The sequence below is a fragment of the Strigops habroptila genome, chromosome 1 (genome assembly GCF_004027225.2).
Source record: "Strigops habroptila isolate Jane chromosome 1, bStrHab1.2.pri, whole genome shotgun sequence".
NCBI lineage: Eukaryota > Metazoa > Chordata > Aves > Psittaciformes > Psittacidae > Strigops > Strigops habroptila.
In genome coordinates this window covers 149605977-150135344 of record NC_044277.2, presented here as the reverse complement: position 1 = coordinate 150135344, position 529368 = coordinate 149605977, and the positions used below count along the sequence as shown (strand labels likewise).

At 40.1% G+C, this 529368-nt stretch overlaps 3 protein-coding genes and 1 long non-coding RNA gene across 11 annotated transcripts; 3 read left to right on the top strand and 1 right to left on the bottom strand.

Moving 5' to 3' along the window:
* Positions 1–49186: 49186 nt before the first annotated feature.
* CDK13 (cyclin dependent kinase 13) lies at positions 49187–99509 on the top strand. 4 transcript variants are annotated; one of them, XM_030510746.1, is made up of 14 exons: positions 49187–51135; positions 61752–62357; positions 66455–66622; positions 66894–67033; positions 69032–69202; positions 78799–78988; positions 81131–81187; positions 83926–84027; positions 84147–84224; positions 86101–86217; positions 87153–87284; positions 89536–89687; positions 92873–93250; positions 94301–99509. In XM_030510746.1, the coding sequence occupies exons 1-14, from the start codon at positions 49913–49915 to the stop codon at positions 95155–95157; spliced, it is 4371 nt and encodes a 1456-aa protein (XP_030366606.1). In that variant the 5' UTR covers positions 49187–49912; the 3' UTR covers positions 95158–99509. The 4 variants fall into 4 exon arrangements, with proteins under 4 accessions (XP_030366606.1, XP_030366592.1, XP_030366599.1 ...); XM_030510732.1 differs by having other exon boundaries at positions 92693–93250; XM_030510739.1 differs by having other exon boundaries at positions 89536–89741.
* A 10307-nt stretch (positions 99510–109816) lies between these two features.
* MPLKIP (M-phase specific PLK1 interacting protein) lies at positions 109817–118705 on the bottom strand. The gene is given in 3 exon segments (XM_030486534.1): positions 109817–113282; positions 117607–118020; positions 118023–118705. Coding segments are annotated over 3 exon segments (894 nt in total). The 5' UTR covers positions 118299–118705; the 3' UTR covers positions 109817–113078.
* Positions 118706–121106: 2401 nt separating this feature from the next.
* On the top strand, positions 121107–429097 carry SUGCT (succinyl-CoA:glutarate-CoA transferase). Of its 5 annotated transcripts, none has more exons than XM_030486484.1 (14): positions 121201–121372; positions 125172–125223; positions 125319–125392; positions 128345–128430; positions 129204–129254; positions 132675–132795; positions 158383–158474; positions 165097–165240; positions 179677–179772; positions 235130–235201; positions 238134–238231; positions 248920–249022; positions 380200–380263; positions 428760–429097. In XM_030486484.1, exons 1-14 carry the CDS (start codon positions 121207–121209, stop codon positions 428921–428923), a joined length of 1383 nt encoding a protein of 460 aa, XP_030342344.1. In that variant the 5' UTR covers positions 121201–121206; the 3' UTR covers positions 428924–429097. The 5 variants fall into 5 exon arrangements, with proteins under 5 accessions (XP_030342370.1, XP_030342344.1, XP_030342354.1 ...); XM_030486494.1 differs by lacking the exon at positions 428760–429097 and adding an exon at positions 385886–386003; XM_030486510.1 differs by lacking the exon at positions 248920–249022 and having other exon boundaries at positions 121107–121372.
* On the top strand, positions 287909–299087 carry LOC115608177. Its single transcript, XR_003991472.1, has 3 exons — positions 287909–287919; positions 295304–295310; positions 298947–299087. It is a non-coding gene; the product is annotated as an uncharacterized LOC115608177 (long non-coding RNA).
* Positions 429098–529368: the final 100271 nt, after the last annotated feature.

Here is a 529368-nt window from a genome sequence, read left to right as displayed (position 1 = left end):
CAACGAGAAGAGTGTAAATGGAATGAGAAGAGTGTCAGAGGAATGAGAAGAGTGTAAAAATAGTGAGAAGATTGTGAAAGTTAAGCTGTCAGAGGAATGAGAGGAGTCCGAAAGCAAGTAGAAGATTGTCAAAAGGAAAGAAAATAGTGTTAAAGGAGTCAGAAGATTGTCAAAGAAAATGAGAAGATTGTAAAAGAAAATGCCAAGAGTGTCAAAGGACTAGAAGAATGTGAAAGAAATGAGAAGATTGTGAAAGCAATGAGAAGAGCGTGAAAGAAATGAGAAGACCATCAGAAGAATGAGAAGACTGTAAAAATAATGAGAAGATTGTGATAGTTAAGAGTTTCAAAGGAATGAGAATAGTGTGAAAGGAGGGAGAAGATTGTGAAAACAAAGAGAAGAATGTCAAAGGAAAAAGAAACCTCAGAAGAATGTGAAGAGAGGTAGAGATTGGCAAGAGGGTCAGAGGAATGGGAAGAGGAGCCATGCCTGCTCCACATGCACCACCAAGGGGACCCCTCGTGTCCTGCAGCTGCGGGAGGAAGGCTTTTTTCCCCCCCACGGAGACCTGCGAATGTCCCTGGGGTTTTTTTGCCTTTTCCTGCAGCACTGAGCACAGCCCCTTGACAGCGCTCCTTTGGGCTATTGGGGCCCAAAGGCTGCTGCTCCTGCTCCACGCAGGTGGCCTCATGGACTGCATCCACAAGGGAGGAGGGAAACAGAGTAGCCAGAGGAATGAGAAGAAGCTAAGAAGGATGTGAAGACGGGCAGAGGAATGAGAAATGGGGCAGAAGGAGAAGTAGAGTGTCAGAAGAATTAGAAGAGTGTCGTAAGAATGATAAGATGGTCAGAAATATCTCAAGAGGGTGAAAGAACGTCAAAAGTGTTAGAAAAATGTCAAGGTGGTCTGAAGAACATGAAGAGGGGCAGAGAAATAAGAAGCCTGTCAAAGCAATGAGAAGAGTTTCAGAGGAATGAGAAGAGTGTCAGAGATCTGAGAAGAGGAGCAGAGGAATTTGAGGAGAGGCAGGAGAAGAAAGTGAAAGGAATGAGAAGACAGTGAAAGAAATGAGAAGCGTGTGAAAGGAGGGAGAAGAGTGTGCAAGCAAAGAGAAGAATGTCAAAGGAAAGAGAAGAATGTCAAAGGAAAAAGAAGCCTAAGAAGAATGTGGAGAGGAGTAGAAGATGGGCAAGAGGGTCACAGGAATGGGAAGAGGAGCCATGCCTGCTCCACATGCACCACCAAGGGGACCCCTCGTGTCCTGCAGCTGGGGGAGAAAGGTTTTTCCCCCCACGGAGGCCTGCGAGTGTCCCTGGGGTTTTTTTGCCTTTTCCTGCAGCACTGAGCACAGCCCCTTGACAGCGCTCCTTTGGGCTATTGGGGCCCAGAGGCTGCTGCTCCTGCTCCACGTAGCTGGCCTTGTGGCCTGCATCCACAAGGGGGGAAGGAAATAGAGTAGCCAGAGGAATGAGAAGAAGCTAAAAAGGATGAGAAGACGGGCAGAGGAATGAGAAAGGAGGCAGAAGAAGAGTCTCCGAAGAATGAGAAGAGTGTCAGAAGAATGAGAAGAGTGTGAAAGGAAAAAGAAGCCTCAGAAGAATGTGAAGAGGGGTGGAAGATGGACAAGAGGGCAGGAGCAATGGGAAGAGGAGCCATGCCTGCTCCACACACACCACAAAGGGAGCCCTGCATGACCTGCAGCTGGGGGGGGAAGGCTTTTTTTCCCTACGGAAAGTTACGAATCTCCCGGGGGTTTTTTGACTTTTCCTGCAGCACTGAGCACAGCCCCTTGACAGCGCTCCTTTGGGCTATTGGGGCCCAAAGGCTGCTGCTCCTGCTCCACGTAGGTGGCCTCATGCACTGCATCCCTGTGGAGGAATCATTCTAGACTCCCAGGGTTGCCAGAGGAATGAGAAGAAGATAAAAAGAAGGTGAAGACAGGCAGAAGAATGAGAACAGGGGCAGAAGGAGAAGACGACTGTCAAAGGAATGGGAAGAGGGCCAGAGAAATGAGAAGATGTTCAGAGCAATAAGAGGGTCAGAAGAATCTCAAGAGGGACAGAGGATTATGAAGAGGGTCTGAAGAACGTGAAGAGAGGCAGAGAATTAAGAAGACTGTCAGAGGAATGAGAGGAGTGTCAGAGGGATGAGACGAGTGTGAAAGGAATGAGAAGAGTGTGAAAGCAAAGAGAAGCGTCACAGGAATGCAAAGAGAGTAAGAAGAATGTGAAGAGCAGAAGATTGGGAAGAGGGTCAGAGGAATGTGAAGAGGGGCCATTGTTGGGGTCAGGAAGGATTTTTCCGCTGGGCAGATTAGCGCTGCTCCCAGGGGTTTCTTGCCTTCCCGTGCAGCATCGAGCAGAACCACTTGTCAGGGCTCCTCTGGTCCAATCTGCTGGGTTACCGCCTGCTTCACATGCACCACCAAGGGGACCCCTCGAGTCCTGCAGCTGCGGAACGAAAGCTTTTTACCCCCATGGAGGCCTGCGAGTGTCCCTGGGGTTTTTTTGCCTTTTCCTGCAGCACTGAGCACAGCCCCTTGACAGCGCTCCTTTGGGCTATTGGGGCCCAGAGGCTGCTGCTCCCTGTAGGTGCCCGTGTGGCCTGCATACACAAGGGGGTGGGAAACAGAGTAGCCAGAGGAATGAGAAGAAGCTAAGAAGGATGTGAAGACGGGCAGAGGAATGAGAAATGGGACAGAAGGGAAGAAGAAATGGAAAGAAGAGTGTCAGAAGAATGAGAAGAGTCTCAGAAGAATGACAAGAGTTTCAGGATCAAGAAGAGTGTCAGAGGAATAAGAAGACAGTCAGAAGTATGTCAAGAGGGTGAAAGAACGTCAAAAGGGGCAGAAGAATGTCAAGAGGGTCTGAAGAACATGAAGAGGGGCAGAGAAATAAGAAGCCTGTCAAAGCAATGACAAGAGTTTCAGAGGAATGAGAAGAGTGTCAGAGATCTGAGAAGAGGAGCAGAGGAATTTGAGGAGAGGCAGGAGAAGAAAGTGAAAGGAATGAGAAGACAGTGAAAGGAATGAGAAGACACTGAAAGAAATGAGAAGAGTGTGAAAGGAGGGAGAAGAGTGTGAAAGGAGGGAGAAGAGTGTGCAAGCAAAGAGAAGAATGTCAAAGGAAAAAGAAGCCTAAGAAGAATGTGGAGAGGAGTAGAAGATGGGCAAGAGGGTCAGAGGAATGGGAAGAGGAGCCATGCCTGCTCCACACGCACCACGAAGGGAGCCCCTCGTGACCTGCAGCTGCGGGAGGAAGGCTTTTTTCCCCCCACGGAGACCTGCGAATGTCCCTGGGAGTTTTTTTGCCTTTTCCTGCAGCACTGAGCACAGCCCCTTGACAGCGCTCCTTTGGGCTATTGGGGCCCAAAGGCTGCTGCTCCTGCTCCACACAGGTGGCCTTTGTGCCCCACATCTGGGGGGAGGGAGATTTCTAGGCTCCTGGGGTAGCCAGAAGAATAGGAAGAAGGTAAGAAGGATGTGAAGAGGGACAGAGAAATGAAAATAGTGTCAGAGGTATGAGAAGAGGAGCAGCGGTAAGTAAATTGGGGCAGAGGGATGTGAAGAGGGGCAGAAGAATGTGAATTGATTACAAACAAGAAGAGGGTCAGAGGAATGTGAAGCGGTGCAAAAGGAGAAGACTGTGAAAGGAATGAGAAGACTGTGAAAGGAATGAGAAGACTGGAAGGAGTAAGAAGATTATCAAAGAAATGAGAAGATATTGTGAAAGAAATGAGACAAGTGTCAAAGCAACGAGAAGAGTGTAAATGGAATGAGAAGAGTGTCAGAGGAATGAGAAGAGTGTAAAAATAGTGAGAAGATTGTGAAAGTTAAGACTGTCAGAGGAATGAGAGGAGTCCGAAAGCAAGTAGAAGATTGTCAAAGGAAAGAAAATAGTGTTAAAGGAGTCAGAAGATTGTCAAAGAAATGAGAAGATTGTAAAACAAATGCCAAGAGTGTCAAAGGACTAAGAAGACTGTGAAAGAAATGAGAAGATTGTGAAAGCAATGAGAAGAGCGTGAAAGAAATGAGAAGACCATCAGAAGAATGAGAAGACTGTAAAAATAATGAGAAGATTGTGATAGTTAAGAGTTTCAAAGGAATGAGAATAGTGTGAAAGGAGGGAGAAGATTGTGAAAACAAAGAGAAGAATGTCAAAGGAAAAAGAAACCTCAGAAGAATGTGAAGAGAGATAGAGATTGGCAAGAGGGTCAGAGGAATGGGAAGAGGAGCCATGCCTGCTCCACATGCACCACCAAGGGGACCCTCGTGTCCTGCAGCTGCGGGAGGAAGGCTTTTTTCCCCCCACGGAGACCTGCGAATGTCCCTGGGGTTTTTTTGCCTTTTCCTGCAGCACTGAGCACAGCCCCTTGACAGCGCTCCTTTGGGCTATTGGGGCCCAAAGGCTGCTGCTCCTGCTCCACGCAGGTGGCCTTGTGGCCTGCATCCACAAGGGAAGAGGGAAACAGAGTAGCCAGAGGAATGAGAAGAAGCTAAGAAGGATGTGAAGAGGGGCAGAGGAAGGAGAAAGGAGGCAGAAGGAGAAGTAGAGTGTCAGAAGAAAGAGAAGACGGTCAGAAATATGTCAAGAGGGTGAAAGAACGTCAAAAGCGTCAGAAGAATGTCAAGAGGGTCTGAAGAACATGAAGAGGGGCAGAGAAATAAGAAGCCTGTCAAAGGAATGAGAAGAGTTTCAGAGGAATGAGAAGGGTGTCAGAGATCTGAGCAGAGGAGCAGAAGAATTTGAGGAGAGGCAGGAGAAGAAAGTGAAAGGAATGAGAAGAGTGTGAAAGGAATGAGAAGAGTGTGAAAGGAAAAAGAAGCCTCAGAAGAATGTGAAGAGGGGTAAAAGATTGGGAAGAGCGTCAGAGGAATGGGAAGAGGAGCCATGCCTGCTCCACACGCACCACGAAGGGAGCCCCTCGTGTCCTGCAGCTGCGGGAGGAAGGCTTTTTTCCCCCCACGGAGACCTGCGAATGTCCCTGGGAGTTTTTTTGCCTTTTCCTGCAGCACTGAGCACAGCCCCCTTGACAGCGCTCCTTTGGGCTATTGGGGCCCAAGGCTGCTGCTCCTGCTCCACGCAGGTGGTCTTGTGCCCTGCATCCTGGGGGAGGAATGATTCTAGACTCCCAGGGTAGCCAGAGGAATGAGAAGAAGGTAAAAAGAAGGTGAGGACAGGCAGGGGAATGAGAAAAGGGGCAGAAGTAGGAGAAGAGTGTCAAAGGAATGGGAAGAGTGCCAGAGAAATGAGAAGAGGCTCAGAGCAATAAGAAGAGGGTCAGAAGAATCTCAAGAGGGACAGAGGATTATGAAGAGGGTCTGAAGAATGTGAAGAGAGGCAGAGAATTAAGAAGACTGTCAGAGGAAAGAGAAGGGTGTCAGAGATATGAGGAGCAGAGGAATTTGAGAAGAGGCAGGAGAAAAAGTGAAAGGAATGAGAAGAGTTTCAAAGTAATGAGAATAGTGAGAAAGGAGGGAGAAGACTGTGCAAGCAAAGAGAAGAATGTCAAAGGAAAGCGAAGAATGTCAAAGGAAAAAGAAGCCTAAGAAGAATGTGGAGAGAGATAGAGATTGGCAAGAGGGTCAGAGGAATGGGAAGAGGAGCCATACCTGCTCCACATGCACCACCAAGGGGACCCCTCGTGACCTGCAGCTGGAGGGGGAAGGCTTTTTTCCCCCCACGGAGACCTGCGAATGTCCCGCGGGTTTTTTTCCCTTTTCCTGCAGCACTGAGCACAGCCCCTTGACAGCGCTTCTTTGGGCTATTGGGGCCCAAAGGCTGCTGCTCCTGCTCCACACAGGTGGCCCTTGTGCCCCACATCTGGGGGGAGGGAGATTTCTAGGCTCCTGGGGTAGCCAGAAGAATAGGAAGAAGGTAAGAAGGATGTGAAGAAGGACAGAGAAATGAAAATAGTGTCAGAGGTATGAGAAGAGGAGCAGCGGTAAGTAAATTGGGGCAGAGGGATGTGAAGAGGGGCAGAAGAATGTGAATTGATTACAAACAAGAAGAGTGTCAGAGGAATGTGAAGCGGTGCAAAAGGAGAAGACTGTGAAAGGAATGAGAGAAGACTGTGAAAGGAATGAGAAGACTGTGGAAGGAATGAGAAGACTGTGGAAGGAGTAAGAAGATTATCAAAGAAATGAGAAGATTGTGAAAGAAATGAGACAAGTGTCAAAGCAACGAGAAGAGTGTAAATGGAATGAGAAAAGTGTCAGAGGAATGAGAGGAGTCCGAAAGCAAGTAGAAGATTGTCAAAGGAAAGAAAATAGTGTTAAAGGAGTCAGAAGGTTGTCAAAGAAATGAGAAGATTGTAAAACAAATGCCAAGAGTGTCAAAGGACTAAGAAGACTGTGAAAGAAATGAGAAGATTGTGAAAGCAATGAGAAGAGCGTGAAAGAAATGAGAAGACCATCAGAAGAATGAGAAGACTGTAAAAATAATGAGAAGATTGTGATAGTTAAGAGTTTCAAAGGAATGAGAATAGTGTGAAAGGAGGGAGAAGATTGTGAAAACAAAGAGAAGAATGTCAAAGGAAAAAGAAACCTCAGAAGAATGTGAAGAGAGATAGAGATTGGCAAGAGGGTCAGAGGAATGGGAAGAGGAGCCATGCCTGCTCCACATGCACCACCAAGGGAGCCCCTCGTGTCCTGCAGCTGCGGGAGGAAGGCTTTTTTCCCCCCACGGAGACCTGCGAATGTCCCTGGGGTTTTTTTGCCTTTTCCTGCAGCACTGAGCACAGCCCCTTGACAGCGCTCCTTTGGGCTATTGGGGCCCAGAGGCTGCTGCTCCTGCTCCACGTAGCTGGCCTTGTGGCCTGCATCCACAAGGGGAGAGGGAAACAGAGTAGCCAGAGGAATGAGAAGAAGCTAAATACGATGAGAACAGGGGCAGAGGAAGGAGAAAGGAGGCAGAAGGAGAAAAAGAGTGTCAGAAGAATGAGAAGAGTGTCAGAAGAATGAGAAGAGTGTCAGAAATATGTCAAGAGTGTGAAAGAATGTCAAAACGTTCAAAAGAATGTCAACAGGGTGTGAAGAACATGAAGAGGGGCAGACAAATAAGAAGCCTGTCAAAGGAGTGAGAAGAGTTTCAGAGGAATGAGAAGGGTGTCAGAGATCTGAGAAGAGGAGCAGAAGAATTTGAGGAGAGGCAGGAGAAGAAAGTGAAAGGAATGAGAAGAGTGTGAAAGGAAAAAGAAGCCTCAGAAGAATGTGAAGAGGGGTAGAAGATTGGGAAGAGGGTCAGAGGAATGGGAAGAGGAGCCATGCCTGCTCCACACGCACCACGAAGGGAGCCCCTCGTGTCCTGCAGCTGCGGGAGGAAGGCTTTCTTCCCCCCACGGAGACCTGCGAATGTCCTTGGGAGTTTTTTTGCCTTTTCTTGCAGCACTGAGCACAGCCCCTTGACAGCGCTCCTTTGGGCTATTGGGGCCCAAAGGCTGCTGCTCCTGTTCCATGCAGGTGGTCTTGTGCCCTGCATCCTGGGGGAGAAATCATTCTACACTCCCAGGGTAGCTAGAGGAATGAGAAGAAGATAAAAAGAAGGTGAGGACAGGCAGAAGAATGAGAAAAGGGGCAGAAGGAGGAGAAGAGTGTCAAAGGAATGGGAAGAGTGCCGGAGAAATGAGAAGAGGTTCAGAGGAATAAGAAGAGGGTCAGAAGAATCTCAAGATGGAAAGAGGATTATGAAGAGGGTCTGAAGAACGTGAAGAGAGGCAGAGAATTAAGAAGACTGTCAGAGGAATGAGAAGAGTGTCAGAGATATGAGGAGCAGAGGAATTTGAGAAGAGGCAGGAGAAAAAGTGAAAGGAATGAGAAGAGTTTCAAAGTAATGAGAACAGTGAGAAAGGAGGGAGAAGAGTGTGAAAGGAAAGAGAAGAATGTCAAAGGAAAAAGAAGCCTAAGAAGAATGTGGAGAGGAGTAGAAGATGGGCAAGAGGGTCAGAGGAATGGGAAGAGGAGCCATGCCTGCTCCACATGCACCACCAAGGGGACCCCTTGTGGCCTGCAGCTGGGGGGGGGAAGGCTTTTTTCCCCCACGGAGACCTGCGAATGTCCCGCGGGTTTTTTTTTGCCTTTTCCTGCAGCACTGAGCACAGCCCCTTGACAGCGCTCCTTTCGGCTGTTGGGGCCCAAAGGCTGCTGCTCCTGCTCCATGCAGGTGGCCTCGTGGACTGCATCCACAAGGGAGGAGGGAAACAGAGTAGCCAGAGGAATGAGAAGAAGCTAAGAAGGATGTGAAGACGGGCAGAGAAATGAGAAATGGGGCAGAAGGAGAAGTAGAGTGTCAGAAGAATTAGAAGAGTGTCATAAGAATGATAAGATGGTCAGAAATATCTCAAGAGGGTGAAAGAACGTCAAAAGTGTCAGAAGAATGTCAAGAGGGTCTGAAGAACATGAAGAGGGGCAGAGAAATAAGAAGCCTGTCAAAGCAATGACAAGAGTTTCAGAGGAATGAGAAGAGTGTCAGAGATCTGAGAAGAGGAGCAGAGGAATTTGAGGAGAGGCAGGAGAAGAAAGTGAAAGGAATGAGAACACAGTGAAAGAAATGAGAAGAGTGTGAAAGGAGGGAGAAGAGTGTGGAAGGAAAGAGAAGAATGTCAAAGGAAAGAGAAGAATGTCAAAGGAAAAAAAAGCCTAAGAAGAATACGAAGAGAAGATGGGCAAGAGGGTCACAGGAATGGGAAGAGGAGCCATGCCTGCTCCACATGCACCACCAAGGGGACCCCTCGTGTCCTGCAGCTGCGGGGGGAAGGTTTTTTTCCCCCCACGGAGACCTGCGAATGTCCCTGGGGTTTTTTTGCCTTTTCCTGCAGCACTGAGCACAGCCCCTTGACAGCGCTCCTTTGGGCTATTGGGGCCCAGAGGCTGCTGCTCCTGCTCCACGTAGCTGGCCTTGTGGCCTGCATCCACAAGGGGGGAAGGAAATAGAGTAGCCAGAGGAATGAGAAGAAGCTAAAAAGGATGAGAAGACGGGCAGAGGAATGAGAAAGGAGGCAGAAGAAGAGTCTCCGAAGAATGAGAAGAGTGTCAGAAGAATGAGAAGAGTGTGAAAGGAAAAAGAAGCCCCAGAAGAATGTGAAGAGGGGTGGAAGATGGACAAGAGGGCAGGAGCAATGGGAAGAGGAGCCATGCCTGCTCCACACACACCACAAAGGGAGCCCTGCATGACCTGCAGCTGGGGGGGGAAGGCTTTTTTTCCCTACGGAAAGTTACGAATCTCCCGGGGGTTTTTTGACTTTTCCTGCAGCACTGAGCACAGCCCCTTGACAGCGCTCCTTTGGGCTATTGGGGCCCAAAGGCTGCTGCTCCTGCTCCACGTAGGTGGCCTCATGCACTGCATCCCTGCGGAGGAATCATTCTAGACTCCCAGGGTAGCCAGAGGAATGAGAAGAAGATAAAAAGAAGGTGAAGACAGGCAGAAGAATGAGAAAAGGGGCAGAAGGAGAAGACGACTGTCAAAGGAATGGGAAGAGGGCCAGAGAAATGAGAAGATGTTCAGAGCAATAAGAGGGTCAGAAGAATCTCAAGAGGGACAGAGGATTATGAAGAGGGTCTGAAGAACGTGAAGAGAGGCAGAGAATTAAGAAGACTGTCAGAGGAATGAGAGGAGTGTCAGAGGGATGAGACGAGTGTGAAAGGAATGAGAAGAGTGTGAAAGCAAAGAGAAGCGTCACAGGAATGCAAAGAGAGTAAGAAGAATGTGAAGAGCAGAAGATTGGGAAGAGGGTCAGAGGAATGTGACGAGGGGCCATTGTTGGGGTCAGGAAGGATTTTTCCGCTGGGCAGATTAGCGCTGCTCCCAGGGGTTTCTTGCCTTCCCGTGCAGCATCGAGCAGAACCACTTGTCAGGGCTCCTCTGGTCCAATCTGCTGGGTTACCGCCTGCTTCACATGCACCACCAAGGGGACCCCTCGAGTCCTGCAGCTGCGGAACGAAAGCTTTTTACCCCCATGGAGGCCTGCGAGTGTCCCTGGGGTTTTTTTGCCTTTTCCTGCAGCACTGAGCACAGCCCCTTGACAGCGCTCCTTTGGGCTATTGGGGCCCAGAGGCTGCTGCTCCCTGTAGGTGCCCGTGTGGCCTGCATACACAAGGGGGTGGGAAACAGAGTAGCCAGAGGAATGAGAAGAAGCTAAGAAGGATGTGAAGACGGGCAGAGGAATGAGAAATGGGGCAGAAGGTGAAGAAGAGTGTCAGAAGAATGAGAAGAGTCTCAGAAGAATGACAAGAGTTTCAGGATCAAGAAGAGTGTCAGAGGAATAAGAAGACAGCCAGAAGTATGTCAAGAGGGTGAAAGAACGTCAAAAGGGGCAGAAGAATGTCAAGAGGGTCTGAAGAACATGAAGAGGGGCAGAGAAATAAGAAGCCTGTCAAAGCAATGACAAGATTTTCAGAGGAATGAGAAGAGTGTCAGAGATCTGAGAAGAGGAGCAGAGGAACTTGAGGAGAGGCAGGAGAAGAAAGTGAAAGGAATGAGAAGAGTGTCAAAGGAATGAGAAGAGGGGCAGAAGAAGCAGAGTAGGGCAGATGGAGGAGAAAAACGCGGAAGAAGGGTAAGGGCAGATAAAGGAGAATAATGCACAAGAGGGAGAAGGGCAGAAGAAACGGACAGGAGCAGAAGAAGGATACGCGCAGAAAAAGGAGAAAAGGGAAGACGGACAAAATGGCAGAAGAAGGAGAAGGGTCCAAGAAGGAAACAGTCAGTGAAAGGAAAAAACGTCAGGAAAGGACAAGAAGGAAGGATACTTGCCCCAAGGTCGATCAGGCCCGGTGCCTCTGGCCACTCTCGGAAGCGCCTGAGGTGGCTCCAGGTTGAGGGACAATAGGGCTTGGGCATCTCCTGGGAGGCGTGACCAGCCTGTGGACCAGGAGCGGGTCTTGCTCACATGCTCAGGGAACAGCCGATCGCCATGTTGGGGTCAGGAAGGAATTTTCCCCCGGGCACATTGGCACTGGCCCCGGGGGTTTTTTGCCTTCCTCTGAGCATCGAGCAGGACCACTTGTCAGGGCTCCTCTGGTCCCTTCTGGCTGCTCATGCACCACCAAGGTGGCCCCTCGTGTCCTGCAGCTGGGGGGGAAGGCTTTTTTTCCCCCACGGAGGCCTGCGAGTGTCCCCGGGGGTTTTTTGCCTTCCTCTGCAGCAGTGAGCGCAGCCCCTTGACAGGGCTCCTTTGGGCTATTGGGGCCCAAAGGCTGCTGCTCCTGCTCCACGCAGGTGGCCCCTCGTGCCCCCATCCGGGGGAAGGAAGCTTTCTAGACTCCCAGGGTAGTCCCCGCGGGTTGCTGCTTGTCCTCTGTACCATTGAGCACAGCCCCTTGCCAGGGATCCCCTCTGGGCTCGCTTCTTGCCTGCTGCTCTCGCACCTCCAGGGCACCACTCGTGCCCTGGCTCTTTCTGGCTCCATTGCCAGCAGTATGAAGAGGGGCGCAATGACAAGAAAAGGGGCAGAAGAAGGAGAGCAGGCTGGAAGAAGGAGCGAAACGTAGACAAGAGGGGCAGAAGAAGGTGACAGGTTCAGAAGAACTGAAAGGGCAGATGAAGGACAAATAGGAGAAGAGGAGAGAAACGTAGACAAGAGGGGCAAAAGAAGGTGACAGGTTTAGAAGAACTGAAAGGGCAGATGAAGGAGAAATAGGAGAAGGGCAGATAAAGGAGAATAATGCAGAAGAAGAAGAAGGGCAGAAGGAGAAAAGGGCAGAAGAAGGGGACAGGAGCAGAAGATGGATACAGCAGCAGAAGGAGAAAGGGGACAAAAGGGCAAAAGAAGGACAAGGGCAGAAGAAGGAAACGGTCAGGAAAAGAAAAAAAGCTCACGAGAGGACAATAAGGCAGAAGAAGGAAAAGGACGGAAGAAGCAAGAAAACCAAAATCCCTCCATTTTCCCCAGGGAAGGGAATGGTGTTTGAGTTTTCCTTTGGGTTTTGGTTGAGTTTTGTCCAATGGATTTTGCTCATGTGAAAAATGAGGCTAATGTGACCCGCTTTGACTACTGGAATAAACGAGAGAAACTGTGAGACAGCCTGTTGCACGTCATCCATGATGTCTTGCAGCTATTCCACACCTCTGACAATTTTAACTTCCAGAACCTCTAAGGCAGAATTCTCCACTTTAGGTGCAGGACCACCCTGTCACCTTCCCAGGCAGTAGCATCAAGTGGTGAAATGCTTTCGCCTTCACCCTTCAGTTTGAGCGGGGGGGGAACGGCACAAACAGCTTGAGTTTCCTTTTAGAATTAAGAGCTGTCCCAAGCGCAGCGCCTCGGAGGCAATGCCTGTGGGGGCACTTGGAGGATGACAGAAGGTTTCTTGCACCAGAAGTACTCGGCAAATTCACTCTCTGCCTTCCTGTTCTTTGCTGTGCTGACCTCTAGAGAAACTTGCTGCAACTGCTTTGCCAGCGCACTGGGATAGGGAGCTATCGTGCTGCCCTTCTGATTGCAGGCACCAGGCGTTTGGTGACAAATCCAAAGCAGGCCTTCACAGGAAGCTGCAAGCGCTGTGCTGCTCCCTCAGGGGGCTCCAGCACGCTCGGTACATGTGAGCAGGGCTCACGCAGCACAGAGAACGCAGCCTCAGTTAAGAAACGGGATGATAGTTCTGAGAACAGCCTCCAGGCCGCCCTGCAAAGATAAGAGATTCCACAACAGGCAGGGTGAAGCCTGGGAAGTACAGCACTTAACACAGTGAGGAAGATACGAGGTACGCTGCTGCCGCCGACCCCTCGCTTAGGCACAATTTCCGTGACTAAACACAGTCTGACACAGTAGAAATGAATCGTTGCCCAGGTCAGCGTAACCCTTCTTGGGCAGTGCCCTACCCTCCTGAAGTGGAGGTGGGCAGCACACCAGGCTCTTTCCTTCACCGTCCTACGGGACACCGTTACAGAAGAGAAGAAATGAACAAAGAGAAGATGACAATGTTTGTGAGAAATGCGAGGTGGAGCAGAGAGATGGAGGCTGGAGTAAAACAACACACTTAGAGAAGGAGGCTTGCTAGAAGTGGATGACGTACAGGACCTGCACAGGAGCAGTACTTTTGCTTGGGATGAGAAAAAGAGAGGAAAGCATTGGAGGGATTCAAGGAGCTGAAACACAACAGTGGAAACGAGATGGGGGCTTTGTCGGTTGGTTTTGCTTGGGTTTAACTCCTGTTTTACGTAGAAACATTACTAGGATGTATGGAAGCTAGCTAACAACAGTTAGATAGCACGGCGGCGGGAGGATAGACAACAAAGTCTGCTTTTAAAGCCCTTAGGATCAGGTCCAGATGGTATGGCAGATAGACCTAACGAAACAAAACCAGCTCAAGAAGCTGACGTAAACTATGGGCAGCAGAGTAGCAGCTCCGGTCACGAAATTCAATAAAATCATGAAAAAGCAAAAGAGAGAGAGGGCAGGAAAAGGGAAGAAAATGCTTCTGAAATCAGAAGTCAAGAACTTGGGAAGGAAACCTGAACTACCCTAAATCGAAGTTAGTGTCAGGAGTGAAAGCAAGCAAAAAAACGTTTCTTGTTCAGGAAGCAAGGAAATGGCTTTACTGTTCAGAGTTAAGCATGCCTTGGGATAGAAGGGATTTCCCCCCAGGTTCTAGTTCAGCAAGAGTCCTTACTCCCTCAAGTTAATAGTCAGGACCTACCTAAATAAAACCAGGGAAAATCACCTGGCTGCAGCCTTTCCTACACTGCCTTCTGCACCAGTGCTTTGGATTTGCTTGGACGTACAGCAGGGCTGCGGGACAGCGGCGCACTGCTTTCTCTGGGGAAAAGTAAGAGTGGTTTATCACATGCTTTGTCACAGCGGCACCGCATTTAGCATTCACCCACCCCTGCTCAGAACCTCACATGGATATTCCTACAAAAGGAACCGCAGTGATCTGTCCTCACCCCACAGTCCTGTATTTCTGCAATCCCTTGAAACAGCTCCTCAGACTGAAGAATGGCATTTTTTTCTTTCTCCTCTGCAAAAGAGAGGAGGGCTGTTGGGAGAGCTGGAGCAGAGAGTGTCTCATGGAGTTGATGCCAGCCCTTTGTCTGTGGCCTGCACAAACCTTTGTGCCTGTGGTGAGGGCACTTCCCACTGAAGCAAGACTTGCAAACAGACAACAAGCGCTACAGAAAAGATGGACTTCAGGCAACTTGAGCAAACTTGGTACCTCACAAGTATTTTAGCAGGTCTGCTCTTATTGCTGCTCATTTTCAAAGACATCCTGGCTGGGTCTAACCAACCATCTCAGCGGTGCAGTCCATTCTGGGAGAATATTTGGAAGCTGTCCTTTGGTTTCTGTGTCCTGGGGTCTGGATATGGTCATTGTGTCCAGTCCCCCCCTCCCCATTTCTTCTGTACAGAATGGAAAAAAATACCCAAGTTTAAGTTGTTGGGAAAATCAGTTTGCCTCCACCATCCTCTTGATTAATATTGCACACGGTAATATTTACACATGAAAGTGGGGTCTGTGTTACACTGGATACGCGGCCATGATCCTGCATGTAAACCAAAGATCATTTCTGGAACAACTTACACCTGGGAGGGATTGTAAAAGCCCCTGGGAGTTGAATAATGTAACACAAATTGAGGAGAGGAGAGAAGAGAAGAGGAGAGGAGAGCAGAAGAGAGGAGGAGGAGGCGAAGGGGAAGGCGAAGGCGAAGGGAAGTAGAAGTAGAGTCAGTGGCATCTCAGACCTGTAATGGTGAACTGTAGTTCTGCAGGAATGGGGAGAAGGACAGTTGCCAACCTAAAACTGTGTGCTAAAGGTAAGCAGCCTTCTCAGGTGTAAATCCTTACAAATGATTACAGCCTGTGAGCCACTGATGTTGCTAATGCTGCCTCCTGGCCTTGTGCTGTGAGCATGGAGTAAAAAGAGGTTGGAGGCAGGTTGGGAGGAGCCTCATCCACACACCACAGAAGCCACGAGAGCTGCCACGCGCTCTCTTGCTGCGGAAGCTCTGGAGGAGGATCTGGGATTCAAGGTAACGCAGAGTTATTATTCTCCCCACGCTTCTTAGGAGCGGAGAAGGTTGCAAGTTGTCCGGTTACCACCTTCTTGTGCTTGAGGGATGTTATTTGCAGCATTGTTTAAATCTGCAATGCAACACTGATATTTTTCACTGACTTCCGAAAACTCCGTCAAAACATACTGAGACACGAGAGCCTGGGAACACCAGTACTGCACCAGAGAGAAGGTCCATCTGGCCCAATACTCGCTCTCCAAAGTGGCCAACCACCAATGGCCAAAGGAGAGCCTAGGAGCAGTGCCGCTCTACTTCTGCCAGGGTCCTGGGGGTGCTCAAAGGCCTCTGTGGCTGGGACCAATTCCGTTGCCAGGAGTGGCCCCCCGCACCAGAGGGCTTTGAGCTGAAAAGACACTCTTTTAGTACCAAGGATTTCAAATGACATGGGATTTGACGAGCTAAAATTTGGACTACTGCAAAAGAAGCATGACCAGCAGGTTGAAGGAGGTGATCCTCCCCCTCTCCTCTGCTCTCGTGAGATTCCACTTGGAGTACTGTCTGCAGCTCTGGTGTCCTCAACATCAGCAGGACTTGAAGCAAGTCCAGACGAGAGCCACGAGAACGATAAGGGCGCTGGAGCACCTCCCATGTGAAGACAGGCTAAGAAAATTGGGGCTGTGCAGCCTGCAGAAGAGAAGCTGCGTGGAGACCTCACAGCAGCCTTCCAACATCTGAAGGGGGCCTACAAGGATGCTCGAGAGGGGCTCTTCATCAGCGACTCTAGCGATAGGACAAGGGGGAATGGGTTTCAACTTAAACAGGGCAGATTTAGGTTAGATATAAGGAAGAAATTCTTCCCTGTGAGGGTGGTGAGGCCCCGGCACAGGCTGCCCAAAGAAGCGGTGAATGCTCCAACGCTGGCAGCGGTCAAGGCCACGTTAGACAAGGCCTTGGCTGATATGGTCTAGTGGAAGGTGTCCCTGCCTATGGCAGGGGGTTGGAACTGGATGATCTTAAGGTCCTTTCCAACCCAAACCATTCCGTGACTCTAAAATTCATGCTTTGAGTTACGCTTCAAACCAACTCTTTGCCAGTGTGTTACAAGACCGGCTAAATTCAATTCTCTACTCCTCTCTTCTCCTCTCTTGTATCTTCTCCTAGAAATGACTCTCAAAAAGATTAAGGTGACAAATGAGCTCTGAAAGCTTTATCCCGTTGCTTAAGCGCCTTTTGTATCCCATAGAAACATGGCAATGGGTGTGTTTCACGGCGGAGCTGCACAGCTTGGTTTCAGTGGGACAAGGGGATGCTGGGCGCAGGGGTGGGGACAGGGCTGGGCATGGGGAGCCCCGTCACCCCCATGTCACAGTGCCAGCACCCGGCAACGCAGCAGTCAGAATGCCCCAGGACAGCATGAAAGGGAGCAGCCTCCTGTGTCCCCTGGCAGAGATGGCCGGGGGCAGGCCGAAGGCATCCCAGAGGAAGTCCTCCAGCTGCTGGACTTACTTCCTGGGGCTGAGGCGGGAAGAGCAGCGCCCGCTCGAGGCTGCTGGACGTTCTCCACTGCAAGACCAGCTCCCGGCAGGACCAGCTTCATAGCTCATCTGCCATATCCTTTTCAGCTGGATGGCTGCGGCCAGGCCAAGGGAAAGCCTTCTTGAGGAGCACCACAGAGCTCACCATCCTCATCCCCCACGGAGCCAGGGGCTGTAAGCAACAGGATGCAGAGATTTTCCTGGGATCCCCGTGCCTTGGAGCAGCCACTGCTGCCCTGCCAGGTGCTGGAAGGATTCTAACCCCAAGCTTCACCAGGTGGGGGCATTTGGCCACTCCTGGCAGCCCCTGGGGTGGCTCCAGGTTGAGGGACAATAGGGCTTGGGCATCTCCTGGTAGGTATGGCTCACATGCTGAGGGAACAGCTGATCCCCGGGGTTGGGGTCAGGAAGGAATTTTTCCCCGGGCACATTAGCACTGCTCCTGGGGCTTTTTTGCCTTTTTCTGCAGCGCTGAGCACAGCCCCTTGACAGCGCTTCTTTGGGCTATTGGGGCCCAAAGGCTGCTGCTCCTGCTCCACACAGGTGGCCTTTGTGCCCCACATCTGGGAGGAGGGAGATTTCTAGGCTCCTGGGGTAGCCAGAAGAATAGGAAGAAGTTAAGAAGGATGTGAAGAGGGACAGAGAAATGAAAATAGTGTCAGAGGTATGAGAAGAGGAGCAGAGGTAAGTAAATTGGGGCAGAGGGATGTGAAGAGGGGCAGAAGAATGTGAATTGATTACAAACAAGAAGAGTGTCAGAGCAATGTGAAGAGTGTCAGAGAAATGTGAAGTGTGCAAAAGGAGAAGACTGTGAAAGGAATGAGAAGACTGTGAAAGGAATGAGAAGACTGTGAAAGGAATGAGAAGACTGTGAAAGGAATGAGAAGACTGTGGAAGGAGTAAGAAGATTATCAAAGAAATGAGAAGATTGTGAAAGAAATGAGACAAGTGTCAAAGCAACGAGAAGAGTGTAAATGGAATGAGAAGAGTGTCAGAGGAATGAGAAGATTGTAAAAATAGTGAGAAGGTTGTGAAAGTTAAGGCTGTCAAAGGAATGAGAAGAGTCCGAAAACAAGTAGAAGATTGTCAAAGGAAAGAAAATAGTGTTAAAGGAGTCAGAAGATTGTCAAAGAAATGAGAAGATTGTAAAACAAATGCCAAGAGTGTCAAAGGACTAAGAAGACTGTGAAAGAAATGAGAAGATTGTGAAAGCAATGAGAAGAGCGTGAAAGAAATGAGAAGACCATCAGAAGAATGAGAAGACTGTAAAAATAATGAGAAGATTGTGATAGTTAAGAGTTTCAAAGGAATGAGAATAGTGTGAAAGGAGGGAGAAGATTGTGAAAACAAAGAGAAGAATGTCAAAGGAAAAAGAAACCTCAGAAGAATGTGAAGAGAGATAGAGATTGGCAAGAGGGTCAGAGGAATGGGAAGAGGAGCCATGCCTGCTCCACATGCACCACCAAGGGGAGCCCTCGTGTCCTGCAGCTGCGGGAGGAAGGCTTTTTTCCCCCCACGGAGACCTGCGAATGTCCCTGGGGTTTTTTTGCCTTTTTCTGCAGCACTGAGCACAGCCCCTTGACAGCGCTCCTTTGGGCTATTGGGGCCCAAAGGCTGCTGCTCCTGCTCCACGCAGGTGGCCTTGTGGCCTGCATCCACAAGGGGAGAGGGAAACAGAGTAGCCAGAGGAATGAGAAGAAGCTAAAAAGGATGTGAAGAGGGGCAGAGGAAGGAGAAAGGAGGCAGAAGGAGAAGTAGAGTGTCAGAAGAATGAGAAGACGGTCAGAAATATGTCAAGAGGGTGAAAGAATGTCAAAAGCGTCAGAAGAATGTCAAGAGGGTCTGAAGAACATGAAGAGGGGCAGAGAAATAAGAAGCCTGTCAAAGGAATGAGAAGAGTTTCAGAGGAATGAGAAGGGTGTCAGAGATCTGAGAAGAGGAGCAGAAGAATTTGAGGAGAGGCAGGAGAAGAAAGTGAAAGGAATGAGAAGAGTGTGAAAGGAATGAGAAGAGTGTGAAAGGAAAAAGAAGCCTCAGAAGAATGTGAAGAGGGGTAAAAGATTGGGAAGAGCGTCAGAGGAATGGGAAGAGGAGCCATGCCTGCTCCACACGCACCACGAAGGGAGCCCCTCGTGTCCTGCAGCTGCGGGAGGAAGGCTTTTTTCCCCCCACGGAGACCTGCGAATGTCCCTGGGGTTTTTCTGCCTTTTCCTGCAGCACTGAGCACAGCCCCTTGACAGCGCTCCTTTGGGCTATTGGGGCCCAAAGGCTGCTGCTCCTGCTCCACGCAGGTGGTCTTGTGCCCTGCATCCTGGGGGAGGAATGATTCTAGACTCCCAGGGTAGCCAGAGGAATGAGGAGAAGGTAAAAAGAAGGTGAGGACAGGCAGGGGAATGAGAAAAGGGGCAGAAGTAGGAGAAGAGTGTCAAAGGAATGGGAAGAGTGCCAGAGAAATGAGAAGAGGCTCAGAGCAATAAGAAGAGGGTCAGAAGAATCTCAAGAGGGACAGAGGATTATGAAGAGGGTCTGAAGAATGTGAAGAGAGGCAGAGAATTAAGAAGACTGTCAGAGGAAAGAGAAGGGTGTCAGAGGTATGAGGAGCAGAGGAATTTGAGAAGAGGCAGGAGAAAAAGTGAAAGAAATGAGAAGAGTTTCAAAGCAATGAGAATAGTGAGAAAGGAGGGAGAAGAGTGTGCAAGCAAAGAGAAGAATGTCAAAGGAAAGCGAAGAATGTCAAAGGAAAAAGAAGCCTAAGAAGAATGTGGAGAAGAGTAGAAGATGGGCCAGAGGGTCAGAGGAATGGGAAGAGGAGCCATGCCTGCTCCACATGCATCACCAAGGGGACCCCTCGTGTCCTGCAGCTGGAGGGGGAAGGCTTTTTTCCCCCCACGGAGACCTGCGAATGTCCCTGGGGTTTTTTTGCCTTTTCCTGCAGCACTGAGCACAGCCCCTTGACAGCGCTCCTTTGGGCTATTGGGGCCCAAAGGCTGCTGCTCCTGCTCCACGCAGGTGGTCTTGTGCCCTGCATCCTGGGGGAGGAATGATTCTAGACTCCCAGGGTAGCCAGAGGAATGAGAAGAAGGTAAAAAGAAGGTGAGGACAGGCAGAGGAATGAGAAATGGGGCAGAAGGAGAAGTAGAGTGTCAGAAGAATTAGAAGAGTGTCATAAGAATGATAAGATGATCAGAAATATCTCAAGAGGGTGAAAGAACATCAAAGTGTCAGAAGAATGTCAAGGTGGTCTGAAGAACATGAAGAGGGGCAGAGAATTAAGAAGCCTGTCAAAGCAATGACAAGAGTTTCAGAGGAATGTGAAGAGTGTCAGAGATATGAGAAGAGGAGCAGAGGAATTTGAGGAGAGGCAGGAGAAGAAAGTGAAAGGAATGAGAAGACAGTGAAAGAAATGAGAAGAGTGTGAAAGGAGGCAGAAGAGTGTGCAAGCAAAGAGAAGAATGTCAAAGGAAAGAGAAGAATGTCGAAGGAAAAAGAAGCCTAAGAAGAATGTGGAGAGGAGTAGAAGATGGGCAAGAGGGTCACAGGAATGGGAAGAGGAGCCATGCCTGCTCCACATGCACCACCAAGGGGACCCCTCGTGTCCTGCAGCTGCGGGAGGAAGGCTTTTTTCCCCCCACGGAGACCTGCGAATGTCCCTGGGGTTTTTTTGCCTTTTCCTGCAGCACTGAGCACAGCCCCTTGACAGCGCTCCTTTGGGCTATTGGGGCCCAAAGGCTGCTGCTCCTGCTCCACGCAGGTGGCCTTGTGGCCTGCATCCACAAGGGGAGAGGGAAACAGAGTAGCCAGAGGAATGAGAAGAAGCTAAGAAGGATGTGAAGAGGGGCAGAGGAAGGAGAAAGGAGGCAGAAGGAGAAGTAGAGTGTCAGAAGAATGAGGAGACGGTCAGAAATATGTCAAGAGGGTGAAAGAACGTCAAAAGCGTCAGAAGAATGTCAAGAGGGTCTGAAGAACATGAAGAGGGGCAGAGAAATAAGAAGCCTGTCAAAGGAATGAGAAGAGTTTCAGAGGAATGAGAAGGGTGTCAGAGATCTGAGAAGAGGAGCAGAAGAATTTGAGGAGAGGCAGGAGAAGAAAGTGAAAGGAATGAGAAGAGTGTGAAAGGAATGAGAAGAGTGTGAAAGGAAAAAGAAGCCTCAGAAGAATGTGAAGAGGGGTAAAAGATTGGGAAGAGCGTCAGAGGAATGGGAAGAGGAGCCATGCCTGCTCCACACGCACCACGAAGGGAGCCCCTCGTGTCCTGCAGCTGTGGGAGGAAGGCTTTTTTCCCCCCACGGAGACCTGTGAATGTCCCTGGGAGTTTTTTTGCCTTTTCCTGCAGCACTGAGCACAGCCCCTTGACAGCGCTCCTTTGGGCTATTGGGGCCCAAAGGCTGCTGCTCCTGCTCCACGCAGGTGGTCTTGTGCCCTGCATCCTGGGGGAGGAATGATTCTAGACTCCCAGGGTAGCCAGAGGAATGAGAAGAAGGTAAAAAGAAGGTGAGGACAGGCAGGGGAATGAGAAAAGGGGCAGAAGGAGAAGAAGAGTGTCAAAGGAATGGGAAGAGTGCCAGAGAAATGAGAAGAGGCTCAGAGCAATAAGAAGAGGGTCAGAAGAATCTCAAGAGGGACAGAGGATTATGAAGAGGGTCTGAAGAATGTGAAGAGAGGCAGAGAATTAAGAAGACTGTCAGAGGAAAGAGAAGGGTGTCAGAGATATGAGGAGCAGAGGAATTTGAGAAGAGGCAGGAGAAAAAGTGAAAGGAATGAGAAGAGTTTCAAAGTAATGAGAATAGTGAGAAAGGAGGTTGAAGACTGTGCAAGCAAAGAGAAGAATGTCAAAGGAAAGCGAAGAATGTCAAAGGAAAAAGAAGCCTAAGAAGAATGTGGAGAGAGATAGAGATTGGCAAGAGGGTCAGAGGAATGGGAAGAGGAGCCATGCCTGCTCCACATGCACCACCAAGGGGACCCCTCGTGACCTGCAGCTGGAGGGGGAAGGCTTTTTTCCCCCCACGGAGACCTGCGAATGTCCCGCGGGTTTTTTTCCCTTTTCCTGCAGCACTGAGCACAGCCCCTCGACAGCGCTTCTTTGGGCTATTGGGGCCCAAAGGCTGCTGCTCCTGCTCCACACAGGTGGCCCTTGTGCCCCACATCTGGGGGGAGGCAGATTTCTAGGCTCCTGGGGTAGCCAGAAGAATAGGAAGAAGGTAAGAAGGATGTGAAGAAGGACAGAGAAATGAAAATAGTGTCAGAGGTATGAGAAGAGGAGCAGCGGTAAGTAAATTGGGGCAGAGGGATGTGAAGAGGGGCAGAAGAATGTGAATTGATTACAAACAAGAAGAGTGTCAGAGGAATGTGAAGCGGTGCAAAAGGAGAAGACTGTGAAAGGAATGAGAGAAGACTGTGAAAGGAATGAGAAGACTGTGGAAGGAATGAGAAGACTGTGGAAGGAGTAAGAAGATTATCAAAGAAATGAGAAGATTGTGAAAGAAATGAGACAAGTGTCAAAGCAACGAGAAGAGTGTAAATGGAATGAGAAGAGTTTCAGAGGAATGAGAAGAGTGTAAAAATAGTGAGAAGATTGTGAAAGTTAAGACTGTCAGAGGAATGAGAAGAGTCCGAAAGCAAGTAGAAGATTGTCAAAGGAAAGAAAATAGTGTTAAAGGAGTCAGAAGATTGTCAAAGAAATGAGAAGATTGTAAAACAAATGCCAAGAGTGTCAAAGGACTAAGAAGACTGTGAAAGAAATGAGAAGATTGTGAAAGCAATGAGAAGAGCGTGAAAGAAATGAGAAGACCATCAGAAGAATGAGAAGACTGTAAAAATAATGAGAAGATTGTGATAGTTAAGAGTTTCAAAGGAATGAGAATAGTGTGAAAGGAGGGAGAAGATTGTGAAAACAAAGAGAAGAATGTCAAAGGAAAAAGAAACCTCAGAAGAATGTGAAGAGAGATAGAGATTGGCAAGAGGGTCAGAGGAATGGGAAGAGGAGCCATGCCTGCTCCACATGCACCACCAAGGGGACCCCTCGTGTCCTGCAGCTGCGGGAGGAAGGCTTTTTTCCCCCCACGGAGACCTGCGAATGTCCCTGGGGTTTTTTTGCCTTTTCCTGCAGCACTGAGCACAGCCCCTTGACAGCGCTCCTTTGGGCTATTGGGGCCCAAAGGCTGCTGCTCCTGCTCCACGCAGGTGGCCTTGTGGCCTGCATCCACAAGGGAAGAGGGAAACAGAGTAGCCAGAGGAATGAGAAGAAGCTAAGAAGGATGTGAAGAGGGGCAGAGGAAGGAGAAAGGAGGCAGAAGGAGAAGTAGAGTGTCAGAAGAATGAGAAGACGGTCAGAAATATGTCAAGAGGGTGAAAGAACGTCAAAAGCGTCAGAAGAATGTCAAGAGGGTCTGAAGAACATGAAGAGGGGCAGAGAAATAAGAAGCCTGTCAAAGGAATGAGAAGAGTTTCAGAGGAATGAGAAGGGTGTCAGAGATCTGAGCAGAGGAGCAGAAGAATTTGAGGAGAGGCAGGAGAAGAAAGTGAAAGGAATGAGAAGAGTGTGAAAGGAATGAGAAGAGTGTGAAAGGAAAAAGAAGCCTCAGAAGAATGTGAAGAGGGGTAAAAGATTGGGAAGAGCGTCAGAGGAATGGGAAGAGGAGCCATGCCTGCTCCACACGCACCACGAAGGGAGCCCCTCGTGTCCTGCAGCTGCGGGAGGAAGGCTTTTTTCCCCCCACGGAGACCTGCGAATGTCCCTGGGAGTTTTTTTGCCTTTTCCTGCAGCACTGAGCACAGCCCCTTGACAGCGCTCCTTTGGGCTATTGGGGCCCAACGGCTGCTGCTCCTGCTCCACGCAGGTGGTCTTGTGCCCTGCATCCTGGGGGAGGAATGATTCTAGACTCCCAGGGTAGCCAGAGGAATGAGAAGAAGGTAAAAAGAAGGTGAGGACAGGCAGGGGAATGAGAAAAGGGGCAGAAGGAGAAGAAGAGTGTCAAAGGAATGGGAAGAGTGCCAGAGAAATGAGAAGAGGCTCAGAGCAATAAGAAGAGGGTCAGAAGAATCTCAAGAGGGACAGAGGATTATGAAGAGGGTCTGAAGAATGTGAAGAGAGGCAGAGAATTAAGAAGACTGTCAGAGGAAAGAGAAGGGTGTCAGAGATATGAGGAGCAGAGGAATTTGAGAAGAGGCAGGAGAAAAAGTGAAAGGAATGAGAAGAGTTTCAAAGTAATGAGAATAGTGAGAAAGGAGGTTGAAGACTGTGCAAGCAAAGAGAAGAATGTCAAAGGAAAGCGAAGAATGTCAAAGGAAAAAGAAGCCTAAGAAGAATGTGGAGAGAGATAGAGATTGGCAAGAGGGTCAGAGGAATGGGAAGAGGAGCCATGCCTGCTCCACATGCACCACCAAGGGGACCCCTCGTGACCTGCAGCTGGAGGGGGAAGGCTTTTTTCCCCCCACGGAGACCTGCGAATGTCCCGCGGGTTTTTTTCCCTTTTCCTGCAGCACTGAGCACAGCCCCTTGACAGCGCTTCTTTGGGCTATTGGGGCCCAAAGGCTGCTGCTCCTGCTCCACACAGGTGGCCCTTGTGCCCCACATCTGGGGGGAGGGAGATTTCTAGGCTCCTGGGGTAGCCAGAAGAATAGGAAGAAGGTAAGAAGGATGTGAAGAAGGACAGAGAAATGAAAATAGTGTCAGAGGTATGAGAAGAGGAGCAGCGGTAAGTAAATTGGGGCAGAGGGATGTGAAGAGGGGCAGAAGAATGTGAATTGATTACAAACAAGAAGAGTGTCAGAGGAATGTGAAGCGGTGCAAAAGGAGAAGACTGTGAAAGGAATGAGAGAAGACTGTGAAAGGAATGAGAAGACTGTGGAAGGAATGAGAAGACTGTGGAAGGAGTAAGAAGATTATCAAAGAAATGAGAAGATTGTGAAAGAAATGAGACAAGTGTCAAAGCAACGAGAAGAGTGTAAATGGAATGAGAAGAGTGTCAGAGGAATGAGAAGAGTGTAAAAATAGTGAGAAGATTGTGAAAGTTAAGACTGTCAGAGGAATGAGAAGAGTCCGAAAGCAAGTAGAAGATTGTCAAAGGAAAGAAAATAGTGTTAAAGGAGTCAGAAGATTGTCAAAGAAATGAGAAGATTGTAAAACAAATGCCAAGAGTGTCAAAGGACTAAGAAGACTGTGAAAGAAATGAGAAGATTGTGAAAGCAATGAGAAGAGCGTGAAAGAAATGAGAAGACCATCAGAAGAATGAGAAGACTGTAAAAATAATGAGAAGATTGTGATAGTTAAGAGTTTCAAAGGAATGAGAATAGTGTGAAAGGAGGGAGAAGATTGTGAAAACAAAGAGAAGAATGTCAAAGGAAAAAGAAACCTCAGAAGAATGTGAAGAGAGATAGAGATTGGCAAGAGGGTCAGAGGAATGGGAAGAGGAGCCATGCCTGCTCCACATGCACCACCAAGGGGACCCCTCGTGTCCTGCAGCTGCGGGAGGAAGGCTTTTTTCCCCCCACGGAGACCTGCGAATGTCCCTGGGGTTTTTTTGCCTTTTCCTGCAGCACTGAGCACAGCCCCTTGACAGCGCTCCTTTGGGCTATTGGGGCCCAAAGGCTGCTGCTCCTGCTCCACGCAGGTGGCCTTGTGGCCTGCATCCACAAGGGAAGAGGGAAACAGAGTAGCCAGAGGAATGAGAAGAAGCTAAGAAGGATGTGAAGAGGGGCAGAGGAAGGAGAAAGAAGGCAGAAGGAGAAGTAGAGTGTCAGAAGAATGAGAAGACGGTCAGAAATATGTCAAGAGGGTGAAAGAACGTCAAAAGCGTCAGAAGAATGTCAAGAGGGTCTGAAGAACATGAAGAGGGGCAGAGAAATAAGAAGCCTGTCAAAGGAATGAGAAGAGTTTCAGAGGAATGAGAAGGGTGTCAGAGATCTGAGCAGAGGAGCAGAAGAATTTGAGGAGAGGCAGGAGAAGAAAGTGAAAGGAATGAGAAGAGTGTGAAAGGAATGAGAAGAGTGTGAAAGGAAAAAGAAGCCTCAGAAGAATGTGAAGAGGGGTAAAAGATTGGGAAGAGCGTCAGAGGAATGGGAAGAGGAGCCATGCCTGCTCCACACGCACCACGAAGGGAGCCCCTCGTGTCCTGCAGCTGCGGGAGGAAGGCTTTTTTCCCCCCACGGAGACCTGCGAATGTCCCTGGGAGTTTTTTTGCCTTTTCCTGCAGCACTGAGCACAGCCCCTTGACAGCGCTCCTTTGGGCTATTGGGGCCCAAAGGCTGCTGCTCCTGCTCCACGCAGGTGGTCTTGTGCCCTGCATCCTGGGGGAGGAATGATTCTAGACTCCCAGGGTAGCCAGAGGAATGAGAAGAAGGTAAAAAGAAGGTGAGGACAGGCAGGGGAATGAGAAAAGGGGCAGAAGTAGGAGAAGAGTGTCAAAGGAATGGGAAGAGTGCCAGAGAAATGAGAAGAGGCTCAGAGCAATAAGAAGAGGGTCAGAAGAATCTCAAGAGGGACAGAGGATTATGAAGAGGGTCTGAAGAATGTGAAGAGAGGCAGAGAATTAAGAAGACTGTCAGAGGAAAGAGAAGGGTGTCAGAGATATGAGGAGCAGAGGAATTTGAGAAGAGGCAGGAGAAAAAGTGAAAGGAATGAGAAGAGTTTCAAAGTAATGAGAATAGTGAGAAAGGAGGGAGAAGACTGTGCAAGCAAAGAGAAGAATGTCAAAGGAAAGCGAAGAATGTCAAAGGAAAAAGAAGCCTAAGAAGAATGTGGAGAGAGATAGAGATTGGCAAGAGGGTCAGAGGAATGGGAAGAGGAGCCATGCCTGCTCCACATGCACCACCAAGGGGACCCCTCGTGACCTGCAGCTGGAGGGGGAAGGCTTTTTTCCCCCCACGGAGACCTGCGAATGTCCCGCGGGTTTTTTTGCCTTTTCCTGCAGCACTGAGCACAGCCCCTTGACAGCGCTTCTTTGGGCTATTGGGGCCCAAAGGCTGCTGCTCCTGCTCCACACAGGTGGCCCTTGTGCCCCACATCTGGGGGGAGGGAGATTTCTAGGCTCCTGGGGTAGCCAGAAGAATAGGAAGAAGGTAAGAAGGATGTGAAGAAGGACAGAGAAATGAAAATAGTGTCAGAGGTATGAGAAGAGGAGCAGCGGTAAGTAAATTGGGGCAGAGGGATGTGAAGAGGGGCAGAAGAATGTGAATTGATTACAAACAAGAAGAGTGTCAGAGGAATGTGAAGCGGTGCAAAAGGAGAAGACTGTGAAAGGAATGAGAGAAGACTGTGAAAGGAATGAGAAGACTGTGGAAGGAATGAGAAGACTGTGGAAGGAGTAAGAAGATTATCAAAGAAATGAGAAGATTGTGAAAGAAATGAGACAAGTGTCAAAGCAACGAGAAGAGTGTAAATGGAATGAGAAGAGTGTCAGAGGAATGAGAAGAGTGTAAAAATAGTGAGAAGATTGTGAAAGTTAAGACTGTCAGAGGAATGAGAGGAGTCCGAAAGCAAGTAGAAGATTGTCAAAGGAAAGAAAATAGTGTTAAAGGAGTCAGAAGATTGTCAAAGAAATGAGAAGATTGTAAAAGAAATGCCAAGAGTGTCAAAGGACTAAGAAGACTGTGAAAGAAATGAGAAGATTGTGAAAGCAATGAGAAGAGCGTGAAAGAAATGAGAAGACCATCAGAAGAATGAGAAGACTGTAAAAATAATGAGAAGATTGTGATAGTTAAGAGTTTCAAAGGAATGAGAATAGTGTGAAAGGAGGGAGAAGATTGTGAAAACAAAGAGAAGAATGTCAAAGGAAAAAGAAACCTCAGAAGAATGTGAAGAGAGATAGAGATTGGCAAGAGGGTCAGAGGAATGGGAAGAGGAGCCATGCCTGCTCCACATGCATCACCAAGGGGACCCCTCGTGTCCTGCAGCTGCGGGAGGAAGGCTTTTTTCCCCCCACGGAGACCTGCGAATGTCCCTGGGGTTTTTTTTGCCTTTTCCTGCAGCACTGAGCACAGCCCCTTGACAGCGCTCCTTTGGGCTATTGGGGCCCAAAGGCTGCTGCTCCTGCTCCACGCAGGTGGTCTTGTGCCCTGCATCCTGGGGGAGGAATGATTCTAGACTCCCAGGGTAGCCAGAGGAATGAGAAGAAGGTAAAAAGAAGGTGAGGACAGGCAGAGGAATGAGAAAAGGGGCAGAAGGAGAAGAAGAGTGTCAAAGGAATGGGAAGAGTGCCAGAGAAATGAGAAGAGGCTCAGAGCAATAAGAAGAGGGTCAGAAGAATCTCAAGAGGGACAGAGGATTATGAAGAGGGTCTGAAGAATGTGAAGAGAGGCAGAGAATTAAGAAGACTGTCAGAGGAAAGAGAAGGGTGTCAGAGGTATGAGGAGCAGAGGAATTTGAGAAGAGGCAGGAGAAAAAGTGAAAGGAATGAGAAGAGTTTCAAAGCAATGAGAATAGTGAGAAAGGAGGGAGAAGAGTGTGCAAGCAAAGAGAAGAATGTCAAAGGAAAGCGAAGAATGTCAAAGGAAAAAGAAGCCTCAGAAGAATGTGAAGAGGGGTAGAAGATGGGCAAGAGGATCAGAGGAATGGGAAGAGGAGCCATGCCTGCTCCACATGCACCACCAAGGGGACCCCTCGTGACCTGCAGCTGGAGGGGGAAGGCTTTTTTCCCCCCACAGAGACCTGCGAATGTCCCGCGGGTTTTTTTTGCCTTTTCCTGCAGCACTGAGCACAGCCCCTTGACAGCGCTCCTTTGGGCTATTGGGGCCCAAAGGCTGCTGCTCCTGCTCCACGCAGGTGGCCTCATGGACTGCATCCACAAGGGGAGAGGGAAACAGAGTAGCCAGAGGAATGAGAAGAAGCTAAGAAGGATGTGAAGACGGGCAGAGGAATGAGAAATGGGGCAGAAGGAGAAGTAGAGTGTCAGAAGAATTAGAAGAGTGTCATAAGAATGATAAGATGATCAGAAATATCTCAAGAGGGTGAAAGAACATCAAAGTGTCAGAAGAATGTCAAGGTGGTCTGAAGAACATGAAGAGGGGCAGGGAATTAAGAAGCCTGTCAAAGCAATGAGAAGAGTTTCAGAGGAATGTGAAGAGTGTCAGAGATATGAGAAGAGGAGCAGAGGAATTTGAGGAGAGGCAGGAGAAGAAAGTGAAAGGAATGAGAAGACAGTGAAAGAAATGAGAAGAGTGTGAAAGGAGGGAGAAGAGTGTGAAAGGAGGCAGAAGAGTGTGCAAGCAAAGAGAAGAACGTCAAAGGAAAGAGAAGAATGTCAAAGGAAAAAGAAGCCTAAGAAGAATGTGGAGAGGAGTAGAAGATGGGCAAGAGGGTCACAGGAATGGGAAGAGGAGCCATGCCTGCTCCACATGCACCACCAAGGGGACCCCTCGTGTCCTGCAGCTGGTGGGGGAAGGTTTTTTTCCCTACAGAAAGTTACGAATCTCCCGGGGGTTTTTTGACTTTTCCTGCAGCACTGAGCACAGCCCCTTGACAGCGCTCCTTTGGGCTATTGGGGCCCAAAGGCTGCTGCTCCTGCTCCACGCAGGTGGCCTCATGCACTGCATCCCTGCGGAGGAATCATTCTAGACTCCCAGGGTAACCAGAGGAATGAGAAGAAGATAAAAAGAAGGTGAAGACAGGCAGAAGAATGAGAAAAGGGGCAGAAGGAGAAGACGACTGTCAAAGGAATGGGAAGAGGGCCAGAGAAATGAGAAGATGTTCAGAGCAATAAGAGGGTCAGAAGAATCTCAAGAGGGACAGAGGATTATGAAGAGGGTCTGAAGAACGTGAAGAGAGGCAGAGAATTAAGAAGACTGTCAGAGGAATGAGAGGAGTGTCAGAGGGATGAGACGAGTGTGAAAGGAATGAGAAGAGTGTGAAAGCAAAGAGAAGCGTCACAGGAATGCAAAGAGAGTAAGAAGAATGTGAAGAGCAGAAGATTGGGAAGAGGGTCAGAGGAATGTGACGAGGGGCCATTGTTGGGGTCAGGAAGGATTTTTCCGCTGGGCAGATTAGCGCTGCTCCCAGGGGTTTCTTGCCTTCCCGTGCAGCATCGAGCAGAACCACTTGTCAGGGCTCCTCTGGTCCAATCTGCTGGGTTACCGCCTGCTTCACATGCACCACCAAGGGGACCCCTCGAGTCCTGCAGCTGCGGAACGAAAGCTTTTTACCCCCATGGAGGCCTGCGAGTGTCCCTGGGGTTTTTTTGCCTTTTCCTGCAGCACTGAGCACAGCCCCTTGACAGCGCTCCTTTGGGCTATTGGGGCCCAGAGGCTGCTGCTCCCTGTAGGTGCCCGTGTGGCCTGCATACACAAGGGGGTGGGAAACAGAGTAGCCAGAGGAAGGAGAAGAAGCTAAGAAGGATGTGAAGACGGGCAGAGGAATGAGAAATGGGGCAGAAGGTGAAGAAGAGTGTCAGAAGAATGAGAAGAGTCTCAGAAGAATGACAAGAGTTTCAGGATCAAGAAGAGTGTCAGAGGAATAAGAAGACAGCCAGAAGTATGTCAAGAGGGTGAAAGAACGTCAAAAGGGGCAGAAGAATGTCAAGAGGGTCTGAAGAACATGAAGAGGGGCAGAGAAATAAGAAGCCTGTCAAAGCAATGACAAGATTTTCAGAGGAATGAGAAGAGTGTCAGAGATCTGAGAAGAGGAGCAGAGGAACTTGAGGAGAGGCAGGAGAAGAAAGTGAAAGGAATGAGAAGAGTGTCAAAGGAATGAGAAGAGGGGCAGAAGAAGCAGAGTAGGGCAGATGGAGGAGAAAAACGCGGAAGAAGGATAAGGGCAGATAAAGGAGAATAATGCACAAGAGGGAGAAGGGCAGAAGAAACGGACAGGAGCAGAAGAAGGATACGTGCAGAAAAAGGAGAAAAGGGAAGACGGACAAAATGGCAGAAGAAGGAGAAGGGTCCAAGAAGGAAACAGTCAGTGAAAGGAAAAAACGTCAGGAAAGGACAAGAAGGAAGGATACTTGCCCCAAGGTCGATCAGGCCCGGTGCCTCTGGCCACTCTCGGAAGCGCCTGAGGTGGCTCCAGGTTGAGGGACAATAGGGCTTGGGCATCTCCTGGGAGGCGTGACCAGCCTGTGGACCAGGAGCAGGTCTTGCTCACATGCTCAGGGAACAGCCGATCGCCGTGTTGGGGTCAGGAAGGAATTTTCCCCCGGGCACATTGGCACTGGCCCCGGGGTTTTTTGCCTTCCTCTGAGCATCGAGCAGGACCACTTGTCAGGGCTCCTCTGGTCCCTTCTGGCTGCTCATGCACCACCAAGGTGGCCCCTCGTGTCCTGCAGCTGGGGGGGGAAGGCTTTTTTTCCCCCACGGAGGCCTGCGAGTGTCCCCGGGGGTTTTTTGCCTTCCTCTGCAGCAGTGAGCGCAGCCCCTTGACAGGGCTCCTTTGGGCTATTGGGGCCCAAAGGCTGCTGCTCCTGCTCCACGCAGGTGGCCCCTCGTGCCCCCATCCGGGGGAAGGAAGCTTTCTAGACTCCCAGGGTAGTCCCCGCGGGTTGCTGCTTGTCCTCTGTACCATTGAGCACAGCCCCTTGCCAGGGATCCCCTCTGGGCTCGCTTCTTGCCTGCTGCTCTCGCACCTCCAGGGCACCACTCGTGCCCTGGCTCTTTCTGGCTCCATTGCCAGCAGTGTGAAGAGGGGCGCAATGACAAGAAAAGGGGCAGAAGAAGGAGAGCAGGCTGGAAGAAGGAGAGAAACGTAGACAAGAGGGGCAGAAGAAGGTGACAGGTTCAGAAGAACTGAAAGGGCAGATGAAGGACAAATAGGAGAAGAGGAGAGAAACGTAGACAAGAGGGGCAGAAGAAGGTGACAGGTTCAGAAGAACTGAAAGGGCAGATGAAGGAGAAATAGGAGAAGGGCAGATAAAGGAGAATAATGCAGAAGAAGAAGAAGGGCAGAAGGAGAAAAGGGCAGAAGAAGGGGACAGGAGCAGAAGATGGATACAGCAGAAGAAGGAGAAAGGGGACAAAAGGGCAAAAGAAGGACAAGGGCAGAAGAAGGAAACGGTCAGGAAAAGAAAAAAAGCTCACGAGAGGACAATAAGGCAGAAGGAAAAGGACGGAAGAAGCAAGAAAACCAAAATCCCTCCATTTTCCCCAGGGAAGGGAATGGTGTTTGAGTTTTCCTTTGGTTGAGTTTTGTCCAATGGATTTTGCTCATGTGAAAAATGAGACTAATGTGACCCGCTTTGACTATTGGAATAAACGAGAGAAACTGTGAGACAGCCTGTTGCACGTCATCCATGATGTCTTGCAGCTATTCCGCACCTCTGACAATTTTAACTTCCAGAACTTCTAAGGCAGAATTCTCCACTTTAGGTGCAGGACCACCCTGGCACCTTCCCAGGCAGTAGCATCAAGTGGTGAAATGCTTTCGCCTTCACCCTTCAGTTTGAGCGGAGGGGGAACGGCACAAACAGCTTGAGTTTCCTTTTAGAATTAAGAGCTGTCCCAAGCGCAGCGCCTCGGAGGCAATGCCTGTGGGGGCACTTGGAGGATGACAGAAGGTTTCTTGCACCAGAAGTACTCGGCAAATTCACTCTCTGCCTTCCTGTTCTTTGCTGTGCTGACCTCTAGAGAAACTTGCTGCAACTGCTTTGCCGGCGCACTGGGATAGGGAGCTATCGTGCTGCCCTTCTGATTGCAGGCACCAGGCGTTTGGTGACAAATCCAAAGCAGGCCTTCACAGGAAGCTGCAAGCGCTGTGCTGCTCCCTCAGGGGGCTCCAGCACGCTCGGTACATGTGAGCAGGGCTCACGCAGCACAGAGAACGCAGCCTCAGTTAAGAAACGGGATGATAGTTCTGAGAACAGCCTCCAGGCCGCCCTGCAAAGATAAGAGATTCCACAACAGGCAGGGTGAAGCCTGGGAAGTACAGCACTTAACACAGTGAGGAAGATACGAGGTACGCTGCTGCCGCCGACCCCTCGCTTAGGCACAATTTCCGTGACTAAACACAGTCTGATACAGTAGAAATGAATCGTTGCCCAGGTCAGCGTAACCCTTCTTGGGCAGTGCCCTACCCTCCTGAAGTGGAGGTGGGCAGCACACCAGGCTCTTTCCTTCGCCGTCCTACGGGACACCGTTACAGAAGAGAAGAAATGAACAAAGAGAAGATGACAATGTTTGTGAGAAATGCGAGGTGGAGCAGAGAGATGGAGGCTGGAGTAAAACAACACACTTAGAAAAGGAGGCTTGCTAGAAGTGGATGACGTACAGGACCTGCACAGGAGCAGTACTTTTGCTTGGGATGAGAAAAAGAGAGGAAAGCATTGGAGGGATTCAAGGAGCTGAAATACAACAGTGGAAACGAGATGGGGGCTTTGTTGGTTGGTTTTGCTTGGGTTTAAGTCATGTTTTACGTAGAAACATTACTAGGATGTATGGAAGCTAGCTAACAACAGTTAGATAGCACGGCGGCGGGAGGATAGACAACAAAGTCTGCTTTTAAAGCCCTTAGGATCGGGTCAAGACGGTATGGCAGATAGACCTAACGAAACAAAACCAGCTCAAGAAGCTGACGTAAACTATGGGCAGCAGAGTAGCAGCTCCGGTCATGAAATTCAATAAAATCATGAAAAAGCAAAAGAGAGAGAGGGCAGGAAAAGGGAAGAAAATGCTTCTGAAATCAGAAGTCAAGAACTTGGGAAGGAAACCTGAACTACCCTAAATCGAAGTTAGTGTCAGGAGTGAAAGCAAGCAAAAAAATGTTTCTTGTTCAGGAAGCAAGGAAATGGCTTTACTGTTCAGAGTTAAGCATGCCTTGGGATAGGAGGGATTTCCTCCCAGGTTCTAGTTCAGCAAGAGTCCTTACTCCCTCAAGTTAATAGTCAGGACCTACCTAAATAAAACCAGGGAAAATCACCTGGCTGCAGCCTTTCCTACACTGCCTTCTGCATCAGTGCTTTGGATTTGCTTGGACTTACAGCAGGGCTGCGGGACAGCGGCGCACTGCTTTCTCTGGGGAAAAGTAAGAGTGGTTTATCACATGCTTTGTCACAGCGGCACCGCATTTAGCATTCACCCACCCCTGCTCAGAACCTCACATGGATATTCCTACAAAAGGAACCGCAGTGATCTTTCCTCACCCCACAGTCCTGTATTTCTGCAATCCCTTGAAACAGCTCCTCAGACTGAAGAATGGCATTTTTTTCTTTCTCCTCTGCAAAAGAGAGGAGGGCTGTTGGGAGAGCTGGAGCAGAGAGTGTCTCATGGAGTTGATGCCAGCCCTTTGTCTGTGGCCTGCACAAACCTTTGTGCCTGTGGTGAGGGCACTTCCCACTGAAGCAAGACTTGCAAACAGACAACAAGCGCTACAGAAAAGATGGACTTAAGGCAACTTGAGCAAACTTGGTACCTCACAAGTATTTTAGCAGGTCTGCTCTTATTGCTGCTCATTTTCAAAGACATCCTGGCTGGGTCTAACCAACCATCTCAGCGGTGCAGTCCATTCTGGGAGAATATTTGGAAGCTGTCCTTTGGTTTCTGTGTCCTGGGGTCTGGATATGGTCATTGTGTCCAGTCCCCCCCTCCCCATTTCTTCTGTACAGAATGGAAAAAAATACCCAAGTTTAAGTTGTTGGGAAAATCAGTTTGCCTCCACCATCCTCTTGATTAATATTGCACACGGTAATATTTACACATGAAAGTGGGGTCTGTGTTACACTGGATATGCGGCCATGATCCTGCATGTAAACCAAAGATCATTTCTGGAACAACTTACACCTGGGAGGGATTGTAAAAGCCCCTGGGAGTTGAACAATGTAACACAAATTGGGGAGAGGAGAAAAGAGAAGAGGAGAAGAGAGCAGAAGAGAGGAGGAGGAGGCGAAGGGGAAGGCGAAGGCGAAGGCGAAGGGAAGTAGTAGAGTCAGTGGCATTTCAGACCTGTAATGGTGAACTGTAGTTCTGCAGGAATGGGGAGAAGGACAGTTGCCAACCTAAAACTGTGTGCTAAAGGTAAGCAGCCTTCTCAGGTGTAAATCCTTACAAATGATTACAGCCTGTGAGCCACTGATGTTGCTAATGCTGCCTCCTGGCCTTGTGCTGTGAGCATGGAGTAAAAAGAGGTTGGAGGCAGGTTGGGAGGAGCCTCATCCACACACCACAGAAGCCACGAGAGCTGCCACGCGCTCTCTTGCTGCGGAAGCTCTGGAGGAGGATCTGGGATTCAAGGTAACGCAGAGTTATTATTCTCCCCACGCTTCTTAGGAGCGGAGAAGGTTGCAAGTTGTCCGGTTACCACCTTCTTGTGCTTGAGGGATGTTATTTGCAGCATTGTTTAAATCTGCAATGCAACACTGATATTTTTCACTGACTTCCGAAAACTCCGTCAAAACATACTGAGACACGAGAGCCTGGGAACACCAGTACTGCACCAGAGAGAAGGTCCATCTGGCCCAATACTCGCTCTCCAAAGTGGCCAACCACCAATGGCCAAAGGAGAGCCTAGGAGCAGTGCCGCTCTACTTCTGCCAGGGTCCTGGGGGTGCTCAAAGGCCTCTGTGGCTGGGACCAATTCCGTTGCCAGGAGTGGCCCCCCGCACCAGAGGGCTTTGAGCTGAAAAGACACTCTTTTAGTACCAAGGATTTCAAATGACACGGGATTTGACGAGCTAAAATTTGGACTACTGCAAAAGAAGCATGACCAGCAGGTTGAAGGAGGTGATCCTCCCCCTCTCCTCTGCTCTCGTGAGATTCCACTTGGAGTACTGTCTGCAGCTCTGGTGTCCTCAACATCAGCAGGACTTGAAGCAAGTCCAGACGAGAGCCACGAGGACGATAAGGGCGCTGGAGCACCTCCCATGTGAAGACAGGCTAAGAAAATTGGGGCTGTGCAGCCTGCAGAAGAGAAGCTGCGTGGAGACCTCACAGCAGCCTTCCAACATCTGAAGGGGGCCTACAAGGATGCTCGAGAGGGGCTCTTCATCAGGGACTGTAGCGATAGGACAAGGGGGAATGGGTTTCAACTTAAACAGGGCAGATTTAGGTTAGATATAAGGAAGAAATTCTTCCCTGTGAGGGTGGTGAGGCCCCGGCACAGGCTGCCCAAAGAAGCGGTGAATGCTCCAACGCTGGCAGCGGTCAAGGCCACGTTAGACAAGGCCTTGGCTGATATGGTCTAGTGGAAGGTGTCCCTGCCTATGGCAGGGGGTTGGAACTGGATGATCTTAAGGTCCTTTCCAACCCAAACCATTCCGTGACTCTAAAATTCATGCTTTGAGTTACGCTTCAAACCAACTCTTTGCCAGTGTGTTACAAGACCGGCTAAATTCAATTCTCTACTCCTCTCTTCTCCTCTCTTGTATCTTCTCCTAGAAATGACTCTCAAAAAGATTAAGGTGACAAATGAGCTCTGAAAGCTTTATCCCGTTGCTTAAGCGCCTTTTGTATCCCATAGAAACATGGCAATGGGTGTGTTTCACGGCGGAGCTGCACAGCTTGGTTCCAGTGGGACAAGGGGATGCTGGGCGCAGGGGTGGGGACAGGGCTGGGCATGGGGAGCCCCGTCACCCCCATGTCACAGTGCCAGCACCCGGCAACGCAGCAGTCAGAATGCCCCAGGACAGCATGAAAGGGAGCAGCCTCCTGTGTCCCCTGGCAGAGATGGCCGGGGGCAGGCCGAAGGCATCCCAGAGGAAGTCCTCCAGCTGCTGGACTTACTTCCTGGGGCTGAGGCGGGAAGAGCAGCGCCCGCTCGAGGCTGCTGGACGTTCTCCACTGCAAGACCAGCTCCCGGCGGGACCAGCTTCATAGCTCATCTGCCATATCCTTTTCAGCTGGATGGCTGCGGCCAGACCAAGGGAAAGCCTTCTTGAGGAGCACCACAGAGCTCACCATCCTCATCCCCCACGGAGCCAGGGGCCGTAAGCAAGAGGATGCAGAGATTTTCCTGGGATCCCCGTGCCTTGGAGCAGCCACTGCTGCCCTGCCAGGTGCTGGAAGGATTCTAACCCCAAGCTTCACCAGGTGGGGGCATTTGGCCACTCCTGGCAGCCCCTGGGGTGGCTCCAGGTTGAGGGACAATAGGGCTTGGGCATCTCCTGGTAGGTATGGCTCACATGCTGAGGGAACAGCTGATCCCCAGGGTTGGGGTCAGGAAGGAATTTTTCCCCGGGCACATTGGCACTGCTCCCGGGGCTTTTTTGCCTTTTTCTGCAGCGCTGAGCACAGCCCCTTGTCAGAGCTCCTTTGGGCTACTGGGGCCCAAAGGCTGCTGCTCCTGCTCCACACAGGTGGCCCTTGTGCCCCACATCTGGGGGGAGGGAGATTTCTAGGCTCCTGGGGTAGCCAGAAGAATAGGAAGAAGGTAAGAAGGATGTGAAGAGGGACAGAGAAATGAAAATAGTGTCAGAGGTATGAGAAGAGGAGCAGCGGTAAGTAAATTGGGGCAGAGGGATGTGAAGAGGGGCAGAAGAATGTGAATTGATTACAAACAAGAAGAGTGTCAGAGGAATGTGAAGCGGTGCAAAAGGAGAAGACTGTGAAAGGAATGAGAAGACTGTGGAAGGAATGAGAAGACTGTGGAAGGAATGAGAAGACTGTGGAAGGAGTAAGAAGATTATCAAAGAAATGAGAAGATTGTGAAAGAAATGAGACAAGTGTCAAAGCAACGAGAAGAGTGTAAATGGAATGAGAAGAGTGTCAGAGGAATGAGAAGAGTGTAAAAATAGTGAGAAGATTGTGAAAGTTAAGACTGTCAGAGGAATGAGAAGAGTCCGAAAGCAAGTAGAAGATTGTCAAAGGAAAGAAAATAGTGTTAAAGGAGTCAGAAAATTGTCAAAGAAATGAGAAGATTGTAAAAGAAATGCCAAGAGTGTCAAAGGACTAAGAAGACTGTGAAAGAAATGAGAAGATTGTGAAAGCAATGAGAAGAGCGTGAAAGAAATGAGAAGACCATCAGAAGAATGAGAAGACTGTAAAAATAATGAGAAGATTGTGATAGTTAAGAGTTTCAAAGGAATGAGAATAGTGTGAAAGGAGGGAGAAGATTGTGAAAACAAAGAGAAGAATGTCAAAGGAAAAAGAAACCTCAGAAGAATGTGAAGAGAGATAGAGATTGGCAAGAGGGTCAGAGGAATGGGAAGAGGAGCCATGCCTGCTCCACATGCATCACCAAGGGGACCCCTCGTGTCCTGCAGCTGCGGGCGGAAGGCTTTTTTCCCCCCACGGAGACCTGCGAATGTCCCTGGGGTTTTTTTGCCTTTTCCTGCAGCACTGAGCACAGCCCCTTGACAGCGCTCCTTTGGGCTATTGGGGCCCAAAGGCTGCTGCTCCTGCTCCACGCAGGTGGTCTTGTGCCCTGCATCCTGGGGGAGGAATGATTCTAGACTCCCAGGGTAGCCAGAGGAATGAGAAGAAGGTAAAAAGAAGGTGAGGACAGGCAGAGGAATGAGAAAAGGGGCAGAAGGAGAAGAAGAGTGTCAAAGGAATGGGAAGAGTGCCAGAGAAATGAGAAGAGGCTCAGAGCAATAAGAAGAGGGTCAGAAGAATCTCAAGAGGGACAGAGGATTATGAAGAGGGTCTGAAGAATGTGAAGAGAGGCAGAGAATTAAGAAGACTGTCAGAGGAATGAGAAGGGTGTCAGAGGTATGAGGAGCAGAGGAATTTGAGAAGAGGCAGGAGGAAAAGTGAAAGAAATGAGAAGAGTTTCAAAGCAATGAGAATAGTGAGAAAGGAGGGAGAAGAGTGTGCAAGCAAAGAGAAGAATGTCAAAGGAAAGCGAAGAATGTCAAAGGAAAAAGAAGCCTAAGAAGAATGTGGAGAGGAGTAGAAGATGGGCAAGAGGGTCACAGGAATGGGAAGAGGAGCCATGCCTGCTCCACATGCACCACCAAGGGGACCCCTCGTGACCTGCAGCTGGAGGGGGAAGGCTTTTTTCCCCCCACAGAGACCTGCGAATGTCCCGCGGGTTTTTTTTGCCTTTTCCTGCAGCACTGAGCACAGCCCCTTGACAGCGCTCCTTTGGGCTATTGGGGCCCAAAGGCTGCTGCTCCTGCTCCACGCAGGTGGCCTCATGGACTGCATCCACAAGGCGGGAGGGAAACAGAGTAGCCAGAGGAATGAGAAGAAGCTAAGAAGGATGTGAAGACGGGCAGAGGAATGAGAAATGGGGCAGAAGGAGAAGTAGAGTGTCAGAAGAATTAGAAGAGTGTCATAAGAATGATAAGATGATCAGAAATATCTCAAGAGGGTGAAAGAACATCAAAGTGTCAGAAGAATGTCAAGGTGGTCTGAAGAACATGAAGAGGGGCAGAGAATTAAGAAGCCTGTCAAAGCAATGACAAGAGTTTCAGAAGAATGTGAAGAGTGTCAGAGATATGAGAAGAGGAGCAGAGGAATTTGAGGAGAGGCAGGAGAAGAAAGTGAAAGGAATGAGAAGACAGTGAAAGAAATGAGAAGAGTGTGAAAGGAGGGAGAAGAGTGTGAAAGGAGGCAGAAGAGTGTGCAAGCAAAGAGAAGAATGTCAAAGGAAAGAGAAGAATGTCGAAGGAAAAAGAAGCCTAAGAAGAATGTGGAGAGGAGTAGAAGATGGGCAAGAGGGTCACAGGAATGGGAAGAGGAGCCATGCCTGCTCCACATGCACCACCAAGGAGACCCCTCGTGTCCTGCAGCTGCGGGAGGAAGGCTTTTTTCCCCCACGGAGACCTGCGAATGTCCCTGGGGTTTTTTTGCCTTTTCCTGCAGCACTGAGCACAGCCCCTTGACAGCGCTCCTTTGGGCTATTGGGGCCCAAAGGCTGCTGCTCCTGCTCCACGCAGGTGGCCTTGTGGCCTGCATCCACAAGGGGAGAGGGAAACAGAGTAGCCAGAGGAATGAGAAGAAGCTAAGAAGGATGTGAAGAGGGGCAGAGGAAGGAGAAAGGAGGCAGAAGGAGAAGTAGAGTGTCAGAAGAAAGAGAAGACGGTCAGAAATATGTCAAGAGGGTGAAAGAACGTCAAAAGCGTCAGAAGAATGTCAAGAGGGTCTGAAGAACATGAAGAGGGGCAGAGAAATAAGAAGCCTGTCAAAGGAATGAGAAGAGTTTCAGAGGAATGAGAAGGGTGTCAGAGATCTGAGAAGAGGAGCAGAAGAATTTGAGGAGAGGCAGGAGAAGAAAGTGAAAGGAATGAGAAGAGTGTGAAAGGAATGAGAAGAGTGTGAAAGGAAAAAGAAGCCTCAGAAGAATGTGAAGAGGGGTAAAAGATTGGGAAGAGCGTCAGAGGAATGGGAAGAGGAGCCATGCCTGCTCCACACGCACCACGAAGGGAGCCCCTCGTGTCCTGCAGCTGCGGGAGGAAGGCTTTTTTCCCCCCACGGAGACCTGCGAATGTCCCGCGGGTTTTTTTCCCTTTTCCTGCAGCACTGAGCACAGCCCCTTGACAGCGCTTCTTTGGGCTATTGGGGCCCAAAGGCTGCTGCTCCTGCTCCACGCAGGTGGTCTTGTGCCCTGCATCCTGGGGGAGGAATGATTCTAGACTCCCAGGGTAGCCAGAGGAATGAGAAGAAGGTAAAAAGAAGGTGAGGACAGGAGGGGAATGAGAAAAGGGGCAGAAGCAGGAGAAGAGTGTCAAAGGAATGGGAAGAGTGCCAGAGAAATGAGAAGAGGCTCAGAGCAATAAGAAGAGGGTCAGAAGAATCTCAAGAGGGACAGAGGATTATGAAGAGGGTCTGAAGAATGTGAAGAGAGGCAGAGAATTAAGAAGACTGTCAGAGGAAAGAGAAGGGTGTCAGAGATATGAGGAGCACAGGAATTTGAGAAGAGGCAGGAGAAAAAGTGAAAGGAATGAGAAGAGTTTCAAAGTAATGAGAATAGTGAGAAAGGAGGGAGAAGACTGTGCAAGCAAAGAGAAGAATGTCAAAGGAAAGCGAAGAATGTCAAAGGAAAAAGAAGCCTCAGAAGAATGTGGAGAGAGATAGAGATTGGCAAGAGGGTCAGAGGAATGGGAAGAGGAGCCATGCCTGCTCCACATGCACCACCAAGGGGACCCCTCATGACCTGCAGCTGGAGGGGGAAGGCTTTTTTCCCCCCACGGAGACCTGCGAATGTCCCTGGGGTTTTTTTCCCTTTTCCTGCAGCACTGAGCACAGCCCCTTGACAGCGCTCCTTTGGGCTATTGGGGCCCAAAGGCTGCTGCTCCTGCTCCACACAGGTGGCCATTGTGCCCCACATCTGGGGGGAGGGAGATTTCTAGGCTCCTGGGGTAGCCAGAAGAATAGGAAGAAGGTAAGAAGGATGTGAAGAAGGACAGAGAAATGAAAATAGTGTCAGAGGTATGAGAAGAGGAGCAGCGGTAAGTAAATTGGGGCAGAGGGATGTGAAGAGGGGCAGAAGAATGTGAATTGATTACAAACAAGAAGAGTGTCAGAGGAATGTGAAGTGGTGCAAAAGGAGAAGACTGTGAAAGGAATGAGAGAAGACTGTGAAAGGAATGAGAGAAGACTGTGAAAGGAATGAGAAGACTGTGGAAGGAATGAGAAGACTGTGGAAGGAGTAAGAAGATTATCAAAGAAATGAGAAGATTGTGAAAGAAATGAGACAAGTGTCAAAGCAACGAGAAGAGTGTAAATGGAATGAGAAGAGTGTCAGAGGAATGAGAAGAGTGTAAAAATAGTGAGAAGATTGTGAAAGTTAAGACTGTCAGAGGAATGAGAGGAGTCCGAAAGCAAGTAGAAGATTGTCAAAGGAAAGAAAATAGTGTTAAAGGAGTCAGAAGATTGTCAAAGAAATGAGAAGATTGTAAAAGAAATGCCAAGAGTGTCAAAGGACTAAGAAGACTGTGAAAGAAATGAGAAGATTGTGAAAGCAATGAGAAGAGCGTGAAAGAAATGAGAAGACCATCAGAAGAATGAGAAGACTGTAAAAATAATGAGAAGATTGTGATAGTTAAGAGTTTCAAAGGAATGAGAATAGTGTGAAAGGAGGGAGAAGATTGTGAAAACAAAGAGAAGAATGTCAAAGGAAAAAGAAACCTCAGAAGAATGTGAAGAGAGATAGAGATTGGCAAGAGGGTCACAGGAATGGGAAGAGGAGCCATGCCTGCTCCACATGCATCACCAAGGGGACCCCTCGTGTCCTGCAGCTGCGGGAGGAAGGCTTTTTTCCCCCCACAGAGACCTGCGAATGTCCCGCGGGTTTTTTTTGCCTTTTCCTGCAGCACTGAGCACAGCCCCTTGACAGCGCTCCTTTGGGCTATTGGGGCCCAAAGGCTGCTGCTCCTGCTCCACGCAGGTGGCCTCATGGACTGCATCCACAAGGGGGGAGGGAAACCGAGTAGCCAGAGGAATGAGAAGAAGCTAAGAAGGATGTGAAGACGGGCAGAGGAATGAGAAATGGGGCAGAAGGAGAAGTAGAGTGTCAGAAGAATTAGAAGAGTGTCATAAGAATGATGAGATGATCAGAAATATCTCAAGAGGGTGAAAGAACATCAAAGTGTCAGAAGAATGTCAAGGTGGTCTGAAGAACATGAAGAGGGGCAGAGAATTAAGAAGCCTGTCAAAGCAATGACAAGAGTTTCAGAGGAATGTGAAGAGTGTCAGAGATCTGAGAAGAGGAGCAGAGGAATTTGAGGAGAGGCAGGAGAAGAAAGTGAAAGGAATGAGAAGACAGTGAAAGAAATGAGAAGAGTGTGAAAGGAGGGAGAAGAGTGTGCAAGCAAAGAGAAGAATGTCAAAGGAAAGAGAAGAATGTCAAAGGAAAAAGAAGCCTAAGAAGAATGTGGAGAGGAGTAGAAGATGGGCAAGAGGGTCACAGGAATGGGAAGAGGAGCCATGCCTGCTCCACATGCACCACCAAGGTGACCGCTCGTGTCCTGCAGCTGGTGGGGGAAGGTTTTTTTCCCTACGGAAAGTTACGAATCTCCCGGGGGTTTTTTGACTTTTCCTGCAGCACTGAGCACAGCCCCTTGACAGCGCTCCTTTGGGCTATTGGGGCCCAAAGGCTGCTGCTCCTGCTCCACGCAGGTGGCCTCATGCACTGCATCCCGGCGGAGGAATCATTCTAGACTCCCAGGGTAGCCAGAGGAATGAGAAGAAGATAAAAAGAAGGTGAAGACAGGCAGAAGAATGAGAAAAGGGGCAGAAGGAGAAGACGACTGTCAAAGGAATGGGAAGAGGGCCAGAGAAATGAGAAGATGTTCAGAGCAATAAGAGGGTCAGAAGAATCTCAAGAGGGACAGAGGATTATGAAGAGGGTCTGAAGAACGTGAAGAGAGGCAGAGAATTAAGAAGACTGTCAGAGGAATGAGAGGAGTGTCAGAGGGATGAGACGAGTGTGAAAGGAATGAGAAGAGTGTGAAAGCAAAGAGAAGCGTCACAGGAATGCAAAGAGAGTAAGAAGAATGTGAAGAGCAGAAGATTGGGAAGAGGGTCAGAGGAATGTGACGAGGGGCCATTGTTGGGGTCAGGAAGGATTTTTCCGCTGGGCTGATTAGCGCTGCTCCCAGGGGTTTCTTGCCTTCCCGTGCAGCATCGAGCAGAACCACTTGTCAGGGCTCCTCTGGTCCAATCTGCTGGGTTACCGCCTGCTTCACATGCACCACCAAGGGGACCCCTCGAGTCCTGCAGCTGCGGAACGAAAGCTTTTTACCCCCATGGAGGCCTGCGAGTGTCCCTGGGGTTTTTTTGCCTTTTCCTGCAGCACTGAGCACAGCCCCTTGACAGCGCTCCTTTGGGCTATTGGGGCCCAGAGGCTGCTGCTCCCTGTAGGTGCCCGTGTGGCCTGCATACACAAGGGGGTGGGAAACAGAGTAGCCAGAGGAAGGAGAAGAAGCTAAGAAGGATGTGAAGACGGGCAGAGGAATGAGAAATGGGGCAGAAGGTGAAGAAGAGTGTCAGAAGAATGAGAAGAGTCTCAGAAGAATGACAAGAGTTCAGGATCAAGAAGAGTGTCAGAGGAATAAGAAGACAGCCAGAAGTACGTCAAGAGGGTGAAAGAACGTCAAAAGGGGCAGAAGAATGTCAAGAGGGTCTGAAGAACATGAAGAGGGGCAGAGAAATAAGAAGCCTGTCAAAGCAATGACAAGATTTTCAGAGGAATGAGAAGAGTGTCAGAGATCTGAGAAGAGGAGCAGAGGAACTTGAGGAGAGGCAGGAGAAGAAAGTGAAAGGAATGAGAAGAGTGTCACAGGAATGAGAAGAGGGGCAGAAGAAGCAGAGTAGGGCAGATGGAGGAGAAAAATGCGGAAGAAGGATAAGGGCAGATAAAGAAGAATAATGCACAAGAGGGAGAAGGGCAGAAGAAACGGACAGGAGCAGAAGAAGGAGACGTGCAGAAAAAGGAGAAAAGGGAAGACGGACAAAATGGCAGAAGAAGGAGAAGGGTCCAAGAAGGAAACAGTCAGTGAAAGGAAAAAATGTCAGGAAAGGACAAGAAGGAAGGATACTTGCCCCAAGGGCGATCAGGCCCGGTGCCTCTGGCCACTCTCGGAAGCCCCTGAGGTGGTTCCAGGTTGAGGGACAATAGGGCTTGGGCATCTCCTGGGAGGCGTGACCAGCCTGTGGACCAGGAGCGGGTCTTGCTCACATGCTCAGGGAACAGCCGATCGCCGTGTTGGGGTCAGGAAGGAATTTTCCCCTGGGCACATTGGCACTGGCCCCGGGAGTTTTTTGCCTTCCTCTGAGCATCGAGCAGGACCACTTGTCAGGGCTCCTCTGGTCCCTTCTGGCTGCTCATGCACCACCAAGGTGGCCCCTCGTGTCCTGCAGCTGGGGGGGGAAGGCTTTTTTTCCCCCACGGAGGCCTGCGAGTGTCCCCGGGGGTTTTTTGCCTTCCTCTGCAGCAGTGAGCGCAGCCCCTTGACAGGGCTCCTTTGGGCTATTGGGGCCCAAAGGCTGCTGCTCCTGCTCCACGCAGGTGGCCCCTCGTGCCCCCATCCGGGGGAAGGAAGCTTTCTAGACTCCCAGGGTAGTCCCCGCGGGTTGCTGCTTGTCCTCTGTACCATTGAGCACAGCCCCTTGCCAGGGATCCCCCCTGGGCTCGCTTCTTGCCTGCTGCTCTCGCACCTCCAGGGCACCACTCGTGCCCCGGTTCTTTCTGGCTCCATTGCCAGCAGTGTGAAGAGGGGCGCAATGACAAGAAAAGGGGCAGAAGAAGGAGAGCAGGCTGGAAGAAGGAGAGAAACGTAGACAAGAGGGGCAGAAGAAGGTGACAGGTTCAGAAGAACTGAAAGGGCAGATGAAGGAGAAATAGGAGAAGGGCAGATAAAGGAGAATAATGCAGAAGAAGAAGAAGGGCAGAAGGAGAAAAGGGCAGAAGAAGGGGACAGGAGCAGAAGATGGATACAGCAGCAGAAGGAGAAAGGGGACAAAAGGGCAAAAGAAGGACAAGGGCAGAAGAAGGAAACGGTCAGGAAAAGAAAAAAAGCTCACGAGAGGACAATAAGGCAGAAGAAGGAAAAGGACGGAAGAAGCAAGAAAACCAAAATCCCTCCATTTTCCCCAGGGAAGGGAATGGTGTTTGAGTTTTCCTTTGGGTTTTAGTTGAGTTTTGTCCAATGGATTTTGCTCATATGAAAAATGAGACTAATGTGACCCGCTTTGACTATTGGAATAAACGAGAGAAACTGTGAGACAGCCTGTTGCACGTCATCCATGATGTCTTGCAGCTATTCCGCACCTCTGACAATTTTAACTTCCAGAACTTCTAAGGCAGAATTCTCCACTTTAGGTGCAGGACCACCCTGGCACCTTCCCAGGCAGTAGCATCAAGTGGTGAAATGCTTTCGCCTTCACCCTTCAGTTTGAGCGGGGGGGGGAACGGCACAAACAGCTTGAGTTTCCTTTTAGAATTAAGAGCTGTCCCAAGCGCAGCGCCTCGGAGGCAATGCCTGTGGGGGCACTTGGAGGATGACAGAAGGTTTCTTGCACCAGAAGTACTCAGCAAATTCACTCTCTGCCTTCCTGTTCTTTGCTGTGCTGACCTCTAGAGAAACTTGCTGCAATCGCTTTGCCAGCGCACTGGGATAGGGAGCTATCGTGCTGCCCTTCTGATTGCAGGCACCAGGCGTTTGGTGACAAATCCAAAGCAGGCCTTCACAGGAAGCTGCAAGCGCTGTGCTGCTCCCTCAGGGGGCTCCAGCACGCTCGGTACATGTGAGCAGGGCTCACGCAGCACAGAGAACGCAGCCTCAGTTAAGAAACGGGATGATAGTTCTGAGAACAGCCTCCAGGCCGCCCTGCAAAGATAAGAGATTCCACAACAGGCAGGTTGAAGCCTGGGAAGTACAGCACTTAACACAGTGAGGAAGATACGAGGTACGCTGCTGCCGCCGACCCCTCGCTTAGGCACAATTTCCGTGACTAAACACAGTCTGACACAGTAGAAATGAATCGTTGCCCAGGTCAGCGTAACCCTTCTTGGGCAGTGCCCTACCCTCCTGAAGTGGAGGTGGGCAGCACACCAGGCTCTTTCCTTCACCGTCCTACGGGACACCGTTACAGAAGAGAAGAAATGAACAAAGAGAAGATGACAATGTTTGTGAGAAATGCGAGGTGGAGCAGAGAGATGGAGGCTGGAGTAAAACAACACACTTAGAAAAGGAGGCTTGCTAGAAGTGGATGACGTACAGGACCTGCACAGGAGCAGTACTTTTGCTTGGGATGAGAAAAAGAGAGCAAAGCATTGGAGGGATTCAAGGAGCTGAAACACAACAGTGGAAACGAGATGGGGGCTTTGTCGGTTGGTTTTGCTTGGGTTTAACTCCTGTTTTACGTAGAAACATTACTAGGATGTATGGAAGCTAGCTAACAACAGTTAGATAGCACGGCGGCGGGAGGATAGACAACAAAGTCTGCTTTTAAAGCCCTTAGGATCAGGTCAAGACGGTATGGCAGATAGACCTAACGAAACAAAACCAGCTCAAGAAGCTGACGTAAACTATGGGCAGCAGAGTAGCAGCTCCAGTCATGAAATTCAATAAAATCATGAAAAAGCAAAAGAGAGAGAGGGCAGGAAAAGGGAAGAAAATGCTTCTGAAATCAGAAGTCAAGAACTTGGGAAGGAAACCTGAACTACCCTAAATCGAAGTTAGTGTCAGGAGTGAAAGCAAGCAAAAAAACGTTTCTTGTTCAGGAAGCAAGGAAATGGCTTTACTGTTCAGAGTTAAGCATGCCTTGGGATAGGAGGGATTTCCTCCCAGGTTCTAGTTCAGCAAGAGTCCTTACTCCCTCAAGTTAATAGTCAGGACCTACCTAAATAAAACCAGGGAAAATCACCTGGCTGCAGCCTTTCCTACACTGCCTTCTGCATCAGTGCTTTGGATTTGCTTGGACGTACAGCAGGGCTGCGGGACAGCGGCGCACTGCTTTCTCTGGGGAAAAGTAAGAGTGGTTTATCACATGCTTTGTCACAGCGGCACCGCATTTAGCATTCACCCACCCCTGCTCAGAACCTCACATGGATATTCATACAAAAGGAACTGCAGTGATCTGTCCTCACCCCACAGTCCTGTATTTCTGCAATCCCTTGAAACAGCTCCTCAGACTGAAGAATGGCATTTTTTTCTTTCTCCTCTGCAAAAGAGAGGAGGGCTGTTGCGAGAGCTGGAGCAGAGAGTGTCTCATGGAGTTGATGCCAGCCCTTTGTCTGTGGCCTGCACAAACCTTTGTGCCTGTGGTGAGGGCACTTCCCACTGAAGCAAGACTTGCAAACAGACAACAAGCGCTACAGAAAAGATGGACTTAAGGCAACTTGAGCAAACTTGGTACCTCACAAGTATTTTAGCAGGTCTGCTCTTATTCCTGTTCCGAAGTGCAGAGAGAACATACTCCAGCACACGCTCGCTTTTTAACGTGTCTGTAGCGTCTCTGCTGATCATGAATGACAGCCATGAGCAAGCAGTTGGGTAGCAGGAAGGCAACCTTTCTTTGCAGCTCTTTACATGTTCCTGTGTGCACCACTAAACCCTGCAGTTAATCCACTGCCTTTATCACAGAGAAAAAATGAATTTTTGTACTTCACCCATGGGTTTGTGGGGTTTTCTGCTTCCCTTTCAGACTCCAAACACTTGAGAGAGGGGCCTGAAAATGAAACCTGTAATTTTTGTCTCATCTCATTTAACAACGCTTTAAATTCTTGTGAGCTGAGAGCCTATACGTGACTCGGCTCGAGGGAAAATTACAGATGTATTGCCCAAGTTGCCTTAGTTCATCAGACTATTCTATATACTGGGCCTTCACTCAAGTTTACTAACATGATAAATTTATAAATGACATTTTAGTGGTTGCTGTCTACTCACACAAGCCACCAGGTGAATAATTTGGCTGTTTCTTTGAAAAGTCTTCATCCACTCCTTCTCAAGATGATGGGCACTTCTGTTTGATGTTGTTCTGATCTAGCCCTGGTTGATTTCACCTGAGGATCTGGATATATCCTTCCCGTTATCACCACGTGCTGACATGTAAGTTCGGGCGGGCATGAGCTGGATATTTGCTCACGGTTGTTCTTGAGTAGAGGAAAACTGATTTGCTACCAAGTGGTATTAAAACCTAGTTATCCAATTACATCAGTCAGTTGCTAATTGGACAGGAATTTATGTTCTGTCTAGCTAGCGCAGAGTTTAGTGCTACTTATCTGGCGTGGTGCAAGCCTTTCTACATGTTTGAAGCTGAAATAAATCTAATACAATTCACTCCAAAGGAAATTTCAATAGCTCTCCTCGGATGAATTTTGTCTTCTCAGGTGGCCTGTGTTGCTTCTTCCTGTGTCCAAATATACACTAAACTCTTAAATACCTAATTTTGTAAAAGTCTTTAAACCCCCAGTTGTTGTGAGTTCTTCATATAATGATTAAATCTCCTGCGAACTTGATATAGTGTCCACCACAGCATTTTGCTCATAGGTTTTCCACAGAGTGACGATTCCTGGTAATTCACAGGCTTTCATGCTTCTAGTAGTGATTTCAACCACAGAAAGCTCTCAGGACAGCAACACTGGAAACCGGGGGAAGATGGAAACCTTGAACTTGTGTATTTTTCTGCCACTTAGAGTACTCTCTACAGGGAATTTAGCTTCTTTCACAGCATTTTTAATCAAAAGTCACTGGAAACACATGAACACACCTTGCAAGGTAAGGGAGAATGAATTTCTTGCTCATGCATATGATGTGCAAGGGGCAGGTGTGGGGCTACAGTGAAATACAGTTAAGTCTTTTTCGGCTTCAGGCACAGGATGCCCAGAGAAGCTGTGGCTGCCCCATCCCTGGCAGTGTTCAAGGTCAGGTTGGACACAGGGGCTTGGAGCAACCTGCTCTAGTGGAAGGTGTACCTGCCCGTGGCAGGGGTTGGAACTGGAGGAGCTTTGAGTTCCCTTCCAACACAAACCATTCGAAGAGTCTACCAAAGCTTGAGCGCTGCAAACTAAACGGACCACTTCCCAGGCACTCCCCAGCGGCCGAGACGCCGTGCCGCACCCGGGGAGCACCCGCCAGCTAGCGTTGCCCGCTGTGGAACGGCCCCGCTCCGCCGTCCTCCTCTCTCGAGCGCCGCCGCCGCCCCGTGAGCGACCGTTACTGCCCGGCTCCCCTCAGCGCCAACCGCCACCGGCACCGCCCCCTCCCTGCGCCCGAGCGCGGCGCACCCTCCGCGAGAGCCCTGATCTCGCGAGAGCGCCCGCTGGATGGCGGTGGGGGATGAGTGAGTGAGGGGTGAGATCTCGCGAGAGCAGGCCTGGCTGCGGGCATGCGGCTGAGAGCGGCAGCGCTGCGCGCCATTGGCGGGACGCTGCTCACCTCCCCCCCCCCCAACCCCGCTCCGCCGCCGGCCCCGCGCATGCGCCGCGTGCCGCCGGGCCGTGTCCCCGGTGCGTGTGGATGCGTGTGTCAGCCGCGCGCCAACGCTCCCGGCCCGCCGGCGACCTCGGAACTGGGCAGGTGGGACCCGCTGCGCAGGGTAAGCGGGCGCGGAGCCAAGCGCAGGGCCGGGCGCCGCCACGGACGGCCCGACCGGAGCCGGCCCGGCACGGCCTGACCCCGCCGCCCCGGCCGGGGAGCGGGTGAGGGAGGAGGAGGAGGCGGCGGCCCCGCGGCCCGCGCCTGGTGTCCGCACTCCCGCGCAGCGCCGGCCGAGGCAGCCGCGGCCCGCGATGGAGTGAGGAGGCCGCCGCCAGCAGACACTTCCGCGTTGCGGGAGGCCGCGCCGGGCCCGCGGGAGGCTCCCGCCGCTCCGCAGCCGCGCCGGCCAGCGCCTGCCCCCCAGCCCCGGCGGCGGCCCCGACACAGGCCCGAGCGCGGACTGAGCCACCCTGCATGTGGCGGCGCGGCTCCATGTGAGGCGGCGCGGCCGGGCAGGCTGCGAGGCGGGCCGGGCCCCGGCGGCCGGCCGGGGAGCGAGGGAGCGAGTGAGGCCCCGGTGCCGGCCGGCGGGTGTCTCCGGGTGTCTGCGCGGCGCCGGGTCTCCATGGCGCCGGCAGCGCTCTGAGGGAGGCGGCGGCGGTGGCGGTGGATTCCCTAGGCCGCGTCCTCGTCCTCGGCCGTGAGTGAGCTCGATGCCGAGCACCTCGGACGCGGCGGCCGGCGGGAGCGGGGGAAGCCGGGGCTGGGGGACCGGCGGCGGCAGCAGCTCGGCGGTGGAGGCGGCAGTCGACAAGAAGCGGCTGCATCACCGGAGACGGAAGCGCTTCGCGGCCCAGCCGCAGCCTCCCCCCCCGCCGCCGGCCCCTCACCCGCTGCTCTTCCCGCTGCTGCAGCCGCCTCTCCTGCAGCCGCCGCTCCTGCAGCCGCCGCTGCCGCCGCAGTCCCTGCTCTTCCTGGCGGCCACCGGCGCCTCCTCCTGCTGCGGGGACGGGGGGGAGCGGAAGCGGCCGCGGGGCAAGCGGCGCTCGGGCTCCCGGCACAAGCGGCGGCGGGGCCGCGGAGGTGGTGGTGGCGGCGGCGGCGGCGCCGGGACCCAGGAGGCGGAGAAGCGGCGCGGTAGCGGGGGGCTGAGCACTCTGGTGGAGGAGTACGACGACGTGAGCTCCCAGTCCGAAGGGCTGGTGGGTGGCGGCGCGACCGGCGGCGGCGCGGGCAGCGGCGGGGGAAGCCCGGCCTCGTCCTCGGGCGGTGGCGGCGGGACCCAGCGGCAGAGGGTCGAGGCGGAGCGGAGCAGCCGGTCCCGCCGGGAGCACCGCAGCAGCAGCGGCCGCTCCAAGGAGCGGCACCGGGAGCACCGCCGGCGGGGGGAGGAGAAGGCGCAGCAGGAGGGGGCGTCGGCGGGCCGCGGGGGAACCGAGCCCTCCTCGTCCTCTTCTAAGTCCCGCAGCCGCCACAATCACACCGGGGGCCAGGACCGGGAGGGACTCAAGAGCAGCGGCGGCGGCAGCGACGGCCGCAGGAAGGGCTCTCTTGCTTCGCCCGGCAGCGGCAGGAAAGAGCGGGAGAGCAAAGCGCACCGGAGCCGGACTAAAGCGGCCAAAGAGCCGCCCTCGGCTTACAAGGACCCGCCGAAAGCTTACCGAGATGACAAGCCCGAGCCCAGGGCCTACCGGCGGCAGCGCTCGTCCCCCAGCCCCGGGCGGGATGACAGTCCCCCTCTGCACCGCTCCTCGCAGAGCCAGCGCAGCCGCAAGTCGCTCAGCCCGGTGGGCGGCCGCTCGCCTCTCAGCCCCTACAGCCGCCGCCGCTCCCCCAGCTACAGCCGGCACAGCTCCTACGAGCGCGGCGGGGATGTGTCGCCCAGCCCCTACAGCAGCTGGCGTCGGTCGCGGAGCCCCTACAGCCCCGTTATCCGGTGAGTCCGGGCCTGGCGGTGGGGAGGGAGGGAAGGAAGGAGCGGGACGGGGGTCGGTGGAGGAGGGGAGCCGTGGCTGGGGTTGGGCTGGAGGGCAGGCTGGAGAGGCTTGTGTCTGGCAACAAAAGCCTTCTCTCTTGCTGCCAGAAAGCTGGGGTGGGGGGAAGGGGAGTGGGGACATGTACAAAGATCTTCCTGTCCTGTCTCGGCAAGAAAGGGAGATGCGGGTGCCTGTACGTTTCTGCAGCTAGTTTCTCTCCGTGGGAGACCATCTAGAAGGAAAAAGGCTTTTTAAATGCTAAAGAGCATGAGGATATTTTCAGCTGAGAGTGATTGAATGAAGATGCTTCTCAGAGGTCAGGTTTTCTGAAGGACCTATTTTGATTTTTAAATCTTTGCTTACAAAGTATGGAGATTCTCAGGTACATCTTCATGTATCCTGTTTCCCAGTATAAAAGGAAGCATGTTAAATATGTTTGTGTTTGGTTTAATTCCCACTAATCTAAAGAGCAAACGAGCTGCCAGGCCATTTGCCTTACAAGTGTTTCATGGTGTTCTTAGAGGTCTATAGGAAGGCTTGGACTTTGTTTTGGTAGGAAAAAAAGCCAGTGTCAAGTTTTGTTAAATTGCCTTCTGCACTTTACACAACCTATGAAAACATATGTCAGCTCTTTTCCGAGTAAGGTTATGTACATGTGTATACTTGATGTGTGCTTGCAAGTCATTTTCTTACTTGTAGTGGGAACTTACAACGTAAAGGTCAGCATTGCTGTGACTTTTAAATGGAGAGGAAACAAGGGCTGTATCTCTAGTCAGATACAAACCGGGTTGTGGAATTAAAGCTTTTCAAAACATTTCAACTTGCAGCAAAACTACTGGGAGTTTAAAGCATTTGGTTAGTATGTACCTATAACCGAAAACTTGTATTTCCCATATTAGAATCTTAACTGTTGCCTCATTGTTTATAGGCTTTCTTAAATTCACATCTGGAGTTCAGCTTCAAATGTATCAAGGTGAATTGCCTGGCAAGTGTTTTGGTACAAAGGACATTACCTGGTGGATTGTCCGAGAACTGTTCTCTGGTGTTGCTAGCAAGCACTTTGCATTGGTTATCATTTGGGGTGTCCCACAGTGTATATAGTGAGGATGCTGAAGCCATTCCTATGTTTCACTTGCTGTTGGTAGTCTGCTGTCCTGGTGTGCATCGATTGCTGTTGAAAGAGCAAAGTAGCAAAACTGTGGCCTACTTTGTTCACAGGGATAGAACAAAGGTGCCTTTGGAAAAACAGTGATTGTTTTAAGGTATGCCTGTATGGAACAATTTTGTAAACAATAGGGTGTTTCAAGCAGAAAACACTGTGAGTGCACTGAAAACCAGCACGTTGTCGTCGTCGTTCTGTGAGAGCCTGCTCAAAGTGGTTAAGGAAACCCTTTCAAAATTACTTGAATAATAGAATAGCAGGACTATTATGTGCATGGTAAGACTTAAACACTCTGGGAGTCAGATTATTCTCTGTAGATGTTTATATCCTGGAATGAGAAAGCTAATAATGCCAAACAAAATTATGTACTCTAGGTTTGCACTTACAAATAGCCGTATTGGTCAGATTGACAGTATAGTTGGTTTAGGATCCTTTCGTATGTGCTGACTGATAGGGCCGTAGTAGGAGGTAAGGAGATGTTGTACAGGTGACAATTACAGAACAGAGTCCTGTAGGGGTGTTTTTTCTTGTTTTCTGTTGGTAGTGTGCCTGTGATTTGAAGCATGAGAGTTTAAATTTCCTTTCTTTGCGTCGTCTCTGTGGTAAGTGTGGAAATCTTCCCTGAGCTGCAGATCTGCTCCTAGGAGTTTGCTTTGTGACTTCGCGCCTTCCTTCCTCCAGTTAAACTGTAATTTGCATCCTGTCTTTAACTGCTTACAGATAAATTACTTTGTTAACAAATGCAGATTGTCACTGGAGAGGGATGGGAGTGAAAAGGAGAGGTTGCTATATATAGAAAGAAAGGTTGGCCTGTTCTATTGTGGCATTCATTGTAAAAACATAATTTTCACAGAAAATGAAAGAAACCAAAGGTGTGAAGATAAGCTCAGTTGTTTGCCTGGTGTGAAGAAATGCAAGCTATGCATTTTGTGTATTGCGGTGGGGAAATTAAGATGGGAAGTGTTTATATGATTGTTTTAGCCATTGAAAACTGTGTCTTAATGACTCTCTGGTACTGTGCTCAATACACTGAAATTCTGCTGTGCTGTTTTGATAATTGTATAGTGGCCTTACTTGGTAGAATATTATAGTTTCATGAATGCAATAGCTTCTTACGGCACCTGTCATCTTCATCAGTCGATTTAAAGACTGAATTCTGGGCTTGTATCCAGCTGTAATGGTGTCAAGACAGTAAGAACTTTGTACGCAACTGAGCATTCCAGGCTGCAAATCTTTTTGCTCTTTTCATGCTGCATCTCATGTATGTCTTCTGTAATGTTACATGAAATATCTATTTATTTTGCTATGTAGAAAATGAGAATGAAAGGGTTCTAGCATGCTTGGAAAGCTCGTGTGTCTAGGATGCTGATTTCACTTAGGTCCCTGAGCTGCTTAGGGAGAAACTTCTAGTAAACAGTTGAAGAGAAACAAGTGAAGTCAGCTTTGCTCATTTGAATCCCTGCTTTTCTGAAGCAGCAGCAACGGCGCAATTGCAGTGGGTTGAGAGTTTTGAATTGCAGTAGTGACTGACTGTGGTCTTTCAGTGATGATCAAAGACATTCGATATGCGTACCACACTTGGAAAATTCTCTTTGAATGGTAGACTAATTGTCTTTTCCATTATAATAGCAGTAAAGGTCTGTGTTTTGGGCAAACTGATTGTTTGAGCTGTTTCCACTTGTTGGACAAAACTTCTTTACTTGCCGCTGGTGGATTTCTGTTACTATATTTTGTTGTAGATAGTAACACAGCTGTTCTGAAGTAGTACATGCACATTTTTGAAATGGGAATTCTCCCATAATACCAAAAGTATGAAGTATTTATTTCTCTACTGATAAGCTGACTGGATTAAAAAAAATCACAAGAATAAAAAGTGTGTGTGGGGAGAAAACCCTATGGTTGACAAAATAAGCAGAGGCAGTAGGGCGATAGGAAGAGAAGAACTATTTTTCATAACTTCAGTCGGGTCATATGTTATGTGATCACACATTTAATTCAGTTAGATGAGTAGTCACATTATTCCAAATTTGGATACACCTACCCATCTGCCTAGATACAAGTAAGTAGGTGGGGCACTACTACCGTAGTACTACTGTGTATGTGCATGTTGCTTATAGGACAAATACAAGATTGCTTATTGGTACTATACAGCCATCTCATTCTCTAGCTGTAGGTGGTCTGTAGTAGTGAGGCTCTGAAAAAATATGGATCTGAAAAAATATGTGTGAAACCAACATAGGGAAAATGGTAAAATACATATTCAGCTAGTAAATGCCGACTTCATGGAGAAGACATGGTTTGATCCACTGATGTAAAAATACCTTTGAGTCCAGTAATTCTGCTACTTTTGGACTTAAAAAGAGTAAGAGAGATCTTCAAACAAGTTTTTCCCTGTGTTCGATGAAAATACGTGAAGCCCTCTAATCTTGTTCATTAAAATTGTATTTCACAGAAATTAAAATGGGAGGCTGTTGGTTTTCACTGTTTGGAATATCTAATTTTTCCAGTGAGTATTGAGGCTCTTACTCTAGTACATATTCTGAATTTATGAAGATTGGTTTTGTTACTTGGCAGTGGACTTTGCCTTTTGCCCAACCAGGTTGATGTACCTTTCCTTTTCCTTGTTGCACTGCTTCTTTCCTTACTGGGGGAAGGGAATTAATTTAAAAAAATAATATTTTTTTAATGTGTTTAGAACAGCATTTGAGCTGAATCTTTGCTGGTTGATTTCTTTGTAGGTAGTGTTCTCATCTTAAAATACAGAGTTATAAAGTAGATCGAAGAACCGCATCAAATTCATGTTCAGAATTTCTCAGTATCCTGTGCTGAATGTATTGGAGACCCTTTTAAAGATTCATGTTTTGAAGCAGTAAGGAAAGTTACATAGTCCTCATGCACAAAGCAGCTGAGTAGGTTGTTTGCAGAGCTGCTTAGAATATAACCTTGAACTAGGGGCTAGAGAAAATAAATAAAATTAATAATTTGTCAAGTGAGCACTGTTACGGCTTAAAGGAATTAATTATATGTTTGCCTGGTAGCACAACATAGAAAAGCTATACTATATGAACTACAATGTTTTGTCAAGGTGGTTTATGTTGCTGACTGATTATAAATGTCTTGGAAGATCTGCAGTGAGGCCAATTGATTAAATTTAGGTCTCCCTTTTTAAATACACTGTGTCATTACCGCACAGGGGAAGATGGCATTGCTTAGTAGTGCAGCGTAGTTGATGAAAGAGCTGGGCTACGGTGGGTATTTAAATTCCTTCTGTGTGTTTCTTGTTTTTTGACTCTTAATCTCATGAATCCCTTTGTCCTATATTTTGTCTAAAAGTTACTGACAGAATCAGTTCCCTTGTTCAACTCCATAGACTCTGATATATCCTGAGTATAATGCTGTCTGCACTTAGGTAACGCATAGCTGGCTACTAGCACGTTGGATTTAGCTCACTCTTAAAGCAGTTAAGAAGAAAAGAGGTTTTTAAGTTTACAAACATGAGAAGATAACACATGACTGTTTTTATTTGCCAACAAAATTCAATGCTTTTTTTTTTTTATGTTAAAATGAAGGGAGGATTGGAATGGGAAAGAAAGAAGCACCCAGAAAAGCAGCAGGGCAAGAAAAGCCACGTAAGCAGAGTGAGACCCGTATTCCTGGGCACCTGGCATGTGTAACACTGTTACTTCTCTTTCCTCTGTTTTCAGATATCAAGATAGTAAAATACAGCACCCTTAAGCATTAAGTTGTTATTTGGAATTCTTTCATTCTATGCTTAGGAATGTAGTGTTTTGTTTTGTTAAATTAATTAATCTTCATTAATAAATCTACTGTTTGGTAATTGGTAAGTGCAATAGAATGTTGCCTTGTGAGAAGGAGGAATATTCTAACAGTCTTGAAATTTATAACCAATAGCACTACTTAAGTAGTTTTTTGTACAGTGGGTACATTGCATTAATTAAGCAGAGAAAGAATGAATACTGGATTGTTTTATGAAATCTAGGGTGCTAGGCAAAAAACATTAAAAACCTTTAGTTATTATTTCTTAAAGGGTGGAAAAAAACCCACAATCTTTTTGTTGTTCTGAAAAATGGAGGAAAGCAGTGCTGAGTTCTGATTTCAGGGTGACTTCCTTACTAATGCTTTCTTCTTCTTACCAGTTTTCTTGAAATCTGCCTCTTCTCCTACATGCTTTGTAGATACTGTCTTGAACTCCTTCCCTCCCTCCCTCCCCAATTTATTTTGTAACTACACATAATATTATGTAATTACTTCAGTTTCTCTTTGCAGGTAATCTAGTTGTGCTCCTAGTCTCCTTTGTTGCTGTCTCCGGGGAAGAAAAAAAGGAGCTTTAGAACTTCTTAGCTCTAATGCAGACTAGTCCTACTGATATGGTTTTTAGGAAAATCAATTCTTTCTTTTTTCTTTCTTTTTTCCCCTCCATACATAAAACCATACTGAAATCTGTATATGGTTCAGAAGTGATATTGTGAATGTCATGAAATCTGTAAGTTATCCTCTCTGTAGGAATATAGACCTGTATGAATTGAGTTCAAGTGCCCTATACTCAGCACTGGTGAGGCTGCACCTCAAATCTTGTGTCAGTTCTGGGCCCCCCACTACAAGAGAGACATTGAGGTGCTGGAGTGCGGCCAGAGAGAGGCAGCAGAGCTGGTGCAGGGCCTGGAGCACAAGTGTGATGAGGAACGGCTGAGGGACCTTGGGGGGGTTTAGTCTGGAGAAGAGAAGGCTCAGGGGGGACCTTATCGCTCTCTCCAACTGCCTGACAGGAGGATGGAACCAGGAGGGGCTGGTCTCTGCTCCCAACGAACAAGTGACAGGACAAGAGGAAACGGCCTCAAGCTCCACCGGGGGGGTTTAGCCTGGATATTAGGAACAATGTCTTCCCTGAAAGGGTGCTCAGGCATTGGAACCGGCTGCCCAGGGCAGTGGTGGAGTCCCTGGACGTGTTCACACACTGTGTAGACGAGGCCCTCAGTGACATGGTTTAGTTGTGGACTTGACAGTGCTGGGGGAATAGTTGGACTTAATGATCTTCAAGGTCTTTTTCAACCTAGTTGATTCTGTGCTTGTAGAAGACTGTTAGTGGCTAAGTGTGGCAAAGGTTCTGCCTCATTTACAGGTACTTTTGGGTGCAAATAGAAGCATTGGAGGAAACTTACCTGAAGCAGTGGTTTCTCAGTAGTCTCTCATGTGTGTTACCAGAAGATGCTGGTGCTTTTGACTTGGGAGATTGGGATGTGCGCCTTAGGTGTAGTACGCTTCCTCATCTCTCTAGGCTTGAGGGAAAAAAAGTTTGGATTGTTTTAGATTTGTTTGCTGTTGGCAATGCAGTTCTGTGCAGTTGTAGCCACTGTTCTTTCATTCCTGTTTACCGTGTTAAAAACAAACTGTTATCTAAAGACAAAATAGGTGGTGACAGATGTCAGATAAGGTGTTTCATATATGTATGTATGAGGCATGCAAACATGTTTAATAGAAATCTGTTGGAAGATTTAGAGAGTACTGTGTATTTCAGATGTCTATCCTGGTGTTTTTTTCAGGGCCCCACTAAAATGTCAGTGTCCTGTTAAAATGGCAGACACTGGCTATTGTGTGAGCCCGTATCTGTGCTGCTGCGACTTCATCTTTTATGTCAAATGAGTGTTAGCTCTGAACAGAGTGAATTGGTTGGTTTTATTACCTATAAGGCAATATTTCTCCAATCTTGAATTCTGTATATGCTTCTGTGGGAAAGCTTGTAAATGTCCACAGTTTTGGTTTTGTGCCATTTTTATAGATGGAAACTTGTACATAAGTTTTGTCCAGTCTGGAAGGTTCTCTTGAGACTTTTGAACTACTGTTGATGAAAGAAAGTGATAGTTAAATATTTGAAAAGGTTGTTATACTTATGAAAACAGCAGATTTTCTCATTATTACTGCAATAACTTGCACTTTGACAAAGCTGCCTTTTACTTAAGATTCAGTATTTGTCTCTTGAAAGTGTTAATGTTTCTGCTGTAACTCTTGGGTCTAGTTCAGTGGACAAGGTACAGCAAGAGATTCTTGCAAAGGTCTTTTAAGATGCCAAAGGAAGTTCTAGTTTATTATTAGCACAGACATGCACTATGTAATGCAACATAAATTTCTTTGCTGACATAAAATTAAATAATGAAAAACTTCTGGAAAAAATAAACCAGTGCAGAGATTATACCCAGTCAACGTATTTTGTAACTAGGCCACTATCATTTTGATCTGCTGTTAAGGGCTGTATATACTGGAACTGAAACTTAAATATTTGTGTGTATGTGTATTTGCTGTCTCCCACACAGATGCAATTCTGACATGAGAAGGTTATACTGTTGTAATTTGGGGTTTGAAACCTGGGATGGAGAATGGTTGAGGTTTTTTGTTGTTGAGCTTGCATAAACGCATGTTCACATCCCAGGCTCTCCTGATTGATGCTGGTAAAATAAAAACATCAATCCACTGTCAATGCTTGACTTCCTTACATGTTTGTTTTTGAAAAGAATATAAAGATTTAGGTTATTTTTGCCCCAGCTTTTCAAAAGTGCCTCTTCCTCACCACGTTATGATAGTTGATCAGGTGAGCATTAGTAGTCATTAATTTGAACAGATTTTCTCATTTCATTCTTAGTAGTGATATAAATAAACCTGTTTTGCTTTTGAACCAAAGTGGAACAGAAACAGCCTTAAGATGTATGGTGTCTCAGCAACTGCAGTGTTTTAAGCTGCTACTTCTCTTTTCAACTGCATGTGTTATTAGGTCCGCATTTGTTTGTGACATAGATTGCTTACTTTATATATGACACCTTTCAAGACAACCAACTCGCCCCACAAAACCCAAACCAACCAGTAATTGTACTTATGAAAGAAATATATCTGATTTTGAGACCATTAGGGCATGTCTTAAGTTTAGTGCAGGTTGCAGTGAGGTCCTTTGGGATGGAGGTTGTGTTCTACAGGTAACTAGAGTGACTGTTTAAAATAGCTGATCTGGGAACAAGATGTGCAAGCAAATGTGTTCCAAGGCAGGTCAGCAACATCCTCAGAAATGATGTGCCATTTATAGAAGTCAGTTTAGGACTGATGGGGCTTATTAGCTTGTGCTTGATGCTGGAGAAATATAATTATACTGCTTGTACAGCTGGTGTGAATCTGTAGCAGTATATCTCTGCCTGAGATAATAATTCCTCTCAGAAGGTGAGATAACAGTGTGAGGAGAGCTCTGGCCCAGCAATTGAAGTGTATGTATTGTCTGGATAGTCTCAGCCCCCCTTTTTCTTCCTACTACCCCATCTTAACTGTGTATTATGGAGCTTTCTACTTTTTTGCTTTTACTCTAGTTTGGCCAAGCCTCTGAAAACATTCTGTGCTATTTAGTACTTAGATTTCCAAAGTCATAATGAGAAAAGTAACTTCGGTCCTTTCCAACCCCAACCATTCTATGGTCCATGATGGAGCAGAAGTGAGTTTTCAAGGGAGTTTTTCTGACCAATATCATGTTTTTATTTGTTTTTTAATGGACAAGGACATTGATATCTCTCTACTGAAGTGAACCAAAACCTGGAATTTGTGTTGAAAATTCAGAGAGCACCTTTATGAAAGTATAAAAGCCTTCTATTATTTTTATTATTATGATTATTGTTCTTGTTCTTATTATTGCCATCTGTCATTGTTACCCTGCTGTGCCAGAAAACTCTTTAAAACCTCCTTCCTGGCATAGAATTGAACTGTGTTATTTTCAGAGTTGTCCTCAGTGGGGGGTTGAGATGTATTTTCATTTTTATCTTTCCAGGGTCTTTAGCCATTGGGGTGAATTTCAATTTTACCTATAGAATTTTGAAGCTTGGGCAGTAGTATACAACGTGCATTCCTACACGTTGTTTTCAGTCACTTCTACATCATCTTGGTTTATCTCAATGACTTTTTGTGTTGCTTTAGAAAGAAGATTGAAAAGAGTTCTGTTGATAATGCAGTGAAAAAGTGTGAATTTGAAAATCAGTAAATATTGCACACAATAGAAATGTTGTACTACATTAAATATTTCTTCGGTTGAAGCCTTGAAATGTCATTTCTTGTGTTGACAATTAAAACTGAATTAATTTAATTGCTGGTAAAATTAAATTTGACAATGGGGTGTGTAGTCCTGACCATGACTGTAGTTAGCTGCTGCTTTTTGTTTGGTTGGTTTCATTTTGGCAGACTCCATATACAGGTGCTCTCTTTTGAATTCTGAAATTCTTCTGTCTCCATGAAGTCTTATTTTTGCTATTGCTTGATACTTTTTTCACTGTCCAGCTGATGAATATACTTTTTTTAATCCTGATTATACTTTCTCCTCTCCTTCAAGTGATGTACTCAAGCAAAATAGATTTCCATCAAACTTTAATCAAGAAAATACTTGTAAATCTGGTGAATATCCTTGCTATTCTTAGTATGGTAAAATGGATTAAATCCCTCACATTTCATTTATTTCATAACATTTCTGTGTGGTAGCAGTGAATTAGGCTACTGTGCTTGTTCCATGCCCTTCACCTCATTATCCTTTTTAATGAAGAACTCACTCAAAACTTCTACAAGGCAAATTAGGATATATCTTTGAAAAATAATTCATATTAAATGGTATTTTCTACGGTAAAAGTTTGCTTTTCTAACTGTTCAGGTTCCTCACAACCACCCTCATTCTGGGTTGTTTTCCTGCGGTGATTTTGTAGATGGCTTAGATATTTTTTAAGTAAGTTTGTTTGTTTGTTTTTTAAGGAGTACAGTTAAATTTCCAAAAAAGGAAAGCTCAGATTTATTGCTGTCTTTCAGTTGGTTACATTGCAGGCTTTAGCATTCAGTTTTTGTAGGTTTTTTCCCCAACTTATTTTAATGACAGTCATGAAAGTGGAACGTAAGTAGCTGCTACAACTACTGCTTCTGTGTTGTGTTTAGGTTTTTCTTATCATGTTGTTACATTAATTTCATTTTGTTGAATTATGGTTATGTAGCTAGGTGAATTTTTCTCCAATACTGCATGTACGAATGGTGTTTGCACAAGTTGCATAAGACCAGATTTTCTTTAAAGGAAAGAAATGTATCTGATAAGTAGTGAGGAGAAAGGAATGTATCTGTCCTATAGGTATACTTGTATTTTGCAATTCTTTAATGGGATAAGGTGCATCTAAGAAAGTTTTAACATCTTCTAACAGCCTGCTTAGGTATAAAATCTTGATTGACTAACTCTAGATTATTAATGCATGATCTTTCCTATTTCACAGACTTCTGTTTATTCTGGAAGCATGGTGATAATGGTTCATTTAAAAAAAGTAGTTTGTCAAAACAACAGATACACTGGGAAAGCAGCTAGGCTAAATTTTAACTGGGTGAATCTTTGCTCTTTTGAAACAGGAGATCAGCAAAATCTCGAAGCAGAAGTCCATATTCATCAAGGCACTCGAGGTCTCGTAGCAGACACAGATTGTCTAGATCCAGAAGTCGTCATTCAAGTATCTCTCCTAGTACATTGACTCTGAAGAGTAGCCTGGCTGCCGAGCTGAACAAAAACAAAAAAGCAAGAGCTGCTGAGGCAGCCAAAGCCAGTGCAAAAGCTTCCAATACTTCAACACCTACCAAGGGAAGTACTGACACTGCTGTAAGTGCGCCTCAAGTGAACAATGTAAAGGACCTGAAGAAAATAAAAACTGAGCATACACCTTCCCCTACAAGCAGCGTGAATTTGAAGAATGACAAGGCGAAAGCAAAGGTCTCGCTTCCTGAAACAAAAGGGGAAAATAATTTAATTGCAGACAAAATTACTAAACAGAAACCTACAGCAGTAAAAGAGAATAAATTAACTGTTGTAAAACAGCCACCTGTCACTGTAAAAGAGAAAAGCAAACCGAGTACACCAAGTGTAGTAACCAAGGAGAAGGAGCGAGTTGTTGCACTACCAACCTCCACATTGCCACCCTTGCCTTTGCCTCCCACGCTGCCTGAAGATAAAGAAACTGATAGGTGAGTTGTGGCCTTGCTTTTTGGTGTTGTGTGTTCCTTTTCATTATTGTTGTTTGGGTTTGTTTGTTCGTTATTTCTCTTGGAAAATGAATATAAGCCTATTTGCTAGATCAGGTTGATGCATTAGGTAGTTCTTGCTCATGTTTAACATAGCAGCTGTTGGTGAACTGAAGGAATTTGATCTGGAAATAAAAATAATTGAACTCATTCTTGAAAAGAGAAGGATTTAGTTAGAAGGAATGTTTCAATAAAAAGTACGCTAGAGAGGTGATTTAAAATTGCCGGTACATAATAGCTTTGGGACTAATACAGGGCATCAGGATTTCAAGTTTGGTCTGAACATGTATGTACTTATGGGGAAAAGTTGAATTCAGTAGCAATATGTGAATTCTTTAATTAGCTTGGCTTGAAGTCAAGATTCTCTTCCCTTTGGGAGGCAATGGTTTTTATAGCTGTGTCTTATTTTAGTATAATTTATCTCAGAGATCAGTATTATTTTGAGTATGTATAATGGAAGTGAGGTTCATGACTTGTCATTGGTGTTAACTTTTGAAGTGTAAAAATTGGTCTGTAGTGAAGAAATTCATGTCTCTATTCCAACTGTCATCTGAGTTTAGACTACATTAAGTCTCCTCATAGTCCTAACGGAGAATCTGTGCTGCAGTTTATATTGGAAAATTATGCTGTTGAGCTGTAAGTTACTATTTTTCTTTCGGTTTGGTGAAGAAGTTGAGGGAAGTTACTTCTGTTTTTACTCATGGTGTTACATGCCTCTCACATCTGTATAAGAAAGCAACTTCTTACAACAAGTAAACCAGAATTTCTTAGCATTGAAGTAATAACTAGTTTGTGAGATATATTTTTGTAGGAAAACAAACAGTAAAAGCAAAATTCAAAACTTTTTGAAGTACTTTGTATTCCATATCTGTGAAACTAGCCTGTCTTCCCTTATTGTTTGTGAAGTGTGTAGTGTTTCTTTAGTTAGTAAAAGTAGTTATAACTAGAGGTGGAAATGTTTCTCTTGTGTTTGCTAGTAATTTAATGCTACGATGAACATTAGCATTCACAGGAAACCTTGGCAAATAAATTTAACCTAACAATGTATTAGATATTTATTTATTTTAGTAGTAGAAGAGAAACGGTGTTTCTTGCCCTTCAGCACTCTAGCAAATGTCATTCCAGTTGTTCAGAAGCACAGATGTGTGGCAAATGTGCTGTTGCATTTATATTTATGACAAAGCCATCCTCCCTGGGTAAATGGGATTTCTGACACTGTTACTTGAGAGCAAGATTTACTGCTTTAAGTAAAAACTAATCTAACTGGTTTAATAAATATATATATGATTGGCATTGCAGTGTTAATTGTGATAAAATTAGATTTCAACTTGAAGCTGGCTAATTGCTTATCATTGTTAGTGTTTTTTAATGTGATACCTGTTTTAAGTGTAGCTAAACTGCACGGAGGAGTTAAATTACAATTAAGCTATGGTTCTGTCAGCACTGGTAAGCTTTGCTTAGTCTTGCCTATAGGATGTTATACACTTCAGATCAGAATGGTTGAGATTACAAGTTGTGATAAAGCTTAAGTCCTCAAAGAAAAATGATCAATGTTTTTTAGGGGGGATGAGGGCAAAATGTATTTACCTTAGGCTCAGAGATACTATGGGGAAATTGTGCCAACAAAGAAAGCTTGAGCTGTGCAGAACTGTCTGGTTCCTAATGTCATGTCAGTTGTGAAGTTCAGCAAGGACCTGATAAACCCACAAATAAACTTACCTAAAGGAACAGCAGTGTTGCAAAACCACTGTGTAGGTTAGCTGAAAGAGAAAACTCTTCTGGTGGTCAGTGGCATGTGATGTCACAGACCTGAAAAAAAAAGGCAGCTTTTGGCTGCCTCTGTTTTCATGTACCAGTTTCAAAGTCTGTTTCAGAACCTCTCATATATTGTACTTTCACTAATTGTAAAAGTTTCAGGTCCAAATTTTGAGGAACAGAAATATATGAACTTGAAAATTGAAGATTTTTTCTTTACCATCATAATTGCATGCACTGTGCAAAAGTGGTTTGTTCTGAATAGCATGTTAACCATTATATTTGTGATGAGAGCAGCATATGCTTCCTTGAGGAAATTCAACGTTCAAATTCAGGCAGTGGCAGCTTGAGAAGTGGTAGAAGACATCCAGGTGTTCTGTTTTCATGGGGAAACATGGACATATGCAAAACACTGGAATGCTTTATTTAAATATATAAAGATTGCTAACTGCAGTTAGTGTAAGAAAGAATATATGCATTCACCATGATGGAAGATTGTAAGATCCATCCATTTACAGAAGTTCCCGCTTTATCTATGAAACTAAGTAGGTAAGAAGCTGTAGAAAAACCTCCAGGAAGGTTCCCAGAGAAGGATGTTGACAGTAAAGTAGTACTGTTTGGCAAGTGCAGCTATCTTGGAAAATACCCCTTGAAAGCATGGCAGAAAGTTTTCTTGATGCAATGACAGAGTTTGACATTTAAAGAGTGAATACTATATGACAGTCCTGTGGGGGAGAAACAGTTATGTAATTATATAAAGTCTTGTCATGGTTTAAGCCCAGCCAGTAACTGAGAACCACGCAGCCGCTCGCTCACTCTCCTCCTTCCTCCCCCTGCTCCCAGAGGGATGGGGGGAGAGTCAAAAGAATGTAATTCCCACGGGTTGAGATAAGAACAGTCCAGTAAATAAGGTATAATGCAAAACCACTACTGCTACCACCAATAATAATAATAATGATAAGGGAAATAACAAGGGGAGAGAATATAAAACTAAAAGGGGAAAGGGAAAAAAACCAACCCAATAAACACAAGTACTGCACAATACAACTGCTCACCACCCGCCAACTGATACCCAGCCCGACCCAAGCGGCGATCTGCCCCTTCTGGGTGACTCCCCCTGGTTTATATACTGGGCATGATGTGCTGTGGTATGGAATATCCCTTTGGCTAGTTTGGGTCAGGTGTCCTGTCTCTGCTTCCTCCCGGCTTCTTGTGCCCCTCCTCACTGGCAGAGCGTGAGACTGAAAAGCTCTTGATCAGGGTAAGCATTGCTTAGCAACAACTAAAACATCGGTGTGTTATCAGTGTTGTTCTCAGGCTAAAGCCAAAACAGAGCACTGCACCAGCTACTAGGAAGGAGAAAAATAACTGTTACAGCTGAACCTGGACAAGTCTAGAGATGGTTGTGGCTTTAAAATTGCTGGATATGCTGTAGCTGCACAAATCTAGCTAAACTAAAGGAAGTTCTGGTAAGATGGCACCATGCATTTAAAAAAAATATTCTGCAGCAAGTACAATACTTTCAGAATTTCCCATTAGAATGAGGAGAGCATCTCAGAATCATTGTGTACAGTGATTGTTAAAGGAATACTCTGCTGTACATGTGTTTGGGAGATTTTTCTTAAGACAGAGATTGACTGTCAGTATCTGTTAACTAATTATAGTTGATGATAAAAAAATGGTGAGATATCAGTAATCCGTGGCAGAAAAACATTTAGTCATTTTTTCATCTGATTTTTTTTCCTCCCACTTGATTTGCATGCTGATCACTAGGAACATGTTGAATCTGGAGTGTTTCAGCAGATGTATGAGATGGGAACCTGTAAAGGAGGTGGTGTGGACTGCCTCGTAATGCCCTGCAGTATTACTGTAACTGTGATGCTCACCATCTCTGGAGACCAACTTTATAGAGAACTGGATTAGGATAATCTTCTCTTTTATGTGAGAAGTCAGAATAAGATTTTACCACTACACTTCTGGTATCTGTCAGCACTTGAGCTCTAAATGTTCTTAATAGTCTAGTCCATAAGCTTGGGAAGAAGCTTGTGTGGCTGAAGAAGGCTGGCCTGGTAAGGCTTGCTGTGCCATCTAACCTCAGCTTTCACCAGAAAGATCTGGTTTCATAGTTGCTGTAGAATTTTGGTAGTTAAAGAGCAGAGATTTCACATGTTGATGCGTTAAGAACCTAGAATGTACTTTAAAAAGTAATTCCAATAGGTTTTCCTTTCTGTTAGTATCATTGTACTGTGTTCAACTTGATAGTAAAATTGTGTCTTTTTTAATAGTTTGCAAGAGAATCTTTCAGTGAAGTCAGTTAAAGAAACAGAGAAGAAACTTCGCCATCTGCTTGCAGATTTGCCACTGCCACCTGAGTTGCCTGGAGCAGCTGAGTTATCTAAAAGTCCTGAAGAAAAGAAACCAGCAGTTCAGTTACACAGCAAGAGAAGACCAAAGTATGTTTAGTAGACTTTTTAAAGCCTATCAAGCAAGTAGAAGTGATAAGTTTCTCTAAAATATATTCGCTTCAAAATAATTCTGATTTTTAATGACTTTTTTAATATTAATGAGGCTGAAATCAAACTGCAAGGTTTATTGCCACTTACTGCTAGTAAGGCAGTTATCTGATAATGTTTCCTAAATATTTAGTGTTGAGGGTCTTGTCAAAGTTTAAAACAATCCTTTGATATATTACCTGTATTCTTAGAAATGCTTGTTGTTTTCTAGAATATGTGGACCACGACATGGTGAAACAAAAGAAAAAGAAATAGATTGGGGAAAGCGCTGTGTAGATAAATTTGATATCATTGGTATTATTGGTGAAGGCACTTACGGGCAAGTTTACAAAGCCAGAGATAAAGACACAGGTAAGTCCAGAAAAAATGAATGTAATCCTGCTGTTCTGAAGTGACCAGGATATTTTTGGGTTCGTTTTTATATTGAGTAAAATTTTGTGCTATTCTGCTCTCTAATGTTTGAAAAGTTTTTAGTTGTTGGTTTGTTTGTTTAGTTTTAAATCTAGCATTAGTCTAACTCAGAAATTATCTTTTGTTGCCTTGGAAAAATTATTTATCCATAAAACTGTGGCTGAAAGCAAGCTGAATGCTCTTAATTTCTAATTCTTATTTCTTGAGTTTTGGTGCTTCGTACACAATTGAGCTAGTGAAGAAAAGAGGGTAAATACTCCAGGGAAACAAAATGGGACCCTAGACAGGATGACAAAGAATAATGAAGTTTGTGAAGGGATGTAAGGGTGAAAGAAGCTATGCATGAGATTTAGCCATTTTTCTCCTTTGTATTCCAGTGGTCATTAGCTGATAGGAAGAGAAGCTGCCTCTGTGCAACACAGCCCTGAAGTGTTGCATATTGGGTGTTTTTCTTGCAGTATGACTACAACAGTGACATAGTTTTTAAATTCCATTTTAAACTATTGCTAAAATTAGCAAGCATCACCACTATGATATGCAAGAATGTTATCACTTCTTCTAATGTATTGAAATGGATTCTTCATATGTGCTGCATATTCCTTGATCTTTTAATGTCCAATTAGTAGTTCTTGCTGTGACTGCTTGCCCTTCTGGCTTATTTGTGCATGCCTTGAATGCTGGATAATTTTCTACTTCAGCAGTAACTGAGTCGCATAGGATCACATACCAGCCTCAGTTCTTTCTTTCTGATCTCCAGAAGAATGAACTGTAATTATAATTCCTCCGTCATTCTTCGCCTGTGCTTGTCTCGGTTTGCAACCTTTAGTTCTTCAGCTGAACTGTTACAGATCTCATTTTTTACCTCTACCTTGGGAAATGGTGCAAATCATTGTTAGGAGCTTCTTCCTACTCGCCTGGGATTCTGTTCTTTGCCCATTTAAGTTGTTAATCTTACCATAACCATATTGCCTCTTTGGCAAGCGTCAGGTGGTTTGTGTGGCAATCATCGCTGAACCTCCACTAGAAGTTCTTACTTTCTGTATTGAATGGGTCCATGCAGTTACAGCAAACCTTCCATTAGCCTTGGATTCAAACCCTGCGCAGAGTGGTACTATAGCTGTTGAGACGCCTTATAACAAGGTGTGCAATGGGCTTTCAAAGCAAGTGGATGTTGTGTTGTACTGAAATGTGACGTATTGTGTGTGTATATATATCATACACTGGTGTATGGTAAGTCCTTTCTAGAGTTAACAAAGGTATGCGTGCTGTCAGTAAACTTCCAGGACGCAGCAGAACAAAATGCTTGAGCTGGCATACAGTCTTTAGATATTCTCCATCATGAATAGATCATGCTCCTGCCATTTTGCAGAATCCAGCCCAGCCTGCAGTGAAATAATAAGGAAAATTTGTCTTTACTGTAAACGTGGCAGTGACACTTCTGCTTTTGGAAAGTATACTGATGAATTAGAGAAGTCTTTAGTCATCTGCCTCGTACCTTGAACTACGTGGTGTTTCTGGCTAGATACATCTATTCTGACTTATGCTATTGTAGTAATAAGAAACTCAGAGCAGACATAGGCCTCTGTCTCTAAAGCTGCTGTGATAATCACTCTTCTATGGGGGTTTATTGAAAGATCTGATGTGGAGTATCAGGACACAGGTGAGTGGGGTGTGCAGGAGGAAGAAGACAGGCCTTACAGTGGGTAGCTGAAAATTCTTATTTATAGCTTTGCTTCTCCATGTGATAGTTTCCCAGCAATGGTTAATTCTGTTTCCATTCAGCATAGTGTTTGGTGCAAGCATCAAAATGTTAACTATTTAGTCTGCTCAGAAACAGTAACAAATGGGAGGGGTTTCAAAAACAAGTGAACAAACTCAATACTAAATCACATAGTTTGGTTGCTAATCTTAATGGGTTTTATTTAAATTTTCTCTTAGGGGAAATGGTGGCACTAAAGAAAGTACGTCTGGATAATGAAAAGGAAGGGTTTCCAATAACAGCTATTCGGGAGATTAAGATTCTTCGACAGCTTAATCACCAAAGCATTATCAACATGAAGGAAATAGTGACAGACAAGGAAGATGCTCTGGACTTCAAGAAGGACAAAGGTATGTACACTAACACAGGAGTAGTTCTTTCTGGTTCTGTTCTTAATACAGTAGTCTGTGATGCTGGATTTGAAGTTCTACTTCATTAAAAAATATGTTTGCAAATTGTGATGCTTGACAAGGGACTTTAATTACTAGTAGAAGTCCTTTATTTAGCTCAGCTGTGCCTTTTGCTCATAGAAAGGTTTTTGCAAGTATCTTATGGGATAAGAAAATGTAATGATTCCAGTTTTGCTGGAGAGGAACAGATGTTGGACTTCTTGACACTCACAGATTAGGGAGGCCAGCAACAATAGCAAGATCTTAACTGTGGGCTTTTTAGACCTCTATTTTTCTCCTAATATTTTCTTACATCATTTAAAGTATTGCAGGCTCAATGCTGAAGAGGTGTTTTTTCATTGTAGGCTTTGATTTTCTTTGATTTGTGCTTCAGTCAGTTTTTCGTAATTGGGTACATGTGTTTCGAAGGCTAGAAGAAGGATAAATGAAAAGAAAGATTTGTGTGCTGGGGATGTTTTTCCCCCAAATAAAAGGCATGCAGACTTTTACTCTTTTGGTTCCTTCAGTGTTAAGTCCGGCTTGTTTGAGTTACTGCAACCTGGAGAATAAAGCAAACAGTGGAAATCATGCAGTGTTGTTGCTTGGTGCTTTTGATATTGGAGGGGTTGTTTTGTCTTTGGAGGACATTTCTTTTTAGGTCCAAGTCTTATAAACTAATTTTGAGGTATTTTATTGTTCTATGGGCAATTTGGTACATGGCTTGCCTGAGGAGGGTGTTTGGAATGTGATACCTGTGCTTATTCGTGGCTCTCCCTCCTTTATAGAGCATGCCCAGCTCCAGTGTGGGTAGAAAACACTGTGTGTTGCTGCAGAGCCAGCAGAAACACTGGGTGATGTCGTGATGAATCAGAAAATGGCTGTCAAAATTAAGCAGGAATTAGTTTAGTGGGTTTTTTTTATCATCTTTAGAAAGTAGAATACATTCAAGTATTACATATATAAATACAGCATTGCCAGGCTTTTTTTTTTTACTGTGTTTAAAAGTAGAAAGCATCTATCAAAGGAGTTTCTCTAGATATGTGCATGTTTAGTGGTCAGCACCCGCTCTGAATCCCAACAGTCTGCAACAGCCAGTTTAGGCTTTTCATGTGAATCTTGTACTGAGTTTTAATTAGGTCTAACCTACTTGGCTAATGAGACCACACTGAGCCTTGACTTAATACTTAATGACTCATTAATTAATTTTCTCCCTTTCTGTTTGGTGCCATGTCTAGGATTGAATTGTAATTTTTTTTTTGGTGTACTTCAAACTGTGTGATTGATTAATTTCAAATGTATTTTTTGTTTTGCCCAAGTCTATATTTGTGCTTTTGATATTGCTTTCATTTCATTTCTCATTCTTGTTTAACAGCTTATTAAAACAGTTATATTTTCAGAAAATTTGCAAGGGAAGGAGTTTCTCTGAAGATGCTAGAATAAAATTCATTTCTGAAAGCATTAGCATGATAAAGAGACTGTGCTATTATGATTTGTCTGTGAAAAGATGGAGGGGTTGGGTTTTTTTATTTCCAGGCACTGCATTCTGTATTCCTCTAATGAGTAGTTCATTGTGAGATGGAGGTTTATAGTCAAGATGTTGTGGCCAAATTGTAGTCTATGCAGGGAACAAATGAATGCAACTGGGAGGGAGTTTGATCATCTTCACAGTAAACCGTTGCAAACACAAATGTAGGCTGCTTGGTTTAAGAAGGAACCATTATAGAAGTGGTAAAGCTTACAGTAGAAGCAGAATGGTTTGCCCTCTGAATATGCTTATGCTTAATGTATGTTTATGCTTATCTTGGCTTTGGAATATAACTCTTACAAAACCCTGCTGATACTCCTTTTGTAGAAGTAGGGAATGGAAATATTTCTTCCAACACATGTTCTCTAGTTAACATAAGTAAAGTTAATTTTGTGTCTAAGGTTGACTATCATATCCTGACCTGGATATGATAAAAACCATTGGGTTTGGGTTTTGGTTTGGGTTTTGTTGGTGGTGGTTGGTTTGTTTGTGGGTTTTTTTTTTTCCTTGAATCTCAGTAGTTTAAAATGCAGTTTTCTGACAATTATGTAGCTATTTGGCACACCTTGCACAATCCTTTTTCTTTTATTCTTTTTTCTTTTTTAGGATGCTTTTTAAGATAATAACATTGACCTGCAAACCAGCAATGGCTTGCCTTGTACAGCTTTGTCCTGATGCTTTGAGCTGTGTTACATGTTTGCATGATTAGACATTAAGAAATTCTTCCCTGTGAGGGTGCTGAGGCACTGGCACAGGGTGCCCAGAGAAGCTGTGGCTGTCTCATCCCTGGCAGTGTTCAAGGCCAGGTTGGACACAGGGGCTTGGAGCAACCTGCTCTAGTGGAAGGTGTCCCTGCCCGTGGCAGGGGGTTGGAACTGGATGAGCTTTAAGGTCCCTTCCAACCCAAACCAGTCTGGGATTCTGTGATTTTAAGTGACATAATCCTATGTGTTCCAAACTTTTGAGAATCTGGCTTCTGTCAATAGTTTCAGCAGCATTTTGCTTTTGAAGAAAAGAGAAGAAAAGTTTATCTGTGTTTTATCCTGGCTAGCTTGGAGTGTAAGTTTAACAATAGGAACAGCTTTAATATAGGATTGGGTTTATTCTTTGTAGCCAACCATTAGAAAATGAAATGTAACAGGTTGGAGCAGTGTGTTAGAAATGTTTTAAGTGCATTTCCACCAGTGGAAGTACAGCACATGAGCACAATTGTTTGTATAGGTTGGGCACATACCGAGCTGAGTGGGTCTGCTGTACTGAAACCTGAAGTTTAACTTTGCAGTTTTCATTATGCATGAGACCTGCTTGATGATAAAGTTGGAGAACAGCATTACCGATTACTAATCGGTGATTTAATACCTTGATTCTGAGGCACGATCCTGACAGGTAAAACATATGTTGGGTGTGGTGAGGAGTATCCATTTTGTATGTTTTTCATGTAGGCTTTTCTCCCTTATACAGAGGGAGACAGGTGAACACACAAGGTAAGGGATGGGAACACATGACTAATAGTTTATATCCTGTCATGTGTGTATATCTGCATAACAGCTGACTTAACAGTACATTCGGCAGTTGTGTTTGTGCCTCCTCTGCTTCTCTTGGGACATAAAGCCTCATTTGAATTGACAGGAGCAATGAGCTGTAGTTTCCATTCAGTATTTTCCTAAAATGTCAGAACTCTGGTTATTTTTGTTGAAAACATTTTCCTCTATCGAGCTAGTATAAGAGCAGTTGTGGGTGTCAGTCTTCAATAGTAGTAGAAGCAGCCTGACTGGCACTGTTGGTGTTTGTGACCAAGTCTGATGGCAACTAAAGTTTCCTTCACTTTTCCTTTTTGTTTGCTTGATGGTAATTCAAATTAATAGGAGTTTGAAAAAATCATATTCATGGACTTCAGTTCATGTCCTCTTGGAGCAGAGTTTGGAGCAGGAGGATTGTACTGGGCAGAAGCTCTTCGTCTTCTTTTAGTGGTTTGGGTTGTTTATGTCTGAGAAAGTTTGTGTAACATTGCTTGTGTAACAGTAATTGAAGAAAGCAAGATTTAAGACAGAAGTTGAAAAGAAAGAGCTATTTCCTAGGTATATTCAAATCTATACACCTCATAAGCTAAGTTAGTTGAGCACTTCAGTTATAACTTTGTAACTGAAGCTGTAAAATGAACCAGAATGACTGGAGAAAAGGTCCTCCTTACATTGGGATTTTGTCAGCTCTGGTTTTGTTTTCTCAGTTTGACAATTAATTACATGATCTTAGGTGTCTCTTTTTTAACTTTGGGCACCTGAGATGGTCCTTCAGTTCTCAGTTGCTGCTTTATCAGCTAGAAGCTGTTGCACGTGTTCAACATTCTAGCTATGGGACTGCCACAATCTCTTTCTACTAAACACGTGGAGAGTGCCTGACTTAGCTTTCGTGGCTATGAATGTAAAACCAGTAGGTGTACTGATTGATTTCTCTTCCTCCTTTTGACTGGAAGAAGCATTTTCAATTGCTAACCCAAGGGAGGAGTAAAATTTTGCATGGGAGACTCCAATAAAAAAGATCTGGTTAATGTCACGGCTTGGGTTTGGTTTGTTTTGTTTCTGTGTATTATCTGTTTGGATTGTGTGTGTTTCTGTAATTAATTTTAAAATCTGAATTTACTTTAGATGGATTAAACTTTGAATTGATTTGCAGTACAAGTTAACAAGCCTTTTTTAGGCATGAAGTTGGTATTTATCTTGACAGCTCAGTAGTACGCGTGTCAAAAGGGCACTGACTCTGGTGCATGGTAGCAACTGGACTATAGGCACTGGAACAGGCTGCAAAAGGAAGTTGTGAATGCTTCATCCCTGGTAGTGTTCAACGCCAGGTTGGACAGGGCTTGGTCTAGTGGAAGGTGTCCCTGCCTCTGGCAGGGGGTTGGAACTAGATGAGCTTAAGGTCCTTTCCAACCCAAACCATTCTGTGAATAGCAGGTTACTTCCTCACAGCCATCAAGGAGTACTTTGAAAGCCTGTGGCTTGTAGGAAGTCTGTGACAGCAATCATGTTGTCATCAGGGAGTACTTCGCTACAGTAAACACTAGAGGTTCCTTCTCTGTTGGTATTGTACCTAGCTTTATCCGGGTTTCCTGGGAAGGTGAGCAAAACCAAACTGTCCTGAATTTCAGAAATCTCTAATGATCTACAGCTTGCCTTGCTGCTCCCGAAATAGCTGATAGAAACTTCTTGCCCAAATAGTTTTCATGCTGCAGTTATCAGGCATGGTGTGACTGCTTGAGTGGTGCTTCCCTTTTCTGTGTGCTGTACTGGACTCTGGTCTGGAATGAGTGCAGACCTAATTGTGTGGCTTTTCAACTTGATCCATGTTACGGCAAACTTAGAAAAATCCCTGATTATTAATGAAAGATTTCTGATATGTTTGGTTTAATTTTCCTCTGCTTTAAGTTTTTTGTTTGGTTTCTTATTTCCCTGCAGTATGTAATGAAACAAGGACACTATTTACTCCCAGGGATGCCCTTGGCTGTATGCAAGGGCTGTATGCCCTTGGCTGGTTCACCTATTTCAGAATGTGCTTCCGTGCGCATGGAGTTTGGGTTGGATTTATTTCAAGAGGAGAATGCAATTCAATTTGCAATGGGAAAATAACATAGCACATAGCAGTGATGCTTTCTTTAGACTTAAGGTGATTAATTCAATAGCTATACCTTTATTTGGTGTTTCATAGATCAGAAAATAGGTTTGTAAAATGTGAGTAGAAAGAAAAGATGAATGTCTGTTTAAGGGACTCTAAGGAATTTAAATATAAGGAACTTAAAGGTATTGGTGGATGGTTTCTTTACTTTTCAAGCTCTGACAAAATTCTGTTTAAAACTATCTTGGAATATAGTGTATTGTAAGTACTGGTAGAGAAATGTGAAGGAAATTGAAAACTAAATATAATCCAATTATCTTGAATCAATCAAGGGAAAAAATAATAATGTATTTCACAGAAGCTGAGGAGGTTTATTAATGAGATGAAAATCTGATGGAGTCTCATTCTGAACAGTGTGTACAGAACAAATTGTTCAAAACCTGTTCAACAACTCTGCATTGTACATACCGTGCACTGAATGAGCCAGGGCTCCTTTCTTTTAAGCATTTTTGTATTGCAGGATACTCTTTTAATGCATTTATACGAAGATTGAATTAAAATTTGTACATAGTAAGGCACTTCTGGTCTCCTGGTTCCTCTGATCTGTATCTAATCAGGTATTTTGAGAAACCCCAAACACCTTCCCTATGAAATTACATTTGTTTAAAAGCTGTCATCTGGGTAGGCTTCTGGATCATTCTCCCCTGCCACTCCCCTCCCTGCATGGCCTGAAGCACTTGTGTCTCACTTTGAGAACAAATGCCTAACTTAATGGCCCACTTTGTTGGATCTGCATGATTTGATGACAGTCCAAAAAAATCCAAAGCGTGCCTGTGTCAGAAAAGTGCAAAGTGTGTTTTGTTAGCTTTTGTAACCCTCTAGAAAATCTTTGGTTTATTACGGATCATCAGTGCCATGTCTTGAGTTACCCATTTTATTTGCATAGCTTTACAGCATTATAGCCCAGTTCATTTTGGGTTTTGGTCAAGAAAACTACTTTTAGAGTTCCATGATTTGAAATAAACGAACAGGAGAAGGAGATGTGTTAATCCTTTAGAATAGTTAAAGCAGTATCTCTCTTTCTGACCCTTATCAAGCTTAACTGACAGCGTGGTCAAAAAGATTAATTTCTTGAAGTGCAAACAAGAGAAGTAAGGCAAGAGGATTGTTTCCATCCGTGTGAGTCTCCTTTATTGTGTACCTCCCTAATAGATTTAGCTGCTATCTCTTATCCCATATTCAGAAGTAGGCAATATTATTACTGTTCAGCTGTTCCAGCTGCTGCTCTGTCAACATGCAGTGACGTTAAGGTTTCTTATCTCAGTAGATGAAGGAATGGAGATAAGCTGCGTGATATTAGCAAAGGAAATGGGGCACCCAGGACATAAACCCCCACTTAGTGTTTTGTTGCAGCATGTGGCAGTGTGCAGACTGTAGGCTTGTTCCCACCCCACAGGTACTTACTTATTGGGAAGTGCAGTAAGATGGGTAAAACTCAAACACATAGTTCTTAGTTCATTTGAATTGCGTGTGCTTTACTGTAACAGAGTTTTAGGTGTTTTTGTGACACTGCTTTCAGAAATATGGATATTGGGCAAAGCTCGCATGAACCAAAGGGTCATTTTAAAATGTAACCTCCAAGTTATTGAACGTCTTGGCCTCATAAGGGAAAGAACAATTATTTTTTCTGTTGTTTTCCTTTTTGAGAAATGGTTGTTTGTGTGGCATTTGTTTTGATTGCACTAAAGGATGCTCTAAACTTGAACTCTGGCTGTGCTGTAATAAGCAGCCTTCTGCCTGTGCATAGTTTAACTTGTGAGGTCTTTCATGGCTGTTTTCTTCTTCCTGAATATCTGTAGCTTCTTTCCCTGTTGTGAAGGATCAGATTACCCGATCTGATGAAAAGCAGTAGAAATTTGAAATGATAAGTGGAATAATTAACTGCTTTGTTGGCCAGACCTGTAGATCTCTATCAGAAAAGGGCACTACACTTGTCTACAAATAAACTGAGTTTCACTTCAGTTTGCTTGACACCTTTTTTGCAGCTACAATCACTTCCAAATATAGCTTAAGTAATACTGAAAATCAGGTTTTAATGGTTAGGCTGCCAAGGCTGGTAGACTAATTTCAATAGCTTATCATAACCAATGAAGAAGATTCAGCTTTGACTGTTCTTCTTTTAAAAATAAATTCTAACTTTGTATCATACGTACGTAGTGATGCAGAAGTGTAATTGATCTGTGCATTTGCTCTTGCTCTGATCTGGAAGGAACATTTAGCATTTGTACTGTTCTAGTGTATGTTTCTTAATGAGAGTTGTAGAGAATATAAATAATCGGATGTCACCTCGCAGGTACTGCTCTGTTCTATTTATGAATTGTCCCCATTGTTGTCAGCTTTCCTTCTTGCATGAGGGTACCAATTCTGATTGCTGGTTATAAATAGTGGTAAAAATAGTGGTAGCTAGTGACAGAGCAGGAAATTGCTCAAGGTATGAAGCCTGCTTCGCATACAAACAAGACGACTGTTTAGCTGTTCTCACTAAGCAGGTCTGCAATCCCACTGACCCTTCCCAGTCTTTCTCTTTGTCATGTACATGCAGAGTGCAGCCTGCTGCCATGACAGTTAACTTTCCTTTGTATTCCAGAGCAAGAAGATACCAAGATCACTGGTATTTAATTTTATTGAGCTGACATCTTCTGAAGAGCATGTCCAGATTATTCTGGCACTGCAGCATTAATATCAGGTGTTCTGTTTCAAGGCATTTTAAAATATGTCATGGTTCATACTTCAGCAGTTGTCAGTAAAGTAGACCTTTGACAGTTATCTTGGTTTAAAAGACCGAGATGAGGAGCCTCAGTACTTTTACCATACTAAACTGGTGAACTGCATTGGTGAACTCAAGTTATGCACATAGTAACACAGCAGACTTTTGGTTCTTTATGGCTCTTAATACTTCCTGCTTTTCTTTTGAAGTGATTTGCCTCCTGCTCCACATCCTCTGTACACACTGACTGGTATTTTATGATCAGTATTTTGCTTCCTCCATATAACACACAACACATAACAGGACAAAAGGACCTCAATTAAAAACAGTGAACTCTGAGTGTCTTACGCAATGGCCTGTAGTTTACCTGGTCTACACTGATCTTTGTTACAAGTTTAACACTTACTCTGAGTGATCTTTTCTCTTTTTGTTAAAAAGCAGATGGATTTGACACTCTTTCTTCCCTTTTCAGCTACTGTGCAAGAAAACAAGTCAGTTCATTAGAATCTGGCTGTGTACATTCGTGTGTGTGTACATTCTGGCAAGCTAACTTCTCATTACTGCTCCAAGACTTTCACTAGCTTCTGAGTTGAAACTTTTTGTTTAGGAACCAGAACCTGCAATGAGTTCTTGTTGGGCAGAAGCTATTTGTACTTTAGAGTGGTTGCTTTGAAATCTCTTTGGGGAAAGGCTTTTGAAAATGGAAGGTAGGCAGACCCACTCGACAGTTGTTTCTGCATTGCCACTAGTGCTCTGAAGGGACTGCACTGTCTTCTCTGCCCCAGAGTTAAGAAGGGGAAGATTGAAGTACTGAAAGGTAGATTGTACTGGGAGTGGGTGTGCTGGAGATTGATTATCGCTGCTTCTGAAGCATTCAGCACTTTTCCTCTTTAAGATTGGTTATTGCTGCCTCTGAAGCACTCAACACTTTTCCCCTTGAAGAATAGTTACATATATATCAAAGAGTCTTGGCTTTAGTAGCTTTATTTGTGGAATTACACAGGCTAATGTGAGATAAGACCAGATTCTATTATGCTTAATGTATGTATCTGGCAACTTGGAGTATGAACTCTGTCTTTGCAGAGCTGCTGTTGCTAGTAGGTTAGTTCTGCTTTCTCCATTTGACTTATGAGTATTATTGGTCTGAGAAGGGCAGGCTCATTTTTGACCCAGTTCCACACTGAAAGCTTAAAAATTCAGCCACTGAATCATGACAGATGAACTAATGCTGTACGTATTTTGTTTCTGGATTTCTCCCCAAGCTTTATATAGGGCATATTAACCCAGTTAATTTTTCCTTAAATAAAATGGGTGGAGATGGAGAGCCATGGAACAGTACGTGTCCATATAGATTCAGGCACCGTGTTGGTAGGGTTGTATTTGTTTTCACAAACATTTGACTAGTGTAGCTGTTCACATGGAAGAGCAATTTGCTGCACTATATTTCATTGCTGTTACTGGACATGAGGCGCAGCTATAAATATTGCAGAAAATGGGAACAGTTGTGTGGAAAGTAGTTTAAACTTTGAAAAGTAGTTTAAACTTTGAAAAGTAGTTTAAACTTTGAAAAGTAGGGAGCAGCAGTGTTTTGAACTGCTGTTAAATCAATTTCTCTCTTTCTGTTTCTCTTACTCTTTCCCTTTCTTTTCCTAGGTGCATTTTACCTGGTATTTGAGTACATGGACCATGACTTGATGGGACTGCTGGAATCTGGTTTGGTTCATTTTAATGAAAATCATATTAAATCTTTTATGAGACAGCTGATGGAGGGCTTGGCCTATTGCCATAAGAAGAACTTTTTGCACAGAGATATCAAATGTTCAAATATTCTACTAAATAATAGGTATGGATATTACTTAAAAAAAAAAATTGTATGATAACTTTTAAATCTTTCTTTTAATCTTTACAGTTCACCTGCTTTGTCATTAACAACAACTTTTTTTAGATTGCCTAGTTTCTTTAAAATCAGTTGTGAAATAGTAATCTGGTAACACTGCTGCTCAACACTGGATCCTGTAATTGTTAAACTCCTGTGTGTTAAAACAGCGGGATTAAAACTTCAATCTTTTAGGTCAGAGTATGGGGGAAAATTACCTGACTTCAAATATATTAAACCAGAATTTTAGGACATAAGTGTTTGACATGTTTTCTTTTTGCCATCTCATTTTAAGATGAAGTGTGGCTAGGCTGGTTCTTCATAACACAATTCTGAGGTCCTTGTCTTCATCAGTCAGGATAATGCTTTAAAAGAATATTCATCAGGTGTGTTCAAACATGCTTTGGCTTGCAGTTATAGCCATAATCAAACAGAGATGAATTGGTTTCTTACTTCTTTAACCGCTTGTCGTTCCAAGTCTCATTAGTGAACATGCTTCTGTTCAGTGTGCAACAGCAGCAAATAAAAAGCCCGTGAGAAGAAGACAGTGGAAGACTTCAGTATAGAAACATTGTTCATGAAATCCAGTGGTACCAAAACCAGGGAGCAACTGTAGAAGTGAGGCTTAGAACAGCAAAAAAAGCATCCTTACAGAGCAGGTAGTCAGCTTCTAGGATTTGTTGTCAGGGCAGGTTTTCCTGGGTAGTGTCAGGAGATTCAAAAGGATGGGACACATTCATGGACAGGATCAGTAGCACCTGCTAAAGGGAATAGATAGGAGTATGTATTTTAGTATGTTTAACACAGTGATTGTGGGTGATGTAAGTACAAGGAAAATGAAGCCCAAAGTGAACAGGTTCACATGTTCTCCCTAAAAGTTTGCTGCTGCTGGAAGCAAAATACTGGGCAAAATGGATCAAGGGTGTCTCTTGGTAGAGCCCTAGTTTTGTCCCAGCTTTCTCCAAATGAAATTTTCCATTTTTTCCTCTTTTTTTTCTTAGAACAAAATAACATTAGACTACTTCAGCTCTGGATCCCACCACAGTCTTGCCAGATTATGATACAGACCCTTAAGCAGATGTACGCATGCCTCCACATCAGTCACTATACCCACAGAGCTGATCTTGCTTGAGTGGTGGTGTCTCCATGCACCTTTGGGAACTCGGAAGCTGAGGTGTAAACTGACAGGGAAGAAGAGTGTCTTATTGTAGAGGTGCAGCTTTCTGTTGTACTGTGCTCTCTCCAATCCTGTATATTTTATTATCACAAAATGGTCATTCTTACATCAGGAAGTCTTGCCCTAATTTGATGAAATGAAATCTATTTGAAAGTGAGGTTTGCATGTGTTTAAAAGTGATGGGAATTTTAAAAGCTCCTAAGTACAGAAAACCAAAGCCTCCCCCTGTAACATTTTAACATTCATTTCATGTATTAGAGAAGCTTGCGTATAGCTTTCTGTTTAAATCATCTAGACTTCAGAGGTGGTGGGGGCTACAGGTCATGGAGCAGTGCCTTCTACCTGTGGGAACTGCCAGGCAAGAGCTCTGGATCTTCTGCTCTTCCTCTTATGTATGGGAAAACTCAAGAAGGGGTTAGAGCTTGTATCATCCAGCAAGTTGGCTGCTGGTAAAAATAGAAGCCCTTATCTGGTCTTTCACTCTCATTTAAAGGCTGTATTTAAACTTCACAAGAGCAGAACAGGACTTTGACAGCTTCCTAGAAGGAAGTATGACTGCTGATGGTTGGTTGTTGTATGAATGCTTATGCTAGCAGTAAGGGACGAGAAAATAGCAGTTTCCTTCCTCATTTTTTTCCTGCGCAGTTACTGATTTGAATACTTTACAGTATACACCTAAATTTTTACTAAGATCCAGTGATATAAATGCCATTTGATGAGCATACCTAATTTTGCTTACTTGTCTTTGCTATTCAGTAGGTTGGTGTGTTTGCTTACTGAAGAGATGCATAGCTTGTAAGACATTGCCTCCTCATTAATGTGGTTTGGTGGAGATCAGTTGCAGCTGTCTCAATCTCAAACTTCACCTGATTTTTGGGGAGAAAATCTGTAACAGGATTAACCACTAAATAATTCTTTGCTTTTTCCACCAGAGGGCAGATAAAGCTTGCAGATTTTGGGCTTGCTCGGCTGTACAACTCTGAAGAAAGGTAAGATACAATTATACCATGAAAAAGCATTCAGAAGTTTAATGTTTTTTGCATAACTCTTACGTATTACAAGGGCCAGAAAAAAAGTCTTTTGTTTAGAGCACATATCGTACTGTAATAGAAGTAATTGCTTAGGAAATGTTGTCTTATTACTGCATAAAACCACAGAACTCTGTGCAAGTGTATTGGTTTTCCAAGTGTTCTAGATAAATAACTGTAGAGAGTGGCCTTATATTAATTGGAAATAAAGAGTTGTAGTCTGAAGTAGGTTGCATCAATATGTAGGTTTTTACTATTAGTTTCTGGTCCTGTAAACCTAAAGCATACCTAGGAAAAGTTGATTTAGGGAAAGCAAAATTCTTTTGCTGGCACAAATTAGTATACAGTGTCTTTTCCATAAGCATTACTTTTGTGTAAGATGTAACCTTACATTTGAAGAGGCTTATTGTATTCTTTAGGCAGCCAGTGCTGTTGAATCTGCTGGAAACAGAGATACAAATTGAAATAAAAGTTATTCTGAAACTTCATGTGACTTGTGCTTCTGTTGTTCTTGGCTTTGTTATGGTTGTACTCCAGGAAGCAGGTGCACAGATTTTGTGACTAAGAACTTCAGTATTCATATTGTAATGTCATGTGTTTGTCATGTGGAACTGGATTTTAACAATTCAGGCTGAGTGTTCCTTACACTAGTGGTGTACATCAGGTGGTTGGATACAGAGATCAGCTTCCTGAGCTTGCTTTGATTTCTGCATGCCTTATTTGGGAAATAATATCCATAATGTTAGCTTTATGAGTTTATGGTGTTCTTACAGAGCTCTGAGCTTGTTGTTGAACCCGATAGCATTAGATTCATTGTTCTTCTGAGCTGTTATTTCCAGAATATATGCTGAAGTAACAGAAACTGTTGAGTATTGTAGCAGGGTAAGATAATCTTAAGCAGCTGCTGGGTAATTAATTTGTTTTGGATGTACTTATAATAAAAGGGATTGATGCCATCCTACCTTCTTACTTTAACATGCACCAAACTGACCTCTATTTTTTTTTGATGTGGTTTACCATGGTGGTTTGGTTGGTTTTTTTTTTTTATGTCTGCTTTTAAATTTAGTTTAAATTTTGCTTGTAAACTAAGTGTGCATTAAGAATTGAACGATTGAGATTTCACTATCTTTATAGTGCAAATAACAGATTTTACTATATATCAAACAACAGCATTATAAATGAAGCCAAGATTAAAATGTAATTATGCTAGCTAATAGTTGAACTTGGGAGGATAGTTAGAATCCCATTAGTAGATTTTTGACTATTCTTTGTCATTCATTTTCCTTCCAAGTAGCTTCTGACCTGCAGTAAGACATAATTAATGTATACCAAGAAGTGTGTAATAGCTGCGGCTTTAAATTCATGTATTTTACATTTGGTTTACTGCTGGTTAGAATTATATACTTTTCAAAAGGGTACAGAATTTAGTAGGAGCATAATGGGGAGGAAATAAAAGATTTATTTTAAGTAAATTCCCATTGGTTGTTGTAGTTGTGCTCCTTTAAATGTTACTCTGGTGGATTTAATATGTTTGGAGTAGGACATATGACAGATTGTGTAAGAAAACATCTGTTCAAATAAAAAGCACCGTATACTAATATATATGAGTGGTATATCTGTAGAGAGAGTCCATTCCATATAAACATTTCATAGAGGAATGCTTGCTTCAGAGATAAATGTGATAAATTACAGGATTGTTTCCAAAGCCATACTACATCTTAAAAATGAATTGGGGACTTTCTTAATGGAAAAAAGACTCGGGTGGTTTTGCAGGACTGATACCTGTTCCACTGAGTGTGCTATAAAACCTTGTTAGACTTCATGCTATGGTTGTTCAAACTCCGTACTTAATGTTACTCTGCTTTCCATTTGGAGTTACCTAGTGTTTGTAAGGGTGAATTATTAAAACTGAAAGAATGTAGGGTCACTTTTAAGACACTGTTGTTGAAATAAAACCAAAACCTAACATCTGTTTTCTGCCTTCCTTTCTGAACTGCTGATGCTATATCTCAGCCTGTCCACAAACAATGTGTGCCTAAGATAGTGGAAATCCTTGCTTTAGTGTGAGAATGAAAAGGATTATTCCCAGTGACTGAAACTTCTGGTTAGAGCTGTAGAGAATTAAAGGTGATGTAAAATATAGGAAGATACTGGAAGCGTTCCAGGCTTTGGAATCAAAATTGTTGAAGGATGTAGTTCAAGAAGGCGGCTTTGTCTCTTTTGCTTCTACTTACAGAGGAAAAAGTGAAGTGACTTTTTTCCTTCTTTTCAAAATGCTTGTAGAGGTCCTATATTATGTATGGTGATAATCAGGAATTGCCCAGAAATTAACGGTTTTATCCAAGCAGGTCCTTCTCCTGAAATGATAGCAATGTAATAAATATAAAGTATTGCTGTCTGAATAGTAATTGGGATACCGAATTCACATAGCATCGAGAGGGGTATGTGATTATTATTTATATCTTCAGCCTGTCCTTTTATAGCTGTGGTCAGACATTGGTATTTGCTTTTATGCAGTTGCAGCTTTGCAGGACTACAATTACGAAAAGGGGAGTGGAAGATTGTACTTTTTAAGATTGTACAGCTGTTTAAGAACTGCTGTTCTTAAACAGCATTACAGAAGTCCTCAAAGCATCACCTTTTCAGAAATGAGATTGTAGTAAAATGATAGTCCTCTCTTTTTTTCCTCCCCCCAACAGCCGACCATATACCAACAAAGTTATTACATTATGGTATCGGCCTCCTGAACTTCTGCTGGGAGAAGAAAGATACACACCAGCTATCGATGTCTGGAGCTGTGGGTAAGAGTTTGGTACAGAAGTGTAGCAAGCATAAAACCAGGCCAAAAATAAATCTTCAATGTTTCTATCATTTTATACTGAAAGCCATAATGATGGAATTGTGCAAAACTGTTTTACAGCTGCATCCTGGGTGAACTTTTTACAAAAAAGCCAATATTTCAAGCAAATCAAGAACTTGCTCAACTGGAACTTATAAGGTAACTTGCAACCATTATTACACAGTAGGAGCCTCATAAACTGTCAGGTTTCTTTTGTTAGTGTTAAAATCAGAGATAACGCACTGCAAACATTTACAAGTACTCAGTTATCGCTCTGACTGACTTCTAGAGGTTTTGAGTGGCATATAAAGCAAGTGGCTCTAGCTCAGACCTGGAGAAGGGGGTTTTCTGAGTATTCTGTGGTCCTAGCAATGTAGAGTGGAATTAATAGGCTTTTTCTTGTAGAGCAGCTGGAGTTGCCTATTATTGAAGTGGTAAATACAGCATAGTCAAAATGCCCATCAGTTTTAAGATGATAATACAACTTCCTTGCAGCAAATCAAAACAGAAACATGGACAATAATAAGTGGGATTTTGGAGGAGTAGGTACTTGGTGTGCTATTGGCCTTGAGTTCTTATCCAAGCCTTCCACATACACACCTGGGCTGTATTATTTTTGCGGGAATATTTCTGTTTCCTTGCAAACTGCCAGACACTTTATGGAGGTAGAATTTCTGTTTCTTCCTTAATCTCAAGAAATCATACAATGATGCATATATAACTCAGTAGAACCAGGGGGTCTTTTCTTTTTTTAACCCTTTATTCAGCAAACAAAAATTACTCTTGATTCTGGTATCATAATTGACCTCATAAGTGAGGACAGGTGCTCTTCTAGAAACAAGGGGAAAAGAGGGTGAGTCCTACAGAACTGTCCGTGCAGAACCTGAATAGTAAATGGTCAACATTATTTTTTAAATTAAATTAATAAACTGTATATATTGAGATGTTTTTCAAAACAGATTAAACAGTAGCATGTTGCTGTGTAATGTGTTATTTGCTGGCCTGGAAAAATGTAGGTTTTAGGAGGTTTTTAGTGATCATTCTCAGTGTAAGGAGAACCCAATTCCTGAGTTGGGAAATTTTTGCTTCTGAGCACTAGATGGCATTGAAGCATATCATAGTGCAGTCATTTGAAGCTTTTTCTCTTTGTGTTTTTACCTCTCATACAGCAAACTTAAATCTTTATGATTTCCTTCTCCTGCTGGAAGCTCCTGTTTGTAGTTCATTTTTCCTGTTCACTGATGCTATGCATTTTTGGCTGTTTAATATATTGATTTTATCAACTTCTTACCTTCATCAGGTTACAGTCAATGATTCTACATTTATCCTGTGTATCTTTAACGTGCAACGGTAGAGCTGAAGTAAATTCTGATAGGAAAAGACACATTTATTATTTTTCTTTTCACTCCTGAAAGCTGCATATCTCAACCAGTGTAAAGTCAGATTGGTTTGCATAGCATTTGGGGCATAACTAAGAGGTCATTGGGTCTTTACAGTAACTGTTTAAATCTAATAAGTGGGAGGGGTGAACTAGGGAAATGTATTTGCAAATTGTCCTTTTATGGATGTGTGCATTGGAGTTTGAAACCTTGCACATACAGTAAAATGCCTCTTTAGTTCTGCTCAGAAGTTGGTCAACCTGTGCTTAGCCATCTTCAGTTGGACAAAATGTGTTGGGAATGGAGGGGGACGGATAAGACTTGGCAACTCCATTTGTGGAGATAGATGAGGCTTGAGACATAAAACCGAAGTAAAAAATGTACAGGTTTTCTAGTGATTGGATCTTGGTTTTGCCCTTAGGCCTTACTGAGATTTCTCCCCTTCATGTCTTCAATGTCAACTAAATTCTCTGAAAAGTGCTTTTTCAAACATTTGGTATATCTTTTTTCACTGGCATTGGGAGCTAGGGACATAAAAGAACCTGAACATTAAAGTATATTTCTATATTCACTGTACATGCAAGAATAAAATGATGTCTGTGCTTGCTTGTGGTTTTGGATCTCATACCCTTTCTCCCCCTTTCTTTTTCGTACAGCCGAATTTGCGGGAGTCCTTGTCCAGCAGTGTGGCCTGATGTTATAAAATTAGCTTATTTCAACACAATGAAACCAAAGAAGCAGTATCGCCGAAAGCTGAGAGAAGAGTTTGCTTTGTAAGGATGAAGAATAAGTTTAGTCACCTGTAATAGCATTAAGTTCTCCTGGAGACTTTGTGAAGTTTCACTATTTTCTGGAGCACAAACATAGATTAAGTGTCAAGAAAAATGGTTTTAGGTTCTTATCCTTCCCATGATACCCACAGAGCATGTATTAACCCTTATTTAATAGGAGCTTCAAGAAGAGGGAAGAAGGCCCTAAAATTTCAACCACTTGTCAGCTTTTTCCTAAGGAAACATTTGTTTTACATGATTGGTACACCTGCTTGTTGTCCCAGTCCAAAAACCAGCTCAGAGTACTTAATTGTTCTTTATTAGCACAACTGGCTAGAGCTAAATGCATAATCTGGTTAACATTAGTCTTTTGGGTCATAAATTCATTCAGCACCGAGGAGTTATCTGAATCCTGTATTCTAAAGTACTACCACTGGACTACTTTTGTGCAGATATCACACATGAAAGTTATGGAAAACAGCTGTAAGCTTATTTTAAAGGGTTTGTTTCCTTCCTTCAGTTACTGTGGGGTTTAGGAGAAATGTATCATCCTGTTTGTACTAATGAGACTTGTATCTTTGAAGAAATAGAATTATTGTCTGTGGACCAGTCAAAACTGCAACTCTCTGAGTGCTAAATTCCAAAGTGTAAAGTAACAGTATAGTCTTGGCTTAGAAAGGTGGGAGGTATTTTTTGTAAGGACAACGTTTAAGCAGTTAAACAACACAAATCAAAGAAAGCTTTGGTTATATGTTTGCACAGGTAATAAGCGGTGAAGTTCATCTCTGCATCTTACTACCAAGCTCAAGTTGTGACTGGGTTTTGCTAGGATGAGATTTATCTGAGGACTTAATGATCAGTTATTTCGGAAGAGTTACTTTGCAAAGAATGATTCAGAATAAAAATACACTGCTTTTCTCCATTTTGCTCTTTTGTAGCATCCCACCGGCTGCATTAGATTTATTCGATTATATGCTTGCCCTGGATCCCAGCAAGCGCTGCACAGCTGAACAAGCTCTTCAGTGCGAGTTTCTGCGAGATGTGGAACCATCTAAAATGCCTCCTCCAGAGTAAGTGGTTTCCTTTGGTAATGGCCGTTACCTCTGCAAAATGTGAACATGCACTGATTTCATTGAGGTCATTGTGTTTCAGATAAAGTAGGAGGTGGCAGAACAAAAATGTGGATAGATAGGTGATTCCGAACTAAAATGTTTGCATAGCTGAATTAATTTTACACCATGATAGTAGTGGCTGTGAGGATCTGAGAACTGTTTCATCTGTTACTCCTAGAACTAGTTACTGAGTACCTTTAAAAAAATACTCTTACGTGAATGTTTCTAATGTTGAAAAAGCATTTCTCTGGTATCTCTGTTTATCAGTGTCTGCTTTTTCCAAGGGTTTTGAGGTCCTTCGTGAATCTGAATTGCCTTCTTTGATGGTAGAATGACACTGGGTATAGAATTCTGCAAAGGTACCTGAGAGTTAAAATGAAATACCATAAATAGTTTCCTGTGCCAGATAAGATTCTTAGTTTTACAGGCAGGAGAGGTGAACTACTTTGTGCAGGGTTTTTCCTGATGGTTTCTCTGAGATGAAGTGTATTGCAATTTCCAGTACGGTTTTTGCAGTGACTTAATTGCCATTTTAATCACTACAAATCATATAGGAACAAGGCACCAAGAAGAACAATGAAAAGTATTACAGGATCTGCAGATTACATTCTTCCCTCAAGGTAGCTGTCAGAACATAGAACATTTAGTATTGCTCGAGTAAATTGTACCTTCAAGGCAGGCTGTACTGACTTCTTTCAATTAGCTACCAACTGGGAAAAATGTTTTGAGTTTTATCTAAGAATTTTATTTAAAATCTTTTGAGACTTCCCTATTACATACACATGGTTGTTACTAATGCTGCTGATACATGAAGCTAAGAGGCTTCATTGTCTGAATGTAATTATATATATATATTGCTGTTTGAGTATCAGTAATCAGCAATCTTAGGCTTTTCACTGAAATGTCAGAACCACTTGTATAGCATGTTGCTTATGTGCTTTTAAAAGTAAGTGAACGGGAAGAAATTAGGGTTTTTTTCATGAGCTTGGTAGTGAGTGCATCCATTATAGAAGGTGATACATAGAAATTCAAATCAAACTAGTCCTCGGTGTCCTTTTAAAGATTAAGAGGAACCACACTCATTTCTGAACAGAGCATGCACAGGAAAGTGTGAACTGTTCTGAAAAACTCAAGTTCTGCTTTGGGAAGAAAGAGCTGTTCATTCAAAGAAAGTGACAATGCTGATTGCTTGCTTCCAGTTGGTTTTGACTAAGTATTTGGCAGGTCTTTGAGCTGGTATGCAGAGGGAAACAATAAAGGAAGCGGTTGTCATAATTGCCTTTCCTTAAGGCATCTGTCCCCTACTTTGTCGTCTGTCTCCTGTCATCTGTCACCTAATTTTTCCTAGGTGAGGGAACTGATCAGATAGTTACTGATATGTAATAGGAAAACAGAAGGCACTATTTTTACTGCCTGGCTTGCTGTTTCCATTATCTATGGCATGGGTCTCTGTGTTCCTTAGGAAATCAGGATTGAGGTGCCTGCAGGGAACAATAATGGAAGGACAGAACTGGTGACAGATGAGTTCCTTAGGAGACTTTTGTCTCTGCCTTTATCTGTCTTTTAAAGGACTGGGATATCCCATGTTACTCCTAGTATCTGAACTCTGCTAGTGTTAAGTGCTGTTTATTCATGCAACTTAACTCCTGAAACTTTTTTCTCTTCCCCCCCCACTGTCTTAGTTGTCTGTGCTGTACAACTGTAAACTAGATAGCCATGTCTGTTACTGCAGACTAATACTTGAATTCAGGAGACACTAGTACTTTTACAAGCAGTCAAAAGGAATTGGTCACCCATACCCTGAAAAAAGCATTTTCATATTCATATAATAATTCTGTTATCTGTTACTCTGCAAATTCTGTTTTGTAGTAAGTGTGCAGCATTGATGTTTGAAGTCTTGAATTACACAAATAATTAGGTTTGTCATAAGTGTGAATGCAAGAAAATGACATTGATTTGAATTTTAAGATACATGTTTCCCTTTTCTGCCAGAGGGATCTGTGCTTCTGAAATAGGCAATCAGTGAAGAAATTTCAGCCAGAAAAAGCAGATCTGAGATTTTGCTGGCTTTGAGTGTTTTCTCATGTTTCTGAATTCCGGTAGATCAAGCTTTCAGAAGTTACTTTATGTATAACTTGAGTATTTATTTTACCAACATGCTTAAAAAAAAATCTGTGATAAAACTGATTATTTCTAATCATTCTTTCAGCCTTCCTTTGTGGCAAGATTGCCATGAGCTGTGGAGTAAGAAACGCAGAAGACAGAAGCAGATGGGCATGACTGATGACTCAACAGCAGCTAAAGTCCCTAGGAAGGATCTGTCTCTCGGCATGGATGAGAGCAGAACCAACACCCCACAAGGCATGCAAACTTCTTCCCAACTCAAAACTCAGGGCAACTCTAGTGTAGCACTTGGTCAGTAATATTTTCAGTTCTTATAATTACCTTCTACTTGGATTGCACCTCTAGGAATCTTAGATGTTATTTTCAGAGTACTGACGTCTCCTGGATTCTTGAGGGAGGAACAGTATTGTAAGTTAAATCTTTGTTACAAAAGATTTACCTTTGCTTCTGGAAACTAGGTGTTCCTTTTAAGTTATTTTTTTCAGTCTGGTCAGAGCAACTACTTTGCTCTATATTTTGAGAGAATTTTATCTCTTGCTCATCTATAATTCTTCTGTAATCCCACAAGCCAGCTGCTACTCTAAGTTCCTTGCAGTCTCCATAGATCGGAGGAGCTTTATTTGGTATTGATAAACTGATCAGAAGGCAGATTTTGGAACAATCATCATTTCAAATGAAATAGATGCCCTTTGCATGTTGCATTATTCTTGGCTTTCCAAGTTGGGGCTGAACCAAGTTGTAAAGATTATTTCTTTATTTCTTTTCTTTTTGTTTATTACACCAATCTCCAACCCAAAACCTGGTATAACAAGAAGTAGCTACCTATGTAGATTGCACAACCATTAATTCTGAAACTTAACCAAAGGATCTTGCTTGAGACCAATTTTATGAATATAATATGAAAAGTAATGGCTTCCTATGTGGACACCATTTGAGATTCTTAGTAGTTCGGTGATAGTTCCTTCATAATATGTAGAAATATACAGAGTAACAATACCAAATTGAATACCTGATAAGTTTAATTTAGACCATTTTTGATTGTGCGAAGTGACCATAAACCCCATGGTGCTAATGCAGGATTCAGCTGAAAAAACTCAATAAATGCATTCACAGAACCTGAACATTCTGTGACACCTAACCATCTTGAATGAACTTTTCATTTAACAATAGAGCAGAGCTCTAAATAATCTGTGCAGAGATACCTAGAAAATAATATCCTTTGATCATATTTTACTGCAATTTATTGCCTCTTGCTCCTGTTCATCCTGTTCCTCACCATAAGCCAGCTGTGAGCTTCTGCCACTCCGTATGTTTAGCCTAAAGTTTTGGCAGCATTTTCAAGCATGACTTTCTGTAGCCCTTAATATTCCCCCCCCCAAATGAAATCTATATAGAAATTTAAAGGATAGTATTTATTTTCTTTGTGCTTTTTATAACAGGTAGCGTGATGAGAGACTACTGTTAGTCATTAATACTAGCTATGTAAATAAACTAAACAAATAGAGATGGAATCATTCAGACCTATACTGCTGTTTGCCCATATGTACATAAAGAAATATATTTAGGTAAAAAGAAGACAGTTTAATTTTCAAGGGAGCTTAGACAGTTCAGCATAGAGGTGTTTTCTGTATTAAGCAAAACACTTATGGAAGCCATAATTAGATAATATTAGATAATATTATCAATAAGGCACACTAAAAAAGTCCGTGTACAAATGCATGCTTTAAAAACTGTTTAATTTTTCTGAGCAGCCCAAAATAAGAGGTTAAAAACCACCTTGAATCAATTGCTAATGTTCTGATTCACCCCTGGTTAATTACATCTTAAAATTTAACAGGAGCTATGAGAGTTCAATAATTCTGTTCTGATAGAAACTGCCAGATTTCCGAGGACACAAGTTTGCTCTTGGAATGGGCTTGAAAATAACCAGAGTATGGTTAGAATAGGTATATATAGGTAGGTTAGTTTCCCTGTTTGGCATTTTTCTGCTGAATTTTCACTGAGATCCAGAGAAGAAGTTTGAGTGTTGAGCAAACTGCCCTCATATGTTACAAAATCAACTGTTAATCCTGACATCTCAGTGAGAGCCAGCAGTACAAGGCCTTAGAAATTTTCTCTGTATTGCCAAAGAGATGATTTTATATATATAAATGTATAAAATCATTAAGTCCCTGGACCCTGCCTGAGTACGGTTCCAAGTTCTTGTATCCTGGTGCACATCCTCAAGTAGAGTAGTGGGTGTTTGGTTTTGCAGCATTTTCCAGCTGTCCTGCTCTTAGTCTTGCAAGGCAAATACTTAACCTTTTTGTGTGTGTGACTGTTCATGCAGGAATGGCTTTGAATCTGCTATGAATTAATACCTTGGTGAATTAGCAGAATCAGGGATAGAAGAGGACAGAATATGTCTATATTAATCTAGGTTAAAAAAAATCAGGGCTCTATCAGCACAGTCGCACTCATTTTTTAACTACTTTCCTCTCATCTACTAGTCGTCTACTCATTGGGCATGTTGAAATCCATGCTGCTTTACTTCTTTCAAACTAAACTGCCACAGTGGGTGCTAGAAACTAAGAAACTACTTCGATATTCTGACTTCCTTATTCATATTCCCCTCCATCATCATACTCTCCTCTTACTTGTGGCAAAGTCCATTTCATTGAAGGAATTGTATGCCATCACAAACCTGCATTTTCCTGCTATTGATTGATGACTTGTCCTTCAAACTCAGCACTTGCTTTTGCATTTATACTTGCTAGCTTCTGCATCACCTAGAGCCTGGTCACTTGAGCAGGTGTTAGAATCCAGATGCTGAATTAGAACAGGCCAGAATATGACTGGAAATGCGTTTTGCAGATGGCCACTTTTTAACAGAGGGATGTGATACGTCAAAGATAGGGAATTTTGCGGGAATTGGAAATCTTACAGCTGCCTAAAGCAGGTGGCCTTAAGCCCCAGCTTAGTTGTGTTGTGTTGTGGAAAATTGAGCTCCAGCTTGATGTTTCTCATCTGTCCAAGTGTGTGTGCGTACCCCTTGAAAGTCACTTTCTTAATACTGGATCTTCCTATTCCATGTCCTATAGATACTCCCCCAAAGGCAGTTAATATGTAAAAGCATTCCATTTCTATGTCGTCCAAACTCATGCTTTGCCAGTTGTGTCAGCCATGCTAGATTAGTCTTACTTTTGAGTTTCTGAAATATGCCAGTTCTAAATAATACTTAAAACCACCTTTTTTGTCTTTAGCTAAAACAAGCACTGGACAGCAGTTAAACCAGAATGAAGTGGCAATCCTGCTAAACCTGCTACAGTCTAAAACAAGTGTTAGTTTGGCACAGTTTGCCCAAGTGTTGAATATTAAGGTAAACCCAGAGACTCAGCAGCAACTAAATAAAATAAATCTTCCTGCTGGAATTTTGTCAGCAGGTGAAAAACAGTCAGAACAGCAGCAGCAGCCGCCGCCGCCACCACCACCACCAGAACAGGAGCCTCTCAAACAGCCGACGGTCACCCAGCCTCCTGTACCACCTGCTCAGCTGAATCAGCCTAAAGTTGAGACTGATGCTGCCCAGGCAGCTGTGCAGAGTGCATTTGCTGTTCTGTTGTCTCAGTTAATAAAGGCTCAGCAAACAAAACAAAAAGATTTTGTGTTGGAGGAGAAGGAAAACGGATCAGGAAATGAAATGTCATTACAACTCAGGCAGCCTCCAGAGCCCACCACTCCTGTGTCTGTCAGCCGGGACGACGTGGAATCTCCAGCACCCGGCTACCCACATCTGATCAAGTCATTATATACATCTGGAGGTACTGAAGGTCTTTATTGCTAACCGACAGATACCTTGAGCAGTGGAAATGTCATGATTTGGGGATAAAGAGTTAACATGTTAACCATATGAGTTTGCATGAGTATAGGAGAGATGATTCAATTGTTTTTGTCACGCTTTAGATCTGGATCATAGCATTTGTGTTTTACTATAGCAGGTACCATGCAGACAGAGCAAAAGATGATCCCTACTCTAAGAGGTACACAAGTGCCGGTAGTATTTCTGATGAAACAGTTACACTGATCGCTATTCTGGAGGTTTGGAGTTTTATGAATGGTGTTTGTGGGGGAGAAGACAAGTCTTCTCTAGCAAATTCATAGATGGAATTTGCTAATTTTAACTGTTTAGGTAAAACCTATTTTGTGGAGAGACTATTTTAATTTTGTTCTTAATGCTGACCAGAGCAATTTCTTGGTGTCAGATTCTGTAGGAGGTTCACTCAAACACGCATGATTGAAGGTTTCCACTGGGGTATATTAGTGGTTTCCTTAGTCTTCTCAGAGTTCAGAGTTCTCTTGTTGATCTTTTCGGATTGCTATTTCAGTTTTACTATATGGTGATTTATGTATTGCTCTGCGGTGTTTGGAGCTGTTGAAAGTGCTCTGAAGTGTTTTGGGGGTTCTTTTTTTGGGTTTAAGAGTGGCCTTTTGTCCCTCAAGGCTTCTATCCTTATTTGCAGATCTTTTCTGACCCCTCTTTGAATTTTCTAGTATTTATGCATTTGTCAAGTTTTGTTCGGGATTTTTTTTAGTGTGGTTTTTTGTTTGGTTTTTTTTAAGGAGTTTGTACCATTTTTCTTCAGCTACTTGCCTGGTAATCTTACTTTGAGGAGAAACCTGCATCACCCTCCTGAGGCAAATGAGCTGTTGCCCTCCCCAAAATAATCTGACCAACTACCAATAGATTTAAGTGATAAGTTAACGAGAATTGAAGTAACAAACGTCCGTATCATTTGAGGAAAAAGTCCTTTCCTTCCTGGTATTTTTATTGTGTGTTTTTATTCCAAAGCTTTTCTTTTTCATCTGCTTAGGTCAAGAGGATTTGGTTAGGCAGTCTGAGCTGAGGCTTCTAAACCGAACACCCGAACAAGAGCGCCCTCGGATCCTGCCTCCAGACCAGCGTCCCCCAGAGCCACCGGAGCCTCCGCCTCTCACTGATGAAGACCTTGATTATCGGACAGAGAACCAGCATTTGCCTATAACTAACTCTTCAGGAACAGATCCTCATGCAGGAGTGAAAGCAGCCCTTCTGCAGCTGCTTGCTCAGCATCAAGCTCAGGCGACAACAGAGGAGCCAGTACAAACGAGCGTGGATTATCAGCCTAGAGAATCCTATGTACCAGGCCCAGACTACAAGGATAACTTTGGATCATCTTCCTTCTCATCTGCCCATTATGGCAGTAGTGATGGAATAGGAAGCGGATCATCAGGAGCATTAGAAAGGAGAAGCTTCCTTGGAAACTCAGATATTCAGTCTTTGGATAACTACAGTACTGCTTCATCTCACTCTGGTGCTCCCCCTCCTCCGTCGGCCTTTTCGGAATCCTTTCCAGGCTCAGTAACTGGTTATGGAGACATTTACCTCAATGCTGGCCCCATGCTATTTAGTGGAGATAAAGACCATAGGTTTGAATACAGCCACGGCCCGATCCCGGTTCTGGGCAGCAGCAGTGATGCTCCTGTGGGGCCAGAGAGCACGCACTCTTTGCCCACAAAGATGCACAACTATAGCTTCGGAAGTAACTTACAGGAAAATCCTGGTGGCATCAGCCACATGCATGGACAGACTTGGACTTCTCCTGCCCAAGGGCCCGGCTATTCCCAAGGATACAGGGGACACATTAGCACATCTGCAGTGAGAGGGCGAGGCAGAGGATTACCATATTGAGTATCTGTTTTTCCTCAGGCACATCATTTTTATCTGGAAAAACTTCCTTGTTTTTTGTTTTTTGGGTTTTTTTTTTGTTCCCTCGCTGCAGTTTAAAGCAGCAATTCAACAGACTTGAATAATGTTAATTCAACAGCTTTATTTTTATGTGGAAAAGGGTCTTGCATACAGTAGGAAAAATGAAAAATGCTTCAAACTCATGCTGTCTGAAACCTAGATAAATCGATTGTACATGTTCACAAACTCTAGTTCTGGATTTTATTTTGTATTTTGGCAGTTTTAAGTGGATGCTAAATTTAGGGACATCAGCTTTTTATGGCACTCTTTCAGACCTTCTGAACTATGCACATTTGTGCTTTTTTTGTAAGTTTGGACCAACTTTTATGTAAAAAAAAAAAAGAAAAAAAAAGAAATTTTACAACAATCAAAGCAGGGCACTGATTTATTTGGTATTTTTCTTTTTACAGAACTACCTTTAGTCAAAGGTCACTGTCAGTCTTTGCACTGCTTTCAGTGTTATTGTGGAAGGTGTACTTTGTGCTCATTTCAGATAATAAAACACAACCTTTCTCTTGATACAAAATTTTATAAATATTTGGTCAATGTTCTTTTTTTTTTTCTTTTTCTTTTTTTCCTTAAAAGAGGAAAAAAAGAAAAAAAAAAGAAGAATGGATGTTCTGGTAAAATGTTCTCTCCATCTCCCAGGCTTGTTTATATAAAAACTGTTTTACTTGAATGGTAAGTGCCTTAACCTGTAAGCTTAAGGTCTGCAAAAATTTGGAAGTACTTCATAGATCGATACAAAATTAATCCCTAAACCTCAGTAGTTAACATGGAAATTCAGATAATAATAGGCAACTGAAATAGGTCATAACCTTGTGCTGTTTACTTCAGGTGGGCCAGTTATTTAGAGACCTAATCTTACCTTGATGAAATATCGTTTCCAAATTGAACGTCATGAGAAAACGGTGAAAGTGAGGAGAAGAATGAAGAGTGTAGTTTTTCCTCAGCTCCCTCTTGGAGTTGTAGTAAGTGTTTTAGTTCCTCTGCCAAATAAACTATACTTTATACGTCCTTACCAAGTGATGAAATAAGTTTTGTTTTTTTTTCTCTTACATGTCAACAGCAGTACTTTACTTTGTGTGAAAAGCTGACACTGTCGTCTTTTTACCACAAATACTGCATTTATAGGAAGTAACCAAAGGAAAAATGACCAGTATTTAAAGCAACAGCAGAATGTTTTGACACTAGTTCTAATTCTCTGTAAACTTGTGATTGTGCCAATTAATCGATTTTATATCTGCCATTCCACAGAACATTTTAAGATTGGAATCGAGTCTCTCTGAACAACTGATAAAATGACTGTAGTTCAAACTCTTACCAAGAGCCACTCATATTAATTACAACTTCCAGCATGTTTTTCTTTTCCTTTGACAACAAGTGGTCTCTCTCCTGCAGAGAGGAGGTATGGTTATATTTTGCATGTACGTAAAAGAATGTTTTAAAGCCCATATTGGAAACAATTTTCCAACTGATTATCCAGTTGACAAATCGGTACCTTATGTAACTGAGTGTTTAATTATTACTTTTAAGAAAGTAAAATTTCTACTTACACTATTACGAACGTAGTCTTGTCAGTGACTTTTTGGATTTTCAGAATAGAAGCCAAAGTTGTTGGTGTTTTGTTTTTGTTTTAGTTGAAAATCCTGGTTCGTATATGGCTTAACTACCACTTTGTAGAGCATGGAGAAACTCCCTTCGCTAACTACGTAGCGTTTGAGGATCTGGCAAATGAGAAATGGAGAGAGAGTCATGCTGCTTCCGATGTCCCTGTAAGTCTGGCAGTTGCCTTCACTAGACACAGTAGAAAATCCCGTGATCTGAAAATAAAAGCAACCTGGTCATAAGCATACTGATGACCTGAATAGGCTGTGCTTAATTAAAACAAAAGCGTCACATGAGCGATAGTTTTCCTTGAGTAAGGACACCCCCTGTAGCATTTCTCTGCCAGTAAAATTTTTAAAGGCAAAAATCATTAGTTTCATTTAGCTATGGACAGTGTCAGCTAAGGCTTTCTGTCTACAAACCTTAACAAAGCTAATCCCACAGTAATACACACAGATTGCTTTTTGTCAGAATCAAGCAAGACTTGCAGAGCTTTTGGGCAGTTGCTTTCACTAAAAACGTGCAGTCTGGTGTTACTTTCCTGCACTTCAACTGCAGCTGCAGGTGATAGTTGGCTAAAAAGCAGGTAAGTTCAAATGGAAGGTAGATCTCAGAGGACTATATGATTTGACTTCCAACACAAAAATGCGAGGAAGACGTCCTGTCTCCTGCTGCTTCCCTTTTGGAGGTAAATTTTCAAGTCATTTAGTTCGCCTCATTTAATGCAGAGAAGTCAGTCCCCTCTGCACGTGTAAATGACAGTGCAGTTCCTTATGGGCTGGCAGTACTCTGATCTTGCATCGTTCCGCCAAAATGGATTTCAGTCTTTGGCCATGAAAAAAACCCAACCAAAACAGCACGAGTAATCCTATGAGGAGATGCAATAGACAGCAGAACTTCCAGATGAATCAAAACCAGAACTGGCATGCTGTGGCAGCTGCATACTGCACAGTGACTTTTCCCCAAATTCAGTGTAAGGTTTACTACTAGCCTGTCACTTTGAACACTGTATTTGACTGGGTTAACAGTGTTGGGATAATTTGGAAGGAAAGATAACATATTTCCATGTGTGCTAACTGAGGAGGTCACCTTCTCTGCAATCCAGGGGATCTTGGCTCTGACAGCCTTTTCCCCTGGGCAGGGCAGGGAGAGGCTGTGCATAGGCTGTGTGTGGGTCAGGAGCTCTGCCCTCCCTCTGCAGGGCAGCCCGTGGGATGCATGGCAGGAGGATTTATCGCTGACCCTGGAGCTGTGTCTGGGCAGGTCAGCAGCCAGGGAACTGGATGGATCTAAGGACTGTAGGTCCACATTCATTTGTGCTGGACCTGTGTACCACCTATCAAAATACCCTTTGAATCAAACCCCATGACGAGGTGCTTATGTCAGTTCAGAGTTTTACCCTTTTGAACAAAGTCTGCGCTAGTTTGGCATTTTACATCGCGTGGCTCTTGCGTTTTTGATGCAGTTGTAGACATTCTGAAACCCGTGTTGTTTTTCTGTGGAGCTGTGGCTTTTGTTACTTCCTCCCCCCCCCCCCAATTCTTTTGGGTTTATGTTTTCCGTGCTGCAATTCCAAAGTGTGCTACAGAGACCTGGACACTACATCGAAAAGTAAGTGTTGTGTGTTTGTATTTCTAAATAAACATAGCAAAATGCTGTAATCATGGACTATCAAGTAGCAAGTACTTCATTATTTATATTCAGTGGTCTTTAGCCGTACCAAGAGGAAGAAAGTGAGCACGACTGGACTGCTATGACCATGACTTAAAACGCTTAGACTATTGTAATATGCTTAAAATCAGCCAAAGGAAAAGGAAACAGCTTTTATCATGGATTGCTAGTTGTTATCATCTTGAACAGAAGGAGCAGTGTTAGGGAAAAGGTGTAAAAATACGTGTATCCTTAAATGTTAATATAATTTCTTGGGAAAAAATAATTTTTAGAAGGCAAACTTCTATATTTTCTTATGTTTCCATAAAACATGGTCAGTGTTGAATTTTCTCCATACCACAGTAGTGTGAGGTGCTCTCTAGAAGCAGAGGTGCTTCTGGAAGCGCTGTCATGTAAGTTCCTTTGGGGTTTGAGTGCTCTTCTCCTTTTGCTTGGTGCAGGAGGTGGTTTCAGTTTTGGTGAAGTTTACAGTTGGATGAGTTTAATAGATAATTGTGCAGTAAAAACTGAAGTACTGAAGTAACATAGGATACCTCTTGTCTGCGGGCAAATTAGATCTCAGACCATGGATTCTGTTTCCAAGAGAGGAAAATCTCAGATGTATTTCCTGCGTTGTTCTTTTTGTTAATAAAACACATGAGTGTTTTACATACAACATTTCTCCAGTCTGTTCTGTTATACTGGGTTTTTTTTACATGGGGAAATTTTGGCTGTTTCCCTTTTTGATAGTTTTGGGATGTTCTATATATGCGGAAGTGTGTCATGAAACTAAGGAATCACCAGAGAACTGATTTGAATTCTGTATTTAAAAATGAAATGACCTTGGGTTGACTTAAAATCAAACTAACTTTTGCTTATCAGGGTGAAGAATACTTTATTGCAGGAGTTATTTCAAGACAACCTAATTTAAAATAATCAAACTGTTATGCTTCAGCTTGCTTACTCTTTGTTATTTTAAGCCATTTGTATATAAAATGTATTGTGCGGCCTGTAAATAAAGTACATGAAAACTCGAAGCCTTTCATTGTTTTCCCTCTCTGGTTGTCAAAGCAGCATTTCAGAAGAACGTTGGGTTCAACTGTGGTGGTTTTTTAGCATCCAAATGAATATAATTTTCGGTGTGTTAAAATTCTGTAAGTTATTACCAAGTTATTTACAGCACCAGTACTACTGCTAAGGAGAACTGCAGCAACTGGTGGTCCCAGTGCTTGTTGCTGGAGTTGTGTCTAATGCGATGTTTTTAGTTAGTGCTGTCCAAGCAGAGGTGCAGTTAATGTTCCCCACTGCTGTCTCTTTAAAGAGGATGGGGTGTGTGTTAGAAGCAACAGGAAATCAAACCTGAAGAGCCGGGTGTTCTCAGTGTCTGTCTACGTGCGTACACTGCTGGTGACGTGTGGTAAATGGAGCGTGGCTTCAGCAACTGTGCCTTGAGTGCCTGCGGCTTCTCTCATTTTTTCCTGCTGTATCAGCTGATCTAATGAAAACATTCTCATCTTTCACCAAATGCTGTACTTCCATCCAAAAATAGGCACTCTCTGTATCTTTGGTACTCTTACAGCCCAGGTTGGACAGCCTGCTGCTGTCATTGCTTCAGTAACTTGTCATTGATATAGTCAGAAGATGGGTGGTGATGGTGCAATAGGAAGTTACAGGGCCCAGCAGCAGTTATGTGGGTGTCATTTGGCATTAGGCTGGTGAAATGTGTAGCTGTAGCCCAAAGCATCTTGCTTTGGAGAGAACATTTTGGCAGCAGCTACAATTAAAGCCTGGGCTTTACTTCTGGTGACCAGGCTGCATGAGGTATGACTTGCACACAGCAGATCAGGCAGAATCATGAAACAATGTCTAGTTGCTCTGTTTCTTGTGAAAGCTGCTATTGCAACTAGCAACATGCTGAAGTTGGCTCTGGTTTGTGTTGGAGTATGAACCTGTCATGGTCTGAGAATCATGCTGTCCCCCCTTCATTCAGCTGTTAGTGCCATATGGCCGGCAAGCTGTGCAAAAAGGTACCAGTAATAATTCCACTGGGATCTGCATGTGAATCAACATCCTCAGCGGCAAATAGAATAGCATCAAGTGAGAGATGCAAATAGGTGCAGAACAACAGCCTGTATCAACACAGAGCGAAGGATGTGTCCATGAAATCAGGGGCAAGAGAGGAAACAAGCCATCTCGTGTCACAGGCATGAATTACCTGTTGGCTCTGTTAACTCAGAGGTCAGGCAATTACCTGAATTGCCTGTTAGCTCTGACAGAACCATGCAATTCTGCAGAAACTCCTGTTAAATTAGCTGAACTGGGATTAGGTGGTTCCTATTTTTAAGGAATGCCTGTAAGCCCTGACAGGCTGAAGGGGATGAAGGGGATTGCAGCTACCAAACTCCCCCGTCACACAGAAGAAAATGCAAGTTGGAGCTCTTGGCAGCGACAACAAACAAGGGGAGAGCGAGCTCTGTCTGACAAACAAAAGGGGAACCGTTTCTTTTCCCAGTCAACTGCGTTCACTTCCACGGAGCTTGAGGGGTTTGCTTTTAGAGCCACTTGCTCATTAAGGCTGCTTATTTGGGGCTTTTTTTATTGCCCGTGGAGAAAACTCACAGTCAGTGTGATTTAACTCAGGAGGAACCTTGAGTCTGAGCCTGCAGTAATGTTTGCTTTCTCTTCAGCTATAGCAGCCCTTGCTAATAGGCAACACTCGGGTCGCTTTTCACAGCACGGCTCCGATTCTGCTTCAGCAATTCCTCTGCGGGGTACTTTAGACCTACGATTGATACGGCAAATTCTTATAACGTGATGAATGCATCTTTAACAGGGACTCCTTGCAAAGAGGCTTTGTGGAGATTATTGTTTTCAGTATTGGAAAATACAGTGTAGAAGAGACATAACTGGGTAGAAAAGGGAACACTTTGAGTGGAAGCTTTACAGAAACCAGCCTGGGAGCTTCTGGTACTCGCACAGCAGTGTGCTGCCCCTAAGGTAACCTGGGGGGATTAACTGGTTTCTGTGGTTAGTGTACGACTTGTGCAGATGTGTGTCACTGCTATACTCGCTCCTACATGCTAGGAGATGGTAGTAGTTGCTAGAGGATGTGGTTGGAAGTGAGCATTTAATGCACAGGTCTAGCACAAGTAGGTGCCTTTTTTCTTTCCTTCTGCCAGTTCTGTCCAGACCTGTTTTACAAATGGGTGAAACACATTGGCAGGTTCTGACATGGGGAAAGCCATTATTTCTCTGGCTTTTCAGGTGTTTCCCTGGTTTTGCACAGGTGCCAGTGATAGGGAAGTACTGCTGTTTGCTTGCCCTCCTGCGGAGGGCTCTTTCAGCATCAGTACCACAAGAGCCAATCCTGGTTTTCCTCTTTGGTCTGTGTCCAGATCACACTGAGCAAGGAATAGGCTGTACAAGGAATTGGACAGAAGCCTGACTTAGGAGGGCATTTTCCCTAAACAAGGGAGAGCTTGTTAGTTATGTGACCAGCAAGGGTGCTTTTACCTTCATTCTCCTTTGCAGCTGACCCAGTGGCAGAAAATAGGTGGAAGTTGCAGAAGAGGAGCAGGCAGTCCCCTGCCTTCCTGCGGGTGAGTCCTGTCACCTTCACCTCGCAAATACTCCTGAAAACCCGTGTCATCGCTGGGCTGGAGTCTGTGCCCTCAAGATTAGGAAGGACTGAGCTATCTTGCCCAGAGAAGCCGTGGCTGCCCCATCCCCACCAGTGTTCAAGGCCAGGTTGGACACAGGGGCTTGGAACAACCTGGTCTAGTGGAAAGTGTCCCTGCCCATGGGAGGGGGTTGGAACTGGATGAGCTTTAAGGTCCCTTCCAACCCAAACCAGTCTGGGATTCTGTGTGACTGTGCAGGCACCTTCCTGCTTTCTACCCTGCTCCTGCAGAACAAAGATTAATTGTGACCATTTATTTTAATACCTTTTTTTTGGTGAGAATTGTTCATTGTGGGGGGGAAAGAACAGACTTAAGGGCTACAGAAAACATGGGAAAGGAACAGAAATCCTTTAATGATGTATATGAGAAGTGGGGTAGTAAATAATAGTAACTTATCTGCAGATGGTCTGGTGATTCCACATCAGGAAAGTATTACTCTAAACCTGGCAGACTTTATTAGAAGCTGTGTACATTTTTCTCCCCAGATTGCTGCTTGTTATGGATTGCAGATCCTGCTCTGAGACTTCCAAGCAAGCACATACAATTATTCAAGACAATGAAAAAAGACATGCAGGTAGTAGTAATAACTTTTATTTGCAAACTGTACTTGCAATTACAATATTGTCTTTTGGGAACAATCACAAAGAATACAACAAATCCAACAGAATTTTACAGACCTGTTCTATCAGAAATTCAACCTTCTTTCAGCTTCTAGCATTGGATAAACCGGAGATGGCCACCTCTTTCAAGTGATCTCCTGGGAGGCTCCAGTTTGCGTTTGGGTTTTTGTTTGTTGTCCAGTGTTTTAGGACTTTTCTTCCCTTTTTTAAAGATCATTTAAATCTTAACTGCAAGAACACAAATTCTTTATTGACATTCAGGGAAACCTTCTGCGTGCTTTATGGAAGCGCCTGTCATTTGTTGCTCCCTTGAAGCCTCTCGACATTTCTTTTTCATTTGTCAACTCAAGTATGAAGGATTCAGCATTACAGAGCTTTTGTATTCTAAAAACTGATACGTTATGCCCTTTGCTATGGGAAGCAGTAAATCAAAGCATCACTTGGCATCTGAAATTCAGGGCTTTCGGGGTTTACTTAAAATGTAGAAATATGGCTAGGTACAGTGTGATGAAAATAAGGTGCTCTTGACTTTGCAGAAAGGATAAATGTGAAATGCAGAAAGGATGTGCTACTACAAAGTCTGTAACAGGAAATTCATTTTAACTATATATCTTTTTGAATATGCTCAGAGTATGGGTGCACAGGTATGCAAGTTACATGAAATCCTAGTTTCATACAATTTGTTTAAACGTGGATTCATTCCTATGCCTGGGATTTATATGTAAAATCAAAAAGGAGCCGTACCTTGTTACAGTAGATAGTTCATAGGCTGGTAAGTAAATCAATTATTCTTTTAATTTACTTTTTGAAGCAACATTTGTTTAAAAGCGTCTGTTACTCTCTTTGACGTGATGCATGAAAAGAAACGTTTGCTTGAGAAAATGTCAGTATTTTAAAGAAAAAGTAATTTTCACTGGCCTCTTCTGGTGAAACTGGTGTGATGACCTAAACTGTCTTTTTTTTCTTGAATATGTATTTCCATCAAGTTCTAAAAGTAACTAATTACTTGTAATACAGTCCCGATATGAGGCATCCGCCTGTCTTGGTTAAAATATGTTTCTGTCTCTATTTCATCCATGTGACATGTTTGTGGTGGCAGGAGCAGAAGGAGAGTAAACAGCATCCAACAGAATTAAATATGGTCAGTGCAGTCTGTAACAAAATAAAGTTGATGGCTTAAATATCATTTAAATGTGGTCATCAATTGCCTCTATAAAATTGGGAAGAAAAATGCAAAGAGAATAAGACGGATCTGTTATACTGACTAAATAAAAAGAAAAGTTTCTAAGTGACAACAGAAGAGACTGCAGTGACAGGGAAAGGTCAGGATTTCATAAGCAGAAGAGAAAGAACATCCAGCGCAGATGCTTCACTGACACTCAATTTGAGGGAATCTATTTCTACTTGTGCTTTAATTGCCACCAATATTCAAAACAGTTTCTGCTGCAGGAGAAGGGGATAACTGACCAAGCTTCTACACAATGCAGGGACAACAATCTGACAAGACAAAATCAACACGAACAACATACAAGCACGTGTTTTGCTGTGCAGAGGCTGCTTAGTAGGACGCTGGCTTGACCTCTTCCAACAGAGTACCACTTGGCTGCACGGTGCTTTGACAAGCTGTGTAACTCCGTTGGAGGATTTCACAGGACAGGAGAGAGAGAACACATCAACAGCAGCATTATTAAATGCAGAAGCACATAAACAGACCCAACAAATTGGATTAGATTTCTTATTGGTAGGGGTTTTTTTGTAAAGTGGGTGCTCCAAAGCGTACCGGGGAAGGTGGCAGCTCCTACTGTTCTTCAGAGCAGTTCTAAAACTGTTCCTTAAGTGGGAAGGAGAAAGCTGCTCAAGGTGACATTGAAGACTCTCTAGTTAGCCAGAAAAACCAGGAAATCAGGTTTCCAAGACTTGTATTACACACCCTGTGTTTTGCGAAACGTCGTCTACATCATGCAATATAGTGTTGGAATCTTAAATTCAGCATTTCCACAGCTTGACCATTACTAGCAATGCATCAGCATTTTTAGGCTTGATTTTTCGGTAGCTTTTTAAAAATAAGATGTATGAAAAGCCTCATAATTATTATGGTGACAGCTTTATGCTCTAGAAAGAGATTATGCTCTTGTTCAAATGAATCCCCAACCAAAAAAACCTGAAACCTCAACTATGGGAGTGAATTTGTGGATTATTGAAGCACAGAACGTTTATTACAATAGATTTTAGAATACTGTCATGTTTTGTTTTATGATTCCTTAATCTGAAAAGCTGAACCTCGTGAGGCAAGAGAAGCAGGTGCTTCACCAGCTCAGGCGAGTAGAGCTGGTTTAGTCTGTGCTAATTGCTTGAGAATCTTCCACTGGAAAGGGCTACACATTTGATTACAGCATAAATCATTTCCATGTGCTGTGAAATTCAATAGTACAAGTATCCCTCTCTATTTCTTAGGAGACTGTGACCTCCATTGCTGTAGTGTTGTGCATGAAAACTTTGACTGTTATCTTAGTTTGAAATTGTTCCTGCTGTCATTGCAGATTTTAGGTCAGATGAAGGATGAAAACCAAACCCCCTGTTAACTTCAGCAGGGATTTCCATTTAATTCTCCAGTGACAGAACAGAATTTTGCTTTTTTGGTAAAACTACCTTCCATTAAAAAGAATTAGATCTAGTTTGGCGTACTCATTTTTGCCACAGAAGGCTTGAAATGCTGATCTCCTTGAGAGCTGCGAGCTACACAAATGAGGGGATTATTAAAGAAATCATGGAGATTCTCAGTTATTCCAAGTCTTCGCATTCTAACGACATAAGTGGAAAGAAAAACCACCAGCTTTTGGCTAGCTGTTTACTTGAAATATAAAGTACATAAAGCTTTGTGGATGTGTTTATTAATGGATTAGAATCTACTATTTTGAAACTATAGGAAGAGAAAACGGTAGAGATTTGGTTAATAGAGTTCTGTCACCTGCTTGCTGAGGTGATCTAGTAGCAGAGAGTTGTTGGGCTATTACCAATTGTATATTCACAAAGTATGGATGGTAACTATTTCTTCCTCACCTCACAGCAGTAAGCATGACAGGCTACAGGAAAGTCAAGATACAAAACATGCAGCAATTATTCTGAGAGGAAAACACATAGTGTCAGAAAAATGCAACCAGATGCAATAGATACCCTGACAACAGGGATTTAAATGTACTTTGTGCAAGGTTTCTACATACCTGGAACTTGATTTTAGATGCTATTCTAAGTTCAGGAACACTGCTGGTAGTGGAAGTTGTCTTCAGTTTCAACAAAGACACAATCTGGCAGTTCACTGATTTGAAAACAGTTATCAGAGTTTCTCAACCTGTTGTCCCCAGTGCACACACTGCTTTCTTAACATCTGGAAATGAATAAGCAAATAATCTTCTTTGGTGTAATTTAACTGCCACAGTAACCAGGAGGCTATTAAAATTTACAGACAAGGGAAATAAATAGCCTTAGGAAAGTGGAATGGCAGGTAATCAATAGATGGACCCTTGGCGTATTCTTACAGTTACCAACCCAAGTCATGCGCTTGGACCATTTCCAGATGTTAATTCTCCCTTTCATCTTTCTGTCACTGAGATTTTCAAATGCAGTTTTGTATTAAAGAAAAAATATTGATGATCTCTAGAGTTATGCAAAGATGTTAAGACTTCACAGACAAGTGGTGAAGAAACTTCTTCTCTTCTGCAAACTCCAGTGTAGGAATAGTAACATGTTAATTCCCAACATCTGTTAAGGGAATAGAGCTCAAAACCTAATTTTACATTAACCTAAAAATCTTCATTAAGCCGCAGGAGGTAGTGGTTTGATTTTTGAAACGCTGTGCTACTACTTACAATGCAATTACTGTTGATACTACTCCCCAGTTGGCAATCAGTGATTTTCCAAGCTTATGTTTGCTCTGTTATTTGTGGTTTATGCTGTGTAGTCATCCACAGAAGTTGTCAATTAGCTTGATTCCTCTTCGCTTGTTTCAGCTTAGCTTGTGTGATGCTTGAAATTTTGATGGGATGATTTGGGATGGGATGATTTGCATCAGAGTGAAAGAGGTTTTGCTCTTCCATTTATTAATATTTATACTAACAGTTGCATCATGTTCAGCAGTTTGAACTCTTAGGAATTTCTTCATCCAAACTACAAAGATTTAAACCCAAAGCAAACACTTGCTGACTCTACACCAACAGCTTTTAACTATCTTGATTACGCAGCAATTAGATTGTGGCAAAATACATATGGATACCAGAAGGTTTCAGTGTATTTTAATACAGCATGAAGCAGCATGATCACCGCTGCCCATAAAAGCAGGGTTGTACGTGCAGATTTTTGGTGCAGCCCATTTAAAAATAATTGTGTTATAAAATAACACAATTAAAATAATTGTGTGTATAAATAAAAGTTTCAGCTTGATGCGGTGTCTAATTCTTTGCCTCCTAAAATGCTGTTGCTAATGAATAAATGGAAGAACAATTTAAATTCTCTTATCCTTCAACCCAATAACCTACTGGCTCACCATAGGCATAAGCTCTTTCAAGCAAGAAAGGAAGGAGTCTCAGATTCTTTTGATGTATTCTATGCAACCACCATCACTACTCAAATTAAGATTGATATTTGAATGAAATTAAACTTATTTTCTTTCTTTTGTAACAAAAAAGGAAAGTATAAATTTAATAAATCCTCCACCAACCTATTGCTGTTACCTGGAAAAAAATCAATATGCAGAATTAAGCAATTTGGGGAATTAAAATTAGTATTTGAAAATTATTTCCCCTGTAGAACTTGAAGATGTAACATTTTTACTGCCAAAAAATACTGTCATCTTAAATCAAAATGCAAGATTTCTTTACTCTGAAAGTTTCAGAAATACATGCTCATCTAGTGTCAAAAGCTTTGCACACCGTGTGAATAGCACAGCCTACAGTTCTGTTCAATTGAGTATGTCCAATATTCTATGTAAACCAGACTTCTCACTTTTGTCAGAGAACAGGTCAAATGATGGTCTGGTGGCTTTGACTGAAGTTCATGTCACGGGAAGCCCTGCAGTTACCAGTAACAAGTCAATGCTTTTCCACAAGAAAAATAAGAACAAGCCAGGTCGCACAGTTTGTGAGGCTGCCTGAGAAGTCGTCTTCCACAGCTAAGGTAATTCTTGATCAATAACTTTTTCTCTTTTATTAGGGAGTGGGATGGTGTTTTTTCAGCTGTTATAAACCCATTCTACCTCCAATCTGAAAACAGGCTGATAGAGGTTATGCTGAGTTTTAATGATGTCCCTAGTCATATAGTCCATCTTGCATTCTGCACGGTTTCTAGGTTGGCATCTCAACTGCTTCATTTTTTTGTTTCATTTTTGTCCTGATTTTAATAGCAGCAGTATTAAAAATTTCACTCTGAAAATGTATGGTATGACCCCTTTTAGCCACAGAAGCTACAAATGCTTACATTTAGAGTCCAGAGAAGGAATGTTCAACAGCCACACATCAGCGAACAAAAGACAGTGGAATTCACCTGTGAATGTACTGCAGAAGCAGAGACTGCAACAATTTCAGGAGTTCAACTACGACATGTAACTTGTAATGCTGGTAAAATTTAAAATCCAGGATGTGCAGGAAGAACCACTGATACAGTTTAAAACGCTGCAACCCACAGAAAGCTGGTGAAATCAAGGGGCAACCTCTAGTAGAGGAAGGGTAGTTTGATGGCCCTGTTCTGGCATTGAGCATCTGCCCAACTGTTTCTAGCCCTGTAGTCAAAGGTTTCCTGGTGTCTTAAAGGAAGTAGTGAGGATGAGCTAAATCTCTTTTAGCCAGATGTAAAATGCTTTAAAGGGAAGGCCTAGATTTGGGGTCTAACACTCAAGGGCTAGTAATTTTTAAAGGTAAATTCAGCAGTCCAGGTTGAGAAAGTGCTCTTGAACTGTAAGTCAGCCAAGCACATACTTCAGTGAAAATGGCAGAGAATGGACCCAATGTGATTTGTGCCTAGTGAGATATGCAGGTGAAAACTTACCCAAGGCAAAAAACTTGATTGTGAATGAATAATTGAATGCTAGAACTACAGTGCTGGGGGGTTGGAACCAGATGATCTTTAAGGTCCCTTTCAACCTCAACCACTGTATGATTAGCACAACTTGGTGGTTTCTTTCCTTTCCTGTGGTGTGAGAAGTTGCCTGAGTCATCTCAAGTGATAAAGAAGTTTATCTTTGTCAATTGGTACACAAGCCTCTGAAAGCCTGAGACATAAAAATCGTTATGTGATTCTTCACCAGTCAGCATGAGCAATCCTCCCTTTCTCCCCCAGTTCAAGGAAGATGGGAGGAAGGCAAGTGCCAAGATTTGGGGAAGGGAGAATCGAGTCTTTACTGTTGAGAATTTAGGAAAATGTTGTAAATCCAAGTTTTAATTCATTGCAAGACAGTCTTGGCTCATGTATGGATTTGAATTTAGCAGTTGCTAAACAGAGCAGTTTATTGCAGAGTTGATAAAATGCACTGACAGACAAATGGGTGATACAGTTTTCAAAGTGTAATGTTAGATGCTTAATGTATCTTGGTTGCATGAGTAAATCCTCTGACATAAGTGAGATTACTCAGAAGCACAAGTTGATAGCCAAGCAGACTATAAAAACTTCTCTTTAGAAGGGAGGTGAATAGCTACTTTTAGACTTTCCATATAATGCATGTTTCAAATGCTCCCCCTCAGATGTCTAACGAACGCATTTATAGAAAGTGAAGAGCACATAAAGGTATTCTTAACAGAAAAAGAAAAACCACCTGACTGCAAAAGCAGTTACCCATTCTGTTGGCCAGAAGCGTTTCCCCTACAAACTGCTCCCAGTTTTGACATTAGAAAAATGCTACATCTCAATGCCTCACTGCTAATTCAAAGGAGAAGTAGCTTGATAAGAGTTAAAAAGCATGTTTTAATTGAAATTTTAACATTCTAAATTGTTTTGCTATATCAATGTAAAATAGTGCATACAAAGTGCCAGAGAAAAATGAGTATTTCATATTACAAAGTCACACAAAACCCCGAACCTGAACATCTTTGAAGTATTACAGTACACAACTTGAGGTAACTCTCCACCTGGTGTGTTGCAATGGTACACAGAATTGTACTCAGCTGATTTAAGTTATCTTACTGTGATATTAGCACAACATAGTAGCAATACAGTTCATTGTTAACCACAGCAGCAAACAGCACTAAATGAAATTGGATTTTTACTAGGAGAGTCGCTACTTTTACAGCTCCTTTACAACAACTGAATGGAAAGTCAGACGGACTTGACAGACCAACTCAATGCAAACAAAACAATGGAAAAGTACATCAATCCAAACTTCGGGAAAAGGAGCTAAATGACTTACCTTAAAATCTGTTGAAGAAAAAATAATGCCCATACTCTTAGTGTGTTCATTACAGAAGAATCCCTTCGTAAACAAGACACAGGCACTATTTTGTTTCACGGGTTCATGCAGAAAGGATGTGTTTGTGCTGTACTTTTTAACCACCAAATGCTATTTCCAGAGCCATACTGTTACTATGAAGTGGCTTCATTAACAAATGAGGAAGTGATATCTCCATTAAAAACATGTGGGGAAAAAGAATGTTTGCCATATGGGGAAAAAGGAGAAAAATCAGTGAGGAAGTACGTGCTTAAGCTTCCTGGATATCATAGCAAAAAAGGCAAAGCTTAAATTGGCTTTAAGTATATTATATTTATAATACTAAACATGTGTTCATACATCTCACAGGTATTCAACAATGACATTTTGAAGTTTTACTGTAATTGCAGAATTTCTCCTAGAAGCCAGAAAGGTGAATCATTTTTAAGTTTTTGGTGCAGTGTGATGAGATTAGTAAGTTTATTACATCTGCATTTTAATTCCTTGCTGATTCTTCACCAAATTACTGTAGTCTTTAGCAGTATGATGTGCTTATAATTGTTGGATCATATCCTGAAGTGCACTGGAGCGGCAGCTTAAACAGATGGCATTGTGGAAGGCCTGTAGTGATTAAACAACGCTTCAAGATTATTTCCTCAGTTCTCTTTCTGAAACATTTACCTTCGTTGATGTCTGACACCCAGTTCCAGGAGTTAACAGTTATTACCAGAGGAGGTGGCTTTGATCCCTGGGTCAACTGTAAAGCCACAGTGGAAAAATGCATCTTTGCAATGTGCAAGGATAGCTAATACTGGCTACTGTATAAGCAGTCTCACCTCTAACAGTCTCTTTTCTGACATGAACCCTTTTCCTTTCCTTTCTCCTTTCCAAATTGAGTTTCTTCTCATGTCTAACTGGGAACATGTCATAGCTTTAGTCTCTTTCATAATATTGTATCTGTTTCTCCAATACCACCAAACATTGCAAAAAGTAAACTGCACTGAATTACAAAGGAAATAGTAACAGAAAAGGTGACTCGGTTAAGCACCCTATAGCTTTTTTGTGAGCTTCACAGTGCCTGACAAAAAAGGTAAAGAAAACTTTATACTTCACTTTTTCACAATGACATTAACTGATTTATAAATTCTAGACTGCAACTTGCCAAGTCATCTCAGTTTTGCTGGTATGCATTACAGATAATGATACTGACAGCTGCCATTTAAGGCACAGTTTTGTTTCTGGGATGAAGATTTAACCATTCTTGACATCGAGCAGGCCTTAACGTTCTCAGTTCTCTGAGCAGCCCTTTTGGATGTAATAGTAGAACAGTACGGTCAATTGAGGGAAGACATAAGTGATAAACTTTAGATTTAGAATTGAGGGAAGACGCAAGTGACAAAGTGCAAGAGACTCAGCTAGGACATTTCAGCATGTTGACTCCCTTCCACTCTGAAGTTGTTCCTGAAGGCAGTATTAACCCAAGACATTTTATGCTCAAACAGGTAAAGAAATACATAGGACTATTCTACCTCAGCAAAAGACAAGTTAATCACTCTAATGTGATTCCCTGTGCTTTTCTACCTAACCATGCTTCAGGGCTACAAAAATGTTTTCTGTGAGCTATGTAAGATGCTTAAAACAAAACATGTTTTGAAAACTGAACTAATGTTTTATTTAACTAAGTTTTCACCCTCTACCTACTACTTAAAAGCCAAGATCAACAAATAATGGTTCCTTCAACAAAAATGTATATATCTACTGCAGGCTTAACATGGCATGTTAAGAGCATGCCTGCAGCTGGAGCTATTTCTTATTTATTCTAGATTACAATATTCACTAATGGATTTAAGAATGGATCTTCCACACATAGACAAACTCTATAAAAAACCCCTCGTTTTCCACTTCAGTATAAAAATAGAGCATGCATGCACACAAAACAAGAGTTCTCCAGGCAAAGATGCCTGCCATAGGTAAAAAGAAAAGACAATTAAAAAGAAAAATCTTATACAGGTTAAAAAAAAGATGCTATGCATGTACTAAAGTCAGCTGTATAACACACTGCTATTCCTTCTATGCTATTCTAACAGGTGGATCCAGAACGTACATTTGTTTTTTTCTTGATATTTGATGTGCTCCTTAAACAGCCACTCAAGACACCTGTTAATATAATCCAGAAATGTCTAATCAAATAAGATTTTTTTTTAAGTACAAAAGCAAATTATTACAGAATTATGTTTATGACTCAACAAATTGAACTTTCCAAAGACAACACATTTGTTTCCTGAGATGGCTAAAAGTCACGTTTCAACTTCATGTTACACTATAATTAACAAAAAATACTATGCAGAAAAACAGAGGTAAACTTCCAGCATACAAGCACATTTACAGAAATCACCTAATTTCACTAGTACTATTTGTGTTCATGTGTACACCTTAACAAAAGTCCTAAAATAATCTTTATACATTACAAAACAAGGATTTACAAAACTTCCATTTTATTTCCAAGTTATTCATTCTAAAAATGTTGAAACATAAAAAAATACCATTTCCTAAAGGAGTTTACAATAAAAAGCTAACAATCTGGCATGGAAGAGAGGTAAATATATGGAAACCTGTTTTTTAACAGTCACAAATCAGTCGCTGGTGATTAAAGAACACTTTGTTCTTCAAAGATGGTAGGCACTTCCACATAACCAGAAATGTAAGTTTTCCTACCACTCCTTTTCCCTCCCATACATAAAAATATCCAATGCAATAAAAACCAAAAGTAGGATAAAAGGGCGGACGTGGGATCAAATAAAACCATTAAGGTCTTGATTATTGTTCGTCTTGGGTAAGTGTAAAGATTTTGTCCCAAAGTTTTCCTGACAAGATGGAGTTATTTGGCCTTTAAAAGTGTTAGCTGAAATACCTCCCTTTTTTACCAGTATATGTTGTTTGCTCACTGCTGTATTGTTGGTTTATGTCTTTAACAGAAACTGGCTCTAGGCCAGCCCATGGGTCCTCAAGCATTGAAGGTCTGTAATAGTTTTCCACATCATTAGACACTCTTTTCTCTCTGCCATGCGCTGTACCAAATGGAGTAGATGTCCTGGGTGATCCCTTTGGAAGAAAACCATCAGGTAAAGAAACATTTAATAGACTAATTCAAACTAAAAGAAAAAAAGTTTCCTTCTAATGTAGCAGAGCTTTGAAGCTGATTATTAATGATAATTACTACTCCTCATTTGCATCTTCCTCAGACAATAATAACTTCATTATGCTTTTAATTGAGTGATGATTTACCAGGATAAGAAAAAAACCCCAAGTCTTCTCCAAAATACTTGTTTATGTCACTCTGGCACATAACTACAAAGAAGCTCCTCATGCTATTTTTCAGAAGCTGCTTAAGTCAATGATACAACTCAAAAGCAGAGCAACAAAACAGGGAGTTAGAGGCTGAGGAAGAGTTGATAATGCCTACAAGAGCAGAAGTCAGATATCAAGTAGTTAGAGATTTAACAAAGTGTTGTATAATGCAAATAACTACAAATGACCCAAAGAAAGTACTGGGAAAACCACCCTGTTTTAAGCAAACTAGTGTTAGTGGGCAGTTTGAGAACAGATTATTTGATATACAGTCTGGATGGTAATCAGTGACTAAATAGATGCTACATAAAAAACCCCTGTTTTGCAGGGAGCTTCATCCCTTGTTCTTTTCCACCTTCCTTTTTAGGGAAGATTCACTTCCCTAAAAAGTGAGGTTTTGTCTAAAGCTATATTTGTTTAAGTTCATTTGTTTTAACCAATATTGAACAACCTATACTGCAGATACACAATAGTCTCCAAACATGCTTGTTGCATTCTCTATCACTAGAGAACTCCTTGGGGCTGATTATCAGCCTTAGACTTCATAAAGGAGGGTAAAAGCACTAATTAAGGCCCTACAGAATCCAGATCCTATGAAACAATTTCTGGGCAAAATTGAGAAGTGGTGCCATATATGAAGGCCCTATGCTTCTACAGATCACACTGAAACTGTCTGAACCTATTTCTGAAAGTGTGCTGTGGCAAGAGCCTGCTTTCGTGGGCCCAGCAAGTACTCTTCTAGAACTCCTAAAGCTTGGCAATCATGGATACACAACCAAATGCAGGATCAGCCACGTCTTATTTACAAGGCACTTGCTTCTAATGATTCATGGTAGTAGAATTAGGTTATATAGCTGAGATGATGATCTCATAATAGGAAAATTACTAGAACGTAGAGAATTACTTTACTGCTTCAAAACCACAAGGGTCAGGTCACAGAATGATCTCAGAATACACCTAAAAAGCTTTCTAAGGGACATGGCGTTTCCTAGAGCAACTCAACATGCACTAGCAAAAGTAACATTTACGTTAAGCACTCAATAGTAACGCAGTAGTTACACAGTGCATTCTATCTTCAAAATAAAAAACATAGAACTCTCAAACACCATGTGTAATGGAGCCCCAGTAACTTTGACACTGTAGAACAGTTTTAAGTGTGGAGTGTATTTAATGTTATGTCTAACCTGCAGAATGCAAAAGGAAGCTGACCTGACATAAGGATCTGCAGTATCCAGTGCCAGAACAAAATAATTCAATGGTAAGGCTCTTTTGGATCGATTTATTTTATTGTATTAAATTTCACCACAGTATAATGCAGGCCATCAGCAACACTGACGTTTTAGCATGCTTGAAATCTAGGAAATGTATTAGTATGTAATACAAGATTGACAGCCTTCAATGATATAAACATGTTAAATCTAAGTTTTGTTTGTTTGGTTGATTTTTTAATTTGGAAGACTAGTCATTACATGGTTTTTTTAGGGGAAAAAAATTCAAAATGTGATTATTCATTTTATAGGCCTGTGGAAATAGGAAAATAGCCCTTCCTGTGCAAGTGAAACCATTCTGTGCAAGAGAAACCGGTTGGTTGCAAAGATAACCTTAAAAAACCATTGTGTTTTACTGGTGCCAACAGCCTTTTCTCACTGAACTTTCCTCAAAGAAACAGTAAATCTATTTTCAACACTTTTTTTCTCAGATAAAAGAAATATCTCTCTACAGCAGAAAACCTCCCATCTTTTGGTGCTATTCATTACCATGTTACTGAACGGGTTGAAAAAGGGCACAGTCATCAGCTTTCTTCACCTGATGTCATTTTAGCTGCTGGCAGATGCACAGAGAAACAAAAATCATGACTGTACCGTTTTAAAAAGATCTTTTATTTTACTTGCTGTAAAAGTTTTCAACCCATCGCCACTGCTACTAGCTGGTTCACTATCTCCTGTTGGATGAAGAGAAACACTACTGCCAAGTGAATTCTAAGAGGAGATACTGAAGAAATACAACGTTTTGCAGACGCATCTCTGTGGAGAAAACAGAACATAAATAATGGGCCACATAAAGGTTAAGTCAGCCATTTGGGAAAAATCAAGCTTAGTATCTTTGTTAAGTTTTCAGTTCATTTCAAGCACAAAATGAACAAAGAACACTACCTGACATTAATAGAAGGCTAAAGTAAATATAAACTGTGTTTCGGGTTTTCTGATGAGATTTTTAAAGGGTCACTTAAGACTTTCATCTTGAAGGTGACAGTAGCATCATAAATTTTGAAAGCACTGTAGTTCTCTTAACAGCATCTACAGAAGAGAGGGGAACAATCCACACCCCTCAGAAGAAATGTGATGCTCAGAAAATGCAAGAAAATCCCTCTACCTGACCCTATTCATGGCCTCATGGACTGAGATCCTTAGTTGCCCACACTGAAGGAAATGAGGACTCACAGTTTATGAGACTTCCTCCTTCTTTGATTGCCTCTATTGCCTTCCCAGGCAAAGCAATCCATGTGTACACACATAAGAGTACACATATACACATTACTTTAGTCCTAGGCAAAGCTACATAGAGAAAGACATACAATGTCCTTCTAGTCACTGAAAGCATCACCATCAGGTCAATGCTTCTGAGCTACTCACAAGAAGGAAAGGGGAGAAGGGAAAATGTGACAATCCAAGACCGGATTCAGACTTGTACCTTCTTTGTGACAGGTTTCTTACTTAACACCAGAACAGAGCCTATGAGACTGTTCCTGCCCACTGATTCTGACATGAAGCAGTTGTGAATAAAACCAGAGGCGTATTCTGCTCAGCTAAGTTAAGGCAGGCTTTAAAAATAAATAAGGACTACCTAATTGAATATCCAAAGAGTGAGCTTCCAAAGGGAAATGAGACATCAGTGACATGCAGAAACCTCACATCCTTTGCCTGTGCAACAGGTACAGAGGTGTCCTGGGTTCAGGAAGCCATCTGTAGGCTTCCACACTGGGAGAGCTTTTGCTGTTGTGTTGAAAATGTACAAAGTTCATGATGATTCCCTTCCATCAACTATAAGATTCCTGTAAGATAGTCATCTACATCATAAAAAAGTAACCAAGACTATTTTTTGAATAGAAACGTGACTGTGCGGTGCAGGCAAATTAAGATTTGACTAATCTCTATTAAAGATTTGACTTCATCATTACACTTCAATCCGTGTCAGTAAGAGCACCTACAAATTTTATCATTTTACTGCATGTGTCATTTGTTACACTTTTAAGACTTCTCAGTATTGTATAAAGCCAGCTATATGCATAAAGTTGGTATCATCTCAAGAACTGTCATCCCTGTCTGCATTGCCATTCCCATGCCCCAACTAAACCACCTGAAAGAAGCGTAACTTGCAAAACTTGCTGTTGACAGCTCTCAGGAAAACTACTCCATATAAATGGAAGCTTTCAGTGCAATGCAAAGACTTTAAAATTATACTGTTATCCAAACAGATGTTATCAATTCTGCTTAAAGTAGCCTCAGCTCAATTCTCTTTAACAAAGCATTTTTTTTCTCTACTCATGCCTCAGAAAGCTGTGTGCGGACAGGGCAGTTTCCATCATGTAAGAAAGACAACACAGGCAAAGTAAAAGCACACAGCACTTCACCACTATGTTAAACTGACCAAAGGGAGGTAAATACCAAGGGAAGGAAGTGTTTGCTGCGGGTCTGGGTGGTGCTTCATTTCCTTTCTACCTTCACATCCAGAACATGACAAGGAAGAAAGCTACACTCTTTTGAGTCCCTGTGTCTTCACAACAGTCCTCAGCCAGGCCTGGGGCCCTCTCCCCTCTCCTGATCACACAGCTGCCTGACGTGGGGTCTCTCCATCCTCTCTAATGGAGCAAAGACAGACGTTCCCTTGTGCGGGGCAAGGCTCCCTCTCCCCTGAAAACCGTGGTGGAGGGGACGGCCGCTGCGCCTCCTCACAAGCCCTCGGCCTGCTCTCCCCTGCGGGCTGAGGGCCCGGCTCCGCACCAGCAGCTCCCTCCCTCCCCGCCGCCCCGCGGTGCGGAGGCGCAGGCCTGTGTCCCCTTCACCGCCCTGCCCCATACCTGGTAGGGCCGCTGGAAGCCCCCGGGCGACCGCTTGTGCTGCTGCGGGTGCAGGGCAGCTCCAGCCGGGGATTTGCTGCCGTAGGGCGCCGGGTACCGGGGGCTGACGCTCTGCGGCCGGCGCGGGGTATGCCCGCCCTGCGCGGGGCTCCCGAACCGCCCGCCGCCATGGAAGCCGTGTCCTCGGGGCGAGTGGCCGCTGCCGTAAGGCCCAGGCCAGGGCATGTAGGGCGGCGTGTGGTGGGGGCTCCCGTAGCCCCGCGGGGAGGGCGGCATGGGGCCTCCGCCGGACGGAGGGCTCCGGAAGCCGTGGCCCGCGTACGGAGGCGTCGGGGGGCGGAAGCTCTGCCTGTACATGACCCTGGCGGCGAGGCGATGGCGGAGGGCAATTAACCTGCGCAGCGGCGGCGCCTCAGCGGGGCGGTGTCGCTGCTCGCCGTTTTCCTCTTCCTCCCCTTATCCCCGCCAGGCGGCTGCAAAGTTCCGGTCTCAAAGCGTTCCGGGGCGGGGAAGGCCAGGCCTGGGACACCCGGGTAGCAGGGTCCGCGATCGGGCAAGGGAAGGGGAAAGGGCCGGAGAAGGGGAAGGACCCGGAGCGAGCCGGAGCCGAGTCCCCGCCGGCGTGTTCCCTGCAGGTGCCGTGCGTCCAGCTTGGAGCCGGGAAGCCGGCTGAACAGCGATTTGTAACGCATCCTGGAGCTGGAGAGGAATAACCTGAAGTAAAAGAGGCTCAGGAGATGCGTGGCAGCTGTGCCTGTTAACTCACGTTGTAAAGCATAAGGGATAAACCCCGGTGTTTGTGAACTTGCGTAGTTGTAAAGTGAGCGCCCGCGGTACTACAGCTGGTAAAAATCAACCAAATCAGCCCTTGTAAAGCAAAGCAAGTGTTCACCTCCCGTTTTGTGGCACCTCAGATGTGCTTATCTGTACTCCGTAGGCTTTTAATAATAAGCCTGCAGATACTTAAATTATAGCCTGTCGCAATGGAAAAGGTATGCTATGAGATACTTAAAATAGTACTTTAATAGAAAGTTTGGCTTTTTTCTTAACTCAGTTTGAACCATCAGCAATTCTTCAGAAGAGCCGGTAGCTCAGGCAATGAGATAAACAGAAACAAACTTGTATGAAAGTGCTCTCTCGGAGGAGAAGCTCATATTTAGCAACATAAGCTCAGTTTAATGATGTTCCTTATGAACATTTCTGCTCTGTTCTTAGCTGTGTTAATGCAAATCCTTTACAGCTCAGTAAAAAATAATACAGATTTTCCCTTTTAATTTCCATCAGTGCAACGAAGCTCTACTCGGTTTTAGCACATTGCGAGGTATGGAGGTTAAAAAGGGCTTTCAGAAGAGCAACAAACAAAAGCTAGCCAATAAATCAAGCAGACTGTTTCTACACTTTGTATACCAGTCTTGCTTTTCTTTGGCTTTAAACAGCTGTTGTTTGGGTGTTTGGGGTTTTTTGGTTGTTTGGGTTCCCTCCCCCCCCCCCCCATGGTAATAACTAACTTGACATGCTCAGTGAACTCAGCTCCCCACTATGTTTTCCAGTTTCCCTGTGAAAAATGGGGCTATATCCTCACAATTCTAAAATGGAGGTGTCATGGTCTGAGCCCAGCCGGTAAGTCAGAACCACGCAGCCGCTCGCTCACTCCCTCCCCTCTTCCTCCCCCCGCTCCCGGAGGGATGGGGAGGAGAATCAAAAGAATGTAACTCCCACGGGTTGAGATAAGAACAGTCCAGTAACTAAGGTATAATACAAAACCACTACTGCTACCACCAATAATAATAATGATGATAAAGGAAATAACAAGGGGAGAGGATGCAATTGCTCACCACCCGCCGACCGATACCCAGCCCGACCCGAGCAGTGATCTGGGCCTTCCGGGTAACTCCCCCCGGTTTATATACTGGGCATGACGTGCTGTGGTATGGAATATCCCTTTGGCCAGTTTGGGTCAGGTGTCCTGGATCTGCTTCCTCCCGGCTTCCCCTCCTCCCTGGCAGAGCATGAGATTGAGAAAGTCCTTGATCGGGATAAGCATTACTTAGCAACAACTAAAAACATCAGTGTGTTATCACTGATACTTAGGCTAAAGTTGAAAACACAGCACTGCACCAGCTACTAAGAAGGAGAAAAATGACTGCTACAGCTGAAACCAGAACAGGAGGCTAAAGCTCCTCACTTATTTTTATTTGCTAATCCTTTACTGTGTTACCTTCTCTAGAAGACCAATTTTCTATCTACTGTTATTATGATGCACACAAGGAATGCCAAGCCTACACAGGACAGTTAATCAATCTCATCAGCCTTGTTCCAGAGAAGATCAGCTTCATTTAATTTAAACCCTTTTCACACCGAACAGATCAGAAATACATATCTTTACACACACGTTGAGTTATGCTGGGGTAAATTCACTGATTACTTTCTTCTTGTTGACGAACCCTAACTGCCTCTGGGGTTTCAAGCATTCACGTTACACTTTTCATTGCACATCACTTGTCTGGCTTAAACCACGACATCAGCAAACCTGACGTGTAGATTTTCTCTACTTTCCTCTTTTGCATTCGGGCCGTCTCACACTCAACATTCTATACACTGAACTGGAAGCACAAGTTTTCACCCATCGAACAGGGGTTTGCCCAAACCCCAAACAGGGGTTTGCTGAAATAGATGTTTCAGCAAAATAATCCTGAAGTCTACTTTGTATAAATACTAAGGGTTTAGTGCAGCCACCTGTATTCTGCAGGCAGCCAAGAAGGCCAACAGCATTCTCGCCTGTAACAGAAACAGTGTGGCAGCAGGGCCAGGGCAGTGATTGTCCCCGGGTGCTGAGCACTGGTGAGGCTGCACCTTGAATCCTGTGTCAGTTCTGGGCCCCTCACTGCAAGAGAGACATTGAGGTGCTGGAGCGGGGCCAGAAAAGGGCACCGGAGCTGGTGCAGGGCCTGGAGCACAAGTGTGATGAGGAACGGCTGAGGGACCTGGGGGGTTTAGTCTGGAGAAGACTCAGGGGGGACCTTATCGCTCTCTGCAACTGCCTGACAGGAGGATGGAGCCAGGAGGGGGCTGGTCTCTGCTCCCAAGGAACAAGGGATGGGACAAGAGGAAACGGCCTCAAGCTGCACCAGGGGAGGTTTAGATGGAGCTGAGGAACAATTCCTTCCCCAGAGGGTGCTCAGGCATTGGAACAGGCTGCCCAGGGCAGTGCTGGAGTCACCGTCCCTGCAAGCATTCACACACTATAGACGAGGCCCTCAGTGCCATGGATTAGTGGTGGCCTTGGCAGTGCTGGGAACGGTTGGACTTGGTGATCTTAAAGGTCTTTTCCAGCCTGGCTGATTAACCCAACACCAGCGGGAAGCCGCGCTCCTTCCACCGGGAACCACCTCACAGCTCAGCCCGGCGGCCCCCAGCTCAGGGCGGGAAAACCGGGAGGCGGTGCCAGCAGGAGGCCCCACCCCGCGCCTGCGCGCCGCGCCGGGACCAATTTAACGCTGCCGCCGGTTTGTGGCGGGGAGAGGGGGGCGGTGGCTTGTGGCGCTTGCGCTGTGTGGTGCCGTGCGCGTTTTTTCGCGGCGCTGTGGGCGGCGTGCGACGATGCTGCGCGCCGGGCTGCGAAGAACGCGATGCTGCGGCGGGCTGCGGAGGAGCCTGGGTCCCGTAGCTGCCGGCGGTGGTGCCTCGCCGCGCTGCCTCCGAGCCCTGAGCGCCGCCTTCTCTAGCAACGGCGGCGGGGCGCGGAGCGGAGGCGCTTCCCCGGCAGGTAGCCGTGCCGCGCCCTCCTCCTCAGCGTCCCTTCCCTCCCTCTGCCCGTTACATCTCGCTGGGGCTCTGAGGCGGCGCTGCGAGGGTCGGAGCTGCTTTGCTGGGGGGGTGGCGGGACGTGAAGCACCTGAGGGAGGGTCGGTGTGGTCTCCCGTGGAGTCCTGTGAGGGGGAACCGGGGCGGGTGGTGAGCGGGGCTGTTTGTGTGTGCAGCTCCCGGCGGGGTCGAGGTGAGTGCAGCTGCCGCTGGACTTTGCGCTGCGCTGGTTCGTGTGGGGCAGGGAGCGAGGCGGGTGGGTGGGGGGGGGGGTGCTGGGGGGGTGCCTGCTGTCCGGTTCTAGGCCTGGTGTCTCAAAGGTTACAAAGCTCTTGGCTTCATACGTTGTGCGTTTGTTTGAATGAACAAAAATAAAACCGAGCTGCAACCAAGTCATTTTCCTCTGGTTTTCAGATCTCTCGTTACTTAAAAACACAGGAAAATACTGAAATTGCATTGATTTCATTAGAATCGGAGGAAGTTTAGAGTTCTGTTTCCCAAGACGCACATACCAAGCGCATCCCTAATTGAAGTGGACCTGTTGATAGTTGATCCATGGCAATGATGGACTTAGATCCTAACTTGCTGCATGTATGAGCTAAAAAATACTGATTGTGTAATCAAAGTAGACAATAGACTTAAGGATGAGATGTCTTCTGGAACTGGGTGTAAGTGGAATGGAATCTATTCACTGTTAATTTGCAATTGTGCAAAAAAAAGTCATAGAATCATAGAATGGTTTGGTTGGAAGGGACTTTCAAGATGATCTAGTTCCAGTGGATTGCCATAAGCAGAACTTACTCAGCTCTCTTTTCAGTGCTGTCTTCTATCACTTATAAGTATCAAGTAGTGGTTTGGTTTTTTTGAGGGGGGAGAAGTAGAACATAAAAAGTAACTTCTGTTGTACAGAATGATCTCTCTGTTGATCATTTACTGGTATTATGTTAGACCAACCTGGGAACAACCTACTGAGCTTGGCTAAAGAGTTTAGATCACATTGAGAGCAGAGTGGATCTATTTATTCTTCATCTAAGTTACAAATAAAAGATTCATATGACTGTAATTTACAGTAAGTTCAAGCATCATGGGAATAGTTTACAAACAAGGTATAGTTAGAGCTGGGAAAGTGGGGTTTTTCTTTGAATCGTCAAGATATTGAAGTAATTCAAAGAAAAATTACACAAGACTGTGAGTTCACATTTTGGTAAATTTAGGCTATTGAGCCAGAATTCCAACAAAAAACAGACTGCAGGAAAAGTTTAACTTAAGGTATGGGGGGAGGAACAACCTGGAGATGCTTCTGGTCAACACTGCTCAATTCTGATCTCTTTTCTTTGCTTCTTTTTGTTCCTGCAGTATGGGGTTTGTAGCACTCTGGTGCTTGGGATCAGTGTACTGAAACTGCTGTTTCTCTGATGGTCAACAAGCCTTTAATTGTAGTTTATTCAGCCAATTAGTGTCTTGCTGGAATGCAAATCTAGGTACTAAATCTTCTCTTTTCTGAATATCTGCTCTTTTAGTTTGAAGAGACTAACAGTACTCGAGGGTTTCTTTTCCCCCTCAGATTTTCAGAAGCAAGCTTTTGATCTCTTTTCTTTCTTGCATTTCTACATCATTGTGGACATGGGTGTTATTTATTGGCATTAAGCAATTCACAATGGTCTGTTTGTGTCTGAAACAACAATTGTACTCCCCTGTTCTCTTCTGACTATAGAAGAGTATCCCTGAGTGAAGTGTTAGATGTTACCACAGTGTGAGTGATACAATAATTAGTAAGGATTTGTTAGTCTTAGTTATGCATAAATGCATATTTACAGGCTAATTTCAACACTTTAAGGGCTTCCTTGAGAAATATCTTTATGGATTCTTGCAACTCTGCTACAGGTAGAGAATCTTCTGGCTCTGCAAAGTTGCTGTTCTGGTAGCGTATTGGTGAGAAATATAAGTAACACTAAATGCTGGCTTAGGAGGAGAATAATTGAGCTGTTGAGTAAGGAGCACTGAAGATGAAGAAAAAATAGAGGAAGATGACCCTTTTTGTTACCTAAAATGATATTTATTTTTTTAGGGGGTCTGTGTTACTCAGTAAAGCTGTTTCCATGTTTTCTATAAATAGAGTAATGCCACTGTGAGTCAAACGGTGTGCTCAGTTCCTTAACAAACATAGGGTTAAGCGTTTTCTCAGCTATAGCCAACCTGATAAAATTGAGGTTACACTGGAGGGTATATGGTGTTTACCTGGCACTAGCACAAGTTGCAAACCAAAACCTGTTAAATCCCTCTGGAGTGATTGATAATAATGGAGGAAGATGACTTGAAGGTGAAGAACGAGGTGCACATGTTCTCACAGAGAGCAGTAGAGTGAATGAAAACATCTTAGCAGAGCCTTGAATTCCCAATACTGCTTCGTATCTCCATAGGTTTTAAATTGTATGTATTCCTCTCTCTTCATTTCCTTCTTAAGGAAGGAAATGAAGAGGTATGGATGGAGAGTTATGGGGGTGACTGAAGGTTGGCTCAGGACTGATGGAGGGAGTGTGGAGCAGGTGACACAGGTGTTCACTGTTGCATGATTCAGATGCCCCACACTGCCCTGCATGCTTTGAGGGACTGTGGTTCTGTTTTCTTCCCTGTTCCGTAAGGAGATCTATGCTTCAATAATTTTTTTTCTGTGTGTTTCTCTCCCTTCTGCCCCCATGTTTTAAGTGTTACCTGGTCAAACACCAAAAAGAGATCATAGAATTGTAGGCAGGGACACCTTCCACTAGAGCAGGTTGCTCCAAGCCCCTGTGTCCAACCTGGCCTGAACACTGCCAGGGATGGGGCAGCCACAGCTTCTCTGGGCACCCTGTGCCAGCGCCTCAGCACCCTCACAGGGAAGAGCTTCTGCCTAATGTCTATTCTAAATCTCCCCTCTGTCAGTTTAACATGAGTTAGTATTGTGTAACTTCTGTGGTGTTATTGGCCAGGTACCTTTTTTGTGAGTGTGACATGGGGCCACCTTCTAAATGGTAATATAGAAACTTGTGGAAATTACCATCCACACAGTGTGGTGAAGTGTCCCCAGCCTGCACTTAAAGACACTGCATTAGCAGAGGGTATCCCAAGGTCACCCGAGAGATGGGTGGCAAACCTGTGCTCTAGACTGTGAGATTGCTCTCTTTGTGATGCTTATAGCCACTGCTGTTGTTTCTTAGAACTAGTCAGGTCAGAAAGGATGAGGGAAGGATGAAAGCATTGTGATTTCCTAACAGTTATCTTGCATAAGGTAGAATAAGTATCTTAGTTCATATACTCTGCCTTTTTTTGTGTGTGTGCGTGGTGCAAGTGCACAGTTCTACACAGGTCAAAATGCTTTGTGAGGATACTGTGCTTCACATTGGTCTACTACCCATTAATTTCAGTTTGTGTCATTCTGGTGTTGCTTGCTGTGCTTTTATTGGATCTTTCTTCAGATTAGTCTTCAAAAGCTGTATGAGTGTTTGTGGAAGGCCCTTGTAAAAATATAATTAACAAGTAACTTTATTGTAGAATTGCTAGATGTTCTGCAATGGTAAGTAGAAGGCTTTCCAGTTTTGAAAGGGTTTCCTAATATAATATACTCTGAATAACCAGAAAGCTTTATTATCCTTTATTTGGGGGTGGAGATGGGGGAGGATGATGGGTGAGTGTTTCCACTGTTTTGGATTACCAATGAGAAACATATCTTACGGGGGGGGGGGGAAAGCAAGAGTAAGTTACTGTTTTCTGTTTCTTATCAGGTACTAGTAATGTAAAGCCATTGGATGGTGTGAAAATTCTTGATTTAACAAGGTTTGTGTTTTGTCTGTAATTTAGAGTAGTCTGTTTAGATGCAAATATTCTGATAGGAAAAATCAAGAAAACAATAATTGTTTTTAATATTACAGGGTGCTTGCAGGGCCTTTTGCCACAATGAATTTAGGAGATCTAGGGGCTGAAGTTATCAAAGTGGAAAGACCTGGTAAGATTTTTATTTCTCTATTTTAGATATAAGAAGAATGTGGGGTAGCTTAATTACCCCACATAATAAGTGTGTGGGGTAGGTTTTGCTTGTACATGTATGATCTCTTTGCTTTAAGCTGAACACTGTGCTCTGTATGTGTGTTTTAATCAGAAGTAGCCTGTATGTACATTTAGAAGAGCGAGAAGGTTGAAGAGTGTAAGGTCAAGTAACTTTTTCAGTTATTAATGTATAAAACAATACTGAGTCACTGCTTAAAGTGCCTTATTCCATCACTCAAAACGAAACTGATTTTGTTTGAATTGTTTGGACTTTGTTTGGATTTTAAATTGGGCCTGTGAATGCTTAGGAGTGTGACGATTTTTGTGATGTGGTGAGAGGATTAAAACAGTTTTGACTATAGTGTTTGATATGCAAAATTTGACAAACTTGTAAAACCTTCCAGCAATTAGTTACATACGAATTATGGGCAAGATGTTTTTTCCATTTTCAGCTTCATTATAAAAGGGAAGAAAGGTCTTTTCCAACCTTCTTGATTGTATTGAGCATTTAAAATACGTATGTTGTTTGTTAGCACTGCTTTTGTATCTAGTGCGGCTGGCAAGTATTTGACTGGTGGACTATAAGGTGACTTTCTCTGGAGAAGGATTGTAAGGTACAGTTACAGTTTCAGGTAACAAAGTGAACAGAATTGTTTTCTGCATGAGGTAGTTGCATCTTTGAAGTCCAGGACTTGATAATTCGTGCATAGGTGGAATTAATTGGAAAAGGGAGGTTTCTGAATTTGCATGAAAATCTTCATGCTAGCGCTGAAAGTGAGATTAATGAGCTTTGGGTGTGTGTTTTCAGATGCAGAAACTTGTGTAGCTCCTGAGTCTCATTGGACTCTGGGTATTAAAGATTCACAAATAGTATTTATTTTATTTTTCTGTATTTTTAGCTTAACTAAATGGTTTTCTTGTTCCCCTCAGCCCATGCACTTCTTACTCAAAGAGTTGTTGAGGATTGGGTAATGATAAAAAATGCTTCAATCTTAAGAAATAGCTACACTTCTTAGTTTGTAAGACTATGCAAGAATAACAACAAATTGCAAATCATTCAGTTCCTTTTTAGAAACGTTCCCTGCATTTGGCTTTGTTTTATGCATCATTATGCATTTGAGGCATGTAATTATGCCATAGCAGCTGCACATTATGTCATGTATTTTTTCCTCCTTTAAGTTTCCATGTTTTAAGTTTCTCTCTTGGTATTATTAACCTTGAAGAGAGCTGGTGAAGATAATTACACACTTGAGATACTAAAACATATTACATTCCCTGTATTTTATTTTAAATAGCAAATCCTGAATGTTTGAACATTTAACAAAACATTGAATGTCTAACCGAAGTTTTGTCACATCAACCTATGGCTTATCCTTAATCACTCACCGTTGTTTCAGATATTTTCACTTTTCTGATAGGGCAGAAGCTGCATCCATTTTGTACCATCAGATGAGACTGTCTGTGCTTTTATTCCAAGTATCTAGGTCGTAGGAGTGGAGCAGTGTCGGTGATTGAGTATGAAGTAACAGTTTTGGAGATTTGCATTCCAGCTCGTAGTTTTGCTTTGTGATTGTAAGAGAGGGGCAGCCTCTCTTACAATTCAGCTCTACAATATCAACAATACAACTCTTCTCTCTAAATTCAGAGAAGTCTGAGTTTCAAACACTTTAGAATGTGCGTAATCAACTTCTGCTGTGAGAGGGTGTGTGCATTCACAGGGGTGTTAATGCATAAAGGACAGTAGCCACAGTGTCCTACATGGAAAGTATTACTGAAATATTTTGGTTTGAGTGGCTTGAAGTGGTAACATGCCTTCCTGCTTGAGCCCAAATAGTTCTTTGAGATACTAAACAGTACAAAAGTTGATAAGGAATTTATATGTGTGCGTAAGTTCTGCCACATTTGGTTTTAAATGGCTGTAGAGTTTGTGTTACCATAGTAAGGTACATGACAATGGCTATCTTGTGTAAGACTGGTCTTTCAGCTTGCTTCTGGATCTATGCTAGTATCAGTTTTCTTTGTTGCCTCGCTAAGGAAAGCTTTCACTCAGGTGAAGTTTAAGTAGATAAAGTCTAGATACCAAAATAGATAGAGAGATATGCATGCTTGTTAGCACTCAGAATGATGATTATATTGGAATTTAAATGTAGCTTGAATTCTAATAGATTGCCAGCCTTTATGATAATTAAGAAAGATTTAAAATTGGAAATTAAGCATGAATGATACAGTGACATCAGTGTCTGCAGCAGCTTTAATGCCATGTTGCCTTGTAATGTGGGAGCATTTCTGGAAGGGCTGGAGGTGGGGGATTGCACCAGTGATAGAGTGTGCTGCTTGTTGGTGTTTGGCTGCATGCAGCTTAACAAGTTGATGCTGATCAGTGGTATCTTGGTGCTGTGTCTTGAGTGTTTCAGGAATAGCTTATTGACCGTGTGTGCTTTGTGACTCAGTGCAAGGCAAGAGCTTCAACTAAAGTCTTCCAGATTGCCTAAAATAATGGCATTTTATCTCTGCTTAGGTTAAAAAATGGCTTATCTCTGCTTTAGGTTAAAAAAAATTAAAAAAAAAAAATGAAGCAAACAAACCCCCATCCCCAAAACCAAACCTCCAACCCACAACCAACCAACCAAAAACCTGCAAATACATTAGTGGTGTGGGGCTGCATATTTTAAAGCCTAAAAGTAATCCCGGCACTAGCAACCACTGTGTCCACTTTGCTTAATTACCTTCACTTTTAGGATTTGGTTTTATTTTTTAAACATAAAAATCCTAAAATATATATATTAAACTGATTTTTGTCCTGCTTGCTAGGTGAGGCTTAGGTGGTTAAATATGACATTGGAGGAAAACTACTTATTTGTTGGCAGTGTGATATTGGCCAACTACAAAAATGTGATGGTATTTCTTTCAGGAGCTGGTGATGATACGAGAGCCTGGGGCCCACCTTTTGCTGGAACTGAAAGTATTTATTTTCTCAGTGTCAATAGAAATAAAAAGGTAAGTGGAGTGCAGTATTGAACATAAGACTGTTTTTTCTGTAATTACAACTGAAGACATAACACTTCTTGGATTCTTAATGTATGTAATGGAGCAATAGCTACATTGGCTTTAAGTTATGATAAGTAAATTGCAGGAGAAAACCAAAGAGTTGTGAACAGAAAAGGCTGCAAACCTCTGGTATGCTGCTGTAGTCAGCTGAGGCAAACTCAGAAAGCAGGAGTGGTCCTGCCAGTCCTCAGATACTGGTGCAAACTGACTGAAAATGAGCCTTGCTGAAGGTAAGGGTTATTTTACTTGAAAGATCAATCTTTTTCAGGTCCATCAGCTCAGCTGAACTGCATCAGCTGCAGCTGGAGGAGAGTAGGCATCATGCCACAGTTGGGTTGGTTTAAGGGTAGCTTGTGAAACTTGAGGATTAAGATGAAGCTTCATGATGTGCCAGAGCTGTTCAGTGGCTTTTTGCCATTGAAACAAATGTTTCTGGTAACCCCATGTGTCCTTGCAGTAGTAGGTGCTGTGCAAACATACAGTGAGCAGACTGCACATCTGTCAGACTTGTTTTGGTGCTTGTCTGATCCATTGGTGACACAGTTCAGCTTGATTTACCAACAGATTTTGTTTTTTGGCAGGGGAGGTGGTGTGTGTATGTTAAAATTTACTTACTTGATTTATCTGTAGTGTGAAACTTGACTGTGGGTTATGTTTAGAAGAGGCTGATAATCACCAGAAGGGCTTTCACATAAATTACTGTTGTATTTTTTTATCCCCAGAGTATAGCTATCAACATGAAGGATTCGAAAGGAGCAAAGCTAATCAGAGAGGTAGGTTTTGATAGCATGCAAACTCTGCCTGTTTTGTATTGTTTTGATCCTGAGTAATAAAGAATAAACTCTGCATTTCAAGTATTAGTTTGATACCTGATAATTAAAAACAGGTATGTGTGCAGTAAATTTGTTAATTACCATATATAGCCTCTGTACTCTTTGCTTTTGGACTTGATGTTCAGTGTAATTTCTAAGGATTTTGGATACAAAATTTACATGAAAATGTCATCAGAAGCTTCAAATGAAATATGGTGAGGAAGAGGTCTAACAGCCTAGTGCTTTCCTTTTACTGTTGCTGTATTTGATCTTCCTGTACTGCTTGATTAGAAATATTCAAGCTGGACTGATGAAGTGAGTGAGCAGTTTACAAAGACAAGACATTGGGCTCCAGTGTTTGCAGATTTTTGAATGTCCCAGTGTACTCATGACTTCAGTTGCTGTGCATCTATCTGAGAAATACTATCCTGTAGGTCAGGCTTAGTATCTGGGTGTGTTTTTCAGTATTTGAGTTCAGAATGTAAGGCCTTTTAAGGGGGATCCATTTTTTCCATTGAAAAAAATTACTAAAAAAAAAATCCCATTTCACATTCTGCGAGACCTTTGTCATCCCTTTCTTATTTATTGAGAAACATCAGATCTGCTACTTGCTAGTGGTGTGGTTTTTAGCCCTGCAGTACTAACACATCAAAGAGGGTGAGCTGGCTTCTGTTACTGGCTGCTCCAGTATCAGTTCAAATCACTTTTTCACAGTAAGATTGTATGTGTCCTGCAATAAGTGTAATTTGTCTACTAGCACTTTTTGTTGGGAATATTGCATGAAAATGAAATAGATTAAGTATTCTGATACTTTTGACCTTTTTTCTTCCCTGTCAGCTATGTTTAAGATGCTTCATATGGAAATACTTCAAGTTTATAAGCCAAGGATTCTGCAGTGCTTTTTCTCTTTGCAGAGCAGAACCATTTATTATTGATTTGTTAAGAAGCTGTATGTTTATCTTCTAAAAGTTTTGGAAACAAACACGGTTTGGAATAATTTTGTATGGTATGACATAGACGTGTTTTTGAATAATCTAGTCACATTCTAAATAAGGGCTTTTAAAATGGTTTGCCTTGCATAAGAAGACTAGCTTGTTATTTGACCTTTAAAAATGGTGAAGGAAAAACTATTCTGTATAAAATGCCCACTGATTCCACATGTGTGGGCTGGAAGTTCCCCTTTTCTCATCTTAACATTTGTGCAGGAAGATTACTGCTTGATTTTGCTTTTAAATGGATAACTTCCTGCCTTCAATATGGAGAACCTTTTTATGGATTGTGGAGTTGAATGGCTGACTATTTAAGAATTTGAGATACAACCTTTGTGCTTGAGGCTCAGGTGCCTGGTTTATTTCAAATCTCACATAATTCTTGAAGCAGCAAGTTTCTTCTCCCTCATTTGTCATGCAAGAGCAGCATCCTCTCTGTCAGCTCACTAGCAGGCTTCACACCCTTTTCCTACTGGTAAGATCTCTTGTACCACTGTAAATCTAGAGCCAGCAAGATGCTGAATATAGGGTAGCTGGCACCAAGTGTACAGACAAATTGTTTCAGCAATATTATTTTTTCCCTTAGCTTTATATCTGACTCTCTCTCTCTATATATACACACTATATATCTGACTGAAATAGTCAAGCATGTATGAGAATTACTTCCTAAGATGTGATGTTATGGATTGCCAGTGGGAAAAGTAACTCTGTTAAATATTTACCACACTAGCTGTGGAAATGAGATATCCTGTGACAAAGTAACTTCTTACAGTTCCTATCGTGTAAGAAATTCTACCTATCAGGACAGATGTGTATAGAACTGATGTGTATAGAACTAAGCATTGTTCAGCAATGTATATGTTACTATGAAAAACAGTGTTCATGTCTGTAAAGTAATTAATGACAAAGAAATTTAAGTTTATGACACTGGTTACTCATACACAAATATAAATTGAGTCTAAGCCCTATAAATAAAAATAATAAAGTTGTAATTTTTGGTTTTTATTAAGAAAGGTAGCTTGGTTAGAATACATTTTGCTTCCCCCTCATAAATTCTATATAGGTAGAAGAGGGAAAATCTCAGAATCTAGAATTATATTCAAAATCAAAGTAGTAGAGAGTCTTCAGGTATATGGTAAAAGCACAGCCTTGGTAGTATCAGTAGTATCAAGTGAGTTGAAGAAATCTGTTAATCGGGAGTCCTGGCTGCTTTTCTTCCTTTGGCACAGCACTACAAAATACTTGTCCAAGGGTCTGCTCTTTGCTAATTACATGACTCCCACAAAATTATCCTTTGGTCTTTTTATGTTTATTCTTTGTCACTTGTAGCCCTGCCTTCCTTCCTAATGCTTTTGCATTAAACGCCTTCCAAATATTTGTATTTCTTCCTGAATGAAAATTACTTTTTTCTCTTCAGTGCTGGAATGTGCACCAGTCCCATGCTCTGACATGCTTTTGTTGTAAGGATCTTCAAGGCCACGTTGGACAGAGCCTTGGGCGACATGGTTTAGTGTGACGTGTGTCTGCCCATGGCAGGGGGGTTGGAACTAGATGATCTTAAGGTCCTTTCTAACCCTAACTATTCTGTGATTCTAATAGGGCTCAGTATCTCTTTAGAGCATTACTCAGCAGTTATTGAGAGAAGCTCATTTAAAGAACCTTGAGGATACCTTTTGCTTGAGTATTTAGCCTTAAGTAATGAAGTTTTCTGCTTTATTCATGAAGAACTTGGGAGGGTTCAATTGGCGGGGAGCTGATGACACTCCTTCCCATCCACTACCTTTATCTGTTAGGTCAATGTGTCTCATGCATGCTCTCTCCATAAAGCAAACTATTCACACACATCAATATGTATGCACATTCTTTGTGTGGAGTTTTTGTAAAAGAAAAAAATAAACTCATCCCACATTGCCCCCAAAACCCTGACAAAAATGCCAAAAGGTAGTAATAGTTTGCTTTATCAAGTTAGTAGCATCATTATTTATTACTCTTGTTTGGCTCTAATGTAGAGAAAGCATGAAGACTAAAGATGCATTTTTGCTCCCCACTTTTCCTCAAGCTAAGTGCAGGTGTAGAGGTGATCATTGTTCTGTGAACTATTGTTAAGTCTTGTGAAATTGATATGATTCTGATAATATAATTACAGATTTCTCTAGTCACTTTAGGATTTTGACAGTCTTCTTTCTAGATATGCAGCATCTCTAATACGTAGTTTGCAGAGATGCACGGTCCAACAGGCTAAAAAATATCCCTCTAGGTTTGTAAGTTCTCTTATGTGAGAAAGACTGGAGCCATTCTGATTAGCAAGATTTTGAAATGAAGTTTTATGAGGAATTTATTGAACTTTTGGAAGCCCATTAACAAATCTTACACATTCTTTTATTTTCTACAGCTTGCAGCAGTGTCTGATGTTTTTGTGGAAAACTATGTCCCAGGGAAACTGGCTGAAATGGGGCTTGGTTATGAAGACATTCAAAAAATTGCTCCTCACATAGTGTACTGCTCAATAACAGGTATATTAATTTCAATGACTTGTTCATTATTTCCTTTATTCCAGTCAACTTGTTATAAAAGTCATACATGTTGCAAGTTTCCAATCTGTTAGTCTTCTTTACTGATTCGAGGCATCTCTCTCTTCAGAATTGTGCAGTTGTATGGTCATTGATGGTTTATGTTACTTTGCTATGGTTTATTGCCTGGTAATTGAAATGATAGAAGTGTTGTAGGTACTTTATAAATGCTGGGAAGAAAGAAAAGAAATCAGACATATGAATATCAGTAGCTACATACGTGTAAAAATTTAAGTCTGAAAAATCATTTAACCCCAACAGTAAACACCCTCCCTAAAATCTTGATCAAGCACAAAAATGGAAGGATCTCTGCTTGTAAAGTCTGCTGTTAAAAGACAAGGTAAAACACAGAAGGTACAGATATCTTAGACTGGTTTAAAATCTTAGTTACAAATCTGTTATGCCTCTGAATTTCTGAGGAGTAAATGGCTTTGGCTTTTTAGTTGCTGGGTTTCGATGTTATTTTATAGGAAACAAATAGCTTTCTAGTCTGTTGTGATGTTTTTGTCATGTTTGTGTGGCAAATCTCTGAAGAAGACAAGAGCAGGCAGGCAATTACCTTCAGGGCTTGCTGAGAATCTCTGTTTAAATGCATTTTTAGGTTGGTCAGTGGCTAGTTACCACGACATTTTTCACGTTTGTTTGTGCATATAATCTCAACTGGAATTTGTCAAGTGGCTTTTGCATTTTTGTTGAGTTGCTGTACCCATAAATGATGAAAAAAGAATAAAAATGACATCCAAGCTGCAGTTTGTGAGATAACTTGGCCTTTGATTTAGTAAATCTGTTTTATTCAATTCATGCCACTTGACAGCTTTTGAGTGCTTTTGTATTTTACTGATAATAGACAAAAACCTTACTTCTAGTGAGGGCCTAAGGAAGGGTACTACTTAATTTCACAGAATTGTAGAATTGTTTAGGTGAAAGGACCTCTTGAGACCATCTATTCTAACCTCTCTGGTCAAGCATAGTCAGCTAGAGCAGGTTTCCCAAGACCGTTCAGCTGTGTTTTGAGTGTTTCCACAGCTGCTCTGAACAACCTGTTCCAATGTCTGATCACCCTCACAGTAATAAAGTTTTCCCATGTACAGAAAAACTAGCCCATTGCCTCTTGTCGTGTCAGTGGATGCTGTTGAGAAGGGTCTGGTTTCCTCTTGCTCATTCTCTCCCACTGCATATTTATTTACATTGCTAAGATTCCCCAGAGCTTTCTCTTATTTAGGCTGAAGAGTCTCATTTGTCTTGTCCTCTCATCATGTGTCGGATGCTCCAGTCTCTTATTCGTCTTCATGGATCTGTGCCAAAGTGGCTCCACACTCTTCCTTAATGCAGCACAAAATAGTGTTGGCCTCCTTTGCTACAAGGATGAATACTTTTGCATGTTCTCTGTAAATGCTCTCTAACTTCTTCCACTGAGACTAAGTGTTCCTTGCTGGAGCCTTTCCCTCTAGTATCAGGGACCTAGGACTCCTGAGAGCCATCTTTCTGTAAAAAGTGAGGCAAAGAAGGCATGAAATACATCGGCTTTCTCTGTGTCCTTTGTCACCAGTTCCCCTACCCTATTCTGGTGTAGGTCCATGTCTTTCCTAGTTGTCTGTCTTCAGCTGATTTGTTTGCCAGAATCCTTTGTTGTTGTTCTTCCATCACAAATAAGGCTAGAAAACAGCCAAGGAGATTGGTAAAGGCATTAAAACATCTTTATGGTATGTATACTACTTTTTGTTACGGGGAAGTCTAGGGAGTTTCCATACTTGAGCTGTTTTCTGCAAGGGATCAATTTCAGAAACTTCCTTAATCTGAATATCCAATATAAAAGACTTTTTGAACAAATTGATAAATTAATATTTGTAAGTAACCCATAGGAATTAATCCACTTTGCTTTTCTGAAGCGAACTCTGGACCTAATTGACAATCCTTTGCTTTTGCAAGGCACCTCTCACCCATGTTGCTTGCTATTCATGATGTTCAAGTGCTTTCCTTTTTCTTCTGGGTTCTTGGAGGTGGACACCTATTAAAAATACTGGGAGTCTGGGTATGTAAATTTGTCTGTAAGCAGTGTCTTGGATAATTTAATGCTAGAAATCTGAGTTGGTTGGCTGTTTTTTTGAGAGATTGGTGCAGAAAGCAGGTGACTGCATTCCGAAAGGCCATCAAGAAATGCTTGAGGCAGGAGCTATGCTTGTAACAATATAAGATCAGGATTGGTATTGAAGTGGAATGGACAGAGACACACTGAATCCAGTAGGTTTCTGTGAACTCAAATGTAATATTTCAGATAGAGACTGGGAACACAATCTATGGTTTTTTGGTAATGCCATAGAAAGTTATGTGTATATAAAATGCCTAGCTATGGGTATGGAAACTACACATTAAGGAAGATGTAAAGGATACTGGCATAGAATTTGAATAAAGTGGACTAGTTGTCTTCCAAAATGTTGAAAATTGTTGAGACAAATTATCTTGGTTACAACAACCCCTTTTACATCTCAACAGTGGGTTTTCATCCATCGTTTGGCATCTTGGGTACAGGCTGTACAAGTGATAAGAGAAATATGTGGTTCTCAAGCCCTTTCTGATTTGGGAGTTTTGTGGAGGTTAATGAATACACAGTGTAACACGAATTATGTTCTGAGGTCTTTGAACAGAGGACTGGAATGGTTTATCCTGTTTAACTTGGCCAGTTTTGAGTATGTTTTTTTAAGGGTGTATTTTATATATTGTAAGTGACAGACAAAAGAATTATGTTGGTCATTGTTAATGAATATCATGTAGTATGTATTACATTTTAAATGTGAGAATATAGACAGGCAATTTGGCATAACGTTTGATAATAAGTAGCCAAGAAATAAACATGTCCAGTGTGTCAGAACTGGAGTGTTTTTCCAGCTTTAATTTTTGTTTTTCTTCTTGTTAGTATACATGCTGAAGACATTATAGCTGATTCAATTAATAAATTACAAATAATTACTGGACGCTACTTCCCTTATCCATTTAGTTAACTCATTAATGAGACTGGATATCATCTGGAATGTTTTGGGGTTTTATTTTTGGAACTGTATTACCTCTCAAGTTTAAACTTCATAGGTATGGAATGCAATCAATAAACAAGTCATGTGAAGGAATCAGTTTCATCCTACAGCATAACTTGTATAGCAGCTGTGATCAAGTTGTCTGTCCTGGCTTCTTTTTGTCTCATTCAGTTATTGAATGCAAGTATGAATAAATCAAATTGGACATTAAAACTTTCTTAAATTTAGGGATCATCCAAACGTATGGTAATTTGCTGCCTCTGTACTGTATCCTTTGTGCTATTCTAGAGAGAGTGTGCTCAAATAATTGTCATTCTTACCATTATCTTGGCTGTTACACTTTAGAGGAGGGGTGCTTTTGCTTTTTGAAGACTTATTTTGGACAAGAGTTGTGTAAAATTACGGGGTTTGCATTTATCTTCAGTCCTCAGAGTTGCTAACGGATTGTCAGCACTAACTGATAGCCTTTTCCTAAACACTCACCTTCTAGAACATCTTTATCCCAGTTGCTGGCTGGTTCAGCATCCACTGGCAGCGTTTTGCATTTATGGTTATAGTGATAATAGCCACTTGCTGGATATGGATTAGGTTTTTTGCCACATCCTTGAATTGATTCAGATGCTGAATTGGTGCTTGCCTTTTGATACTGTTCTTGTGTGCCTGTAGCTTAGGAATTTCTATTTCCTACTGCTTGATGTTGAGCCAGATGGGGCTGGGCTGTCTTCGGAGTGTATCGCATTGGTCATATGGTCATGAATAGTTCATATGTGCCATGTTTAATACAACTGTATGTATTGCATTAAACTTATTTCTCCTTTGGATGGTAGGTAAAATATAGAGGTGTCATCACCTACTTCTTGCTTATTTTCTTTGGCCTCCTTGCTTTAAGTTGCAATATCACCATGAAATCCAGTCTAATCAGTAGCAGTGCTAGTCCTGTATGGTTCCTCCCACCTTCTCTTTCTGTTCACTTCTGGTTGCCTACAGACTAGTAGTTTCTGTTCTCAGCATCCCACCTACATGATGCCTTTGTGTCCTTTTTGTCAGGGCTTGTGATCTTTGCCAGATCTATTTCTCTTCCTTCTTGATCTGTACCCTCCTCCTTCTCCATCCTATCCATGATCGCCCAGCTCATCCAGTTCAGCCTCTTCCCCTCTCCAGTTCAGTTCGTCACCAAACAAGTTTCCCTTACTTGCTTTGGCTTCAGGCTCACGTTTTCCTATCAACTTCCTTTTCCAGCTAATTGTGTTCTTCAGAGCCTTCATGCTAACCTTCATTTTTTTTCCTGTGTCTCCTTTTCTACATTGCAGTGCTGGTAGGAATTGAGCAGAGAGGATACCCTCTTTCTATGCTTGGGCTTTGTGTGCTATCCTCATGCACAAAGCAGTATATAAACAAAAACTGGGCTAGAGCATGCTCAAGTATGTAGAGACAATGTACAGACATGTATCAGAACAAACTCCTGGGATGTGTGATACAATAGAGCATGAACTTCATGGACTGAATCTTTAGAGACTTTATCCTCGAAGCACTAACAAATATTTCCTTGAGAATGTATATTTCCCAGCTGCTGTGATACCTTAAAGCTGGATTTGAGAGTTTTCTATTGGAGAAGAAAAACCAAACCACAACAGCATTAGTAAAAATTCATAGCCGTGACAAAAAGGTCTCAATTCTTTTGAGTCTTCACTCTAAAGAACACAAATTCTTGGGGTTTTAAGCAAACAGCTGGAAGTTGTTTTTACTAATCTAACAAAACAAACCTGCTTCCCTCCCTGGTTTTGTACTTAAGAACAGCAGAAACAATCTATGAGAAATTGTGAAAACATTCAGAATTCTCAGCTTAAAGATCAAGATTTGTCTCTGTTACATGAAATGCTTTTTGTTAATGGAACATACGTGGAAGTGACAGGTTCATCTGAAGAGGCATGTACTGTAGCAGAATGTAAAATCTGCAAGACACGCGCCTTGGAAGAAATGCTGCTTTATAACTTATCCAGATTGAGCAGTTTTCCTTAAATATAGGAATAATATTCGTGTGGAATTGCCTCTTTCTAAATGTTGGACTGTTGCAAGTTGTTAGTGATGGTAAAATGAAATACAGTCTTAATTTTTCAGAAAGGCCAGGATCATGTGTAGGTGAAGAGTTTAGACATAGGTAAGCCAGATGCTGTCTCCTTTACGGCATTCTGGAAGTTATGATTAGCAAACTGAGTTTCTTATCCAAACAGCTCTGATTGAATGTATCCAGCCCTGAAGTGGCTGTTGCAGGGTTGCAAGTTTTTCCAGGACTTTTCCCAATGTTCCTGCTGTTTCTGAGTGCTTTTGAGCTCCGAATTGTCTGTTCTCACTCACAAGTTGGCTTTGCTGATGAGAGTAATCTTAGAACTAGTTTAAATATAATATATTTTGACAGTTTTGTGGTTGAGATGGGTTTAAGTTTTTGAAAATTGGCTGGTTAAAGTAAATAATGTACAGGTCACAAGGGAGTGACCATTTGTTGCTACGAGTATGGGCTGTGTAGCGCTTCAACTAAGAAAGTCAGTTTATTTCTGAACAGGAGGGGGCACTGTTTAAAAGCACAACTTCGTTTTCAAATCAAAGCACTTTTTTTTTCCTCCTTTTCTTAAACCCTCCAAAAGCAGTATGTTCTGAAGGAATTTCGTAGTTTTTGAATGGTGAAAACTACTCGGCTTCTCTGCCCCATCCCCTTGCTCTGCTCATTCGAGTGAAATATGCTTAACTCTTCTCTCGTGCACAGGTTTTGCTGCAGATAGTTGCTCAGGGTTCTTTTTTTAACTCTTCCTTTTCAACGAAGCATTATTTTATATCATATACAGGTTGCTTTGTATGTTGATCATGGCATTACAAAATCTTGTTTCAATATTTTTTTCATTTAATTTCTTAAAGTATGGATGTGAAAGTAAAGTAAAGTATGTGGCGGTGAATTTTCTGCCTTATAAAGAAATTTTACTCCTGTAAAGACTTTTTGGTGCATTTATGCATGATGGAAATTGAATACATACTGATAATCATAGACAGTCTTAGAAATAATCTTGATTCAACCAAAGAAACAACAAGATGAGATTTTTGGACTGGTATTTTTGTTGACTGTGTGTTACTGTAACAGAATAAATTTCTTGAGGATTTGCCATCTTTACTGCAAATAACTTAGTCTTCACTGAAATTACAAATACTTTGTCTGTACTAAACTGTTAATTTGTTGGCAAACAGTATTGTTGTAAAAAGGCAAAAAATAGGAGGAAAGAATGGTAAAAGTTTTATAGACTAAGTGCTTTGTGTCACCTGAGTTTCATGTGGATCTGAATACAGAATTGTTGTATATGCAGCTCTTGTTTAATGTACATAAAATCCTTAAGATCTTCAAAAATAAGTAAATCTTATGTTTCTCATGAGTGATTCTGATGAATCTATGAGAAGAAAAAGAGTTCTTCACTCCACCCATATATATGCAAGTTATTATTAACTCAAAAGAACCAGCATTTACTACTTCCCAGCAGATCTTGGTTTGTACTGATAATTTGTAGCGGGTTCTCATGAGAAGATGTCATGTTATAATTTTGATGCATATCCTACTTGGCCTCTGGTATTTTCACAACAGGAAAGAAAAGCCAACCGCAGTGTGTTTTGCTGGGCAAAGGCTAGCCAAAGTGTTCTTCAGATCCTCTAATTTGTGAACTAACTGTGGTAAGATACATGGAATTGCTTTGGACTAGGTACCATTTGTAGACTCCTTCTTACCAGATGATTCTGGCTTATAAAATTATAGGTAACTTGGAATGTCTGCATCTTCTTGTCCACTCCTTCCCCTGAAGATTGATGTTCTTGTGGTTTCTAGATGGTTATAATCTGGAATTAGTTATCTGGTACAAATGGATAGATTACCTGCCAACGAAATGATAGCTCCTACTTAAAACAAATTGAGCTTATTTCAGAATATGTTATCATTTGGCAAAATAATTTCTTGATGCTGTAAATTATTTATAGATAAGCAAGTAGCAAAGAAAGTTGTATTTTGAAGTTGGCTTAAGCTGTGGTTGCAGTTTTCGCTAAATAACAGCAGCTGTAGAAATGGTCTTGGTCATTAAGCTGTTAAAAAGTGATTAAAATGTATGACCCCAAATGACTAAAAAGAGAATTTTTTTGTTATAACTACAAAAAAGCAAAATGACCCTAAAACTAGGCACAACAAATTGGAGGGGGAAAATTAAAAGGGGCAAAATAAGCTTGTGTAGCAAAACGTGTAGGCTTGTTGAGTCAAGCCAAATAGGCAATGCCAGCAGGATGATGTGCAGAATGAAATGGAAATTAGGAGAACTGAGAATTGAAGGAGATACAACAGTCTTTTAAATACATTAAAACCAAGAACAATTTGGAGAATGAGGAGATGAAGCTGGAAATGGCAAAAAGGAGGACTGGTGTCTTGGTACCAGTCTTCAGTAAAAGATGGTTGTAGAGAAATTTTCGGCAGATCTATTTTTTTATAAAAATCTAAGATACTGCACTGTCAGAGGCTGGTATGTCAAAAGAGGCATTGTCAGAACAAACAAACTCGAAGTCAGAACTTCGAGTAGTTCTTAATGTGGTTTAAGAATGAGGAGGCAGGTCTGGAAAACTGTGAACATTATACCTCTCTTAAATAAACACAAAAATCACAGGTTTGCAAGCCTTGAGGTATGACAGTGATTAAACAAGGCATTTGGAGGGGGGAAAATATGAAGCTTCTACCTGAGCTTGATTTGATAAAAATAGAGCCTTACAGCACTGGAAGAGAAAACCAAGCCTCTCCAATCTGCTACTTTTTTGCATTATGCAGTTGGAAGATGAATGGGTTAAAGACTTGATCTATCATTTTTTTGGATAGCTTGAAGTTGTCTGAGTGGGCAGTTAAGCTAGTAATCAGGGCCTAGAGATGAAATACACTGGGAACAGTTTTTGGGGAGTCGAGTAGAAGACACTGGGTTTGTGGAGTCACAAATCATTATCGGGACAATATAATTACCTATCTATAACAGGGTAATAAACCTTGTGATATGTATTTTGACTGTAGGAAAGTTTTTAACACTTTTGAGTAATGCGTTTATAGACAAGCTAGGGAAATGTGATGTAAAAAAAAAATGGTTCAAGAGTGATGAGAAACTTCCTGATATCTTGGCTCTCATGTTATATATAGAGTCCTGACTGACACAGAAGGCAATTCCTCTGAACTGATGTTGCTGGATATTTTTCTCAAAATAGGTGATAGAATAGAATGTGCATGAGCCCAGAATCCTTATATGATCATGAACTACAGGGCATTTGTTGTGGGTTTGAGATGAGAGGCAGGAGGAATCTGGGGCTGACTCACAGGTGGACCACATCTTTCTTTACAGCTGTATATTTCCCTTTAAAATGGTTTCTGGCAGCGTGGCTGACTCTCAGAAGAGTCATGGGGAGCTGGCCTCAGCAACTCAGCTCAGTTTTTCTTCCCAAAGCCAGAGATTTAAAGCATTCGCAGCAGTCCCTGTCTCAACACAGCCCCATGGGCTGTCACGTGTTAAAGCCCTAGTGTAAAAGCTGCTTGGCCTAAGAGCTCCATGCAGCTCTGAAGCCCACGAAGCTGAAAGAGAATGAATTTATACAGCAGGATTAGAATTAAAAATCACCTTGACCAAATTGTTTACACACATAAAAGAATGAGAATTAAAGGCTGGAGCAAGTACGAGTACTACACTTAATCAGAAGTCATAGAATTATAGAATAGTTAGGGATGGAAGGGAACTTAAAGATCATATAGTTCCGATCTCCCTGCCATGGGATTGTCCAGCTTTCTCGTAGGCTCCCTTTAGGCACTGGAGCTGCTCTAAGGTCTCCCCTTCAGGAGCCTCCTCTTCTCCAGGCTGCCCCAGGCCAGCTCTCTCAGCCTGGCTCCAGAGCAGAGCTGCTCCAGCCCTCGCAGCATCTCTGTGGCCTCCTCTGGACTCACTCCAACAGCTCCACATCCCTCCTGTGCTGTTGCCCCAGAGCTGCATGCAGGACTGCAGGGGGGGCCTCACCAGAGCAGAGCAGAGGGGGAGAATCCCCTCCCTTGACCTGCTGGTCATGCTCCTTTTGGTAACGGGTTCCTTTTGCAGTGAAGAACTAGCTTTATGGCATGAAGCAGGAGCTTTAAGAGATTATGGTCTTCACATGTAATTACTTTGATATCTGAGGTGGCCATTGGTATATAATGAAATGTACTGCTGCTTTTAGGACTATATTAATTCTAAATATTAATTTCTGCAAGAGTTGGTAACAGTTTTAATTTAGAAAGCACAAGGATTAAATGTAGGTGAGTGATAATCTCATAAAGAAGTTGTCAACCAAACTTCGAGTCATAACTTTTTGTAAATCAAAGCCAAGGAGACAGTTCTCCCTATGCTGCCAGGGAGTAAGACAGTTTCTCAAGCTATAATTCCTTACTTCTTGCATTCAAGACTATGACTGAAGTAGCTAAAGCATCTGATGTTTCAGTCTCTATTTGTATTATACTGTGTTTGCAAGCAGAATTTTTACAATTTAATATTTGGAAAAAGGTTAAAGTGGAAGAAGTAGAGTTTTGTATATATCTGAGTTCAGGATGCCTGATTTCTTTCTAGACATCTAAACAGACTTGTGCCCTGTCCTGAAGAACTTCTAGTCATATGTTATTTGTGTCTCCAAGTTGTCTCAATTTTTCCTTTTGGCTGAGCCATCAAACCAGAAAACTTCAATATAAAAAGGCAATTAATTGCTATGTGAGACAATTAATTGGCAGAAATGCAGATGTCCAAATACTACTTCAATGATGTTAAAAAGGGACTTTTTTCATTATAATTTAGGGGGGAAAAAAAAATCACTTGTTAGTGAAGAAACAATTCTTGTTTCTAAGAAAGCAGTCAATCACCACGGCAGTACCTTGATGTGTCAGTGGTGGTCTTGTGGTACATAATTCTGCTGGTAAATTCTCTGTGAGAACAAGTTTGAGCTGTTTTTGTAGCTTCTTTCCTTTACAAAAGTGAATTTTTGAGACCAGTCAGAATGTATTTGCAACACTTGATAGTGTTGTGTAGGGGGGAAAAAACCCTGGAGCTATCTCAAAACCAGCATGGTAAATCTGCCCTAGGGTATTATAGCTGCATTGCTTTTGTGACAGTTGTCAGTGTACTCTTTACAATGTCATACTCTTCTTTAGGACCAACAGATGATTTGTGTAAATGCAAAACTTCAGGAAGGAGACTCTGAAATAGATATTCATTGATTCAAAGGGAGATGGTACTTTAGCTGAGGGTTCTGAAAATTGCTCTTGTGTATTTAGGGACTATCATGTTTTAAGGGCTTGCTTCATTTTGGCATGAAATATTAAGTATTTAATATGGTTCTATTTCACTCTACCTCATAGAAATCACTTGTAAAGTCCCCAAACCTCACTGTGCTTGGCATGAGACGCATTCCAGAGCTGAATGCCTTAGGATTGGCACTTTGTGGACATTATTTCTTCACAGAGTGAAATACTTTGTATATGGAGTATAAATTGTGATCTGAGCCACATGAAATTTATTTTTTTGCAAATGTTATTTGTATATAAAATAAAGCAAGCATTTTTCTAACCTTCCAGCAGTTGTTGCTGTATTCAGAAATAAATGGTGAAGACCAGTGGGAGCTTTTAATTTCTTTTCCCAGCTTGTGGTGCCAGTTACTGTCCTACTGAAGCGCAGCTACATGAGCAGGGGGTTCTTTCTGATGCTTCTCTTCTGCTGCTTATGAAGATCTCCTAAATCTTGCTGTTTTGTATCATAGGTGTTCCATCTGCAAAAAGGTATTTACTCCATTTGTATCCAGAGGTGCTGGACACGAATGAAAACCATTGAGTGTGTTAGACCCAGTATTTTCTTTCCCCGTACTGGGTTTAGTGATTATATTTATTTAGTGTTCTTTCTTAATACAAAGCTAGGTTATTTTATGATAATACTTGCTCTTACTGAAGAAAAAAATCCCTAATCATAGAATCACAGAATGGTTTGGGTTGGAAAAGGACCTTAAGATGATCTAGTCCCTGCAAATGGCAGGGGGTTGGAACACCTTCCCACCTTCCACTAGAGCAGGTTGCTCCAAGCCCGGTTCAGTCTGGCCTTGAATGCTGCCAGGGATGGGGCAGCCACAGCTTCTCTAATAGCAACCTGTGCCTGGGCCTCACCACCCTCACAGGGAAGAACTTCTGCCTAATATCCAACCTAGATCTCCCCAGTTTAAGTTTGAACCCATTGCCCCTTGTCATTCCAAGGAAGACTAGGAAACAATAACTCTACTGTTAATCAGACTTACAATCAGTTGACAAATAATAGGATTACTTTGAATTACTTCTACTTTGTTGTTCATGTCTTAATACTTGTTGAAAATCTTTATAGTGTTTTTGTTGTTGTTTATGTTGGAATTAAGTTGAAAATGTCTGTATAGTCTAAGGAGCTGAAACTTGCAAAGGTTTTCTGTGTGTCTTGCCCCTAAACAGTTGATTTGGGAAGTGTCATGTAACTTTACCTCTCAGTTCTATCTTTCTCTAAAGATGAATTTAATAAAAAAAACCCTTAAACCCATACCTACTTATTGAGGAAGATTGTCAGCTGCAAACTGTTGGAAGCTGGGAGAGCATTAGATAGATTTATCCTGTTCGTATTGGCATCTGTTTTTCTCCGTTCTTGGAGAGAGAATATGCAGCTAGCTGAGCCTTGACTCTGATCTAGTGTGTTTGTTTTCGTCTTCCTGCGCTACTCTTTGCTTTTCAAATGTCAGCTGAACTTCTACATCCATTAGCACAGCTCAGACAGCATAAGGTCAGATTTATTGTGCTTTCGATCCCTCCAGAGTGTTATCAATAGAACTGTTGCCCAAGTGCCAATCGCAGGATTAAACCCCCTTAAATACACATTTACAACCCATTCGGAGAACATGAGTTGCCAAAAGGTCACAGGGTAAAATGTGAACCAGCAAGATTTGACAGAGGTGTGTTTGCAGAGCAGTTCAGCATGGTAGCTCTTAACTACATGGACTTGACTTCTGGAGTGTTTAAGGTTTTCTAGTGGTGATGGCAACAATGCTTTTTAACCTGTATTATACACAAAAAAACCCATGTATTCAATTCAAGAGTGATTGAAATATGACAAAAGTGCATTTTTAGAGTGCTTCAGAATAAAAGCAGACTTCAAAGATGCCTCTTTGTACAGGATGAATGTAGTTATGATCTGTCAGGATACAGAACCAAAGGATAATAATGTTCCTACCTAAATTCATGTTGCTGGTGGGTTTTTCTCTGCTGCATGCAAAATTGACATATTGGGATCCCGTACAGGCCTATTCAAAAGAAGAGGCTTCTGTAAAACTCAGCTGGTTGACAAAAACATTTTGGAACTGAGCATTGAGGCTGTTTTCTATACAACAGGCTTGCTGTCAGCACAGCTGTGCTGCTCAGGAATGTGAAGAGGTGTGAACACTGACTGGTTTGGCTGTTTTTGGCAGAAGCTGTTAGCAAATGTGTTATTATATTGACAAAACTTTTCTTTTGCTGGTAAAACTGGTCTGCTCAGAGATGCGACCCCACAAATGGTTGTACATTCTGGTATGAAGTGTAATTTGCTGCAGAAAGTTGTATTTGCCCTGTATTTGCAGTGCTTTGCCAGTACCTCTAGAGTACTTGAGGGCTCTGGTATCAACACAGACCAAGCTTCCAAAATGTATCAGTAATCCAAGCTAATTTGAAAAGGGTGTGGAAGCTGAAAGGAGGCATGTTGGAACAAAGGTTGCTGAGAAACACCTGGGAGCTGACAGGACCCCTTCTCTGTTGGTAGGATTGATACCCTTGTGTGATTTGGATCTGCTGTGCACCTCGAGGAAGGTGGGCTTTCTAGCTGTGTGACACTAAATCTCGGAGTTTGTGCTGCTTGTCATCAGCACACCAGCAGCAGCTAGAGTGCATTATTTTTTTTCTCTGGAAGTGATTGAGCTAGCCTTTTGCACTGGCATTAAGCACCCTAGCAGGAGGGCTTTGCTGTTTTTTCCACTGTTATTTCTTCAGTCACACGTAGTCTGAATATCCAAAATACTGTGAGTTTGGGAATAAGAAACAGTTGAAAATGAGTGGTACTCTGAAACACTGTGTTCCCATTTGTTGTTCAGTATGAAGCATATACGAAGTTTAATGAACAAGTCATAATTCTTCCATGCTTTAAAATGAAGTATTGACTTTCAGCTGTGCGTGGAAGTAATATTTTTCTTATGACTTCATGTTCATTGCTTGTTCTTTCATCTAAATAGCAGTATTTTGTATAAAATCTGAAACTCCAGGATTTTGGACTCTGTCCTAATGAAGAATACCGTAGCAGACAGAGCCTGCGAGTCTTAAGATTTGACACTGGGTTAGTTTACAGTGAATGAAACCAAATTAGGCCCTGAAATCCTGGATGTGAACAGCATGGCAACACAGTACAATTGTGGAGACACTCACTGATGGTTTAATGTTTATTTTTCGGTAGCTATTATACTTGGACTGATGCCTAGCTAAGTTAACAGAAATAAAGCTGGAAGATTTTAGGCAGCTTCAGAAGCCTTGCAGTAGGCTTTTGTAAAGCAATATTTATTGTGTTTGAGTTCTAACATCCTAAAGAGAAGTCCCAAGAAGAGATCACCAAACATTTTATTTGTTATTACTAAAGATTTCTTTGCTGGCTTCCAAAGGAAATGTTTTTGCAGGGAATCTCCCTTCTTTTAGCCTTCTTATCTGCTCTGTGTTGTTCTATTAATCTTATTTTCCTTGCCTCGATGGGCTTATTTCATTTGAAGGTTGCAGGATTTGTTTTTGTTTGTTTTGTTTTACTGTTTAAAATGGTGAGCTTTTGAGATTTCATCAAAGAAATGAATATGACTTGTTAAAATGGTGCAAAGATCCAGTGTCTTTGTTGTGCCCATTCATGGTATTTTCTGTGGGTGTTGTTAGATTGGTAAGAAGACTTTAAGTAGCTGGTGTTGACCTGAGAATGTTTCCCAGTAAGCATATGGTCTTCATTACTTCTGTTTTGAAAATACTGTGATAAAATAAAACACTTTGTCAGTAGCTAACAAAGAAAAAGAAAACAGTTTTGGGTGTAGGAGACACAAACTATTGAAAAATAGCCTGTATTTTGTCATTGTTGGAAATGAAAATGGTGGCAGTATTTGGCACTTTTCCATCTACTTGAACATTAAAAGCATTCTGCATCCCAGTGTTTGTCAGAGTTGGCTGAAACCCACTGATCTGCAAGTTGTCTTGTAGAAAAAACATCATTGGAAGTTATAGATCTTACTGTAAAGTAAGAGTGTAATGAGAAAAGGTTTGTGGGTAACAGCCCTCCCATAAGTAGAAGTTCTTGTGAAGAGAATAATCTGTTTGTGATACATGGGACAAGAAGTAACTGTTAAAAAACTGTTAAAAAATTCCAATTAAACATTAAGAAAAGCTTTCTAATAAATGGGGTGACTTTATTGTCCAGGAGTAGAGTCGTTATGGATATTGCAAAGCCAGGTTGAGGTATGTAGTGCCGTTGCGATCCTGTCTTGCAGTGAACCCTGACCCCTTTCCAAGAGGAGAATGGGAGGCCAAAATTTTGTAACGTTGTGTAAGAGAGTACATCTTTCAAACTAACTTTATGGAACTGTGACTACAAGGTGCTTACTCGTATAAAACCATATTCTTTGTTATTCTTACACAATAAGAAGGTGTGTAATATCATGTACTTGCTCAGGGTATATAGTATATAATTGTTTGTCAGTTTCTATCAAATTCAAGTCATGATCCTAAGATATGTGGGGGTGAATTTGGTAATGAATCCTAACTTCTTTTCCACTGAAAAACCTAAATATAGTAAAGTACATGGTCTGGGAGTAAATATACCATCTCCTCTGCTGTAAATTGTTCTAATTCTATTAATTTTATTGCATTTCTGAAAACCTTTACCAAGTGATATCCCAAGATGCTTGAGTACTCTGTCCAAAAGTTTGTTCACTTGTTATGACTGAAAAACTGGTATCTTGCTATATTTTGTATTGTATTGATTTAGAAGATGTTTCTCATCAATGAGATCGTGAGTCAGGGAATTTGATTAGAGACAACTGTATTAGGAGAATCTATATAGAGGGGGAGGGAATCAAAGATATGAAATATGACTTGTGTCCACTACAGATTTTTTTGTGAAGACCAAGATTCTTTTCACATATGACCTTTCCTAAGGAGCCAATTGGCAAAATCTGTTAGTAGAAAAATGTTCAAGTTAGGCAATACATTGAATTGGTTATTAGATTCAGCTGTTCAAGTAACCAGATGCATTCACTTTTTACCACTTCACATATTAAATTCCTGTAAATGATCAGCAACAAATATGTTTAACTGTGCATTATAATCAGGGAATCTGTTAATGATAAGAATATTCAAGATCACTTTCATATGTATTTCCGAGAAAAGGCGCTTTCAACTTTTCTTGATGTTCACTTAGTCTCTAATGTATTGGTAAGTTATTGCAACTTTCCACTTCCATCTGATCTGCAAGAACAGCTCATGTGAACTTCAAGCTGGGATTTAAACCTTCATTAGGTTGCATAGAAAATGAATGTTATAGCAGGACTGCAAATGAAATTCATGTTGCAGTTCATGATTTCAGAAATAGGAGGTAGGTGGGTGTGTGTGTGCTCATTCATTGAACTGTTGGCATATTTTGTGTGTATAAACCAAAGAGAACTATTATCATGCTCAAAAAATACCAGTAAAGTTATTGGGTTGGAGGGACAGCCTGGAATCTTAAGAATGTATTGTATTCCATTCCATATAACTTATTCTTTGGGAATTAAACTTTACAGATTTGTTTTGGAAATTTTTGAGGAAATGTTTGGAAAAAGTAGAAAAAAACCCATACTGATTTTGAGTTTGTTTGACACTTTCCCAGCTTTAGCCTCTTGAGGGATTATGTATTTGATCTTAGAGGGAGAGTTCAGGCTCATAGTACGCACTCATGTGTGCACTCATGTGGACATGCAACCCCTGGGTGTAGTGGAGTGCAGCCTCACTGGACATTGCTGCGCAGATTTGTCTGTCAGCAAAAATATGTACAGTTGCGACAAATGAAGGTCTATTCAGGTAATATCCATTTTAGAATTAGAATTGTCTGATTCAGATGAGAAATAATTACATAATTAAGTAGTTACTGGAAATTTCTGCCCTAGGATAATCATTCCTTGTGTATCTGTGGCCTCAGAGTTGAGAAACCTCTGAGGCTGTCCTGACACTGCTCTTTGGCCATAGAGTTATATTCATAGAGAATACACCTTGCAGGTGGTATTTAGTTTTATACATTTTTTTCACTTCAGAAATAGCAAGATTGTTAGCATCTGTTGAGCTCAGGTCTGGTATCTTTCTGTGGACTCTTGACTGGTTCCCAGCATTAGCCAGGTGTTTCTCAGTAACATTTGCTCTTTTACCTTACTAGTAAGAGCATGGCAGAGGTGGGTTTGCGTGGAGGAGTTCTAGCAAAGCAGTGAGGACACAGGTTAGTACAGCAGCTCACCCCTCGAATTTAGCTGGTTTCTGTGCAAGTTTTGCAACCTGGATGCATTCTGGGGGGAATGCCACTGCTACATTGCTAGGGGTAATTGACTTCACTATTTTAAAATTAGTCTAGAGGGCTACAAAGATGCTCTGAGGACTGGAGCACCTCTCCTATGGAGATAGGCTGGGAGAGCTGTGGTCCTTCAGCCTGGAGAAGAGAAGGCTCTGGGGAGACCTTAGAGCAGCTTCCAGTACCTGAAGGGGGGCCTACATGAAATTTAGAGGGGCTTTTTACAAGGGCCTGTAGTGACAAGACAAGGGGCAATGGCTTTACCCTGACAGAAGGGAGATTGAGATTACACATTAGGAAGAAACTCTTCACTATCAGGGTGGTGAGACTCTGGCACAGGGTGCCCAGAGAAGCTATGGCTGCCCCATCCCTGGCAGTGTTCAAGGCCAGGTTGGACACAGGGGCTTGGAGCAACCTGCTCTAGTGGAAGGTGTCCCTGCCCATGGCAGGGGGTTGGAACTAGATGAGTTTTAAGGTCCTTTCCAACCCAAAGCATTCTGTGGTTCTAAAATCAGCTGTATCTGTACCAAGCAGGTACAAGGAGTGAGTTATTACCTTTAAAAGTGTGTCGTTAGGAGTATTTGTATAAACCCAAATCAGTTGTGGGGAATCTGTGTCTCAGCTTCCTTACAAGGTGGGGGAAAAGGTTTGAGTACTTAATCTGTCCTGTAAAAGCTTGAGCTTTCAGTTGAAATTTTGTTTTCAGAAAATGGTCACCATGTCACACTTGATTTCTGAGATCATGTAGAAGAGTGCCTCCACTTGGATTGGGAAACCCCTTCTGCCTCGAAATTCAGACAGTGACAAGTTAAAACTTAGCTGACTCTGCAAAAGAGAGTGACAGGAGCATCTGTTAGCTAATTTCCATTTAGGTTACAGAGAGAAGAACTGCTTTCTTGTAACTTAGAATTGGCATGTTGAAAAGCTAGAAAATATGGCCCAGAAGCTTGCAGGCCTGATTCAAAGCCTGTTGAAAACCAGGCTTGTGTTGTTTGAGGTGGTCTGCAGCTGTCTCTGGGAAGACCGTGTTTTTGGGAGAGTTGTGTGAGGTTGGGTACCCAGATCGCATGAAGGTTGAATGAAACTGGACAACTGGCAGAGGCAGCTGATTGTGCCCTTCTAGTCTTTCAGTATCTTAACTCCTAGCAGAAAGTTTTGCATTTGATTTAATAATTTTATCTTTGCCTTCCAATTTATAACACCTAATTTAAAGTACAGAGTTAGAACGCCTAAATCACCGTGTGTAAAATCAGTCAAGTAGTTGATATATTGTACATATTCACAATCATCAGTTGGGAAATGAAATGTATTTATCAGATCATTGGCCAGATTTTATGCCTGCTGACTAAGGTTGTATTCTTAACTCCTTTCATCTCTTTTGACAGTTTAGTCTGACTTCACCTTTTTCATATCGGTTGAGATCTGTAAGCATGCCTACCCAGGAAGTTGTACTTCCTTTCCTTCTGACCAACACATGGCAAGCATTTTCCAAAAGTCATTACTCATTTTGCTAATGTATTTGGCAGCTCTGACATTGCAAAGTTTCATATAATGCGTCTGTTAGATTTTGGCTTTTGTCATCACAGAGAACTGCTTGTGTTGTTCTGCTTGTTTCATTAATCTTTATTAAGTAAAGATGTAAGCTGCCTTTAATTGAATGTTTTCTTTTGGCACCAGAACAAGTCAAAAGGTGTTTCTCATTAATTTGTTATTCAGCAGGGATAGCCATCTATCTGGATTGAATTTGTGACAATGTTTAGTCCCTATTTGTAGAAATGCCTATGTTGAACATACTTTTCAATGTTTTGCTCAGAATATCCTACATAGGCTGAGTTTACAATGTCATTTGTCATGTGGGAATGGAGCTACAGGGAACTGGTCTGTGTTGACAGCATGTCTCCATGTTGGTTTTTCCTCTCCTCTTAGTACAATGTGTTTTATATTTGGTGTTATAAAGTTTCATCATGCTATCAAATCATGAAGAAGTGCAGAAATGATGGCTTTTGGTTTTCTGTAGCATAGGATACAAGTATTTTGGACAAAGATCGTAATGAGAAATGCTGACCTTTCTTTTTATGACACAGAAAATCATGGTCAGACTTTCCTGTAGCAGTTAATTACAGGGCCATCATTAGCTTGAAAGTGAGCTGTACTGAAGAAACGAGAGTAGCAGTTTCAGGTGTGGCACAAATTCTTTCATCTCCCAGTTCCTGTACTTTTAGTCTTTTCATGAAGATTTGCTTCTTTCTCTCTTGTTTTGTGGAAGGTATAAACTGTGCTTGTGATCCACTATCCAGGGGAAAGCATTGAATTTCATCAAATACCAGTCAAATGCAGAAGCAGCTGAGAAATGAAGAAGCATTTTTGTTAACCTTTGTAAAAATCTCAAATGAATCTAAGGTGACCCACACAAAAGTACTGGTTTTAGGGTGATTGTCCTTTGAGTGACGATATTGCAACACATTGGTGCCTGTTTATCCCAGATGCTTTCAGACAGCTCCTAGCTGAAATGAATTGTTTTTATACACGTTAGGAATCCTGTCATCATATCGTCAGTAACTCCTAAGCAAGGAAGCAGGGTGTCCAAATGTGTGTTCAGTACATGGCTTGGAATAACATAGGATCTAAAGACACATGGAACTTTGTCTGGGACAAAGTTGTTTATTTGGTTTGCCTGCTTTCTTAAAATTTATGAAGAATGTCTGCTGTAAATGTAGCTAAAAATCCCACTGTCATCTGGCAAAAATGAAATAGAGCTATATTGTGGCTGACACTGTATTATAAAGCTAAACCTGGAAAGACACGTTAGTCTGTTTTTCTAACAGAGTTCTTTTTGGAAACAGTTTTTGCTAGCTTTTTTAAATTTAGTGTGACATTTTTGAGCATCTGGCATTTGGCAGCTTCACTAATAACACTTTTGTGCAGTCTAACAGCTTTTACTGTTATTACATTTTTCCTAATCTCCAGCCTGACCTTTCTCACTTCATAATATTTATTTCAGTCTCTCAGAACAGAATCACTTAGGGTGGATTCCAAAGCAAAGTATGCCTCTCTTATGTGATAAATATATTGACCATTTTAAAGTGGATAAACTAGCAGTAGCTTGTTATGACATGTTATTTTTTCCCAAACTTTTATCCCATATGATGCCTGCGAATATTTTTCCTGCGGTATGTTCCAAAGCTTGAGTGCCATCACATGGCACTTGTACGCTAAACACAGAAATGATTAGCTTCACTGTGTCAGAGGTGACTTCTGCTTTTCAGACTAACTGGCCCCCTTTCATCAGCTGGAATGCCACACCAATCCCAGAGAAGTAGCTGAGATTTATTTCCCATTGAGGAGTGTCTTTATTTTATTATGTCTCTCTGACCCAACCTGAAAAATCTGGAGGAAATAAATACTTTCAGTCCTTCCCTTTGTCAGGAATTGTGATGTCTTAATAATGGTGTAATTTAGTTGGATAATAGAATCACAAAATGGTTTGGGATGGAAGGGACCTTAAAGCTCATCCGGTTCCAACCCCCTGCCATGGGCAGGGACACCTTCCACTAGAGCAGGTTGCTCCAAGCCCCATCCAACCCTTGAACACTGCCAGGGATGGGACATCCACTTCTCTAATAGCAGCAGTCTCACTCTTAGTTTTAATTGGGATGGATATATATTGCCAATATTTAAAGAAAATTTATTTATTCCAATTCATTTTACCAAAAGAATATTCAATCAATCTCCATTAGTGTCTTGCATAAAGTTACTTCTGTAATGCCCACAGCTAGCAATGAGGGTCTTAGTGGTATACAGAAAACATGTGGACAGGCTGGAGAGGGTCCAGAGAAGGGCCACAAGGATGATGCAAGGACTGGGAAGCTGTGTGAGGAAAGGCTGAGAGAGCTGGGTTTGTACAGCCAAGAGAAGAGAAGGCTCAGGAAAGATCTCATCACTGTGTTCCAGAATTTAAAGGGTGGCTACAAAAAAGATAGAGACTCCCTTTTTACAAGGAGTCACATGGAAAAGATGAGGGGTAATGGGCATAAGTTACTCCTGGGAAGCTTCAGACTGGATACAAGGAAAATTTTTCACAGTGAGAACAGTCAGCCACTGGAATAAATTTCCCTGGGGAAATGGTGGATTCCCCAAAACTGAACAACTTAAGATTTGTCTGGGCTGGGTGCTGGGCCATCTAGTCTAGGTCATGCTTTGCCAAGAAAGATTGGACCAGATGATCCTTGAAGTCCCTTGCAACCTGATATTATGTGATTCTGTGATAAATTAGTGTTTATCTTGATGTGATTATCTTTCACTTCTGCTAGATAAATATTTTCTTAGGCATCTTGAGCCTTCTCTTGTTGCTCTGTAGCAAAGATTTGGCCATCAATCAACTGGAGGCTTTTTTAGAACAGCTGTGGGCTGCATTATTCCATACTAGTTGCCTGATTTTAGGAAACTTTTGTTGGCATATTCCCCCAAATATGAAGGGAAAAAAGAAGGTACTAACAAAGAGATAGTGGAGATCTTAGTTAAGAATATTCTTTCAAGATTTCCAGCTGCAAATTTATCTTTAAACACTTGGAATGTTCTGAAAAACACAGGATGGTTTATACAGCCAGTCAGGTCCTTTCTCTGTCCTTGTCCGAGATGACGATACAGGATTGCTGGTGGAAAGCTGTGGCATTCACTTTGTAGATGCTTACCATAAAGGCTTGTGTTTCCTTTCAGCCAATACAAAGTAGCCTGTACAACTTGTTCTTTCATACTTGCATCATACCCAGTTCATTTTTCTTGCTCATAAGAAGGTAAAGACAACAAAGCTACACTTTCATATGTAGAAGATAGGCTTGACTGCAGGGTCAGGACAGGAACAGGAAGATTTAGATGTAAGCGACTGTGCTGAGTAAGCAAATAGTCCTTTAGTGGACAGCAAGAGGTTGTGTTCCTGGTGGTTTCAAATGCTTGCTATGCAGATTAAATAATGCTTTGGCAATGCCAATTATTAGGAGGCACTTGGAGGTCTGACTGAGGATTATTTGGTCTTCTAACCAGTTTGAGAAACTGATGTACATGTTGCAGCAGAGTAAACCAGCTCATATTGCAAAAATTTTGAGATCTAGGTTGTGGCAGGTATCTGAGTAAATGCTGACTTCTTAGTGCAAGATGTAGAATAGGGATTCTGGGATTTGAATAGGGACGTAGGAGGGTGCAACTTGATTTTGTTTTTTTCCAGGTTCTCTTGCACACAAATCTAAAGCTTTATATGAGATTAGGCATCTATGTTGCTCCCTCTCCAGCTGAAATCATAGAATCCTGGAACGGTTTGGATTGGAAGGGACCTTAAAACTCATCTAGCTCCAACCCCCTGCCGTGGGCAGGGACACCTTCCACTAGAGCAGGTTGCTCCAAGCTCTGTCCAGCCTGGACTTGAACGCTGCCAGGGGTGGGGCAGCCACAGTTTCTTTGGGCACCCTGTGCCAGTGTCTCACCACCTTCATAGTGAAGAATTCCTTCCTAATGTCTAATCTCAATCTCCCCTCTGTCAGGTTAAAGCCATTCCCCCTTGTCCTGTCGCTACATACCCTTGTAAAAAGTCCCTCTCCAGATTTCTTGTTGAATGATTTATGATCGTTCTAATTGAATGATTCTAGTAATTTAGAAAACTCTCAGTTTTATTAAATTAACTTTTAAAGTCTTTCTTCTGAAATATATTCCCTAAAATAAAAATACTTTCACTGGACTTAAGGGACTACAATAAATTCTCTACTGGTAGAGTTGTCTTAGATACTGACTGTAGCCTCCGGAGGTGAACTCTACTAGAGGGTAGTTCAGAGCAAGAGTGTAACCCATTTCCTTGCCTCATATTCAGAGATCATGGCTGTAAAGTCTCTTCTTTCTGTGTTCAACAGGGATTCTCTTTTTAGCCTGAAGTATTTTCCGTTGTATAAACTTGATAAGCCACTAAGTAGGGTATACTAAACAGGAACTTATATTGGGGGTTAAGTACATGTAATTGCAAATCTACGCTTTTGTATGCTGAATTCAAGTGTGAGAGTGTGGTGTATTGGGAGAAACATAAACTGTGGGTAGCATTTTTATGTCTTTAAGTTTTACATATGTATATATATAATATATACATATATATGTGTGCGTGGGTGAGATCTGTGCATCAGTCAGAAAATTTTCTGAATGTAATTTTGTGCTCTTTAAATGTTTTGGGTTTCTATTCATAATTATTTTTAAAACATCTGCACTGGCTTGCTCCACTGACCTGTGTAGCTTACTAAAATAATAATGTTCAGCCTTTGGTTTTTGCCTGGATAATGAGATCTTTAATTTTTAGGAGTAGCTATTTGTCACTTAACTCTTACAGTTAGATGGCTCTTTCTTCTTCCAGGAATTTTATATGTCCATAGTTCTTAGAGCAAACCATTTCCATTGACATCAGATTTTGTTCCCATACTAGCTTGGCCAATTCAGAATTCAAAACAAAAGCAGTATTCTGCGGTTTTTTTCTTTTTAATCTATTGTGACCTGTGAAAACTAATTAAACACTCCTTAGACCCTCTGATTTTAACTACCAAGCCATCAAATAATAACTTTTATTTTGAAATCAAGCTGTTATAATGTGTGAAAAGGACTTAAAACCCTGTATTGCTAACATACCACTAGAAAAATGCATGACTTGTTGCCTGAATAAAGTGTTTGAGGGATGGGTGTTTATCCTTAACAGGAGAGTATTGCAAAGCATTTTACAGTTGTTCTATGTACTGAACACTTAATTTTCATGTTTTCTGTTTATGAGAACATTTGGGTGAGCAGACATGTTGAGATGTCTTTTCTTTGTTAATCCTTGAGGCCAGTACATAATTTCTCACTTACTTCAATATGCTTTTCACTAAGCAGTTAAAGTTGTTTTTATTAATTTTTTTTTTTTAATTGAGCAGGATTTTGTTTTTCAAGTGGCCCCCCACATTGAAATGGTTTTAGTCCTACAGTTCATTCCAATGAGATAGTTATATGCCTAGTTAGAGCCCTGCAGAGCATTTTTGGGTGGATCCACTGTATTTTATTTGCTAGAGTTTAATCCTTTCTTCTGTAATGTTTGTTTTGAGGCTCCATTGACAAAGTCAATGTGTTGGCTGTAGTATCCTGATGTTTCCTGTGACAGGGAGTATAGAAGTTGAGTTCCCCCTTAGCTTTGCACAATGTGGATCTAATGCCTTCATAAAAATATCAGGTAATTAAAATAGTTTGTGACATAATGGGGAAATCAGTATGGCTAGTGGATATAATTTTGTTTCCTATGATTTACTGAATATTGGAGTAACAAAGAGCTTTAACTTCAGTTTGAAGCAATTGTTGCTCTTTTGCACTGTTCACTAGAAGTCATTTATGAATTTTATACAAACAGCATTGGGCCAAGTGGAGGAACTGCGGAAGATTACTCCAATGAGTAATGTTTTCTAAGTGTGAGCTGTAATCAACAAACCCAGTGTTTAGACTGTCATGTCTACCAAACAGACTGTCTGTATATAGAGAAGGTTATTGCGGGAGAATAATTAAAAGGAATTTAGGAGATCCAGGAAGTTTTATCTTGCAGTGGATGTTGATTTATTTTTGTTTTGATACTGTCCTCACAGCTAAGAGTAATACACAAAAATTACCTTAAAAGAGCCAGACAAACTAGGCATCTTGTCTGTGACAAATATCTCCTGTTTGCTCCCGTAATTAGGAGATTTCTTCTAGAGATGACTGACAAGGGAAAAGAAAGAAGGAGAATAGATTTTAAACTTGCTACCTCTTTGAGGAGAGACTCTTAAATCTGATTTTTAAGGGTTCTGATGGTTTCTATTAGTTTTAATAGTAGCAATTAAACATGTTGCTCCTTCCATGTTGGCTTCTCCCCTCTGTGTTGGTGGTCACTGGTTTCATAGAAGAAAACCAGACTTGGCTCTTTGACCACTTAAGGTCATTACGTTGTATAGGCCTGGAACATTAACTGCCTCCAATTTCAGCCTTAAATTATGAGGTTATACTGTAATTAATGGGCATTGATATGTGGAACTGTAATCTCTTCAGTTGATCCTGCAAGACCGCCTCAACTGGAAGACTTTGTGATGATTATTTCGAAGAACATGATGAGTTGAAGCAGAGAAAAGCAAGAGAACGTCCTTCTGGCTACAGCTGTTAATCAGTGTTAATTCTCTAGCTGAATAAAACTGCATTTAGTTTTCTCTATTCTGCATTTCATTGTTTCTGACTCTTGGCAAACAGATTGTGTGTACTTGCTAAAGGGCCAGCCTTGCCCTCTGTTGTAAACAGTATTTTATTTTGAAGTTAGGTCTGTTTAGATGTGGAATAAAATAAGAGAAGCAAGGGGGAAAAATATGTGTCTAAACCATAATGTCATGATTTTAGTATCATTTGTGGAGTTCAAGATGTCTTTATGGCAGAGTGGAGATATAACACAGGCAACATGGCCCTGTTGAACAGCAGTTGAAGGCCAGTAAAGGTACCATAGAGTTTCTAAAATGACATCTGAATCCCACCTCAGCTGACCCAGCAAATTACAAAAGGAATTCTATCTAAAGTGAATGAAACGTAGCAGGGCCAGGAATCTATCTAGAATAAAGATCAAACACATCATCAACACTCACAGCATAAATCCAACTGCTTACTCTTAAAAGTGTGCAGGAATAAATAGAATACAATAGCATTCATTGATTGTACCATCTGATAACTCTGTGAACAAAAGCTGATAGAGAATACTAGTTAGTTCCTTTTTGTACTAAAATAGTAGTATGTTTATGTTGTACTTGTCCTTGATTGAATTACTAATTATTCTCTTCCTGATTTAGGTTATGGTCAGACTGGTCCAATGGTTCAGAGAGGTGGATATGACTCCATTGCAGCTGCTGTTTCTGGTCTCATGCATATCACAGGGCATGAGGTATGGTGCTCAACTTATACATTTAATAGAATCTATGTGCCATATACTAAAACGTGACGCTGCTTGGAGCAAGTTATCTTGTGGAACACGTCTGTTATGCATGCCTTTCGAAGTCCAACAAGAGGTCTTATCTCTGGGAATCTAAGAAAATGATAGTGCTTATGTCCAGCTGTCTCACTCCAGGCTTGCGAAGCCAATGCCTGAGAAACAGAAAAGGGAAGAAAAATGGTATCCTAAATATCCAGAGAATAAATTGTCAATTTATGTTAGTCTGTTAGTGGCCACTTCTAGTCACTTCAAGAGCTGTAATAGACACATTGTTGACACCTGGATGGTGGAACCATGCGTATGTGTGGGAAGTCTCATCCATGCTTTGATACTGATATTTCCTCTTTAAAGAGGGAATTGTGAAGCCACCCAGATAACTCTGACAGACTGTCTTTTCAACCATCCTGCCTGAAAATAAGTGGAGAGATGCCATTAGTGGTTCTGGAAGAGCTTTATTTCCTGCTCTTCCCACTGATATCCAAGATCTTTGGTAGCTGCAGTAGTGCAGGAAGCATTACAGAGATGTTTTAGTATCTGGATGCCAGGCACGCATAGAATGTGTGTCTTCACCTCAGAAGAATGCTGGTCAAATAGGTGTTTACTTAAGCTGTCTTGAATCACCTACAGATGCAGGGAATGCGGTCTCCAAATGTCTTTCTCAAGTGAGGTAGTGTTACAAGTCTGTTCCATGCATCATAAACACTATCTAGTCTTCTGTGGTGGTGCTCCTGATACTCTGGAAGCAGTAGTGCAGATCTTTAGAGTATGATGCTTGCCTGCCCTAGATAAACAAGAAGTTCATCAAGTTTCTGTACTTAGTGTCAGATATTCATGTTTAACTAGGTTGTTGAAAGCTAACCACACATCGTCTGGACATAACTCTACTGTAGGATCAGTATTCTGCCAACAAATTTGTTTTCTGCTGAGAACCATGACAAACATCAGAACTCTGTGCTTGCAGCAATTGTTGTTACCAGAGTCATCCTTTCTATTAAAAAACCCCACCAAAATAACAAAAGTCAAGCATTGTTCGACTTAGTAACCTGAAACATCTTCTGCCTTGTGTCCTAAGACCCTAAGACTGTCTGCCCATTGCTGCCATGGTAATGATACATACTTATAGGATGTCCCATCTCAGAACATGAGAAGATGTCAGGTTGAGTACAGGCCTTACAGGTACTTCTCTTCAAATGTATAATGCACATACATACTAAGCAATGGCTGATCACAGTAATTGTAATGTAAGTAATACTGACTTTCTGACCTTGGTGTCTGTAGAGTGAAGGCTAGTACTTCCAATACAATGCCAGAAACTTCAGGCACACCTCAAAATATACCAAACAAAATTAAGTGGAAGTGTAAACTGTGAGAAAGAGGTAAATGTTGTTAGTACCAATTGAATAAAGGAAAGTATGTTGAAAAAAAAATGAAAACAGGACTCTTGTAAAGCTTTACAATGGTATGGGAATGACAGAAAATGCAAGTGTTACACTGAATAATTGCATATAAGTTGTATTATGAGAGTAATAGTCCTCAGTGGCCATTATGAAGATGAATTTTATTAAAAGATTGTGTTAAGATCTACAGTGGATATCCAGATGTTTGCATCACCTCACCAGGACTTGAGGCAATGTAATCATAGGAATCATTTAATCATTGTTAGTAACAGTTCTGTGTATTCTCTGGGGGCTTTTAATAATTCATTCAAACTTAGTCATTCTTTTTTATGATTAAAATAAATATGCTAAGACTTGCTTCTTTTTTTCTTTATTTGAAGTTGGTCATACAGTATTTCATCAGTTTCTCCAAATCATTTTCTAATGTACAGAGGGACAGTTTTGTTTCAAAGGCAAAGTGATTCAAAGTTCCATGACTCCAAAGCAGCAAATGTGCCTTCTGTTACTGTAGTGAAAATATACTTGAGTGGCTTTAAAATCATATTGTACGCTTGTTTAAAAGTTATTTTAAAATAACAATTATTATTAATAGGAAAATCTTCCATGTTCCACATTTATGTTCATGTGACTAGGTTGTGTTTAAAATTCCATAAAAGTAGCTCTGAAAAAAGCAGATAACCTTGTCTTAGCATGTGGAAAAGTGGCTAAAGAGGAAAAAAGAATCCTACTTGCTTTTTCATGCTGGTTTTCTTCACTAAACCTTGAATTACTTGTTGACTAGATAACATGGAATTCATGTACTAAAAGTAACATCTTTTGAAGCATATAAGACAGGCTGAGAGAGTTGGGCTTGTTCAGCTTGGAGAAGTCGCCAGGGAGACGTTATAGCAGCCTTCCAGTACCTACAGGGTATCTACCAGAAATCTGGAGAGGGACTTTTTACAAGGGCATGTAGGGATAGGAGAAGAGGGAATGGCTTTAAACTGACAGAGGGGAGGTTTAGATTAGATAGTAGGAAGAAATTCTTTACTGTGAGGGTGGTGAGACAGTCTGGGATTCTTTTCCGCTTAAATAAAATTGAAAATACCAATCTTATGAACTGGGGGGAAAAAAGTTATAACAAATGATGTTGGTTTTGTATCGCATTGCAATAGCTATAGTTAACCAGCATAGCGTCAGTGTAACAGTGCTCTGTGGAAACTTCCCTTCAGTAAAGACATTGAATGTGCTTGCAGGATGGTTTAGCTGATGGTTTCAGCTTAGATGCAGTTTCAGCTCTTAGAGGTTTCAGCTGATGCAGTAAAGAAACTTATAGTGAATTCGAGCAGCAACAACAAAACACCTAAATACATCACTGAGGTGCTTAGTTTTGAGGTATGTTAATACATATTTACAGCTCCTCACAAAGCATTTTAATAATAGGATACTAAAATTATGTTCTGTAGTTGATACTTTAAAACTGGATAGAACCAAGAGGAATATGTTTTCCATCTTAGCTTAGAGAAATTAGGTGGTGGAAGTTTCAGTTTGTTCCAACCATCTACCTACTGATTTAATGTCTCAGGAAGTAGTTTGCTGTTTCAGATCACATAACTTTATTGGGTACTGAGGCCACGCTTCCAGTCAGTGATGTCTTAATATTAAACCGTGAAATCAATGTATTACCAGCACAGGATTTTGAGCAAAACTTAAGCCTTCTTTAATTCTGTCACATATATAACATTCATTTTCTTCAGTAGTTTATTTCATGTAATACTATAATTTTGTGAAGTGGTAAAGAGATCATGGTGGAAAAGGGTAGAAGTTTCTGACTAAAATGTGTATATTTTATCCAAATTAAATTTTTATTAAGGAGATAAAGTTAGTGTAATACAAATGTGGAATGCACCAAAGATAGACAATAACATCACATTTGACACACAGTGTAAGCCTCTTTAAAGGGAAACAAGATCATGTGCTTTATACATTCGTTTTTTAAGATCAGGGAGAAGATTGCTGCATAAAGAGATTCTGAATAGCTTGCTTTTTCTTTTTTTGCTAGGAAATTGTTGCTACTCAAATGTCTTAATGCTGATTACTTTGAAATGCTTCAGAGCAAAGTTCTGAACCTTAAAATCAAGCTACACCTCTGCAGTATTGCAAAACAGGCACAAACAGCTGCATTTTTGCTAGTGTGTGTTTTTGCTGATTTTACAAAAATGAAGACAGTCAATGTACAGTAGAATGTTGTCTTTAAACCATGTTTTCCTGGGTAGAAACCTGCATGGAACTCAAGCTCTTACCCATGTACTTGATTACCTCTGTATTAGAAGTGTAGGGCACCTGTGCAATTTGAAGTTTTAAAGTGTTTATGAAAATTTGCATTTGTAGGGGTTCCGTTTCATGTAAATCTGTACCACAAACGCATTTTGACTGAAAGTAGTTGTTTCAGGCCACATTCAGTGTTTCTTTACATAAATTAAAATATGCTAAAAAGACAAAGTTTATGCTGATGACACTTTTATTGTCTTGGATGACATAATATATAGATATTTCCTGGTTAAAAACCACATTCCAATTTCGTATTTGATGAACTGGAAGCTTTTTCTTAATATATTCAGATACATCAGTGCCAGATGAATATCCCTTTGAAAATTTCTATGACTCATTGAGGCAATAACTTGAAATTAATTAAATAAAACCCAATTTGGATACAAATCCCCTTCCATCTCCAAGGCAGTTCTTGATGGAGTATCTATGGTGGTGCATTCTTGCTTGCTGAAGAAACATCTTTGTTTTACTGAACATGAGACAGCAAGACATGAATGGGATCTACAATACCAGAGGGGCCATTCTTCATCTTAAAACCAAACAAACTGCAACAGAAGAGCAGACATGGCATATAGCTCAGTGATGTTGAAAAAATGTAGCCATTGCTGGTTCATATTAGCTTCAGCAGCTATTTCCCATCTGTAAGAACTACTGGACTTAGAATGGTTTTATGAAGCATGTCATTTCAGAACAATTTTAATTTTTAATGGATAATTTTTATATTACTGTTGTAATTTTGGGAAGAAAAATTATGTCAAAGGATGAAAAAAACTAACAAACCTAAACCCAAAAATACTTGGGAAAGGAAGCTTCCAGGATGTGGAAGTTGTGGCTATCTCTGGGCCAGAATGTGTTGACAAATTATAAGGAATCTAGCAAATAGCAAAAATTAGGAATAAAAGTGTAAGCTGGTGGTAAGATTGAGCAACAGCAAAACACAGAGATGGAAAAAGAGGTCTGCTTTACTGGAGTGAATCTTCATCTTTTCAAATGAGTAAAGGGCAGGTCGTGGTGCTGTCCCTAGTTAGTGTTCAATGCAGCCCTTGAGCCTGGATGGCAGCTTTGTTTGCTTAAAGCACTTTCTCCCTGACTAGGGCTACATCTTGTCCTTCTACCAGAACATTAATACCACTTTTGGCTGGCAGGGACGGTAGTGGTATTTGTTACTTATAAAACAATGAATAAAAGCTGCTGTATAGATCCTTACTTTGCTCAGGGAACTAGGATAACATTAACTACCCAAAAATACTGCTGTGCGTCAAAAGCGCTGCCTAAAGGAAAGTTACTTCTGTGTCTGTGTAGATTTATCCTTCCTATAAAGCAGCTTCATATCCCTTGTTCTGCAGGATAGAGATTAAAAACTGAATGAATCCATTTCATGCTACTTAAAGCTGTGCCTCCTGTCACAGAAATACTGGTTTATGGCACAGGTGGACATTAGAGGATGATTAAGGGGTGAAAAATGGCAGCTACTCATGGGTCTTGGTAGAAAGACCGAGGAAGAGTAGAAATTGTATGGGCTGCTGCGGAATTACAGGTTGCAGAGTGTTAGGATGAAGTAAAGCCAAGGAGTTAAAAATAACTTATCAGTATAGGGCAAGTAGTTTGTAGGAGTGTTCTGTAAGGGGAAATTGTGAAAGTATTTTTGGAAAAAAGGGTGAACTTTTTACTGAGGCAAAGGAAGTGTTTGCTTTAAAACATTAAGTAGTTTAGTATTTGATGAGGAAAGTGCTGGGATCAAGGCTTGAGAAGATAAATTCATATGTAACAATATATTAAAATAATCCTAATTTTTGTATCTTTTATGTGTGGTTTTCTCCGTCAAGGGTGAAATTAATGACACTTTGAAAACAGTATTTTCCAACTAAGAGGGTTGCTGCGTATCTGTTTGCAAAATGTTAAGTCTTTTCAATTTCTTCTTATCCCGGTGTGGTGAAGAAAGAAGAATTTAACAAACTGTGAACTTACAGCAGATAATATAAGGCAAATGTTGTTTGATTTTGGGTTGGGTTTTTTTTTCATTTATATTTCTCAGTGATAGCTCTGAGGAGCAAAAACCTTCTCATGTGCCGCTTGGTTTTCTCAGTAGGCCTACATGTATAAAGAGCTGCCTTTCCTGTTTTCCCCCTAGAGTTGGGTACATGCATGGAACCTGTGAGTTATCCTTTGTATTGGGAAGCTCCAGTAGCTTAGTGTAGAGTGTGGAGAAGAAAAAAGAAGATATTCTTCATTAAAGAAGTACTTCCTGAAGCATTGTTCCCCTTAAGGATGCATAGTTTATACATTATCCTTAATATCTAGGCTATAGATAGTCACAGACTAATCCTTGCTGCAGTTTGAATGTCAGTAACTCAGATTTTATTTCTAATTTTGTGATATTTGATACAGATTTCATAATTTTCTTTAGTCACTTTTATGACATGAATAAAGTAAGCAGACCTTTGGCTTCTAGGCATAATGAAATTCAGTTTTCACTGGATTATCTTGTCTCTAACAGTATCTCTCTTGTTTTTGCATTGGTGAGTAGGAGCATTATATTATTAGGGCAAAAAGTTGCATAATAAATAATTCACAACTTGCAGTCTGCAGCATCACGAAGTTTTGTGTAGGTATTGTGTAGGTACTGCAAGAATATCTGGTTTTCAGTGGTAATTCTTATACTTCACTCAAGGATACTCTCATTTCTTTCAGTTTGGAATGCAGAAACATATAAGCACTTTTTTTAGATGAGTCTGGTGTTGGATGTACTGTAACAAAAAGTAATATTTTGCCTCTATTTTCTCCCCCTCCCCTCCCCCCCTTTTTTTTGTTGTTTATTGTTTTGTTTGTCTTACTTTGTTTTGGGGTGTTTTCTTCTTTTTCTTTAGGATGGTGAGCCAGTTAGAGCAGGAGTAGCCATGACGGATCTTGCTACTGGGTTGTATACATACGGAGCAATTATGGCTGGTTTACTTCAGAGGTATAAGACGGGGAAAGGACTGCACATTGACTGCAATCTCTTGTCATCTCAGGTATGGGTTTTAAACATTGCTTTTAGTTGTGTAGATGTTTAAACCTAAGAATACTATTTTGACAGAAATTAATGCAGATTAGTTAGTACAACTAGTGACAACAGTAGTGCTATTAGTGACAGTTTCCTTATTCTGCCACTCTAGTAAGTGACCATTTTATAGGATGTGGTTATAGTTACTACTGCATTACGTTTGGTTTTTAGTTTTTACAAAGGACCTCCATGTTCTTTGAAAATATGGGTTAATCGAGGTTTATAGCGCCCCTGAGATTGTAAGTAACAGCTGTAATAGACAATTTGAGATAGACAAGCATAAATGGTGAAACTTCTGTAGGAAGGGAGGCGTTGGCAGTGGGACATAATACTACCAGAGTGACTGAATGACTTGTGCGGAATCACTCTGAGTAATCAGTTATCACTCAAGTGTCAAAGTAATATAATCCAGGAGGTCTGCCTTTCGGCTCCGGGAGTTCAAGTATAAAGTAAGCTTGAAGATGCAGTGTTTTCTCTAGGCACATTAAAGACAAATCTCACCAAAATTGTAAAGACAAGGGTGGTTTGATCATGGAAGGTATACTGTATACCACAAATAATGAGAACTTTAAATTATCCTTGAACATTTAAGCACCATTGGTGCACTGATTTATAATTCAAAAAAAGAAAGGGATGTTGATAGGAGCTGTGAGTGATTAGATGATACGTTGTCTGGCTGATATAGATACCTGCTCATAGCAGCTGGGTATATCATGCATAGGAACTTTTGGTTACATTTTAAAATGTACATCAAAACTGTATGCAGTACTCATCAAAGCTATTACAGTGCTCCATTATTTTCTTCTTTGTTCAGTTGTGTTTTTCTTTACATTGTACCTGTGAGCTCATTTGTGAGAAAAAGTGTGTGACATGTGAGTACATGTTAATAGATAGAGTGCCTATTGTGCAAGGAGTTTGCTCTGGTTGTGAGCAGGAGGTTGGACAAGATGACTTCCGAAGGTCCCTTCCCACCTATGTCATTGTATGATAAGAATGATTTAGACTAATGATTGAGGTTGCTCTTGTTTTAATACTTACTGCTCTTCTTGAAATACCTACTGAAATCAGATTGGGGAAGAAGGAGAAGTCCTTGTTTAAATCAACAAAGAATTTTTCATTTGTTTTAGAGATGCTTGCAAGGACTGAACTCTTGATCATACTTATGTATATTTGTAGATGCTGTGTCTGTATTTAAAAAATGTAATAAGCAGTTTAGAAAACTTTTAGATGTATGTTAAGCTCTTACCGAATATCTTGTATATATATGGAAATTTGTGGGTTTTTGTTTAAGGCATCATAGTGTTTTATATTATGGCAGCTGCTTCTTGATCTTTTTTATTTCTAATTTTATTAAAGGGACTTCTGGTAATTTGTGTTAATTTCCAGAGTAATTATTTTATTTTTTCATTCCTTGTTCCATTTCTTATTTGGCTTTTTTTTTTTTAATGGAACTTTTTGATTATTATTTGATATTTATCAAATGTTGAAAGTAGGAAGAGTTTAAGTTAGGTGATGTTGTAACTCTCTTATTTTGCCTTACTTTGTTGCAATCTTTTTCCTTGATTAGGATAGATTTGGCTACTCACAGAAGCGTTCTCATACTGCATAATTTCCATCCGAAGTTCCATATCATTATCTTTTAGGGCACTCACTGACATAGACAAGGAAGGGAACAAGAACCTAGATAAATGTTAGTGAATGAAGCAGATAGGTGGTTTGACTTCTGTGTGCTTAGCTGAAGGAATACTAAATTGTGAAGGGACAGTTTAGTGATTTATTTATTATTTTAAACATTAACTGATTCCATGCTTGTTATCAAATTATGGTTATCTAAAAATTACTAAGAAGTAATTCCATACATGCACACTCTTACTGCAAAGTAAGTTTTTATTTACTTCAGTGTTGAGTAAATTAAACTGAAGTAAGTTGGTATTGTAGAATAGAGTATGGATATAAGCTTTCATTCAGAAAACAGCTATTTTGTTTTAGGTAATCTTATTGCTTCAGTCCAAATTAACTTTAGGTTGTTGGCCCAAGACCGTAATGAGAACATCTGTTAAATTGGAAAAAAATATTTACAGATGAGGTGCTGGGGTATCAAAAATAAACCCATGTGATCAGTCCCATTAAAAAAGTTTTAAAATGAAGAAGAAAATAACTGAGAGCTTATTCTCTCCGAGAACATTTAGCTTTCTTGGTTTGTTTTCTTTCTTTTTACGAAACTGGTGGTTACTTGTAAGTCTTTAAGGGTGAGTGTATTAAGAAGCACAAATCTAAAAATTAATGTAAGGAGAAAATTGCTCTTGCAGTACTTCTGGTGGTAATGTGTTTCTTAAAGGAAAGGTAGACAATTACTGTGATATGATCAGGTTCCTGAAAGATCCATGCTTTCAAAGGGATTATGGTTTTACATTCCAAGATGAGCTATCTAAAGCTAGGTCTTCCTCGTGTGATGAATGTTTAAAAAGAATGGCCTTTTGAAGTTTCTCACGGATGCTGCCAAAGCAATAAGGACCCTAAAGTTGTAGACTTTTAGTTTGTTAGGTTCTTGTTGCAGCTGATTAATGGTGGGATCTAGAGGTCAAACAGATGCATCATGATAACTTTTCTTTCAGCGTGAGTTTCACTGGAATATAGTCATTTTTAATGAGAAAGGCATCTTTTTTTCTGTTTGTAAAACGAAAGCACTACTGAACCATCCTCCTAATAGAACTGTTACAACAGCAGGGACCTGGATGAAACTTTTGTCAGTATTTCATGTGCTGAGCTACTATAGCAGCATGCTTGACCTTTAGTCCATCCCTTCATCTAAACTGAGAAGTGTGACATACGTCTTCATTGGGCAGTGCTGATCACTTTTAACTCGGGTTAAACACTTAAATAATGAGAAATCCCTGAAAACAGGTTGTTTTTCTTTCATTTTATAGCACATCCATGCCCATCTGTATCTGTGCTCTCATTTCTCTGCATGCCGTAACGAACTGCAACAGGATTTTAAGTTTATTCTTTTCAGAGGGTGAAGGGCTGGAGGATGGTTTTGATATTAATTGCCCACACAGATATGCTAATAACAAAGAGCGTTGAACTGGATTCAACTACCAACAAAAGTGATCTGAAGCTTTTTAAAGAAATATCCCACTGACTGGCAAGTTTGTATAGTATTACCTGGTCTGTACAGAACCAAATGATAAGTGAAATCCTGTGCTCTAAGGAAATGTTATTTGTAAAATATCTTAAGAAGACAGCTTTCTTTCAAATTCTATATATCAAACACTTTTGCCCTATAGCTTTATAGCAGCTCATTATTACCAAAGAGGCTTTCTTTCCCCACAACAAAATAGAATTCTAGGGTTTTACTGACAAGAGAGATATGGTGACCGCTAGGATGTGGTTTTGCAGTGAGCACTAACTTTCTATATCTCTCATCTATAAACTTTTAACCCATGTCGTACAATTCCTTTGAAATATTTGACTTGTAGATGATTTACAGTTGCCAGCTCCAGACCTTTCAGCATCTAAATAGTGTCCTTTAGATGATGCTAGTAAATAAGAAGGAAGTGGGTTTTGGATTTGGTTCCAATTATGCAATTGTGCCTTTTCTTCTGTTGTGGCTTAAAGAAAATCTCTTGGAAGTTTTAATATCCTTCCTGTATTTAATTACAACCAGGCTCCAACAAATACTGTAATAAGTTGGTTTCTCTTGGATTGAAAATCTGCAAGAAGTATTTTACGTTTAACATTTCTGTAATTTTGGAGTGTATTTTTTTTCCCAGATTCCACAGACAGGATAATGTGGTTAATATTGTTTGTATTATATGATTGTTCATCAGACACTTCTCTGCTTCTGATTAATATGTTTTAGTTTGTATTTGCCGTAGTGAACTCTTCATCTTCTCAAAAATTGGAAATGACCCTAGAAAAACCTAGCAAAGTGGTATAAATCATTTTCTGTATTCCATCTCCTTGCTTTAGTTTGTCAGTTAGTTTTCTGAGATGATGGTGAGGCTTAGAAACTATTAGGTTTTGTTTCTGCACTGCTTTTCCCCAAGATTATTGTGTTTAAGGCTTATCTATTTAAGGTGCTTTTAGTGCTCTCTATTCAGGGCTTTTATGGCATATCTTTTAGACTGGTAGCACTTACATACTGCCTGTAGGATATATATGGCATCACAGGGTTCCTGAGCAGTAAGTTGTATGAGAAATATCAATCTTGGAACTCAAATACTGTTCAGGTGTCTTGACTGCATCTTGTTGCTTCTCTGCTTGCTTAACTGAGAGTTGCGAGTAGACTGACTAGAGAAAGAAAATCTGCTTTATTTAGAGGTCATTGCTGCTGGTGATTTTGGAGGCCAGCTAGGAGGACTGTTACACAGTTGTTTTGGGTATGGTTCGAATAAGTGGTTCCTTTTTATAAGCTTATAAAGCATTGTCTTTGCAAAACACTGTATTCTTAATCTCCGTCATGATAAATAATTGTGTATGCAGTGTATGGAGCTGTTGTCGTTTTCACTGCACAGCTCTGATATGGAAAGATAATAAAATCTGAACCAACGTGAACATTTCCTTAACTACGTACCGTGCATTAAACACTCTTCTTGGCTACTACTCTTGATAATTTCCACTGAGGACATCAGTATAACTAAGAACAGAACCTATCCCTCGGGGTTTAAAGTAGCTAGAATTTTATTGAATAGACCAGAAGACCATACTAACATGACAGTAACTCAATTTAATATTGGCCTCTGTGGAATGTGTGTTGTGATTTCTAATGATTAGTTATGCAAAAAGTCATCGGTAAATCATCCTCCAGCTGGATCTTGGATTTATTTAGTGGCTTTCTTTACTCTGTAAACAGAATACATACCCAGAAAGCTGCGATCTGACAGTAAAGTCTGTGTCTTTTTTTTCTTTGCTACTATTGTTCTTGTGGTAATGAAACTAAGCCTGAATGTGTTAGCTTCATTTTCTCGTGTTGAGCTACCTCTGCCATCAAGTAGAGAAAGGCTACGAAGGAGAGAGAAATGTGTGCCCCTTTAATACACAGAAGAATATAAAATGGCTATCTGGAATGGGTAGGAGAGAGAGTTTGAAGACAAAGGAAGACATTGCCTTTAATGAGTTTATTATTTAGATGACCTTTGAATAAGGGTGTAATTCTGGAAATGGAATCAAGATGTTTGTTGTAGTTTTATTACCAGCGGATCATATTTCGGAATCATGCTAAGTATTAAGAGAAAAAGGATAACCAGGGTAGTTTGAAAGAAATGAGAATGATTTAATCAACTAGTAGCAGAATAAGCACTTTTAGCATACCCCAAAAGCTCACCCCTCCCTCCAAAATTAATAGAAACCTTCAGAAGTAATTCAGTAAATTGGTCAAGCTTGGACAGGACCTTTGAATACCTTGTGCGCTATTTATTTATGTAAATAGCATGGAAAAGGGCTGTAACTTGATGGAAGAGGTTTCAGGTTTATGTCATGGAAAATCTTAAGTTGGCAAAACAACTGATTTCTATGTGCTGTCGAACCTCTGGAAATCTAATAAACCTTAGCAAGCATGTCATTTTGGGGTATGCTGACGGAATGCTAGCTAACACGTCAACACTACTTGGTTTGATTGCTTCAGATAGCTCTGATGGAAATTCTCTGTAGATTATAGTTCATAAAAAAGGTGAACTAAAGGATGATGCTGAAATAAATTTGTGACTTCTTGTTGGTCTGAGGGAGCTCTGCTGCCATGGCCGTGTTTCTCCATGTTTGTATTATTTAGCACTCTATTGTTTCTGGCTCATCAGTTCAATTGCAAACTCTTTGAAGTAGTGGCATGTGATTAGGCCAGAGATCATAATTCATTAATTGTGTATTATAGTGAAAGCTATAAAAAAGAATGTTCAGAATCTTGTTTAGGACTTCAAAAATAAATATCCATTAAACTCTATCTAAAAGTCAGAGTTCTGTTATTTGTAAAAATCCTTTGCCTTCTCTGGAATGAGTATTTGTAGTACTAGATTTCTCTGATAAAAATTATGTGCAATTACTTTCATTCAAGCTTCCTCTGTAATATAGTATTTTGGGTTTTTTGTGATGTTATTTAAATATTTAGATTGATTAAGGAAAAACTTCCTTCTTCAGAGAATCATTTACAAATTTCTTGTCATTATGGCAGATGTGCCATATTTTGACTCTCCGCTTATTGGTAATATTAACCCATTTCTCAAATAGAACCTTGCGCCACATTTCTCTGACTTGTATGCTGTTTAATAATGTAGTAGATGAACCACATCTGCATTGGGGACAATTGAATGGTGCCTCTGTTGCTGCAGTGGCTCAGTAATACAATCTTGTGCGTTGTAAAAAATCCTATTTCAAACATTTCATTCCATTGCATGGATTTGTTTCTTGTGTCATCCCTGTAGTGCATTAGCAGGTAAGTAGTTAATGGGCACTGTCCAGAGATGTTTGTGTTACAACTAATGCCAGTGTTGTTCTGCTGAGTAGTGTTACGACCAAAGGAGATTTGGCTGTGATGATAGGGTTGGAATATTTGCACATTTCTCACCCTCACCAAACCAAATAGCCATAGCTGGTTTCTGTATGTGCCTCCAAATGAACAAAATCTAAAAACCTACTTGCTTGCCCTGCTGCAGCACAAACTGTTGAAATTACTGTTATTTTTGTGGAGGGGCAATTCTCCGCAGATAATATGAAACTGATATTGTAAAGAACAGACAAACACACTGAAGATGTTTTTTTCTATGCAAGTATTAATGCTGATAAATGTGGAGGCAAAAACTTGAGTGCTGTTAAGTGTTTAGGTGCGTGCGTGTTTTCATTGTAAATGGCAGTGTTTCTAATCTGAAGATCAAAAGTGAAAAGTGTCTTAATACAGCTTCTTTTGGATGTTGGAAGCTTTCCGTGGAAAAGCATCCTTATTACTGATTCAATAAAACAATAGAATCCTTCACAAAGTGTATGTAAGCGTCCAAATTGGAGCCTCTGGGTACTACCCTATTAGAAATGTTTAAGAAAAATTGGTGTATTTATTCTGATGCCTGTCCTCACAGGTAATTCATTTTTATATGAGAAAAATAACATCCAGACAAACAGATTTTGATGTTTTGCTCTTTTCATTCTCAGCTGTCAAATGTAGCTACCGTTTTTAGAATAGAGTCGTTTAGCTTGGCAAAGACCTTTAAGATCATCAAATCCAACTGTTAACCTAGTACTGCCAAGTGCACCACTAAACCATGTCCCTAAGTACCCAGAGAACAGCTGGTCTTACTATTAAAGACCGAAGCAAAGAAGGCATGAAGCACCTCAGCCTTTTCCTTATCCTTTGTCGCTATTTCCCCCCACATGCAATACAGGATGGAGATTCTCCTTAGCCCTCCTTTTGTTGGTAATGTATTTACAGAATCATTTTTTATTACCTTTTGCAGCAGCAGCCAGAGTAAGTTCTAGCTGGGCTTTGGCCCTTCTAATTTTCTCCCTGCATAACCTCACAACTACACCCTTGTAGTCCTCCTGAGTGGCCTGCCCCTTTTTCCGAAGATTATAAACTCTCCTTTTTTTCCTGAGTTCCAGCCAAAACTCTGTTCACCCAGGCCAGTCTTCTTCCCTCTGGGTTGTCTTTTGCGCTTTCTGATACTCCTCAACCTACTCACCTCCTCCCAGAGCTCAGTCACTAAGCAGAGGAGCTCCTGTACCTGGGTGTACCTTCCACAACTCTAACTGTTCTGTGTTTTGCAAGGATGCTTGCAGTTCCTTACATGAATAGAAGCCAGTCTGAGCACTTGTGCTATTTTATAAGAGTTTAAACTTAGACAGGGGAAGTTCAGGTTGGATATAAGGAAGGAAGAAGTTCTTTACTGTGAGAGTGGTGAGGCACTGGCACAGGTTGCCCAAAAAAATGGTAAATGCTCCATCCCTCGCAGTGTTCAAGGCCAGGATGGACATGGTCTAGTGTGAGGCGTCCCTGCCTATGGCAGGGGGGTGGAACTAGATGATTTTCAGGTCCTTTCCAACCCAAACCATTCTGTGATTCTATGATTCTAAACAATCAATGAAATACAACCAGTCATTGTTACATAGAATTAAAAAACAGATGAGTTATAATTAATATTAAATGCATAGGTTCTTGGTGGGAAAGGCTGTAATTAAGGAATAACATAAGAAAATGTGTTGTAGTATTAAAAAACTCCGTAAAATGTAGCAGAAGAAACTTTTTCTATGCTTCGTTTTGCCTGGGTTTAGGAAAGCTGTGTGAAAATACAGAGCGAAATGCATTTAATATTTCAGTGGCTATATATTCCTTTAGAGAAGATGGAGTCTTGAGGAAATGTCATTTATAGTTAAGTGTTACTTATAGTTGAGGTTGTCTGATACGTCTGTTATCAGAATCCGATTTTAGTTTTTATAACTTTGCCAAAGTTTTAACTGTTTTGGCTGAATTTTGCGTGTCATGGAATTGCCAGAAAATGATTTGTTTTCAAAGTTACTATTAAAATGATTCATCTGTTTCCAGGAACAAGTTATGGGAAAATACGTTGATGGGTTGGGTTTTCTTTTTTTTGCCGCTGAGAAACTCAGTGCCTTCATTCTTTGGAGTGGAAACTTGAACTCTGGCAGATGAATCACCCTTGTTTCAGGGAAGGAACTCAGGGTGGCAGAAGGTGCAACGTGTACAACACACAATGTGCGTAAAGGCTCATAGGGACTCTCTAGATTTGGTGGAGTGTTTGGGCTGTCTATTCCTGCATAAGCTAAAAGTAAATATTCAGTAAGTGCCTACTAATAAAATGAGTTCAGTAGAAAAACAGTGTAGGACTACATGATGAAGATACGTGTGTATAAGTGCACCGAGATCTTGCACAGAGTGTACAGACTAACTCTGGAATTCTTGTGGGTTTTTTTAAACCTGAATATTCTCTCTAATAGATTTTTTTTTTTTAAGTGGCAGATTCCTTGGAGTTGCTCCTGTATTGTTATGGATCTGAAACAGGAGTTTTTCAATAGTTGAAGTAGTATGGCTTTTTTACACTTTCAGAAAAAAGCTGATTAGCACTTTATTTTCATAAAGAAAATGTAATTTATTTTTCTTTTAAAAATATTGCTTTTATTGAACCAGAGTTCATTTAGAAGAATATTTTTTTCCTCTTTCATGCCAGTGCTGTCTAATGGTCAGGATTTTTATTACTGATCCTTCACCTAAAATTCAAATTCCATTTGAGAGTGTCTAGGTTTGTTGTTTTGTTTTTGAACTGGAGACTAAGGAGAGCTAGGAGTCCATTTAACACTTACTTCCACTTGAAACTGTGTGCTAAATAATACGTATTTTTGAAATTTCAAGTCCTACATCTGCTAGTTGCACCAATCTCTGCTATTGTTAATACTAATTGAATCTTAATCACGAGTGTGTGACTGCTGTGCTGTGGGAAGCACAGAAGTGTTCGTTCTGGTCTTTTATATGCTCTGAGTAGCTCATTTACAAAAATCATTTGTAGATCATTTCTTTTCCTTGTTGTATTTCAATGGACTCAACAGTTCTCTGCTAGGCAAATGCCTTGTGTTTTTGGAGCTCTCTCAGTTTCTCTATATTTATGTAGTCTAAACTTTATTTTTTTTTATAAAGGAAAAGTTGTTTTCAGCCATCATTTTCACACTAAAAAGATACCTACACAAGTGATCGCATGAAAGTGGAAAAACTCTTCAGTTTTCTTTCCCTCTGAGAATCTGTGTTCAAGACAGGGTTTTCAAATACATTACCTTTGTTTTTCTCCTCGCATCTGTTTTTTAATTGTTTCCAGTTCATGAAGCACCTTCTAGCACATCATTTCTGTGACTGTGATTTGATGTGTGCTTTTTGATCAAGTGGCTAACTTTAATCAGCAAGTTCCGCAAAGTGCACGTCATTACTGGCACAAAGTTGGACACCTGCTTAAGTGACTGCTTGGAAGGCCCTAAGACAGGACCTAATATGAGACCTGTTCTAAAATTGTAGTTATTTGTCACTAAGGATTTGATTTTATCTTCACGAGATTGTATTTATGGCTGAGATTATACCATTTGCTGATGCTTCAGTGCCAGGAGCTTTGTTTTGTGAAGGGTGAATTGATGATAACTTCCTGGAAATTCACATTAAAAGAAATCAGAGTCACCGAGAAGAAAACGCTTTTTACCCAGAGCTCAGTGTTCATAATGTGACCACAGACATTTTCTAAAGGCCGTGTAGACTAAAGGCCGTGTAGACTCTTTAATAGTAAGCCCTGGCCTACATGATAGTAGTCTTGCTTTTTCAGTTAGCTTTTGCAGAGCTCTTCAAAGTGCACTGTCTGTGGCAGCGGTGAGATGATTGTAGATTAGTAAGAACTTATTTCTACCCTTGTTAAGCCTTGTGGCTAAGTGTAGTTAGACTTCAACTGGAAGAGTAGTGTTTTCTTGGTAGAGAATGAGGGTTTTGTTCTTCATGTTCTTTTAATGCAAAAAACCCCACAACCCACCCCTAAAACAACAAACACTCGAAGAGATTTAGCTTAGACATTAGGAAGAAATGCTTCACTATGAAGGTAGTGAGACCCTGCACAGGGTGCCCAGAGAAGCTGTGGCTGCCCCATCCCTGGCAGTGTTCAAGGCCAGGTTGGACACAGGGGCTTGGAGCAACCTGGTCTAGTGGAAGGTGTCCCTGCCCAGGGCAGGGTGTTGGAACTGGATGAGCTTTAAGGTCCCTTCCAACACAAACCGGTCTGTGATTCTAAGAAGCAAGAGCTTCTCATGCACCTCATGCACGTGTCCATGCAAGCAGCTTTGATAGAAATATGCAAATGAGGAGGGTGACGGGGGTAACCACAAAACCAGAATTAATGACTCTTGAATGCTGATTTATTGGTGTCAAACTATTTATTGCAACATGGAAGGGGGAAAACATAAACCAGTAAAATCGGTCTTTAGATAAATACCAGCATGGGATTAGTGATTTTGAGGCATTTGTTAGTGTCCACCAAATGAGGACTATGGTCTTGTGTTCAAGATCTTTTCTACTGAAAAGATCTTTCTTCAATCTCACCAGAAGTACAGAGAAGGTTTAAGTGGAAGATTTTTGGCCTTTGCAGAACAGAAGGCACTGAAATTTTGCAGGACAGTTTTTTCTACTACGTTATAAATTAATATTTGGATTACTAGTTCAGTAGTACAGTATAAAATAATTATCTGTGCTGCTGTAAAATGCCTGTGTCTCAAAGTTCCTAAAATACAGTCTACATGCCTACTATAAGAAAAAGTAAACAAAGAGTGAGGGAAAAAAAATGAACTTGGCTGAGAGTCAAAGCCTTGTTAAGCTGTGTGGCAGGAAAGCAGACACAAAATTGGAAGGAGAAGAAAGTAAAGAATATAATGAAAATGTTCTTTTCTCCTCTTTCCAGTTACCTGTCTTCTTTTGTTATACATATGCACTTGTTGAACTTGTATGTAAATGATTGATTGACTCAGTGAACTCATTGTAATAAATTATGTTTGATGTGCTATCTTGAAAAAAACTCTGCTGAAATTCTGTCTCTTCTCTTTGTCTGCTGACCTTGTGGCTTTTAATATCTTGTTTCCCATCTGTCTGATTCCGTCATAAGCAGAGCATAACTTTTCAGACCTTAATGCAGCTTTCTTTTTGTTCTGGTTTAAGTAAGTATGTAACACTAATATGTGATTTGGCCGTCATCAGTAATATCAGAAAGGAATGTTGAAGTGTGTGTTCCCTTTATTGATGTGAAATAAAGAAACATCTGTAGATATTTGATAATACATATTTATGGTGCATAGATCTGTCTCTGCAAGCAAATGAATACAGAGATGTCTGTATCATTGTATTACATCTGCTTTAATGTTACAAGTGCAAAGGTTACTTCTAAGGATTAGTTCTTAATTAAAGGAGAAAAGAAATGGGTCTATAAGGTTTCAGGAAAGCAGTTTTAAATATAGATTTAAAAATACTTAACTGACTAAGTAATACAGATGTACTCAAACTTCATTTTGAGAGATTGATTGTACTATAGATACTTGTACTGCAAGAAGTGTCTCTAGCAGAGAGGTCCTGACTGAGTCTTGAATTACAGGGGAATTTGGAGAAATAGACTTTTGTTGAAAACGTTGTTTTCTATGGGATATAATATCTGTAGAAATGTTCAGGTGGGATATCTTTTCTTATGTTTATAGTTAAGCAGTTTGCTTAACAACTGTAAGGTATAGTTAGATACTTGTGAAGAATTTCATTTATGAAACTAATAACTCTATTTCTACGGTGTAGAATATAAACAAATAAATTGAATGAAATCTTGGCTCCATTCGGCTTGATACCAGTATTTTAGGATTTGTGTTTCACTAGGTTGTAATTCGCTGTGACCTTTCCAGAGTTAAGTTTGGTGTAGTGTTTCCTTCTGGAAGAGTGCAAAGTTAAATGCATGTATCACAGAGGGCATTCTTTCGTCTTTAAAAGTAAAAGCCTGATGTAGTGGATGCATCCTACCTGTCAGTGAAATTTGTGTGGAATACAGCAGCTGTGTAGTGTCACACACAAATACAGAAGAATATCTAATGATTAATATTTCATCATTATTGCAAAGCCATTTGTTGTAGAAAAAAAAATATCACTATGCAGTGTGACCCCAAACTGAAAAATGACAGGAACGATGGGTCTAGGGTATGTGTTATTAATAAAAAACACACGTTTGTGACTCATTAAATTCTCTCTGAAATAACGGTGTGTTTCATTCTATGCTGCTGAGGAAAGCTGCAAACCAGAAGAAAAAGTTCTTTCTGTGTACTCCCAGATCCATTTCCTTAATTGCTGATGTTTTCCTGGGGACTGAAGGACAGACTAGACATTGTTCAACATTTCAGCTGAATGAAGTGACACTGGGCTGTAATAAGCTCCAGCTGAAATCCAACTACAAAGTGTTTTCCAAGAGTACTTAGGAATAAGGCATTGTATTTGTACTTAACATATATGGATATAGTTTTTGGCAGCAGTTAAATTTTTATTTGCTGTATTTTTTCCTAGGTTTTCTGCTGGACTAAGTCACTGTATCAGTGATGTACAGTTAAATATTTGCTTTAAATGTGAGATTGACACATTCACATTGCCTCTTAAGCAAATATGGAGAAAGGAGAAGAAAATGAAACTACGTTCTTTTTCTAGAAGTTTTGATATAATCCACATATTGGAATGTGAATGGTGGACTCTGAATTAGTTACTGCATGTTTTGCTGCAGACTGATGAGTAGGCACAAAATAGTGTAACCACTTGGATCATCATAGAAAATTTCTTCCATCTAGGGGAGAAACAGGAAGAAAATACTACTTTTGGAAAAAATGGTTTCATGGCCTGTTGTTTAGGCAAGCAGTTACACCTACTGGCACAACTAGTTAACACCAACTACATTGTGTCTGGTGAATTAGTAATAAACTTGCATGCTAACTGTAATGCTTTATTGTGTTCTGTGGATTCTGATATAGTCACATACCGTATTCTCTTGAAGAAACAAGAGTAAAGAAAGAATCTGCCATTGCCCATGGCAGAGGGGTTGGAACTAGATGATCTTAAGGTCATCCAACCCTAACTATTCTGTGATTCTATGATAACAGAACCACTGATTTTCATGAATTACGGCATCATAAATATTCGCTTCTTTTTCCTAATATATGTTCATGCTTACAAAGTATATATTTAACCCCTCAAATTGTGGTTACTAAATTAGCATGCCATATTTTTCACAAAACTAATCTTTTCCCAGTCCTGTCTGTCTGACTAATAACTTGACAAATCTCTCCTTATCTTCTAATGGCAGATGATTTATCAAGGCCTACCACTTAATTAATATTACAGAACATGTGGGGAGCTGAAGAATTCAGAAGTATTTTCCGTAGCTTGGACACGTAAAATGAGAAGCATAGGAGAAAGCAGAAAGATAATCTTGTAACTGAGAAAAAGCCGTTGTGATTTAAGTGTGGGATTGAGGTTCAGGAAATGGTGAGTTCTATCCCACAAATCCATCATGCTTCCCACTAGACTTTGGACAAGACACTGGGTTTTTTTTTTGTTTGCTACAGTTGACTGTTCTGCAAAATATTTAGGGTAATGCTGTCTTACATCTTAGGGTAGTTCAATGCTAGATTTGTCTAGCATTACTAGTGTTATAAAACGTGTTATTATTGAGTTGTACGTACACAAGCACTTCCATCATATAGATGTAGCCTGATTTTTTTCATATTAAAAAGCCTATTTAATATATAAAGAATACTTCTGCGACAGATATTTTAACTTATGTATCTGAAGCACATATAAATACACAGAAATCTCCAAGAAGTTCTCAATGAAGTTTCAGCTTTCCTGACTACTTTACTTTTTCTCCATTTCCAGGTTGCATGTCTCACTCATGTGGCAGCTAATTACCTTAATTGCAAAATTGAAGGAAAACGCTGGGGTACTGCGCATGGGAGTATTGTTCCGTATCAGGTAAGCAGAAAGCATTAGGTTTTCTTGCTCTTGAAATTCGTGATTTTTTTGTATTATGAGATTGAGAGCTGACTTACCTTTCCCATGACCTGCTGTAGTCTGTAATGTGTCTGTTGTTCATTGTCATTTCTGCATTTTGCGTATTTCTTCAGCGGCAGTAGATTAGTAACAGAACACTGAAATAGATCAAAGGTGTTTGCTGAAATCGGATGACTTTAAAGCTGGTGTGATGACTTGATTGGTTTTCACCTGACAGAGAAACCCTTTTTTTTCTTTTCCAAAGGGTTACCTGGCTTCCATACAGTTATAAACTGAAATCTTTTGCCTGTGGATTTTGGTATTTTTATTTTGTGAGTCTACAAGAACAATCCCAATGACCATGACCATGGGAGTTCTACAGATTTGTCATTTTCTGTTGATTTTGCTACAAATCACTGTGGCTCAGTGAGACAACAGGTTGGCAGAAGGGATTAACCAGACCTCAGATCTCCTTAGCAGAACTCCTTGTCTGCTACATCTAATGAAGGGTTGAAATTCCTTAAAATAGCATGACCTTCATCACATAAACAAGCGCAGGAAAAAAAAATTACTGGAGGTTTTATCTTACTTCTGCCTAGTAGGGGAAACTCTTCCAGTAATCAAAGAAAATTTTGTTCTTTTCTAGCTGACCATTTTGTGTTCTTGATAGAAGTCATGCTAACTTTTGGAGACTTGGGTGTATGTTTTATTTAAAGAATCTGTTCTTTATTTCATAATTTTTGGCACTTCTCATCAAATGGGCATGTTTGCAACTAGCTAGGCGGAGATTTCTTAATTTCTGGACGGAGTCCTTTAAGACCTGAGAGGGACCATTCCCAGCATTTGTCTGGGAGAACTGCACCTAAACACCACTCAGTTTCTTTATCATCTCCTTTCTTCTTAGAGAAAGTGAGGGAAACTGGAGGTATTCTCTTCTGCCCAGTGGTGAAGATGGTGATGATTATAATACTACAAGATTTGTTGCTTGTGGCCATAGTAACACTGAAGTAAATACCTTCCATCACTGACTAGTGTCACAGCCAGGCCTCCTTAGGTCTAAAACCAAAACCAGGGTTGTTTTTTTTTAAGAGCTACATCTGTTTTTCCAGTACCACTGCATAGTCCACTGTATTGTTATGAGTTAGCTAGCACTGATTGCAAATCATCTCAGACTGATGGAGAAATGCTCCATCTTTCTGCAAGGATGAGTTTGGTCCTGCAGTATTGTCTCAGCTATGGTTGTGCTACTTTCTAGTTGGCACGGCGTGGCAGTATGGCCGTGTTCTCTAGAACCAGCTCTGCATGACCTGATGTAACCAGGCATCCACTACACAAATAGTTACATTCTGCTGTATTTCCGTATTGTGACCTTTTAGTGCAATGCTTTTTGAACTTAACTGTGTTGAAAGTATAAAACAGATCTGAAGTGTCTGAAGTTTCTATAAGCAAAACCAAAACCTGACTAAACACAACATTTTATCTTCACCACACTGCATTTGGCTGAGTAACTGAAACTAGTGTTCTTTTATGTCCTTTTGCCTTTGTTTTTCCACAGTCTAAATGAAAAGAAAAGCATCCTTTGTTTCTTTTTTCATAGACAGCTCTCCAGATATAAAAAATTTGTGGAGATTGTTTTAGCTCTCTTTTCATTTATTCTAGATTAGTCAGTATATAAATAACTTTAAATCCTGTTGAAACTATGGTTCCTGTGTTTCTGGATGCTGCTTCTGTAGTAGATATTAGAAATATTACCTCAATATTGTAAACAACTTTGATATGAATTTTCTTGTTCATAAATCAGTAATTAGGGTGGATTTACTATGGGTGGAGTTGTGTGTGTGCGTGTGTATTTACGGCTCATCTGTTAACATTCCATCAGCTAGCATGGTTATAATTCTGATTGTAACCATAAGTATATTATGCTTTCTAGAGTTTATTTTTCGCTTCACTAACATAAGCTATACTTACACTGCAAAGCACTTCAGAAACTGGAATTAACCCTCACTGTTGCTATTGTACGGCTTTTATAGTTGCTTCCATAACTCATTTGTAAAACAGTTTAGAACAGAACACTGATACCTGATTTTCTTCCCTCATCCTGGTTATTGAATATACTGTCTATTGCTCATTCAACTAATATGTGACTGTCATAGTGCTAATTTTTACGAATAAATGTGGGTTTGTTGTTTTCGAGATATTTTGTGCAAGCGAACTATAATTTGTTCAAATAATGAAAAGCGCATTTCAGAAAATTGAATTTCTCTCTGTTTCAGAAGAAAGTATGTGGTAGTTAACTGTTGGCGGTTTTTCTTATGTCCTCAACTTTATTTTGTTTTCATTTGCTCTGTTTTGAGTTTTCACACAGGTAGTAAATTATAACTTTGAAGTGATACAGAGCCTGCAATCCTGCCAAAATGTGTCAGGCTATGTTAAATCATGGAAGACTGGGTAAACATGAGAGATCCTTTTATAGATATTAAAAAGGCAAAATCTAAATAATTTATGTCATCTTTCTGTGGGACAGAAGTCTGATCAGAATCACTCTAGAATATTGACCAAAATGTGATAAAAAATGTCGAATGCATCTGAAATATGTACATAAATAGTACTTTTTTGCTTACAATTGTTATAAGTGTTCTGATGCCCTGTTTAACACATTCAGTGTATACTGAGTGCTATTGTAATTTCTATTTCATTGAGCTTCAGTTGAATAATTTTGTTCAGAATATCTTTGCAAATGGCTCTATTGTTTTCTGTTTGCAAGGCCAAATTTAGCTTTGAGTGTATCTGTAATTTCACTGAATTCCTTATTGCTTCTTGACTGAAAAACTAGCAGCGTAATTTATCCCTAAATGTGTTCTCTAGATTGACCTTTCTTACTTTTCCTTGTATTTAGACACATAAAAATTAAGCATTAATGGGCAGCTGGGTTTTCTCTTTCCTGAAACTACCAAGAAGTAGAGCACCTTTGAAAATCTATTTCTGGTCTGAGCAACAAGCTCTTAGAAAAACAGATGCAAAGTTTGGTGTGCAGGGACTTTTATACTCTTGTAAGGTTTTTGTCTTTTGCTGATAATGTGCTGACTATGGTGTGATCAACACAGAATTTTCAGTTCTGTGTGCTCATCACCAGAACCCAAAGAAAAGGATTTGAACTTCTTTGGAGTGTACAACATCTTTCAGGATTCTTGTAAAGCTGTCTGTAAAGGTTTGCCATAGGTTTTCTATGGAGGTGGACTTTGCAATGTGCCACAAAGGTGAAGGATTCACCTTTGAATAGATCCTAATCAGCCAAAACCAGAAATAGATTTTTGAGTGAATCCTTCATGAGAAATTATCTACATTGAGCGTATCTGCTTTTTAATCAGAGCAGTGTAGATTGAATAGGTCACTCCTGCATGTAATCAGGTGCCAGTTTGCTTGGTTTCAAGTGTTAAAACACAAACCTTGAGTTCTGGGCTGGATCTTAAGTGTAATTAGTGCAATTTTTTAAAACAAGTTTCTATAATGAGGCACCTTGTTTAGATACAGCTGCTGCATCATTATCCAGAGGAAATCAGGAGCTTAAAAGCATCCGGTTTACATAATTGTGCTGAGAAGTTGTATTACTGTCTTTCATTGGGGGTGATAAGGTCTTCCCTTATTCTTGTGGTTTTAGCAATGTAGTTATCTTGCTTGTACCCCATGCGAGATCTAGATACTCACTTTTTCATCTTCCAGTTGCCCCACTCAGAATAGATATTATCCAGAGAGTCTATTGTAACCTGCATGTCTGCAGGATGTTTCCTGTGGCAGCTCATCACCCTGCCATCAGACACCTGGACAACTGGGCACTGCTTTCAAGGGCAAACTTTGAGCAAAAGGCATAGGGCTGCTTTAACTCAAGCCATAACAATGAAAATCTCTTTACATTTGATAGTATTTCTGTTCCAGCTTTGGTCCTAAGTCCTAAGACTTACAGGGTCTTCGCAAGTATACTTCAGTATATTTTCAGAATATGCAAAGGGCACAATTATTCTGCACAGAAATTGAAACCACAGGAAATAAATTATTTTAACCAGTTGTCTTTTCTGTTGACTGACCTGTGCATTGTCATAACTCATCAGACCCTACGTTAATGTGTTTTATATTAGAACATCACTCAGATTCTTTAAGCATTAACTTTTTGTTGTGCTAGGCATAAAATTTCCTTCATATGAGGAAATTGTCTCTGTGTCAAAGGCCTTGAAATGTGTTATGAAAGAGGGTAGATTTAGACCAGATATTAGGAAGAAATTCTTAACTATGAGGGTGGTGAGACACAGGCACAGGGTGCCCAGAGAAGCTGTGGCTGTCCCGTCCCTGGCAGTGTTCAAGGCCAGGTTGGACACAGGGGCTTGGAGCAACCTGCTCTAGTGGAAGGTGTCCCTGCCCATGGCAGGGGGTTGGAACTGGATGAGCTTTAAGGTCCCTTCCAACCCAAACCAGCCTGTGAAAACCGAGGTATAAGCTCACAAGGAAGTGAAGGTATGAGGTAGTTGAAAGATGAGTATAGTCGTAGATACATTTTTTTATTTTAAAATTTTAAATTGTTTTTAACCTTTGCATCTCATGCTTTTTGCTTGTGGAATCTCATCATATCCAAGAGTCTTATAAAGAAAATCCCACTCTTTGTGTCTCATCACAGAGAAATGCAGTAAGTTGTTAGTTACCTGATTCATCTGGCAGAGATGCTTTTTGCACAAAGGCCCAATGTGCACCAACTTTCCTGACTTAGCTCTCTATAATCATGCAGAACTTTTCATTACTCTTCTTGGTTTTTTGTTTTTTGGGTTTTTTTTTTTTTCCTGCTCCAGACTGGTGATGTGTAGATGTTTTCTTTTCTGTGGTTTTATTAGGGTAGATCTGCAGTTAATGTGTCTTGGAATCAAAATCAACAAAGAATAGAACTTGGGTTGTGTCCAGAGTTATGTTTTGTGCATGAAACTCTCCTTCCTAAATAAGTCCAAAATGGATGTTATGGAAGAAGGTTGTTCTGCTCTGTAATGGCTCAGTCTAGGAGAAGATGGAACTTTTGCACAGGAAAGAAATAAAATAGAGTTTTTTTGGGGGGGAGTTCAAATTCAAGAAATGCAAGATGACCCTTCTTACTCCATGAACCTTATCTGCATAATACTCACCTGGACTATGTAGACTGCCTGGGGGGCCCATTGTCCTTCATTGTTCTAAGCAATGAAATATCACTACTGAAAGTATTGCCCATTTGACATGAAAATTAAATGTAATCACAGATCAACTGAATAGAGACTTTGTGCTCTCTTGTGCTGTATGGTTTCAGTTTCCAAAGAAGTTTGGCCGTCCTCAAGATACATGTCTTGACTCGTGTGATGAATACTCAATCTCCCAAATACTTTAATGGCCTAGTGTACCTCTTTGAACTACTTACCTGTAGGTTTGTTAACTAGCTGCTTTCCTTTCTGTCTGTATCTTACAAGGCACAGGAAAGAGAGAAGCCGAAAAGGCCTGCGTCATCCTGAGCTCTGTAAAACAAGAAAACAAGGATATCATTTGCAGGACTTTTTTTCTTTCTTTTTGGACAGCTTTCTATTTGTAGATTTCCTTACTAGATACTTCAGAAGTGTCTTACTGTGATATGACTAGATTAACTGCTGACTGCACAAACATTTTGGTGTTACTGTGATTATAAGGGACCGCAGCCGGTGCTCTGCTTGGTGAGAAGTGCCAGAGTAGGGAATCTGTTTCCTTGCCATTTTAATCAATGAAAAGGTATGGTAATCATCTGTGGGAATCTGGGTAGAAAGCTACTCGTTTATGAGGAATGAATTCTTGTTACTCAAACGTGACAACATTATATTGATACCTTTCTGGTGATTGTCCTTCAGTGAGTTGTCAAACCTCTCTCCTGGGCAGAGCAGCTGTCTGGAAACCAAATCAGTAGGTTTGCCTTAGGCAGTTTTGAATACGTGCTCAGTGTATAATGAGAGATGTAGTTATAATTTCATTCATATACGTCCTATCCTGTGACTGAGACGGCTATTTAAATAAGCTAACCTTATGTGCACATAGAATAGACAGCTTCTTACCTGTAGACAGGAACTTTTCAGATGGAAATGAAATGCATTTTTAATTTAAAAACTGATCTTTTTTTTTTCTCCCCTGAAGGAAATCCCCCTGCACATTTCTACTTTAAGCAGTGCCTACAAGCTATTTTTTAGTGTGTCTTACACTTTCAATTTGCAAACCACATATGGGTAATCGCAATTATTGCTAAGGAATGATAGTTGATAGTTGAGACTGTCTCAGTTTTGCTCTGCTCCTGAGAAATGTCACAGACTATTTTGTGTCCATTATTAAATATTCTTATATATGTACTTACATATGTGTTTGAACTCATATATGTATTTACACTAATTTAAACTGGGTGTGCATGAAGATTATTAGTCTGTCGCTTCCGTGGTCACATGAGAAGAACACTAATGAAACTAGGATCAGAACACAAGACGTACTGATGTTCAGTGCCAGTTAGTGAACGTAGTTGTCTTTTCTGTGTGCTGTTCATTGCTTCCTCCACATTTGTCCATTGCTGGGGTGGGGAATCTAGTTTGTATTATTTGCAGCAGCATGGTTAGCTTCCAAACACGTTTCAGCGTTACTGAACATTACAGATTTGTCTATCCATGTCAAATTGGAATTCTTTGGAAGGGCAGCGTAACAGAGCCCTGGTCAGTACATTGTTCTTCAAATTGTAGCTGGTTGTAAAGTAATAAAAGTAGCATCTGTGGGTTTGTAGAGGAGGTATTGATTGCAGCCGGATCACTGCTTTCCTATAATCTGCTTATCGGATCCAGGGCAGAAGAATAAACTTTGCTTTTGCTTTTCTGAAAATATCTTTCATAGTCATTGTGCAACTGTGCAGTGCAGCCACTCAAAAGCTGAAACATGCTTAAACAGTCTGAAAGAGAACTCTGAAATCTGTGTGCAGCAGTATCACTCAGTGACTTCTAGCATAATCATCCTGCATATGTAAATAGCAATTTGTATTGCCGTTTTAGCTAGAAACCCTAATAAACCACTACAATCCCTTGTGCAAGGTATTATATAGCAGGACAAATCAGGTCTTTCAGGTTAGGAATGGGGAATGAAACGCAAAGGAATGAATTTAAGTGACTGAAGAGGGCAAGGACTTTGGTAGTGTTCACAATCTGTTAAAGCTCTATTTTCTTAAGAATTTGAGGATGTGGTGATTTATGGTGAATAATATTCACTCTTGGGGCACAGGAGAGATTAAGGCATGGCCACAAGATGATGTTAACTTTATGAAGACAGAAAAATGAATAAATAAGTAAAAAAAAAAAAAAAAACACCTCAGGAAAATGCTTCCCATTGTCTAATGAATGTTCAGGTGCTCACTTTTACTATGTGAAGCTTGTGACAGTTTTGGATAAAGTCGATTGTTATGGAAGGGTATGTCCACTAGATGTCATTCGTGTAATCTAGTTTTTGTTGCAGCATTTATCTCTAAGGAGCTATGTAGGACGATAGATACAAATTACCAGCATTATTAGCTGCCGTTGTATATGCAGTGCTTTTGACTTTATGTATGTGTGGCATGTTACAAAATAATATTCTGATTGTCTCTGTGATGGGTTTGACACACCATTTAGTCTAGAACTTCTGTCTTTACGTGGTTTTTGCCTACAATTACGCGGTTGATGAGTAGGTCTGTTGTATAAGAGCACCCAGGTGAGCTGTATGCAGTCTGTAACTTCTGCAAGGAGAGACATGAGTATGAGGTAAGGACGTTATGCCCCAAAGGAAAGCAAAAGTATTCTGTAACTAATAGAATTCCACCTAAAATACGTTCTCGTCTAAGCTACTTACAGCTCAAAGGGCAGTTCTTTAGAAAAGTGCGTATCTAATTAGGAAAGGCGGCTCAAATTTCGTAAACTTACACAAGTGGATTTATATACACAGATCTTAGCTGTAGCACGGTGCTTACAGTACTTGATTTGTGTCACTTTATTAATATCTGAGGCGTTTCAAATAGAATCGCTTTAATCAAGCTGAAATGAACTACTCTGTGTGTGCACAAATCAGTGTCTGACCATTCAGTTGGGCGGTTTGGTAGGATCTGTACAGACATTAGCCAAGAGTGCTTGCACCCCCCCGCCTCCCTCCCCATCTTTGTAGTATGACATGTGTTACTAATTGCTAGACAGCTTCTGGGAAGCCGTATCTATACTCTCATTGAAGAGCAACTGCTGCAACATTGGCCTGTGCTCTTTCCCACTTTCAGCTTGGAGTAGCTACAGCAAAACTGGAAGCTGGAGATCACAGCTTCCTCCAACCTCCCTCTCCCCTTCCATATGGAATAAAGAATTTCTCTGCCCTGTGTAGTCAGCCAGAGGGCAGGATGGGGAAGTGATAATCCTCTTGGAATGAGCACTTGCATGAAAAATGATAAATGCTACATTGCATGGGGATTAACACTTGCTTATGAACTTGCTTTTAATGGAGTGATGTGTCTCTTTCAGCAATGTGAAGGTTCACTGGACTGTAGACCTGATTGAGAACCTTTACCACTGTTCAGCCAAAAGGGAACCATCTGCCATCAGAAATGTAACTGTTCAAAACTGTTTTGCTATTTTGCATGTTGTCTTCAAGAATGTAAAACATTACTTGCATGTAGCATTTACTTCCCTAGAAAAATGCTTGTTCCTCACATCTCACTGCAACATTCTCCCTTCTCATCACGAGAATTGCATTTCTGCTCACATTTAATGCATTTGTTTGAAGTCTGTGCTTTGTCACCATGAAACTCTGAAGCATGACTATCCAGAGCTAGTTTGATGAATGGAGTTGCTATATAAATCACATCTATTCTCTTTTTTTTTTGAGGCGATAGCTTAAGATATCCTGTGAGGATGTTTGCAGAGTGGGTCAATCTGTGAGTGGAGTTTATGAAGCTTGTTTGGATCTCTAAATGTATTTTATATTGAGCACTATTTTGTAAAGATTTAGTGTGGAACCTGATTGCTGATTTGTGGGATGACCCTTTCTTTTCACAGTAACTGACATGTCATGCAGATCTGGTCATTCGGTCAATTTCCAAGCACTGATGTATATTATGTATTTAGCATGGGTTATATTGTTTCCTTTAAAAATATTGCATTGCTGCTACAATAAGCTTAGGTCTACTTGAGGACCAACATTAGTCCTCCAGTACATAGGCAGCTTCTGGGAATTTAATTGGAAGGGTAGCATTTTTGGGAGGGCTTCTGTTCTATTTTCAAAAGTGATGTATGCACTTAGGAAGTCTCATTCTTGTTACCATACTAAAGCATTGAAGTTTTAAATCCTAAATCTACTTACAGAAAGCAGCTTTAAATTGCAGTGCTTTTTAATGTTGTTGCTCATGCCCTTTGCTACATTCAGATATAATGTTGCATGATGGTAAAACAGGTATTTTTACCAACGCTCTTGCTAATAAAACTTGGTGGTAAAAAGACTGAGAAATTGTAATTTAAGGCTTTGTCTATTATTAAACCCCTATTATCACCAAAATTGTTTTGATTTACTTCCTTTTAAAGATAAGCGGGACTTTTGCTGCAAGTTTGAATTCAATTGCATGGAGAGCGACAAGGGTGAAGGTGAGAGGAAAGATTTTTTTGAAGTAGTTCTCTGTTTTGACAAAACCGTGCTTCCTGACCATCACCTAAAACACACAATGTTCAGTGACTGGAATTTACTCTTATAATACAAATTAAGCTAGAGAAATTGATCTTATATCTGTACCCCCAAGGGGATCTCAGCCAGTTTTATCTAGTCTACATCCTCGCTTTTGTTCACTTATATCTAGATACGGTTTTGACACGTTTGTCCCAAGTTTTGCAATATTTGCTACAGTCTTGCTTAGTTAGATTGCCATGTCTGCTGGAGGAGGAGAAGAGATAATTCCCTTTTCAATAAGGAAGATAAAGCCTGGATTTAGGAAAAGGTTTTTGACTAAATAGTGATGCACTATGGCAGTTGATCACCATATTGTCTATAACAAGTTTTTACATGTATCTCATCTAGATATATGTAATCTAGAGCTCATCTAGAGTGTTCTCTTTCCTGGCTTGTGTGAGGCTGGCTCATTCATGTTTTCCCAAAAGTTATATTTTTTTAAACCTCCCGTTTTTTTTGGTTTTGTTTCTTTTTGTTTGTTTGGGGTTTTTTAACCTGAGAATAGTTTGTTTTCATTTTTTAACAGCATCACATTGCTGTATCTCCTCCTCAGGTGTTCAGGTGCCAGGGTAGGAGAACAGTACATAGCTCTGTGCCTAAACTTTGCTGATTAGTTACTAGCTACAACTTCAGTTTGATTTACTATTAAAAGTTTCTTGGGGTTCCTTTGTGTTCCACTTTTTTGCTTTGTTTGACCATGGATCATTTTACGGAACAGTTTGACTGATGATTCCCAATCTAGTGAAACCTGCAGAGGTGAGGTCACTCAGTGCAGGAGTGACCTTTGAAGCTGAGGTAGCAGCAGCCAAGGCAATTGTCTGACTGTGATCTTGGTTTATGTCAGCTACAGCAAGCTTAGGGCACTTGAATTCTGAGAGTATGTCCACGTGTGGGTTTAATGAGCGTTTCAAACTTTTGCACATTAGTTTTACATCATTAGTCATCTTTCTTTTCCTGAGTGTTTCGTAGGCAGATGAAGTCTGAGATTCCAAGTCTGAGATGACGTGTGAGGATAAGGAAGACCCACCTTGTATTTCATATTTTGTATTTTATATTTTCTGTATTTTATATTTTAGAAAGCTACCAGGGCAAAGGGTAGAAGTTAAATTATCTTGGTAGAAAGGCCATACTTTGCTAGATAAAAATAAAAAACAGACTCAAGGTTAACCTTTAATTTGCTGTCCAACTGATCTTCAGTCAGTTAACATTAGTTGTCATTCTGCATTGGAACAATCCGTTGCCATGTGGAATGGCCATAATAATAAACAAATAGGAAGTTGATGTGGCTTGAAGTAGAGAAGCATTAGCTTGAGTCTGTGTAACACAGTTAAACCTAAAATAAAGACAAAGAATATAAAATATTATAAATATCAATGTTAGTCTGTATGATAATGTCTCTTCTAAACAGAGATGATTTTTTGACCTTGTCAAATTTATCCTTGGTGTATGTGGTTATGATAGTGGCTAGAGAGTTTTGACCATGAATAATAATTGTAACAATGCAACAAAGCCCTTTGTAGTACACACAAGTTACTAACTTAGCTCACTGGGGCAGAGAGAGTGCATTTTAATTTAGCTTGAGGCTTAGAACAGTGGACCCCAAGTTTTATTTTAGTGCTTCCACAAAACCCATGAATTATTTCTGCCTCTTTTGTGTACAAGCTTACAATATTTTATTTGGGAGTTTTAAATATAGGAATGAATGTTTTGAAGTAATTTCAGGATTTCATTTGATATTCCTGATGTTGCCCATTTTTGCATAGCCATTTTACATTCACCAATTTGTCAAAGTTGGAGCATAAATGAGAAGTAAAAATGACCATCACACTACAGTTGGAATCACGAAAGAATCTGAGAGTTGTTAATAAATACGGTGTTTATTGATGTATTTAATCCGTGAATGAGGAGGAGGGCATTGGACAGAATTCTGTGTATTAAGAATCTGATCAGGTAGCTCATTTAAGAGATTGTTATTAGTGATACCTCTTAGCACTCATACATAATTATGCTATCTTTTCACTATTACCCTTTCAAACTCCTCAGAGAATCTTAAGTAATTTTATTTCCTGCCATTTTACAGTTCTGAGTAATAATGATGAGGAGAAAACAGTTAAATAGTTTCTTTTCTCAAGGACCAGGTGCTGAAAGCAACAGAGAATATCCATGGATTTTATAGTAGTTTCCTGTGCATCTCGTGTGAGCTTCTTCAAACATTCATCATATTTGTCAGATTTACAAAGATAATATAAATGATTTGTGGTCAAGAGATTGGTCTGGAACTCAGAAATGTAGGTCTACCTTTGCTTGTAAAACAGCTATGTTATTTCTGGTTTGGGTGCTTCTTGCCACCTCATTTAATGTGGTGGTGCTTTTTGGATGAATGTATCCAAGCCATTTTTAACACGAAGTAGAGCAGTTTCTTGAAATCATCAGTTCCAGGTTGCAGCAAGTAACAGAGTGGGGGTTACTTCCAGAATTTCTAGTGCTGTGTTTCTTCCCGCATTTCTATCTGTGCTTTGAGATTTGACTCCTGCTGTTGTGATTTGAATTTTGTGTGCCCCTCCTCTGTCTGTAAAAGAGCTGACCTCTTCCTTCTACTTTTCTCCTGCTTGGTCTCTATTTGAATAATGATCTGTTCATAAGCTTTCTAAAGGGATTATTCCTGTCTTTCAAGGTGTGACTGCATGGCATCAAACAATGTAATGTAAAAGTGTGTGAGCTAATTTGAATGCTGGAAGCAAAGAAAAATTATAGAAGAAGTCTTGGATGGGCCTGTTTCTTCTCCATGCATGATAATTTTTAACAATATTGCTCTCCACAGGTATTTGCCTGTTCTGGGACACCACAGCTCCCTAGGCTTTTCATTTTAGTGCTTCACTATTCATTATCTCTGTGGCATACAAGGCAAGAGGTGTTTAAATTGCAGCTAGGAAGAGCCAGAACAGACATTAAGAAAAGCTTTTTAACAGAGAAGCCAGATTCCTTTCTCTTTTCAGTAGTCTTTTATAACATTATGGACTGGAATGTCTCGGTCTTCTCTAGGCTAAACATTCCCAATTTGCTTAGTCTTTCCCTTGAGATCATGCTTTCCAGAACTTAACTGCTGTTCTCTGTACTTTCTTTTTGGAAATTTAACATTTTTGTGGTGTCCAGAACCAAATGCAGTATAGTACTCCAGCTCCAGTTTTATCATCTTGAAGTACAACAGAAAGATTATGTCATGAATCTTGCGGGTTCTGCTGGTATTCTGAAATGCCACTTTAATGTGACCCTGCTGTTGCAAAGAAGCCTTTGTTTAATTCATGTTCAGTTTGTGAAACATGTGCATTCTTGATCTTTCTCTCTTGTGTGTGAATTATGCATGTGATTGAATAACTCATGCATAATTCTAGAACCTCCCAGTTGATTTTCCTTGTTGAATTTTACCCTCTTGTTTTCAGACTTCATCTCCCAGTTAGTTCCAAACATTTTCAGTTCTATTTAGTCTGTCCAGTACTTGCAGTTCCTTCTAGTTCTGTGGCATCTTGAAGTTTGATGTACATTTTTTCTTCTCTATGTATTTGGATTATTAATGAGAATATTGAAATGATCCATGAACAGTTGATAGTATTCTTCTGTGTTCAGAATAGTTCATAACTCCTTTGAGTGATATCCAGCCAGTTGGTAACCCTCTTTCTCATACAGTTTTATTTGAGTCGGTACTACTCTTCCGTGTAGTCTGGTGAGCATCTAAGATAGACATCTAAGGCAAGTCAATATTGGCTGCTACTCATTTTCTAGTTGTTCTGGGGGGCTGTATGTGTATCTTACTGGGAGGTAAGTGCTGAAATATAATTTGCCTGATTTAATTTTAGATTTTTTTTTAATTCAGTCACTCTGTTTGCACATTTCTAAGCTCTAGTATCTCTTTTCTGTCCCCCAGGCTGCTAGTGTGCAGCTTCCTCAGCTTCTTCGACAAGGATTCTAAAAGAAACCTTAGCAGGTCATGACACTGGAAAACATTGGGTTTTCAGAAGTACACTCTCAATACAGCTATTTCATCATCTAACCCAAGTTTCACCTGTATATTGCGATTTTGGTGTGCTACTCTGCCTTTGGTAATGAACTCAGGGAGTATATGTTTGTGTAGTGCATTATAGAGTCAGTAGGTATTATTTTAATGCAACTAATAAACAATCAAAATAGTAACACAGTGCTTACTGTAAACACTAGGCAGATGGGTTGCTCTTGGAGATTGTGAATGCTCATAGGAATCAAGAGGGTCATGAGCTAGTTTCAGATGGCACTGATTACTGTGCAGAGCATCTTCAGGAGGCTTAAACACTCAAATCCAATTTAATCCTTTAAAAGCAGAAGTTAAGTATGACTTCAAGGACATGTAAGACCTCTTGATTAACTTCTGCCCTTGTGTTTATGAATTTCACCTGGAAATAGAAGTTAAAACAATGCCTTGCTGAGAAATCTGCCAATTCCAGGTTTTATGTAAAATGCTAATCAGTGATGTGATGAATGTAAGCAAGGAGACACTGGATAGACAGCATGTTTGCTGTGAAATAGAACTTTGCAGAAACAAGGTTCTGATATTGAAATATTGACAGATGTACCAATTATCTCCTTGTCTAGCATTAATGTACCAGGTCCTGAAAATCATGAGTGGCATAATAATAGGGATTGATAAAAAATTGATGTCCGTTTACCAGTCTTCTGATTCCTCTCCCCTCTCCTTTTTCTTCTGCCCTACGTTATGAGTTGCAAAAATTTCTTTAGTGGTAAAAGAAGACAGACAACTGACTCCTTCACAAAATCACCCAAGTTGACTTGGTGGCATGCTAGGTAGCATGCTAGGCTTTGTGTTTTTCTGCCCACCATTTTAATAAAAACCTCCTCAGTTATTTCGTTTTTGCATCTTTGATTTCAGTTCCTTAGGGGAATCAAGGCCCTGCTCTTGATTTAGTGAGACTTTACTGTCCGGATGTAAATGGTATTTTTTTTTTCAGTAATGTATATCAGACTCACCAGACTCATCAGTAATGTATCAACTCATCAGGACTTGGAAGGGAAGGTGGCTTCTCCCTGAAGCTTCAAAAATTGTGAACGAGAAAAACACTGTTTTTGGTTTAGAGCATCTCATAGCTCTTAAGCCAACCTTACAATTTCTGGGAGAGCTGAGTGATTTTGAGTATGTGGCTTGGCATCATGTAATCATTCACTGTACCATCTGCTGTAATTCCAGCAAAAGACGCTCCCCTTGACATCCCTACCTCAAAACATTCCTTATAACCCAACTTTCAAGCTCTGCGCTTATGCCTTCTAGTGGATAAAGCAGGCTTTTAACATGTCCAAAAGGCCATTAGAGACAAACCTCATATCCGCTATATTTAAAATGCTATTCAAATCTGTTGTTGTTCTGATGTTGCTCTCCAAGAACATCTTAAAACATATATGTAAAAGGGTTGTAATGAGAATTAGAAATACCGCAGACTGAATGTCTCCGGAACCATTATGAAAGTGGCTGCAGTGGAACTGGCAACGGTTGGTGAGTGAATAATGATATGGCAGTTTCAGCTCAGGCAAGGAAGATGCTGTGTTTGCCACATGTGGATTAATATAGTGATGCTTTTTACTGTTGAGGGATTCACACAATTTTTTTTTTTTAAAGAATATTTGAAGTAGAAAAGATGAGGAGAATAGATGAACCCATCTTGCAGACAGCTGCTTTTTTGAGCTGATGAGCTAAAAATCTGCTATAGCTGGGAAGCATCAAATCTGAAATTATAACATTGCCAGTGCATGTGATAGGACATTTAAAATATCAGGTATGAGCTATGCCTGTCAGACAAGTAACCAGAAAAAGAACAAGAGGCAAGAATATCTGCCTGCCATTTGGATTAGGCTTTCCTGCTCCACACCTATTTGTATTGTCACAGGTTTTTTTTTCAGTGTGATTCTGTGTGCATACTTTATGAACATCAGCCACCAATAGAAAATAAAATTGGGAAAACGTATTAAGGAAAAAGGGATACTGAAAGTGATAATTAGAGTGCTAGAAGTGAGGAGTTTGTTTTTCATCATTCCCTCCTTTTCCTAATCTGTATACTAAAAGCTAAGAATAAACTCAGAGACTAGCTATAAATTTTTTGTTTAATTCTGTAACATCCATGAGACCAATATTTGATATTCACTTACAGATGATACCTTGCTGCAAATTAAAAACTAGTGGATTCATTACAAAAGCCTCTTCAGTATGTAGAAAATATACTTTAGAAGAAATCACATTCTTTTTCATTGTTCATGTAACTGTGATTTTATCAATTGTCATCATACTGGATTGAGCTGTATTACATCACATCACATGTAGGTAGAAAGGGTAGTAGTAGTATTTCAGATTGTTAGTAAAATTAAGAATACCAAGTTCCTAAAATGGGAAGGAATATATGGACTGCAGCATCATACTCAGTTCTCTTGGAAATGAAGCATGTGGAGAAGCAACCATAAAAATTTGCCTAGCTAGGATGTAGCTCATGCACATTGAGGCTGCAGTGATCAGAAAAGGAAATGGGGATACTGTGTGGCTATAATCTATTGTTTGACATCCAGTGCCTGCTCCTGTGTAATTTACTTGCCTCTTTTGGTCACCTGACTGAAGACATTAAGTGGGCCACAGGGTAAGCCAGGAAATTCAGCTCTCTGCTTTCCAAGTCCAAAGCTCTGTTGTTTCCCCTTTCCCCTTCCCCCTCTTTCTCCCTTCACAGCTGGTCAGCACATGCACCGTAATTGCTTAGGCCAGGTAGGGCAGATATAGAAAGATACATATGGAGCACATGCAAATCTGCACTAAATTTCTGGAATGCAGCAACAGGGTGAAGTTAATGTAAAGCAAGATTTCTTTTTATGTTTAAAGTTTCTAAAACTAATAAAAAAAAGAGACAACAAATTCACTTTATAGCCTTTCCTTTTCTCTACTACTACTAACTGAGTGGGTTTGGGATTTTGCCAAAATATTACACATTGCTCAAGAAGATTACAAAGAAATCCCAGACATGCACTAGAGAGCTATTAAATTTAACATTTCTAAAAGATATTTTCAACAGCTAAATACTTGTTAGAGCATTGTTTTCCCCAACTTTCAAAAGTTGCCACAACTCAGTCACAGATAAGAACTTCCAGCTTTTTAATTGATATATAAATTGAGTTTAAAACCAAATCCACTACATTTCCTGTGGTGAAGGAAACAGAAACTCTTCAGTTTGGTTTGTCCCTAATTTGAAAATCATGTTCTCAGGAAATCCTGCATAATTATTTTACGTAAACAGGAAAAGTAATTATTTGCTTGGGGCTCTGTTTGTGTGGATGTGGGGGCACACAGAAATAGTGTAGATTCTGGAACTCAATGTGTTAACAAAAATATTTTAGAACAAAGAAAAACATGTTCCAAATAGGTGATTTTTCTGCCTGGTATGGGCTTATATGAGGGGTTTTCAAGCGTTGGATTTTTTTCCCTGACGTGTTCTTACTGTTTCTCTGAATTTCATTAGTGGGAGCAGGAAAGAGTAAAAAGATGACAAATTTGTAGCAAGGGTATCTTTGTTCCTCTTCAGGTGCTCTCGCCTTGTCTGCAAAGTTGCTCTTCGGTGTCTGGAAATGAATGAATTGTAAAAAGTTATTGTAAAAATGCTGCAGGATTTCAACCCTCACGTCCTTCTCTTCTCTCACCCCCTCCAAGGCCCTAAATTTACTTTTAGCCATTTGCAATAGTTCAGTTAAAGGTTGAACTTCCCCTCCTGCTCCTTGTGAGCTTTTCTGATTTCACTTACTGTTTGAACAAGATATATTGGTCTTTGTTTTCTCTAGAGTTAGTATGAACTCTACACTTCACACTGTTGATTTTGTTTTCACTTGGAAAATAGCGATACACAACTTGAGTATAAATTGTACAGTAAGTAGGCTGGGATTTTTTTGTGTGGGTGGAAACAATCTGTAGAGTTACTGCGGGAGTTGAACCTTGTTTAGTTATAAAACTTTGGAAATAAAAACCCAGAGATTTTTGAGGAACTATTTGTGGGTTATTATTTTATCTTTTTTTTTAAACCAGGATGTGATTCAGACTATTATTTAACAGGAGGACTCGACAACCTCACCAAATGTGGAGAAGAATTAAGTATCGGAGCAGGTGCATGCTTTATTTGGATTTGTTTGTGGCATTTTCTTCAAAGTTTAAAGTTCAGTATATCACTCTAACAAACTGTGGTCGTGCACAGTCGTAGCTTCAGGGGAAAATTGGAAGCAGTGATTGTCTTAGCAGAAATTTTAACACTAAAGTTGCTCAGAGGACATAGTTTAAAGTGGAAAATCAGGTTAGCTTCCTCTTCTGTTTTCTCAAGGGAAAACTGTGGGTTAATATAGTAACAATGAAATGATAGGTATTTCTTTGTATGTTTTTAATCTAGCGGAACAGATTTAATCTGTAATCATTCTAAAAGGTATTTTAAGAATGTTAACTCAAAATGGTAATTATTAAGTAAGTGTACGTTGCAGTGAGATATCCTTCGTGTGTTACATAGCTACACGTAGGAGGACTTGGAGTAGAAGGGTATTCTTGGGAGCATGAAATAAGGTTTGAAATGTATGCTTGGTGAAGTCATACTTGTGTTAGATTAATAACATATTTACCTCTGCTAGATAGAGGTGAGCAGGTTAAGCTACTACAGAGCAGTTCCCCCCATCATCCCCCTTTTTTTCCCTAATGTATTCTTTTTATAAGTACATATTCCTGAAAACTCCCGTTGTATGTTCCCATTTCTCCCGTGTGATTCAGAAGTGGGGTTTGTCTGATCGTGAATTCTTGGGACACCAATTTGAAGGAAATAGTAGTCATTCCTTTTCATATATAAGTTCAGGTTAACATTTTTTCCTTTTCCAACAATTTTTTTAATGCTCTGTGATTATTTCTTTTTGTTATAAATTGTGCTGTGTCTTTAATAGTATGTTTATAAAGGTCTTAATAGATGTAAGGAACATATTTTACAAGGATTTAATTTTGTTTATAGAGAGAGTTATTTTTTATATTCCTTCCCTTTTCCTTTTATTTCTTACCCTATTTTTTAGAAACCATTAAAGAATAACAACTTGTAGCAGGTATTGCCAAGTAGTTTCTTGCAAACAAGGGGAAGCTGGTAGTTTGTGAGAAGTAACAGTTCAATTCCTCTCTCAAAATTTGATGTAAATCTTCCTGTAGTCTTCACAGCATGCTCTGGTAAGCCCAGGATCCTAGTTCTTGAAAGCACTGCAGAGCTTCCTATCTTGGAAGGCTCTACTGAAGTGAAACTTCTTTTTGTATTCATTCCATCCATCATCATGCTCTTTCAATTTATGTCTCTGCCCAATAAATTCAGTATCAGCTACTTGAAGTAGCAAGTCTCCTATGTCTTTTCCAAGTTTTACACTTCATACGTCAACAAAGATTTTCTATAAACGGATGGAAGAGAAACCAAACCCTCACATTTATTTTACACTTAAAATGTCATTTTCTTCATTGTATCTACTTTGATGAACTCTTTGCCTGGAACTACGGGCGGAAAAACAAACTTGAAAGAAGAAAGTTTAAATAAAATTAATTTCTGCAGTGATAAAAGCATTATGGTATCACATTTTCACTGGCAAAACTCTGGTCTTTTACTTGCAGCAAAATTGGCAGAAACAACTGCAGGCAATTACAGGCTTCAATTCATCAAGGTACTTAAGCATATGTCTAACTTTAATTGAGTGAGTAGTCATTTCACTTCAGGGGATTATTCACGTTCTTAAAATTAGACATATGCTTAAGTAACTTAGTGAATCAAGGCAATAGTGACTCTCTTAATAGGATGGTGGAGACGGAACAAACAAGTGTAACCTGTACTGGAGATGTTCTTTGATTGCTCTGGTTTTTAAAGAATAGTTTTTGGTGGGAGTATTTCCTTAATAAAATATCAAGGCTTAGTAACTGTATAGCTTTGTGTTCATTTTCTATGGACGGCACTTATTCTGTGTCCAAAGAGCAAACGATCTCTTAAAAAGTGCACTGAACCTGTGGAGGGCTGTTGTGACTGCTCTCATGTAGGTTAAACGTATTTAATAAATCATTGGTTTATTTTACAGGACAGCAGCCCAGGGGCAGGAGTACTGTATGTTTCCTGCCAACTGTTGTTTGTTAAATTTGCTAATTTGATTTACAGGCATGGTACATACCATGACCAGTTTGCATCAAGAGACATACAGATTTTTTTCATCTGAAGAGTTTTCTTAACTATGTATGCTCGTAAGAGATTTTGTGTTTTAAAGATGCATTGCAGTAGAGAACTCTGCCTCAGACGCTCCTTCAAATGTTCTATGTGAAAGCTTAACAATCGGTGAGATACAGATTGGTTTTGGAGGTGCACTGTGTTAGCATTCTGAAAAGTAAGTGTTGACCAGAAAGAAACACAGGAACACGCAGTGGTGAGTAGCTAAGAATTGGCAGCTCAGATTGCTTATGATTTAAAAGTGGAACATCATTTTAGGCAAGGGTTTGCAGTAGGGACACTTATGTAGCTTGAAAACTGAGACCTTCATCCTGATATGCAAGAAGGATTGGGTTTTGCTCACTCGAGTTAGTTTATAGCAAAATAAAAAAAACCGATGAAGAATAAAACTAAGTTAAACTGCTGTCATAATTGCTGATGCTGTACTGTTTAAGTGGAAGCACCATATGTCCTACAAAGAGAAGTATGTACTCCTGTGTCTAGTCAAAATAGAGGTATTTGAACAGATTAGCCCTTTTCCCATTCAAATTTGACTTATTCTTCTGTTTCTTCCTTCAGTACATTCTGACTTTTTCTCAGTAAAATTGCAATCAAGTATCTGGTATCACTCCAGTATATCAGAAGTATTCATTTAAGTTATATTTCTTTTAGTACTTAAGGAACTGCATTGCAGGTTAGTGCTAGGAAACTTAGTTATGGGATTCTAGCATCTTGCATAAGTTTTCAAGTTGGGAAATTGTATTGCTGTGATATGCCAGGTTTTTATGGCATCCTGCAAAAATCTCAGCATTTATACAAACTCAGGAAAACAGAGGACTTATGATTCTGTCCAGTGCTTTTGAGAACTTGTCATAGTAGTATCAATTAAAGCTACATAGAACAGGCTTAGGAAACAATAATGAAGATTGGCTGTGTGAAAGGAATTTTTTGTTATGGTAAAAAACACAAGTAAAAGACTAGAAATATCTGTGGGTGGAAGTGAGTACATCGTTTGTCAGCTGACCTCTGATGAGGTCATCAAGCTGAAGAATTTGGCACTTCAATTTCTGTTTATTGGATAATGGGAACGTATAGCTAGGGTTTTTCCTGTTAATGAAGGAAATCTGACCCAGGTGTACAGGAAGGAGCAAATGAATAGTAAAGGAATGAGGTTCACGTATCTGATCGAGATAAAGTATGTATGATAACTCTTATTACATCAGTTCTTTTCACTTATGACATCTTACTGCCTTTTGCGCTGCCAAAAAATAACTGGACAGAATGCTATGGAGATGCATAATGGACATAAAATTAAGCAGCTGTATTTTTTGTGGAAAATAAAACGAAACAAAAGAAGTAATCAATTTTATTGGTTACAACAGACTTAAAATATTTATAGTTTTTTTAGGTATGACCAAAATATTTTCTCAGGAGCCTCTGCATAACTAGGACAAATTGAAGTAACTGCTTGACTGGAAAATATCTTATTATCGCATTGACATACTAGGACATGATTAAGAGGTGGTTAGTTAGAGCTTGATATGTAGCCTGTTAGAATCTTGAAGCAGGGATGCGATTATAAAATACATTTAAAGCTGCTGATTGCATGTATGGATGAGACTTTGAAACCAGGAAATTCTTTCTTATCCTTGCCCTGCCTTATCTAATACCCTGTTTGTTCAATTTCAGATGAAGTGTTGCTATCTCTCTCCTTTTGAAGTTCTCTCAAGACAAATTTAGTAGAGTGATACTTACATATCGTATGCTGTTATACCACTCATTTAAGATATTGAGGGATACTTTGCAAGACTGACAATGCCTTGTTAAAGGAACAAACTGTGAATTGAGGCTTGCAAGTTGTCCTCTGAAGGATACTGGTAAATCCATATTGTTGCCTATTTATAGTGATGTATAAACCAGAATTCCAAGTAGAGAAAAATCTGCTGGAAAGTTCCTTTGCCTTGTAAGGTCCTTGAGGAGCAGCACTAAGTCGGGCTCATTTCACATCTAGTTGCAGTAATATTGATGGAATATTCATAAATCCAGAGCTGACCTGGGGCAGTCTAATTTGAATGAAATACTGAAATACAAGAAAAATTATAAAAAGGGTAAGTGATAAACAGTTCTTACTCACTGGGAGAAGACTGAAAGGAAGATAAACTCTTCTGGAAGATGTGAGCAAATAAATCTCTCTGGTTTTGAGTGTGTTTTATAACACACTGTTGTTTTTTGGATATCTAGAGAATGAAGGAAAGAAAAAACAGGCCAAAATAGGCAAAAAGAAAGAAAAAATAGGCAAATCTGAATGACAAGAGTACCACTTTTAGTAGTATAAAAACAAGCCCTCAGTACACAGGATAAGAATTCCTTCAATACATGAAGGGTCTCTTGAATCATTTATGGGTTTGCTATGTGACTTTTGTTTTTCAACTTCCAATTGTTCTTGCAAGTAGTAATTGAAATGGTTCTGAATTAGAATGTGTATCCCAGTGGGAAGAAAGCTGAAATTCTTCTCAGCCTATGAAAGTGTCACAAATACTCAAGCTTTTCTTCTAATGCCAGGAATCAAAAAATAGTATATTAGATAGATCCCTTTGACAGCAGGTGCTTCCTCAAGTTTTATGAACTGTATATGTAAAAGTAAAAAGAGTAGTTGAAGTTAAGCAGTATTGATCGATTCGCAACCAGGAGAGATTTCTGAGGGAGAAGATTGTTTCTGTGTGATGTAGAGTACATACTAATTTTTTAACTGGCAGAGTGTGGTGACTCATTGGCTAATGCTTTAAAGCAGTTCAGCACGTGCCAGCTGGAACATTCCTAAACCTGGGCTGCTTAGTCAGAGCTCTGTGTCAAGTACAGAATAATTACTTTTCTAACTTCAGGTGGGATTCTTGTAGTGCATATTATGTAAGAACTGTAGAAAATTCTCTGTCTGGGAAGAGCTAGGGCTCTAAGTCGTGAAGAGATCATTTGATCTTCAGAGTAAGGATAACATAATGGTTTTGGACACTATGAATTTCTGTGAGGTACTTGTTGATTGACCACAAACAGGATGGAAGAGGGGTACGTGGAAGTGATGTCAGGGCACTGAAATTGAAGCAGAAAATGGAGGAGACTGCTGAGGTGAAGAAAAGTGCATAGCTGGAGAAAAACATAAATGTTGGAAAAATGTATCTGTATGCACTGAACAATGTTGAACATCTTTATAGAAGAATAGCAAGTATTTATGTTCAACAGAATTAGTTTCCTAATCTACATAAGATGCATGGACTGCGTTTGTCTCTGACTTGTATAGGCTGGTCTCATTTCACTTAGAGTGCTTGAGGGGTAAATTAACATAAAATAGCACATTAAATTTAGTTATATTCATTCATTTACAAATCAAATAGAGTAGGGAAATTCAAAGCTGTTTTTGAATAATAAGAACATTTTTCTAAAAAGTAAAACCCTAGAGCTTTTGTTTGACAATTTTATAACTGGAAAGGACTCTAATTTAAACCAAATTAAACTGAAAGAATGCTTGTGGACTAAAACTTCTGAATGTGGGATTTCAGCCAGGAGTATATTTTTTAATGGCTGAATTACAGGCTTCTGAAAAATGGGTTTTGAAGTCCTTCAAGGCAGTGATAGTGGAGTTTTTTGTAAGATGTAGAATCATAGAACAGTTTGGGTTGGAAGGGACCTTCAAAGGTCATCTAGTCTGTGTGTATGGTTAATAAAAAGAGAGTCTTGCATGGAAATTATCTATCAAAAGTTAATTGAAAAACATAGAATTCCTTTTTTTTATTAATGATTTATAACATTTTGTAATTTAAAATCCATTTTCAAGTCTAATTTCTTTGTCTAGTAACAGTGCTAACAAAAGGGCTTTGGGCTGGATGGTTTCGATACTGCCTGGTCCTTATCAGACTGACTTAGTCCAAAGTAGTGCAAACTTTCCTGAAAGGCCTTTACCTAATTTCTGGATGTCTAGTTGGTGTTGTCCTGGAGTGTGCACACACTCAGTTATGTCAGTGTTCATATTCTTAATGCTTACACTTGTTGTGGTGTACTGCCTTAGTATTGGGAAGTCTTAACACGTGGGTAAGATTATACTTGTGTATGCTTGCTTGGTTTATGAAAAGTTGAGTGTAGCACTGCCAGAGACATGCTTTTTCTTCTGCTGGAATTTGTTTGTGCACTTGTATGAGCATCTTTAGGAGTGCTATTCTTAGAGTACGTTCTCAAGAACTACAAATAGGTATTTTGGATGCCTTTATTTCCTATTTGGCAATGTGATCCTGAGAATGAGTTACTAAAAAAAATGTTTATTAAAGTTTATAGACAGAGAAAATGACTTCTGACCTCTTTTCCTAAGTCACTTGACATGTGAAGAATGTAAGGACTCTGTGTGTGTATTCCATGTACTCAGTGCATAGATGGTGTCAAGATATAAAGGAAGATGTTCCTGCAATTGAATAGTGTTTGAAAGTGGTAGCATTTCAACCCTGATATAGAAGAACTTCCTTATTCAGATGAGTTTAAGGACATGCTTAATTTGATTCACATAAATTCTTACTGAAGACAATGAGACTTAGAATAGAATATTTTCAGTTGGAAGGGACCTCCATCAGTTTAAGTGTCCCACAGAACAGAAATAGATCTAAGAATATATTTAAGTGCTTTTTTAACCACAGATAATGGGGTGGGATTCATACTTATTATCTTGTTAAGACAGATAAAATGCATCAAAATTTAGTAAAGATCTAAAGAAGCATTTTTGGAGGGATTCTTAAAAGCAAAGCAGGCACAATTTGCTCCAAATGTAATGTGAATACTTAAAATATAAACCAGTTCCACAGTGTCTAAATAAATTAACCAAAAACTTGCAAAACCTAGAAACTGTTTGTTCTCATGGTTTTATCTGAAAATGTTCCAATATCAATAAACAGAAATCTGAACGAAATCACAAAGTGGTTGAGGTCAGAAGGGACCATTGCAGGTCATCTAGTCCAACCTCTCTGTTCAAGCAGGGTCACCTACAGCGCATTGCTTAGGATTGTGTCCAAACAGCTCTTGAATATCTCCAGGAAGGGAGACTCCACAACCTCTCTGGGCAACTTACTCCAGTGCTTAGTCAGCCATTCCTCCAGCTATCAATGAATAAGTTAAACAATACTGGACCCAGTATTGGCCCTTGGGGAACACCAGTGGTTACAGGTGTCCAGCTAGAGTCATCTGTGCCACTGATCAGAACTTTGAGACCTGCCATTCAGCCAGTTCTCAATCGCCTCACCATCCACTCTTCCAGCCTGCGCTTCCTGAGCTCACCTGTGAGGATGTCATGGGAGAGAGTGTCAAAAGCCCTGCTGAAATCCAGGTAGGCAACATCCACTGCTCTCCCCTCATCTATCCAGCCAGTTGTCCTATCATAAAAGGCAATCAGATTGATTAAGCATGATTTCCCTTTGATGAATCCATGCTAACTACTCCCGATCACCTTCTTGTCTTCCATGTGGTTGGACATGGCCTCTAGGATGAGCCGTTCCGTCACCTTTCCAGGGATTGATGTGAGGCTGGCTGGCCTGTAATTTCCAGGGTCCTCCTCCTTGCCTGTTTTGAAGAGTGGGGTGACATGTTCTTTCTTCAAGTCCACAGGCACCTCTCCTTGATTGCTATGACCACGATATAAATACCTTGATAAAGTTAAGTAATATCAACTATAAAATAACTGTTGTTTCCAAGACTAAAGAGACTGCTTTCAGCCTATAGACTCATGATACTCATGATTTTCAGATTTTAAGACAAGTTAGTCTAATTGTTGTATTTCTGAAGCACTAGGGAATGTTTATAGTGGCAGCAAGGCTACAGTCAGTACTTGTGCTGAAAGCTAGCTCAAGTTTTCTCTATTTAATCTCCAGTTTGTTCTGTAATTGCAGTATCTTCCTTTTCTCCCAGTTATAGTTCTTTAGTTACAGGAAGAAGGACAAAATAAATTTAGACCTAAATGAGTGGAAATTCACTTTTCTACTGTGGTAACCAAAACATACCTGCTCACTCCCAAGAAATACTTGTGGCAAGCTGCTCTCATTTTACTGCTGTATCTTTCTTCTTAGCTGATGTATATTAAGCTCTTCTAGGAAGTTAATCTGATCTTATGATATGTTGTTGAGATTCGTATTTCAAAGAGAATATAGTTTATGTTGGAGTTGTTGAAGTAGTTAGACTTACAAAGTGGTGTTTGGAGAGTTCTCTGGAAGGATGACTCAGCTTCATACACTACCTGGTCAACATCTCTTTCTTCCACTGTGTCATTTGCTTGTGTATGAAACGTGTCCTGTCTCATTTAGATGTGGAATCTGGGGTATACAGGTTGGCAAGGACCCAAAATTGCAACCTTAGTAATGAGTAAAAAAGGTTATTGTGAATTTTGCTTAAATCTGGCATTTTCCTAAGTTGAAAAATTATTAGGGCAAATAAATTTATTTTAGATTACACTTCCAATTTTTCATGCAGTTGGGGTTTATAGCTGAACAATGTCTCTGGAGCTGAATGCAGATGCATTTCTGTAGTTTGTTCTGTTCTGTAGAGACAGAAGTGATCATTAGCACACTGTATTTATCTTTATTACCTAATACTTGATTAGAATCTGCCATTGTTGTACATCTCATACTCAATTTTTGATGGAGTGGGGTGCAAAGTATCTTTTATGTCTAAAAATGGGGAAGGTAGCATGTTGCTTTCTGTGGCCTTGGTGGGATTATGGCCAATAGTAGCTGCACGATACATCCAGCCTTTGTAGCACACATTCTGTCCAGTGTCAGTAATTGATGACCTCTGTCCCACCCCAGGTATCTGCATTTCACAGAATTGGTCTATAGGCAGCAGAATCCATATCACCCATGTGTGTGAACAAGAGAAGATGTATTTGTCATACTGTAATACTTGGAGTATGCTGGCAGGATACTTAGCCTACAGAGCTTCGTTCAGATCAACAAATTTAACTCATTTGTTTAGCCTCTTTTGGTAACATCTGTGTTTGGAAACTGGAATCCTTCTTACAAGTCGTTTTTGGAGAGTTCTCTGGAAGAGTGTCTTGGCTACATTCACATCCTGGTCAGCATCACTTTTCCCTGCTATGACATTTGCCTGAGTGTATGAAAAATATCCCATTTCATTTGGTTGCATAATGTGAGTCCAAATTTAGTACTGATTTCAACTTTCTGTGCATAGCCCTTTTTGGCTTATTTTTCTTCCTGGAAAGCTAAAGCCTGGCCAGGTATACCAGTTTTACAGTCTTTTGCAGCAGCTCTAGTGATAGTATATCAGTGCCATTATAATTAATTATATTTATTATTATATTATTATTATATATTATATATTATTATATATTATATATATTATATATATTTATATATTATATTATATTATATTATATTATTATATATTATTATATTATTATTAATAACGGGTCACAGCTCTGTAGGCAATAGGAGCATTTTCCTCTGACATGTGTGATTCTTTCTCGCTTCGTACTCTTAAAATGACCTGCTGCCATCCTGTCAGGGAAGAGCTGCCTGCTTTTAAGAGAAGATCTTTCTAGCACTTCATGTCTTCCATTGGTTGGTCTTAGGATCCACAAAGGACACGCTATAGTGAGTTAAGTCCAAAGACCACATTCGCATATGTATATCTTTCTTCTTGCTGTGACTTTAAGGAAGATCTGTATACAAATGACAAAGAGGCAAGAAATGTTTTTACATTATTTCTTGGTGTGGACTATCATTTGGGTTGAGAACTTTTATGTGGGGTTAATGGATAGGTAGGAATTAAGTAGGACTTACAATTTTGCTATTTTGTATGTTGAATGTAGATGAGAGATTTGTTGAGACCACTGAGCAGTCAACGGGTGCTGTTCAACCTTACTCTGAGCGCTCATAGCATGAAATAAATTATATATACCTGGTATTGACCCACCCAGTGTACGTGGAACTTGTAAATTTGAGGAGGACTTCATTCTTTTACTGATTTCCTGTTAAGAAAGGGATTTGTTTTAGTTATCATTTTGACTTGTGATTTGTATTTGTTATCCTTCAAAGACAAAGAATTTTCACGTTACGGTTTTCATTACTTAGTGTAAGCAAATTCAGTATATTTGGCCTTGAGTTAGATATTGTCTTCTTTTGATGCTAAGAGTCTTTGGCTGCTTTTTACAGTATGAAAGATTCAATTAAAATGTATTTCTACAGTTTCTAAACTTATGAGTTCTGAAGTCATTTGCAAGCAAAGAAAATTAATACAATGAGAAAATTCCATTCTTTTTGTAATCTCAGAAACACCCGTAAGCTGTATGAAAAGACGTGATTTTTAATCCTTTTTTAAATTGGCATTCACTGAGAAAAAACTACACTGTCATCTCCAGTCAAATAGTGACACACAAAGAAAGTGCTGTAGGGTGATACCAAAGAGAGCAGATTGTGGTTCTTGTAAACCTCTTTTTCTTTTTTTCCCCCTATTTTCATGCTCTCTTTTGTATAACCTGTCATCTTTATTTATAGTAAGAAATGAGTGATATTTTTATCACTCTAATAAAAATGTGTTATTACTACATTACTGAAATAAAATTCTTAGTGCAGAATAGTAAATGATTTTCTGCACCAGGATGACATACAGTGTATGAGGGACACGCTGCAAAGAACATTCAGTTTTATGATATACACTGGGATGCTCTCAGTTGCTTGGATTTTTTTGGGGCATAGTGTAGTAAATGTCAAGAGCCTTTGAAACATTTGAAGCAGATGTTCTGCTGCCAAACTGAAGCATTTGAAGTCAAAATGAAACAGTTCCCTTAAACCTTGACATTAAGTCTTAACAGTTTCACTTCCCAATTGGATGTGGTATGAAGAAGATAAATAATAGAACTGTAGCAGGATAAAATATTTATTCTCCCATGAGGTGGGGAAGAAAAACATGTTTAGCATTTGCTTTGCAATTTTATTTGTTCTGGCTCGTTTCCCTCTTATGCTCACATATATACAGTTCCAGGCACATGTTAAAAGCAGTAACTAGGGCTTGGCTGGGGCTCGGTGTCCTTCCTCTCCCCTTCCATTTCGTTCTAAGTTTCTTTCACAACTTCCCTTAAACTCCCTCTTTGTCCCCATGTTGCTTTCAGGAAGTATTCATCAAAATGCTCTCGCTTGTCCAAAGCCTGTCTACTTAATCAAACTGATCAGTTCCTATGCAAGTCAGTGTCAGCCTTTTCAAATGGGAGTGCCATATTTAAAGACCTCAATAAAAATGGCTTGAATTTCCCAGGCTCTCGTTATCTGCTGCTCCCACTGACACTGGTAACAGTGTGGGTGCTAAGAGGTCACAGCAAAGAAAATATTTTAATTAGGTGTCCACCTTCACTTTGGAAAAGTCAGGCTCCATTTCCTCTTTGTCTTGTGAATATATTCTCATCATGAGGGTTTCTGTCTGACATTTTAGTTATTCTACTGGCTCAATCCAAGTATCCCATCCTATATACGTTAGTCTTGTATGCTTTGCTGCCTGACTGATAGCGTCATGCTATGAACACTCAGAACCAAATAACAAGCTTTTTAGGTCCTGTCACTGATCCCACTACTATAAATTCTATGACATTAGCTTTGGGCCCTTCTCCACATGTATTCTTGCTGTACTCTGTGCTTTTCTCTCACACCTTGCCCAAGGTGAGTCAGTGCTATCTTCAGACCCTCTCTGCTTGAGCAATGCTGGGGGAAGATCTGAAAGTGGGCTGCAATCTCTTTTCTTTTAGCTGACAGCAGTCCTCCCTCCTGTGGCTGCTTGTCATCTTCTGTGAATCCATCTGACTGGGAAGCATGCAGGTTTGGGAGAGTGGAAGAGAAATTCAGTGGATAGTGCTTTTTCTCTTTTCCTTCACTCGTGAGGAAAGGTGATATGGACAATGGGGTAATTGTTATCCCTGCAGCAATGAAGCAATAGCCTTGCAGAAAAAAAGCAATTTTGGTCAATAAGCACAATATTATACACACACAAATACATACATATGTATATAGAGAATTAAGTCTACACCGATACATAAATTATCTGTTCTTCCTAAGTTTTCCCTGTCTTTCCAGCTAGGCACCAAAAAAATACTCCTTGTCTCTTTTGGGGAAAAGGTGGATAAAAGGCAGATGTGCAGCATCCAGTTTCATGTGTAAATTAATAGTTAACAGTATGATCACTCTATAAGCTTTATAAAAATACGTGTGCTTGAAAGCAACGTGTACTCTTTTAAGGAAAATGAATCTGCATCATTAGTATGGTACAGCATGTCTAGTATTTTTTGACTATGGGTGGGGTATTTTTGTTCTATAATAAGGTCTGTGTAGCAAAATTGGCAAGAAAACTGTACCATGTACTTGACTAGATCTTGGAGCCAGACTGTACAAGCTCACTTTCAGTGGTAACCTTATAAAGCAATGCTTTTAAGTGAGGGAGCAGTACTTAACACAGCCTTTATAACATCTTGTACTGGGATTATGTATTGCTTGCTGAAGTAGGGTTTCATCTGCACTGTTCCATCTTTTAAGAATCTGGCTGCTTCATTTGGTTTCCTACTGCAACCTCGTTGTAGGGAAGCAAATGTTTGCTGTATAGCCTGCAAAGCACCTAATGATTTCTTCAGATCATCCTCTGTTTAACCCCTTATAGAATAAAAACATCTCATAAGTTTTATATGTTCATCCTTCTGAAGGCTTATTTTGTCTGATATTTTACAATACCTGTCTAGAAAGGTCTTTCATAGGGTGAGCGTAAAAGATGTATTCAACACACACCTTTATAAGGGTGGAATAGTGGAATTCTGATCAAACTGCTTGGTTTCTGTATTTTCGGTGGCCTTGGAAACAAAAAAATAACGGCAATTGTAGGTTGTGGGTTGTTGTTTTTTTTTTCCCTAAGAATGTAGAATGTAAAGAAATTTGAATTTTCTTATGGATGAGTAACTTTATTCCCAGGACCATCACAGTTTAAAGATAAATGTCAGATTAGGAAACATATATACACACATGAAACAGACTAAGTTTTTATATAGCTTTTATGTATATGCATTCATCAATGTGTACATATATATATATATTTGAACTTGTACATTTGTAGGGTGTAAATATTACCTACCTGGATGAGGCTAATTCAGAGGCAGTTACTGTTAGGAATAGTTATAGCTGTGCCAGCATCTACATACACACACGCACACTTAGATGTGCATATGTATGTATATTTAGATATTTTGCTTTAACAATAATACTTACATTGATATTGTCACCACCATTATCAAACTTTTTTCTATCACTTCTTTTCCTCAATATCAAAGGTTCTACAAAGTAAGTAAATCTCATTACACTTATTGTGTGAATGAGGAAGCTGAGACAGAAATGAAATAACTTATCTGAAGTCAGTCACCAGGCTAGCAAAAGTCCTGTTAGAAGAACCTGAAAAGTCACCAGTCTGTTTTAGGGTTTTCTCTGTTAGGCAGCACTGCATCTCATTTGGTAAGGTCAATTGCATGATAGTTAAAGAATAAGTTTGTATTCCTTATGCTTATTATGGGTATTGCTTAGCCTTAAGGTATGTTGCGGTACAAACATATTCAAATGCAATTATGTTTGCACCATGAGGACGGTCAGTGGAGCAGGTTGCCTGGAGAGGTTGTGCAGCCTCCATCCTTGGGAACTTCCAAAAACTGATTCAATAAAACCCCAAGTAACCCATTCTGATCTCTTAGGTGACCCTGCAGGAGGATGAACTGGAAGCTTCCTGAAGTCCCTGCCAACTTGAATTATCCAGTGGTCCTATGATCATGGTTCCAGAAAAATTGCCCCCCTCTCCTCAGTTGAGTTGTTGGGTGGAACAACAGAAGAAGGGAATGATCACAGCAGAGCAAGCTTTGTGATTATTCTGGTCGTATCTTAGAGTGAAGGCCATGCCTGCAGCAGTGGCTGATGGTAGTGATGTTTTACAAATTGGAGCTGAGTGGCAAAGGCAGCAAAATGAAGTGCAAGTGGGAATATTGGACGAATGGGGAAAAGGCGACAGGAAGACAAAGGAGTCTCCCTCCCTTCTGTAGTATAAAGGGGTCACCCAACATGTATAAAAGAAAGTTTGGAGATTCTCTGTAATCACCAGTGACATCTGTTATGGCTCTGCCTGAAAACACGTAGCAACTGTGGTCTGAGGAGGACTGCCTAAAACTCTTCAAGACTGTTTTTAAAGTAAAGTTTTAGCCTTTACTGTTTCCATGACAATGCTTCAGTAATACATTTATGAATGGAGACTTTATAAGGAACAAATGGGAAATAAGAATGTGACTTCAGCCCTTTGGAAAAAAGGTGCAATAAAGATCAGGAGTTACATGAGGTGTGAGCCAGACCCCTTCTCCAGCATAGTTGTGGTTTAGTTGTGCATCTTGGCTCAGCGTATGATGGTGTGAAAGCCATTAGTATGGCAGAGGCGGATGCTGCAGACCTGCTGTGCTTCTACTCTGCAATGAGAAAGGGCTGTACAATGTAATGCTGCAGTCTCTATGTGACTGAGCTCTATTTTTTGATAGCTTTAAACTGCAGGTAGGGAGGCAAGGTGGAGTACAGAAAAGAGAATTGCAAACAGTGCTGTCACTGTAACACCCATTGGAGGCTGCATCCTTGCCCGGCATTCAGCCTGTTGATAGGTGGTACTCCCTCAAGCACTCCAACATGCTTTGCTGCAGAGTTATGCTGGTTATGTACCAGAATTTATCATTTCAGTGTTTTATCTTCAGCAGTTTATCACTATCTGTGCAGAAAGTGAATCCTAGGACTTCCTGGTGGTATTACTTTTGAATGTATGTAGCAAATGATAGCTGCTGTACCCTAAGCATACGTGCAGAAATTGGGAACAAACTAGGATTAGCAGAAAAAACTCTACCCAACTAGATCAACATAGCTCCTGATAAGGATGTTGGGGGAAAAGAAGCAAAACTCAGCTGCTTTTCAGCTATTGCAGCAGTATGCATTTTTCTCTCAGCTTGGTACCTCATGTATTCAAATGTGTTTTGATTTTCAGTTTGAGCACCATTTTACAAGTGTGATTGGCTTTTCTAGTTTAGCTTACTGAATTTCAGGAGTAAGTATAGAACTCTACTAGTATAGATCCAGTTTCTGAATAGTTATGGTAAGCTTTAGTGGAAAAGAAAGAAGGTAGGGCTTGAAAGCATAAGCCCATTTCTTAACAAACTGACAACCTATGGAAGTTGTCCACGTTGATTCACCAGGGCTCCACAGGATGCACCCACTTTGGGGTGAGAGGAAGTTCAGTTCCCAAGCAGCTTAACTCCTAGGCTTCCCTCAGCGAGAGTGGCCAGTTTTTGAACCATGTATGGTTTTAATGTTGAGCGCTACTGTCTTCTAGGGACTGAGGTGAGAACACCACAGGTTTTGCACTGAAGGCATCATATGGGACATCAACTTCTCAGTCAGTTAGGGGTGACTACATAAATCAGCAGCCTAAGAAATGATTGTTCTCAATGTGGTTATCTTTGATCTCTGAGAAGATTGTTTGATTCCCCTCCCCAATATGCTTTCTTATATCCAGTAGAATTTCTTTTCTTGTTCCTCGCAGCCTGCCCCTTTTCTTAGATACATTTTCCCATTTTCTCCCTTTTGGGCTCTATCATGTTTTAAAATACATTTAAGATGCATTAATTTTCTTTTGCTGTCATTTTCCATAATTTCATTAGCTTTTGTACAAAAGTGCAGGGCCTTCAGCTGCTGACCTGGCGGAAAATGCAAAGATGTGGATGAGCCAAACATCATTAAAGTCCTTCTGTCTAAAATTAAAGAGTCCCATGCAAGTTTTGTACTCTCATAAATAAAATAGGACCTGTCAGCTTGAGAAAAAAGAATGCATGTAGACTTCCTCCGGACTATGCAACCTGGTGCAATTTATTAAAGATACTGTGTTGCAAGATGAAATGAAAACATGAACAGGAACTTTGAATTCATCTGGTAGAGTAGCATGACTTAGGTGTTTCAGGAGCAGCTAAGTTTTTAATCAGTCAAGCCAACACTGTTGTCTAGTGAAATCTCTGTAGTTACAGCAGACAACAAAAATGTATTTCAGAAGCATAGAAATGTTAGAAGCTTGGGTATGAAAATGTTAAATTTAAACCAGAATATTTATTGAAGAGTATGGAAACTATACTGTTTAAACAGGAAGGGAAAAGAGCCAGAGATAAGCATTTATCAGGCTCTTCGGAGAGTAATATTTTGTCAAGAATATTGTATCACTGTGCTGTGAAATCCTGAGGACTGCAGAGGGGTCATCCAGGTCCTTGAAACTGTTTCCACTTGATAGTGTAGCATGATTCTGTACACTGAAAATGTTGGTAAGTCCTTTCTCTAAAATGGTAATGCAGAGCACTAAAGTTTACAGGTTTGGTAGTGCATAGAAGTGACTACTGCAGTAGATTTATGATTGCTTCTGTAAGGGAGTATGCTTTTCTTAAAATACATCTCATTACATATTTGTATTCTCAGTATCCAGGTAAACCTATAAATATAACTCATATACAAATGATCTAATCTGAAGTTGAAATGTCATTGTCACAGTCCTGATTGAATCTATTTAGACAGGCAATCAAGTCTGACCTTTTAATCTGAGAGCCAGCTTTATGTTCTACCAGAAGAGCAAGTACACAGTGGTGAAATCATTCAGGATATTCTTTTCAGCCTCATGGGAAGAGTATACATATACTTCCATTCCATGCTGAAGTTAGTCATAAATAGTGTTTCATGATACAGGAAGGAGTTCATAAAATGATGTAGATATTTTTGTGATTCATTAAATGTGTATATCAAAGCTGATTCATTATAAAATATGACAGGTAAACTTTTATTAAGATGATAAGGATATAAATGTCATCGTTTTATCCAGTGGCCTAATTATGTTCCAAAAAAGCATTTGAGTCTTCACGAAAGTTTTGGTAGCTGTCTTAAAATCACTGTTGTGGAAGTATTGTCATCAAGATTTGATGGTAATCTACAAATCTAAAAATAACTCAGGACATGACATGGCTTGAGTTCTAGGGCAGTTCTGGATCTTGCTTCGAAGTTGTGTTATGTTCTGGTTGTGTGAGTTACTGGGCATCTGACCCATAGTGAATGAACTGATCTGTTTTTCAGAGCAAATAATGAGAAAAGATCATGTAAAGGGAGTTTCAAACACAAATTTGTATGTCTAGGCTGCAGTATCTTACTCTAGCAGATTTCCTTTGTTTTAGTTTACTACTGGATTTTCTCCAGTTATACAAGAATTGGTCTAAAAGAAGGCCTGCCTTTCTCTTGAAACACAGTCACGGGGCTGTTTTGCAACCACCATGTTACTGGGAACCATGGAAGCAGCATGTGTGTGAAGCCAATGGAATTGAGCACAGGGAAGATCCATGCACATAGATACGTTTTTGCTGGTAAATTTTGCTAGTCCATAACTTTCTATGTTCATTGCAGGCTACAGCTGCATAGAACTGTTTTGTTTTATTCTTATGTGAAGCAGCTCGCACTTCTTCCACGTCTTCCATATCTGACTGTACCCTACGGGAAAAAAATCTTTCAGAACATTTTTCTACCAAGGTTGGTGCACATGTAAATCTGAGTGGCCCCAAAGCCATCTGATGCTTCCTTCATGAATGAAGGGGATCAGAAAATCCAGCTCTGTACCACTCCCTACTGAAGTCAGTCTTTCTTATGTTTGACCGGAGCTCAAGATGATAAGCCTTTTGAATTCCAAAGGGTAGTTATTATATGAGAACAAAGTGCAATGGAATACAATCAAATGAAACAGATTGTAGCTCTTAATTTACTAAGATTAAAACTGTCCCAATGTGAAACACACACAAATGTGTTGTAAATTCAAGATAATTTGAATCATGAAATTAATCTAAGCCAGGAACAGTTGACTCAAATGTTTCTTGTAATTAATGCAAGCAAGACACTGTTAATTAAAAAAAAAATACTGCACACCCCCTAATCCTCCTTCATATGATGAAAATGCAGCAACATTTTCCTTTGACTATTGTTCTGTGTATCTTTTGTGGTGTTTTCTTCCAGTTGACAAACAGGGCATTTGGGTTGACAGATTTTTAATAACCTTCCATCTCACATAAAACTCATATCACATGGAAACATGGAAAAAGATGATCTTTGCAATTGCTTCACACGCTAAGCTTGGCTATACTTGAAAGTGTTGCCGGCGTAGTTATATTGGTTAGATGTGTGGGAAAAATCCCAGTTCAACTGACATAGCCATATTGGCAGAAGCTCTACTGTAAACAATTGTACTGGAAGTGGGGTTACTTTCCTGGCTTGTAACTATTTCGGGAACTCAAATAGACTATACCAGCAAAATAACTTTTCTGACAGCATAGGCAGTTCTCCCACCAGGAAGTTTGACTGCATAGGTCTAATGTAGCTGGGGGAACTGAGGTGTTTAGTCCGGAGAAGAGAAGGCTCAGGGGGAACTTTTTTGCTCTCTCCAACTGCCTGACAGGAGGATGGAGCCAGGAGGGGGCTGGTCTCTGCTCCCAAGGAACAGGTGATAGGACAAGAGGAAATGGCCTCAAGCTGCACCAGGGGAGGTTTAAACTGAATATTAGGAATAATGTCTTCCCCAAAGGGTGCTCAGGCATTGGAACCGGCTGCCCAGGGCAGTGGTGGAGTCACTGTCCCGGGAAGTGTTCAGAAAGTGTGTAGATGAGGCCCTCAGTAGCATGGTTTAGTGGTGGCCTTGGCAGTGCTGGCAAACAGTTGGGCTTGATCTTAAAGGTCTTTTCCAACTTAGTTGATGCTATGATTCTGTAGCTCTGCTGACTGGAAGGTCTTGGCTTTGCTTCTCAAGCTGTTGATAGAAGTAAAGTGTTAGGATATACATAGCTTGCTTGGCTTCTGAGGAAAAACAAAATATGGGGGTGATCAGATGTACTTTCAGTGATGTGGTTGGTTTATAGTGTGGCAGTGCCAGAGGTTCCTCCTGTACATGGTAACAGATAACACCTACCCCAAGGGGACAGGAGTTCACAGTCTAAACAGGAGCAAGATATTCTTTTCAAAAAAGAAATCAGTAAGTCTAATGAGACATTTAGTCATTCTAGGATACAGGTTGCCCAGAGAAGCTGTGGCTGCCCCATCCCTGGCAGCATTCAAGGCCAGGTTGGACACAGGGGCTTGGAGCAACCTGCTCTAGTGGAAGGTGTCCCTGCCCATTGCAGGGGGTTGGAACTGGATGGGCTTTAAAGTTACGTCCAGCCCAAACCATTCTATTATATGGTTAATTTCTTTAAATAATTATTCAGTGGAAGCCTCCTGTTACCTAAGGTGCATATTCTTGTACAAAATCAGAAATTATTAGCAGAAACATATTTTTAAAGAGTTTTGAAGTGAGTTTTTCTCTAGATTTTTTCATGTCACCTTGGGTGACCACCAAGTGTTTGTAGCTCCATTTGTCTGAAGAAAAATAAATCATTGGAGGCTTTTCTGCCAGTTTGGATTACCATCTAAACTGGTGGTTGTACTTGTGAAAAAAACATAAAAATACTGTAAGACTGTACAAAGTTTATCCTGAAGCAGATGAGAGAAGCTGTGTTAGATTAGAATTCTTTTGCTTAGCTGCTGATCAGCCATTTGTTTAAACATCTTTTGTTTAACATAGCTTTAAAGGGTGGTTTAGATAACAAATGAAATAACAGGAACTTTTATGTATTAAAATAAAGTGTTAACATCTTACATTCATATAAACTTTCATGTGAATAAGACAAAACCAGAAGGGGGCTAGAGCATTCATGCTTAAACCAGTCTTTGCCAGGTTAGGTCAGTTGTTACCAGCCAACAGCTATTAGTGCTCCATAAATAAAAAAGGGATCTTTTTCAGGATCTGCCTTTTTCAGGAAGGTTCCTAAAGAGTGAGATTACATGAATCCCTGTGGCCATTTGTATCCTGACAGTAGGGTGGCCAAGGAGAACAGATTTATACCTCCATCCTGGAAGTGTAGTATCTCCAGAACTGGGTTGACTGTAGCAGATCTGTGTGGGAAGACCTTACTGTTCTGAAGAATCCTCTGTAGACAGAAAGCACGCTTTAATTCTAATCCTAGATTTAGCTTCCCTCATAAGTAGTTACTTAAAAAAAATCAGAAAGATTGTGTCCCACGTTGCACAATAACATCATGCATTACGGAAAGCAAACCAGTATGAATGTGTTCTTTTGTGTATTGAAAAGATAAGTATCTTTTAGATGACAGTGTCAAATTCATTCTGATTTGAAAGTCTGTTATTCCATGAAGAATGCAAATACAATAGAACCTGATTATGTAGATTATTTTACACCTTAGCCTGTTCCTCCAGCATTAATTTATGGATATTTAAAGACTTTAGGTATTTAAAGGCAGTACGTATGTTCTGTGCAGCAATAATGTATTCTTCTCTAACAGTTTCCTCTACTGGATGTTTGGCCTTTTATTTTAAGCATTTGGAATTGAGAACAATATATTGTGAGCAATAAACAAAAATTGCTGAAGGTAGAAAAATATCTAAAAAGCAAAATGTATTTTGAGTCTTAATATTCTTTTAGTTATTTAAAGTTTAGGCATTTCCTTTTGCCATCTTGGTTTTTTGAATGTTTTTAAAAACTTTACATCTGCTTGTTCCAGTAGTAGAAATATGCAAGACTGTGGCATCTGTGTGGACCCTGCAGATGGTCAGAAGATGTTAATGAAAGCAAGTGAAAGCCAAGTGTGGCAAAAGCAAGAGAGAAGGTAGTCCTCTGAAAATGTAAGATTACCTTGGGGTGCTGTATCAGTAGCTGCAGAGGAACCAATCCTGCCTTAGACTGAGTGTCCTCCATCCTCTTAACCAGGAGGCAGGTGTTACCTCTCAGTGACAAAACCCATTAGAGAGAATGGCTGCAATCTCTCCGTTTTGTAAATAAAAGTTAAAGATTTTATTAGAAAAAGTCCAATCCCCTTTAAGTCCCTCCACAAACTATTTTATCCTAATTTAGACTTTTTTATTGTGCATCCTTCTTATGAATTCCCAAAAGCACTGAATGTGCCTTGCATCCATACAGGTCATCTGTTGGTTTTGTCAGGGACATCCAGAGCTACATTAAGCTCTCTGGTATATTTGGGTCTGCTGCCAAAGTTCCACATGGCCCAGACCATGCCATCCAACTCTGCTGGGGGTTGAACTTGCAAGCCGGCTCTCTGTAGTGCCAATGAGTTTGATTTTGAGAGTAGCACTGTACAGGCAACATGGATTTATTGCTTGTGTCTAATCTGAATGCCAATCCTGTGTTATTCTGAATTACGCGGATCAGAGTGGAGGTTCCTTCTCTTCCTCCTGAAGGAGGAGGACAGAAAATACCCACTGCAGCTCACCTCCTTTTTGGGAATAGTAGCGCTGTGGGTGCCTCTAGTACATGACAGGTTTTGTATTCCTTGACTAACAAGGCTGCTGTTGTATTTCTCTGTCCATGCCACAGAAATGGGTGCAAGAAATGGGTGCCTCTGTCTTCTGCTTAAAAATGTTGTAGGAGGGGTACCACCACGTCTAGAGGTTTACCTGGCAGCAAAACAAGGGAATGGCAGTCTAATCAAAGAGTCTGGTTGTGCTATTCTTAGTTACATTGTGGAAGGTATAGACTTAAGTGAAATTTTGAGGGGTAAGGTGCTACTGTGTTTATGCTGTGTTGTCAGAACTGACCAAATGCTATTTAACACTGATTTCTGTGGAGCATGCTGTTTTAGACATTGATAAAGTTTTATCTGCAAAATAAAGTGGGGAGAAAGCATGCTTTGAAGAACACCAGCATCTTAGTTCTGAATCTGAAAGACAGTGTGACATTGCCAAAGTTAAGGAAGCTTAAATCCCTATGTACTTATGTTTTAGTGTGGAAATGAGGATCAGATCCAACATATTTAATAGGAAGGTGAAATACGAGATAGGTATCCAGAAAAGGTGTAATTTTGAATAATATCTTAACATCTATAATGTCAAGTTCTGTTTTAGAAGCTTATTCGTCTCTCTGAGATGAAGCTAGGTGTGCTTGAAGAAGGGACTTCTTTTGGTTTTCATGCCCTTTTCGTTTGGTTTTCAACTAGCAAAAAAAGTGCCCCTTCCATCCTATTGAATAAAAGCTGACAGTTTTGTTCAAGTTCCGTGGGAAATTGTGAATTTCTGTATTGTAGAATTTCTCTCTAATAACTGATGAGTTTATCTTTATTCATCATATTCATAATGTTCTTTTTCATGCATCTGTATTTTACATGTCCAGTATTATATTAAACCAAGAAAATATGAGATAGAGACAATAAAGCCAGTTTGCACCAGCAGATTATTTTATGAAGTAGTGTCTTTTTATTGTTTGTTGGCTGTAGCAAAGTCAAACCTGTTTGCAATGGCTGAAGAGAATCTGGTGCATAATTCCAGTCATGTAGTCTTCATAGAATGAGAAGAACAAAGGGACTTGGTAATGCTGCTGAAGGTTCTTTCCAGATATCTCTTTCTCTTTCCATTTGAAAATAATTTAGAATAGGTTTGGAGAATCATAATATTGCAGCCTTTAATCATAAGCATGCCATCTGATGCAGACATGGGTGAATGACATTTAAGAAAAGTCCAATTCTTTGTTATGAATCCATTATCATTCCATGGGGAAAAAAAATTGATTCGTTCAACCTTGAATGATATCATTGCATATGTGGTAAACAGCTAAATTTGGATGATGTGTTACTTTGTGGCATCACTCAGGGCTGTATCATTGTATGTAAACACTTGAAAGAAAAGACCAAGAAAATTGACAAAAGGCAAGATTAAAACACAGCTATTGTTCTCTGGCTTAAGATCATAAAAGGAAGGAAATTCATAGTTAAGGATCCAAACCTCAAGTATCTGGGCACAGTGCAGTGCCAGCCTTAATTTTACATAACTGTACCCTGTTATGAGTAGACATTGGTGGTTTGATCCTGAGCGATGAGCTACATTGCTCTTAGCAGCTGAAACCAGAAAAATAATTTTGTTTTAATGCTTGCCTTTGTTTGGTGAGTAGAGTTCTTTGAACAGCTGTAGTTGTTTTCTTTATGTTTTCTTGCTAATTAAAATAAACCAAATCTCTAATAAATAGTATTTCTTTTTTTCAAATGTTATCCATAAAACTCTGCTATGCAACATTCTGTGAAAATGGAAATGGGAAACTGTGAAGAGAAGCCAGTGTTATGTTTGGATTTCAGGAATGTGAAAAAAATTGTGGAAAGTTATAATGGCTATAATCCTGCAGAAGCTTGATTAAAACTCCCTCCAAAAATCCTAAAACACTTAACTGGTGAAGGAAGTAGTTAATAGTACTATTAACACAGAATAATGGAAGTATTACAGAGTTTTTGAAGTATCTGCAATTAACTGAATTCTGCCCTACTTTTCTTAAAAAGTCTGTTTCTCCCTGGTTCTTAGAAATTGTAATGAAGGTAGCAGAAACTGTGCTTCACAGGATGCCAAGCTGTGGATGCAAAACGCAGACGAGAACAGACAATGGCATCAAATCTTATCTTGACATTTTAGCCTAAAGACACTGCTTCAAGGATTCCAAAGGGGAGGATCAGCAATTCTTCAGCAATCTCCAGTCAGGGAAAGGCCTTTAGCACTTTAGACTGGCCAAACAGTCAAAGAGTAAAATCTAGTATCTGATAAGGTGAGGCTGACTTGAGAGAAGGATTATGTAGTTTTCTCAAGGGTATTTCAGTTCTTTCACTGGTAGGATGAAACCTCAACAGTGTCCAAGTCCCTTGCACCCTTTCTGTCTTTGTTTGAGATTTGGAGGGATTCAGCAGACAAGAGCTGGGAAGTGAAGAGACAGAAGTCTAAGATAATGTAGCTTTTTCACAACAGATGGAGCTCTAGTCAGTTTTGAATGGTAGCTTGAATTTTCTCTTGAGTAGATATTACTAAAGGTACGGGAAATTCACATTGTAGATAAACTAGTCCCTTGGGTGTTGCAGTGAAATGGAAAAGTCCCATACCCACAGTCTGAAAAATTGCAGCCCATGAGACAAGAGAGCTGAAGCGTTTGGTGATAAATCTTTTGCTCTTCATTGTAACTGAGCATATTGCTAGAAAAGATTCACACATGAAAAACAAAAGTCTGGAGACAGAAGGGAAAAAAAAACACTTTCTGAATATGAATTATAGTGCTACACTGAACTGTGTGGATATTAGCTATTTAGAATGATAGTGCCATGGTAGACCCACAGTACAGTTCAACCATCAAGATGTTGCTTCCGAGAATTGCTGAATGTCAGAGTTTCATGGGTGGGGATTTGGCAGTCCCTTTGCTATTCTAGTTTTCCTGTAATCTCTTTAGTGAAGCATTGATTGGGATTGTCTCTTAGTGAGGAAAACCACCCACTTTCTCATCTCAGCATCCATCCTTGGAGTCTTCAAATATTCCCTGACATACGTATATGATTTTGATTTCCCCTCTCTGTCTTTAAGACTGCAAGTTCCAGGACTAGGGATTTCCCTCTGATTTTCTGATGCAATCTCTTCTATTCAGATTAGAGTATTCTCTTTTCTGTTGTTATGACAGACCTGCTTATGTTGGTAATTTCTTTCAGCTGCTCCGTGTGTTGGGTTTTTTGGGTGGTTGGTTTGGTTTTGGGTTTTTTTGGCATAGTTGCCATAAACTGTTTTTACCATGGAGCACCTAGTTCCATGACTGTGCAAGTCAGACCAGAGCACTGTGTCTACACTGGTACTGGGTTATGCACAGAAAGCTCTACAGGTACTTCACTGAGCTACATCACTGTATGAATTTTTCTGCAGTGTATTGTGGGAAAACTTTTAATCCACAGGCCGCTATGCAAAAATGTTTTTAACTCAACTAACTAAAGTACTTCCATGGCTTTTGTTCCAGCCAGTAGCAAGGCATGGATCCAACTCTAGATGATGATGTTTTCCATCTGTTGGCATGCATGCAACTCTCATTTCAGGAAGAGCAGAAAATTCTGGGCATGAAATACAGTGCAAAAGCAATTTTAAGAGTAGCTCGTTGCCCTAAGAAGTCAGCAACATGTTGTGCCAGGTGCCTTGTGTAGATATGGAGATAGCTGATGCAGGTTGAATAGTTGCGGAATCCTCAGGCATCTTCTTGCACATCTGGCATGGCTTCCTCTCAAACATAGAGAGCACCCTCAGACCTTTATAAAGAGCTTGCTGTGCCTGTGCATCACGAGGACTTACAGATGGAGAGGGTACTAACCAATACTTAAGCTTGCTGCAATCCTTTATGGCTGCTTTACTGTGATTTGGTTTTTTGGCCTGTCCTTTGCTGGTGCCCAGAATGCAGAATTACGTATTTCAGTGACTGCTTCAAAGCTGGAGGACTGAAAAATGTTGCTTTCCCTGAAATAACATCTGGTTTTCTCGAGAGAAAGTGTGAGAGGTCTGTTGAAGCCACATATTTGTCTAGCCTTCATCCAGGAAGGATAATACTTGCCAGTTAGGCAAGCTGAGGTCATCCAGATGAAAGGTCCATGGATGAGGATATGGGAGAAGAATGTGAGACAGATAATCTGAAGATCCCATCTTTTTTATTATTATTATTTTTAAATTTAGATAACAGTCTACCTTATTTCTGCCTCACATGATCCACAGTTGTATAGTGGACCTAGACCATTCTCAGCCACCCTGCCTTAAAAAGAATCAAAACATGAGAATGCCTGACAGCAGAAAATTTCTTTATGTTCTTAGCAGTATATAATTACATGCTGTTGGTATGATTTGGCCAACTGAGGCAAAATGCCATGGCCAACAAAGTTTTTGGACAATAAAGCGTCTCTACATCTTCTTGCTTTTGAAACATGCAAACTTTTGACATATGTGAGGTGGAGCAGTGATGGATTTCATTAGGAGTAGATTGGTGCCTGTAATCTGGCTACAGGCTCTTTATGGCTATGTCCATACTAAAAAATAAGCAGTGTTAGAGCTTGTGTTTTATTTCAGTTTAAATGCTGGCTGGGCCAAGAATCAAACTGATCTCCTGAACACTCCTCATAACCTGTTATCCAAGTTTATGATTAGAGCCACATTTAGCTCTGCAATGATCATATACTTTTTCCTGTGTTCCTGTTAGGTACTTGCCACCTCTGAGCTGCTCTAGACAACAAAGGCACTTGCATTCAAATTCTTTCCCCAAAGGACAATCTTTGCTCTTCCACTCCTTGATTCACACCTTATATTATGTTTTAAGAACTTTGGTTCCTTAGCTCTTTTCTGTAGACTCTGTATTCATCTGTTTTAGCCAGTAGAGTACAGAACAGCATGAAAAGCATGTAGAGATCGTTTCTCTGTGGAGAGTCAGCTGTGGTTTTGCATGTGAAAATTAAAGAAATGCAGCACTAGGATGGAGATACCAGTGAGAATTAGTTGCATGATTTTGTTTTGATGACTTAACATGGAATAGTGGTGGAGATTTATCTGTAGATGATTTTCAGGTTACTGATGTGCTCTGTGCAGCATTCATTGGGTTAAAATGTTCCTTAAATGCTAATAGCTAAAATAATGACCCCTCAAGTCATTGCTGCCACTAACTCTACAGCTACTGCTATTGGTTCTACCAGGAGGAAAACCACTGGATACTTTAAAACACAACAGTAATTTTCAGAAGAACAGGTCACATTACAGTTCCTCAGAAGATAAACTAGCAGCTCATCAGATGAGGTTATTCTAGTTTGAGGGTTTCTTTGTCATCTAAATTATTTCCTTTTTCTTCCAAAATATCTAGGTCTAACTCTTAAATCAGCTGTTAGGTTTAGAATGAGTACACCCTTTTTGTATTGGGTATTTGCCCTCTTACTTTTGCTATTCGCTACTTCTGTTGTTGTCTGAATGGGAGCAAACATGATCTCAGGTACATAATAATAGTAATAATAATGCTTTTTCTTTCCTTCCTTCTAACATGCCTGTGCCTTACCCATCTATTATGTGACCCATGTTTTAACACACATTTGTGACATAAATGCTTTAAGTTATGATCTTTAAGTTTACATTCTGCTGACCAATGTGAGAAGGGAAAGGGAAAACCTATATGTGCCTCCTGCAGCTGTCTGTCTGCAAACTGCTTTTTGTGGGCAGCATTTTAACAGTGTAAATGTAATAATCATCCATGAAAAACTTGATTGCCTTCTCCTTGCTGTCTAAGTTCATGATTCTTGATGTCTACAGCAGACCAGCAGCATGGGGTTTTCAGAAACATCGAAGTAGGAGATGACCACTGCTGTCCAAAGGGTTGTGTGCTGCTGTCCAAGTAGGTGTTGTTGAAACACCCCTACGTCACAGCCTGGGTACTAGTAGCAGTGCATTCATTGAGTATGGCATTTTACAAGTATCATTGCACTTGTAGCAGCTCAAGAAGGGCTGTTAGGACAATGGGGCTCACTTCATCTACAGTCTGTTGAAACCCAGGACAAATATGAAGGCAGTAAGCCTGAGCTGGCCTCAGTACTTCTGCAGAGCCTCTTACAGAGGAACGCAAATTGTCTGCTTTAAACGTTGAAATGCCAAAACACTCAGGGTAAGTAATCATATGCCACCACGGACTTCCTGTTACATTTCCTGTTCCATCAGGTTTTAAGATCAAAAAGATTTTAAGTGGGCTTTGTACTTCCGGAGGGTGAGGAAAGGCTGTCCACCTGTTCCATACATTTGAAAACCAGGGTTTTCTTTGTATGTAAAGAGAGTACAAATCTTATTCTATAGGACCTCCATTTTCATTTGGAAGCTGAAATCCAGTGGACAACCATATGTCCCACTCATTTCAATTGATTTTACATTCTTTATGTCAGCTTAAGGTTGCTTTGTTTCCTCACTTGGTGTATTTTGTTTTAACTTGTGCAGATTCTGAAAAGAAAAAGACAAATCAAGCAGCTGGAGAAATACATTCTTTGTCTAAAAAGTCTTATGCTTCAGTATGTAACTTGATGTGAAAATTGGTATGCCTCCCTGCATAATTTTCACTAGCAATCTTTCCCATATATAAGCACAGCTTTGTCAATGTCTAATAAAATGCCCAAGCTTTGTACCTGTGAAAGGAAACGTATATTGGAAGGAAATTAAATGTACCAGTATCCCACTGTTACTGAAAGCTGTCTCTGTTCTTCTTAATTAATATAACCATTTAAATGCATTTTGTTACTCCTCTTTATGTATTATTTTTTGGTACTGTTATAAAGGAAGCTGTAAAACATCCTAATGCTTTCATCAGCACCCTGGGGGAAGGAAGAGTGCCCTTACAAATCCACGTACCTCTTCACCCTATTTGCTCCTTCTTCCCTGTCCCCAAGTGAGGTAATCAGATAATCAGCTTCATATAATCGAGGGAGAGGAACCTTGTTTCTGTGAAAGGTCATTTCATAGCCAACTCCAGGGAATAGCAGGCAGGCAGCACTTCAGGCTGTCATCAGGGCTGCAAGAAGAGGGCAAGCTGCTGCCAACAGCCCATTTTAGCCCTTCCCAGCACAATGGCAGGTCTGTGTTCCTGGTTTGCTGCTGCCCATTTGATGCCAACCTCAGTGTCACCAGAAGGCCATCTGGATCATTAGGAGACCAACCCCTTGACTTTGTCAGCTCATGAAAGCCAGGAGGCTGCTTCTCCAGACTTGCTGGCACCATCCTTCAGCCATAGCCAGACTGGGCCCCTCAATAGCTGGGGTCGTTCCTGTAACAAGGATCATGCTCTCTTTATGGGATGTTCATTCTTACTGGAGATCTTTGCTGTTAGCCTGTAGACTGTAACCTGGCTGTGCTGTGGCATATGGATAGCAGTAGTTGGGTAGCTTTAAACTTATTTGGCTGCTTGTGACTGACATCAGATTTAATTGCATGGCTGTGTGTACTTGCTTTGGCTTAGCTTCTGTAAATTATTTACTATGAAAATACGTAAAACAATATGTTTTTTGCAAAAGACTCTAGTGGGAGCAGTATATGTTCATGCTCATTTGTCAGTGGACCGAGGTACAGTGATGCTGGGGCAGTGTTCAGTATCATAGAATCCTAGAATGGTCTGAGTTGGAAGGGACCTTAAAGCTTATCTAGTTCCAACTCCTTGCTGTGGGCAGGGACACCTTCCACTAGAGCAGGTTGCTCCAAGCCCGTGTGTCCAACCTGGCCTTGAACACTGCTAGGGATGAGGCAGCCACAGCTTCTCTGGGCACCCTGTGCCAGCGCCTCAGCACCCTCACAGGGAAGAATTTCTTCTAATGTCTAATCTCCATTTCCCCTCTGTCAGGTTAAAGCCATTCCCCCTTGTCCTGTCCCTACAGGCCCTTGTAAAAAGCCCCTCTCCAGGTTTCTTCTAGGCCTCCTGTAAGTATTGGAAGGTTGTTATAAAGTCTGATGTAGATTTTAGGCTGTGATAATAGAAGCACACTTATACTGTGTTGATTCTCCAGAACAAGTTCTTTTGTAAAGGGTAGTTATATTTATTATGCAAAAGCACTCTACAAGCCATAGATGCAAAGATCTTTTTTTAAAACCCAAGCCAGTAGCTACTACCATAGAGATTTCCTCAGCTCTTTCTCAGCAGATAATTTGACTTAGCTGCTAGAATGAAAAGTTGGTTAATTATTGGCCAGCACAGTTTTAAGTCGGCAAAAGCTGTAATATTTTAATTTCTAATTGTAGTGATTTTCAAACTTTAGCAATTGGAATAATGCTAAATTTGGGGTAGATAAAAGTTTGTAATTGCAGTAATGTGATATTCTTTATCAATATTTCTCAGACTAATGGGGAACGATAAGAAATGACTATTAGAGAAGAACAAAAGTCTGAATTTTATAGTTTTGAGGAAACCTCAGGAATTTACAGGAACGTGAAGAGGAAAGGGACTTCTGACTTCTAGACATACATAAGTGTTCCACTCATTAAGCATTATTTTGTATTTTTTTTTAAATAGCTCTCTCTAGCATTATTCCTATGGCCTGGCAATGGGGTGGGGTTTTTTTGGTGTAAATCGAGGACTTTAAATAATGTGCATCCTTGCCAGTTCAACTTTTAAATCCTCACTTAGAGATAAAGTACTGTTTTAAACCAAAGCGAACTAAATGCAGTAAACCTTAATCAGTCTGACTTAAAAACACAAATCAAGGATACTGAAGAGTCAAGGTTGAAATAGGTTTGAAATCCATCCTTAGTTCACCAGAGTGTGTCTATTGAATAGTGCATAGGATCACATACTGCTTGAGAGAGATATTAACTGGGAAAAAAGTCCAAAACAGGGCAAAGGCACATTGGCAGAATGGAGTGAAGTTTCCTCTACTTTTGTCCATCATGTTCTGCAGCTAAATGGCAGATTTCAACTATGAGTGCTGTTTATTTTAATTTGTAAAAGTGTCAAGTGGTGAAATGCAGCCAATTTTGCCCCCCTGTAATTGTTATGTCCTCATTGGTGTCTCTGCTAATTTTCGTCACTATTGGTGTTAATTTGATTGCTTGCTCTTCTCAGTTGGCTGGTTATCAGAGAAACTCACAAATGATTCAGCTCAGCATTTTGAAGAGCCTTCTCTATAGCAGGACATTAAGTTATTAGGCCCTTTAAGTTAATAGCACTGCCTGCTATTCTGACTTCTAGTCTGAGTTCTAGTTTGCTTGCACTGGGTCATCTGCCTGCAGCTTGAAATAGCTCAGTATGAGTTACCAAAAAGGTAGCCAGGGTTAGAAAGCTCACCTTTGGAAGTTGTACCACTACATCACTTAAAGCCAAAGAGTGCAGAGGCAAAAGGGACAGAAATAATGACGCAAAATGTGCTCTGATGATTTCTATTGAAAACAGAAATAGGACCTCATTTAGAGTTAAATTCTAAGTAGCACTCTTAAAACCTCGTATTTGAGTACTCAGATTTTCCAGAGAGCTTTATCTTATGATTTGTGGAAGGTGTAAAAAGTATTTGTAATTTCTGTTTCAATAATGCCTGGAGGGCCTGTATCAGGATCAGACTGTGGTTGTGTGAGTTGCTTTTCAAAAGAAATGTTTTTGTTGCATTCTTTTGCTTTAAAAGTGAAACAAAAAAACCAATGCTTACAATCCCAAAATGGGAAGAAATTGTGTGAACTATTGTGTGAGAAGGAAAAAGGGTAAGGAAACATAGCTTGGATTCAGGCTTTTGAGAGATTATTGTAAATGTTGAGAAAAATATTGTTTAAAAAATAGCTCTTCAGTGCCCTTTAAAATCAGTAAGCGTCTATTTTAATTCCCATATAAGTACTAACTGGCTGCTGTCTGTGTATATACTTAAATGTTGCTTGCTGTATAAGACCTTGTTTGCTTAATTTCAGCCTAACTGAATTTTTATGGCTGTGCTATAAACCTCTTGAAAATAGTGGCTTAAATGGAAATGCTGACACAACATTAATTACACTGGCTCCAGTGTGATACTGTGATTAAAGTTTATTTATTTTGTGTGTGTGTGTCTCTGTGTGTGTAATTTCATTGTTGAAAAACTAATGGAAAACTAATGTGGCGATGGAGAATGTGATTCTGGCCTGATATTTTTATTTTTCAAAGCAAGGAGGAACAGTTTTAATGCCAGTTTACAATACCAGAGAATTTATTTTTTAATTGAGGTATAGTTTAGGTATTTTAAATTTTAGACATTTGGGAAAATGACAAGTTTCCCACTTTAAAGCTGTTCCCTGCTCTTTCAGGAGTTTTTAAGTGGCTTTTCAGATGTTGAGGCTGGACGTATATTGCATTCACATTGGAAAATAAAGAAAATGGTTTCATTTCCTTGCAGCGCGTGTTTTTTGATATGATTGGGATAAAACTCTCATCTCTAAAAATAAGCATGTGCAATGCAAAGTTAGTGTTATTGAATGTGAAGGAACAGCTATAAAAGTCCTTTTGGTAAATATTATCCTTAACTGATACTTGTAGATTACAAATATAGGTGTTACATCTGGACAACTGGGAGATGAACAGTGCAAATACTATATGAGCAGAAGAGTAAGTGAGAGAGGGGTCCTGTCTCCAACCTAGTTCTTAGGATAGTGAGCTGGGGTTGGAGAGGCCTCGCTTGCAGTCTGTTCCCAGCAGTTTAGACTTCTCACATTAGGTAACAACTGGGTAAAAACATGACACAGTCTGGAGAGCAGAACTTGGCTGTCCTGCTTCCTGAATGAGTGTTGCGAGCAATACAGTATAACACCAAGTGTAGATATCCCAGTTTGATGCTGTGATTTTGTGTTAACTTTGCTGCCATTTCTGGTAAGGTGCATTCAGAGCACATTTAGTGGTTCTCATCAGATTTGCTCCTGGGTCAGTTAGGCAAAGGCATTTTTCCACACTCACACCTACATGGAAGTTGAAGGTTGGTCAGAAAAATAGTCTCATAGCTCATGGGCTCTGCAGAAGTGAACAGTCTCCCTGGTTGTTCATCTGTGGTCTGCTTTCCTTGACATCAGTGCTGGTGTTCTGCCTCATCTCAGAGACCAAAGTAATCATTCCCACTCTTACCGTAAACACCTTTCCCACAAGCTCATGGCATCCAGTCAAACGTCTCTTCTCTAAGAGAATTATTGCAGATGTTGTTAATACTGATCTGTGTGGTAGCCTGTGACAGCTGTGGAGTCACAGGATAGTACATTCTGCAGCATGGCAGTGAAGAGATGGACAAGTAGTTCAGGTTGAGAAGACTGGGGGGAAAAAGTGAAATCTTTGTGTGGAATGTTCTTCAGCTTGCTCAGTGAGAACATTCAGCATACATTAATCCAGTCCATGAAATTTACATTTTTTATTTGTACTGTTTGCTTTCACTGGAAGAGAGTGCAAAGTAGGCAAATAGTTTCAAAGTGTGTGGTCTTTATGATTTATATGTGGTGCTCGGAACTACCACTGACCAAACTTTTTGGTCTTGTTCCCATTTGTTACAGTAATTAAGTATTGAGTTGTTATGAAAGGATTGTGCTCTTCCCTTGAAAGAAAAAAGAACATGGTCACTCCATGGTTCTGTGGCACCACTGATGTTTTGTTCAAACCCATGTGTAAAGGTAGAGGAAACGGTGTGCCAAGTTTATCCCATCTGGAAGGAATGTAACTGTTCTGGATCTCAAGCAAAACTGAGGATCTCCTAGTCTTTAATGTATTTGGGAACCAGAGTTTATAAGGTTGGAAGAGAAAAAAGTCGACATATGTTGTAGATACCTTTGATGGTCAGGGGAAGAGAGCCTGCGTACAGGTCAGTCAAATCCTGAATGCATCACCTTCTAATCACAGCCTTTAATCTACATTAAGACTAGAGAATGCTTGTCCTTAAATGACCTTTGCATTGCATCGAATATCACCATGGAAACTTGAAAGTGTAATTGAAGACAAATTATGCAATAAATTAAAAGTAACACTGATTTTCTGTGGTTCCCAGCCTGCAAGAGGCCAGCTTTTCTCTTTGACCACACCCGTTAATACGAGGGAGGTACTTCAAGCACAGAAACAGAGACCTATGCATGGTCACATAGTGTTTTACTGAGTCATTATCCGTAAGTGAGTGAAGAGACTGCTGCAAATGGGAAGATGGAGGGGAGTGGAAGGAGTGACATATGAGAATTAATCTATTTTCCTTAAAAAAGTTGGTGATAACGTTTCAAAGCTTTGTTGGAAAATACTGGTTTAGCTTTTTCGGGTTTTATGGTTGCAGGCTTCTGAAGTATGTGCCTGTTGTGCACTGTCCCCAGCTGGTCCCAAAGGTTTGCTACCTGGACTTGTGATTGTTTTATTGGAATTCTCACTCTTTAATTGGACCCTTAAAAGCATATGCAAAGGTATTTATCTATGATTGATGATTGTCATTGCATAGATAGGTTTAAAATTCATAAAGAAGACAATAAATACAAGAGATTGATGGTCTTTCACTAACACCGTCAAAGCTGACAAATTTTGGAAGGCCATTGACTTAGAGCAGAGACTGACTAGTTTGGCCTCACATTATGGCAACAAGTCTTGATTCATTCCGATAATAAACTACGGTTAAGTTTGGCCTGCATTTTTATTGTATGGTCTATTATATTGTATAGTCTATGTAGCATTTTTGGAGAATGCTTGTAAACCCCTTAGAACATTTCTGAAGGTGATAGTTCCTATTCCATGTGTTCAGGGAGGTTAAAATATTTCAGTACACAAAGTGTCTCAGGTATACTGTGTTCTGGGATGAAATTGGGAAAAGTGCTGAGTCTTAGTGAGGTCCTGGAACATCCATTAGTCAGTGTGAGGTTTTGGTGCATGCGCGCTGAACTTTGAGATCTGGCTTTGAACACACACATTTTGATGTCGTGTGCTATATGTATCGTTCAGTGTGAATTTACAGATTACTTTCTTAAAAAAACCCAAGATTTTCACACCCTACTGAAAGCCGTGCCTTTGGATGCTCACAATCTGTCGCCACCTTTTCCATGCATAAGATGTGGACTAATAGTTTTTTTGTTTGGTTTTTGTATCTTATCTTCACCGAGGGATGTCCCGTTGCTCACATGGGAGTAGCAGGTTAAATCATGCTCATGCTCTGAAAAATCTTGTCAGAAGGCCTCCTTCTTCAGAGAAGGGGGAAGGGAAAAAAGACTTCTGTGCTAATGTGGTATGATTCGATGTGTTGGACAGCAGTTTATCAAAACAAAATCTCATTAAAATCTGTCTGCACTTTTCCCTTACTCTCCTTTGTATAATAAGGTTATGAAGCTTTCTGTAACCAGATAGTAACCTGTGGTAACCTGTAGTGTGTGTACATTTATGGGTGATGAATAAAACCTTTGTTACCACCCTTAAATGTTGGCATCAGTATAGTGCTAATAACATTTTGAAGTTTCTGCTTTATCAGCAACAACGACTGGCAAATAATCAGCTGTTATGTAATGGGGAACTTAAAATAGCAGCTGAAGACATTTGAGTTAAGCTTCATGGAAAAAGACACTGCTGCATTTATTATGGTACCATTTTTGTTGTGTAAGGATGACGTGATTGTAGTTTTAGCTTTTTAGACATATAATGCAATTAAGAATAATCAGTTTTCCCACACATTCCGCAAAGCAACTGAAGCACACATGCTCGTAACCAGGCCCTTGAAATTTAGAGTGACTTCCACTGCTGCATGGGCAGCCCACAGGTAGAGATGCGTGTCTCATCATGGTATGCAGCTATGGTGTGATTGCATCTTCTTACAGGTAGAGATGCGAGTCTCCAAAGAAATTGCTGATAAATAGCACACTCTCTCAGATTTGCCCATACTACCGATTTAAATGTATTTTGGAGTTTGGAGGAAGGGGATCTGTGTATATGTACATATGGCTTTGCAATCTGTAAGAGGCATCTAGACTAGAAGCATAAAAGAATGTGTAAAAGAATTTCTAATTTGTGTTTACTGGAAGTAGTAGGTGGTCGCACCAATAAAAACTATATTGTGTTACATACTCACACAGATACGTCTAGTGTTTAACCCATAATTTGTGTGAAATGTGTGTGGCTGGTTTTAGAATTCAGAGCATCAGCGAAGACTGATCAGGATTTGGGCAGGGTGTTCAGAAAACAGATCTTGCCTGTAACTAAAAGTAGTAAGTTTATGCTGACAGTTTTAGTTCATAACTATTCCTACTAAAAGCCATCTACTGGGTGGGGGGGAAGTGTCTTACATATTCTTAGACCAGGCTCTGTCATGATTGTTTTGTACATGAACAGATATATCTAAAAAACACTTATGCATTCAAACAGAACTTTCTTTTCTGTGTTCTTTGCCCCATTTTCTTTCTGTGCTCATCACTTTCCACAGCATGAGTATGCAGTACCTTCATACTGCGCGTGCTTCTGGACTTGTAATATATTGGGGCTCAGTCAGTGGGACTTGTTTTGCATGCTTGGGACTAAATGTTTGCTGAATTTCGCTTTGCTTGCTGAAAATCTTAGACTGACCAATACTATTTACCAGGAAATGAAACATAGCGAGAGTAAACAAGCGATACCCTAATTATGACGTACAGTTACTTGCATTTCAATAAGGACATAATTTTCCACATACAATTTTAAAGCCTTGATTATACCAGATGGGAAGAGTCTTAGCATGGGTGTAGTTGTATCTGTATGAGAGATTGCAAGTTGGAATAGCATATTCCTGTTTGTGAAGAAGAATAAGCCACAGTGGTATGAGAAGACTTTTTATTATGGAAGTGTTCCCACATCATGGCTTCTATTTGTGTTATTTAACCAAAATGTGTAGTAAAAATTCACTCCTTTCTATCAGGACATAATAGCTCATAAAAAAAAAAGATTTCTGATAGATGGGGTTTTCTCTCTGCGAGGCTTTGTCACCATTAGTGTCCCAGGCTGTGCTGGCCTCTTACACTGAAGTCAAATTAATAGTGAAAGAATTTTTCCCAGGAGCCTGTGAAAATCGTGGTTGTAACACCTATGACTGAAACTGCAGTTACACACCCTTGTATAAGGGTGAGGTGTGGAGGAAAGGGGAATCTGTTTGCATTATCCCATTTTAGAAGGTGGCCTTACACAGTGTTAAAATCGAGGATGATGCCAATTGCAGATTTTCTTTTTTTCAGTGAAAATCTAAATGGAGATGATTTAGTCTGAAATGAAAGCTGTGATGTCCTACCCAGTTAAATATTCAGTTCACCATGAAATGTGCCAGTAAGGCCACTGAAATGAAGTCAAAATTAAAGAAAATAAATCCTCAAAGCTGAATAAGAAGTCCCATTTTCTCCAGGAGCTTGATCTTGAGACAGCTCACCAGGGAAGTATCTTAATCTTCAGCTGAAGAGCTGGAAAGATGTAGCCTATCCCTTTCATTCCCATGAAAGTCCCTAATTTGTCATAGCTATTTGGCAATTATTTTTCACTTGCATATTTGGCGAGGGTCTGTGACACCTCAGTGCAGGTGTTTGCTTGCAGTGAGGCTAAGAGTGAAGCTGAATAAATAACTCCTGGCAAGTAAGTGTTATTCTGATAAATCCTCCTCAGTCCCTGTGAGTGAGAGACGTATTTGCAAGATTTCAGGATGCCTCAAGACATATTTTAAGCAAGTAAAATATTAACCAAGATAACTTCTCAACTTTAGAAAAAATCTGGAATAACGTTAGAAAAATCAAAAGGGATGCATCCATCCTTGAGGGTGACTTTGAGCTACTTTTATAGAACTAGATATTGAGTCTGAATGGAAATGTTTAAGGAAGTCATTTGAACGTTTTTTACGAAGTTTTCACTTAAAAGATGTGCTAGTATTTTATAGTTTAATTGAAGATTATCACCTGCCTTTGTTTTTCCAGGCTTTTAAGACCAAGGATGGCTACATCGTGATGGGAGCTGGAAATGATCAGCAGTTTATCACTGTGTGCAAGGTAATGGTGTGTTAGGAAACACTACAGAAATGTGTAATAGTTTCCATTCTGACTAGGAAATTGATTACTAATTGCTTCTTAATTCTCCTTTTTTTGTGTGAAAAGTAAGTATTTCACACAAAAATTGAGTATAAATTTTTGTATAAATTCCAACCTTGGTTTCTGGCTGGTAGTTTCGGGCACTAAGGTGGGTTCTGTGCTTTGCCTCTGTGTTCAGAACACCCCAATTCCCAAACCTGTGGGTGCTGAACCCCTTTTGAAGCCTGTCCAGCTGCACAGCTAATTAGCTAAAAAATTAACAAGCTAGCAACCTTCCTGCCATGTATTCACCTCACTTTAGGGTGCAGCTGAGAGACTTGTGGTATGACTTGTTGCTACATACTCTCTCTGTAATCGATAAGGCATGAATGGTACCCCAGAAGATGAGGCAATGTTTCTATTATTTGTGTTACTTCAGAATCTGGAGGACTAAAATTAACTGAGATGAATATATGCCCTAGTCTTCAGGCTGATGTTTTTTTGTTTCATTCTTACTAATGTGTTCTGGTATTTCTATAATTGAAAGAAGGAGGTACAGAACATGGATAAATGATGATTGCTTGCATTTCAAAGAGAGTAAAAAAAAAAAGAGAAAAAATAGTGCGAGTTTTGGGTGATGGTTAGATTTTTCTATAAACCACTTATCATGTTTGTTTCTATGAAAAGTCTCTTTACCCTTATCGAGTCATTGAAGGTATGAATTTGGGCTGTTACATTGCCTAGAAACGGAGTGATGCGGAAGTCAGTGGAATGCTGTGAAACCCATTAGAGGTATGCTCTGAGCTAAATGGATGGTGATTTGGAACTTAAAACACCATGAAGAGGGAGAGGCAATAAAGGAAGGGGACTTTATTACAGGAAGGCCCGCAACACCCTAGTGAACTTTAGTAAATACGGAGACCACTAATTCAAACACAGGAATTGTTGTTGGAGAACCTTTCTGAGATGAGTTGGTGCTAAAAATACAGGCTGTATGGAAGCTGTTGCCCTGAAGACACATACTCTGGAGATGGAACAGCTGGCTTAAGCTGTAAACAATTGCAAACATTCTGCTTCAACCATATCTTTTCAGGCAAGCAGAAAGAAAAAACTGGAATAATTCACTGTGATATTTTTAAAATCAATGAACACTAACTGTAGGTTGTTTGGGGACTTGAGTAATTGCAGGAAAACTTTGTAAGACTGCTGGCTGAAGTGCATTTCATGGCAGTCAAGTGTTATAAAAGCACATCCTGATGTATGGCTGCTTCAGTCTAAATAGGAATACTGAGCAAGACTCTTCAGAAGACTGAGCTTTAGTGTACAGCAAAGGAGAGTACAAACAGGTTTGCTAGTGTTGGGGGACAAAACACGGAGAGTGCAAACTGTGCATCTGAAAGCTTGGAGGAGGCCTAGAAAAGGATAACAGCAGTTTTATTCCAAGTGGTCACGGTGAAATAAGAAAATAACATTGGCAGTGCAATGCAGAAAGATGAATGGCACATTAATGAATAACTTCTCAAATGTGCATTTGTTAGTCACAAAAAAAAATGAGAAGAACATATATAGACACGCAGCTTTACAACAGATGGACATTAAGTTAAAGCTGAAGTCAGTAACGTTAATTAAAACAGTAGAGTAAGCAACTCCATATGACCAGTTCTCATATAACTCATCAAATGGAACCATAGTTTTCTGATTAATTTCTGGGGTTTTTTTTAAGCTCTCATAAATGAGTATTCACTATCATTTACATTGAACAGCCTTGCATGGTTTTTTTTTTCTCTAAAGTAGTGATTTGTAACTCCAAAATAGCAGTACTAAGAAGAGGAGATAGTTTTAAGGGGTGCCAATAGTATTGTTAATCTTTAAGATAGGAAAAGAAGAACATTTTCTGAAGCTAATTTGTGATTGTTATAATTTTCATAAACTAGATCCTGTAAACATAGAAGGAAAAGAAAATACGCTGTGAATTAAGAGTTGATGGAAGATGCTAGATTGATGTTTTATGTTACCTTGCAGGTAAAAATCATAGAATCACAGAATAGTTTGGGTCAAAAGGGACCTTAATGATCATCTAGTTCCATGGCAGGGACACCTTCCACTAGACCAGGTTGCTCCAAGACCTGTCCAACCTTGAACACTGCCAGGGATGGGGCAGCCACAGCTTCTCTGGGCAACCTGGTCCAGTGTCTCACCACCTTCATAGTGAAGGATTTCTTCTTTATATCTAATTTTCTTTCTTAATTCTTTCGGAAGAAATCATAAAGAATATAGATGACATTTCAATAGAAAAAGACCTTTTTTTTTTTTTGTCTTTTTGACAGAAATTACTGAAATGGAAAGAAGCCCAAGGAAGTTGTGAATGCTCCATCCCTGGCGATGTTCAAGGCCAGGTTGGACAGAGCCTTGGGTGACATGGTTTAGTGCAGCGTGTCCCCGCCCATGCCAGGGGGGTTGGAACTAGATGACCTTAAGACCCTTTCCAACCCAAACCATTCTATGATTCTATGAAATGTTCTTAGACATAGCTTTTTTCAGTCTCGCATATGGAGTACAGTCATATTTCTTATTCTGTGATATAGAAGTTAGTGCAGGATAATCCCACAGATCAATCCAACCTTACAGTAAGACTTTACAGACATTTTAGTGTTCTACAGTAAGAATTTCTGCTAGCTAATGGTGAAAACTATCAACTAAGATTTGGAACTTCAGTTTAATTTTTGTCTTTTCTGGACTTGTTACGTAACATTAACCAGGAGGCGTTATCTTTTCTTCATTTCCTAATCTATCTTAAAAGATTAATGAGAAGTAGGGGTTTTTGGAAAGCTGTCTTAACTCGGTAATGAATTTCCTTAGCTACATAAATACCTCCTGCCAAGCACATTTTTTTCTCTCTTTTATTTTTACTTAGATCCTGAATTTGCCTGAAGTTAGTAAGGATCCCAGATACAAAACTAATACACTAAGAGTCAAGTACAGAAAGGAACTTGTTGACATATTGTCAGCCCGGTAAGTTAATTAAAAGGGAAGAAATGACATTTAATCTGTTAATGCAAACAGTCATGTATAAGAAGGGCTCATCATGTGAAAACTTTACTCTTTTGAGATACTTATTTTTAAAGAAAAGTATTGACAACACTTTACTGATGTTAAATACACTGCTTTTTGCACACAGACTGTAGTGTGGACTTTCAGAAACCATTTAAACTTATTTCTAACTATTAACGTGAATTTTATTGAAGAAAACAGTGCTTTCTGCTTTCCTGGATGAATGCAACTCCTGGAAATAAAATGCTTGCAGCACCATTTGCTTTTGCTGTGACTGGGATTTTAAAGATTTCACTGAGAGTTGCTGTATCCAAGGCAGTTCCACTTGGCACTACTCCCTCACTGCTGATGCTGTACTGTGCCCCAAATTCACCCTGGGTCAATACTTCTGAAATCGAAAGGATATATACTTATATCTACTTGTGAATCATCCTGGTAAATACTTTAATTAAAAATTGAGAGGAAGCACAGGAATCTTCTGTTTGAGAGATTAAAATAGTTTAGTTATCTTTTTCATTCTGTTTGACACGGCCCACTCTGTGACGTGCTCTTCTGTTTAATGGAGAGGATGTTAAATTTCTATAACTTAAGAATAAAACCTAATGTGTGTAAAGTTACCCAAAGGTGGCTTCAGCAACACTTCATACTTTGGGGGACAAGCAGAAGAGTCAGTATATCTACTGTTGTCAGTGATTTAAGAAAAGGCATGTTTTGTCCCTTGGCCTATATGAGTCTTTGTCAACAAATTTGTAACAATGATCATTCGGGCAATTTTGTTGTTTGGGGTTTTTTTAGGAGGCATAAGTCAGTTGCCTTCTCTGTTCATTCCACCTGAGCAAAGAGTTTCAGTAGCAGGCTTCTTCTCCCCTCAACCCCTTACGTTTTTTGGCTGCTGAGAACCAGAATCACCTTGCATTAAAGAGTGTAGAGGGAATGATTTTGCCTCTTCTTGTTGCACTTGCAGTTTTGTTTCTGTCTTACCTGTCCATTTGCAGACATCCTGCCTCCAATGAAATACTAAGGTACCAGGTGGCTTTGCATTTTCAAATAATTATGGTACAACTGTTCATGATAAAATTTTGGAACTCATCTTTTACTTGCCTTCCTATAACAAATATTGTGACTGCACAGGTGAACCAACTCTTCCTGTGAGTTTTAAGCCTTTGAGAGGGAACAGTTATCTTTTGGCCTTTTTGAGCTCATACTCTTGACAATCTCAGTTTCAAATTTGGTTCATGTGGAGTTGTTGACTTACTACTTGGGGTTCATTTCATTTAACATGGCATTTATCTGGTATACTCTGGTACCTTATGAAAGCGCCATTTTGCCATCCATAGTAATAGCTTGTTGCTTGTGGTTAATGTTGAATGCTTTGTTACTTTTTTTTTTTAATGGGCAATATCTGAATATGAAGATAAAGTTCAAGAAACAGTTGTTCTTTCAGTGAATTGCCAGAATTCTAATTTGTTTTTATATCTGTAGCTATTAGTTCATCAGATTACCTCATTGCTCTTTCAATTACTGCTTTATGTCTTTTTTGTCAGAGTTTATGTTCTGTTTTATTACCATCATTTAGGCTGAATTTCTGTGTAATTTATTGCAAGTATGTGACTGTATACACACTTCTGGAGTAGACGTTTCCAATAGTATTCTGTTATGTCATATTATTGTGAATTCATCTGGCATTCAGTTTTAAAACACTGACTATAACGAACACCTTTGGCATTCTAATGGAGGTCGAATATGTTTCTATACACATTCCATGGTAACTTTGCTTTTATTCACTAATGCACAGTTGTTTGTAAAATTATATGTGGTTCATTTTTGAAGGTACTTAGAGAATTAAATGAATAGTTTGTCAGTGCTGAAAAATGTCAACCCTTGAGAAATGAAGGGAAATGACAGAAGGGTAATAGCAGAATGTCACTGAAAAGTATCTTAAATCACTGATTGCTTGATAGTATTGCAGCACATGGAAAATATAAACCTGGGGTGCATTAGTTGGAAAGAAACACCTGCAGACCCTCCCATTCACTCACTCTATGTACACTGCTATCCACCTCAAAATGAATTTGTGGAGACATGAGCTGGAGCAGCTTGGAAGAGTTGTGATTTTCTTGACATAGGTTCTGCTACTTTTGTTGAGATGAGCCCTTCTGTGTGGTGGAGGGCAAAAAGAAACATGAAAGTCCTTTAAGGATTTAGTCAGGCCATTCATCCATGTCTCACTTCTGATGCTGTGCCAGGCAGGTCGCACACAACTTAAGGCAAAGCAGCTTTTTTCCAGTGATGTTGCAATGGAAAAAGTCAGCAAACTTGTTCGGTGTGCCAAGGCTGAGCAGTAAAAAGCAGGTAAAAAATTGCATCTGTGTATGGGAATCTGGTGATTCCTAAATGTTCCTTCTCTTTCATACATGCTTAGAAACATAAATGGGAGTTATGGTCCTGTAGTGGAATCCTTTGAGAGTGCTGCTGTGAAAAGGCCAGTGAAAAAATTCACGGATGTGGTCTGTGTCTCAGCATCTCAGCAGTAATTATGGTGACTAAAAGCACATGAGAGTAAACATACAGTTGTGTTTCCTTCTCTTTTTCCACAACCTCTTCTGCTGCCATTTTCTGATTATATATCCTTCCTGTTCCACTAAGACATTGGTGTTTTAAGCACCATTTATATGGCAGATACTAGGATCTCTGTACTTGCTTGCAAATATCACTGCTGTTGCACAGTAGATAATATGCATACATTTTTTCCAAGCTGTTGATGCTATTACAATTTTATTGAACTCAGGTGCCACCAGAGCCTAGAGTAGGCTTCCATTAACCCATCTAACCTGTCTCCTTCCTCCTGTGTCTCTTTCAAACTATTTCAGAGGTATGACTTACCTTTTCTTTTCCTATTTTTCTTAATTTTCAAAATGGACTAACTGGAATTCATGTCCCCAGTAAGTGCAGAAAGAAGGATTCCTCCTCCTCATAAGGAAAAAGATATCCCAGGTTTTATTTAGGAATACAAGATGTTCAGGCCTATGCAAAGGGTCAGGAACTCCCTGAAGTCTTGAGCATTTAATTTGCTGCATGTGTGGAGCTGAAATTTTTAGAAACATCTGAACTCTGAATACCAAAGAGACAGTTGATGCCTTTCATTTGCTAGGGTTAAGCAACTGAGACTCTTTGGCCACAGCTTTATTCTAGGTGTGTGCACAAAGGAAACATTGGTACAATCAGTAAATGTTAAGGAATGCTGGGTTTTTTTAAAAAGGCTGTATCTTGGGAATTCTTGACTCAAATGACCTCTGATTTAGATCAATAATTCTACTCACCACCTGCAGTAACCATGCCAGATTTCAAGGCAGTTAGATAAGCATGGGGATTATATAGCACTTAGAAGAAACTGACCTTTAAACAGAAGACTTTTCAGAAAGGTGTGAAATGACCTATTCATCACAGCCCTGAGCTGAGTGATAATACAAGATGGAGGTGAATATGGCCTGAGACATAAATGTAGCTTGAAACAACAGCTCTGAGAGGTGTGAATTGCTCCATTCATTTCAGGAAGAATTTTCTCATCCTTTCTTTTCCCTGACAGAAATGAAGAGCGAAGCACATCTGCCCTTAGCTCTTCACCCCAGCTTGCTGTCTGCTTACAATAGCTCAACTCCTTCTGTAGGGTACACGTGAAAGAGCAAAGGGGAAAGGGGAAGAGCAGGTAGGGGTGGATTAATTCACATACACACAGAGACTGTCAGATCTCAGTGAAAGGGACTGGAAGGTTGACCACTCTGGGGTGGTATGTTGCTTCTAGAGAGACCCAGTTCTCACACTGGGGCAAAAGGAGGGAACTACAGAAACCAGTTCCAGACATCTTGAGAGGGGGAGTGTTTTCAGTTCCATCTTCTATGGGGAAATGAGTATAATGCTGCAAGGACCAAGGACTATGGGTCATAGGATAGTCATAGGGAAGAAGAATAGAGGCCTACGGGGCCTTGCTTTGTACTTGCTTTGCTGCTGGTGGTGGTGTCCTTTTCCCACCTCTGGTCCTCTTCCTGCTATGCTGTTGTTTCCCTGTCCCCATCATCTTCCTCCCAGCATATTTCCCCGTTCTTCCACTGCTGACATTCGGACACCTACTATGTTTGCTTTATGAAAAAGGAAGTTTCAGTGCCTTCTGTATCTTCCTCTTCATTTAGGTTACATTTCCCCCCAGTGACTCCAAAGCAGAACTCTGACAAAAGCAAATTGCCTCTGAATGCCTTCCTTTCTCAGGTGTGTGCCAAAAGTCAAATTTAAAATGACCCTACCCTGGGTGGAGGTCAGGTTCAATGGCTACTACAGAGGCCCCTGAGACTCCCAGCTCATGCGAGAACTGACAGACTACAGAGCACTCTGGTTTTTATGTTTCCAGTGGAAACCTCTGGTTTGTGAGTTAGATGTACCTCTATCCAAGAGAACGAAGTTTTAATTGTTGCTCTGCTCTACCCCCCACTTCTCTTCCACTTTTACCTTTGCTTTCTCTGGAACAGAATGGCACCAGGCACAATGTCGATTATTTTGTCTGTGTGCATACATATGTCAAGACATACATATATAGTGTGCACATGACATTTGAGATACATCTGTGCAAAAGCTGGTATAGTGCCAGTTGGAAGAGAAGCTGCTTTGAAGAAGGGGGTTTAATCTGTTGATGTCCTCCTTCAGATTACCCCAGAAGCTGAACATTAATCCTACTCTGCACCTCAGTAATGTAGACACATTTTCAGGCAGCGCAGCTGAACGTGTTCTTCAAGGTGCTTGGGGAAATTAACCCGTAAACAGCACAGAGTGTGTGGGGTTGTATGAGTGCAGGGGGAAGGGGAATAGCAGACATGCCCTCAGCCTTTAAAGTGAAGCAGCTCCCATAATAAAAACCACATAAATTCATCATGGTTAGTGTTCCTGCAGTTATAGCTAAATTATTGTAGGCTGAAAACCAGAAGTTTAGGGCTGAAAATGATTTGGAGTGGAACTTCTGTTCCTAGCACTTATGTTTTAAAGGCCTTATTCTGGACTATGCACCGCAGCTGCATGTTGCATATATAAGTGTGAGGGGAAAAGGAATGAGAAGGAAGGAAGCATGGAGGAACCTGATCTCAGTTAATGAGGTCGTTGCTGAATTGTTTCCACCTAATAAGGAAGAGAAGGGCACCTAAAGGGGAAAGTATATTGTAAAAATGCTTAAGTTGCCTGATGAGGAGCACTATTAAGTTCATGCCTGTTGAGGCACTCCCAGGCTCTGTAAATCTCCTTCCCTATCCCCACCATTTCTTTTTCTAAACCAAGAGCCTTGCAGTCACTGGTAATAACATTACAGCAATGAGGATCTGGTTGTTAATTGCTTCAGCAAGACAGGTGTGTGACAAGTGTGGACAACTTCAATGTGGCACAGCTGGCAAGCTTTTCTTGCCTCAGTCAGCTACCTCAGTGTCATTGTGGAGATGTGTGGGCATCAGTTACCAAACTGCTTGAGGTTGCTTTAAAATCCTTTGTTTTAAATTGTTGTTAGTTTTCAGTTTGCATTTAGTATTTAATTTGACTTCTATGGGTGCAACTGAGAGAGATTGGAAATGCCTCAAACGTCTGATTTTTGGATTGGGTAAGTTGGGTATTTTCTGTGTTCTTTTCCCACCATTTTATGAACCTCTAAATGTTTTCATACATGTGTGAAGTTCAAGATCCTTCCTGAAAGGGAACTTGCTATTTTTTTTTCCTGATGACATATGTTACTAGCTACAAGGCTGCTGAAATCAAGGGAGATCTTTTAATTGGTTTTTGAATGAGCCTTTTGACCTGACCCTTGTTAGGGCTTTTCTCCCCTCAAGCAGTTAAAAGAACAGCAACAAAATCAATACATCTTTCCATTATCCTCAATGTGCTTTTACCGATGTGTGTTTACCCAGCTGATTTTCAGTTAATTTGCGCTTCCTTTGTTATAACTACAGAAGTTCCAGTCCTTTTGCTTACTTGAGAAAAAAAGAGGAATGCTTGGGAAAGGGAGCATACTTTTAATGTGCATAGTGAAACATTATATGAATCCAAAGAGAACTAGTTCTGGAACATGCTGGATTTTGCTTCTCGGGAGCCACAAGAATAATATTTTACAATATGGATGTTCCTTAAAAATCATGATGGTTTTAAAACTTCATAAAGGAACATCTCTAGCACAAGTTCTGTACATAAAGGTAAAAGTTTATTAATAGTTCTATTAAACTGATATGAATTTTTATAATATGCAGAAATGTAAACAACTTTCAGGATGGATTTGTGGTACCTGTATATATCTGGGCTGTGCTTTATGTAGCTACTACTTAAAATCTACTGTAGTTGACATCGTTTAAAATAGTTGACATATCTATCAGCAAAATATGTCAGTACAATTGTGTTGATCCGAAACATATTAAGGGTCTGGTGTGGTTCACAGAGTGATTAATCAGTAACCAAGCGGATGCTAATTAGACACTAAGACAGAGATGCTTACATGCTATTGAGTAAATACTACAGTATTCATTTTGAAAACTCTAATTGTATATTTACTGTACACTAAGGGATAATGATTCATTATTTGAATTTTTCAAATAAATACTCTTCTATGACTTTTAATTTTGCATGATGTCTTCCATAGATACTACTGTGGGAAACTATACAAACTCTTTTACTCAGTTAACTGCCATTGAAGAGAGAAAATATTGTAGGTATTTGAAACTAAATAGACTGTTGATAGAACAAACCGATGGAAAAACCATAATGCAAACTCAAGTTGTGCTGGAAAATGCCAGAATGCTTTTGTGGACTTCAGCAAGAACAGAAAAGGTTTTTGTGGTTGACTGTATATAAAAAGCTAGATGTTGCTGTTCCATCTGCATTTGGTGGCTGTCCAAACTACTTCTCTAAATTAAATTAATTGCCATAAGCTTCCTATAGAAAAGAGTAGTATTTTGCTTCAGTAATTTTTCTAAACTTTGTGTGGATTTGGGTGGTTTTATCCATTAGGGAAACATGGATGTGCTTCTACAAAGGATGTAGCAATGATTGAAGATTTCCTAGGAAACAAGGAAAATGGGATATATGCAAAGAATACACATAAAGTAGATTCATTCATGCTTTAGAAGTCTTTATTTCATTGAAAGACAATATTTGTTGAAAAAGAAATAAAGTTTACATTAATAATTAACATCATGAGAAAAAAAGCTATTTTACTAGAACCTGGGTATCTTTCTAACTCATTAAAGCTGTTTCATCCAACTTGTGCAATTCAAGCAAACACTCTTTCTTTTCCCCTTAACACTTGCTTTAAAACATTTTTCTATGCTTTGATATTGTCTTTTATAAATATCCAGTCTCCCTTTTATTATTAGAATTTGTTAGAAAGCAGAAAGCGATTTGGGTCTTGCTTTTTAGGAAGCAACGCTACTCTTGTGGTTTGTGTAAGGAAATAAGGTGTAAGCTCTTCTTATTTGATATTTTTTTTTTTTTTTTTTTACTTTTGGAGGCAATTTTTTATATTATGCTGTAATGTTTTTTCATTAATCTAATGTATAATTTAAATTTACAATTTTTCATTTAATAGTGCCTGCTAGATTTACAAATTGAGGAAAAATATATTCAGTTGGGTTTTTTTCCCGTGAACTAACATTTCAGTTAGTTCAGCTCTTGCTACTCTTTCTATTCTTATAACATTTTTAAGTACGAAATATCTTTAATGTTAAAAGTTTCAGAATCTTATGTCTCATTTCAATATTGCAACTTCAGTAGCTTCATGAGTGCTGTGTAATTCAGTGCAGAGGAGGCTTAGAGCACTGTTTCAAATGCAAATAAGACATCACGCAGACTACTACCTCTTCTAGTGAAGTAAACCTTCATACAGGCTTTGAAACAGTGGGTTTGTTCTCCATCGGGGTACATATCCTTGTTTTTTCAGAGGTGTTTTCATAAAGAGCCTGCATTCAAGCTTCGCAGCACAGACTAGTGCAGTAAAAAAGTAAATCCTTTTGAACTTCTAAAATACTGGTAATAATTATAGAAAGCTAAGCTACAGATTTAAAATGATTCTACAAATAAATCATAATTTAAATGGCATTTATGTGATTCTATCTATAGCAGATGGAACATTTTAGAGGGAAAAGGGACTCATCTGGAAATATATTAAGCTGTAGTGTGAATCACATGGTTGAGTTCTCCTGCAGGCACCGGGTATCACTGAGGTTCTGTGGACAGATAAAGATTCACTTGAGAGTGTCATGCTTTGGACATCAGACGATCAAGGGAGTGATGATAAAAATATTAATAATTATAATGATTTCTTAGTGATGGTCCTCAGCACCATGGTTATGATGCTGAGTCCAAGAGTCCTCTTTTAGATGTGCTGTTTTTTCTTGGAAATGAGATAGTAGCGGAGGTTGAGGTGTCATAAAAAGTAGTAGCTGAAAAAAGCTTTTCATTTATAAAAAAGGAGTTAGTGGGCCATGGATTATGAAGCATTTCAGGAGGGAAATGTCTCAGTTGTTAGCAGAGAACAGCACAGTTCAGTATAAATAGCACCAATAACTGATGAGAAACAGTTTTTGTGTGAATCATATTTGCACTGTGCAATATTTTGAGCCCCAAACCTTAGTAATAGGAGGCTATGAATAATAAGAATATTCAGATTATGAGAACTGTTGCCAAACAGAGAGTACTGAAGGGAAATACAAATTATATTTTAGATTAAAGTCATGCTCTCCTAACGGCTGCAGTCACTGAGGAGGGAAGGTTATCTACCTCTCTATAGTTATCTTTCTTCCCCAATTTCCTGTAGTGTACCTGGTTGTAGGTATAATCAGCAATAGAGTACTAAATTAGATGGACCCTAGATGTGTCCAAGAGTGGCGTTATCTTTGTGACTGAGTGTGTCTTTGCTATGATTTAACTTGAATATTCTTTGAAGTATATAATTGAACAGTGCAATAATCTTATATCTGTTTTCTTTAGGAATGATACTTCATTAATCTTCATTTCTTCAGAAATGATACTTCATTTTATAATGCATTTTGCACTTTTAAAGCCTTTCATTCTGAATTTTCTATTTTATAGTACTTCCAGTTCTACTAGTATTATTTGTTTACTTCACATCTATTCAGCAGGAGTAAAGCTTCTATTTCTGAGAAAGAGCCATGCAAAACTTGGCTTTGAGCAACCTGGTCTTAGTGGAAGGTGTCCCTGCCCATGGCAGGCGGGTTGGAACCAGATGAGCTTTAAGGTCCTTTCCAACCTAAACTGTTCTGTGATGATTCTATGATTTTCCTATTTGTTTAGCGTGCAAAATGCATTGGGTATCAAGATTTATTCCCTCAAAGCTTGGGGAAGTTGTTACTGCACAGGGAGAAGGATATTAACTGTTAAGTTTGGTTCCATGCCTATGACCTAACTTGTCGCCATCACTAGGGTTTTTTTTCTCTTTATTCTAGAAGTAGCATAAAATACTTAGAAGCCAATCTCTGCATATGTATTAAAGTAAGTTTACAAAGTCTGACTTTGTACTGATTCAGGGATTTTTGTGCCTTGGGCTTTGTCTCTATTAACTTTCTGTCAGAAACTTGGAAGTTTTGGGGGTTTTTTTTGCATAATAACATGCTAGAAATAAAGCTGAATGTTACTGACATTGTTCCGGATAATGCTTGGGGAACTCTGAACTGGTGAGGTACAGAATACCATTAATTGAGTGTCCCTTATAAAGGTTCCTAGTAATTTAATTTCATCAGGTCATTAAATCACACCTAATATTTCTTTTCAGTGGTGTACATATCACAAAGTAGAGCTTTTCTTTCTAATAATCCAGTAGACTTCAGTGTTATTTACCATCATGAAATTTAAGATACGATCTCCAAATAAGTTCACCTTCGATTCAGAATCCCAGATGGCTGCAGAAAATACCTTCTCTCAGGGACTAGTAGTTCTTCAAGAGTCTGTTTTATTCATGTGTGTAACTCTACTGAGCATAAAAGGAAAGAAAAAGTATCTAGCAAAAAAGGAGAAATAATGTGATGGAATTGAATGCTAGGAAAGAAATAAGTTGAGCAGATGTCGTTAGGATAGGTTATATAAGCATACAGCAAATAAATAGGTAATCAATGTTGTTATCCGACCAAAAAAATGTGTCTGTTAATCCTCACGTGTGTTTTGGATGTAATGGAGGGAAAACACTGGTGCTTTACTTCAGCTTTTAGTGAGCAGTGTCTCATGTTAGACTTGTACCCATGTTATATCTATTTTTTTCTTGTTAAATATGTACATAAAAGAAAACAAATGTGTAGCACATCAGTGTAATTAAGCACTGGAGGAAACCCATTGATCCTTATTTGAAACTGTAGATAAATTTAGCTTTACATCATTCCGATCATCTGAAGCAATCCAGCACAGAAATAGAAGTCAGTTCAGCTACATTCTTTCCCTTATATCTTTGGGTTTTGCGTTTCTGAAGCCCACGTGTTGTACATTTTCATTATGTTACTCACTGCCTGGGAAGAAATCAGTGGGGAAGAGTATGGAAGCAGTGAGAGAGGGAGGAGACATGCTATACAATTATTTTTTGGAATCTGAAAGCGTGAAGTTGAAACCACATGCTTCTTATTTGCTCTTAGGTTTTCAGAAAAAACAACGATCGAATGGTTGCAGCTCTTTGAAGGTAGTGGGGTTCCATATGGCCCAATCAACAACATGCAGCAAGTATTCTCGGATCCTCAGGCTGGTTCTCACCAAGTCTTTTTTTACATTATTACACGTGTTTTACAGAGTAATGATCGCTTTTCCTGCCACCAAGACCTGATTTCAGCTACTTTAAAACGGGATTTGAGAGTTATATGCTGGATTGAGTATAAGCCAATAATATGGCATAATGAGAAATAAATACAGATCCTTAAATGAATTATATGCTTGGGAACACAGATTTTGTCATAATGCATTAAACCATAGATATTCCATGACTCGTATGGAGTCTGTCTTTCAAAAATGGCTGATAGAACTGGAAAAGAAACTATGTAATTGTGTTTTGTCAGATAAATATGCAGAAAAGTACCTTTCTTGCTGTCCACAAGCAACTGATTTTCTGTATGGAATGTGGATAATCAGAATGTATACTGTTTGGAAAAAAAGGGCAACTTTTTGATTGGAAAGAATAAAAATGAAGCACAGAAGTCATATGCAGAAAGATTTTAATCTTTTCTTGGCCTGGTGGTTTCCCTGGCTGAGAATGCTTCAGCTTTTTATTTATCTATTTTAAATGTTAATTTTTTCAGTGAATTGCATCTATACATAATTAATACCATCGTTTATCTGTAGAGTTACATTATCTGTATGTTCTCTGATCCTTGCCCTTCTTTTCACCCTCTAGCTTATGATGGCTTAAAGGGCCCAATACAAACTGAACTATGCTGTCTTGGACAGTGTGACAGTATTTTATGGCTATTCTTTCTGGTGATGAATCTCATTTAAATGAATTTCTAATAATGAGAGTGACCAGAAAAATGATTGACCAGTGTCCGCGTCTACTGTCGAGAAGTGTTTGTGAGGACTGTGAATACAATTGTAGTCTTTGGGAAAGAACAACAGGCAAAACAATCTATCAGAAGGGAAAACATTTATAATAAATGTTTGTTACACTTTTAGAGGTATAAGACAATATTTGTTAGGCAACTGCAAGGACTTTGTTGTTTTTTTTCTTCAATAAATATGCTCTTTCTCCTTAAAATGATGTAGTACCATGCTGTGAAGTATGCATAAGCCAACTTTTTCACTTCATAACTTTCACAGGGATTAAGGTTGAGCTTTGAAGAACAAACAGCAAGAGTATTTTACTCGGATCGTGGTTGACTTGGCTGTACTTGGGGCAACATAGGAAAAACATTCTTTGCTTTTTTTTGGTGCTGTGAATTTGAAGAAGTCAGGTCCACTCCGAAAGAGGCTGCTTTTTGAAACATAGTAGATCATGGAATTGCCATTACCTCCCAGATTGTAAAGGGGTTAGCTTGGTTATCTTGCTCTTGTTAGATTTCACCTAAATATTATTTTTTAATACATACATTATGATGATATTGTGATTATATATGTCAGGTTATTACCTGAGATAGCTTGCCTGTCTGTAAAAGGTATCACAGTGCTGTGCAGTCAGACACCACCACATGGTGGATTTAAAAAATCGTTTCCTGCAAAGGGTTATACTGATCTCTCTTGGTTTTTTCCTTCTGATGAAACTGCTTGAAAACACTGTCTTTTCTACAGCCTTCTGTGAAATAAGTGGCACTCGGGCACTGTGTTCTTATTACTATTGGAAATGAAATGTCAGTATTTGTGGGGATGCTGCATGTTATACATTTGTTTAATTTCTGGTGCTGCCTGCCTCAAGCATTTTTCTTAGTGATTGTTCAAGGAGGGGGGAAGACTGCACTCTTCCTTGAAATACAGAAGTTTAAGGTATTGCTGTTATGGCAAGATATTTACTTTACATCACTTATATAAAATTAGACCCACCCACTCCACCTTTACGTATCTGAGGCACCATCAAGCAAACCAGCAATTCAGAGAGCAGCATGCTCAGCCTTTAAAGTATAGTTTTCTAGTTTCTACACAAATGTTTGTGAAGACTTCAGACCTTAACAGGTGGCTTCATTGCCTGAAGTCGCTTATCCATAGCTTGGATTTAGACGTTTAGGGGCAGTTCAAGCAAAGCTTTTGACCTTTACCTTTCTTGTGAATTGTAGTTTTTGCCATTGTACCTTGCCCAGTCTCCCTCCACTTGTTCATCTTTCTGCTGCTGTACTGACAGCATATGTCTGGAATAAATACACATGCTTGTGTATAGCTTTGCTCTTTCATAAGCCACTCTGCAATTTTGGTTTCTGAAACCTCAAAACTTATAACAGCGCCCTGAGACTGTGCTTAAGACAAGGGGAAAAAGTCTAGCAACACCTGAGAATCCATAATCTAGGTGTCCTTTGCACTATGAAATGCCAGTTATAACAGGGAAAAACCATCAACAAGAACATGCTATAATCACAACAATATTTTTTCTTGTGCATAAAGCTGAACCCAGTCATTAAGTATGAGAACTTTGTCATCATTCTTCAGAGTGCTGCCATTATAATATGGTGGGGTTTTTCAGTCTTAGTTTAGATGAGGAAATACATTTCTAGGAAAGATGTCACTCAGCTTACATTTAATAGCCTTACTTACTGATACTGTATAACAACAAGTACAATGTGATGTAAAATGAAAGAGTTTATCATAATGCAGTAATCTGCTTTCAATATTTATTTACTTTCAACCATTGCAAAGACTCCAGAAAAACGTCAAACCTGTTGATACTTTAATATAGACAAACTCTACCTCTAATAGATAATACTTAGGTCTTGCTAACCTCTTCCATTTTGGGTATTACCAGCAGAATTGGACATAAAAACAATTCAATATTTTTAACTTCATTTTATTGCTACTGTCTTCCTATTTGATCTATGGATTTTGACATCCATAATGCAGTTATTCATTGTAAGTAGTCACGCACCATTAGTGACCAAGATGCACTGAATGGACATCAACAATCACAGAATGGTTTGGGTTGGAAGGGACCTTAAGCTCATCTAGTTCCAACTCCCTAGGGACACCTTTCACTAGACCAGGTTGCTCCAAGCCCCATCCAGCCTGGCCTTGAACACTGCCAGGGATGAAGCATTCACCCTGGTTAACCAACAAAGCATATGGCAGCTCAGCTGTCAGTCATGCTGCAGAGGGTGCATAGGCTGATACCAGCCACAGACAGAAATCCTAGGTTGGAATAATGCAAGGGAGGAATGGAAGCAAGTTTGAGGAGATAGGAAAGGCAAGTAAAGGAGATGACTGAAATGATCTGATGGAACTTAATCAGCTACAGGTGGGTTGTGTTTTCAGATTGTATTTTATTTTAGCTAAAAGGATCTCAGAACTGTGAAGGCCAAGAGTGGTTTGTATAACTTCTTCTGTAAACTGAGATAAAACGATGCATTTTTGATCCCAGGACATTTTGTTAATATCATTAACAGCTTCAGTTGTACTCCAAGTGAGCTGCCAAAAACCAGGAAATATTTTGCTAAGCTGGAGTGCCAGGTGATACTGGTTTTTCCATGAATGGAGGGAAATGTCCACTTTTCCCACTGATTATAATCTTTTATTCATTTGTGAAGTTAAAATGAATACCCCAGGCTTTTGTACTGCTAAGTCAATCAGTCTGTGGATAGATGTATATGTGTACTTGTGCATGAATGGATAAAAAGGCTGAGAGGAAGGGGAGCAGATTCGCTAGTTCAGGCAACAATTCTCTTCAAAAATGAGAGGGAGGAAAGAATGTGAAAGTTCTTACAAACTCTTAATGGTACAGTATGGACTATTCTAATGAAGCTTTTTATAGCCCAACTTTTTCAAGCTAGTTTTTAAAAATGTGTTCTTTTAACCAGGCCAAGATAGTACAAACATTAAAGGAATTCTTAAAACGGTTTAAAAAACTGACTAGTGACCTCAGTATGGTCCCATTTAACATACCCTGGGGAACATGTGTATGAAATACAATGTGGTTTGAGGTTTTCCAAACAAAACAAACTTAAAAGAGAATACCATTTTTAATAGAAACTATTCAAATTCTCCCAAAAGATAAACCAAAACAAAACCAGGTACGCGCTGTACTGCAGCTAAATATGCAAGGACAAAGATCTTTGCTGGTTAAGGAGGGAGACTGAAGGGGGTTTTTTTGCTTTCTTTAAAATACTACTCTCCCCTTTTTCACAATATAATTCCTAAGTTCTTTTAGTAATAGCACTGTGTAAAAACACCGTTCATACCCAGTGTTATTACTTTAATTAGATGGCTGGCATATATAAGAAGTAACAAAACAACCCAGCTATATTATGGGCAGTTTAATAAATTTTTTAAATCTGATGTTTACCAGACTAAATGCATTCATGCTGATGAATTTTGCTATATGAATATTGCCAGCTGAAAATAAAAATAAAAGCCACGCAGTGGTATTTCCCCCACCACCCCCAAGCAGTTACAGTCATACCACACAAGTAGAGTACATCAGGTGTAAGACATCACCCTGATGCATCACTTCTGAGAAATATGGGGAGGGAAATATCGGAGCTGAAATATCACAGCTGGCCCTGATTTCAGCTCCTGCCAAACACCTGCAGACTCTAAAAGGATACCAAAACAAAACTCCACCCTGTGGCAAGAGGCCATCCCTTAACAACCCTTCCCTGACTTTGCATCACTATAAAAATTAATTTAACGTTTTTTACAGCAACCTTAGTCTTCCTGTCCCAGAAGGCCATTACAGTTCCTTTGGCCATTTCTCTGAATATGCCTCAGAAAAAAAAAAAACCCACAGTAAACTGAGTAATGAAATATCTGAAGCTGGAAATTATCTCATGTTTTAAGTTATTATTTGTAGACTCTTACGAAGGTGGTAGTTTTAGAATTATCCTCCAGATTGTCTCTTATTTTGGAAGTCATTTCATTTGAACACATCCTGGCAAAAACTGCCTCGCATCTGCTGCAAGCTTCTACAATCAGAGTTGTGAACACACAGAACAGCGAAAGTGTGGTGGTTTGTTGGTGTTTTTGTTGGTTGGTTGGTTGGGTTTTTGTTTTCCTGTAAATCATCTTATTCATGGTGGTGGTTGGTTTGGGGGTTTTTTGTTTGGTTGGGTTTTTTTTTTTAATTAAATATGACCATATTTCACTTGTTATTCTTTGTTGAACTAGACTTTTGTGGCCCACTGAGGGCTTGTCCCAAGTCAAATGGAATTATGTTAATGTCCATAATACTGCAGGGAGGTTTTTTTACATATAGCGGTTTCTGCAAGTGAAAAGCAGTTGGTGAAGGCCTGAGGTAATACAATGTGTCTGGAAGTAATTGCTAACAAACAAGACAAAGAGAGGAATTAAGTTTTGCATTTGTCTATTATAGTATAACTGGTTAGGTATTTTCCAATAGAACGTTTTTACATTTAAAAGTGCCAATTCATTGAAAGTGAAAGATCATCTTGAAGGTGTCTAAATTCTATTTTGAAACAGAAATTCAGCTCTATTCCTGCCTGTCTTGCTGAGTTGAAAATGTGCACTGCCTCGCTTTGATTTGGTGTTTCAAGCCAACTTTTTTCTTCAATTTTTAAATTTGATGCAATGAAAAAACCCCACACCACCAACCATACCCAAGCCTTTAATTTTGTCAAAAGTAGCTCTTTTGTACTAAATTAGAAATGTTTTCAAGCTTTTGGTCTGTGGGAAATTTAGGAGAGTAGATTCTGTTCTAAAGTGGAAAGCATTAAGGAATGGAACATAGTTTGAAGAAGCGAAATGGAAAATCCAGTTCTAAGACTGTTTGTAGTATGCGATTCCCACATATACACAATTATGCAGGCTTTATATGTGTTATGAGATAGTTCTATATCCAGATGTTAGAGGAAGGGCTCAAAATGAGACATCACTTGTATTTTGGTATAAGGAATATTGTAATAGGAAGTGATATTTTTTTATATTTTGGCTGTAGTGAAATGTTGTCCATGGCTATGCCAGGCTTTTGTGTGGCCTGCTCATCTTGCAATGACTACTAGAGAGCGTATAGTGGAGAAGTGTTGGAATATGATGGGGTTCTCAATAAACATGCATGTTTCTATTAGTAAACACAGTTAATATACATCTGTTGTCTAGATAAGAAAAATAATGATCAACACTTTCTGTTATGAGGTTTTGTTTGAACTTGCTTATAACTTTGCAGAGTTTGATCTGAAATTTCCAGGGCTGTTTGTCTGCTTAAGTCTAAAGTACATTTGGAAACATTTCTGATAAAATAATCCATACATGTTTTATAACAAGTTTCCAAAAATCTGTTGTCTTACAATATCAACACATCCTTACAACAGTTTTTTTTCCTGGGACCTTTGCTGCTGCTGCTCCTTTTTAGAGAATTAGTCCTTTTATAAAAAGGAAGTTGTCTGCAGTGTCTAGATGCTCTCTTTTGCTGTCCCATGCTTTTAAGGGTGAGGGAGGGAAGCTGGCTATGAATAAATGGAGCCTGTGATATTTTTATATCAAATAATATCTTCTGCTGTACCCTCTTCCTGAAGCGTGCAGGATAGACTTGACTATTCAGTAGGTGAGCATTTAATTTGCTTAGTGAACCAGGCTGTTGGCTGTCAGATTCTTAATTTATTTGATTCAGAATATGAAAAGTAGTGAAAGGGGTGAGAGGCTGCAGAAACATGGCTTCATTTTCATAGGTGTTGAATGCCAGACAGGAATATCTTCCTACATCTGCCATGCAGTTTACATGTGGTTTTAGGTAATTCACTTCAATCACAATGTTAAAAGGTGGTCATTAAATGTGTGCGCCTCATGTATTGAGCACCTGCCTTGTGGCACCACATGCTAAATACACAGCAGCACTGAGTTCTTATGGATGTAAATGAAACTGTTTAAAGTATACTTTGGCTGTTTAAAAATGTAATATTGTTGAAAATGCTGAAAAACTGAACATAGTGGTTTATCCTTAGTTTTCTTTGTACTTTTAATTTTTTTAACCATAAATTGGGACTTATCTAAAAGCAGTGTTGTAAAGATGCAGTAGTTATGCTTCTGGGAAGTATAGCATCTAACATGAAAACACCAGAGAAAGAACCCTTTGGGAAATGAATTTATTGTGTGATTTGAGTGATATATACTAAAATAAGGCCTGGAGCTGTACCTTACTTATGAGAAATAAAACCACTTTTAAATATCTTTTACCTTACTGAACAGGGAAAGAGCTTGACAGGAAAAGAAAGTCAAGCACGTGCTTAAAGATGAACTGTATTTCTTTTGTGCAAACAAGCACGTGATGCTTAGTAGCAGCATTTTTAAAGTTCTCCCTTAATTCCTTCTACATGTGTACATATATGAATGGTATATCTCAGTACTATTTGCATATGCATTCCATTGAGAAAAGATTAATGTAAATGTTGGTTACAGAGAAGATTATTTCTCAAAACATCTCATTAGAGGTCTGTTTTCATGAAATACTGAATTGTGTTTAAAAATCACATTACTGTCATGGCCATTCAAAGGTACAAAAAATCACCTAGCCGTTTTGGACATTCTCTTGTAGAGGAAGACCTGTCCGAAAGCCATGCTCAGGTTTTGAAACAAACAGGCTATTTTTGAAACCTCGGTCTTTGTTAGGCCTCAATGTTAGGAGTCTGTAACACATGTCCCTTGCACCTCAGGCTCTTGGATTAGTTTCCATCCGTGCAGGAGTTACACACTCATTCCTCAACCTTGCAGCAAATCGAAATGAAATCAGTTGATTTCAAAGAATGTGCATTTAGTGTCTTGCGCTACCAAAGTATTCTCAGGATAGGGCCATCCAACTTCAAGATGTACTGAGTTGGTTTGATGCATAACTTCAAAATCCTTTGCACAGCGTGAGCTCAACTCTTGCTTCTGTTCATCTAAACTGTATAACCGTGGGGGTTGAAAGAGAGTTTTTAACCCAGTTGTTGCATTTATCTGAAGTTTGGTGTCAAATCTGTTGCATGTACGGGAAGGTGTGAAATACAGGTATATGGGTATCTCATTAGGTCTCACAGCCTGAAGAGAGTCGATATGCTGAAGCAATTGATTCTTTAGAAGTTTGTTTGGTTTTTCTTTTATCTGAGCATTCACTGAGTAGTGGTCAATTAAAACTAGGTATTCTTTGCTTTCCCTGCAGTATGTAAATTGTGAGAATATCTGTGCCTGTTGGTTGCCTAACTCACAAGACAATACCAAATCAAGTAAGAAAACATAATTTTTTTGTTTTACAGTGTTTTTCTTAAGTAGATGTGGGTTCATTTGCTAAGCTAAATTTATAGGACAACCAATAATAAACAGAGGAATTTCAGATTGAAGTTTAAACATGCTTCATTATATTTCTCCTTTCAATAAAAGGCCACTTATACAATTTCCTACTGTATATGTATGTTTTCAAAATTAATTGCCACCTTGTTGTCTTGGAGTTCATATGAAGGTAGCCTGGATTTATTTTTTTCTTCTTCTCAGAGACAGTAAAGGCTGGATTTAGTTGTAGGTCTTGTTCTCTTTTAAGTAGATTCATTTGTCATCAATATAAGTAGCATGGTGGAGCTTTGTAGTGTGAGCTACACTTTGTAGGCCTGAAAGTAGTAATGATATTCTGGAGAATATGGTACTGTATTTGGCATCTTGTACTTCAGAATCTCTCTAATAGTAGTAGCTACAGATGATACTATATATATTCCAGCAAGGGAGAAAATAAAATGGGAAATCCAGCAACCAAAAACAAGTGCAGCAACTGTGCAGATCAGACTTGAGTTATCACTTGATCTGCAGCTGCTTTTCCTGAGCACTCAGCTTAATTTAAAACTCTTAGCTCAATCCATGACCCTGGCCCATGATCCTGAAATGACGAGATTTACCACTTTCTTCAGCTTAAGTTCATCTTGGAGTCCCACTCACTGTTGGGAAAAAAAGTGATTCTTTTCAGATGAGATGCTGACATGTTCAGTTTGCATTGTACTTATGCAGTAACGCTTACAAAAAAAAAAGTCTTTTATGGCTCTTACTAACAAGGAGGAATATTTAAGCCATGAAAAGGCAAGTATGTAGGCTGAGTAGGGGTGGGTATTTGAAGATTTAGATGTTTTTCAACCACCACAGAAAGACATTAATTAGTCAGGCATGCTTTCTCTGTCATTGCCATTTTCCGTCTCATTTCTGACTGGTTCCATGTAGGTTTCTACTATGATTCAACTAGACAGCTTGTAAAGAAGCAGGAAGTATTTCCTCACTGTGCGTGGTCACTGAGGCCAGGAGCATTACCATTGTTTTAAAGAACTCATCCTAAGCTTAAAACTGGCTACAGCATTCAGATGTCAACACCCTGAACAGCCAGCCACATGTTGAAATTCTCTCAACACAATTTCAACACCATTGCTACTTAGCAACCGTAGCTTTTAATTACAACAATTAAAATCAAAAGTTGTGTCATTTTGTTGTATATGTTCTAGGGGTAAAACTTCTTTCAAATTACATATAAATTGTCATTAATGTTGGTGGTGATCTCGGGTGTTCTTTAAAACTTAAAGTCCTGAAAAATGGTCTAGGTTTATTTTTATTTTTTTTAATCAAAAAAAGGCCAAATTTTGATCAGGCTTACAGAAAGGCCTTTGGAATGGCCCCATTGAATTATAAATGTCTAGCATGACACTTGAAACACATCATAGCTCACAGAAGAAGAAAATGGATTTCTATTTTTATGCATGCCTGTAACTGCCTATTAAAATAAACATTCCTATAACAAAAGAGTCACCTCAATGTGGAGGTAATGCATTGGAGATGATTAATGGTAGTACTAATATGGAGATCCTGACTCACATGTGAAAGAAGTTTGAGGGGTTTCTCTTTCCATTAGCTAGGTTTTGGAGAAGAGCTTCTGCCAAATGTAGTCTGATGCTCCGTTGGCATGGAGCAGGCAACTGGAATGCATCTTCCTGCAGTCCTCAAGTCGCACCAGAAGGAGGCATGATCAGAAACCTCATTTAGTATCTGCACATCTTGTTCTCTCAGATATTCTATTTCCACGGGGTCACAAATGAAAAACGGAGAACTTAAGATTTCTGTAGCCCTTCCTGTGATGCTCAAATCTACCCATTTCTCTAAAGCAGCTGGTCTGTGTTCCGGTCATCAAGATAAAGGCTTTGAGTTTTAGAGAAACTTTGATGTTTAAATCAGTTTTGTAATAACACATTTTTGTAAAAAATTCTCCTCCCTGAGAAATGAAGTCATGGAAGAGAAAGTCTGACAACAATCCTCCCTTGGATTTAGGGGCTACCATGTGCAGGATAGGAGGAACTTGTAGGCTGGGTCATTATTTTCCGAAGGGAAACTCTTCCGATGCTGTTTTCCGAATGGCATCTTTCCAGCTGTGAAGTTATCAAGATATCATATTGCTTTCATTATATTAATTTCTATTGATACTGTTGGCAGATAAACCTGACTTCTTGTTTGGTAGTTTGTACCAAATTCATCAAGATCATGGTCTTGATAAAGGATTCTCTCTTGTCTCATCCCACAGTTTGCCATGTAGGTTTGCTATATGACCTTAGTGTATGTGTTTATGTAGGAATTGGCCACCTTTCAATGACTTTGTTGAGCTGGTTTTGGATATGTTACTTGTTCATGTTGAGAACTGCAGTAGCAGATTATACTTTCCATCTTTCCTTCTTAAAGATACCTTGATATTGACAAGTGCTGACAGTGCACAGCGTGCAGGTGCTTTGTTCCTGCCTCTTTCTATATTCATGGCATTGCTTTTCATCAGTAGTTTTTTTCAAACTGTTGATTCTTTCTTTTCCCTTGTGAATTTAATATTAAATCTAGTATTTGTGTTTCACTGTCCATACAACGTGTATTTTCTGAGTGTAGTATTTATACACAACTTATTCTATTTGGATGCTATATTCTAGTGGGAACTTAAGTTATATTGATGTGGTCTGGTGTTCTGGTATTCTTTATTCTCCGTCCTGATATATCTGAAAAGAGAGATACTTTGCATTGTGACCCCTATTGATTGTAAGAACTTGTTGGATTCTTCAGTGTTACATCCTATTCTTAGGGTGTAAGAATATGCATTTAATAGGCATATGTACTTCAGGTTTGTGCCGTCATGTTTTTAGAAACACAGAAGATCTGTCCTTTATAATATAGACTGATTTTTCTTTAATTGCCTTTTTTCTGTCATAAGCTGTAACTCCAGTAAATTCACTACTACAACTGGTGTCAGTTATAAATATGTGTTATTAAAGGAATGTGACATTCAGTGTCTCCACAGTGACATTTCAAAATTTAAGTAGCATACTTTTATGTCTTTATCCTTTGATTATGTCCTTCCAGAAACAAACCCCCTAAAATGTTACTTGGCCAAATAGCCTTTCTAGTTGAAATTCAAGGCACAGCAAGCAATTGCTGATCAAGTAAATATCTATATTACAAGCAGGTTTATAAAAGTAACAGCAAATTATAGGTTCCTTGTGGCATACTTGCTATTGCAGAAGTCTTCACTCCATGCATTTCTCCTGTTCTAGAGCAAAGTGCAAACACGTTCACTCTCACTGTGTACATTTTACTTCTCCCTTTTTAGATGAGTGATGGAAAAATAAATATGAAATGAAAGCATGTGGAGATAGTTTATATCTGTGCAAGTCATCCAGGAAAGGGTGTAGAAAGAAGTGTTACTGTACTTTCAGAATACAAAGCGCTTTTTCAACCTTCTTGGCTGTTCTAGGAGAATTTTTGTTTTGAACATACCAGAATCTGTGGATACCAACCTTCAGCTGCTATAAAAGGAAAGGCAGATGCACTCATCACACTGTAGGTGTATTCTCTCTGAGATTATTGCCTTTGCATCAGTTTGACCTGTGTTAAATCAAAGGAGCAAAAACCAGTGCTGCAATCTTTGCTGAAGTAGCTGCATAAGTGACCATCTAAATAATCTCAGAAATCAGTAGGGTGATGGGTGCAACTGAAATGAAGTATTTGCTTAGTTATGAATAGGGTTTGTATTTAGCTATGCCCTTAATTAAAAATAAATACAAAATATCAGTATCTGAGCAATGTCAGTAATAGACAACAAGGTATATTATGGAAAAAAGCAGTGCAACGGCTCTACAGATAACTATTGAGCTTGGTTTCTTAATTCATAGGATTGTAGCATGGTTTGGGTTGGAAGGGACCTTAAAGCTCATCCAGTTCCAAGCCCCTGCCAGGGGCAGGGACACCTTCCACTAGAGCAGGTTGCTCCAAGCCCCTGTGTCCAACCTGGCCTTGAACACTGCCACAGATGGGGCAGCCACAGCTTCTCTGGGCACCCTGTGCCAGCGCCTCAGCACCCTCACAGGGAAGAACTTCTGCGTAAGAGCTCATCTCAGTCTCTCCTCTGTCAGGTTAAAGCCATTCCCCTTGTCCTGTCCCCACAGGCCCTTGTCCAAAGCCCCTCTCCAGATTTCTTGTAGCCCCTTTAGGCACTGGAGCTGCTCTAAGGTCTCCCCTTCAGGAGCCTTCTCTTCTCCAGGCTGAACCAGCCCAACTTTAATTCACTGCTTGTGTTTTTTTTTTTCTGACGAAATTGCCAGGAGGCAGGGCAGCTTTTGGGTGGGTTGAAATAAACTTTGACGTGAGTATCTGACATTAGATCACCAATTCATTTACAAAGGCCACTACTTTTTTGGAGGGGATGTGGAGAGTTTAATGCTAATTACTCAGTCTTGACTGCTCAGCAGGTGACAACAGAAGTTAATTAGTCCTTAATCCAATTAAGGATTCAGAAACAGATTTGATGTTTCTAAATAAAGTATTTTTTCAAGATTTTTGTCAGGAACTCTTTGCTGCATTTTGTACACATTATGTAATAAAATGGGAAAAAATAAATGGTATAAAGTGTAAAATCAATACATAGGCTTGACATTTTTAGTTATAAAGGGTAATTAGGAATTATTTCACCTGTTATAATTGTCTTGTTGCAGAAGAGTCTTCCTTGCTGCTCTGTGTGGTTACTTAGTTAAATATCACATTTGCCCAAAGTTCTGAAAGAGTCTAAAATTGCAGAGAAAATACATTGCAGCTTGATTTAACAGTATTTGAAATAATGACGGAGGATGAAAGATAATGAGAAGTTCATTCTTGCTTAGAAAAGCTCCATCTTTTTCTGATGTTAAATGAAGTAAATTATAATGTGTCCTCAAAGATATTATTTCCCAAACTCTTGTTTCACTTCTAATTTTAGCATTTGCTCAAAAGCTCCAAAGAGGTTACAGAAAGTAATAAAGGTTATAGAAAGTAACAGAAGTATGTACAGGGAGATTGCCATAGTTGATAATGGCCATCATGTTTTCTCTGTTTAAGTGGCTGTGTGTTTTAGTTGGTTCTTACTCCCGTGTATTGGAGGCATTGCAGCTGTTCTCAAGAAAGTAAAATATTAAGTATATTTGCTGACCTAACAATGTGTTCTTTTACCAAAGCAAAGGAGTTTTCCTAATGTGTGTAATCTCGTACTGACATGTACCGTTCCTAGCAAAGAAGTATTCAACAGATAAACATTTCTTTGCTGCTTCTGATGTATGGGTCTGACTTGTTCTCCTGATAGGAAAATATGGCTTAAAACCAAGGGTTTTTTTCCTTTGTATTCTATGTTTAGTCCTCTGTATTTTTTTATACGACGATTACGTTCAATAGGACTGGTTTGATACTTTGTTGGTAAATGATTCACTGAAAAAGTGGGGTTCTGGAACAAAATTATAAATAATTTGTATCAAATTCACTGACTAGTTTTAAATATTGTCAAAAGTTTGAATATGAACAAAAGAGTAAGATAATGAAGCATTTTCTTTAAATATCCTGTATCCTGGATTAGAAGAGATCTCTGAGGAAGTGTTCCCCTCTACTCAGAAGGATGGTCAGTGGCATAAATATTATTATGATAATACTAAGATGGGATTTTTTTTTTCCCCCATAAAGAAGGTTGACAGAAGTACTGAGGTTAAATTAATCCAAGTTATTAATTTTTCTAATTTAATGAGCTGCCTACCAAACAGCTGAAAACTGCAAGATACCCACCAGTTACTTTGGACAACTGTAGCAGATAGAGGGCATAGAATCATAGAATAGTTAGGGTTGGAAAGGATCTTAAGCTCATCTAGTTCCAACTCCCCTGCCACAGGCAGGGACACCTCACACTAAACCATGTCACCCAAGACTCTGTCCAGCCTAGCCTTGAACACTGCCAGGGATGGAGCATTTACCACTTCTCTGGGCAACCCGTGCCAGCGCCTCACCACCCTCACAGGGAAGAACTTCTTCCTTATATCTAACCTGAACTTCCCCTGTTTAAGTTTGAACCCATCACCCCTTGTCCTATCACTGAAGTCCTTGATGAAGAGCCCTCTCTGGATCCTTGTAGGTCCCATTCGGATACTGGAAGGCTGCTCTGAGGTCTCCACGCAGCTTCTCTTCTCCAGGCTGAACAGCCCCCATTTTCTCAGCCTGTCTTCATATGGGAGGTGCTCCAGCCCCCTTATCATCCTCGTGGCCTCCTCTGGACTTGCTCCAACAAATCGATGCTGTTTTATACTGTGCGGTATATTAAGATGAGTAACAGCAGAGGCAAAATAGGGAAACTATTACTTCATTTGTATTAATTTTTAGGCAGATGGTTCTTCATAGATTGGATGAAGTTGGTTGTCTTAAGTTGATGATTTAAGGCATTGGCAGTGTAGCTAACTCCATGGCTTTGCATACAGTGTCAACAGTTGTGTGTCCATTTGTGCATTTCCAAACACCTGAGAAATGGAAATTTCTACAAGGAGGGTTTATGAGCAGTTTAGCGTGGCAAGGCTTTGGAATGTGTTTTCCTGTTTCTAAGTAGGGAAATACCAAGACAGAGATAGCTGCAATAGAAACAATTTATACATGTTTTTTTTCAGAGCAAGATGGGAACTCCACCTGCTTGCACTTACTTGGGATTTTTGCTAAAACTCAAACGGCTCCGGGGATTTGAATCTGAAAAGTGCTGAGCATTTCTGACCCCAATCCATCAACCAGCATGCTGCTTGTGCAGTGTTGCACTCACAGCAGTGTGATTACTCATGGGTGTTTTTTTATTTACTTTGTACTAGTGTACACTTTGATATTTAATATGAAATTCAGTAATCAAATTGAAACGGTATTCTTGCAAAGGGTTTTTGTTTCATATTGTTGTTTCTCTTGTAACTGCCTGCCTCAAATGGTTTGTCTCTGTGTTCTGTGTGGATGGAAAGCTAGGTAGTGGTGCTGGTTTGTATTGGTTTTAGTATTGTTTGCTATGGTGTTCATAGAATCCCAGACTGGTTTGGGTTGGAAGGGACCTTAAAGATCATCCATTTCCAACCCCCTGCCACAGGCGGAGGCATCTTCTGCTAGACCAGGTTGCTCAAAGCCTTGTCCAACCTGGCCTTGAACCTGTATATTTATGTGTATATTTCCATATGATGGAAATACTCTGTGTTCCTATTCCTGCTTTTTGCCATACAAATTCTTTGGGGCTGGGGTTTTTTTTGACAGGGTAGTAATTGTGATTTTAATATTTAGATGTTCTCTGTTATGATGGCCGATGTACTGTCCTTTTTGTGTATTTTAGTAAGATCTTTTTTTTTTTTTAATGCTTTGTATCAAGGAGTGTCCTTCCTCCATTCATTTACGTGCCACATCTCTGTAGCACAGAATACCTAAGAACAATACCAGGAATGTTAATTGAAAGATATGCGGCAATGCGAAACAGCATAAATGCCATTATGATTTAGTGTAAATTCTAGCTGTTGTACTGTGCTGACTGTCACAAAATTATTTGCCCCATTTAGTGAATTTACATTTTTTTTATAATTGGAAACTTCGTTTCTCTCATACACACAATAGAGTTTGTGAGTTTAGCCTTCGCATACCCAATGGTATAAATGACAGTGTTTCTCTCGGACCTGTTCTGGGGCCAACACTGTTTAAACTCCTCATTAATGACTTGGACAGTGAAATTGAGTGAAACTCAGCAAGTTTGCAAGTGACACAGAATTCGGGAGAGTAGTTGACATGCTGGAGGGGTAGGACTGCCGTTCAGAGGCAACCTTCATAGGTTGGACAACTGGGCTAGCTGGAACCTCCTAAAGTCCAAGAAAAGCAAATGTGGAGTCGTACACCTGAGATAGCACAGCCCCATACAGCAGTACAGGATAGGGTTTGACTGGGTAGAAAGCAGCTTCACAGTTAAAGACCCTAGGATCTTCATGGACATCAAGTTGAATGTGAGTCAGCAGTATGCCTTAGTGAGAAATACTAATTCCATCTTGCACTAAATTAGTAAAATGATAGCACCAGAAGTGCATGTTGACAGGATAAGAGACAACGGGCACAAGTTGCAGCAAGGGAAATTCTGATTACATAGGAGGAAGAAAACTTTCACAGTGGAGTTAAGCTTTGGGTCAGAGAGGCTGTGAAATCTCCTTCCTTAGAGACAGTCAGCAGACCCTGAGCTGCCTCATCTGACTTTAAAGCTGGCCCTGCTTTACAGGAGATTGGAGCAGAAGACTATCAGATGTCCCTTATGATCTAACTTACTCTTAACTATGTATTTGATGTATGATTGCATTAATTGTCACAAAGGCATAAGTGGTGACATCTGACTAGGTACACAAGCTACATTGTATGACTGTGCAAACGTTTCTTAATAGAGGTTTGTCAGAGTACAAGCAACAGTTGAAACTGAAAAGTAGGGGATTATCAATATTTCAGTATAGAGGCATGATTAAGCTGAAATTTCAGCAGGTCTATTCATTCTTGTTTCTTTTTTATTGCTATTGTTTCTGCCTATTTCTACAGTGAATGACTTTTTTTACACTAACAAATTTGATTGGCTTGCCCGCACCTGCAGAATAAGGAGAAGAGATTTCCTCACCTAAAATACGTATTTTTTAATAACCTTTTCTAGACTGAAGGAAAACAAGAAAAGAAAGGGATTAGGAGGTGTTTCTTAGGGTCCATTGTATACATATATAAAAAGGTGCATAAACCAGACGGTTTTGTTTAAAGCATCCAAAGCTGATAAGGGAAAAAAAGGGGATACAACACACAGGCTGCAAATGCAGTTCTCATGATTTAAATCTGGAAGGCTGTACTGTACATCTGTTTAACATCTTGCAGTTTCAAGAACTCTGCCTTGAAAACCTTCTGTCACAGTGACACATGGAATAAGAGGTTATGTTATGACTTTCAGATGCAAACCTGTAAAAAGTTTATCTAATAGCATACCATCTTTTATTAACCCATTGCTGCTGCTCACCTATAACTCTCGTTTGCCAGCAGTTCTGGGAGAGATTCTACTGTGTAATGAAAAGAAATGTCAACTCAGACTGCAAAAATAATTCTGTAATGGCATTAAATGACTTATTTGCCTTATGTAAATGGCAAATTCACATATCTGTATCCCTCCTCATCTCTTTTCTCTATTGCTCTTCATATTATTCAGCTATGTAATTTTTTTTTCTCTTGGGTTAAAGAAATGGAACAGGTTATTCTGTTTCTGACATACACTTTGAGAGCAATTAGAGTGGTACAGAATAATTTGAACGGTTTCAAGATTTATGATACCATAAGGGATAAATTATTAGAATGGCTTAAAGGTGATGTTCTTGATTCAGAGGTCTGAGTTTAAGGCTATGAAGTTAAAAGCAGTAAGGGTGTAATGGATCCCTTCTCATTAATATTTACTACTTGTGCATCTCAGAATTTGAAAAAAAAATTATCAACTTTTGCTCATGGGACAAAGCTAGAGTATAAAAGTTGTGTTGTTAAACTCTTCTTGTCAGAGCTATGCTAGGAAGTGTTAATCAGGCTAGGCTGAAATTTGCTTAGTTATAGAAGATGAGGTTAATGCAAGAGTGGTTCTTCAGGGTCCCGCACACCAATTGCCCAGGAGCTTAGGGTGAAATAAGGGTGGTGCTATGATCCATTTGCTGGAAAATTCCCTTTAACCTCTTAAAACAGAGTCTGGGGCAAACTGCCCTGGCTTTCCTGCTCCTGATGTGAGCCCCAATATTGCTCATTAAGTAAAAGACAAATGAGAGGCTTTATCTACTGCCCAGAGATGCTTTCTGCTTTGCCAGATCAAGTTGTGCAAACTTCCACCCACACTTAGTGGTCGAAGTCTGGTACTTCCAATTTAGAGAGTCTGGAGCTTGGATTGTAATGCTTGTCACTTCCATGGTTTTTCAGAGTAACTTTGGTTAAGTTATTCAGCTAGGTAGTGCTATGGTTTCCATATTTACAAAATATGGAGAGTAATATTTACCTTGCTGAAACATATTTTATTCACTGTCTGCAAAGTACTTTAGCGAGCCTTGGTTGAAATTTCAATGAGTGCTGCTATTTCATATGTTGAAGTGTGATTTGTTGGCTTGCTTTACTAGGCACAGACTCTCCGCAAGAAACAATGGTAATTTCTTTCCCTCGAGGAGCTGGTGCCATGCATACAGCAGACACATCACAGCAGGGAGCTCTGCTGTGTGACCTGCAGCAAGTGGGTGTGTGAAGGAGGGAGAGAGATAGCATTTCCTTCATAGACATACACACCCTCTGACCCAGACTAGAGAAGAATCTGCTTTGCAGAAGGTTTGCTTCAAGGGATTTTCCACATGTATTTTATTATGTTAAAGCTGATAGTGGTGACAAGTTGCACATTAAGTAACTGTTTCTTCAAAAATGTGCTGTTTATATTCTCTTTAGGAAAAGTGATGTAATACTGGGCTTCTCAGATAAACAAAGTCATTTGGTTATAGAATATGTTACTATTGCACATGAACCTTGTTCTCATCTGCCCCGTATCTACTTGGTTTAGGCCTCTGGCTTTATATGATGATTACTTGCATATTTAGGGACAAATGTGTTCATATTCACTAAGTTAGTAGCCAGTGGTTTCCACCAGGGAAATAAGTTTAGTATGCTGTTAGTAATTTGGTTTCAAAAATATCGGCAAGATCCTCAACATAAGAGTCAGTGAAACATGTGGTCCTAATCATTCCCTTAAAAAGGAGACATGGTCTATTTTCCATTAGGAATGGTGCTTACAGCAAAGGAGTAAATACACAGTGAAATTTATACATGTATTATAACTTGTGTGTGTGTATGCATTCAAACATGCGTGTACATGTGTATGCTTAGGCATACTCCCAGTGAGTGTAACATGATGATTGTTGTAACACAGCCAGGCTTAGAGAACAACTTGGTTGATAGGAGAATTGGAATATGCAGCTGTTTTCAAAATCCCTCCCCCAAACCAGAGAAGTTCAAAGCTTACATTTGCATCATGCAATTGGCATAGAGGAGCTACAGTAAAATTCCTTGTAGAGGTGTTGGGATTTTAATGTAGCTTTTGTTCAGAGCAGAGTTCATAGTGGCAGAATTGCAGCCTCACCCCTCGCAATGTGCTATGCCAGTATGCAGGATCACATACCAGCCTTACCGGGACTGGTCATGTGGAGTGTAGCATTGGAGAATGGAAATAGAGAGAACTGTCCCACTTTGTAGGAGCTGTTTTATCCCACTGAATCGGAATAGCACTAAGGGGCTTTCTGTTGGTGAGCTCTCTGTTACACCCTTCCCTCTTAGAGGACTTGGCATAAGAGGGTGTACTGGCTGGCAGAAATTCGGTCTGGTTTCTCCCGTGCTTTCTGGCAGCCTTCCTGCTGCTGTGCTTGGAGCCTTCTGGTGGCAGAGCAGCAAAGCAGAGCCCTATTCTGCATTGCTCATCATTAGGTTCCCATTGGGCGCTGGAGCAGGGATCAGGATAGTATTTCCACTTTCTCTGGTTTTAGCTAATGTCATACGTGATGCTCTAGCATTTACAAGATAAAAACCAGGAGAAAGCAGTGCTCGGTACTGCCTTGAGCGCATTTTATGTAGCCTAGGTGTGAAGCAGAATGTAAAGTACAGTTTCTTTAGAGAAGCACTCTTGCAAATTCAGCTGAAAACATTGAGCTTCTGAGGTAGCCTGTTCAAAGGTATTTGAAAATATTCCTGTTCTTCTGATGCCGTGAGCAGAATCTAACCTACAGACATGCCTATAGATGGGGATAACAAAATGCCTGTTAAAGGATACAGAGCTGCTTCATTGTGTTCTAGGTTTGGTAATGTCTATATTGTCACACATTTAATCACTCTTGGGCATTTCTTTGTCTCTTAATCTGTACAGACCACTACATATGACCTCACTAATTGGTAACCAGGAACTTCTTGAGTAGTATATTCACAAGACAAGAATTCACACTGCTGAATGCTAAAATTTCATTCACAGAAGTTTGGAAGTCATTGAAGAAAGGAAGTTTCCTTTCTTTCAGAAGCACCAAAGCTGCTTCATATTTGACTATAAATAAATCCATGAACTGGATTTACTTAATGTTTAGTTTATTATTCTCATACACTGTTTTCTCTGTGATTGAAAAAAAACTGATAGGAAAACAGATATGAACCAGACCTGTGCTTTTCATTTGTCATCCTTTTGGATTATGGTTTCCAGGAAGAGGTCAATTTTGCATGTAACAGTGTGAATTTCTATCATCTTCTCTTTTGGTAGCTTCTACAGATTTAATAGCATGTTGAATGAGGCATCCTTGGAATGGGCAGGTCCAAGGCTGCAACATAAATATTTTTTAGGGGCCACTGCTTATGTTGTGATTCCGCTCCTCAAATGGAGTTTTGTGGTACTGGGAAAGAGAGATATGCCTTTTCCTTTCCCTCACAAGCACTCTGTTTTACCTGAAGGCTAACTCAAACATATTTTTCAAGTTGAACTTTTCCCTCACAAAGCTTCATTGCTGCAGCGTAGTGTCGTTTAGATGTAAAAGGTGTTGCTCTCATGACATATCCTTAAATAGATGGTGTAGATAATACAGTCCCACAGCTGGGGACTCAATATATACCCACTCTTTACTATTTGTGTTTCAGCTTGAGGAAGCAATTGTAGCGCACATCACTTCCTATCTTTAACAAATCATAGATCCACCATAGGCCCTGGTCAGGTAACATCATTGCCTGACCTAGTTTACAGATAAGATATGTTTGGCTGTCCTGCAGCTGCACTGCAAGATTCAGTGTGGACATGCGTTCCCTGTGTCACATTTCAGAGGCTGAAGTCATCGTTATCTTAACGTTCTCCAGTTTCTATTGCATTTATGTAAAGTCCTGCATCTGGCACTTTTGGCACTGGTGAGAGTTATGCAGGTTTTCCTGCAGATTGTCAAGATAAATCTCTCCCTTTTCCTCTGATACTTGCTGTATTGTCATCACTGATCCCCAGTCTTGTCTGTTATTCATGGGCTTGTTTTTCATGAGGGAGGACATTAATTCACAAAAATAAATGTGTTCATATAAGCTTCACTCAAGTTAATGTTTCCCATTCAAGAAGACTGCGTGGTCAGGTCCATAACTTCGACAGGACTTTCAGCATGTACTTAAAAGCTTAACTGGACAGGGATGGACTAAACCTTTCCTGAATCAGAGCCATAATTTTTGATGCGTCAGTTACACGACCTATTGCAGAATCTGCTTTGACAGATGGATCTAGCTAATGTGAAAGCCAGAGAAAGGCATCACTGTGTGGAAGCTGGGTATTTCTTATATTTCTTTTCCTCCCCCAGTGTTCATCCTGGCAATAGCATTTACCACTGCTTACTTCTTTTGTATATGTATACATACATATATATAGCATGCATATGTATATATGTAAAGTTTGTGTATATATGTGCATATATATAAATAACAGTAGATTTCTCTACTTGCCTGTTGTTATTAGAACTTTAGCTGTGCTATAGCAGAAAACTTGTTTTCCCTTTACTGTTTAGTGTGAGAATGCAAAGTGTGCTAACGAACCTTGAATGATTTTTTTTAAACAAAATGCTATTGCCTCATCTTTCCAGAAAAAGTAAGATTTAATGTGGAAGCCACACATGTTCTTCATGGCTGCATGTTGCCACTAGTGCTTCATTTTAGAGTATCTGTCCTAGATTACAGTTATCTGTCCCTGGGCAAACTAGAGAACAGGATTAACAAGGAGTTAAGGTCTACAGGAGGAGGTGGAACTGTCATCAGTCGTAGAAACATGGTAGAAATACCTTGTTTGTCTCCGAAGTTTGGGAGACTTTGGTGGCAGAAGAGGCAAATGTTTTGCAGACTGCATCTAAAGATCCACTATGAGTTAAGTTAGTTCAAAGGCATCTGAAAGAGGCTGAGCACCTGATTTTTAGAGACAAGATTTATAGGGAAAAGTGGTAGTTTTATTGGATGAACTAATAAAGTTAGTTTGAAGAAATTTTAAGGAAAATGCATCATTAGACCCTGGTGAAATTAATAGAAGCTGGCAGTGTTCTGTTTCTCAAAATCAGACCATATTGTTGCAGATCGAGGGAGAGACACATTCAGAGAAAATACGCTTTAGGGCAAATGCTTCCCAGTCTAAGGCCTGTGGGCAACATGGTGCCCTCAAGATGCTTGCTGTTGGTAAGAAGAAATGAAAAATCAGGGAAATGCCTTAGTGAAGTATATTTACTAAGTAAAGTATATTTACTGTATTTACTGTTGTAGTAGGGCACATTTTAACCACAGTTCCAAAAAAAAGCAGTTCCCTTCATATTTCATTTTTCTGCTTTTGATGTGCGGACAGTAATCAGTATTTCCATTTACTTTGCCTAGCTGATATTCAGATTACACTTACTAAAGAGCATCAAAATAGAAGGGACATCTTTGTTGCTCAGTGCCATTGGAAAACATCTACTACATGGAAAGCCTGGCAGTCCCAGTTGGTGGTCAGAGCAGAATGGGTGGTTCAGTATGTCAGTGTGCGGTCTTCCCCCCTCTTCTAAGTACTGGCTATGCAATTTGTGTATCCTCCTGACACAGAGAATTTAGGAAGGCCATAATTTTTCAAAGAGCAGTCATGAGGTGTATCTGTGACTTTATATCTAGAATGGCATTCACAAAGGAATGTCAAAAAAGAGAAAATTACTTCATATTGCAATTGTGTCAATCTTACATTTAAATATACCTTTTTCCTGGTCATGGTTGTAAACTCAAAAACCAAATTTCCAGACCTTCTAATATGAAGTCATATCTGGAAGCCATACAGTATTGCTAAGGAACCAAAAATCTTGGGTGGTTAGTGTAGGAAATTTCATAAACAAAGTTGTAAGTGTGTGATGTACTACCACCTTCTCTGTTACCAATTGTTTTCTTGTGATTTCCCACTTTACTGTTCTGGTACCTATGTTTGATATAAGCATATACTTTAAAATGAGATAATCATCTCTATAATGTCGTGTATCTGTTCCGTAGCACTTTCCATCTGTATATCTCAAAGCTCTTTGCTGAAGACAAGTGTCAGTATCCCCATGGAACTTGCCAGGGAATGGAAGCACTGGGGCACTAGACTGACTTTACATCAGGCATGTGGTTGTCAAAACAAGATATGGGATCTGATGTGTTATAAGAGAATACTGCTTGATTATTTTTTTTTCGCACTTTTCAGAGTCTGGGAAGGTACAGAATATTACAAAATCTTACTTGGTGTGGGGTGTTTTTTGTGGGTGTTTTTTTGTCTGCAAACTGGTGAGTTTTAAACCTGCGAGGTCCAACTGGTGTGACCTGAAATTTTGTACAAGTATCACTGAGTTTGTAATAAACCATGGTGGTTTCAATTTGGCTTTTACCATTCATTTTTGAGTTTTCTTGCATTTGAAGCTTGGAGCAAAACAAAAGAGTATGAAAAAAAACTGGCAGAAAGAGTGATTGGGGAATAAAAATACCCAAGCATCACTCAACTTTATAGTATACCTTTCTGTTGGATAAAGAAAGTGCAAGCAGTATGCAAGTGAATCAAAACTATTCAGCAGAGAATTCTGTGTTCTCAGTTCATGTCATGAAGGAAATGAAGAGAGAGAGCGTGTTATGACAACTCTGTCAGGCAGTGACTGATTTTTAACTTATTTTATATTTCATTTTATTCTTTTGCTGAATTTGAATTGAGACCTTCAAATCTACTTTCCTATGAAAACCAGTTTCTTAAAGAGTTGAGTTGACTGTAGAATGTTGGACTGAAATGAGAAACCCGCACTTGGCTTTTGGCTAATACATCACGTAGTGCTGAGATGACACTAGTGTCCAGCTGGAAATATTCACTTCATTGTTCATCCATCGTGATCAGGATGTGTCATGGGGGTTGCCCTGTTTGTTCTATTTTTGTTTCTTTCCTTTTGCCTGCATGGTTAAACAGTTGTAAGTGCATAAATGATAACCGAGGCTTTATCCTGATACATGTCTTGCCTGTGCAGTGTTTTTATCAGTAACACTCTTTTAGGGGGAGGAGAGGAGAATCCTCATTCTGAATCCTAGTCTAGCTTCCACTGGGTTTGCATCCTGCTCCCTTTTCTTGTCCAGGCTATCACATTTATTTCCTTTCTTCACGGGTTTGATTGCCGTATTTGTTTTCCAGCTTAGCAATACAGACAGATGATTACTGCATGCTATTTAGGGGACTGTGGTATCTGATGGATTAAGCATAAATCTGTCTGGGAATATTGTGGTTTCTGGGGGTGATGTACTGTTTAGCATTAGGAAAATTCACTTAACCACACACCCCAAAAGGTAAAAAGGTGTATTAGTTAATAACATACTAACATTAATTTATGATGAGATGATAATTGGAATGTGGCAATTTACAGTTTTTTATGCTTTTGGGTGTGAATATATGCAAGATAAATTCTAGGCATGATTGTAGGGTTAGCTGGTATCATTAACATGCTACCATTGGTGAAGTTTTAGTCTTCAGTGTAATTTTTCCATGTTTTAACCACCATAATGAGCAGTTGGAGCATAACAATATTATTCTTCATGAACATATGAACTACTTCTGTGAGACACAGTTTTCCCATTGTAAAATAGGTACAGTACTTCATAACTTAGTTATGTTTTTAGAATTTATGTATTTGTGTGTATATATAACACTATACATTTTTTTGTCAGAGAAGAATTACTTTAATTTCTTGATGTGAAGTCTTCTTCAATTCACTGGAGGGGGGATTGGTTGGTGGATATTTTTTATTAAGAAATAAATATCTCTGTCTCATTCTCTTTATTAATTTTTCATTTTCGTGAAGCATGAAAGAAGTATGAGAGTTTTTAAGAAGTATGAAAATTATTAATTTTGATCTTACGAAAAAGCAGGACCAATCAGAGAGCAGGTAACAAACTCACCCAGATTTATTTCCTCTACTCAGTTTTGATGAGAAAAAGAGAAATTTACAACAAAAGTAAATGAGCGATTTCCCCTGCAATGGAAATATTGATAAATCCTGACTTCTGCAGGGTGCTGTATGAGGTATTGGTAGTAACAGTTTGAGTGATGTCCTCTGTGTGTTCACCAGTGGAGTAATACCAAAGGAAGGAAGCAGTGCACAGTTGGATAGGGAGAAAATAGAAGGAAAAGAATCCCAAGCTGTGCGAGTTATAACTCTATGGCCTGTGCCAAATTTAAGCAAGAGATAAGTTTAATTTATTGTAGAGCATTATTGATAACTAGCATAGATCTAGAACTCAGTTGCCCACCATTGTACAGAATTAGGATGTTAGCGAAAGTGTGAATGATTAAATATTTCTGGCAGTCTGTAGATGTAGGACATAAGAAAATGTCAGTGGTAATCCCTTTGACCTTTCACTTTACGAATTCTTACACGCTTTAAACCTTTAGGCTGAGAGTTGATGCATTTTCCTTGTGCTTTTGAAAGAAGAGATTAATATACTGCCCTGGTGCACTTAATTAGTAGCAAAACAGCTTTTGTTATGCTTTGTAATATAACATAGCAATGCAACTGAAAGAGGAGGAAAATTGTGGGTAAACACGAATAAATAAGGAAGCGATTAGATGATAATGAAAATTGTTTAGATTGTGATGGAAGTTTCTGTAATCTGCTCATGGCAGTAAGTACAGTTTAATTACTAATGCCAAAAAAGGAGGCTGAACATGGAAGGGAGGGAATTTTTCTACTTGTTACCACTTATGATTTTCTAAAAGCTATCCATATGGGTCCACTTGGTCTGGACTTATAGGCAAGTTGGTCTCCAGCCAGATGCTCCATCTCCTTGAGCTCACACCTCTCTATAGAGCTCTAATGTCCCCCTGAAGAGTACTTTTTTTCCTCTTTTAAACTCTCTAATTTAGATTTGGCAGTTGAAGCATGATGGCAATTGAATGTTTTGAGAACGAGCAATAAATAAAGCTTTAAGGCTTCCATTGTTTTGTCTCTCAGTTGCTGCGCTATGCAGTTGCATAAGCATCCGTAGGCTAATGTAGTGGAAATCAGATTGGATTACATCTGCTAAGGTCACATTTTGGTTAAGATTTCTTTCTTTTTGTTTTTTCTTTTTTTTTTTCTCTTCTTTTTTTATTTTTTCCCTCAAAGATCCAGCTATCCTCATTTGTATCATAAATAGAGAAATGTAAAGGAGGAGTGCTTTATTTTATGAGACAATGTCCAACAAGGAATTGGTTGAATGAAGAAGGTAGAGTGACTAATCTGAACAACATACTCATAATGAAACATGATTTCTTCCCCCTCCCCCCCCCCCCCCCCCCCCCCCCGTATGAATACTATCTAATCCTCCTCTTTTCTTGCACCATGGTAACCTGTTGTTGTGCCTCTGCCTGCTCAATGTTTCATCTGCGTGTCATATGGCTCTTTCAAACTGCGTAAGCCCCGGTCAGCCACAGAGATTTGGGCCTGTTTGTCAAAGCAACCTACCAAGGTAAAAAGCCACTATATTGTGGAAAACACAGGATATCTCTAAGGTGACAGTGTATTCTTTACCCTCCTGCAGAGCTTTGAAGGCAGCAAAGGAGAGCGTCTGGGATTTTTGGCTGCATGTAGTGAAGGTAGCTGGGTCACAGACTCACTTCCAACATCCCAATCCTGATACTGGGGTTGTAACCATCACAGCAGTTGCTTGCATAATACAGAGCCAGAGCTGAGAGAAAGCATGTGTAGATCACTGTTCTGGATGTAGATAGTAAGTGTGTGTATGAAAGACTGGAGGTTTTCTGGTTGGTTTTCTTCTTCTTCCCCTCTTGTGTACAGTGTGTATTGGCCATGTATATATTCAGAAGCTGGAAAATGCTGAGATAATATGTCTGCAAAGCAATACACACAAAATAGCATTCAACTAAAATCAGATCACAAAACTGGGCACATGCAAATTATTTCATGTTCTGCCATGTAATCTCTAAACTGTTTATATCTGTAGATTCTCATGAAGAAACCCAGAAATACTTCTTAAATACCTAGTACAATATAATTTTATCTGATTCAAGATCAAAACTGAGAATCATCAGGTTCCTTCTTCCTTAATATTCTCTAGAATACTCTAATGTACTTATTAAACCCCAAAGGGTAAATGTTAAGTATTATTGCTTTATTATTATTATTAAAAGTTTGGATCATTTTCCCAAATATTTGGACTCCATAAAGTTTGCAAAGCCATATTGGGAATTTAATAACGTACGTACTTGTAAAGTTTTTGACCTTTTCTTCTTTTGATTGCACTGTAACAACCATTCTTATGGTATTCTGGGAATTCTCTTTCTCATTTTATTTAGAAGAAAATGCGCATTAATTTTGAAGGGAAGGGAAGATTTATACCTTTTCTGAAATTCCAGGAACAGTTCAAATCAAGGTTTGACTGAGAATTTTTGCTTCCCTTTTTCTTCCTTTCCTTTCAGGAGTCTAGTTCATCTGAAACCCAGGTTAGAGTTGGAATAAATAAAGGCTGGAAGGGGATGCAACTGTCCTACAATAGAGGGAGGAGAAGTCAAATATGTGCTATTGCATTTCCCCATGCATTGTGCAGGCAAATGCAGCCTTCACACATTCCACCCTTTCTCTCTCTCAACAGATACCACCTAAGGAATGAACTGTATGTTCTCAACGTTTTGCTTTGTTCCTTCTTTATCCAGCATTGCCTGTGCTTTCATGGTTGTGTTCTTGTAGAAAATGTTTGTAGTTTGATTGTGCCATCTCTTCTGCTTTTAGCCACTGTGGACCCTGGAGTGTTCTGAGCCTCTCGAGATTAATTATATTACACAGCTACAAATCCTGTTAGAGACTAAAACTGCTTTGAGTGAAAAAAGTTCAAATTTGTTTTTTCTTTCCTGACAAGAAAGCCGCTGGCAAAAGAAGCGACAGTAAACTTCATAAGTGTTTCATTCTAACATGCCATGGGGATGCTTTTATTCTCAAAGGCAGCCATTTTGTGGTTTCCCTTTCAAAGGGACTAAGCGAAACAATATAAAGATGCACTGTTTGAAGTAAGCATGTCTGCAGAGGGAGCTACTATGCAATAATTGGTGGTTTGGGGGTTTTTGCCAGCCCTTTTTTCTCAAGCCCTAGATCTAAGTCTTCATCAGCGTACCATGCTCCATCTTTGTTTGGGACAGATTTTCATTTCATGTTTCTTTGTCATGGTATAGATCTGACCACAGAAAGTTTTGCCACCTATGGGTTTGACCTGTGTTTCAGTAACACTAATGACTGGTAGTGACCAAGTGAATCAGGTGAAGGCTTCCAGCTATGTCAGCAAAGGACATCTGGGCATCTGCATGTGACAAGACTCTATTCCTGAGTGCTGTAATAGTAGAGGTGAGGTGCAGGGTAAGAAAACTACAGGACAGATAACTGTGAAACATCTGATATGCTGTCAGGTAAATTGACATTTCCTTTATTTCAAGATTATAGGCAAATGGGCAGGACCAGAGGTATCCTGAGTACTTTTATTGTCTTTATGCTCGATTATTTATTTAAGGAAAGAAAACCTCATTCTTCTGATAATTTCCAATGATTTTATAGTCCGTAAGATTCTCCTCTGTATGTGGAAGGACTCTGACAAATCAAGAAACCCATTAATTTTCATTTTGAGGCTTTACAATTGCATAGGAAAGATGGATTGATGGATGTAGACTACCACTCTTGAACAGAAGATGAGGGGAAAAAAATGTTTAAAAGTGATCCCAGGCCTCAGAAAAGCTCCAACTTTACTGTCTGAACCCTGTGCACATAAATAATAAGCTTTTGTTAAAGCCCCAAGGCTTCTAGGTAAAAACTGCAAATCCTGATAAATTGGTCATAATATATAGTCCTCAGAATAGATGACTACAGACTTGGAACCGAAACGTTTTAGCAGTCCATTAGCCATTTTCTTGAATTCAGAGGAAAAGTGAATCAGTGTCAAAATAATACACTATGACTATTTCTTAATGTGAGAGATTTTATTTCATGCTTTGGAAATGGCTTTGGAGAGTGCTGGTAGCAGCCCTTACTTTGGCTGCTGGACTCTGTGCTATCCTGGCAAGATCTTATTTTTTTCCTACTCTATGCAGAATCTTCAACCTCCTTTTTTTTCTTAACTGAGAATCTTCTAGTATAACACTAAGCAAAGGGACGAACATCTGCCACATGCGTTTTGTTCTTTATATTCTCCTGAGGAAGAGATTTGTATCTTAAGAGTAATGTACGATTTCATAATTTTGCTTTTAGACATGTTTTTCTTTAGGTGTATCTTGGGGAGGTAACCTCAAAGATGTTTGTTTTCACATGTATTGGAAAGTGGTGAAAAGGACTGGAGTGTTTAGTTCTACCGAGTGATTATTTAGCTTCCACTGGTTGACACTCCTGTAAACTTCAGGTTGTATCTCTTAATTCTCTGGATGCTGAATGCTTCTTCATGCAAGAAGTGCGTACAGGTATACATCTTGGGATGGTCTAGAGCAATTGAAACTCATGGCTTTTGTGTTACAGACAGAAGATAAGTAGCATAAATATACTTCAGAATCTCATTTAGATGCTACTTAGGCTGATAGAAACGATCACGAGTTGTGGAGCTGACTCAGCAGCCAGTTGTTTAAAGATGGTGCTGCTTCTCTAAGTGCCAGTGCAGTTTTTACATCAAACTTTATGTAACAAGAGTGTCTGATCCACTTTTTAACTGGTCACAGTCATACTTAGAATGAGAATTTGCATGATAGGCAGTGGGTTAGAAGCTAAGAAAGAAGTAGCATCCAAACCAAAGAGACTAAAGGGATTAGAGGGGAGAGTCAGGAGAATGGGGTAAGAGATATTTCCTGCAAACTTTGTTGGTTGTTTCATAAATACTGTGTCAGTGCAATAAGAGTGGTTTCTATGGGTTTAAGAATGGGTCTTAAAACAATATATGCTTCTAGAGGAGAGGTGGCTACTGCAAAAGTTTATCAGAAGCCACTTGCAGCTCGGGAGTAAATATGGAGTGGCCTATAAAGCTGAAAGTTTCTGTCTTCTTTAAACTGCTGTACTGTTGCCAGATAGCCTGATTTATACTATTGGAAACTACAGCTGGTCTGTTCTGTTACTTCCTTTAACTGAAATTTGTATATTGAAATCATCGTTTCACTTCAACTGAGATTGATTTATGATCGTATGTTTGCATAAAGGCAGATAATTGCCATATTTTAAAAATAATAGTAATAAAAAAAATCTTAATTCTTGTTACTGTCCCTTGTGTCCTGGAGGCAGGAACAAAAGAGTTTTACAATGTTTTATTTAAGTAGCATAGAGACTGAGTGATGTTTACCTGTTTTTTAAAGTTAATTTTGCAGGCATTATGGCTATATCCACAAATCATCCATGTTTGCCTTTTCAGAATGTGATTATTGCTCATAAAAGCAGTTTTAATTGAATGCTTATGTCATGAATGGCTTGTAGCATGCTTAAAACTACATGCTTCTATTTATATGACTATAGTTTATTTTTTAGAGCTCCCTGTACAACAATACTGGGAAATTACCAAAGGTTTTCTGCTATTCAGCTGGGTGATTTTAAAAGATATTGCTGTTATATTGGACTATTGGCATTGTTACTTAGGAATAAAAACTTCAGAAAATTATCCCTTCCCCCTTTCAAACAAAGCCACATCTAAAAAGGTCACAAAAGGAAACACACAATTCAGATAATCTCCTTGCTGTATCTGAGATTAACTTGGACACAGATGTTTCAATTTATAGTTTGATCTGGTGTAATATATACATTTAACAAAATCCTGGTTTGTATTGCTTTTATAAACACTCACGTCTGATAAAAGCATGTTGGCTTTTCTGCCATCTACTTGCATCAGAAACCTCTGAGCCAGGGCTTAGAAAGCAGAAGTCTGATGTTCAGAGATCTAAATTAACTCTTCTGTCTTTTGGCTCAACTTTTCTTAGCCTTTTCCCTGCCTTTTGAACGGCAAATCCGTTTGTGGTTTTCTCAATTTAAGCTGCTGTGGATAATTATTAAACTTTGTTGTGGCTGTATTTAAAGATGAGATGATTCAACACTGTTCATTACGGCTCATTTCCGGGCCACACTGTAGCCATTAAATTTCTGAGATGTTATCTGCAAAATCACCAGCATCATTCATACACCATGACTACAGTGATCCCCCACCCCCCCGACTGCTGTTTGCCAGGCGTTGGCCCACCTGCCTGTAAAGGGAAATGGCTTTGGCATGATCAGAGTCTTTTTGGAAGGTCAAGAACAAGCAGTCTTGGTCCTTTTTTCCCAAAAGCAGTTTCCCCTTTATCTGCAAATGGCATTATCTGAAGAATGAATTGTTTCCTCTGAATCACAGCTATCACTTAGAGATAGCTGATTTTTATATCCCAGAGGCAAGTTATCTCGCTTCTGGTTGTGTGCCTCCCACCAAATTTTGGTTGCAAGAAGTGATATTAGGTTTTCTTTAGAAAATAATTCGCAGCTACTTTGCTATTTCCTGCTAATTATCCTAATGAAGCAGGGCACAGTAACCAGAATGATACCTGTTAGCCAGGCAGTGAATTCTGAGAATGTGGAGGATCATATTAAACCTCTTGAAGTTTATCCTCACAATTTAATTGGTACCTGTAATAAAGGAGGCAAATATTGCTGTATAAGGGGAGTTTTATAGGTTTTGGTAAATATATGCCTGTCTGCAATCCTGCCTTTCTGTTACATCTAAAATTGGAGGATTTAATCTTGTAAGCATCTTACTCTGTGCAGGTCTGTTGTTCACCATAGCTGTTACATTTGGTAGTGAGTGCAGAATTGTTCCCATATACCTCAGCTAGGATATGATCACAGCCCTTATGAGAGTTTATGTAACAGTCATACCTCTGAAGGGAGTGGTGGAAACAACAAATCAGTAACTAATGAAAGAATCATCAAAGACTTAAAGGGTAAAAATTAAAATCTGTAAGGATAGTTTCATGGAGTGATATAAAACCACACTTGCTTCGACATGTTGATGGGGGTAGGGGGCAGCAGTAAAAGAAGTGTTTCCCATGCTTCTTTCAAAAGGTAGAAGTACTGCTTTAGTAGTACTCTTGTTATATTTCTACGAAGCTTGTTTGAAAGGCAAAACTTCAGGTAAAAAGCCCCATAACAACTTACTCCTGTGTTCATAAGGCATAGGTTTACTGTGTTGCCTCCTTTAAAACCACACTGAAGGGATGAGTCTTCTGAACCTTATGGCCTGATGCAGACGGCAAGTGCAGGGGTAGAGTAGGCAGCAGCCCAGACCCACTCAGTTCTGGGTTTTGAAGAAGGGTAGATGTTGGTAGTCTGCCATGTTGCTTGGATGGCTTGCAGAACGTCATCATCCTGTCTCCCCTTCCCCACCCATTTGCTCTGCCCAAGTCCAGATCCAGTTGTGGACATGCACAACTGGTGTGGTCAGTCCAGGCTCTGTGCTTAAAGAGCTGTTGAATTAAGAGCTATGCTGACAGCCAGCAGCATGCCAGGCAAGCTGACCATGAGGAGGAAGATCATTGGATGGAGGCCGGGGCTGGAAGAGATGGCCAAAGAAGTGCCAGGAGGGATTTTTATGCTGGTGGTCTTATATTTGAAGTCACCTTATATTTGGGCCAGTACGGTAGTTCTGGCTAAATCCATGAGAACGGCCAGAGCCTACAAGGATAAACCACAATGAGGTGGAGAAGAAAGCATTCAAAATTTGTTTTGGCAGAAATTGGTTAATTAAGTCTGTTTAGCATTACACAAGACTTTAGCTTGGCCAACTTACTATCTTTGTTAAATATGTGGCTTCCCAGGAGTAAATCTGGATGAAATGTCTTTGTGTTGTTTAACTCATTTTGTTCATAGGGAAAACACAGAAATTGTGCAATTATATATATTGGACCAAAGAAATATATATACGTTTGCATTTTCCCATGAAACTCTTTTTCCAGAAAGTAGTAAATCTATGGATAGAGTTGTTGGTTTAAGGCCCTATATGGAAGGAAATGGCAGTATTTTCTTCATGTTATGCCTCATCACCTCCAAAACTGGAATACAGATTCAAACAGCAAAAGCTGAGTGTGATATGTTACTGACTGATTTAAGAACATTGATATATCAAGAACAAGTCAAGACCATCTTCAGCATCTCAAACAGATGAGTTTGGACAAATACCCCACATGTCCTAGCTTTAGCAGCTGTTGCTAGACCTAGCTTAGCTAATATCTCTTCAGGTATTAGTCAGATGATTGAAATAAATTTATTGAGGTTCATGGCTATATTTTCTGACTGTTGAAAAATCTTTCCTGGAGGCAGGGTATGATTCTGCAAAGCCAAATGGGCTTTAAGTATGTATGGAAAGATACAGGAGAATGGGCTTAGAGACATGCTAGTTTTCTTCTCACTGGTATATTGTGTAGCTTACCTTTAGCACACAGACTTAATTAGCTTCAAGGTCTGTTCTTCTTCCCAAATACAAGAATAAATTAATGAAAATATAGAAATAATTTACATTGAAAGGAAATTAATGGTCCAAGGGGAACTTAACAGCAATTTTCTGTCTCGAAATACTATTCTAGAGGTAATTTACAAAGATAATTTGGTCAACTCTGAGTTTGTTTTTTGTTTTTAAATCCTGTCTGTTAAAAATAGAGGCACACTCTGTGTGAATAAACAAACTGGAAAAAGTGGTTTTCAAGTAGTCTGTGGGCTTTCCAAAGTAGCGAATGTAATGAAGAGGTTATCAGAAAGTCAGCTTTACAGATTTAGGGCATAATTCCTCTGGCTCGTCTTGTTCCTCTAGCTATACCAAGAGGCCAAAGAGCTGTCCTTTATTTCAGCCATGGATTTTTGTGATATCAAGGAAAATGTGGGATTCTAATTTTTTCAGTTTCCGGGTGTGTGGCAGTCACATGTTTTCTTCCTCTTCACTCTTCATCTAACAGACTACTAGGCTGAGCACAGGATGCGAACACACACGTTACATTACTCTGAGTTGCACTATCTCAGACTTTGAATATGAAGCAGAAGGAGAAAGCAAGCAGTGCTACTGATTAGTATTACAAAGCTTTTATCATTACCTTGTACAGTGAGTAGACATTCAAGTAGCTGTGTATGTTTATATATGGCGTACATAAGCATCAATTATCAACCCAATGCTCTCTGACTATAAAGCTGACCAAAGTCTTAGTCTAGGTTCTGCTTAATTTGACTCAGCTTGAGTCTTTACCTGTTTTAAGTTTCATGCCTTGTTTGTTTGCTTGTTTGTTTTTAAATCAATTTAGTGCTCAAGTTGTTACAAAGAACTTAGAGTAAAACTGAATGCAGTGATATAAGCATAGAATTTCATATACAAATGAAGAAACTGTTCTGGTAATACTCTTGGTTGCAAATGTAAAGGTAATGAATGGCCACTATACTCTATTTCCCATCTGGTTTTAGCAATCTGTTTCTTTTTCGTTTTCCAAAGTGCACTAGTATCTAAGAGCTTATTTAGCAAGTTTTGATTTTGGTAATTAATGAAACTATCATTTTCTAGTATACATCTGTGGAGCTTTCTGAATTGTTACTGTGTTGCCATGCTTAGGAGAACAGCTTGAGTTAAAGCCAAAGATAGCTTTGAATCATTTGGTATCAAGGTACTAATGAGCTCTGCAGACATTTCAAATACAATTTTTCCCTCTTCAGCCAGGTGTGGCTTAATCCACTCTATTTTCCCTTAAGCAATATGATGTCCAATATATAACTTGCTCCTCATACTGCAAAGAATGTTTCCAAAAGGTTAAAGTCATGCTTTTCACAACACAGAAGAGGCTTTGCTGATTTCTCTTTTCCTGAGGTTAGATTACTCTCCATTTCCACCCTCAAATTTGATAGTCTAACAATAAATATTTTTTCTTCAAAATCTCAGATTCTGAACTATATTAGTTCTTATATTCTGATATGTATGTGTGTGTTTCCTAGCCTTTAACACTGTTTATGAATCAAAGTAAAAAAGCTCCTTCTTACAGGGTTTATGCTTTAAGGATCATTTTTCTAAATTCTAGCTGTGACAATGCAAACAAATTACGTTCAGATTCCAAGCAAACAAATGAAATTTATATAATAATAAATAAAAAGTTATTTTAATAACTTTAATACTGTAATAAAGGCATTGAAGTCATTACAAATGCATTTATCAAGAATTCATTCCTCTTGATGTGCTAAGTGGAAGCATGTAGGACACTAAAAGAATCTTATGTAAATCTTGATAGTATTTACTGCTGCTTCTTAGAGAATGTGTACGTGTTCTGATATTGATTTGTTTGTAGCCACATAGTTAAACTGTAAGATTTCTGGCCAGTAAAATCCTTGCACGCATACCAGTGTGTGAACACATACCTTGCTAGTAAAATCCTTGCACACATACCAGGGACTTTGGTGCTTTGCTTCAGGAGAAGGATGCCAGCTTTTGCCTCAGTATTTCTGATTCATTCAGCAAAACGTAGTTTTGTCAGCACCCAGTTGCCAGAAAGTGTTGTTTCTGCTATTGGAAGCAATTAGTAAGTTTGTTTTCAATACAATGGGGATGCATTCAGCATTTTTTATAACGCTCAATAGCCCTTTATAGCCCACTCATTTTCATTAGAAAATACTCTAGTTACAGTCTGGCTTCTATAAGATGTCAACCAAACTCCTGCTATGGCTTTAATTGCTGTAGTGTGGCAATACTGTGACATTGATCATGGCAGTCACTCCAAGGGTGATGAAATTTGCAATTCAGATTTTCTCTTGGGGAAGTCTTTATGTTTTGCTTCAGACCAAAGTCATGAACTTCCGCTTGTTATAGAATCAGAATGTTTGGGCTGGAAGGGACGTTAAAGCTCATCCAGTTCCAACCCCCTGCCATGGGCAGGGACACCTTCCACTAGAGCAGGTTGCTCCAAGCCCCTGTGTCCAACCTGGCCTTGAACACTGCCAGGGATGGGGCAGCCACAGCTTCTCTGGGCACCCTGTGCTAGTGTCTCACCACCCTCACAGGGAAGAACTTCCTAATGTCTAATCTCAATCTCCCCTCTGTCAGGTTAAACCCATTCCCCCTTGTCCTGTCAATACAGGCCCTTGTCCAAAGTCCCTCTCCAGACTTTTTGTAGCCCCTTTAGGCACTGGGAGCTGCTCTCTAAGGTCTCCCCGTAAGGTCTCCCTGGAGCCTTCTCTTCTCCAGGCTGAACAACATCTCTCAGCCTGTCTCCATAGGAGAGGTGCTCCAGGCCTCTGATCGTCTTCATGGTCCTCCTCTGGACATGCTCCAGCAGGTCCACATTCTTCTTCTTTTGTGAGTCCCTGAGCAGTACTCCGGGGGGGGGGTCTCACCAGAGTGGAGCAGAGGGTGAGAATCCCCTCTCTCAATCTGCTGCTTATGCTCTGGGGATGCAGCCCAACACACAGTTGGTTTCTGGGCTGCAAGTGCACTCTTCTGGCTCATGGTTGAGCTTCTTGTCAACCAGCATCCCCAAGTCCTTCTCCTCAGGGCTGCTCTCAGTCCAGGCTCTAGCCAGCCTGTATTTGTGCTTGGGATTGCCCCAACCCAGGTGCAGGCCCTTGCACTTGGCCTTGTTGAATTTCTTGAGGTTTGCACAGGCCCACCTCTCTACATCCCTCTGAATGGCATCTCTTTTCTCCATCCTGTCACCTGCACCACACAGCTTGGTGTTATTGGCAAACTGAGGTGAGGCTGACTGTCCTGATGTTCCATGGGTCTTCCTTTTTTCTCTTTTTAAGAATGGGGGTTATGTTTCCCCTTTTCCAGTCTTTGAGAACTTCACTGGACTGCCAGGACTTCTCAAATATCATGGGTAGTGGCTTAGCTACTTAATTAAGCAGTTCCCTCAGGACTTGTGGATGCATTTCATTAGGTCCTATGGACTTGTGCACCTTCAGGTTCCTTAGGTGGTCTCAAGCCTGATCTTTTCCTGCAGCAGGCAGCTCTTCATTCTTCCTGTTGTCTTGGTATAAACACATAACTCCACAAAGCACCTGCATCTGCTAAAAATACCTCATTGAAGCAAACAAGACAACGAATCCTTTGGATGGGTATCCATTGAATGTTTTGCCAACCATGTTTCCTTTAGTATTGTCATTTACTAGTTTAAATGTGGCAGAGAAGTTTCTTTCATTCGTTCTGTACCAGCCAAGGTGTCCATCCACAATGACAGATGCCTTGTTAAAAGGATTGCATGTACAAATCAGTATCTTCAGAGCACTTAAAATTATCTTCAGAGTACTGAAAATCTTCTTAAGTACCTCCATATATCAAGAAATATTGTTGTTATTTAATCAACTACCTGTCTTGAATGAAATGAGTTCCCACCCAAGGAAAAATAACCTCATGTCAGGATTATTTTGTTTAACTGCCATCATTCATATTTTTTTTCCATAGGTACAAGGTTCATGTCTTGGAATTCGAGGTGAGATGTTTTCCTGTACTTCTGTTTCCCATTGTCAGTGATAATTCCACCGATAACAGAATAGCATACCCTTTGGGTGGGGAAACATGTTTGTGTTTCACTAGAAATGTTTGGTTAACAGAAGCACAAGAAACTAAACCACAAAATCTAAAAAGGGAAGTTTAAATGTATTTTTTATAGGAGCGGATCTGTAATAAAAACAATAAAATCCAGTGTTTAAGCTTTATAGAAATAATTTAATGACCAGCTGCAGCAATAAACACCTTTCCGTTTTGATTGGGTCTTAACTCCTCCATCCAGTGATTAATTGCTCCATGAAAGACAAACACATTACATTATACCTTAAGTATAACATCCTGTTTTAAAGATTCCACTAGTGCAGTTTAAATGTTTTTGATCCTGTTCAGACTTTAAAAGGATATTTCAAGAATCCTCCATTTATCATTACTTCTTGCATATATTCAGGACCAATGCAATAATTGGCCAGAATTTCCTTTCTCATGTTCAGCTTTGGCCTTGCTTGCATTTGTATTCCACTTAGATAGAGTGTAATGTAATATTGTGGTATCGGAACTTGTTTTCATTGGAAACACCTTGGAAAGTACAGGATGAAGATTGGATTTTATTTAAATTGTGGGAAAAAAGTAGAACTTGATTAAAAAGTTCTGTAACTGCTTTCTGTGCAGGATGAAGCATGTATTATTGTTAAAGCCATACCACTGCAGATAACAGAACAGCCACTGAGACAGTGATTTAAAAATATTTTGGATATAAACAAGGTTTTATCTGATGATCTAAGAGGGAAATAATGATAATAAAAATGTCTAATTCATCCACTTCCTCTTCTCAAGGAAGCTTGAGAAAGGGACTGTATATGACACTAACATCAAGACAGCTGTGGCACAGAAAAGGTTGTATCTCTATCAGAAGTTTGAACTTATTTATTTTTTTGGATTCCATTTTATTTTACTTTGTAATTTCCATTCGAGAGCATTACCTGGAGTTTCGGTACAGTATTACAGAAGGGTTGAGGTTGGAAGGGGACCTCCTGAAGTTGTGTGGTCTAGCCTGTGTGCTCAAGCGAGGTCACCTACAGCCAGTTTGCCAAGATAATGTCCATCTGGCTTTTAAATCTCCACCTAAGGTGGGAGATTGCACAACCTGTTCCAATGCTCAGTCACCCTCACAGTAAAAAGGCATTTCCTGATGTTCAGACTGCACCTCCTGTGTTTCAGTTTGTGCCCATTGCCTCTCATCCTGTCATTGGCCACCACTGAAAAGAGCCTGGCTCCACTTCTTTACCCTCTCCCATCAGGTATTTATAGACATTGATAAAATTCCCCCTAAGATTTATTTTCAGCAGGCTAAACATTTGCAGCAATCTCTGCCTCTTATCATGAGAGATACTCCAGCCCCTTAATCGTCATAGTGGTCCTTTGCTGGACTGTCTCCCATAGCTTTATGTCAAGCTTGTACCAGGGATTGTGTTTTATTTTGTATTAAAACATTTGTTCTGGGACGATGCCTTTTATGAAAAACCAGCACAGTCTAGCACTTCTTCCTTGAACAGTTTCTCTTATGAGCCCATCCAGAGAAGCAGTAGATTCTTGAATTGGAACAGGGGCAAAGGCAAGTGCAGGACCATCTGTGGCTTTGAATACTGTTGAGAAGACATGTCAATGGTTAATGCACATTCCTTTGCAAAGCCAGTAGTTTTTGCTTGCTTGCTGTGTTTTCCCATAGCCACCTGAGAGCCCAGAGGGAGTAGAACTTGACAGAAATGTTTATGAACTCAGAAAAATGAGGCACTGATATCAAGATCCAGAGCAGCTAGCTAGGTGACAGCATCCTACTGGAAGGGAAGGGCGGCAGCTCTAAGACCTATGAAGAAATCTAGAGCTTAATGATAGTTTTTAGTCACCATCCAGTCTCAGGAAGCTGGATGTAGTCGCCTTGGCCACTGGGAGAAATAGGTCAGGCTGAAATAAATCTCTCTTCTCATTTCATGATCTGAAAGGAACGACTTGATGGACCTAACATAAATTGCAACTAGGTGAAATCAACCATGTTAAGGCTTGTAGAGCGTATAGTAAAGGTAATTTAAAATGAAAATCAGATTCTTTATGCCTTGAAGTACAAGGTTTTTAGAGCCAAAGATCTAATGTTGGGCTGAATAACTCTTATATTAGACATTAAAAAAAATGAGTAAATTTACAGTTTTTTTCACTCACTAAGTGTCATTTATCTGCTTCATCTGGGAGAGCCAGTTAAGCAATACAAACATGAATTGAGCTATTTGATTAAAGTGCTTGTTTAGGTCTTCAAACAGGAAAATCTCAGTCAAATATTTAAATGATGTTTAAGACAATGAGCCAAACTATTTTTTACTCTTCTCTTGTATTTGGTGACAGATCTGGCCCCATTCGAGTCAAGCAGTACGATAGCAAACTACTCAGTTTTACTACTTCTCAAGGGAATAGCTGTCAGATATTTAGCTACTTGTACAAACTCCTTGTTGATAGCAACTGTTTATTGGTTCCCATCGCAAGTGCAGTAGTATTTGGGATTTCTGAAATAGGGAGAGCAATGTGAAACATTAGTTAAAGCAGTGGAAAAATACAGTTTAAATATGCATACAGGACTATAGAAAAACAATCAGAAATACAATGCAACTGATGAAAACTCAGCAAGGGAAAATTAATTGAAGTCATAAACAAAAATCATTTGAAGTCAGAATATCGGGTAACCCCCCCCTATTCTTTCCAACTGTCCTTATTTTTGGTAGAAGTTTTGTTTAGATATCATTTTTGCACTTGATTTGGGAGGTGGAATAGAAAGATATGGTAGCTTTTTATAGTGATAAGGACGGATTTTATTTCAAATTAGCTTTCCATTACTAATGATAGTCTGTTGGCATCTTTATGCTTTTCTATTTTCCATAGTGATCAAAGCAATAAAGCCAATCTAAAACTATGTATGTGCAATCTCAACATATTAGGAACTTTTTCATGTGTTAGAGCTCAGCAAGACATGCACGGGAGACCATGCGTAGTAAGTGGCACTCCATGAGTGCATTTGTTCTCTCATTGCCTTATTTAGTGCTTGGTGTTGTAGGTATGAAATAGTGTGTCTGTGCAGATAATATACCACTCGGAAAGTAATTCACCGAGTTTCGATATACATTCATATTACTACTTGCAAAATGATCCTGCAGGATACAGTATCCTCTGTTGAAGAAGGGTTAAAATAGGTTTTTCATGCTCTGGTTTCATCAGTGTTAATGTTTGTATGTTAGACCTTTGGAAACATAATTTGTTTTGCAGACTCTTCCTTGAAAGTGTTTTCTGTTTCCGCCTGATTTTTATATCTTTCCCATTTCAATGTAGTCATAATATCAAAAATCGGTTAGTTTCAAATTAAAGGAAAAAAAAATTGGGGCCCATTTTAGACTTTCAATCATTATAGAGAAGTTTTCAGATTTAAGATATGCACATTTACATACATTAGTTTGTTGATCCTTGTTATAACTCTTAGGTGCAAGTCACGTTTTTGTCTGGTACTTGTTGTTTTAGAAGATGAAGTATTTCAGTGGTTCTAATTACTATAGACATGTCTGAACTTATATCCATTGACTGTTTCTGTATGAGGTCATGGTGGAATCATCCACTTCATAGTATGTGACGATAGTAGTGCAAAAATAATTGTAGCTTTTGAATTGATATTGAAAAACTGCTGAAAATTAAAAAAAACCCACACCTGAAGATGATTTCTGACTTCGTCCAGGACTGTGGGTGTCCTTTTCCCTCCGCTATTTATTTACATTCAGTAAAACTCAGATGTAGCCTAGGACGTGGGCCAGTTACTGCTGTATTGGAGAATACTATTAGTCCATCTGATGGTTAGAGGAAGACACCCCCCTCTCCTCCTTCATTCCCTTCACAATGCACCTGGCCAGTTGTGCAATGCTAGCCAATGAACAGCTGCTAACAATGAGGAAATTGTGCTCGGAAGAAGTAGCTCAGGATCTGATGGTTATTCCCTGGGGAGAAATCGAAGCACAAGGGACTTGTTTCTTGCCAGGATGCTTTTTCTTTTTTCCTTTTTCCCTATTTTTTTTTTTTTTTCCTTTCCCACTTGAAAAAGTTGTCTCTGTGTTGAATTAAACACTTTTATCTTCTCTGTTTATGACTTTGTGGAGCTGGTTTCTTTAGAGGTACTCCATTTCCCCATAATTTTCTCTTGCCCTCCCCCTTTTCCCTCTCCTACTCTCCCCCCCCCACGATCCATCTGGGAGGATTAAGGATTTTGCAGCTGAGAAATAGCTAGGCATTGGAATAGCTATTTATAGTACGTTTGGTAACTTTTCCTAGCAGTAATGTTCGTCTGCATCAATGTTATCAACATACGTGTAGGTGAGTATGTGGATGTGAATTAGCATATGGGGTACGTTTTACAGGGAGTGTGTGTATGTAGCAAGGATCTAGTATATCCTTTTAAGACATTCCCATTTACTGAGTGTCCTTCCTACAAACATCTTGTAGTACTTAAACCCAACAAAACAAAACCCCCCAACCCTCCCAAAAAAAAAAAACACCAAAAAAACCCCGACACAAAACCAAACAAGATATGAAAATTCCAAAGAGGCAAGTCTTTAGGCATGATTGAAACTTAGATGGAGTTCTTTATTTTACTAGCTATGAAGGGAAGTCAGTTCTTCAGGCTTGAGAAAATAAGCTGAAACATCTAAACTCTGATGTTCTGGTTGAGAAACTTTGCCATCCTTTACAGCTTGAGTTAGGCATATGCCTCTGGGAGAGCAGTCAAAGAAATCTGTATAAATAATGAATGTAGTGAGTCGTCTTCTCTTCTAACCATGAAATACTTGCATTGACTCATGTGTTCAGTCTGGTAAGATCTTTAAGTATAAACAAATTCAGTTCAGAGTGGCTAGCCAGGAATTTCAGAAGTAACTAGCAGTACTTACACTGCTCAGTGTAAAAGTTGCCTTCTTTCTTTCTTTGTTTTTAACAACTTCAGTTGATTCATATGCTATCAAGGGACCTAGAGCAATCACTATTAATTTATGAACTCATTATTTTAGAACATATTTCTCTATAGGTCTTCCTGTTTTATCATGAGAATGATCCAACTGGAATACTCTGTCACAGTTGTATTTCTCATGTTAAAATAATTCTTACCAACTCACTACGCTTCTATACTGGCATAAGAAAGCTGAAACCGTTTCTGGCTTGAAAGTATGTCTGTTGTAATACAAACAAATGTGTATGCTGTTCTGTATGAAAATATACAAAAAAGATCATCCTCAAAAATCTGCTATAGTTGAAAGACTTTTAAGAGTGGATAGAAAACAAACGATCAGTAGCAGGCATGATTCATCAATCTGTTTAGCAATGGTCATGGTATTTAGTAGAAAATTTTCTAGGATCGCTTTAAATGCAACTCATTTTCTCTGTTCATCATCTTGAAATAGCCCACAGACCTCATCCAACAGAAAGTTGAAAGAAAAAGGAAAAAAAAAGAAAAGGTAAAATTACCCCTCTTTTTACCTCTTTCTACAATGAGGAAGAAAGAGTAGTTGGACTGATGCTCTGAAGCTATTTACTGGGATACCATTAGGTGGAAGTTAACCAAGTGGGCAGCATTTGCCTGAAGGCCTTGGTATTGTGCTTATAGGCTGGAATTCAGGGAATGTATTTGTTCCTGTGACTTGTGAACCTGCATGTAGCCAGTCCTGAAATAACTGTGAAGACTTTACTCAAACTTGCATTGAATCTGGCATTTTTGGTCATAATTATGGCCACCACATCATAATATCTGGAAGTGTTCCTTACAAAAAGCAGACTTTCTTGAACATCTCCAGCTGCCTTCAGAATTGGAGTTTCTGATCAGATCAGCAGACTCCATGAGTATCTTGCTGTGACCAAGGAAGCAAGAACTAAAACCTAAAGAAGCATCCCAAGCCTATCTCTGCTGACGTGGTTTGGGCCACTCACAGAGAAGGTATTTGAAGCCTTGAGGAAGTTCTGGCCTACCACATAGCTGATGAAAAGTAATGAAGACCATCTGGCCTTCATAATAACTCAAATCATCTATGCCAGCTACAGAGAAGGCAACATTCCATCATTCCTAAGCATGCAATAGTCTAGCCAGTTTTGGAGAAATGTACATTTCATGCCAATCCCCTTACAAATTATACCCATGCTTCTTTGTATCTCATGTTCTGTCTCTTTGTTTTAGCAAGATCGCAGAGTAGTTGATGGCAACTCATTCTTTGCAGTACCTTGCTTCTCTTAGTATATGTATACCGTGAGGTGACAGAAATGATGTAAGCTCCAGATGAAACACAAATGTTCCTGTTGCTAGATTTCACTTCAGCCTTTGAAAAATTTAAATATATAGTGCATGTACAGCCCGTGCATGGTAGAAGTACAATGTCAGCTCCTACCTTTGGGACATATAACCTAGCATTTCAAAGGCTATGCCCTTTACTTCACCTGGATATCTTTTTTCCTTTTTGTTATCCAGACTCCCCAGAACAAAAAAGATACTGTATAATTCAAGCTTGCAGCAGTAGCTAGGTACAATGTATTTTCATGAAAACATTTATTAATGATAATATCTATGAATCTTAATGATTTAAAGATATCTTAGTAATTCCAGACTAAATCATTCCATTGGTTATAAAGGCACACATTTTAGTCTAACTCCTCTGAGATGGGCAGAAATAGTTTGGAACTCTTCAGTCAGAATCCAGTCTGCAGATACCACTAGGCACTAAGGCAAATGCAGCTCTTGTTTTTATACTGATAATGCTAGTACATGAGATGACTTTATCTGAACCTGACATATATATGCATATATATATATTTTTACAATAATTGTATTTTGCTTACCAAAAACTGGGAGAGGCTTTTTTCTCTCACAGCAGAGCAAAAAACATAACAATGAAAAAGGGATAAAGTTGCTATGAAAGATTTTAGTGAGAAAGATGTTTTTATGCAAAATAAACTACTGTCTAAACACTTTTCAGGCACTTTAGGAGGCATGACATGGTCACCATTCATGCTGAAGGATTAATCTCAGGATTGTAATTATTTGATAAACATATGTTAGTTTCCAAAGTTTCCTGCGTGGAGACAATGGAAATAATTTAGTCTTATCAAATAGCAGCTAGTCCTTTGCACAAGTCATTATTTTCATGTTGATATGGTGTTTTACAAACATATGAGCAATCTTTTTGTCTTCATCGTTCCTACTTGCAAGTTTTTCTACTTTGTGGTTCATTCCTATTGCTGTTCTGTTGCTGTACTAGTCTTTCTGATCTTAATTTCCTCAAGGGCTCTTGTTAAATGTATATTAGAGTTGGGCATATTTTATTATGCCCTATAAAGGTACCTTTACATATGCAAGCTCACGATTCATCATTGCTCATGCAGTTAGAACCACTGAAGTCAAGGAGACCACTTATATCAATAGAGGCATGAAAAAATCAACTCTCAAACATCCCAAGGTATGAAATTTAATCTTGTTAGCACAGATCTGTTTGGGGACTTTATGAAAGAACCTCCATGCATCTGTTTAATCCCTAGAGCTTTTACGTCATTTCTCTGAATTAAGTTAATATAATCCACACTTCCCCCTTCCCCACTTTGAATCATGGGAGAGTTTAGGATTTTGCTTATGAGACATTTAAAAGATCAACCTACAGCAAGTCACCTGAAAGAAGTACATTGTATGTTATACTTCAGAGCATTTGGGTAAATGAACAAATCTATTTGAGTGTCACTATTAGAAGCTGGTAACCTGATCTCTTCAAGACATCGATGATTTTCAAAAACTAACAAGAACCCAGCACCTACTTTGAAAGAGCTCTAGTCTTGCAATTCAAAACATTGGTTCCTCCAGTTGAGGACGTGGGTTCACCACTCTCTGATTATAATCAGTATTGAAGTAGACTTTTTAGTATTACCATTGTTTTGTGAGGCTTGGACCTTTGTGAAAGAGAGCAGACCTCAATGTAGGCTGTTTATTTGGGAACAGATTTTGAAACCCCACATTGTCCAGATTGCCTCTCCAATATAGGTGTAGGCACTTGAGTAATTGCTGAGTTTGTTAGTGACCTGAACACTTGGAGATCCATCAGCATTCCTGAAAAATTCACATTATGAAGAAATCAGGGTAAAAGTCTTTGTCTTATTTAAGGCAATTTGAAATAAGTGTAATTAAAGGCATTGCTTGAAGCAATGCAACTTCAGGGGTCAATGTCAGGGGTTAACTTCTAGCCCAGTTGATGTTAGAGGTAAAATCTCTACTGACCTTTTACTTGATGGACTTCGCTTTTAGTCACTCAAACTTTCATCGTTTTAAAACACAGTTAAGTGAAACACCTCTTCAAAATAAATATTACTCTGTGGTGCTAGGAACAAAGTACAATTTTGTTTTGTTACTGAATCAGAACCAAAGGTGGAAAATAACTTGTCTGTCTTGTTCCATAGTCCAACATATCAATACAAACAGATGTTAAACTGGTATTTATACATGCATGCTATATACTTATCAGTGGTCTAGTAGTACAGTTTGTAAAGTAGAAGATAAGATGTACCCTTTATACAAACCAAATGTATCCATATGGTTACTGAAGTAAAAGCAGGGCAACAACAATCATCAAAAAATTGCACTGACACAAGATACCTTTCTGAAATACTTTGAGAGTCTGTAGAGCAATTGTCAAGTTTTTTCATTCAGTTAAAGCAGAAAAACAAAACCAACACACACTGCTAATGAAAGACTCGAAAAGCCTCCCTTCGTTTGTGTTTGTGAAGGAAAAATTGATGGAAGGATAGAATACCCAAGGCTTCTGCTGAATTTTATCAAGTGATACAATGACATGCTCAAAATCTTTCTTTTGTTGCTGCAGAGGATCAGGATTCATCTTACTACAACTTTCTCTTGAGGTCCATTTCAGCCCAGCATTTGCTCCATATTTTGATTCAGGTGCAGGTTAGGGATTGAGCCATCACTTGAACAGGCTTGAGATGCCAATCAGGCAACAGTTTACTTCATTTCTCATTATTGTCCTGTCATTTTGTTATGATGTGTTTTTAAGAACATCCAGCTTTTATTTGTAGGAAAGCCATTTCCTCACACAAAGTAGAACATGCAGACCTGATTTATTTCTCATTTAAGCTGCAAATATGTTGATTTTTACTTCGAAGAGTTAGTGTTTCTCTTTTTGGAGGTCTTTTTTTGTATTACAGGCCAGACTGACTGGCATTCACAGCAGTACCCCAAAAATGGAGGGAGGGCTTGGAGAGCGAATTTTGTTTGGTTTTAACACCATGGATGGGATCCAGCTGTAAGTTTAGACCTTGCAGCTCATACATACTCCTTCAGAGGGAAGTATTCACTATGGTCCTCTATTCCTTTTTATGCAAGAAATACCAGTCACTTAGTCTACAGTCTCCATTTATCCTTATAATACGAAAGGATTGCACACTGTGGTTGCTTATCAAACCAGAGGACTGGATTTAACAGTGTAGGAGTCCCATCCCTCTGGTTAACAACCATTTCTTTTTTATTAAGATAGTGACATATAAACTGAGAAAACTCTTCTGCTTTATCCAACCAACATGCTCACCTACTGCAATATTCACTGCTTTTACATGATGTAATGAGCACTCTGGTTGTTTTATCTTCTTCCAGCCTCCATCGGATGTGCTGGTTTTAGGCTTCTTAGATTTCACAGTGGGAGAGTGAGTTCTGAAGGGCCTGTTCCCAGATGCAAATTTTTTTGACCATAAAATTCTTATGCTCAACTGGTGCTGTTGGTATTTTTCAGGGAAATGAAGTAGTGTTCTCAATTAATTCCTCGTTTATGAAGTTCGTGCAACAGGGATTACCACCAGCATATCCATCTACTGGACTTGCCAGTAGTACCAATTCACCTTTAGAAATAGTCTTTGCAGGGCAAAAGGGAATCGCTTTTAAAGTAGATCAAAGGGACATTTGCACTGCTTAGCTTTGTTGATAGATGGTTCTGGGGTTTTTTAGCTAGAGGATACTGGTTTTTTTTAAAAGCCTATAATTGCATAATGTCTGTGTCTGTAAATTTTGTGGTTTGTGTAATATATGTATACATAGTCATGGTTCTTACTTAGTTTTTGGAATTACAAGACTTTCAAGTCATTGAACTGCACAGAAACTTTTACTGGGATCCCAATGTTTACTCATTGACATAAAGACCATGTTGTAGAGTATGATTGTTTCAGTTGTATGGGCAGAGCAAGCAAGAAGTATAAATTTTATTAAGTAATACAGATGTTAAAGCTCTAACTGTGCTACATCTCTCCTGGTCTGTGGGCACTGGATGCTTTTAAGTGTAGGCTTTTCTGGAAGATTAAGGCAATGGAGCTAGAGTGGATACGTGGAGGAAGTAAATAATTTAGCTATTTATTTATATGTTTTTTTTCCCTGTGATCCCCTCTTATTAACAATGTGATGGGGAGGTTTCAGACAGTACTGCTTAAAGATGCTCCAATTGGTTGCAGGAGACTAAATGAAGTCATTAATGCCATGGAGCAGTAACAGATCAGTCAGCGATACAGCCAGAATATGTATTAAGACAGCATTTAACTATTGAACAGAATAGCCATGGGGAACTTGAAAAACTAACTGGGTCTTGTCCTCTCAGCTATCAGGATAGATGACACTTGCAGCATCTGGTGTAGGCTAGCTCTATACTGTTAGCAGTACCCAGGCTAGGTTTTTTAATAGGCTCTGGTTTCCCTTTGAGTGCAATATGGATTTGCCCACAGTATGTAGCTTCAGATGACTGAATAGTCTGTCTCTTCAGTATGCAGGGGTTTACTGCTCTGGTTCTCAGATGGGTATATCCCCCAGTATTCCCCAGAACACTTTAGAAGTGGAACCTTTTCTGAATTATCTGTATCAAAGAATGGGCTGAAATTTCTCTCCTGGCTGTTGTTTACTTCTTAGAGGAATGCTTGGTTTCCGGCTGTTGGGAATGCTATACTTGCCATAAAGACAATCTGAGTGAATAGGATTAGTTTCTACAAGTTGTTTTTTTTTTTTAAATTTAAACATGCAAAAAGGAAGGAGGCAAATTTATTTCTTTGGCTAAAGAATGAAGTTAGATGTGTGCTAACGTAACAGCAGGATTTGTTAGACCTTCGAGTCTTTATGCTCTCAGCCGTCCTTAGTATTTGAACCTGAGAACGTTTTTATGCTTCTACATCGAATGACACTTTACCTGTCTTTTTCAACAGAGAGAAACCTGAATAAAAGTTGTAGGTTTCTCCATTTTTTAACTGTGGGGTTGTTTGTTGTTTTTTTGCTTGTTTGGTTGGTTGGTTATTTTTTCCTAGAAATCAATCTCATCCTGAATATTACAAATGTCCCTATCTACTAAGGTTGCACTGTTTGTGCAATACATGGATTTTATTAGTGGTCTCCTGTAGTCTGTCAAGCCTAATAAGTGTTTTGCTCTTCTTCCTGTGGTTACACTTCTGATTTCTATACATCAAGGACACTGGGGGTTTGTCTCAGTTTCAGTAAACAAACGAAAATTGCTGAAAGGTGAAATGCAGCGGATGACAGAACTGGATCCAAGTAAGCCATTATTGTATGCTGGGAGGTATTTTGTTTATTTCAACAAATGGGGCAGTGTGTTAGCTCTTCGAATGTGGATTTTGGGGAGCTTCTGAAATTGGCACTTGCCTGGCAAAGCAACATACAGTCGATGAGTTAGAAAACAAGAAATAAATAGATCTGGGAGATGCTACTAGATATGATAAAAATTCAGGGTGTTTTTCCAGAAACTCACAGGAGGCAGGCAGGCCACAAGAGCTGGTAGGACACACCGTTCCTTTCTTTCTTAGTTTTCATGATTGTAACATCTCATTAAGGATAATTTTTATACCAAGAGGTTTCAGAGTTGTAGCTGTGCAGCCTGATGACTTCAAAATTATTCTGCTGAAGTATGCTTAAGTTGCCATTTGTGCATGTATTCAATCCTAGGTTGTGAGGCTGCCTGATCATCAGGCTAAAAGCAATATATGATTTAAATTCTTCTTCGAGTCAATCTTTAAAATCACATTTCTTACCCTGCCACCTGGTATGGTCCTTCAAGATAGAAAGCATAGGAAATAATACCTACTAGGGTAAAGATAGATTTTCTTTCATTTCTTGCTACTAAAGAAATAAAAGCACAAACAGTGGCTAAGAAAATTGGGGCTGTTCATCCTGGATAAGGGAAGCTGCATCGAGACCTCATAGCAGTGTTCCAGTATCTGAAGGGGGCCTACAAGGACACCAGAGAGGGACTTTTCTTCAGGGACTGTAGTGACAGGACAGGGGGTGATGGGTTTAAACTGAAACAGGGGAAGTTCAGCCTAGATACAAGGAAGAAGTTCTTCCCTGTGAAGGTGCTGAGGCGCTGGCACAGGGTGCCCAGAGAAGCTGTGGCTGCCCCATCCCTGGCAGTGTTCAAGGCCAGGTTGGACACAGGGGCTTGGAGCAACCTGCTCTAGTGGAAGGCGTCCCTGCCCATGGCAGGGGGTTGGAATTGGATGAGCTTTAAGGTCCCTTCCAACCCAAACCGTGTTGTGATTCTGTGACATTCTGTTCAATAGCTAGGAATGCTTTCAATACCTTTATTTTGAGCAAGTCTGCAGAAGCAGTAGAGCATCATGCAAATCATTCAGCACTATGAATTTGTAACAAAATATGGAATAACATCTTACTCTTTACAGGCTTCCTTTTTATAGCTTTTCGTAGGATTCAATATTGTGATATTTCAGAGACATTTAAATACACAGACAAGCTTTTGTATTGGCATGAGCGTACAATAGAAGTGATCATACATTGGCAAATAGGTGAATATTACATTACACAGAGGTAAGAATTTGCCAAAGACATTTAGAATTTTTTAATATTAATGTTTACCAGTAGGTGTTCTATTATCGAGGATTCATATTACAGCAGTCTTTCTATTCACATTGTAATACAGGTCTCAGCTGAAGATTATACAGAACTTAAAATTTGGTTTAGTCTGCTTCAACCTGCTAATTATCAACTGGTTTGTGATCACATAGGTTTTTCTGTGTGGTCATCCCAAAACTCCATACAAAGAAAACCTTTACAACTCTATGTGCTTATCTCTTAGGGTTGGGATGTGTTTCATTTTGTTGAATAACGTGCTGTGATACTGGAAGTGTCTGGAATCATGGATCTGTGGCAGCTTGAGGCTTGGCCCTTTATATTGCCTCTAACAGGCCAAACACTGAAAACCCACTGTCATGTAAGTATGCCAGTGTAAAAAGCATCGAATGTTTATTTCCTGGCTGTTTTTCTAAGGGCCAAGTATATACATGTAGCTACAGCCTTTTTTCCTGGGGTCAGTTATCAGATAAAGTCTTCAGTGTCTCCAAGAGATTGCTGATGTTTTTCAAGACATGCTTTAAATATCACTACTTACTGCTGTGAAAGACTCACTAATACACTCATCACTACTTTAGTCTTTGGGGAACTATTCATACGGGTCTTATTTGAGTAGTGTCAAATTTTCATGAATAATACATGTATTCATCTTGCATGGAAGGTGCTCTCTGGCACACTCCCAAAGCACAAAACATGTCAAAACTATCTTCATTTATTTGCTGAGTCCCCAGAATCAGTGTTTAGAAGCATGGCTTCATTACTCCCTTGTACATTGTATACTCTTGCAGTCCTTGACTGGGCAAAAATATCAGTTAAGTAAGCAAGTTGTACAAACTTCAGAATATCATCAAAGCATGGGAAGAACCAAACAAGTGTTCAAACAAGAAGAGTTGTAGACTGGGCAAAATTCAAATACTACTTCAGCTGTATTCCTCTTGGGGCTGATAAATGTCATTTAGAAATGAATTGGTATTTAACACTTTTGGGAGTTTTTCCTCTCTCTGAGTATATTCCAGGGCATTTTGATCAATTATGGCTGTTCTCATGTATGAATATGCTTGGCATTTGAAAAATAGCTTTTCTATTTGTTTGGGTATTTATTAGCAGTTCTTTTTAACATTGCTTTGAGATTCATATCTGATATTAAATTGGGAAGCCACCTTAGGTGATTTTTTTCAAACTGAGTTGCAAAACAACTACAAATGCTGCTGCTTCACATTCTTGCCCCGGGCACAGATTATTCCTGTCACTGTATCTTTTGACAGAAAAGGGAACAGTAGGTTAGCCACTTTCTCATGTTGTGAGAAAAGAACACTTGCAGCATTTCCCTTGTGGCTGAAAGAAATAAATCCTTCCTTATTTCATGAAATTGTACTGCTTTTGCAACTTTTAAATTTACAAAATAAAATGCCTCTGGAGTTTTTCTGAGCAAAGCAGTGATTTTGGTGGGATTTTGAAAGGATGCAGTAATTTGTTCAACTTTCACAAGAAAAGGTCCATGTGCACTTATCCTTTAAGGCAGATCGAATAATGACTTCTTCCCAAATACTGCAGTAACTTCGCCAGATGAAGTCTTCATTGGCCAATACAGCTAAAAAGGTAACACCTCGGAATGAGGCTCATCTGTTTAGAAAGTCAGAAGCTCTGTTTCTTGTATTTATTTCAGAAAGGCCTTTTCTCTTTGACCATCTTTTTTTGGTTGCATTCTTGAATGTCTTTTTCCAGCAGTGTTAATGTCTCTGCTGAGTTTCTTTTCAAATTGTTTTCAGGCTCTTAGTCTGCAAATTGATCCATGATGAAGCATCTTCATGGTTGTGAATCATCTAATGCCCTAGTTTTTCAATAAAAAAAAGGAGAAGAGAAAGTAACTATTGTCTGCCATGTTACCAGCTGCAACTTCATTTTATATTTTCCAAAAGCATTGGGATTGGTAAGAATACAGCAAGACAATGCAATAGATGCAAGTTGGAAAGTTTAGTGGTGAATGCAGTTTGGCAAAATGATAGACAAGATCAATGCCACCTGCTGCCTGGCCTTCTGCTGTCTGTGTGTTAGTGGTCTGATTGATCTGTCTCATCATTTTCCTGCTCATGGTCCCATCTCCCAAGGCTTGTGGTGTCCTGCTCCTTTTTCTTTTCTCTTTTCTCCATATATTGCATACACTTTCCTATCACAGAATCACAGAACAGTTCACGTTGGAAGGGACCTTCAAAGGTCATTTTGTCCAACCCCTGGCAATGAGCAGGGACATCTTCAACTAGATCAGGTTGCCCAGAACCACATCCAGCCTGGCCTTGAATGTCTCCAGGGATGGGGCATCCACCACCTCTTTGGGCAACCTGGGCCAGTGTTTTATCACCCTCACTGAAAAATTTCTTCCTGATGTCCAGCCTGAATCTTCCTTCTTTTAGTTTAAAACTAGCACCCCTCGTCCTGTCACAACAGCCTTGCTAAAAAGTGCTGGTACACTGGTACTGATGCTTATGTACAGCACCAGTGTACGTGAAGTATTGGCCTTTCCTTGTTTAAAGCAACGGTGGCCATTGTTGCTGTGTAATGACACCTCAGCACTCTCAATGTCTGCTCTTTTCAGTCTGCTTGAAATCTTGTTTTTGTCTTGTATGAAGTCAGAAACAATTCTTTTGATACTCGACCCCATAGATTACTGACAGCCCGGTTCTGCTTGACTTTCTGATGGCATGTAACACTATACTGCTCAAAAAATTCTGTTTAAAATAACGTGACTACTTAGCACAGATCCTGCAGCTCGTAGCCGTGCTAACTAGTATTCTGTTTCACAAGTGGTCCCTTTGAAGTCAGTCGAGTTACACATGCTTACATCATGTCTGAACTTGGTCCACTGTGTTTACAACATGCATATTTGATATTGCACAGTGGGTGTACATAACTTGGAAAATAATAAAATCTTTATTACTTTGAGGGGTGTGCACATTAAAGAACAGATTTTCATTTACATCAAGGCTCCTTACACTCCTCTGGCTATGCAAAAGGCCTTAAACCTAGCATAAATTCCACTAAAGACCAGCTGAAAATCCTTTTTCACAGCCAACGTCGTGTAAAATGGTGCTGCATGTAAACTGAGATGGAGCCCTTCCCAAAAGGGATTTTTTAATTTCAAGGGAATATTTTCACTTTTATGTTTTGTTTTCCTGTTGTAAAAATATAATAGAATTAATCACTGTAATTTTCTGCTTATTTTTAATGTTCGGTATACCATTTTGCACTAAGTCTTTTATGATGAGCAGTTGGCCTTTTTTACCCTTGTGAGTTTCAAGTCAATTTTTTTCTAGTTACCTGTGTGGCAATGCTCATATAAACAGCAAAAAGGCTGCTTATTCCTTGAATTACTCTGAAGAAGTAAAAGCAAAAAGGGTTAATTCAAATAATAATGTCAATTGGAATCTGTTTTGTTTGAGTTCCCAGTTTGGGAAAGGAAGGTAATGCATAAAAATGCACATTTTTGAAGAATGTCAGGGTGGACTTTTAAGCCTAAACCTTCTCAAATCTATTTGTCCTATGTTTTTAATCTCTAGTTTTGGCCTACATGCATAAAATAGGCACCTAAGGGGCTACAGAAATAATCTACTGAAGCTTCAGCTTCTGCAGATAGAATAATAAACAGCTAGAAGTAGTATAAATGTACTAGTTGTTACCTGTTAAACAAGCTTCACCTTTTGAAGATGACCTTGTATTTGAAACACTGGACAAGAACTTGGGCAATCTGGATTCATTCCTCCATTGCAGCAAATTCCTTGTTTGATTCTTGGTAATTCACTTAGTCTCTGTACAGCAATCTGTCAGTCTGTCCATCTACCTGTCTGTTTATCCATCTGCCTTGCAGAGGTGTTGTGTGAGGGTATCACCACTTACATTTCCCATACAAGAGTCTGCCTAGTATCTGTAAGGAACTGCTAGAGTGAGGGAAAATACTTTCTGCTATTGTCAGTTCTCTTTGCTGGCTTTTCATGTTATTCTCCCTACAAGAGAAAAAGAAAATGGCTGTTGCAAATCTTAGGGGAGAACCCATTTATAGGAAATCAGTGTATATCTGTACAGTCATGTTTGAAGACATTTTAGTAGGGAGATTTCTTGTCTGAATGTAGAGTATTTTCCTTCTTTTGGACAGAATGGTATAATGTTTATCCATATACAGCTAGTTTACAGCTTTTCTGTATGGTCCTGAGTGCATCCTTCTCATCTTCCTTTTTCATTCTAACTGGGAAAATAAGCAGTGTATTGGAAATATTTCTTTATGTGCTGGAGGCTACGCTTAAACATTGAGGTCTCAGTAATTTGTGTTTTTAATGGATAGGGGTTTTTCCTTTTGGGTCATTTTCACAGAGCAACTTAGGTTGTCCAAACATATTCTGAAATACATTGGGGATTATGGTTTCAACACATGCGTGCCTAGGGCCAAAGTATGAGTAACATGAAATCTTGTTCCATTCCATGAACAAACCACTGTTTTGTGGTGTAACACAAAACATATCTAAGCAGTTTAGATCACTATCAGGCATTACAACGTTAGGTTTTCTATTTGTGTGACTACCCAAAGCTCATTAGAAGCTTATTTTGTAGCTCTAGGGAAATAAGAATAAAAAGCAGTGAAAAATAGTACATTGTATTCTGTTCTAATTATACTCTATTTACTGTACTTACTAGTATATATCAAGTGTATAATTTTATAGTTGCAGAGCCCAACTTCCAAAACTTGTGAAGTCCAGGATTGTTCATAAAACTGTGTGTGCAGTTTAACTGTGCAACTTTGATTGCATGGACAAAACAGCTGTTTGTGCCGTATGAGTATTCTTGAAGTGAAATGTTTTCCAGTTCCTCTTCTCCACCTGCTCTTAGGCCTGCAAGAAAGCTGGTGGTTGCCAGGCCCAGAGGAATCATCAGGAGGGGACAGAAACATCTGAAATATCAGAAGGCGTTTGGAAATGTAAGCGATCGGATTGTGGATGTGGATTTTGACTATTCACACCACGCTCTGAATGGCTGGATGAGTCTTTTTACACAAATCACAGGAGTGCTCACCTTGGTCATGTAGGCAAAGGTTTCATGTCTCTATCAGGCTAGGTTTGTGCATGTGGGAGGAATCCTGATGGGTTGATATATGGTGTTAATGTACGAGAGTGGATTAGATAGTAGAGCAAGGAGTGGAGGCAGGACGTGTCCGTTGTAAGGGACAGTATTTTTAATTGCTGCTTCTTGTCTTGTCAAGGTTTCCTTCTAAATTACAGCTCCATGACCTTGTTGGCATATTGGGCTCAGCTTTTAATGAAAGGATGAATGCAGAACGCAGCCATAGACAAGTAGTAAAGCTTCTGTAGCTAAGGGCAGAGAGAGGGAAAATAACTCCATTAGGCAATAGAAAAAAACAACATGTTAGACAACCTAGATTAAAAAACAACGATAAGCTTCACCTTTCCATGCTCTTACCCCTCGCTGGAAATGACTTTCTGTAATCAAAGGGTAAGTTGTGTAAACCCAACCAAAAATGAGTGTTTACATTTTTTTTGTAATGTAAAACGAAGAAGCCATTCCCCCAATAGTAAAAAGCTTATCCTGGGGGTGCATTAGTGGATTATAAGCACGCTTCACAGGTGTTTGAATACACAAAGCTGAAATACACCCAAGACATACACTGAATTCTAGTGGGGAACACTCAGTCATGGCTTATAGTATAAGAGAATATTTAACAGCATTCCAGTTGATATAACAGTTTAAAATGTGTAAGCTTGTTGTTCTAACAGAACATGTGTTTTAAAAGAAAAGCTGTGAATGAAAAATCCAGATAGCAGGGTCTCTTCTTCATGCTCTCAGAGTAACATACTACAGCAATAAAATGAAAGCACCATGCAGTAGACTGAAAACAATATGCCTGCTCCACAAAATAAATGTCTATTAGTCTGTCTTTATATTTCAGTGCCCATGCACCCACAGATAGCAAGAAGATGTCACTGAATTAAATCACAGATATTCGTCCCCAAATTGAGGTCACTTTCACTTCCATGCTTTCTACTTATTTATTTTAATTAATGAGTACAAGTTCTGTTTTCCTTCATCTTTAGCCTTCTTTCAGGTTTGCTGTTATGCACCTTGTTATAAATTCCTTGACTTCCAAGCAGAGTTTTACGAGCATGGAGCATTGTATTTAAAAAAAGAGATTCTGAACACCCATATGTTTTGAGGTACAATTCCTTTCCTCAGAGGGTATATAACACATAAAACAAAAAAGCCTATTTTATAATGGAAATCTGAAAACAATCAGTGAGCCTCTTGTTCAAAGTAACACCAGGTTTGCTTTAATTTTCAACAAATTCAATTTTCTTTAAAGTGCCGTTTATATGCCCATGTTGGATTATAATAGTTAGTAGTAATTTATTGGGGATATTATTCCAGGAATCTTTGTATCTTCTACCTTTGACCCTAGGGATGCTATAGAGGGGGATAAAGAATGTATAGTGCAGTAGGACACAATATACAGTGCAAGAAAAAGAGCATTACAGCAGAAAGCTTATCTAGAAAAGGCACATTGATTGCATTATTTTAACTTAAAAAGGACGTCTCTAGTGTTTATGCATTATGAGTTTACTATCTATTATTGATTTTCACACACACCCTCTTTTTTTTTTCCCCACTAAGCTGTCTTCACAGCCACTGTGTTTTCTTGCGTGATTCCAAGAGAGGGTCATTGTAGCCCAAAAATTGAGCAATTTTGTCCCAGTTCAAAGCTAGTGGTAACAAATGGAAAGTCTCTGCTGTGGGTTTTGGATGAAGGCAATAATATTGTTTCTCTGCTAGTTCCTCTGTATAAGCTAAAGGCTTTGTCACAGGGTTTGGGATTTTCTTAATGCTTTTTAAATCTTGAACTTTCTGAATCTTTTTGAACCTTTTCAAGCAAAGCCTGGCTGTTGTTTTCTTGTAAACCTTCTGTTTAAGTCAAATATTGCAAGACACTGTACATGTTTTCACAAAGTATCAGTGGGGAATGGCTTTAAACTGACATTTGGGGAGAGAGAGGAGATTCAGATTTAGAGAGGGGGATTTAGATTAGATGTTAGGAAGAAGTTCTTTCCTGTGAGGGTGCTGAGGCGCTGGCACAGGGTGCCCAGAGAAGCTGTGGCTGCCCCATCCCTGGCAGTGTTCAAGGCCAGGTTGGACACAGGGGCTTGGAGCAACCTGCTCTAGTGGAAGGTGTTGCTGCCTGTGGCAGAGGGGTTGGAACTGGATGAGCTTTAAGGTCCTTTCCAACCCAAACCAGTCTGAGATTCTGTGATTCTGTGAAAACCAAAATCATTTAATAGCAATTTCCAAGACTAATTGTGTGGAGAAGTTGTATTGGGCTGTATTTTTTGGTTGGTTGGTTGGTTTGGTATTCGCTTGACGTAGTATGAGGCGTAATGTAGAACTTCAGGGAAACTGATACATACAAACCTATCCGCACATGTTAAGTCTGGCATCAGGACTTCACCCTGGATAAATGGAGTAAAGTCTCAAGAAGCACTGATTTAAATGTAGTAATGTATCTTCCTTCCCCGGCCTTCATTATGTGATGGGGGGTGAGGCCATTCAATTCAACAAAGCTAAAATCTCATCCCTGTGGTTAATCTCAGCCCTTTACATAAGTGAGACTGACCAAGCAGAGCTATTTTTGCTCGTTTATGGCATTTCTTTGCTCCTGAAGGTGGATCACATCTATATTTGATTGGTTGTGCTACCAGACCCAGAAAAAGGTTATCTGAGACCTGAAAAATATTTTTAAAACACTGAAAGTAACAAATTGGAAGATTTATGCCAAAATACCTCTTAGCCTTGTGCTAAGTGATTCAAGGGAAAATACATAGTCTTGCTGGCTGTCAGTCCCTCTTTATAAAGCACCATTGCAGAAAAGGCCACGAGCCCTGGGAGATGAGATTCTGTTTGCTGTGGCCTCACAAAAATTTGATAATTCAGTTTCTCCTTCGTCTCCCCTCAACTGGGAACCCATTTGCCTAACCTTTCTTTTTATGTATGTAAGACTTGCCATTTCCAGTTGCCAGAAACTGGAGTGCCAGGCCAGCTGATTTAGCAGTTTTGTTCCCACTGGCCACCCCAGAGAGCAGTTTCTACTATACTGTACTGTGTGAATTGGCTGTCAGCCTATAGTCAGGTGAACTCTGCTTCTAGATGCGCTCCTCCTATACTGCTGCCACCTTTCCAGTAACACATCATCACTCCTGCACTGTTTTGATGATACAGCATGTTTACAGATTGCTGGAGCAACAGAGCTGTTTGACAATGTGTTAGTGCAATACATCAAGAGAGACAGCTATTCTGAGTGTGTTTTACTCCAAGGGTGCTTTCATCTTAAGCTGTCCAGCTGATCTCAGGACTGCCTTAGAAAAACCTTGAGACAGATAAAATGCTATCTTCAGAACAACCCATAAATGATGGAAGTGTGTAGGTGCAATGAGTCGCAGAGGACCATGCAGCAACTCTTAACGGGATCCTTTTGTACAGCACACTCATATCCTCCAGGATCCCCGAGCAACAGTTATTTGTGTTCTTTCTCATTTTACAATGTAACTGCAAAATTGCTGTTTATTGAGAAGTATTCTTGTTTTGTTTTAATCATTAGTTGGCTTTTAAGTTGTGGGCAGAAGCAGGCATGGAAACAAAGGGCGTTTGAGCTCTGAGGATGAGGAGCGTGGTAGCACAGAACAGCTCTTTGGCACAGCGCGTGGTGGTACAGGATAACACTTTATGTAACGGGATACAGACCACACGGCAGGCAATTGGCACCGCAGGAGAGCACTTTATGTAACACAAGAGATAATCAGCATGTGGCTGGCATCACAGCTTAGTAACGCATACAATGAGATGGGGAACAATTGCATTCTCTCTCTCTCTCACAGAGGTTACTGAGGGGAAATCCCTTCTTCCCACTCTGAATAGGCATGTGATATTAGATATATTTACTGGGGGAAGACAGGGGTCCGATTCCATTGTGCTAAGCTTTTGCTTTGTCTTAATTTATTGTTTAAAAACATGCCCTTTGCTCACTTGCTACTGTTGGGGGGGACAAGCTAAACAATTCAAAGCTTTCTTAAGGAAAAGAGTAACTTTTTAATCACTTTTTGGCACCACTATAATGCTACCAAGAGGCAATTTTAATAAAATAGTCCAGTGCTTTAGAAGCTCCTGAATTACTAGCAGTTTTAAGGAAATAAGGGGATATATTTCTTTCTCCACTTCTCTTTTTTGTTACCTTTTAACAGAAAACCGCAATGGCCCTTTGGTCCCCCTTAAGTGGGTACAACTGTTGATTTAAAAGAAAGACAAGCTGGTCTTTATGGTTAAGCATTTCAGTCCAACACCTTCTTTTAAAAAGCAAAGCACTTTAAGGTTTTGTTTAAGGCCACTCATTCAAATCCAGAGGGACTGGAAAAGGTTGTCTGTGGAAGGCCAATTTCCCCGCACCAAAGTTTCTTTGGTAGGACTCCAGGAAGGCTTTGGGGCATCCATGTTTCTGTCCACTCCTGGGCTTATAGTATTTCCTCCTCATCTAGTGAAGAGATGAACTGTTTTCACTTGCTTATGAGGAAGCAGCCTGACGTGTTTTTATACTGGTATAAATTCATGTTTGGCAGTGCCAAGGAAAGCCAAGTGAGTTACTTTGCAGTATCCATCATTTCTTATCACACCAATCATCTGTCTCAGGTTATGATGGAATCGTGTAATTCCCTGTGCCAGAAACTTTCAGATTAATCTGTACTATATGTAGTAGTGTAGATTGCAAGGATAGGGTACAAACAAGGGATCATTTGTAATAATCTCTGACTGTTTGATGGCTTGTCTCACTGGATTACCATTTGGAGCACATGGTTTATAGGCTTCATTTCCAAAACTGGAACCGATGCACATGCAGTTCCATACAGATACCAAAACATGTGCATTTCCAAACTAACCAACTGATTATAAAGTTGAAAGATTCCTGCAATTACAGCATTAAAATTTTTGGTTAAAATATATAAACATATAGTGCAATCCACCAGTAATTCCAAGTACCTGATGCTGATCCTAGTGAAAGAAATGTATGAATGCCTGCTCGAAGTACTGTTTGCATTGTTGATTGTAAACAGGCACAAAAAACCTATTGCAGTCAGCCTTTAAATCAATAAAAATTACTCTTGTAAGTATCTATTACATACATGTAATATAATACTAATGCACACATGCAGCTGTAGCAAGTCTTGCAATACAAGATGAACTCAAAAGTGGCCAACTGTAATGTGTATGGTAGACTTTCCTGAGAAGGTTTCCAAATGTTGTGCTTAACAATTGGGATCTATAGCTCATTTTGGATAGAGTGCAACTTCTTGTCAAATCAAAGTGAAGATTTCCATTCACTTAAATGAAATGTAGATTGTACTCCAGGACTGAAATTCTTTCTTTTCCCACACACCCTTCAGTCCTGCTCGGGGCTTTTATATCACCAAATGTCCTCCAAACAGTGTATGTATATGTGCAGGTAATTCATTGCATGCAATAGACATGTATTTCAAAGTTCTTTATCAAAAAGTAACCTTCATATGAGTAGGCTTATTATATTTTAAAGGCTACAGTAGTGAAAAAAGAACATATTCTCAATGTCATGTGTGCAGCTGACAGTTCTGAAAATACTAAAAGTAAGATTTTTCCCTGTCATAATGAGGTCTGGTTTAGTCCTCCTCAAAAATTGGCCTACCTGATGATGTCTTTGCCTAGTGGATGATCTGTCCTGGTTTTAAATCCAGCTATGGTTCTTTCACGAAGTATGCACTAGAGACAGAAAGAGCAGGCAAATACATATTATAGTTTTATTACATTTCATTTACTTCTGGCAATAGCCTGTCTGTCCCTTTACTGAGAAGGAAAATTCCAACTCTTGCATTAGGCTTCTGTCAGAGGCTGATTGGGAAACGGTCAGATGCCCGGCTTTGCTGGGACAGTTACAGAGTATGGGTCCATTGCAGCAACCTGGTGAAAGTGTTTGGGCTGGGGTTTTGTTCTGGATTTTGCAAGGTACACCAGGTTTGTTCCTCTTTCAGTCCAGAACCTTTTAAATTATTTTCAGTATGGAATAGCAGGAGACAAGAGTAACCAGTTCATTCCCAGTTTTCAGTACCGTTGCTTTGCCATCCTGTATACCTCACTTTCATCTTGCTCTTCCTCTCCATATTTGTTTTTCCCATTTTTTTAATAGATGTTTAGAACACATTTTCTAGACAGCATAGAGATCTTGGTAAGAGTCAGCTAGTACTGGAAGAGATACCAGATTTCATTTTGAACCTCTGTTCTGGTTTAAATTAGCTTTCGTTGTCTAACTTCAAAAAATAGATATAGTATAGAAATATAAAAGATTTATATATATGATACATAAATATAGAAAAATTATTCTCAAGCATCTTCAAAACTTCTGTCCATTCGAGTGGTGCAATGCCTGTAGAATGAAATCACAATGAAGACGGGCAAAAAGCACCATATATGGTAGGAATTTTCCAGTTTATGAAATAGATGCGTCTGTGCACATTTTGCTTGGACTTAAGTGTGAGATTTGTTTTAAAACAAACTAAGATGCTTTGCAAATATAGCAAAGATAGCACTGCAGGCCTTGCGTTACTCAAGGCAACTGAATATTAGGATTATTTCTGAGTAAAACGTTCTAGTTTTCTACCTAGAGCTAAGGTATCAGCCAACCTGTGAGCTGTTATCACTCTTTAAGTGTGGAGTAAGAGTGACCCTTTGTATCTTTATTTTCTTTAAACAAACCTTGAGGTTTCAGGCAAGAGGTTGAGTTCCCTTTCACTTGATAAAAAATTAGATATATAACTCCAAGGACCCTGGAGCTGATTCAAAATGCAAATGTTCCAAGATGAAGGAGCAGTAAAGCTTTAAAGAACAGTGACAAAGGTCTTTCTTTACAAAACATAGAGAATGTTGTCTTCAAATTGGATAATATTGTTGAAGAGTACTTGAAAATTTTCCCAAGTGTTTAGTTTTGTAGAGGATTTTCACTTCACATGTGCTAAAAGCAAAGCATTTTTACACAGCAAGCTATTTTTTCATTTAGCTTAGCTAGGTGCTGGCTTGTCCCTAGATTTTATTTCCAACTATATCAATAGTGCGGATCTTCCTTGAAAATTAAAGAAATTACATCAATGCGTTTTTAGAAAATTTTATTAGATTTATTTTTATTATGACATACATTTACAAGTAAAAAGAGTAATGTTGTTTTTTTCTCTTGAGAAACTGCTAGAAAACAGGATCTAGTGGCAAGCTATGTTCTTCTATTGCTTCTTAACCACCAAGGATTTCACTCAACTCATGTACCTTCTGTCCTCAGCTGCACTTCTGCACTCCTACTCTTTATGGTGTATATAAATGAGAGCATTGATTTTGTATTTCTCAGTTAATTAAAAGTTCTGTTGATTGGAAGCTCCAAAATATACCTTTTACAGCCTGTTGTCAGAGTTGTTCTACAGTCAATTGTAAAGGGAGCTGACCAAACAATTTAAGGGATGCGCTTCCAAGTGAAGTAGGTAAGCCTAGATGTTAGTGTCCTGCATGGAGCCTGTAACAAAAAATTGTGCATAACAGAATTGTTTTGGAAGAACTAACAACAGTGAAGTACAGAAAAAGCTGGTTTCTTACAAACAAATTCATTGTTAGTTAAAAGGTAAGATCAGCGTTAACCAAGAAAGTCGGTCTTTTGAACTAGAACTGGCAGCTCTTTGACTAACGAAGAGTCACATATTCTCAGCTTGCAGTGGGTGGGAATTTCTTGTTATTTCTTTTTCATTTTCAAATGAAGGAGGAAGTGTTAGTGCCAGCAGGAATGGTGTCTTGGTGATAAGTCAGCTTAGAAGCATGATGGATGGGCAACAGTTGCATCTTAAGTTTCAGAGTTCTATTTTTTGGGGTGGGGTTTCTTGGTGTTTTGTTTCTTTCTTTTTTATCTAAGAACCACCATGAAACTGAAGAGGTTTTGAAACCTTTTTGAGTCCTTCAACACTGCGAAGTGATTGAATGTTTTGAAGGGGCTTTCTGGTTTTAATCATGTGTAATTTTTGTCTCTATTTTTGTCTTTTTAATCTGTGTGTTATTTTGTAGGAAACTCCTAAAATGCTATTGGCAGATAAACATTGTGTAAATAAAAGTACTATTTGTTTTTCTTCTAACTTATGATGATTAATGTTTTAAGTTTGTAGAAACATATTCACCCAACAGCTTTGGACAGAAAGAGCAGAATACATTTACTCTGCTAAACCTATTTGATTTATGCCTCTTTTGGTTGTGAATATTGCAGCTGACCAAAGGCAGTTAAAACACTTTTAATCTAAGTTGAGTTCATAACTTATGCAGACGCTTGAACAACCTGATGAATATTTATAATAAGTACTTCAAAACTTGAAGTTTGGGTTTTTAATTGTTGTTATTTTCCTGTAAAATATACTTATGTATTAGTCAGAGTGAGTAACTCCAAAGATGTGTTTACAGTATAAAAGACATCCTGAGGCTTCTTTCCTCTATTGTACAACACCAAAACACAGCACAAGTCTTTACGCTGTCTGTGCTTACATGACTTGCTGATTTTTCCTCCTTTACTGTAGCTGTAGCACTGAAAAAATTGCTTTTTCTTTTTAAAATAGAATAAACTGTTACTTCAGCATCATCAGAATACTTTTATTTTCAGTGACTAAGAAATACAAAATACAGCAATATAGAACAAGCATTAGGCTGATCATATGACTGTGTGGCAAATCATCAGAAACAGGACATGGAAGGCATGCTTCCGAAGTGCTGTTCAGGAAAATCTTTGTTAGATCAAACTTTGTCTTCTCACAGCCAGTGTAACTTCTATGTCACATCTGGGGCTGGTTCAAGAAAAACATGCATGTGCCTATTCCTGATCTTGTTCTTGTTTTTTTTTTGTTTGGTTTTGATAACCTGGTACTAATGACCACAGAGCTATGGCTTTCATTCTCTCTGAAAAATGGGATAATCCTACTTCCTTTTCCGCTTTTTGACCATTTTATTTATTGAAATTGAGAGCTGTTCGGAGCCGTGATTTGTTTTGTATTTGCGAGTATTTTAACTGTATGAAGCTCAAAAAGACACCAGATACAACTAAAATTGTTTAAAAAACTAGCAGTAGTGTAGAGGCCACATAGTAGTGGACAAGATTTGTACATCTGTACTGTTTTCCCCCCATGTGATTTCCCTAAAAGATGCTGAGTTACATGTGTAAGTGCCTTAGAGTTCCATCATATGAAAGAAGAGGTTTCTGACTGAGCTGACACTTGTAACATTTAGATGTTCTTTGGAAGAAAGATGTAGTAGCCATAGAAAAAGGAAATTATGGTTTATCCATACAAATACATCCTGAGGACTGTATTGCGGGTCTATGTTACTGGTATTTATACTGCTGTCTTAATAATAATGCTTTTTCCTGAGTGATAATTGCTCCACTTTTCCTTTTCCACATTTAAAATGCAAGGCCAGAGACCAGGTTACACAAATAAGTTGGTTTTAAAATCTTTGGTAGCAGCATTATCATGCTTCTGAAATTTGGATGCCAGCTGGGTGGAAGTAGGCAGATAGGAAAGCTCTGCAAACAATTGCAGTGATTTCTGCAGCAGGGTTAGCTAACCAGCATCGGGAGCACCACACCTGCAGAATTCCAAGAGCCCAAGCTATTCATTGCCCTTTGAACCTTTGCTTTTGCTTTTTCCTTTAACTGTTTTAGTTGAATTGGATATACAGCTGCAGTCTGTGGAAATGGACAGATGCTGCATGTATGACAGTATGCTGCCAGAAATGGAAAAATACAAGAAAGGGCAGTGTTGGATGTTGTATCCAGCTGCCTGCTGTGATTTTTCCACTGAAGCACTAGAGGGATTAACCAAATGCACTGCCAGCTTTACATGATCTGGGACAGGCTTTAAAATGGAGATTTTTGCATTCTTGTGTCTACTCTCTTTTCCCTACTCTCTTCCTTCCCCCTTTTTTGGCATTCACTTCTACCACTGACAGTGAAATTGCTTGGCTAACTTCAGTTTTGTTGTTACTCTTTCAGGTGAAGTGAGAGCTAGGGGGGAAAGAATCTCTGGAATGAAAAACATTGATTTCATTTGGCCTTGTAGTGCTTGTGTTCATGGAAGATTCTACAAAATGACTTGGCTAGCAGGAATGTTTATCCTAATAGTGAACATTAAAGTACGTGCATGGTATATTTCCAAATTAATTTCTCTGTTCTGCATGCTAATGCAAAGGATAGGTAGGATCTGGGTCTACTTTCTTCAGATTTCTGGGATTGGGAGTCCAGGAATAAATGGACCTTGAATTTCTGAGAACAAATTATTGTGAGCAGCATTTACACAGCTGTGTGAAAAGGGGGAAACCTGCTCACCTTCCTGCACTTGTGCAGTGACAGCTTAGAAATGTAGTTGTAAGAGAGTGTCTCTGGATGATCAAGCCTGAAGAAGTAAAATATCTTTTTGTGTATCGGGCAGTGAGAATTATGCCCTCCAAATAACATCATGCAATATCTGTGTCTGGTATGAAGTCACTAGCCCACCTCAAGTACCAGTATTAGTTTTGCTCTTTGTCATTAAAGATAATTCTATAATTCCTGGGGTGCCTGCAGAAGTTATTCAATAAGTGATGAAAAACCCCAGACAATCTGTATGTCGTTACCAGACACTGAACAGAAAAGGAGTCTGCTTTTCAATTGTGGTTCAGGGCTTTTTTGGTTCATTTACCATGTTATGGGGGACTGGTGGTGGTAAAGAGGAGTAGATATGGAAAAAGTGACCAAATCTGAAATTAAAAGTTTAAAAAACTACAAATTGTCTGAGAATGCCTATATAAGCTAAGTATGCACCATGCAATTGTGCTGTTTCTCCATGCAGATGTTTTCCTCATGAGGTTGTTCTTTTGAGAGCTTCCTTGGATCTGGTCAGGTACTGGTGCACAATACAAGAAGGTGAGCATCAATCTAATGAGTACATTAATAGGTCACTGAAGTCAGTGGGCCTCTATTACTGAAGTTGAATGTATCCATCAGTGCTTGTGGGATGAAATCCTGTAAGTGCTTTGCCAAATGTGAATGTACTTGCCTAAGAAATGGAGGTTAGAAGCATGTAAGTTGCAGTGAGTGAAGACTGAATATTTGAAGCTTAGACTTGTGTACTCAATGTGTAATCTGCTTTTCAAGTGAATAGCCCAAGGTTTTCTGCCTGACTTAGTATCCTTCAGAGAACACAAAGAACAAGTGTTGTCTTGAAAATCTTACCAATTTTTTTGCTAGAATGTAAGAATGTAATGAAATTTTTCTGAATTACAGTGCTTTGAGTATTGCATGAACAGCGTTTTACATGCTTCTCTTGTGTGTTGCCATGTTATTACCCTATTGATTATGTCTTTAGTTTTTTACTAGTTAGACAGTGTCATGTAGGGTGTGGTAAGAAGAATTTGGGACTTTTTTATTTAATCTCTGGGTCTCTTAGGGTAGCATGCAAAATATGGTTAACATCAGACAAGCCTAGGTCAAACTAAAGACTCATTTAAGTTAATATTCTGTTTTCATGAATGATCAGTGGGGATCATTTAGGCAGGAAGTAAAGGTAGCAGGAATATAGAGAATGATCCTTCCCCTGTTACATCATAGCATCTCCTGGTAATAAAACCTCCTGGAGGTATGGTTATGCTTCAAGACTTGTTACATGGGGGGATTGGGAGGGCAACAGTACAAGTTAAAAAGTGTTCCCTGTAGGTTTACGATAAAATCTTTTACTGATGATTGTGACCACAGAAGTAGAGGCAGAGTCCTGGGGCCCTTGGGGAACACATGCTTGGGTCTAACTTTGGGAAACCAGACCGTTTTATGAAAGCCACATAAATTTGGAAGTATTGACCCAGTGACCATTGCTGGTAATTTCCCATTAGCATCTGCATAATGAACACATTCATTTCACAATCTAAAGGATGAAAAGCGCGTATTTGGGTAGTTTCGAAGGCTGGATACTCTGCTTTTGGCTGACAGTGATTCCTCCAGATCATACCTGAAGCTTATGGACAAGACACAGTAGTAAGTTAAGCTCTCGTTGCTGATACTGTGGGATGAACAGAAGTTCTCAGATTTGAGGGCTGCTAGGCTTAATGCCGTAATGAGAACAGCTTTGAAACAAAGGGGGCTGAGAATAAAATCAGTGTCAGTCATGTGCTTCATTTTGCCAGCCTAACAATATTTTGGGTTTGTATTTTTTATTTTTATCTTTATTTTTGAACAACTTAATTCCTGTGGACATATGAGGCAAGGACAGATTGTTACAGCTGTGGAATGTCTGGAAAACAGTTCATTTCAAATCAGGACAGTTTTGCAATTCTGTCAATTGAAAATACTGCCATTGGGTGAAAAATAAGCAATATTAGGGGAGCCTCAAACTAAAACTCCGAAATATGTCATTGTCCTGAGAATGAATCAAGAACTTAGGAATCAAGAACTCTTTGGCTTGGGTTTTTCTGGATGTTAAAAGGCTATAGGAGAGAGAAGTACAAGAAAAGCACAAGGGGAGGTAAGAAAGGAATCTTCGGTTGCAGATAGTTTGTCACTCTGAGAAGAGCCTCGAGGAAGTGGCTTTGAGTCAGATGATAGAATGAAGAATTTCTGGGTTTATGAATAAAGAAAGGACTTCTTTGATCTGTCTGGAGTTCAGGGAAATAGGACTATATGGTTTTTGAAATAACAAAAATGTGTCTGTACATGACTGTTAATTTCCCTGCTTGCTTAAAACAAATTTCCGAATTTAGGAATGGCTTTTTTCTGGTCAATATTTAAATATATAAGAAAAAATGAACGTTATCTGCTAGTAATAAAGCTAGTAACATCAAGAAAGATGTGTATCGCTTCTCGTGCTTAGTCTTTTGTTCTCCCTATGCTTTGTATACAGACAATAAATAACTCAAATGTCAGAGTGGATCAGAAAATAGGGATCTTTGTATTTCATCATCTTTTGAACTACAAGCTGTTGACCATTGCTAAAGCAAGCACAGCAAGTAAGTAAGAAGTGTGATGTGTTGCAGTGGGGTCTATGTAGTACATACTGTGGAGATGGAAAAGATGTAAGTGTTGGTGTCATGTCTAGCCTATGTTTCTTCTGAGAGGTGCATCCGTGCCACAGTAGAGCAGAGAGGACTTTGCTTTTAGTTTCAAATTGTATAGAGCTGTGGGGAATCCTACATGCATATGTCAGGCTTCCTGTTAGAGCGCATGAAGCACTGTTGATCCTTAGGATGGTGTGGTTAGCAATACTCTATGGAGTTCTGTGAAGTTATTTAGGAAAGATGGAGCAAGAGAGTGAGAATCAAAGGTATGTCAAATTTTATATTGTGTACCTGTGCTTTAGACAAGCAAACAATATAACAGTTATTATTTGGAATAACTGTGTAACAGCCCTCTCAGCAGCTTTTATTATTTCTATGTGATCATGACTACAAGGCCTCTGTGAGATAAATGTTGACTTGTTCTGCTTAAAGCAAGTAATTTTACCTTTTATTCCTTTTTCCCAATTTTGTATCCATTCTGTCCTTTTACTTAGTTAACACTGATCCAAGTAAGAATTAGGTCAAGGTCTTTGCCATGATATATATGCTGGTATGTGTCTGTGCTGTTCTATCACATTCCTGGGTGGGAATATGTGATGCTAGTCCTGTCAATACTGAAAATTACATCCAGCTTGGTTGAACATTTCTTTTCAAGCCGATGAGAGGAAACTATTGCTTTTGGATATGAATTTAGAGTTCTGTTCTTAGTGATAAATGTTTCGTCATTGGTCAATGAACACAGTAGCTTTTTGTAGCCAGAAGGAGAGGGAAATTGTCAGGGTTTTCCACCTGCAGCCATGTATGATAACTTCTGGAGCAATGATTATGGTGCTTAGTAGATACTTAACATATAAGGAGTTTGTTTCATTTAATCACTGGTGTGGACAAAAGGAATTTCTGAACCAGAAAAGCACATCTGATCCAAGAAGGTGGTTCTTTAAGCTTATGACATCCTATCATGCTGGGTTTGTATTTACTGTACCCTTCAATCCTCTTTTCTCTTTCTCTCTCGCCATAAAAATGTCCAAGTATCTTTTAAGTTCATCTATATCATTTACTTTGATGATTTCAGTTGGCAACTCTATCTCCATGTGCTTGGTACTCTTTAAGTGATATATTGTATTCTAACTAAATTCCCTTTTTATTCCTGTAGTGCTTTATTTATTTACATTCCAGCCTATCCCGGGCAAGTTATTCCTTTTTACCTTATCAAGCTTTTAAGGAATTTTAAATAAGATTGACACTGTGTTAATTCGAGCCATATCCCCTGTTATGTCCTTTTGGTTTCCACATGTCAGCTCCCTTGATTTGGAATTTTGCTTTATTTTGTATCACTTCTGAAGAACAAATTCTGATCATCTCTAGTAGAAGTGCAGTGGATTCACCCCTTGTCATCTTTGCCCCATTGCTGACAGAGGACAGTATCCAACCGGAATCCAATTTGTGCAGGTGTAGGAAAAAGCTGCAATAGAATCACCTTCCACATTTGGATCATGTGCCTGATGTCATTGTTTTTTCTTCCTTTTCTCCCTCGTGAATACATATAGACTCGTTTAGTTTGCCCACCTTCCTTCTCTAGGATCTGCTTTATTTCACACATACTTGCTAGTAAATACTTATTGTAGATTTTGGTGTTCTTTCCAAATACAGTTCTTGTTGCTTTTCCTAAAATCCTCCCAGCTTTTCCTCTTGCTCCTGACAGATCATCTACACCTGGCTGATGGTAAACCCTCACTCAGTTCCATCCCACTTTTCCATGATTTTTTGTTTTTTGGTATTTTTCTTTTCAATTTTTCTCCTTCTTTAATTGCTGTGATGTTGCCTTGAGGGAATAACCATGTGATTGATGCCTGGTCTCATGATCCAGCTGTAAGTGGGATCCTCAATAACATATGCCTACTAAGATCTCTGAATGCGACGTGCTATTAGTGAAGCCTTTAGCAGAATCCTTTACGAAGGTGCTGCTTCCAATTTTGCACGTGCTTGCACTTTAGATATGATACTTTAGATAGCACAACAGCCCCTTCTCTATGAGTATTTGACAAGTAGTGAGCGCGACAGGTGTTATTCTGCGTTGGTGAAGATGGATACAATCATGGAAGCCCAGCATCTTACAAAAGGTTTAGAAAACGATATGTAAAAGATTGTAAAAGGCTCCTTTTCCCCACGTTTCAAATGATTTAATTGTGTTTTGAGAGTGCCTCCCAGAACCTAGCTTGCCTCACTTTTCTTCTCGCCATAGCTGACTTAAATGTTGAGTGAATATTTAGAAAACGGAATAAAAGAGCTGAAGTACATTTCTGTTTTCATATTAAAGTAATAACGTGAAGAAATTTCAGATGGTAAATGGTGGTGTCTGAGGAGCATATACGGATGACATACATGTAGCCCTACTTTCTTTTGCTTGTATATTTGCCAAGCCTAGCACATAATTGAGCTCTAGCTAGTCACTTAGAATTGTTAATATGTATGCAAACATAACTTCTTATTGTGGTTAGCCTCCTTTTCTTTTGTAGTCCTCACTTGCTGAAGACATTTGCTATTTTTTTTTTTCCCACTGTTTCCCCTTCTGCTAATTCTGCATTCTGTTAGTAGTATGTCTGTGGGGTTGGTTGGTTGGTTGTGTTTAATTGTGTCCTCAAATTTATTTGATGCTGCAAGACTAGTATTCTGGTTAAGTGTCTTTTAAAGAAAACAAGATGCAGAGTGGATTTTTTTCATTTCATTCCCGTCTCTGGGCTACACAGAAGATGTGTTTTGACTTACCGCAGTGCTTAAATAACTATTAAAAATCATATCGTTGGAGAGTGAGGCAGACCTGTGATCACCGGTTTGTAGCACAGGAATCTAATAAATTCTAGAAAGGTAGGATGCACATTCCTAGAAAATTGTTGTGCACTTGTGCGGCAGAATCCACCAGCAACAGGACAAGCAGTTATTTCTTTTTCCTATGGTGAACACTGAATGCCAGAGCAAGGATAGTAGGCATTCTTCATTCTTGGCACTTGTCATTTTATGTTTTTCCTTTATATTGCTGTACAAGTCAGTCTGATTTGGGTCAAGGCTTACCCAAGGTAAGCCTTGGGTAAGCCTTAAGGTATCTTAAGGTACACTAAGATACCACTAGAAACTAATACTAAAGGTATATGAGCAGTTGACTTTGATTCAGTTTTGTATTGATGCTTCTGTGTACACTAAGGGTCGTTACTGAAGAAGTCTTTCATTATTTTTAAAGATGGAAAGCCCTAAATCTTTCTGAACATTTGTCGTTATTTAGGAGTTTCCGATGTTTTTCATAAATATCTAGACCTTCTGTGTTAACAGGGTATTAGGTAGTTGATAGATTCTAACTTTTGTTTGCCACTCTAATTGGGTATTTCTAGGATATGGGCTTTCTCAGTAGGAAGGCTGGAAAAGTCCTGTATGGTATTTACTTTTGCGTGCCTTTAGGCTTTGCCTCTACTACACCAGGGATTATATTCCTTTTCTCCTGTGCATAGCCAAGTATAATGATACTGTAGGCATAATATGGACATTGGAGCATTGCACAAATAATATCTGCTGCAAATTGTAATATGACATTCAGCTGCACATCTTCAGTTTCGGACACTGATACAAGAAGGTAATAGTGCAAGTTAATTTCCTCTCTGCAAACCTTTTCTTACTTGCCTGTTAGTGAACGAAGCAATGTTTTCTTCCTGTTCTCTCTGAATTATGTAAAACATATGTAATTTGAACTTCCACACATTCTCTGTGGACATCCAAACATCTCTTGTTATAGAAAGTTAATAAGGTAGGAAATTTTGTAGCTAAACTAGTTATCCTGAGAAAGGGTTTTCAGGAAAATACTTATTTTGGCTTTTGTTATTGAATTATGATCTTGGTTGTTTTACTGTTCTATTTGAAGGAAAAGTGATATATGTATAATCATTTATTTTTATTTTTTGTAAGTGAATTCAAATCCCACATCTGTTAATTTTTTACTTTGCAAAATCACCCAAGAAAATACAGCTATCAATACTAAATTTTCCTTTAGAAAACATTTAGAATCACCTAATTCTCTGTTAGGAGACTGTTAAGTTGATTTTGAGACAGGAATTGAGAATCAAAAAGTTCGTTGTCTCCCCTCATTCTCTCTTTTGCATGTCCCTAAGCCGTTAGCCTACTCAACCTTCTAAAAATCTGAGAAGAAGCTGTGTTCCTTATTTTATGGTGGATAAGTCAGTCACAGAGGAAGTTAAGTCCAGATCCACAGTGCTGGTTGGACACATGATTGCATTTGAAGGAAATGACAAATTTAGTTTCCTGGAGAGTTAATAAGTTTGGGTGGAAGCAACCTACCTGGAGCAGTCGGTGACAGACTACAGCCATACATCCACATGTTTCAGCTTCCAGGCTTCAACCAGTGTCCTCTTTACCCCACATACCATCTGCTAGCTGGTAGAACTTTGTGTGGTTTTGCCTGAATTTCCTGCAGCACTGGGACTCAGTCCAATGACCACTGAGGTTGTTGGTCAGGAGTAAAGTGGTTATTACTTACTTAGTCCAAGTGCTGAATTCACCGCAGTGGTCCAAAGGAAGGACAAGCAAGGTAGGTTAGTGTATTGTTATGCCTCTTAATTGGAATGAGGCAGAAAAAAAGTGGAAATAGATTGAGGAATAGCCATTTTAAAAGAAATACATCATATTGAATGCCAAAACCTCTATGCTTTTGGCAAAAAATGTCACTGTGATTTTACCATCTTGTGTATCTTGGAGTTAATTTTCAAACTCATGAATTAATTTATTTAAGCATTGAATTCTGTTGGTACTGCTTTTATCCATATTGTTTTCTAGGAATAATTTTCTAGCTGGCTTTGTAAGTTTTCTGGGTTATGATCTCTGCTGAATGATGTTATTTTAGTGTATGTTGCACTAGTTTTTACAGGTTGTTAACAAAGATCGCTTCAGCATATAGGTGTAGAGAATGAATGTTCCCAAAAATGTCACAAAGAAATACTCTTACGTGAACTGCTAGTATTCTGCCCACTATTATTACATTTTGGAAAGCAATTCTAAACATTTCTATTGGAATGGAAAGATGAAACCAAATGTCTGTATTACTTGGTGTCAGTTTAGTGACATGAGTCCCAATAATTCTATATGGGAGTTCCCTTGTCCTACAGACATCTGAAAAGTCCATCATTTTCCTAAGCTTTCATATTTACATATCCTATTATGCTAGTTTTTACTTTCAAATGAACTGATTTAGCACTTTGTTTACAGCTTCAGACTGGGCCAGTCTTAGGCTGTTTATTCAGTTGCACTAATTCTGTAAAGAAATTCTGAATCAAGGCTTAAATTTTCTGTGCTATAAGTACAGTGAATGTCTCACTAACTTTCTGGTATCACCAAAACACATCTATATGTCACTGTGGAAGGTTATTAACAACTTTTATTATGCTTGCTTTTATCATATATATAAAACATCCTTTTATATGTAATTGTTAGCTGTTAGATTCAGGTGAGGATTATGTTCTTCTGGCTGCCTTTCCAAACAGAAAAGATGACATTATTTCTGTGCTGATGCATTTACACAGCTTAAAAATGATTTGTGTTTGCGCTGCCAGTGCCCATGTAATCTGTGTTAACTTCCTATTATGTGAAAGAGGAAACAAGCCATTTCAAAATCTTGGTTTTTTCACCTGAAAGAAACAGAGCAAATGGAATCCTTTCCTTTCAGCATGAAATAGTTTTCTGTGTTGGTAAAAACAGTTATGGTTATCTTTAATCATTAGGAAGACCAATTCTGCATGCTGCATGCTTCACCTAGAAATTTTATTTGCTTCATGCTTCCAGGGTGTTGTATAGATATATGTACAATGTTTGATAAGTTTAAAAAAATCCCAAACCTGATGGTAACTGGAATAGAGAAATTAGTCACTTTTATGATTCACACTTTTTGTCTTACAGTTCTTGTATGCTTCCAAGAAAACACCTTTTCTCAGATTTCAATAAAATTCTGAAAGAAAACAGATGATACATAGATATTTTATGTGAGATGTATTTATCTTTTAGCTACATGAACATGTATTTTTATTCAGTTTTTTACCTTCCATCCTTCTTCCCCTCCTCATACCTTCCACATCTAGACTTGCCTTCTTGAGCAGCAATTGCCTGACCAAGGGTGTATATACACTGCAACTGCGACGCAATGCAGAGATAGCTAAATGTGCTTAGATATGAAGAGAGCAGCGTGTTTTCAATAGCATGATATACATATATGTATAGCTGATTTCTATATTATACAATGTAAGCACATTAAGATCATGAAAGTTTGTGGGAATATTTCACCTGCTTACTAGTCTTAAATCAGATTTTATTCTCTGTTTACCCTAATCCTAACCCTTTCCCAAACCATGCTTTTTCTGTAATCCTCAGTTTTTGTAAGAAGCAGAACAACACAGCAGCTGAATCAAAATTTCTGAGCAGTGGCTATCTATACCACTGTATAGTTGCCCATTGCAAGCTCCCTGTGGCAAGAGATGATTATCCCCCTCCAGTACTGTATGATACCAATCCACTCAACAGGACTCAGAAATAACAATCATTTTTGCAGATGAGCAAGGCAATAAGCTATGCTGAACTGCAAATGTGAATGAAAACATTTATATGTGGCCTTTGTGTTCTGGATAAACTATGTTTTGTTTTGAAAGAGAATGGAAATGGCAACACTGCAACAATTTTAGATTGTATACAGATTCCACCTGTTCAATGAACTTCCACGATTGCGAAGGGGAGATCTGTATTTAGTTCAAGAAAAATACAGTATGTAGTTCTCAGTGAGCAAAAGTAATTGCAATTAGCACATTTTTCACATGCATCTCATAGAATCATAGAATCAACTAGGTTGGAAAAGACCTTCAAGATCATTAAGTCCAACCATTACCCAGGACTGCCAAGTCCACTACTAAACCATGTCACTGAGGGCTTTGTCAAAGGGCCACACAAGGGTCTTGTGTGATTTGTTTTATGGTACATCACCTGCCATATTTTGGTTTAAAAATCTGTTTAAGAAAGAGAAATAGTTCATTACTGGAGGTTCTTGCCTGTAGCATGTTCTGGTAAGAAATGGCTTCCTTATTGAGTCTGCAAAGAGGGGGGTTCAGTACTGCAAACTCTAGAGAAGGCTGTGCAGAGTGACATCAGAATTGTCACTCTAAAAGTCTCTCCTTACATTTCCATAGGTAAAACATAGTTTAGATTCTGTTTTCCAGTTGAAAAGACTGGCTTTGACTGACATCATGACTTTCTCAAGAGAAACAGCATTTAGGTTCTAGGCACATGCTTTTGCACCATTCCAGTAAAAATCCTCTAAAACCTAAGGTGATACGTCTTCTCTCTTAATAATAGCCAGAGTATACCTAGGAGGTATGCTTCTCCTGCCTTATGGAATATCATTCTGGTATTTACTCATTTCTCAAACTTTTCCACTCTGAAGAGCAGCAGTCCTTACTGACATGAGAACCCCGAGATTCCTCTTAATTACCCTTAGACCCCAAATCACTTCCCTCCATTGCCAGGACAGAGTATTGCCTGCCTTCTTTGGCAGTTAGGTTTGCTGGATTTTATGTCTGCATATCTGCAACCTGTGCCTGATTAGATGTGTGTGTGTGTGTATATATATATATTTAGAATGCTATCTCCAATCAAATGCTACTGCTAAAATAATGGAAGTTAACAACATACTTCTGATTTATTTAAATTTTAGGATTTTATCCCAGCACCTTCCTTCATTTCACATATGTTATGAGGTCATAGGAAGAAAGACTCAGTTGAAATGAATATACACAATGGGATAGAGTTAAGGTTGCTGTGGGAATGTCAACTTCGAATTTCCTGCTTTTGCTGCGATCAAGCTATGGAATGAAATGTTACATTAATGATAGGTTTTTAACATTTTTTAACATAATTAAGAATAATTTGTTAAACTTTAACCCTTGAAACGCAGGTGCCTTTAACAGTCAACATTTGGCTGTGCACTGTCTAAAGGGTTTTCTTTCTAACTCTATTCATAATAACATCATACTGAGCTCTTGCTGAACGTGGACTGAAGAAATAGGTTGTTACTTTTGCTGGAGAACATCAATGGTCAGCGGTAACAGAATTAATGAATACTTATGAGCCATATATATTTACAGTTATGGGGTAAAAAGAGTTATGAGTTGTTGTTGAAATCTATCTTTTCTATATAGTAGGGATATAGTTACTATATTTTCTTGCTTGAAATAAAAAGATCAAAAAACTCTTCAGCCATGACCTTACCAATTTCTTTGGATGTTTTCATTTTTCTGCTTGTATAATGCCTAGCCTTGCAGGGGGGTTCTGAAGTGACTGATAATGTAGGGAATATAAATATTTACAGGCACCACAGACAACATTCCTGTTTAGTACTGACAGAGTTTCCGTTAAAGTCTGTGGATCTTTCTCATAGTCCTAATGAAATGTATTTATTGATGGAGTTTAGGACAAGAAATGTGCATCACATTCCGGCAGAAGAAAGATGGAGCAGGACCTCACTGGAAAGATAGAGTTAAAAAAGTAAAACCACCCCAAACCAAAACAAAAGGCAGTATGTTTGTCTGATGCAGACTGCATTATTTGTCCTGTGTTCTGTTGTGTTTGTATCTCAAGGTATTCAGTGTAGAATTTGGGCTTCTCCAAATACCAAGGATGAGATCTGGCCTCAGGAAAGTAGTCAGTAGAGACTGACTTGGGTGGGACTTGGGCATCACCCAGAACAGTTATGCTGAAATTCAGGTTATGTGATTTTTATGTCATTTGATATTATAAATGAGCACGCAGTTTTTGGCACATAATGAGTGAAATAAGAATAGGTATTATTTCAGTGGGTGTTCTTTTTAAGTTTCTTGATTGCTTTTTGGCATTCCTTCCCTATATAGGCTGAACCTGACTTGAAGCAGTAGGTTAGCTTATTCGGCATAACCCCTTTTGTAAAAAAAAAGGGTAGCCAGTCTTTCTGATAGGAGGAGGAGCTTGTGGTTCAAATCAGTTTTACAGTGGTTCCACTGGAGAGTGATTAATCTGCTCTTGTTCAGGTGTACTTAATAAGACTGAGAGGGAGACAAGTCCCTCTCCCTCAGAATAGAGACAAGTCTATTCTGATAGAACCTTTGTCTATCAGAACGTGCAGTTACTGAAACTTTCCTTGAAACAGTTTCCACATTTACATCTTTCCATTATGTACCAAATATGTAGTGACCCCATGGAGAACTTCTTAAGATCACATAATGACTGAATTTGTAACTTCTCAGCCAAAAAGGGAATATTTTTTTCTTTTTTTCATGGCAGTTAACAGCATTCATTTCAGCCTTTAAGTTTGGGAGATAGTGCATTCTTCTTACCTTGAGATAAGAGCTGAGCTGGTCTTGTTTACATAGAGATACATTGGAAAGAATTCCTGTTTTTAATTCAGGAGTGAAAGTTAGCTCTGGTTTTGTAAATACCTGTTGAAAACATTGAGACTTTCATACTTTGGCTTTTTAGAAAAATTATCTATTTATTTCTATCTCAAACTCTTTTGGGTGTGCACATTCTCTTTGCAGGAGATACTGCTTAGTGGATTACTAGGGGCCAAATGCCAGTTTCTCTGAAATTCATGCTACATGCTTTTTGCGTGACATGGAGCCTTGTTGGTGAAACCAGGGGTACTCAGAAACATGGTTTCAAAGATAGTCGGCTTTCTCTGTTCGGTGGAAAGGGGATAAAAAAGTTCTGCATTGCACATGTCTGTGCTCATGACCTCTGCCTGTGAAGGAGGTGAGAAGCAGAACCCCAGCTTCAACAGCATCTGTTATGTCAGCTCATCTCCATACAGCAGGACAGAAATTTAAGGGGAAAGAATGGTTTTATTTATCTGGATGTCTGCTTATTTGTATTGTAACATTAGTTACAATAGATAGAAAGTATCATTTGGAGGTTGATTGCTCAAGGAGAATGTACCATGTATGTACAGAACACTTGTCACGCAGTGGTTAAAGCAGTCTGAGATCTGAGGCAGAATCTGAACTAGCCAAGGAGGATGGCAGCCGAGCAGTGGGAACTGTTTCTCTCTGTTACAGTGAGAAGAGAGTCTTGCTTCTTGCTGATTCCTCGTATTTAAACTCTGATTATGCTCTGTCATAGTCACCTCATCCATTGAGCTGAACTAAGAGCATCTTGGTAGTTCGTAACTGTGCATAGACTTTTAAATATGAAGGACCGAATATTTTATAGGTAAACTTCCCCTAAAGGAGCATGACTTTTATAGAAACACACTGGCTGCTACTAAACAACAAGGGCAAAACTGTGCCAATGGAGTAGCTTACTAAATATTAAAAGGAACATCTTTTTAATACCTGAAATGATGGTAGTGCTTTCAACTGCAGAGTTAGCGGAGTGAATGTATTGTTCATACATATTTTGAGGAAGATGTTTCATTTGTACTGATCTTTCTCTGTGAACTATTCAAAACAATTGCCTCGATTTGGACGGGCAAGTAATGCATGCATATTTGTGTGACAGTTCGCTACGATGCAAATTTCCAGCTCTCTGGACTGCTGCCAAGAGCATTTTGGGAGCAGGAAACTGTACTTTTAGGACTGGACTAAGACCTTCATTAGCCTTGTCTTTTGCATACAGAGCATTATAGCATGTTCAGAAGATCAATCTGTCTGTCTGTCTATCTACCTGTCTAACTAAAATGTCTGTATAGACACATGTAGCCCTAGCTAGCAAAATGTGTTGTTTTCTGGGACAAAACCTTCAGGTTTTGATTGGCTGCTGTATCAGTAGACTGGAATACTTACTTACAGCTGTCCTCAGAGGCCTTCTATAAAACTGCAGGTGTTCAGCTTTAGCAAATAGTTCTTATTATATGGATAGACTTTTGGCAGCTAGTAATGATGTTTCCTGAAATTGAAAAATGATTTTCTACCTTACACACTGGTTTTACATTACTGGAATGTTGGAGGGGAAAACAAATACCTCTCATCAAGTAGTACTGAGACTGTTTTTGTTAGTTGTATATATTTTCTGATTTGTATATTTTATGTCGGAGTGCAAGGTTTTTTCCTTAACTGTTGTGGTCAGGTTTGAAATCTCTTCCAGAAAAACTCAAATTATGAGGAATTAAGGAACCTTTTGGCAACAAAGAGTTGTATCTTCCTTTATACAGAGCTAGCAACTGACTTGCAGTCAGTGTACCACCAAACCTGGAGGTAAGGGGGCATTGTAAAGCCTTTAAAAATATTTGACAGTATTGTAGAACACTGTTAGGAACTTTTTTTTTTGTATCTCTAAGGCAGATACAATGATTTTACAAGTATACGCTTAACCCATTCCATACCACTGTTACATAGCTCTGGAAGAAAAGGGTGGATCATTTTGTTACAGTCACTTTTGGACAGTGAGATTGATGGCGTGTACTGTGTGTCACTTCTGAGGAACTGTAGTTTAGTTGCAGAGAGTTAAACAACTTATTTGGATTGTATATAATGATCCAAATGCTTGACTGGATAATTTAGTGCTCAGGCTTTCTTCAGTATGCACACTTAACCTTTACAGTGCTAAATCAGTACCTGAAGCCAGGTGGCTCAAGATTCTCCTCTTCTAATTTTTATTTATTTCCAAACTAATACCTTGTTGAAGTAGGGTTGTATGGGTGTTTTAAGTGCTATGACATATGACATTATTGAGTCCCTGTTAAGACATTGTAGACACGGTTCAAGTCTATCAAATCAGAACACTTCCACAGGGAAAGCACTGATGCCTTAAAAGCAGTGCTGGGAGGTTGACAGAGTCTTCTCAAGGGTTTAGAGGACCCTAAACCGTCACCATCAGTTTTCTATGGAGGCCTTTGGCTGTGATGTGAATTATTATAGTACAGTACTGAAAATATAGCACAGTTGGGCAGCAGTTCCTGTGTTTTTTGTGGTGGAACAAAAATACTGAATATGAAGTAAATGGGAATTTCTGACTTCAGTAAACAGGGGCTGTGCAAGCCAACTCAGCATGCCCAGGAGACCATCCAAGTTCTGGAAGGGAATACCAGGACTGAAGGTGCTTTTATTTTTTAATTAGTATTATTATTATTAGTTGTTTGCTAAATCTTTGTGTACATAGTTATTTTGTTTGTCAAATACAGTCCAGGAAGGTAACTTTATACTTTGTCTCTTCTGTGAGAAAAAGATGCATACCTGAAACCTTTACAGAAACAAGGAGACACCAAATGCAGGCATTAAGCTTAAACCTCAAACTATTATCATTTTATCTGATACTAATCCCCACTGCTACAGACATGAGTTATTATGATGGCATAAGTATGTGGCCATGTTCATTGTAAAGGTGCCTCTTTATCTCCTTATCTGTAGTCCCCCTCATATTTCTCACACCCATTTGCACACAGTTCTCCAGGTTTTTTTCATCATATGAAAGTATCATTTTCAAAGGCTTTTGCTTTTCACATCCATGTCAGTACTCCAGATTAGAATGTGACAGGGAATACCTGGCTGCATGCTTCCTTTAAACCTGAGCCAGTAGCACTGCAAAATGTTAGGGAGAGCACTCTTTCATCTCACACCATCCACCACTTTAAAGTGAAAGGTTTGTTGATGTAATCCTATTTCCAATCTATAGAGGTCACCTGTAATGCACTGCTCTGAAGATAAATGCCTAGTACTGTTTGATGTTAGGGTTTTCTTTTTTTCAAGGCAGGTTTAATGATATTTTGGTTTGCCAGGATACTGTGTTGAAATATTTGAAGACTTCAGCTGTTTTTAAACCATTGTTAACCTTTCATTCGATTGTTAACAATCCTTTCCAAACTGATACTTTTATTATTTCAATATGTTTCAGGTTTTCATTTATTTTTGGATTTTGGAGGGGTTTTTTTATTTTTGGCAAGAGCTGATAAATTTGAGGTAATCTGTGATACGAGATGCAGTGGCTGGCTTCTAGATGACAGTACACTAAACCAAGTTTATAGCCCTTTGGCAATTAATGACAAAGATAATACCGATTTCACTGGATGGATTGTATCCTGCCAGTATGTCATAGAGGGGTGAAATGGAAACCTTAGTTCATGATGTAGTTCTTAAGCAGTTGTGAAACTCACATCCAGGATCTTTTTCGATCTCTTTAAATACACCATTGGTTTTATGATTAAAAATGAAAATCTCTGGAGGCCTGTATGAAATGAATCACAACATCAAAAAGATTAGTAGGCAGAATTGCATGTAAAGCATTATTCACATGCTAGGTCCATGTATATGTGGAATGAAGCCTGCAAAATACAGTAATTTTTTTCACGTGCAGTTGTGTGTGGCTGGTTCTGGGCATCTTGGGTCTATCTACCTAGATCAGAAAAGTTACTGTATTGATTGTGGACTTACGGGCCAAAACCTACCCCAACTAAAGTTAGTGACAAAACTCCAATAAATATTTAGGATTCAAGTTCTCATGTTCCAATTTCCATTAACATTTTCAGTGCAATATCTTAGGATGTTTCCCAAGTTTATTAACACTGAAAAATATTTCCTGTCTAAACTGAATTGGCAAATCTTGGAGAAACACAGCTTGTGACTTTTGTTGCTATAGGTCATACTGGTTTTCCCCAATAAAATATAGAATTCTAATTCACAGCTTAACTGCATCTACTTCTGCAAGCAAGGCTAAGTCAGTTAGAGATGGGCTGTTTTTTTCTCCATGATCCTGACTGATACTGGTAGATATAGGTTGGCAAAGGCTTGCTGTAGCTCTAAGGGGTGAATATAAACCTTTCAGGTACATCTGAGGATCTGACACATTATAACAGCAATTTCTTATCTGTATCCCTGCCTGTTTTGGTAGCAGAACCACTCTATCTGTAAGTTGTTCAGCAGCAACTTTCACAGTGCTAGAGCTGCGCATGAATATGAAACACTTTGCACTTCTCAGAACTGGGCTCCCATTTCTAACCCTGTGGAACATCACTGCAGAGAGGAAAACTGCTTACCTAGTGTGGAGCAGTAGCTCTTTGCTTGTAATTGCTCCGTTTCCTGACCCAAAGCAGTCATGTGGGGAGTTCAAGTTAGGTTAACAAGAGCAGGCTGACATACAAAAGGCTTCATTTCGCCGGATCTTACACTGACTCCTGTCCTTTTATTGTTAGTGCCCTTTTGTTAGCTTTCGTTTCTGTGTTTCATCTGCCTGAGAGTTCAGCTGGCAGCAGGGAAAGTTCCCTGAGCTGACTTGGCCTGGTATGTGGTTTTTAAAGTCCCTTTCTGCTTCAGGAGGAACCCATTTTCCAGGGCTCTGTCACTTTCCCTCTTTTGCTTTTTGTATTCAGTCTCTTCCTTACCATTCCCCACATATGGTACACACAGTTGCAATGACTTGCATCTGTCCAGAAGTGTGACTTTTCTTAGAGCTGATTCTCCCGTTCCTTTGTGCATGAGCCAAAAAAGGACTGTGTGTTACACAAGGCTGCCAGCACCCTTCTCCCAGGAGAACATGTGTGGTCCCTCTGCATTCATCTGAATTCCCACTAACCCCAAAGATCAAGAATGTTTAGACTTCTTCCTGTCTCTGGTGGCCACCATTATCAAAATGACTTTGTCTGCCCAGAAAGTTAAAACCCATTGCTATTACACTTCTAGTTCTGTTGGTGATAAACTATGGAAAACATCAGTGTCATGTATTGTATTTAACATAAGGAGCTGTTTGACACAGTGTATCCTTGAAATGTTTATAGTGAGTAAGCAAAACTTGGAATTCACTTTAATAAAAACTCCCTTTAACCTCAGAAATGGAGCCTGTACAGTAAAGTTTTATCTCTCTCGATGATGTTCACCCTTCTCATTCTAAGGGCCAAACACTACATAATAAATGGCAAGGAGCCTCTGGCCATTTTATAAAGCCCTTTCCTTCTGCTGTGTGTGTTCAGCACATCTAACAAGAGGAAAATAAAGATCCTTCCTTGAATTCTGGTAACATGGAGGCCAGTTAGCATTGCTGACCTCTTTGTTTCGCCTTCCATGATCCTCATCTCAAAGGAGAGTACTGGTGTCAGGAAGAAGAAAGTAGTGTGTTGCAAACTGATTATCCTTAGAAGGTGGTTTATTACCTGCTATATCTCTTTCCTTGCTGGTTATTCAAGTTGTCTCTTTGAGAAAGAAGAACTTGTCTTTGATAGATCTTAATCCTTCTATCTGTGAGCATCTTGAAGTTTATTGAAGACACAGTGCAGTGTAGGAGATAACATGATGTCTCTGTGACTTGGAGACTGTGAGAAAGAGAGCTGCTTAGCAGCTCTGGAGGAAAGTACTGGTTTGTTATGAGGAGAGACAAAATAATTTGAAGAGAGTTTGGCAAAGCAGAATTTTGGGGCTGTTCAGCCTGGAGAAGAGAAGACTGCATGGAGACCTCATAGCAGCCTTCCAGCATCTGAAGGGGCCTACAAGAATGCTGGGGAGGGACTCTTCATTAGAGACTCTAGTGATAGGACAAGGGGGAATAGGTTCAAACTTAAACAGGGGAAGTTCAGGCTAGATATAAGGAAGAAGTTCTTTACTGGGAGGGTGGTGAGGCACTGGAATGGGTTGCCCAAGGAAGTTGTGGATGCTCCATCCCTGGCAGTGTTCAAGGCCAGGTTGGACAGAGTCTTGGGTGACATGGTTTAGTGTGAGGTGTCCCTGCCCATGGCAGGGGGGTTGGAACTGGATGATCTTAAGGTCCTAACTATTCTATGATTATCCCTCCCTGACCTTTTGATAAAAGGGTAGGTGAGCCACTGCATGGCCAAAATTGCCATGACAAGCATCCTTAGATGCAAATGATACTGATGGTAGTTGCCTGAATGCTCCTTCCAGCCTGGATTCTTCCCTGTTCCACCCAACCACAAAGGATAATAGCTTTAATTTAAATCTTGCTCAGGCACTCATAATTTTGTGTTTAGCAGTTTTCTATAACAACAGCCAAAGACTAATAAAGCATGCCGAAGAACATTAGGGATTAATAGACCTCTTTCTCTCACTTTATCCCAAACCACCTGGAGAGTCAGCAAAGGAATACTCTAGCATGCTTTAGTATGGGGGTGTTACCCAAAGTAGATTGATTCTCTTGCATTGAAGAAGTTCCAGGTGGAAGTCCCTGGCTGAAAATTACCGTGAGAGTATGTTGGAAAAGTATCTCCACATATTTGTTCTCTCTACAACCATATATTCTTCTGTTGGCTGCTGAACTGCATGGACTTTTGATCTGACTTGGGCCAGCCATTCCTGTTTCTTAAACGTGCACCACACGTGCAAAAGAAAATACGCCAGTGAATAGGAGACACAATCTCGTCTTAGGTAAAAATTCACTCTTCAGTTTAAACAAATTAACTTGCATAGTCTGTTGTGGCTTCCCCATCTCTTTTCTTTTCTTAGCTAGATAGGAGGTTTATTTTTTTTTTTAGTGGAATCTTCTATGTAACACATGTATGATTTCATTTGCTCCTTACAGGCTTCATCTCAGGCCATAATTCTTGATTTCTCCTAATTAGTTGCTGTGGAAATGATTATGTCATAAACACAAACAATGGGAATATAACGAGCAGATGAATTCTTAAGAAGCAAAGGTTTGTTTTCCTGTAAATGTCCAAAAACCCAAAGGAGAGGCATTATAATACTTTCTGCATTGTCTTTCGTCTCAGGATTTTACAATACTTCTCAAGTATTCATACATTAAAGATTTTTGAAAAGCTGCTGCAGAAATGGTGTTGAAACCTTCCATGTTAGTTGTCCTCAGTAACTTATGATCAAATCATTGTTGCTTGCAACTAAAAATAAGCTTTTCATTGCATACTGAGCCTTTACTCTGAGAGCTGACCAGATTCTTCCCAATGTACTCATCATCACTAGCTATAGAGATTCTGCTGACCAAGTTATTTACACCTGTGCAGTCCAATTTGCTTCAAGGCTCATTTTATCCCTCTGCCTTCGGATTCTTTCCCTTGGAGATTTGTAGGCAGTTCCAACACTTTCAATAGTGTTGCCTCACTGTTGCTGCACTATGTGGAAGAACAGTAAATGATTGTATCAAAGGAGTACAGCGTGGAATGGAATCTGCAGCTGCGTCAATCTCAGCTACGTTCTGCATGACTGTTGGGAGAAAAATCAATAAAAATATATATATTTTTGCCACTGAAGTCAGCACATGTGGCTAAGTATCCTCTGGGGAATGAAATCCATCACTCTACACAAGCCCACTGTATAGCAATGTTCTCCTTAAGTGCTCAAAATGGGGCTTGTGTGGCGTATAGGCCATGTGAATTCATGTGTGGATTTCACCAAGGGAGAGGCTCGTTGAGCCAGAAGATGCCTTTTTGCATAGTCACTTTTCAGAGTTGTACTGTATTTTGGCATTCACAACACCTCTGTCAGACAGCTGAATGTTTATAACTGCTGCCTTTTACAGGTGGGAAAACCAAGGCACAGAGAGATTAAATGACTTGTCTAAAGGAGCACAGTTGGTTAATGGCCGAGTGAATACAGAGCTCAGGATTTCTGTCTCTTAGCCTCCACAGAACATTTCTAGAGCAATGTAGAAGTGATGTAATGTGCAAGCAGAATTGGTTCCAAACAAAAATATCTGTCAGATTGCATAAAATATCCACAACAGCTCTTTAAATGGCAAGAGCAAATTGCTTTTTAAATGGATGTGGTCTTTTCTTTAGTGATTAGAAGGAAGAGATGCTTAAGTGTTAAAATATTTACTTCTCCCCTTGATAAAACAATTATAAAAACTATCTTGCTTACAGCTATGGAATAGAAAATCTACATAGCTCTTAGGCTTCCAGCTAAAAGCTTTTTGTGCTGTAAGCACAAGTTAGGAAGTAGGACCTTCGTGTCAGCCGCCTGCATGTATTATTCGAACGGTGCAGCATTGTCTTATAATATGCCCATGTCAACTTTATAGAACTCAAGCATGCGCAAGAGAGATACACTAAGAAGGGCAAAATGCTTTTGCATAGTTTTTATATTATTCACACAGCTGGAATGTTTACAGCATAGTACAGAGTGTAACAAGAGCGAATGCTGAACCACATCAAGCGGTTCCCTTGTCATGCGTGTCATTTAAATATCAAATCTATAAGGGCGTTTGCTATGTTCTTCACACACAGAAGACCACAACTAAGTGACTTAAAAGTATCCCATGAGTTTTTAAAAATGCGGACAAACAACTCTCTTCTTTTGATAATTGCAAATACATTGTTCCACTCCGTTGGTTCTGCAACATCTGGTGTTTTATAAAGCATTTTAAAATGTCATCTCCCTTCCCAGTTTGCCCACACCCTTCCCACTGCACCTTAACCCCAGCATAACAAGAAACTTTAATTTCTCAGGAAAGCTGTGGAAAATCTTGCAAAACAGAGTTAAGGAATGGAGTCTGTGTAGATTTGAGCTATTCCTTAAATTAACAAGAAAGCCGAGTTGGTGGCGTGGAGCAACGTTACTGTATAGAACGGTTTCCATAAGGAACAGGAACCAGATTCTGAGCTGATTCAGTGGAAAGGTACTATTAAATGACTCTTACAAAAGAGATTACTTAGAACTTTTTGCTTGGTAGCATTAACTTGATATACCAGTCTTGGCATTATGTTTTCTTACAAAGGTCACAAGGCAGTTTCTCAAGAGTGAAAGACTGTAACCTCCCTCGGAAGTCCTGGTATATGTCCAACGTTTGAACTGTAGATCAAGTGTAGTTGTTTCACAGTTAGCAAGTTAGTGAACTTCATAGTTTGTGCTTACATAGGATGAGCTTACAGGTTAAGGAATCAAAGTGGGCAAGGGGAAAGGCCATTACTGTGTAGCATTTGTCCATCATCACGGTATTTTAACATTTCTCATTGACATTCTTGTCAGTCCATTGTAGCATACAGTGAATAGGATACTTTGAGAAGTATGAGGTGAGTAAAGGTACAAATCTAGTAATATAGAAATGACTAAAGATATAAATCTAATAATATAGAAATAACTGGGAAATCTTCACAAAAAATCACAAAGCAAGGGGTCTTTATGAATATCATGAGGTGTGTGTGGAGTCATCTTGCCTAATTTTGTCTATCTATATATCTATCTACATTTAGGCATATAGACTAAGCAGGTTTCATAGTCCCTCTGTTTTCAGTGAAGGGAAAGGGAGCAGGAGCATCTCTACACTGCAGTTCATCCCATCTGTCTAGGTGAGACTGAGTGCTCACTTTTCGTTCAACTAAGTTTAGATGGGCTAAATCTCACATTTACTAGTCAGCTCAGAGGAAGGTGCTTCACAATCCAATAAATTTGAAGTAAGACTTGGTTCCTTAACTCTTGAAGACAATGGAGTAGAAGATTTCTTCCATATGTAAATCATAAGAGCTGAAGTGCTGTGAACTGCTGACTCAGTGAAGTTGCCTGTTTCATAAATGCACTGTGTGTGGCAAATTCTAAGATAAAATACATCTAGCTACAGTCAGAAGGTTATATTAAACCATTTGTATTAGTTTCTTTTTACATAACTCATGAAAATCAGCAAAATTTTATGCGTGGTGAAAAATGTAATATTAAAGTATGTTTTCAAAAGGGGACTGACACATAACATACGGGTGATTTCTGATCATGGGCCTGGTGATTAATGTATTCTGTGTTCTTGTCTTCATGTTTCTACTGGTACATCACTTCTCCATGGGTTACTGTAGACTTAAGTTACCAAGTGCTGCTAGTGCCCTGTCTAAAGATTTCTTAGAGGCTGAATAAAAGAGCAGCCTCTAAGAAATCTTATTCCGAGTTCTCTGTTGCCTTAGCCAAAATGTTGTTGCTATCCAAGGAGATGCACTGTGACCCTATATCCTTAACCTTTTTCATGTCTGTTTTGCTGGAGCTGTGTGCCTATCAGGTTAGGGATACTCTTACCTGGTTTACTGTCACTAAAAGAAGTAACAAGCTGTAAAAGTACAGTAGCACTGTCTTCAGCATAGATTAGAAACCAGACCACCTGTTTTAAGGTCCTAAGTAAGCTTGTACTGGTGTGCTTTCCTTCATGTTACATTTACTCCTTGAGATTTTGCAGCTTGTGCCTCTGTCAGATTTCTGTTTTCCTAGCTAGATATACTCTTTGTAACGAGTGTGCCTTGTTTAAATTAAGACAGAAGCTGTAGGGATTATTTTTGCTCCTTGTAAGTAAATAAAAGGGGCAAGTTTCAGAGTAGAAGATACATTTTTGCAAGTAAAGGCGTAGTAAAACTCTTCATGAGTGTTGTGGTTTAGGCTGAAAATTGAAGTAAGGTAGAACATTCTCATAGGGGACACAAGCATTCTAACCACCATTGAGCTTGATAGGCTTGAGAATGGGTTTGTGGAGAAGGTTATGGTCTTGAAGTACAAAGGCCTGAATTTGAACACCTAGGGTGGAAAAGAGCATAGCGATTGTTTCTTCTGAGAAGACTTGTTCTTTTAAGAGCTTGGGTCAGTTTGTGCCTTTTTGATAGTATGTGGCATGCTGTAATGAAACGAAATTAATGTGTAAAAATTTGCTAGTTGCTGTCTGTAAGAGTCTGCCAATTTCTACTCTTGGACCTTTATCCCTGTCTCTGTTGTCCCCCGCTTCACTGGGGTGATTCACTGGGATGATTGTGATGCCAGCCAGTATCCCCTCAGCACTGTCAGCTCAAATCCCGTTACTCTGCAAGCGCTATTTCTGGAGCCCTAGAAGTTTAAGAAATAAAGGGAAATGGTGATTCCCTTTGGACTGTCAGCCACATGACCTTTTGTTCTCACATGGCTTAGTCCCACTTCTGTACGTGACTGCCACTTGGGACGTGTTGTTGGCTTTTGTCCATTTTATTCCAGTTAGCATTTAGTTCACACGTCGTTATGAGAAGCGCTGGTTACGAAGATACGCAGCTCTTGTCATAACAGAAGTATTTCGTATGCACCTGCAATTTGACATTTGTGTTGGGGGAATATTGCAGAGTGAATTAAAAAACTGAAATAATTTGCTTTTTTTCTGACTCCACCTGCTATGGAGTTGTTGTGTTGTATTTTAGGGGAAGGGTGTTGAGGTGTGTGGTTTTTTTCTTTCTTAAAGAACAGTCTGAAGGTGTGTTTATGGCATTAGGGAAAAGGTACATCGTGGGTTACAATGCTATAAGCAAATCAAAAAGGAAAATCTGTAAGACAGATGGCTATTAACATAGTATAAATACCCTATTTTTAAGTGCAAGGGGAAAAAGGTGTTCCATATATAGTCCTCAAGCTGGAAGCTTCGTGTTTGTAATAGTACCATGGCAATGTGCAAGGATTAATCACTTCCTGTGTGCTATTTAGAACAGCAACATCAACAGAAAGTGTTCTCAAGAAGCTTTGTATTCTTACTGCATTTGATCCTCTTTCTTCAGATGCACCTATTGAGATACACTGAATTCAAGCCACCTTTGCCAGGCTTGTGCAAATAAAAGGAACTGCAGCCTGCTTGTACCTGACACTCGGTGCGTGAAGCCGTTTGCCACTGTACCCAGTTGTCCCACCACCGCTTGATCACATACCAGAGGCAGAGAGGGAGAAGGTGTCGGGGCACGCTGCAGCTGTGCTCTGCTGTGTCTCAAGCAGGTGCTCACAGAATTAGGGAACTATGAATGGCTTCCTGATAGCGTTCCCCTGCTTGCCTTCTCCAAGTAAAACTCTGCACAGGAGAGCATCTGGCCTGATAGCATTCATAACAGCAACAGATTTGGCCTTGAAACACTTCTTGCTGCTCCTTGCAGGAACTCAAACGGCTTAGAATGAGAATGACCTAATAGACTTCAGCAACTGCGCTGAAATTAAGAGTTCAGTCTCACGTATCCACGTTAAGTGGAAAGACAAACATTTTGAGTAATGTCAACAATGCCTCTGTAATGGAAAATGTTGATACTTATGCTGATGGGAATTTTCTCTAATTGATCTTGTGTATTCCAGAAACTGGTTTTGGAAACTGGTATTTCACACCTTCATACCGTGGTGACTGTTACTTATTAAGTGCTTTTGTATCATGATGCCTGGGAGTAAAGGGTCCCCAAATACACGTTAATGTTAATCCATCTTGTCAAGGAAGTTTTTTCATGGTGTGGTGTGACTGGAAAATGATCGGTTGTGAGCTTTGCTTTATAGTTTAAATTAAAGCAAATTTAAAAGTAGTTTCACTATTTCTTTTTAGTAGATTTAATATTACATTCGGAGACTCTGGTTTTTGGGGGGAGGAGAGGAGGTTGTTTTGGGGGAGAGGCTTGCTTGGCAGGTAGTCATTGGCTATTTCTGTTGAAAACTCAGTGTCAAGACAGGAGTCAAGTTGCAGTAAAATAGCTCATGGTACAAGGTAAACTGTATGCTTCCATGGAATATATCCTGTGATGAAAGCTTCTTTCTTAAGTAGTCACTCTCTCTAAATAATGCATTCTTTCCAGACACCGTTGCTATTTTGTTCTTTGACAGGTAATTACAAACTTGCTCCTCAAAAAGAAAAGAAAAGAAAAAAGCAAGCCATACACCTACAGGAAGGCTATTAAATGTAGGTCCTGCTTAATCTGGTTTAAACTTTGTTTATATAAATGGATGTGTGTTTTGAGAGCTTGTTTTTCAGCTTTGAAGCACCCTTCTGGATTTATTTCTCTGAAACTTTTCGCAGCTCTTGTACTATGAGAAAAAAAACAATGCCGGCAGTGAGTTTGTGTATATAAGCTAAACACTTTTGGAAATGCATGCATTTTTGCCAACTGCAGTTGCTGGTTTTAACTGGCAAACTAGTGCCATCATGATAGGACAGCTCATTATGAGAAAGCAGGATTGCAGATGATGTTTGTGAATTCATTCCTGAGTTTGAATATAATGCTTTATCACAAAATAGGCAGTTACAGAACGATGTAGTTTTTATGTAGCATCCTCATTGTGCAAAAGAGCTATGAAGCAGATAAAAAGAAAATGAAGGGAAGATTTAGGGTGAGCATGTGACTCCGGGATTCAGGATCCTTCCAGATTGATAGAGCAGCCCCAGAAAAAGAATGACAACCAGCTGCTGCAAATGGACAGATGGAGAAGATGCCTAGGATGAAGGAAAAGAGAGAATAGAGAAATAAACATGGTCTGAAGTATAGGGTGGAGTAGGTCCTTTTTGAATTTCAAAAAAGGAAAATGGCAGTTGGGTTCAGGATGAACCAGACGATGTCCCTGCTCATTGCAGAGCGGGGGGTTGGACTAGATGACCTTTGAAGGTCCGTTCCAACCCAAATTATTCTGTGATTCAAATGAGGCTTTCTTCCCCGAGTGAGAGGATTGTTTGGTGGTCCTGATCTTGGTTTTGTTTGTATTTTCAGGGAAAGCAAAGATAAAATGTTTTCCTGGTGATCTAAAATGGTTTCCTCCAGTCAGTTGGGCATAAACTTGTCAACCCCAAATCAAAATATTTGAGTTTTAAAATACATTGTTTTTTCCTTCTTTCTCTTTAAAGATTAATTTCAAAATGGAAACATCATTTAGAAGCAGTCACTTTGAAATTTAAGTGATGTGTCTTAGGTTTCGGGGGATTTTTTTTCAGCCAAACTATTGCTGATTTCAGCCTGAATTGGTAATTCATTTTCGGGTGGGCTCAAAACTAGCACATTATTCACTGAAGACACTACCCATCTGTACAAATGTCTTGGGGAATTTTTTTCAGAAGAAAAAGCTGTGTGCAGTGCATAATTGCTTTCAAATCCTGTAGATATCATCTCATGCAAGTGGCCTTGGATCCAGCCTGCAGTGCTCAGACCCTAATTGTGTGCCAAATACCTGCGTCATTTGGGAGTTCGGATTGTTTGTTCATAGTCAAGAAGAGAGTGCCAGCTCGTGCTGTGTCAGAGACCATGAATGAAAGGTTTTTTGCCATTTCCTGCTTCCAGAACTATTTTTAATTCTTGTAAGTGCTGGCCATATATCCTTTGTAAAATGAGGCTCTTGAAAATGGAAGCCTTCAAAGTAACTTGTTGCTTATGAAAAACATTGTCTTAATTTGTTTGGCTTGATCATGGTGGGAAAATAGAAATAACCAATTTGTTTGCTGAAAGTCACAAAAAAATGGGTCTCCTAACCAAAGAAACACATGCTTATTTTAACTATAAACTGCATAACCCTGACTGAGTGCTAGAAGCTGCCTCCTTTTTTTCTAATAATTGTCCCTTGGCACATTCATTTCTGTGTGTTGCTTAGAGGCCTGTCTGGTAATCTTTAGCTAGTTTTAAATCACAGGTTTCTCCATATGCAGGCCAAATGTTACAGAAGATACTGAAAGTTCATGCATGCACATACACACTCTCAAAGGCTTGAAAACATCCGCAGATATCTTTAAAGGGCATATGCTAACAGAAAAAGTTAATAGGCTGAGGTACAGGAAAGAGTTTCGGAGCAAAACCAAGTTTTCACATATTCATAAAATGCTTTTAAGAGTACAGAATTTTGATCTGTGTACTGGTTTCAGGTACCCAGGAACCTAGGGGGTTTATTTGACTGAAGTTGAAGGTCTTAATCTAATAATGATTAAAATATTGCAGGACATTTGAGTTCTCACTGGAATGTCCTTCCTAGTTACAGAGGGCTATTATGTGCTTTTACTGTTCTGAGCTGCAGTAGTACTTTCTAATCCAATATAATCTTTTTGCTTCACTTACTACCTTTAGTGTAGATGGCAGATTTCATAAATAAAATTAAGACAATTTTGTAGTTTGAGAAGCTGAGGCACAAGTGGCTACAGGGGCTTTGAGAAGGTCATGGAAAGACTGTACTCTGATGTCTCTGTAGCACGCTCCTTCACCGAGACCACCTTATAATTCACAGGTGAAATGGAGCCACCTGAGAACCAGTGTTTGTCACTAAGACCACCTTTCTGCAGGAAGTACTGGAGGATATTTGTGATAGGTGCTGGACTAGGTGGAGTTGTTGGTGGCTTAGTGTCATATGTGTGTTGAAATCCAATGGATATGATGGACCTAATTCCTGTAATCCAGTATGAGTGAACAGCCAATAGTGCTACTGAACACAGCTCGTTCTTGTCTTTCCTAAGTTCCCCACTGAACACCTTCGCTGTGCCACTTTACTCCTATGGATTGCCATATTATGAAACAGAGTAGAATTGGGTGGCAATTGTCACTTTTGTACATACGTGCACACTCGCTGCACTCACATGCATACTCACATATACTCTCTTAAAGAAACCCCAAGACTTGCTTCCAGTTCAAATTTGAGGTTGGATAGTACAGAACCTGTTCTGCCAGTGCTGCCCTGGTGAAATAATTTATCAAAAATGTAGGCTTTTACCTGGACATAGAGTTTGTATTTCTTTAGAAACAGTCCTCAGGTAAATATAACCAATTCTTGTTCACAATAATAAATTATGCTTCACATACTCATTAGTTAGCAGCATTGAAGTATGTTTTGTCAGTTCATGCAACGGTTGTTTTGGTACATCTTGCTTTCCTGTGTTCTCTGTAACACTCATTCAGTGTAGAGGTAGTGGGGAATATGCAGCTGCTGTCCATGTCTCAAGAATGAAAGATACCGGATAAAAGCTTCAGCAACACCCTCTTGTTCAAAGGGAACGGAAGAGCAAATTTTGGCTACAGGGTGATATCACATCCTTGGAATAAGTTGTTTTATTATGGTTGACCTAAAGATTTAGACCTCCTGCTAGTCATGCAGGGCTTTTTTGAAAACTGTTATCGATCAGAACTAGATCTGGATTTCGGCAGGGGATTAGTGTATATATTACACTGAAGGTGAGAAATCCACTGTTGCAGAAATGGCCATGGTTGTCATAAAATTATTACTTGTAAAATTTCTAATGCCTTCTTAAATTTGAGGAAGATGACTTCTGCCTTTCAGCTGTCAACAGTTCTCAGCTGCATGTTGGAGGTGGGTTTGGTTTTTGTTACAATAGGCTATAGTGACCTAAGACCTCACTGGTGAGTAGCAGCAATAAATGGGGGAAGGGCAGGGGGGGGGGGGGAGGGGCACAAAGGATGAGAAGTTTATTGCGAGACCAAGTTTTAGTGTTGTTGGATAACTATGACAAAGCAGCTCTCTTACAGCATCCTTAGGATTTTATTATAGCTCTTAAGCATGGTCAGGGCTCTGTACTTGTATGGAATAGATGCATGGCCTCGATATAGTGGTATGAAGTATGCTTGAGTATTTTGTGGTTTAGATGTATAAAACTGTGATTGCTAAGGGATAACTGGGGGCAAACCGACCTTCTATTTCAGGAAGAGATTTGACAAGGGAAGATTTATCATCATCTTCGTGCATCAAGTGATGTGTTATATACTCAGTGATGTATTATATACATTGTGCACTGTGGACTGCACAGAAGTTATATTTTAAACTGATTTCACATATCCTTTCAGTGGAGAGAGGCAATGTGTTGGTGGATGTTCATGGGATATTCATTAATATACTTAGTCATCAAGAGTTATGTCACGATGATCTTTTATAGAATACATAAAACAGCGTGTTTAGGAAAAGAAAACCTTGGATGACTAAAAGATTATAACTAGCAGAAAGAGTAATGACAGATCACCATAGGAAGTTCTTGTTGATGGAAGTGGGCACAATGAATAGCATTGGCATTGACATAGATTGTCATAAGCCATATTGAGAACACTAGTTTTCCACGCCGTTGGCTATTCCTGGCTGCTAGCACAGATTTTGGTCATGTTCCAATGTTTTTTTTCATAGTTAAAGTCTCACAGTAGCAATAATTTTAAGTCTTCTGTGTATTAAACTGCAAAAAACCCACATAAAAATAATCTATCTTTCAATTCCAATAAAGTAGAAAAAACCAGAAATGTAGTTCTTGCCTCCACAGAGGCTGTTGGCATTTTCCAGTAGTTAGAAAAATGGCCAGTGTGAACAGAACAATTTGTATTTAAAATATGGATTTACAGTGTCAGATGGTATCTCATTCTGAGCAGTCTTGTCAACACATAAGGAAACAACATATTCTGCCTGAAGTAATGTGTGGATTGTAAATCATTCGTTACCTAAAAAAATTCACCCCTTTTCTTATAATTAACTTACACAAATCTAATTTTTTAAGTCATTGTATTAGTAAGTACTTTCTGGAATGTTATAAAGTTATAAACAAAGTTATAAAGCCCTGGGAATCCTAAAAAGAGGCGCAGTTTGCTAAGAGGGCAAGTATTCTGGGTACCTTGTATGTTTTTGCATATGTGTGTGTATGTATTTGTATATATATAATTATGAGAGAGAAAAGATTCTACATTGTAATTAGGCTGTTGGATCTGAATACAAAATATTAGCTAATGTAGTGCAACAATAGAGCAAGGCATAAGAGCTCAGCCCAACAGGAAGAACAAAGGCTTTCTTTGAATCTGGGGAATTTTTTGATCTATTTATTTTTTCAGAGAACTATGTGTCAGCTCTGTTCAGTTCCTCACCCAGTGGAAAACTCTTTTCATTTACTCAGAAATAAAAGGGAAAAGCCCTTAAAAAGATAGCGTGTCCTTAAAGTAGCCCAGCACCGATATTGGCAGGCTTTGGATTTTTGACATCAGCTTTCTCCTTTCACCTCTTGACAGGTAAATCAAGTAAAAAAAATTTGCTGACTTGGCATAGAGTTTAGAATTAAGAACCTTAATTTGCTCCGTATAATCCTTATATGATAACTTTGGTATGAAAAAGTCCTCTTTATAAGGTCGTAATGTAAATAGTATATTTCCAATCTTTACTTGGCAACAGAAAGATGATTTTTAATGTTGTAGTGAACAGGTTCTTTAAAACAGATGCATCTAGTCCGCCACTGGCATTAGCTTTGTGTATGGCTCGTTTCACCAAATTAGATGTTTTTCATGTAGTAGAAGTATTGACTTCTTTAATTGTATTAAACCCTAAGTTTAGGGGATTTGGGTAGGAATAGATATCTGATAGGTGTTTTACATAGATAAGGAAGAAAAAGACCCCAAGGCCAGAATTTTAGAGCGGTGTTATTGAACAGTCTGAGTATTTATGACATGATAGATGTGACAAAAATTCTTTGGAAAAAAGCTTCCATGAAAGAATCAGCATGAAGAACAGTAATGTTGAAATGTGATTTCTATATAGGATTTGTTTTATTCACATTTGGCAACCAGGAGGGGAAAAAATAAGCTATTTTTATTCCTTGGTGCTGAGACCTAAATTCAAGTTTTCTTTAAAATTCATTGTAAATGGGGTATTTGGTGGAGGCCATGAACTACTTTAATACATATTCCATCATTCTGTGCTGCATTTTTTCTTGTTTTTATTCACTTCAGCATAGTGAATGATTGAAAATCCAGCTACAGCTAGCATAGGCTTCATTGTTGGAGCTGAAGCCTTAAGTGTGTGCTGAATGGCAAGTGGTGTACCCAGAAAACCTAATGCTGTCTAAAGGAAGAGGAGGGCTGGGGTAGTTGGATGAATACTTAATTCCTTATATCTGTTTTATATCTCTAGTCAGCCTTGGAAGCACAGATTTCCTAGTGAAAGACTTACATGGTCTTTCCAAGAACTAGCTCTCTTGCGAAAGGAAAGATTGGCTTCTATGTCAAGTGTCAGCAACAAAGGAAAAATAGGAAAGAAGGAAAAAGATAATGCGTAGGAATCTCAGCTCTTGGCCTATAATAAAGATGAAATCCTCACATGACAGAACACTCCATTCCCCTGTGTCAGGAAAAGGACACTGTCTAGCAAAGAGTTTCAGTTGCCCAAGGCAGTAATTACCAACACTCTGGAGTGAGACAAGAAATTGTTTCTTTCTGTTCTATAAATTCTGTGACAAGGATTTAGTCTCCTTCACTAAAATCTCACATGACATGCCTGTAGAACTATAGGAAAAAAAACAAACCAACCAAACCAAAATAAAACCTTACCCGCCCCCAAAGAAACAAGCCTTTAAAATTTCAGGATTAAATCTGCGGATTCTGTCAGTTTTCTTCCATCTGTCATTTACTGCATCCATAGCTTTCCATATTTAAACAATACTCACTGTAATTTACCACTTAACAGTAATAGCTGCTTATGTCAGCAATCAAAATTTTTCCAACAGGAGAAGGAAATTAATATTTTGCTTTGTGTTTTCAAGGATTAATGCATATGGTCACCATACTAAACTGCAGTTCCAGGATTTAACTTTTTTGTTCAAATTGTTTTGTGAATAACCTTACACTTCTGCTCATTTGGGATAGCTGTGGAAAGAAAGGAAACATTATATTTGATCCCTTACTGTGAAGGGAAGGAAAGGCAAAAGCACCATAGCTTGGCATGGAAACCCATCTGGTTCATTCAGTGGAATAACTCCCTTTTGGCCATCTTTCTGATTTTTGTATTATAACCTGTTCTGTTTCTTTTTCCAGTCTGGCCTCTTGTACATGCATAAAGATACAACTGAGAAATTGGAAGATTCCACTTCGAAGGAATTTTGACCCATTTGTACTAGTAACTTTGGTTGTATAATTTAATACCATTTTTTCAAACAGAAATATAAAGTTATACTTGATAATGCATCTCTTGTATTCTTCATTGTCTGGTTTCCCTGATCACATTTTTCATTAGGCTTTTCCTTATTTTACCAGACTGTTTTTATTAATGCATGACTCTTTTTTTAATATGTATTATAAATTATTTTAATGGAGCAGGCTAGGAGCATCTGCCCTCATTGCTGAGAGGAGACCCCCACTGGTTTGTCAAAAAAATGTCTCTTGCATGTAGGTTTTTTTATATTTATTTTTTTATATTAATATATATTTTATATTATTTATTCAGTAGATTACAGTTACAGTGTCAGAAATGTACTGTATTACTGTACACAAAAGACATGTGGCCATCTTTAACAGAAGATGTGGATCCAACCAGATGGTGTTATAAACAAGGCAACTTTGTGAATCTCAAACTAGTTACCATTGTTTTTTCCTGTTGCAGTTCCCCCAGCAATCCCATTATGGATGTAAATGAGCATGTAAATTATGTAAATGTAAATTATTATTAGAATAATAATTTAAAATCTTTTAGAGTAGTTCCAACTATAAACAGAACACAAGCTTTTATGTCTGCTTTACATTATACGTCCCATTTTAATTGGAGCACTAGAGCTGGGCCCTTTGATTCTCAGTTTTGGCAATCAGTCTAACCTTTTTACCTTGATTTATGCTTGGGGGATTGAAAATGATGTTTTAAATAAGGCAGAAGGGGAGTCTGAATCTGGATCTTTTGGCCATGCAACTTCTTTATCAACATAAAAAAATATGCTGTCCAACAGCCTCCCCTCTGAAGTGACGCAGAGGGAAGCATACGTTTTCTTTTTTTCATTGTTAAAGCTCAGGTTTCAGTTGGAAAGGGAGCCCAATATAACTTTGACAAAAACACGCAAAAGATTTTTACATTCATTCCAGTAGAGAATAAAAGAATTTAATGGAACCTCAGAATTTGCTATGAAATGGAGCAGTCATCTTCATTGTCATCAGTTCTAAGCCTTCTAATTGACATTTTCAGAATAATACAGATAAAGCTGGAAGATCAATAGATCCATTTCATCCTCTTGACTTATATGCCGTACTGCAACATGAACAGTATTTTAAATATTCTTGGCCCTCAACTGTGGTGGTAGTAGACCTGCTCTCCCTTTAAAATGATGCGTACGAAAATAATGATGCCATTAAATCCTATGAACTCTGATTGTATCCAGTATAAACAACCTGGGTTTTGAATGAAAACCTTCCATTTTTAGTTAAGTTCAGCCATGTTATTTTTCTGAGGCATGTGTATATATATTGCCATTTGCAAGACAGTTCCGAGCTAACAAATGCTGGTAGCTGCCTCCTTTTTCCTAAACAACAGGTAAGAGACTAGAGTTGTGGCCTAGGCAGAGTGATAGCTCAATGTATGCAGGTTGTAAGAAATAACACATTTGCCCAGACATTCATATATAAGGTCTTACTTATAAGGGTAATGAAGAAACCTGATCTTAATGAAGATCAGATTTCTGCAGGAAGAAAGAAGCCTTTCCATATAACACTAACAAGACTTTCTTTTGACACAAGTATGTTTAATCACCCAATATGCAGTAAGTACAATAATCCAAATTAACGGTGTTCAGCCAAATCACAAACGCTGAAAGGCTTGAGTTACACATTCTTCCAGAAAGCATAAAACCATTCGTTTTGCTAACTTTTGTATAATTAAGACTTGTTAGTGTCTGTATTTATGTGCCAAGAAGCGCACTTGGGCGTCTCTTGTCTGATCAAAACTGTTGCCTTTGGTGTCCTTCAGGAAAAGAGAACCACTAAACACCACAAAAGGTGACATTTGAGCAGACAAGGTGCTGAGTTGAGTCCATTAATCGCTTATTAATCACACTGACATTTTAAAGGATGATTTTCTTGAGCGCAGAAAAAAAAGAATCTCCCAATAGCTTACCAGATACTGTGAGGACTGGAAACAGGATGGGTAGTCAGAGGCCAGTGATGGATTGAATTTTCTGTTACCAAGAGACAAAGTAAACAAATGTGTTTCATCCTCAGAACATCTACCTGGGGAAGAGTTCTCAAGGGACAGTTGCTCACTAGGCCTTTTGGCTTCCTTGGATTGGAATCAGACTCTTGAGATGACTCCAAATTTTGGACATTTATCTGAGCCAAATTTCCCTCTTGCTTATTGGTACATGGATTTTTTTCTCATTACCAAGTTTTTGTTTGTTTATTTGTTTTTATATGTCTGGACAGATTAACTGTTTGCTCTTGCATTTCACATCAGCCTTAAGTTTATCAACCAAATCTGTTTATTGTTTAAAGCACCTCTGGTAACCAGCCATTATTTCTGCTTCATAGTATTTTCTTATGAAATTTTCATTTACTTACCTTTACACCTGCATAGAATACATTCTTTCAGAAGTGTATATACATATTCTTTCAGGTATACTTTCAGAAGTGATCATGATAGGGTATCCCTTTAGGAAGAATGCAGTTCTGTTTTATTTGTCACCACACTTGTTGGTGACACATGCATTTGTTGGCTTCTTGTGTTTGGCAAAGAAAAGGACTGTGCCCTCACTGTGCAGGGATCACATAAAACCTCTTTGCATCTATACTTGAGATGTGGACACATTAGCTCTGTCATTTTTATTTTTTTCATTTTGCTTACTATTGAAAATTCTGTTTCTCCTTCTAGTCACATCAGAAGCTTCCTCTTCCTTTTTATTTGGTGTCTGTCACTAAACAGCGCTCCAAAGAGGGAAAATACTACAATTTATCACTTGCCACCCTGTTGCTTACAAGTTGCATAGAGCCTAGCACAGAAAGCGATGAAATGAAACTTAGACACTGATTGATATAATCATTGCAGACATCTCTGTACACCTTTTAAGTGGCTGTAATAGCTGTCAGACAGTCTTTTTTAGAGACAACTGCCGGATTCTTTGATTATTTCTTTTTCCTTCTCTGGGCATCTTGAGCATTTACCCTTACTCCAAGCAACTGTAGCAGAGATCCACAGGTTGCTGATCAAGACAATATGTCCATTTCAAGCCCTTCATTTCTCTTCCTTCCTTTTCAATTCCAGAAAACTACAAACACACAATGTCGCATGTAAGATTACCTTTCTACCTGCCCAAATCCCTCAGGAACTCACACAGCTCTGCTATATTCATGATGTCAGTATCATTATATATATAATCTGCAAGATACGTTCTCCAGTAATTCCCAAATTCCCATACAAGTTCATCTAGCCCTGACAGCACTGCAACTCCTCCTGTCAGGTATTGTTCTCAGGAGGTGTTTCCAGATGTTATAAAATTCCAATATATATGCTTTATTTCTAGAAGTCACCTTAATAAAAAAATAAGTTATACTCTCCAGCAGAGAAAAAAAAGCCAAGTTTCAATCTTTCCTAAGTTCACCTGAAGTGCTTTGGGGTGCACTCACAATAGACATGTGTACATAATGTTTAAAGAAATTCAACCACAGCAACTCCTAATGTTAATACTCTTGATATTTGTTCATTTTTCTTTACAGTATCTTCTGAAAATCGACCTCATTGCAAACAAAACCAGTTGATCTGCTTAACATTTCAGTATACAGGCAATGTAAGGTTTACATAGACACTGTAATGCTGGGGGATTTTACCTCCAGTTGCTTTGAATAGTGTTACTGCTGCATTTCTAAATATTGTATATCATATTAACACTCTAAGCACTTTCCATCATTTTAGCTTTCATCAAAAACTGTTCCAAATTGATCAGTTGAAGTTTATATTGTGTATCTCTGATATTACATATCTCTTGCCCATATTCCTTAGCTTTTGTGTTTTATATTTGAAAAGGACAGACCTCTCAGTGATCCTTGTATCTTCGTGGTCACCCAGGTCCAAAGAAATAGTTTAGAAACAAGCTTATAAATGGAGACATTTCCTGCAAATAACTGGTGAAGGAGGATCTGTTGCAAATGAAGACACAATTAAGAGTTTTAAAAATTCAAAGGTCTAATCAAAAGTCACCTGACAAATACATGGTATTATCTTCCTCAGGAACAGCTGTGTAATCTTTTTCTAAATTAGGGATTAAATACAGGTTAGAGAAATGCATGTAAATTAGTGGATCAAAACTGAAATGGTATTTTACAATATGCTAGTAAAATACTACCCTACTGTATTATTGAGAAAAATCCTGCCACTGCCTGTGCTTTATATAAATCATTGTGCTGTGCTCTTCCCCTTCATGGATACCTCGCACTAACAGATGAGTACCTATGGTATCTAAACAGAATAATACAGTGACAGACATTCAGAGTAGAATATGTATAGCTCTGGTTTTATATGTATATATGCATTATATATGTAATAGAAGTACATTCTTGTGAAGAAAGTGCTGAAGCAGTCCAGGCCATCAAATGCCTTGAATATGAAAAATGAGATCTGAACTTGATTTGAAATTAAGTGGGAATCTGGTGTAGCAACTGTGATTTTGAGGAGATACGCCATGGTCTACATCAGCTGGGATTTCTGAGTCTCTGAAATACCTGCGCCTGGATATACTGACTTGCTGTTAGTTGAGCTGAGCAGCTAAAGGGTCTTGACATTGTCAGTAATTATGGAGGTCTTCTACCTGATCCAAGCTGACAGAATGTTGCTGGTGGTTCTGATGAAAACAGAGATCAGCTTAAACAAGATGTACTGTTACAGGACTCACTGAGTAACCATTTACATGCATAGAAATGATAAAGTGACTACAGACTCCTGAATTGATATCCTGGTTATATGATTGATGTGGAGAGGGACTGATAAAGTTGTGTACTGTCTATGTACTCCTGGGACTTGATGTAGTGCTGTTTCAGCTTGTTGCTGCATGTAGCTATTGAAAATAAACCCAGGGAGAATTGATTTTGAAACCCCACGAACACTGTTGTTACTAAGAGTATTTGTTAGGTTATGCAAAAGACTGCCAGCAAAGTCCTTGATTGTGTTAGGTGCTGGATAAACACAGAGGTGTCCATTATCAGTAGTCAAGGAGCTCCAAATAAAGCAGGGATAGGGTGGGGTAGAGGTGTCTGACAAAAGCTGTGTGAGCAACGTGATATTTGGAATAAATGTCATTTCCACAGTTCTTGGCTTCTGCACTTGCCCACACAGGTTGAGGAGTCCGGTGGTGGAGGTCCAGTTTCCTGTCACTACTTACTGGGTGTACCTCTCCAGGAAGGACTCAAATAATTTTAGAGCACTACTCTCATTGCAGAGGTCCAGGACGATGGGAACGGATGTCTGTCCTTTGCCCATTGATGGGTGGAGACTATTCATCAGTCTCCTAGGTGGTGTCAGTTGTGTGTTGTCTGGCTTGACTCCAGATTATGCTGTGTCTAAAAGGTTAATTTCCATTAGATGGGAATGTCCTTGGCCTTTGAGTAGCTTCTCTGTGGACTTGCTTGTGGGAAATTTGATACTGGGCGGTAGTTGGCTGGAACCAGTGTATCCAGGGTGGGTTTCCTTTCTGTGGATAAACAGAGCATGTGTATCTCCAGGAGTTTGGCATCTTCTGCCAGCACTCAATTCACTTATGGTGATCAAAGGTGCTTCTTTTTACTACAGATGTTCAATACTTTACATAAGCAATCTCGTATTTTCCAGCCTATCAGTGACTAATGTACTGCAGTATTTCATTTGACTATCTATGTCTGTTTATATGAGTTTGTACTGTTCACTTTACTACCAGGACGCGTGGGTTAAATAACCATGTAACCTATTTTTTCCACTCTGCTTTGGGCCTGTAACATCCATGTATGATGAATTTAGGTTGATGAATGCTGGTACTTCCAGCACAGCTGTATCTCTTCCAGTGCCAGTGAAATCTCTTTTGTCTTCGCTCATTCTCTTCTTATGATAGTCTTTAGTTTTGTTTACCAAGTATGTTTGATAGTATTTGCAGCAGAAGTGTGGGTTCCGATTGTTTTTTGCAACTGTTAAGGATGCGAAAGCTTGGTCTCTGCTTCAGCCTGTATTCCTGACAACAGTACTTGCAGATTTTCCTTCATGTTTAGGATGCTGTTTAGTTTTGTGCTTGATTGATATAAATACTAATACCAAGAACTATGGAATTTTGGCTCAGAGTTTCACTTAACTGTGACAAACGGGGTACTTAATCTAACAAGCTTTCAGTAGTAGCTTTCTCTAATCGATGGAACAGCTGACAACTGGGATTTTCATTGTAATCACAGAAAGCTGTACTGAAGGGACCAGGACTGTACTGGTACAGTAATTTTGCTCTCGCATCTTGTATGTGACAAAGCAAATTGAGCTGTTAAAAGTTGGTTTCTTATAGCTTCTTATACTAGTGGTACTTTAAATCTGGTAACCCCCATCATGGTAGCTGATGATTATCTAGTATAATGTTAACACTTCACTACTGCTACTGTGCTATACCAACCCTGTGTGCAAAGGAGAAGAGATTCGGCAAGACAAGGAGTTGACAACTCAAGGTGGAGAATATACGACGATCATTATGTGTAGTTTTACAGCCACAGATGTTTTTAATTGATAGCACCATTAGTCATGATGACAAAATTATGATATTATGGTGCTACTACTATTGTGCTATTGAATAACCCACTTAAGGACAAATATAAAAGCTGTATTTTATTTCCCAGCATTATAAAATACTATTGTGTCACAATATGAAAAAGACTCATAGCAAATTAAAATTGTATTTTAAATGTTATCTTCATATTGAAAACTGAAAGGGCCAGGAGTAAGATTGGGATCCCATTCAAGTAATGTTTTGTCATTACACTGAGCCAGGGATCCTGAATCATTTTTCCAAAAGGTTAGGTCTGAGGTCAGTACCTGAGTTATTGTCTCCCATGTGCTTTCTAATTGCCTTCAGTGGAAGTTTACTTGAATAAGAAGTAAAAGCTGGGAACAGAGCTCAGTAAACATTATCCACCTCAACACAATAGCAAATTTCTTACTACTTTCTGAGGAAATGGGTTTGAATCTTTTAAACTGCTTGTTCTAGCATTTGGTGTAGAATTCTTTCTCATATGCGTGCTTCAAGGAATGGATTACTGTTGATGTGTATCTGATTTAGCAAAATACCACGTCACATGTCCCCCATTCTTCAAAAAGGACCCTAGTTTTGAAGATTTATATTTTTACTGGATTTGACTTTAATGTTCATTATTGTCATGGTCTCTGTTTGACATAGACTTCACATGATTTTAATCTTCACAGTTGTGGGAGTTCCATTGTAAAAAAATATGTTATTAATGTCCTCCAACCATTGTTCAAACATTACCACCTTAATAAAAACCAAAGCAACTTTTAACTGTTCTGGTGGTGCAGGAAAAGCCGTTCTGCCTTTTGCTTTTAGTTCAGCCTGTATGCAAACATTGGGTTTAAAATCTGTCACGCAGTCTGATTGATCACTTTCCAGGAAAACAGGATTCGAGTATTTTTTAAAGTAGATCCATAATGGATTAACCAGAGTTGCCTCATAAAGAAGAAACATTTTATTCCTTTCTAATGTCAGAGGAGCTGATATGCTGTGTTTAGCAGTAAAATCTCCTGAATAGCTCAAGCATTCACTAGTTGCACAAGAACAAAATCTAGATGTAAAAGAGGAAAGGGAATTCAGTCCCAGATGTAGCAGTCTTATATTCTTCAAATTGCTGTATTAATAAGTGAAGTGTGTTTAAAAAGCAGGTGTCAGTAGGTGTATCAGAAGTACAACCCTCTAGAAATGCAGCACATAGTAGTATTAAGTAAACATGAAGGTGAAAACCTGACTTCATCTAAGTCCATGGAGATTTTGCTGTAGACTTCCAGGGTCCAGAATTTGACACAGTTTTTTGATTAACATTTAGAAAAAGGCTTGTCTGTTCTGAGAATAGGGTTAAAGATTGTCATTTTACATTATCTTGGCGTACTTGAAGTGTTCTCCCCTTGTAAAATGGCTGAACTTGGTTACTCTCAGAACCATATGCTGTGTCACATGTATGTGTATGTATTTATCTGTAATTTCATCCTGCTCACTTGTGCCATAAAAGTAAAGGAATTAGGACTCTCAATAAACCAAAAAATGCTTTACAAAAGAGATGGAAGTATAATTCTAAATGTCTTATTTGTAGGCTACCATAGTCAGACTAAGAAAATGCTGAGGAACTGCTTTGTGGAAATTAGACGCCTTTATGGCACCCCATTTTGGATATGTCAACTCTAAGTCAGATTTGAAAATGTAAGTTGCATGCATGTTCTCCAATTACTTTTAATTAAAAGACCAAGCTAAATGAGTTTGCAAAGAATCACTCAAATACTGTGGCTAACTTACAGAAAATAGTATTTTATGCTAATATCCAGCAGTATTCCCAGATATTTGATCAGGTTTTAAATTTAATTATGCCATGGAGTTGTATGTTAAAGGACAAGAGAAAATGGGACTGTTAATGTTTTCCTGTAAGCTCCATGTACTTAGCATTCTTCAGAAGAAGTAATTTAGTCTAAGATACAGTACTTGAAAAAAGGGCCCTGTTTACACAAAACATGATTTAGCAGCCAGATAAGTGAGAGAAGCTTTCTCAGTGGGCCTTGTCTTCAAATGGGGATGAAGCCCATTTCAAGGACAGCATACTTCCTAAGAACCTATCATCCTTTTCTTTAGAACAGGATATGAAAACAGAACAGATGAATGATACCATATTTGTTCTAACCATTCTTGGATAGCCAGCATTGTAATTCTTGAAGTCGTGATGTGGTTAATAAGTCAACTGAAAAAGAAGGCATTATGACAATAGTTAGAGCTGATAGTCTGCACACTTTGTGTGCCTGGCACGAGTTTGGATTCCTATGCCTTCAGTGTTTGACTTCATTTTCTTGTTTGTGAGGGAAATTATTTCAGTTACAGATTCGATGTTTTGAATTTTTGCCTAAGGAGCTCACAATATAAGGGAGAATTCTTCGGTATGTTTTCAGTTTGCCATAAGAAATATTGTGGTATCCTGGAGGTTTGCAGTGTTCACAAGTTAAAATCCATTTCTCAACTTCTTTTTTGTACTAAATGAAATCCTTTTATTTTTTCTTTTTTTTAACATGCTTTAAGGATTGTTTCTGAAAACCTATTTTACAGGGACCCATAGTATCATCTCCCTGTTCAAAAGGTAAAATCAAGAGCTTATTCACAGTATTTTCCATGATCTGTTTCCCAGGCTTAGGTTTTCAAAGAAAGTTTCCTTTAAAAAATACTTCTCTGTCTTGCAGTTCAATTTCCTGTAGTACCGGTTGTGTTGAGAATCACAAGCAAAGTGTTCTCTGAAAGTTTGTGGATCGTGATGTGCAACCTAAGCTGGGAGGGGTAGAGGAAAAGGAGGGAGGGTGAAGGTTCCTTCCGTTCTTAAAAGTAATAGTCCTGATGTGATGGAAATTGCAGTCACCTGCCTAGCAGTGGAAAATCTTCAGCTATAAGGAAATCTACAGCATCATCACTTCATTATAGTTGCTAGCAACCTCATGCTGGACAGCAGCTTTGATGAGTCTGATAAAGGCAGGGTTATTGAAACAACAGAAGTGCTTGGGGGACCAGAGTTCTAAACTATAAAGAGCTTTTTGGTGAAGCTACTGCATAAAAACTTTTTGCTCTTGCAATTTGTACTTGGAGCATATTTTTGGGACTTAGGAACGTGGAGCTGTAGGTTTTTGCTAGTCTAGGCTAAGTTCAGAGATAATGTCAGGTGGGTTATTCTAGTGCTGTGTAAGTATAAATGAGATCAGCTTTCAACCCTGAGTTTTATTAAACTCATGATTTACCAAGGAAACATGAATTGATCAGTACTGGTCTTGTGGTTTCTGTGGCTGAACATCTACAGCAACTGAAGTCTTTATTATGCAGCACATTTCAAACTGAACCATTAACTTCCCTCCATCTCAATTGCACATCTTTAAAATTACTTGCCTTATAATGCTGCAGTTCTACAGTCATTTTTATATGCTTTGTCTATGTTCTTTTCCCTGAAATTGTGTACAGTATGCTGCAAATAGTGTCTTGCTTGGTTTTAAATATAAAGAGGGATTTTTACCATGTAAACTTTCAAAATACCAGGCAAGCAAAGATGATAGGTTTTTCTTTTTCCCAATATCAGTGCACCTCTCTCCTTTCTTCTCCTAATTACTCCTTTGAAACATCTGGTAACTTTCTGTCTAACTGTCAAATTTCTATTCCTGTTTTATTAGCCGAACACCTGCATCCCAGCTGAGTATGCAGAGACATTCCTCAATATCAGGAGTGTTATTGCCAGCCTGACTTGTAACAAACTTGTGTGATAGCACAGTAAGATTCTCCTTACTCGCATGTTATTAGTTTACAGATTAAAAATGTTCATAAATCCTAGTACTTAAGGTACTAACTTACTAAATCCCTGGTATTTGAGTGCACTACAAGTAAAACACAGTATTAAATACACTGATAAATCTATAGTGATCCTGCTTATCCTCTTTATTCTTATGCTTTCACTTTATGAAAAGCTATTCTGGCTACTTTTCTGGGTGATTAGTTAGCCCAGGATAAGCTTAATTCAAAAGATGGGTTTTGAAAATCTCCACGTGAGCTGGAAAATTCATATTAAAATAGAAGACTTAGTTTAAAAATACATCAGAATAGTGGGTTAACTTTTAACCTCACTGAAATCTTCGGCAGTTTCTGGTCGGCGATGCCACAATCTTAACCAAAATGTACAAAGAGGATGAGTCAAGTGATGCTTCTATCAAGCTAGGAGCCTTCTTTTAAATAGATGTGACACTGGATAGAACATTGTACTAACATATTCATAAACCAATTACAAGATCTAATAATTAAAATAAAATTATAGAAAAGATATTGAGTGCTTGCAAGCTTGCTTGTTTTTTCTGGCTGTATCAGTTGAACTGATAAAAGATCTCGCCTCTCCTTCCAAATCCTGCTGCATGTAATAATTACCATCCCATGTTCTTCATTGTTTTTCTCAGAGCACATTATAATCAGTGTTTCTGCCTTTGAATCTCACAAGGATAACAGAAATCTCATGTTCCAGTCCCCCTAGTTTGTCAAATGGGATTGATAGCATTTCCAGCGGAGCTTCACTTGGCTGCGTCTTCCACATGTGAGTGCTCAGTGGTGATTTTTTACCATGACAAAGCCCTGCTATTTGACAGGAAGGGTCCAAGCTATCACCTCTTCACTGCTCTCTGCTAGCTCTACCTTACATACCCTCTTTCTGCAGCTCTGAGCTCCAGCTGCCTCTCTTCAAGAATCACAGCCCATTCCCACAGTCCTCCGACTATTTTCCTTTCTAATCACCTGTGGATTTCCCAGCTGGGTCATTGACGTCAGTTCTGGCAGTTCCCTCTTGGCTGTGTTTGCTGATTCTGGTCTGAATTCTGGTTGTTGGGGTTTTTTTTCCCCTCCCTTGACATCATCTGAAGTCGCACAGCTAGAGGCTCTCTTGTACTTTATTTGCATTTTGTTTTTCATAATTTACCTTATTTGCCTTTTCTTTGTCTTAGTCTCCTGCATTATTTGTGTGAATAGGGACATTGTGCAAAGGAAACAAAACTCATTGGGCAGAAGCAGCAAGTGAGATGGGAGATAGTCAAGTCGTGGCTGACTGACAGTAGGTTTTGAAAGGGAAAATGCAGGTTGAATACCAAGAGAAGAGCTGTTGAGTATTACCCATTACCCTGTGAATGAAACCAGAGGAGGTGGAAATGAGTCTGGAAAACTTTAGCATGACCAGCTCTGTAAGAAGCAGGCTGGCCCAAGCAGGCAAATGGCCTTGTTGGCTGACCAGATTTCTAAGGCTTATCATTCTTCTGATTCCAAGAGAGAGTGATGAAGGAGAAGGTGATAAGCCAGAAGGGCTGTTTCATACAGGGAATGAATGATAGAAAATGCAGCACACTCAGCTGCTCAGAATAACCAGGAACTCATATTGGAAAAATCTTACACAGCAGAGGGTTAAATCTGAGCCTATAATTCTTAGAAAACATGTTAGAATTCATATGAAAAAGCTTTAAGGACTTCATTTTAATTGACCTTGGATACACAGCAGGTCATGGCCCTCTGGGGAGTTAGAACCAGAGCATTCATCAGGGAACAATACAAGTTTAGAAGGTCAAGAGCTGATTCCTAATCATAAGTGCAAATGTTCTCATGTGTGTTTAATATGAACAGGGAAATACTTTGCGACATGTTGGTCTGGAAGAAATTGGAGAGGAGGCCTTAATATATAATTTTTATCTTAAATATGATCTTTTGACTACGTTTTTTAGTACATTTTAAAATCATGAGGGAAAGTATGATAAAGGGCCAGACATAGGCACGTGCTTTTTGTAATAATGAGATCAATAAACAGTTGAGGCAATGCCCTTCCCGATGTGTTGTTGAAAATTTAATTGTGAAGACATTGGTTCTAACTAACTTGTTTTACCAAAACAGGAAGGGGGGGGGGGAGGGTGCAGAGTTTCCCACGTTAAATTTAGGAACAGTCAAAATAAAACAAATGCTAAAATTATCCAATTTACTCCAGGCTTTGTGAGGAAGAATGGGCAAGTAATTGTCAATTATGGAGTGGGACTGGAATGCAGGTTGTAGAGGGATAATTAATTGAGAGATATTTCATTTTGATTAGCGTGGCTTGAAAAAGTGCCATCTGAAGTGGTTTCAGGGCTGCAGGGCGGTCTGCTGCAGATGGGCAAGGGACTGGCATGCAGCACTAATGGGGTTATGAGGTAGATTAGAATCTATCACGTTACTGAAAATAAAATAAAGGATTAAGGAAGAAGAAAGGATAGTTTTATGATCAAGAGTTAGGTCTCTGTACTGGGAAACCTGGGGTTGTTTCCAGCTTGTGCCTTACAGTTCCTGTGTGGCCTCTGGCATGGGGTTGAGGGCTGGATTGCAATACGCTCCAATGACATTCTTGCAAGGCATAAAGCAGTTCCTTCACCAGGATTATTGTATTGGTGTTCCCTTTATCACTGTTCCAGGTTGGGCATCAGAGGAAAGGGGAAGAGGATTAGTGGGTTTGTGACTGGTACTTCTCTTTCATGCTCAGTAGGTGGAGTTGACGTGTGAAGAGGTTGGGCTCCCTTTTGCTATGTTCTTCCATCCTGCATGCTGACCCAGCACCCTGGTTAAAGGGCTGACAGGAGGCAGCTGTGATTCAGGTAGTGCCATAGCTCTTTCCCAGGGTTTCTCTAAAGCAGCACACATGGCATCTTGTTCTTCTTTCGTATCTCTTCATTTCACTGTCTCTTCATAACCCAATAGAAATATTTGGAAAGGGTAGTACTTACGTTACCTGAGGCTTGTTTATCTATTGCAGAGAATATTGAGGTCTTTGGGCGAGAAAGACAAAGTACTGTTATTAGTTTGCTTAAAATAAGCAATTATTAATTTAGTTGAGTGATTTTCATCATGTTTTCATTTTGGTTACTTTATGACTTTGGGAACTGAGACTTTGAGTAGGGAATTTACCCCCTTCCCCCTATGTACCCTCAGTGGAGATTTTAGGACTTTTTAGAGCAGGGGTCCAAAGTGGAAAATGTGGTTGCTGTGAAGAGGCATCATGAGTGCAGTATGTGGAAGCAGGCTGCTTACCTTCCTGCACGACCTCTTTTACCACAAACAGATTCCTGTTCTGACACAGAGCTTTCAGCAGAATCAGCCAACAACTGTTAGCCAGACGTGAGTGTCTTTGGCATTCAGCAAATTACTTGCACATCAGACAGTGCTGATTACTACCGGAAAACAGTATAAATATCACATTTTATATTACACTTGTAAAATTGATTCTTCCCCCCTTTGCTGAGTTGGTATGACAGCAACTTTGTGTGATGGAGTTCAAGGAGATAATTCTGGCTGCAAAATTACAAACAAACAAAAGAAGAATACATTTATCATTATAATTTTCTTTGGCTGATTCCATTTTCACTATCACCTGTTTGCATTGTTGCAACCTCTTTGTCCAAAGAGAGTTTTAATTTTTGCTGCTTTTTGACTTCTATATTGATTAAATATGAATCAGATTTAGCATTATACATTTGTCTGTATTTTACCTTATTATGGCCTTCCTTCCTTACCTACATTCATAGTTTTGTTAATCAAATGACAATTAAGTACCTGATCTTTATAAAGTATTTCAGTGTTTTCATTTGAATAAGGCTTACAAGGAGAGTACTTTGAAAAGTTCAAATGAATAGTGGACTTGCCAGGTGTTGGTATTTTTCAACCTGAACTGATTGGTAAATCTTCAGATAGACTCATCTGAAAAACGACAAATTAAGCACAGTATTCCTTTGCAGCCCCTTGGAGTGGAACAGTTCAGAACATTTTTGATCTTTCACCTCAAAGTAATATTTTGAGACCAAGTTCATTTATACTTCATCAGAACATGAATATACTCAATTTCCTATTGAAATGAGCACTTCATTTGACCCCAGAACTTATTCTTTTTATCCTTTTGGTTTGAACTATGGTTTGAAAAAGGAACTATTTGCAGAAGGGTAGCATTGTTAAAAACACTCCTTTACTTCTAGAAGACTTAAAGATTTCCACAATTTCTGGTTAGAAAAAATAAGATTTAACTCTACTGATTTTAAAATTTGTGTCTGAAAATACAGCCTCAGTTCCAAATGTACATGTGAATAGCATAACCACTTTGAGCTCCTGGGAAAATTGGGCACTGATAAAGCTACTTATAGTCTTAGAAGTGTTTGAATTATTAAGTCTCTTAAGCTTTTATGTTTACTTAGAATGGCAACAGAATTTTTGTAGCTGCATTATGCCTGAAAAAACATATTCCAGTATTTCTGTAAGGACAACTGTACAAAATATCATAGAATCACAGAATAGTTTGGGTTGGAAGGGATCTTAAAGATCACCTGATTCCAACCCCCTGCCATGAGCAGGGACACCTTCCACTAGACCACATTGATCAAAGCCCATTATTTAGAATAATTTATGAATCGAATTTAGCTAAACCACCCTCCCGCCAAAAAAAATAAAAGGGGGGGGGAGGAGAGAGGAATGACACAATAAATCTTGATCCTAGATGTTCCTGTGTTCTTTTCTTCATAACCTACAATAGTACTTATGCAAGATTGAGCCAGCTACAAATTCTCAAAGGTTAAAAAAAGAGGAAAGAAAAGGAGAGGCAGCCACCTTCATGAGTGAAGAAGATTTCAGAAAAAAACATTATAGATAAAAATGTTCTGAGCCCAAAACAGAAATAGAGAAAACAAATTGAAGAGTAAAAAAATGAAATAGAAATGACATCAGGTTATATATTTGTCCTTTCTACTTTTCTTGCCAGTTATAGTATTATCAGAAAGATTCACACTTTTGAAGGGACTGAGAGTTATATACAATAGCATATGAATGATCAGGTAAAAGATAATTGCAGCTGACAAGATCAACATCCTGCCTTAGATTTATTCAAGTCTGTAGTTGAAAGCACGAGGCATGGGAAAGATACAGCATCTTCTAGTGCTTCAAGACCCAAGCCCTCCTTTAAAGCTGCTTCTCTGCCTTTGAAGGGAAAAGCTTCTGAATTCCTGAAGTAAGACACATCTTAAACCATATGAACCACTTTCCGTGCTGACAGAATTTAGTTAAAGCTCATTATGTAAAAAGGTGCTATAAGGAAACTTTATAGAGTGAATGCTCTTTATAAACTGGAAGCTAAGGTTCAGCCAGTTTCCATTTAATCCTCCAATATTGCCTGCAGCAGTCAAATAAATTTCATAACAGACTCCCTCCCCCCAAATGAAAACCATGTGCCTGCTTCATTTTTCACTCTTTTCCTAGTCCCCCATTCAAACCAGTCTTTAGTGCTTTAAAGAACCTTGCAAGAATTCATAGAATTAAAATAGCAGAGTTGACTCTGGCTGTTATTAATTAGGCCACATTAGCACAAGTACTGTCCTCCTAAACAAGCTGAATTATAGGCAAATTGGTGTGTGTATGGCAATGGAAAGTGTTAAAAAGCATGTATGTACATTCTATATTCATGGAGCTTCAAGAATTGCATTAGGATTTTCTTTCTTCATAGTGAAATTAGCTTAAGTAGAAAAGCAGTGTGATTTGGTAAGTTTGATTTTAGTTAAATTGGGCAAGTTAAATAGGGCAAGAAGGAAGGTCTTGATTTGGAGCTTTCTCTTATAGAACACTTGAATGCCACCATTTTTAGAAAGAGTGTATTCATCACATATTATTCAAATAATTTCAATTATGTTTTTTTAATCTCCTGATTTATATCATTGGGGACTTCTTCTCTAAGAGGAAAACATTTCTGGAACAACCTTAAACTTCCTTCATGACCTTATCATACTAATGCATAAAATTAACTACTGGCAGGTATTAGCAAGCCGGAGTCATGGGGATGCCTGCCCGTCCTCTAGATCCTCGTTCTGTCCCTCAGAGAATGCCACCACTTGTAGTCAACCTCGTAATTTCCATGCTGCAGAACAACACAGACATTTTCTTGACTCCTCAGATCGCTCAGGGAACAGCAACTATTTTTCTCAGAATGGTGGCTCTACTAATCCTTTTTCAAGGCTTAAATGCACCTTTAAAATATACTGTACATAAAACTGCATTTCTGAAACTCTGCGTATAAGTAAAAACAATTAAGTGTATAAGAGAAAAGTCTCAAGAAATTTCAAAGAGCATTCCAGAAATAATTACATGTCTGCTAGAACCCACTAGTCAACAAGTATATTTAAATGTGGTGAAGTTGAGCTCTTCTGCTCAGATTGGGAATGCATCTTGATGAGAAAACAGCTTGATGTTTGTCTTTCATTATGACCAGAGTTTAAAATGAGACTGTGGCTCCACGAAGAAGTTTAGCTGTGGCCTTCACGCCATGAGGACTGTGCTCCTAGTGCTATATCTGCTGTCAGATCTATAGTGACCATTAGGTGGAAGATTCTTCCATCATCATCAAGTAAAACTACTCTGAGATATCAGTGCAAAGAAGGAGAAGATAGGATTATGAAGCATTTAGGGTTTTGAAGTGATATTCAGAGATTAAGAGAAATGTTAAAACTAGATCAAGTTCCGAAACCTCCGTTCAGTGTCACAGTAAATGGAAATTAAATCTAATAGGTTTAGAGAACTTGGTTTGGTTTTTTGATTGAAACTCATGCTTTAATTAATAAATGTGAATTATGCTGCTGAATTTTTGAAAGGTAGTTTAAGTCCTCTATTTGTATTCTTTTTCTTCCTTGATAACACTATTAATAGTAATTTTAATTGCCGAGTTTTAGACTTGTATCTTTGCATGTGTTAGAGTGTTTTGTTAATCCTTGTGATGATTTTGGGAAGCATTTTTAACACATATTTACAAAGTTAAAGGGAGAACTAACAGATCTCTGTTGTCATTTGATCACAACTGTCATATTTTGACATATGGTTTTCATGTTCTCAAATTAATTTAAAAATCTTGGCATTATTTAGCAAATGAAGAAAAACACAGTTCTAAAGACATCTCAGTACTGCACAGTAATATGAGGTTGATGATCTATTGTGTGTTGTGTGTTTTCCTATATAAAGAATTAATTTTAAAATAATAAGTTGTTCTTTTTTGTCCTGGATCATCATCCATCAAACCCAATACTGTTTTGTGAATCTGAAAAATAAAACTGTACCACTTCTGCTTGTATGGAAAGAAGAGGGTTTTTTGCCTTTAGATTGTTTCCTCTTAGAAATTTGCTCTGAGAACAAGAACTGGGCTAAGATGAGGTTCTTGAAGGGTTCCTGTGTTTTCTAAAATGAAATAGCTGGCTTTAAAGCTTTAAAATGTTTTCAAGCATGCTATTTCAGTTGGAATTTTAACGATTAATTGTTTTTGAGCTTAATACCAGTTTCAAACCCAGACAGCTTTTGCAAACAGAGAAGTACGAGTACTTCAGGAGAAAGATGCCGGCAACTAGCTTCAGTGATAAAATCACATTAGTCAAACATCACTAGGTTAGCAGTAGAAAGAAAAACATTCTGCATGCCTGAAAGATGTCTTGAGTCTGTCACTTAGTATTTATACCTAAATAGCTGAATGATAATGACCAAAATGTATTTACTACTCTAGTTTTCAAGAGACAACTATGAATGTCTATCTGGGATTCATCGTTATCAAGCTAAAATGCAAAACCTGACTGAACAGCAGTACCCCAGCAGGTTTTGGGTTTTGCTCTGACTCCTGTTTGCGTCAGTGGAAGCAGGATATGTTGTCTTGGTAGCTAATCATCATACAGCCCCAGGTTACATTGCGTATCTCCTTGACCAGGTCCCCGGTTACACATTTATTGTTGTAAAATTATTGCTACTTAATTACAGGGAGTCTTTAAGCAACTGCAGGTGCATTTACTTTAGCATTTTAGAGCTTTTGAAGCAAATCTCCATTTATCTTTCGTTGGTTCACATTGTAGAGCTACCTCAGAGAGAGCAGATTGGATTCCTGCCTCATTTGCTTTTCTCCCATAATAAACTGCAATCAAAATGAGGCACTTACAAGTTAGTAATCAAATACGAAGTGTATATGTAAGCTAGATATCTTGTAGCTACATTTGGGTATCATTTACATGTGTGGAACTTTTTTTATGATTTTTTGGGGGGAGGAGGGTACCATGTTCCTTGAATTTGAAAATTGTCTCAGCTTAGCATGGTTTACCTTCAAGAAGTTCAGCACAGATTTTGTTGCCTTGAATAGCTGAGCAACAGTAATAATAACAAAAATCAACCATCAGACTTATGACAGCTCTGCTGTCTTTGATGTTGTCTTCTTGAGTGATGTGTTTATGTAAGACAAATAAGTAAGCTATCTCCATGAGTCCTACTTGAAAAAACTCCAGATTTGTTCTGGAGATGGAGTATCTCTTTTCTTTTCAAGTATGTGTTGATGGATTAAGGGAGAATGCAGGCAGGCCCTAACTGTCAACTGCCTCTAAGCAAAAAGGCTTGACTAAAGATAGAGCATCTGTCAGTGCTGAAAGGGAAACCTGGATTATACACACATCTGAGCTGTCCTTTTACACCTTATACACTTACCACTTATTCAAGCCACATTTTCTGAATGCATTTACTGCTTTTTCCTTCAACCCACAGAGTATTGACTCTAAAGCTTTGAATATTTTGTTATATGTAAAAAGGAAAGAACTGATAAGGAACGGCTGTGTCAATGGATATATGGGAGCAGGGTCAGAGAATTTCAGCAATACTGAGGATTTTGTTATATAGTGCGAATTCATTTTGACAGCCTATCATACTTCTGCTGCTGTAAATCAGAAGGCAGATGACTTAGGTCCACTGATCTCAAATTAGCCCAACACCACATCCCTTGTGTATCTTTCAGTGTCCCATGTGCCTTTTATTTTTCTGAAAGATTGTGGGAATGTTATTTCCCACATTTTACAGATGAGAAATGGATATACACAGTCCTGAACACATCTCAGTTGAAACTAAGCATTTAAGTGAGATTTTTGAGATAGTTGCGTTCTTGTTGTAAGATTACTCCATGGTTAATGCAGTAATGTCATAACCATAGTAATGATAATCATAGTCAAATATCAGAGTCATAATCACCCTCTTGAAGTGTCTTTCTGTTGCCTGCAATGAGGGTAATTTGGTTACCATCTTGTGATCCTCAGTCAAGTGTCTAATGGTAGTTGAGGTGAATGTGGCTTATAAAGTTAGTTTCCAAAATCACCCCATACATGCATGGCAGAGCAAGAAATCCCACAACATGAATTAATTTTTCAATGAGAAATCCTTTCTTTGGCTGTCTTCGCTATCTCACCGGGTCACATATTCCATCGCAGTCAGTATCAGTAGTAACTGTAAAGGAATTTTATGTGGCAACTGTGTTTTGATCATTTCTGGTTTATTGTAATTGGAAGATGGGCTGAGTGCAGTGAACAGTAGTCATCTTTCGAGAAGCAGCTTTTGCTCAAATACTGGCAGCTGTAATGCCTTCAGGAGATGAATAAATGAGCCCAAATACAGAACTTCTAAGCTCTTCCATTAAACCATTTCTTCATATGTAAGTTTGCAGTAAAGAATGTGGAAATGTTGAAATCATGGGGGGTTTTTTTATTTATCTTAACTTTTTAATTTTTTAATGTTAAACTCTCCCAACTGGCATCTTGAATAGCAGGTGATCAATCAGATAAATGAAAATAACTTCAAAATATAGTCACATGATGATAGTAATGGGCTGATTTCATTCACCAGCCAAATCTTACTCAATTTTATTCTACAGCATTCTATAATGATCCGTTTTTAATCTAGACCGTATAGCCAATACTTGGTGTGATACTCAAGTGGGATTATGTATACAACCTTCTCTGACCTGCATGGAATACTAAAGAGTTAAAGAGATACATTGTGCAAAAGTAGTTCTGGAAGGAGAATCCTTTTACAGGACTGCAGTTTATTAGATAGATTTGTCATTTTTAGGAAATACATGCAATATAATAAGCTAGTAGCATTTTAATCAGAAGGCCCAAACCATGAAATTTTGATGCATTCGTGTTGTAATTAAATTTAACCCAGGTTGGATCTAGTCTTATGAAAGAGCTGCAAAGCTAAGACAATGCCTTTATTAAAACATATTTCTTGTTTTACTTTATTAGATTCACCTCTGTAGATTTGGTGGTGTTCAATTCTAATTGTCTGCTTAAACAGCACTAGTTAGAATGAAAGGCCTTATACAAAGTGAATATTCAGAGTAGTGCTCATGGCTTGACACAAGATATTTCTTCTGGCAAATGTTAATTGCTTTGCAACCTGCTTCAAATAAGCTCAGATACAGTAAAGTGTGGCAAAAGATGGTATTATGAAGGCCTTGAAATGGTTCCGTATGTAGACATGTACAAATTGCGGTTCCAATTACATTACATCAAACATCTGCTTAGATTTAAATGTTTGGGAAATACATTCTTCCAGCATGAGAGATTACTGTCAATTCCGCTTTTAATGCTATCGAATCCTAGTATTAACTTACGTGATATTACACAAGAGGCACTGCTTTTGAGGTACAAGAAACCCTCAACACAAGGTTGAGGAGTTAAAGTTGGGTATAACTTTCAAAATAGATCAGAACGTTTGAGGATACTTTGTTACCCAGGTGAACTATTTCATGCCTTTGTTCATCCGAACTGGTGTAAGATTTTAAGCAAAGAAATCAGTCCTTGATCAACTTGTTTCAGCAACTATATGCTTTAGTCAACTCATCTGTAAAAGGAATGAAGCTGTTTGTCTGGAGAGCGTGTGAGTTTCTGTCTCTATATAGACACTCTGAACTCTCCAGATTCCTGATAACGATTGTGCTGGGACAGAGAGGAAGAAAGCATGTCAGAAGGGACTTGATGGGGCTTATATTCTGCATGTAGTTGCCTGAATATGTTTTTAAGGATAATGTTCATGGTAATTCCACATGGAATTGATGATCCTTCCGTTTGTTGAGGTTTAGCCCTGGTACCTGCTTTCTGGGGTGTCCTAACAGGGCAAAACAAAGTTCAGGCTTCTTGTACACCAGGTCTGACCACAAATGGGAACAGCATGTGGAAGATCAGTGCAGAAATGCAAATTTAATGCTTTATCAGGTTCTCTGTGGTTTTAGGAGCATAGTTAGAACTTCCTAGTTTTTTAACATTCCTGTGCTTAAGGAAATGAATAGTGCTTTCCTAAGATTCATTTCTATTAAATAGTTGATGTATATTTTCCAGCTGAATGAGATTTCATTATGGGAATATCATTAAAATGTACAGTATAATAGCCAGTGACATTACTGCAGGCTATTGTTAACTCTGTACATTAGCACTCAAAACTGCAATATTTCTGTTATGTTTTATAAATTTGGGTCCTATATTTTCATTGTTAAGGTTAATGGCATAGGAGTGTTAACATCAAAGCAAGAGAAGACTGGAAGCACTGCAATGTTCATAGGAAGCATTGTATTTAAAAACCTGTATTGGTTTTTGCCTACAGTTATATATAGTATTCAAGTACTAATTGCTTTTTACATTAAACTCCCACAGAGCATCTAATGCACATTATTGACTGTGAAATGTAGTATTTTCGAAACTATGTCTTTTTTTAAAATGAGGATAGTTTCTGAAAGAAATTGCTGCTTTCGTGTGTATGCTCATAGCTCTGAAATACAGTGCCTGGCTTTAGTTTCTTTTTGCTTTACTGCAACTTGGAGAGGAATTTTATGGTTAAGTAATAAAAATCATGAAATTAAATGTTAATAATGGAAAAGTGGATAATAATAGTTAAGTACCAAACTGCTAGAAAGGAGTGGAAGATAGTGATACAAAGTGGTAACTTATTTTCCACCTAAATATGCTTCCTCATACACGTCTGGCAAGTAGCACTCTTGAATCCCAATGCCCTGGTCTACATACAGTTAGGAGTTCTCTATCTTAAATGCTTTTGTTACAAAGACCAGTGTTAATGGGGCAAAGCATAAATCAGGAAAGATCTCCACATGCCAGAGTCTCTCTTGATGAAAGTTCCTTTGGCTGCCAGAACATAAAGCACTGAGGAGGGAAACTCAAGCTGAACAGCATCTATACTGTTTAGCAGTGTAGTCCGCCTGTGTTTCTCCACTGCACTCCTTAAGTCAAAATGCTATAGTTCAAACCACAGTCACTGTTCCTTTTCTAAAGGGCTACAAAGGTCAGTGCAAGAGTATGCAGGAATAAACCACTTATGAGGAGCCGTGTAGTGAATCTCTGCCTGCAGCAGGCTGAGGGTCTGCAGGGAGATGCTCCCATCTGGATGCACTTTACAATACTAAGCAGGTGCCAATGTTAAGTGGCATTCCTATGAGGATGAGCAAGTTTTGAGGTCCTGGGTAGAACTAAGTACTCTGAGCTGACAGACTACCTCTAACAAAACAATGAATGATGTATAAATAAACCACAGCACTTATACGGCAGGTGAAAGATGGATGGAGTACTTAAGGCTCTTGGGAACTCAGTGTGGCATGCAAGATTGGAAAACCTATATTGATTACATACTTTGTACTGGGAGAAACAGGTGAGGTCCTCAAGGACTGTCAGAAACAAAGTGATATATTAGCATGATGGTACAATGCTGTTGTTAATGGTTCCTTTGCTTACTATTAGCCCAGCAGTAATTTTGTGAATATTTGAGGCTTCCTAACTATTGAGATTTCTTTTTGTTCTATAAATATATTCTTGCCATAACATGCATGCCTATTTGAGGAAACACGTGATTTCTATAACAGAACTATTGAAGGTGTTCTTACTACTCAGTATTGTTAGAGATCGCACATTTTGAAATAACAGTTCTCCTAGGTGTTGGACAAACACCTCAGTGCATTTTTCAATCCAGAGTTGCAACTGTGTGTGACTTATTCCTATACCACATGGCAAAAAGGTACTTCTGAAAAATCTCAGTCATACAAAGCCCCACAGAAACCATCAGAATTTTCGCTTCATCATCGCCAGCCCTGTAAACAAGTCTGGATATGATCCCTGAATATGATGAACATGTGAAATGTTTACAGAATTGTTAGGAGAACACTGGCAGTGGAAAGGTTCTCAGTATTTTCTCCCCAGCAGTCTCGCACTTGTGGTACACAGTGCTTTAAGGCGTGGTGGTCCTGGCTTATTACTGCAGTAGGGAACACTTACATTCATTTGCATTTACAAGTGGGTTTCCACAAAGGAAAACATCTGGAAACTTATTTTGCCATCTGATATGAGAGATAAGTCACAATGAAACAAAAGAAAATGAAAGCTTTTCATGAGACATTCTTGACACCAAAATAATGTAACCCATGTACAAACCAAAACACTTCTCTTCATTTTTACATTCACTTGAATTTTTAAAAATTATTTGCAATTAGGTTTGTCCATGCTTTTTGATCAAAGAACTGCAAATGTAATATTTAAATGCTGAGTTTATAATAATGTGAAGTAGGAAAAACATTATCAAAACCCAGTGATTTATAGCACCATTACTAGCAGTAAATTACTGGCAATTCTGACTGAAAGAAGCAAAACCAGTCAGAATTTCAGCCTGTTGCAGTAATGAAAGCAATCTGTTTCTATAGCATCTTCCAGGTGATCAGTGTGGAGTTATCAGCATTGTACATGAAAGGTATGCTCCAGCTGGAGACAGTCTCTTTGATCCCAGAGCCAGTGCTTTGAATTCAGACCAGGATGAGCCAGGTCTCATATCCAAATAGCAGTACAGCCAACCATCTTTCCTTAAATACTTCTGTGAATGTAGGATTTACGCATTCAAACCCACCAAAAATGTGGTTTTGCAATCACATTTCAGTTCTTGGAAAAAAACACATCTGAAAAGTATATGTATTTTTTAACCAATAAGGACAGAGTTTCTTTTCTGCCACGTTTCCAAACTGGTGATGCAGGAGGTGGTCAGGGATCTATTCTCAGGCACCTGAGGAAAGGGGCCTGATTTTTGAGCACCAAGGAAGTCAGGGTCAGGTCTGCAACCTTGAAAATCAGAGAATTTGTGCAGCTAATTAATTACAGACTTGTGTCCTTTCATTTTTTGTATGTTTTGGCCTGAGTTATAAATCTTTGTTCTCCTCATCTCCTTGCTATGCATTATAAAACTTAATTATGCCATATGCTAATAAACCCCTCTGAAATACTTGCTTCTCCACAAGAGTTGAAAAACTGATTCTTCAGTAGAATATGTTCTGCTATTAGAATAAAAGTACCTTCTTTTACTCTCGTTATTTTCCAGTACATCTGATGAAAACATTTGAGATTTATATAGACGTATTTAGCAGCTGTCTCATATTTACCTAGACTGTGAGGTATAAATTGAATTTAGAACTTTTTCTCAAGAATAAGTAGGTGTTTGGCGATTAGACAATGGCAAAGGTGTTTCTGCTGTGCCACAAATGGTTTTCATTGTTTAATATATTTTGGAGTAGTTAGTGTCTTTTGTGCATTATACTGTGGCTGATTTAGCAGCAAAGACTTTTTCATTTTTACTTTGTAGCAGTAGGTGCTAAGGGAAGTAAAACATCAGTATGAGAACTACTCTGAGTATCGGCATCATATCTTACATTAATGAATTTGTAAGATGATTTAGGAAATTGAATTAATAAAAACATTAATTGCCTGTTCATGTTGGCCACGGAAACAGTTTGCGGAGTAGATTCTCAGGGAGGAAGAGGGCGAAGCCAGAACTTGAATAAGAGAATGTTATAGGGTGCCTGAGAGGAGCTCACTATGGTGAATATATTCTGTGCCAGTATTGTGAACCACTAAAAGAATCCTGGAAACTTATCCAGGAAACCTGGTGAAATTTCATCATTTTTATGCTCATTTTTAAACTGCTTTTGGTCTAATATGCAGGTGTCATAATTTAAGATCTTTGGTATTTCAGTTAATGGATGGCAAGAAGTAGGATTTCTGTTGGGATGCTTACTCAGAGCTTCGCAGGAGGAAGAACCTCTGTGGAAGGGGTTGTCCAAAACCATAGTAAAAACACATTACTGGTGTAGGAAATTAATGAGTACAGTTACTCATACAGGAGTTGAGGAAAAGCTGATAAATGAGGGCTCATACCTTCTAAAGACATCTGCTAATGACGTCAGTCATACAAAAGGTGTAAGGGACAAGAATGAAATGTACAGCAAAACTGAAGGAGGGACAACTGAGAAATTCTGGAAAGCTAATACAGTGTCAAACTTAAGAGTTAAATAAAAAATGACGTGGCCAACTCCCTGCTTCCCCAAATGCATACAAGAGCTATATATATCTGTATACCAACATGAGACATGTAAGAGAAAAAATAGGTGACTTGAAATTCTTGGCGAAGAAGGAGGATCTTGACATAGTAGCCATTACAAAAGAATGTTGGAATGACAAAAATCAATAGGAGAGTGTAATACCTGGCTATAAACTGAGCAGGAAGGACTGATTAGGTCATAGAGCTGGGGGAACAGTATTAGGACTGTTGAGCCTTCTGATCAGGAAACGGATATTGAGTCCAAATCATTGGAGGAGATCAAAGAATCAACTAAGCCTAATGAGGTAGTAATAATGGGTGACTTCAACTACCTTCAGCTGGTCGAATGTCACAGTGGGATAGAGCACAAAGGAAGCAATTTCTCATCACCCTGAATGACTGCCTTTTTGAAACATGTAGTTCTAGAGCATGCAAATGGAATGGCAGTTTTTGACATGACATAGAGGAATGCAAGTAAGAAATTCTGAAGTCTTTTATCAGAGCAAGATTTTGGGGTTAAAGTCATGGCTACCGTAAAACTTAAATTCAATACTGAAGAACCAATAGTTAGTTTATAGAACCACTATTAGACTGGAGAATGTAAAAACTCTTGAAGTAAAAGATACTGAATAAAAAGAAAGGAAATTAAATCCTTAGAATCAACACGGAATCCAGTTGAGGTGCTCTGTAGTAGAACAAGAGACAGCAGCCAAGTAGAAAAGCAGGAAGTATTTGAATATAGTTATATGGATCAGGATTGGTTTTGAACCAAATATATATGCTTCAGGCATCAAAACCCCATCCCTAGGGATATCAATAAGAGTAAGTTTTTATACAGCATGTGTGTAAAAAGCTGTGAAGCTATGGCATAAGAAGGACTTTGTCAAAGCCATCACCTTGCACCCACAAAGAAAAGTTTACCAGGGCAAACAATCTATGAGACATGGGCCTAGTAGAAGGCAGGAATGGAGAAAAGGGATATTCCACTGAACTGTGGTTTTCTTTTGTCGTATTCATTTAGTATCACAGCTGTGGAGCTGAAGACGTAAGAGACTGATAACAGAATAAGGGACTGGGAGTAAAGAGGTAAATTAACAAGCAACCAGAAACAAAACAAACCAAAAAAAACAGCAAACAACGAGATTTCACTCATTCAAGAATTTTTAAAGAATCATTGAATGGTTTAAGTCAGAAGGGACCTTAAGATCATCTAGTTCCAACTCCCCTGCCATGGGCAGGGACACCTCACACTTGATCATGTCATGGAAGGTTCTTACTTTCGTTTAAATTATGTGACGTTCCAGCATGAAGTGGTGAAGTACTTCAAATACGAGAGGTTGATGCAGGTAAAGTGAAGCTAGATGTTATTCACTGATAAAATACTTACATGGCTCATATGGTAGAGAGATGGTGTTACCTTCTTCAGGTGAGCCCTGTATGGTAGAAGCTGTGTATGGAAAGAAGAATAATAAAGTTATTAGTTGTTAAAGACCACTTTCATTGACAACAGGACTTGAAAATAGTGGGACTATTGCACAGAAAAACAAGGGCTGGGGCTGGGGGGGTGGAAGGGGAAACATGCTGATACGCAAAACATTCTGCTGTGTACCATCGTTCCAGAAATATGAGACCAAGCAGATCCAGGCATTGGACAGGGATGCATCTAACATCCTTTTCAGATTTCAAACGAGTTAACCTCTTTTTATTTGGAAAGTGGTGCTTTTAGGATGTGGGATGAGATTCCAATATGGCATTGTGTTCACAACGTGCACTGTTGCTTCTTTAGGGGGTGATTATGGCCCTAGCTCTGTGTTCAGCATGTACAGGAGAAACAGTATGATTATTTTCTTGTGGTTTGGAGGCATGAGTAGTAATTACATTTACCAACAGCCGGCTATCTTGTGGCTACAAAAGTATGGAGAAAATGTTACATCATTTCCTTTGTGGCCCTGAAAATCCTTTTCATTAAACTCTAGATGAAAACGTGAGAGAGTGGTATCTGTACAAATGCATATTTCGAATGCATAGCTCTACATTAAATAGAACTTTGTAAACTCGGGGAGGAGGGCACTGACAAGATGATTGATGTGATCTGATTCCAGCATCTCCTTTGTTTGGGATTTGGAAGCTGATTGTACCGAAGGTAGCACCTAGAATGGATTTGAAACCTTGCTGGAAGTTCAAAGAGAAAATGCATTGTGATGGGTGATTGCTTATGTGCATAATGGGTTACATTACAATTGAAATGAACCTTACGATAATTGCAGAATTTTCCAGATATTTACTAGGTAGCCAAGCACCTTATTATCCACATGAAAAAAAGGCAGAGACAATATCTCTGATTCTCCTACCTGCCATTTGTGCTGCTGCAGCAATAATACAATGAAGTATTTTGCTGCTTAAGCATCTAAGCAAGCCATTCATTTTTGACGGGTGAAAGGAAGATCAATGCTTGTTAATAATAATATTCATGGTTATGTTTCACAACTTTTGTTACTTTGCTATATAATCTTGTTAGTGGAAGAACCCTATTGCATATGTATTGTTCTTGTATTTATCAATTAAGGGACCTGTCATCAAGCATCAGATATTTTTACAAGTTATGAAGTGTCCAAGAAAAAACAGATTTATTTAAATTATCCTGAAGCCATATCGTCATGGCGATAATTTTTCTAGATAGATAAATAGGTACTCACACATAAGTCCCAAAGAAAGCTACCACACATGTTAATAAGAGATCTTAATAATGTCTTACTACCTTAAGGAACAGGATAACCATAGAAAAATGAGTTTCACCTTTTTGCTTGAAGGATCTGCAAAAGCTGAAAAATTGTCTTGTGCCACTTACTGTATGTACCATATGATCTTGTAAAGAATGAGTCTCAAGTCCCAAGTGGTCAAAGATAAAGCCCCTATTTGAATCTGAATTTTCAGCCTTGCAAGTCTTTTCAAGAAGATCAAATTTAAAATTGTTTCTGCAGCCATATTGCATTTTCATATAATAATTAAGTTTCTTCTGAAGTTCATTTTATTCTCTTTGTTTTTCCTTATATTTCACGTAGCTTTTAAGTTGGACTTAAAAGAGCTCAAATACTGAAAGAAAAATTACAATATTGAGCTGAACATGCAGAAAAGTAGTGTCAGTTGAATAATTGTTTTGAACAAGGTGAGAATACAAGAAATAACTAGAGTTAATATTTGATCCTCCTTGTGAAAGCAGATGGCTAAGGGATTTGAACTCTGCCTGTTAAAAAAATTGTAAGCACTTTTTAACTTGCAGTTATTAACAGCATTAGGGGAAAAGAGCAAAATTAATCATTGAAGTTTTTATAGCTGAAGTGCTGTGAGTTTCATAGCAGGTGATATAAGTACCCACCGTAGTTTTTCTCATGACAAGCTAAGAGGGAATGATGAAACAGCTGAGAATATATATGATGAAATGTATTAAATTACCCTTGGTTTGCATTACACAAGTAAAATGTTAAGATCTTTGGTTTAAGATTCTTCGTGGACTTTCTTGCATATAGTATTGGGAAAACAATATTGAAGTAATTTTTTAATTAAATTCTTTTATTCTCTGAGGTTAGAAGACATAATCATATGAACTGTAGTTTGAATAAAGTAATGTACTAACCTATGCTGGCTAAGTAAATTTGAAATATAGTGACTTCTGTAGGTTTTATCCATCACCAAATAGTATTTTCTTTTTGTAATGTGGGCAAATCTGATACTGTCTGCATATACAATATATAATCCCAAAGCAGAACTGTAGCAGCTAATGTTAGAGAATTACATATATCCTGCATTGTGCATATAATATCTAGATACTTTTTCAAATTCAGTGTGCAAGAAAACACAAACTTTTAAAGAAAAGATTAGTAGCAAAAGCACAGGAATCATAACCAATGGCACAAATCAGAGCAACCTTATCTTCTACTGACTCCCATACATTGCAGAGGTGTTTTTAGTATTACATGTTGTGTCCTTTTTTCTTTCTTGCAAATAGGAGAGTCTTTTCCTTTACAGTTCTAAGTGTCAGGAGGAAGAATAAAAGAAGTATGAACAGGAAAAAACAAAATCCTACATGAGCATGTCACAACAGCAAGGCACTGCTAGTACTTTTGTTAAGATAACATTACAAAATAGTGACATTAGATTTTCTTTTCATTAACCAGTAGACAGATGAAAGGTTCCTTTTTTGAAGTACAAAGTGATTATACTTGGAATAAAATGAAATGGCATGAAAAGATTATTACTGAAGGACAGAATACTGTCCTTCTAATTCTTTTACAGCAATCTCATAATCAGTGTAAAATGCCACCCAAAGATTGCTTTCATTCGCAAAATCTCAAATGGTAACAGGTAATGTAGTAATAGAGGATTTCTAACCTGGAATGTAAGCCATATGGAAAAAAGAAAGGATCTACTGATGTCCGTCACCTTTTACACGATCCTCTTGATGCATCAGTTCCTTATGCTGAGCTAAGGTGAATGCAAAGGGGATAGAGGGCTCTATCACATCAGGAGGATCATGGCTATTTGAGTGGCACGAGACAACGGAGAAGTCCTCCCAGTTCTGTCTCTTACTTAGTCCTCAGACTTTCCTTGTCTTTGATGATAATGAATGTTAACATTGCATTCTCTCAAAGGCTGGCATGCAGTAATCTTGTATGTTTCCTTCATAGTTTTTAGAATGTAGATGAGGAGAAGTTAGCGATGTTGTTTTTTCATTTTCTTTTGGGGAATCCTAATAGTAGAACACATGAAACAGGAAATTGCACGGTTCTTATAAACAGTGTTGCTGATGTTAGGAAAAGAAACGGTCTTTGGCCAGATTAATTTCTTGGGGGTTGTTTTCTTAAAAAAAAAAAAAAAAAGGTAGACCTGAGTATACCAATATGGACTTAATAACTGTAGAAAATAAAAGTAATAAGAGTAATGACATTGCAGTGTTTTTGAGAAGATTCTGTATCTGAGAGGGAAAGTCGAACCCATACTTACAGTGAATGGAAAGGAAGCTTGACTGCATCGTAAGTAATTATTTTAAAAGGAAATAGAAGTTAGGCTGGTGATCCTCGAAGATCCTGCAGGTTTGTCTTAGTTGATTCTGTAAAGAAAAGAGACATGGAGTTTGGTTCTGACAGGGGATCTTTTAAAAGTAATCTAAGTCTGCCTTCCTTTTATGAAGCCCTGAGTGGCTGCTAGAGAATCTATATGTTTTTCTTTAACCAAATGGTGCTACTTTAACATACAGGCTTTAATTTGCCATCTAAAGAGCTGCTTATGCACATGAGTGTTCTGTTGATTTCAAGTTCAAATAAGCATGTTTTCTTGAATTCAGGTCACAAAGAATCTATTAAATGCGTAAAGAAAATCCATGTAGCTAAGTTATGGAGAAAGGAGGCCAAACTTTCATTGCTGTTTGATTAAGGGCATAACTGGAAAGATTCTAAATATGAGCTAAAACAAGCAATTATATTTTCCAATTCTGTCATTTGGAAAAAAGTTCTGGATGTCTCACTTGAATGTCTACCAAAATTGGCGTTAACCTTCCAAAGGAGAAATAGAACTAATGATTTGGTACAGCGCCAGACAATTAGACCAGTGAACAGACATTCTTCCATCAGCATCTATTATCGGAAATATCTGGGTTTCCAAATGTCAGCTAAATAGACTCACCCCACAAGCTAAGAGAAAGCTGACTCAACCTTTGACACCACCTGTTCAGGAATGGGAATTTCTTAAGCATGCTATTCTACACAGATAAAAAGTTCACAAAATTTGACCTGGAAAGAATGGTTAAAGTTTTGTTTAGTCTAGAAAAGAGCAGACTGAGGGAGGATGTGATTACAATCTTCCAGGACATAAAAGAATGTTATAAAGATGCTAGTGATTGGTTTTCTTGCCTAGTTGGGGAAAAGACAAGAATAAAGATGCTTAATAGAAAACAAAGGTATTGAGATAATTCATTAGGAGAAAAATTTCTGAGAATAAAAATAGAGAATATGGTGGAGGCTACATAAGAAAATTGTCATCTTATTAGCTAGAAATTTTCAATAATAATTAGACAAAAATCTGTCATTTATAGTCAAGGTTGCTAGTGTTCACGGTGCAAGGTGAATAGGTAGATGTGTTACACGATCACTTAACCTTCTTGGCCCGTCTTTCATTTTCTGTAGCTGCTTCATTTGGCAAGGCACTCTAGACTTGTTACATTGGATAGAAAAAGAATTGGTTAATAGAAGGCTTTTTATTTGTAGAGGATACTTCAGTAACAAATAACTTTTAAGAATTCTGATTATGTGATTGAGGTAACAAGGTGGCAGAGTAAAAGGTAAGGAAATGGTAAAGATTACTTACTGGCTTTGGATGCAGCATCCTATTAACAATAGCAGTGAGTTTGCTATTATGAATTTCTTTTTCTCTGTTTCTTGAGAATTTTGGTATCATACATTGTTTCCTGGTTGAAGTTAATAACAGAAAGCTTGAAATTGTGGTGAATAGTCATCCCATACAGATATACATGGGGCTGAAGCATGACATACCCACTTGAACAGAAATAACATCAAAATTATGTCAGTTTTCCTAAACATTTGTAAGAACTACTAAGTCAACATTTCATAGTGTGATCCATCAAGATCTCAAACACAACTGAGTAACAGTGAAAATAAAACAACCAACACTATAGAGCAGAAGATATATATACATATTGCAGATTAAAATGAAAGTGGGTGAAGGTTTTAATTCTCATTTCATGTTGATACCAGTTACGGTTGCAGCTCAGTTTCTTATGCTTGATGTTGGCTATAAGAGCTTGAAGATATGTTAGACATGTAAAGTCTTACTGAAGCATTTATTTAGATGCATAAATAGAAAGTAGTGTCAAACATCAGGGCTTTCATTTTACAAATTAAGCAAGTTACTTGAATTGTAGCTCCCTGTATTTTCAGATACTCTGTGAAAGAAGATGGTAATATTTATCGTTTTTTCCTCTCAAGTTTAGGAACTGATTACGTTGTTTTATTACATACGTGCTCTGTTTTTTTCCTAGGTGCTGCACAATGGACTTGTGATGGAAATGAATCATCCAACAGCTGGGAGGATAGCTGTTCCAGGTTAGGTGTTTAATCCTTTTTTCTAAATGGAGCTTGAAATTAAATGCTTCATGACATCCTGAGTAGTTCTGGAACTCAGCTGAGGACATGACACATCTTCACATTTCACTCAAATGAACAGAAGTTTAACCAGGAAGACATTTGTGCTCATATTCATACTGGTAGCAGAAAAATGGGTTAAAATGTGTGTCAGAATAGCTTCTGGTTTTCATCGGTCAATTGTCATAAAACATGAACATGGATTTGATAATATTTGCAAACTCCCACTGCTAGAAATATTACAGCTAAATCATCTACACAAATATGTGAATCTGTTTTTGATTTAGGTCTCTTTTGCAACTTACACAGGCTTCTTTTAGGGACATTTCTTTTGTAAAAAACCCAAAAAAAACCAAGGAGGAGAGAATTTAATACTGAAGGTTTTATTACACTATTTCATTTAGTGAGATTGAATGTGAAGCTCTGCAATGGTCAAGTCTGAAACAGCTATTTTGGAGTTGCAAAGAATATAGAAGTAATGAACTAGTCTCTCCTCTTTTAAGCTCTGAGTGGATCAGGAGTTGGAGCTGGTGTAGCTTTACTTCCGTTAGAGTTAGTTATGGAATGAGGTTATGTTCATCCGGAGCCACATATTCTCATTCAGATCCTCACAGTTGGCTCTGTTTTGACAACTGAGCCTTATCTGACAATCTCCTAGCTCCTGGGTCAACTTTTTCTGCTTCTCTGTGCTTTTCTCTCTCTGAGCCACTATGAGAATTGTTTCCTCCTTCATTAAAAGCACTGTGTAATTTTATTTTTGTAACATCTTCTCCTTACACTGTGATTTTCTGTGCCAATTTCACCCTCTGACACAGCATCCAGTTCTCATCAATTTCAGTTGACTTCAGCACATGTAGTGGTAAGAAGAATTTGACCCACAGAATTTATCTTAATTTGCACATCCTGGAATCACACTGGGATGCAGAAAGAACTATTTGAAAGAAATCAATCCCATATTAGATCATGTTTTCTGCATGAATAGAGGGGGTGTTTTGTGTGCGTGTATGTGTATGCTTCATATTTGCTCTTTATCACAGTTTGCATTCCACATTTGGTCCCATTAGGCTTGGATGTTTGGGTGGTTGTATTCAGAAGAGCTTCTCTCATTTAGATGCACATATCTGCAAATAGTAATCCCCCTTTTTTTTTTTTTTTTTTTAGTTTCTAACAGAAACATAATCCTGGTTTATTTATCCAAAATGAAAAGACTAATAAGGGTTTTGGTTTAATTCTTTTTAAAGAAGTAGGCAGAAAAGCCTTGCAGATGGTAGAGAAAGTGCGTAAGGTTTTCAGGTTGCATACAATGTATAATCTATCTTAGAGAAAGCAAATACTCCTTAAGGGGATAGCTTAAACTGCAAGAAGAGGAAGGAGATGAAAGGAATGTTCTAATGTCTGTCAGCAGCGATAGAATGTATTGGCAAGAGAGTGAGTTTTTACATAGGTAAGCCATAGTGCTTCCCAAATCCTTAGTTATTTTTTATTTATTAAACCAGTGACACTGCACTAAACTAAAATAAATCATCTTAATCTCTAATGGTTTGCCATTTAGATGGGCTTCTATGAAGAGTTTCTTGTATTGAAGCAGATGGCTGAAATGATTATTGGATATTTGAGCAGGAAAAGGAGAATTCCTTCCTTTCCTGGCATGGGAGGATAAGGAGGGGAAAGACAGGGGAGGGAAGGGTGAAGGACACTCATTCAGTGTGAGTAGAATGGACCTATTGATATCACTGGAGAGACAGTGCATTACTCTGTCCCAAAATTAAAGCGCATGAGTGAGTTGATGGTAGGTAATGTAAGTACCCTGGAATTGTCTTGGTCAGTGATGTCCCTGAAGAGTACAGGGAAGAGTGTGCAAAGATCTCTGCTAGATTAAACTGCTTCTCAATGACTACTTAAAATCGTAACAACTTTTTTTTTTGGTTTTTTTTTTTAATTAAATGTGGTTGTATTTGAATATATTATATTTGTAGAGAACATCTTTACTAAGCTCTCAGTTTCTGGCTTAGGGTTGCTTATTAAGCAAGATTAAGATATCAACGTGAATGTTGAAACTCTGAATGGACTAAAAATGTCTCTCCTTAAAGAGACTGGGAAGACTCTGGTCCCAAAATAAAAATAGGTAATAGTTATTTCGTAACCATATAAGCCAGATTTTAACATGTCTTTTAGTAACTGAATTGGACATCACACTTGAGGCTCTTGACAGAGGTCAGACTAGTGCTGCCAAGTAAAGCTGTGAGTGCAGTAACATACATTTACTAAGTGAGACCATGCTGGCAGATTTCAGCTCCAAGTATTTCAGTTGCCCTCTGTGTCTAACATTGATTTGGAGTAGTCCTTCTCCAGGCATGGACTTTGAGAGTGGATTCAAATCTGTGTTTGAATTCTCACTTGTAGATCTTACATCTTGAAATTCTGAGGGATTTTGCCATTGACTTTAATGTAAGCAACATTTTTAATGTCAGACTTGATGATTCATACTCTGCTTAAATATCTTTTGGTATGGTTATTGAATTTGGTTATTTGCACACCAAGTCAGTGCTTTCACCCTTGCCTTTTTTTATAATTCCCAGCCTGAGATATACTGTGTGCTGATAAGCACGTCATAAGATACTGGTGGAACTGGAGTTGGAGAAATCACAGTATTAAAAACATATTTCTATTAATTTTTCTTTTCAGAGTGCATATTGATGGTAGGAAGGATATAGACCTTGTATTTCAATAGCAAGTCTTCATTGAAAAATGTCTTTGCACATATACGCTGCTGTTACAATTAGCAAGGTATCTTAAATTCAAGTATGGATGTGAAAAGGGAGACCATATCTGACTAAGAGTGACTGTATAAAAAACTGCAAGACCATTTAAAAAAAAAAAAAAGTGGTTCTATGGTAATTGAGTTATTTTGTTAGGATGTTTCACATATACCGTTCAGTATATTTATGTTATGTAGTTATTCTGGAGTTGGCTTGTTTCATACATATACTTACACTTGACATATGATATGTAGAAGGTGTGACACTGTGAGAGAGCCATGCTTGAGCCCCAAAGGCCTGCCACCCATTCAACACAGGTCTGGTTCATCTGACTGCAGGGTTGTACTGATGAATCCGTATCTGAAGTCGGCTTAGTCATGTTTTGTTTGGAGCAGGGCTCCAAAGATGATCACAAGCTGGAGCACCTCAGCTGGAGAGGCTGTGGGACAGGGGCTGGTACAGCCTGGGGAAAAGGCAGCCTCAGGGGGCTGATGGCATCCCCCCTGCACCTACAGGGAGGTTATCAATGTGGAGAGCCAGGCCTTTCACAGCAGTATGTGGTGGGAGGATGAGAGACAAGGGATTCAGACTGGATATTGGGAAAGTCTTTTTCATCGTAACGACAGCCACGCAGTTGAGCAGGTTGCCCGGAGAGGCTGCGCAGGCTCTGTTCTTGGAGGTTTTTAACAAACAACTAGATAAAGCCATGAACAACGTGGTCTGACCTGAGACCTGACCCTGATTTGAGCAAGAGCTTGGACTGCAGACCTCCTGATGTCCTTTCCAACTTGGATTATATTTTTATTCTGTGATTAACCTCAGTGTCTCCTCACTCAGCTCTGTTGTACTCAGCCCTTTCCATAGAGATCTGGAGGAAAAATGACTTAGTTTAATAAAGTGGGAAGTGTAGAGCACAGAAAGTACTTTTGAGGGGAAAAAAATTATAGGGGAGAGAAGTTTTGCAGAGTGCCACATTGCAGATGATGCTGGATGGCATGGAGACAACACAGTTAAGTGAAGGGACAAAATTTCAAGAAGCTTTAGTGTTTGGGTTAGTCTTGAACTACTTTGCCAAAAAGTAATGGACTTTTCTGCAGAGCGGTAGTATGTGGGTTTCTGGGAGCCACCATGTAATTCTGAGTTGCAGTGTGGAGCATAATGGATAGCAACCCATACAAATTATGTAGGAAAAGCTAATGGATGCAATGCAATCTTGCCCAAGTCTTTTCCATTATAATCTATTTTATATGGTTTAGGAAACTCAAATAATAATATTCCCAACTTCTGCATTATCTAGTGTCTTTTAAAAGCTGCCAGTTGTTGTTTATAATCAAAAAAGGGTTTGTAATATGATTTATTTTTTAAAAAAAGAAAAAACACAATGCATTCAGCTGTCCCTAACAAACCAACCTTTGTAGATTTATTAACTAGCAGGAACCTCTGTGAAATAAACCTTGTTTCTGACCCCTTTCTAAGCCTTAGCGGATTGGGGATTTGGATATAAGCCTACACTTCGGAATCATCTCTCATCAAACAGGAAACAATATAAGTGTAGAAATCATGTAGAACACCTCTTCCAGACAAAACAACTATTCTTAGTTTTGATAATGTTTATATTGTATGTTCTCTTCATCTCCATTTCCTGAGTTGATAAACACTATTTCTGTCCTTTGGCCCATGATCTACATCAAGGATGTCTTTATGGCTCACAAAGGCCAGTGTCATACCTGGGTTTGTGATTTCCTTCTGTGCTCTTGAGATAATGTGTTTGGAGGACTGCTCCAAGCTCGGTTAGGAAAGGCAGCACAGGATTCCTCCTTGGCGTAGATTTCTTGGAATGAATTCAGGCAATCTATGTTAATTAATCAACCCACTCAGGAGAAATGTCCCTTTTTCCGGTCTTCTCCTGTCACTGTGCATTACAAATATGCTACTGAAACAGGAAAGACACTTTTTTTTCAGAGATAGGCTTTTCCTGTTGTATGATTCATTAAATGGTTGTCGTGATTCCATGGAGACTAATTGCCATCAATCTCTTACAAGCGTGGTTTTAAGGAACAAGATGAAGAGGCAAGAAATCTAATAGGACTTCCTTACTGTGCCACAGATTTCTTGCTTAGCCTTGGACAAATCACTCTCTTTGTCTCACCTTACTAATCATTTGCAGTTTTTCAGACCTTAGTTAATAGTTGAAAAATACTTCGATTTCTAAGGGAAGGAAGTTCTTGGGAAATCTGTATGTATTATTTTAAATACTTATCCCTATTTATTTTGTATATATGTATTTATACTTATTTTTTCCACATATGGAGAAGACCAGTTATAGCCATGGAAATGACAGCAGGGTATCTGTGTGTTTGAAGAGTTCAATACAGGGGGCAGATATGACTGTTAGTGATACACGCTATCTTTTATTTGATCATTTAATGTAAAGTGTAGCAGGGGGAAGCTTCAGAAGGACTAGAAATACGGCATGGGGGGAAGTTTGCAGGAAATTAAGGAAGTCTGTACTCCAATCCATCGTTTCCTGCAGTGAGGATATCTCACAATATAGGAACAACAACATAAAAAATCCCAATAATTTTATTCTTTTGGTAAGAACCTCTGCTTGAACTTGTGATCCTGTCTGCTTCTCATCAGGCAGGGTTCTTGTATGCGTGTGCGTGTGTGCGTGCATGTGCATAACTGATGTTGATTGAGAAATTTTAATTTCACTTCACTATTTATGGTACATTGGAGACAAACAGCTTCACCGGCATTACTGTTACCTCATTCGCCTTTTTTAGTCATCAGGGCTGACTGTTTATGTCTTTTACATTCACAGAGCTGATTTCAATTTTGAGGAATTCGGGACCATTACAAGAACTGAGCAGAAATGATGTATGACAGCTACTTAGCTATCCTCAAAATACTTTAAAAGTATCTTAATAAATATATAAACAATATATTTGTACTGATTGCAGAAGCAGAAAAGACATGGTGTGAATGGCAAGGAATATTTTATAAGCTTCATGTAGAACAGGCTAGTCTATGTTTTTAATGAATGATACTTTTATTTAGAATCCTTTAAGATTCCTTTTAAAGTAAAACATAAACAACAATCCTTTTCATATTTTTGCTCCTCTGTCATATGTTTCCAGAGTATTTCTCAACTGTATGTTTTAAAATTTGCTATACCTGCTAGAATGGCCTTAGTGCCACAGTTGATACTTTTAAAGTTAATATTGTAAGGAAGGAAAAGCCAGCTGTCTCTTTCCTAGCTCTGGGACTTCAGTTGTTTTGGGAAATTAAGAAATAGTGAAATAGCCTTTTCCATCAGGCTCAGAGTAACTGAGTGTTGGTACTGACTGGGACCAACAGCGCTGTGTTACTCAGGCAGTGGCTCTCCAGGACTCGTGCTCAGGGTGTCTGAGCTGGACTCTTGGCAGATCCTAAGTCCTAGGTTTTTCTGTCTTTCTGTAAGTTGTGGCAATCAAAGTTGTTTTTCCTGCATTAAGTCCTTGCCAGGACCTGACACTGCCGTATCAGGAAGGAAAATCAATATCTATCTGTGGACAAGTGGAGACATTTCCTACTCTGTACATAATAAGTCAAGTAAAACGGTCATTGAAGTTTTGCTGAAAATTGATCGGTAATTATACTTCTTTAACCTAGTAAACTAAATAGCATCACCTTGCTGCTACATGGGGGTGAGGAAAGTTGAAGCCTGAACTGAATAACCAAATAAACTTATTAATTTACCACCAATGGTGACAATCCTAGAATTCAGCTTTGTTTAAAACTTTTTTTTTTTTTTTTCTGTTTAAATGTCTCCCACTTCCTTCTTTGTAAGTAACACTAACTTAGAAAGTACTTTCTTACCCCTCACTCTGTAACCAGCACAGCCAGGTGCTCACACAGTTCAGGGTGTGTGATTGTAAAGATATATCTGCATGCCTCGGGTGCGTTGTAAAACAGCCACATTACTTCAACACCCATAAATTGTAAGTATATCTTCATGATCTTTAATAATTACTGGATAAGAAAAGGAATCTACTGTCAGCTAAAAAAGTTTGGTTTCATTAAATGTAAAAATATGTTTTAAACATTTAGACAATGTTACTTAATCCCTAGGATACTGAGTGTACTAATCCTCATTTGTCTTTCTGCCATGTCATCTTGACCCGAGCCCTGCAAATGGAAAGAATGGTTGGACTTAAGCTGTTTTCTGTGAACCTAGACAGAAGAATTTCATGGTCAGCTGTGGCCATTAGATCATGTAGTTTGCCTTCTTATGGCATTGGCTGTAGAATTTCATTGATTTACTCCTTTCACAGTTTGTCTTATTCAGAAGTCCTCAAGAGATGGAAAATTTGCCAAATATCTGCCTCGTTCTTTAAATGCCTGATCAGGTTCATTGTTAGAAAACCCATGCCATGATTCTAATTCAATGTTACCTGGTGTTATACAGCAACAATATTTTTTTCATGTCTTTCACGAGGTTTAACTACATTTTTTTTCTCCCCATGAAAGGACTTGCATGACCAACGTCACATCTAGGTGACTAGGGTAATTTGTGCAGGTCTTTTCTGGTCCTTTGTGTAAGCAAAGTGCAGCAGCTTTGTAGCTGTGTCTTTTTTATTGCAGCCCGTGTACAGGAAAAATTTGCGGTTGGATAGAGTGCAGCACAAACCTCCTGGCTGACTCTAGGCAGTCCTTAAGCCCATGAAGTTACATTTTTCACTTCTTCATCCAAAAAATCAAGATAATAGAACTCAACAGGAACTACAGAGCATAAACATGCTCATTTTTTCCAAATTATAATAATGACAGTGCATGAAATTTGATGCTATGGTTTCTTTGTAGTTTATGGAAGAAGGGATTGGGTAAAAATAAGGGGCAAAATAAGGCTTATACAGTTGAGTTTACTGTTCAGTTGATGATGATCAGTATATAACATGTACCTGTTGTGGGTTAGTAAATTTACATGTATTTAACTCTTTTTATTTGTAACTTCTGAAATAGGGCATATTTATGTTCTCTTAGTCATTGTGAACTTGCAGTTATGTTTGCTCCTCTTCCTTGTACATCCCTCAGCTCTTTCTACTGAAATTAATCCCATGCTACATCAAAATCTCTTTTAGAAAGACCAGTATTGCCTGACTTACAGATATGATGTGTCTGCCCATGCAGTAAAATTTACATTGATCTATTTAGCTGTCATGCTGCATTTCAAGCTCATGTCTAGTTTGCTTACCAATTTAACTCAAAGACAGTGTCAGTATGACTATTTCCATTTATATATTTCCATTTAAGTGCCCGTGTTTCGAGTTATTTTTCTTCAGATACAGGGGTGTTTTTTCCTAATTTTAATAGAAAAGAGAGTAATGTTTTTGATGCTTCTTATCTCTCCAAATCCTTTTATATGGTCAATGAACACACGATTTGGTAAATTTGAAGCCAGTGACCTATTCTATTAGCATTGATACATTCACCAGCAGATTTTCCCTGCATAAAAGCCCTACCTCAAAACAAGCATGGTGATTTGGATTTGAGTCTTGAATATTCCAAATGATGCCTTAATAATTTGGCCTATCAAAAATAAAGCATTGCTGCCACCTCTTGCCATTTTGCTAGCTATCCTGGAGCTCTTTTGGGGTTCTGGGAGGGTGGGAAATTCCCAAGAGTTTTTCCAAATGTTTTGTTTAGCTGATACTACTCACCAAATTTGATCCAAACTTGCAAATACTGTTTTGCTAAACAGAAACCTTTTTTTTTTCCCCAAGTAAAACTAGCTTGTCCATCCTATCACTGTGCAAAAGGTTTAAACCAAGACAGATGTGAACTAGCTAATGAAAAGTCTAATGAAAACATTAAGCATTGTTGAAGACCTGATTAGAAAAATCTTCCCAACACAGAATCTATTAAGGTATGGGACAGAGTTCCCTAAAAAGACATAGCATCCCTATTTCTTTGGCTTTCTGAAAGCAGACTGTACATAGCAGTAAGTAAAACCGGTTTATTTATATAAAAAGCAGATAATTGTTCTATTAAAAGGGATTGATAAGTTAATGTATCTTAAAATTTGGTGTCAGTTCATTGCTTTAAATTAAAGTTGTTTAGAGATTGTGCCTGTGGCTGGCCAATAAAAAATATGTAGTGGTTTGTGTGTGTGTAGAGTGTTCCTCATGGGTTTTGAACTGGATGCAGAGATTAAATGAGGCAGAGGCTTGCAGATTAGAACAAGCTTTTTAATATTCTTTGCAAGCTGCATTTAGAAACATCACAGAGAACATAAAATCAGGCCCATTTGTGAAGACAGGCAGTACAATTTACAAACAAACACACGGGGCAAACAAAATTTCAAAGCTCATCATGCACAAATACCCATTTCCAGTTGTCCAACTTGCACATACTGAAAGCACAACTGCATACACACGTCTGCTATTCCCAGCTCATGATACATACAACTTGTATAAACTCGTAGCAATTTGATAGTGTTCTATCACAAGATTAGCACTAAAAGATTAAGCTGCATTGTTTTGATTGTGAGATTTAGATACCTATATGAGTAAATCTATGATAAAATCTGTCCTGTAATTTGCTGAGTTACGTTTGGCAATTGCTTTTTCTTTCTCAAAGGATTGGGTAGTACAATTTTTGACTGGAGTTGAGCTAGTGATTTTTCTTTTGAGCCAGGGTAAGTTCCGGTGGTGCCATTCAGCCATTTCTTCCTAGCTTTACTGTCCATGCACTACGCTTTCTCAGCATCACCTAGTTTGAACCATTTGGGATCACTGAAATGGTCAGTGAACTTGTGTCCCTGGAAAACACACCTTTTAAAAATGGAGAAAGTTCATATGATGGGGACACACCTCAAATATGAGTTTCATATAGAGAAGATTGTTAGCTTTCAGGTCTTGATCCTCAGCCAAAATGTAATGTCATCTGGGCTCCCAGCCCAATCCTGTGTCTTCTCGGCCTCCTGAATCCTGAAAAGAGGTTGAGAAACTAAAGTGAAACAGCTTGAGGAGCACTGCCCTGGAAACATGAGTGGTATCTGTGTTGTGCCAGGGGTCAGAAGGAGTTGTGCTGATAGCAGAGAAATTAAAATAGGACCTCCAGCACACAGGACTACGCTGCTGGAGAACAAGAGTCATTATTCGAGCTAACAATCAAACAGCTTTGACCAAGAAAGCAGTGGCTTACAGCAAATGGCACAGTGTCAGGGTGGAGAAGGCTTGCACTGAAGGACCACACTGGTGAGAAAACATGGAGAATGAACTGAGGAAGGAGGGGATAGGAAAAGATTACAATGAACTGTGGCCTTGCAAACACCAGCTGGTGCAGACAGTTCCCCACCTTAAACTGATCTCTGCTAATTGGTGTCAATGGTTAAACCAGTATTCTGAAATTCAGAAGTTCTGTAGTACTTGTTAGGTTTCAGTTCTGGGTAAGGTTCAGTGAAAACTTTGGAATAATAGGTCAGACTGAATTCCAGTCTGAGACAAAGTAGTGATTAGAAACTCTTGATTTCATGTGTGGTTTGTCTCAAGATATAAGTTTTTGTGGAAGTGCTTAGAAAACTTCATTTAGAAAAACAAACACCTCTTTGCAAAGGTGATCACTTTCTATACAGTTCTATCAGATATTTCCTTAATAATATAGTGAGTTATATACTTGATCATGTTAATGCACCACTTATTATTTTGTATGTGCAAGCCAGGTGTTTATATGAATAAATGGAGAGTGTACAGTTCTGTTGTTTCGTTCGAATATTGCCTGCATCTTAAAATCTGGCCTTCACCTCCCAATGGGGAACACTTTAGGGATCAGTAAATTTGGCAAAGGAGGCTGTTTTGGCAAACATTCTGGTTTCCACATTTATTCATACTTAGGGGAATAGAGAAGATAAAGGCAGGACATGGATTTTGCTGTTGGTAGTATCTACCTTTGCTGCCTTCCTCGGTTGCCAGAATAAGGACTAGTGTAATTCCTGAAAGGGAATTTTGACTTCCTGATTACCCAAAAATCAATGTCCTCACCATATGATTTAGTAGTTGTATTATCTCAAAACTGAATACACAGTTTAATAGCCTTCACTTCTACTCCTCAGTTTTGCTTGGATCTTCTGAGAAAAAAAGAAAAGACATTATAAAATGTTGATGTGTCCTTTTGCTCCTCAGAGGTTCAGGTACCATGCTCTAGCCTTCACCAGCTCTAGAAGAGTGTTGTTAGAATACATGGGTAAAGTGTAACTTTGGTATAGCTGTGTGGCAATGTTAGAGTGGAAGATACCATTTTAACCTATTCTTTAAGTACTTGGAACTAGATGATCTTAAGGTCCTTTCCAACCCTAACTATTCTATGATTCTGTAATACTGACAGTGTAGAGAAAACTCCTGGGGGGAATCAGGAGAACTTGGAGGAGTAGCTCAGAATTTAATGTCTTCCTATGAAGCTGTTCACCTTCTAAGAGTCTATTCCAACCTATTTTAAGTCTTCCAAAATGCTGGCTAGTGTGGAGATACCTTGGAACCTTCCTTCCAGTTGACTTTAAGAAAACAATACCATATTTACTACTTCAGCATGATTTTTAGATTCTCACTGCTAGATCGTGCATGGCTCAAAGCATCATCACCCACCACCAACCTCCATGTGGAAATCTGTTACTATTTCCATGAATTTGCATTTACTTTTGAGATTTTTCTATCAGATGTCTTCAAGTCTCAGTAATTTGTTTTGTTTTTAATGGGGGAAGTTTGCAGTCAGTTGCTGCATTGTGAGGCATAGTGGTTACTTCTAATTTTCAGGTGTTTTCAGAGACACGTATTGTTTTCCCCCAGGTGTTTTCCCCCAGGTGCCCAGACATGAATCAAAATGCTTCATTGATTGTATTTAGAAACTAGAAGTCTAAGGTCTTACCTGACTCATGGAAACCAATACTACACTTGGCACCAATTCCAATGAAATAGAATATATTTCTATAACATAATAATATATTACACCTGCATATCACATACGAATGTGTGTTGTTTACTGTTACAGAGCATAAAAATCTTGATACCAATGGTGGTTATTTGGTGTTAAACCATAGTGAGAGAAGAATCAGGTAGTTTCAGTGCATGTAATTTATAAGTAAAGGCAATTCAGAAAATTCAGAAATATGAATATTTTGTGTTCAAAATATAAACTTTTTTTTTTTTTTTACTAGTGTTGTATGAAGGAAATTATTGTAAGTAAAAAGAAAGCTAATCCCTGGTATCATACTGCATTTTTATCTGCTCGTCTTTAAGCAGTATTTATGCATAATTATAATTATCGGTGATATCAAAGACAGGAAAAAATCATTATTCATTTAAAACCAAGATTTCAAATATTGGGTACATTCAAGGAGTTTACGTGCTCTGAATCGTGGCGATTACATTGTTGAAGATAAATGCCTTAGAAAGTTGTGGATCATTTTTAAACTCAAGAAAGATGAATTAAACAAATGTTGTCTTATTTACAGTAAAGCATGTCCTCACTAAAAGTGCTCTGCTCTTTTTTGAAGACTTGAGTTCTATTTTCAGGAGCTTTGTCATATAATTTTCCTAAATTTACTGTAATTAATGAGAAGTAATGATCAGTAATCAACTTAAATGTACCATAAAAGATGGAGCCTAATATATGCAAGACAAAATTGAAGCATTCCAATTCATGGTAGACTTTGTAGTATATTGACTGATAATTACACGGAGATATTAAGAGGATCCATTTGTAGAGGCTCTTTAAAAAGTCAAGAGGTAAGATTGAAAACTTAATCATAATTTGGGAAATTACTGTCTTCTAGTGCTTAATGTCTTTACCAGAAGAGTATTTAGTAGTTCAAAATTTACTTTTCTATTTCAGTAGTGTAACCATTGCCACCTCCTGTCTTCTAAAAAGGAGTATGTCCTGCTCCCAGTGACCAGGGCATTTGAACTACCACTGTGGGAAGGAATGACTGTGTATTGGTTTGCTCATCATACTGGGATAATAGCTGATTTCCACTTCATTGCTGCTTTTAGCTACTTAACTAGCAATGCCTATAGGCCAGAGACACCAATTCAGGCAGGAATGTGATTATACTTAATTCAGGAGTTATTTCTGGGTGCAGATGTAATTGGTGTACAGCTCATACAGCCTTTGAAAGACTTACGACTCTTGATTATACATTGGCTTCTTCCACAGGTCTCATATTTCCAGTCTTTCCTAAATACTGCAACTCTGAAATGTAATGACTGAGGCATGCTGGCAGAGAAAACAAATTGGTCCTGAACTTTAAGGGTATAATGGATATAAAGTTCACTTACCAGTGGTGTTCTCCCACTGGTAACATTCGGCCTATAATAAAAATCAAGGTGTTTGAATGGATTGAACGTATTCACATTTATGTAGCTGTAACAGAGCTACGTAATAGGAAAAAAGGCAAATTATTAAGACATTGGTACATTCAGCAGAGGACTTAATACTCTTATGTGACCGCTTGCCATACAGGATATAACATAAATTGTATTTTCTAATCCTATTGCATGTATTTGACAAAAATGAGAAAATATATATCTAACTAGTTCTTCTTTCCACTATACTCCTACTTCATAGGCCTAAGAGATGGGTTTAAGCCATATATATGTTGTGTATTTTGGTTATGCTATCAATATGATGCTGAAATCTATTTTGTCTGTGCAAACAAGCAGGTAAGTTTAAATTTATGCTTTTTTCCACATTTTATTTTCTAATCCTGTGTATTAGAGCTTATTACCCCCACCTCCACCCAAGTTCCTTTGGCGTATTTTTCTTGAGTACCTTTAATCTGTCCCAAACATCTGTAATGTGGGCGCATGCCCTCCATATACTGTATGCTAAAGGAGATCTTGTCCAACGGGACATGCTTAGACTTCCATATACACTGTCCTTTTGGTTTAGAAGGAATTAATTTAACGTGAAGGGATATAATCAATACAGCTCTGTTGAGAGTTGCTTCCTTTATTATGTAACTAACAGTGCACTGGGTGAAGAACTGGCTGAAGGGCAGGGCTCAAAGGGTTGCAGTGAGCAGGGCTACATCTGGCAGGTGACCACTCACCAGCGCTGTTCCTCAGGGCTGAGTTCCAGGGCCAGTTCTGTTCAGTCCTTTTATCAGTGATCTGGAGGCAGGAGTTGAATGCACGATTAGTAAGTTTGGTGATGATACTAAACTGGGAGGTGCTGTTGACTCTCTTGAGGGACAAGAGGCCTTGCAGAGGTATCTGGAGCACTGGGCAATCACCAGTGGCATGAAATTGAACAAGAACAAATGCCGTAGTCTCACCTGGGATGGTGTAATGCTGGACACAAGGCTAAATTGGGAGAGGATCTCTGGAGGGCTTAAATACGAATAGATTAGTATAGCATTAGTATTATGGATATATTCCATGGGCCATGTGAGGTGGGCACCTGAAAAGACAACAGCCTTTGTGAAATCTCTGTTGTATATTGGTTCTCTGGTGTACACTGGAAATGGCTCCCTGAACTGTGAAAGCATCCGGTCTAGTCTTGTTCATAGAGAGAAAATGCAATATTCTTTCCCTTACAGTCATAATGTGTCCAAGATCAGCAGAGGTTAAGAAACTGGGTTTGTTTGGCAGATGTTTCTTGTTATTCTGCCAATTAAGTCAACAATAGGTATTCATAATCCTAGGGAGGCTTGGAGGTCATAGAAATTACAGGGCAGGCAGAATAGCTCATGCACAAATAGCTGAAAAAGAAAGCGATCTTTGGGGATTTTTTTCCCTCCTCTCCCTTTATTCTGTTTGTCCTAGGGGCTGTCATCAATCAGTAACATTGTGCATTGGCTTCACCCTTTGGTTCTGGCAGCAGTGTTCAAGGTCCTGAATGGCACAAACTCTGTTTTCTTGTTGCAGGGGAGATGTTCTTCCTCAGTTTGTCTTATGCTCAGCTTTCAGCGCTTTCTAAAAGTATTAAGATATTTTTCTCAGCAACTAGTTTAAAATAAATGGTTGGAATTCTTGCACTCTTAAGAGAGAATGGGCTTCTGTGGAATATAGACAGCAGTTGTGAGGTGGCATGGGGTGTAATGCAGTCTTTCGTTATCTTACCAGTATAGAGAAATTCATTAGATTCTTACTTTCTGGCTTCTCAAATTTATCCTTGCTGAGCACGACATGGAGCTGGCAGAGACAAACACTAATCTTAAGAGGAAAAAGAGATTTGGAGAAAGCATGAAAGAGCTAGTTTCTGTGCTTGTGGCTGGGATGTTATGGCAATTGAAGGTTCTCTGCAGGTATTTCTCTCAGTGGAGTACCACTGGACTTTACAAATGTGGGCACTCTTATTACCACTTATGCAGTAAAGAACAGTGTGATACAACAGTCAGGTGAGACTGACATCAAGAAGAAAGCACTACTGAAAGACAAATAAAGCCAGAGCTTTAAAAAGAGAAAACAAGCAGCTGTGAGGTGATAAAAAGCCATGAGACAGTAACTTCACTAAGAAAGCTGAATTTCCACACATACATTGCTCAAGCATAACAGTACTAATATACACTGAATAAAGCATTGACTGAGGAAGGTAAAGACAAATCAGACATTGTTGGTACTAATAATACCTAAAACACTGTAGCAGCTGATAAAAGTGTTTGAGATACTATGATCCTGGAAGAAATGTGACTGTGTTTTTATCTGAACCTAAGAAACAGAAGAGGTAATAGATGCCTGCCTTGCAGTCATATACTCTGGCATCCACATGTACGTTTGGAGATATAAAAGGTTGCTTAATGAGAGACAGAAACATATATGGGGCAAATGATTCCAGCTTACAGGAGAAGCTGTTGAAAGAAACAGAAATTTCTTCAAATGTCAAGGGCAGCTGAAGTGTCTGGGAAAAGGATCAAAACAGTGTTATTAGTGCAGAACAAGTTCACAGGGTCAAACTAAAGGAAATTGGGCAGCAGGACAGAGACAAACTGACCAGGAAAAAGGAAACTGGCTCCTGGAAAAACACATGTAAAAAGCAGAGACCACAGCAAGACTTTCTGTCCAGTGTGTTGTAGCACAGGAAATATAAAAAGTGGTAATAGAGATGCAGAACATAGAGATTACAGTTAAACGAAAGATGTCTTCTGGTTACCTTGAGTAGGTCCAGAGAAAATAATTGCACAGGAGGATGCAAAAGAAGGATGCCAGCTATTCTGTTCATTTTCAGAACTATTCTGTCAGGTCTTAATCAGTTGGTTCCAGTTGGATGGTGAAGCCGTCAGCAGCACAATCCTACCAAACTGGTTAGTGGCAGCTTTAATCTGGAGGATTAGAATCTCATATTTATGATGCAAGTATATGAAGTCAAAGAGCAAGTGCAACCAGTAGAGAGGAATCCTAAAAAGCAAAAGATGTTACATGTGCAAGATCATAATTTCCTGAGCATGATGGAGGAGAGAGTGGTCACTGTGTCCTTTCTCAAGCATTTTCAGAAAATATAAGATCATATTTCAAGAAACCAGACACAAAAAAATCAAGTCGAACTCAGAAATAAGCCCCCATATAGTGAGATATCTAAAATTCAGTTTTATTCATAATGGCAGAGTAAGAACGAAAAGTTGGTAACTCTACTAAGAAATTACATTGATATATCCATTGAAACTTTCAGAGAGTGACTCAGTCATTCATAATTAATGCTGAGAGAAATTTGGAGTGAACTGAGGATCTTAATTTAGCTGAACTACTAAATATGTAATTGTAAAGAAGTCGCCATTTATCACTGCTGATAGGCAATAGACTGTATAATTTAACAGCACTGTTTGTAAGTCTAAGACTGAGTTTTACCACATTGTGGTAAATGAGACCATGAGCTGCATGACACTGAGTGCACCTTTGCAAGGTAATTGCCTGCTTTAAAGGCTTTTAACCTGGACCCAACATCTTACATGGGCATGTAGTGACAGGACAAGGAAGAATGGTTTTAAACTGACAGAGGGGAGATTGAGATTAGAAGTAAGGAAGAAATTCTTCCCTGTGAGGATGCTGAGGCACTGGCACAGGGTGCCCAGAGAAGCTGTGGCTGCCTCATCCCTGGCAGTGTTCAAGGCCAGGTTGGACACAGGGGCTTGGAGCAATGTGGTCTAGTGGAAGGTGTCCCTGCCTGTGGCAGGGGTTGGAACTGGATGATCTTTTAAGTTCCCTTCCAACTCTAACCATTTGATGACCTAAGGTGTTCCAGTGTAAATTGAAGCTGGGAAGGTTTCCCACACATGTAGCTTGAAGCTGGTGACAGAGCTATTAAAGATTAATGATCTGACAAAAGAGACAGGCAATGTCACTATGTAATAAACGAAATATGAGATTGAATGTAGACATGTAGAACTTGAAAAAAACTGTGTTGTTCTGTTAGTTGACATCTAGGGAGATGGCAGCAAGACCCTGGAAAAGTCAGCGCAATCAGGAAAGCACTCCAGTGATTGGAAAGGAGTCAAATCATTTTTATCCTTAGTGATTTATTTTTTTTCTAGAGTTATCAGAGGTCTTTAAAATACTGGGGAAAATCAGCAGGCAGGGACTACTCCTAATACTCTGTTGGGTAGCTGGAGCAACATTATTCTGTTCTGAAGGAGGTTAGGAGCAGTGCTAATGCAAACCAACCAGCCCAGAACATTTACTTAAAGACAGGAAATAAAAAGGAAACACAGAGCCATGCTTTCTGAAATGCAGTTTCCTCAGTGCACCTTCCAGCGCTAGCTAGCATTGCTATCAACTATCTTGTTTGCCCAGAATCCACTAGAAGAAACTTGGACAAGACTGCAGGTTTGTACTCAGGTTCGTTTCTTGTTAAAATTTCAGCAGTATGATATGAAAATAAGGTACTTCCCAAGAAAATCACTGCCTAAGGCAGATGTAGTGAACAGTACATCTTCCAAAATGCGCTAGACAATTTTATGGGACAAAACCTGCATCTCCAATGGTAGGCTTCAAGCAGTCCTCTGAAGAGCAGGCTGCAAAAACAGCTTCTGTACCAACCGTTGCAGTCTGAAGGAGCAGTTGCCACAGGAAACTGCTCTGTTTTACTCAGTGAGGGATGAGCTCTACAGACAAAATGGGATTATGCTTGAAGGAGACTGAACAGTAATCCTAGAAGGCTTAAAGGGTGTTACAGTGAGCCTGAAATACACTTCAGACCTACTGATAAAGGTCTGCATGAAATGAGCCAGGCAGTTTCTCAACCAAGCAGGTATGCCCAAGGAGGAGCAAAGAAAGAGCAATCTGAGGTGCTCAGAGTGACAACAGGAGACTGAACAGCTTCCTGAAATATTGGCCCTGGTAAAAATGAAAAGCAAAAAAAGAGAATAAAACCTGTTCTGATGGTCAGACAAGCTTACTGCTGCAGCTACTGTAAGGTTTGCTGGAGGACATACGGGCAAAGACTGCGACAGGAGTTAAGGCATATCTAAAAGCATATTTTGTAAAGTTTGGAGGATCGGAGTCAGTCTGAAAACTAAACATGCCTGGCAGTAGATTTCAAACAATTGAGCACAGAATAGGTCACATTAGTCTGGGTGCTCAATGAGCAACAGGAGGGTCAATGAAGAGCTTGTGAACAAGAACAGTACAGGTGAGCAGTCCTTTGCATTGTTCAGTTAACACATTCCAGCATCTCTTCCTCTTCCTTCTACTGTCTCCTTTTCTAATTTTTACCTGGACACAACTAAACCAAATCTGCAGTGCAAAAGGGAAACAATGATTTGATACTATTGTGTAGGTGAACAGGTCTGGCTCAAACATGAAAATGTGCTTGCAGCAATAGCAAAAGCTAAAGGCTCTATTTATTAGCAGGGGGGAATCTGAAGATAGCACCCACACAAAATGAAAATCAAAGTAAATGAGCAATACCAAGGGAAGTAAAATGAAGAAGTTAGTGCAATCTGGATGCTAACAGAAGCTAAAAGTCTAATTTCTTTCAAAAGTTGTCATAGTTTGCTTGAAGAAGTAATATAAAAATACATACAGCCCTGGCAAAGGCAATATTAACTTACACTCTTGATTCATTGAGTTTCGGCAGAACTGTTCTGTAGGCAGTTCTGAAGGTGTTCTGTGGTCAGAACTGGTGACTGTACGGCTGTAGCTGCAGGAGAACGCGACACTGGTGTGGAGTAGACATCCCCCCGTTCCTGTATGGTGTACCTGTAAGCTGTTTATACAAGTCTCACATAAAAATAGATTAAATAAAAATTTATCCCTAGAGGCACTTAAAATTTGTTTCTGCTTCCCCCCTGTACCTTTTGCAACATCAGAATAAACCCCCAAAGGTGATCTCCCTTGTGATGTCAAATCCTGGGCCCAAGAGATGCGATACAGCCTTATTCCAGGAAGGTGTCTGACCTGGCAGGTTTGCTTTGTTGGTCCTCAGTGCTCTTTCTGGCAGAAAACATGTGGTATGTGCTTCATGCGGTTTCGTGTTCAGAACCCCACTCTGGAGGAAGAAGCATTTCATTAGGCAGCTGCCTGGAATCAACTTAGTATGGGAAAGTGAGAAAGCTTAAGAGATTTTAGAGTCTCTAAATGCATCTTTTCTTGCTGTTTCACACGGTTATGCTTATGCAGAGATAAGCTTTTCTGAAATGTCGGGCTCTATTTTAGCTCATCTATGTTTCTTGGGCTAACTTTACCATGGCTAATATCTTCTCCCAGAGAAGGGAAACCATCCTTGCAAACCTTGCTAGAGACTGGTTCATCACTCACAGTCATCTCAGGATTGAACCTCTTTGTTGAGCAAAAGTCTTGAAGTGCCAGGACTGCTAGTGCTTTGTGCTGTCATCTGCTCCCACCCTGGATTTCATAGTAATTACAGATACCTTTGGATGCAGCACAGAGAACTCGTACCGTGGGTCAGTGCATTGGTTCAGCTCCAGAAGTCAGGCTGCATAGCACCCTCCTGCAGCTCAGGGTGACCTGCTCAGCTCTCCAGACCCTTGCTGTGTTGTCAAAAGGCAGGTAGGGGGATATCTCCCTGACAGTACCTCAGCTGCGCATTGGCAAGCAGAGCACGGTTCACAACAGACCTCTGGGGAGGCAGCTGGTGTGTATCCTTTTACTGTGAAGCTTCACAAGACTTGTGGGACCTTTTCTCCTCATCTGTACTTTATATAGACTGCCTGCAAGCTCATATTGTGTTAGACGTTGTAGTGGATGTGAATGTTTAACCATGTATTTAATGAATGGTTAGCAATGAAGAACTTGGCACGTGATACGCAAGGTATGTGCAGATCAAATTATATTAGACACTTTTGTACCCTACTAGAGGACACAGAAGGTTCTGATCTAGAATTCTAACTTATAGTAAACCAACCCTGTTAGAAATACTCTGAAAATATTAATAAACAACTTTTTAACCAGTCAAGTGGTCTTCAAGGGAGTTTTGGAAAACTGTCCTTTGGGACTTGTAAAAATAGGCTGGACAAAGCTTTGACAATAGAGTTTAAAAAAGAAAAAAAGAATAACAATTGGAAGTAATTTACAGCGGTGAGAGAGGGGAGCAGAAATGATTTCTCAGGCCTTTTTTAATTTTATAATCCTAAATTATTTCTTTGAAAGGTTTTCCCTTTGCTTTAATGTAATGAATTCCATAGCAATGATGAGTAAAGTATTCAGGGACTTTTACCAGGGATTGTTTAGAAGAGATGATGAATGATTATTGGCTTCAGTTGCTAATTGACACAATAATCCATGCCAAGGGATTCCTCTCTACTTTGAAACTATATTCTAAAAAGGAAAGAGAATTGATTTGCTGGATCTTAACACTCATGTTAAGAGACTAACTGAAGCGGGATGGAGACTCATGGCCTTTCATTTTTTCTTAAGACATTTTATCCTTCTTGGCTTTGTGTTTCTGTTTCTTGTAATTTGTGATAGGAAAAAGATGTGTAATTTTAGTACATTACCTATGACAATAACATAAAGATGCAGCTTCAGTCTGCCAAAAAAGATGAAGCTATAGAAATATCCCTACAGATAGTTTGAATGTGTTAATTCTTTTAAAAAAGGAGAAAATGCACAAAGAGAACAGGTTTGCCCGGCTACCTTTACTGTAGAATCACTCATTTTCACCCTGAAGAGGTCAGGCAGATTTATGGAATGAAACAGGGCCTCGGGCCATGTAACATGATTGTGAGCTAGTCAACCACTCATTTGTGCCAAGTAAATTTTGGAAATGATTCTCCTTTGCTGACAGTACCCTCATTACTGATTGTGTAGAGTAATTTATCAGGCATTTCTTAAAATAAACCGTTCATTTATGCTAATAGGACTTGGCAGGGAGGAAAAATTGGCAGGACTTGAAGTTCCTAGTGTTTTTCTTTTTTAAAACAAAAACTGTAAAGTCCTCAGTATTTTGAGCAACCGTTATCACAGCCGTGCATACAGTTTATTAAAGTGACAACTAGTTGCATAATAAATTTTCACAATGGGAGAAAATTATTCCTATGTTAATTTTACAAAAGCAAATAGTTTGGTAGTATTGTAAAAGCACGGTCATTAGTTTCATACTTGGGCATCCTTTATTGGCTAAGCTTCTGGTATTAATGAATCACTTAGCATCTTTTCCATGACTCATCTATTCTCAGTGCAGTACCTCATCTTGAAATATCTCTTTGTTCCTTACCCCTCATGTATTTTCTATTTGGTAGCTTCCTCCAAGCAGGTATTTTCTTCTTGCTTCATGGTGAAGCTTTGATCCTGCAAGCAGCCATGCACACCAGTAACTACTGAAGCAAGTAGTCCCATTGAACCTATGGAACTGATCAATATATACAGTTACTCAGATGTACAAATGCAGTCACTGTAAAGAGTTTAGCTGCTATGTGCAGCTAAATGTTCAGCTGCAGCTGAACTGTGGAGATCATTATATTTAGATCAATGTATTTCACATTCAGTTGTCTTCAAAAAAGAATTTTTAAATACATCAGTTCCTGAAAAAGCCCACAAGAAAACTTCCACAGCTCAAAATAAAAGGAGCATGTATTGAAACACACAAATAAGGTCTGCAACACTGATAAAATGACAGCTGTAGCAAATTGTGACTCACCAAAAAACAATGCTTTAATCCAATGCCTGCTGAAGTGTAAAGGGAAGTCTTCTGTTAACTTCACTGGTGGTTAGATCTGGTCCTCATTTAACAAGACAAAACTAGATATATCTCCAATTGTACATAAATTCTGTGATAATTCTTTTTTACATATTCCGTTTCCCAGCAAATGGCAAAATCTGTTGCATCTTTGAGTAAAACCAAATGGTGGTGATGTTTTCGTTGTTGCTTTTTAATGAAAGTAAATATGGCAATGAGTAAATGCAATTAGTACAGAATATACTGTGATGCTTATAGCAACAAATTGAACATGACACATTGACCCCAAATTTTCATCATGCCTCAGCCTTTAACTGCAAATGCCAGAAACTCAAGCTGTGTTTGAAAAGACAAACAACTTAAAACAACCTTAAATTGGAGATTTAGCCCTAGGTATTTTTAATAATCAGACTTTTCAATGAAGCTGCATAACGATACAACTTAGATTATGGCTTTAATTTTTTTGCTGTCTCATGCTATTGCACTTCATAATTTGCAGAACTGAAGAGGCCCCTATCCAGTACAGTGCTACAAAGAACAAACATTCATTAACATTTTGCAGTTCTTCAGCTTTTTAGACTTGAAACTCAAATCTGAAGTGTGAAGCTCATTCCATAAACATTTATTGAACCTGGCCTTTTCCGTTACATGTCTATTACTCACCATCATAATTAGAATGTCCCTGCAATGGGTCTAAATGTTTCTGTTAATGCTTTCCACTTCTGTCTGCATTCTTTTCATATTGTTTCCTGCCATTAATGCAATAAAAATGTCAGCCACAAATACCAGATTCCTAATGGAAAAGCAAAACAAACTAAAACCACAGCCAGCGCCACAGCTGAGAGATATTATTTTTCCCTGATACTCCAAATTGTTACTAGGCAAACAATTAATTGAGGTTGCATATACAATGTGCATTATTAACCAAATGACATACATTGTTCATACACAGAGATCAGAATTTCTGAGACTCACTGTAACCATCACAGTTTCTTGCATACATTTGGGTTGCCTGATCAGAGAAAGATGGTCTCTTGTTCAAATGAGAGGGCCATAATTCATACTTTTGTCTTCTCATGCTCTGTGAAAAACACCTTAATTTTCAATTTAAGATATAATGGGGCAAACATGACTTCCTTAATGTTCCCAGACATACACATGTTCAATGAAATTACACTTCTAACTTGCTAAAAGTTCCTAAGAGATAGAAGGCTCAGAAGAGAGGATCTAAAACTGATTATCTATTGTTATTTCAAGATGTAACATATTTGTATAAGGCAATAAGTAGCCTCTGGTTTGGTTTTTTTTTCTCATTACTTATAACTTTCAGAGCTTCTGGCTGTTCTTAAACACAGTTGTAGGAAACACTTCTAATTAGGGAATACAGTTTATTGACATTGGTGAGGAAGTGCACTTAGAAATCTGAATTCTCTATAGGACAAGTTAGTTGTGGTAGCAAGGTTCTGCATGTATTCATTATATATGCTAAGGGATCAGATTCCCATATATGCTGTCCCCTAAGCATAAATCAAATAGAATAAAAAAGTAGACCCTTCCTCATGGAGTTGTAATCTTAAGTGTAATCCAGGAGAAAACAAATGAATCAAGAGCATGAAGCAGCATTGAGACAATACTAGTCAGCATACAGCAACTCGTCACGGATCTTTGGTCAAATCCATTATGAATATTTTAGTTACTCATTGAAGAGTAGGTGTCTGAGAAACTCCTGAGTTGCTTCTGTTAGTGGAGTTAAAAGGTGCAGGAGAGAAAGGCTAGGTGTCTGTCTGTTATCTCACACATAGTTTGCCAATATATTCTGCAGCTCTCCCATAAAGCTGTCTCTTTAGGAATAGTGTGGGGTGCAAAGACACATTCTGTGATAGAAGTTTAGCATAGACCTCAGATTATGCTGAAAACCTGAACATTTTCTATTTATTCTACCTTTCATTTTAATAAATGTATTTTGATGTCTTTTGCTGTATTTTTGAGCCTCTCTACTGTTGCACAGTTCAATAGTGTAAGTTTAGCCTGTAAACTCCTCAAATTAAGGGTTGTTTTCTTCTAATTGTGCAGTTCTTGGTTCAGCTGAGCCTCTGTCTAGTTTAAAAAACAATAGCAATAACTCAAAATAAGTATGTACTCTGAAGATGCTTTTAAATGTTCCATTTTTTAATGAGAAAGTGATGGAAAATGGCGGGAGGTTCAGAATACAATGAATCCGTTATGTTTCCTTTATTTAGCTTCTCTTCTTCTTCCTGAACCCCTTGATGGTGATTCCACAAGCCTTGCAGCATAGGAATTGGCCATTACTGAAGAGTAGCCCTTTTTGTTTATTAACAAGGCTCCATTGCCTGTGGGGAAGCTGCGCTGAGACACGCTGTGCAGTCATCAGATTTCATCCAATCTAAGTATGAGGTCAAAATGCAGGATTTGAAAACTAGTAATAATAACTGTACAAGCAGGTAGCTGAAATGTCTCTCTGCCCAGCACTCTCTGAAAGGAGCTTTATGTGCAGAATCAACATGGCAGTCCTGGGCTAAAGGTTGGACTTGATGATCTTAAAGGTCTTTTCCAACCTAGTTGATTCCATGATTCTATAAGCAGGGGACCTTTGTCTAGTCCTAGCTCTAGCTCCTACCTGTACATCTGGGTGCTGTCATTATTGCAGCCACTGAGACTGCAAAGGTATTTAGTGCACACCGGAGGACAGCAGTGAGACTGTATAGGAAAATGTCAAAGCCACAGATTTACCTTCTCCCCACCAACCCCTGCTAAAAAGAATTAAATAAATCTGCAAAGATGCTTTCTCAGGAGGCTGTTTAACAAGCCTTTGCACAGTGGTGTATAATTTGACACCACATGATGAAGAAAAAATTAGGTACCACTGAATGCTGCTTTAAAAAGACTTTGCGTGGACATTCCGACTACAGCAATATTTCACTAGTTCCATCTGTATTTAGTCTCAGCACACTGGCAATAGGGCTGAAATCTATTAACACTCATGAAGTTCCGTGTTTGAGACCTTTCATTTGAAAATATGAATGCAATGCCAGGCCAAGTAAAAGTTGAAAAGGTTATCCTTTATCTTCTCAAACCAATGGCAAAAGAAATCCTAATCTAATTTAGTTTGCATAAGTGTATCGTATTTTTTGGCCTCCCTAGAAAATGACTGTTCCTCATTTTTCTCCAGCTGTAAGTAATACGACTTAAATAGCTCAGTGAAGCAGCTCTATTATTTACTGGTCAAAAAACATTACAAGTGATTGAAGGGTTTTTATGAAAGAGGTGACTGAGAATTGTTCTCATTTGCTTCCAATTGGAAGTTTAATGCTTGTGGCATATTGCATGGGCAATGTAAATCCATAGGCAGACAGAAAATCTGAAAAATCATAATTTTCTTATGGCTTGCATATTTCTGTTTTCTCAGGTTTGCAAATATTTAGTATATTTAAAACATGTGAGTTTTTCAGAAGTGATTTTTGCATGCCAGATTTGAGGTACTTCTTAAATGCATATTGATTTTTAGATGCTGCTCACTGGCCTGATTGAAACCAATCCTCTCAGAACAGGCCTAAGCCATACAGTGAAGGATGAGCCAGGGACGTCCAGGAGGTCTCCAGAACCACAGAGGTTGTTGTTAGCAAGATGCTCTGATTTCCCACATGCAAAGGGGAGAAGGCTGCAGACCATAAACCTTTCGAGATTCAAGAAAATATCTTTGCATGACACCTCAAAATACTTTAAGCCATGTTTTACATTTTTGCCTAATGAAAGCAGGGAGAGCCTTATGAGAGATTTGATTGAAAAAATCAATTTGAAGCCTAGTCAGTTAATCTCATACATTGCAAGTAGGACTGACTCTTATTAAAAGTTATGTAGCACCATGTTTAAAATCTTTCATGAGAAAGACAAGTCCTTTACTGAGTAATACAGAACGTGTAACACTGATGAAGCCCACTTGTGATCCTCCCTGCTAGTTTTTGTCAGTTTTTGCCCCGTTTCCCTCTGTCAGATACTGAATTTCCCACTCTAGCTCCCTGATCAAGTGAAGTTGTTCAAATACCAGGTTAGACTTTACATGTTCTTTAATCTTATTTGCTTAAGTGAGCCATAAACATAGTGTTTGACTAGGGGTCTATTGCTAAGATTGGCTGCCAGGAGAGAAGTACCGAAATTGTCTATACCAGACGTTCTGCATCCCAGAGTCCCGCTGGCCAGAGCGAATCCCACTGGCCAGAGCAGGCTCAACACTGAATTCAGAGCAGGTCGCTTGGGGCTTTGTCTGGTTGAGTTTTGAAAACCTCCAAGGATGGAGATTCCACAGCCTCATCTGAAAGCCCTGGTTTCTGAAGGCAGTCTGTGTTGCAGCAGTAGGAAATAAATCCCTTGTTCTCTTTCAGTTATCGTATTGCCAGGTGTTATCTGAAACAATACTAGGGGAAAAAAAAAGAAATCTAGCATTGTTTAAAAATTGACAGTATCACCTTAAAATGATTATTTTCTAAATGTTTTATATGAGTGCCGTGGAACAGTAACACATGCACATACTCTTCCAGCTGTACAGTAAAATTTATGAACCTCACACTTCCGGCACTATTGGTATCACTGTAAGGACAATAGTGTTTGTATTGTCGTATGTTGTGGTTCTATTATGATGAAAAGGGTTAGAAGACAAAGAGTTGGTTTTATTTTGTTTTTTTAAAAAGCAGCAAAAGCTTTTATTTTAATTTCATATTTTATTTTTAAGCAAATAAGATCATACACACATATGCTTTTTTAAATATTCCTAAAGGATGTATTTTTTACTGTGTGCAGCTTTAAGAGAAATTCATTGCTAAAAGCTGTTCTTCTTGGACGAGACCTTTTGATTGCAGAGGAAGTTGAGAATCTTTCTCGCAGTTGCTTTCCTTTCCTTTATCGTGCTGTCCATCAGTGAAGCTCAAGCCCATGTAGTTTATTTTTTTCAGACTCAATCCGTTCAAATTAGTTTGGTTTTTTTCTTTCTGCTGTCTTTTGTCAAATCAGCTGTTGGCTCCTACCACACTATTCCTTAGCTCAGTTATTTCACCTCTGTTCCTAACTGCGTTATTCATGGAGCCAGCCGCAGTTGGCCGAGCACATTACAAAAAATTCTTGTGATCATTTGAACTTCCTCAGCTGCAAGTGATGACTGGTTCATATCTGCCATCTTCTTGCTCCAGCAGCATTTCTTCTGAATCTCATTGATAAGCATCACAGTTACATTTTTATCACTTTTAACATCAAACTGTCCTTTGCTCCTCCTGCTCTGTCTACTATTTTCTGCTCTAACCATTTAACTCCTTTTTTTTTTGCCTCCATAGCTCTGTACTCTCCACTTTTTTTCACTCCTTCCCCTGTTTATCTTCTCCATTATCTTTTTTTCTAATCTCTACCTCTCTCTATTTTAAGCATGGTTCATGCATACTGAAGAGTCCCCAACCAGGGGCAGACAGAAGGTCTGTCTCATCCTGTGTTGTCTCTGACAATAACCATAGTTTTGGTTCCCCGTCAGAAAAAAAAAAACCCACAACAAAACAAACCCCAAACAATCCCCACGCTTACTTTTCTGATTAGTTCTTTTGTCAGTTAAATTAAGAGACTCCTTCAACATGCTTCCAGAGCAATCACCTGAAGCTCCTCTCTTTGACCCTACTCTTTCTGTTAGAAAAACTCATGACAGAATCACTGGTGGTGAAATTTTGGTTTACACTCTGTCTTCTGCAGAAGTATCAAAGTCCACCCCTTCTGAAATGTGTCATTCTATGGTAGAGACCCTTGAGGATTGCAGAACTGTGTGACCCTGTGGTAACAAACCACTTTGAATGGAAACCTTAGGTTCATGTTTTTGAGAAGCAAATATAAATGGAAGAAGTCCTTTTAGGAATTACATGAACTAGATTGAATGTCCCCCTTTTATGGGCTGCAAACTCGAATCCTGCCCTTATGATTTTCTCCAAGTGACCCAGCTGGAGTCTTGCCTTTTCCTCACTAGTCTGCCAAGGAACCTTTGTGCTGAATCACTGACTATTTCTACTGTAATTGGCTTGGACTTCCAGGGTGAGGGGTGCACTGAATACTTCTCCTTTTTTGCCCACTAATTGTTTCCCATGCCTCATGGGGCATTTTCTTGAGATTTTCAGTGCTCCTGTAATACTTGATTTGGAGTTGGATGTGTAGCAAAATGAAAATTGTTTCAATCTGATTAATTCCTTAAATGTTGCTTGTCAGTTTAAGGAATTTTGGAGCAGTTTTTCTTCTTGCTGAGGAGTGAACTTCAGACTATCTTAAGACTTTCTGTAGGTAACCAAATGTCAAAAAAATCCTCAGCCATTTTTCCTCACAGTTATTTCAGCCAAGACCTGTGTTTATGCTTTTATTGGTCCTTTTAGAATAAACAAGAAATAAGGGAGTAGTTGTACTTACACTGCCCTACTCCCCACTTCCCAGGCAAATCAAGGGTGTCTCTCAGCAGCAGAAGGATGAGGTAGAGTTGTGATTGCAGCCATTATATGTGGGGTAGCAGGAAGGTGATAGGAACCAGTGTGCTGGCTTTTTCATTAAGAGCTGTATTCCAGTCAGACTGCTCTTCCTGCAACAAAAATCACATTTTTTAGCAGATGGATCAGTGCTGTAGTAAACTTTGCATTGTGAAATTGTTTTCACAAGGGTACTTGATACTGCTATAAGCATGTGTGTGTGTGTACAGTAATCATAGAATCAACTAGGTTGGAAAAGACCTTTAAGATCATCAAATCCAGCCATTACCTCAGCACTGCCAAGGCCACCACTAAACCATGTCACTGAGGGCCTCGTTTACACAGTTCTTGAACACTTTGATGGATGGTGACTCCAGCACTGCCCTGGGCAGCCTGTTCCAATGCTGAGCACCCTCTCTGTGGAGATATTTTCCCTAATATCCAGTCTAAACCTCCCCTGGCACAGCTTGAGGCCATTTCCTCTCTTGTCCTGTCACTTGTTACTTAGGAAAAAGCAATCAGCCACCTCCTCTCTCCATCCTCCATTTGCAAACTAAAACTATAGCAGCCAAAGGCTGAGATCAGTTTAGAGAAGGGGGGCAGAGATGCAGGCCTAGCTGAAGATGACAGGCATATAAGCATGGTTGTTCTATTAATATGGCAAAACCTTTTGTTACAGATGGAATGGTGGGTATCACCCTTATTTTGGGGAGAAGAGGGCTAAGAACAGAAAATATCAGAAGCTTGCATGACCTCACTTGGCTCATCAACTCGGAAAAATCAATCCATGTGTCATTTTCTGTAGTAAAGAAGCAAATATTTTAGAGAGATAGGCATAAAAAAGTACCACTGAAATGCCTGTAGTGGTGGGGTTAGAAAAAACAAGGCTCCCTTGGCCTCAAGTCCCATCAGGTTGGGCCTGTGTTCTCTCACTGCTTCTACTGCCTTTAAACTCCAGTACACCATCTTAGTAAAATTGTACATGTTTCCTTAGGAGTGTATCCTGTGAATGTCAACCTGAGAACATCCAATTGCTTCAATGTGTATTTCCTTGAGAATAACTCACATGCAGAAAGACAAAAAAAAAAAATAAAAATCAAGTGTTGTCTGATAAAGGAAATCCTTCACTATTCATAAAATATTTGGGTTATTTGAGAAAAGAGGAAATTGCTAAGGATTAGGTTTACAGCACATGAGCATGTCTCAGAAGTGCTACTCTGTAAAGCTTGTCAAGGGGGAAAAAAAAAGGGAAAATAAATCCCAGTAGGCTTCCAGAGTTTTGCATCCTGTAGTTTATTACATTTGTCAGTAAAAGCAGCAAGGATTATGGAAGTAGATTTATTAATTTTATGAAATCTGGCACGAAGGATTGGTGGCCCTCTGGTAGAAAATGAAGTGGAACTAGTTTGCAAAAGACAGACATTGTGTACTTGCAGTGAAAAGTTATTATTGCAGCAAACCTGTTGCAAATAAATCGCTGTACCAAATCCCTTGGAAGTTACTTGCCTTAAAGTCGAAGGGATTATGTTTTATGTCTCCTTGTGTAAAGGAAGATCCTTGGTTTCAATGGGTGTTCAAATTTCTCAGGGCAGTATACAGAATTAGAACAGCTAATCATAACCAGTTTGTAAAGGTTCCTGTTGGTGTTTTAGCATTTGTTATTAATGCCTTAAAGGCACACTCTGCTAAAAGGAAGGTTCATTTTCTCTACTTTCAGCATCTCATCCTTTGTACAAGGTATCCTTTGGAAGGCTTTAAAATATTTGGTCCTTTTCAGGGTCTATCATCTGTATGGTGAGAGGAAACTGAGACAAGGATAGTAAGCTATGTTAAAAAAGATATTAATTGAAACACGATAACTAGACCATTTATAAACATGACCTGGTTTTCACCTCAAGGCAGAGTCCATCATATATGACATCGTAGAAAAAGTTTATAATTTTTCTAAGGGAAGTTTAATAGTCATATTGGTTTATTAGTCATAGTGATTACAACACTGTAGCTGCTGGTTGACAACTTCAGCGCTCCATGCAAGTGTTATCTAGGTCTTCATCATAAACTAGAGTTAAGTCCATTATCCTTGTATTACAGCTGAGGAGCCTGGGTCATTTGAGCATACACTGAAATGGTTCGTTGGATCACAACTACACAGAGTAACTACTTTATGTAAATCTGTGTAACAAATTAGTGAAAATGCTAGAATTTTATGCCACTCTGTGCAATGGTTGTTCCCCATCAGGTTTGTGCTAGTTATGTCAAAGATGTCATTTCATAAAGGTCAGGAATTTTTTAGAAGGAAGCTACCCGAAACCATGTGCTTCCTTTTGTTAGTAATATCCTCCATGTGGACAGCAAGCATCTGAAAACCTCAGTGTCTTATTAATGGAAGTGACTATGTGTGTGCTGTGTAAACACATATCTTGTAACCATCTCATTGCATGAGTGCGGGTGTGTATGCGTCTATATAATATCAGTACATCTGTATGTATAAATAGGATGCTTACCCCCATGTAAGCAGCTGAAATGGAAATCTAGGTGTTGTTTGAGTTTATATTGGTGGTGAATGTGAAATACAGTTATACGGAAGTGCAAGAGTAAGAACTAGTACTGAATTCATCACATCAGAAACACTATTTTTTACAAGTACTCATTCTTAAGCACAATGTGTTCCAGTTCTGTAGGGTTTTTCTTCCTCTTTCTCTTCTTTTTTAACAGTTCTAAAGAGCATGTTACTATATCACAGACAGTATTTGATTTGCACTTAAGGGAAATATCACACCTTGTAGTTCGGTCTTCTAATAAACCTCAGACCTCCTCTGTTTCTATCACTTAATTTAAAATTTCTGAATCCTGGAAAGAGGCTGATTCCAATGTATTCCCATCCCTATGCTCCAGTGCTATAGTGCAGTCAAAGAATTTTTCCACGTGATTATAGTACTATAATTACTATTAATTTTGACATATCTGGATCAGAATTCAGATGTGGATGAACATAAGCAGTTCTTCGAAAAGCTTAATAGCGTTTTCTTCCTTTATTTCCCCATATTCACAGTTGCTCTCTCCTTTCCCTCTTCTTTTCCCTTCCTTTCTTAAGAGCTTTCCTCTCACCATAGTTTCTCCCTAAAAGGTTATTGTTAACTTGGTGCTAGCTTGTAATGAAAATAGCACATTATTTGTGTATCTTCATTGTGATTTTTATCCAGAAATAACAAAAGAATTTTAAGGGATCAGTGATTTACTTTCCCTAGGTTACCAGCTTGTGGTCTCTCAGAAAGGGACCTTATTTCTGAAATGCTCAGAAAATCTTAAAGATATCCCAGATTCACCAAAATACATTCATTTCTAAATCCTTTCTACAATCCTTTACATTGATTGTACACTATGGTTAAAGGATTAAATGTATATGTGGAATCTGGTCCTAAATCTTTTATTCTAAAGCAGCACTATTTATGGTCTTTCAATTAAATGTGGTGGATAGTGAGAGTCAAAGCTTAATTTAAAAACTGTGATCTGAATCCTATTAAAAACTGTTCAAGTTGTAAAATATTTCTTAGTATGAATGGGAATAAGGAAATCGTTCACTGCTGTAATTAAAACTAATGAGAAATAACGTGATTTTCCTTTCTGTCTTTCTCACTCCAAAATCATCCAATGTGAGCAGCTCCTGTGAAACTTGTGGGTTTGCTTGTATACAGATGTAAGGATTATTTGCGTGCTGTCATTTGCCATAGATTTCAGCAGCAGTTTCCACATGTCACGGAAAGTACACCATATAAAGCAGACGTGTGTTCTCTGTGGATGCTGTGTCTATAAACCAAACAGGACATAATTATTTTAATAGAATTTGGACTGACATTGTATAACATTTTCAAAAGGAGTCAGAAGGCTTTACGAAAGAGGACAGCAACAGCACGAAAGTACTAATTAAGATGAACTTTTCAAAGCATATAAGTGATTTGGTGTGTGATTTTGATTACCCAGCTGAAGATGCGTTAAAGACTGAACTTCAAGGAGTGCACTTTCTTTAAATTAGGACTGCCACAAGCAGCTCAGATCCAAAAGTAAAAGCATCCTAAGCTCCTACACAGTCATTTGTGAAAAATGTGGCCTTATTTTTTAATAGTCACATTATGAGTCAAAGCTGGTTGGGAATAGAGGTGGAGAGGACGCCTATGCTCACCTGGATTAGCCCGTCATAGTGCCATACTTCAGCAGCTGAGTTTCTAGACTTTTTACATAAGAAGAGTCCATTCCTGTTCACCTAGGAGAATGAATAAAAATGCTGTGGTCATGCCTTTGCTTGGAGTCACCCCAAAAAACAGCATTTGGAATTCTCTGATGAGAAAAGCTGTTCCTCGTATCCAGAAGTCTGTGTACCCTAAAATGGCTGTTGCACGTACATATATGACATAGTTCCACTGAAAGTTCTAAATGCTGTAAACTTAAATAAGTCTGCCCTACTTGATTTTTTTTATCTGTTTGTAGTTGGCCTCTAAGACTGGATGACCCAGACACAGAAATTACAAAAATTCGCTCTGTGTATGAAGTTGGCATTACGTCTTTCAGCATGAATTCAGGTCCTGCAGGCACTTTTAGGAGTCATTAGTTCTTTGCTGAATTTTCCCACACCTGCTTAAAGTTGGTTGCCATGTATGCTGTGAAGTGAGGTTACTTGGCTTATCATTAAGGATAAATGCCAGCTGCAGAGGTCTAAGAAATCCAGAGGAAGAATTCAGCAAACATGTTCTGTTTAGCCAGAAGTACTTGCTAACCTTTCTCTCCGTCTCAAGTATTGCTTTCACTGTACAATGTGCTTATGTAAGAAATAGATGAGGGAGTAGACTGATTAATGAAGGAACTGGAAAAACGTGAATAGTGAAGAGTATCAAGCATTCAGAGTATTCAATATTTAAGGTCAGTAGAAGGTTTTGGAGAAAGAGTGAGGGTGAATAGGGCTTAGGGTTCAATGGAAAGTGCCGTGGGGAATTGTGGGCTTTGGGAACAAGAAAGAGCATTGAAGGTTGATGAATAATTGAGCTACGTGGGGATATATTATCTCATGGTGTATTAAGTTCCTTGTGATGATTATCCTTAGGATTTAGAGTAGGCATTGGTTAATAGGAGATGAAGGAGAGGGATTTGGGGAGAACAGGGGAGTATGCATAAGAAGAGGGTGGGATACTGGAGCTAGATGGTGAATTGTTAGAGGCTGGGAAAGTATCATGGGGAAATATTGGATGTTCCTGCTGTATTATCTTACTCCTTCAAGAGCATCTACTTTTGACCATTGTAAGAGAGTGCTCTAGTGTACTGAGCTACTATAGGTGTTTTTGTGCTTTTATGTTAGCTTTTATAGTCTCTGTGAAAGGGTGAAGGTTTGCCCACATGTGGTTAGGTGGCAGAGGAGGCTAAGGAGTAGTGCCAAGCAGAGAAGTGTGGAAATAGCTTAGCTGGAAAGGCAGACTTTCTTGCAGTAGCAGGAGATTGGTTAGGCCACCTTAGGAGAGAGGAGTTAGAAGGTGCTGGGAACAGAAGTTTTAGAATCCTCTAGAATCCCTAATGCCATGCTGTAGTAGAATTGTGTTTTCCCACACAAAAATGTGGTTTTCTGAACTCCTGAACATAAAAAGCGTCTATTGCCGCAGTATCCTGCATGTCTTGCCCTGCTCTATTCACCCCCCTCACACAGCTAACTTTGCTCTTAGGTTTCCTAATGCTTTCTGGCACTGGGGATTTGGTTCAAATATTGCAAAAAATACTGGAGAACTCTTGACTGGGTGGTACAGCCTGGGATGTCTCATGGTTGCACCGCAACCACAACCGTAAGAAATTAAAATAAAACAAGTAACTTCATCTAACAATCTCGCTTTTCTTGGAAAGTGTGGTTGTCTCCAGCATTTTCAGTACATTTTAACAATATGGGTAGTTTAGTATTTTGTTAGCAAGATGGCTTGTGGCTGGAGAGCCAAAAAGGCTAAGAAGGTGAGATGTAAGCAGAATAATTTTGGAAAGATTTCCTCCACGTTTGTGTCTGGTATCTGCCTCCTCTATGTACCCATGGGAAGAAAAGATGTTGGGGGCCAGCTGTTTCTCGCAGCTTGACAATGGGGTCTGTGTCACATCAGTAGTGTCAGTCGTTCACTTCAGTGAACAATAAATAATATGCACATCCACAGAAATGGGAGATGTTATAGTGAAATGTTATATACAAAGATGTACTTCAGATTTCAAAAGTTTCAAATCTCATTGTGTTTGTAAAACTAAAAGGATCCTGAGATGCTTAACCAAAATTATTGTTCATTTTTCAGCTCTAAGCTTGTGTGCTGCTTATTTGGAGAAGGTACAGAATTCCTTGCATTCAGCATAATTGTCTGTGCCTTCAAAGAGGAACTAAACCAAGGCTAAGCAGTACTGGAGCCACTAAAATCTCAATAATGCTTTTTGATAGCTAATTATTAATTTTAATTGAATTATATTGCACAGACATAGTTCAATAGAGAACTTAAATATCTCAGTCAAGATCAGGGCTGTGATGTTCAAGGATTTGCAGACAGAAACCAACATGTGTTTTCTACCACATTATGGGAAACAGTTTCCACCCAAGAGTTAGCTAAGAGTTTAATCCTGCAATTAGTATGCTCTCTGCCCAGAAACTATCACTTGCAGTGCAGCAAGACAGATGGATTTCGGATTAGAAAGAAATCTCTCCCACAACAGACTAATGCACAATTTATCAGATATGACTTGGGACAGTGGTTCATACTCCTCTGAAGCAGCTCTGGGAGACAGGATATCAGAAAATTGTTATTTGTATTTCATTCCAATACAAAGTGGGGCCCATTGTGTCAGACACTGTATAAACAAATAGTAAGAGACAAGGCCAGTTTTTAACATTTTATAATCTAAATAGGCAAGGCTAACACAACTGTACAGGAAATATAAGGATATAGCAAGGGAACGTGATTTGCCTGTGATCACAGAGTTGATTGGTGATAGAGCAAGAAGCCAAATCCATCTGTCTGGATTCCCAACTCTGCAGTCTGTACTACGATTGACCTTACTATTAGATGATTATTAATTTCTTCTGATGAGTTTCTTATATTTTTATCATTTTCTTTTGTATTTGGTGTTGCTTATTTGTCAAAATTGCTATACAGAGAATAAACCCCAGGAGGAGTAGGAAGCTAGATACCCTACTTAAGTGAAAAAGAACAAAGCAGTAATAAATCTACAATCAAGGTAGATTTAAAAGTTTGTATGTCATAGCAAGCAGTTCTTTTATTTATTTATATACATATATGTGTACCATCAGATTACTTTAAGCAAAAATAGCAGCTGGCTTTGAAATTAATGAATCCAGTCTATAACAGGTACATACGTAAAGCATGAAGTAATTCCTGGCATTCTTCAGTTGATACAGTATCTGAAAGTTGGGGAGAAAACATTAGAATCCAGGAAAGCTACACAAAGTATTTTATGGGTTTTTTTTCCTGCAAGTGAATGAACAAGCATTACAAACATGCCCTACACCTGTAAGATCTAGTTATATGGCAGGTAACCAGGGAATATTCTGTGTTTTAAAATGAAATCTGCACATTGAATCAGGCAGAGAACAGCTGGCTTAGAAATCAGCCTGAGAATCAGAATAATCTATGAAAGGTATTTGTGTTAGCATTAAACATTTTTGCATGCTGTCGGTGCAGAAGATAGCCTCTGAGCTTTGTGGATTAAGGAAATGGCTGGTATGACTTTCTGGAATTGGGTTGCCTTGTTAAGAATGGAAAACTCAATTAAAATTTAGTTAGGAGAAGGCTGTGTGAGCCTTGGTGATTTACTGCTGCTCAGTGCAGATTCATATGTTATAAGGCAGAGTTTTCAGTCAAATTCATGTCAAGTTATTAGGGAAAAAGGTTACGCTCGTTTCTGCAGCATGTCATTATTTTTTGAGTAAGAGCTACGTAGCAATATGCATGTGTGTCTAATAAGCAATAGAAAGGCAAATGAAGATTAAAAGAAACTATTCTTTAATAGCCAAATACAAATACACTTGGGAACTACAACACAAACTAGGGAGATGCATTCCTGGATATAAGAAACAACTAACGATTAGGCTTTGTTAAATCGTACTGTGTTCAGGAGCACCAAAGCAGAGCACGCGTTCACTTAATACAGCATCTATAGTTCTAATGTTAGAATCCCATTTTTTCCACAAAATGGACACAGCTACTTTGAATCCACCTTTTTAGATACATCATTGCAAACTGAATGCGGATGCTTTTCCCTTGGATTTTGCTTGGGATTATGCCTGTATGAAATCATTTATGTTAACTCAAAATGGGAAATTCTAGGAGAAAATTAAATAAAATCAGATTAACCAAAAAGCCAAAATTAAATGGAAACAAAACCTGTTAGTATGGAAAAGAAGTGCCCACACACAGACTGGTTCCAACATAACTAATTGTATGAAGTAAAACCAACTGTTACTTTGGTTCCAGGTTTTTTGTGCTGAGAAGCCCTAGAACCTCTGTCGATTAAAATATAATTGTTCTTGTGATGCAAATATTTACAGCCACGCTAAGGCCCTTTTAAATTGCCAGTGCAGTGTAAAATAGGCACAGCACTGCTGAAAATGAGGTCAGAGATAGCAAGGCCAGAGGCATCAAGGCCCTTCATATTTCATAAGGATTTTCAGGAGACAACACTTGCCAATCGTATGAGGTAAAAGAAAGGAGAGGAGAGGTTGAAGGGTTTGCAGCGAAAAAGCAGATCGTGGAAAGCAGAAGAAATACAGTAAATGAAAACCCACAAGTACAAATGGCAAAGGATCAAAGGTGAGGGGCTGTGTAGGAGGGAGGTGCTACTGATGCTCCCAGACATTCAGGGATGGAAAAATTCCATTAAAACTAAGCACCTGCTGCTTACGATTTGGGCTTCAAAATTACAAACCATGTCAGTGAAAGCATTTTGCTTTGCAGTTTAAAGAGGACCTTAAGGAAAGAGCCGAGGTATTGGAGGTGGAAAAAAAAAGAGAATGGGGAAGTATTTTAATGAAACTGATCAGCACACATGTAAGGTGGGATATTGCTTAGGCATTTCAGTCTGGTTTCAATCAGACTTTAATTTTTATTCCCCAGGTTTTCAGTGTCGTCTTGAGCAAAGGGAGACACTTTTTTGTTTAGTTTAGTTTAGTAAGGGGATAGGCAACTGAGCTTTGGATGGCTTCCTAGCCTTGTGCCTCATTCCTCTTCATGGGTGTGTCTGATTTCAATTTCTGTTTCTTAATCCTACTCTAGTCTTTGTGGGTGAGGAGAGATGATTTCTGACTCTTTTGCCCATTGTAGAGTAGAACGCAACACTGAAATCCTTCTGATGGAGTAAAGGCTGGCAAATGTTAGAAACCACAAAAACTTAGATCCAGAACCAGCTTATACTTAACTGCCATACACATGCTCACATTGGCATGCCTGCATAACCAAAAAACAAACCAAAGGCTTCTTTGTTTGAAACGGCTGTTTCTCCTGCCCCATACTGCTTTGATATTTGCAAATCGATGAGCTGAATATCACATGTCAGGGATTGGCAGCAGACAATGGAAAGCCATAAAGCTGTTCCCAGTCCTTCACACTGAGACAGAACTGATCAAATTGTCACTTATTAATCAGTGGAATAAACCAGCCTAATCTGCAGCGTGCCCTCTTTCTAGTCTCACTCCCAGACTCCAATTTAAACACTCTGTTTCCCTTTAAAGAATTTAAGATTAACCTGATGATTGCTTTTAAATAGAAAATGGGGAGAGAAAAAAAAAAAAAGGTGGCTATAAGGAGTTGTATGTGTAGAGTTTTACTTTCCCCTGCTCAGTGAAGGGATACTTGCTCTTCTTGTCTACTTTGAATACCAGATGTCCCTGCACAGTCAACTTGAGACATCCTGAAAGAGTAAGATTTTCAGATGTCCTCAGCTTTTTCTGGAAACTGGGCCCCTTTAAAGATGTCTCAAGTATGACACTCAAAAACAGAGCTGTCCCAGATTGCACAGTACTTTTCGAAACCCAGCCAGCATTTTTAGTAGCCTATGCCTTAAGGAGTCTGGGCACCTTACCCAAAAAGAGCTAAAAATGTAATTTGCAGTTCTTCAAGTAATCCAAAACAAAGTATCAAATCCCTTCCCATCTTCTTTTGCCAGGGAAAGTCCCTGTACACTGGAACTGGCCTCATTCTGCTGCACAAGGGACAGCAGAAGTAAATGGAGGGTGGAGTGGGAGAGCTTTTGGAAGAATGATCAGGCTGTGCATAGTGGTCAGCCTACTTAATCACAGATGCCTTGCTTGAGAATCGAGTTCCAAATATTTCCATGGTGCTCAAACACAGTTACCTGGCTGTCTTCTGTGCTGAAGAATTTCAGCCACCACAATTTCCTTGGCTGTGCTGCCGCTGATGGCTTTTTCCATTATTTTAATACTCACTCAGCAGATACTTACTTGGTGTGGGTCACTAACCAGGCAAGAAAGTATCGTCCGACTGTTGAATTTTCCAAATGTGAAGGTTTTTATGCCTGCATATTATGGCCACAGAGGAACAGTCTAAAGATGTGCAGAATAAATGTGCGTGGCAATATGCATACAGCACATGACAGATGCATGGTTTGACATCTAACTAGATGTCTGATCTTTGCCTTTTTATAACAATACACCCCTTCTGAGACCTAATTCTTTGGCCAAAACAAGGGATTGTTGAGGAAAAATTAGTTGCTGTAAAAGTCTGAAGAAGTGATTGGAAATAGTTTTGCTACAGATGGACTGAAGAAGGCTTTAATTTCTCAGTTTCTTTTTCTTAACAGGCTAAGATGGATGTTGTAAGACATTAATCATCCTAAATAAATTAATAAATCACCTGTAGTAATACACAGATGGGTTGTGGTAAGGTTAGGAAACTAAAGCAAAGCGATGTTATAGACTGCTTCTGTCATAAACCATTTGCCACCCAGCTCACTTTCTATTCTGGCTACCAACTATTGCTGCCAAAGGAGCTGTTGCAGCAGGTTTTAATACCATCAGACAGGAATGCCAGGTAGACCTATGGAACTGACAGCTCTGGCTTTGAAAAGAGACTAGAGAAGCATGATTGGAGCCATCACAAATAACCATCTCAACATAAATTCCCATTACAAGGTGTACTGAACAGAGCTGGTCCACTCTTTAGAGGTATGAAAGGGGACGCAGAAAAATGCTTTTTCTTCTGTGCAATGATCTGTGCCCTGTTCCGATTTCCGCGTTTACAGAGGGCCACAGAAATAATTAGACAAAGACTTCAAGGACAGGCCACAGAAAAATGTTCCCTAGGAGATGGAAGATTAGACTTGTGAAACTTGTAGGGTGTTTGTGAACAATAAACGCATTTTTAAGAGTTGCTTAGGAGAATGTTTTGAAAATTCTTTCAGATTTGTGTTAAAAGAAGGCCCCAAGGTTTTTAATTTTTAGTTACTTTTACCAGTTTAGTTATTTTTACCAGCCTCCTACCCTGAAAAGTGCCACTTTAGCAAGTGAGAGATTAGAGAGAAAATTATACCCAGCCTTAAGGTATAATAAAGGATCAGGCTGCGTGTGTTCTTCAGTGTGCATCATTTTGCATCCCTGAATCAAAAGATTCGAATCAACTTCAGGTATTCGAGCTTCAGCTTGTCGCCTGAAATGTAAAGAATAGCTCATATGCAAGGAAGAACTCATCTGCTCCCACTCTGATGATGCACAGCTGGCCAAGAGGATTACTTTGGGGGTCTCTGAAGAGCCAAAGAATCTAGCTGGAGACAGGACACAGGAAAGAACAAATTGGTGTACTGAGGAGACACAGACACTTTCTGGGTTGGCTAGCGTGTCTTATTCCAGCAGGCAGGGTCATACTAACCACAAGGCACAGGACTTGTAATAGTTTTCACCAGGCTCAGTAGGAGGGACAGGAGGAGCTGCTTGCCTTCCTGCACAGCTGGGGGCATGATTCAGCTTCCACAACCATGTGAGCATGTTGCAACTGGGCAATTGTCTGTCCTTACAAGAGGCTCATTTCAGGTGGTGGTGTGATTTTTCTTGTTCCGTCCTAGGTTTCATACTTCTCACTAATTAGTCTCCTTAAGATACAGTAATTAAGACATTTGGGTTTACAGTAAAGATGTCTACCTGAAACAGTATGTGGCTTGACCTCCTAAGTATCAGAGGAGGTTCAGGTAGGCCATTTTAACCCCAGCTCTGTGTGTGGAAACAGTTTTGCTTATGAGCGTTTGAGAAATTCGTATGTTCTATGCCCAGAAATACTTATTATGATCATATAGCCCGACTCCTGCCTAGCACAAACCTTTCAGCCTCATCCATAACTTCTGCATTAAGTACGCATCCCGTGGTTAACCCACATCCTGTGGTGGGATTATATATTGAGTTTTGTATTGATTAGACTATAAATTGGGACAAATTACGGTTTTAGCTTGGATTTTCAGTAGTTTAGGCTTGCCTTTATATGTTTTTCCTTTTAGAGTTTTGCAGGGCTTCTTTTAGTTACTCTTCTTTGCCATCTAGTTCTTCAGCTCCTTCCTGCAAGAGCAACTTATGTTAAACTAGAAGTCTCTTAACTTCCTTGCTTTGTGCTTGTACAGCCTAAGTACATCTTCCACAGTACTGTAGGAAAGATGCCTAGAAGTTGTTCCATGAACACTGGAACTAAATATTGTTTTCCTTCAGACTTACGTCTTCTATAAACGATATATTTAATCCTTATGATAACCTGTGAACTTTCCTTATGTTCTTTATGCCTTGTCTCTCCGGTGAAGGACGCTATGTGGTAGGTGACTCTTACAGAGCTGTGTCTGTACTTACTGGCGAGCCATTTGCGTCCAAAAAGAATATATAACAGCTGCGTTCTTTGGGGTTTTTTAATGTCATCAGGGCAGTAATTTGGGTGTCTGTCCTTCAGCAGTTGCCAATTTTCACAGCACTGGTAAGAACTTAATTTTCCTTGGAATTTCTACACTTTTGTCAAGATTGACAGGTTTTGAAGTTACTGTGTGTGGTGGGGACAAGGCAGGCAAACAGATGATTAGAAAGACAGCACAGACACGTAAACTTGTTTCCTTAGGAAATGGAGCTACAGATTATTACCTAGGGAATTTATGGTTCTTTAAAATTGCTACCTCTGAGTATTCTTTTTAGTCATCTTCCTTCCTGTCTTTGAATCTTCTTTTAAGGTCTTTGGGGGTTTTGGGAAGGAATGGGACCATATGAGTCCGTTCAAAAAGTTAGGCCAAATTTTGAGTGTTGTGAGGCAATACCTGTGGGAAGCAGTAGACACCACCTTACTGCAACTTTCTTAAAGCTTTTTGGTGCCAAGAGTCCTCTCACAAAATTGCGTTGTTTGAATGGTGTAATTATGCAGGATTACTCTCAAATATGCAACCAGAGTGACTGATAAATGATTTCCTTTACTCCAGCAGTCATGCAAGATTAATTAGGTACAGTCAGCATGGTGACACTTTGAAAATGTAAAGCGTTATATAAATGTTGAGTGGTATTTACACTGATTATATCCAGGATGTTGGTTGATAGGGAATACATAAAATGGTTTTTTTAAATGCATTTCTATATATGCAGCTTCAGGTAAGAAAGTACTTTCATAAATGTTCTTGGCAAAGGGGTTTAAGAATTATGTCATGGATGCTTTGAATGCCAAAGTGTGGGTTGAAAAGTTGCCTGATTTTCAAACGCCCATCTATGGCTATCACACATAAACTAGGTTTATGTTCTGCCTATCAACTCATTCTCCACACAATACTTCACTTTCTACATTCTCTCCTCTTGTGACACTGGATGGTCCTCATAGCTCTCCCATGGGCAGACAGCATTGGCCAAATGACAAAAGGTAAACAGATGGCTTGTAGATATTTCTAGCATTGATACTATTTCCTGCCCTAGTGATTTTACTGTTTACTACTCCTGTTTACTGATTTAGTTATAGCTGTGTTTGCATGGCATCTAGAAGAAGGTTTGCTTTATTTTATTACCATTTGAAAAAGTTTGTCCATCCGCTCCACTCTCAGTTACTCATTCCTACTCATCCTGCCAAAGTTTTCCACCCTCTCAGCTGTGCTGGATGCCAAGTGAACACTTTGTGTGGCTGTGCTCTAAGTGGGGGAGGAAGTGGAAGCTGCAGTGAGGGAAGGAGGAGCACGTCTTTGAATATTATCTCTTTAATTGCTTTTTTCCAAATCTATTACAAGTCATTCTCTAAAGGTAAATTAGCAGCTCTAATGTGATGCAAAAGGGAAGGATTTTTCCCAGCAATTAAATAGATTCCTGAAAAGTCCCCCAAGCTCCCAAACTTTCAGATCTGTGGTAAGAAATAGAAAAATGTGGGAGTTCCCTAGTTAAGATGAAGCACATCGTTCATTCTGGAGATTTTCTTGAAGCTTGTATGCACTACTTGTACTCGCAGGACTTTTAAATGTGCTTTCTTGTCTGTGTGTTCTTTTCTACTTTATGTTCATCAAGGGGAAGAAGCCTGATGTAAAGGCAGTGTAGCCAAGCTGGGCTGTACTGTGTGCCCGGGCACCCCATCTTCTCAGGTATGAACAGCAGATTGACAGAAGTCATTCTCTTCCAAAGGGAAGAGACCAAACATTCGAAATGAAGTCTCCCTGGTCTACTCCTGGTAACATATCCCTGCACACATGACTTCTAATGCCCAAATATCCTTCATGGTAGCCATGAAGCCCCTCTTGCTGATTTATTCTGTATTGTTTTCCTTTTCATTGCCTTAAAAGTCACTGCTTTTTTCCTGCTGATCCTCCTTTAGGCCAGTTTCATAACCAGTTGATTGCATGCTCCAAACACTTGATAAAAAAAAAAAAGCAAAAGCATATATGGGATCTGGGTCCAAATATTTTGGCTCTGGGCCATCTCTGTTGACTGTTGATGATATTTCATTGAAATTGCAAAACTGTTATGTAGCAACACCATGTTATTGGAAGAGGCACAAGTGTTTCGTTTGTGTGGTGAGTTGACCGTGGCTGGATGCCAGGTGCCCACCAAAGCTGCTCTATCGCTCCTCTGCTGGATAGGGTAAGAAAATATAACAAAAGGCTTGTGGTTGATACAAGGACAGGGAGGGAGATCATTCACGGTTACTGTCATGGGCAAAACAGACTCAAATTGCTCCAGTGTGGGGTCCCTCCCACTTCAGACAGTCCTCCACAAACTTCTCCAATGTGAGTCCTTCCCATGGGCTGCAGTTCTTCATGAACTGCTCCAGCGTGGGTCCCTTTCGTGGGTGCAATCCTTCAGGAACAGACTGCTCCAGCGTGGGTCCCCCACAGGATCGCAAATCCTGCTCCAGTGCAGGCTTCTCAGGGGGTCACAGCCTCCTTCGGGCATCCTCCTGCTCCAGCATGGAGTCCTCCATGGGCTGAAAGGGCACAGCCTGCTTCACCATGGGCTGCAGGGGAATCTCTGCTCCAGCACCTGAAGCGCACCCTCTTCCCCCTGCACTGACGTTGGTGTCTGCAAAGCTGTTCCCCTCACATATTCTCACTCCTCTCTCCAGCTGCAATTGCTCCAGCACAGTAACTTTTCCCCCTTCTTAAATACTTTATCCCAGAGGTGCTACCACTGTCACTGATGGGCTCAGACTTGGCCAGCGGGCAGTCTGTCTTGGATCCAGTTGGTATTGGCTCTTTCAGACAGGGGGGAAGCTTCTAGCAGCTTCTCACTGAAGCCACCCATATAGCTCCCCCACCCCCCAGCTACCAAAACCTTGGCATGCAAACCCAGTACATTTGGTTTTCAGTTGATTCCTGCATGTATATAAACTATACTGTGAGCTGGGGTAGAACTAACGAGTGGTGTTGGGTTTCTCATTGCTCTTTCTTGTAAATGTAGGTATGTTGCAAGCAGAATGTATACACGTACATTAGCTCAAACTTCCCATTTCTTTTCGTTGTCCCACTTGAATAAATAATCATGACTTTTCCCTGAGCTTGGCTGTCCCCAGGCCTGATTCCCTGTACATAGTTTTGAGAGTTGGATTGCTTCAATATGCTCTAACCTGTGCTGTAGAAAAAGTATTACCCTGTGACTGCTGTACAGAGCTGCAGGACTGCTATTTGTTAGGACAAAGCAAAGATTATTACCTTTATCCGCGTTTATATACTGTGCTTTGCACAGTTGTCATTGTGGTTGCAGCTGACGCAAATTTTGATTTATTGTCACACTATTAACTCTTGTACATTACGTGGTGTGCACAGCATGTGTTTTAGCAATGTGCCAAAGTCAAAATGATAATAATAATAGAAGAAGATTAGCCCAGAATTTAAATGTGGTGAAAGAGCTCTTTGGATTACTGGCAATGATAATCAAAGCAAAAAGAGAAACAGGCTTCTTTTAACAGGACAAGGGTCAATCACAGCTACCGCTCATTCCTTCATTGTTTTTTTTCAGGCGACCATATATGTCCCTTTAACTACATGGCTGAATTGAGTATAGGGTCCTACTTACAGCCAGGATGCTCAGGTGACTGCTGTCTTACCTCTTCCGACCAGTAACCCTGCTTCTACCCTAGCAAAGGCCTGTTTTCATCTGCAAGGCTCCCTGTAACTCACCCACATGCAAATGCTTCTGACCTTAATTAAAGCAGTTCACCTCTTTCTGCCTCAAGGGATGGTTTCCTCATAAGGCAGTTGTGTTTAATTAGCATTTGCATAGCATTCTGCTGGTTGCTTTCCTGGAGCGTTGTTCAGTAGGAGCGTGGGATTGCTGAAGCCTGACTGGCAAGCTTTGCACCCTCCTAATTGACACAGAAGCCAAGTAGAAGTTACACAAGGAAAGAACAGAGAATCGTTAATGATGGATCATTAGCAAGTAGCTCCTTTGAATGCATGCAGATAACTTTATAACTCTATCAAAGTGAAAAGTAGCGTGATGAATTATGCATCAGACAATAAAAGCTCAAGGAAGACACTGGTTTTATAATTGCTGTGCAATTTTCTAGCATGCTCTAGTTTGTAAGATTAATTTTCTTTGGGGAGCGTGAAGCATTCTATGCCTGTTGCACACTTACTGTCAGTTTTGGGTTTCTCTCATTAGGGTTTTTATTCTGTGTCTTTTCGTATCAGTGCAAAAACTCCCAGGGTTTGAGAGGCACAAGTTTTATACTAGCAAAAATTTTCACAAGCAAGTGAAAAGTGTATAGCTACTAAACTAGTTCCTTTGAGGTTTGCTGATGTCTCAGTATAAAAAATTCTCAGATACACACATCTGAAAAAAGATTGCTTTATATCTGTATGTTAGTATAATTTTTAATAGAAATTGCCTAATCGTTTTGTGGCTTTGTTGAATTTCTAGACTAATAAATCTCTAAGGGGCATTTTTGCTCTGAAATTATCTTCAGAAGCGTTTCAGTTGGCACAAATAGACCATTCCTGTGGCTTGCGCTAGTGCCAGTTCAGCCCTCAGTCAGTCCTAGCAAGAGGAATTAATACAAATATTGCCTAGTGATGTCACCTGTCTCTTTAAAATGTCCTGATCTCTCACTAGAGATTTCCTCTGAAAACTGAGCTGTATTCAAAGTGAGTAGAATTAGAGGAATAAGTTAATTGAAAAGTTATCCCTGATGTGAGCTGTATCTGAGCTTTGATGACTATTAGTGGGTGAAAGGGACTGTGAGAGATCATTTAATCCATCAGTAAGCCCCAGGGATGAGCCATAAAATCAAGCTATGCTTGAATAATTCTTGTTCCTGAAGACCTGACTAATAACTCCACAGCCTCCTCGTATGCCCTGTTTCAGCATTTTTCTATCCCTGCCATTATAAAAATTTTCTTTTATAATTTTCTAGTACCTCACTTCAGGTTCCTTTGTTGCAATTTAAATCAGTTATTTTTATTCTTGGTATGTATGGTATGGTTTGGTTTGGTTTGGGTTTTTTTAATAAATGTTTTGAAGACAAAAGATACTTTTCCCTGTCCTTTCTCTTCAAGTTCACAATCCCACTTTGTTCAGACTGTCATGTTTTCACTGATTGTTTTGGTTGGTGTCCTCTAGAACCTCTTTAGGTATTCCAGATGGCTGTGCAGTGGGGGCACTACACCAGACACTGCTCCAGCTGCCACCTGCCAGCTCTAACTAGAGCAAAAAGATTATTTCATGTGTCCTGCAGGCTTTTCTTTTGTTTGTATGTCCCTGTATGGTGCTTGCTTTTTCACAACAGCATGATGTTGTTGACTCATCCTAACTTTGTGATCTAGAATAATCTCTAGCTACTTCTACCTTGCTATTTGTCCCCTGCCCTGTATTTGTGTAATAAAATGCAGTTCCCTCCCCTTGACATTACTGAATTTCACCCTGCTTTGTCAGACCATTTTTCCAGCGTAACCAGGTCACTGAAATCTGCTTCACAGTTAGTTTTACCTTCACGTCCTCAGAAACCTGAGCATGTATGCTCTCATTTCCATCAGCTATCCCACTAAAAATCATAGAATCACAGAATAGTTAGAGTTGGAAGGGAACTTAAAAGCTCATCCAGTTCCAAACCCCCTGCCATAGGCAGGGACACCTTCCACTAGAGCAGGTTGCTCCAAGCCCCTGTGTCCAACCTGGCCTTGAACACTGCCAGGGATGAGGCAGCCACAGCTTCTCTGGGCACCCTGTGCCAGCGCCTCAGCACCCTCACAGGGAAGAACTTCTGCCTAATGTCTAATCTCAATCTCCCCTCTTGTCAGTTTAAAGCCATTCCCCCTTGTCCTGTCACTACAGGCCCTTGTAAAAAGTCCCTCTCCACATTTTTTGTAGCCCTTTTAGGTACTGGGAGCTGCCCTAAGGTCTCCCTAGAGCCTCCTCCAGGCTGAACAAGCCAAACTCAGCCTGTCTCCATAGCAGAGGTGCTCCAGCCCTCAGAGCATCTCCGTGTCCTCCTCGGGACTCGTTCAAACAGATCCACATCCCTCTTGTGATGTTGTCCCCAGAGCTGGACACAGAACTGGGGAAGGGCGAGGTTCTCACAAGAGTGGAGTAGAGGGGGATTCTCCTCTCCCTTGATCTGCTGGCCACACTCCTTTTGATGCAGCCCAGCACACAGGTGATTTCTGGGCTTTGAGCACATGCTGCAGGCTCATGTTGAGCATCTCATCAACCAACACCCCCAAGTCCTTCTCAGGGCTGCTCTGAGCCCAGCCTCCAGCCAGCCTGTATTTGTGCTTGGGATCGGCCCAACCCAGGTGCAGGACCTTGCACTTGACCTTGCTGAACTTCATGAGGTTGGCATTGGCCCACGTCTCAAGTGTGTCAAGGTCTCTCTGAATGGCATCCCTTCCCTCCAGTGTGTGAACTGCACCACACATCTTGGTGTTGTCCATATACTTGCTGAGGGTGCACTCAGTCCTGCTGTCCATGTTGCCAGCAAAGATGTTAAACAGTGCCAGTGCCAATACCGATCCCTGAGGAACACCGCTCATCACCGGTCTCCGCTTGGACATCGAGCCGTTGACCGCAAGTCTCTGAGTGTGACCAACCAGCCAATTCCTTATCCACCAAGTCGTCCATCCATCAAATCCATGCCTCTCCACTTTAGAGACAAGGATGTCGTGTGGGACAGTGTCAAATGCCTTGCAGAAGTCCAGGTAGATGATGTCAGTTGCTCTTCCCTTATCCACCAAGTGCCTTGGCCCCATCATAGAAGGCCATCGAATTGGTCAGGCGCAATTTGCCCTTAGTGAAGCCCTGTTGGCTGTCACCAATCACCCCGTTGTTGTCCATGTGCCTTATGACTCAGAGTACCCCGATACACATACCACTGGGAACAGTAGGAAGGTTTTCTTAAAATTGGGCAAATTCTAAATTCAGCAATTCTGCATTGAGATGAACTACTTAAAACTTGCTTATTATTACATTATTGTGAACTGGAATTTTTGTAGTCTCTAATTCCAGAATATAACATTTCTGTGGTAAGGACTGTGATAAGACTGCTGGGAAAACGAGATACTTTCTTTTAAACTAACATAGACACTTCAATATGAATATGGGCAGTAACTTTTGAAAATGATTGCCCTCCTCTGCTTTTTTTACAGGACCAGGTGTCAGATACAGTGATTTTGCTGTGTCACATCCGAAACCACCTCCTCTTGTTGGACAACATACAGTGGAGATACTGAAGGGCATGCTGGGTTATGAGGATGATGCCATAGAAGAACTGCTCCGCACTGGTGCTGTGGCTCAGCATGAGGTCAGATAAGGAACATTAGCTACATTCCTTCACACTGAGTTCACCTTATGTTGTCCTCTCTTTGCTCCCTTCAGCTCCCCTAATGGGACTCAAAGAGAATACATAATTTAATTCCTAATTTTCTTCCATGTGTGTTTGTATGATTTTAACACTGATGTATCAAATAAACAATCTCATACTGTCTGCGTGAAAGATTTTCTTGGGGGAGGGTAAATGTAGTTGTATGGTCCTGTGTGGCTACTCATTTTCTGTACTTCATATGGGAAATGGAGTTCTTATCATAATTACAGTAATTGCCTAAACGTTTGTCTCCAGAAAGACATAATGTTAGTGAAAAGAAGCAGAACCTTTAAAATCTGTATACTAGACTTTCCACTTGCAGAAAACTGCCTTGTGTGATTATTTTAGTAGAAAATCAATCATGTACAAATTGGTGGTTGATCTCACTGATTTTGAACAGAATTATCAGTCATGAATACTTTATTCTTCTCTGTTTTAAATCATGGGTAGAGTAACCATTGCAAAACTCACTTCTGTTCCCTGGTATTCCAAATTACCAATATGTCTTTATAGTACATTGCATGGTCATGACAGTCGCAGCATGTCCCAGCAGAAATAAGCTGAAATTGGCACAGTTCTTTAGTTATGAAACAAGCCTATTCCAAGACCAGTTGAGAGACAAACTATGATTGAATAGTCTTTTGTAATTTTATTCAGGAAGGCCCAGGGTAGTGTTGGTTAAACATCGATCCACACAAAACCACATGCTGAATGTCAGATGCCAGAACCTGCCAGGCTTCACAATCTGGTTCTATGAGTAGGTAGCAATCGCTGTCTCTGGCTTTAGCTGCCATCCAAAGCGTCTTTCACTATGGAGAAAACACAGGTTAAAATCTGTGCAAAACTTCTGACTCAGCCCCACCCTCATGATTAAAACACTGTGAGAGTTGACAAACCTTCCTCAAATGTAGTAATACCATATCCTGCAGTAGGGTCGCTCCAAAGAGTAGGGCTCCGTGCACTGCAAGAAGGTGGAAGAATTTGATCTATGACAAATAGTCAGGAAAAGATTAAAGAAGAGCCATTTCTTCTGCACAAACCAATTTGGCAGTACTTCACTCACAGAAGACATGCCATGCTCCTCTATCGCAGTATGTAACTTATAGCTAAAGTAAACTCAGCCTATGGGAGGGGCCTAACCTTTGTTGTGTACACCCTGGGAGTGAGGCAAAGCCTTTCTGTTCCTAGAGCTGAATAAAACTAACTCAAATTGACACTCAACACATAATGTCCGTATTTCTCTCAAGTATCGGAAACGGGCCTGGCAATGGAACTGGCTTGTCACTTTGTTTCCACTCTAACAAACAACATCCTCTGCATTACATTTGAACTTCACAACTCTGCATTACCTTCTGGGGGAAGAAAAGAGGTTATTACATAATCAAATTGCAGTGGAACCCCACTGTGGTTGCTCATTTTTGAAGCCCAGTGTGTTTTGGTTCATTTGTTTGCTTGTTTTCTCTGTGGTTTTGTATTCTGGTTTTTCAGATCTTCTCCTCTTTTTTTTTTTTTCCTTTTTTTTTTCTTTTTTTTTCTTCCTCTTGCACTGCATTCCTGGCACTAAACTCCATACTCCGTCCATGTGCTAAAGATATCATGAGATCCTGGAAGAGTGACTTCTAAAATAAATACAGAAATAAGTCTGAATTGAGAATAGGGACACCATAGGGGAAGAATTGAAACTGGATTGGAAGAGGTTTTGATGTAGTCCACCTTCCTTTTAATCTAAGGGGAACATCCCTTTCTTAATGAGAAAAGCAGCGTTTTGAATCCAGCTTCACATAAAGCAGATAATCTGGGATTGAACTGAACTTTGTTTACTAATGAAAACTATTTAGTATTGTCAGATAACACTCAACTAAGTTTGCTGGTTTTACTTTATTAAAGGCTATTTTCTTCTCATTTCTAGGAAACACATACATAAAATATAGCAAAATATTGCTCAGTTTTGTTCAAGGATTTCAAAAAAAATTACTTTTTTCTGTGCTTTTCCAAGCAATGCAAATAGCTAATCACCACATCCTCAACTACAATAAATTGGCAGAGCTTCTTTGACTTGAACGTCACAATGCTGGTTTAAATCAGCTGAATATCGGGCTATTAACTCCATAACGTATTTCGTGCAGAGTTCACACGCAAACAGTGTTTCCTTTTCTTTTTCTTTTTTTAGTGTTTTCCCTCTGCTATGTTGATGACAGTCAAATACCTAAAGGGGTAATCAGACATATTATTTTGTCTCACCTCTAATACTTACTGCAGTAGGAGAAATCCAGATATCGTTTCTCAGTGTTTAAGTCATACACTCACACACAGGCTGTTGCTAATTCTTCTTCAAGTCAGAAATAAATTAAGTCTTCAAATAGGAGGCTGTTTGGGAGCCTAAAAAGCTTCCAAGGTCTGATCATGAAATTTTGCCTTTTCACAAGCTTTGGTCCTTTGATTTTGGGTGAGTTGGAAGACAGTTAAATAATTGTCACGATAATATCCAAGCTGTCGTATAGTACTCTTTTCCTTTAAAAATGAGGGAATCAATGCAGAAAAAGAATATTTACAAAATTTACTGCATTCTTCTCAAGAATCTTCATGAATACGTGTCTCTGGAGTTCAATTGCGTTTTGACAATCTTGTACTTTCAAAATGGTTTTCTCTTGTACTGCAAAACTGGAAATCAACCATCACATGGGATTCTGGATCTCATAAACTGAGATCCCTCCAATTTCAAGGAAGGGATGTAGTTAGGAATGACTACACAGCTGCCTCTGGCAATGAATGTTTGTTTTTCTCTGCTTAAATTGGAAAGGAATCTGCTGGTGCTGCCATGATGTGTGTGTGGTATTTGCTTTAATTTGACTTGATTTACACATCACTGTATTAATCACTTTATTAATATAAAGCTTCTCTTTATTTAAAAAAAAAAAGAAGAAAAAGAGAGATATAGGACATACCTGTTGTCTGGTTCTGAACTGAACCCATCTAAAGCTGTTTGCCAGGAAGCTGTAACTACCACTGGAAAAGGAGATTTCCATTTTGACATCTGTTCTGACTCCATGGTCCATGGCCCCTTTGGCTCCATTCTCTGCACCGGGGGATCCCATTGTTCTTGTATTATCTTCACCATGAAAAATGTTTCCTCAGCCCTCCTCATATAATTGTTTTCCTTTCTTTTCCATGCAAGCTAGTAAAGCTCTTCACCAGGTATAAATCACCCAGAAAACTGCAAAATTGGTGCGATCAGGCTGGTTTTGCATAGCCTGAGGATCTCGCTGAGGGATATTTTAATGCATCAAAAGAAAATTCCCATCAAACAACAGGCAAATGGACAGTAATGGATTTTTCTTGCTCCTATGCAGCTCATGTTCCTGGTATCCCTTCCTCAGAATCTTCCCCCACACTTGGGAAGTCCCTGCATGCTTGTCTGCAATAGGTACCCTAGAGCTGACATTCAAAAGGAGGTCTTTTTTGATGAGTGGCCAGGAGGAACCAGTTACCATTAGCAGAAGCCCACCAGCCTTGGCAGCTATCCAGCCTGTATGTAAAGAAAGGCCAGTGAAGCCATGTGAATGCAAAGATTGATCTGTTGAAAGCGATCGCTTAATTGTGCTGGAAGTCAAATGCCCCTTTCCTTTGCAGGTTTATAAGATCAAAATCAACAGAAAATAGTTTATTTTGTAATTTATTTTTTTTTTTGGGTAATATAAAAACAAACAGAGAAAGAGAAAATATCCCGTTCTTGACTTACATACAAAATAAAAAGCTTCTCCTTTTTCAAGTTCATTGAAATAGAGGCTTTTGATGCCTGTTGATATTAATTGGAGTTTTGACCTTGCTTCTCCAAAGATTAAAGCTCAGTCAAAGATGTCTAATGACAATGTGCTGAGGCTAAAGTAGCAGTCAGAATAACTCTTGCAGTGAGTGTGCGTGCCTACTCAATAACTGGGGAGAACACTTTCATTAAATTGTCATACAGCTCTGCCACTTACTGAGTACTGTAAATCCTCAGCCTGGTGAACCTGGAGATAAAAGGCAGCTAGTCATCTCTATGACTAACATGGTCATGATTTCTTTTAATACCTAAATGACAAGACATAGTTAATCCTTTGACCTACCTAACATTATAGCACTGTATTAAAATGTATTTATTTCCCCAAAATGTATTAAAATGTATTTAATTGCCAAAAGACAGAGGGAAGGTAAAGTACTTTCAGAGTTCAGGAATGCTGGCACAGCTGCTCACATTTCATGTCAGTGACATTAAACAGTGCCAGATACAGTACTTCTCTTAACTGCTTGTACATTGAGTTTAATGTGGCCTGGTGAAATGCTAAACGCTATTAGCTGGTGAAAAAAAAAACCCCAACCAACCTCAGAGCAGTTCCTGCAGGATCAAGTAACCTCCCTACACAGAGGTCTGCATGATACTGGCCAATGTGATAAAAATACACTGATAAACAGTGACATAGCCACCTTTTTAAAGCTGACAACCAATCTATTCAATTACTGTATGGTTCTGTTGTGACTGGAATTTGGACCAGACTTATGAGAAAAATGCCTGGGATCACATATGCCAAGGACCCATGAAACTTCTGCAACAAGATCTCCTGTTTTGGCATGTCAAGTATTGAAGGGGTGGCCAAGCAAGGGTTGAGGTGGGGACAAATTATTAATGTTTAGGTTTTTTCCATTCTCCAGAGCTACAGATAAAAGTCAATTAGCAAGCACCAATTAGCCCTGAGTTAACATAGTGTAGAGGGTGCACTAAACTGCCTGCCTTAAAATGTCTTCATGATGCTCCAGTTTACAGTGAGCAGTGTCACACTGCTTGTTTACAAGGTACTCAGGGAAGCAGGCTTGGGAGGAGCCCACTTCACTGCAGTTGCTTCTGTGCTTCAGCTGTTTCACTATTTGTCTACCCGATAAGTACCCCAAACTAGCCAAAAGAGCTTTAAAGCACGAGAAGAAATTTGAAGATGTGTAACTTGGTAGAGGAATGCATATGTAGCTCTCATGTCTTGCAGATCCATTTTAGGAGAAGCTAAAGTTTCAGGTTAAAATATTGCATATAGAAATGCAGGGTAGTGTGTACGTTTCCCACTGACGCTCTCTTCTCCTGGAGGATTGAGCCTCTGACAAAAGCAAACCTTGTGTGAGAAGTGAGTTCTCTGGTAAATTCTGTGGTCTTTTCATCTGAAGCCTTCCTCTCTTCCAAAGCCAAAAGTGAAGGCTTATAGGTGAAAGGTGGAAATACTGATGCAGCAATGCCACTGCAGAGCTTCCTGCAAGTCACAGTTTAAGTATCTGATGCCTGTTTCATCTTCAGGCCAAGTGGCCACGGGACTCCTGTGATATCTCACATGAATTTATCATGAGAGCACACTGTTTGCTTAGTCGGAAATGCAGTCTAGCCAGAGGAAAATGGGATCATGAAGCACTCACTCTACAAACTATACATGAGTCACTGGGGCACCATTTTTCTGAATTCAGGTTTTCGGGAACGACACTGTCCAACCGCCTGTACTCCTAGCCAGTTGTGCCCACTCGGTATAACATCCAGTCCACTAAATTCTTAGTGCTTTAAGGTGCATATTTGACAGGGAACAGCTTGAGATAGAGAAAGGACCTTAAGAATAATCAGGATCAAAGGGAAAACACTGCTGGAGACTTACACTCTGTGTTGAGAGGAAACTCCACATTCTGTGGTATGGTAAGTAAGGCTGATGCATAATCTGCAGCCCTTGTTGTGCAGCCCAAGTCTCCCCATACCTCTGCAGAAAAGCTCTGGCTGTAACAGCAGCAGACCTGGCAGGAGCTTACATGACCAAACAGTATAGCAGCAGATCGTGGTTGCAAATCAGTATTAACTACCTGTTGAGTTGTGAGGACCTGCTACTCTCAGTCATTGATGTTAATTTGTTAACAAATTTGCATTTATTAACACTTTCGAAGAGTCTGTCCTGCTTGCTGACTTATTTTGTGTGGCTTTATGAACTTGCCTTCTTCAAATTCTCTCCTAATGCACTGGTTGTCCAATCTCCTTTGCGTTTACAAACTGTGTTTGTGGAGTTTTAGAGCATGTGTTTCCAAAGCATTGTACTTCTAACCAAGCAATTGGTTCTCCTAAAGCATGAAAACTGTTAGAAAACATTACAGATCTATTTTGTGCCATAAGCACTGGAGAGTTAAAAGCCTAATCCGTTGCCCTTTGAAGGCAATCAGGGGGAATTCAAATTGATTTCAGTGGACTTGGAGTCTGACCCTAAGTCAGCATCATGAATTTTTTTCATGTTTCTGAATATGCCAGATTGTGTCATCTGCTTATAGACAAACTATTAACATATTTTATCTCTGGAGATGCTTTAAAATTATTAGACACGTTCAAGGTACACAAACCCTCATTTCTTTAACTTCCTATGGGAAAAGCTTTTGTATTTTTCTATGCTGTCATTCAGAAGCCTGGAACCTTTGGGGGTTTTGTTTCTTTGGTAGGGTTAAAAAGTGTTTTCTCCCTCTCTTGTCATTGCACTTTCACTTTAAGTTATAATATGATCTGAAATTTAGGTGTTTCTTAAATGACCCACAAGGCTTTATACAGTATTTGTACTTGCATTACAACCATACTATTAGCAATGTTAGTAGGTGACGTCAGTAGAAGACTCATTTACTGAACTGTGTTTGAAGAAAGGAGAAATCCTAACCTTTTTTGTGAGTAAATTGTGAGAACTGTGGACTATTGCCAACCTTAAATACTCAAATACCCAGAATCAGACCCTAAAACAATCAGGAGCAGTTTAGAAATTCAGAAGAGAGTTCTAAAACAGCATGGTAGAACAGTATACCTAGATGAGATTTTAAAGGAAAAGAAGCAGTAGCAAGATTAGTGATAAAGTCGATAGAGCTGACAACATCTCTTGTACATATTTGTCTGTGAAACAAAATGCAGATCATTGCTGGCTTCCTTGTGGGTCTGGAATTTGTCCAGCTTGGTTCCCTGGGCTTTAGGGAACTGATTTTTTTAGGAGTTGTTTTAGGAAATTGTTGGAAGTGAATTCTGCTGCGGATTCTTTCAATAGCTGATTGTTGATAGTACTACCTAGGCGTTCAATCAACAGCTGAACGCTGGAATCCAGTTGATGTTACTTGATAAATTGAAATAGATCTTCTTTCATGTTATGCATATCCATTTGAATGGGTTGAATATGAACATTTGCAGTGTTATGAAAATAAGTATTGTGTGATTGAAAGCTGTCTTAATTGGACTGGTCAAGTGCATTCCCCACCTCTTTCTGCAAATAAAATCAAAGATAGTTCTTCCAGTTCTTCACGGAAGAAGGAGCCAGAAACCAAACTCTTAAGTTTGATGAAGATTGAGCACAGCAGATGTATCACATGTTGAAATGGTGGAATTTATCATAGCTCTGCTGGCTTCCATAGCTTTTCGGGATATATCCTCATGTGAAGAAGACTGGTCCAGTGTTTGCTGGGCTAACTGAGGACTATCAGAAAATCTGCATGCCATAGATTTCCTGTTTGATGTTGGGCAAGTCCTAGTCCCTTCTTTTAAGCTGTCTGTATGTAGTTTGGTACTTTCCAATCAGAAGGACAAACTAGAGATTGCAAGCTGACCTGATAGCAGAGGCCATCTCTGTTTAGACAGATGGAATCCATTGTCTGTCTTGCAGAGCCATTGTGTTCATTTAGAAATGCATGTGTTGCAGCATAGCAGAGAAGTTAAATTGTTTTGCAAAGTGAGGACATTCTATTTTTCCCGTAAAACCAATATGAACAACCGCAGTTTCCCAATCTCCCGTTCCTGAAGCAGAGAGAAGCCTCCCCAAAGGGCTTGTGAAAGACCTCCGCAGATCATTTGGGTATAAACAGATAATATCTTTATACCTAGTGGTTGCTTATGTAAAAAAAAACAGATCACAAACTTTTAGAGTTTGGCCTTTCTGGCAGCAACTGCAAAAAGTTCAGGAAGTTAATCTCGTTTTCTGACTGGGATAGTGATTTCAAGGTTAGGTGGAATTCAAGGTTAGGGAGATTAGCTGCAACATATATTCCCAGGAAGAACTGCTGGCAGCACTAGAAGTAGCTGGAAAAAAAAGGTGGTTTTTCATCTAAGGTGGAAAAAAGAAAAGAAAGAAAAGCAAGGCAAGAGAGAGAGAAAAAAAAGAGAGAAAAAGGCAAAAAGAAAATAAAAAATAAAGTGAAGATATGAAAGGAAGGACAAGAAAAGAGAGGGGAGGGGAGGAGAGGAGAGAAAGGAAGGTAAGGGATGGGCCTTGGAATACGGAGAAAAATCTGTCGTGTGTTGCTGCGGTTGATCCTTCTGGTAGCTCTAATAGTGATAGACAGCATTAAAGGTGTGGTGAGTGATCACAGCCAAGAAAAGGCAGAGAGCACCAGCAGTGATCTGGGCTAGCACAGTGGAGGGATTTCAGTCGGGATGCAGGAAAGCCTTAGGCGCTACATGGCTTATAGCCTACTGGTTATCAAGCAGAGGGCTGAAGTTACACAGGGGAGGACAGGCATACGGACAGAGCATCAAGCAGAGCTACCTCTGCCACCAGGGCAAGGGGGAACCCGGGGAGAACTGATTGCGAAGAGCAGCTCTCCAAATCTTGGAAAATATACTCAAATAAGCTAGGCAATCCTTCAAGATCGGTTCCCTGATGTGCAGGTATGTGCTGATCACTTGGTTAGGAAACTTCCCTAGAAGGTTGGACAAGAGACTTTGCCTTTTGAAAAGCAGAAGGTAATACTGTGTTCTTTTCTATATTCCTCACCCTGCAAAATTTCAAATGAAGGGCCTGATCCCATGCCAAGTGGAGCACATGGAATTACTTCCTTTGCCTTTGATACATTGTCACTCAGCATTTAATTAACAGACTTGATTTTATGGAGTTTTTGGTCTTGAACTTTTCACTCCACCTTTCTCAGATAGAAAGATGGGACCCACACTTATGAATTTCAGATGGTTTGTTTCTGCTTTCAAGGTGTGTGCATGGTGACCTCTGAACTTCCTGGACACAAATGAACATGAAATTTGGCCTACACTTAAAAGTAGGTCTGAGTAATGCCAAAATGTTTTGAAAGTGAGTTTCAGTCTGATTATATTTGTAATGCTTCTATGCATTCCAGGAAATACTGAAATATTTGAACTCCAGAAGAAGGGAAAGCAATGAAAAGTGGCTTGAAATTTGCATGTTCTGATACAGAATATGTTGTAAACTGCCCAAGACTTGCTAAGCCTGTCATTTGAGCCTTGCTGATTAGTTACTGAAATCTTCCACCAGGGAAAAAAAGAAGAAAGGGAAAAAAAATGGATTCCATTTGATTCCAGCTAATCCCCAGTTTTGCAATCTGCTCTCAAACTGAGAAACTAAGAGAAATTAAATTACATACGGTCATGTCAAATCATACAGTGTAAATGAAACTCAGCGTGGAACTGCATCAGCTTCCAGAGGAAGAAAAACCAGTAACTCAGACTGTTAACCAAACATTAATGTCAGTAACTCATCTTTCAACCTGCCATGCTGAAATCTTATTTTTTCCTATTTAAAGTGCAGAAGAAACTGAAATTCTGTGAAATCTGTATTTGGGCTCAAATGTCACTTAATTTGGACATTATCATCTGAAAAATGTCCTTGCTTTTACATCTCCAGACTACACTGCCAATGCAAAGGGTATTTGCTCCAGAGGAGCAGCTGGATATGGGCACCCTAGCAGTGGATTTGCAGCTTGACTCGTTTAAAAGCAGCCCCAAAACCAGATATTAAGGCAGAAGTGAGGGGTATTGGTGCTGTCCCTAGGTTGCAATGGTTTCCTCCCTTCTCCTGCGAGGACGGCAGTGATGGGCATTGCAGGGAACATGGGCACCTGTGCCCATCAAGGGGGGTTAGGAGCCAGCTGGGCTCACACAGCTTACACCAGATGAGGAAGGAAGTTGGTCTTTAGGAAGGAGTCAATGTGGGTGTGGGGAACCAGATGACGGGGGGAGGCCTTGTGAGGGATTTGGAAATGGAAAGGTGTTTTGGTCCCTGTTTCTGTCTCTTGGAAAGGAAGGGTCTCCTGAAATTCATTCTAATGCAGCTGAGATGCCTTGTAAAGCTATACAGGGATGAAGGGGGACTGTGGGGCAGGGCAGCTCCTGCTGACTGTTGACCATATGATTTGGGCCACTCTATCATGCTGAATCTGTGAGTGCAAACTGCTCTTTGATGTATTTTACCCCCAAGCTTGTCAGAAAGCCTGTCTTTGGGAAAGTAAAGCCAACAAAATTGCCAAAGCATTAACAGTGCTACAGGTTTGCAAGTTAAAAAGCCCAAGGTGCAATGATGTGTCTCACCTGAAGCTCATGCTCAGAAATTAATGGCAGGTGGTTTGTGTACAAAAGGGCATCTCCTAAGCTCTCTGCTGACCTGCAAATGAAGGATTTCTCTTGATTGTTTTTCTCCCTCTGTTGCTCTTTGGTTTATCCAGTTGCTTTGCAGTCTCTTTGGACCAGGATCGTCTGTTTCTGTGTGTTTGAGCAGCATAATGAGGTACTGATTTTGCTTGGATGTTACAGTTGTATGAATGACTAGTGTTTTGTTCATCAGCTATAAATTCTGAGAAAACTGGCTATCTTTCTTGTTGTGCTCTTGGACTTTGTCACCAAGAAAGTATCTGATTACTTCTATCACTATGAGTTTGGGCTACACTCAAAAGACCTGACTCTTCTTTTATTGCTTTTGTTCCTATTTCAGATCCTTAACCCTTAAAACTGACTTGCACTTATCCCTTAAATTTCAGATTCTTTTTTTCCCCTTCTGAATGTTTTTTGTTGCTGTCAAAAGAAGAAATGCGATAATTTGGAAGGTTCACAGAAAGCGTGTTTTGTGATTATTGTTCTTGTGATCTGTCCAATGTAAACTGCTTCAGAAAAGCTCTGTTCCAGCCACTTTAATTCACTTTTGCAGAATACTGGATTTGCCGTTGGCTGAAGACAAGGGCTTTTCTTTTAATGGGTACTCTGAGAGGAATGCAGTTTAACCGTTCTTTTTCTGTCCTGGCTTTTAGCTCTGCCTAATGGTGCCTGGGGGAGTCCTATGTGGTTAACTTAAGGCTAATCTTCTTTTGCCACCTTTTTATTGTGGGTAAGGGGCAAATATGTTCCTTACAGTGCTTTTGAGTGTGGTGGCCCGTGGCACTGTGCTACTGGGGCAGTTCGAGGGTGCCCTGTCTAAGGCCAGATCCTCATCCCTAATACGGTCTGAAATAGTATCACAGAAATGAGAGTGTCTGCTGCAGCCGGGGAGTGACTCTGCTGCCTATGAAGGCCAGAGAGGGATATTTCCACAGAGCCTCTGCATGCAGTCATGTTGCAAAGCCTGCTCAGCCCAGAAGGGCCGCTGGTACCTGGGAGTACGACTTCAACAGGGGAGCTGAAACCACAAATCTTGGCTTTACGTGGGGGGTGGAATGATACCAGTTCACACCAGCTGCGAACCCAGCCTGGTTTTGTGTTTCTCTTCACTTCAGAGCCCTTTTACTGGGTGTTTACAAGGTTGCTGATGCCTGCAAAGGCAAGGCTGGGTTCCCACAGCTGACTTTCTCTCACTGATCCCGGAGAACTGCTGAACAATCTCTGGGGCGTATGCCAACTTGATAGGAAAGACTTACCCTGAATCTCTGCCTCTTTGTTTGCTCTGTTACTGTGGTCCCCTGCCAGCAATCATTCCAGGAATTAACTTTTCTAAAATAACAGGACTTTTTATTTTATTTTATTGTATTTTCTCCTCTAATCCTTTAACTTCTTTAACTCTTGCCAAATCAGAGCAGAGATGATGGTGGTGAACTTTACCAGGTCTACCTCTTCAAACCCATCGCTCCAGTGACTGGTTTTCTGCTTTCTATCTCCTCCACTGGAAACTGCAGAGATCATGCTCACTTGGCACTTCCACTGTGTGGAAGGAACCAGGTGTTTCCATGTAGACAAATGATGACTAGAGGGCTATGGCTAATAGTTGGGTACCCATCATGGCAGCATTGACCATTAGGCAGTAGTGTCCTGTCTTCTAGTACAGCTTCTTAGATCTCGAAGGATATAGACTTAACCTCCCAATGAAAAACAGGCAGAGGCATGTTGTTTAAGAGGATGCCTAGTCCCAAATGCAATGGAGCCATGAACTGTGGTCTCTCCCACCATCCTTCCTTTTCTGCTGCCATCATTAGAAAAGTATCCTTTGTCACCCTTGTCAGCGTGACACCGCTAGTGTAGCAATGATGCTAGAGTGAAGCTGTCTTATCTCCCTTATTAAAAGAACATGCATTTCTGCTTTGAAAAGAGATTCCTGGAAGGTATGTAAACAGGTGCAGCCATATCATCTAATGGAGTTAAATCATGACACTCTTCTGAGTTTGAATTAGATTACATGAATTAGATGACATAATGCTCCATCCCTGGCAACGTTCAAGGCCAGGTTGGACAGACCCTTAGGCAACGTGGTTTAGTGTGATGTGTCCCTGCCCATGGCAGGGGGGATTGGAACTAGATGATCTTAAGGTCCTTTCCAACCCTAACTATTCTGTGATTCTATGACAGAAGCCTTGCCTAAAAAGCAACACCAGTTTTGTTTGGTTGTATGGGAGCTAACAGCAATATAACAAAGAGATCAAACCTTGAAAACCTTTCTGAAAGTTCAGGTTCTTGTTATTCTTTCTTATGCATCTGTTAACCTTCAGAAAGCTACGTGAGTGTTTATAAGAATAAGGTGCTCTATGTTAAATGCGTTCTTTATCTACTTAAGATAAAGAATGGATTTTTGGCAAGAGTTGCAGAGGCAGAAAGTTCTGCAAGCAAAAATAGAGGATTGGTGTGTTCTGATCTTTGCAAAAAGCAGAAGAAAAAGTTGACTTTTTTTTTTTCTTTTAAGACTTCTTAATGCATGTGGTGGAGGTCCCTTTTCAAGAAGCGCTTGAAGAAACTAAATCTCTATTTGTGGATTCTGGTGACGCAAAGAAATTCCTTAAAGCAAAATTTAATTTCTTGTGGAAAAAGCAAGAGCTGTTTTTTAAATCCATTTCTAAACATGGTATTTTTCTTCTTGTTTTCTTTAGAAAACAGATACTGATTTGGATGATGTGACTTGATGCATTTTTTTTTTTTTTTTTTTTTTTTCTTGTTAAAACTTTTTGGTGCATGTAATTAATCTAGTTCAAGATTAATAGTGGATTCTTACTGACTTGAACATTCTGGAGCGCAGGTTGATGTTTAAGTTCTCTTCATTGATTGTATAGTAATATATGAATAATTTATATATTCTGTTTTTACTCACATGTGGATTCCATATGTCCATTGATTTTTAATTCATGCTTTTTCATGGTCTGTGATGTATCAGATATTCCTTTTATGTAGTATAGGCTTTAGTATTTCTGTCAGTAAAAAGCACTGGTCAAGGTTCTGCCCCCGTTGCACAGATAACTGACTCCCAGTTCTGTTTGGGACTCAAATACATCTTATGCTAAACTGTATTTAACTAATAGGTCTGTTTGTTCCACCAAAGTATTCAGAGTATCTGCTTGATTTGTGATTTAGTTTTCCGCTATTAGCGTCCTTGGTGGGATATTGTTGAGAGTAAAGATCACTTTTGTGGAATAAGTGACCAATGCTTTAGGCTACAGAATGTAAGAAGGAAGTTATGGAGTGTAACCAGACAGTAGATACCTAGAGATCAAGACAGCTTTCTTGTTCATATGCATAATGTGGTACTTCTGCAAATAAAAAACTACTAGGTGAAAACTTAGAGTGCCTGAAGTTGCTGGAGTGCTTGAGGGGTAAGTTAGGTTCTTGCTGTGAATGTATAAAAACCTTGTGAATGACTGAATTAATACTTCAAAGCTAGTTCTCTTCCATTTTAATTAAGTAGCACTTAAGCATCGTTGGTACTTGACATTTAGGTTGTAGTTTGTAACAGCATCTGCTGTTAGCTTTGGGAGCCTCAGAAAAGCTCATCTTGTAGCTTATGGCCTGATTTAGAAATATATATATACACACTTACACAAAAATATATATAAAAATGCACATGTACAAACACATACACATATATATGTATTTTTATTTGTGTATTTATATATGTTCCTTAGATGATTATTTCAGTATCTCTAAATATCAGCCTTACCCTAACTGGCCATCCAGAATTACCAGTTGCTCTTAGGAGAACATGGAGCTGGGTCTGTGGCCCCATCATTCCTTGTCCACGTGTGCTGGAAACCTCCCTGTAAGCAGGCCCCACGGTTGCTTGTTCTGTCTCCATTTATGCCAGGTATGTAAGCATAAGCCTCACGTTAAGCATGTTAAGAGATCTTGTTGATTACAATGGGAGTACTCCTACAGCTTATAGCTGTGCAAATGTTTACATACCTGGCTCAGTCTGGACCTATATAAAGATCTGTCTCCTTTTCCCTTCAAAGCCTTTTCTGTCTGCTGCTTTGAAATTTCCCATGCTTCACGCTTTGCTCTAGTTGGAGGGAGTTTGCCCAGGTCCTTACTAGGAGAAGTCGTAAGGTTTGAAGACAGCAGCTTGCTGGGGATTTAAAGACAGGCTAAAACAACAAGCCATGCCTCAGTAAATGAGTACAGGCTGATAGTAAGGTTCATGTTACTGAAGTAGTTTTCACTAGTCTGAAGTCTGCCAGGGTATTCCATACTTGTTCTTTGTCCCTTGTTTCCCTGCTGTCCTGGACAACAGCCTCACATCATTACTTAAAGATAGTAACTGTTATCCTACATACCTTAAAAAGAAGAACCAAACTTTGTCTGCATGCATAATTGCAGTTCATAGAGAAGACTGGATTTTGGGGCCACATGCCTAAACAGACCTACTCCCCATGTAGGTGCATGTGTGTGAAAACGAATATATATATATTTACATATAATGTATGTGTGCATGCAAGCAAAGATAGCATCTTTTCAAATAGATTTTCCTTCCAGAAGCTAAAATAACAGGAAGACCATGGAAAGAAATAACTTGCTGGTTGTTCCAGGCAGTGAATGCATTTACGTTGGTGAAAAAAAAAGCCTGGTTTTCAGTCCTTCACCCTCTCTGTTTGCTTGATGATTACATTGTTGCTCTGTAGAAGAAAAAATAACCTATGAAAGGAGTCTTTTCCGGACTCAAAAGATTTATGCTCTGGTTTGTTGATGTTTTGCACTAGCACTTATGTCAGTCCTGCTCTTAAACTGAGTGTGGTAATGATGCTTTAATATATTTTAAAGGGAATTTTGCTAGCTTAGGTTTGTTTTTTTTTTTAAGTACTACATATGTAATAGTTGTACAGGTTTAAAAAAACCCAACCTGCTGTTTATGTGCTGTAATAGAATATACAGTCAATGTTTCCTTACTATCAGCAAATTCTGTGTGCGATAGACCTTTATGGAACCAAGCCTAATTTTAATAACTGTGAAATCACCCATGTCTATGATGAAGGCCCTGATTCTGCTAAGCAGTTGAACATATGCTCCCTTTCACCAAAAGGCTCTTTAGTACTTGTCAGGGCTGAAATGCTAGAGCGTGCACTCAGTTATTTTGTGCCCCAGAATTAATGGGGTATAGAAGTGGCAGGCGTATCCATGTTTCCAGAGTGCCTCTTGAAATACAGTGTTGAAAATACATCTATTCTGGAAATGCTAGTCATCATGGCCTGTGATGTGATTGAAAGAAGGTCCTGAGGGAACTACCAGATCAGAGCTTGCAGCCGCAGTGGGCAGTCAGGCCTCCCAGAGTGCCGTGGTTACTGTTAAAATGTTTACAGCTTTACCTTGTGCTTAATTGCTGTTCATGTGGTGGTTGTGGGATTCTCCAAACCCACAGAGCACTGCTGAGGTTCAGTAGCACTGCATTCACTTAAAGGATTTGTATCACTGTCAGCTGTCCTAATGGACCGTTTTACCCCTTCTGCTGTATGCAGTAACTACTTTGTGCTCAGAATTTACCATGTCTCATCTCATCTTATTGTATTTGTAAAATTACATTGGGTTAATAGATAAAGGAATATTCGTAGGTAACCTTTTAGAGCAATTCTTACGTTTTCAATGGGAGATGGGCACCTTTGGTTTAGTGGTAGGAGATTGCTGTGGAGGAGCTACCTTTGAAGCATTACAAATGCTTCTAGCAAACAAATGTGAGCCAGCTTCACTGGGAGCTTTGAATAGTGCTAATGCTTGGAGTAAGCCTGAGGCTGCACAAAGATAGAGCTGAGAACTGCAAGTCAACAGGAACATTGCATTGGTGAACCTGCAGTGACAGCCTTAGCCTCTCTTGAGGGCTGTCACCAATGCTGTTGGTGGACAGTACAGCAGGACGTGAGAGGTCTGAGTTAAAAGAAAAGTGACATTGCAGCTGTGCTACAGGTATCCTATGTGACCTTAAGTAAAACTTCTGAGTCATTCAGTGACTTGGGTCTGGATTACTATACGCAAGAAAAATAGTATCTCCTGTATCTCTTCTGTTTATATGGTGAGTGATTCGGGATGGAACGTTCTCACAATACCACTGTGCAGCACATAACACAGGGGAGTCTTAAGCAACTAATATAAATAAGAGCTTCTTCCAGCTGAAGGGATAAAAAAACGTTTAGAAATCTAGCTTGTTTAAATGAAGCTAAACAGATTGGATTTGGTATGATAACTATTGGTGTTGCAACTGTCACTATTGCTGCTCAAGCACAGTCTTTTATCTGTGTGGAAAAATATGAAAATAAAGGGTTATTCAGAGTATTGTACAAAGCCTTAGGCTGCTTTTTCAGTATGCTGCTTGTAAACCAGCAGCCATAGCTGTTGCCAGTCTGTTTGGCCTTCTTGCCCCTTGCATCTGCTAAGGGACAAAGCTTGCTGGGGAACTGAGCCCACTTACAGTAGACGAGACATCCTAGGAATCCCTGGCACCTCCCTTCCCTTCCTGCCTTTAGCTTGCTCCCTGTTAGCATTTCTTTCTATTGAGAAAAGGAACAAAAATATTGTTTTATGAACTGTTATCAGACATGTAAATGTACTTTAAAAGCATGGTTGATTTTTACTGAGCCTGTATTTATCATCTAAATGCATTTAGTTTCTTTATTCTAATGCCTTTTAAAAACAAAAGATGTCATTATAACAAAACATGACTTAGATACTTTCTATACAAAACCTGATTATAGAATCATGGAATGGTTTGGCTTAGAAGGGACCTTTAAAGTCATCTAGTACAACTCTCTTGCAATGAGCAGGGACATCTTCAACTTGATCAGGTTGCTCAAAGCCCCAGAGAACCTGACCTTAGTTTCCAGGGATAGAGCATCTACCACCTCTCTGGGCTCCAGGGTTTCATTGTCCTCCTTGTGAATATTTTTTCCCCCCCTTTTATCTAGTCTGAATCTCCCCACCTTTTGTCTAAAACCATCACCCCTCATCCTATCGCTAGAGGGCCTACTAAAAAGTCTGTCTCTATCTTTCTTATAAGCTCCCATGGAGGCCTTCTTTCACAATCAAGGAAGAATGAGGCATATACTCAGACAATGCAAAAGCCTAAAATTGATGGCTAATCTTTTATTTTTACTGACCCTAAGGAGATATAAAAGCAAGTTACTATTTCTCCCAGATGGAAATTTATACTTCAAGCGATGTTGCAAGTTTCTTTTCCATAAGGTTTCAGTTTGAGGAATAAAGACTTTGCAAGACCTTCTCAGAGTTAATTTATGTTTAAGGATGAATGAAGAAAAAGATATCAATATATAAATTTTAAATTCTTGCATCTCACAACTTTAATCCTTTGTCGTGATTTTGTGGAAACAGCTCATGCCAGAATGTGAGTTTCCCAATTTTGATGAATATTTATTCAAAGGTTCTTTGGAAGGGAACCGAGCATTCAGATCTGAAGGTGTCTTTGAAATATCCGTTCCCTGAGCGTTTCAAGAATGTTTCAACTCTTGCTGTAGGTGACTGCCAAGTATTTGCATTGTGTTAGTGAGCATCTTCAAAGAAATTTCAGCTGCTGCTGGGGCAATACAGAGACATTGATGTGACTTTACTAACATTTCTACAGATTTACTGAAAGCCCCCCAATACCCCAAATACCAAAACAACACCCATACTGAACTCCAAAAAGCTACAGGGAGCTTTAAATGAAAAAGAGAAAAGTTTGATATGCTGACTGTGGGAAGTTCTTACAGTGAAAGATCATCTCTGGTTGAAGAGTGTGAGTTCTGTTTTCATCCAAATCTGGAATTTTAACCTTTTACTGAAAAGTAAAAGTGGAGGCCCACCACATGTATTTGTTAGTAACAGGCTAAACATTCTCAGAACTAGAAAGGAAGTTATTTGACCTGAAGGAACATAAACTGGGTTCTTTTTAAGACATGCATTGTCTTTTATCACTTCAAACCTATTGTCATAAAATTTGTGTTTAAGATTTGTGTTCACTATATTTAAGAATATACATGTATGAACAGTTGTACCTAATCACTAAGAGCATATAAAATGTGCCAAACAGTAGTGTTTTAGTGTTCATGTTATAACATGGGGAAGGCAACTGCTACCCTCTGTATCCAAGTTGTGTGCAATGGTTCTGTGTGCTATGAATGTTGTTAGGAGAGCTACCAGCATCATCTTCTCACTGATAATTTGTTGCTGCTGTTCTGCTGGTTGCTGCTCTTGTAAGTGCTGTGTTCATGTGTGTTAGTGGGACTCAAGCAACCTTCTAGAAATGCAAAGTTCCTGAGAATATAGCCCTGCCTACTGGGATGAATAGGTGAATCTAGGATGTGAACTTCAAGATGACCTCCACCTGTCATATATTGTTGGTGACTTGGTGATGGCAGCAGCAAGCTCTTTTGGATTTCTTGTATAATGGTTTCATGTGTATTTCTCTTCTAAGAATAAAAGTTGAGAAAGTTGTGCTTACACAACTCTTTGATGCATGGGTAACACATGAAAGGAATGTTGTAATTGAAAGTTAAATTTACACTTCAGAGAAGCCCAAGAACGCTAAGGTAAGAAAGACGAAACCAAGGCCTAAATGGTGCTTTTAGCACTACTCTGTATGTGTGCATGTCACCCGCTGCTGCGCTCTTATTGCATGGCTGTCGCAGCTGGTTAGGGCGACACAAACAGCGTGCTGCCTACCGCTGCCTGATTGTTATTTCTTTGACTGGGTTTTAGTTTGGCACACAGCAGCTGAGAGCAGAAGTGAGTGCCCGTAGCTCGGTGGTTTGTAGAGAAGCACACTGGAAGGCTGGGCAGCACTAGTGCAGGCTTTGAAATGTCAGTGTGACAGCACAAGGTTGATGAGTGGCAGTAGGAGAAGACAGTGAGCCGAACTAGTTCCTGTCTTAATCTGCGGATGTGGATGGGTGCAGCAGGTGTAATACCTGGAGGCAACTTTGCATTTCTCTGGTTTTAAAACAGAAGCAGATGCCTGAACAGAGCTGCTTACGGCTGGGAGGGAGTTGGGTGGGATAAAAAGATCAACCTTGGTGGAGCCTCTCACTTCCTAGTCTCTTAATGGTCAGTGTTTGCATTAAAAATGAGACATGTTGCACACATGCAAGTGAGTCCCTCTCTGACCTGTTAGGGAATTGCAGTGCTGAGGTTTGGAATGACCCCTCAACTTCATGCTTAACTAACTGTGCTACTTCTATGTATGGCTGAGTCTTGGACTAAACCTTCAAAGTTAACTCTGTCCATCCTATTCTAGCTAGTGACATGGTGACGATGGGACAGTGGTGAAAGTGCAGAGAAGCCAAATACCTCAGGTATCTCACTGGTACCCTTGTACAAGATACTAAACAGCTTAATTCAGAGTATTGCATACTTTTTTAAAAGAAACTATGTCAAAGTTGAATTAGAGCTAGAACACATGTAAATCTATGGAAAGTCTTGTGGAGGTATTAAATGCTTGGAAAGCCTATCTTATGGGAAGGGACTGTAAGAGATTGGCTTGTTTAGTTTAGCAAAATAGAGTTGAGAGGGGATTTGACAGCACTCTATAAATACATCCAGGGCTAAATGCCAGAGAGGGGAAAAAACTATTTAAACCCAAGAGCAATATTTGCGTAAGAAGTAGTGGGCATAAACTTGGCCCTGAATAGGCTTAAACTGGAAATCAGGCTGCTTCCACCCCTCACTGTAGCGAGATCCTGAAAATGCCTTCCACTAGGAGCAACTTGGGCACAAAATACTTCTTGTGGGCAATGAGATGGATTATAGTATATGGTTGCCTGTGTGCACAGAGCCCCAGGCTTCATGGCTGCACAGCTTTGTCTGGCCCTGTGTTCCTAACCACATGCATTGGTACAGTGGTGATGGGCATGTCCTGCCACTGGTGATGGTCTCCTGCCATGAGAAGTACCTTCTCTTTCTGAAAGTTAAAGTACTGGTGTTAAATTACAGCTGTATTAATAATGCCCTGTAATAGTCTGGGGAAGTTTCTAGCACCCCTTGTGGCTGTACATGTAACTGTGGATGCCAAAATGCCTACTGGTATCACTGGGGCTTTCATATTCATAAGGTTCCTCTTGTAAGGAAGAAATGCAGGATTAGGCTTTTAATTGTGTAACCTGAAGGAGGAAAAGTAGCTTCTCTGACTGGAAATGGCAGCAGTATCTCAAAAAAGACAGTACAGAGAAGGACTTTTTCATAATTCAGATTTTTTCTTTTGCTGCTAAAAATTTGTATGACCTTTAAATTCAATGCTTATGATCAAAACATTTCCTTCTATACTGCAGTTAGACTAGCGCTATGGTATACATTTAACAGGTAAAGGAACCGGAGCGCAGAGGCTTTGGGGATGTGGCACAATGTTAGCACAATGATGCCACGACACCAGTCTTTGGTTTTCAACCACATGGTCTGCCTATTGAGCCATCCATCCATGCTGAATGACAGCACGCGTGAAACTTTACAGTGTTTCTGTTTTCACCTGCGATTTTCTGTTATTTCTCTCTGAATCTTTGACCTTCTGAGCTGAAACTTTCTAGGTTTGCTTCTTTACCTATAAGTGATATTTTGGGAGCCCCTCTCCTCCCTAAAGCTTAAAAAGTAAGTGCAGGCAAACTTTGTGGTGGACCTCTCTGTTGCAGAAAGAGCTGAGGAGAAAAAGCTGAAGCAGGCACAGAAATAGCCTCCCGGGAAGCAGGTTGACATGTAGTACTTTGGTAGCTTTGATTTGAGTCAGCTGTAACTAGCTGAAATTTGTACTCTGTGTACAAAGGTACTTTCTGTACTGAGAGTTAAACTGGCAAAATGAAGACGACCTTAAAAAAGATTACAGTGGTGCCCAGTCAGCAGTGTGTCAATTGTAGTAATTTTCCATGGGTTTTGATTGCTTTTTCTTGCACCTTACATATTCCTTCAATGTATGATAGGGAATGTGCCTTGCCTTAACATTGTGTGTAGCTTGCTACTGTTTTGTGCCATCAATGAACTGCAATAAGTAAAAGGTAGTGTGTGTGACACTTCTGCTTGTGCTCTGGAAAACACTGCCCTGAGAGAGTGAAAAATACGCAAACATTTCTGGTATTGACCTCCATCATTAACCTCGCTTTTCATGTCTTCCTCCACAGCATGGTGTTAAGGAAAAGGGAAGCTGGAGCCAAACATCATGCTCTTGACTGCTCCTTAGGAGACTGGGATGAAGGCTTTCTTATGTATAGAATTGTTTCCCAAAAGTTCGTTTTGGAAGGTTTTAAGACTTCACATACTGGGCTGAATTCCAGTCATGTTTTAATTAAAGCAAGAGAATTAAGTGAGTTTCTTGCAATATGTTTTAAATGAAAAGTGTTACTTGGGAAATGCACAATTCCTTCAAAGTCTTTGAAAAATGTTTTCTGATACTTTGTTTAAAACAAGACTTAAAAAATCAAACACACCCCCCAAACCCTGGCATACACCTTCGAAATAACCAAAACAGTTAAAAACCCAAATAAATCCAAGCAAGAAGAAATTAGATTTAGGAGGATGGGTGTCAAACTAACGTGGGAGTTAGTATCAACTGGGGTTTGGGGTGATTTTAGGTAAGAAAGTCTGTTACTCGTCCAGCACCTACTGCTTGATGACTTCAGTTTCTCTCATTCAGAGCAAGACATTTTCCTTCTTGGGACTTGAAATAATGTAAAAATACATCCATCCATGCATTTACATTACGGCTGTCACCATGCTTTCTTGGCAGCATCACATGAAGTCATTTTAGCTGCACTGTATTTGGGTTTGGAGAGGGAGTTTGTTTGTTTATGATTTTGGGAGAAAACTATTTTGGCTTCTGCATTCTCTCTTTCCAGGAAAAAAGCGCCACAAACCCTTTAATTTCTTTCTGATGTTTAAAGACTTGGAAAGCTGTATCTTGGGAGGGTACAAACATATCTAATACCCCTTTTCATAGTGCCTATATCTTTCACAGCACATAAATCCTTACAGAAGTCTCCTTCCAAGAATAATATTCTTTTCATATATATATATATGAAAAGAAAAAAAAAACAAGATAAATTGCAGATTAGCAGATGGCAAATACTTAGCAGCCTATGTGAACTATTTTTTTTAATGAGTTCGGTTCCAGGTGGATAGCTGTCCTCATCCCCAAAACTGCCATAACAAATTGCTAAGAAAACTGAGTGTGGAATCTTTTCCCACCTACTTTGGGAAGTTGTTCCCAAAGTCAGGGATAAGGTAAATTTTAGAGGGGTAGTCTGGGGATGCCCACATCTTCCTTACCCATGTTTTCCCTTTCTGTAAACAGAAGCCTGCAGTGTCCAGGGCTGTCAGTGTAGCACCCCTCACAAGCCTGAAAATTCATCTTAAACAAAAATAAAAAGCTACTACGTAGGCACATCAAAATTTGCTATAAACGGGTCTTAAGTACATAATTACATGATAGACCCAAATGGCTCCAAAAGAGTTGCTCCAGGCTATTGTGTAAGCAATACTCCTTTGAGAAATGTATAAATACATGTAATTCAGTGCATAATACACATGTTAAAAAACTACCTAATTACATATTTTCCCAGGAGAACGAAAAGGCTCCAAAAGAGCTACTCCAGCCTCTCCAGTACACAATATGTGTTTTATAACCTTTCATGAATCTCTTCCATTCTTTTTCCTTTAGGAGGGGGGAAAAAAAAGAAACCAGTAAGGAAATTAAATACAAAACACCTACTGTATATTTAATTTAGAGGACAAAACGCAATGTTGAAATAACATTAAGGGTGTGACGCAAACCAAGGAAAGCCAGGAAATTGAGTGTAAAGGCTGTTACTCCATCCTTAACTCACGTCACTTGTATAAGGTTTCAGGCCACTGTTCTGTAATGGCAGATTTTAAATTTCATCACTTAAAGCAGACTTGTAGCCTATCTGCACTTACAGGTACTTAGATGGGCTGTACTGCTGGAATACCTGAGTGCTGCTCATGTATTTATTTATATGCCAGAATATACACATTTTTAGGAAAACATACATACTTTTTTCAACTATCTTTTGTCTTACCTAGTGCTAAAATTACCATGACTTTTTCATTTGGCTGAGAAATAGGTTCACATAGATCAACATGATAAAGGGAAAGGAAGAAGTGAGTTTTGCTTTCAGCTCTGATGGTGGTGGGATCTGTGGCTGCCGTGGGGCATTTTTGGGGGAGCAGGGGAGATCTACCCTGAAGTCTGGATCTGCCTCTGGAGGAAATCCCGCTGCCCAGACTTGCTGTGCAGGTGCTGAATTGCATGCTGCCTTGGCAAAGAGGCAGTCTAGAGAGGGGAGTGATGGTCCGATGTGTTCATAGCAGCCTGTGTTACTAAGCAGATTATAGTGTTTGCGTTTTCCAGTTGATGAAAACGTAATTTGTGCCCTCTCTTCTGCACCATTCCCTGAAAACAAACATAATGGTGCCTATACTTCTTATTATCAGAAGGGCACAGCACATGCAAGTATGTTTCATTGTATTGTATATTAATTTCACCATGGAGCCCAATAGAATATGCTGCCATTTACTTCGTCTGTGATGGGTTTTGTGAATGCTGCTTGTGAAAAATCATACTGTGGGATAGCTATGTTTATCCCAAATGCAGGCCCAGGCAGAACAACAGGAATACAGAAGGCAGATCATTTTTCCATTCTTATTAGATAGATACATTCTCCTCACTGGAGTGAACCCAAAAACCCAAAGTCTTTCAAAACTTTTCTTCCTTCTCACCCTGCCAAGAACAAGACCGTAGTCTCCTGCTGTAGATGTACCAAAGATGTGAGGCATTCACCTGGGATGCAGGAGGCTCAGTGAGTGTTTGATTAGCAAAGCAGAAAGGTTCCCACAGGAGAAACCTAAAGAGCCTCACCTGAGAATAGGCAGGAGGCCAGAGTAACTGCCTGGTGTATGAAGCCTGTCAGTGAGTCTCTGGTCTGAAGGAGGCAAACATGGCTTAGGCCAGGTCCCTGGTGCTAAGTTGCTTAGCTGTACTTTTTTTCCTAGTGGATCTGCCAATGAGACTGCCTTTGTGTACGTGACATCCTGCTCCTTTGGATGACAAGACAAGGTGGTTAAAAAAAATAGAAGAAAGGGAATTTTAACTTTCAGGGATCACAGAATTGGATGGGCTGAGGGGGAGCTGCTGTATTAGGCAAAACAGAAGGTGAGATTAAAGAACATAACGATGAAGAAAACCCCCTACAGAGAGTACTCTTTACACTAGCATGGCAATCTCAACCTGAAACAGGATTTGACAGTGTTTTCCAAACGAGTAGTGCTGTTGGGGATTAGCAGCCTTTAGAATTGAAGGTGCCTCTTATATCTAAACAGATCCAGAGCATTAACAAGGTATGTGCTTAACAGCGGTACAGCTGGCAAAGAGGGAATGACAGATAATGTCTCTTCCCCCTGCATTCCCTGTTGGATATCCAGTTTTCGTATTGGGTGGTTCTGTTTGATTTGGCACAATGCAGGCTTTTAGGTTAGAGGAGCACTTGCTTGCTGTTAGCAGTGGGACTGCCAGTCTTGTACAGGGTCACCTAAAGATGTTTGCAATCAAAGCAGGAGGTTGGAGGATGATGAGGGCATCTGCTTAATGCAAGTGTAGCACACCAGGGGTGTACATTAATGGGGAACTTGCACAATGGCGTGCAAGAGAGCGAGAAGGAGAGAGTCCCATGCCTGGAGAAGAGGAGCTGTGTGGAGACCTCATAGAAACCTTCCAGTATCTGAAGGGGGCCTACAAGGATGCTGGAGGGGGGCTTTTCATCAGGGACTGTAGTGATAGGACAAGGGGTGAGGGGTTCAAACTGAAACAGGGGAGATTTAGGTTAGATATAAGGAAGAAGTTCTCTACTGTGAGGGTGGTGAGGCACTGGAACAGGTTGCCCAAGGAAGCTGTGGCTGTCCCATCCCTGGCAGTGTTCAAGGCCAGACTGGACAGAGCCTTGAGCAACCTGATCTGGTGGCAGGTGTCCCTGCCCGTGGAAGGGGTTTGGAACTAGGTGATCTTAAGGTCCTTTGCAACCCAAACTGTTCTGTGATTTCTATGATTCTTTTAATCTAGAACATAATAACCTAGCACAGGCAGCAGGTAAGTTGGCATCAGCTAACTGTGGGTGAATTAGTGGGTGCTGGCTACCCTGCAGTATGCCCCTGTGTAGGGTCTGCCAACCTGCAATACCATTAACCATTCGGTACTGAGCTGCCCATTGAGTTGCCTCTCATCTGCTGCTGCTGATGGGCAGGATAAAAGCATCCAGTGTGGCCGTCCCAGTTCAGGCCTTGCTCCCAGTGTGAGGTTTTCTGGTTTGGCATTGAAATGGAGCTGGCCTAAGTTTCTAAATACACGTACTTATAAATCTGGATCTAAGCATTGGGGGAGCCTGGATCCAAGATTCTTACTCTGACACATATTTCACCTGAACCGGCAAGGGAACATTAAAGTCTGTAACCATCTATAGCAAACACACTGGGTGATTTTTCAGCTTTGGGCTTTGCCTGGCCCTAGTTTTAATAATAAATGCATGTGCAAATGAAAACTAGACACTATGTTGACATCAGGCAATTTATAATTATAGGATTTTACCTTCATTTCCATAGCAACAGCTTGGGATGCAGCAAACAAAATTATGAATTGAATTCTGGTTTCAGTTCTACTTATAGTGCTCCAGAATATCCCCATTCATTGGCGCCAGCATCATTATTCTGTTGATAGAGTGGCTAACTGGAGCCTTCATCTGGCCTTCCTGCCTTCTTTTGAAAGGCAATAAAGGAAAAGGAGCACTGTGAGGAAAAAGCATCTGGAATTTAGAGCTGAAATTATACAAGGGAGAATAGGAAATTAGTTGTTTAGGGAGATAAACACATCAATAGGTTGTTGTTTGGTGAGTTAGTGCCTAAATTTATAGCACACTGGTTAATCCTTGATCATCGCTTGTGTGCCTATTCTTTTTGCACAGAAAATTTAAAGTATATTGCTATTAGTAAAATGCGCAGACAGCCTTTCAGGGCTCTGTAGAAGAGACGAAACTAATAAATGGATAGGCAGGAATAATACCTACCTCACCCTATCTAAAGTTATTCTGCCTTTTAGGGTTACATCAGAGACCTCCGACCCCCCTGACTCTTAAGACAGAAGACAGGACTGTATATGCAATCAGGAACATATCTGTTGAATACCAGAGTGCTATTTTTACACTCAGAATAAAGCTGCACTTCCAAAGATTGTTTTGCTTTAGGGCTGGTAACCAAACCTGGTGGGACTGCGTTCTGAAGTAAATGCTTGAGTTTAGTTGAACTCAAGGAGAGGAAAGATGGCTCAATGAATGGGGCAGTGGTGACAGAGATTCAGGCTGCCAGACGTCAACTCAACTCCCTACGTGATGGTCCTGGCATTGCTCATGGGCACAAAAATGTTACTAAGTGTGATTTAGGACCACCAGATTTCTCTGTTTCAGTGCATTGCAGGCACAAGGGAACATGTTTATTATCTACAAGTAGGGTGATATATGCATTTTTAGATTTTGTTTCGTTTTGTATCTTGCACTCAAACTTTCTTCACAGTTCTTCAGCATCCCTCTTGCTGGGCCCATTTTCATATCACAGTTTAGTTACTGGGGCTAAAAGCTAGAGAAATTACTACCCAAACTCACTCATTTTTAATATGCTGATGAGTAGCTCTGTGAGGGCAGGATCCTTGAAATTGTCCCATCTGATAGGGATCTGGCTGGGTTGAGCCACCTCTAAAATATCAACTCTCTCCTGTGCAAACATTTGTTCCCTGTAAGCCCTTCCAAATATCCTCCCCCCAACTTAATCTTTTGTCCTGAATTACTACTACCCTTTAATTTTGGCTACAAGAGCTAGAAGTTATAAGAAACCAGAAGGGTTACTTCCACTCAGTTGTGTTTGCCTTGCTTCTGCTCATCTGCCATGCCTGGGTCCTCCATGCAAAGGATTCTTCTCCAGGCTACCCCAGTGTGACCCAGCAGGGGAATGAGCCATGTTCTCAGCTGGAATAGGGTAGTGGTGCTGCATTTGTGTTGGTAACTATAGTGGAGCAGCACTGCTTTACTTCAGCTAAAGATTGAGTCTTCAGTGCATCAGGCTTTATGCATGTCCTTGAATTCAACTGCATTTTAGCCTTGCCAAATAAATTTTGCTTTGTAAAGTGAGAACACTAATCCTTGCTGTGATAAGAGGAATTTCAGACCCATCCTTCCCTGCACATACTCCTGAGCGAATGTAAACTCAGAAGTTTACCACAAATGTTTACTGTGATTTAATTCCCCATTAGTTCTAGTCATGCAATGGCTATTTTTTTGTCCCTTTAAAAACATTCTTCCTCCTGACTGCATTCCAAGGTAGGTGTGAGATAACTCACTAAATCACCATTTAATTTATAACTTTGTCAGTCACTCAGTGAGTCATGACTTTATTATTGCAGGAATGAAACCCACAAACAGATTTTAGGGGTTTTTTTTCCACCTTAAGGCTTCAGTTCGTTTGGTCCCAAAGAAAGCTTTGGTGCCACATTGCCCAGCAGACACGTACAGACGATGTTTCTACCCAGGGCTTCTACTGGTCAACATTATGCCAGATTTTCCCCCCGCCCCTCTTGCATCATCTTCCCCTTTCCCCACTGTGTACAAGTTGCTTCTCAGTATTTTTGTGTGTGCTGGTGCTTGCAGGGGCACCTTGGAATTGAACTGCCTCAAACCCATCCCTGAGCTATGCTTTTGCTTTCAGCCATTGTTTATGCAGTAGTCAAAAGAGACAAATAGCATGAGCACTATCAGTGAGAGCACACTAGAAACTGCTACCTCCTCCTCTCTTCTTACAGTCAAAAACAACAGTATTTGTAACCAGAGACAGCCTTATGTAACACACAAACATCTCAAGTATGGTAAATGATTTCCAATTGTTCCATGTGTCTAAGTAATTCCTGGCCCCCCACTTCTGATATCTTTTGCAATTTCTCTTAAAACAATTGCTTATTCCTGTTGTATTAGTGCCTGGATATTTTGTGTGCACAGTGCCTAGCACACTGCAGATGTTTTCTGTCCTGAAGACTTTGCAGCCTCATTAACTATTTAAAAATAATAATACATGCTAAAATTAGGGATGGGATATATGAAAAGTCCCTAAGAAGGAAAGAAATGTGTTTGTTCTATACATTTCCAATCAGCAAAACTGAGTGGGGTGTTGTATCGCAGCAGGTTTCTGATGTTCATTATCTTCTGACTAGTGAAAATCATCTAAAGAGAAGCTCCTCTTCCATTTGGAGCTTTGTTGAGCAACTAAAAATCATGCTATTGAGTGTTACTTCTTTTAAGACATTGGATGAATGTTTTCAGTCTGTCTGGAAGACCTCAGAGCATCTCTGGATGGTCATCTCACTTTACAGGCCAAGATCTGGAGCCAGGTTTTTATAAAACTGGCAGGTAATTTTGAAGTCCTTGTTTTGGTCTGTATCTGAGGTACCTGGATTTTGAGTTAAGTGTGTATTTTGAGATAGGTCTTCTTAGCTCCCTGTTTAGGATTTAAAAAAAATCAACCAAATAAGAAGTAACTATTCCTGCTATTAATTTTTACAAACTTAATCATATTTCAATGACACTATTCTTAATCAAAATTAAGTGCATATTAGCACAATGGCTTCCTCTTTATTTTTTGTCATATCCCCTATATTGTGGTTTGGTGCTTTTTTGGCATTGATCACTTTAGAAAAGGCCTCTAGGAAAACTGAAAAGGATAGTTTTGTGGGGGTTTTTTTAATTTCCAATATGGGATAGTTTCTTGGAGATCTCTTTATTTACTCCTTCGGCTGACTGGGTTGTTAGGGCTTCTCTTCTGCTAAAACTGGAATTGGTTTTGAATAAATCCTGATGCTTTACACCACAGATGTGATGGCTGTATCACTGTGACATGTTTTGGGATCATGTGCTAAGCTTCATGTTTTACTGCTGTGGTTAACCCCATTGTTCCACACGCAGAGCAGTCAAGTCATCAATCTTTCTGTCACAGACCACGGGTCTGTCAAAGTTTGGGCTTCAGATGTGTTGCTTACGATATTGGAAGGAAAATGGCGATGGGTCACCATGGAAAGGCAGGGAAAATAAAAGCCCACTGAGTATGTGGGTACTGTGGTACCTGGAGCTGGTGTGTGTGGAATGGAGGGACCTCTGGCTATGGGAGTAGAAATGATAGAGGTATAAGAGAGTTATACACAAATGTATAAAATAAAGCTGCCTGACTCTTCAGAAGTTTCATTTTGCAAAGCACTGACTGTCATGCAAGAAAGTGCTGTTTATGACACTATTCTGCAAAAAACAATTCTTCAAGCAAAAGTTTGCATGGGAGAGTCTGTAGAGCAGAGAAAGGAAAATCTTCAGGGCAAGGATTATACTTTATGGCCCGAATAGGTGTCAGTGATGGATTCCCCAGGCTGCCTCATTGATAAGATACTGAAAAGCCAAGGCATTTTGTGCAGTAATATCAGCATGATGAGTGAAAACACATCACCAAGCCTGCAGATTCTCTGAAATGAGAAAATGCCAAAAGAAACAGAGATTTTTATTTCCTCAGCTGTTATCATGAGATCACAATCCTGTTGAGCAGTAAGGCAAGGCTGCTTTCTAAAACAAGCCACAAATTAAGTGATCAGAGACAAGACTTTTTCCTTTATTTTTTTCTTTTCCCCTTTTTTTTTTTAAGTCACTAGCTGACCCTTGGTGCTATACACTTACGGTGTTTCTAGTGAGATGCACATCCACTGGGTCTAGCCTTTTTTCCAGAAGGTGTTGAGCACTTCTGCCCCCTCCTCCGAAGCAATACCTCAGGCTGTGTAAAGGAACAGAAGGTCTGTAGGGATTTCCTCTGAAGCTAATATACAAACAGCAGTCGGAGGGCTCCAGCTCCTTAAAGTATAGAGAACCTTAAATAGATGGGCTGGGATAACTGGGAGGGAGAGAGAGACATCTGTTGAGTTGTTGAAAAGACATATGCTCCTAGCACTTCCTTTGTCATGCATTGTGGAAATCTTTTCTCTCTGAGTATATTGCTAATATTTAATTTAAAACCAGATTTGGATTGTTGACAAAATTATAACTTGTAAACGGACACTTTCCCCCACCTTCCTTCCCAGCCTAATCTGAGCAGCTCTTGCTCTCCTGTTTTCTCTTCCTGCTCATCCCAGTTCATGTACCCTGGGTCTTACTGGAGAAAGGGGGACCTCGCCTTGGCCTGACAGGAGAGGGCAAAGCTGGCAGGAGAGTGGGGAAGTGATGGTTTGCAACTCAGTAACACTTCCCTCCTCCTGTCACCCTCAAGGCTAGTAACCACGTTTATATCAGATGGAAAACGTGACTTTATTTGTGTGTGTGTGTTTGTGTATGAGCACTTAATGACATTTCAAGGCATCCGACAAAAGCCTAATTCCGTGGATAGGTTTCGTCAAATAATAAAATGACTTGACATAAGTATAATTGAAAACAGATGTGGAAATATGGAATTTTAGCAGTCATTCTGCCCCCCCCGCCCCCCTTTTCTCTTAACTCTTGGTTCATGCCAGAAATATTTTCATTTTTGTCTCCTACTTCCTCTCTGCAGAACAAAGCCTGGGGAGTATGAGTTTTGGGGCAGGGAACCAAAGGGTATTCACTTTGCATTTCCATGTCTCCTTGCAAAATTTCCACCTTTTCCCAGTTCATTTTCTATGATGAAGTGAAGCTTCGTGTGCCTCCCCTTCTCTCCCCTCATTCTGAACTCATCCCCTAGATGAACTCTGTTATATAGTCGTTCCTGTCCACGATGGCTGTTTGCCGCTATTGCTTGAATCTGAAGTTGCAGGTTATGTGCTGGGCTCGGCTGAGCATGCAGCCTATGTTATGTTTTCACCTTCCCCGCCTGCCTGGATTGAGTAAGTGTTGGATGGAAGAAGTTGTAAAGATGCAGAAAAAGAAGCTGTGGAATTTGCACGTATGCACACACAACTGTGGGCAAAAGGTAGAAGGGTTCTTCCCCAGAGTTTTAACCTATAAAACACGTAGTTTTTATGACTGCTTCTTAGACTGAAAGGAATAGGATAAAAGTGGCACTGATGATAGCAAATGTATTATTGGCTACTTACATGACAACAATGACTTTACATAACTTAGCAATATGTCAAACCAGCATGACTGTAAAAATTAGGGGCTTGGGGCCACAACAGTGGCAGTTTAAAATCAGCATTGATTTTCTTGAATCTTCAGCCATGCTAGCATCTTGGTATCATTGCTCACACTGTTTTGGAAAGAAACAAGACTTATAAAAACTATTACCTGCTTTGATTTTGTTGTCTTTTGAAAAAGATGTTGTGTGCTTCAGGAGAGTCAGATGCTCTGTTCCCATTTCACTGCATAATATCTTGTCAGAATCTAGGTCTGGAGCTTTAACTGAGGTCTGTTAGCATTGAGATGTTTCTGTCTGTCAATCTTCCCTATGACTTTACAGGTTTTTGGCCATTGGGGAAAAAAAAAAGTATAACTGAGAGGGCTGGAAGTCTTTAAGGTGTTTATGGTGCCATAAGTTACATGCAAATAGGTGGTCAGTTAATATTAGAAGGAAGAGATGCATTATGGCCGGTACTAATGTAGAGGCTGCCAGTGCACAAGGTGTTGCAATCTGAACTTGTCTTTCCTTAGAATCCAAAGTCAGCCCCACGTGAGCCTCCAGTCCATCAGAAATGAGGATTCAGGCTTTCAGCTACATGTGGTGCTGTCGGTTCCTTCCTTCAAAGCTGACATGGCTGGGCTATGTATGAAAAGGACTTAAGTCTGATTTTTTTAATCCTGGGCACTAGTTTTAAGGTTTCTTCCCCTGGGGTATGGTGGACCTGGCTTCCAAGAACACTGAGACCACAGAGCTCCAATTGCAGGCACCAGTAACTTAAGGTGTCTTTAGTAATCAGTCTCTATTAATAAGCTGCATTAGTAGTACAATGCCCAGTTTAAAATCAGCAGATAATGTCTAAGTCATCTATTTATTACTGGTAAGATCCGATTTTAATTGTGCAAAGTGAAGTGCGCAGGCTGATGTGCTCAAAAAGCAATCTGAGTGCAGGAAAGCAGCTGAATATATTCAGAGTTGACAAAAAAAAGAGATGGGGAGTGGTATGCTCTGCAGAGGAGGGTTGGTGAAGCCAGTCAAAATAGGAACTCTGTCAGGGGGATAATCTAGTAAAGACAGTTCAGCAGAGGTGTTAGTCCTGCAGAAAAGTGACTAAGAGGAGAGCGTAAGATAAAGCAGCCTGCTGCTTTGGTGTACACCTGCACCCTGACAGACATACCTACCACTCTCAAAAGCACACTCCTATTTCGGGCAGGACTGCAGTGTGGCAGTCTTAGACCAAACACATCGAAAGCATTCTTCTAGCCCATCTTTTGCTGTCCTGTGACTCATATGACTCCTTCAGGCTGCTAGCCAACCTGAAATAAGAGTGCTGAGGAGGCATCAGGCTTTCTCTATGTTGGACAGATGTTGTGGTAGGCCTATTGAGCTCAGCCAGGCTAGCATGCTGCACCTTGCAACACACTGCACTGCTGGAGTGATGAGTTTGCGCCATGAAGGCAGTGTAGGCTCCACAGCGTGCTGAAATCGAGAGTGCTTGGTAAGTGTAATCTGGTGCTCAGTTTAGGATACCCATTTCAAGAAAGGAGCTCTTTTAATGAACGTTCTGAATATCTTAGAGTATAATGCTATATTAAATTATTGATTTTTTAAAAATTAGTAATAGTAACTTCTTGGTAGAAATCAAAATTTCTGAGCTACTGACTATTGCTGTCTATTCAGGTAAGTTTCATACTGTCCTTTCCAACACCAGTAGTGCTAAAGAGGCAGATCTTACATATTTTCAGGATATGTAAATACTTACAAAGCTAACAATTATACTTACCTGTATACCCACAGTGCGTCTTGGGGTTAGCCCAGGGAGACAAAAGGTTAAAGCCCTCTGATTCATCTGCCAAGCATGTCAATGAAACCATCCACTTGTTGTGAAATTGTTGATTGCATGGTTCAGCTTGCACATGCAGTTTCTTCATCTGTGCACACACTTATCAGATTTGTGTGGACAAAACAGAGGCTTGCACAGTATTTATGGAAAGCTCATCTGTATGTTTGCATTTTGCCATGATCAAAATGTCAAGATTGTCAGTCAACTTTTCATGTGTACAAACTGTTCTAGGGTTTGAAAAACATAATCAGTGTGGGCATGTAGTCATCAGCTCCATCGGGTTGTTTTGTTTTCTGTAGGCTTCTGTGTAGTGTAGACCTTAGGTAAGTTTCCTTCAATGCATCTGTTAAACACGTAGAAGTCAAACATGTGGCTGTGTTTTCTACACTGGGCTAATTTGGCATCCCAGACTAAATGTGTAATGACAAGCTGAATGTTGTCTCCTGTTAGGAGGTTAAATACTATTGGCCACAGGTATCCTTGGTTTGTCTTTGCTGAAGGTGGTACACTTATGGTTGAGAAGAAATTTATCCCACTATTGAAGGAATTCTGCAGAGCCAAAACTTTCTGGATCAGAGACCGATGCTAAGTGAGTTTTAGCTGGAGTGGCAGTGGGGAGAAAAAAAAAAAAACAATGAACTAGGTAGGCCTTCATGTGATGCTCCCTTTTTTTTAATTAACATGAAAGTATGTGTCCCAAAACTATTAACACTGGCCCTTGCTTCCGACGTTTGAGCATAAAGTCCCTCAAGCTGTCAGTTTTGACCTGAAGTTTGCAGGAAGCTTTCAGTACTCCTTGCAGTATGTATTTGGGTCATTTCCATTTTACACCTTCTGTGTACCTCCTCCTTCTCACTTTCCTTCTGCAGCCTCCTCCATCTCACTAGGATCACTAATCGTGCTCCCATAGAGTTACGTACTGTGGGTATTTATTCTGCTACCTGTGTCCCACAGCCTCTGTTTTCCTGTGAAGGCCTGTGTTTGTGTTCCTCACCTTCCACTTCCTTCCTCTCATTATTTGGGAAAATAAGATACTTGTTGGGAGACAGCACAATAAGCTCTATTAGAAAGATGGGATGGGAAGAGATGAGAGAGCGTTACTGTTATTTCAGAAAACGTTAATGAATGTTGTCAGCCAAACCTTTGACCTAAGAGGGAGTGGTGGAAGCACAAAGCAGATGGCGAAGTCTCTTTGGTTTCCCCATTACTGTTGTGGTCGTTTTCCTTGGCTGTGAGCATCTGGAATAGCCTCTAACATTTTTAATTGAGCAAATGCAACATTCCCAAGCTGCTGTGTGACAGACAGACGTACAAAGAAATGCCATGAATTTGAGTGTGTGGGTTCACAAGCTCAGTCAGTTATTCACAACTAGAAAAATAAGGTTACATAATGGTCAAGATTTTTCAAGAGTGACTAACTGTTTTGGATGTCTTATTCTTGTGATGATCCATTAAAAATACCTTAAAAGGGCTTATGCTTCAGCATATGGGTTCCCATAGCCTTCTGAAAAATAAGGTCCTTACAGATGTTTCATGGTGGACACCAAGGAAACCCAGAGATTGTCAAAATCAGTTTTCATCTGAAAGTGTAAGCCCTAAAGTTATGCTTAGGGCCATTGTTTTCTGGTTTATATCAGTCTGTGAATCCTCCTCACATGTTTGTATACAGACTCCACAAATAAATGTTAACAGTATGTTTTATAGATAACATTGTACGTGGAAGCGCTTTGCTAGGAGCAGACACAGTTGTAATGGTCTGAAAGATTGGGAAGGAAGGCCTAGGAAGAGTTCATCTGTTAGGTCCTGAATGTGGAACTGTTTACTAACCACAGAGTATTTTAAAAGGGAATGGGGCATTGCAGCGTTGCTCTGCGACATTGGTCGAATCTGAAGCATGGGAGAAGGACACATAAAAATGTCCTAATAAACTGGAAAAGCTGAGTGGTGGCCTTTTTAGGGTTGCTTTAGAATGGGGGGTTACCTGAGGTAGGCAGGATCTTGGTGGGCACAGCCACAAACTGGTCACTGGGATGAGGCTGGAGAATAGCAGCTGAAAGGTCACACAATCCATCCAACTAAACAGTCCTGGTGGGTGGCAGTCTGAAATAATTCCTGAGCTATTAATTAGGAAGATGCTTCTTCCAGGTTCCGGCCGAAGCCATAAGACATGCCAAGGCAAGGAGCCAAAAGATCAAAAGGACACTAAATATTTTTTTTAAGCCATTCTGTGGAGAGAGAAGGAGAGAGCTGTCTGGGACCGGTTCACACAGGACATGCTAATGGGGCTTGGCTTCGCTCTGGGATGTGAAGCAGCAGAGTCTGCCTGCCCCCATTCTCCTTGGTTTTCATGTAAAGATGACTGTGGGTTCTTTTATCTTAGTTTTACCTTTTGTCTTATCTCGTCTTATAAAATTTCAGTGCCGATGGTATCTTTTGCTGCCAGTGTTAGGGTGGCACAGTATCTTGGTTTGAAAAGGCTGTGTAATGACCTTGTTAACTATTTGATATGAGCCCTTGAGAAAGAGTATTGCAAGTGCTGATTGCAGGCAAATTTCCTAGTTAAGCATAAGTAAGCCCACCACACTGTAGCTTGAGACTCACCTTTAGTGGCACATGAAATACTGAGTTAATCCAAGAAAAGACAAAGAAGTGATACCTAGTGCTAAAGAACAGGGGAGAGGATGTGTATCGCTTACATGAAGACGAGGGACAGGTCAAATCCCATGTCTCCTAAAACAAGTAGTTCACAAAGAACACAACCCACAGAGTCTTGTTTCCCACAGACTTTTAGAGAAAAGATTCCTCCTCTTGCTCTTGTTGTTTTCATGAGTGTACTGTTTATATCCTCTGATGTACAGGAAGGGTTTATGCTGCAACCTTTCCCACATTGGCTCTGCATACCAATTCTCACTCATCCCGCACCTACCATTATGTCAGACTTGGCTGAAAATGAATAGGGAATTTGAAATTTATTGGGGAGAAACTGATATGAGAAAATGACTGGTTAACAGTGTGGTATCTTAAATCCTTATTTCCAAAGGAACTTGGCTGAGCAGGGTAAGTTTGGGGAACTGACAGCAGCATGGAATTTATTTTTGCACGAGGAGCCTGATAGGACACCAAAATATCTAAACTTTCTTTGTGTCCTATGGATTTGTTTCTTTTCTTCCTCACTGCAAAATGCAAGATATAACTTGAGCATTGAAACTGGTCACTTCTTATAGCGAAAAAGAAAGCCAGAATTTTGCAACCCAAACAGGAAACATGATGGTAGGTCCTGATTGTATAAAATCTTTCTTCTTCTTCCATTCCTCTTGTGGTTGTGCAAGGGAAACCCCCTTTTTAGTGGAATGTTTTTGTGGGGTCCAGACTGAGATTCCAGCCTGGACTCTGTTGCAATCTTAAACTTGGAGCAGCTGCCATCCCTCCTTAATGACGTCAGTGAGCTTATTTTGATAAAAAAGATCAAGTTCTCACAACTTTGGTGGAACTCACAAAGTAATTTAATGTGAGAATAATCTTTTCTTTAAATGTCATTGTGGAAAGGAGGGGTTAGAACAATAGATTTGCAATATACCACACCTGTTTTTTTTGGTGCCTCTTTCTGATTGTGTATGCATTTCTATGCATATCTAAGACAACAACCTTCTTAAAAACATTGTTATTGAAAGGTCCATTATCTCCAGTTCAGTTTTTCTCTCATGTTAAGAGGAAATAGAGAAAAAGACAAACCTACCAATTATTTCATGACATTTCTGCTAGTGAAAATGGATTTACCCAACATCTGGAAGGAACTAGAGTGTTTACACTTTTCAAAACCACCTGAAGGCCACGGGGATGTCGTCCTGTAAATCAGATTCAGAGAAATGATATTTGAGCTCCTAAATGATCCTGAGATTTGCAAAATACCACCAGTTAATTCTTATGACAGTTAAGGCAGTTAATTGATAATAGATTCATAGAATGAATTAAATTGTTTAGGAAGATATTAGCTTGTAGTACATGTAAACTTTTAGTCAAATTCAAAGGAGTGAGCAGAGTCCTTCCCCTATAGTAATCAAACATGTTTAATATTCCCTCTGAACTTACTAGAACTGTACACGTAAGTGAAGCTGATTATACATCTAGTGCAGAATCTGTAGAACATCAGAAGTGAAATGTCACAATATCAAACCATTTATTCTTGTCAGTAATTGACAGATGTGAAATCACATTTTAATCCCTGATTTGCAACCACCCCCATCAGAAATATCCTAAAATTCATAAATTTGTCAATTTAAGATAATCATCCTTTTCTCCACATCAATAAAACTATGTCTGGTGTTTGATCCAGCCTTTATTTTAAGCTTTATAACTCTAACAGTTCTCAGTGATCAGTAACAGAACTCAACAGTTCTAAGTGATTTCCTTCTGGCTAAGATGCTTAGCTGATAATATTTCATTTAGAAAATAATAATGTTCTCATATTGTTGAAGTTTTATAAAAAAAAGAAATTTGTCAAAATCAGACAGCTTTACACCCTTTATTGAGCTCAGGGAGAGCATGTTATTCCTTTTCCATTCCCCATACAAATGCTGCCTTGTAAGATGGCTGAGTGTGAGAAACTTACAGCATCACTCTGCAGAATGATAAAATTTGGCACTATACAGGGATTCTGTAGTTCCTGAGATAGCGAAGAGGAGCAGCCCTTCCTTTTCCACTACTCAAACTCCTGAGGGCTGTGCATTTATAACATATTTAAAAAAACAATTCCCTCCCATAGCAATAACAAATTGCAGAGTGTCTACCAAAGCTTAAAAGACAGCACTCAAAAAGTGACAAGGAAAAGAAAACACATTCCGAGTCATTCTGTTCCACAGGTGTGGACTTAAGCATATGTTGCCTGCAGTTTCCAGGCACATGTACGGTAGCTTGTTGTAAAGCTTAAACTTGATCCTTATTGACAGCTATAAGACTGAAAAATATGTTGGGGCAGGACGTAAATCCATGCAAAAATTGGAGATATAGCACTGGAAAAAAGAAATCTTCCCACAGCAGCAGTGAGGAGGAAATATGTATTTTGAATTAAAAGGTTAACCTTGAGGATAAACTCATTACTTTGTGCTGCTGTTACATAAGGCATTGTCACAAATGAGTGCCAGCCTGTAATCACTTGGTGATAGATACTATATGGCCTTTGTAGAAACTGCAGATCTAGGTTGCAGAATGAGTAAATGTCTGCCTAAGATGGGCTGGATAAGTGATGACAACCCCGTGCAAATCTAAGCATGCTTGTGACCTAAGGGAAGATTAGCATTTACAAGGAGGCATAATACAACCTGGAGAGTTAGGTGACTCCTAAAAATTTGTATTCTTATGCACTGGGGCAGACTGTAAGCTTCCAGTCTTTAATTTGCCTTGAATTGTAATATGTCCAAAGCACAGTTATGCAAACTGGGGATCAGCATGGTGCCGGGATTTTCTTGTGACACTCCTTCTTTTCAAACCTAAGACTGTCATAAAAGTCTTGGGTTGGATCACAGCTTACAAGGTCAGATCTCTGCCAACTGAGATTCATAACATAGGGCTTGCCCTGCCATGGATTCTTTGCCTGTGTGGGTTTGGAAGAACAAAATCACTTCATTGGAGTTATTTCTACAGCTGAAGGCAACTGTTTTCTTGTTCCTTGGGTTGTCTTCCTCGGCCTGTCATGGGAGGAAGCAGTATTCTTGGTGTTAGGGAAGATTAAGTCACATTACTGCATGATTTTTAGCAGAGTGACCGATACAGGTGCATCTGAGACTAAATTCTGGTATGCTGTGTGCCAACTTTGCTGCCAAAGTAGTCCAAGCTCTTCAGAGGCTGAGCCTTCGGTGTGAGCTGGGCTGTCCTCTTCCATTGCAGGGGAAGGAGAGCCAGCACAAGATAAAGGGTTACAAAATCACTGAGTCACCTCTCCCACTTACTTGTAGCTGAGTTTTGCACTGTACTCTCCCAGATCTAAGAAGGGGAAGAAACCCTGAATGTTTAAGGGAGAATGAAAAAAGTTACTTCTTTGGCACCACTTCTATCTTTTCCTTTGAACTGTAGTTTCTCAGATGCCTTGATACCCAACATCTGTTTGCTGGATTTGATTGTGAATCCACACTGGATCCCTCATTATGGTTGGGTTGTAATCTCTCTGTACATAAACTAATCTTTTTACCAGTCTGGCTTTGCTGTCAGCTTATTATGTTGGTGGCCTTTGAGACTTTATTGCACTGTCTGTTGATGAAAGAGAGTTTTGCATTAGAGATTATAACCTCCAGAGCTGGGGAGGGATGGAGTATGCTTAAACAAGCTATTTCAAAGTCTTTCGGGAGACAGGACCAGAAGAACAGGTGAACCAGAGCTGCTTCTATCCCAGAGTCCAGTGGCAGTGAGCAGTGTGTATTTTTAAGAGGAGATAAGGAGAGTGCAGTGTTCCCATCACATCCCTCTTGCTTCTGGCAAATTTTAGGAATGAGCTGAAGAATGTTCCCGAACCATTGTGTTTAATAGCTAATGACTTTTGGTTAAAGAAATCTGATCCTCCCTTCGGTCAGTAACATGTACTGAATAATGTCTTCAGATCCCTGCCAGCCATGTTTTCCATGAATCTTTGAAGGTCTGTGGAAATCTGTAGAGCTCATTTTTCAGTTTCTTGTTATTCAGATCAGCAGAACTGCTCTAGCTGAGGCCATCTAAGGATCTGACCTTTGGATTCATGTCTGTGCTAGTGTGCTTTCTGCTGCTGCTATGCTAGCGTTTTGCCACTGTCTTCACTGCAGATAGTTGAGTAACACGATGAGCTGTGTAACTGGTAAAGAGTCTGTCTGACTGGCAAGATTCAAGTAAGTAGGAAGAGAAGGCTGTTTCTTCTTTCTACGTGGCCTTTGGGGTTGAAAAGGCTTTTCATTAGTTGTTAGGTGTGTATACACATGTCTGTGTATTTGAGGAATAATTTTCCAAAATGTTACGGTCTCATAAACATGCTGGGTTTCATCTTTTAAAAGCATGGCCCTGGTACATGATAGGAAAAAAGAGCTTTTGTTCTGAAAGAGTTTTCTCAGTCATAAACCATGCATTTTAGCTACTGAACTTGCCCACATTTTGTTACTGTTTTCCCTCCAAGTATACAATACAGTGTCAGATTAGACATTCTACAGTGTATTACAAGTCTTCCTTTTAGTTTCACATAAACAAAACTGATAAATATTGTCAATCAGAGTTGCTATTTTTTAACTGCATATGGTGAAGTTGTGGTCATGAGCAGTGTAAGCCCAGGGAGCTTTTGTAGCTCCCTTTGCTGACACTAAAGGTTTTGTAATTTTCGTTTTAATTTCTTTGAACTATAAATAGAAGAAATGTACTGCAATGCTTTATTCCCGATGACAGAATATACAACAGTCCATATGCCTGAGTTTTGGCTCAGTATTGGCCAGATAGATGTTTGTAGTTTTTTCATGTGCTATTGATGATTCAAGGGTTAGATAAATTTACTGTAGTGGGAGGTATTGGCAGAAGTAATACTTGAATAAACATGATCCTTTTAGTTATAAAATAAAAACTACCATTAAATCACTCCCAGTTGCACACATCCAGAAGTTCTTTCTCATTCCCTGAGACAAGGTTTGGTAAGTCCCTTCTGATTGTGAGTGGTTTTCAGAGGATGATTTAAACTGTAGATAATTCTTTTGCATTCTGATAGAAAATGGGTTGGCAAACACAGTACATTTGCATCCTGGTTCTCAGTGTCAAGGAGTGTAATAGAGATGCATTTCAAGGATGTTTGTTTTGGTTTCATACACCAAGGTAGTAAATAGGCCACTTGTTAGTAGCTGATGTGTATGTAGCATTGTGTATGTCCACGTGCATCCATGCAGAGTTGATAAATCCATATGTAATAGTTGTCTGTTATTGACACTAGGAATGCCGATTCACTTCCAGATGCAGTTTCCTGCCTGGGAGCTTTTATGCAATGCAATACACAAATCTTAATTTCAGTCTTTTTTGATTGGTGGTTTTTAATCCACTTGCTCACTGATTCGGAAAATTCCTCCTATGAATTGTGCCTACCTGCATTACTATAGCCTCACATTTTCATGGCAGTGACAGAATCATTGTCTTGGACCTTAAATTCAACTTGAACATGAAATGAAAGAAAATCACCTTGTAGGCCACTTGCTGGATTTTCTGACATGCAGTAAGTGCTTGACTTGTACCTTCTTTTATGTTATACTGTGAAAGCCTTTGTAGGTCCACATGGTAGGGATTCCTCATAAAAGAGAAATGTTCAGTTGGCCATTTACATCAGTTTTAAGTTTGTGCAGATTTGACAAAAGCAAAAGATTTGGATGTCTGGAATATGGTATCTTGGGTATTTTGGTGTGCTCATGGTATGTAAATGCCAAGCTTTTAATGTGGTTGGTTTGTTTTCTCTGCATTTTAGAAACAAGAAAACAAAGGCATGAAAGATTTGAGGTGCCTTTTTATTTTTTTTTTCTCCAAAATTTCAGAGGACCTGAGTATTTGGAGCTCTGACAAAACTCAGACAAAGCTTATTACCTCTTAAAAGCAGTCTGTACTTACTTGAGCTCCTAAATGCAGAGCTAGAAGCAAAATTTTAAGAGCTATTTAAAAATATGTATACCTAAATTGTACTTTGTACTGTTATAGGTGCCTATGAAGAACACGCAGGCAGTGTTTGTGCAGGTACTTGCATATATACCCATGTATATGTGTATGTGTGTCCATATGTATACACGTGTGTTCACTATTTGAAATACAACATGAAGATGCATACAAAATATGAGAAAATAGCAATGCTTTGAATTCAGGCTACATTTTTATGGTTTCCTGCTAGGAAGGCAATACTGTTAGTGAGGCCCTGGGAACATACTTGCTCATTTCTTCAAGGGATCTTTATCATGCATCAAATGATTCAACAGATCTGGAGGTCCAACAGTCACAGGACACATCAGAAAATCTCAGTGTTGAGGTTATGGTTCTTCAGGGTGCTGGCTGCTGTCGTCCAAAGCAGCAATTCCAAAGAGTCGGCAAGAATTACTTGGCATTTCACAGCATGGGGCATTCTGTTCCCGTCAGCTAGGTGATTATATTTGGGAAAAAGTTTGAGTTGAAAGGCATTATTTTGTTGGATTGTCTTCAAGAAGTATTTATACAATTACGCACACAAGCTTCCTCTTTGTGACTCAGGAGTGTGGTTTTTCTAACTATGAAACATGGTGTTATCTACAGCTTAGGAAGGTTTTGTTTGACAGCTCTGGTAATCCCTTATGAACATCACCAGATTACAGTTTTGATTTTGCTCTTTATTTCTTTTTCCCCCACATCTGGCCACACATTTATATATACTGTATATGTATACACAGTCAAACTGTTAAGTTTTAGTGCTGTGACTTAAGAAAGATAACTTCAGGAAGAAACTGTAAGCAAAGATTATTTGGAGAAGCAGTGGATGGCACTGTTGGATTATAATTATAAGGCAATAAAGCATGCAAATCATAAATTACAATATTTTTTGAAAAATACATAAGATACATTATACACTCCTCAATAGGTATGAATTGAGGTTAAGCCTCAGTAGAACGTGACATTCAGATAGGCATTGTTGTTCTATATGGTATATTATAAAACCCCCTAGGGTCAGATGAAATGAGGCCATGCCAGTTTGGGTTCCAACATTTTGTGGTGTTTCCCTCATCCCAGAACTGTTCCTTATAAAGGATGTATTTTGCACTGAGGGGTCCAGTTGCTTAGAGGGAAGAAGGGCTGGTGGCAGCATGGAGCAGTGTGGGGATGCCGCAACAGGGATGCTGCATCTGCCTCTGCAGGCTCACATTTGCTGTTGGGAGTTGAGAGGTCCCAGAGGGCACCAACAGCCTGCAGACATTTCATGTAAATCAGATTAATCTTGGCCCATGTTAAGGAAAGCATAAATTTTTACATAATTCTGGGCTGATTGTGTGTATGGAGGTGAATTTTACACTGCCTTAATGTTCCTCCTTTGGGATACTTGTTCTTAGGTTTGCTTGGGATGGGCTGTGAAGGGACATTTGTTACATGGTGGACCTGGCTTTTGCCGTGTCTTGTAAACATTTATATTTTTTTTCACCATGCTGCTTCCATAGATAGATTTGTAGAGGTGCAGATTACACAGAACAAACATTTTTAAGTGCTTGTTCCACTGCAATAATAATAAAACCCCTACTCATTATTTATTAGTGACATCAACCAAATTAAAAAATGGCAATGGCAAAAAGAGATGAACTTGGGTTAAAGCACAACCTGGTGAAAAAGCTACATTCTTTATCTGCAGAATGTTATGAGGTTTTTTTTTTCCAGGTCTTTCCCAGTAGCGGGCTCCTCCCTCACAGCTTGTGCTTGGTCGTGCTTCTGCAGAACATGATGTGTCAGTCTCTGGATGCTGCCTGTTCTCAATGTTGTACTGTGTGCCTTCCTAGCAGTGAAAATGCCCACTATGCCTGCTTTGCAATTGCCAGAGGGTGCAGAATGCTGTACAAAGTCTGGGGGCCCACAGAGACACCCCTATGGGTGTTTTTTCTCTTCTTTTAAGGAGTACCAGGCCACAGCAGTCAGGGTTTGCATTTTTGAAGATGACAAAACAAGCTGAGCTGTGTGGTGCTGTGTTGAGCTGTTTTAACCTGCAGCAGTAAGCTTCAAGCCTTAAAGGCTTTTATGCCAGAGTCAGGCTGTCCCACTGATTCCCCCATTTTGCAAGGGGGAAGCTAGCTCCTGGTGCCACCTGAGAAAGGGAAAGAAATTAGAGGTTTAACATGAAATATGGTAGGCTGGAGGAAAGTACCTGCTGAACCAGCCCTGATGGGAAGCAGCTGCTTTCAGCTAACTGCTCAAGGAAAAGGAGAAAGCCTCCTGAAGAGATGGAGCGAGGGGAGAGCAGAGGCTGAGAGATGCGGTGGAGGGTTGTGGGAGCATTGACTGTACCTTCCACTGAGCTCCTGCCCTTACCACAGCTGGGGTGCATCACCCTGGCATTGCTGAAATGGGAACCCATGCTGTATGGGCATGGGGGAAGGGGGGGAGAATAAAACCAGATGTCAGATGGGAGGGGGGGAGGAGGAGGTTTATTAGAAATACAAAATACTGTTTGTTTTTTAAAATAAAAAATAGTAGGAAGTGTGATGAAGGAAGCTGAGTGTAGGCGGGGAGGAGTGCAGAAGGAAGAGGAAAGGAAGGGGGGAGGAGAGATCTGAGGAGAGGTGAAAGGGAGATCAGGGCAGTGCTCTCTCCTTTAACTCAGTATACCATTTGAAATGGCTATATATAGTTAAGAAATGCTAACATATGGCACTCATATAGCATATGGCACTCAAAATAGTTAAGAAATACACTTGTCTTGCAGCCAAATGCTGCCTTCAGTTGCATGGGTGTAAGTGAGGATAGGATTTATTTCATACAAGAATGTTTCTCAGATTGCTCTGACTGTTAAAGAGATGGAGGGAGCTCCCCTTCTATTTTATCTTGAACCCTCTTTCCTCTGTGTGCAGAAAGTGAATCCCCAGGGCAGTGTGGGATATACGTACCAAAAAGATTCCCTGCACTCTACCAATCTCCGTCTGGCTTTGAGTTCATAAAGGCTCTTGCTGAGGGTTCACAGGAGTCAATGGAGAGACTTACAGTCATTTCAACAGCCGTTTAGGAGGTTCACAATATCCACAAAGTTGGGACAGTTTTATAGGTTTCCTTTTTATTTTCTTAATCGAACTTTGCCAAAAAAATTTTTTTTTTTTCCATTTGGAGGTTAAAGAATATGCCCCAAACCATACTGCCAAGGGAGATCTTGCTGCTTTCTTTGGAAAATGTATAGATTTGTGGATTAGGCGAGAGTGGAAAATCCTGATTTCTGTTTCTTGTTCTGTTCCTGACTAGCCCTAGTAATCATTTACATCTGTGTAGCAGTTCTTAAACTTCCTGTTGCTTGGTTGCGTTTTGAATTGGAGGTGCCATTTGAAATGGGAGACACGGTATGAAGGATGTTGCATGCACATGTGAAAAGGAGTAGTCCCTGTTCCATAAGAGTTTATAATATAAATGGACACGAGACAATGTGGGGGTGAATGGTACAATTATGGTCCCAGGTGAAAAGCTAATTTTTACTGCATGGATGAAACACTTCAATACTTTCCTGCTTGAAGAAGTCCCTCCACTGGAACCACAATAATATTTACAGAAACCATCCAACCCCTTGCACTGGCAAATGAGGAAACAATATTTATTCTGTCCAAGGAAGGAGGTTGCTTTTCCTGCTGCTGTTGCTATCTAATGATGGGACCCTGAGAGTCCTCAGCTACTGCTCTCCTATTCAACAGCACGGTCAGGATAGGAATTACAGCTCCACATGCTAGGTCTCCTGATTCCAGGTCCTAAGCTGTGCAGTTTTAGACCACATTGGCTTCAGTCAAGCTGATGAACTTTCCTCACTTAGACATGGGGATGAATATCTTTTCCCAGATTCTCAGTCCTGATTACTGCTGTTCTACAGGGGTTAGTTGAGGATATACTTCGAAACATGATTATTACTTCCATCCCTCAATAAAAGGAGTACTTTAAGTGGGCTAAAAGGTGAAGGGAAAATGCAGTTGTTAGAGACATCATACTTTGTCATGCTAATTTCATGCTTGGCACGGATGATGAATTCATGTACTAATAATTGTGGAGGGACACTGATGATGTACGATAGAATAAGTGTAAGTTGCAGGAGGGAACCCGCTTTCCTCAGCCTGAATTTCTCTAGAACTCCCCAGATTCATGACTCGAGTGGTACCTTTGCTATCTCTGCAAGAACATATCCTCCTCCAACTAGCCAGTGGAGTTCTTGAAGTGCTATTCAGAGTGCTGTGTAATGTGATTTACAAACTGAGGTTTAGGCAATGTTTTGTGCTATTGCGTATCATAAAACCTAGGTACTGTCCTCTCAAAATAGCTGGGCATGTGAAACACAGTTCACGTAAAGGCGACGTCAGGAAAACAATGTCTCCCTTCTAATACATATTCCTGCACAAAAGTAAGCCTGGAGACAAAGTCGGGAGTCTTTTTTCTTGTTTCACAGTCAGTCTTGGTTGTAAACACTTGAAATTCTTCATTCCTATATTCTGTGTTCTTCACCGCTCTGTTATATTAGGTTTAAAGAAATCCTAAACAAAAGGAACCATGTGTATTACACATCCTATCAGTAAATATCAGTTTTGGTAAGACGAATGAAGAGATGGTGGTAAATTCATAACTAAAAATATATAGTTTGCTACTGAACTCATATATGTCAGGAGGACAATTTGCTTAGTGCAAGCTGTCCCTTCAGATTCACAAATCGCGAGCAACAACCTGAAACATGAGCATGCCATGTATTATCTCCCCCAGCTCTGCCATGAGAGAGTTCTGAATTTTATCGAAGTTTGCTATCCTTTCAGAACATGTGAACTTCTTGGCTCACTAGGATAGCAATGTCTCATACAACCCAATTAGAGTTATATCACCATCACTCCCTATCATTCTACTCCTGATCTTTTATTGCTTCCTCCGCCTGCGCATCCTTCATTACCTTTGTAGTTTTTGTGGAGGTTTCCGGAGTGTGAGCCTACACACCACGAGATGACCTGAAAAGCCATGCCACACAAAGTGTTTAGTGATGTGTATGTTAGTCATCTGCCTAACTAAAAGTTACACTTATGCCAGTTGTTTGCAGATACTCTAGGATGCTCTTTTGCTTACTATAATTTCTCCTTTAGAGCTCTTAGTCACTTCTTAGTCAGACCACCCCCAAGGGAAAAACTCTCCCCCAGACTTCTCATCTTTTTTCTTTTCTTTATTTTTTTCTTTTTTTTTGAATGCAACCTCCAGAGTAAGCAGATTTCGTGAATGCACCTTGCAGCTTTGCATTAGTCAGAATGCTGTAATAAATCGCATCATTTTCCCCGCTCTCCCTAGCCTTGGAGTGAGTGGGGAGGGTTTCAGCATCTATTTCCAGTGCTGGCTTCTAGACAGTTATTGAATTCTACTGCTATGGAATGAGAAATCAATCTCTTTCATTTTGTTTATGAAGAGTCCTTAGAGAAAGCAGATGAAAATTAATCTGTGATTAACAACTCATTGCTTATTTTGACATCGAAAAACCTACTTTTAAAGCAACTATTTCAATCATATTAACATGCCTTCACTTCAAGCCATGTAGCTCATCAAGCTCTCAGCATCCTTCCCCCTGATTCACAGGCCAGTCCTTTTGCTGCAGGTCACCCTTGCCTTGCTCTGTGCTTAGTGCTCAGGCTTTGTGACTGCTGGCACCCCACTTGCCTCTGGATCTGCCACCAGATCATTGCTGCCTTATTCCCTGGCTGTCTTGGGAGCACCACCCCTGCCTCTCTCCCGTTACAGTCCTCCTTGTCTGAGTCTGTTATATCAATCACATTAAAGAAACGGGGAATAAATGTGTGTCCACTCTGGAGCCTTAAAGCTACAGTCACAGGGAGATTGTTCCTTTCAAGAGGAGGAAAGAATCTGAATAGCCTCTCCCATGAATATCCCACAATCTTTATGTAACTTTTTCTAAAATTAAATTCATCCATGTTATGTCTATTCCTTTCCAATGTTTTCCTGATCGCACGATGTGATCCTTCTAGTGGAGACAACTGGTTTATATTCCCTTGTGAGCAAAGTGGAAACTTGTTAATGAAAATGTCATCACAGCAAATGCTTTTAATTCTCATAACCACAGGCAGCAGTATGTATAACATTCACTTGCCAGCCCCCTGTATGCCTGTCCATTGCAGCTACTTCTTGCTTTGGGGCAACTGTGTGGTTCTCTTTCTACAGATGCTAGTGGAGGTTTTGGTTTTTCAGGGAAGTGTTTTAATTTCCTTGGAAAAGTTTTGACCTTTGCCAAGTGGTAGCCAGTCAAGTCAGAGCTCCTGATACTTGGAAGTAACTCCTTACATTTCCACTGGTGCTATAAAATATAAAGCACCCCTAGCAGTAATGCTTTCTATGCACATATCCTATTAAAATGACCTAAGTATTTAGATATGTTTCTACCGTTAAGCATTTGGGTCCACTAGAATACTTGCTGATAACATGGCTCATCTCTGGGCCTGAAGCCCAATTCATCAAAACTTAAAACCACACACTTCAAGAGGAAGCTGTGCTTAACTAGGGAGATGGATTAAAATATAAAGGGTAGACAACGAAGCTGTCACAAGAACAGAATAAAAGCATGGTTCCATAGCATGTATAGATGCAATACCTACCTGGTTTTGTGTGCGTGCTTTTGCCTATTTGTGTGTGTAGCCACTCTGTTACTCTTAAGGCAGAAGCCTGCTGGCCAGAAGATGATGCATCGACAGGCCTGGGAACAGAAAGAGGGGAGAAAGGTTTGAGAGGGTTGTTTAGCAAATAAAAACCCCAGGCAGAGCTTCAAGCTGGAAATGGAAATACTATACCCATATTTTTGTGCTCAGTAGGTTGTTGGAGGCGCAGCTACCAGATTTGCACCTCATCATTTAAGTATTCTGCTCAAATCTTTTTCCCAAGGCATGTACCCTGTATTTACCAGCAGATTAACCCCTGGCCTCCTGGTATGATATGCTGGCTGTTTTCTGGCAAACACAGTTTGACTTGCCTTTTTCAATAGTTCACACCTCATTTTATACCCTCGGATAAATTGGTACCTTTTCAGTCCAGCTACTATTTTTAGTAGAAAATGTTTTCCCTTATGGAGCCAAGGAGATGTGAAACAACAGTATTTACTGAAAAATCCATCTGTCCTTTTTTTCCCTCCTGAATTTTAGGAATTTTTTTCATGTGCCTTAATATGAGCTTCCTACACTCATACTCCTCCCTCTCACTGTTCTCCTGATAACTCATGTATTCAGTGTCTTAGGAGATCTGTTACAGTACAGATCATCAGTTCTGGGAAGGTGAGCAAACAAGGCCTTCAATGTGGTTAGAGAAACTGGGAAAGCCACCTTCAGTGGGTGTTGGCCAAAGCAAGCTGTGCTTTGTGTTGCATGGGAGACAGTAGCCTGACAACAGTAGCTACCCAGGATTACAATGAATTTTATTTTCAGGTAGCTGTTTAGCAGCAGCAGCCCAGTTTAGCATTCTGAGGTATCTCTGTCATTCATCAAGGACATAAACCTGAAAAGGGTTGTTCCAAAGCAAAAGTTATGTGATATCTTTAAGTTAAGGATAGATAAGTGCATCAGCACCTCTAAAAGTGCTTTAAGTATTTTTAATCATTGTGTTGGAGAAATTCAGTGGCTGAAAAGGTGCAGGTTTGTTTGGTTTTTGTTTTTTGGTTTTTTTTGAGACTGCTTTTATTGCATCAGGTCTAGCTGTTGTTTTGGAAGGAGTTACAATAACACAGGGTTAAATATTACTAGCAATGCTAACAGGATTTGGGCCAGTAAAACCTGTATTTACAGATTTTCATGCCTTTCTGACTGGATTAAGGTTTAAGATAAATGTATGTAGCGATGGTATGTGGCAAAAAGAAAAGCAAAGCTCTATGTGCAGTATATGCTACCGGTAGAGTTCAATTACTGTGTACATAACCAAGTGCAACCTGAGCACAATGAAACAGGAAAATTAGACTAAGTATGTAGGAAAAACATATAAAAGGAGAAACTCTTCTAAATAGTTTAAGTGTCTTCAGCTTCCCATTCTTGAACCAAGCTGCTTGGTTTTGGATCTAGAGAGACCTATTGCTCAGTTTTACAAGACACAATGTGTTTAGTATGTACATTTCCCCTACTTCTCCTCTGGACTTATCTGAGCATCTTCCGGACAATAACAGATTTATCTCAACAATTACTAAGACATTTTTGTAAACCTCTTTCTACTGCTTATGACCAGGGATGCTTAAATCCTCATAGCTGCCATGGTTTGAACTGTACTTGTGAGTGCAACGAGCTAAAGCCACTAAGGGAATTCTAATTTTTAGGCATCTTGGTACTATTATCTCAACCTGGAGTTAGGCATTAAGGCTGTATGCGCTGCGAGTGGGATGGATCTTCAAAGTGACATTCACAACAACTATTTCAATGATACAGCATTAAATAAAATGGGAACAGATTTATGTGTGTGGTGACTGGAAGTGGGCTGACACTCACATGCCTATATGATAGGAGTTGGTAAACTCAGTTTGTGTGCATTTATTCCTAGCTACAAATGCAGCTGGAAGCTAACTGGGTGGGGATAACATGGATAAGCATGTGTCCCTCTGCAGGCTTAGGGGCTTTAATTCTGGTCTGTTAGAATATACCCTCTTCCCTTGGGTTTGGAGACGTTTGTAGATGTCAGATTACAGCCTCTCATAAGAGGATCTAGTCTCTGTTCTTTTATCAAGGTGAAAAGCAAATTAACTTGGATCTCCCCTATGGATCTCCCCTAATGCCAGTTAGGTTCTTACTAGTTTCTGGTGCATAAAAGACTGTTAGCAGGAAGAGTATTTTAAGATATAAGGGAGTAGTCCAAGGCAGGAGTCAGGTTTGTAAGCCAAGTACCTACATCTTTTAAAGTCGAAGAAAACAAGCAACTGCTCCTGATCTTTAGCATTTCCCGTTGATTAATATGCCAGTGCCTTTTGCTGGCCACAGCTCCCCAAAGTGACCAAAGAGCTTTTAAACAAAACCCAAACCAAAACGCAAAAATAAACACAAATTTGGTTAAAATAAAAGCCAAGAACTTTTTTTATTAGAGCTCAAAATAGTGGTATCAAACAGAATAGAAATTTCACAAAGTTAATAATACCCCCCCACACGCACACTGTATCTTACCAGGTTGGTTGTTGCTTCCAGCCAGCTTGGTGATTTTTAACCTAGTAGCACCAAGTGCTACCTAGTCGCAAGAAGATGCTTCTTTACATTCTGACCCCTGCCTGTGTATTTCATCCTGAAGACTCCCATGTCACTTGAGACTTTCTAGACTGCTACTGGACCTTGCAGGCTTGGTAGCTGTCAAGGTAGGTCTTTATGCTCCCCTTTCTAAAGGCACATACAACACCTGGCTGTTGGAGCTGATTTTGATGGCTTTTCCCTCACCATGTGCATTATGGTGGAGTCCACCCTGGCATAAATCTCTCCATCCATGAAATAGAAAATTCAGGCAACTAACCAAGAGCTGCAGTTTGGATTGTGAAGGTCAGGTGCCTAAAAATGAGCTGCAGCCGTGCTCAGCCCTTGGCTGTGCAATTAGAAATGAGGGGGCTAACCTACAGCAGACACAAAAACATTACAATATTTTTTTAATAAGACCAGGAAAGGAGATTTTCAACAGTTGGTCTGCCCTTCCTTGTGGATTCAGGTCAGAAACAAGAATTATTTTTAGTGGAGAAGGTTACTAGAAACAGGTGTGCTTTGAAACCAACTGCATACAAAAATTACAAGCATCAAAAGGTAAGAAAAGTTGCAAATCTTTTACTAAGTCTGCTTTTCTGCAAGCAAAAGAGGCTGGAGGGAGGCAAGAAAGAAGAGACTATCAGGACCCTTGGATTTTTCTCAGGTATTGGGGGTATTGAAATGTTTTCTGCCTCAATTCTGATACGGCTAGTGCTTCTGATTTTTAAAATACAGAAGACTGGATTTAGAAGAACTCCTTGGAAGCAAAAATTTTAGGTTCTAAAAAGTTCAACTATAACAACGATATTTGATAGACCATACTTGAACTAACTGAAAAATACAAGGCCTTTCCCATGAGAAGAAACAAACATTTTCTGTCTAATTCAACAATATTTACTGCCTTTTCTTTCCTTTTTTCTGGGAATAGAGTTAAAGCAAGGATAGAATCACAGAACCATAGAATGGTTTGGGTTGGAAGGGACCTTAAGATCATCCAGTTCCAACCCCCTGCCATGGGCAGGGGCACCTTCCGCTAGACCAGGTTGCTCCAAGCCCCGTCCAACCTGACCTTGAACACTGCCAAGGGTGGAGCATTCACACCTTCCTTGGGCAGCCGGTTCCAGTGCCTCACCACTCTCACAGTAAAGAACTTCTTCCTTATATCTAACTGATGTGTGTGTGTAAGCAGGAGAGGAGGAAGGGCTCCTGCTTCAAAGGGAAAGGAAGTGTCTTTTGAGGTGTGAAGTACAAAAGCAGGTAAAATCCTACTCATAACAACCACTGATGTTGTTATCACACATTTTTCACGCTGTGGTTCTAGGGCCACTGCCCTCTGCAAGAGTCAGTGCGAAGGCAGGCATGTATTGGATTAGGGCTTTGATGGTCCATGCAGGCAAAATGCAAGTAAATGCCCTGGGTTTCCTGTGACGATTCTCTAGGTACTTCAACCACCCAGCCACAGCAAATAAATAGGCAGTTAGAGTGTGGGTGTCTAGTTGGCAGCCTAAGGAAGGATTTTAATGAGCAAGAGTGCCCACTCCTCCTCCTCTTCCTCCCATTTCCCCCTGTTTTAGAATGAAATTGCAAGCACCTTCATTGGGGGACAGCTGGGAAAAGCAGTTTCTTCATTTATTGGAGTCTTTGCTACTTCTCCAGTGTTTCCTGTTGTCGTGTGCTCAAGATGTGCCCTGGCTTGATTCCCTGCCCCAAAGAAGCGTTCCTCCAGCCATGCTGCTGCTGGAACAAGGTGCCCAAGTCACTCACCTTTCCACCATCAGCCAAACCCAATCTCCCTTTCAGATTACAACACTCCTTTATAACACACATTCTTCCCCCCTCCCCACCCCCACTTCGCATGGAAACATATTCCATGGTTTGGAAAAATCTGCATTAATTGCCCCTCCAGGATCTTGTATCTCTTATTTCAAGGCAGCATGCTGTAGGAGCTCTGGCCCCACCAAGCATTCCCTTGCGGCAGTAAATGGTACTTTACACTGTAGCTCAGGAAGCTTGCTTTTCCCTGCGTAGCTGAGAGTGTTATTGATAAGACTCAGTTCTCTGTTGTCTAAGGACCATCTGTTACTGTAAGAGGCAAATACTTTGCATTTTTGGTGATAATTTGTTCTATGAGAAAAGGCGACTGCTGAAATGAATTGATGGCTCAGTCCTGGAAAAGCGACTTTAATGATAAACTCTGTCACCACATTTGGTATTAAATGGCATTAAATGCCATTACAGTGAGAGTCACAGTGACGAGGTCCAGGACTGAGTAGGCAGGGATCACTTTTTTTAATTGGTCGGTTTTCCCTAGTAGCAAAAGGTCACTTGAGAACATGCATTTAATGGATTAGAGAAGCCTCTTAGGCATCGTTCCTGGGTCTCACCACATTCTTGAGGTGGGTGCCAAAATGATGCCAGTTGACACACTGCTGTCATTTATTTCTTTATTTTTCTATTTTGCAGAGAGGGCTATGTAGGTCAGGGCTGAATCACATCTGTGAGGTCTTGTTAGAAAGCTTGAACTACCTGTTCTTGACTTGAACTGGTTTTGGACTCAGCCGAGAACTGTGCTTTTCATACAAGCACTGACTTTACCAGGAACTGCCAAATGGAGAGAGAAAAAACTGCTACAGAGTTCAGTAAATATTTAACTCCAAAGGCAGCTCTTCTTCTCCTATGGGTGCTTGTGCAATGTTTAGGCTTGCTGTCAATTGCAGCCATTGATGGAAAAAGCTCACCCGACAGCCCTGCGCAGAGGGAGGTGCTGTGTTGAGGGAGGAACTGGCAAGTTAAGCAAGTATAGCAAGCTAAGATGACTTGTCCAATTGAATTTGTCTTTGAACCGAGAGAGGAACTGAGGTTCCCAGTGTCTTTAATGTATTTGCTAAACCAGCAATTCCCAAACGCGGCCACCAGGGACTTTGTGTGCAACCGCCGTGTAAAAACTCACTTTTTATTACCCTGTTGTGTGTCTGGCAACTGTGACCACTGTGAATTTGCTGTGGCTACATGTGCGACCACAGCACAAATTAATCTGAGAGCTCTTGAGTCAAGGGTTGTTTTCCTACTGCTCTCCTTTGGAACTGTTGTGGGCTATCATGTGCTGAAATGATCATAGGTATTTTAAAACACTCCTGCTAAACAGCAATATTGTAAAGTTCAGAAATACATCCAGTGATTTCTAATCAGACTATATTGTAGCCTGATCCATTGCCCATGGCAGGGGAGTTGGAACTAGATGATATTAAGGTCTTTTCCAACCCAAACCATTCTGGGATTCTATGTTTAGGATTATACTTTGAAACTGCCTGCAGTAACAGGTGGTTAAAAGCTGGTATTATAGGGAGTAATTTTTAGCTGTTGTTCCTAAAGCTTTCTGTTTAGGTAGCTGGCAGTAAAGGTTTTCTGTGAGTAAATGGAGCATTTATACATGCTTTTAGGTTATAGGCTTGAATTTCCATGGCTAGTCCAAAGGAAAATACCAACAGCTGAGCTGTAAGTACTGGAAATATGACATTTATAATAGGCATATTGATGCAGTGTTAGCTGTGGTAAGCAGCAGGGTGGGAGCTGTATTAGCACAGTCTACAGGAATAGGAGCCGATGAGAATGAAACTTTCCTCTTTGCTAATCTTCCAATAAGGGAATTCCTGAGGATTCTATCTCCCGACTTATCTTTAATGCTTGAACAGAGGTTCTTTGTGGTAGTGCTGGAAGATAAAACACAGGCATATTCAACATGAAAGGTTCTTTTATTGCTGTGATCTCCCTAGAAAAAGTTAGGCTTTGTGGTAGGTTGGGTATTCTGGTTCCGTGAGACTTATGGTACCTGCTAGTTCTCTGGAGGTCCTACAAGCAAAGAGTATTTAAACCTTCTGTTACCATGAACATTTTTGCCTATTTTACCAATGGTTTGACCATTTTGGATTTTAATATTTTTAATAAAACTGTAATTACTATACATCATGAAGCCACATTAGCCATGTCATCTCTGCTGGGAGCCATGCCCATGAGAAGATGTAAGAAACCATGTAGATAATACCACACGTAACCAATAAAATAATGTAGTGTTTTTTCTTAATCCCATGTGGAGTTGGCCCAAGAAGATAATATTCCTGTGTGGAGTGGCTAAGAAGATGGGCTAGCTAGGTGCATACACACGCAAGTATTATTATTGAATTTCTTTTCACTTGAACCAAAGATGAACTTTTGCTTACTCTAATTTTTTTGCTTACCCTCCTGTGAAGACAGGCTGAGAGAGTTGGGCTTGTTCAGCCTGGAGAAGGATCAGGGGAGACCTTATAGCAGCCTTCTAATACCTAAAGGGGGCCTACAAGAAATCTGGAGAGGGACTTTTGACAAGGGCATATAATGATAGGACAAGACCATGTCTGCCTGTAGGATGACAGACATAAAGAGCAGTGCTGAGCCCGCAAGTCACCATCTGAAAATTTACAGCAAGACAAAACGTGATCTTTTTGACTTGGTAGCACTTTGCCGTATGCTAAATGTAGCACGGTTTGTTCTGGTGTGTGAGATTTGTGGGGAATCTGGCACTTGTGCTTCTGGCCCTGCTTCTTCTAGTAGGCTTTCAAAAGGTCTTCCCCATGCACATAGGCAGTGTAGTAGGTCTAAACAAGGGGAAACAACAGCGCTAGAATACCACCATTGACATGCTTCTACTTTGAGATCCCTCCAAGACCAAGCAGGTCTTGGAGAAGAGCAAAGGGTTTGGCTTTATAAGTGCTGATCACAACCATTTTATTTTTTTTTTTAGAGTCCTTCTAATGTGTACAGGACATTTGGCAAACTGCAGAGTTCTCCTGCGTAATGTGGACTGGGAGACAATTGCTGATGTAGTCAGGAAAGAGATAAGACTTGGTATGGGAGAGGGAGGTCGTGGTGGGAGGTCATGAGGGGAGAGGAGAGGAGGCCATGAGGGGTTGAGGGAAGATGGTGAGGGGAGAGGAGGGCGGCCATCAGGGGTGAGGGGAAATCGTGAGGGAAGATTGTGAGAGGAGAGCATTGGTGGCTGTGGGCTGTGACGGGTGGCCATGATGGGAGATCTTGAGCAGAGATACTGAGGGGAGATGAGGGGTAGTTGTAAGAGATAGGGGTGGCAGTTATACAGAGTAGGCCACTATGGGGGCGTAGATAAAGGGTGACTGAGTAGAGATCATGAGGGGAGATCAGTTTGCTCTTAGTGACATGGTTTGGTAGTGGGCTTGGCAGTCCTGGGGTAACGGTTAGACTCAATCATCTTAGAGGTCTTTTCCAACCTAGTTGATTCTATGATTCTATATAACAAACTGGATTAAAAGTACTGGCAAAGCTTTGAGTAGAAGCAAGCACAGCATCTGCTTCCACTATGTTGACTTTAGTTGGTGATATCAGATATTTCCCCTCCTCCCTTCCATAAGAACTGAATTTATACACAAAGCTTAAAATAAAGGTGGTAGGGGAATTTGGAAACATTGTCTCTGGGTATAGCTGGTGTTAATAATCTATAAATTCAACAAGCATCAAATATAATCCTCTATCTCCTCAGAAAACAATAAGGGAAAAATTATACGGAAGATTGTCAGCCTACGTTTCAAGTTGGCTTTGAAATGAGTTAGCAGCAGTAGAAAATCCCCCTCATCTCCAAGTGTTTCCAAGAGTTTTGTTATCAAGGATAATAATTTTTTGGGGAAAAAAAGAAAAACATATGCCTCATGCAATATGCTCTCAAGATCACTGATCAAAAATACTGTCGCTGTATTATGAAGTCTATTTAATGTATGCTTTACACAATATAGCTACTGTAAACCCCAATGGTATGAATTTGAGAATGTTTTGAGAGTAATCCAGGATATATCATTTGAAATAAAGACTGTAAATGTTTTAATATATTTAATTGCATGCAGTTGACTCCAGTAATAATACTGGGATCTGGCTGAACAATTCCTGGTGAATGATTTATTCAACACGTTTTCCTGTTACTACTGCCACAGAGTGGCCCTGATCAAAAGCAAACAAGCACCTTGTTGGCGCTTACGCAGTGTTTTCCATGCTCAGAGCACTGGAAAAATATTAATTAATTTTCATGATGCTGGTGTTATAGATATGCTACACTAGTACTGACTGAGATTGGAGGTTTCATTGTTCCTGGCAATGTACTTTGATGTATTAAGACCTAGATCAGCCTCTGAAGGATTTATAAATGGACCAAACAGATAAAGTTCATGGATAAGATTCCTCATCACTGCTGGCTTGGAGAACAGCTGCTCTCATCTGCTTTACACAGGGAGTCAAACGAGAGTGAAAAATCAAATGACTCGCCAAAGGTGGCGTAGTATATCTAGTGGTAGGTTTGGGCTTTGCCACTATCCATGAATTGAAAGAGAGAAAATTGAAAAATTTGGGTACATTGCTAATTTTTTTCAGTAAGTTACAAATAATCTAAGACATTATTTTACATTTCAGAGAAAATACTGTTCAGATAATGCATTTGTAATCTGGAAGATGACCTAGCCTGAGAACAGTCTAATATTTTACATATAGAATATACCTCTCTAGATATGCATGATTTATAGAGACTGTTTCCAGGCTGATATACCTTCCAAAAGTAAGAGTGAGAAGGTGATGACCATTTGGTGCACAGCTAGATGGGAAACAGCTCCATGTTGTCAGAAGGAGCTTGAAGGCAGGAACAATGCATGAAAGACACCAGAAGGATCTTGGCGATTAATTTTAGGCAAGTGAGCAGGGAACACAAATAAGGGAGAAGAGGGATATAGGCAGAAGTGGAGATTACCATGGAAGCGTGAGAAAATTCCTCCGAGTACAGAAAAGCCTACAGAGGGATTTGAGGAGAATAATGCGATTAGATGGGTGAGAGAGGAGGGTGATTTTTTAGCAGCATAATTGGTACTATTGAGTGAGAAGGAAGGAAGGCAATAGTAATTAATCAATTCTAGAGTGGGAAGAATATAATACAAGGAATGGCAGTAGTTTTGAAAGAAAATATTTAGAGGAGGTAAGTTTTTTTGGACCTAAACAGTCATCAAGGGAAGAACCCAAAACTTACAGGTGCTCCCACATCTGTAAATTGCGGGGATTTCTTCTAAAACTTACTGTATAGAAACAGCAGTTGTAGAAGAGAATCAGGCTAAAAGGTTTGAGCAGCTAGTGAACGATCAGCAGCATCTTCGTGTTCCCAGGGCTGCTGCCATTTATCCAGTGATCAAAATGGGAATTTTGTATGAATAGTTCAGCTGCCTTTCCTATGGAAGAATATAATTTACCCTTGCGTAATAGTTTCTGAGGACCTCAGAATGATTTGTAGCCAAAGTGTTAAGCCTTTGCTAGAAGGAGTTTGTGTTACTCTTGTGTGTTAGACAGCAGCATGTGCAAGAGTCAGACCATGTTATGCTGGTGTATGAGTTCAGGAGTTGTAAACCCAGCTATGCAGCTGGCTCTCCATAACCAGTCAACTCGCCTGTGCTCTTAAGGAATAAAGGGGAAACATGGCATTTAAAACATGTAGGCAAAAATACCTGGCAAATCATACTGAGAATATCCATGCTGTGTGTAGACCACTGAACTGATCCACCTGTGCTCGACTGGCGGATGCTGCAGCATCCAAGTGCAACACAGAGGAACCTTACACCAACACACACACAAACGCATGCACAACCACGGAACTATGGTGTGGTGCAGCCTGTAAAGGGATCCCTCAGCAGTCATCACCTGACAGAGGGCTGCAGTTTGAGATTAACAGGGTCACCTGGATGGGGTGGGTTTGAATGGTGCAACAGCCTTGAAACGCATTTGTACGGTTAAAACAGCACCTCGGTGACAATGCACATAAATTTGAGTCAGCTCACTTCATCTGGGCAGTGGACAAAGACGATACGCTGGAAGGACAAGGAGAGTGAGGCAGAGAGGGCAAGGGAGCAAGAGCTCTGTTTGCTGGAACAGATATTGGATTTCAGGTTTTGAGAGGGAAGTGTGAAAACAAAGAAAACATATTCTAGGAAGTCACAAGGGGTATGCCCTGGTGGTAAATCATCCCTAAATGACCAGTGTGCAGGGGGAGGTGTTCTTTAATCATGCCCTTTAGCAGGTTGGCATCTTTACTAACTCATCTGAGGGGGGGGGACACGGTGGCGGCAGGTCCTGGCTGGTCGCAGCACAGCTGCGTTTTCTCAAGACCTGCATCGTTCCTGAGAACCGGAAAAAGTCCTTTTGAGCCCTGGGCTGATACGCTGTACCATCTTTTGTGCAGCTGTAATTTTGACAGGGGGAGCCAATTTGAACTTCTGTAATCCTCAGCCCCAGACACCTCCAACGCCTGAGACTGTGTGTGTGTTTTTTTTTCCAAAGGTTTTTCAGCTGTGCTCTTGAGAAAGTCACTCCATCCAAAGAAAGGAGGGAGGGGGGAAAGAAAAAAACATCTGTCTGACTCCGTCCAGGAGATTGTTTCTATAGCTGTAACATTTTGAAAAGCAGTAAAAAAAAAAAGTTATTTTTCCAAGCCTGCCTACCCATATTTTTCATTTTTTATATCCTCTGTGATGGACATCATTTCCTGCCCCTCCTTTCGTTTAACCACTGTTGACAAAAAAGAAAAAGGGAGAAGGGGAAAAATAAACCTAAGAAACTGATTGAAACTTGACTTAGAATTGCACAATGATCTTAAATTTTCCCAAGACTTATATTTTGGGAGGGAGCTGTTTTATGAATGGATATAAGGCTGACACATGAAACGCGTGGGATCTGTCTGAGTGCCTTGTCTGGGTCAGCTGTGACATCTGGCTCTTATGAATCTGGCGTATTGTGACTCACTAATACACAAATAGTAATCCTTGATAGTATCCACTTGTGATGCTTTGAGGGTGTTGTCACAAACAATGTCAAATGCCAGAGAATGGCCTTAATTCTGGCCTGTGCTGCTGTCCCAGGCCGAGGTTGCTGGTGGGGCTCAGCACTGAGTAGGGGTATTGGGGGGGTTCTCCCTGTTCCCTCGGCAGCGCAGTGGCTCACCATGGTGCTGCTGGGCACGTGGGTGGTTGCATCTCACCAGTCTGTGGGTTGCTGCTGTTGATGAAGAGGGTGCTTTGTGGCATAGGTCCCATCTGATGCTCGTTGTCCCTAAAGCTGTTAATGACAGCAAACCTTTACCCTCTCAGCTCTCCTCTGCCACCCCATATCTATGTGCTGGCAAGGTGAGGAGCTTGGTCCGTGGCCCCCATCAGCTGTGATGAGGTTTGGTATCAGAAAGAATTTTGTACCGAGACCTTGATCTATGGGTGACATTGGTGCAACAAGGGTCATAGTCATGGTAGGGGAAAGTGTGCAGATAAATGCCACCCTCCTGACGCCTGTGATGTTGCCTAGACTGGCTTAAAGAGCCTGTTACAGTGTGATAAAGCATCCCATGTTGTGATACAGTTCAGGATAAAATACAGCTAGAATTGCAGGAGGGAGTTGACAACAGGGGAATTCACCTCATTTAACAGCAGCTTTTCTTTCCTGAAACTAAGGGACTTGTGAATTCAGAGTGGTTCAAAAGGTGAGGCAATAGCATATATAAAGTCTGGCTTGTGTTCCCTGCACCTCTTCTAGCTGGAGGGGAGGTCTTTAGGATGGCTAGGTGCTAGCCCTTGTCTTATAGCTTTGGCTGTTTGGCTGCGGAAAGCTTGATAACTGGCTTTCTGAAGTGCTGCGTAATGAATTAATTACTTTAATCTTTAATTTGCAAACAGACTAACTACATACAGAGCAATGACCATGGTGAGGGAAAGAGGCAATGTGCTGAGGGACTATGCTGACCGTCGTTCATTCTGGATAACAGGAATATCACGGGCAAGCTCAGTGTTTAGGCATGACAAGACAATTTAATCCCTAGCAGCAGAAAAATGGGGATCAGTATTACCTTTACGTTTACACAGAGATGAATTTCAAAAGGTTAGGATTCAGGATCAGTAGTGTCAGGTCCTCTCTTCCCGCACCTGCTGTGGCAATGGTATATGGTATAAAGGCTGACATCCTAAATTTTGAAGGTATTGTAGTGTTACTGCTTGTGCCTGCCCATCTGTCACCCTGAACCACCTAGGCTGGTGGAAGATGAGGAATTCTTACTGGGAACCCACTCTAGAGACGCATCATTTGGTGGCCACATGTGTAATGACAGGTTTGTCAGGGCTCTTCCAGAGGCTGTATTTTCATTCTGTCCTTGGTGATGGCTTGAACCTGCATAAAAACTGAGGTCTGTGGTGCGTGCTGAGCTCCTAGACATAGCTGCCTAGAGTCCCCATATCCTCTCCATTCTTCACTCTCAAGTGCATGGTAAAGGAGTCAGCTGCATTGCAACAGTGAATATTTTTTCTGTCTTTTTTTTTTTTTTTTTATAGCAAGTGAGGATTATTTGAGGATTATAGCTATCTGGGGAAAATTCTGCTCTAAGTCATTCTTGATATGAGGAGGGATAGGCAGTTGCGGTTTTTTGCCTGTGGCTAGAGTTCACACATTGTCTGTGTAAAGTTTTAGAGCGGATGGAAGGCAGTGATTTATTAGTGGCTTTTTTATTATAGCAGTACCTAAGATACCTAGTAACAGGTGAAGGCTCCTGCTGCCCTGCGTGTTAATTGTGCTAAGCAGCATGCAAACACATAACGAAAGACAGCACTGAAAAACTGACCTTTCAAATGCAAGACAAGAGACTTGCTGCTTCAAGGGGATGAGTGATAAATTTTGAAACAGGAGAAGAAATGTGTTTCAGAAGTTTTTTTTATTGTTTTGTTTCCTTAAATTTCCCCACACATGAACAAAATCAATCCAGAAGAGCCAAGAAACCTGTAATGGATGAAATGTTTTACACATATGTGATGGAAAACTGCTCTGCTAAGTCAAAAAGCAGCTTCTGAAGAACTTAATGTGGCTAGAAAGTCACAGGTGCCTGACCTTTCTGGCCCTGTTACATCACTGCAGCATATGCTTGGACTTCTTTCACCACTTTTTCAAACCTGCCATATGGGGAGATCATATTCTGCTAACCCGAATCTTCCAGAACACTTTGCGGGACCTCGTGCCAGAGAAGATTCCCCACATCTCACCCTTTTATCCTCACACAGGAGCATTAGCAAACTAAATATCTCTCATTTCAACTTCCTCCCAGCCCCGCTTTTTTGGCTCATGGATTATATCTCTTTTTCAGCAGCTGTTTTTCAGCTGACATTTAAACTAAGCTCACATCCTTAAGGTTGATTTCTAATGTTTCCTTGGAAAAAAAAAGGACACACACACATAACAGGCACAGACACACACCCTTCCCGTATTCTCCACCAAAGCCAAATGTTGCTGAGTACAGAGTAATACCTGCTTTTGGAGGCTGCTGGTATCCCAAGCTCATGTTTATGGTGGGTTACAAACTGTTCACCAGAGAGAGACCTAGCTCAAGGGGCCAATAGCAGGTTATACATAAGGCTTTTGCACCTCTAAGATGTTGGTTCAAATCCAGCTCAGGTCTGTGGTGACTGTAAAAGTTTATTACCATGTGATAGCTGTTTGGTGGTCCTTGACCAGCAAACAGGTGTCCGGCTCATAAAAGGGAGCAGAGGAAGAGCGCTGTGGTTAACGCACTCAGCTGAAGCACCAGATTTCTTGGTCCCCTTCCCAGGTCTGCCACAGATTGTATAGCCATAGTCAGGTCCTCTGTAAATGGCGATAATATCCACGCTCCTCACGGGAGCAGTGTGAGGATATGTTCATTAATATCGCTGAGATGCTTGAATTCATTGGGAGTGAGGAGCTTGGTAGAACTAGAAAAGCAGCTATTATGTGTTGGCAATGGTGGGGAGAGGCTGGGAGATGGATGGGTGTAATGAATGGTCTGCAAATGAGCTGTATGCTCATAAATGACCTGTGCACTCTCAGCGCCTGGACGTAACATCTCTAAATGGGAGATGAATTACTACCCCTGTGTGACTTGTCCTGTGGATAAACAAATAGGAAACTGATGGTAGAACTTATGTGCATTTTTTAAAGGGAGGTAATGCTTGGTGCAAATACTTTGAGTTGTATGGCCAGCTCTAAGCAGGATATATTAGCCTCCAACCCTGTCATTTTAGTATACCTCTGCAAATGATAACATAGGCTGCTGTAAGGAGGAAACTTCAGTGTTATGGACCATGGGGCATCCTACCCAAAGTGCTGCCTGAATAAGGTCGTGTTCCATGTTTTGAGGACTAAACCTTTGCTGTCATCTCAGCTCAGGATGAGGAGAAGCAGAATGGGACCCACCTTCTGGAGTCACATTTCTTCTGCTTCCCACAGGGTGGAGAAAGGGGATGGGATTCACGCTTGGCAGAGCACCATTTTCCAGCTATAAGAGCAGGAGAAGGTAGAAGCTGGTATTGCCTTTCCCTTTGCAAACTGCTACTTACTCTTCTGTGTCCAGGCCCCTGTTAAGAGTGCAAGCATGCTGACAGTTATGAGGAGTAAGGAGGGAGGAGGCTCCTGCTGCCAGGAGTGCTCTGTAGTGGAAGAGTTATGCTTCACAGAGGTTGGGATATTGTGGATGCCCTTACAGCTTAGGGGCTGCAGAAGGTGTTTTTTGAAGCAAGAGGTATTTTTGATAGGACTTTAAATCCCAAATTTCAGCTGCATTGTAATGGCCCATCCCTGCTCACTTCTGAGCACCTGGGCACCAGTCTGTTTACACTGTTGAAGTTAGTGGAGTAAATAGTAAAAGGTAATATATTTACAGAGTTGGGCTCTGAGTTCATTCTACTGGCTCTTACAGTGGTTTTGAAGCTTTCTCTTATCTTGTTTTATCTTAAGCATTTTGCTAAAGCTCCATCAAATGGCTGGGAGGGATTTTTATTTTTTTTTTTTTTGTTCCTGATGGCAACAGAAGCAGAAGAGCAAATGTTGTGGTTTGACATTTGAGAGAGAAAAAAAGAACTAATTATTGTTACCCGAATTAGCTTTGGTCAGGAGTAAACTTAAAATGCGGAGCCACACGGGGAAGCATTTCGTTTACATTAGCGAGCAGTTACCCAGGTTGTTCCATTGATTCACCGGGGCGGCTCCGGTGAGTGCCAGCCCATCTGCGCCAGCAACCTGATCCTCGAGACTGAAAATCCCCCTGCTATGCCTGCGTTTCAGACAGGCGTGCTGAAGTACTTCTGCGCTCTTCCCAGCTTCTCGGAGTACTTGCTTCACAGTATTTGCAGAACCTCCAACTGGCACCACTACACCTCTGTAAATAACCTATTTTCCAGTGCGCTGGAGGTCTTGACACCTTGGTGGTTTAAATGAAACAGGTTGGAAAAAAAAGACATGAAATGGATTATTAATTAATTTTCTGCTACGAAAATAGCTTTTCTATATATTAGGAGGAAACTGATTTTCAGTTAAAAAAAAATCCACTGATTTTGTAACTGTCAGGAAAATATTGAAACAAATCTTCAGCCTCCAAGAACTTAAAAAGGGTTGGGTTTATTTTAAATGCGTTTGAAAGCATTTTAAATAGTGAAACATTTTAATATGGGCAAATATGCCTTTTTCTCTGGAAAAGATTTTGTCTGAAGAATATTGCCTAGCTCTGACTGAATGCAGTCCTTCTCTGACAGCAACGCTTAGTTTCTTAAGCTTGGATAGTATATTTTGAATTGGAAATTCAGGACACAGGTTCACACTCATTGATTAATAACAAGGTAAAAAGGAAACTGCTGATAGGTTCCTAAAAGAAGCAATTGTAGATTAAACCAGTGTGTGATTCAGAGACTCCCTCTTGATCTTTTGGCAAAAGGTTGGACCTGAATGCTCCGTGCTCTTGAGAATATGAGCTCACTATTCTTATTTGACTATTGTGCTGGCTTAACAATGCTTAGTGTCCCTTGCATGAATAAGTAAAATTACTGTATGTCATCTTGGATTTCCTTAAGCTGTAAAAATTAATCATGGCATTAAGTGTTTTCAGGACTTGAACTTTTAATATTATTTCCAGTGATCAAGCACTTGGGGGGAGGGAGGGAAGGAGAGAACTGAAAAATCATATGTTGAGAATTTTATTATTTGAGGGGAAAGTATCAGGTAAAACTGTTGCTAGGAAAGACCTGGTGGAAAAATGTGTTGAGATGTGGGTAAATGCTGCCAACCTCCTGTTCCAAACTCTGCTTCTGTGCTGTGTAGCCTTGGTTTGGCCCTACAAAAGTCTCTGAGATTATACTAGTCTTGCGGTGCATTTCTGGAACAGTGATCTGCCCTTTCACTGTTCATAACCAAATGTTTCCTTTACCCAATAACCATCATTTTTGTCCCTTTCCGAACTTTGCTGTGTTACAAGATTTGGATTGGGCCATGACAGTCAGGAGCTAAGTGCATATTTCCTGCAAAGTTTGAGATGCTTTGGAAGTAGGATTTTCATTCAGCCTGTTCACTAAATACAAATTTAGTGTACCTGAGGGATTGAGAATTCTCCTACCCTTTTCCAAAAACGTGATAAAATGTTGGTAGAGGGTGGGAGTGATGAAGCAGGAGAAGAAAAAAAAAAAGGTACATTTATTCCTGATGGTTATGGCCTTCACACAGAATTATACATTAGGGGTTTCACTGATATTGTGTTCTTGTTCCTGATCTGTGTTTTTTCTTGGAATAATTATGTTTATTACTCAATTGCTTCTTTATATAATAAAGCCCATGAAGTCCCTGAGCAGTATCATATAGCCATGACAGTTATGGCTTTGCAGAGTCCCATCCTTTACTCTTAATCTCAGCTTTGGTCAAGGCGGCTCATCCATTGCCCCAAAAGTGACCTCAACGCAGTGCCAGCCACGGGAGGGCTAATATCACTGGCCCACCATAACATTATTTATTTTGCTCTATAAAGTTAATGACTTTCCTGGTTCTTTCCTCATCCAAAATATTGAGTATGATCTATGCCAAATATATAGGAAATAAATGAGAGCCAGAAAGCCATCCAAAAGCCATTACTAGACATAACAAAAATCATATTGGCTCTCCAACTGGCTGGGCTAATGCGGGAAATATATCTGTTTAGAAAGCTGTTTCCATTTATTTTGTTCATCTAAAGGGAGGGGATAGTGGGTATGCAGTCATTCTGTGTTATCTTGTCCACTGGCTAATTATAAACTGTTGAAAGCTGTTTATTCCCGAAGATAGACTGATTCTGCTCCCAACTTCCACTACTATGGCAAATATACTAGTGGAAGTCGTCGACGTGTGTAATGATCATATAATACCTTTGTTGTGGGACTGACTTAAAACTTTGATGACCAATCAGCAAGGTTGCCAGTTCTCCCATTTCTTTAAGTGCTCATTTTTGGACTCATGGGATAATAGGAAACTTCTGAAAAAGAGAACAGTATCTCACTTGTAAAGAAAAGCTTGAAAACCTAAACCTAAATCATTAAAATGGCAAAAGGTGAAAACTGTCAACTCTCAGTTACGGATGGAGGTTAGCTAGAGGTTTTTCTGCGTCTACAGCATCCAGCAAGGTTGATTGCTTCTCACACGTAGCCATGCTGTTTTCAGGGATAGAAAAAATACAGAAGTAGTGTGGTATTTTTTAACAGTTTTTCCTCTTAGCCAGGGTATTACAGCTACCCTCAGTCACTACTGGCCGATACAAGAATTTCCTATCAAAAAGATGTAATAGCAGCAGGCATACATTGGAAAGGTTTCATGATTTTGATGCATCAGGTTGACATTAGTGCTCCTCTCATGCTCAGTTTTGAAGAGTTGAAACCTAAAATCGACAGGAAAGTTGCACATGATGATTAATATTAATCTGTTCACATTGTGAACATTAATTGATTAAGGCTTTAGTTGACTGGTTGACATTTAATTCTGTGGGGCAGATAGGAAAATACAGAGTGAAAAATTGAAGTAGAATGTGTGATATTGTGTACAATGAATGTGTGAGAATTAGAATACAGGAGCTAGTTATTACCTTTTTTTTTCCCTCTTGTCTGCAGTGATTCAGTGACTTAATACAGACCACAAGAATGCCTTCCCAATTTGCCAAAGATGTGGGAGAAATCCTCTGTCTTGAGCAGGAATATTGGGCTTGGCAGAGACATTTCTGAAGATGCTTTTAAGTTCTGTTTTGTGGGAAATCAGACTGGCTGCTTCTGATCTGAAAATACACAAATTTTCAAGAAATCACCAAATGAATACCTTCTTAGAGAAGAAGAATAATCTGACTAAAGGAATATTGCTGGTTGAATATGTTTAGAGATACTTGCAATGTTTTCATAAGAGCAGGTCTTGTACAAAACGTCTGCATATTCTTGGTGCAAGTAATTTAAGTTGTTATAATGGTCTCATTCAGAAACCCTGAATTTCTATAGGGGAAAAAAAGGTCTAAGACAGGTATTTCCAGGATTTAGAAGCTGTAAATTTGGGTTAATATTTTTCTCCTTTTATGAGGTTCTTTGAGTGGAAGCACTTCTGTCAGGGAGCTGGTGGTGCAGGTAAGTACTGGAGCAGCAAGGAGATGACCCATGCCTGATGTTCCTGCCCTGCTTCTAAAGGGAACCCTGTAGCCATTCTATATCTCCATTGCCTTTGCCTTTATTAATTTCACCTGGAAACTATTCCAGATCAGATTTGCCTTCCTGTGCATAATCTGAATGGGCTGTTATCTCAGCTGAGCCTTGTAGGTGTTAATACTCCAGCAATTCTGAGGTTTTTGAGGGCAGACAGGTCTATTAGATGGTCTAATCTGACAGTATATTCACACTGGCCATAGGATTTTGGAATGCCTTTAGGAAATAAACTCTTGGATGAAGAGCAGCTGGCTCAAGTTGAACGCAAGCAAGACCAAAGCAATGCTAGTCAGAAAGGGGGAATGCTTTGAAGAGTGGGCCAAGGCACTGTCTCCACCTTCCATTCATTGAAGACATGTGGCCTCCATTTATCGGAGTTGTGCAAAGCCTCTGGGTCCGCCTGGCTTTGATGGCCAGGTAGCATTGCTTTCTAAAGATTTCACAGCTAGCTGGGCAATGTCCTTTCCTTTTGCCCAGACAGTGATAACCTGAGAGCAGGAATACACAGCTCTGGTTTCTTGGAATTCATTTGATCTAGATGTGTTATATCTGTCTGTAAAAATGATGCTCACAGCCAGGATGAGGTTAATGCAGCTACCCAATGTTATCTGTCTGTAGATGTTGCTGTTGCCTCTTTCTATGGTGTATGCTACCCTGGACATAGCAATTCAAGCCCTCTCCTGATGCTTGGTGAGTTTCTGATGTAGCTTTTTGTACTAAGAGTGGTTAGTGAATCAACACCAGCTAATCAAATCCAAATTTTGATGTATGAACCACCATGACAATAGTACTCCTACTGACTGAAACAGAACGCATCACCCCGAAGAAAGTATGTGAGAACCGGATACGAGACTTTCTTAATCAGAGAATGTGGAATTGTCTTGCAGAGATCAGACAAACCCTGAGCCTGATCTTCAGGGAAAAGGCTTTTTTTTTCCATCTGTCATACTCATGGTTCAAACAGCTTTTGATTACTTAATATTTAACAGTGCTTCATTTGATATTTATTGTGCACTAACTTTTTGCAATTTTACACAAAATTTTTCAACAAAAACTTTCTTGAATTGAAAACCATGAACAATCAAACTGGAATTTGCTACTACTTTAAAACTTTAAATTCTCAAATGATAATAGAAATATTAATAACAGGAAGTTATCATGTTCGATATTTAAAAATGTTGTGGTTTGTATTGTTTCAATGTAGTAAAGGGGAAAATGTTGCTTATGAAATATCATGGCAGTTTTAAATGCCCTTGTGACGGATGCTGAATACACTAGAAGGTATGAAGCTTGTGATTATGACTTTCCCTAAATCATGGAATCATAGAATAATTTAGGTTGGAAAAGACCTTTAAGATCATCAAGTCCAACTGCAAACCTAACACTTCCAAGTCCACCACTAAACCATGTCAGTAAGTGCCACGTCTACAAGTCTTCTAAATACCTTCAGGGATGGTGACTCAACCACTTCCCTGGGCTCAGAGGGCTGGGTACCTGGTAAAGTAGCTGGTGTTACTATTAAAGACCGAGGCAAAGAAGGCATGAAGTACCTCAGTCTTTTCCTCATCCTTTATCGCTTTTTTGCCCCCACATCCGATACAGGATGAAGATTATCCTTAGTCCTCCTTTCATTGGTAATGTGTTTATAGAATCATCTTTTATTGCCTTTTGCAGCAGCAGCCAGATTAAGTCCTAGCTGGGCTTCGGCCGTTCTAATTTTCTCCCTGCATAACCTCACGACACCCTTGTAGTCCTCCTGAGTGGCCTGCCTCTTCTTCCAAAGATCATAAACTAAGTAAAAGGGAATCTGTTTTCCTTCACTTTTAGGCATATGTGATGAATTTAAATGAATTGTATTGTAGTATATTAAAAGAGAGTATGTGATATATCATAATCAAGATGGTCCATATTGGATTATATTTATGACATTTTTTTATATGCACAATTTTTTCTGTGGGCTGTAATCATCCTTCGCCTATTCTACCTGTTACTCAGGCATTTCTTCAAGGGTCTGTTATGAGAAATCTGGAGTAAGTTGAGTGCAAGTAGAGAGGATTTAGGATTCTTCTGGTATCTCCAGCATGCCAGGTAGAAAACTTCCAGTGTTAATTCTAAATCTATCTTGATTTCCAAAACTAATTGGAGATGTGGCAGCTGTGAAGTGTTTCAGATTTTACAAGCACATTGATTATCCTCAAGCTAAATTGCTCCAAAGCAAATACAAGACAGAGGCAAGCTCTTCTCCTTTGCTATTTCCTGGAAAAACACCAAGGCATTATGGCCTTGCTGTATACTTCTTCCAAAGCTACCTTTACTTGTTGAGAGAAGACTGTGCAGGTGCTGGAGTGAAGGACATGGCTGGATTAGGCCTGAACAACAGTAATTTTTTCCTCCAACGGCATCCCACAGGGGCGAATGATACAAAGACATACAGAAATTACACTTATTTTGAATCCTGAATTGGGCAGAGCCTAAATGTCTTCCCTACAGAGAAGGAGTAAGTACTTTTTTTTTCTGTCTTCATACCAATCAGAATTATTATTCTGATTGGAATAAAGAATAATTATCTGGGCAGCTATGACAACAGCATTAGAAAGGCATAACAGCAGTGTATAAAAGCCAGCCTTCCTCTTCTGCAACAGTTGTTACTTTGGGCAATTTCCCCAAAGATGCCAAGAGTATGGAAGAAAGCTCTGGATGGAGAAGAGCAATCTCATTTCTTTTACCTAGTAAGCTCTTGAGCTGTGAGAAACAGCTCTTTCTTTAAAGAGTGAAAAGAAATGTATCCATACAAGAACAAGATTAAGACTATGTACAAAATAATTGGATCTCCATTAATCTGTCTGGGTTTTTCGGTTGGGTTTAAGGACATGGAAAGCTGCCTGTCTTCTGGGTGCAGGGTCAGCAGGGGGTGCCCTCCTTCTTCAGGACATGGGTGAGGATTTCCTGCCCTAGAGAGAGACGGAAGGGCTTGGTACCTATGGTGAGGCACCACCCTCAGTGACTTGTACTTGTGGGAGAGAATTAATCACTGTAGGCCATGTCTTTAGCTCTTTACTGAGGTTTTGTTCAATCTTTCTCTATCTAAGACAAAGTAAGAAAGTGAGTCAGGGCTGGGTGCTCTGTTGCTCGTATCTGAGTAATACCACTATGATCGCTCCATTAGAGGGAGGTGGTGTTTTGAAAGAGGTATCAATGAAATGAAATTATGGATAGGTCCAGATTCCTAGCTTTGCCTCCATCGTCAAGGTCCGGTCCCACAGCAACAGGAGAGGAGTTTTGTGTTACCCCAGGAGGACAGTCTTTGTGACTGCATCTCCATGAGACAGAGCTCCATGCAGGAGGTGTGTGCAGCAGCATTGGGGACATATCACACTTAAGCTGAGGAAATCTCTCCTGTTCTTTAGTGAGGGCACAAAGGTAGAAATAGCCAATGGGGACTGGTTGTTACTCAGGCTATCAAGACTTGGTCAACATAGCACCATAGTGCAGAAAATAGCCATACAATAACCAGAAAATAGTGCAGAGCATAGCTACATACAATTAGGAAATTATTTATCTTGATTTGCAGATGACCAGAGTAAGGAGCTTGGACTTCATTCTGCTTTTGTGTGGTCACTCACAATCCTTGCTCAAGTCCTTCATTTAAGACTCAGTTTACCAAGAGCAGCTCTGACTGACATGAGGTGCTTCTTAGGAAGTGAACCAGAGAGTGGTTTAGTGATGGTCCATCCATTGCTGCCTTCCCCTGGCTCACTTCATCCTCTGGAGACCGTGAGAGGGATGTGGTAATAGATCTGGCAACCTGCAGTGTAGCAGACAGTGCAGCCACTCAGGTGGTGGAGAAAAACAAGTATGTAAAGGGTTTTTCAGGTTAATTTGAGTTTCTGGAGTGGTGCAGAGGCATTGAAAGCAAGATAAGGCTGTAACCCACTAATCCAAACTCTTGCTTTTGGATTTGGGCATCCAGGGGTATACCTGCAAGTTACAGATTGCGGCATCATTTCAGTGTGAGGTAATGGGGCAGGAAGATTTGCTGTGGGAGCAAGGAACAAAGAAAGGAACTCACTGTTGCCATGCAGATCCTGAAGGCCCCCTGAGTATGGGATTTGGCTCATAATGACTCAGCCATTATACCAAGGGATTAAGAACTTTCTATTCTTCTGAAATAATTACAAATACGAGTGGACATTTGACAAAATAAACTGCTACTAGCTCACTTAAACATTTGCAGACAAATTTTGCCATGATTGAGAATCCATATTTTGGAACATGAAGGCGCTGTTTCATTAATTATTTGTGTTACAGGTTGCTACATTGTGACTCTCAAGTAGTCCTTGATCTATTCCTAAGTCTAAAAGGAGGAAAGAAGAACCTATAAAAAAACCATATTGGTTCTTTAAATGAAAAAAAAAAAGGGGAGGTTCCTGTGGTGCAGCTGAGGTCAGGAAGTAGTTGATCAGTTGATCATAGCAGGAGTCTGGACCCATGCCCTACCATGTCTGAAACAAGTCTGGTTAGAGAGAGGGAGAGGATTTTACCTCTGGATTGGACACCTGAACCATACAGGAGGATTTACATTCTAGTCCAGGGAAGAATATTAGAAAAACAACATCTTCTCAGGAAAGGAACCCAGTGTATTCTTATGCCAAACAGAGCAGTAAAATTTCACACTGAGAATGGAGTGACAGTTTTGCCAAACTGTGGATCTTTGTCCCTGCAATAATACCATTTGGCATGTTCTTCCACTTAGTATATGAAACATAGTAAGAGAAGGAGGAAAAAGCTCAGTGAACTTAACAGATTTCCATTTCCAAGAGACAGAGCAGCCTATGACCTGGCAGGGTGCCATGGTATGATGCAGGGCTTTGTGGAAATCGAGTTGCAACAGTGAACGGCTTGAAATGGAGTGCTGAGCTGTCAGATAAGTCACAGTTGGTGAATCTTAACTTCTATTTGTTATGGTTTGAAGACAAATACCATACCCACGTACCAGACAGGGCAGGGTTAGACTGTGGGGGTGAAGAAGGGAGGAAGGCAGACCAGAGGAAGGAAGATATCCTTTGTAAATAAATAGAAATGTCAGTCTTCCCCGTTTACTTAGGCTGCATTGCTCATGACCCTGTTACACCAGCAGCCAGTGGGGCGAGTCAGTGAAAGACTATTTCTGTCCTCCCAACTGCCATACGATGCGAGTTGTGTTAAATGAGACTTACATTTTAATATATTTATGAAAAAAACTTACAGTCACAGTCAGTCCCATGTGAAACCCCGTGAAAAACCTTTGGCCCTGTCCTATTACATGTTCTTTGTAGATACTATGTGTATTTTTAGCTCTGTAAACTACAACAATTGTGCATTACCGTTTTATTGTAGTTAATGTTTACATTACAGTCGTGCACAGTGTTTTCAGTCAGAAAAACTATTTTGTGATTAGTATGTATAATAATAAACAGGAACTTGTGGAATGATAATATAGGGTTCCATATATATTTAGGTGCACCAGAAATGCTTCGGTGATTACCATGACATAAATAAAACAAGTATTTGCAGACTTTACACATTTTATTTGGTACAGCTTGTCAGAGTAATCTTGTCTACCTTTCCAATGGAAAATAATGTTTTTGAGAATGATGCCTCCCCCCCCCCAAAGTCTAAGCACACAAAAGACAAGAGTTTTTAAAATGATTGAAGAGATGACTAAAAAGAAATAATTAAAAACATATTTGTAGTTAAAAATGAACATTTCTAGGAAAATGCTTCTGTTTTCCTACTTTCACTTTTGTGACTGGCTGTGCTAACGAAAATAGAAGAAAAAGAACAAGTCAGTTCCTCTGTTAATTTTATTCTTGAAGGTTTTACCTAACAAGGCTTGTATTCCAAATAGGTGCATAATTAAGGCAACACAGGAGTATTTTATAGATGCACTGTTATAGAAGCAAGGCAGAAAGAAAGCTTATTTCTAGGCATTGGCTGGCGTAGTCTGTTACAAGCAGTAGCGTACTGTAAGCTCTCTGATGCTGTTCCAGAAGGTCCTAATACACCATGTCAGGAACAATGGATACAATTGGGCCAACCGTATTACAGCTCCTTTCTCATGCCTCTGGCAAGTAACAGGATTTCCTAGGACTTGAATCTGGTTCTGAGCCATTGCTCTTCCAGCCAACTGACTAAGCAGCTTCTGAACGACTTGAAGGCACCTGGCTTCTAGTGGGACACAGCAGTGTTCAGTGGGGCACAGAGCAGTGTCCCCTGCAACTCTGCCGGGCAGAGGTGACCCATCACACTTGTATCAGAGGATCTTCCTGCTTTTTATGCAAGTTAGGCAGACTCAAATTTTCTTGCTCTATTCCGTAATGTATTTTGAGCTGTACAGCAAGATGGGGTGATTTGTTAGCAAGCAAAAAGCATATTGCCCTCCCCACCATAGATTGTAGTTGTCTGCCTTACCCTTCCAATGAACAAGCTATGGAAATGTTTTCACTTGTATTTAATGGGCTTGTATTTAATTAATGAAAATGAAAGTTAGCAAATGCATATAAACATGTTACACAGCATGTGTTTATCTTGCCTTGCTCATTCGCACTGATTTGATATTGGATGGTGAAACCTACGGAGAAGTGCACTGGTTTTCTGCACTGTCAGGCCCTTAAACAGCATAAAGTGCTTCACTTCCAGCAGCAGCAAACTCTTGCTTGGTCCTATTGGGATCTTTGGTCTTGTGCAGTTAGGCCAGCCCTATGCTCAACTGTATGTTAGAGTATTTTTGCTGTCAGGAGAAGCAAGTAGCCTTTACCTCTTGATTTGGCCGGTGTAGCGCTTTCCTTCTCTTCCCAAGCGCAGTCAGAAACATCTCTTTGCTCATCTCTCCTTTATCCAGCCAACCAGACAAAGATGGCAGCAACAAGACCTCCTTTTCCCCTTCCCCAGACCCTCCCATGAGGTATGCTGGTAGTAGGTGTGTATCATTACAATGGTGCTGATAAGGTCTTGTGGGACACCTGTTCTAGTTGTTAATTCTCTGCTCATACACACAGGGCAGTTCACACCTTTCACCACCACTACTTCAGCCTGTCTGCAGATTTAGTCAGGCGTGTTACACTGGTTACATCTGGTCGTGTTTTCAAAGTTTTCTCTTTAATCGGCATAGGCTTGAAGCCCAGGTGCTTTTGTGTGGTTTCATTTGCTCACATATTTTTTTGGTTTTGTTTTAATAGAAGTTGAATGTCTGATGTCTTCACATGGCTTTGAGTGTGGGAGCTGTAGGCATGCTTGGGATTCTTCTATCACCCTTATCCTACACATAATTTGACAGTGTGATTGCAAGCAGTCCATGGTTTCATTTCAGAGTGGACCTGGCGATACAGAGTAGAGATCCACAATCAAAGCCTGACTTTGAAGTATCAGAGGGTGTTGAGGTGGCATGGCGCTTTCTAGATGTATCAGATGTGCTCCATTTACCACCATTCTGTCTGCCACACTTATGCAGTTTAGAGATCGCTGTTAATGAATGAACTGCTTGGACATGGTCTATGGCCTCTTGAGCAATTATTTTAGCCTCTGCTACTGCAGTCTGAATTTGGCTAGAAATAACTATAGCTTCCTGTAAAGTTGGTTCTGGTTCAAGCAGTAATTGCTCACATAGCCATGGTATGGCTGTACCCTCCACAGGCTCCACAGACATATCCCTATACCGGTATGTATTAAATTCTGTAAGTTAGCATCATTAGTAATGGGTTCCTCCATTTTCTGAAAATGATAGAATATGTTAAGGAGGAGTTCTTCGTATTCAGTTGCAGTAACTACCTAAAAGCAGTAGTGAAAGTCAAAAGCATAGGTAGTGTTCAAACACTATGCCGGACTACAGTGGGCATTAGTAGACAGATTGGATTCTCTTTAGTAGCAGAACTATATTCCTGGGAAATTTAAAATATATGTTGTAGATAAATCAGTATTTTTAATACTGGCTGTGTTTAGCTTCCTGAATGGGTTCAGAATCCTCTTGTGATAGGGATAGTAGAAATACACAAGACACTCTATCAAAATGCAAGGCATCAAAAAAGGTCCAATTAAGTAGGTTGTAAAAGAAGATGAAGCTGCTGAAGCTGTATGAAGTTTTTGCATAAACAAACTACATGCACAATTTATAGGAGTCAGATGGGGTAATTTCTGTAGTCCCACCATTCTCAGCTCACTCAGAGGAAGAACACTGAAACAAGTTTTATGGGAGAGAGTCAGCATGCGTGTTTGATGGCAAAGACTAGGACTGTAATACAGGCTGCTTTACTCAAGGGCCTTCTAGATAGCAGCTGAAGATTTTTTCCGGAATGCAAAATAAGCATGTTGTGGTGTCAGATAGCAAATGTCCAAGGTAACACTTCACTTAACATGGTGGGAGGAAACTAGGGACCTTCTGGGAGGGCTGGTTAGAAACAGTGTACCATGTAACAGAGACTTCGGAAAAAGTTGTAGTAATGAGTCTCAAATAGTTGATATGTTTCAAAAAGGCATCCAGAAATCTGGGTGGTTATCTGAGCTAAACCGAACCTTTTAAGGTTAACCCATCATTAATAAGTTCATTCCCAGGATTAATGGCTATGCAGTACAGTATGTGCGTGTTTAGTGAAGCCACAAATAAATTATGGAGGTTAATAAGTGTTTCTCTGAATGAGGAGAATTATTCCTCAGGGAACCACAAAATATGCTATTAAGACCTTAACAAAATAGGCAGCCTCCACCATTTTGAGATTGTGGCTTGTTTTGTTAAATAAGGCAGTAATTGTTTTTGTTTTAACGGTGTGACTGGCCAGGTATTCCTGCTTGAGCACTTTCTCTGTTTCTCAGGGTGAGAAGGTCAGATCCAACCCTTTAAAATTTGATTTGGAAAATAGAACCCGGGGGGAGAGGGGGGGTTAGAATAGTCAAACTATAGAATGAGGTTATGTGTGGACTTACGGGTCTATGGGAACACTCACTAACCAGATCCTGTGTGCCCAAGTCAGCAATGATCTTCACCAGGTTGCCAGACTTCTCTGTCCTTCAAATATACTTGAATGCACAAATGAATTAATGCTATGGATTTTCCATTTAAATAGATGGGGATGGCCTTTGCACAGCCACTAGGTAGGATGCTGCTGCAGGAGATCTTGTTTGAGATATCAAAGATGATGCTGCGACATAACAATCTTTGAGCACCATGTCCATGTTATATGAATAGATGAATGGTATCACTGCGAGGACAGCACTGTATTTGGTTAGCACTGTGACACAGGGAGGAAGATGGATCAGGGAGAAACAACTGTAAGAAGAGCAGAAATAAGTAGATCCTGAGAGTGACAAGGAAATAAGAATAACAAGAAATGAGCAAACACTGTATTGGTGGTTATTTTGGTGCTTCTGGGAGACTTTGGGCATCAGTATTCAGAATATATATCCAGCAGAGATAAACTGGCCGTCCCAGCTTGGGTTCTGTGCCCTCACAGAAAGCTTCAGAGTTTCACTGGTTGCAATCTGAAATGTTTTCTTGAAAGACACATGGACTGTCTTCCAGCAGACTCCTCTGAAGCAATGGAAATTAAATGACCACTGATTTTCAGAGATCCAGAAAGCAACATTGACATAAATACTACTCTCTGTCAGTCTGGGCTACAGCTGCCCAGTTAAGAGGAAACTTTGTAGACCTTCTGTTGTCCAATCTCACACGGCATGAAGCTTTTATGACTCCACAGTTTCTTAGAACACGACAGAAAAAACTCAACCTACCAATCTTTGGTTAGTGTAATGAATTTCAGACGAGCTGGTCCAAAAATGGACCCTATGGTCATCATGTAGAAGTCAGTGCTTTCCAGGGGTGACGACATTTTGTTACCATAATATTTCCTTAGGGTTAAAAGAGGAAATAAATGTTCCATCTCAAATACCACTGTATGATAACTGTTGGCATATATTCACCAGTGTAAGTAGTTCCTGATGTTAGCTAATTTGGTCCTGAAACTAGGTGAAAGGAGGTGGCTTTAGCTGAGTTTTGCTGCAAATTTCTGGTTCTAAAGCTAGTAACAAACCTCAAGGCATGAAAATTAAGGCAGAATGACCTCAGCCCAATTCATTTGCCGTACATGGACATTCTGTGGGCAGAATTTGAAATTTCTCTCTTGATCTGGTTCCAAACGCTGCAGCTAGAATCTACTCCAATCAAACCGAAGAAGAGGCTTGCATAAACGCCTTCAAACAGAACCTGCCAATTTCTGTAGAGCTCTGCTGACAAGCAGTTATTTTTCCTGTGTTAATATCGTTAGAAGAAAGTATTTGAACAAGAAAATAAACAAAAAGGCACATTGACTTGAGGTTGAGTGGAAGAATGAGGATAGCTGAAGTCAGTGGGAGTTTTGCCATGGATTTTACTGGAGCCCAGGACTTCATGCATTCTGTTTCCTTCCAAATGTTTGCAGAGAACTGAGATGCTGAATACTGAAACCAATCTCTGGGTGCCAGCTAGTGTCAAGAAAATGTGTGTGTGTCTGCAAGTGAGTGTGCATGCACATGCTTGTTATTAAGATATCATTTCATTGTTTCAAATTTAATTTTAAAACTGTTTCTTTAACATGGGGACTAGATCATGTTAAAGATCCTCACTGACAGGAGCATGGGGCAGACCAATGTGAGCTGCTTCTGAGCTAGTTCCAATGTGCATTCACTCTGCCTGGAAACTGCCTTGCCTTCCACCCCTAGTTTCCTCACAAATATTGGGGGCCGATCATGTCAAATCTCCAGGCGTTACTTTGTCATGCTTGCATGTAGAGATCACCTTCCTCATTTTCCTTCAGTAGAAAACTGAAATGAATTATTTTAGCTAGTGCTGAAAGTTTTAATGTATATATTTACTTCACCCCACAAAGGGAAATTGGCTTGGTTTTTTTAGAGAGGTGATATCAGCTGTATCAATTTTGACTTCCCTCCTTAGGAAGAATCAATGAGTAGTGCATGCAGTAAGGAGTCAGATATTGCAATGGATAGTAAGTGAAGTTTTTTAAGAAAATAAAAATCAATTGCTCACCCTGTGAAAATTTTTGAGAAAAAAAGGAAGAAGGCACAGTGGGGAAAAGGACAGTTTCTGAAAGTGGTGGTTATTATTAGTGGAAGATCAGAGAAACCAACTGAAGAGTGGTTCTGAAGAGACGCACTGTTGCATTTCTTAGTGGAGACCAGCCAAGTAAATTAGTGTAATATGAAAAAGTCCCAAGGAAGAGTGGGACTCAGTCTTATGAGTTGATGAGTGAGTAAGGCATGCTGCTTTTGGTACTTTTCAAGTTTGTAGCCACGGGAAGAAGTTGACTATGGGTTGTTTTTGCACAGTAAGCTGGTGAGGTGTATAGGCACTTCCTTTGTAAGGGGAAGAGTGTGGATACATATCCTGAAGTCAAATTGAAGTGTAGAAAACCCAATGATTTTAGAGAGATGCTTGTAATCCTAGTGGGAGGTCCAGATGATCCTCAGTGCCTTGGAAAAGTTGTGTAAACTTTTGCAAACATCTTGCAAAGTCCCTTCTTGGCTACTGTCAGCTTCTCAGCTCACCATGCGGCTTCTTAATTTCCCTCCTCTATCCAAAAGCAATTGCATGCCTGGCTTGGAGATCTTTAAACTGTGAGAGTTTCAGTGACTACCAGTATGTTTCTTCATGCTAACTCATTGTTTGGTTTGCCTTTAGCAAATACCACTGCTTCTGTTTAGAAAGAAGAATGTGGTACTGAACCTATAAACAAACAGTATACGTGGGAATAATAGATAATTATGATGTCAAAGTAAACTATGATCTAGTCAGGATGGAAAATCCACTTCTGGCCACTGCTGTAGTGAACGGTGATATTAAGAACAGATAACTCCATAATGGAAACTGCTTGGAATTACTTTATTTTAAATGGCAAGCACTTGGTTAAACATAACAATGAGCAAATGAAATAATTTGTTGAGACTTGATTCTCTGTTAATTGTATACCATAGAGTAGCAGGTGTCTAAGCATGTAATGGTTTGTTTAATCTGTATTTCTGAGTTGCTCTGAGGCTGCCAAGAACAAATAGTCAGTACTGGAAATTAAATCTTAAGAGATAATTTGGAAAAAGCAATTAGCTGGTAGGCCTGGCTGAGTTATAAAGAATGATTTGTGAGAATCTTCCTAAGCAAGAAGATACTGGTCTATCAAGAACTGTGTGGCTGACTTGTTTGTACCTATATTCTACACGCTTGATTTCAGTAAAGCAAAAGAGCTTCATCTTTTCATGGGAAGCAATATATTGTACAAATTTTAAATTTTCACCTATACTTCTATTTTCTCCCAACCCAATGGTTTTAAAAGATACAAGTGGGGTTTAGATATTCAGAAGGGGAATGTCTAAAATGTCTTCCAAGGGAGCTATTCATAGCATCATCCAGTGTGCTTCTCTGAGAATATGTATTTGGTTTTTTTCTATGAAGTACCTTTTTATTCTCCTGTGATACAGCCTTGTAGAGTCTAGATCACGACTGAACGAAATGTGATAGGAGATAATATAGGTGATAAGGGTAGATTGATAGTGAAGCATTTGCGAAGGTTGCTTTTGTCTCTTGTTTCAGAAAAGGCTTTACTAATGATTTCTAATTCTCCCAAACTTCTATATTCCTCTGTGATATTCAGTGTCAGTTATTAGTGGGATTTGATCAATATATGAAATAATGTAGATTATTCAAAATGACACAACTTCTCCAATATACAAAGAAAATGATGAATATATTTAGACTATAATATTTTCTCTGAGGGAAAATTTGCTTAAGTGATATATAAAGCATTTTTAAAGCACTTATTCTACAAAGATATAATAAAAAAAATTTCATACCAGTTCAAGGACACAAAGATCAAGTTGTTTTGGTGTTAAGTGCAGAATGCCACCCTCATTTTCTTTTGATAGTATAAGGGATAATTTTTTTTGTGAAAAAGTGGAAAATTGAGGGGTTTTTACATTTGTTATAAATTTCAATTGCATCTTTCTTGGGATGTTTCCTTTCAAAGATGGCTTATTACAGAAGCAGTTTGTAAATACGTGCTGTTTAGGGAAGATAAAAATCATTTCAATAGCGCGCAGTACAGTCAAACTACATCAATCCCAATTTAGCTTTACACAGAGCAGTATCAGAGGAATGAAAGTGCAGTCTTATAAATGTAGGAGATAAACCTTCGTCTTCACTTTTCCAAAGCAAGAAGCACATCCTGTGAGGTGCTCAGCATCTGCTGCCCTAATCAATATAGCTGAGATTTGGCTTTTCTCGATGGGCTTGTTCTTCTAGCCAGCAACTGTCCAGCTATAAGAAAGCATCATTGTTTGGAGTGAGGAGGGAAAAAGAATTATATCTTTTATGGGAAATCTAAATCATCTTGTCATCATATAACTCAAAGATGGCCAAGTATGTTTTCCCTCAAATTTGTTTAAACAAACAAATGTAATTCTTAGGTTTAGGCCTTGGAAGCCAAGTTTCCGTCCAACATGAATTTAGGACATAAAGATTTGTTTGTGATGGAAACAATGCCAGACACTTCTGCATAGCAGCGTAATGGAGCGCCGCTAGAATGTAGCTTATAAAACCGGATTCGGGAAAACAGAGCTACTCTGTCTAATTTGGCCTGTGCCGTGTGATTACAATAGCATAATTGTGCAGCTTGGAAGCCTTTCCCTCTCTGCTGAAACGATGCAGTATTCAAACACGTGTGAGAGCGTTTCTTCTGACAAAAGGCCAGGGCTGAAGCCTCTGCATACCCTCCAAGCTCTCCTCCGGGATGGATCTTCCTCGTGCCGCCGTGACTTCCCGCGGTGACCGCGTGCTGTCACCTGCACGTGGCTCTCAGGGCATCCCAGTTCCCTGGTACAGCCTCAGTCTTTTGTAAGGGCGGCATTATTTTCTAGCAGTTTGTGAAGTAAAATTCCCCAGTAGGAGCATTTGCTCTTCTCCTTTGTTAGACAGAGATCTTTGCTTAGCAAAGATCATTTGTACATTCAACCCATATTGATACCTGGGAGGTGTGTGAGGGTACTTACTGAGTGGGAAGCGGTTGGATTCTTTTGGAGCCTAGTCCAGAGATTTTTGGAAAGGATTTCTAATATTTAAAAGGAGCCAAGATCTATTTCCTAAACAAAGTGTGTGAATGCAGTAATCTTGCTCCAGCAGCAGATCTACGAAAGAAGGAAAAAATCTTTCAGTGTTGGAATATTTACCCCTCCCTGCTCCGTGCTTCTGAATGTTTCTTCTGCTTTTGTGATCAGTAGTACAGCACTTAGTATGTGACTGTCAAAAAAATAGACAGACTGCATTTTGGTGGATAAAGGAGAAATTCAGTGAGTACTTCCTGTAAGAGAGAACAGTACAATATTTCTTAGCAATATACTATTTGGAAGGAAAAGTTATAGTATTTTTGTTCTGAAAGCAAAATGATCTCCTTTATAACACTATATTTTAGGTGTTCAACTTTGAACAAAACAAGAATATTCATTTGGCTCAAAATATTCCTCTGCTTCATCCCAGTTTCCTTTCCTTTTTGCTTGGGGAAAATACAAGGAAATTTATTTATTTATTCTTTTATTGAGGATATGAGAGATGATGGGAAATAAATGTGTTAAAATATATTTGTACATAGAGTTATATGAAAAATGTGCTAGTTGCCACATTTAGAATCCAGCACATAGATATATGCACCTAAACAGAGAAGAGGTAACTTCGGTTTATCTCTGGGTTCTTGGTTTCAAAATGACAGTTTCTGGGGAAACTGAAAGAAATGGTGTCAAATACCTGTATGGAAGACTTCCCTGAACACTCTTTGAACACTTTTGTAACCTCAAATTAATATTTAGACTAAATATATAAAAAGCGAGCAAAAAGAAATTGATGATTTATGGTTTTTTAAGAGGAGCCCCATTCTGAGGGCTTGTTTCCTTTCAAAAAACAGAGCTTCCATCTACTTTTAGAGTATTTTGAGAGCGAGCAGTTCAGTAGCGCTTGATCCTGGTAGCATCAAGGTCATGGCAGTCAGAGCAAAGGTTTTGGCCTGACACTGAAATCCAGGTTTTGCTGCATGTTCAGATATTATTTTAATTAGAATGATTAATGAATTGTTTAGCCTTTTGCCATTATGGACTCTGGTTAAGAAAAAAGTCAAATACAATAATTAGGCTAAAATTCGTGGCAATTGGGGAGAGTAGAATTGATGGCAGAATCTCATTGCCTGTGCCTTGTCAAATTTTGAAGGTCAAAATAAAGCTCAAATAGATGAATAGATTTCTGAGACCTCATTGCCAGACTGCAGTGGGGGCATAAAGTTTCAGCCTCCACTCCAGAGTATCACTCATCATAAAAACAAGAGAAATTTTAACTCTGTGGTATGTAGTTCATTTGTTATTAATGATGGTGGGAGCTGGTGAGAGACCTGCAAGTTTATTCTTAGGCATTTCTTATTGAGCAAATTTAGCATCCATCTCGATGCGAGTTGCTTCTGACTCGGTACTGAGTAAGACCTACTGAGTATCCTGTTGATAGACTTTCTCAAGATGTTTTAGAGCTTACATCTTACATTCTGTACTTGATAAATCTTTTTGAGCTGCATGGATCATCTTGGCCCTCCCACCCCAAGGAAAGGCAGACTAAATTTTCCTCTGTGTGTTTGTGTTTGTGTTTGTGCACTTGTTTTTTCCCATGTCCCATACCTAATGGTACTATTGAGTACTACCGTCAGCAACAGCAGCTCCTTGTTTTGGGATGGCTTGCACACCGGTGTGATCGGTATCACAGTTTGGAAGCTCAGGAATGACTGCAAATCTCTTAGTGATCTTGGGCTATGTTCAAAGACACAAAACAGTGAAGAATCAGTCGCTCCAGTGGTGGCAAGCCTTTCTTGTTTAAATGCCTGTATATATTTCTAGTCTAAATATGTCTAACTTCAGCTTCAACTTTTGGACTGTACTTTCTCCCTTCTCCTCCTCCCTTCTGAATTATTTCTAAAATGAAGTCTGCTGTTATGCAAACTATAAAGACACTTTGAGTGATTTTAGGGGAACAAGGAAAACAAAATCTGAAACCATAGACTAGTCTTGGCATCTCATTTGGCCAGTGCCAAATGGAAATTGGACCACAGGTCTTGAATTATGCTTTTCCTGAAATGAGGTCTCCTCAGATAAACCATGCTGACTTCTGTGAAGCCAGGGCAGGCGTATGAACCTTCCTGAGCAAAGACCTTTGCAATTTCACAACTGAAGTTAAAACCCACACATTTCAGGGGCTGTCCAAATATGGTAAAATAAGCAGAGAAATACTTCCTTTTTCATCGACTGAGAGCTGTCATTCACAGCACTGACACAAAGCTTTTAGTCAATTCTGGGAAGTTTCTTACTGCTTGGAAGAAGAGAAAAATCCAGCGTAATAAGGGTCGTATCTGTCTTATGTGACTGCTGTTGCTACCCTGGCGGTAAACAGGAAGAGGATCTGATAAACTTAAAATAACCAAGATGGTTTAAAGGGGGAATGTGTGATCCTTGCTTCCTGTCTGTGAGACAGAGTTAATCACTGCAAGTAGCCGGCAGCATGTGTTTTCTTACGGAGAAACCCCTTTGTGTCATTTCACAGTATGCACTTCAGTGGCTGTCTTGCTTCGATGACACAAGATGTACTTTCCTTTCTTCATCATCCTAGAATGTTATGGGGTTTTCCTGCCCTCTGAGAAGATTTGTTTTGTTTTCAGTTCCTCTTAGCAAAAATGACTAGGTAATGAGGCCAAACAAGGAGATACCCTGCAGTTCCTATGATGACACACCTCCCTGCTAGTGACTCATCTGGTGATATAAGACTTTCTGTTGATATTTCTATCAATGACAAAAATAAACACCTGGTAAGAAAATTACTTCATTGATTATATGTGATTTATGTGCCGAGCTCTTTCAAGAACTCCTAACAGTAGTTAGCAAATAATACACCAGGATTGGAGGTGACCTGCGCTGTGGAGAAAGATTAGTGTTCACCTGTAGCCTGTATAAGTGTAAAGATTTTTTGCACTGGGCTAGATGTGAGCTGGAGTGTTTGAATTCTGCTCTGGATCCATTTCCAGCTCTCAGCAGGCTGGGGAATACATGTTTGCCGTACCTAATTCAGATCTGCCTTGGAAAAGGGTAAAAAAAGAATGCCTATCATCAAGAGGTGTAGTTGCTAACAGACCAAAACCCTGATTTATCGATTTCATTTGTGCTTTAATGCATCTTCCTAGAGTATCTTTGCCATTATACCTAAGACTCTTGTAAATGAGGGTGGAAACAAGCTGGATAACACTGTTTTTTAGAGCTCTAATAAAGCAGGCATTAGCTATTGTAAATCAACTGGCAGCATTTGTGTTCTGTTTAATGGAAGACACAGTGGAGGGGTATACATTTAGACCTTGTGAAAATCAGGCCAAGATAACTGGAAGGACACATGAAAGCATTATTCTAAATCTGGTAACTTTTAATAAATGTAAATGTAGGTGTTCTCATGAAAGCTTTTATTTGTCGTCCCTTCATATTGTTCTGTTCCGCCAGTGTGCACCACAGTATATCATCTCAGATATCCAGATGAGCTACTGTGGCCTTCTCTTTCCCAGGTAACTTCAATCTCATTATAACCATGAGATAGATGTACCATTGGCAGCTGACTGTGGAACTGGCCAGTACAATTGCTGGACATGGGTATTCAGGGGGCAGATTTAGCTACAGGTAAAACCAGAGGATATCACTCAGAATTTTCATAGTAAGAATAAATGACTGTGCTCCTAAATATGAGTATTACTTAAAAATTCCATTTCCTAGCTGGTCTAAGCTAGTGTAAATCTTCCAGTTTCTTTAGCACCGGTCAGTGCCTTTCCACCTTTAGAAATCTTTTCATACTCTTGACTACCTATTGACTCTTTTAACCTACTGTACAGAAGATAACTACAGAGACATACAACGTTTGTGTAGACATTAGGATTTGGAAGCTAAAGATGCGTGAAAAGGAGCTCTTGTGTTCTCCACTTCCTAGGGACTAATGGAATTACATTGCTCTGGACTAAGGATTTATTGGATTTGATGCTCAGCTTTGAGATATTAAACATCTGTATGGATTTCTCATGCCTTTTCAAGATGAAATAATCTGTTTCTAAATCCCGTAATGACCAGAGTTGTTATTGGGTTGTTGAAATTGTGGAAACAGTGAGAACTCATTGCATATCACTTGTTGGTGGACTTTGAGAGGAGTGAGGCTGGCACACTGCTCAGATGGTAGCTGGCATCAGCCAGTGGTGGAGCAGATGGAATGGGCTGGGATGTGGGGAAAACCATTGCCAACCATAAATGGTCAGTTTACAGTCATAATCCGTAGACCCTAGTACCTTTATGCCTTGCCCACATGCCTAGCTATGCCCATAGTCAACATACATGGTCTCACTGTTTAGGCATTATATTCTTGTGACCAGATGGCACATGTTCATGCTCCTTGCTTGTAAGCCAAATGATCAAAATAGTGGAGCAACCTCATGACACTGCTGTGCTGACTCTTCTCCATGTGTCTTCTCCAGCACATGGGGCCTGAAGTGTATCTCTCTGCATAAACTGTTATGGTTTTGTCATTTGGGTGGGGAAAAAGTGCTACCAAAATAAAAATATACTCTAAATCATATATTTACGTCTCTAGAGAACTTCTAGATAGCAAACACCAGAGGCTCAATTCCCAACCATATTGTGCTCATAAAGATCAAGGATTTTGAAGGCAAATAAAAATAAATCACTGACATTCTATCACAGTGTCTGTCATCTGTATGGAAATCCTGGATTCTTGGATTAAACTCAAAACAATAATCAAAATTTCTCCCCCAAAGTAGCAGACGTGGGATAGGGGTGGTCCGTTATTCCTCCATCTCTGCTCCTAGGTCTTGTGATGATTACAGCTAAATTGGCCAGTGTAAGTCTGCAGTTAAGTCTACAGCTAAGATGCAGATCCATTAACAGAAATGTCAGTTTACTATAAAGCAAGCTCTTGTGAAATTTCCTACTGGATACAGGGAGGTGACAAAAACACAGTGAAACATCCTGAGATTTCCCATCTATTTTTGCAGTTCCAGGAGGACTGAACAAGCAGCTAAAAACCAAAGCCTTTAACTGAGCCAAAGCAAATAAAACTTTTTGAGATTCCTCTCGTATTAGTTACAAAGACACTTAAAACCTTTCAGAGACAGATGTGCTGCTGCTGGAAAAAAAAAAAGCAAAAGCTGACTTAAAAGCATTGAGTTCTTCACAGGGGGCTGGATAGTTTGAGCTACCAGAGTAGGTGGTTTTTCACAAGGTTTAAAAGCAGAAGGTATATAATGAAGAATATTAAATTAAGACGAAAGAACAACAAGTGAATCATGAAAAAGTCAATATTAGCCCAAGATTGCAGCCTCACCTCATTACTTTGTACTGGTCAGCTCTTGTGAGCAAAGCTGATAACCAAACTCATAACTAAGAAAGCAAGAAATATTGTTCAGTCATGAATTGTTATCAAACAGCACTTACCAGGATGGTTCACAGTCATGTCACTGGTCCTGGACAAAAACACGGGCATGGTAACTTTTCCCACGTATTGACTATTAGTCATGTCTTGGTTAAACTGAAATATTGTTTTAAATATTACAGAAATGTGGCACTTTGCTCAAATAAGGCATCTGTTCCAGCAAAATGTTGTGTTTTGAACGTTAGAAAAAAAGAAAGGAAAAGTTTTCTGTTTTTAAAGAAAGCATGTGGACATGAAGATGATTCAGTTGGTTCGAGTGGTTACTGTATGTGAAGTTATTTTGAATCATGTAAAAATTAAAAATACTTTGAAAGAAATTGCTTTCCTGAAATATTACTTTAATGTTTTTCTTTGCCTTTGTTTTATTTTTATCTTTCCATTTTCCCAACCACTCAGCGAGGGAGAAAATAGCAAACTTTTACAACTCAAAATGATCAGGAGATTACAAATGTAGTCATGTAGTTGTGGGATTCTGCATGGAGAGTACAGATGAAACATCAGACGCAACCGAACTCCCCTTAGAGTGTTAAGACATGCCAGTTAAAAGTTTAGGTTTTCTGTAAACACTGGGATTATATCTATGACCTTGATAATTTGACAATTCTTAAAATAAGTGGAACTCGGGGGATATTCAAAACCTTCTAAAACACAGTATTCCGAGCAGTGATATTCCCAAAAGCTGTCTAGAACAAAACAGGGGACAGCAAAAGCTGAGGGGATATTTAGATCCAAGTTGCTTCTAAGACTTTTGTAAGACTTTCCAGGGAGGTAGGGCTGTATTTGTCAATTTGCCTAAACATCTTCACTCCATATGTTTTCACATTTTGCTCCTAAGCTTTTAATGCATTTTACATTAAACAGTCATTGAATTAAAAGAAACTTATCCTGGGGTAATTTCAGGAAGCAGTTTTCCCCCTCCCAGTGGTTTGTGCTGCCCATCAGGCCACAGAGCTGGTGTCTTGCCTGCTGCTGGCCCGGCTGGAGGAGTCCTGCCGCCTTGCCCATGCTGCAACCTACCATTCTGCCTGTGGGCAGCACCCTTCCAGAGGCAGTGTGCTATAGCCCAAAGTTTAGAGCATCCTGGAGCAACAAAAGCCAGGGGTTTTTAGCTGGTTTAGGCTGAGAGAAGGCAATACCTAGGTCAAGGACTTCAAAGAGATGTGCTGGAGCTTTTGGAGTTCATGGAGAAGGTGCCTGTCCCTGCAGCACAAGCAGAGGAGCTTGCTTTGCATCATCAGGAGCACCTAAAACCTTCAGCTGTCCTCAAAGCACAGAGGTTGGATTCACCTGCAGGCACAGCCATGCCTGAATGCTTGGGTTTTTACCCAATGCATATTAGTGGAACTTTATTTGGAGAAACTCTACTTCAACATCTGTAATGGAAACAGTGCTTTGAAGGATGGTTTTGTGATTAGAGTTGCCGTGCTCCTAAAGTTACCCAATTGCCTACCCTGGCAGCAAGATCCTGCCTGCCCCTGTAACCTGGGTAAGGTAGTAGCATAAGGGCATTTCAGAGCACTGAGGTGTTCAGCATCAGTGTTAGGCTGACTCTGTTATATGTAGGCACCTGTGTTTGCTAAAGTAGCTGGTGCAGTTAATATTGGTGTGCTACAGGAGACACATATGTCCAGATTTTTTTTTGGCCTGAATCCCTCAGCTGCAAGTGGAAGTTGGAGGAGAAATGTTTGAAAAAGGAAAAAAAAAACCGACCCCAAAAAACAATGTGCATGTGCTGTTGATCCATGCTGTATTTGTGGATATTCTATGGATCAGTATGGCTGGGACAGTGATCCTCTTGTGGGCTGAAAGTAAAGGAATTAAAATGGAAAAAATGCTCCCTGCCCAGTTCAGATTAATTCTAAAAAGTATTGGTTTGGCATAAAACTTACAGACTTTTTCTGGAAACTAAAATAAGAGGATACTGCATCAAAGGCCTCTCACAAGGGAATATTCTGACATTTGTCTCTTCCCTCCTTTCACCCCTGGTGCCTGCATTGCTGAAAACCTGTTACAGAGCAAAAGATTTGCCCAGATGCAACAGCAATAAAAAAGAGACCATGTATCTCTGGTAGAGAGGAGCAGAAAATGCTGTAGAGAAGCTCTTTATTCCACAGCTGCATGTAAATGCTGTCCTCACCTGCACTGGCAATCCTTAGGATTTCTTGCCTGATTTCTCTGCTTATGTAAAACCAATATGAAGGGTTAAACAACCCCACAATTAAGACAGCTGTGCAGTGGCTGGTGTGAGTATAGTGCTACTGCATCTGACACAAGGAGCATCAGGTGGAAAGCATGATGACCTACCAATTGCAGGTCTAGACAATTTAAATGCAGGCAAAGCAGCTGCTGCCCATTACAGCTGATGGCTGGTAGTGCCATTCAGCTTGGGCCCACTTTGCTTCAGCTCCTGAGCTGTTAGCTGCCTTCTCCAACTGCTCCTGTCTGCACTCCAGGCAGCAAAGAAAAGTAAAACCAAGTGTAAGCTAGTGAGGCTGAACTAAGGTATTTTCTACAGTGTGCTGACTTAAAACTCACCTTCTGAAGCCTTTTGGAGTCTGAAATGTGGTCTGCAGATGTCATGGTAAGATACTGAACACTCTACTTCTGATTAATTCATGAGTACTGTAAAAGTGGTTGGGAAATTCCCTTGTTTAAGAAATGTTGTATGATTGAACTGAGAGCTAAAACTTCATGCAAAATGAATAGTCTGAGGGAAAAGTATGCCATCGTTTTCAGGATGCTTTAAATATTTTTTTTCCTAGCATTCAATTTATTCTGTTTTGTCTCTCAAACCTAATTCTGTCTATATATGTAATCTTAACATGAAAGTCAAATTCCCCTTCAATTTTTGGTTTTGGAGTTGATGCAGTCCTATACAATGGCTTGCTTTAGATAAGACTAAATTTTTGCTGATGGGAAAAGTTAATAAGGACCCTTTAACCAGCTTTACGTAGAGTGTATTTCCTCATACTGTTTTGATGCCTTTTCTTCTGAAACCGACATAAAACAGAAACCCCAGAATCACACAAACATGAAAGCAATGCTCAGTTTGTTGATTTGGAAGTACTGTGGTGCTGAAGTCTCACGGTGCCCCTATTTTATCCGTTTTTCCCTTCTATGGAAGTTGTTGGTGTACTTGCCTGAAGCGTGGTTATGTCATACTGTCGTATCTCAGATGATTTTGGACACCACAGAAAAATCATGGTTAGAGGGAGTGTCTGAAATGTCTGGACCTTTGAAAGGTTCAAGCATGCAATGAATGTACTTCATTATCCTAAATGTAGGATGCCTTCTGCATTCATAAAGCAATACTTTTTGCAGTAGATGAGTTATGGAAAAACAGATAATGATTCATGAAAAAAGTCCTACTTGCACACAGTTGGATGATCATCTTACTGCTACTTGCCTTTTTTTCTAAGCACGAGTTTTGGGTGTGGGTGCGCAGAGGCATGTGGATAGGGGAAGGGGGGACTGTGTGTGCATGTGAGTTTATATATGGAATTAATATATGGATTGGGATATTCTTTTTAAGCCTGTAAAGTGTGCGTGCTGCTTTTATTCATTAGCACCTACAAAGGACTAATTGCCATCAGGCATGTAGGTGGAATTTTTGGCAGTGAGCAAGAAACGCAATAGGTTTGATGACAACCAATGATCTGCCAAAGCCTTGTCAGGAGAAGAAGCTAGTTTTGCTGTCACTCACCCACCCCTTTAAATTCAAATGCAGATGCTTCCAGGGGGTGTGTGGCACTCGTCCAAGTCAGCGTTTGAAACAGAGGGCTTCTAATACTGTATGTACAGACAGCGCTGTGGCCGCTGCCTAGTGCTTGAGGTCAGAGGGAAATTGGAAGGCTGAAATGGAGATGGGGGATATGGGCTGCTCTGCCCTTTCTGCAATGTGACAATAGGGCAACACAGACCCTACCTAGTGCTGGTGGTGGCTGCCCCACAGTGTCCAGCGGGACTCCTAGCCGGGTAAGCCAAAGACAAGAATTGGCTTTTGGCTTGTACACCCCATGAAAGTTGTCATGGGAAATTCTGGATTTACAAGGATGAATTTGCTGTGGTACCTCATGCAACTCCAGCCAGTGTGGTACCCTTGTGGCTGAGCAGTGGCAGCGTGTCTCTGACATTGTTGGTATTGGGTTCGTATCTGCTGCTGAAGGATCTGGCACACTAACAACCCAGTAGACCAGAAAGGGCCCATCTGACCTTTGGCCCAGCCTTGGAGGTGGCCCTCTTTTGCCCTCTTGCCCATTAGCTCCATTTCTTCAGCTGGAAATTAAAGCTCTTGCAGAAATTCTCAGAAAAGTTCAGCATAATGAAAGTGCTGTTGCTAGAAACTGCTGGTTTGTTAAGTACTTGTGCTGTTGTGAACAGCACATCAGCTGTGGCTGAAAACTTGCCTATGTGATATCTGTAGCATGGATATCTGCCATAGAATAAAGTGCTACAGATGTCCACATAAGCAACATTATATGAACAATGACGATTTTTATCTTTCCATTGAAATTAAGCAAACTAAATCATTCGAAAGAAAACTAAGAAGAAAATAAAATAATATATTGCTCTCTGTTGGCCTCTACCTTTGCAGTGTTAAGCTCTGTGTCTTTTATTTTGGCGGGAAAATGTGATTATATTCCTTAGAATTAGCATGTTTGGATCTGCGGATGAGTTCCAAATGTATGTGATATGTAAGATGGGCCTGCCTTAACATTGCTTTTGAATTGCATACATCTAAACATCCTCTTATGGCAGAAGTCAAAGATGTTTGTGTAATACATGACAAGGAACTGTCTGTACAGCTTTTTATGGTTATTCTAAGAATAAATGTAATCCTTTAGCTGGTTTTGTAGAGCAGGTATTAACTGTATCTGAGAGGGCCTGTACTGATGTGACTGAGGTTAATGAGATAGGTCTTTTGGGTTGGACTCAAGTTCTCTTTATATCCCGGAGCCAAAGGAATCGTCTGCAAGGCTTCCCGATTGCATACCTCTCTGATCACCTCAGATGACCTCCTTCTTCCCCCCAAAAACCAGGGAGAGGTGCTAATTCTGCTGGAATGTGGCATTTATCACCTGCTGCATTCCAGGGAGATTAATAGGGTTGCTACTTCATACCATGTTTGTTTCAGTATGGTCCATATTCTTTGATTCATACCCACATCCTTTTGTGCAGTTTGGAGTTAGCTATAAGAAATCAGTACAGAAGTATATGAGTTCTGTGTAGTTGTTCATGTAAAATAAATAAAACAGGGGAGGGGGAGGCAGTGGCAGTGAAAAAGACATGACTGCAAGTAGGTTACCTGTCTAAAAAAAAATGGAATTTATATGTTGTACATAAATTCACATATTGGACTAGTTGCTGTAGTGTAGAAGTCTTTCCACAAAATAATATTGTATCTTAAGTGTCTCATAGGGCTGTTGTGAGACTAATAAATGCTTGCTAATCGCTTTGACAGCTTCAAAAAAGGTGCTATGAAAGTAATAGTTATTTCTGTTCTGCTTTTTTTATTTTCCATATTACAATTGTGATCAGGAATTGGAACATCTACTTTTATCAAATGGTGGGTGGTATCTACTTCAGTTCTTATGCCTGTTTCTCCGAGTCACAAACTGACATTGAAATAACAAATAAAGAAGAAACGTAACTGGGTGTTCCTATGTTTCATTTCTCATAATGTCACAAGAAGAACTCATTCAAATAAAAACAATGTTTCATTTACTGCACATATAATTAGTATGTTTGGGCAGTAAGTTCTACATATTAGCAAGACACTTTGGGGCCAAATTCAGTCACCCTTTATCACGTTTCCTGAGACTCCTTACCAAATTATTTAGTACTGACCCTTCTGATAAGTACTACTCACTGTAGCAGAAGTTGCATGATAAATTTATTTAAGAAGGGGGAAACCTGTTTTGTTGGGGTCTGATGGTCTGTGGAGCCTACAAAAAAGGTACTTCATGCCTTTATATATACCCTTTTCCTTATTTTCATTCTTTGAATTTCATTATAAGACAGCTTTTCAAACACAGAACTGCTTTCTATATATGGGCACTCTGGTATTTCCCACAGAGATTAAATAGTCACTGAAGGGAAAGTGCACTTGTGAATGGGAGAGGAGGTAGCCCATACTCCATTAGTATTAAATAGATAAGAAGAATTGAGACTATTTGATTTATAGAAAACTGACAAGAACAGTACCTGAATTCACACTGACCAAGAAAAAATTAAGAGTATGATCAATCTTCATGTTCAAGGATATGTGCTGATCAGCAGCTGCAGTCAGGAAGAACTTCCTCCCTATGGCAAAGTCATCCCAACTTGGTATACTGTGGGAGTTTTACATCCTCTGGAGAATTGCACGCTTTCTCATAAGCAAGCTGCTTGCTGAGAGAGGACACCCAGCTAACAGGGACATTGAAGTGCTTTGGTACTGCAGCTTTTCTCATACAGCTGTAGCTAAATACTGGCAGAGTATTTAATGGAACCTGTTTCTTATTTGTTATACAAGTGTTGTGCACTGTTTTGCAAGTCCAGAATGACTTCATTATCTTGTGATGCTTCTGAATGTTAAGCCATTGATGTTTGTAGGTGGAATTAAAAGTGCTTTAGTTATAAAGGCAAGGCTTCATCCTGAGCATGGTACTGCTCAGAGATGGAGATATGTAACTTTGTTTTGGGGTGGAGTACAGTCCTTCAGGCCATATTTGTAATCCACATATCTAGTAATGAATGATCAAATAATGCTTGTAATCCACATATTGGCCAATGATCCCAGGAGTTTGGAGCCTTCCATGCAAATGCTCTGTGTTTCCCTGGTAATTTTCCTTTCAAGAACTTGTGTGATATTGCTGTTGGTGAAGTAACCTTGACTACAGCTCCTTTCTCTTCTGTAGGAATTTTGACTAGTGGGTTTGCATGATCAGGCCTTTCCTAACCCAGTCTTGACCACTTTTCCTCTCTCTGAAGAGAACTTCACTGGAGCAGTAGGATCCATGTAACATGGAACTCATTCTTTAAATTTTAGAAGTTCTTGCCCTTCTCCCCTTTGAGTTGGACATGCAGTAATTAGACCTGAGGTAATCCCTGCAGCTTTCATGATGCATAGTCTGTGGCAGGATGTGTTCAACGTTAAAAAAAAAAAATAAAGACTATCCCTTGCTTGGTATCAACATGCCTGGATCATCTTTTAAAAGCTTCCAATTAGAATATTCTACAGCCTCTCCAGGTAACCTTTCCAGTGCTTCATAGTGATTATAAATTAGGAAAAAAAAATTGCTGCGAAGTAAGCCAGATTGTCCCTAAGGTACTCCAAGTGCATGTGGAAAACATTGATCAGCATTGTCTCTATAACTGCTTCTTACATATTTGAAGACTGTCATGTCTCTGCTCTCCTGTCTCCTCCAGAGGAAACAAGACCAGCTTCTTCATCCTTTTCTCATGCTAGACATTTTTCTGGTCTCACGAATTTGCCTTGATTGATCATATGGCATAGTGTTGAAAACTCGACTTGGTTCTATGTTCAAGGCTTCACTAGAACTGAGCAGAGCAGCACAATTACTTTTAAAAGCCAATATAGTTGAACCAAACCAGTTTCTTCAAATATTTTGATGCTGTCAATCATGTCCCAGGGTAGGCTGACGTTGATAGTGAGGGCTGATAAAAATGTCTTTTTAGTTACAGAGGTAACCAAACAATTAAACAGAGGTAGAAACATGAATGTTTAATTCAAAGAAATTATGAACCATGGCTACTTGAGTCTTTCTGAGGTCAAATGAAACAGGAGGATGTACTGTAATTCCGAAGATAGAATGAGATACGGGAGTGCACTTTCCTGATATGCAATTTTACATTCCTAAAGGACCCGAACTCCACAAGTTGCTGTGTTCTCTATTTGGCAATTGTTATAAATGGACATTGCAATTTGCCAGACATTAAACATATCTGAGCATACCCACAAGCTAATTTGGTGAAACATCTGTGAGCATATGTGTATAACAAACCATGTAAGGGATTTTTACTATAAAAGATAAGAGCAACTATGTACATTGCTTTTTATTATACTTTTTTCAAAGTATTGAAGTGTTTTTGAAAGTAAGATGAATATAAGTGAAATGGGTGTTTATTTTTTAGGCTGTTTAATAAAAGATCAGGATTTTCCAGTTGTGCAAAGCACCGCTTGATGAAAAGCCTGCCTGTTGATCACCTAATTTAATGTCTGCAGAGAGTCAGCATTAGTTTACAGTATTAGTTAAGAAGAAATGATTTAGAGCATAATGTCAGGTTGCTATTCTTCTTTGAAAATGCAGAGACAACTTTTCAAACTTGAATGACTAAATTTACACTTCTAAATCTAATTTAGAGATCTTAAATCTTGAGGGGTGATGGGTTTGGGAGGTTTGGGTTTTCAGTTGGGTTTTGGTGTGTGTTTGGAGGGGGGGAGGGTGTTGTTTGGGTTTTTGTTTGTGTTGGGTTTCTTTGGCAAGCAAAGACTTCCAGTCACTTGAGTGTGGATGTCAGTGGAGGCTGTATGTTCTTTTTATGTTCTTGCACAAGGCCCCTTTCAAGTGCCTGAGAGGAGATTTTGGTCTGCCAGATTTGAAAACTGAGTGCTAAGTTACAAAATAGTAGGAACTATTTATTCATTTGTATTCAGTGTATTCATTTAGGTGTACAATGTTTGTTCTGGCAAGTTCAGCATCTTCACATGAGCAAAGGATACAACATAGCATCTCAATCTTAACATCATCTTAATTCGGGGAAGTGCTGAAGTACATGCCTACCAATAGGCAAATACTTAGACAAGTGTCTCTCCTGGGGAGATGTGCTGTCCTGAATTCAGGCCTACAAAAATACGTTAAGTAAATAAAATATGCTTTTGAAAAGAAGTCACCACCATCTTATATTCTGTTGTTTCTAGTTACGTGGAACATAACACTGCAAGACGCTGATCCATTTTCCTAGTGTTTCTGAGAAGTGTGACATTAATCAATGTGAAGGTGGCCTGATAAAAAGGAAACATCTGTATCTTTGTGACAAGTGGCTTCAGGTGGAACTGGGGGCATCAAAGAAGTATGTGGGCTTTAGGTTTATTTTCTCACAAAAAAGTATATTCATGTTATCCACCTCTCTTTCACCTGTTGCTCACTAAAATTATCTTAGTGCTTTCATAACTCATTGAGCCCTCATTTTGTGACAGTTGTAACATTTAGGGGTCTAATGCTGTCACCGGCCTGTCCTGTCCTCCACAGAGAGCAGAAAGGGTAGCGTTTGGTACTGATTTCTTCATGTTGAAATCTTTTTGAGGAGCAATGCAGGGTTTCTATTATCTCTTCCCTTCCCTCCTCCCCAACTTGGAAAGAACAGTGAAGCCAAGAGATTTTTGGGTTGTCATGGCTTAATCGAAATTGTGTACATTTCCAATGAAATGTGACACGGGAAAAAGGATTTTACTGTTGCATTTATTTTGTGACCATAGAGAAATCCCTATCAGGAATGGAGAAGAGACTTTTTGCTTCTCTTGGACCGATGCAGTTTTAAAAATGGTGCTGTAGAGGTATCAAGCAGATCTCTTTCGCTGCATAAAGAACCCTGGGAATGATAAGTATCCTTAAAGAGAAGACCATGGCTGACAGCCCAGTTCTATTCCATACCAAAGAATGTGTATCTGTTGAACAGATTTCTTCTTGTTTTGCATTTGTCCTTAAAAGTTGTTATTATTCCACATGTCTCTTTCTATGAATCATTCAGTAATGTTAAACAAATTCCCAAGAGTGAGCAAATATTACTCACCTCTTTCCTGATACAGGTAGCTGTGTGGGTGGACAGGTGGAGGCAGGTTAGACTGTAGACATTGCAGTATTTTCAGCATATCCTTGTATCTGACGAGAGTTTTCCTTCCAATCCCTGGAGCAGATCAACTGCACACAGACTGGAATAGAAGCATTATCCAGACATTCACCACATGACTCAAAAATAATAATAGGAAATAAAAAAACCTCAATCAAAATAGGCAACTTTGTTTCTCATTGGGTAGTACACATTTCACACGGATGACTCGCCTGGGTATAGGCCTGCATGATTACCCTGGATTTCTCGCACCCCACATAATGGGATGAAAGCATCAGAAAGTGAAAAGGCATTTTTCTTCCCTCCAAAAGGTGAGGCACAACCATGCTTGGTTTAGCAAACAATACTAAAATCATTGTAGTTTAGAGGTGTTAATTGTTCAACTAGAAAATATATCATCTTTGACTAGGAAGGAGCCCAGACAGTATGTCATCCTTCACTCCTGATGGGAACTCTCCTAAAACAAAGGCCTGCTAATACTTTCACATTATGTCTGTTTTGTCCTCCAGTCACTCCAGCAAAGTTATTTTCAGCAAACTGAGTCCTGTGGTGTGGGCTTTGTTAGTCAAATTCTCTTCTATACTTAAACTCTTTTTGTCCTTTCTCTGCTACTTCTGTTTTGTGTGGTTTTGTGCTATATTTCTCTATTGTAATGCTGGAAAATCTAATTATGATAGTTCAAATAACTATTTGAACGAAAATTTTGTGGACTTCTATCATAGAATGGTTTGGGTTGGAAGGGACCATGAAGATCATCTAGTTTCAGCTCCCCTGCCATGGGCAGGGCCACCTTCCAGTAGAGCAGGTTGCTCCAAGCCCCTGTGTCCAGCCTGTCCTTGAACACTGCCAGGGATTGGGCAGCCACAGCTTCTCTGGGCACCCTGTGCCAACGCCTCACCACCCTCACACGGAAGAATTTCTTCCTAATGTCTAATCTAAATCTGCCCTCTGACAGGTTAAAGCCATTCACCTTTGTCCTGTCTCTCCAGGGGACAGGAATCCCCTCCCTCAACCTCTGGGGATGCAGACCAGCACACAGTTGGTTTCTGGGCTTAAGCACACACTGCAAGTGGCCCATGTTGAGCTTCTCTTCAACCAGTGCTCCGAACTCCTCCTCCCAGTCTCCTCCCATCCTGTATTTGTGCTTGGGATTGCCCTGACCCAGGTGCAGGGCCTTGCACTTGGCCATTTGCTTTATGGGCCTATATAGCCTAAAACCAGAATTGATTTAAACTTGATTGCCTCTTAAGATGTCCTTTCTAGCTTCAGACTTTTTTAAGGCCTCATATTGCACCTAAGACATTAACAACAAATCTGTTTTGCTGCACTTGCATCAGTTCACACATAACGTGTTAACCCCATGCTGACTATGGGTATAAATTGTAACTGGCTGAAAGCAATGCAACCTTCCATTTTAAAATTAATGGGATGATGGTGAAGCTCCAGATTTCTTATAGTTGCAGTCCTGGTGAGTAAATTGTATATAGAACACATGAGTTCTCAGATTATCCCTCTTTACTTTTATAAATGTATTTGATGTTACATAAATAGACTCAGCAATTTATGCTGAATCACTGTGTCAAAACAATGTCAGCAATGCTAAATGTTGACATATTATTGGAAGACAATGCTTTCTTCCCAAAGGCATTCATATAACTATCTCTAGAGGAAAGGGTAACTGAGCTATCCTAAAATTCCTAATTTTTATTGTGTTGTAAACTATATATATATATATATGTATGTAAACTACGTAAAATTAATCATAAAGTCATAACTTCAAAATGATTTACAGTTGGTTTAGGAGATGGGACAGAGACAAAAGCATGTAAAAGATGGCTCTTGATTATTCTCCTTTTATATATAGCACAGTTCTCAGCAGGAATGAATCTATTAACCAAACAAATGAAACCACGATTACTCTGAAGTATTCTGACAGCATACTTCATGAATCCCTCTGTGGGGACAGTAGCCACTCAACCACCAACCAATGGCTAGGTTCGGTTATGTATGAAGATACTGCTAAACCAGCTTTTTTGTGTGTGCTTTGCTTTATTTTTGTTGCAAGTACATCATTGCTGGTATTAAAATTTAATATCATTTATACAATAAAAACCTTGTGTAATTATTTTTAAAATGTGGTGCAGCTTTGATTGCATCTCATGCGGTTTAACATGTTCAGAGAATTATTTTAAGAAGTTTTATCATTTTAATTAAATGCAGACATTTATGACTGTTTCCTGTCTAAAAGTTGTGTTTGGCTGATGCAAGGTCTGAAACTATATCAGCCTTTCTATGCCTTATTAATGAACAAAATTTCATATTTATAGAATTCTGACTTTTTGTGTAAGGTTTTATCACTCAGGGATAGCGAATATGTTCTCGGCAATGCCTGTAGTGACTATAGCTGCCAGCTGTAGCCCACCTCTTCCTGAAGAGTCATGAAATGAGCTGTTGCAGCATGAAAGTTCAGCCTCTCTGCTGGAGAAACCTCCCTGTGAGCTGTTCAGTCACTCTCGCTGGCACGTCTGCCTCGGCACTACTGTCTGTGTGGCTCATAGAGGAGCCAGATGGGCTGGCTCTTGCTTTTGGCTGTTAGCCTTATGGAAAGTTGAGGAGAAATCTATGTTTTTTAAGGTGTCTTTTATGTACAGCAGAGGCCAGTGGTAGTTTTGCCAGTTTAACCGCCACTGTGACGCATGAGGAACAGTCTAGAGGATGTAGAAATAGTAGCAATGGAGGTCACTCCTAGAAGGTTTTGTGATTCTTTGCTGTGAGGTCACTGGAGGATTTTTGTTGTGCTTGCAGTTGGCAGTGGGTTTTAAAGCCAGTCCAAGATTTCTTTCTGTTCCTGCCCTGGAGGTCTCTGAGCACACCCCCACCATGTTGGGATGTGCAGTGTAGACACTGCTGCAGGAGCACCGCTACTCATAGGAGAGGAGGTATCCTGTCTCTCTCTGCTGGTTAGATAAAGAAAAGATGATTTCATCACGGCTCAGAGAGGCAGGGTGGTGGTGGGGAAAAGGGTATGTGATGGCTTCTCAATTTGCCTTTGCAAAGTTCATAACTTTGTAATAGG

Excerpts from the sequence above, each read along its gene's own strand:
- SUGCT (XM_030486484.1), top strand. The coding sequence starts at position 121,207 with ATGCTGCGCGCCGGGCTGCGAAGAACGCGATGCTGCGGCGGGCTGCGG. Across the intron at positions 125,393-128,344 it reads TATCAAAGTGGAAAGACCTG|GAGCTGGTGATGATACGAGA; the intron begins GTAAGATTTTTA and ends TATTTCTTTCAG. Across the intron at positions 235,202-238,133 it reads AGTTTATCACTGTGTGCAAG|ATCCTGAATTTGCCTGAAGT; the intron begins GTAATGGTGTGT and ends ATTTTTACTTAG.
- CDK13 (XM_030510723.1), top strand. The coding sequence starts at position 49,913 with ATGCCGAGCACCTCGGACGCGGCGGCCGGCGGGAGCGGGGGAAGCCGG. Across the intron at positions 69,203-78,798 it reads GGACTTCAAGAAGGACAAAG|GTGCATTTTACCTGGTATTT; the intron begins GTATGTACACTA and ends TTCTTTTCCTAG. Across the intron at positions 89,742-92,692 it reads CAACTCTAGTGTAGCACTTG|CTAAAACAAGCACTGGACAG; the intron begins GTCAGTAATATT and ends TTTTGTCTTTAG.